This window comes from Chelonia mydas, chromosome 6, assembly GCF_015237465.2.
Source record: "Chelonia mydas isolate rCheMyd1 chromosome 6, rCheMyd1.pri.v2, whole genome shotgun sequence".
Classification (NCBI taxonomy): domain Eukaryota; kingdom Metazoa; phylum Chordata; order Testudines; family Cheloniidae; genus Chelonia; species Chelonia mydas.
The window spans coordinates 42,556,031-43,052,435 of record NC_051246.2 but is presented as its reverse complement, the minus strand read 5'-3'; the positions used below and the strand labels follow the sequence as shown (position 1 = coordinate 43,052,435).

The window sequence follows — 496,405 nt, the reverse complement described above, 5'->3', positions numbered from 1 at the left end:
GTGATGAATTTGACCTATTCATATTCATTCATTAGCAAAGGGTAAGAAAGATGGTCAGATTCACAAATCTATCAAAGCCACATAATTTGTGCCTCTAATGTGGTGCAAAGTGGCCTTTAAATAGGCAGTGGAGAACTTTTCCTGTGTAAGGGAACTCTCCATCACATCCTGTGCCTGCTGCCATCCTACCAAAGAGTGGGAAATTGTTGAGAACATTCTGGAGGTGATGCACAGGCAGGACCCAAAGGGGAGGAAGTGTGATGGATGGGAGCCCAATTCTCTGCCATGATAATGTTTCTGATGGAATATAACCAGTGGTGTACAGGAGAGCGGCTCCTGTGCAACCCTACCTTGCACCAGGGCAGGGTGGCTGTGTTCCAGGGAGCTACAACTAGCTCCCTGCAGCCCCTCAATCTACTGCATGAGTGGAATTAATCACAGGTATAGAATCTGCCCCAGAGAATTAGGGCCTAATGAGAACCAGGTCCTTTATGCCTTACCCTTCATAGGGGTGGGCAATGCATAGCTGCAACAGCCCAGGAAAGGAACTGTGGCTCAGAAATTCACAATTTCTTTTTTGGTTCCTCCTTTTGATCCAGGGGGATGAAATCTCCTTGGCTACCTGCTCTCGACCAACCTGCGAGGGGGTGGAAGTAGTAACGCTGCACAGCCCTCAGTGATGCATGGGAAGCAGTTCAGAGCATCAGGGGGAGATGTCTCTGCTAGTTCCTGTTTCCATCTCAGATCTTCCACTCTCCTTTTAAAAAGTCAGTTTTTGATTCTTTGTCTTTATCTGGTGTATACTTTTAAAAACGTTACCCTGTGAGTTAAGAGCTTTGCTACACTATATGATTCATATCTGATTATTTTTAATTAACTTATTTCACTTGCTTTAATTTTATTTTCTTTTTTAACTCTTCATCAGATCCTTCACTTCTCATACTCTGGGGATGGGTTCAAAAGCTTTGTGTTTATCATACATATTGTTCCATATAGCTGTGTTGGGCCATGTTGGCTTCTGTTGTAATTTTGACACTGATTTACTGGAATTAACTTATATTAAAAAAATATCTTACTGTTCTTTAAATGGCTCCCACTCCACATTAACATTTTTCAGCAATGGTCATTTCTCATCAGTTTTCTCCAATCTGTTTTGCAAACCAATCACAATGACTTCTGGTGTGGAAACAAAATAAAAATGCTAAGGAATATCAGACATTTTGGGACAGTAGCCAAGCCAGAAGCCCTACTAGCTAGCCTCTTTTAAATTAACAGTTGTACCCAGTTATACATTTTTCCACCCAATTTTAACTCCTTTTTTTTAAAAAAAGCTTTCTGCTAGTTAGGAAAAGGCAAACTGGATCAAGGAATATCATACTTTTAAAAAACTGGCTTGGGCATGGGATTTTCAAAAGCTTTCAATGGGCCCTGTGCTCCTCAGTCACTTAGGCATTTTTGAAAGCGGATCTCAAATTTTTTTATTGGCATTTTGATGGAATTCTCATTAGCTCCCAATATGGCTGCATCTCCCTTCTTTCCCCTTCCAATAGGCTCCCATTTCTATTAGAGAAAGAGGGAAACTAGCTCTTTTTTACAGGCCTCTGTAAATCCAAATGGCCCGCTCTAAACAGTCTTTCATTCTGCTCCACTCCAAACCAAACGGGGAGGATTTGTTTTCTCATCTCTGTCACTCTTTAAAATGCTATTGTACTGAGCCCAGCACCTCCCTCCTCTAGAGCAGCTGAAAACAGCTTGGAGCAATTTGGTCTTTCTTCTTAACTTACAGGAATTTTATTTTTTTTAAAAACCAACAAGCATTTTAAATAAGTAAAGGGCCTGATCTTCCACTGGTGTAGCTCCATTGATTTCGAGGAACTATGCCAGCTTATATTATCTGAGGATCTGCAATATGGCATTCCAATCTGTGAGTGAAAGATAGGGGAACTTCGCCTTGGGTGGGACTTGTAGGTGGTTATGATGTGGGAATTTTAAGCAACAACTAAAACTACTTCTAAAAATGGGTTCCAGAAACTTGGTTCAGATTGGTATCTTAAAAATGTGTAGGAGGAACATGGCGATCAATGCCAACCAGTGTACATAGTGTAAACCGTGGGTGTGGCACTAATATGGAATATGTCTCTTAGAAAGAGTAGATCTGCATAATATGTCTACAAGCAGAGCAGAACACAAAAGGTGAAATTCACTCTATCTGCATAAAGCCCAAATTTTCAGGATTGAATGCAGAGGGGTTGGATAGAGGAAATCCACCTCACGGCTTCCAGTCCTGCTGCTGCTGCTGCCTGGAAGACCACCTACTCTCTCTCTGTCTGCTATTCCAACCCATACACCCCTGTGCCAGTTTCACTGGATATTGGGGACCCTATGAGTCCCTCCTCTGCCTGTCCCTAGTGCAAGTTCCATGCCAGCCCGTGAGGGATTAGTGCAGGAACACTTTCCACAGCATATAAAGGGTGCACACCAGTTTTGTCCGTTCATTTCATCTGCAGCCCCTCAGTGCAGACCACACCCAGGGCTTACGTGGTACTGAGGGCCAGTCCTGGCCACTGTGCTGAGATTTGGTGGTGTGGCTGAATTATTTTATTACTTTGTCAACAAACTGAATTTTTATACTTTAACCTTAAAGGCACAGTAGGTAAAAAGTATCCTTTTTCTAATGGTATTGTGGTGATCACACATGTACATACACACAGAATACTCATTGTTGTGGAAATCCCACACACCTCACTATGGTCTCTCTAAGCTATGCCATTGATATAATAAGGGAATAGCTGCCTGGGCAATGCCTCATGCATAACAGGATTCCCCCCATGGGCACAAAGCTGATGGAGCAGCCCTCCTGTATAGCCCCAGCACAGGGGTATTTCCTGTGTATGTCAGGAGAGGGAGGAGTGTGGGGCTGCTCTGAGTTGCACCACAGGCCAGGTAGGTCCCCAGCATTAGGAGGGTGCAAAGGTAGAATAAAGCTGCCTGTGTCCTCCCCCTGCCTGTGTTGTCTGGCTGGATTGCAAGGTGCCAAATTAGCCCACAGTGTGCAGCACTTTTCCATCTACCTTTCAGAATTCCTTTTCATTAAAAACATAGAGACTGACCGTCAGAGGAGCTAAGTGCCCCCAGGACCTTGGGAGCCCAGCATCTCTGAAAATCAGGTGTGCCGTCAGGATAAAGTGTTTAGACATACTCCAGTATAGCTTTGTTAGATGACCTGCAGTCGTCTTTGTACAACATGTATATATAAGAGCATTCTTAAGTACCCAGAAATGCAAAAGTATATTTCTAGTTAATTCAGAGGAGCATGCAACAAAAATAGCCTATGTCAAATACTGTTTGTATATTATTTCCTAATGTGTCCAATGCATTTATTTTTTATGTGAGCACATTGATATGTCACATCTTGCAAAATGCAAAAACATATTAGGGACAACAGAGACTGTGGAAGTTCTCTCACCAACCTCCTTGCTGGCTTATGATGAAAAGGGCTCAGTAGACTGTAACGCTGGCCCTAGAAAGAGAGGGGCTATATGGAGGGTCGCAGTGAGCCTCTGAGGCTACCATAAACCGCCTGGAAGCGCGGGACCCACGGGGACAAGGTCGGAGCTCTGCCACACCTGTTACCAAATCCAGCCTCCCTGAAGAGGCAACTCCTGCTCTCCCTTCTTTCTCTTAGCCTCCAACAGAGAGTGCTAATCAAACTGCCATAAGAGATCAGTACAAGGGTCCATCTAGTCTGGTATTCTATATCCAACAATGGCCAATGCCATTTCAGGTAGGAGGTGGTCCTGGCTGAGCAAGGGCTGGTGCGGATTGATGACCAATGCCTCCCCCACACCCACAGTAACTGGACTTTTGGCACTGGTCAGTACATCTGACCAGACACTGTCAGGTCCCCTTTCTGACTGAACTTTCCAGTAGAAAACTGGACACCTGGCAACCCTAGATGGCAATAAGAGAGGAAGAGGAGACGAACATATTTTTCTCTAAAATTTTAGGAAATGTCTTAAGACTCTTGGTGTCCTGCAAATTTCCCAAAATGTATACAGACAAGTTGGGTAAGGTAATATCTCTTACTGGACCAACTTCTGCTGGTCAAAGAGACAAGCCTTTGAGCTACAGAGAGCTAGTTACCCTGCACTGTCTTACTGTCCTCATGGTTTAGTGCTTCATAGCCAGAAAAATAATGGCTTCCACAGCTTCTGAGGCCCGCTCGCTATTATAATCTGTATAATAAGTATTAGTTTAGCCTTTAGTATGGAAAGTTAATCTCCTAATAACCTTTCAAATCACTGAATACACTGTTTGGAAACAGCTATCATTCAGGAAACCTTTGCTGAAACCAGACATATAAGATATACAGCATTCTGTAATTAGTGTGCACCTTTTAGACTTGGCTAATTACCTCTTTTATCAATTAAAATGTTTTTCTCATTAGATAATATAGTCAAGAGAGAAAAGTGTAAGCTCGGTACTTCTAAAGCAGCTTAAAATTCAGCAAGATAATGTCACTGATTTGGTTAATTCCAGGTGAATATCAGGTTATTCAACCTAGGTGAATTTAATGATTCTGGACAGGTTGTGAAATGAATGTTCCTGTAAATCATTTATAATTACAAACATAAAAATTAAAAATCTTTCTGAAGAGAAAGATAACATAATATTAATGATGGAGAGCAGTAACCTACAGATAGATGTGCTACTGCTTTAATCAAGGCCATTCTGATGACAAGCCTCTAAACCTCCTGGGGACTGTACTGGAACTAAGAGGCCAGGGCCTCGAATCTGCATCGTTTTTAATGACTCTACTTGATTAAACCAACAGAGGTTTCCAGTAGACTTCCCATAGTAGCACGGAATTTTTTCTTAACATTTTTTTTCTTCTCTCAGATATATTTCAGCTTACAGTTTGGTTTTTGGATGGCCCATTCCCATTTTCATCCTTCCAACTTGTTTTCTGTTAGACCTAGTCTGAGAAGATTTGCTTGTGTATGTATTCAGGGCCAAAGCCAAGGTTTTGATGGTTGCAAATCAAGAATTTCAGATTGTAAAACCTTTGTGCAGAGCTTAGCACAATGGGGCATTAACCTATGAATGGGGCCTCTAGTCACAACTACAATAGCAAAAAGAAAAGGAGTACCTGTGGCACCTTAGAGACTCACCAATTTATTTGAGCATAAGCTTTCGTGAGCTACAGCTCACTTCATCGGATGCATACTGTGGAAAGTATAGAAGATCTTTTTATACACACAAAGCATGAAAAAAATGGGTGTTTACCACTACAAAAGGTTTTCTCTCCCCCACCCCACTCTCCTGCTGGTAATAGCTTATCTAAAGTGATCACTCTCCTTACAATGTGTATGATAATCAAGTTGGGCCATTTCCAGCACAAATCCAGGGTTTAACAAGAACATCTGGGGGTAGAGGGGGTAGGAAAAAACAAGGGGAAATAGGTTACCTTGCATAATGACTTAGCCACTCCCAGTCTCTATTCAAGGCTAAGTTAATTGTATCCAATTTGCAAATGAATTCCAATTCAACAGTCTCTCGCTGGAGTCTGGTTTTGAAGTTTTTTTGTTGTAATATCGCAACTTTCATGTCTGTAATCGCGTGACCAGAGAGATTGAAGTGTTCTCCGACTGGTTTATGAATGTTATAATTCTTGACATCTGATTTGTGTCCATTTATTCTTTTATGTAGAGACTGTCCAGTTTGATCAATGTACATGGCAGAGGGGCATTGCTGGCACATGATGGTATATATCACATTGGTGGATGTGCAGGTGAACGAGCCTCTAATAGTGTGGCTGATGTTATTAGGCCCTGTGATGGTGTCCCCTGAATAGATATGTGGGCTCAGTTGGCAACGGGCTTTGTTGCAAGGATAGGTTCCTGGGTTAGTGGTTCTGTTGTGTGGTAATGTGGTTGCTGGTGAGTATTTGCTTCAGGTTGGGGGGCTGTCTGTAGGCAAGGACTGGCCTGTCTCCCAAGATTTGTGAGAGTGTTGGGTCATCCTTCAGGTTGTAGATCCTTAATAATGCGTTGGAGGGGTTTTAGTTGGTGGCTGAAGGTGACGGCTAGTGGCGTTCTGTTATTTTCTTTGTTAGGCCTGTCCTGTAGTAGGTGACTTCTGGGAACTCTTCTGGCTCTATCAATCTGTTTCTTCACTTCTGCAGGTGGGTATTATAGTTGTAAGAATGCTTGATAGAGATCCTGTGGGTGTTTGTCTCTGTCTGAGGGGTTGGAGCAAATGCGGTTGTATCGCAGAGCTTGGCTGTAGACAATGGATCATGTGGTGTGGTCAGGGTGAAAGCTGGAGGCATGTAGGTAGGAATAGCGGTCAGTAGGTTTCCGGTATAGGGTGGTGGTTATGTGACCATCGTTTATTAGCACTGTAGTGTCCAGGAAGTGGATCTCTCGTGTGGACTGGACCAGGCTGAGGTTGATGGTGGGATGGAAATTGTTGAAATCATGGTGGTATTCCTCAAGGGCTTCTTTTCCATGGGTCCAGATGATGAAGATGTCATCAATATAGCGCAAGTAGAGTAGGGGTGTTAGGGGACGAGAGCTGAGGAAGCATTGTTCTAAGTCAGCCATAAAAATGTTGGCATACTGTGGGGCCATGCGGGTACCCATAGCAGTGCCACTGATTTGAAGGTATACATTGTCCCCAAATGTAAAATAGTTATGGGTAAGGACAAAGTCACAAAGTTCAGCCACCAGGTTAGCCGTGACATTATCGGGGATAGTGTTCTTGACGGCTTGTAGTCCATCTTTGTGTGGAATGTTGGTGTAGTGGGCTTCTACATCCAAAGTGGCCAGGATGGTGTTATCAGGAAGATCACCGAAGGATTGTAGTTTCCTCAGGAAGTGAGTGGTGTCTCGAAGGTAGCTGGGACTGCTGGTAGCGTAGGGCCTGAGGACGGAGTCTACATAGCCAGACAATCCTGCTGTCAGGGTGCCAATGCCTGAGATGATGGGGCGCCCAGGATTTCCAGGTTTATGGATCTTGGGTAGTAGACAGAATATCCCAGGTCGGGGTTCCAGGGGTGTGTCTGTGCAGATTTGATCTTGTGCTTTTTCAGGGAGTTTCTTGAGCAAATGCTGTAGTTTCTTTTGGTAACTCTCAGTGGGATCAGAGGGTAATGGCTTGTAGAAAGTGGTGCTGGAGAGCTGCCGAGCAGCCTCTTGTACATATTCCGATAAATAAATGATCAACAACAATGCACTTTTCAAAATGGTTAAAAACCCAAATTAATAAACAATATGGACAAAATCCTGCCCTTTCCTCATTGACTGGAGAACTAGAATGGTTCCACCACGCAAGTTGGGTGTCTATAATTTTGTGCTGGGGGTTTCCCCCTCAAAACAATTAGGCACACACTTCCTCAGGATCTCCCTGCAGCACTACACAGGCAGTGGGACCAGCATGGGACAGGGACAGAGCATATGCTGCCTGTGCTTCCTCCCATCCTTCCCCCTCATCATCTGCAATGGTCATATTAGGCCAACAGTAGCTACTGAATCCTCAGGTCTTCCTAAGCAGCAACAGTTTCACATATAACTATGTGAGGAAAGATTTCTCCTCACCTTCTTACGGCCCCCTATGGAGCTACTGTGCATTCAGCCCATCCATTCACTGAGGGCTAATGATTTGGACCTACATGCCCAGAATTTATTTATATATATATAATTTGCCAAGACCTGTGGTTCAAGATTGTTTTTCCTTTGCTTAGCTTTTCCCCCAAGGACTCCACAGATAGCAAAAGCAGGACTGGAAAATTACTCTGTGCTCTTGTTTTAGGTATCTGACATCAACTTTTGAAAGAAAAACCGAGTCCTACACACAGCATTTGTCAGGCGAGTACAGGGTGAACTGATTTTCAATTTTTTTTAATCTAATTGCATTTGTAATTTTAAAAAAGATATTGCATATTTGGGTATTTTAAAAAAGTTTCTATTTTTCCCTTTGTTTTTAAACAAAAGCTTTCAGGCATATCAGAGATGGGCCAAAACAGAACCATACAATCTAAAGCCCTTGGAATTTTGGAATCAGAGATGGTTCAGATTTGAATCTCAGGATCTAGTTTTGGTTGCTGTTTGAAACCAAGATCAGAAGAGGCTTAGTTTTCAAGCCTACTTTGGCTGAGGCTGAAATCTTGCAACAAAAGCTGCTTTCATCATATTTAGGCTCACGATGACAAAAATATTGTATATGGAATTATATAGTTAGACTTTTACATGCCATCTTTTGTGCCTGTAATTATTTGTGACCACAGAATTCGGTACGCAGTTGACTGCGGGCAGTGGTGCAAGTAGAATTCATTTCTTACCGGTACGCTGCACTCATGGGAGGGACAAAGCTGGGGGGCACCAGCTGAAGGGGGGACACGTGACCTCCCCATGTGACTCCTCCGTGCCCTGTCCCCAGTCCGGGGCCCCCATGCTCTCCCTGTCCCCTGCCCATGATCCATCCCACATTACCTGGGGGGAGGGTCTCTGTCCTCCTCCCGCTGAGCAGGAGACGTCTGAACCGCTGGGCTCTCCGGAACCACAGTGCCGAAAGGAGCAAAACGTGGGGCTGCTGGGCAGCCCATGCTGGCAGCTCCTCCAGCATGGCTGTAACACCCCCAGCCCTTCCATGCCCCCAGCCCTTCCAGGAGGCCCCACACTCTGCTCCTCCTGTGTCTTTCCGGTACAGAGTACCGGCTATAAATATCTTACTGGTACGGTGGACTGGACCAGACTGCCCTACTTGCACTACTGACTGTGGGCTCAACATTGGAAGATTAATTTTTAAAATTTGGCTGCTAGGCCAAAATTTTCAGAAGTGGACACTGGCTTTGGTTGCCTCAGATTCCAAAAAACCAACTTGGAGCACTTTTGGACTGATTTTTCAGAAGTGCTGAGCATCTGCAGCTCCCATTGACTTCAACCAGAAACGTGGGGAGTCAGCACTTCTAAAAACTAGGCCCAAGATGCCCAAGTTGGGTACCCAAAAATTAGTGTTGCTTTTTAAAAAATGTGGAAAAAGCTGACTTCTTGGTCTAGTAAAATTAAAAAAACAAACAAAACCCGACAACTTCTTCCCACCCATCATAAAACAGAGGTATTGGAATATTTATATTGCATCATATTAATAGCATATCAGTTGGTGCTTTCCCCCCATACAATACTAAAGTGTAGTCACGTTAGCACATTTCATTGTATGTTAGTAAAAATGAATGTTAATATGATCTGATACTAATTTGCCATGACAGAAAATTCCTAATACGATAAAACTTTCATATCCTATTAGGAGGAAAAAGTCTGTTCCTGCCTGTTCCAGGTCACTTTCAATGTTGCCTTTGAGCATAAAGTAATGGGAAGCATTTGTCTGGCTGTGTAAAGGGTCCCTAATATAGTTCAATGGCAAAATGAAAATGATATTCAAGTGCACCATATCTTTTTATGTGCAATTTAGTCCAATATAAGAACATGACAAATGCAATATATCAATTAGACTTCATTTAAAGGAGGCTTCATTTCATTTTAAAAACAAAGGACTCAGTCCAGCAGCAAATATCTGTGGCCATTTGGGTAGTGCAAATGGCAGAAGGCAGAGGAGGAGTACATGTGTGTCGAGAGGCCATCTCCTCCCCTTTGCTGCCCTTTTATTTAGGTCTTTGCTTTGTTTTTTCAAACAAAAGCAAGCTGGAGGATAAATTTTGAGGCCAAAATGGCTCCCTTCCTCCTCTCCAAAAGAGAATGGTCAGCCAGGGAGAGTATGTTCAAGCAGTGGTTCCTTTTTAAAAGTTTTCCTAGTTTACAAGCTGCCATCTTATTTACTCTCCAGTGTCTGAAATTGGCCTGGTCAGAATGGGGAAAACAATGGAATGTCTAGAAAGGGACAACATCCACCTCAGAATAGAAAGTAGCCATCTTCAAGTTGTGAAACCCAGGAAACTTTCATTGGCCAAGAACCATGGAGGCTTATGTTGGCTGGTTTGAGCGTTATGGGTCAGATTCTCAGCTGCTGTAAGTCAATATTGTTCCATTGACTACCGTTACAACAGCTGAGGATATGACCCTGTGTTTTAAACATCTGGTATATATGTACTTGTTTAGAATTGGGTTTGATAGGTGATTCTCCAGTTCTTTAAGGCTAAAGGGTAGGAATAAATGGTCCGTTCTCAGAATGGAGAGAGGTAAATAGTGGTGTCCCCCAGGGATCTGTACTGGGCCCAGTCCAATTTACCATATTCACAAACTATCTAGAAAAAGGGGTAAACAGTGAGGTGGCCACATTTGCAGATGATACAAAACTACTCAAGATAGTTAAGTCCCAGGCAGACTGTGAAGAGCTACAGAAGGATCTCACAAAACTGCGTGACTGGGCAACAAAATGGCAGATGAAATTTCATGTTGATAAAAGCAAAGTAATGGACTTTGGAAAACCTAATCCTAACTACACATGTACAATGATGGGGTCTAAATTAGCTGTTACCACTCACAAAAGAGATCTTGGCGTCATTATGGATAGTTCTCTGAAATCATCCACTCAATGTGCAGCGGCAGTCAAAAAAGCAAACAGAATGTTGGGAATCATCAAGAAAGGGATAGATAATAAGACAGAAAATATCGTATTTCCTCTATATAAATCCATGTTACGCCCACACCTTGAATACTGCGTGCAGATGTGGTCACCCCATCTCAAAAAAGATATATTGGAATTGGAAAAGCTTCAGAAAAGGGCAACAAAAATGATTAGGGGTATAGAATAGCTTCCATATGAGGAGAGATTAATAAGACTAGGACTTTTCAGCTTGGAAAAGAGGTGACTAAGGGGTGATATGATAGAGATCTATAAAATCATGAGTGGTATAGAGAAAGTAAATAAGTGTTATTTATGCCGTCTCATAATATAAGAACAAGGGGCCACCAAATTAAATTAATAGGTAGCAGGTTTAAAACAAACACAAGAAAGTATTTTTTCATGCAACACACTGTCAACCTCTGGAACTCCTTGCCAGAGGCTGTTGTGAAGGCCAATACTATAACAGGGTTCAAAAGGGAGCTAGATAGATTCATGGAAGATAGGTCCATCAATGGCTATTAGCCAGGATGGGCAGGAATGGTGTCCCTAGCCTCTGTTTGCCAGAAGATGGGATTGGGTGACAGGGCATGGATCACTGATGATAACCTGTCTGGTCATTCCCTTTGGGACACCTGCCATTGGCCACTGTCAGAGGACAGGATACTGGGCTTGATGAACCTTTGGTCTGACCCAGTCTGGCCGTTCTTATGTTCAAGTAGTAGGGTTCATATAAACTTCATACAAATAATAGTGTTTCCATAGCCTTGTTGGGTATTTCCTGCTTGGGCAAAATTTGTTTCTTTTGCAAACAGAACCCTTTGATAGAAACAAATTAAAAGGTGTTCATATGCATTACTATGCATTTTAAAAGGTGGCGATGCAAAGGCTTTCTTCAATCTGTAGAAAAGTAGCAGACAGACAGACTTACCTCCTTTGTTCCTTATAACCCAAATGAACACTTGTCAGCTAGTGTAAAATCAGCAGAGCTCAATTTAAATCAATGGAGCTACACCGATTTACACCAGCTGATGATCTCTTTTTCTCTGATGTATTTTATATCATCCCTGGAATGCATCAGCAGTTATGTCTTCAGATAATCTGAAGAGCTGCAGACAATGAGTTTCACTACGTAGTTTGCATAATTTACAGAAATTTTGTAGTTACCTTTATGCAAGAAAATTTTTTCACTGACATACTACCCACATTCTATAATTGTATAAAGTGAAACAGGTTAGAAAGTCAAATGTTTTTCTTTGTTTCTTACAGTGTGTGTGATAGGAACAGAGAACCAAATGTATTCCTTGTGTAACTCCACCAAAGACAACCAATTTGCACTAGTGGTGCATACAACTTGGAGAATGCACCAAGAGTAAAACATAATTAATTACAATGCATTTTTTAACTTTGGGTGAAGGGTTTGGTTAATAAATCCATTACACATTGAATACGTTTTTTAAAAAACCCATCAAGTCAGTCTGCCTCATTGGTGTTCCATAAAAGGGGGGGAAATGACTGGGTTTAAAAAAAAAGTACAATTTTAACAATTATTGCTTGTGAAATATTACAAGTGCAAATATAGGTACTGTAATGCTATTTTTGATATATCAGCAAATTACACTGAGTCCCTACTGTGACACTCTTATCAAGGTAAGAATTATCCTGTTGTGAGTGTCAATCCCATGGGAAAATGAGGCAGCACAAATGGCTGTGATGCTTCAGCAATTAGCTACCTCAAGAGTGCAAACGTTCTTATTTAAAAGATACTTATGGAATGTTCAACCTGTAAACATCTAGAACACTTACCTCCTGTTTGGTTTTTTTAAGCAATTAGGCTTCCAGAGGATCATCTTATGTAACAAGAATTTCTTCCTTATTTTGCCACCCATTTTCCTTTTTAATCATGAGAAAATCCCTTTTTGCTATTAAAAGACACTCAATAAAAAAATGCAGTTATTACAAATGGTCCAGTTTTCATGAGTACAAATACCTTAATGCCATAGGACAATCATGTGATGTGCTGAAGGATTATATAACTTCACATCAAGCAAACAAAAATTACAAGTTTCAATCACCTTTGGGAACAAGTGATTTTTCTCTTTGAAGTTCTTAATGATTAGGAATTATAGGGGAGGAACAGAAATAGGTAGCATTACAACTCATTGCAAATCTTCTGTGTTTGGTCTGGATTCGGACACAGTCTAGCCTGAAAGAGATCTAGGTCCAGACAGTTGAATGAGGTTTGAGGCCATCAAAAGCTACAATACTGTATGAAGACAGAGGTTGGTGCAGGCAACAAAGATAATGGTATTCTCCATTCAAGCACTGCTGAGTCCTTAACTTACCCATTGTCAACATTACAATTGCAAGGGTTCTCTGACCACAATACCAAGCTTATAAAACTGTAACAGATTTCTCTTTGACACCATTATGGTTCTGAAACAGAAGGGCATAGTATTCTTCCATTGGCATTATATTTGCTCTGTGGCTGTTTGGATAAATGGGGCAAATTCATCTCATAGTGCAACTCTGACTTCCTTGACCTCCAAAAATGTGGGACCAAATCCTTACCTAGTGCTAAATCAGCACTGCACCATTGACTCAATGGAGCTATTCCAGTCTACAACAGCTGAGAACCTGAACCAGAGATTAAAAATGGAACGGAGAATGAACTTTTAATAATAGTATTCTTTGAAACAGCATTATACCTGAGAGTCAAGTAATTTTAAGTAGAGCAAGAAACATGTAGGGGTGTGGTTAATGTCCACTGTAGTAGTAGGTCTTATAATAAAGTTACTGGAAAACTGTTTGAAAACCAAAACTATATTCATAAGAATAAAAATATTGAGAAAATATGCCTAGAACAGACTGTATTTCTTCCTGGTAGTTTTTAAATTATTTTAAAATAATTGTGCTAGTAACATATAAGACATAACAGAATGAAATCTCTATTATTATTAAAAAAAATAGATTTCTGATTCATCTTATATGTGCCTTTTATGATTCCCAGGCTGCTGACAATGACTAAGTCACATGGGACAAGTTATAATCAAGACATATATGTTGCAAATGTCTCCTGCCTAGCTTCTCAGATGATGGCCCTCTCTATATCTTCTGCATTAGTCAGAGGGCAGAATTCTGTTTTGGAGCAGTGACCAGCTCTGGAAGCCAATTAACTAAACCTGCTCTCCACAAGAAACAAAGATCACTGCTGAAATCTGTAAAACTAAAAAAGAAACAGGATTAGGATATCAGTATAAAAATCAGGGTCATCCTAGATTTTCGCTGGCAGAAATTTTTTTTATTGGCCATATTTTTATTGCTTAATAAATAAAGGTTTACTGCCACTTCTGAGAAAATGCTCCAGACCAGATTATCTCCAGTCCTCCTCATATTGCTTGACGCTTCTCTTTCCGCTGTGCTGCGTATCCTCAAATTGCACCTTCCTCTGTGCTATTCTGATGTAGGAATCTCTCTCTTTTTTAAATGAGAAAGGCATCAAAAGAAGGGAAAAAATCCACATGTATCATGGGGCTAATACTAGCCAACTTAATGATACTCCGATACTGGAAGCTGAAGTAATGCCAACAGTAAGAAATTGGCCAAATCCTTAACAGAAGCAATCTCATATGAGAAAATCATATGCAGTTACAAAACAGGAAGGACAAAAATGAGAGCATTTTGGGGGGGAGCACTACTTACTAATTCTGTTTTTCATATGTAGTGTTTCCCTTCCTTTAATCTCCCTCTTTCTTTTTTCCTCAATTTATCTCTTCTTGCCACCCTTCCATGAAACTCATATCGTTAGTGCATATGAAACAAATATATATAGGAAAAAAACCTAATAAGATTAAAATATTTTTGCGTCTGTCTCTCATTCTTTAAACTGGCTGCCTCTCCATGATATGTTCCCTTTCACTGAAAAATATTAGAATAAAATAGGATTATTTCTTCTGTGAGCCATGTCATATATGGAACTGTAAATACTATGCAGAGTTTCTGTAGTCAATTATAATGAACCTCCTTCAGGGTGAGGACACTGAAAGCTGATTTTAAGGATATCAGAAACTCAGGTTGTTTTAATAAGGCTCATACTTCTCTTCTGATGAAAATGACTATCTGAAAATGAGGGCATTAAGTACTGCTTCCAAAGCTAGCCATTATCACTTGCAGTATTAATGGAGACTTTATACTAATAGAAAGCTAAGAATTTAGTTCAGAGCTCTAATGCATACAAGGTAAATTATATACAGCAGTCTCCCGTAAAACTTTCCAATTGTCTTAGTTAACTAAATAATGCAATGTTTGAATTGCTCTATTCCTACTAAATATGGAGATGTAAAAGGAATATTGTGAAATAATCTAATTACGTAGGGACTAATTAGAAGGTTTTTAAGGTAAACACTCAATGATACAAAACTGTGAAAAAAATACTTACAAAAGGAATGACTTCTGTACCAATCTGAATAATCAGAGATGTAGATGTAGCTGGACTAAGGCTATTTAAGATAGAAAAATTACAATGACAGAAATGGAATAATGTTTTGGCATCATATGTTCCCTGCAAATTTATGCTGGGATAGTGCTTCCTGTTACAGTATATCTGCTCCTTATCTGGAAATACTAGAGCAGGAAAATATTCCCAAAGCAACTCTAGTGGATAAGGAAAAAGAAACTATAAAATATATAACCCTTTTAAATATTTATTACTGATAAAGGCTGGTGAGAAATGTAATGAATGACTCAGATAATTGCATCATTACCTCCAGAAACCAGATAAGGGAACTGTACAGAGAAAAATGACACACTTGTTATTGTTAAGATTCATGGTGCATAATATGGAACTAGCATAAAAATTCCTGCAGCATAACAATAGGATATTGCCTTGTCTTACTCTGTAACTGATCAGAACACATCTAGGTCTAAGATGCCCTTCATCTACAAAGAATGGGACCCATCATTCTCCATCCATGCATTAGCGATCTGTTAATCCTAAAAGGCTCGTTCTTGCTCCTCTACTCCAGGGAGGCACGCTGTACATGATAGCTCCGTCCTCTGATCTATACTTCAGGCTATTACTGTCAATCTAATGTTAAAACTATGCCAGTTTAATCCCCACCAAGGACAATGAGTATAATTAATGATGTTATGTGCTGTGTCTCTGAGTGTGAATATGAGTGTGGGGACAAATAGCTGTGCAACAAACTAGTGAGTGTGTTAGTATTAATAATACTTAGTTCCTATATAGTGTTTTTCAAACACACTCTCTACTACTTACAACATTCCTGTGCTGTAGGTAATTTAGTATTATCCAATTTTACACACAGAGAAACTAACAGAGTTGAAGTCATTTACCCAAGGCCACTCAGTGAGTTAGAGGCAGAGCTATCAGGAATGCCTGAGAAACTTTCAAGATTTCAGAAATTGTCCTGTTCCACATTGAAAGGTCTTGGCTTCCTCCCGAAGTTTTTCATTAGAAAACAAAGAGAGACCAGAATGCCTAAATTCTTGTGGGTTATGACACTCAGGTAGAATGTAGGAGACCCAGGTTCAAATCCCTGCTCTACCATTCTCCCACATCCCAGGTGAGTGCCCTAAGCACAATAGCTATTTTGGGGTGGTCTCTGTCAATCTCTCCTGTTGGAGCTGTTCCACTTTGTATAAATAATGAAATATTCATTAGAGTAGGGACTTGAACCAGGGTCTCCCACATCCTAGGCGAGTGTCCTAACCATTGGGCTATAGGGTGGGAAAGGGGGAGACTCTCAGCATTTTCTGACAAAAAAACTGTTTGGTTGAAAAGTTCCCGACGAATTTTATTAGTAACTTCCAAATGCCCCACTCAGGATCAAGCGCCCTGTTGTACTAGATGTACAACCACAGAAAGAGACAGTCCCTATCCAGAGGGCCTTGCCATATAAGAAGAAAAAACATACAAAAATGGAGAAAGGGAAATAACATTAGCAAACTGATCCATGATGATATGCACACATCTGGTTAGTCCCAGTCTGGTTTTGATCGAATACATGACTCACAGAATTCCCCTTTTTGTTATGAGACCCCATACTTAGCTGCCACTGCCTCTATTTTTATTATGTTATTAATTCAAATGCAATATAGCAAGTTTGCTATTTTAAACATTTTCTTTTTAAATTTCATTTATTAATCATTGTGCAATTTTACATGTTAACTTACCTTTGTGCATAGAAGTATGTACACACACACAAAAATCAGCCTACACCACTGTATTTCAAATTGCCTGTCACAGTGAATTCTTGCCTCTCTGCCTGACCCTCACATTCTCTCTCTGCTTTAAAAAATATTGAACTTTGACATTTTTATCACAAAGAATATGAACATATTAAAATCAATTTGATTAGTTCTCTGAAGTGCAATATTCGTGGTTTTTAACTTCTTGTGGTACTGATATTCTATGCATTCTTCCACATGTGTGAGACCATTATTTGTCATTCAGGATCATTGTGATACTTCCCTTTTGGACTTCCATGTGTTGTCAGTGTAAGTTAAGGAGATAGCTGGAATACAATCATAGTTTCAGACAGGTAAGTACCAGAATTTTCTCCTGTGGGCTTTCACAATAATTATAAAAAAACATATCTACTGGTAATTGAGCTATGATTGTAATATGGCTGTCCTGTGTGGTGGAGAATATTATATATTATTTATGATAGGAGCCCCAATCACAGACCAGGATCCCCACTGTGCTAGGTGTTGTACAACAACAGAACAAAGAGTAGTGATCCGTCATCCTCGAGGAAACAGTAAAATTGCATCGGTTCTTCTCCTCCTCCTCCAGGGTAAAACATATTCCTGAAATACTCGTCCCATATGTTAGAACACCAAATACCAAGTTTAACTGTAGTAAGATACACAATACAATTTAGTTGTATATAAGTCTTTCAAACACAATATCAAAAAATGCTCCAGAGTGAGGGTATGTCAGCACTTAACTTCAGTGCAGACACTCACTACAGCGATGGGAAGGGTTCTCCCATTGCCATAGTTAATCCACCTCCCCGAGAGGTGGTAGCTAGGTCAACAGAAGAATTCTTCCATCAACCTAGCACTGCCTACACCAGGGATTAGATCGGCATAGCGAAATCTCTCGGGTGTGTGAATTTTTCACACCCCTGAGAGATGTAGCTATGCCAATGTAAGTTTTCAGTGTAGGCCAGCCCTAAGAGCCAATCATAAACAAGAGAAAAAGAAGCTTTTAAGATGTCAATTAAAAAATGAGAGAACAGCAGTGGATCTTGTTGCAGGAGCAGGGGGCAATATGGAAAGGGAAGAATTCCAGAGACATGGGGCCACAGAAAGGAAAGAGTAGCCTCTGCCCACTCAGAGGAGTGAAGTAAGCAGATGAAGGAGCAGATGGGAATTAGGTTAGAGGTGCCACCGGCACAGAACTTTGAAAATCACAGTGGATGTTTTGAATGAGATTTGGAGATGTAGAGATTGATGTGAAGCCATTATATCAAGCGGGAGGAGAATGTGACCACAACATATTGCACTTGGGAAGTTCAGGAAGACAAGAGGAAGTGAAGCCATTACCAAAATGTAGCCATCTGTGGGGAGGAAATGTGACAGCTATTTAACAGCACCCAGCAACACAAAACAAAATAATGGAGAACAGTGTATTCATTTTGAACTGCTTGGGAATTTAAGAAGGCCAATTTAAGCTTGATGTTTTCAAATAAGCATCAAATTCTAAGTAACAGCGGAACAGGCTCACAAGTTTCTTTGAAGTGAGAATCCTCTTTCTTTGTTGCGGCAAAACAGAAATTTCTCCTACCTGTAAAATAAGGTTCTGTAAATTCCTCCCAACCAATCAGCAATGGAGGAGTTACCCTAGGCTACAATTCCTGCGAATTCTCGCATTTTCTGCTTTCACATTGATACATTCAGCCAAATTGGAGAGTCAAGAGTAAAAGCCTTTATAAAAGAAGTTTTGCTGTCAGTATTTCTGGTACGAATCTGGAAGAACAGATCTATTACCTAACATGCGACTATTGGAACCAGGCCTTCAAGTATGGCCCAGAGACTTAGCTTCTGGTTTCTTCCTATCATACACCTTGCTGCTGAAAGAGTTTTGGGGGGAGGGGACTGCATGAAGCTTCCATGTCTGCTTACACACACTGAACCAGCTTCTTCTGCAGCTATGAAGTTCAGTCCAGAACTGAGAGAGATTCTGACCTGCACTGGGGAGAGTTCACTAAGCACAATTCTGCCTGGCAATGTCCTTTGTCAGCCTTCATTTTGCTTCTCTCGCTTTCCAGAATGCCCAAGGGTCATGGGAAGTCCCTATGGCAACTGCTGCTGGAAACTCTTCCTCCCAGTGCCCCAAGGAAAAAGGACCAAGCTTGCTGTGTGTAAGATGAAAAAGGAAATAATCCTTGGAGCAGATGGCAGTCAGTAAAGAGGGTAAAAACAACCTTTCAAAGCAATTTCCCCCAAAGCATGATTCCACAGGGCTTCAAAGTCATGGTCAGCCACCTGAAAAACCTAACCTTAAGACCTTACCAGACAAAATTCAAACTTCAGGGCTTAGGTATCACTGAGATAAACACGATATAAAAACCAAAAAGAAAAAAAAACATTTTTTTCAAGTACTTTAGAAATATACAGTAAAAAGCAGCAGCCCAATCCAATCTCTGGAAATGAAGTCAACTTCACAACAAGAAGATTTTCAACTTCCTTAGTTCAGTCCATGGAAAGCAATTTTGCCACAGACCCAGAAGTATTCTGTTTCTCTGCTTCTCTTCCATAATTCACTCAAAGCCATAATTTCTTGGTGTCAAGCAGTATCTTTAAGCTCTAATGGGTATGATAACACTGTAATAGATTATAGCATCAAGCTAAATTGAACTGTTTATTTCATGAATAATTTTTTAGAGTAAGATCTAGTAGTATTAAAAGATAATTTATGACCAAGTATTTACTCAGTAATGTATTACACTGAGTTCCCAGCAGCTGCGAACTGCTAAGTACCATCATCAACAGCCTCCCTGCTCAACCCACCAATTAAGATCACCCCAAAAGTGCTACATCAAAAAGAAGCAGGAATGACGTCTCCTTTAAGTTGACCTTTAAATCTGAAGTTTACAAGGCTGTAGTAGAAATTTAACATCTTCGTTTATATAATCTTCTTCTGAATGACAAGACATGGTTTATCAGAAGAGCTGAACAAGCTGAAGGACAGGAGAAAGCTGTGAGCCTGTAGCAAAACATTCAAATCCTAGTCATCTAACAAGTTCCCATGGACAGGTTATAAGTCACAAAAAATGCAATTACTATTGAGTTCTGCAGGGCTTCCGTCTCTATGGCCAAGGACATATACTTTATCTAAGAATTGTCTGGTGCTTTTAACATACTGTAGTGGCTCAGTGTGGGGGTCCTCCCACTCTGGGTCCTCGGGAGGCCACCCCGCCTCACTATGTTACTGATACGTCGGCCACCATGGGGAAACGAAGCGGTCTCTGCTCACAGCTGGGGCCCAGGCCTGTGTTCAGACTGAGCGGCAAACAAAGAGTCAATTAGCCCAGGCCCTGGATCAAGGCAGGGCAGCAAAGAGTCTGAGGCTCAGGCTTCTGGTCTGAGGAAAGGGAGACTGCCACCCCCCGGGTTAGGGTGGCAGGGGGGATGCAGGCCCATCTGCTCCACTGCGTCCCGGCCCAGGGCCCTGAGAGTGACAAATTTGTCACTGTGTCAGCAGAGATCCACGCCGCAACACGCTGACTCACCCTTTGTCAACGTTGCGGCCAGACAGGGGTCTGCTACCCCTGGGCCACTTCCACACCCTCCTTCTTGGTATACCTGTTGCTGTGAGGAGGGGTTGAGGTTGACGGCAGCTTCCAGGACTGCGAGCAAGTCCTCGGGGATCTGGTCCATTGGTGGTCTGGGCCAGTCGTCCTCTCCCTTTGGGGTCAGGCCTGACAGCGGTCTGGGCTTCCTCCAGGTATCAATCAGCTAGCGGCCCCAGTGGCCCAGGCCAGTCCTCTGCTCCCTTGGCACCCTCCGCCGCTTCCTAGCTCGGAAGGCCACAGGAGGCGTCTGGTCTCTCTGGTGGTTGCCTCCCTACTAAGCTTTCTGGGCCCTTTTTATACTTCCTGCTCCTCCCACCCACTTCCTGGGGGAGGGTGCAACTAGTCCCTAGTTCCACCCACCAGGGCTCAGTGTGGGGGTCCTCCACTCCGGGTCCTTGGGAGGCCACCCCGCCTCACTACACACACCTTTTTAAAAATATCCATCTAGATGTGGGGAAAATACATTTATATATCTCAAACTGTTTGGACTGTTTATGCTATTTAGAAATAGAAAGTGACATAACATATTCCTGGTAGCAAGAAATGCTGCTCCCTTAGCTAGCTCAATGGAAGGGCATTTGATCGGAAGCTGCAGAGTCCAGTTCTAACCCCAACAGCATCACAGACAATTAACTTCAATCCATCAGGAACGTTGTGACGACCGTTGGACTCAGAATACTTTGGCTAAAGAAAATTTTCCCTCAACGCATTTTAACACACAGGACCTATCACATACAGTAACATCCCTTGACAACTGTGTGAAAAGACAGATTGAACCCCAGATATTCAAAATCCTGAAACTGCTCCATGGAATAGCTAATTAGAAATCAGAAAAAAAGTTTTTAAACATAGAGCAAGAGCTCAAATGTTTCACAGAGAGATATGCTAATATCTGAAGAAATGTATGCAAGCACCTAAACACGCATCAACATTCTATATTAAACTTCCACTAACTTTTAAATCTAAATCTCCGATGTGAAGCATTTTCTATTACTATTCTTCAATGGAAAACACAAAGGCATTTTTGTCTCAGCTACTGCACTGATCACTCCCTTTGTTATTCAGCTGCCCAGAGGCCTTTGTAGGAAAGCTGAACAGGAGAGAAAGACAAAGCACTTTGCACCTACACCTGTCCCAAAGAGGCAAAGAGGTTTTTTTCCCTCCACATGTTAGTTAACACATAGTAACTAACACGTTAAAATGGTAACTGCCTTATCCACACGAAGATTTTTCCATGAGTTAGCTAACACATGGTAAAAATCCACCTGTTTTCCTAATGAGGATGCACACTAAGGCCACGTCTACACTATCCCCCGGATTGGCGGATAGTGATCGATCCCTGATCCCTCTGCCGTCGACTCCGGAACTCCACCATGGCGAGAGGCGGAAGCAGAATCGACAGGGGAGCGGTGGCCATCGATCCCGCGCCGCGAGGATGTGAAGTAAGTGATTCTAAGTCTATCTAAGATATTCTCGTAGCTGAAGTTGAGTATCTTAGATCTCGCCCCCTCTCCCAGTGTAGACCAGGCCTAAGAGGAGAGAGGATGACAGGGGTTGCTGAGCAAAAAGCAAAACCAAACTGATGACAGAGCAGGGAGGAACATTCATTCTGTTCTGAGTTTTTCAGTGGCTGGACATTCCATACTTCATAAACCTGCAGACACGATGCTCCATACACTATTGGATTCTTCTGAGGCTGAATTATGGAGATTCAAATATGTTTTAAAAAAGACTTAAAGACATTAAAATATACATATTTAAGATTTGCTTTCCTTTCAATGATCATTATTTATAATAAGATTTCTAAGTATTATTTATAATTGCCTTTTTCAGTCCCCAATAGATAACACATTAATGAGGCAACTTGAGATCAGTGAGTAGGTTCCCCTTGAAACCTTCAAACCACATACAATATTGAGTTCCAATCCTTCAACTGACTGCATGACGATCAATGAAAAGGTGCACACCTGCACCAGTGAAAAACTGCATTAACTTTGGTCACCCGTTGGGCCACGTGCTGCCGATTGGGGGATCAGCATCTTATTAAGCTAGTGAGAGAACAGGATGATGCAAAACAGAATAAGCATTTGTTTGGACCCAGGCCCCACATCCTCAAACCCAAACTGAAGGCCTGATTCAGCAACACTTACTCACATTGAGTAGTACTTATTCACATGAATACTCCCACTGAAAGAAATTTGGTTTTCTAACTAGATCACTATCTTGTCCAGGGGAATTAAAGAGCTCACTTATGTGACAAACCTACTCTCTCAACAGATTAATAAAATCCCCAATTGATTTACATTTTATACGTGAGTCTAACCAAAAGTGTAAATTTGCTTACCTATCTTACTAAACAGTCTGGTTTACTAACCAGAAATTTGCATCTGGTTGAGTGTTTATTGTAATTCACAATTACAGCCTAAGTCCCTGCAAGTCTACTGAGTTTATTTTTTTTTTGTCACATAGGTTTCAGTGCTCCTAATGAACTGTTAATAAGCTGTCAATTAGATATGTAAATTAGAGGAGAAAACATTGCTACACTGGGGATTTCAGCCATCAGTGGCCAGCCACTGGTACAGCTACACTGTGCAAAACCCTAGTGCAGACAGGCAAAGCGGCTGGAAGCTGTGATTTGCCCCAGTGCATTGCACCCTGATTTCAAGCAAGAGTAAGCTGCATCAGAGCAAATTAAAGGTTATAGTGGTTTTGTCTCTCTTCAGTAGGGATTTGCTCTTGTAGTGCAGTTAAACCAATGGCCATCTTGCAATGGCGGAAATCTCTAGCTTAAACAAGTCTGTACTAAAAAAAACCCCCACAAACAAAAAACACCACATCGCAAGATGCTTTACAAAATAAAGATACTTAATGTTATTAATATGCTACATTCTTCCTAAGTACATGCCTGTCTTTCTAATCTTATCCAGATCTTTAAAGCACACACTCAACACCATGGCCTATGAGCATTTCTTTGTCATATTTACTAAATCTAAATGCCATTCTTTGTTCAAGGCTGGTAGTTACAAATGTGAATTAAAAGCTTTGACAATATTGGCATTGTAGGTTAAGGGCGAAATGTCCTTCTCTCCTACCAGCAGCCCAGCCTAAGTAGTTGGACTCATTGCAGGGAGGGTTGTGTGGCAAGAAGGAAACTTCCCCTCTCCCTTAACCATGGTGGATACATATAGCTGTGCCCTACTGCATTTTGAGCAATGGCTGGTTGATCTGCGTGGCAGTGGATCCAACAGCATGGCCACACAGAGAGGCACACAAAATATATTGGAAAAAAAGTTAAGTTCAGCACCAAGGAAATAAGGTGCAGGTTAAAAAAGCCAACATGGATGCTATTCCTGTCCACCAGTAATAGCCCTGTAAAGCCAGTGCAATTCTTTCTTAATCTAATGCATTTTGCTTGACTCGGTGTTCTTCCATATGATTCTGCAAGGAACAGGATTATGGCATTTGTTAGAGTAAGACTTACTGATTTACCTATAATTTGGATGTTGGTTAAATTGTCTTGGTTAGCCCACAAAATTAAATACACTCACAGTTCACTCACCATGAGATAACTTTGCCACATACAAAAAATACAAGCGAAATAAAACAGTTGGAATATTAACTCACTTAATTTGTCTCTAACTATTGTAGCATGGACAAGATGGATTGTATCATATGCAGGTTCAGAACAGACTCATGTACTAATATGAAAAAAGTTACCTGGCTAGACTACAGAATTTGCTGTAAATGTTGATTTTAGGGGTGGGAGGAAAGGAGTGAGAGAGCGAGAAACAAGGCTTGATTTGAGTTAAATATAACACTCAACATTTATTTAGAAGATATCTGGCTTTCTTCCTCCTTTAGCACACCTTCATTTTAACATCTTGCTTTCCTCTACAGTGACATACTTCTTTGGGGACTTAAGCACATACCTTTACTAAAATCTTCTCATTCTTTCACTGAAGGAATTCCCTCACAAGCATCCGACGGACCCATGTAGGGCAATGCACATGTGGCTAGGTGTTGTGTGGTTCATTTGCCTTTCTCTGAAGAATCCAGAAATATTGACCAGGACTAGGAGACCAGTATCAAGGCACAAACTTTGAGTGAGAGTTATTTTAATGAATGTTTTTTATTTATTTTTAATGCACCCATCACTCACTCTCTCTCTGGGCACATTAACACATCCAAATGATACGATATTCAATACTGTAAAAGGGAAACAAAAAAGGCTCCTTGTCTCACAGCCAGGTATTAAACATATCTCATCTCACCCCACTCTGTCCTCCAGGCAAATGCCTGAATAAACAGATCAACTTACACTGTGCCCTGAAGTTTAACAAATTTGGATTGTGTCAGATGACCAGGGCAAGGGAATTCCACAGTTGAGGACCCACTTCTGAGAACGCCCAGCTAGCTCCCTTTTGTTCAAATGTGAAGATCTCTAGGGAGAGCACATTAACTAATCTCAAATACCACAGCAGTGCACGCAGAGAGAGATGTGCCCTCTTTACTTAGGCTATGTCTACACTGCACACCTTATAGCAGCACAGCTGTGCCACTGTAAGGTACGCAGTGTAGCTGCTCTTTGTTAGCAGGAGAGAGCTCTCCCACGGACAAAATAAATCCATCCCCAATGAGAGGCGGTAGCTTTGTCAGCAGGAGAGCGTCTCCCACTGACTAAATGCTGTCCACACCAGCACTTTTCGTCGGTAAAACTTTTGTCGGTCGGGGTTTGTTTTTTTCACACCCTTGACCAAAAAAAGTTTTGCCGACGAAGTGCAGTGTAAACAAAGCCTTAGACTTGGCAAAACCTAAAAAGGGGATGTATTTGTAGCAGCAATAAAAGGTTTCTTTTTAAATGCAATTTGGAGACCAATGAGCTCCTCTTGAACTAATGATCAAGGAAAATGCTACTGAAAGTAATACTAATGATTTGGACTGTGAAGATTGGTGATCAATTAAAAAAAGGAACATTCTGTAATGTAAAAATTAAGAATTTTTTAAAAATTAAGGAAAAATAAGAAACTCAGCAAGAACTGCAATCCCTTTAGTCAAGTTTTTATCATTTCTTAACTAGGCCATTGAAGTCAATAGCACAAATGAGTTTGAAAAACAGCAGGTCATAGAAAGATATTCACTATGGGTTTGTTAGGACAAGTGTCCACTTCTCAATGGATATTTTCTTTTGTCCGTAAGCAAACTCACATCAAGTCCTCTTATGGACAATTGGTTACAAAATAATGACCATACCTGTGAGGTTAAATGCAAAGAAAAACAACCAGAGAACCGTAACTATTTAAATGCCGCAGTGCTGAATAATAACGTCCATCAAACACACTTCTCCAATCTGGATACACCTTTGGGAATATAGGAATGAGAGATGAGAAAGAGCTATTTATCACTGAATCCACCTCACTTCTACCTCAAAGGGTAGAATATATCCCCACACAGGGAATGTATCAGAGAATTAGATATTCAGTTGATACTTGGTTTTAGCCAGAAATCCACAGAGGTTTTATAGACAGTTCTGCAGCTGTGATACATGCTTGTGATTGTTAACCCTTCAAGTAACCTGCCTTTCTGTATTTTTAGGGGCTTTTGCTGAGTATCCTGGCATTTGGTTGGGTTCAGTGGGAAAATTACAGGTCAGAAATGCATGACTCTCCACTATATTCACCCTGAAAAGGGGAATTTCACTTTAAAAAGGGTGCCCCAAAGCCTTTACAAAAATCCCAAAATATCGATGTGTAAGGCAAGCCTAGATCAGGCTTTCAGTTCCGTCACTCCTTCCCATGCCCTCTCACTCTTCTGGGGGGATTTAATGATCTTAATAAGTGTGTTATTAGGGGTAAGTTCCTCCTGTGAGGTGCTGAGTGCCCTTATCTCCCACCCATTTCAATGGAAGTTGTGGGAACTCTGCACTAGTCAGAAGGTACCTTGGAGGATCAGAACCAAGAGTATAAACTTCCTGTTGCAGCCGACATAGATAGACATAGATATGCATAAGTCAGGGAAGGCATAACTGAGTAAAGCTTATGCAAATTCCACCTCTAACAATACTTACTGCACTTGTCAGGGGGAAAAGTATTATCCACAGACAGTACATCATTAAATCCTGATTTTTTCCAAGATACATCTCTCACTGACTTCAGTCAAAATTTGGGGATGCCTTGAACTATTGAAAAATCAGGCTCTTATGTAGATGCAAGTGTATATTTCCACATATCTAGCTTATGTATCGTTAGCAAAACAATGAATCACTCCATTTATTCACAGCTCCCACATCACAGGAACTTGCATGATTTTTTCAAAGTGGACCGGGAATTAAATCTTAATTATATCAGTCTTGCTAGGGCACCAAATATTCCTCTCTTTCAAGGGTGAAATACACAGCATAGGAAGAAGAAAGAGCTTCAAGGGTCGTGTCATACAAGTGTTAGTATAATGTTCACATCAGCATCACTGTGGCTTTTTAATTTAAAGCATGTATTCCTTTGAGAATTACCATTATCTCCTTTTTTTTTTAAACACTCTACCTATTTCATTATACAATTCTTTTCAGAGATCTTAAAGTAACTGTCATGGCATCGGAAAAGAAGCATTCCCTACCTTCTCCCCATCCCCCATCCCTTTAAAAGGGCCCAGAGGGGAAAGTCAGCACATGAATTATTATAGCTTTCAATGCGTCTTTTTGAAAGGAAGAGTTAAGTGTTATTTTATATATTTTCCATGCACAATGTCAGTTATTTCTAAGTAAACATATACTGCAGGCTTCAGGCATTTCATCATAAAAGTTTAATTGAAAAGTTGGATTAAATGTAAAAAAAGGAAAAAAAATAGAGTGGGGGAGAAGACATTTTATAACCATAAACCTTATTTCTAACAGACAGCAAACATGGTCCGAATATAAACAAATAGGGTAGTTACAGATATATTAGTGGGAGGAAAATTCTAACAATGGGCTACCTGACCATCAAAAGCAATATATTTTCTCTGAAAAAAAAATACTAATTGCTTTAAAAAAAAAAAGCCTAGAATCAGTCACAATAGCTGCCTAGAGTACAACCTTTTAAACAAAACTGAAAGAGCTGCACTTTGTTTACAGTAGTTTACAGTGAATCTACTGTATTTGTGGCTACCTCATGCCCTCTAGTGGAGTATTGAAGTGTGTGTGTTTTATTTGACTGACAGCAGGGTTCACGTATGCTCTTGTCAGTCCCAACAAATCCTTCTTATTACATCATGAATTTTGATAAGCCCATTAGCCAGCCAAGCAGCCAGGAGTAGAATGCCTTTCCCACTTGATGACTATACAATGAGGAGTAATATATTTTAATTTAAACACCATAAACCTATTGAGTGCTTAATTAACTTTAACCGTCTTTAGGGGAATGAAGCCAATTTGAGGGGGTCAAAAGGAGTTGTTTCAATATCAAACAGTTTTACATAGTCAATCCATTCATTCAGCCTACAGCTACTGATTAACACACAAAATTAACATGTTAGTAAAAATTCATATTCAGGTCTCTGGGGAAATTAAGATGCACATGCACAGAGCATGATTAGCACAACTATTGTTTTCTCCCAACAATATAATTTAATGGGTTTTTAGAATTACAGAAAGAGAGACTCAGTACTGGTTTGAATTGATTATTTACCACAAAGCTTTGAAATATAGAAAAGATAGAAAACATCATGAGCCAAAAGGCCAGCAACAGAGCGAGACAATGTTTCAAAGGGTTTGGTTTGAGTGAGAGAGAGAGGGACTAAGTGTCAGAATCTCCTGCATAATATATTACAGTTACATGGCATGTAGTAAGCCTCTCCAAAAAGCAGTTTCTCTTTCCTCTTGTTTTCTGCTGTCTTCCTTTCCTTCCTCCCTCCCTCCACTCATATGGTATCTCTACATTACTTTTCATTACATCACCAGTCTTACTGAGAGAAGAAGCACCTTGAAGCTTCTCAGTTTGCCTGTAAAATGCTGTGTACATCAGTAATGTTTTAAAAATAGTACTATTACTAAGAGGACAAGGAAATGAGCAGAGTGGACAAACTGGGTGAATGAATGAGAGGTGAAAGTTAAAAATTATTTAGTCAATAATAATTCAAGAATACATAACATTTAGGGCCTGATCCAAAGCACACTGAAGTTAAGACTCCCATTGACTTCAATAGCCTTTGGATCAAGTTCTTATATATGCACATTTTATCCACAGATCATGCACACTTTACAAAATAGATAACTATCATTAGTTCTCAAAGGCAGAGGAAAACTAACAGCCACTGAGCTACAAAATGGATGCAGTTGGGCGAGACCAATGGAAGTAGAAGGCAAGCAAGTCAGAGTGCAGAATGTCTTTTCTTCTGTGGGGGTATGTATGTATGGGTATGTATCCTTACAGTTTCAGAGAAAGAAACCATCTAGGCCTAAAACACCCCAAAGCCATTAACAGAAATAAAACCCATTACCGCTTTTCTTACTGCATTCAGGATCAACAAGTGATATGCAAGAGGATTAATTAGCAGGTTAACCAAGGTGGCCACACGCCAAACAAATGGTGCATGGGCTTTTTAGGTTTAACAGACCTAGTTGTGCTCTGAAGATAGAATGATAATGATAATGATAGGGAATTCTGCCATCATAAATAAAAGCCACTGTGCATGTGACTGGCAAGAAACTTGCCTATCAAGTGTGAGGCTGTTGGATCTCAGACACTATGTATAGGTTTCTACAGAAGTTTATGGCTGTGGCTCTTGTTGAATCCAAAGATGTAAGAAATTTTATGAGGTATCTCAGAAGGTCAACATAGATTATTAGGAAGAAGGCTTAAATTTAGGGCCTTTATGATATCTTTTTACAGCTTTATCTGGAATTTTCCACAGTCCATGTGCAAAGCCAGACAAATTGAGGAAACCTAAGAGTTTCCAGAGCATGGACAAGAAGATGAAATAGAGAAGAGGGGTTTATGTTTATCTGGTACTGAGGAAGCCTTTGGAAAGGGGAGATAAAAATTAAAACTGGTCAAAAAGAAGTCCATAAAAGTGGGCACCCTCTTACAGACAAATTGGGTCAAATTTTCAATCTGGTCTTAATGAGACCTCTGTTTTTACACCCACAGTTTGCTAACTATACAATTTAAAGCACTTAGACATCTTAATATTTTATGGCACCTACAAATCAGATACTTTGGTATCTAACTGAAATAAATTACTGTAGCAAATAACTGCAAATAGCATATGCAGAAATGGAGACCAGGCCAGAAACCTACAAATATCTTTATACATAAAAGTGAGAAGCTTAAAAGCAAAAGTGTCTGAGCCAGAATGATGAGCACTAAAAGAAGATCTAGACAAATGATCAAGAAGGCATGTGAATAAGCAATACCATATTGTAATTCTAATTTGTATGTAGTTAAGTTAGGTCATAGATATAGGAGTTGCTCTCTATATAAAGAATTCTGCAGGTCCTGTGCTTTCTACCCAGAATTTCTGGAGGAAAGGTACAAAATATATCAGCCTGCAGATCAGACAACCAAGGTTAATGCAGAATGTTGAAAGAAATTAGAGTGGCAAACAAGTTGAACATTGCATCGGGACATATTTTAGAGAAATAACATTTGGTACCATAAACAAAAAAAATAAGTGAGTCTGATGGATGCTCTTTTCTAAGCCTAGACAAACACACATAAGATAGTCAGAGTGTAAGTGCAGTTCAGGCACTTCATAGCAGTGACCATAGTTAAGTTTGACATCCTTGCAGGGGGATCATATCAAGAAGTAGTAATGTCACACTACATTTCAAAGAAGGAGATTTACTTATTTATTTAAGATGAGGAAGTTAGATAGACACAGCCTAAAGAGAAAAGTTAAGGAATCAAAAAGTAACTTTTAAAAGTAGAACTCTAATTCAAGTGAAGACATCAGAAGGGAATCTAAGCTTTGGAAGGTAGGATGTAAAGTGAAGATGATGATGTAAAAAAGGGCTAATAGGAATTTGCAGAATAGTCAAAGCTAGAGAAACCAGTAAAGTGGCTAAGTAGTAGAAAGCCTGCAGAAGAGCCAGTCTGACTGTTAGACCAGCCATGTGTAAAAGGGACAATTAGTGAGGATAAGGAGATCCTAGAGAAGCAAAATGATTTATTTCCATCCATACTGACTACAGAAAGAGAAATATCCATCTTGATGTTAAATTTTAACAGATATGGGAGGCAGGGTGCTGCTAGATAGCCTATTCCGAAAAGGGGTTAAGCACCTATAGCTTACCTCGATGTCAGGATCAGGCCCATAGAGATATTTAAAATAAGAGATGGTGGAGCAACTCAAGAAATTCATTTGCAGTACCTCTCCAGGACTAGAATTCATCTGAGAATTCTAGCAGAGGAGGGAAGAAAGGCCTAGTTCTTGTAATCAAAGTATATATTTAAAATCTGCTGCCGTATCAGAGAATAGCCAAACTTGCACCCATTTTTTTTTTTAAAGTGCCAATGGTGATCCTAAAAGTTATACATCATGGGCCAGATCCTTGTATCTGTCTGAGCTGTCTGTGGTGTAGCCCTAAGGGTACAAGATTGGCTCTAAATTATCTCTAACTCTTCTGAATTCTGTGGCTGGCTGGAGGCTGATAAAGCCCCTAACATAAGTTAGAGCAAGTCAGGGTTTCTCTAAGTCAGAGGTCCCCAAACATTTTATATTGCAACCCCCCCTACCCGTAATAGAATCTGTCTGCGCCCCCCTCTCCACAGGAGCTGGAGCTGGGAGCCAGGATCAGAGCTGCGTTCGGGACAGGGCCACAGTTAGAGTCAAGCCAAGGCCGGAGCTGCAGCTGGGGCCATGGCCAGGAGCAGAGTTGCAGCTGGAGTGAAGCTGGGGGCAGAGAGGGGCTCCCTACCTGCCCTCCATGGGGGCTGGGCCAGGCCCCCCAAATGTTTCTCTGCACCCCCCCTAAGGGGGCATGCCCCACAATTTGGGGGCCACTGCTGTAAGATATGCCATAAGTAACTGCCCCATAGAAAAAATTCTGTGAGTCAAGATAACTGGGGGGCTGCAGCGTTAAGCCATGCCACTTCCCACCTCTGACCTGTTCCCAAAAGCCTTCCCTCACCAGAAATGCCAGGAGTAGATGGTGTAGTGCTGGCCATACCAGCTTTGAATCACCCATGAATTCCCCCTACACAAGGGAAATACCCAGATACCCCATTAGGGCAGCTCTCCAGGTGCGTTCTGCTGCCTGAGCAGAGCAAAGAAACCAGATTGGGGAGGGCATTGAGAACCTGGCCCTGAGCAAGTCTTTGAGAAAATATTTGAGAAAATAACTAGAGACGTATGAATCCAATAAACTAATGTAACATGATAGAGACAAAGCAGCACAGCATGTGAAAGGGTGAGTCTGATAGATCCTGTCTAAAATGTCAGAATGGTTTGAAAATGTAAACGAAACTGTGGGTAAAGGAGAACTGGTGGTATAATTTAGGTGGACTTTACAAAGGTCTTTTGATAAAGCCCCTCTTCCACTCCCCAGAGCCTATTAATGAAATTAATTTGATTATAAATTCTTCCTGGCAGGGATTGAGACTTCTGATTCAGGGATGTGGGCACTAACACACTATAAATATTAAATAATAAACAACCACTGCCACCCTCACAGGGTGAGAATTAAAATACTATCACGTACTAAATCCTGGTGAAGACACAGGAAGCAAAGTGTAGGGATAATGGACCAGTTCTCAGCACTGAGATTAAAAATGGGATTGTTCATGTATTTCTTTATAAGTGGAAGGGGTGTAAGTGTTAATTTTTAGGTGGTAAAATTTGCTGCCATCACAAAATTACATGTATTAGTAAAGACTAGAAAGAATATTCTGAGGATCTCCAGAAGCACCTAACAAAGCCATATAAGAGGGCAACACGATGGCAGGTAAATATCAACATTAACTAGACCAACAACACACTCTGAAAGGAACAATTTAACTATCTGTACAATATACGCTCATTGGTTCTGAAATTAGTTGCAACCTTTCATGGAAGAGATCTAGGCATCGTTATGGATTATTTTAATGTAGGCATTTGCCCATTGTGCAGCAATCGTAAATTAAAATTAACAATACAATTAGGATGTATTAGGGAAGGAAGAAAATGCCATTATATTAATTGCTGGTTTATTTTCACCTTGGCCCCTCATCTCAAAAGACACAGAAGTTCTACAGAACTTTATGAATGGACATAGGGTTTTCATGGAAAGAGAGATTAACAAGATTAGGACTACTGATTATGGAAATGTGAAGAGTAATAGGAGATGATACATATGGCCAATTGGATACTTCTGCTATCCCTTCTCATAACCCATGAACAAAAGGGCACAAGAAGAAATTAAAATGCAATAAGATTAATACAGATTAAAAAAATTAAAAATATATTGGATGTAGCAGTAGAACCATTAGAGGAAATATACCATTAGAGATTAGAGATATTAGAGATATTTTTGATACCAGTATCTTAGTAATATTTAAAACAAGTTTAGTCATTGACTTGAAGGAGAGAACTTCTGCATTTGCAATATATTAATCTGGATAAAAATTCAAATGATATTTTTGCTCATACTTTAGGCCACAAAGAGAATGAATTGAGTTCAGGAAAAAATTCCATCTCAATACAATATTGCATAATCGGATGCATTCTGGGAAATATGCACCTTCCACACAAGTTTCTAAGGGTCACCCCCACATCACACCACAAGATACTGCACTAGATGACCTAGTCCCTTAGGTCATCACAGAATTCTACTGAACCTAGTTCAAACAGGAATTATCTCAAGGAAGTTCTGATTTGTGTTATGCAGGAGATCAAACTAGACAATCACAGTTGTCCCTTCTGGCCTTATACTTGTATGACTTGTAAGAATAAGGACAAAGAATTTAGCAATTTCATTCATTACTAGTATGGCTCATTCTGTAGCAGATACCTATTATCAACACAATTATAGTTTACTTCATCAACTTAACTAGACACAGCAAACAAAATGTAGGTAGCCAGGTTCTTTACAGGCAAGTATCATATGAAAACAAAAAGATAAGGTCCTGGAGTCTGGAAGACATGGGATTTTTTTTTAATAGAAAAAATACTTGAGAAAGTATGTTCCTTAAAAGCATAAACAAATCAGTTTCTGATACAGAATGGGCCACAGTGGAATTTGTAAGTTTGGTGTGTGCGGCCCATTAGAGTTCATGTAATGATCTTTATGCAAAATACAATAATGTAAGGGATATTGATAAGCTTAGGTGGCTAAAGTATGCTACAAGTAACTAAAAATCTATATAGGGAAAAAAAATGTCCAATCCTACACCTGTTCGGGAAAATAAAATCCATTTTAGGTTACATGCTTTCTGGCAATTATTTAATTGAGTTGAAGATGGAATTAGTAGTTGATTTGAGAATATCCTTCTATGAACTCTTTTGTAAACTGCGAAGTGCAAATGATGGTTTGAACCCCATTTAGAAACAAAACAGAACAGCAAATCTTCAATTATGATCTTTTCAAGCAGAACAAGTGAAGAGTTATGGGAAGTTCATGGCACTTCTAAGATGTTTAACACAAGTACCATAATTGTCACTTAATGGGTCAGGAAACAAAGACAGACTTGTCTCCATGGTGTTGTCTGTTCTCTATAGATCACACTTATTTCACTTCCATATTTAGGAAATGTAATTATGTCTAATTCAAATTACAAGAGAAAATAACAACACAAAGCTATTCCTTCTTTACTGTTAATCCTCTGAATACTTTATTTGCCCAGCTATACCATTTTCTAAAAAGAAAACATTAATTTATGTGGTCCATATGGAATTTAATTGTACTGTATTCTATCATGATTCATTGTAATTTATTACATTAATTAGACAGATTATGTGACAATTAACTCTCTCCCCAAAGGTAAAAGGTTTTTTCGAAAAGAAAATGTACAATGAGCCACTTTCCCCCAGTTGTACGAGACAGCAGGGTTGAATCCAGACTTGCACCTATTTATATCAATGGCTCAGAGGTTTTCAAGAGCCCCAGTGTGTGCATCTTCATGAGATCACAGTCTACACTGAAAATGAATACTGGAAACATTTGGGAGTAAATTCTACACTCTTGATTTAAAAACAATGTACAGTACTCCAACTAGCAGGCAAAATGATATTTAAAGAGAATCCTTAACCACTCCACAGCTCAGTGTGTGTAAATCCCTTTTTGGAAGTTGGTCAAGGAACCAGACCAATAAGGAATTTCACAGAAAAACAAATTACTAAAAGTCTGATTAGAGAGAGAGATCACTATACTCAAAATGCTTCTTTTTGAGTGTTCTTCTTCTACAAAATACCAAGTAAGCCCCACTGCCCCTGCGTTATCATTTCAATCTTCAGATTAAAGAAAGACGTTTTTCTATTCTTTATAAAAGAAGCAAAGCACTCCACTTCTTCTCCCTGTTTGTCGCCAGTGGAGGTCACCACGCATAGTTACACATAGGGAATGCTCTGTCATTGTAGTCTCAGAAGCCAAGGCAGGAAAGATAACGCCAGCAGCAGCACCTGGACTCTTGGCAACTTCTGGATTCAGCGCTGGAGTTGTCCCTGGGTCTTTTGTTTTGTGTTTCACATTGGAGACTTTTTGTTTGTATGAGAATAATGTACTCACATAATATTTATCTGCATGACCCTTTACTATCAGGATGAGATATCTTCAGAGGCAAGCATCTGCTTCCATGTTCAGCACTTTGAACTAAACACATTCCAGCAAGTGGCCTCCCTTAGCTCTCCAAATTCTCTCTGTGAGCTGACAGTGAAGTCCACTTTTGATGGCTTCAAAAAAATCACCCATTTTTTAGCCCAACGCCACGCTAGGTCACACAGAACAATATTTTGTGATGAGCAGGATACAAGGGAGCACACAGTCATACAGATTAAAATGCTGATCTACTGATGTGAATATGTATGCATACCCTGTATTGTACAGTATAACCTTGAAATAGTGTTTTGCCACCACAAGAGTCACTACAAATAGAGTTTCACTATAACAGAAGGACCTATTGATTGCCAGGCAATCTCATGGACAGTGTCAGGCCCTTATTTTCCCCTTCCACAGTTACTAGGGGGCAACCATTTGTATGGGGAGGAGAGGAAAGAGAGAGAGAGGATTCCAGAGGGATAATTTTACTCATACAGAGCAGCAGAAGTAAGACAGGCTCTTTAGCTAACAAGTAAATTTCTATCCTGAGTATATTTCCTCACGCATCACATCTCACCGAAGATGATACAGTTTATGGATACAGCTCATCTGTAAATATCTTGGCACCACTGAAGTTGGCCCAAACGTCAAAGGTCCTTGTTTAAATTAGTCCCTAAATATTATTTTAATATTTGTATTCTTTTTCCCCCCTGGTGGTAGTGTTATACTGAGATCAGAGCATTATGGGAAATCCTGCTGTGCTCACATCTATTTTTTGAGACTCAGCTAGCATCCAAATAGAAGTTTCAGATAATCCTGATTTTTTCACCTAACCATAATGATTATAAAAACATGTCTTAATTTTCAAAATAAACAAAAGAGGCTGACTTGCTACGACTTGTCACCATGTTCCCAAGTCAAATCTATTTCCCTTTGTAGGCTTTGTACTTACAGGCTTACATGACGTTAATTACACTTAAAACATTTTGAAGTAACACCACATGGCTTGGCTGAAATTGTGCCAACATGTCAAGGTGGGTCAAGGTTTTATTTTTGTTTGCATTTCTAAGGACAATGGGAAGACTGTTAAGACATAAATGTTTACCTACTATAGGTCACAGGCAGGCAAACCTCACACTGGCTCCACTGGGAGTTTGGCCAGCATTAGATCTACCAAATCTAGCACTAAATTATTAAAGATTATGAACATATAATTTAACCAAATCCCAAACATATATTATATACCACATCTGCATCTCATAATTTAGAAACAAAATCCCAGCCCAAATTTAGCTTCCAACATACAGTTATATTTCCAAGTGTTGCACACACATATTTGGGGTGGGATGGGGTGAAATTTTACAGTAAACTGGTCATTTATGTTCTTTCCTTTATTATAAAATGCAGCTATGATCAATTTAAAATAACTGCACTTTTGAAATCTTTATAGTAAGAGTTAAATATAATCTTAACATATTACTGGAGTACTTTTCATTTCAACAAGTAGTTAAAATATGTGAATCAATATTTTAGAGCTCTGCAAATATAATGAACAAGAGTCTCATATCCAACTGAAACGGCAAGACTGACAAGAGATTCAGTTAGTCAAAATGTAGTTGCTCAATTTGGAATTTGACCAGGACATCAGAACAACTATCCTACTCTTCTGAAAAGTACCATATCATAAGCGACAAGTCGTAAGGGACTCTGACTTACATCTCATTGTCCCTAGTATCTTGTGGCATCTAGCATTTCCTTGGAAGTCTCCCATGCAAATGCTGGCCATCCCAACCCTGCTTAGCTTGTGAGATAAGAAGGTCACAGCTGAAAGTGGTTTGCAGGCTAATATGGTTTAGCTCTTGATGTAGTCAATTTTAAGTCTATCAATTTTGACAGTGTGCCTTTAAGTAGCTGCTCTTGTTTTAATACCCCTTAGACAAAGTCTGTAGAAGTAAACAGAAATGATGTGACAATCATATGAATAGGCAGATAATGTTTTCATCACTCTTTAAATGAAACATTCTTTTGTAAGGTCTCTCAGTTCAAAGGTACAGACTATTATAAAACATAATCTGTTTTGGCCACTGACTAAATTGCCATATGGCTGACACATCAATGTGCCACAGTCCTGACCTGGGGGAAACTCTTCTAGGGATCAAAGGGCAGTCTCCATGACCTATTCAGTCTGACCTCTGTGCTGAGACTGTAGTCAATGTGGCCAATTAGTCCTAGTTGCAGTCTGGACACTTGTGCCATGGGGAATGGGCTAAAATCAAACAGCCATCGTGTGACAGCAATTTTAATTCACTACTCTGTATCACGTAATTAATACCCTGAGCTTTCCAATTCAACAAAAACACTAGCCTGGCTGGTGCAACATGGGGGAAAACAAAGATCTTGACAGATTAGGATTTCTCATGAGTAACCCTAGAACATCAACCTGGACAACTGCTTTTCTGAGTACAATCACACTGCACCCCATACATGCTACTGACTAGTGCTTGCTGCTCACTACTGCATACTTGCTACCTGGGGGTGAGGTAAGACACACACCCACAAACCTTCAGATCACATCCCCTTGGGAACAAGAATCACAAGACTTCATGTGAGCTTGCTCTCTCTTTGCATTCCTTAAGTACTAAGGTAAGAGAGGTCTGGCATGCTGTTTACATGCAAGAGGTTCCATGCATTCTTCTGTAGCATACCAGTGGGTATGATTTATATCATACTTTGAGTTACAGGAGTTTAAAAAGTCAAGAGAAATTCAGTTTCTCTGGATTGGGGACCCTAGAATGTGACAACTATTACACATACATGAGTTGCTGGGGGAAAGGGTTGTTTGTTTTAATATAATTTTATGAAAAATTCTTCCAGAGAAAACTTGTATGCCAAGTTTCAGGAGTCCCAATAATGGATTTTTAACAGAGTGCTGCTATAATTTTAATTGCAGTGACAATGAAGAACACATATTCTTTCCCTCTGGTACCATACACTTCAACACACTACTGACAGTCCTCAAAAGTTGTGCACTGAAATGGTTGTCTAGCTATATATTTAAAACAATTAAGACATCATTAATTCTGTAAGTGCCATAATAGACTTTATAAGAACTACAAAAGAAGCCTGTCTAGAGCTGTACCATCAATATTGATATTTGTCTAACCAGGTGGTGTCCTTTTCATGCAATGGTTTCAACGTTTTCTGAAAATACATGGTAACAAAATGCACAAGTGAACAAAGTTATCCTACTTAATTCTTTGACACTACAAGTTGGGAATTTCCTGACATGGCAAACTAATTAAAAATGCATTAGCGCTGACATAGGACCTTCCAATTCACCTGGCACCAAGGGGTTAATCACACACACTTAATATCCTATCTCAAACAGCAATAATTGTAGCAAGGAGCAAGCTTTTATGGTAACCTTAGTAAGATAGTGCCGCTTCTTCAGAACACAACAGTAAAAAAGCCATGCAAATGGAGATGAATGGAGCACAAGCCACTGAGGTAATTAAAAATGTATTTTCCATCTCCTAGTAATTGAATTGTGTACAAGCTGCAAGTTAATGAGGTCATCCACCCTCGAGCACTGACAGGAAAGCAGGAATAATTATCTTTCAATTTTTTCTTATGTAGCAATTAATTTTAACCATTCGCCTGCACCCCACTCCCACTTCACTCATTCCAGTCAGTCAAAGTCATAGCTAAGCTGAATTGACAAGCAATTGATATGGTAGCAGCACAAAGCCGCTGAGGCGGGCAAGGTAATCAAGGGGCTGCAGCTGTTGAGGGCTAAGCGCTTCCAGGTGAATGTCACCTGAGATTTTGCATTCTGCCACTTGGAGGACTAGGGACATACAGTGGTGGCTGACAGCACATCTGGTGCCAGGTGGGCAGGGATGGGACATTGCTGATTCGGGAAGGGAACAGAAGGATGGACTAGGATTGATGAATGGACAAGACTCTGAATCAAAATGTCTTTTTTTTTTTTTTTTTTAAGGCTCATCTACTAGTGTCCACAGTATCCTCTTGGAAAATCTCATATCTTTGGCTTCGAATGAAAATTCAGGAACACCCACTAAACTCAAACTCTGCTTCTCCTGGAATTATGTGATGTGGCTCTGTAACGTAAGATCACTTTAAAAGACGCAGACTCAGAACAGGAGCCTGGGAAGTGAAGTTTGGTGGGTTCAACCTGTGAAATGCCTCAGCTCAAAAGCTCTATGTGTGCGCGTGCATGCCTGCTCAGACACACACACTTGGAACTGGCTTAGCAAGCTGTGCAGTTATTTTTTTCCCTCCCAGGCTGCTTCCATTGATTAGAAAGATCATTTTTGTTCACTACAAAGATGGAGAATCAGGCTTTCTTCCTGATGGTTATAACACTAACAGGTGTACAAAGTTATATAATTCAACTGTTTCGCTGAAGTTATTGGAACTATATATAGGAAACTACGTTTTAGACCAAGTAGCATACAACGTAAATGTATTCTTGTTAATGCAATTCCCTCCTTTGCTCCCAAAACACATTACTGGAAACATTTTTAGCACATTGCAAGAAGTGATGCACGACTCTTATTCATTACATGATTTCTGCCCATAATTCTCTGCAAACCAGAATGACAATTTACCAATACTTTACAGTTCCCGTATTTAGCGCTCATAGCTTCCATTAATTCATATTTCTTCTATAACTTTCACTTCTTTTGTTTTGATTTTTTACTACATGAATTAATCTTTAATGGCTTTTCACTTCATGAGTTATCCAAGTGCTCATGTGTTAATCACTTTGCTCCGTCATATTCTCAGAAATGATAACTAGAGGTGAAATTCCTTTTCACGTTAAGACAATGGGCTACATTTGGGCTACACTGTCCTAAATGCAGAGCAACTTTATCAAAGTTAGTGAAGCTATTTTGCATTTACAGTTGTGTAATAAGAAAAAAACGGTCCTTTGTGTTGGACTCCAAAGCTACAGCCCAGTCGTTGGTTTTCCTTTTGTTCCCACAAGGGCCAATCCAAGTTTTATTGAAATAGACTTCAATGGTAATTGCCTCACGCCATCAGTAATTTGCAGTAACCTTATTTACAGGTGCAAGGCTGTGCTTTTTAAAGTGAAGTTTGGTGAAGAATGTGACAGCAGACTCAAGAGCAGCAGTTTGACCCAAAAAAGCTCAATTTGATTAGGAATGCAACTTTGTGCTTTGTAGTTTGGATCAAATTCAAATTTAGTGTATAATTACTGGAAAAGGTCAAGGTGGCTTTGGTCTAGTACCTCACATTCAAACATTAGTTTTCCTTGGGTGCTGTTAGAAGCTAATGGCACTGGGAAATTCTTATCCCAGCTAAGGTAAAGTATAATAGGCGTGGAAATGGAGCCAGTTTTCCCTGGGAGACAGAATTCTTCTTTTTAGTGGGATACGCCACCTTTCCGCCACCACCTTTTGGTGATTTCTGCTGCTTATGGAGATATGCATAGCACATAATTGCAGCATATGATTAGCTTTATAGTGCAGATCTAAGAAAACAGTCTCACTTCAGCTCTTGCTTTTCCCTTAATGGTAGAGCTGCACTCTAATGACAAATGATGACATGAGGGTCTCACCTTAGTGATTCACAAATTAAAACAAAGAAAACTAAATTCTGTTTAATGTGTTTAGCCCATCAGAGGCAGACACTCTGGGCAGTCATGAAAGAAAATCAGCTTTTGTTTGGGACTGAAAGAGGAAGCTTGCACCCAAAAAAGCACAGGCTGTCTAACTATCTTGCAATGAGGTGCCAACCTGAGATAGTTACTAGCAGAATGTCAGGAGTGACAAGCATAAATAGAAAGATCTCTAACACAGTTTTACAAAGATAAGCACATCCTCAAAACTAGTCTTCATCACTCGTATTAACCACATTCTAAAATACTATACACGTGGACATGGTGGAAAGACATGTATTGTACTACAAAGACAGAATCATTCTTAGTAGTTAGTTAAGTGTTGTCAGTCAATTCTAACCATACCTTAGCCATCTCTCTCTCTGTAATGGCAGATTAAACTTGGCAGATTTGATGAGGCATGATATACTCTATGTAGTTTTCACTCTTCCTGCAACAGCTTCTTGCAATGCTGGGGCATGTTCTCCCCTCCAGATCTACTTCAAAAACCCAGTATAAAAAAAAAAAAAGGAGATCAGTTCCTATGTCCTCTAGAGTCTCTGCTAGTTTCCTTGGAGGCTAAAAGTGCAAGAATGTCTACACAAACTAAGAAAGTTACTTTAGCATCTCTTGTGTCTGCAGTAAAACTAATATAGGAGTGCAAAAATACAAGACTAGTGAACAACCATCTGAATCTGAAGAAAGATCCCATTGTTTTAGTTTCTCCTCTTCTTGCCCTACTTCAGATTTAAAAATTGCTTTCTTACATTGTGCCTACAAAGTGTCCATTTCTGCTCTTCTAAAAGTGATACCAGCAACAGTGAGGATGAGACAGTTATCATCGGAACTCTGGATTCAATTAAGAGAACTCAAGAGAAACAGCTTTTTCAGAACATCCGATCCCAGCTGCTAGATCCATCTCATCTCACTTTTCTACCTTCCGATACTCTCTTCTACTACATCACTTCTAATCTAGGGCCCATCAAAAAACCACAAGGACAAGACAAGAAAAGCTAGATCTTCTGATGGGAGTCATGTAGAGATTTTTCAGTTTGCATAGGATAGGCACAGTCTGAGAGACGAGAGAAGGACCAACTCAAGAAAACTCTTGCCACCTAAGCTGAGGGTGCCTTGTCATAATTTCAAATACTCTGGCTGAAGTATAGGTGACGTCCAGCATGGACTGCAATGAAGTCTTAGCCACCAATCAGCCTTCGGTGACAAATCCCCCAAAATCCTCTCTCAAAGCATTGGGCAGCTGGTTTAAACCTGGCGAGGATATCACCAAGGAAATACTTAAACCACAGCTAACTAAACTAACACTCTACTAAGAGTACTAATTAACTATATACAACTAGAAAAATCACTAAAAATAGAGGGATTTTAAGGTGAAAAAAATCACACAGAGCTGCGACTCCAGCCACACAAAGTAAGAAGGAACTGAAGGGAGATTGGGTGGCACTACCTCATATAGCCAGAGTAGGGGCTGTGTCCACAAGGTGCGAACTCTGCCCCTTTATGGGTACTGCTAGGCAAAAGTCTGACTCTGGCACACTGGGTGCCCAGGCACCTAAATGAAACACATGGCTCCATCTACTTGAAGAAGAAACTAAGCTAACTGCAAGTCTTAGATAATAATGCAACTGGCAAGATTTTAAAGTATTACCATTGCACATAAGAATTGCAGAGAGATAAGGCTTCCTCTACCTGCCTATTCACCAAATCTCTTGGAAAGTCCTAGCATCATCACCCACATAAACCAAGTCTGTAGGAAACTATATGAGAGGGCAAACAAACACAGCAAACTGAGCTACAGTTTGACTGTACATTGATTCTGTTATAGTTAATCCCTACAGAAAAGGCAGTTCTTCAGAAATAAAATAATTTGTGCAAAATACTTTTGATATAAATTCTTTAGCTGCCAAAATAGTGCTAAATTTATGAAGGTTACAGCACTTTACAAAAAAAATTAGCATGACATTAGACAATATGAACATTAAATAGGTTGAATATGGTCCACTTTTAAGTTATTCAGAATCTAACAAAGAGGCAGCTGAACCCTTTAGCCAACATCCTTGCCTAGCTTACCTGTTTTTGGAATTTTAATAGCTAACACCGTATTAACTAGGCACTGATCACTCTACAATTTATAATAAACTAACAAACAAACTAATTATTAACTTTAAAGTTGCTATTGTGTCAAAGACGGAATATTACAGTTTAAAAAACCTTAAACAACTAAAAGTATGGAAATAAAAATTAAAGAAAGAATTATACATATTCAGAAACACAATTTACAAAATCTATTAAATAAATATACATATGTAAGATATTACATTGCAAATTCCTAAAACAACCTTAATGATTCCAAACTTTAACCCACAAATCAGTAATCGGCTTACATCGACCCACCATACACACACACACATACAACCACACACACACTTTAAATATGGGCTACAAATTTTCAGAAACCACAAACCATCCTCCAGTTCACTCACCCATTCTTAAACAGACATACCAATATCTTGCCTCTTATTCTTCAGATGCAGATGAGAGACTCAACCCTGCCCCACTGAAACTCCCTACTGTAGCAAAGGGACCACAACATATCACATCTTATTTTCCACACACAGTCTAGTTATACTATGTTTACCTCAACCACTAGTGCACTGAGAAAATCTACTCCACCCCATCCCATTTTATTAGAATACTACTGAGAACTTTCCTAGACACCTTCCCATTTCCAGTCAGAGATCCAAACTTTCAGGTAGAGGTTACATGCCAGATCTTCATCAGATATAAATCAATGTAGCTCCACTGACTTTGACAGGGTCATGCTGATTTTCACCAGCTGAGGACACAGTCTTTCATATTTATCTTCAGAAACTCCACTTTACACACATACTGTAGGCTGAAGACCTCAGACTAACCTGTTTCACCATCACAGAGAATGTGCCTGTAGATGTATTACATTTCCATTTTTAGCTAATGACTTCAAATGACTAAGATTTATGGTGGTTGTTACAGAAACAAATCTCTGATGAATGGTAGGTGCCTTTACTGGTACAGAATTAAGTTTGTTTTTGAAGTATCTTACACTGGTACCTTTACATAAGAGACTGTATGAACAGTATTTGAGGATGTGTCCACTCTTCTTTTCTATCCTGTGAAATGTTTAGTTTTTTAACTGAAACATTACTTAGCATTTATACATTGTAGCAACACTTATGTTAACTTTTTTTTTCCAGTTAATCTCTGTTTAAAATATGGGCTCATTTTGAATCTTAGGCAGTCCACAGAGTCCACCGACCCTCATTCCTTCCTCCACCTCTCCTGCAATGCAGAACTTTGGAGATCCACATACCTCTACTCCCTACTGCTCTCCTTGATCTTTGGAATTTCAGAAACTCTGAAGCGTCCTTAGCTCCCCCAAACATCATTGCCCTGAAGAGCTCTCGAGCTCCACAAGGTCCATAGTTTCCCCTACCTCTTTCCCTGCAGAGCTCAGTAGCTCTAAGATTCCCTGGATCTCCAGCATTTCCTGCCTTGCATTGTCCTGCCTTCCACAGTTTAGAAGGAATCCACAGGAGTTCCCATTTCTCTTTTGTTTCTCATTGCCTTGCAGAGATATTACGAGTCTCCTATGGGGCCATACAGACTTTATAAAGTTTGCATTGCTGATTTTAAATTATTTTAATTACCATCTCCTCTAGATCTTAAAAAGATATTTAAGATTAAATTTAAAGATTAACTTCACACTATAAGAGGAGTTACACAAAGAGAGATTTTGAAATGAAAGCATTAGGATGGAAGTCAACATTTGTGATGTGACTGACAAAATCCAAGCCACACAACTTTGATGGTTTGGGTACAAGCAGAGGATGAATGAAGGGGACCTAGTAAAGATAGCATGGCGGGAGAGGATTGCAGGAAAGAGATCCTAAGGAAAGTCGAGGAAGAAATGCATGGTTTGCACTAAAGAAGATGGTAAGCAGGTGGACTTTAGTGCCAACTCGGACAGACAAAAATGGCAGATGCTTGCCTGACAATCTGACCCCAGTTAATGGTATAAGGGGAAGGAGAAAAAGGTTCAAGATTAAATTTAATGTTTCCATTCTGAAGGTTGCCAATGAATCATTTCTCTTTTTTGTTTTTTCAGCTTGAGGAACTCAAAAGGGAACTGGGAAAGACTAAGTAATTGGTCTATTTTAAAGTTATGAATGCTTAAAAATTATTTTGAAATTTTTGAATTTTGAAACACAAAGTATAGGAATTTTTAGGCATCCATAGCTTTAAAATGAATTGACCAATTGCCTACAGAATCGCCCCCCAAATTTTTTAGTTTACCTTTAAGAGCAATTGCTCCTGTGCCAAGTTATAAGAGGAATGAATATAGAGTGAATAATGGAACCCAAGTTGCAACATTAACTATGGAGCCTCACTAACAAATCCAGGTACTTCAGACCACAGATAACTGCGATATAAACCTAACATGTACATGAGGAACTAGCTGAGGCTAGAAACATTGTCCAGCTTCAGCATCAAAACACTTCACTTCCTGTGCTAAATAATTCTTTGAGCTAGAGGAAGCTGATGATCCCTATAGCCTATTTGGGTCAATCTCTAGAGGGCAAGATCTCTCTCTCTCTCTCACACACACACACGCACGCATACACAGTTACTCTGTTACCAAGTTGCTCCATATTCAGGAGAATTCATAAAGCAAATGTAACTCTCTTCATGCTGTGCAAATCACAAGCCACTACCACATGAGCTAAGGGGAAATCTCTCCTGTAGTGCTAAGGTTTAAAAGTCTCTAAACTGCAACCAGCCACCAAAGGCCAAATTGCTCATAATACATTAGAACAATTACTATTCGATATTAAAAGTGTTAATAATTCTGTTTAAATACAATCTACTTTCTTCAATTACAGTCTGTGCACAAGATGTGAAGTGATTGGACTATGTGGAAAGTTTGAAGGGGTACTAATAAGCCATTTTTGAGCTACAGGAACACAAAGAAACAGATACGTCAAAATGCAAATCAGGGTATGTGTTTTTTTAAATGATGCTGGGTGCAACCCCATAACTATATAGAGATTAATGTTTTGCTAATTCTATTTTTTCTTAACAAGAGATATTGCAATATCCCTATTTCTTTTGTTTGCCTCTTCTGTGTATGCTCACTGTATTTTCCTATTTAATTTTCTCTTCACTATTATATATAGTTACTGTGTTTCACACTTGTGACACCCATAACATAAGACACTAACAGAAGTGACTTAGCCAGCTGGCTATCCAACCCTTTATTATATTGGTACTGTGGTAGTATCTAAGGGCCCCAGCCATGAAACACAGTCCCATTGCGCTGTAAAATTGCATAATAAACAATGGTCCTTGCCCAAAAGAACAGAGTCTAAATTTTATTTTAAATTAAAACTTTACATTAAACTTTAACTTCAACCTACCTACTGCCAAACTACTCTCATCCAACTTATAGTCTTGCTATTGACTTTCTAGCTAAAGTAGATGAAGCTTTTAATTATTAAATAACTGAGATATTTTCCAAATTATGCTCCTGAGCAAATTATGACAGTTAGTTTCTAATGGAATTTTATCAAGGAAATAATGCCCTTCATGGTGGCATAAATTAATTTTAACATATGTTATGGGATAACATTTACCCATGAGAATAGTCCAAGATCAACAGGACTACTTGCAAGAGCAAAGTTACTTATGTAAGTATCTGCAGAATGGGATCCTTTTCATTTCAGAATAGCTTGTTACAGAAATGTGTGTGTTCAGGAAAGATTTTTAAGCTGTACAATTACTTTTGTTTATCTAAAAAGCTCATCTACGCAGCTGGCTTTAGTCAGTCATCCATTTAATTATTGTACAACCTCGCCTTGATATGGCTTTACTGCACAGCGAGAAACTTGCACAGGTACGCTGCACACATTGTTCCAGGTGCTTTTTTTCCTCCAGAAGGATCACATGGGGCATCAGCATTAATTGGATTAAAATCTTTTCAAAAATTTAACATTTAAAAATTGAAGAAAAACAAATGTATTTTATTGAAATGCACCAACTCTCAGGAAGATGTTGACCACTTTCACTATCATGGCCTGAACATGTAGAAGATGCCACATGGAAATTCCAGGCTCATAAAGAGCCTAGAGACTCACACACCCTTACTGGCTCCAAGCCAGTCTTTAGAGCATCCCTTGTAGGTCACTGTACACACAAAGTGGCATTGTGAGTGACTCTCTTTCCAAGCCAGGGGAAAGACAAAGTGATGCTAATGATATGAAAAACATGAAGATCAGATTGAGGCCCCAGAATCAAAGGACAGAGAATAAAAATCAGAGACCCAGACTTTGTGAGAACTGCGTGTAGTATCTCTTGTGATAGCAACAAGTCAGGACTCAGCTGTAATGAATACAATAGTAATTCTTTACTAAAGCTGCTGGACATGTACAGACCTTGTGGTTCTCCCTGGCTCTAGTTTCCAGACTGACTAATACAACCTTTGCTGCTTGGTGTCACGGGATCTTGCCAAATCTTGAACTAAGCAGCTATAGACTGGGCTGCTGACTACACTACTCTGGAGTAAGAACAGCCATTTCCATTCACTGTTGTCCATGGTTTTTTTTTCAGTCTATTATAATTCCAGGAGATTTCCATTCACCAGCTGGCTCATCGTTAATTTTACATCCATTCCTCTCTCTCCCCCCTCCCCCGATAACATGCAAAGCTTAGGGGACATGCAGTAGTAAATGCAACAACAACAGAATGATTTGCAATAGATGATCAAGCAGCAATCTATGAAAACAGTGTGAGTTTTTGTGTAAAGCAATTGGAGAGCTGTGTTTCCTCTGGCCTCCATGATTAAATCACTACATATTAGTTCCAGCTAAAGTAATTTTCCCTTAAATTGAAAAGCACAATGTAATGGAATTTCATCAAGAATTTCTAAATGACTTTGTACCTTACTATATTCAGACTTGACTAGAGACCACATGCTGTCAGTCACAACAGGCTTAATATTCTATTGAGGCTTCTGTACAGGTTTAGCTCTTTGCTAGTGTCTGATCATTTCTAGGCAAATTTCCCCCCTTTATATTGTTGCTTTGAGCCATGAATTTAGCATCAAGAAATACTTAGATTTTGGTAACGGAGTGATTTCTTTATAATTCCTGTACTCCTCACCCAAAATATTCTTACTTTCCTTCCCAAGACTTTGCTGTTTATCTCCGGTCTGATAAAAGAAAAATGATTTTAGTTGGTACTGTACCTTTCCATCTCAGTTCCTGATATCTAGCATAGAGCCTGTATTACCGATCAAATCACTTTTGCTCAACATGAATGCCCCTTGCAACTCTGATCAACTTAAGTGCTATGTTACACACTACTACTTTGTGTGTGTTTAGATACACTATGGAATTTAGCAGCCAGCCATCTTTAAAAATACTACATTGTTCTTTTCTCTTAAAGATATACAATATGATGTGGTTTTTACAGTATTTGAATGGCTTGCTGCTTTTCCCTGACATGATTTCTTTATATGTTTATTCACAGATAACACCTAAATAACACAGTAGCATCAATATATTATTTCATATGGAGTGAACTCCATCAAAAGTGGTTATAAGACTTGCTGGAGGATTGCACAGGATAATTTGCCATGTCTGTCTCATAACCCATGTTATGCTTTTATCATAAGATTCCTAATAGTGAAGATGAAAAACTGAACTTGCAGTTCAGCAGGGCACAAGGTAGGCATCACAGAAGTTAAAAGGTTTTCAGTGAGACCACCAAACTTCTTCAGCAGCAGTCATGTTCTGGACTACAAAGATTTCATGTATATAACTGACATCTGACCCAGAAATGTGCTAAGTGCCCTCAACATCTACTGAGCACCTATGCAGGATCAGACCATGGATGATTAGAACAGACCTGTAGCACATCATAAAACAAGTTCTCATAAAAACAGACTGAGAAAAGACCAGGCTGGTAAGACATCCCAAACACATTTATTTCCCCCCCCATGATACTTCCATATACCTACATTTCTTCTTTGTTGGATGGATAACTGGTACAGGAGAAGGGTTAGTTCAGTCTCTGTGGACCTTCATTTTTTATCTCTGTGGAAATTTCCACCGTGAGGTCTAATTGATACTAATTGTGGTAAAGTTTTTTGTGATAGGAACACCTGACCAGTAGCAGACTGACTGCTACACTGAACAACTGTCAGACAGGAACAGAGTCCTGGGCTAGATTTGAACTGGAACACAAGAGATAATCGCTCCTGTGCACTAATGAAACTTCTGAAATCCCCCAATCAAGGAAGCAATTAACTCCTTCAGGTTCAGAATCATTATTGGGTTACTGTCAGGGTATATCTAGGAACTGAAAACCTTTTTGTAATTCATGAAACCTACAATCCCCGACACCACAATCAACCCAACACCTATTTTGCTAAAAATACGCACAGTAAATTAAATCGTAAAAATGTAACAAGAGAAGTTAGAACAAATCTTCCTTGTTTTTCTTCCCTCCCTCTATTTTATGTGGCATAAACCAGCCTGCAATAATCAACTAGAGCCATTTAGTGTATAGCAGTCTAGTCTTGCTGTGACTAATAGGATGATTGGTTGTATAGCTTCTTTATGGTTGTTCATTATATCACCCTTACATAAAGTAATTTAATTTCAGTGGGATAATTAGGGTATTTCTAATCTAACTGATAGTCTGAATGAAATGAGATTCTCAGAGGGAGATTTGTGTACCAGGAGACTGGTGACCTTCGGCCCCAATTTTCACACAATGTATTAAACTGACAGTCCTACTTTCAAGCCCTGCTGTACTGCATCTTCACAACTTCTGCAGATCTATGTGCTGTAGATAGCAACCTTAAATGAGGTTCCTTTATCCTAAAGAAATCCCATTATTAAAGGAAACCATAATATCTTAACTGAATTATAAAAAAAATAACATAGAGCATCATTCATTAACTAGAAAGGCTGCACCCAAATCTCAAACACTGCACTACACAAAGCACCCAGCTAAACACTCACTCTCAGGCAGTCCCTCACAAGTCAATCTCTAATATTCAACACTAGCATGGCTTATCCTGTAATTATTTCTTGCATATGTCTGAAAATCTGCTCTTTTCCCAATTTCCCAGAAAACAACGAATGAAGTAGTATAAATGCGTTTTCTATACCACTGGCAAACTGGATCAGTGCTATACTGCTATGTATGAGCTAAAAAAGGAGCAGGTTTCAGTAATAATTACTGTACACTGTAGCTGTCAAGCAGTACAGAATATCTGCTTGATTTTAACAAATAAACTTCTCCACAGCTTCATTCCTACTTACATATTAGCTTTCAATTCCTCCTACTTCCTCTCTCATTCTCCTATGCTCCACAAATGCCAATGTTGTAATCTCCTACAGTATTTGTATCTTTCTAATTCAGGGCCCAATCTAGCTCTCACTGAAGTAAAGAAGAGTATTTACTTCATGGGCGTTGGATTGTACCCTTGAAGTCAAGCCCTCTTCACTTTACAAAAGTACTTCCACTGGCTTCTAAATTCCTACCCTACTCGTGTGAGACTGGATTTGGTCCTTGCAAGCTCCCTGATCAGGCACCTTGTCTTCTTTAATGTTTCTAAACCACCATGCACATTTGTGCAGTTCACCCCTAAAGCTCTGAAAAATATACTCCCTTTGATGAATAACTTGAAGTCCAATAGCAGAGTTTATAATCTAAATAGTCGTTTTAGAGGTCACAGTAAAGGATTTACAAACAGGAAAAAAAAAATCTTTATCCAGTTTTTTTTTAGTTTTTAAGTATTTGGATTACTTAACACAGCCAGGGATTCACTACAGGTTATGTTATCTTTCCGACTATTTTGTACCAAAGCACCACAAACAGCTGCAACGAGGAGCTGAGAACATTCAAGTTGACTTCAGTGAGACCAAGATTTCAGCCATACAGTATAATTAATTTATGTACAAATAAAAACCAATTCAAATATTCAATAGATGGCATCATTTGACTATATACTTATTAAACGTAGTTATTTACTACTTTCCTTCCCGGTTTCACCAAAATTAAGAATAGTTTAAACAGACAATATATGGAGTTCTTCTCTAGCAGAGAAATCTCAACATTTAAGGTTAGGGGATGGGGGAAGTACATATGTTGATATTTAAGTATTTAAAGGTTATGTTCAGATGTCAATATAAACAGTAGATTTCATGCAGCAGAGTGTTTTTTTCTCTACAATGAGCACCTTCTTAACACAGATGCTTTAAAAATATATGCTTAAAAAACCCTAGCAAACTGCTACATGTTACAGTTACCTGAAGGATCCATCTTCAATCTGCAACCACAAGAAAAGCAGTGAAGGATAAAATAAAGACAGAGATTCCCATTTGTAACTCGTTGCTAAAAAAAATAATTAAAAAGGCAAAAACTGCCAATTTAAAAAGAACCTACCTTAATATTTAACCTTCACTCAGAATTTCTTGGCTTAATGTTATTCAATAATAGTTATTTGTGTTTTTATTTTCTTCACTGCTGCTTGTATATTCTATCACATCAGACCTTTTCCCTGGGAATTCGTTGTTAGCAAGTCACTAACCTGAAAGACGGTAATGGCTCCTTTGCAGCAGTAGCAGTCTTGTCAAGGCCTATTTAGGAGACTCTTTAGTTCATGGTTCACTGACCTGATAAAACGAAGAAGCCATTATAGTTTAATGGGCCAACATAGATCTTTCATATGAGAAGTAGAGGGTGTATACTAAAGATGCAGGGCCATTTTCTGCTTTTGGACACAACACAAAGTTAAGTCTAAAATTAGTTTTTGGAAAGAAGAAAAGAAAGTGCTGATCAAAAAGCAGTTTAAAAAGTAAAGAAATGGTTTACAACGTATTTTTATTGATGGCCTTACTGGATGGTTTTCTGAAGGTCTGTCAAAATATTCCTGACGGTCAAAGTGAAAAATAGAAGAATGAGCTTCATGGATTCAAGGTTGAAATAATGTTTCACTATGGTACTATGACAGGATGTAGCAACCCCGCACCGGGCCAACGGGGCCTGACCTATCACTGTGGGCCCAGGAGACCATGCCTCTTTGCCCCTGCTGCGCATGCTCCAGGTGGAAGGGACAGATAAAAGGAGGCAGCCCAGCTCAGTCTGGGTTACCTGAGGAGGAGGAAGGACATGTGCTGCAGGCTCCCGCAGAGGAACCTGCAACTCTCCAGGCTGTTGGGACTGTGGACCCGGACTACGCTGCAGCCAACCAGCTGATTGCGGAGACTGACTGGGATGCCGAGCCACTGCCAGCCGAGACCGTCGAATCGTGGAAGTCAATGAATGGCTATGCAGGTGGTGTCAGAGAGAAGGCTTTGGATTCTTTGACCATAGGATGGTGTTCCAAGGAGGAGGAGTGCGAGGCAGAGATGGGCTAACAAAGAGAGGAAAGCGCATCTTCGCAAGCAGGCTGGCTAACCAAGCGAGGAGGGCTTTAAACTAGGTTCACCGGGGGAAGGAGACCAAGGCCCTGAGGTAAGTGGGGAAGTGGGATACCGGGAGGAAGCACAAGCAAGAGAGCGCAAGAGGAGAGGGCTCCTGACTCATACTGAGAAAGCGGGACAATCAGCAAGTTATCTCAAGTGCCTATACACAAATGCAAGAAGCCTGGGAAACAAGCAGGGAGAACTAGAAGTCCTGGCACAGTCAAGGAATTATGATGTGATTGGAATAACAGAGACTTGGTGGGATAACTCACATGACTGGAGTACTGTCATGGATGGATATAAACTGTTCAGGAAGGACAGGCAGGGCAGAAAGGGTAGGGGAGTTGCACTGTATGTAAGAGAGCAGTATGACTGCTCAGATCTCCGGTATGAAACTGCAGAAAAACCTGAGAGTCTCTGGATTAAGTTTAGAAGTGTGAGCAACAAAGGTGATGTCGTGTGGGAGTCTGCTATAGATCACCAGACCAGGGGGATGAGGTGGAAGAGGCTTTCTTCCGGCAATTAATGGAAGTTACTAGATCACAGGCCCTGGTTCTCATGGGAGACTTCAATCACCCTGATATCTGCTGGGAGAGCAATATAGCGGTGCACAGACAATCCAAGAAGTTTTTGGAAAGCGTAGGGGACAATTTCCTGGTGCAAGTGCTGGAGAAACCAACTAGGGGGAGAGCTCTTCTTGACCTGCTGCTCACAAACCAGGAAGAATTAGTAGGGGAAGCTAAAGTGGATGGGAACCTGGGAGGCAGTGACCATGAGATGGTTGAGTTCAGGATCCTGACACAAGGAAGAAAGGAGAGCAGCAGAATACAGGCCCTGGACTTCAGAAAAGCAGACTTTGACTCCCTCAGGGAACTGATGGGCAGGATCCCCTGGGAGAATAACATGAGGGGGAAAGGAGTCCAGGAGAGCTGGCTGTACTTTAAGGAATCCTGATTGAGGTTGCAGGAACAAACCATCCTGATGTGTAGAAAGAATAGTAAATATGGCAGGCGACCAGCTTGGCTTAACAGTGAAATCCTTGCTGATCTTAAACACAAAAAAGAAGCTTACAAGAAGTGGAAGATTGGACAAATGACCAGGGAGGAGTATAAAAATATTGCTCAGGCATGCAGGAGTGAAATCAGGAAGGCCAAATTACACTTGGAGTTGCAGCTAGCAAGAGATGTTAAGAGTAACAAGAAGGGTTTCTTCAGGTATGTTAGCAACAAGAAGAAAGTCAAGGAAATTGTAGGTCCCTTACTGAATGAGGAAGGCAACTGGCCTCCCTTACTGAATGAGGGAGGCCTAGTGACAGAGGATTTGGAAAAAGCTAATGTACTCAATGCTTTTTTTGCCTCTGTCTTCACGAACAAGGTCAGCTCCCAGACTACTGCACTGGGCAGCACAGCACTGGGAGGAGGTGACCAGCCTTCTGTGGAGAAAGAAGTGGTTCGTGACTATTTAGAAAAGCTGGATGAGCACAAATCCACTATTTAGAAAAGCTGGACGGATGCACTGCATCTGAGAGTCCTAAAGGAGCTGGCGGATGTGATTGCAGAGCCATTGACCATTATATCTGAAAACTCATGGAGATCGAGGGAGGTCCCGGACGACTGGAAAAAGGCTAATGTAGTGCCCATCTTTAAAAAAGGGAAGAAGGAGGATCCGGGAAACTACAGGCCAGTCAACCTCACCTCAGTCCCTGGAAAAATCATGGAACAGGTCCTCAAGGAATCAATTCTGAAGCACTTAGAGGAGAGGAAAGGGATCAGGAACAGTCAGCATGGATTCATCAAGGGCAAGTCATGCTTGACTAATCTAATTGCCTTCTATGATGAGATAACTGGCTCTGTGGATGAGGGGAAAGCAGTGGACATGTTATTCCTTGACTTTAGCAAAGCTTTTGATACAGTCTCCCACAGTATTCTTGTCAGCAAGTTAAAGAAGTATGGGCTGGATGAATGGACGATAAGGTGGATAGAAAGCTGGATAGATCGTCGGGCTCAACAGGTAATGATGAATGGCTCCATGTCTAGTTGGCAGCCGGTATCAAGTGGAGTGCCCCAAGGGTCGGTCCTGGGGCCGGTTTTGTTCAGTATCTTCATTAATGATTCGGAGGATGGTGTGGATTGCACCCTCAGCAAGTTTGCAGATGACACTATACTGGGAGGAGTGGTAGATATGCTGGAGGGTAGGGATATGATACAGAGGGACCTAGACAAATTAGAGGATTGAGCCAAAAGAAATCTGATGAGGTTCAACAAGGACAAGTGCAGAGTCCTGCACTTAGGACGGAAGAATCCCATGCACCGCTACAGACTGGGGACCGAATGGCTCACTAGCAGTTCTGCAGAAAAGGACCTAGGGGTTACAGTGGATGAGAAGCTGGATATGAGTCAACAGTGTGCCCTTGTTGCCAAGAAGGCAAATGGCATTTTGGGATGTATAAGTAGGAGCACTACCAGCAGATCGAGGGACGTGATCGTTCCCCTCTATTCGACATTGGTAAGGCCTCATCTGGAGTACTGTGTCCAGTTTTGGGCCCCACACTACAAGAAGGATGTGGAAAAATTGGAAAGCGTCCAGTGGAGGGCAACAAAAATGTTTAGGGGACTGGAACACATGACTTATGAGGAGAGGCTGAGGGACCTGGGATTATTTAGTCTGTGGAAGAGAAGAATGAGGGGGGATTTGATAGCTGCTTTCAACTACCTGAAAGGGGGTTCCAAAAAGGATGGATCTAGACTGTTCTCAGTGGTAGCAGAGGACAGAACAAGGAGTAATGATCTTAGGTTGCAGTGGGGGAGGTTTAGGTTGGATATTATGAAAAACTTTTTCACGAGGAGAGCGGTGAAGCACTGGAATCTAGGGAGGTGGTAGAATCTCCTTCCTTTGAGGTTTTTAAGGTCAGGCTTGACAAAGCCCTGGCTGGGATAATTTAGTGGGGATTGATCCTGCTTTGAGCAGGGGGTTGGACTAGATCAGGAGTCGGCAACCTTTCAGAAGTGGTGTGCCGAGTCTTCATTTATTCACTCTAATTTAAGGTTTCACATGCCAGTAATACATTTTAACATTTTTAGAAGGTCTCTTTCTATAAATCTATCATATATAACTAAACTGTTGTATGTAAAATAAATAAGGTTTTTAAAATATTTAAGAAGCATCCTTTAAAATTAAATTAAAATGCAGACCCCCCCGACCGGTGGGCAGGACCTGGGCAGTATGACTGCCACTGAAAATCAGCTCGCGTGCCGCCTTTGGTTGCCTACCCCTGGACTAGATGACCTCCTGAGGTCCCTTCCAACCCCGATATTCTATGATTCTATGGGGCTTATGGTAGGAAATGACCCAGGGAATGTATTAGAAGCCAACGCTTGAACCCTTAACTGGGAATTTTCCAGCTTCATAGGGCTCTGGCTGGAACCCGGTGGAGTAGGGTGGGCCCGGGTTCTTCTACCCGCTCTGCCCTGCCGCACTTGCCACTAGACGTAGCTACTGGGGGTCCTAACTAGAGACTGACCATTTGTTCTTCCCCACCCCAGGGGCTGCAGACTCTTTGTTTACTGTACCCTACCCAGTGGGTCAGAGTCCCCAACTCCTATTGTTTGCCCCAGCCAGGAGGCTAAGGAAGCACAGACTGAGTGTTTGCTCAGCCCCACCAGGGGCCCTGAGTCCCCCCCACCAAAATTGCTTGTGCAATCTCATGTACGGGCATTTTGCATGTACAATGGAAGTAACTGCTCTCCAGTCCTGTCAGCAAGAGTCTCTTTTCATGCCAAAGTAAGACAGCCTTTTACCACTGGTCTGCTGCCACATTCTGATGCTTTTCTGATTTTTCCCTTCCACAAGCAGTACCTTTCATAAGATGTTTCACTGAAACCAACTGACTGTGCAGCTCCATGATGGCCAAAGGATCGGCTACTTTAGTAGGAGAATAAAAGATAAGCAAGAGGCCCGATTCAGCAGTCCATGGTTATTCAATCAAGCACTTAAGCATGCACTTAAATACTTTGCTGAATTGGAGTTTAGGAGTCCTGCATGTAAAATGCAGGCTAAAACTATGATTGCTTGAAGAGGTTGAAATATAATTGTTAAAACATTTGGCTAACAAAGCTGCGGTTGAAATATATGGTTTCTCTTATGTAAGGACCCAATCTTGAGAAGAATTTGATGCATAGTTTGGAGCGCCCTCAGTTCATAGGCACATTAATCAGGGCTGAAGGTGCTCCGTGCCTCATAAAAAGATGTTCATCGCCTTGCACAACTGGTCCCTACAAAGGGACATAGAGCCATTTTAATTCAGTAGCAGAAAATTACATTTTTGTAACAAGTGATGAGTATGTCTATCAGAATAAAGGACCAATTACAGACATCTTCCCTCCATCGCCCCCCTCCTTTTTTTAAAAAAAATAAAGCTTTTCTTTATTGTTGGTACAGTAATAGAGTGACAAACTGTTATGGTGGACATGGATATCAAGGAAAGGGAAGGAACAGCAACTTACAAATATTTCAGCATCATTCAAACCATGCCAGCATTAATGAGGACATTCTTCAATCATTAAAAACCTTACCACAGAATCATTTTTAAAAGCTACAAAGACGATAACAATGTTATCTCAAAACTGTTTCATTACTTTCTTATCACTGAGTAAATAATTTTTAATAATAAATTCAGTCTTTCATATGAAAGGTCTTGACCAATTATGGTTCTTTAAATATTCTACGGCACTTTTCTTCTCACTTCTCCATACCCCCTTTTTTGGAGGTGTGGGTAAGAGTAGGGATGCAAACTCTGAAGTTATAGCCAAATTCCATTTAATTCCATTCTTATCTATCAATCTTCCAAGATTTCCTGTGCATTTTCATTTAGATATGATAGAGCTAAACTGTTGTATACTATTGAAGTGTTCTGTCAGACAATTATCACATTTCATCTCAGAAGATAACTGCATTTCAGTAGTGAATGCAATTTCTGACTGTAACTTGTTAAATTCTTAACACGCTTTGGGATTTTCCGGGATAAAATTGGATATAAATGTGAGATATTACTACAAAATTCAGTAAGTAAATTCTTGCATTTGGTTACAGTGTTTTAGCACATGACATATAACTACTTGAGAAAAACATCATGCCAGGAAGTTATTAAACCACAAAAATTTAATCATAAAAAGATAAGTTTTACATATTCTTATGAAAATCTATACAGCACTCATCTACATACATTTTGATGTGTTATTCTCCCACCATGTTTCGAGACAATGAGAGATTGTTTACCTCTTTTCTGCAATTCTGTTGTTTCCACTGATTACTAGATTCACAGTCTAAGGGTAAACAAGGTGGAAAAAGTCTCATGTCCATTGTTCCACTCTCTGTCAGGGAGATTTGAAGCGAACTAGGCCTCACAATAAGTTTTCTAACCTGGATAAGCAGGCCTAAGATATCTGACAGTTGTTTCACGCTCTTCATCATCATCTGAAACAATCAGTACGCATTAGAGAGTACTTTTCCCTTTACAAAGGTGATAATTAGATAACAAGCTGAGATTAAAGTAATTACAGTTAGACAGCTGGCAAGGCAGCACAGTCATGTTGAAATATTGTTGATACTTCAGCATCTGGTTCTAATAACAGCACAGGCTAAAAGATTTTACATTAATTACAACACATAATTTAATATAAACATATTTAATTACAATTGATGAGCGATAAACTGTTCAAGAATTACTTAACCCCTTCCACACGTCAACATGATTGGAACTTCATGTGGTTCTTTCCATTGTAGGAGAAAGCTGAAGTCAACATGAAAGGTTAAGAATTTCTTGCCCCTTTTAACAAGTGACTACTTGACAAACTGCATTATTGATAAGTATCTGAAGCCAATTGCTAAACACATTTAAAATGATGGCATTCTATAGAATTTAGAGTCTAGAATTAGTGACAGTCACACAATGTGCTGTAAAAAAAAATTGCTCTGGCTTGATTAATGCTCTTTTTATGCCCTTGTCTGACATCTCCTAGAATCAGTAAACTCCTGTTCCTAGTCATTCTTCTTTTCTCAGATACAAACACATTTTCACACTTGTATCTGGTGAAGCCCTTGTTTATTTTTGAAGTCAATAAGGTATCTTTTTAATCAATCCTCTGATTTCTGGGAATTTCTCAGGTGACAAAAAGAGACGAGTACATTAGGTCTAGCCCTCAGCTTCATGATAATCGGTAAAACAAGTTTGAGAAATGTGTACTGAGTGTAGCGAGGAAAATCCAGTTACTGTATAAATAAACACAATCAGTATTAATTCTGACTTGCATAACCAACTGCCCCCTACAGTATTTCCAGCAGCCAAACCCGAGAAGGTGAGACTGTAAGATTAGCCAAAAGGACTCAGAATATATTCTACTACATATAAGAAGACCACCTTTCCTAAAAATGTAATTTTGTCCTCTATAAAGAGACAAGAAAGAAATCAGTCTGCTCAATTTTCTGCTTCAGCAGGAGAGAAATAGAACAACTGGCGCTGAAGCAAAGGCATGAAGAGCACAATTTACTCTCAAGGCTGTCCTGACATCATAATGTCAGGTATACTTCAACTTTTAAACACAGTGTTCTTTATGTACATACTCATTCAATGTCTAAAATACACTGCCAACATGGCACCTAGATGAAATTAGATCAAAGTCTGTTTAGTTATTCACTTTACAGATGCAGAGTCAGCCTAAACTTTTTTGCAAGCCTGCAAAACATTTTGTTGTGTGTCCCCATTAAAACAAATAAATAAACAAACAGCTCACCCTGCAGAGGCGCTCAGGATAACAAAGTCCTTTGGAACTGCAAGCCTAACTGAGTAGGCTGCAGTATGATCAATTCAAAGTAAATCAGGAAGAGCATAATTTTTGCAGTCATTTCCTTACATTTTTCTAACCACTCATTTTGCATTTCTGGACTGAATAAAGTCAGTCATATTTCACAGACACAGCCAAATCAAATACAGTAAGTACTATCCACTTTGAATTCCTGTATTTAAAGGTGCTCTGTCAACTGGTTTTTTTCAATGTTTCATATTTTGTTTACTCTTTGGTGGACCTCATACCCCTTTACCAACTTGAAAACAAGATTCCTTTCCCTAGCAGATTTTGTCCTTGCAAACATTCTATTTTGTTGTGTTCTAGAGATGCAGGAGTCAAAACAGCTGTTTTTTGGTTTCTCTCCCTCTCTGGGCATGAGCATCATCAATAGCATCTGCAAAAATGTTTACAGCTAGCTAATTGTTAGGGCTGATACCTTTAAAACTCTTATCTGGAACAAAATAATCACATCACAGCACTGTGACGTTTGAATTATAATAGCTTGTCACTGCATCATCATATTGTTATGGAATGTTAATATCACCTCATTGTAAAGTCCAGCATTGGCTGTGAAGATAAGAGACTTGTAATAACTTGAAATGTCCCAGTTTATAGGAAGTGGAACCAGGCCAGTTCATCAAAAAAGAAAGTGTCCATGAAAATCAGGTTAAGTATCAACTCTTCTTCAGTTTAGAGAAGTTAAGGCACTCTCTCATATTTGTTTAAGTGATTGGTTTATTTTTCCTCTGTGGCTTCTTCAACTAGAATGGTGGATTAAGAAATCACCCACAAAAACACCCAAACACCACAGATATGTGGAAACCAGAAATGATCATCAACAGACTGCAACAATTTTAAAGAACATCAAATTTCTGGCCTAAATAAATTGACAATGCCCCTTCAATTCCACCTATTTTGAGCAGGAATGCTTTTATTTACACTCCTTTATTGCAGATTCCCAGTGATTTCATCTCATTATATAAATTGATGTGCCCTATTACACCTAAAAGTTTGAAATTATTTAAATTTCCCATTTGAACTACAGCTCGGCCAACCATTGACAGACATTTCTGTGTTATAATAAAACCAAGGCCAGATTATATCTGTGATGTACAAGTATGGCCTGAAAAGTCTTTCCCGCACTACCACCCAAAGCCTCAGCACACTCTTGCAGAAGTGAAACAGGTAAGGTCAATGTAGAGTGGGGTGGTTTACACCTTACCACATTACACAATGCCCCTTGTTGCCCTGAGCATAACCAGGATAACTCTGGTAAGGAGTGCAAGGTTGCACTACTCCACTTTTGCCAGTGAGACTACAGAAGATAAGTGCATCATACACTGCAGAATGTACAGCAACTACCCTTAAAACTTTTCAGTTCCTAAGGTCACTAATGCTACCTTACTCTTCCTTAGATGTTCTCTTTACTAAATAGAATGAAGTTTAGGCAATCCTGTGGTAATGTTGTCTAAATAAAAAGGCAAGATTAGAAAAATTATAAGTATATCAAAATAGATGCATTCGTCATCCACCAAACCTGTCCTCTTGAATTCTGGCCGCCTGGTCTACAAAAACATTTAGGTCCACTCTAGGCCCAGAAATAACCTCTGCTACTTCCTTGCAGCTTAATTTTCCCATCTGTTCCCTGAGGCTGCAAGGAAAGAGAAGAGGCTAAGAATAAAGTTCAGGCAAGTGTAAATTGAAAAACACAGTGGCCTCAATTTTCTTATTGGGGCCTGTGGTTATTCTCTAGCTTAGAAAAAGCACTTTAGCCACAATATAGCTATGTACTCATACCAATATTAGTTCATTAGAATTTAACTTTCTATATTTTAAAGCTTTCACAAATTATTAGTAAGATATAATTACTGTATAAAGTTTCATAAATACTCAAAGAATAGTTAAAAATCCATTTACTGCTCAAGAGAGCAAGATCATTCACATCTTTTCATATTGGTTCCTGGCCTTTGTACCAGCATCAGGGCTGCTGATTAGTCTCTGAGGATTGAGGCATCTGAACTGTCTGTTAGCTGTGCTATTCCAAGTCCCCACTGACCTTCAGTATACTTGGCTTTGTGAACACAGATACATACAAAGAAATTGGGCATGTTCTTCTGTATTTCATGGTAGGTGATCACATTCCAATATAAAGATGATGCATAAACAAACCGGTTATTGAATTTTAAGTCTGCTAAATGAGCAAATCTTTATTTCTTGTCGGTTTTTTTGCAAAGTTTACATTATCTTTGTTTTATGATTTTGTAATATTGCACTTCACAATTACAAATATAATTTTATTTAATAAAGTTAGAATAATCCTGAACCATTCAAGGAAACTTTTCACTTATTTTACAAAATATTTTTTTCAGTAGGTTGAACTTTTCCCTATGCCAGAGTCACTCCATGAAGCCCACAGTAATTGCTGTCCAGTCCTTTGTACAAAATATGTAATTGTATTACCACATATACGTTTAGTGATTTCTTGTTATATAGTAGTCAGAACAGTCGATTTAATGTATGAAAATCAGAATTGCTTAATTTACCCATCTGAATTTTTGTTGGCAGTTTCATTTTTTGAAAGCAGGAACTAACATCTAAATTATTCCTTTTGGTTAATTATGTCACTTTCCTAAGGTGTGCATCCCCCAGTGGCAGTACTATGAAGTTTTCAGACACATAAACCATGCACAGAAAGCAAGATTAGCATTTGCCTAATTTCCACGAGAGCTCCATGCAGTTCACCATAGATATGGCAGTTACATAGAACAAAATGAGTTACATACAGTCGGATTCCAATCCTGCAAAATCTTAAACACAGAACTAACTGACTTCAGAGGGATTACTTGTGTGCACATGCATAAATGTCGGCAGGATTGTTACCGAAATAAGGGTCATTATGAAAAGGCCCTTTGGCTTTTAACAAAAATCAAAGAAAGGGTTATAACAGCTGCTGCTCATCAACACCCTTGAGAAAGGACATGTAATACCTATATCATAAGAGGGTTTGACAGTGCTTCATGAGAAGACAAATGCTAGTGCTTGCCAACATCCACAAGAAAGGACATGTGCCAGTGCCTTAGCAATATCAAAAAAAGCCCTGTTCATCATCTCAGAGATGTTGCTACTAGCATATACAAACTACTGTGGGTTGCAGAGAACTAACCAATCAGTTTACATATAATTTTTAAAGTTTATTTTCCAATACCAATTCCAACACAATTTTAATGCAAAAAAGATATTTAAGTGAATTATGTGTGAAACTAAATTTACTTCAAATACTGCCCAAGCGTTTAAATACCTGTGTCTTTGCAGCAGCAGTGTTTCAGTTTGAATGTTTGCTTCATTCTGGATCACTGAGGCATATAGGAGTAGAGTGGAAGTGCATAAATACATTTACCTACTTAATCCCAAAACTACTTCAAAATCACCCAGATGAGTAAATATACAAAGGAAGTCTGGGGACAGTCCCTGAGGAGCAGCATACATACCTGATCAGAAAATGGTTGATTATAGTGTCGAAATAGCTGTAGTAGACAGCATTGTTCACATGCCCATACTGATCATTGTCCTGCCATCTTGTCTGTATCGGTAAAAAGAAAGCATACATAGCATGTTGTCTGTAATGGTCCTCAGTGCTTGATTTTGCTGAAGAGGTAGCCACATAACGGATATTACTACGCACTAGAAATCTTTGTGCAAGTTTCATTGTTAAAAATTCTATTTAAAAAACAAAAGAAAAGAAAAAAAGAGAGACAAATGTTACCTTGGGACGATATTTATAAAACCAAACAACACATTTCTGAATCAAAAGGGCCTCTGCTTGATGGACAAATATATTGGAGTTTCATTTCTTAGCTGCTTGTTAGTTTTCTGAGGCCACAAAAAGCTGTGCTTACAACAGCAAGGGGAAAGCCAAAGGGTTCACAACATTAGCTTGGTTAGATAAACCAATCAGAGACTCTTTCATTTAGAAATTGGGTGAAAATCCCTAGTTAAAAACAACAAATGGGCGGGCACGTCCCCTCAAAAAACACACTACCACATTATTAATGTATATACGTTAAAGGGGTGCCTATAGGTCTCAGTTATAATAAGGACACCACTGTGCCAATTAAGCTTCAGTGTAAAGTATATAAAAAGCTTTAGGAACAGAGCTACATATTAATTAAAAAACAACACTACTCTCCTGTCATGATTCAGCCTGTACTGCTGTCAGAACATTCAGCAAACGAGCACACTAATTGCCAGAAGCTCTCAAGTTTATGTCTCCTGCACCTATATTGCCCACAAGGCAAACAATTTCCTCTGACCTCATGTACTCATTTATACACTGTTTTCATTATTGTGTTATTCAGTCCTCTCTCATTCCAGCAGAGGTGGGTCAATGTTCATTTTATCACCTTTCGTTTCCCGCATCCCACATGGGACATGACCTTTCTATACAACTATAGAAGCATATAGACAGACCACAAAAAAGGTCAATGATTCATTCAGCCTTAAAGTACATTTAAAATAAAAAACTCAGTTTCTACACATGTACTGGATGTTCATAACCCTACTCTTTTATACAGTCTGCTCATTCCTCTCTCCTGCTTGCTCCCCAGTTTTCTTCACCTACTCCTTTTTGTGCCTTCTTCCATTCTGCCCTTTAATTTTGGAACATACATCCGAACAACATAAGCCAAATGTCCTCCCCCCACTTCTCCTCTTCTTCCTTAAAAATTCCCTTAAAAACCCATCTGTTCCACAAAGCATTCCACTAACCGTTCAGCGATTGCTCTGTACCATCACTCATGCTTTTTTAGATTTGGTAAGCTTCAAGGCCAACATTCCTTTCTTTGTTTCACAAGTTTACCTATTGTAAAATACCATGCATGCTTACAGACCAACACATGAAAATTGGTTGTGATGAAAGTTCCAAGACACAAATCAAACTTGAATTGGGTCATGGAGGGATGTCGGACTCAAACTCAGACTGATTTTGTGCGTATTTCAGGTTTGAGTTGAATATTTCACATCCATATAATTCAAGACAACCCAGAGGGAAGTTACAAGTTCCTCAGAGACGAGCCCAAACCAAAACTGTAGATCTAAATAACCGTGAATTTTGAAAAAGTTCAAATCCAGATGGTACTATGTGTTCCAGCTCCATCGCTGCAGTAAAGGTGATTCCCTCATAAGGATGTTTATAATACAGAATGTTCCAAAACACGTAACCTTGCCCTTATACGAAGACAGAATTTTATTTTATTTCTTTGCACTTAAAATAGACTTAATAAGAGTCTTAGGCACCAGGTGGGATTTAAAACAAGGCAATATTTAAAAGTTAGCATCTCCTCATAGCCATTTTAAAGCAATTTGCATCCATCATTTGTTCTTACTGGTTACATATATGCTAATGTCCACCCATATAAACATTCACAGTATTAAAAAAAGAAAACCTGCACGAGTCTGAAGAGTGTAGGCAGTTTTGACAGACATATGATCAAAAGGTAGGGAACAATTTAATAAAAAGTAGCTAAAAAGAATGGTCTTGGTAGGAGCTGTTGCACTATAGCGCTCTATGCTAACACAGTTCGATCTTTGATGGACATATTTTTCCTCCATTAGATCTCTGCTGTACAGTTTTCGCAAGAATAGAAATAGCACACAAAAACAGAAATCTCTGGCTTTGCTTTTTTACCTCTGCTGGGAAAGTGAGAGCTTATGGTCAATTTTTAAAATTGGAGACAGTGTTAGCAAGAAAACAGAAATTTCATGAAGCTATGAAAACATGCTTATTTTGGTAAATTTATACATAAGCTGAAATATAATAATACATTTTAAGTGTGTTTTTCTTTTACCTAATTTAATGAAAAAGTGTTAATCTTTCTGATAGCTGATAGTCATTTTTCTGTCACAAACAGACAAGGAAGTTGGAACTGTGCACTATTTAACTGAGCTGTGCAATCATAATGCAACGACTCAAAGCACAAAACCAGTGTACTGAAGTTTCCCACCTTTATTGTTCTTGATGTCAATTAAAATATAGCCTGCAATGTACCTAAACTTTTAATTCAGCATCATCTAAGTCAGTGATTCTCAACAAGGGGTACACATACCCCTTGGGTACACAGTCTTCCAGGGGGTACATCAACTCATCTAGATATTTGTCTAGTTTTGCAACAGTATACGTGAAAAGCACTAGCAAAGTCCGTACAAACTAAAATTTCATACAGACAATGACTTGTTTATACTGCTCTATATACTATACACTGAAATATAAGTACAATATTTATATTCGAATCAATTTATGTTATAATTATATGGTAAAAGTTAGAAAGTAAGCAATTTTTCAGCAATAGTGTTCTGTGATACTTTTGTATTTTTATATCTGATTTTGTAAGCAACTGGTTTTTAAGTGAGATTAAACTTGGGGTACGCGAGACAAATCAGACTCCTGAAAGGGGTACAGTAGTCTGGAAAGAACCACTGGTCTTAGTAAATATGTCTTAAACTCAGTAAGTTAACTTTAAACTTATGAGTACTTTCACTGAAGTCACACACTTTAAATTTCTACAAACATGTGCTTAAGAATGTTGCTGAACGGGACCTAAAAGTTTAATCTAGCAATGAATTTGGAGGTAGATCTGCCCTCTGTTGTGCTGGTGCCTGAGAGTTGTAGTCATGGAAGAGAGCATAGGGAAGAGAGCAGAAGTTCTCCAAGAGAGCAGCATGAGGCGGCCTGATTAACATGCTTTCCCACCAACCGCATTCCCATGGAGTGCTTCTTAAGGGGGAATATTGAGTCCAGTCCTTCTAACAGCTGCAACACACACTAATCAGAGTGCACACTGCTCCCTTTCAAAGTACAGTAGAACTTCAAAGATACGAACACCAGAGTTACAGACAGACCAGTCAACCAGACACCATGTGAAACCAGAAGTAACCAATCAGGCAGCAATAGAGATATTAAAAAAAATAATAATAAAGCAAGTACTGTGCTGTGCCTATATTGCATCTTAAAGGTAGGCACATCTGGGCTGCCTGTCCCCCTCACCCCCACTCGCGGGGCAGCCACTTACAGGAAGATGCTGGGGCTGCCAGCCCAAGATAGGTGGTTCTGAGCCAGCAGAACAGGAGCAGCACCGGAGTCTCCACAGCTGTCACCCCACCCCATCCCCACCTGGAAGGGGACATACTGTTTTTACCCCCCACCATCACCCCCCAGCAAGGATGGGGATAAACTTGCAAACTCATGCCAGAGCTGGATCAGGTTGCTCAGCTGCTGCTGAATCCTGGCCTGGAGTCTCAGTTGCTGGATCTGCAGGCAGAACTATGCTTTCTTCAGAGTTATGAACATTTCAGAGTTACGGACAACCACCATTCCCGAGGTGTTCATAACTCTGAGGTTCTACTGTAGCAACAAAGACAAGTTACCTCACCAAAGGCTCTTACGTAAATTAAATTGTCATGGGATAAGAGGGAAGATCCTTTCATAGATTGAGAACTGGTTAAAAGCCAGGGAACAAAGGGTAGGAATAAATGGTAAATTTTCAGAATGGAGAGGGATAACTAGTGGTGTTCCCAAGGGTCAGTCCTAGGACCAATCCTATTCAACTTATTCATAAATGATCTGGAGAAAGGGGTAAACAGTGAAGTGGCAAAGTTTGCAGATGACACTAAACTGCTCAAGATAGTTAAGACCAAAGCAGACTGTGAAGAACTTCAAAAAGATCTCATAAAACTAAGCAATTGGGCAACAAAATGGCAAATGAAATTTAATGTGGATAAATATAAAGTAATGCACATTGGAAAAAATAACCCCAACTATACACACAATATGTTGGGGGCTAATTTAGCTACAACTAATCACGAAAGAGATCTTGGAGTCATCATGGATAGTTTTCTGAAGATGTCCATGCAGTGTGCAGCGGCAGTCAAAAAAGCAAACAGGATGTTAGGAATCATTAAAAAAAGGATAGAGAATAAGATGGAGAATATCTTATTGCCCTTATATAAATCCATGGTATGCCCACATCTTGAATACTGCATACAGATATGGTCTCCTCATCTCAAAAAAGATATACTGGCATTAGAAAAGGTTCAGAGAAGAGCAACTAAAATGATTAAGGGTTTGGAACGGGTCCCATATCAGGAGAGATTAAAGAGGCTAGGACTTTTCAGCTTGGAAAAGAGGAGACTAAGGGGGGATATGATAGAGGTATATAAAATCATGAGTGGTGTGGAGAAAGTGAATAAGGAAAAGTTATTGTTCCCATAATATAAGAACGAGGGGCCACCAAATGAAATTAATGAGTAGCAGGTTTAAAACAAATAAACAGAAGTTCTTCTTCACTCAGCGCAAGTCAACCTGTGAAACTCCTTGCCTGAGGAGGTTGTGAAGGCTAGGACTATAACAGGGTTTAAAAGAGAACTGGATAAATTCATGGAGGTTAAATCCATTAATGGCTATTAGCCAGGATGAATAAGGAATGGTGTCCCTAGCCTCTGTTTGTCAGAGGGTGGAGATGGATGGCAGGAGACAGATCACTTGATCATTACCTGTTAGGTTCACTCCCTCTGGTGCACCTGGCATTGGCCACTGTCAGCAGACAGGATACTGGGCTGGATGGACCTTTGGGCTGACCCAGTGTGGCCATTCTTATGTTCTTATGCCCAAAGGCCTGATCAACTGGAGTCCTAGAGTCTAGCAGCATCCATATCTTGCCCATAGCATCAACCAAAATTACTAATTCAAAAGAAATATTTTATATAACATTTTTAATTATAAAACTTGAAGAACTGTATTATTCTCCTGGTTCATGGTTGTTAAAATAATTAAATATTGGTTCAATATACATCTCTATCCTGATATAACACGACCCGATACAACACAAATTTGGATAAAATGCGGTAAAGCAGCACTCCAGCGGATCAGTGCGTCAGCGTGTCTGGCTCCGACACGCTGCTCTGAGTGGCATGTTAAGGGTGCCGGGCCGGGGCCGAGGGGTTGGACAAGGGGCAGAGGGTCTCAGGGCAGTCGGGCAGGGCCTCCCCCACCAGGGTCTGGGAGGCAGGAGCTGTGGGGGGTCACTTTTGGGGGCCCGCAGGCCCAGAGTGGCCAGGGTGATTAGTGGGGGGCCAGGAGCAGCCCGCTCCGCTTCCCTCGCCCTGGCCCCAGACATGTAACTCAGCGGAGGGGGTTTGGGGGAAGGGACTCCCCCCGCACTCACCAGGAGCGGCGGAAGAGGAGCAGCCCGGCCCCAGCCCGCTCCACTCCGCCAGCTCCCAGCTGTAGCGCTCCACTTCCCGTTACCAGTGAGTGCGGGGGGGGTGGGGGGAAGCGTCCTTTCCCCAACCTCCCCGCACTCACCGGCAGCAGGAAATGGAGCTCCGCAGCTGGGAGCTGGAGGAGTGGAGTGGGCTGGGGCCACATTGCTTCGCTTCCCACCGCTGCCAGTGAGTGCCTCTCAGGGGGCGGGGGTGTGGATAGGGGTCGGGGCAGTTAGGGGACAGGGAGCAGGGGGTGGGGTCCTGGATGTGATTAGAGATGGGGGGGTCCTCTGGAGGGGGCGGTCAGGGGACAAGGAGCAGGGGGACCAAAGCAAGTTCGATATAACACGGTTTCACCTATAACACGGTAAGATTTTTTGGCTCCTGAGGACCATGTTATATCGGGATAGAAGTGTATATTATTTTAAATATAATGAACAGTTTAACTAACACGAACTGAGGGAATACCCTTTCCCTCAGCAGGTCTAGTTGGTTAATAAAATCTGTAAATTCAGAATAAGTAGGAATTTTAGACAGCATTTCTCCACATTGAGAAAAGTGTTTTGTAGGGTAAATGAATATGAATGCTACATAATCTTCATAATGGAAAAAAAGGCTCTGAAGAATGCTATCTGTATTAATTTGATGAATATCATGTGTAACTATTAATAAGTATTGTAGTCTGGCTGGCTTTATGGAACCCAAAGGGTTAATTCCAGGGTGTTGCTCTACCCAGGCTTCCAGGAACCTATCAATGATTCTAATTCAACAGCCTGGTTCTCAAGTGCTCAGTATAGTGAATCCACTTTTGGAAGATTATCTCCAATTCCTTCTGGAGAAATGCATAAACCAGTTTGGTTAAGCTCAGAAGTCCTGCTCAAAATCTCAGGAGATCTTTGGGTCGGAACTTTTGGACAAAGGAACTTTGAAATGGATAAAGGACAGCCTGCAACCTGAAGGACACGCACCCTGACTCGGGGTCAGACTGTCAGAGAAAGTGCTGAGGCAGCAAGTGCTGAGGTGCAGCCTGCCTCACCCAGCATGTTGTACATCACAGCACTGAGAGATATTTACAGTGCAAACAACAATAAGTTTATCATCAGAGGGTCAAGATTCAAGAGACAGTGAGAAAGGATAATGGAAACAACAGGGTTACATATAAAACAAAATCATAACACACCTTCTAGAGATTAAACTTAACTTCTTCTGTCTAACAAAATTTATCCCACTCCAAATGTCCTTTGCAACTTCTCAACCAGGGCAGGTTGTGAACCCATATTCATAAATGTAATCATACTGCCCAATTACTTTCTAAATGCAGGATAAAGGGGTGTCTTCCTTGCTTTCTCCTTATATCCTCCAAAGTTCATTGTTTGTACCCACAGTCAGGATAACCCTGTACCTTATTCTTCAGTGTGCTGCCTCCCTGTTGACTTCAAACCCCTATCCGTTGATGCTGTATGAAAATGAGGCTTCTATTGTATTGGCTTACAATGCTTAATTTACATGATGACAGAGAGATAGGTGAATAAGCATCTTTTGTTTGGCAGAAAACCTGTCAACTCTACATGGATACAGACTTTAGGAAATACATTTCACAACAATATTAATGGCCAGCGTAAACCTGGCTTTCATTTAAGACTTCACATGATATTCTCTGGTGAACCAGAATATACATATGAAGATCAGATACTCTTGTAACCCCGGACCCTTGCCAGTTGGCATTGAGGGATTCTTAGGGTCACATTCACACCAACTTATAAATATATAAATTGAACATTATATATGGACAAAAAAAAGTGGAGAAATGTAGTAGCCTTTCACCCATCACCCAATCCTTATATTCTGAGGTTCAAAATCAAAAAAAGAACATGTAAAGAGAATGGCTTTTCTAGACCCCAGTGGACATATATTGAGATTGTGTTTTTAGACATTTCTATTGCACATGTCACTGTGATGTCTAGATGCCACAAATTGACAGTTTTTGCTCAGAAGAGTGCTAGGAGAACCTGAATAATTAATAGTGTTCCAGATTTGCATTGAGGAACATTGAGAGCCTCTCTGGGAAAGACCTGCTCATTCAATGACCACATCTGGGCATTCACTTTCATGAATGCTAAATATGCATGAAAAATTTCAAAGAATAAAATAGACAAAAGAAAACTTGAGAGAATTTAGAAGCAGCCAGTGCTGGGTTAGGGCTTGTTAGTAGACAGCTAGGAAACAGGAAGCTAGGCAGAATTCTCTCGGATCCACACAGATTATCTCAGGTTCATTGCTACTCTCACTTATACCTGCGTAACCCCCATTTAAAATAATGGAGTTGCACAGGTACTATTAAAAGCAAAATTTAGGTATTTGATATTTTGCTCTCTATACACTCAGAAAGTCCTTAGCAATACTGATGGAAACTCTGAACATGTAAGAAGAACAGAACACTGGAGTTAAGATTCACCATTTAGAACTGATAGAATTTTGCCAAAGTTATTATCCTATTTCCACATATTAATCCAAAATGACACTCCTAGAAAAAATTAATTTAGTTATTTACTGCTTAACTACTATAGTCTCATTGCTCCTAAAATATAAAAGATTCATTCTGAGGACACAGAACAACATGCAGCAAGCAGGTCAAGTATCTCCACTAACTTTCTGCCTTTTTTCCCCTCTAGTTTTACTAGTTTGTACTAATTTATAGAGGTTTAATGTTATATTTTTTCCTATCATAAAATATACCCCGAGATCCATAACTAATTTTCAAATCCCCCCTTAATTTAAGAGGAAAAACAGCACATTTGTTTAAAGGCAAAAATAAAACATTTGCATTTCACTTCAAGAACATCCAATCTCCTCTTAAATTGAGATGCCAGAGCAACTAGATTGCAGTTTAAATCAGATAGCAAAATTAGTCCAGGTATAAGACAGTGGAGAGAGTGTGGTAAATAGCTTATGAATTCAACTGCAGACTAAGGATCTCTTGTGGTTTCTCAGTTCCAACCAATTAGATAGATAAATGGTAGTTCACCTACTACACATCGGTAAACAAACATTTTTCAGCAAAAGCCTCTCCTATGCATTAAGCTGGGCCAGTTTAACATACTATCAAGAGCTGTGGTGCAGTGATGTGTCTTAGTGTTAGAGTTCAGAATAATCCTTGGCAGGGCACTAATGAAAAAACAACTAATTCTGACAATTTACCATAGTAACTGAAGCATTCATATTATTAATGACAGCATGATCTAAAACTGAAAACACAGCCTTAGCAACACACAGTAACCTACAATGGAAGTAAAATTATTTTCTTTTCCGAAGCCTAACAGTATTCATGTTTTGAGTTAAACACTGAAATTTGTAAACCAAGGCTGATCTGAGCCAAAAGCCAATGCAGAGGAAACAACAAACGCTACAGAGATATCAGCTATCATCCCAAAAAGTGCCTCTTTTGTTTACTTTGTAAAGCATATACTTTTGGGGCTAAATCCTTCATGCCCTATTTTGGGCAAAATTCCAACAGACTTCAATAGCAGTTTTGCCTGGTTAAAGTTTCAGTAAGGAAGGCAGAATGTGGCCCTTTCCTGATAAACAATAGATCCCTCTTACATATAACCTGTTAACTCTATTGATTGCTATTTCTTGTAATAGAACAATTACGTTTATATGGTTGGGCTTTCCTGTTGCACCAACGATTGTTTAGAGACCTCCCAAAACTGCAAATATGAATAAACAAAGGGCCTAATTGCATAATTAATTACAAGAGTATTGAACCCACTATATTTCGCATAATCAGTATTAGACAATACAACAGGTCCTAGGTATGCTCATATACAGCAAACAATTCACTAAATCAGTATTCATCTGCTATATAAAGACTGTTATTGGAATTCAGAAAATGTATACTTTTTAAAAAATATGAAAGAAAATAGAAAGTGAAAATAAAGTGAAATCCAAGAATAAAACTAGATTCTGAATGTAAAGGCAGTAAGCAATGGTGCTGTCATACTGTGTGTACAAATCTCTGACAAAAAGATTTTTGAGAAACTAGATGCATACCAAGCTGTAATTTTCAATACTAAATACAATTCTGCTTCTAGACTTTTTCTTTCCCAAGGCACCAGGCTGAGATGTAGCAGTGTACACAAGTGGGGTGTAAAGTCAATGGGATTACATTTTCCTAATTATTTTCTGCTTGAGGTTTACATCACAAACACAAAATGAGATCAGCCGGGACTTGCCTCTCTAACAAATCACTCAGACTTAAACATTGCTCAGATAAACAAAAGGGGGAGGGGGCTCAGGCTGAGAAAAGACAGAGAAGTGCTTCTTCAATCACAGTTGCAAGGAACAAAAACCTGGAGGGGGAAAAAAGCTGTTGGACCGCCACCAAATCTCCCCCACTAGAGACAAGAGCCCATCTGCTGAGCTCTGCAACTTAGCTTTAACTACCATTCAACTCGCGTCTCTGCAGAGATCAATCTGCAGAGCTGGCAGATGGACCCCTGCTTCCCTGAGTCGCTGTATTATTTGTTTAATAAATTTAATTAATATCCATACTGCATTGGATTGCTCCCAGAAAAGGAGCTGAAGCTCTCTCTTTCCCCAACAGCTACATGATGAGTGATTTCCCAGAAAAGACCAGATAACAGTGCCCTTGGGCTACTGAAAAATTAAAAGTGCCATGTGCTTACACTGCTTAGCACGTATTAATTTTTGCAGTGCACTAATGTGTTCTTGAAGGCTATTTTAACTTTATGAAAGTATACGATTTTGAAAGTCAAAATTCATTTTGTTTTATATCAGTTACAAAATTAGCTGGAATAAAAAAAGTATAAAATCTAATTACACTTCCCACGATTTTATCTATTGGCAAAAAAAGAAATAAATTCATAATGAGGAAGTCCCTTCTGGCCAACATATACTCTTATAGTTTTTGCTAACAAGTTACATACATTTGTAGTCAAGTTGGACATGTTCTATTTTAATGCTTAAGGATGTGCTTATCTAAGATACATTCAGCCAATAAAAGTTAGATTAAAAGAACATTAAGGATGACACAAAACACCACATGTAAAGAATTTCACAATTAAAGCTATACTGAAACACTAACATACCACAACAGGACAATAGTAAGGGAAAGCATAGAATGCTCATGGTACGTTGAGAGTGAATTTTATTTACTTTTAGTATATCTAATATTTGCATTTTGATTTTCATCTTGAATATTATTTGTATTTCACATAAATTTTACTCCAAAAATTGCACTTTAATTCTAGAATTAAAAAAAAATATGAGCAAGATGAATGCCCACTCGGTAACTCAGGAACTAAACATTAACATATGAAAAGATTGATTTGTATTAATATTAGTCAAATCTAAGTAACTTGCTTAGAGTTGTGCTGAGTAGGTACATCAATGGTAATACATTAAAGACTGAACCAATGGTGCTTAGTTTTCTTTTCCTACATGTGCCTTCTCTCCTAGGATTTCTCATTGTTGCTACTACTAGTTCAGCTTGTTGTGGAAACTCCAGTAGACAGGATACCAGCAGCTGCCACTGTTTTTACCACTCTAAAATCCGAACCCAATTTGAGTAAAAATCAGAAAACATGGCAGTAAAAATTACCGGTGTCACAGAAGCCCTGTCTACCTTCAGTGGTAACAAATGGTGATAAATGTTAGGGAATAAAGACTAGCATAGACACAGCCTTAAATCCACTGACGAATTGATCGCAAACTTTGTTCTAGTCTAAAGAATGATTATGTTCTAGCCTCAGGATTAAATTCACCTGTTGACAGAAAACCTGTACAAAGCCTTTCAAGTAGCAGAACCCACAGTGGCCTTGCATGGAGAGATGAGCAAGTGAAACAGCTGATCAGAGTGCTTTAAGTACTCCCTGCACACTATGGAGATGGGCTTTGCATCAGCATATTCAGAAAGCACTGCCAGCAGAACCAACCAGTGGATGCAATCCTACATAGAGCCAGTGCCTTGGAAATTCACAGAAATGGAATTAGAGGCTGAAACAACAGCTCTAAGAGGATTAGAGCTGTCCTGCCCATGGCTTCATGATATGAAGAGCTCATTTATTTAAGCTTTATTGTGGGGGATTTGGTGATTAATTTAATGCAATGTGAATAAACTTTTAGAACACCAAAAAAGTTTGCATACATACTAACAGATTTTATGGAGGTTAGGCAGTTTGTTTTGTCTTTAGATAAATTATGTATTTTTCCCTTTAAAATATCAAAGCAATTATTCCACATTGTGAACTTATTGTATGAAATGTTTCATTTTAAACCAAGGATTTAAAAAAAAATCATAATAGCACAAGACAAACTTTTTTTTGTTTCTAGCCATCTATGCAGAAGAAATTTTTATTGCACACTTAAACTTCTGAAATACATAAAGTTAGAAAGAGAAGTCTGACAGACACAGAATCCTGGCTGATTACCAAGGCCCAGATTCTCAAAGGTATTTAAGTGTTGTTAGCCTCTCTAATTGTGATTGTGTTACCAGAAACAAGGAGGAGAGGCAGGTCCTTTGGCCCAGCTTGATCTATGCAAGCCACCAGCAATCACTTGCCAGCTCGTCCATGCTACCCAGATCACATCCAGGGTTGTGTTGGAGTGGAAGTGTATGAATAGGAATCCTGATGAGAAGTTGTGGTGGGCACAAAGATAATGGCAGGTTTTTTCAGGGTGGGTAAAATACTCTGATGTTCAGTTTCTCTTGGCAACCTTACAGGGGAAAAAGTTCTTTGTGAAAATCAATCAATCAGATTCATAACTTCTCCATATTTCTTTCCAAATGATTTGCAAAGTGAATTGATACTGCTGTCTCCAAAAGAGTCAGAAAAATCCTATTTCCTCAATCTACTGATGATTTTATGAGAGATAGAATTTATAATTTTCTTGTCAACATAAGGCTTTGATTTAACTTTAATTCAATTCAGTTCTGCTGTTTAAATGACACCTCAGTTTGATGATAAATCTCAATCAAGTAATGAAATACCATCAGCTTTTAGCACTTATTATATAATTGTGTATAACAAATATAAAATCTGATACAATAAAGCTTAAACAAAAAATGTCATTTCCTTAATATAGTCTACATGCACTTTGAATCTGCAGCAGTCATATAATGGAAATTGTAAAGGTTGCATGTGTCATATAGCCTTCAACAAAATGGACAAAAGATCGGGGAGGGGCGGAGAAAGAGGTAAAGGGGAAATTTCAGTCTAGGAAGCACATAATTATGTGTCCCTCTCTTCGTCTTTTTTAGTGAGGGCAAATCACTTGAGCAAGACCAGTCCAAACGACTCCAATACTCTTTCCAACAGATACTGACAATTGCAGGGGAAAGACAGGAACCAGTAGTAAATGTTTCTGTTTTTTAAAATACACATTTTTTTTGGTTTTCATTTTGAACCACAATGTTAACCATAGAGCAAGTGGCGAGGGGGATATATTCCATATGTTTCAGGCAGTACCATTAAGCAAAGGTCAATCAAACACACAGAGTGACTAATGAAACATTTTACAGCAAACAGGGAGTTCTCTCTGCCCTCAGGGTGGGGAGGAATCAGCTACGATGAAACATTAGTAAAATATTTGAGTTCAAGAGAGCAAAACATGCTTCAGGGTGACCTCTCATCATAGCATTATTACAATTAGAGAATTAATGTCTCCACACAAGGAAAATAAATAAAGGGGATTCTTTCATGGATTAACACCACAACTATGTAATAGCAATAAAGCACAAAAACTATAGTATGCTCTAAGGAACAATAAAAAGCGATGACAATGGCTTGACAAACATCAGACAGCATTTCTAAAAAATATTTTCAATATTAAATTGAGTTCCTGCAGATCATCAGTCATTCAAAATAATCCAAATTTCCATGGTTAAAGTCCCATGGAAGATCCACCTCTTAATTCCATCATGCCTAAATGGACATTATCTTATAAGACTGAAAGGGTCTCTTGCCCCCTTGAAGTATGGTTGACCAGGCACCCACTCTTAAGCAGCAGCCTGACACTTGGACCATATTTTCAGAAGACAATACTGCATGTTGATAATACTGCCTTATCAGCCACAGAAGTCAAGATTAGAGTTCTAAATGTAATAGTCTATAATAGCACAGTGAAGGTCCTATCAGATGAGCCTACCTTCTCAAAGAGTGGCAGATTCATTCTACATTGGGGAGTACTAAAGCAGAGAAAATAATGGATTTCTTTTTTTCTTTTTTTTTGCAAAGGGGTCCCACATTCCCACATTCTGTGATCCTCACCCAGAGGACATAGGAGTTGACAATTCTGAACTTCTGGATCTAGTTAATGAAAGTTGATTATTTTTAAGGGAAGTTTTGATTGGTGTCTAGTCAGTGGGCACTGTACCACTGGGAGGCAAGTCATAATTTTACAGAACTCACTACAACTAATCAGGATGAATTCATTTAATAATGCAAACTGACAGGTTGATGTTTCACTGTTATTGATTTTTGTGGTAACTCAGTGACTTGTTTTCAAAAATTTTCTCCATACAGTAAATTACAATATTAACAAACATCTACAGTTCCACTATGTTGTCTGCGATAATCAACATAAATTAATGAGTGGCTGACTGTACATGTGACAATGAAGTGGTTAAGAATTAAAATACAATATTAGAAAATATTATGCACCAAGAGATAATTGCAACTGGAAGCACATTGATTTGTGATGTGGTAGTCCTCCCAACGTAATTCCATAGCTTTTGACTAATAATAATGAAGGATCTCCAAATGTCATTGTATATCACGTACCTCACATCTATAACTAAAACCAAATAGATGTAACACTAACTACTGGCAGGTCCCCATGTTCTAAACAAGTACCATTTTGATTAACTCACCTGTGGAATCCGGTCATTTGTCCACTGCTGCTGACTACCAGGAGGCCTGAAAATAAAACACACACTTTTTGAAATGAACAAGATAAAAAGTATTGTATTACTGAGATAAACAAAATAACACTCCATGTGCTGACTGTGAACATGACATTTTAATCCCATAAAACATTAAAAGACATTATTTTACAAAGATGGAAACAGGGAGCGGGGTATTTATATTACGAACCAAGTTTTCAAAAGCAGCTTTTTATGTTGTTGATGCACATTTAGAAGCCTATCTATCTGATCAAACATCAACCTGGCCTTCTGTATTGGAGGTACAATTTTGTACATGCAGTCAATTGCACCCAAAATTTTGTAACTGCAATAAAATGCAGATGCAAAATTGTGTCAGTGATATTGGAAGCAAACGTGAAGATTGGTCAACCATAAAGATCCATTTATATATATTTAATTAAGGACTGACTGTGCAATGGAATGGAGAAACAGGTCCTATATTTTTTAAAGAGCTCTAAAAACCGACTAATGTAAAACTATATTTTGGAGGTCTTTCATCAAGTGCCCACACCTTGATGGGATCCAATTAGCATCAAAATATTCTAAATTAAAGCTACACTACAGAAACTCCAGACCCATCCACTTCAAAGAGTTAAACAAAATCAATGGGAACCCAAAGTCTGTAAATGTTCAGGATGTTCTGTGCCTTTAGAACCTGTGTATGTGAGCAAAATGTTCATCTAAATATCAATATTTAATGTTAAAATATGGCAGCATCTTATGAAAACACCTTAAACATCAATTTACAGTAAAGGTTATTTACATACCAAGAACATCTAATACGTGATTGCCTTAGTCACGGCATATATTTTATTTGAAAATGTATCTGAGTATTATTCTTTTCTCATTTTATCAGTTAATTTAAAGCAATTATGGCAGATGTCACACTGAAAGCACTACAGATTTCAGATCATTGTTTATGCACAGATTAGGTACAGTATTGCATTGACAAAAGAAGCAGAAGCTTCTACTTATGAAATTCTAACTTGGCCATCAGTATAATATTTATCCTGTATAACTGACCTACTAATGTGATATGCCTCTACCTAAACACCCAATATAATAAGAGTAGTTCAGTCTACGCTTATTCAGTCCTTGTTCTGTCTGTTGAGACTGCCAATTACTTCCAATTAATGCCAAGCATGGTGGTAGTTTTCATGATGTGAACACCTGTACACTAGGACATGGATGGAGTACGACCACCAACCTATTTCACATAGCCCTCCAAACATCCAGTAAATTACAAATTGAAATAAATGTATGACCTAAAGGTGACAGACCCATCACTAGCCTCATTAGTCACTCACTCCCTTTCCAGTGTGGGTTTCCATTTATTTAAGGGACAGTCAGTTTTTCATTTTAAGATGCTGTAGAGGCTGGATCCCTGCAAGCTTTCCAGGGATGATTTTTAGCCAGTCAATGACTTGTAGCTGGATCTGTCAACTTGCATACTGTTTAAACAAACTAAAAAAACTTTTTCATCACAGATAATATAAACCCTGTGTTGCTTCCAGATAATGCAACACCACGATAAACTGAATACTCAATTCAAATATCTTTTAAACTGAATCACTTTTCTAAGCTTTTCATGCTGAGAACTACAATATTTGCATAAACCGCTGGCAAATCAATGGGATTTTAGTCAAATCTAGGATGGATCAAAATTATCATATACTGAAACCTGAGTATTCCAATATAAAATACTTATTTTAAAATAGCATTGGTGGGTGGATATTAGATCTTCCCAAAGGAAAATATTTTAAGTAAACAAAACATCTTTTGAATGATGGATGAAAACCACGGGACTGATCTTGGGGGTATAAATAATCTGTACAGACTACTGATCAGGGATCCCTGTGCAAAACTAGTTTAAGGCTCATCCTTGCACTTCCCTGATCCTCCTGCTGCTCTTTACAAGACCATTGCCCCTGAGCCAATATTTGAGCAGTCTGACGTTAAAGACCTACCAGTTCTCCCTACATACAGCTTTGTTGCCTGGAATCATCAAATAAGATCTCCCTATACTTGGTCTGGACTAAACAGTCATGGAAGAAACCACACATTGACCTCTAATTCCAACCTAGTTATGTGCCTTCTGACCTCTAATGTAGATCTGATTTGTTGAGTGAGAGGCCAGATCCAATCCTTTGTTAAGCAAGCTGGTGTCTGTGGTCACTATACCCCAGTTTTCTTCTGCCAGAGTGGTTTCTTCTTGCTACTTGAGAGTTTTCCTCAATCAGATGTGTAGTCTGAACCAAGAAAATAGGATGAAGAACCATGTGAAGAATCCCAATAGGTGACGATCAGTCCTGGAACTTCTGCTTCCATTGGAAAAAACACTTGAGGTAAAGTGGGCCTGAAGTTTTCTTTTGAGGACTTGGCTACTGTGATTTTAGCAGCAGGCTTTTGCTGCATTGTGTTGTGGTGCTATCCTCTCTGGAAGGAGGCTTTCCTACACCTCACCTATATTACATCCAAAAAGTTCGTTAAAAGAAAGTTATTTAGTTGTTTACTATTAAGAACAGGTCTACTTTCTTTCACTACATTCGTAATTTTTTGCAAAAGGAGAAAGAGGTTTAAGGTTTCACAGTAACAGCCGTGTTAGTCTGTATTCGCAAAAAGAAAAGGAGTACTTGTGGCACCTTAGAGACTAACCAATTTATTTGAGCATAAGCTATCCAATGAAGTGAGCTGTAGCTCACAAAAGCTTATGCTCAAATAAATTGGTTAGTCTCTAAGGTGCCACAAGTACTCCTTTTCTTTTTAGGTTTAAGGTTATCTTCCTTAACTTCTTCAGAAAACAACAAGAGAAAATGTAATTACTTTGCATCAAAGGTTTCCAGGCAGTCTCAGCTTCCTTCTGTCTAGGCATCCAGGTGTGAGAGGAGACGTCCCCCGCATTGGGAAGTAGCTCACAAGATGTTGTTTAACTTGTGCCTGAGTTTCTATTTGTCAGGGTTGCGAGCTCTGGGATCTGCACTGGCTGCCAACTGGTCTCCAGGTAGAATTTAAGTTGTTGATTATGGCCATCTATAAATCCTTAAATGGCCTGGTACATGTCTAACTGGGTTCGGGTCTCTCCCTGTGGCAAACATTTGCAGTTAGTGGAGGTAATGAAGCTGGATTACCCTCTCTATAAGAGTGTGAGGCTGCCAGCAGGCATTCTCAGTGAGAACCCTAGGACTGTGAAACTTGCTCTCCACCCTGCTTTGTATGAAACAGACCAAATTTACTAAACCTTCTAGACACACGGCAAAAGCCATTTGCTTGAATGATTTTCGGGGAAGAATGCTCCTGGGTATAATTTGGGAGGTGGGGGGTGCGAGAGGCTTTTTTGAAGAATTTTATTTTTATTTTCTGCTGGCTAAGGAAAATCACTATCTCCTTTTGAATAGTGAAGACTGCTGGCTCATGGAGTTAATTCATTTGTATTTATGTTCCTAGATGATTTCTGTATTTAATTGTCAGGATTCTCAGCACTTTGTACAGTCATTCTTTTATAATGTTAATCAATTTATAAAATTTATAAAATAAATTAAGTGCCATTCTGTTTAGTTACCCTGCAAATAAGTGAAGTCACCCAGGAATATATATGTGATATAGGCTTAAATGATATCGAACCCAGCTGTTGAGTGAAATGTGGTACCAAACCTACCATCTAGGCAGAAGAGAGAACTTTTAGTGGGCATACCACAGGAGATTTGTCTGCAGACTTCAGTGGCTGCATATGCCCATGCCTCAGTATTAACCCACGTCTCAGAGACTCTCCGATGAACTTCTGAATGATGGAGCATCCTCTTGCCTAGTCCCCCTCTGAGGGCTTGCCAGTTTATAATCCTTGAATCTTCACATTCTGTTTCTATAGTGTTTACACTGCAAACCTGGGAAACTTGTCTAAATAAGTATCAGAGGGGTAGCCGTGTTAGTCTGTATCCACAAAAACAACGAAGAGTCCGGTGGCATCTTAAAGACTAACAGATTTATTTGGACATAAGCTTTTGTGGGTAAAAAACCATACATGGATCATGAAGAAGTGCATCTGAAGAAGTGGGTTTTTTACCCACGAAAGCTTATCCCCAAATAAATCTGTTAGTCTTTAAGGTGCCACCGGACGCCTCTTTGTTTTTGTCTAAATAAGAAGCCCAGTTCCCCATGCCCCCGGGACTGAAGAACCTCCTCCACAGTGAAAATCAGGTTACTTCACCTGATGTAGAGGGGAAGCAAGTTTTGCTCGTAGCTTTCTTCTCCCAGTGGCAATCTTATAAAACTCAAGTCTGAGTAAAGAATCTGTCAATGGCATACACTTGCTCCGTGATGTTAGTTTTCACATGGTAAGCAGGTCAGAACTAGGTCAACAGTAAGAGGCCTATAAGGAACACGTAGGTGCTCAAGGATTATTGAGCTGGTGATTCAGGTAGGATCTGAGTCTTCACTGACGTAATAGTGTAGCTCGCTGTTTATGCTCCTAGAGATGTTAGGTTTTAAATGAGATGTACAACTGCAGTTCTGAACACTTACTTGGATTAAGATTCTGATGACTTTTCTAAAGACTAAGGATATTAACCCCAATGACCTAATCCAATTCCAGTGTGGGTACTGCAGTTCATTTCTGCATAAGTAAATAGCCACTCCATTTTCAACTGGATAGGTTGTTCTTCACTTCCTGTCCTAAACAGACATGTAGTTTTACTGTGCACTATTAAACTGCTTCTGCACTTCATCACAGAGGTGGCTACATGTCAAGGGTGGATAAAGTGATCTTTTTATATCAATTAGCAATTACTGTAAAGTGCTTTGGGGTGAAATGCCATAAAGGATGAGAACTTTAAGTAGAGAATAAGCAGCAGGAGCACAGAAACTCATAAATGGCATAGATCCTATTTTTATGTAAATTGCCCTCATAATAAAGAGCAGGCAAAAGATCAGATAAACACAGAAGATATGACATATATGCAGAGTTCTCGCTAAATAGAATTTTTCTTCCCATTTTCTATGAGACACCAGTGTGTCTTTAAGCCAATAGCACCCTCATCTGAGCACCAGCTAATTCAGCATCCATAATATTTAATCATGTAATACTCCTGGCTCTATGAACCTCTGAGCTAATAAATTCATCCTAGTGCTGTGTGGGATTGAAAAATCCTGCACAGCAAGACCAAAAAATTCCCACAATGTACAGTCAAGTCTCAAGAAACTTCTGGTCCTAATACGTTTACTGACATTGGAAGGATTTCAAATACAGATCCATCAACCTAGGTATGGAAGCACTGAAATCTAGCAAACTGCTCACAAAGGTTGAAACATACCTGAGAAGTCCATGTAACCACACATATTTACACTGCATATACTTTCCTGCAATTTGTGATATCAAGATACTGCTCAATAAGAATCTGATTTTCTCATTTGTGTCCTGCTATTGTAAGACAACTGAGCTTACAGATGCATGACAAGATATGGTACAGCAACTGCTCCACAAAACATATGCAGAAAAGCAATTGATCGCTAGTGAAATCTAATATACATTTATCATACTATTAACATTTTGGATTCTAATTTAATTAGATGGCAAGTAAGAGTTGATGTGAAAAAGCGCTTCTGATGTTTACATCTGAAGTTTAAAACCATTGAAATAAAGGCTGATCCCCTGAAACTTGGTTGTGGAAAAAAATTCTCCTTGAAAATTTTAGAAATAAATTCAACTCCAGATGCCATTAGTAGTGATATTTTAATACAATACAATCAAAATTATGGATTCCATGTAATTAGTAATAAAATTCTAATGTACCAATGCACCACCTACTTTATTTTATTTTTCCTTACACATAACTTCTCATCAAATACCAACTAATGACATATCAAAATTAAAAAATGTATGTTGCTTAGTAACGAATGTGAAATGTAACAAAATACTTCATTACTTTATACTAAATACTTCAAAGCTTTAAAAAGTCCTTAATTGTATTTAATACTTAGCTGACAGATACTTTCTGAGAAGTAAATGTTACAGCAATGAATACCAAACAGAGTAAGACAAGCTCCATTTGTTTGTAAAATAAACTCATTTCCTTTTAATCTCAGTGCAAAAATGACCCAATGCAATGTATTCCATTTAGCAGGATTTTTAGACAGCACATTATACAATTTCTAGATCATTAACTTGTCTTCCTATGTTTCCACATGTCTTGCACTTCTGCTGGGTAAGCATTAGTTCATTTGTGTTGGTAAAAATGCTACCTTTATGTGTTTGATATTTTACTTGCTCAATTATTTAATGCACAGCTACTGTGGCTAGAAAAAGCTCTGCATCCTTTATACAGCAAAAACTTACTATTTCTTCTGTGGATTCAATTAAAAGGATAAACTGCCCTTTGCTAGACTTCATTTTAAACAGAAACTTAATTAGGATCCAATCATTTTACAGAAGAATTTCTGGTGCAAAATATCCTTGTGAAGTTCTTTATACATGAGAGATGAACATGAGTGAAAATACAGAAGCAAAATGACAAACAGGAAGGTGAGGAGGTTGTGTGGTTAAAACATGGGATTGTGAGCCAGGAGATATAGATTCTATTCCCAACTCTGCTACAGACTCCCTATGAGACTCTGGACAAGTCACTCAGCCTCTCTATGCCTCAGTTTTTCTATCTGTACCCTATCTCACTGGGATACTATGATGCTTAATTTCTTAGTGTTTATAAAGTGCTTTATGATCCCATAAGCAGAGGATGCCATGTAAATGCAAATTACAGTATTATATAATCAGAAAAGTATCTGGAAATACCCAGAGTAGACCAAAAAGAATTATCATAGGACCACAGGTGAAATTTGTACATCCATAGCCTTTTTACATAGGTATATAAGTCTTTTCTTACATTTAAATAATACCTTTTATCCCAATGAGATTTAAAGTTACAACAAACACCCTTATATTATATATACGGTACAGCAACTGCTCCACAAAACATATGCAGTAAAATGATTGATCACTAGTGAAATCTAATATACATTTATCATACTATTAATATATATACTGTGACAAAGTTCCTCCTCTACCTTGGTGGGTCTTGCGCTTATTGGCGGATTGGCTTGCCTTGGAGCTTCACGGCAGCCCTCAGCTTGGCCGTTTTTCTGAACCCACAGTCCGGGTCAACTCCTCCTGTGTATGACCAGGAGTTGGGAGGTTTGGGGGGGAATCCGGGCCCGCCCTCTACTCCGGGTTCCAGCCCAGGGCCCTGTGGAATGCAGCTGTCTGGAGTGCCTCCTGGAACAGCTGTGCGACAGCTACAACTCCCTGGGCTACTTCCCCACGGCCTCCTCCCAACACCTTCTTTATCCTCACCATAGGACCTTCCTCCTGGTGTCTGATAATGCTTGTACACCTCAGTCCTCCAACAGTCTGCATTCTCACTCTCAGCTCCTAGTGCCTCTTGCTCCCAGCTCCTCACACGCGCACCACAAACTGAAGTGAGCTCCTTTTTAAACCCAGGTGCCCGATTAGCCTGCCTTAATTGATTCTAACAGCTTCTTGATTGGCTGCAGGTGTTCTAATCAGCCTGTCTGTCTTAATTGTCTCCAGAAGGTTCCTGATTGTTCTGGAACCTTCCCTGTTATCTTACCCAGGGAAAGGGGACCTGCTTAACCTGGGGCTAATATATCTGCCTTCTATTACTCTCCTCTAGCCATCTGGCCCAACCCTGTCACAATACATATATATATATATATATATATATACACACACATATATACACGCACACACAATAAATTTAGTAACCTCAGAGACTAAAGTTAAAGCAATGAAACCATTTAATGCCAAAGAAATATTACACAACCGTGAAGAGCAATACTACTTCTAATGACAGTGGAAAAGTTTGAGTAAAAGCATGTAGTTACTCTAACTGGCATTTGGTTGGGACACCAAGGTTACCATCCCTTATCACCCGCATACCTGCTAACTTCCACATAGTCAATAGACTTCTCCCTTTTGTGCAATTATCTAGAGCCAGAGACAACATACCTCACTGGGAGAGGACATTTCAGTCATGCCCCTTTGACTTAGACCCTGAGGGTCCAGTCACCCTGCACCCTTCGCTACCCTGTACCCTTCACCACTAACCGTAAAAGTTAAGGGGATCATTTTCTCTTGGGGTAAACTGCATGAAATGAGCCAAACAACAGTCTCAGACACTGGTAATCATCTTAAAAAACAAGATATGTTAAAAAGGGAGAAAATTACAGTAAGATAAAATAAATGGTTTGCGTAACATATCTTTTGTATCCAACCCCTGAGTCTGCGCCAATGAAATATCAGCCAGGGCAACCCTACATCTTTTTCCCAAATTGCCTCACTAAGGAAATATTGTACTATTTGAGTCACATGGTAAATATAGGCAGAGTGGCAGCTGCATAGGAAGACTTAGGCCATATCTACACTAGGGGCACTCAAGGGTATGGATTTGTCACACCCCTCAGCACTGTAGCTATGTTGACCTACATCTTACGTGTAGATTAGTCTTCCTGGTGGAATTAAAGCTGTTTAGTTTTATGAATTAAAAGAGAAGCAGCAAATTAAGGGAGAGAACAAACAATTATGCTGGAAAGCATATCAAAACTAAAATGGTATCTATTTATTTAAAACATTTCTCCATTATCACCATGATGAAGACATACTAAGTTATCTCATCACAGTTATATGTTGACATTCTGAATACAAATTCTTCATTTACAATGAAGCAAAATAATACATGAACAATTGCCTGTATGTTAAGCAAATGGCACACCTGCAACTCCACAAATATTTGATAATTGTTTTAATTGATAGGTAGGGCATATAGGAGCAGATGGTGCCATTTCTCCACTTCTCTAAGTATAATTGCTCTTACCTCTATCCTCTGCCCCTCCTTTATCCTCTTAAATCTCTCCTAAAAACCTACCTCTGCCAGGATAAGAGGGATTCTTCCTTCTGCCAACCTTTAGGCAAGTAATGAGCTGAGACTTTTGTTTTCATACTATAGTTTGTTTTTCTTTTTACATCACACCCCCACCTCTGTTTATCTAATGTATCCTAAATCCTAGATTGTGAAATTTCTTAGAAGAGAATCTCTGTTACTTGGTTGTACAATGGGGCCATGGTCCTTGACTGGAGTTCCTAAATATTACCACACTACAAACAACTAATAATAGGAAAGCCTGTTTCATTATTTTTGTACCTCATGAAGAAATAAATTACTTTTTAGCTTGAGGGTGCACATTGCAGGTGTGGAGAACATATGAACATAAGAATGGCCATACTGGGTTACACCAATGGCCCATCTAGCCCAGTATCCTGTCTCCCGAGAGTGGCCAATGCCACATGCTTCAGAGGGAATGAACAGAAAGGGCAATTTATTAAGTGAGCCATCCCCTGTTGTCCAGTTCCAGATTCTGGGGTAGCATCTCTGACTATCTTGGCTAATAGCCATTGATGGACCTATCCTCCATGGACTTGTCTAATTCTTTTTGGAACCCAGTTATACTTTTGGCCGTCACAACATCCCCAGGCAACAAGTTCCATAGGTTGACTGTACTTGTCTGAATTTAATTGGGTGACTATTAATTTAATTGGGTGACTCCTCATTCTTGTGTTATATGAATGGGTAAATAACACTTCCTTATTCACTTAGACCACACCATTCATGATTTTATAGACCTCTTTCATATTCCCACTTAGTCGTCATCTCTTTTCTAAACGGATATGTCCCAGTATTTTTAATCTCTCTTCATATGGAAGCTGTTCCATATTCGTAGTCATTATTATTGTCCTTCTCTATACTTTTTCCAATACTAATATATCTTTTTTGAGAAGGGGTGATGAAAACTGCATGCAGTATTCAAGGTGTGGGCGTACCAAAGATTTATATAGTGGAGTTATGATATTTTCTTTCTTTGTTATCTATCCCTTTCTTAATTGTTCCTCACTTCAAGGGTGTTGGAATAATTTTTATAATGGGGATGCTGATGATGGAAACCATGTATTTGGTGTTTGTTATTACTATTCAAGACATGGGATGCAGCAGCACCTCTAGTTCCAGCACCATTGCTAACATTATCATATTTTTTTGACTGCTTCTGCATCTTGAGCAGATGTTTTCAGAGAACTATCCACAATGACTCTAAGATCTTCTTGAGTGGTAACAGCTAATTTAGACCCCATCATTTTGTATGTACAACTGAGATTATGTTTTCCAATGTGCGTTACTTTGCATCAACACTGAATTTCATCTGCTATTTTGTTGCCCAATCACCCAATTTTGTGAGGAGTGTTATGTGTATAAACACAAGGTAAAGAGTGATGAAAAAGGATAAGGAGCAAAGGGTGAGCAGTCCTGAATTGAGAAATCTGCTGGATGGCTACCAAGTTACTCCTGCTTAGTAGCTGGAGAACTGTGCAAAAGTACTCTGTTTTTAGTGCAACTGGTTAGCAACACAAATCTCATACCTAAACCCATGTCTCCTCAGATATGCCCACTCCTCACCAGTGTTGCCCACACTCACCATAATATGAATGCTGTGATTTGGGGCAGATTCTTGTGGTGGCAACCACAGACCACTCAGGAGTTTTGCCAGAGTAGTTTCCCACTTCAGTCACTAGAGGATGCTGTATGAAAGGCAGCAGCCTGCCCTACCAAGTAGACTCTATGCACACTGAACAGGGCAGTCCCTTGGAGCAGGAACAGGATAGTGAAGGTGCCCCCACCCCACCCACCAAGCTTGTCAGTAGTAGCCTCCCCATCCTTCCATCCCACACATTGCAGTGGAGTGAGGGAGAGTTAATGCAGGCAGGAAAATGGGAAAACCCCCTCTGCTACAGGGAGGGGAGGGTGTTTCTCTCTCTCCAGCTGAAGCCTACCAGTGGGGAGTATGACAGGTTTCAGAGTAGCAGCCATGTTAGTCTATATCCACAAAAAGAAAAGGAGGACTTGTGGCACCTTAGAGACTAACAAATTTATCTGAGCATAAGCTTTTGTGAGCTACACTCACGCTGTAGCTCACAAAAGCTTATGCTCAGATAAATGTGTTAGTCTCTAAGGTGCCATAAGTCCTCCTTTTCTTTTTTCCTTGGGGAGCAGGTGCACTGAAGAGCTTGGAGGTGGTCAGAGTTGGCAAGCAGATAAATAGGGCAGCAAGAGAAGGCTGTGGATTAGAACGGCAGCGAGAGGAAGTTAGGGAGCGGGAACACAGGGCAGCCGGGGCCAGCCTCTGCATTTGTGTGTGGGTATATTGTATACGTTTAAGAATGTATTTTCAAATCAAATCAAATCTCAGACACAGGCAGGGGGAGTTCAAACAAAAGGAGACCAAAAGACATGGTTTATTATTTTTAAAAGAAATCTCATGACTTTTGGGTTCTAATGCATGATATTTTCATTCTTAGGATTGGCAACATTATTCCTCTCAAACGTGCCCTCTCCCTCATGTGTTTGAGAGTAAAGAAGCAGGCACTACTATCCCTTTGTGCATATAAGCCTAGCATTAACTTTAGGCCTGCGCAGCTTCCATTCACGCTTGCACAACACCTGCACCCTGCTTCACACTACACAAGGACTTGCATGATCAAGGATTTTAAGTATAATTTTTAAAGAAACTTAAGTAAATACTCATGCAATTTTGCTAAAATAAAGCACCAAAAGCCAGGTCAGAGCATAATGCTACAGTACTTTATACACACTGTACTGCAGAAAATTAAAGTCCATCAACTGTTCCTCAGTACAATGACCTTCCTAAACTACGGAGACCCAAGACACATTGATGTTAAATGTATGGTACTAGATAGGAGAAATACTGATCACTAGCACAAACAGTTAATATTTCCCTTGAAATAAACGTTTAGTGTGCTATTTCCCCATTACATGGAACATAACTGGGTAACATACATTACATGGCTCAGCAGACATAAGACATGACTCATGCTAGTTACACAAAAAAGTATTTTGCATTTCTAGGAAAAGCACACAGAAGGTTTGGCAGTCATGCAGAATTTAGAAAAAACAGAGGTGCCTTAAACTAGCAGTGTGGCTGTCCAAAATCAGCAACTTCTACATATGTGGCACTTCCAAATGTTAGTCAAAACACTACAAAATTATTGCATATGTTTAAATGGTCCTAGACCCAAGCATCCTAAACTAGACTGGTTGTAGCAAAGAAAATTTTTCCATTGTTTAATATCATCACATACTCTCACCAGTCTTCAAATGCAAGTTATATAATTTTACAATGCTGTAGTTGAAAAGCATCTTAGCTAACATATCCACTTATAAGAAAAAAATATAACATTTAATTATAGATGCATGTATGAAATTCCTAGCGATGTATATTTATAAATATTAGTGGCTTACTCAGATAGTTATTTTCCTTCTCTTGTTCTTTTCCCCCAGGATCCCTGTCCTCAGCTACACTCCAGCTTCCTCTTCCCCTGATTGCTAGAATGGGGTGGAAGAAGGGGAGAAATAGTCATGACATTAAAGATTCATTAGTAACGTTTTATACATTTTTAAAATCCATCCTATGAAAGAAATCTAGATGATCCAGGGAAAATGGTAGTCTAAGAGCTTTAGTCTGCTCCGATAAATTGGGCACTTGATGCCATAATGTGTGACCCTCACCAGAATGAGCTGCTGCTTAATTATTGTGGTTTGCCCCCTCCTCCTGTGAGCTCAGAGACAAGGCAAGGCAGGAGGCAGCTGGATACCCCTGGGCACGTTCTCTTCACTGTTTAAAAAAAATTACAAAGCATGAGATTTAAGTAAAGAGATACATTCTTCACTATGTAGAACCACCTCCTTTTCCCCCCAACATATTATTTCAGATTCTGAAGCCAGGAGGACAGAATATCCACTGATATGTTCTATGCTTGGTTATAAAACATAAAGGAAACCCCATGACTGTATTTGAAATGCCAAGTTTTCTATGGGTACGTCTACACTTCAATTAAACACTCGCAGCTGGCCCGTGCCAGCTGACTCAGGCTCACAGGGCTCAGGCTATGGGGCTATAAAACTGTAGTGTAGATATTCAGGCTTGGGCTGGAGCCTGGGCTCTTGGACCCTACCACATTGCAGGGTCCCAGAACTTGGGCTTCACTCCAAGCCCGAATTTTTCACCACAATTAAACAATCCTGTGAAACTGAGTCAGCTGCCACGGGCCAGCAACAGGTGTTTAATTGCAGTGTAGACACACCCTTTGTATACACATAAATTGTGCCCCACGTCAATCCACAAAGATCAAAATACAATATGCATTAAGTACCAACCAAGACATGTTAAAAAAAATCCATGGAGAAATAGGATTTTTGTGTGTAGGAGTCTAAAAAACAGGATAGAAAGTGCTTTGCTATACAGACAGTGGGCAAAATTCGGGCCCCACTGTAGTCAGTGGGAGTTTTGCCATTGACTTAAATGGACCAGGATTTAACCCTCTGTGCACAATCAAATCACTTATTCAAATTTGACAAAACTATATGCAATAACCTTAACGCTAATCCTATTCTTTCATGTGTTACCTCAATATCTATAGACAACATAACACGCTTTTGAAAAAAAGCTATAAAAATAGCTTACTCCATAGTTAAGGCTGCAGCAGAGTTTCTGTTTAAGAGCAATAGGAATTATTACCACAAGGAGTCTGGTGGCACCTTAAAGACTAACAGATTTATTTGGGCATATGCTTTCATGGGTAAAACCCCACTTCTTCAGATGCATGGAGTGAAAATTACAGATGCAGGCATTATATAAGGACACATGAAGGGAAGGCAGTTACCTCACAAGTGGAGAACCAGCAACCAATTCAATCAGAGTGGATGTAGTCCACTCCCAATAATAGATGAGGAGGTGTCAATTCCAGGAGAGGCAAAACTGCTTTTGTAATGAGCCAGCCACTCCCAGTCCCTATTCAAGCCCAAATTAATGGTGTTAAATTTGAAAATGAATTTTAGTTCTGCTGTTTCTCTTTGAAGTCTGTTTCTAAAGTTTTTTTGTTCAAGTATAGCTACTTTCAAATCTTTTATAGAATGTCTAGGAAGATTGAAGTGTTATCCTACTGGCTTTTGTATGTTACCATTCCTGATGTCCAATTTGTGTCCATTTATTCTTTTATGTAGGGACTGTCCGGTTTGGCCAATGCACATGGCAGAGGGGCATTGCTGGTACTTCATGGCATATATAACGTTAGTAGATGTGCAGGTGAATGAGCCTCTGATGGTGTGACTGATGTGGTTAGGTCCTCTGATGGTATCACTAGAGTAGATATGGGGACAGAGTAGGCAATGTGGTTTGCTTCAGGGATTGGTTCCTGGGTTAGCGTTTCTGTGGTGTGGTGTGTAGTTGCTGCTGAGTATTTGCTTCAGGTTGGGGGCTGTCTGTAAGTGAGGACTGGCCTATCTCCCCAGTCTGTGAGAGTGAGGGATCGTTTTCCAGGATAGGCTGTAGATCGTTGATAATGTGCTGGAGAGGTTTTAACTGGGGGCTGTAAATGATGTTCTGTTATTTTCCTTGTTGGGCCTGTCCTGTAGTAGGTGACTTCTGGGTACCCATCTCGCTCTGTCAATCTCTTTCCTCACTTCCCCACATGGGTATTGTAGTTTTAAGAATGTTTGATAAAGATCTTGTAGGTGTTTGTCTCTGTCTGAGGGATTGGAGCAAATTCGGTTGTATCTTAGGGGTTGGCTATAGACAGTGGATCATGTGATGTGTCCTGAATGGAAGCTGGAGGCATGTAGGTAAGTATAGCGGTCAGTAGGTTTCCGGTATAGGGTGGTGTTTATGTGACCATCACTTATTTGCACTGTAGTGTCCCGGAAGTGGATCTCTTGTTTGAACTGGTCCAGACTGAGATTAATTTAGAGATTTAACTGGGACTTGGTCCTGCTTTGAGCAGGGGGTTGGACTAGATGACCTTCTGGGGTCCCTTCCAACCCTGATATTCTATGATTCTATGATTCTATGATTAATGGTGGGGTGGAAATTGTTGAAATCCAGGTGGAATTCTTCAAGGTCCTCCTTCCCATGGGTCCATATGATGAAGATGTTATCAATGTAGAGAAGTAGAGAAGAGGCGCTAGGGGACGAGAGCTGAGGAAGCGTTGTTCTAAGTCAGCCATAAAAATGTTGGCATACTGTGGGGCCATGTGGGTACCCATAGCAGTGCCACTGACGAATATATAAGTCATCCCCAAATCTGAAATGGTTGTGGGTGAGGACAAAGTCACAAAGCTCAGCCACCAGGTGTGCCGAGGCCTCATCAGGGATACTGTTCCTGACAGCTTGTAGTCCATCCTCATGTGGAATATTGGTGTAAAGAGCTTCTACATCCATGGTAGCCAGGATGGTGTTTTCAGGAAGATCACCAATGCATTGTAGTTTCCTCAGGAAGTCGGTGGTGTCTCAAAGATAGCTAGGAGTGCTGGTAGCGTAGAGTCTGAGGAGAGAGTCCAAATAGCCAGATAATTCTGCTGTAAGAGTGCCAATGCCTGAGATGATGGGGCGTCCAGGGTTTCCAGGTTTATGGATCTTGGGTAGCAGATAGAATACCCCTGGTCGGGGATCTGGGGGTGTGTCCATGTAGATTTGTTCCCGTGCTGTAGCAGGGAGTTTCTTGAGCAGATGCTGTAGTTTCTTTTGGTACTCCTCAGTGGCGTCAGAGGATAGTGGCCTGTAGAATGTGGTGTTGGAGAGTTGCCTGGCAGCCTCCTGTTCATAATCCGACCTGTTCATTCTGACTACAGCACTTCCTTTGTCTGCCCCTTTGATTATAATATCAGAGTTGTTTCTGAGGCTGTGGATGGCGTTGCATTCTGTACGGCTGAGGTTATGGGCAGTGATGCTGTTTGTTCACAATTTAAGCCTGTGCACATCTGCGGAAGCACTCTATGTAGAAGTCCAGTCTGTCATTTCGACTATCAGGAGGAGTCTGCACAGAATTCTTCTTTCTGTAGTGTTGGTAGGAGGGTTCCTGTGGGTCAGTGCACTGTTCAGTGGTGTGTTGAAAATATTCCTTAAATCAGACACAACAAAAGTAGGCTTCCAGATCACTGCAGAACTGTACCATGTTCATGGGGGTGGTGAGGCAGAAAGAGAGTCCCCAACATAGGACAGACTCTTCCGCCGGGCCAAGCGTGTGGTTGGATAGATTAACAATATTGTTAGGTGAGTTGAGGGCACCACTGTTGTAGCCCCCTGTGGCATGTAGGAATTATTACCATATCTTAACCCTCCCTATCTAAATCTGCCATTTTCTCTGTGCCTAACTTCCAGTTCAGCAATCCTTTTAATTTGGTCCAACACACATCACTGATATTCGCAGCACCATTGATCTAAAGACAACCTGTTGGCTGGAAAAAGCTAAGGCAGGAAGTTAGACAGTGTAATCTCCCTGAAGGGCATTTTCAGGAAGGGATCAGAGGGGGGAGTTAGCTGTGTGGTGTAGGATGTGTCACCTTAATGCTGCATTTTTTTGTTTCTCTAACATTTATGTTTAGATTTTTTCTTGTAACATTAATTTTCTTGCCAGGGGCACTTAAAGGGACCCTAACACCACATTTCCTGTTTTTTCTCCTGAGGTTTGAGTTTGGGGAATTAAATTCCCATGTTCTGGAAGGGCCCAAGGAGCACAGGGAAGTGCTGAGCATCTACAGTCTTAACTCTGCATTAAGATTTTGCACATCAATATAACTTAATAACCCACCTGAGGCTGATCAATGCAAGATCTTAACAAGCCCCTGGTGATTCCCTCTTTCCTCTTCCTCAGAGAGGGCGGGAAAATCTCTGTGGTTCCTGGCAGTAAATCCCTCATCAAGCCCTTGCTCCAGTTGGTGAGAGGAGGCTCAGGAGGAATGAGTATATGCAGAGAAATGGCTAACTAGGAGTAAAAAGAAAAGGAGTACTTGTGGCACCTTAGAGACTAACAAATTTATTTGAGCATAAGCTTTCGTGAGCTACAGCTCACTTCATCGGATGCTCAGGAAAGCTTATGCTCAAATAAATTTGTTAGTCTCTCAGGTGCCACAAGTACTCTTTTTCTTTTTGCGGATACAGACTAACACGGCTGCTATTCTGTAACTAGGAGTAGTAGAGAGGATGCTGAAGAGAGGCAAGGGGAAGAGAACAAAAAGAAAATGGAGTACAAGTGATGGAAGGACACAAGGGAGAGCAGGATAAGGGGTGGATAGGTTTGGAGGGGAAAGGTTGGTGTGGATATAATATCTTTTTTGAGTTGCAAAAAACCCTACATATGCAAGCATTGGTGCCCCAAAGGGCAGTTCTCACACATGCTACAAAAATGTGTAGGATAGTCGTCTGTCATCTGTGCTGATGTATATTACTCAATAATTCCTACATTTTACCTCAGATATATTTCTGTGATGTATGAAGTACTCCTATAACTGATGGTATATCTGTTACATTCATAGAGCATTAACCTTATTTAAATGCCTCCTGAATTCTCAGTTTTTCCACAGCCTCTACAGAAGCGAGTCCAAAATATTCTATTGCTTTTTTCCCCATCTTTGTCTAAACACAAACTAATAGAACCACAAAGATATGCATGTGCCTAAACTGTGATGATATCAGTGTAAACCTCATTTCCTCTCATGCCATCCCCGCCACATAGTTAGCCCCATTCATCAACTCACATCTAAAACTTAGACTGCAATTTCTTTGGGGCATAGACCATGCCATCCTATGTCTCCAGGAAGACCCTCACACATTTTTAGCCACTATAAAGTGAATAAGTAATTCCTAAAGCTCTTTGGGATCCTTCAGAATTTAAGAAAATATATACAGTAAATGTAAGACAGCGTTAGATTTTGATATTCCCAGCTTTTCAAAGTATTAAAATGTTAAATGTGTAGCAAGTGATTTTTAAGGTTAAGAGAATATACATCTAAAAGGTAGCTATATATAATCATTACCCATTGTATGCTATGCTGTTTTTAAAAGATCAGAGTTAATCAGGCCAAAGTATTTTCAAATACTGTATTTATTTTTTTATAAGCAGGATCAAATGGTTTGATCCAAGAATAAAGTAAGTTAAATAACTCAAAACTACTCTTCATTAAATTTTCTTAAACGTATTTTATTTCAGTAACCTTTCCACTATAATATTAAAAGTCTGAGCTGCAAATATTTAAAATTTGATAATTTATTAAAAATTCAATCATAAAGCTCCACCAAGTGGAAATTCTTAAAACTACACTAAGAAGCCACTGTCTATCTTATATGCCAGCAATTCAAATGATATAAGTTAAAGGCAACAAATGCACTCTTAACTTTGACTGATTTCAATGGACAAACCACTGCCCATCATCTTTGCGGGATATAAATACAGCCACTGATTTGGAAAAAAATAGTGATAAAAATAACAACAGAATACAGTAAAATTCCTTCTGATTGTATTCAGGTGTTTTCAAAATGCTCCTTTTGCTATTCTCGATATGAACTAAAAGGATCTGTGGACAATGATTTACTGCTTCACAGAAATCACCCTTCTGGCTCACTGGAAATGCCATGGGCATCATTTAATCCTTTTTTTAAATAGGCAATCTTGGTTATTTATTAAGAATTAAGAGGCATGATCATTCTGTGTGGCATCAGATTCTAGAACAAATGTAGTTTGTTAAATGGTTTGCTCTTTCTCACTATTAAAATATTTATTATCTGTGTAGTTTTAACAACCTGATAAAAACCATTAAAAGCATAGCTGTGCGGCCCAGCAGGTAATGCCATTTTTAATGAAACCATAACTGTCATAAATAAAAAATAACTGACTTATACAGTATTAATAATGTACCTCAACTTCCATCAAAAGAGCGGTTTTGGTTTGGAGGAGTGAGGGCTGTAAAACATGCCATAGTTCTTTTGACCAAGTAAAAGGGATTTTTAAGAACTCACCCTCCAGATATTCAGAGCCAAATTCTTTTCTCAAAAACATATAAATCTGGAATAACTGCACTGAACACAACAGCTGTCTATGTTTAACTAAAAGTGAGGCCTAGGCCCTAAACTCCAGTTTGCCACGTTTTACAATTATGTGTTCCTCACCTACAGTAGGAGGCATAGGCTAGGTCTACACTACAAATTACTTCAGTATAATTTACAGAATAATCCACATCCCTAAGCAACGTAAATTACACCGACCGAAGCACCAGTGTGGACAGTGCTATGTTGGCAGGAGAGCTTCTCCTGCCGACATAGCAATTGCCTCTCACGCAAGCAGGAGTTATTAAGATGACAGGAGAGCTATCTCCTGTCATCTTAGAGCGCCTTCATCTGAAGCACTACAGCGGTGCAGCTGCATCAGTGCACCTGCGCCATTGTAAATAATGTAGTGTAGACATATCCATAGACAAATGGCCTTCTTCATAAAGTGACATATCTTTCCTTCTGTGAGGAACATACTGTCCCAGTAATTCGTGCAGTAGTTTGATGTAGACAAGAACATTATTTATCCAAATGCAATGGAGGGCATTAATTATGTTCAAATAATCAATATAGGACTCAGTTGGGTTAATAGAAACTTGTCCCTCTTTTGGATAACAGGGAGTTTCGGATAATTCATGCTGTACTGTACAGCCTGAATAATATAAAGTTAGTCTAGCTTGTTGGTCCCAACTCTTGTGATTTTATCACAAGTCTCACACTATTTGGCATTTTTCTTTAAACCCCAGCTCTTAAAGTCATGTGATTATAAGACATTCTCTGGTTTCACTTAAAATTGGCAGTCCTGACGGTTACTAAGAAAAACTTAAAAAACATGAACCTTGAAAGCTCAAAAACCACCCGGAACTTTAAGAATGTGAAAACTGTCTTTCAGAGTAAAAATGTGTCAAATTACCTGGTACAGTTGCTATTAAAGAGCAACTATTTAAATATCCTAGCACTGGCATAGGTCAGATACTCAATAAGGATAGTAAAATTATTAGTTGTAATGCAGAAAAGGTAGAAGAGTTCAATAACATTTCTGTTCCGTATTTGGAAAGAAGCAGAATGATATATTCACATCATAAAGTGGTAAGGAAATACTTTCTATGTCTTTTGTAGCTAGGAAGTATGTTAAATAGCAGCTATTAAAGTTTAATCTTTTTAAACCTGCAGGACCAGATAACTTGCACTCAAGAGTTTTAAAAGACTTTGCCAATGAAAAATCAACATTAATGGTTCTGAGATCTAACAGATCTTTGAATACTGGGGAAGTTTCAAAAGAACAAAAAAACGATCATGTGGAGTCAATATTTTTAAAAGGGTAAATAGAATGACATGGGTAGCTGTAAGCCAGTTAGACTGACATTGGTGCTGGGCAAAGTCATGGAAAGGCTCATATGGAATGCAATTAGTAAAGGATTAAAGGATGGCAGTCTACTTGGTTTTACTGAAAATAGGTCTTGGCAAACAAACTTAATTTCATTTGGTTGAAAAATGTAACTGTGTTGACACAATCATAGAATCACAAAAATGAAGGGCTAGAAAGGCCCTCAAGAAGTCATCTAGTCCATCTCCCTATACTGAGGCAGGATTAAGTATACTTAGACCATTCCTGACAGGTGTTCATGTAACCAGTTCTTAAAAACCTTCAATGACAGAGATAATCTATCTCGATTTCTGCAAGGCAGACTTAGTCCTGTATAACAGTCTGATTTAAAAAAAAAATCACTACACAAAAAATCAACATAGCATATATTAAATAGATTAAAAACTGGTTAACTGATAAGCCACAAGAAGTAATGTTAAATAGGGAATCGCCACTCACTAGTGATGTTTCTAGTCAGGTCTTACAGTGCCTTTTGTGCCTTTTGTGCCTGTCAGGGTTCCTTCCCCACTCTGAACTCTGGGGTACAGTTGCGGGGACCCACATGCAAGACCCCCTAAGCTTATTTTTACCAGCTTAGGTTAAAATCTTTCCCAAGGCACAAATTCCACCTTGTCCTTGAACAGTATGCTGCTGCCACCACCAAGTGATTTAGACAAAGAATCAGGGAAAGCATACTTGGGAGTCCTATTCCCCCAAAATATTCCCCCAAGCCGTACACCCCCTTTCCTGGGGAAGGCTTGAGAATAATATCCTCACCAATTGGTACAGGTGAATACAGACCCACCCTTGGATCTTAAGAACAATGAAAAATCAATCAGGTTCTTAAAAGAAGAATTTATTTTTAAAAAGGTAAAAGAATCACCTCTATAAAATCAGGATGGAAGATAACTTTACAGGGTAACAAAAAGATTCAAAACACAGAGGATTTCCCCTCCAGGCAAAACTTTAAAGTTACAAAAACAGGGATAAACCTCCCTCTGAGCACAGGGACAATTCACAAGTTAAAACAAAAGATACTCTAACACATTTCCTTGCTATTACTTACTGTTTCTGTAATATTAGATGTATCACTTCAGTGGGAGCTGGTTTACTTGCTTGGTCTCTCCCTTTGTCTCCGGGCAGAACACACACAGAGAGCCCCAAACAAAGCCTCCCCCCATATTTGGAAGTATCTTCTTTCCCCATTGGTCCTTCTGGTCAGGCACCAACCAGGTTATCTGAGCTTCTTAACCCTTTACAGGTAAGGAGGGATTTTATGCTACCCGTAGCTGTATATTTATGACAGTGCCAAAGCTATTCAATATCTTTATCAATGATCTAGAAGAAAATAGGAAAATACAGAATCATTAATGGCAAAATTTGCACATGAACAAAATTGGTGGAGCGATAAATAGTGATGGGAACAAGTCAGTTATATAGACCAACCTGGATTGCTTGCTGAGATGAGCTCAAAATATGTATTTGAATACAGTCAAATGCAAGGTCACATCTAGGAACAAAGGATGTGGGCCATACTTATAGGATGGGGGACTGTATCCTGGAAAGTAGTAACACCGAAAAGAACTTAGGGGCAATGCTAGATAAGCAAGAGAACACGAGCTCCCAGTGCAATGCTGTAACTAAGAAGATGAATGCTGTCCTCGGATGAATAAGCAGGGGAATATGAAGAAGGAACAGATTAGTGGTGTTACCTCACTATACAGCTTTCGTGGTGTTACCTCAGTATACAGCCTTATTGGAATACTGCGTCCAGTTCTGGTTTTGCCATTTTAAAAAGGATGTTGACAAATTGGAAAGGGTACAGAGAAGCACTACAAGAATGATTTGTGATCTGGAAAACATGCCTTATAGTAAGGGACTTAAGAATCTTAATCTATTTAGTTTATCCAAGAGAAAGTTTGAGGTGTCTTAATTGGGGTCTATAAGTACCTATATTGGGAAAGAAATTTCTGGTTGTGGACAGCTCTTTAATCTAGCAGAAAAATGCATAATGAGATCCAATGGCTGGAAGCTGAAGCTAGACAAATTCAGACTAGAAATATGGCATACATTTTTAACAGTAAGGGTTATTAAGCATTGGAATAACTTACCAAGAGATGTAGTGGATTCTCCATCATTTGAAGTCTTTAAATCAAGACTGGCTATTTTTTCTAAAAGATACGCTGCTCTAGCTCAAGCGGAAGTTATGGGTTTGATGAAAACATTACTGGGTAAAGTTGTTTGGCCTGTATTACATAGAGGATCAGACTATGTGATCATAATGGTCCCTTCTGCCCTTAAAGTCCATGAATCTATTATTCCATCTTAGTTAAAAACTGAATTCTTCACTCACAACTTAAACAGTTTCCCTTTTACATTAATTTTTTTTTTTAACGGAAGGAGCATTCAACAGTCATTTCGTATAATTATACATGTTTTTCCTGACTGGGAAAAATTAAAATAAAAACCTATTCTTCTCTGATTGAGAACCTATTTTCATCTACCTCAAACAAACTATTTCAACAACACAATGAGCAACTTTAGATCCTCTCACTGAAAGGGTTAACAATAAGGTATTACACAGTTGTATTTCACTAGATTGATCATTAGAATGCCGATGAAAGTGTAGCTTATTTATGTCCATTGATGCACTCAGAGTAATTTGTGAAGAGCAAAAATGTCAGGCTGAGTGATCAGAGTGATGATTCTGCTTCTGTATTGTGCATAAAAGTGTCTCCTAGTCCATTTGCTCATCTGTATCACTGCTGCTTATTTGCTAGGAATATTTTTCTAGTATCATACAGTTCATGGCTGTAAATTAACACTACAATCAAACAATGAAATTTAAAGAAATTACAGATTTTAGTTACATTTAGAACAGAAATCCTCAAGTGGGAATGAGATTTTTTTTTTTAAAGTGACCATGGCTGTTGGGATTTGGTTTTAGTCTAATAACAGTAACTACTGACCATTAATTTGCCGTGTGGAGTTTATTTATGCCAGTAAATGAAAATCTCCAACTCGATTCTTCTTAGTTAACCTGATTTAAGTAATATTCCCTGAGAAAATATGCTATCAACAGCAATGAAGTGAAATATTAATAATGGCCTTGGGTGCAATAACAAAACACACTGTTAATCACAGTGATTGCTGTGTGGAAGGCATTATTGCTCCCGTAAACCTACTGAACTGCATTCACCTTCATAACCTAATTATGAACAGTAAACCATTTGGTTTTTTTCTAAATCTAAACCCTTTCATTCCAGTATTCCCACTTACCCAAATCTGACTTGTGTTTACTGTCTTAAATCACTTATTCTAGTAGTAATCCAACTGTGGTCTGTGGACCTGCATATAATGCTGACTTCTCCTTGTTCCCTGCTGTTAAACTGCATCAAAAGAAGAAGAAAACATGTTAACTACTACTTTTCCACGTAAGCAATTGCCATAGCTACCACAGGGATGTTATGCAATTGTCTCATAGATCACCTCACCTTCACAATCTCTCTTAAATTGTAGCCAAAACCAGGGCCAAATACTCTGCTTGTGCAAATTATTGCAGCTCCATTGACCTTCAAGGAGCTGTGCCAATTTACACCAGCAGAGTTCGGTTTGTAGTGTTCATCTTTTCTGAAATACCAATCAATAGAGTTCAGATCCTATACTGACCTTTATCTTTACACTAATTGCTTTCCTTATCAGCAGCTAGATCGTTACATCTTCCACACAGTTGATCTGTCACTTCATTTTGAATAATCTTTTACTCTAACATTCGGTGCTGACTATTAATAAATTAAGAAATAACAGCAAAATAATTACCCTTTCACCTAGGAAAACACAGGTGGGCACCACAGAATGTTCTCTCAGTGACACACTGTTTTGTCTTGTATAATTGATGCAAGTGCGTAATAGGATACTGGTATGTTCTTTTCACAAGCTGTCACTTTCACACACACTGTTTGTCTCTATATTATTGCAAATGGTTTACTACTTTTTTTTAAGAAACAGTACTACTTTTAGTATTTAGCCTTTTATTTATTGTAACAAAACAAAAACTGTAGAAATATAAAGCATTTTACTCATGTATGAAAAGTTACTGGTGGACTATTTTTTGTGATCAGACAAACCAACTTTCCTACAAAAGCGAAAACACTTGTTTCACATTTTAAAATATTATTTGCACCATTTCAAACTTGCAACAAACCAATTATGTTTTAGCAGTACAGGGATAACTAAAACTTTCCGTATTGTTTTTGCTGAACATAGTGAAGTGCTACATTTTGTGCAGTTAAGATTGCTTTTCCTACATGTTCAACTAATCCATAAAACATCTGAAACGAAGGACTAGAGATCAACTTTCTCCAATATCTAGTATCAGAATTCATTGTTAGTAAATTAATTCAGCTTTGTCTGTTGCATGTTTTATGCATCTGCCAGCACAATGGTGAACTGAGGTGTTGCAGGCGCCATTGTGATGGACTAAGGAAATGCTAAGGTCTGTTGCTTTACATCATCAATCTGAAACCTCAATGAAACTTTCCCTGAAGGTTGACTCCAAGCACATTCCAGAAGAGCAGTGACTGGTGACCAGGCGGGGGGGGGGGGGGGGGGGGGGGCGGGGCTGAAAAGTCCAAGTAGTGCAATGCAGTGCAGCAGCAGTTTAACTAGCTCTGCACCAAAACATGCTGCCTTTTTAAGAAACTCTGCTTGTTATCACAAAAAGGCTATATACGTTCCATATACAGGAGTTTATTTTTAATATTTTGTATTCAAAGTTCACAAAGATTTTCCATTATTTGTCAGTATAATATTTTCACATAATTAACTAATGTGTTTTTCTTAGTTACGAGTTATTAGATTGATTTAATAAACTGGTTAGGCAACAACTTTGTAATGTCAGTTGCCAACTTTCCTAGCATTGGGAATGTTAGTAAAATATAGTGGCAAAGTGGTCCAGTATATAAAGCACTGGACTTGAGTCAAACGACCTGGGTTTTATTCACAGCTTTGCCAATGACCAGTTGTGTTCCCTTGGCAAATCACTTCCCATCTCTCAGTTCCATCCCTCAGTTTACGCATGTGCAAAACGGAAATAATAGTACTTCCTTTGTAAAGCACTTTGAGATCTGTGAATGAAAAGCCAAATATTGCCTTTAAATAAAGCAGTTAAGATGTTTTTATTACAATAAGATTTATCTGAGTTCTATTTTATATTGGTGATGAGTGTAAAATATTCCAGATATTAATAACAAAAAACATCTTCTATTGGGGAGGGGAGGGGAGACTAGACTAGCCCTATCCAGCAAAAAATTGACTGACTGATCTAATAACTTTAGACCTTCTGTCTTTAACTACTATGATCCAGTTTGAGTATGGATTCTCAATGGCTACTTAATTCTTTAAACTATTTATAATTTATAATATAATGAACTAATGTATTTATATCAGAATTAATCATCATAACATTTAATTACTGTTTGACAAGGATTAATCTCGCTGAACTCCCCTCCCCCTCCCCCTAAGAATAGGAAAATGGCCGGACACCAAGACACTATTTTTTCCATCTGCTTCTGGTAAGGTGCATTCTTAAAGTGCTAATTCAATCAAGATCTTTCAAATTTCATTTATCCAGATAATGAGAGTCAGATGCCGACCATCCTGAGATTATAAAACAAGCTTATGTGTACAGGCAGAAAGCAAACTGCTAACACCAGTGTGGGTGATTTGATTTCGGATGGACCTATAGGAAAAACAGACAGACATAAACCCAAAACACTTTGCCTGTGAAGGAGGTAAGATTATGTTTCCAGGTGACTTCCTTTAGGTACGTCTTGTATTCTACCTGTTACAAATCATTATATCAGTCTCACTAGTGAAACATATGCCATTCACAATTAAAACCAATCCAGAAGTCACAGATATATGTAATTATGACTCCTTCTGCTTGTTAAATTTACTTCTTAGACAGACCAAGAACTCTGCACAGATAAAGAATGCACTAAAATATTTGAGAAATGCTCAAAAGAAATATTGAAGCACATAATTTTCCTCTTACAAAATAAAAACAAACGTCCCTTTAATTTCAAAATATTGAACAATATATTCTAGAGCATAAAGTTTAAGTGCCAGATCCACCGGTGCTATAAAATGGTATAGCTCCACTGAAATCAATAAAACTATGCTAATTTATACCAGGTAAGGATCTGACCCTAAAGTTATTGATTGATAAAATTGTTTGAAGAATATATACATTCAATCCTTTGCTAATGAGACTGGACAAGATGACCTGAGTACTTTGCCATCTCTAACTTCTATGAAACTGTGATTACATTTTAGAAGGAAAATAATCTCTCTTTTGGTTCTACTTTATAAAAATATTAATATAAAATCAAATTAATTAGCCATTTACAACCCTTAAACAAGCCAAGGCACTTTTCAGTAATGGTGGTTTTCTTTTCTATATATTCCAGCCTTATGACAATAACCTTTAATACCATGCTGGGGTACTAGATTTAATACTGAGTAGGAAGGAAGAGTGCTACCTTCAGCCTTACAAACACCACATCCAGCAGCATCAAGGCACACTTTGGAGATTGCCTACCCAACTATTGACCTGACCCAACCCAATTTAGCTTGTTAGATCTCAGAGAATAACAATACAGATGAATGGGTAGACGTTAAGTGTATGCATGTAGGCAGAATGGGATGGTATGTGGAGTACGTGAAGATGAAAACTAAGACCTTCCAAAGCTAAGGCCATATCAAGTTCTCCCAGCGAAAAGAACGTCAGCGGCAGATGTGCAGGAAACTAGACAACTTTGTCTACCTGCAGAGCAGGCCATCCAGTCCCCTAAACGTATGACATGCTACTCCATACCCCACCTCCTTCTGGAGCATTGCTGTTAGCATTTCAATGCCTTTGCCTAGCTCCTACCTTCACTTCAAGGAAGTCTGATAGCATCAAACGGGAAACCACTGAAATTAATGATAACAGGATCACTGTTAATTCTTGCAGTACTACCCTACAGAAAGATTCTGCAAAATGGTGCCACAGATAACTCCTTACTTTGTTACTCCATTTAAGCCCACTGGTTATCTTCATAAGTGTAAAAGAAAAATGTACATTTGATGGAAGTCTGATAATCTAGAATCACTGGCAACAATAAGGTATCTTTGTACTGTCCTTGTGAAATATACTAAGGATATTCTGAGTCTAACAGGAAACAAGCATCTCGGAAATAAAGTTTTGCTTTCTGCTACAACAAAACAACATAAGTCATTTATTCACAGCCCCCAGGGTTAAACCACAAACAACACGGGTAACCAAACTGGGTTTTCCAGTTTATCTAGCAGAGCTTCGTTTAAAATTCACTTCTTCCTTCAGCCTCAGAGCAGTTTGCCAAACCATGTGTTATACATGAATGTCACCTGCAGGAATATTGCCTTGACAGTGTCCTATAAAACACAGCAGTTCCGTCAGCATGGGGTTCTCAAATTCACTAGGCACTTCAAAGCTGTCTCAAGATTCTTCTATAGGAAGGTCATTTTTAATAAAAACTGGCCCTATTGGTTTGGCGTGGGTAAGGAGGACACACTAGGGAAGATCAGGATTGAGTGACCACCATGTATTAAAATCTCTTTTACCTCCTTGCTGCAAGTGCTCTCCTTAACTCGGGCATCCTAGACTCTACAAATTATTGGATTATCCAGTGCTTCAGTTTCCAATCTGGTATTTAGGTGTGGCCTCTCACACCGACCCATCAGTTATACCCAGGTTTATTATATCAGAAAGCTATCCTTGAAAAAATAAAATAACTTGCTCTACCTCCTTTCCATTAGGAAGGCTCCAAAATCACTACTTATTGCCTGAATTCAATTTTCCAACATTTCTATTTTGCTTAATATAATCCTTGTTCTTACTATTTACAATACTATTTGAAAATATTAGTTACTTGTTCATATACACACACATTTCCCCCACCTTTGGCCAAATCCTAAATTCTATAATCTATGGGAATTTGCTGAACAGAGAATTCAAGATTTGGCTCTTTTTTCTTCATATACTTTACATACCAGTCTCCCTATTTGTTATTTATATTTGCTACCTGTTTTTTTAAACCGTGCTCATACAGGTCAAAAGATGATCATGTTTTATGTCCAAATTTTCTATCCGGTTCTTAATTCCTCTAAGGAACGTATAGAGCATAAATCTTTTTGTGATGGAAAACCTCTGAAATCACTCAGATTCACAAGAAACTCGCTGCAGATTTGCTGAAAAGTTCACAAACCTTTAGGCAAACCTGGGCTAAAGTGTCTGATTTGTAACGAAATACAAATACAAATTCACACCACTCTGCTCTCACAGATCTTAGTCCTGTCTTGCAAAACCCTAGTTTGATCCTGTTGGGGTTCTGCCTTGAGCAGAGACAACTAAACATATGGACTTGTGCCAAGCTATGAGGCAATATTCTGATTTGAATGGATGTCTAACTGAGGATTGTTAGACGTTAGTCATTTTACATGTGATCCCATCTAGGTTTTCACTAAGGTCTCAAGAGATGAAGAGCTCTTGCATTAAACCACTGCCTCTTTGCAAACTAAAGTAGATTTTTACTTTCCTTAAAATCCCAAATCAAAGGAACTCCAGGTTGACAAAAAAAGAAATCAGCATTGTAAAAATTGTGTTACACAGTGTGAATCAAAATATTATCCATGCTAAGGAACAGGTCAGCCTAAGGCATGATATATGTGTACTTCAGATCCCACACAGGAAATAAGCCTAAAAATTATAGAGGAGGTCACACAGTAGGCAAAAGTCAACTTAAGGTTAGAATTAAAACTTTAAAAGTGGGGGGAACAATCCATATTTAAGTACATTCCACCACAATTCAAACTAAACTAAACTGTGATTTCAGTAAATCCTGATACAGTATATGTATAAAAAACAATTGAAATCTGACTATACAAAATACTGAATATGCTAAATCATGTTCTTAATTTTAGCATATGGAATCCTAGAAATTAGATGACTATACCACCCAGTCCATTCCCTTGCCAGTACAGATTGAGCCCCAATACAATATTCAGTATATTTCGTTTTTATCTCCATCTTTCTTGACATTTCATAATATAATGCTAATTTTTCAAATACTGTAAAATATACAATCCATGCTCTCACTAATAAGCAAAAAGTTGCTTTCTACTACAACTATAATCTAACTTGTAAAGACACATATACAAAATACTACACAAAGGAGTAATACACTAAGGAGGGTTCATGCATTTTTATTAACAAAAATATTAGTATCTACTAGGGCTCTCAAGTGATTAAAAAAATTAATCGTGATTAATTGTGCTATTAAAAATTAATCACCATTAATCTCACTGTTAATAATAGAATACCATTTAAATATTTTTGGATGTTTTCTACATTTTCATATATATTGATTTCAATTACAACACAGAATACGAAGTATACAGTGCTCACTTTATATTTATCTTTATTACAAATATTTGCACTGTAAAAAACAAAAGAAATTGTATTTTTCAATTCACCTAATACAAGTACTGTAATGCAATCTCTTTATAATGAAAGTTGAACTTACAAATGTAGAATTATGTACAAAAAAACTGCATTCAAAAATAAAACAATGTGAAACTTTAGAACCTACAAGTCCACTCAGTCCTACTTCAGTCAATCGCTCAGACAAACAAATTTGTTTACAATTTGCAGGAGATAATGCTGCCCACGTCTTGTTTACAATGTCACCTGAAAGTGAGAACAGGAGTTCACATGGCACTGTTGTAGCCGGCATCGCAAGATATTTACATGCCAGATGCACTAAAGATTCATATATCTCCCTTCATGCTTCAGCCACCATTCCAGAATATATGCGCCCATGCTGATGACGAGTTCTGCTTGATAACGATCCAAAGCAGAGCGGACCGACGCATGTTCATTTTCATCATCTGAGTCAGATGCCACCAGCAGAAGGTTAATTTTCTTTTTTGTGGTTCGGGTTCTGTAGTTTCTGCCTTGGAGTGTTGCTCTTTTAAGACACCTGAAAGCATTCTCCACACCTCATCCCTCTCAGTTTTTGTAAGGCACTTCAGATTCTTAAACCTTGGGTTGAATGCTGTGTCTATCCTTAGCAATCTCACACTGGTACTGTGACATTCTATACCTTGGGGAAGCATACTGTAACCCCATATTCCTCATTTTCATATAATCGTGACCTTACATATAAAGCATGCCTTGTAAGGTGTCATAATATAAAGGGAAGGGTAACAACCTTTATGTATGCAGTAATATAAAATCCCTCTTGGTCAGAGGTACAGAATCACTTACCTGTAAGGGGTTAATCTGTTCAATTAACCTAGTTGGCACCTGACCAGAAGGACCAATGAGGAAATAAGATACTTTCAAATCTGGGGGTGGGGGAGAAAGGTTTTGTTTGTGCTCTCTGTGTGTGCCCTCTGAGACAAAGAGAGAGACCAAGCAGGTAATCCAGCTCCTACTGAAATGATACATCTAAAATTACAGAAATTGTAAGTAATAGCAAGGAAATGCGTTAGATTATCTTTTATTTTAGCTTGTGAATTTTCCCTATGGTAAGAGGGAGGTTTATTCCCGCTTTGTAACTTTAAAGTTGAGCCTAGAAGGGAAATCCTCTGTGTTTTAAATCTTTTTATTACCCTGTAAAATTACCTTCCATCCTGATTTTACAGAGGTGCTTCTTTTACTTTTTTTCTTTATAATAAAATTCAGCTTTTAAGAACCTGATTGGTTGTTAGTGTCCTAAAAACCCAAGGGTCTGGTCTGTGCTCACCTTGTTTACCTATTTGGTTGGTATATTATTCTCAAGCCTCCCCAGGAAAGGGGGTGAAGGAGCTTGGGGGGATATTTTGTGGGGGATAGGGCTCCAAGCGGCCCCTCCCTGAATGTTTGTTTAAATCACTTGGTGCAGCAATACCATCCAAGGACAAGGAAAGGAATTTGTGCCTTGGGGAATTTTTTAATCTAAACTGGTGGAATATAAGCTTAGGGGGTCTTTCATGGGGTCCCCACATCTGTACCCCAGAGTTCAGAGTGGGGAGGGAACCCTGACATAAGGTATCAGGGGAAAGGTTATGATGGGCTGAAAGTCATTTCTCTATCCATATATGTGTATCCTTAATGCATATAAAGGTATGAGAATTGTGTGGTATGGTGGTCAATAAAACATGCTGTAAATTGGGGAATCAGCCAGATATTAGCTCCCCAGAGGCAACAGCAAGGAAAGTAACCAACACCCAGGGTGTCAAACAACCCGCCAACAGCCATTGTCCAGCAAGGGAGCTACAATGCAATGACTCACAACCATGAGGCCTCACCAGGGGAACTGCTCAACCTTGCTTAGAGAGACTCAGCAATGCCCCCCGAAGACATGCCTGGATCTGTGCTCCCCAAGCACATGGGCTGAGGGTTTAAAACAGACAGAGTGGACACATATTGGGCCCTTCTCCTGCCCCCACTTCCGCTGCAAGCAACTAAGACACTGAGAAGAAGACAAGACTCCAACAGAGGAGATTGGCCCAGGTATAAGGAACAAATCTGTATATTAAGGACTGCAATATCCAGTGGGGTGAGAAAAACTGCTTAATATAGATCAGAGGGGGGCAAACTACGGCCCGCAGGCCACATCCGGCCCACAGGACCATCCTGCCAGGCCCTTGAGCCCCTGGCCTCTCCCCTTGTGTCCCCACTCCTCTGCAGCCTCAGCTCGACATGCCGCCAGCGCTCTGGGCAGCGTGGCTGCGAGCTCCTGCCGAGCAGTGCGGTGGTGTGGCTTGCTTGGGCCAGGAGGCACGGCTGCCAGTCCTGGTGCTCTGAGTGGCATGGTAAGGGAGCAGGGAGCCCGGGGGTTGGCTAAGGGGCAGAGAGTCCTAGGGGGCAGTCAGGGGACAGGAAGCAGGGGGCGGTTGGATAAGTATGGGAGTCCTGGGAGGCCTGTCAAGGGGCAGGGGTGTGGATAGGGCTCAGGGCAGTCAGGGGACAGGGAGCGGGGGGTTGGATGGGGGTGGGGTCCTGGGAGGGCGGTTAGGGGCACGGGGTCCTGAGAGGGGGTGATCAGGGGACAAGGAGCGGGGGGATTGGATGGGTCGAGGATTCCTAGCGGGGCAGTCAGGGGGCAGGAAGTGGGAGGGAGCAGATAAGGAGTGGGGGCCAGGCTGTTTAGGGAGGCACAGCCATCCCTACCCAGCCCTCAAACCAGTTTCGGAACCCCGATGTGGCCCTTAGGCCAAAAAGTTTGCCCACCCCTGATCTAGATGTTGCCCAGTCTAATAGGGTTGAGTGTTTAGATTTACGTGCTTATATTTTATTTTATTTTGGTAACCACTCTGACTTTTTGCCTATCACTTAATATCACTTAAAATCTACCTTTGTAGTTAATAAATTTGTTTGTTTATTCTACCTGAAGCAATGCATTTGGTTTGAAGAATGTCAGAGACTCCCTTTGGGATAACAAGCCGGCTACATATCAATATCTTTGTTAAACTGACGATCTCATATCAGCTTGCAGCGTCCAGCGGGCATAACTGGACGCTGCAAGACGGAGGTTCCTAGGGTTGTGTCTGGGACCGGAGATATTGGCTAGTGTCATTCGGTTGCACAATCCAAGGAGCAGCTTACATGCCAAAGGCCATGCATGAACAGCCCAGGAGTGGGGGTTCTCACAGCAGAGCAGGGTAAGGTTGGCTCCCAGAGTCAAGGACGGGAGTGACCTAGCAGATCACCGGTCTGGATAAAACCAGAGGGGAACATCCCAGGTACCTTCTTTGTGTTCTGTCAAATCTGCTGTGAAAGTGTTCTTAAAACAAACATGTGCTGGGACATCATCCGAGAGTGTTATAAAATTAATTATATGGCAGAATGCGGGTAAAACAGAACAGGATACATACAATTCTCCCCCAAGGAGTTCAGTCACAAATTTAATTAACACATTATTTTTTTAATGAGCATCATCGGCATGGAAACATATCCTCTGGAATGGTGGCCGAAGCATGAAGAGGCATATGAATGTTTAGCATATATGGCATGTAAATACCTTGCAACGCCGGCTACAAAAGTGCCATGTGAACGCCTGTTCTCACTTTCAGGTGACATTGTAAATAAGAAGCAGGCAGCAATATTTCCCGTAAATGTAAACAAACCTGTTTGTCTTAGCGATTGGCTGAACAAGACGTAGGACTTAGTGGACTTGTAGGCTCTAAAGTTTTACATTGTTTTGTTTTTGAGTCAGTTATGTAACAAAAAAAATTCTACATTTGTAAGTTACAATTTGACGATAAAGAGATTGCATTATGGTACTTGTATGAGGTGAACTGAAAAATACTATTTCTTTTGTTAATCATTTTTCCAGTGCAAATGTTTGTAATAAAAAATAATAATATAAAGTGAGCACTGTACACTTTGTATTCTGTGTTGTAATAGAAATCAGTATATTTGAAAATATAGAAAAAATCCAAAAATATTTAATAAATTTCAATTGATATCTATTATTTAACAGTGCGATTAATCACGCTTAATTTTTTAAATCGCAGTTAATTTTTTTGAGTTAATCGCGTGACTTAACTGTGATTAATCGACAGCCCTAGTATCTACAATAAATTAATTGTATTTGGCGAAATATGAGGCACATGAAATAATAGTCTAAAAACTGGAGATGCTCTATTAGGAAGCTTGTTTGTAATAACTAGGTTTTATACTGGTTTTCTTTGGGAAAAAATTCTGACATGATTATGATTTTGGTGATTGTTATCCTTTTCATTCATCAACTTATTAATAATATCTGGGTTCTACACTCTGTTCCCTTCCTTTTAATATAAGATTTTAAACCAAAATACATGTCCTCAGGGGAAAAAAATCCCGTACTATGTTTTATTTAAACAGTTCAGGAATCACTCCTGGCTCTGAAACAGATTAGTTGTGATTTATAAGTACCATCTGAGTTCAGTACAGTAGGTTTCGACCTAGAATCCAGGCTGTTTTCTATTTCTTTCGTTCTTATTTCTGTTTCTTTACAAATGAACACAAGAGGGCACAGCTCTCTGCAATCCTGAACTAAGCTGATGGCATTGCATTCAATGAACGTACATTTCTAAAATTTAAGATTACTACTCCACCTGCCAAAGGTCCAACCACATGACGCAACTATACCAAAGTAAGAGAGAGAGAGAGAGAGAGAGAAAAGTCGATCAGGAATCTTAAAATAAATTGCTTCTAATAGCATCAGGATCATGAGTCAGTAATTTTGATGCACTATATATAATTTACAATATCAAAATGTGAAATAACATAGGGTTTCTGTGTGACAGAAGTAAATTTGGGTCTAAGGGGTGGGAAAGATGAGCAGTGTATGAACCTACCATCAAAAAACACTTTGCTCCATGAAATCAGACAGCAATAGGGAATTATTAACTTATAAAGAAATCGGACATAATACTATATTGAAAAGAAAGGACAGAGTGTGATGGGGAAATGATCTTGCAGCTAAGGCAAAAATAAAGAGACCCAGATCCATTATATTTCCTTTTCCCATTTTTCAGACCACTTTCTGTTATTTCAGTTACTTTTAAAAAAAAATTGATTGGGACTGAATTTGTTCTTAGTACAAAGATTAAAAAAATCAAAAGTTTGACAATCTAGTCATTTCTGTGCTATCCAATAGTGATTAAAATGTGCTTTCTTATGCTCTCGGGTAACTCAACAGTGGATTTTAAAACTTTAGTCTTGCAATGTATGTAGTCTTCATTAGACAGTTAGATGAATGTGGATTTTACTGAGTAATGAGAAGCAATTAAAAACTGTATACTGAATCTGTGGAGTACATTCATTTTCCTTAAAAGAAGCAAGCAAGCACTGAGGACCAAATCAAGAACTTCTGTGCTGTGCCACACAGGATGTTAGTGTGAAGCCAAACGCCACAATGTACTGCACTGTGCTGTATGTGGCTAACTCAACCCCCTATATTGCACTGGTTCCCCTGTCTGATGGATCTCTATGGCTGTCAAGGAAAGAGCAGGATTTGGCTTTGAGTACAGTCAACTACATATACATATACACTGACTTGGTATGACTTACACTGACTTCTGGCTCCCTCTGTGCATAGGCTGCTACAACTCAGTGAGTTAGACTCACACCCATTAGCTACAATGGTATCACTTGAATCACTGACACATCATTTACACATCATCTGTTTCCGAGGAACTGAGCAGTAAGGGTGCATCCAGGCTACAGAAAGGCGTTTTCTTACCACATGATAGATAACCTGTGGTAACTACCATGCAGTAAAATCCTAGAGAAGACAAGGCAGTTTGTACTTTTCACACCTTCGCAGGTTGAGGTAAACAAAGAATTGCCTTTCCTTCGCTAGGATTTTACCACACGTTAGTTACCACATTATAAGAACACGCATTTTTTACCAGTGAAGACAAAGCCTAAGGGAGTCTACACAGCTGTAATTTAAATAGTGAAGGTCTGGATGAGAGGCTTGAGTCCAGGAAATGTGTAAGCTAATAATATAGCTAATATAGAAAATGTGTAAGCTAATATTGGCACTAAATCCAAACTGTAAATTCTCTGCTTTAGAAATGAACCTTTAGTGCATTAATCTAGGTATCTGAGGATACTAATATTTCAAATACTGTTTTTGTAGGAAGCAGAAATTGAATATTTTTGTAGGCTCATGGAGAACAAAAAGCTCTCCAGTTGGCTAAACCAGGAAACACCAGCAATAATTCTAATCTCAGTATTATTATTCATTCACACTGAAAGGTCATTAAGATCAAATCCTGCCTCCTTCCTCAGGACCAGAAATGGGTAATCAGTGTGGGTGTTTGTTGCATAGGAGTTGGGGAACCCAGATCCACAAGGGATCTCTACAAAGCAAGGCTTTGGGAGAGGACAGAGTAGGTACAGTGGCAGATGATCTGCTACTAAATGGATCCACAAGGCATTGCTAGCCATGGAGTAGAATAACAGGAGAAGCAGAGGCTACCTCCCATGAAAAGAAGTAATAGATCACCTAGTCCAGTGCTCTCAACCAGGGGTACGTATACCCCTGGGAGTAGGCAGAAGTCTTCCAGGGGTTACATCAGCTCATCTAGCTATTTGCCTAGTTTTACAACAACCTACATAAAGAGCACCAGCGAAGTGAGTACAAACAAAAATTTCATACAGACGATGGCTTGTTTATGCTGGTCTATATACTATACATTGAAATGTAAGGTTTTAGAGTAGCCGCCATGTTAGTCTATATTCACAAAAAGAAAAGGAGTACTTGTGGCACCTTAGAGACTAACACATTTATTTGAAGGTGCCACAAGTACTCCTTTTTTATTGAAATGTAAGTACAGTATTTATATTTCAATTGATTTATTTTACAATTATACGGTAAAAATGAGGACGTAAGCAATTTTTCAGTAAGACTGTGCTGGGACACTTTTGTATTTTTATGTCTGATTTGTAAGCAAGTAGTTTTTAAGTGAAACTTGGGGGTATGCAAGACAAATCAGACTCCTGAAAAGGGTACAGTAGTCTGGAAAGGTTGAAAGCCACTGATCTAGATCATCCCTTGTTCCTACCAATCTTGTTCCTACCAATAGTGCTTTATCTTGTCTAGCTTTAAAAGGACTTCAGTGAAGGAGTTTCCCATGGAAGACAATTTCATCCCTGTGCCACTGCTGAGCAGAGCACAGCACAGGGACTAACAGGGAGAAGCAACATTCCACCCTGATCATGGGACTGCCACAGGCCAATTCAGCACAGGACTGAGCTACCTCTGAGTCACCATGGCAGCCAGAAATAGCCAGTACGTAGGAATGCCTAGCCACCCTTGGCATAACATCTGTGAATTTTCCCCATAAATCACATAGTGGCATGAGGCAAGTCACAAACTTTGCATTAATTTCCATTTCTGAGAATGGGAATAATATTTATTTACCTACCTCATTATTGAATATTTTCAAAGCACAAAGAGCTATAACTGTATCATCATCACTCCAACTCCATCATCTCTCTCTCTCTCTCTCTCTCTATATATATATATATATTCCTGCCTACTCACAGACAAACAGATGCTAATATCTTCTGAAAATCTTTGGAAAGCCTTCAATTTAGAAGGCATGTTGCTCATAGAATAAAATCTCAACTGAGGGAAGTCTGGTGAGAATATAAGGGATTTGTCTGTTTTGTTATAAGAACTTCAGTAGTTTAATATGTACAATATGAGGAAAGAGCAGATGATATGGTTAGCTCCTTTTGTTTAAGGCCTAGGGCTCAATCTCCAAACTACATAGTGCGACTGAGAGGGGAGGCAACACATGCCCTATGCCTCCGCAAATTCTGCACTGGCCGGGCAGCTGAACTGCTCCCCTGCCCAAATCTGAGCAGCCAATGGGCTGCATTAACTTACACCAGCTGGAAAAGGCCCCTAGAAATCATTCTGAGGGCTGGGAGTAGGCAGAGTACATAATGCTCTCACTACAGCCCCAACCTTTCTGACCTCCTTCACATCCTTCCCCCATCCTAGAATGCATACTCTTCAAACCTATATGGCCTCTACTACCCTCCTTCAGAGTAATTTTAGGGTCAATTCACACTACTCCCTTGCATATACAAGTTTTCCATGAACTTTAGTGGAATTTTCCATATGTGAAATCACCTTTAATATTCCCCTCACATTCTCTGCTTATATATCATTTTCTGTATTAACCTAATGCTTTTTCTTACTAAGTGAAAGAAAGCAAGATTTCTAGTTTTACCTGCTTCTGCTGCTTTTTCACCACTTCCACCGCTAATCTTCTATTTGTTTATTCCCAGCTGACTAACATTGAATTTTTAAGGTGCCACAAGCAAACAAATTATGGATACAGCAGCTCTTTGAAACATGTAGGAGCAAGTGAACTTTCAGAGATCCTGGTTTTGCATGAGCCTCTTTGAGAACAGAAAAAAACAGAAGAAACACAGAAAATTTTATTCTACACAGAATAACATCTGAAGAAAAAACATTAATCACATTTCTTTCAAGTATCATTAAGGATCAAAGAAAAGGAAATCCACTGTTAAATACACCCCATGAGAGCATCCTGAGTGCTACAAGTAGCAAAGGTAAGAGGAAAGAATAATTCAACAGCACTCAAGTTATTTTAAATGTATGTCTCCCATGAGTTCCTCCCCAATTTTAGGTCCCCAGCTAGGAGGACTACTTGTTCCCACCGTAGGAGATATCCCAGCATGCTATGTCCCAGTGAGCTAGGGGCTAAACTGAACCACCAAACTCAACAATGAGATTCATATCTATAGTATGAGCCTTCATGATCACTGGTGAGAGTAATTATACAAGTAATCCCCAAGTACTGCCCCAGAACAATGGACTATTTTCTGAGGGTTTTCTTTTTTCTTTTTAATGGGATGAAAATATTGTTTTAAAGTACTGAGTTAAGTATTGTTAGGAAAAATATTTAGGAGATGTATTTGGGTTATGCTTTATCACTGAAATCAGTTATACTACATTTTATGAGTAATGATGAGATAAACTAAGGCAGCCAAAGTACACACACTGTTATTCTGTCTCAAACAAGCATTAGTGACAAAAAATTAACCATATGCCCTGTACTGTTTACTTTAGCCAAGGGCATTGTGTCCATTTTGCCTCACGGTTAGTAATGCCTGAAAGGTAATAAGGCTCTGCAGCTATTTTAGTAACAATGACCGGATCAGTACCAGGCCTCCAGAGTAGAATACAAAATTAAAGGAAGTTAAAGAGGTTGGGGGTGGCAAATAGGTGGAGCAAGTTATTACAACCAAAGAACTTACTATTTCTTCCAATTAAGTTAAAACAGTAGTATACAAAATTGATAAGTAAATCAATCTTCTTAAAGATGTATCTGTTCTCCAAAAGTTACAGTCATAGGTATTAGACTTGTCAGAACCGTCATACTTAGCTACTCCAGTAATAACATGTTCAAACTTTGCCATAAAAACAGAATTAAATTTTTCTGCTTTTAAAAGTTACCACAACAGAAGAAGTAATAGTCTTTAAAGAAAAGCAAAGTTCACATCAGTCTACATTAGTTACTGGCCCTGTTCTCTGAAATGCTATATGTTATCTTGCACATGTTTGTTTTTATCTGTCAATGTGGTTTATTGTTAGGGAAGTGTAGTATCAGCTGTCTTTTCCCTGCCATCAAAGCTACTTCGTTAAAGTTAATAGTGTTTGACTTCTAGGAGATCTTTTTCCAAGGTAACACAAAAAACTTCTGCTCTCAGTTATTTTTCCAGCAGTAAAGGCACCAAATGGATGTAATAACCCCCTTAATCTTAAAAAATCCATTGCATTAATCCACTGAAAGCATTTAAAAATTATACTTGTCATTTATTATATGACCTTATCTAGGAGTGACCCTTTGCCAAATGTTCTAAGAGCACACCATCAGCTGGCAAACACGTTTACATGAATGGGAATCTACTTTAGTCTGAGTAAGACTACTGTATATTAGTTCCAATACACCTGTACTGTGTTTACACTATCTTCCATTTAATTTTGCCACTTTTCTAAAATGCTTCATTTCAATAAATGTGAGGAGTTAAAATTGCTAAACCTTGTCTCTAGCCTATATCCACAGATCTTATTAACTCACTGGTTCGAATTAAACTGCATTCTAAGAATAAAATAACACTGGCTTTATTAAAAGCATGCATACTTGGTTTTGGCTCATCTAATTATTAGCTAAGAAATCTTTTGACAATACATATTATTTAAAAACTCTTTGTAGGTTTCTGAAACCTTATTCCTTTTTATGATGTAGTGTCCCTGATTTTAGTCCTCTCCCTCTACATCTTTCCTTATCTCTATTTTCTGTCAGGTACTTGACAGGCACTCTATGAACACATCCATTTCAGAAATGTGGGGTTTTTTTAGTTAATTGGCATTGCTTCAGAGAAACTGGCATTAAATTTTATTGGATTCAATTAAAAAGCACTGATTCCATTAATATCTATTAAATTAGTAAAATAAATCTGAGTTTGGAAGAGAAATGGGAAAACATAACCATACACACATATCCAAATATATTTGTATTGAAAAATGGTTTGTGTTAAAAGTGGATGAAAATAAGCTGTTTCAAATAAAAATCTGTTCATTTTCATAAAACCACTTAGGATTGGAGCATATTGGTTTTAATATAGTACATATGTATCCAATTAACTGTAAAAATTTAAATAGACATGACACATGCAACCCTGAGCTTATTCATGTAAAATGTGAGTCCTCTTAAAAATGATAAAATACATTAATTAAAACCAGCTCAAATGCAATCTAAAATGCACTAAATTGGTTTAATATATTAATAAACAGAAATCAGTAATCCCGAAAAAATCTTGTCAGACAGAAACTAACGAGTAGAGGACTACTAAGCATGATATCACTTTTTATTCCAGACACTACAGTGATATGGACAGTTATAAAAAGCTCATGCACAGCACTGACCTGTAGCAAAAAAAGAAACCACATATTTTACACAAAGAAGTGGCCAAACCTCTAAAATAGTTATTGCTGTACTGGAAAACATGGAATAGAAGTGGCATCTTTAGGGGGGGAAATATATCTAACATTCAGAGAAAGGGAGTACGAATCAGGATTCATGGCCTCTACCAAATGACCTTGGGAAAGTTACATCTGTACCTGTTTCCCCATCTATAAGATGGATTTAATACTTATCTACATCACAGAGATTTGATTATTTGCTAATTAAAGCTTGTAAAACATTCTTATATTTAGGTGACAATTGCTATAGAAGTATCATGTTTTATTACTAGAAAATGTAATGCTAGCTTTAATCTAAAGGATACCAATAAGATGAGTATGTTTTGCTTTCCACTAAGACAGTCATTTACCTCACGTTTGTGTTACAACTAGCACATACAAACATTAAATACTACTACTACCTCTCAGAGAATGTAAGGCTCCAGTTTTCAGAGGATTCAACGCAGCTTCCAACTGAGCATGCACAATTTTGTGAGCAGAATAACTTGCACATAAATTCTGTGCATGCTATCATTTGCACAAACAAATTAGAAAGTACACACACCAAATTAAAGGCCACGTATTGCATATTTGAAACAAAAAGTCTCCATGCTGAGGTTTATTTTTTTTCTATTTGTCAGACAATTTTCCTCCCATATCATAAAGGGAGTTAAAATTAACTTGGCTGTTTTTGTTAAAACAACTTCAGTAGCACCTTATGAAGACATTTTCTGCACCAGAATAATTAATAATACCTAAAAAGAAAAGGAGTACTTGTGGCACCTTAGAGACTAACCAGTTTATTTGAGCATGAGCTTTCGTGAGCTACAGCTCACTTCATCGGATGCAGCATCCGATGAAGTGAGCTGTAGCTCACGAAAGCTCATGCTCAAATAAACTGGTTAGTCTCTAAGGTGCCACAAGTACTCCTTTTCTTTTTACGAATACAGACTAACACGGCTGTTACTCTGAAACCTAATAATACCTAGGAATACAGCTTGTTATTTAACTGCTTATGCTGAAGAGCCAGATGTCAAAGGATGGTACCTATGTTTTTCAGGGGTGGGGATTTATTCTTCCAAAAACTGTATTTTTTTAAAAGCTTCCCTATAATAGATATGTAGATTATTTTTCTGTTAAAAATCACATCATTTAAAATTTGGAGGACATGCATCACTATATTTAATTTTTAACTCTATTTAACCTTATTTTTAATTAGATAAAATTTTAGGTATAAACTACTTGACAATCCCCTTAAAGTTAACATTTTTGGAGGTGATTAACACTAATAATAAACCAACTACATGTATCAATACTGAATAAAATATAATTGTAACAAATGTAAATAAATATGGTTCCAGACTAAACACACACAATCAGTTAACGTGCATTTAAAACCTTTGCTATCTAGCACAAGGGGGAGCAGTTGGACAATGTTAACAATGGCGCTGCATTGCAACTAGCTAGTAAAGGCTTAACATGTAGGTTTGCCACACCTAATTTGGTTAAATTAAGACTCCGTTTATTGCATAGATTATTTGCCTCCAGAAATCCTCTACCATCCTCTCAAAAAAGCACCAAATAAAATATAAGAGCCTGACCTTTAAAAAAAATCCCATACTTTTCTCACTCTTATGCATCTTTTCATTTCAAACTGGCATACCTGCAGAATCATGCCCTAAATAACAAAGAAAATCTTAACTGTTAACTATAACCAAAGTTTGGTTGCTATTTGTCCAAATTTTGAAACCCAAATCTTGGTAGCAGAGTATTTACTTAACTGTCTAAATATTTAGCGAACTATTATTCAACTCAGGTTAAGGTACATCACAAATCCCAGCTTTCTTTATTTTCTTATTAATTTGTCATGTAAGACTGTAGCTGCTGCTGTGTTTAAATACATTTCCTATAATCCATTGTGGAGCTATTACAATTTACAACCATAGAGGATCTGCCCCACACTAGGTAAAACACTAAACACTGAAACAGGAAGTAAGATGCAATATTATTTAATTCCAAAGCAGTGCATGGAAAACAGTGAAAAAGCTACAGCAAGCAGACATAAGTCTGAAGCAGTTTAATAGGCAGGCAAGAGAAATGAGCAGCCTTGATCCAGTTGCGACCCAGAACTTTCATCAATAATCACTGTTTAGTCAATGAACTAAACTCATCAAAGGAATTACACAACTGATGTATTCGGTCCTTGTGCCTAACAATTGTAAGAAAGAAATAAGTGAAAATACGCAGTGAATAAAGTCATTTATTCAGTGGCTCATCTCATTACTGTGTGCTATGTATTAGGATCAGTTTATAGGGAAAATTCATACTACTTAAAGGCCAATCCAAATCCCACTCAAATCAAGATGAGTCCTTCCATTCAATTTAGTGGGACTTATACTGGGTTTACAGTGCTGCTGGCTACAGAGCAGACAGCAATGCAGCTGTTTTCATTTTCAAAGCCATCCTCACCGCCGAAAGGACTACAAACTTCATAATTTAAACATATATTCTGAAAAATAAAAAAGCCTATATGAAAGTCTTAATTCCAGTTTTTCATCAACATTTTCATAAATAAATAATATCAAACCTTCAACCTGATATTACTTTTTATATCACTGACAGACAAGCAACTTTTAATTTCAATTTCACCACCTATCAATACTATGTATATATAACATCATCATCAGAGGAAGTACAGAGACATCATTCCAGTGCAATAGAGTCCAAATTACACCGAGGGACCAGTAACTCAACCTCATTTCATCAAGAAAGCCACATGAACTGCTATTTTTATTGGAGACATTTCAAAAACAGTACAGGTAGGCCAAGTAATTCTGGCCTTTGTTCTAAGTATAAGAGCGTAGATCTTATTTTTACCACAACAGGTGGTACCAAGACTTTCATCTGGAAAGATTTTTCTTATTTAAATTCACAAAATGTTTTTCCCTTTTCTTTTTAATTTGCTGCATGCTCTTGTAAAGAAAATGAAAGATTTAAGAGCTTTTAAACCAAAATATCTGTTAGAAGTTCCGAGCAAAGCCTTGATAGGGTCCAGCTTGCCAAGAAATGCACTTTTCACCAGTAAGCAGCCAAGCCTACTTTATCCAGCTCTACAACCTTACATTTCTGTTGAAATTTACTCTGTTTTTCCTTCTAATTATTCCTTGTGTTTGATGTCCAACATAAACAAAACATCTTTCATAAAGAACTCCCACCAGAAACCTTGGAAATCTAACAAATGCAAGGGATCACTCTGAAGTGCTAAGGTTAGAACGTTTGCACTGCCAGACAGACTTAACCCCAGTTAGAACTGTTCATTATGAGGCCTCCATTTGAGCCAAAAGTGCCCAAACTTTGTATAACTGAAATCCACACTGGCAAGCTGCCAGAAGTCTTAGAGCTGAATCTAATTTAATTTTTAATATCTGTACTTCTGCACAGATATAACATATAAACAAACAGTACACATGCATCAAAGCAGACTGCAGATGTACTCACTTTTAATATGGTGGTGTGACAAATGGAGATTACCGGATTAGAGCTGGCTGAAATTTTTCTCCCTCCTGCCCCTTTGTCTTTTTTTGCCAACAAAGGCAGATCTGGGTTGACCAAATTTGTGTCAATTTCAGCAAATTGCTTTGGTTGGGAAAAAACAAAATATTTTGACATTTTCAAAATTAAATATTTTGCCCTTCAGAATCAAAACACCTTTTGTTTCCAGATTTACTGCAATTTAATTATAAACGTATTTAAAAAGCACTTTAAAAAACGGGAAAAAGAAAAATGGTTTATTTTTTGGGTGGAACAAAGTATTTTGTTTCAACCCAAATGATGTTTGGTTTTTTTTTGGCGTTTCAGTTTAGTGAGATGATCTCAATATTTTAGTTTTGGGGTCACCCCGAAAATGCCCCCCCCCCCATTACTGCAGGTGACCCGCCCCAGTCAGCAGAACCCTGTTGTGACGGAGACACCGGCCGCTCAGAGCACTCGGGGATTTCGCGGGCGGTGCCGCAGCTCCCCTTTGCAGCTCCGGCGGGCCACGCTGTCGCCACGGCTGAATGGTTAAACAGGAGATTTTTAACAATAAATACAAAGCTGGTCCAGGGACATGTTAAAATAGCCCCGTGGAAACCCCTCAGCGGTGCGTGCCTGCAACTTCCTGACAACCCCCAGCGGCCGGCTCTGGCCAGCTCTGCCCTCGCCTGTCACTCGCTCGTCAACACCCTGCTCCCCCGCCCCAGCGACCGCCTGCTCCCCCGCCCCAGCTCCGCCCCGCGGCAGCCGAGCCCCCCCCCCCGCCGGCCGGGCGTCCCTTCTGCCGGGCTCTGGCGCCAGGGCGTGGGCTGGCCGCGGTGCCCCCTGCGGCGGGCCGCCCGCCTCTGCTCCCCCGGCCCCCTCGCTCCGCGTCCCTTCCGCTCCCCCAGCCGGGCTTCTGCCGCGCCCGCGCTGCCCCTCGCGGCGGCTCCGGCCCGGCCGAAGGGGCCGCTCCGCTCGGTCCCGCCCGGCCAGAGGCTCCGCGGGGCCTGCGCCCGCCGCGGGGCGGAGCCGCCGCCCAGGGCCACTGGAGAGTGAACGGGCCGAACCCGCCGCCGCCGCCGGTCACGCACCCGGCCTAGGGACTCCGCGGCCCAGCGACCCCCAGTCATCCCACCCCGCTGTCTCCTTGGACCTCCCTCCCTGTCACCTCCGCCTGGCCGCCTCCCCCGCAGCAGCTCCCGCTCACTCCCTCGCTGCCCCCCACTTTACTCCTCTCCCCTCTACCTTTGGGAGTTAGAAGAGAGGGGGAGGAAAAAATCCCTTCTCCCCGCTCCCCCCGTCTCTTCTGGGGAGGCAGGTGGCCTGAGATGGGGGAAGAGGGAGATACTTACCTCTACACTAGGCAAGGTTTGAAAGGACAGCCATACAGGTATAGCTTTTATCAGCAAACTCCCCTAGTGCAGATGCAGCCTCTACCAGCAAGAAAGAGCTTTTGCCATGAGGGTTGAACTGGTTTGGTGAGCAAAAAAAGGTACAACTGCAAAACCACTTTTATGCTAGAATAATTGCGCCCACACTAAAAGTGTTGCCCCCTCAAAAAATCACACTTCTACCTAGCATTACTATACTGGCAAAAGTTTCTAAAGTAAACCTGGCCTTAGACTGTAAGTTCTTTGAGACAAGGAGAATCTTTTTGTTCTATGTTTGTATAACACCGAGTACAATGGGGTCCAGGTCCCTGACTAAGGCTGCTAGGCACTACTATGATACAAATAACTGTCACTTCCAACACCCAAGAAGTGAAAATCTTCAGTGAAAGGGCCACTATGTCCGATAGCCTTGCCTTCCATAGGGAATGTTATAGAAGCTCCACTCTGGTATGGTGTAGGGTTCTCTGCTGGGGCATCCCTTCCCCTCCCCCCCCCCTTTCCATACAAGGGCAGCTGCCAAATATCTCTGCCATATACCCAGCCTTTGTTTTTGCCTGCTTCCCACTTTCCCTCCCTGCCCTCTGTCTACCCTCCCTGACAGCCTTCCACGCACGTCACATCCTCCAACATGAGAGTATCCCTAGTTTTATTTTATGAAAATCTAGCCACCTGAAACATACCTTTGTATCTAGTCCAGATTTTATTAAAATGTTTCTAGTTTCATACCATTGTGTTAAAAACACTTCATTTTTACTTATGTACAAACAGAAACAAAATAAATAAGTGATACTTTCAGTTCAATCCAAGACAAGGTTTCAGGAGTGGGTGTTCTGCTAACATATTAGAAGTGAAGATCACTGCTTAGTAGATTCTTTACTGATCCCCTTCAGAAACATCACCAAATATCATTCTCGGGAGGATGCACCAACATGTCAGTTTTCAACAGGTGATACCAGATTTCAGCACAATACCAACATCTCATAGCTTTCAACAGCTCTTGCTTCTGTTCTGTCACTTTCCTCTTTCCACTACAACTTTCCCACAAAATTCTTTCAACGTTGGCAACAAGACCAAAAAAAGTACTGAAATTTTGTTCATATGGTCACTTCCTCTAGTAGTGGTGAATTTCTTTCAAAAATTGGATATCATAGGATGAAAGTGTAGCATGCCTAATTACTGAGATAAAAACATTGAAGAACAGACATTATGCAAAAATAGAAATCTCCCAAAGACAGTTAATGATAGAAATTGGTCATTGTTGTTTTTTATAAATATGTGAATGTAGAAATCTTAAAATATATGGATTTGAAGAAACACTGGCAACCTGTGTAGGCCCCAGATTTGACCTAGCAGTATTTGAAAAATGTTATAGACCTAGGGAAGTATCCTTTCATTTCTACATATCATTTATTCTAAAATATATTCACTCTGTTGATACCAAGAATTATATATCTTTTTTCATGTAGTACCTAGCTTCACACAGTGTTTTGAGTTATGTTGTGGCATAGTTAGCAGGAATATGTTAGGGCATGTCTAAATGGCAAGTTAGTGCATGGCAAGCTCAGGTGTAAATCTACATGCACCAGTGCTACACTCTAACTGTCCATGTGGACCTTGCCACTGTGCACTGAGTGCCATAGTGCACAGCTGGAAACTTTTAGTGTTCAGCAGTGTCCGTGCAGCTAGTGCACAGCATACATGAGCTCTGTAGATTTACACCGCAGCGTGCCGTGCACTAAATGTACACTATAGACAAGCCCTTAGTAAATTATATACACAGAATTGTGCTGACATCACTGATGATGCTATGAACTGGGACAACGTTGCGATAATTTGTAATATCTGGGAAGAAACAAACAATATCAGCTGACTGCAGACCAATTTAGCTAAAAGAGTGAACACAGCTTTTAATTCTGTGATTTTGTCTTACCACAAGGCCAACCATAAGAACTGGCATACATTCTCAGATTTTTTCTTTACTGTAGTCTGTAAACTAAGTTGTATCAGAGTGAAAGATTTATACGATATGAAGAGAAACCAGAGTATGTATCAGAGCATACATGGCTTGCGTGACAGGATTAAATCTGGGCAGGTTATTAAAGGGGTCTCTGGAGTGTAGTCATGAAAAGAGAGAGAATTCCAAAGGTAACCAAGTGCAGCCAATAGCTGAGTTGGAACAACTTAGTCTAATTGCCAAGAGGAATATGGCTAACGCTCAAAAATGTTTAAAAAGCAGAAACATTATGATAAGAATAGAAAGGATGTTCATTTTCAAGCAGAAGATAAGATATGGATTAAAGTTCATTCTCAGAATAGTTTTTATGGCTAAACTAACCCCAAAATGGAAGATTCCACATTGAGTTCTTTGAATTATAGAGTAAACTAATTGGATCATGGTGCTTACTGTGTACAAAGCATAACGTTACTGGGATGTAAATCCTGGATGTACTCATGTTTCTCTGGCCACTGCCAATCTTTGCAGGCCACAAAAATTAGAGATCTGGAAAAATTAGGTTTCCCATTCTTTAAATGCTTTCATGTCATTTATTTTCTCCTAAAAAACACTGAATTCAGTCATTCCCTGGCATCGTTGTTCCTTACATGGATCCTACAGACTTTGGCTAACAAAAAGAAAATAGACTATTATAACTGACTTCAATTCAAATTTGACTTTTTTAAAAAATAATGGATTGCAGTTTATTATTTGTATTCCAGTAGCACTTAGAAAGTGCAAGACATTGTCCACACAGACACAGTACCTGCCCCATCGAGTTTACAGTCTCAGAAGATGAGCAATATGAGAAGGGTGACGGGAAGGGATACAAACAGATATGTACAATTTTTTATATAGTTTTAAAACAAGTGATATGCATTTTCTTTTTTTTTTTAATTAAATACATATCAACTGTATCCAAGTGCCCTTCAATCTATTATTAATTGACCAATTTCTTGTAGCCATCCTGAAAGAAGAGGATCTTGAGAAGGGATCTGGAGAAGGAGAGAGTTGACCTTCTGGGACAGTTCAGGAAGGGCATTCCAGGAGTTCTGAGCCACATGGAGCAAGGTGCAAAGACAGGTGTGAAAGAAGCAAACAAGTGGGCAATCAAGACCATTATCATTGGTGAAGCATAAGGGCAAGACAAAATGCTTGGAAACAACAGCAGATAAGGGCAAATCTGGGTATAGCCTTAAAGGTAAGGACAAAAAGCCTGAACCTGATGTGTTGGAAAAAGAAATCTTGGGGAGAAATTTGTGAAAATACATTAAATTTCTCAATGCCCAGGCAATGGAGCATGACACATGTAGGTATATATTTATCTTCAAAAGGTGACCTTGGACCGTTAAACCCTCAAGGTGAACATAGTGCACATTTACTGACTGGCATTATGCAAAATGGGGATTTGGTATTAACTTTTTTCATTAGAAAGATGATCTTATGATTAAAGCTGTTAACTAAAATGCTGTATATTCCTGATTCCCAGCTCTGCCAGTAACTTCCTGCATGACCTTGAGCAAGTCATATAATCGCTCTGAGCCTCTTTTTTGCTATATGTAAAATGGGGATGATAACAATACTCCCTTTCTCCAATCCTTTGTCTATTTAGATTGCAAGCTCTTCAGGGCAAGGAATCTCACTTACTGTGTGTTTGCCTCAAGGCACTACTGCCATAGAAATAATTATTTCTCTTATAAGTTTTAATAATTTTGAACATTTGGTTCATTAAGGAAAAATAACATTGTTGGAAAGACTTCAAGGACTTTCCCTCTGTGTTAGGTTGATCTAACACTTTGCGGGGTCACTTTAATTAGTTTTCTACTCCTGCACCAGGTAATACCGGTGTATCAGTCAGAATTCATCAGGAAGTTGGTTAGTCAGTATATAGGAACTGAAGGGGTTCACTCACTGCAAGAGACACCTCCTTGTGTCTACATCTGGGGATCAGCTCTCACCTGGTAGGGCGCCCCCTTCCATCGGTTACTCGTGCTGTGACCCCTCTCTCTCTTCATGACTCAGCCCTCCAGCCAGGTCGTTATATAGACCTCCCCTTTTAGGGTAACAAAGTCCCTTTGGACGAGCTGTCCAGTTGGTATCTCAAACAGTCCAGTGCTACTTCCCAGTGGCTGGTAGGGGAACCTGGGCCCACTCTCTACACTGGTTTTCAGCCCAGAGACCCTGTAACAAGTGGTTAGGGTCTGCACAATTCTGCTCTTTGTTACTGTTTCCCTGGTCTTCCTACCCAGCCATCTCAGGCTTTCTTTCCCATCCTCCACTGGTTCCTCTGGGGTTGATCCTTCTTCCACAGCTAGAATCCCAGAGCTTATTCTCCTGGTGGGGTTTTTTCCTCCCTTCCTCTCTACTCCCAGAGAGTGACTACAGCCTCCTTGTGGTCTCTTCTTCCTGGTTGTATACTAAGCAGCCCGGTCCTGCCCAACTGGGCTTCATGTTCAGTTAAGCCTGGCTGTCCCTTCAAGTGCAGCCAGAGACCATAATTGGCTTCTCGGGCCCACATTAACCTCTTTAGGGCCTGTGTGAGGTGCACTCCCATAAGAGGGATGTGAACATATGCTTGGTCAGTTATCCCTGAAAAGGACTAGATACCCTTCTTCTCCTTCTCCCACCTCCAGCTTCATGCCTTCTTCCATATTTCCTCTTACACAAGGAATAACTTCCCATCTACAATGTGCCAAGTCTACTTCAGATCCTTCCTTAAAACCCACTTTCTTCATGTAGCCTACTTGCACCAATATCTTTACCAATGATGTCTCCATTCCTTCCCCATCTGAACTATGGTCCCATAAATCATATTTGTCTTAGATTGTCAGCTCTAAACATAAAGCATGTCCAGTACATTATAGCAATAATTCCTACTCTGTTACCACATGAATGATAAAGAGGGCTTGTATCAATTTCTGTTACATTTCGCAACAGGATGGAGAAGAACAAAATAATTCAAAGAGCACCACAGCAGCAGTCAGGGCTTGTCTATCCTACGCAACTGGAAACAAACATTTGTTCCTTCTCTGCACTACAGCTTACAATTGTGTTAGTTAACCCTAGGTTAAATACAACTAAGAACAAATGTTTGGTCATTATCTATATTACAATTTACAATCATGTTAGTTAAAACATGATTTGAAACATTGGTAGAGAAAAACTGTGACTTTCTTCTTGGTTCATACATGTGTGTTTAAAAAATAGGGACTAATTCTTGCTACATACAAAATTATAAGCCTCTAATAGTGAGTACTAAGAGATATGAATTGCTGAAAACTTGATGAGAAAGATCTCTGAACAGTTTTGAAAATTAATTTTATAAGGTCATTTTCAGTCAACCACTCTCTATTTCAGTTGTGAAGTTAAATGTTTTTTCCATGAAACTAATGCCAGAAGTTTGACTCACTGGAAATAAAACATTACTTTAAAGAGCCACTCATTATCATTTGTTTTACAGTAAAAAATAAATTTCATGAATTAAGATATAAACCATTTTGTCACATAACAACATGCTGGGAAAGACACTGAAGGTGACCTGTATACAAATAGTTCTTCCATCATTGCCAAGTTCCCAACTACTGTTACACTTGCACAATTCGCATGAAAAGCCCTTAGCTTTTCACACGCTCAGACTTTGGATTTCTATAAAATTTCCCCATCTCCATAGTGGCAATAGTGACACTGTACTTAGTTACCTTACAGGAGTGTGGTGAGGATTCATTATAATTTGTCATTATATATATTATGTGCCTATGCATGTTGCAGAACAGAATTGCATCCCTGCCAAAAGACTCAGAGCATTCTTGCCTGGAATTAGCAAATTCAAATTATTATTTGTTATTATTTTATTAAGACAGACAATTTTCATAGCATTCTGAATTGAAATACTCTGTTAGCTATTCTAAACATCAAATGGTGAATTTTAAAAAAATCTTTAAAACCTAGATGAGACCCAAAAAAAGTAAAGAAAATTAATCTGATTGTAAACCACTATAGAATATAATCTAGGCAAAATATTGCAGATATGGTGCAGTACTCAAAATAAGCAACAACAAGGGAAGCACTAGGCATTCTTATAGGTCATTGACCGGTGGGAGGAGATGTTGGCCTGAGCTGCAGTCAAGGATCATTAACCCCAAATGGATGCTCATTTCCCACAAAATGCCCACTATCAAGGGTGTCATTGCAGCATACATTCAGTAGGATATATTTAATAATATATTTTTGTTGCACATTTTATTTTTATTTTCCATTTTGGGGTATAGCACAAGGTTTAGCTTGATTCTGCTCCCAGTCCCAGCTTTACCTCTCTCAGAACTTGTTAAAACCCACAGGAGATGCTGTGGACCATAGAAAAGTCCCCTTTGGGCCCGTGGTTCCTGCTAACCTACTAAGATCTGTAACCGGTCCTTCGGATTTTAGAAGACCTACTGAAAAGCAAAGGTGGGAGGCAGAGCATGAATCGAGGTCTGAAGCCTTTGTGAGTAGAGGGAGCTGTTCTGTGAAAGCTGGAAAGTCAAAGACTATATTGAGTTCCTAAATTCCTGAGGGTTCACAGCTCCTAGCCTCCCTGTAGTTATCAATGCCCTGAAAAGCGTTATGTTCCCTGGCTTCTCCAGTCCCAGTACCCTGTGAAATTTAGGAGCTCCACAAAGTATTCAGCTTCCTAATACATGTCAAACATCTTGGGGCGGGGAGTTTAAGTCTCTGAAGAAATCCCTAATAAAAAGCTTTGTTATGCTAAAGTTAAGACTAAGAGTACATATATGAACCTAAAATGTGTTTCTGCTGTGAAAACTGACTTCAGCCCAAAGTTTCAAAAGCAGCTAATGATTTTGGGAGCCTGTGTCTGAACCACTTTGAAAGGGATCTGATTTTAAGAGGGCAGGCACAGCACTGTCTGAAAATCAGCCCCCTTTGTAGTGTCTCAAGTTGGGTACCCAAAAACAGAAGCAATCATCACTTTGGAAAATTTGGGTCAAGAAAAATGCCATTGTGGGTTTTCATGTTTATTGCCTCTCAATGATTTCCATAGTAAAAGTGCTCAATTTAAAGTAGCAACCTGTTTTCTCTAACTCCCAGTACATGAGAGTCATATGTGGGCTCTTGCTCATCATCACAAGCAATTATGGTAGTATTAGTCCCTCACAGTTAGACCTCTGAAACTGCACTGTCTTCATTCTATGTTCTCAAGCTCCAATTCAGGACAGCACTTAAGCACATCCTTAACTATAAGCAGTGCACAAATTAAACATATGTTTAAGTGCTTTCCTGATTAGGTATGCTTTCCTGAATTAAGGCATCTGGCTGAAACATTTCTGCTGATAATGCACAAGGAGGATTTGAATCCAGTTCATGCAATCCTAGCTGTGTTGGCTTTGCCAGGAATAAAAATGCAGAAAAAAATATTGTTCTAAATGGAGTTAGCCAATATGACTCTGAACACACAGAAACAGGCCTGTTGAGCAAGATGGTATCATTTTTACATCATCACTTTTCATAGTAGAACCGCACTTTAAAGGTAAAAAATAATTGAGGAACCTTACAAGAATATTGTAATGATCAAACTCCAAACATTACTGAATCAGGAAATTTAATTCTAAGGATAAATTTAGAAGAAGCCCACCTGGGGCTGATAGGGATTATAATGTTTTGTTATGTTACTTCTGATGTCATAATACCATGCACAACAATCAGCTAAGCAGATGATTGGCACAGAGGTACCAAGTATGGAGGACAGTTTAATTGGTGAGGATGTAAGCAAGCGAGAGAGAGAGAGAGAGAGATATCACTGCCTAGTGATCAGTCTACAGAGAGGACAGGAAATCTACTATTCTTGTCAGTAGGAAAGATCTCATTTAAGTTTTACAAGCTTTTGTTTTTTAATTGAAGAATGAGCTATCTAATCCAGATCCACAGTTTGGTGGATTATCTAATAATTGTGTCTGCAATCTACAGCACTTGGATTCATTACAGATTGGTTGGATTTGAACTCTGGGAAACTAGAGATATGTGAGAGTGTGATCATTTGCATTTTATTATAGTGGCTTGCCCACAGAGCAAATAAGGGATCTGACTAGTAGCGTGAGCTGTGTTATGTCCTCGAATGGTAGAGACTTTGGCTGGTTTGAGGGCCATCACCGTCACATTGCACCTGTATAGAGCCCAAATGCTCTGGCTTTGCCAGGGTCGAGTGTATTTTGCCCACAAGGAATATTGTACTGACTGCATTATTCACTTCCATATTTAATTCAGTAAAAACTTCTGTTGTTAAATTTACATGAAGATGCTGCAGGATTGAGTCTGCTGCAGAATCCAGGGGGTCTTTGTTCAGGGTTGCCACAGAGTATAGAGGGCCTTCTTGGAACCTAGTTTGCAATAGACTGATTTTATAAATATGTGTTTCAGAGAAGCAGCTGTGTTAGTCTGTACCCACAAAAAGAAAAGGGCCTTTTCTTTTTATAAATGTGTGTTTATGTTTGTGTAGTTATATGTGTGAATTAAATATATAGTACACCAGAGAACCTAATTTAATTGCTGCAGACCCAGTTATCCTTTGTATTCATCAAAGCTTGAAAGCTTGTTATTATTTTTACATTCTATAATAAACGCCAAGTGATTCTAACAAACAACAGTATAATGATTAATAACTAAAAGAATCTGGCTTTTATTTTAGCAATAGCTTTTATTTGGGAAGTTTAACAAACCCACTCATCAGACAACTGAAATCTTAACTTCTCACTTTGTCAGGTCACCTACAAAGCACCGAAGATTTATGTGAGCAAGAAATGTTGTTGCTATTTTAGGTAGTGGCTTTTTTCTATCTCTATTAGAAATTTAGTCTCATGATGCATACAAAGGGCTTTTGCTTTGAGAGTATTTGGTATGAACTGGGTCACAAGAGCAAGTAAAAGTTGTAAACCAGATGTATCATGTCTGTCCAATCCCTTTTATTTGTCAGAGGGTGAATCGTCACCTGGTGTGCACTGGTGCATTTCTGTGCATTCTAAACTGGAAGTGATGTAAACCAAAAAAAGCAGCTCCCTCTGATTTTGTAATACTGGAATGGAAAAGATATTTATTAATATAAATTCATCTTCTTGAGTTGGATTTTCATATGTATCCATCAATATAATCAGTATCAATTCATTTATTTAAAGATATTATTTTACTTTAATTTGAGCAGGACTGGGCTGTAAATAGTTATTTTCTGCTTCCATGGATGATCAGTTTTAACAAGTAGGAATAAATGAACCATTTATGTGGATTACACAGTAATAAACAACTCAACTCAATTATAATTCGGTTGCTTTTGGCAAATACCTAGTGCTGCAATATTTACTCTACTGTAATACTCTACTCTACTGTAATAATTTGGTGGGAGCTCTAACCCTCTTTTGAATCACACTTTCTATGCATAGTTCAAAAACTATAAACATATTGGAGTGAGGTTTTTGGATTCCATAGAAGGTTTGTTAGCTACTTTACCAACCTAGCCCACCTGCAACAGAGGAGAGTGAAGGTTCCCAAAATCCCACATGTTTGCCCCAAATTGTTGCATAGCTAGCTACGCCTGTTGAGGAAGGGTCAGGATGTGGAACTATAAGCAGAGTTTTCTACAAGTAACCAGAGAGGGCTTCTTAGTAAAATAGCCCGCCTCTTTACAACCCAGGATTGGTGGCAGGGACTCTTGTTGCTCCTTGAATCTGCAAGGGCACTGGCAGCTGCAAGTGGAGGAGTGACTCTGAAGGGTCATATCTTCACTTCCGTGTTCACTTGTGGGGCTTCTTCCACATGTGAGTGATACAGTCATGGTTGTTTTATGCTGAAAAATGGCATATGTAATCTCTATGCAGGTTGCTTTCTTTGTACATCAACACACGTGCAGTGATATGGCTATGCTTTTACTTCACCCTGCTAGCATTTTTATCAGAGGAAACTGTTAGGGCATTGAAAGTTATTTATTTTCTCCTCTACTTTATTGGGTTATTTCCTGTTTTTCTTCCTATTCTCTCGCTCTGTCTGATTTGGCAGATTGATTGATTTTCTTCTTGCACTTTCCTCCCTTTCAGACTTATTCTCCCTGATCTACTCATATCTCTCTCTCACTCACTCACATACACTTTGAAATTTTCATGTTTTAGGTTAAAACTTAAAAAGTAGAGCTGGTCAAAATGTTCAAATATCATTTTGAGGTTTTTCAGCTCACTTCAATCTGTAAAAGTTTTGCAAAAATTAGGTGTAGTTTTTCAACCTGATCTATTAAAAAGTAATTTCCTCTATTTTTGCATATTTGTTATTTAATATTTTCTTTAGATTGTGTTTCTCCAGCACCTGCACTACCCACTTCCTTATCTTTTTCCTGCTCCCACTGAACTCAATAAGAATAAGACTGGGCCCAGTCCAATGTCCATTTTATCTACCTTAGGAACCTATATGGACTTCATTATCATAGTATCGGAGTGCTTCACAATACTTATCCTCACAACACTGTGAGGCAGGGAAGTGCTACTTTCCCCATTTTATAGATGGGGAACACAGAGCCTAAACAATTTGCCCAAGATCACAGTAAATCTGGGGTAGAGCAGGGAATTGAACCTTCATCTCCTGTATCCTTGGCTAGCAGCCTAACTGCTGGCTGGATCATCTTTTCTTTCTCCATCAATTTCAGTAAGCATGCCCTATGTGAATAACATTCATTTTCAGCTCAGCTGACACAAACTTCAACTTTGACCTGTAGCTCGCTCCTCCTTGCTAGATGTTGCAGATTTTATAATGATGGTCAGAAGTGAAAACTGCTCATTATATTGAGGAAATAAGCCAGTTTTCTCCAATCAAAAGATGAGTTTCCCAACCTGCTCTCAATAAACCTTATTTCACCAGTTTCTAATAAAATGCAACATGTTTCAGGGAAATAGTCACTCAGAACAGTAGTATCCCTTTGGATTGAGATACATTGAACAATGTCAGCTGTATCTACTCCATCACCTCAGGGGGAGAGACCATTAAGCTCAGCTCATAAAGGAAAAGCCCCAAAGTGCTTGATCCTAAAGTACTTATTCAGGCTAAGCACAGACTCTAAATCAGCACAGCAAAAAATCCTAAATTTGGCATACTCAGACTATTGTTTTGAATTCCCAAATGGCCCTCAGACGTACTGTTTTGGAACCCAGAAGCTATATATTCTGTGGTTAATCTCACTCATCAGCTATATTAATAAGTCTTCCAGGAAAGGGGGTGCATTACTTTACTGGGGTGTAGTGAAAATAATCCAAGCCTTTTTATTTAAAAAAAATCAGGTATTGATTGTTCTAACTCTCACAATCAAAACAAAACAAAGTGATTTAGTTCTAATAATACAGAAACCAACAAGTACGTGAAAGAGACTTACCAAAACATTATCGCTCCAAACCCCAAACTGAGGAAAATCAATTTATTTTAAAAAAATATTTAGTACTAATTGTACTCAGTTCACCAAAACTGGAGAGGAAAACTCCTAACATACTGCGTTTTTAATCCATTTACAAACATTATCTAAATTTCAACATTTATTCTAAGTAACTAAGCAAAAATTTAATACAGTTTGATAGGAAGAAATAGATTACAGAGACAAAAATATGCTGATACTAAAAGCAATGAAAAAAATATATTTTTCATGCCAAAAAAGAAAAAAAATCCTTGGAGTATGACCTGGAAGTTTGAACACTTGAAGAACAAGGGTTCAGCATATATTTATTTTTTTGGCACACTCTCTGCTCACTCCAATTTACTGCTCATGTGTTTGGACACAGACTTCAACTGTCTCTTGTATCCAAGGATAATGACCTAGCACTCCAGTGATTTAGTAAACCTCAACTCTGTGTAGCCACTCAATCAATGATGGGCTAATCCCTTAATGGCCATTCATGTCTCTCCAATGCCTCTCAAAGAATTCTGCAACACTCCAAATTGTGCTACGTGGAATTACGTGCATGTCTTCCACCCTCGTTATCTTATCTGGTAGCTAATTCCCACAAATTATCATGCAGTTTCAAGTAAAAAATTAAATTGATGTTGAATCATAAATTTGTCACTCTTCAGACAGCTGCTAAATCAGTAAAATCTTGATCAAGTGGGGATTAGTCACTGGATTGAACAATTAAGACCTGTAAGTGTATTTGGCCTTCTGTCAAAGAAATGTTTATTAATGAAAAAAATAGTTTATGTAGAGGTTTAAAGTGTTATTAATTCTTAAGTGGGGCATAATCTTTTATCTGGTATATTGTGACACATAGCATGCTATCCCACTAAAGTCTAGTACAGCTCAGTGCCTGTTTAATCAGAATCTTTTGAAATAGCAATGTTTGAGTCTTTATAAATTACCAGAGTAAATGCAGAGATGTCATTTATTGAAATTGTTTGGTTCAGCTTTTAGTCTGTAAAGGAAAACCTGATTCTACATCATCATTTAGCTATGTTTCTTAATGCAGTTCTTGTACATATTGGGTGAAAGACTTCCTGCACAAAGAAAATGAGTTTTATACAGTAAACTCTCTCTCTCTCTTCCCCCCACCACCTCCCTCAGACCTATTTTAAAAATATGTTAGGGTACAAGGTGCTATTGAAACATCACTTTATAGTGATTTTTATATAATAGAAACAGCTAAAGGAGGTAACCCATTTCTTCAAATTAGCAATCTCTGCTCAAAGCTTTGCCTACCTAGAGATTTTTTGCCATTTTTATCATGTATCCATATTTAAACACAAAGTCCATTTTTCTTAATATATGTGTAGAAACTAGAGATTAGACCTTTAGATCCCAAAGCATGGGGTATTACTGTATCCACTGCTGTAAGATGACTCTGGAAACCTTTCATAGCTGGATCATTAAGACTATAGTGCCTTAACTGAAGGTATATCTGAATGAGGGTTTGGATACAGACTAACACGGCTGCTACTCTGAAACCTGTTATATATTAGTGTACTTATTGAGGTTTTTGTGATGTGGACATTTGTCTACTGAGAACAAACCTTAGACCACCAAGCGCATTTCACACCCACACACACCTCATGGCAACAACTTTTGATTACTATTGTCCTCGGCTGAATTTGAGCCAACAACCTAAAACTAAAATGATCTAGAGTACAGCCCATCACCAAACCACAGCACCATTCAAAGCTGTGTTTAAATAGCGCCTCAGTAGATTCATGCATGCCCATGTTCTTGAGAATGCTTTTTTCCCCCTGTTGTGGTTGGCATCAGCTGAATAATCAAACTCTTCCAGTACAACTGATACCTTTTTCTAGTTTGCATGGTGTAAGGAAAATAGCATGGTGTGATTATCTCTTTTGGGTTAATGTCTGGTTTAATCAATTTCTTGAAATGTCCGTGTAGTATTCAGTGGTTTTGAAAATGATTCTCTAGAACTACCTTAGAAATGTTATTTATATTATAGCCAACTATGTGGTCTTAATAAAAATAGTGTTGAAACAGCTCAAAAGCCACATTATTTTAACACCTAGCCCCCCACATCAGATAAATGGCTTCTTATGTGCTAGATAGGGAATTCGCATCTGTTATATTAAGACATTAACAATGTTTTTCCTCTTGGTTCTGTACAGCACCAAACACTCTGTCACATGCAATAAATACTAATAATGTTTAGCCAATAAATCATCCACAGCACTTAGATGGAATTAAAGGCATGTATAATTTAGGCTGTTCATAATTATGTAATGTATCTTTAAAATACTATCTGCCTCAGCATTTAGTATAGACCTTGTTTATGGCCGATGCAAGCTTGAAATTAAGGAAGAAGAGAAAAAGAAGAATGAAAATTTTTTAAAGGATTTATAATTCTGGAGAAATATTTTTAGTCTGACAAACACCTAAATATAATACAAATAAATAGTCCAGCAGCACTGTGAATGTGATAGAAAAATGCAGGCCCCAGCTCAAACATAATAACCCTCTTATATAAAGTACCTCTCAGTCCAAAAGATCCCAAGGCATGTGACAAACATAAGCCCCTCTTCTGAAACCTCTGCCTATGCAAGTAATCTTTGCACTTTAATTTCAGTGCGCCCACTCACATGAGTAAGGGTTGCAGAATTATGCCCTTAACAAATTAAGCTGTAGAATTTACAAAGGGCTCCGAAACTGAGATGGCAGCAGCGAGCCATTATTTTACATCCAGCAATGAGATATGGTCACCGCTAGGGTGAAATTCAGCAATTGTTTGGGATAGGTGGAAAGAAAGAATGCCATGCCCAACCAACTGAACCTACAAAGGTAGGCAGGTTCATCAGAATGAATTATTATTACTCTAGCAAAAAGATAGATTCTTCCGTTATCATTTCTGCACCAAGCAGGAGTCAGCAGACCTTGTATATTTTTAATGCGTCAGATTGCAACTTAATCTCCTGCAAAACCTCCTCCTGTATTCTTGTTCTTGTAACCCTAAATTTTGGGCTCGATCCTCAGCTGGTGTAAGTCGGCATAATTCCTCATATGGACCTATGCCAGTTTACACCAGCTAAATGGAGCTATACCAATTGACAGGAGCTGAGGATACAACCCTTTGTTTTGAGGAGCTCTGCTGGTAGCTCCATTTAGTCTAGAAACCTCTCCCTTCACCCACTGCTGGCTGTGACAAGTCCAAGAAATTGGATGATGTCTCTTTGCATGAGGCCATATTTAGGATATTTCTTAGAGCATGTCTGCACGCGGAGTTCTCATAGTGTACGGCCACAGGCTCTATTCTTTTTTTTTAGAATAGTGCATGCTAAATGGCGTTCACTGAGGACAGTCTCCCCATATTATATTTCTTGATCTGAGTTTTTTATGATCACTGTTAAGAGCTGTATATAAAGAGTGATGCACAAGCAGCCTTCTGCAGTGTACAATAAATTTTATTGGTCCAACAATATCAAGGAACAATGCTGTATGTTTTTGAGTGCCATCTACAGAAATGGTATCTATTAGCTAACTATTTACATCTCTTACAGAGCTCTGCTGTAACAGTTGTCAGCAGCTTTCTATTAAACTCAGGTCAGTCCCAGTCTTTTTTTACCTTTCTCCCTTTAATTTATATATCTTATATGGCCCCGATCACTGTAGTAGCCAACTAGTTGCCAACATGGGTGATTTTATTGCAAATCTCATGCTAGCTGGTGTTTTTCTTCAAGCCACCAGCTCTTGGAATCTTCCGTTTTCAAGAGAATCATAGATTTGTTTTAAAAGTGAATTTCTAGTCCTTGTGCTTGTGGTGAAAAGCTTAAAAATGGGATCCACATGAACCAAAAAGCCTCAAAATCAACAGACAATAAAAAGAACCTAATATTTATTATTTCAAATTATCCTGATTCTTAAGCCAATATCATGATTTTTGGGGGCCTGATTGATGATTACTGACTTCTTGGGGCTGGTGATACTGAGGGTGTATGAGCGGATTTTAACATAATTTCTTTGGGCTAAAAATATTTCCTTGCAGGTCTCCAGTAGGACAAACACAAGTAGGTTTTACTGGGTTTTATCCATATCATATATACCCACTACAAATAGCAGTGGTTTTGTTGGTTTGTCTTAATAATAATAATTATATTTTAACTTTCTTTTGTAATTGTTTTGGTCTTTTGGACCCTCCGCATCAGATAACTACTGTTTCTTCTTCTGGCTACCTATGTTTCTTTTATACAAAAGGGGAAGACAATATAGCACAGCACAGTTGTTGCCACCCTCTGTCCAAATGGAAAAATTGTGTGGGTGTGGATGTGGGAGATAACTAGTCACACACACAGGTAGTTCACTATGGATTTCTTCACAAATCAGAATGAAAATGCCCTAGTCCAGCCATTGCTTCTCAGTGCTATTCAGATAACATCCAGAAGCATAATTTAGTAACTACTTAAAATGCTACATTAATGGGTCATGATAAAATTCCTGCTTGCCTTGTCTACAACTGATTAATGTGAATTAAATTTCATGCTAATCAGCCCAAGCAGTTTGCATGCTGTACAGATAACCACTATTTTCACTAGAGTGAAAAAATATTTTCACTGTTGTTATTAATGGTGTCAAAAAGGTCAGAATATTAAGGGCACTGGTTTCAAAAAAAGAGGATGTGAAAAAAATGAAATCATGCTAACCCTATATCTGAAAATATGATTTAAAAAAATCTGCTGGGTTACTAATTAATTTTCCTGAATTTAGTGTGTGTCTGAGCAACGATATTTAACAAGCATAAAAATAATTGAGCCTCATGAAGATGGGTTTTCTAGAAAAAAAAGCCAGGAATGCAGTTAGCTATTTCCAGCAAATGGCCAAGTTAAACATGCCATGACAAAAGTTCCAGTCAATTAAAAAAAAAAAAAAAGTGGTACATTTCATACTCATTTGAAGTGGAAAAAAAAGAGTCTTAGTTTTTTCTGTTGCCTGAATTTTTAGTAGCAACCAAAGTACTTAATGAAATATACTGAAGCATATATCAAAGGGAGTAGTATCCTTCTAAACAGAATGACTCATAGTCTATAGACACAATGTGAAACCACTTCCCTATTCCCAGTAACTCATCCACAAACTATTTTATGGTTCATCCTCTAAAGCTGGTACTAATCCACACCCTATGGGTCAAATCCTGCAAGTTCTTAGGCAAAATTCACATTGATTTTGGCTGCAGGGAAATGGGGCGCTTTGCCCACTTCTCAGCAAAGGACTAATAGCACACAGATGTAGCCAGCAAGGCCTCTTACTAAAATTGTACTGTGTTTAAACTGTAGTACAGTACATTTATTAACACATGATACCTCATCATAAATGGCTAAAATGACAGTTCTCAAAATAAATTTACGTGGTTCATTCTGTAATGCGTAGTCTTTGCTTTTAGTGTTTGTAACTCACAAAATTCACTAATTTGCAGTGATTCTCCCAATTACCATTAATACAAAGTTCCAGCAAATAATGTGCCCAAAGGTGTGTAGTTTTCTAACTCCCATTGATTTCAATGGGAGATAGGCACCTAAATACCTTTGAGGATCTGGGCTTATGTAGTCATTATGAAGGTCTATTGTATAGGTTGTAGGCCCTTATTAAATATAAATGATGCATCTCATGTTAATCATGTTTAAATTTTCAACCCAGTCAACTTTGAATCTGAGTATGGCACATTTCAGTTAAAATAATCATCACCGAGATACTAAATGTTTCAAGCTTTACATTATGACTATGAAGTATTTCACTATTAGGATCACGGAGTTTGAGTGAGCCTAGGCTAATAGTAAAAGAACTTTGGTACCAGGTGATGGATCATCAGTGGTTTATGTGCAATAAGTATTGTGGTTTCAATCCAACTCCTAGTGGACACATGCTCAACACACACCGCCACTACATCTGCAGATTGCACCTTGTTGGCAGCCTAAGCACAGAGGCCAAAGACTGGCCTACTATCTCACCCCCTAAAAATGAACTTTCCAGAACAGAGTTGAGGCATGTAGGTTAAGCACTGCAGTGAAACTTACACTGCTACTACCTGTTTCCTACTTGTGCTATGGATAAATAAAGGGTGCCACTCCTGAAGGCCGGCATCTTTCAAGAGTACTAATTTAACTCAAAACTTTTTCCATGTGTTTAGATTGCATAGAAAAAAACCCTCCTGTAGTTTATTCAGCTTTAGAAAACTGGAAATTTCAGAAAACATAACTATTAGAGAGCTCTGGCTCAAGTGAGAACCAAGAGGTTAACAAAACTCTAATCACGTGTTACCATCAAGCAGCAGAGAGTAGCAAATGTACTGGACATAAATAGGTGATAAAAGCTGATAAGAAAGATGACAACATTAAGAAAATAAAGAACACTGTTCTAAAGATTTATAGGTCAGCTAAAGCAGAGCAAAATAAATGATAAACACTGATAAAAAGAAACGGGGCATCAGCCATATAAACACACAGGAAACTTCAATGCTTCTGTATAGTACTATGACACTGGTTTGTTTACATCAGCATTGACCTTTTGCTCCCAGAGAAGTTTATTAACCATCTTGGCCTTCTTTTGTGTTGCTTTACTCATCAAGAGAAAGTTGTACAGGGTTGATTCTGATGAATGGCTTTTTCAGAAAGTCAAGTTATCCTTGACTAGATGCAGATGGCCCAGTAAAAAATGAATACTGCCAGCAGACATTGTCTTTATCAGTTGTAAAAGTTCAGCAGGGACTAGACTTCCTCATCTCTGGCCAGAGAAACATAGCCTTCTGTTTCAGCACCATATCACATATTGTCCTAATGAATTCTTGTAACACACTGCAGCCCAGATAAATATGCTTTTATTAATGTTTTTGGCAGTCTGGGGCATGGTACAGAATTGACACAAGTGTTTGGATTCTGCCTAAAGCAGACATCAGGAATTTATACAGCTTAGGAATATTAGACTGTTAGGTTGTTTGTCCTGTGTGATGACCCTCAGTATCATAAAATGTGGTTCATGCTCCCTGAACTGTCTTCATATAGGGGAACTCTGCATCACGCTTGTGCTGAACTCCCACAGCTCAATCACAAGAGGGTGAGAAATCAAATCCGTCACTAGGAGGTTCCATTCATTCCAAAGACAGCACAAAAGAATAGAGATGTTTTCAAAGAGGTACACAGGGATTTAATGGGTTGAATTCCATTTCAGTCAGTGCAAATCACGATGCTAAGCCACTCTGAGTGCTTTGAAATGGTCACATGACCCAATACCCCATATTGTTCCTTCTAACAGAAGCAACACTAATCTTCATCTCTTTCCATCTCAGAATAACTGAAGGATTGCAAGACATACTTAGAATGCAAACTCCTTGGGGAAGGGATCATTTTTTTGTTATATATGCATGCGGCATCTAGCACAATGGGGCCAACCAGATCCTTGCTTTGGGCCTCTCGACAACACCAGATATCAATAAACAACCAACATATTTAAAATTTGGTCAGTATAACTACAAGTAAATTCCAATTTTTATAATATTTCATTATTAATGAATAATAATAAGATTGAAGCTCAGGCTGCTGAATCACAGTTCAAAATGTGTTATACAATATCATGCATCTCTGATTCTTCCATGGTAAGCGCTGGAATTTTCTGTTTCAAGTTAGTAAATTCCTCCATGTGTTAAGAGTTGGTTGTTTCTCCTGTATATACATTGTATTCCCAGTAATGTGTAATGGTTCATAAAGAGAATAAGTCATCTGGGGTGAGCCCTCTAGTAGCTAAAAGTTTTTATACATAAGTAAGAACATTTTAACCTTTTGCTAGTCTAAAATTAGTTCTTTGCTGGGTCACTTACCTTTTGATGGAGTAAAATCCTCCATTTGTGCCTAATCTGATATACCTTTAGCATGCAGCCAGGCCTATCATTTAATTTACAGACTTCAGTGATTTAAAAGAGACTTTCACAGGCAGAAATCCAGTGAAACTTATACAATTATTATAGCACTAGTAGTTGCTCAAGGGTATATGCAGTTTTTCCAGGGAGACTTGAGGCAGAGATTTTTGAGGAAGAGAAGTGTCATGCTTTTTAAAATGTTATATCTCAACATTGCATTCATATTGTGCACACTGAAAATAAAAGTCAATGAGAAATAGCCTGAAATTTTTTTTAAAAGTTCTATCTATCCCATTTTAATCTTGGGTACTTCTTTGGCTCCATTATAACTGTATCTGATCACCTCACCATATTTAATGTATTTACCCTCACAATGGCTCCTGGAAGGTAGGGAAGTTCTTCTTTTCAATCCTCTAGTACCACATCAAGCGCTATTATGACCCAGGGGAATGACAGGCAGATTTGTATTAGATTTATCTGGAAACGGTTACTCTCTTAACACATTCTGTTTAGCCAGTGACGTTAGTGAGTATTGTCTGTCTAGCACTGCTTCAGCGTGTAGTGTAGTGGGTACTGCTGTGCAAAACTTCAGTTAGTCAAATGTCAACAACACGTTTCAGATGAAAAACAATGATGTTACAGTATTAAAATATTTGGCATTCTGTTACCAGGAATGAGAAACTTCTCTCTTGGAAGCTATATTTTTATTCAAGTATTTCATTTCCTTAAAAAAAAACAAACTTTGCATACCACAGTTAAAAAGAAATATTAGCTTACCTTTCCTTGAAAGTCAGTGAAGTCCAGCAGACTGAGTACAGAACTAGGGAGAGGGAGGGTCAGCTCTGCCACTGATTTGCTGTGTGACCTTTGTCTAGTCATTAATCTCTCTGTGCTTCACTTTCATCATTGGTAGAACAGGGAGAATACCTACCTTTATAAAGTCCTTTGAAAAATACAGAGAAGTAGTATATTTTTGTATATTCACCTTTGTTATTAAATTGTAACATTATTGCACTTTTAGAAGATTTTCTCAATCTGTTTAAACAAATTGGCTGTGATAAACTCAGAATAGCTATGCTGCTGATATTTTGTAGCAACAGATTGATAGCTATGATGTGAAAATTGGAACTGCAAATGATGAGAGGAAAGATGGCTTTGAGGTGATGGCATGGGACTGGAAATCAAGAGATATGGGTCCAATTCTGGATGTAGTAGCATTTCAGCAAGTCATTAAAGGCCAGATTTTCCAGTGGGATATTGAGCATTTTTAAAAGTTTGGCCATTAAACACTGTGAAAAATAAAAATAATCTTTTCATTCTCCAATGCTTTGTCTGTCTTGTCTATTTAGATTGTAAGCCCTTAGGGGCAAGGACTGTCTCTTACTAGGTTTTTTTGTACAGTGCTTACCTTGTGAAGCTTGTGAATGGGACCCTGATAGTAATTCTAGGTGAAACTGTAATACAAATAATAAATAAGTTCAAAATGAAATAGATGTCATGTTAAAACAGGTCCTGAGTACTCATGGTCATTTGAGATCGCCAGGCCTATTTTTTCCCCCCCTCTCTTTTTCTTTTTTGAATAAGTTACCATTTCTGTTTTGATCAAATTCTAATTCCAAATTCCAATACTGCATTCTACCTAACCGAATGTACTTACCCATATCAGCTGGATGTGCTATTCCCAATTTCCTGACCTAAACCATTTTAGAGTGCTGCTGTGTCTGTGAGACTGCTGCTGCCCTTAATGATCAGTCCATTAACACCAGGCTTAACCATGCCCCCACTTAAATCAATGGGAATTTTGCCACTGTTTCTAGTGGGAGCAGGTTCAGGCTCTGTTTACAATGTGGTTTGGGACCCTTTTGGTTGAATGATGTTATGAAGATGATAATCTAATATAAAGATGTATTTCCTTGTACTTTGAAACATGTAATGGGCATCTTCTAGTTTATAGTGCTTTTTCCTGTCTTACAGACATTCTTAGTCTTTTAAGAAAAGTTGATAGAAATACCCTTTTTTATTTTAGCATATCAGCTCCCCACATCATGGACTAAGAAGCTAACAGAGACCCAGTTGCATGGGTACAAATTCTTCACCACGTTTGTGCTTTCATGTTAATTTCTTGTAGTCATAAGCATCGTCATAAGCATCGCATTAATGAGGCTGCAGGCAGCAATAACAAGCAGGGCTGCTGATAGCTTACAAATTCCTGTCTGTCAGACTCATCTTCCCTTCAAACCATTCTGGCATTTTACCGTCAGTCTTCACATTTGTTGACATGTATGTGAGGCTCCTCCAGAGGTCTGATAGCCTTCTCAGCTACTTTACAGAACTCCTGCAACTCACAGGCGCACTCTGAATTATAGAGCCACTTGGCCCACCAAGCCTGTCCTCCGAGTTTATCTCAACTCTTCCCCCTGTTTTGTCACCGTATCCTTCAATCCCCTCTCTCTCCATAAAAGTGTCTTGCTGTCTCTTAAACTCACTTTCCCGTTTGCTTCTTTGACCTCACTTGGCAACTTATCCTTGTATTTATTATTTGGGGTGGAACAGTTCTGGCTGCATTCCTGGTTTTCCTATTAATTGTCTTGGTTGGGATTTTTCTTAATTTTATTATTTACTCATCACTATTGTGACCAGTTCCATATTATCAAACTTCTTCCCAGTTCTAACTTCTTTCACGTCTTCTATCTTGAAAAGTTCTTTTTTATAAAACTATATATATATTCATAGGGCCCGATTCTCTGACCCACTAATGCCATTTTGCACTGCATAAGTAGTGCAAAGTTGCCTTAACCCAGCAAGAGATGACCAGTGGAGAATTCCCACTGTGCAGGAGGTCTCCCAACAAGTAGAAAGCTGGTGGAGTCAGCTCCACCATGTCCTGAGCCAGCTGCTTCCCCCCACTGCCTGATGACCTGTGACATAATGGGAAGAAGGCAGCATGCTGGGGCAGGCATGGGCAGGATAGGGAGGAGTACTCCCAGTCCTCCACTGGCAATTTCCCTGAGGGTTGTCCTAGTGCAGCCCTAATTTGTACCAGGCTCAGGCAGCCCTGAATCTGGGAGCTGCAACCAGCTCCTGAGTGCCCCCTCTCTACCCTGGCCATGTGCAGCTTGACTAGCCTGTTGAACAAGGGTCTAATACGTTTGACCCAGCCTAGCAGCTCTCTTTGACACACTCATATGGTTCCTGTTTGAAAGGCAATATGCTGAATATAGTTGACAAATGAGGTTTAACCAGTGCCTATTCAGGAGGAAAAAACCTTTGTTCAAAGTACAGACCTATATCTCCAGGCCCCAGTTGTCTTTTTAAGGCTGGTTGGTAGAGGAATGAAGTCAGTTCTATTGACATCCTGAAATAGCTAGAGATGATTGTAGGGCCATCTGAAAACACACACACTTTGCCTGGCCTAAAGGGAGACATGCAAATAGCTATAAACTCATTCCTCACTACTGTCTCTTCTCAGATGGATGTAACTATGACTATAGGCTAGATTATTCAGAATAGTACTATAGTCCCAGCAAAATGAAAACTTCTTTGTACCTCATCTTGATTTACCATCGTCCATAGCCTGAAAGAATAAGATGCTACCCAAAAATATGATAGTGTGATTAAATACAGGACATTTTAAGTTACTTCTTGTCGAAAAAGAAAGGCACATTTAGCTGTATTCAGCTGTCTTCAAAAAAGATTTTAGTGATCCCCTGGATCTCAGCAAGTGAGATAAGAAATAGGAGCGATTAGGCTGCTTACCACTACTACCTGTATAGATTTTTGCATCGTAATGCAACCAAATAAATGGAATGGCAGTGAATTGCGAATCCATTTTATGTAAGGGAGATATTACCTCACCCACCTTGTCTCTCTCCAATATCCTGGGACCAACATGGCTACAACACTGCATACCTTATGTAAGTAACACGCTACTATATGGTGGATGGCTACTTTTTCTTCCAGGAGTTACTGAAGCTACAGAGCAGGAATGTTAAACTAAGCACAGTAAAATATATAGAAAATGGTCAAAATAATACAACTCACTGTTTTCAGTTTAAGAACACAAGGCAGAGGGTTACAAGATTTGCTCAATTAATTGTTGCACTGACAACTTTCCCAGAGACCTCAGGCCACATATAACATGCCTAAAATATAGAATATAGCCTCCCTGCTGCCCATCTTCCCTATAGAGGGCTGAGCAACAGAAACTGAGCCCACTGAACAGTTTGTGTGTGGCTCAAGAGGAAGCGCTGCTTGCTTTAAGTAGTAGTGTTTGTGGACTACATTTGTACAATTCAATTAGTAAAGCACCTCAATAAAAGATTCCATGTCCGATATAATCTTTAGAACAAGAATGAGATAACAAGAGGAAAGGACATAAAAGTCCTCTTTTGACAAAGACTGTAAGAAGACTAGAAATAAAAAAAAAAACAGTAAAAAAATGTAAACACTGTTCTCATAGCAGTCTGAATGTTGCGGGTATGGTGAACGTCATAGGTTACTGTACCAAGGGGCACTGTCGTAGAAAAAGTGGTTGGAGTCAAAACACAAAGGAACAGATGTTCAGCCCCCCCAACAACCCAGCCTTCATTTTTGGCTTGTGCAGTTGTGTATCCTTCTATTATTATTTGCCCTGCAATTCACTACAGGAGGAAAGCTGTGGACACCCCTATTTGCTGGATACTGAAAGTCTGGGCCATGTTGTCTTGTAGTTTTGGTTACATTTCAGGGATATAGTTTTATTTATGTTTGACTAATGCAGGCATAACTTGAGGTTGGATTTTTTTGTTTATAGTATAAACACATCTGGCAGATCTCTCTTTTGGGTGCAGATTTTTGTAGTCAGAGAACGCTACTGGTAAATCAGAGAACATTCTTTCTAAAACTAAATGTTGCCAGAGGACGAGGTGGGGCTGTTTTATTTGTTTAATACTGCATAGTTTCACACCCACCATTCGCTCCAAATATTTGATGTTTGCCACACGTGTTATGGGTTTCTCCAGAGAGATGCTGTCTTTTTGCAGCAAAAGATAAAAACTGACTGATATAAATGAGTCACAGTATCCCAACAGTAATTAACAATGATGCAATATCCATGTGAAAAAGAGAACTTAAAGAATTAACTGTTAAGTTTTCTTGAGGATGCAGCTGCCAAAAGCTTAACCTATCATAGCTGGAGTGCCATTGTGTTGCATTACAGAGAGAGAAAAAATCTTGGAACGATTTAAAAATAGTTAATGAAAAGGGAATTAGGATACAATAATTTTGCAAGGTCAAAATCTGAGCCTGAGGGCACCAAATCAGGTTGTATTTATTTACAAAATAAAAATCACGCAGGATGACAAAGGAACCATTATTTTTATCCTCATTTTCACACTTCACCTTCTAGAAAAGAATGAGTGTTTTTTAAACCTGCTCAACTGATTTAATGCACCACAGTTGTAATTTAAGTCTTACTTGGTATCCAGCCTATGACCTCCGAAGCTAAAAAGGTATTCATGCGAACTACAACATGTGATTCTATAGATCAATATTTTCTGTTTCAAATATTTTTTACTAAGCTGTAGTGTTTTCACTCAAATTGTCTTTTAGTGGGTTAGACCAACACAAACTATTGTAAGAAAAAAAAGATTGAAGCAACTGTTTTATAACATAATATGAAACCTGATACTGTTTTCTGTTGCCAGTACAATTCCCCAGTGAGATGGATAAATTGTGGTCAAGACCTGGACAGGTTAACCAGTGGTCATCAATGCTGGTGGTACCTTTATATACAAAAAATGGGAACTATTGGACGTGGCATGTGAAATCTAATACCAGCCATGAAACAAGACAGCTGTTGGACTCTCGTTTTTTTCTCTTTGAAGGGGCTTTAATTGAAAGCTTGGTGAAAAATGCAGGTTACATTCTTAGTGTTATCAATAATTTGTAACAGCAACAACATCAGAACAGTGATGCATCTAATATTTATACACTTTCTAATTTTAGTTGTCTAAGAGCAATACATTATCAGATATATTTATATACACACACACACAATTTCAAGCAATTAATAGGAAATAATAAACCCCTCCTCCCAAAACCCTGAAACAATATATTTCCTCACACTAATGTCTCTTTTCACATATACTTGACGAAGAGTCTTTTTAAGTTACTTATCTTAAGAGTAATCTGTCAATGGAGATCCTGGACCAGCCCCATTTAAGTTCAGTTTTAAGTTTATACAGCTTGCTAACCACATAACCAGTGTGGTTTACATTGTAAACAAATCCCAAATGTCTACAATGACTGGAAACCGTTTGGAGTAAGAAGGAGATCTGTGCATCTCATGATGGAATAAATTTAAACCAATACAAAAAAAATGATTTAAACAGAGAAAATACAATTTTGTGGGATCAATGCTATAATGTTAAAAGCAAGTTAACTTAATTGTAAGATTCTCATTTTCTGCACAAAGTGGTACTGCTTCATCAAGCTTTAGCTGCTCTAGAAACTGGGGGTTTTTTTAAGTTGATTTTTGAAATTCAAATCAGACCTTACATTTTAAAAAATTGCCCTCAGGCAGTAGAAGTACAAAGCTTACCAAAAATGTCTCAGGTGTTTTTTTGGAGTGTGTGGTTGTATTAGAATTTGGAAACCTAACCATATGCACATTTGCAGTAAGCACAAAGCTTACCTTAGCAGACATGCACACATGCCCTACACACAGTTTAAATGAATAAGGTGCAATGAATTTGCACCTGGAAAAGTTCAAGTAGAAATAAAAATTGAAAGCTTTTTAGAAAAAAAATCAAAAGTAACTATAGTTCATAGTGATATTTTAACTGTAACAGTATTTGTAATTCCATAACAATGTAACAAAATAAAACCACTTAACATTGAATGGGAAATTTTTTTTTAAAGGCCAAATGGATGACAGAACTGACCAGAATCCTACGGTTTAGTTAACTTGTCTCAGCTGGGTAGTGAAGACAGCCGTAGCTTTCCTAAAGAGGTGGTCAAGGATGATGGAAAAGTTTGCAGTAGTTCATAATGTCCCATCTGGTTTATTCATTTGTTTGAATTGTCTAAAGGGCCAACTGAAGTTTAGTCATGTTCCTCTGGTGCATGTTGTGATGACGGACTAATTCATCGGATCTGGCAAATTTTTTTTGACAGCTGGGCCATCTACAGCTGAATGGTTTTTCACCTGTTAACAAAAACACCCCGTTGTTTAACTGGCATAGAGATGGACTGAAACATTTACCATTTATTTTGTTTCTTTATAACTCCTTTCAATAGGAAACTAATTATGGGCCCAGCTCTTTAAGGCACTGAATGCCCTCAACTCCTATTCACTTCAATGCTCAGTGCTTTGGAAGACCAGGCCCTAAATGAGAGCATTTCTCACTCAACCCATGTTTTAAAGATGCCCTTTTAAGATTAAGCTGAACATTTGCAAGAGCACATTCCTGAAGGAAGCACATGGGCCTGGCACACCAGTGGTTATTCTTTAAAGCCTGATCCAATGCCCAAGGAAGTCAGTCATTTCCAATGACTTCAATAGGCTCTATCAAGCCATCAATGCACAGTGAAGACTTATGGAGCTGGGTAAGAAGAGGTCTATGGAGCTTAGCCTCAGGCTTGGCGAGCTGGTTCAGAAAGTTCCTCACTGCTCTCCAAGTCAAGCAGACCTCACATGTTCCACTGAGAAGAAAGAATGGGAAATTATTGGAGGCCCAGAATGCTCCATATTTTCCTAGCACTCCCCTAAGTAGATCAATAATCAAAAAATCAAACAGACCCCAAATAGAAAAATATCCTTTCTGCACTTTTAGCAATTCTTCAATTTACCACAGCATGCAAATGCAGTAGCAAGTCACATTTCTGACAGCGCAGGAGTGCTGGAGGAATGTCCTCAACAGCTCAGAGCAGGGCATAGGTCAGAACAGAATCAGAAATTTTATTGATTTGTATCATTAGTGATATGAACTTGGATTTTCTATTTGTTTGTTTGTCTTTCTAAGTACGGACAGGTCTGTTTCTGGAGCCTGAAGTCATCTGTGCTGGCTAGAGGTCCAGCATTCCCCAATGCAATACACTCTGGGATTGAAATGAGCTTTCCTAACTACCACTACCCCACCTGCCTCCTTGGCTCACTTTCTGTGCAGATCATTTCAAAAATTCCAGATTCACACTCGGGAAGTTTGAATTGTGGTGAAGTTTTTTTTGCAAAAAGCAGTGAAACAGATGCATAAAGTTTTGAAGTCTGATTCATTAGCTTAACAAATACTTTGACAAGCTCTGATTATTACAGAAAGGTATCAAATGGTTTAGAACAGAGATGAACTTGTCAGAATTACTAATAAAATCATAAAATTTATATAAATGAACATCACCCCATCAGTTCTCAGCAGCACTGACCAAATCATCCTCATTGATGTGAATTAATCATTACGGGCTAGATTGTAGCTTTGCCACAACCCCTGAGTAAAAGTAGCATGTAATTATGCTGCCTCAGAGAAAAATCTGCTTCTCCCCTTGCTACAATCCTATACTGGGTGCAGATTACTTTTCCTTCCATGCTGGATCAGCTACACTATCCTGCACACTGGGGAGACAGTCAAAGCTCCGCCCACTCCTGCCTGCCTGCTCAGGAGGAGGACTAGCAGCCATGTGGGGAAATACAGGAAGAAAGGGGACACTTCCTTACTCCCCTATGGAAGTATTACAGGCTGTCTTCCCTGCCAAAACAGTTGTGCCTTTTAGAGTCAGATGACTAATTCACTCTAAAATCCCTGAGGAGACAAGGCACTGTAATTTCTGCCTTGATGTAGCTAGTCAAGGTCAACTCCATGTGGGGTGCTATAGTACTGACCTCAGCTAGCTACATGAAGGAATAAACTACCTGTGCACCTTAGCTCCGTTGATCCCCGAGGAGACATCTTGAGTTATCTATCTTGTTGTAAAAACACACCTTTTTTTGGCAGTGAAGACACAGGTCCAGCTCACATTGTGGCTATAAGATGGTAAAGCCCCAGGCTCTAGTCTTTGCTCGAGTCGTGTTAGTCCTCTCACTCAGGCACAGAACAGAGCTTGTGGCCTTGTCTTTACTAGGGGGAAAATGTGTTTTCATAACTAGAGTTAGCTAACATGAGGTAAAATCCTAGTGAAAATAGGCAGTTTGTAGTTTTCACATGTTAACGGGTTGAGGTAAAACCTACACTCCCCCATGGCCTTTAACTCAATTTACTAATTTATGTGAAAACTACACACTGGCTTGCCTTCACTAGGAATTTACCTCATTTTAAGTCATGTTAACTATGAACACACCTTTTTTCCTAGAGAAGATGCACCCTATTTCAGGCCAAGTTCACACTGTAACTGTGGGCATACACCAGGGGTTAAAACTGTACCCTTTACCATTTGCAGACCGTAAAAGTGTAGACAATGAAATACACAGCACATTGTCTTATGCTTTCTTTTGGATGCAGCCTGGAAAGTGCCAGTATTCCACAGGCAAATAGTTTGATTTATGTAAATTATGTTTTAAATCTTAAATATGAAAATTTTGTGGGAGGGAAGGGAAGAGAAAAATTCCTTATCATCTTAGCTGGGAGAGTAGGACTTTTTACAAGTCCTTTTCTCGCAGTGTGGAGGCACATCTCAAAGCTTGAGACCATTATGAATAGCACTGAGGTATCTAATAATATTGAACTCTAGAAAGGCAGCTGTTTATTGGCAAGATATTCTGATTTTATAAGTAAATTAGTAGATCAAATTGTTCAGCTAAGAATGGTGCAAAAATAATTCTAAATTACTCCCAGAACATGAGGTTTCAGTTAAAATGCTATGGAAAGGATCTATTGTAATTTCATCATTATGTTTCCTCAAATGTTCCTTGGACATTTTGGTGTGTTTTTACTTTAGATTTTGTGCGTGTGGCTGTTTACTGTTGGCAAAAGGTGCTGTCTTTATCCTCAGGAGAGATTACAGTGATGCCAGCTTCCCCAAGATACCTTACATTAGGCCTCAACCCTGACCTAGAGGGGCCATGAGTAGAGATGAGAAGATCCTTTACACAGCCCCTCTGCTGAGGCTGGCACTAAATGGCCTCTTTGTGAGCTGTTGTGGGGATGATAGTTTATGCACAGTGGATCTTTGTGGGCTGAGATCACTAAAGCCATTTCACAAAAGCTGACAAAATACATTATGCCAAACTGACATGTCGTAAAAGCATGAAGTAACCAGGAGTAACATTTTCAGAAGCATCTAAGTAACACAGGAGCCTAAGTCCTATTTTGATAAGTGATTTGAGCATCTAGGGGCCAAGTCTCACTGAAAGCCAATGGGACTCAGGCTCCTAAGTCACTTGGGCACTTTTGAAAATGTTAACCCAGGTTTGAAGACTCTCACTAAACATTTAAATCACAATAAAATGTATTTAGTTTAAATAAATAATGAAATATAAATGTGAAGAAAAGTTTACGCACTTGTTTTACCTGTATGAGTCCTGGTATGAGTCTTCAGATGATCAGATCTGGAGAACTTTCTCTGACAGGTTTTACACTGGAAGGGTTTCACACCTAAATAGATAAAACAAATCTATTCCCGTACTCCAACAACTTTTGGGAAGGGTCAGGGAGATCAATTATTTCTGAATTATCAAAATACTGGAATTTTTTTTTTAATAATTCCTGTAACTACTCCTCCCCAGCTGCCCGCCTACGTGTCTCAAAGATCATTAATCAGGCTGCTGCACAACTTAACCTTTCATAACCCTATCTTTCTTCTACAGACCAGTTAACACTTTCAGGTATAAAACATCCCAGCTGCAGCCAGTGTAAGCAAGCACTAATCATAGGATTCAAAAAGTCGTGATCAAGCTCTGCAAAGCTATTTTTTTGGTTCCTGTGGTTTGGTACCCCTGGCATTCCACCTCAAGCTTGGTGTATTTGGATTCAATTTGGTAAAACCAAATTGAAAAAAAATCCACCTGACAAGTTTTATTAAACAATATATATTGTACATGGGTTCTTAAGGATTTGTTCAACCCAGAAGACCTACCATGGGATTGTCAAAAATGTATATATTAGGGGGGAAAATTAAGTGGCGCCACGTAACAGTCTCAAAAATGTCCCTCCTCACCCCAAAACCACCACCACTGAGGATTCTGATTTAAGGCTTGCAAAACCCAAAGAAAGTTTACATGAACTGCTAGTTTTCATGTTTAAACCGAAAGATTCCCATCGTTTCAGGTTTCATTATGGAAAGTTTCACCCAGCTGAAGTCCATCATAATTCTCCTATTACCTCTTAAGGGCCAAACTATCTTCCTTAGGATAAAAACTGAGCAAACAGACTTTGCATAAGGAACCTTGTAATATTCCACAATCCAGAATCAGGCCACAGAGCCATTCATAATTGCTACAACATTCTCCACCCTGTAGCCAAGGAGTCCTACATGCTTCCAGGGCAGAGTTTGTGGCCAGTGTAGCCACATGCTTAAAGTCAATAGGATTTAAGCCCATGCACATGCCTAAGTGCAGGATTGGGGTCCGGATGCAGAGCAGTGCTCTGTAGAATGCAGTGGGTGTGGTGTACACTTCATCATCTGCTCCTCCTTTCTGCACAGCAAGCTCATGGTAGTTCCATTGTCTTTTGAGCCTCACTCATGGGTGAGTGCAGGTTTTCCCTTACATATTTAAATCATAAGCATCACTGCAGTATTAACTGCATTAATTGTTTTTAAATTATTACTTTTATCAGATTACTAGTAGATGGTTTTATTTTGTTTAATCATTCCTTGTTCAAAAGAGAGAATATTTCCCACCCCATGCACATCACCCCAGAGAGCAGAATGTTTCATTTCGAGAGTTTTGATACAAGTTTGCAGAATCCAAAAGCTCAATTATTGAGGCATAAATTTGTGATTCTGAAATGCTAGTAAAAAATCATCATCCCTGGAGTCCAAAAAGGATGAATCTTCCTGCTAAGAAGAACGTTAGAAAGGAGAGATCTATAGCCAACAAACCTGTGTGTCGTCTTTGGTGTCGTTTGAGTTGGTCTGAACGAGAGAACCTTCGCTCACAGTCCTTAAAGTCGCATTGGTACGGTTTCTCACCTTAAGAGGGCAAAGGTTTCATTAGCAAGGTATTGCTGAATTCGGAAGCATGTCAGCTTCATGTTTAATGAGTCTCTTCGTTTATAAAATGTGCTATACTAAAAGGCTAGGGCTTCTTCTCACATTTTTTAAGAGTTAATGGGCCAGATTCTCAGCTGATTCAAATTGATATAGCTTGAAGTCAATGGAGCTATGCAGATTTACACCAGCTGGGGATTTAGCACAATTCATGTACCTTAGTTAAATTTGATCTTGAATCAGTTTGTTCTAAAAAGCAGTAAAAAATAAGATTACACAATCTGAACCCAAGTTGCATGAACATTTATTCCAACATTTGACATTATTCTAATATTTGACAATAAAAACAGCAATGTGTCTTTTCCCCGAAGACCGTTTTCCAACCCTTTCTATAATTTTCACAAGGAAGTAATTTACACAGGTGAAAGATTTACAAACTGCTGTAAACTGGATTTGAAGGAAAAAAAATCAAACCCAAAACGTTCAGACTGGTAAATTTTTATCTGGGGTAAGTGTGTTCAAGAATTGGCAACATTTGATCCTGGAATAAAGCACATTTCTCCCCCAAAATGCCTATTCCTTCACTTCCCTTAAGCACCATGAAAAGCAGTATTTCACATGCAAACACCTCCCTCACCCACGTCTATGAAATCTTTTAGAGCCTCATATACAAAAATTATATAAACATTTCCTATGTGTTTTGTACATCTCTACTCAAAACCCTAGAACTCAGCCTGCCTGGGATCAAAGTGATATGCTGGCCTTAAAAATAAAATAATAATAATAATGTCTCACTTTCATACAGCACCTTTCATCATAAAGAGCTTGACAAAGCATCTAAGCATGCAAACATAATAGAAATGCAGCCATTTCAGGAGAGGAGAGTGGAAACAAATTGGAATACAGCACACTGTGTAATAGTGGGGCGAGTTAAAATTTTGACCAGCACAGAAGGGCTAACTTAATCTTACTGACACTGGATTTTAAGGCCTGATTCTCATTTACACTAAGGCCTTTTTACACCACTCTGGCATGCCAGAAGGCATAAAATACATACATTATATTTACACCCACTATAAGGCCCTTTTACAATGCCAGAATGGAGCCCTTTAACGTGTATACAGAGCAGAAGGACACTGTTTTTTAAATACTTCATATGAAAGTTTTATACACAGTAAACTGCATGGAACTTTTTTTTTTTCTGCTTTGGAAGGGTGAGGTGTACAACAAAGACCCAAAATGAAGGCATTAAAGAAAAAAGGAGCTTGAAATGAAGTGGGGTGGATTTTTAAAAAATGTATGAAGTTCCCAAACACCTGAATTTCAAGATTCAGTGTCTGTGATTTTATAATAATAGCAGAGAAATAGGTTTCTATTAGCCATATTTGAATCTAGAATGAGGGCTGTAGATTATGAGGCACAGAGGAGGCATATGCTCAAATATTGTGTTTATGTTGCATGTGATCTACGAAAGTGAACTGACCCCTTTACAGAGTATATTTCATTGCAATTACAGTATTAGGAAAGTTAGAAATGGTCCATGATTTAAGGGGACACAGGAATTTCTACTTGAAAATATTTATCTTTGTAGCTTATCCTTACTCATTTTAAAAATTACAAAGTTAATACATCTCTATCATTTTTGTATTATGAAAATTATGATTTGGGCTTCTGGGATGAGTCACATTCTGATCTCAGCAAAACTTTTGCAAATGTTGAGTAACTTTGCTTATATTAACAACGAGGAGTCCAGTGGCACCTTAAAGACTAACAGATTTATTTGGACGTAAGCTTTCGTGGGTAAAAACCCACTTCTTCAGATGCACGAAAGCTTTTGCCCAAATAAATCTGTTAGTCTTTAAGGTGCCACTGGACTCCTCATTGTTTTTGTGGATATAGACTAACACAGCTACCCCTCTGATATTTGTTTATATTAATGAAGATTTACACTGCTGTAGCAAAGATCAGAGTTTTCACTGTACTTAACATCTGTATAAAAATCTTTATAACTTCCTGTGGCAGGTACCCAAAGGAGTTTATTGACTCTTAAACCTAGGCATAAACTATTCCATATCTGTTCAGTTTAATATATTTATGTAAATTATTACATTTGCCACAAGTGTTTAAAATGGTTCCTTATACTTTGACCACAAGAACTTCCGCAGAAATGCCTATTTCTAGGAAACCACTTATTTTCAAGAGATTCAGCCATTTGACAGATTTAAGAGACTGAATGTCAATGGAACAGAATGCAGTGACAGGATGATTGTCTCCTAATTGCAATATAAACGCAGAAGATATTTAATTAGACATTTGAATAGAACATTGTAACAGGCTTGAAGGCCTCCACTTTGAAAACAAAAGGACCTTTATTTTTGTTTTACAAAATGATCTACTCGCCTGAGAACTCTGATGCCTTTTTCAGACTACCTTATCAGCAACCTTCTTCTGCTGGAGCCAGAGTTGCTCACTTGCATTCAGATTTGTTTGGACAGAATTATTATGCAATTTAACCATTAGAAGCCAGTTTGTAGATTAAAGCCATTTTTTAAAAACCATTAATTAAAACATATTTTTGATTAGAATAAGGAAAAACGTCAACCAATGCACATATGGGGGTCAGCCAATCCAGCAAACTGACACAAAACAGTGTGTTGAAATTGAGTGTAGAAGGAAGGGGAGTGAGATATGGAGAGGATCCAGAATGTCTCTCTCTTCCATTTTTCTTGGGCTTCAGCAGGGCCTAATTAAACACCCACTGAAGTCAATGGAGATACATATTGACTTCAATAAGCATCAGAACAAGTATCCGATTAGGAAAAGTGTACTGGGTGTTCAAACTAAACACTCAGTGAATTCTCTAAACAAGCGGTTCTCAAGCTTTAGCAACCCAAGGACCCCCATTTTGATTTTAAAATTTTCACAGACCCTCTAAGCCCCCCACTCAGCCTCAGGCCCCACCCCCATTTCCACCTCTGCCCCACCTCTTCCCGCCTCCTCTCTCCCCCTCCCTCCCAGCACCTCCTGCACATCGCTGAACAGCTGTTCTCTGGTGTGCAGGAGATGCTGGGAGGGAGGAGGAGGAGTTAAGGGAGGGAGGGGAAGGAATTGATCAACATGGCCCGCAGACCCCGTGGAGTGCCCTCATGGACCCCCAGGGGTCCGCAGACCCCAGCTTGAGAAACACTGCTCTAAACTGCTTCGCAAAAAGTTTGTTTGTGATTTATTCTTTCCCAAGGCTCATTAGGGCATCCTCAGTTAGAGCTAAAGCCTCCAGGTTTGAGGGACACTCAAACAATATTTCCAATATGACAAAAACAAAACAAAGGAGTTGAAGATCAAACTGCACCTGCCCTTTGCCCTTTCCTTGCCCAGTTTTTCGCCATTACTTACATTTTGGTACTAACAAGAAGAACTGAAAGGCTGACCATAATGCAAGATAAAGCTTTGGACATGGGGAAACGGAAAGACAGCTCAGTATGAAACCATTTTTTCTTTAAAATTAAAAACTCAAATTGCACTTTAACTTTAGATTTAAAGCACAGCAAACATAAAACAAGTCTGAGCTGGCTTGGTTCTGGTTTGCTTTGTTTTTTTTCATTGGAGTCTTAAATATATGTCAGTGTACTTATTCAAAATGGGCCAAATTACACCAGTGTAAATGGAAGGCAACTTCTTTGAAACCAGTGCAGTTACTCCAGATTTACCCAAATATAAGCGAGAGCAGAATTTGGACCTACTTTCCTATAAGTGCACAATATTGGCTATAATACTTTCATTCAAGTATACTTTTGGTGGAGGAGTTCTGGAATGGGGAGGTGGGCAAGTGCTAAGACTAAAACATTAAGTGAGTAGTTGAAATTTTGTCTTTCACTCAGAGACAGCAAGTTTTACAGAGAAAGAATCTGAGGCAGATCTAATTAAATGGGTTTTTATACTGATTCCATTCAATTGGTGCAACCCCCTTCTGTGGATGCAGTTCAATATCAATGCAAAAGTGTTTATACCATTATAACGTGTTTTAGTAAATTTTTTGTACATATTTTTCTTTTGTCGGTAAGCTTTAAAGATAAAGTTTATGCATTTTCTTTGCACAAGAAACCAGATTGGGGTGGGGGGATAGATTTGTAACTGTTGGTGATAAAAGAAAAACCTTCTACACTGCACATTATCCTGTGAGAATGAATCTTACAAGGTCTGCCTTCAAGGAATATTAATAGAGGAAAGACAGTCTAGGGCACTGGCCTGGGACTCAGACATGGGTTTGATTCTCCGCTCAACCACAGACCTCACTTGTGACTTTAAACAAGTCACTTAATCTACCCTTAGTTCCCCATCTGTAGAATAGGGATAATATTTCTCTACCTCTCAATGATCTTGGAGGATAAAATCCATTAATGATTGCAAGGTGCCTAGATACTGTGGTGAGGAAGGTCATATAAGTAACTAGATAAAAGAAGGAGACACAGAAGGGATGTCAAGAAGACACACTCCATTCTGAATGGGTTTTGGTGGCATTGTATAAATAATCAATAAGATAGAGTCATCTAGTACTATAAGATTTAAGGTGTAGCAAACCCATGTGTGATACCCTGGCACCCCAGTATTCACCTCTGTCATGTAATTAGGATATGTTTTGTACAAAGCATGCCTTGTGAGGTATCATTCTAAAAGTCTTGATCTGGTAGACAGCAATATCTCGTTGGATTGTATGTGCTATTACAGAGATGGGCAAACTACGGCCCGCGGGACCGTCCTGCCCGGTCCCTGAGCTCCTGGCCAGGGAGGCTAGTCCCCAGCCCCTCCCCTGCTGTCCCCCCTCGCCAGGCTTTCCAATAAGCCTGTCCTGCCACCGGCACGGTGAGGGGGCCGGGGGAGGGAGGGGTTGGGTAAGGGGCAGGAGGTCCCGGGAGGCAGTCAGGGGACAGGGGGCGGTTGGATGGGGCAGAGGTTCGGGGGGGGGGGGGGGGGGGCAGTCAGGAGACAGGGTGCAGGGGAGGTTAGATAGGGAGTGGGGTGTCCTGGGGGGCAGTTAGGGGACAAGAAGTGTGGGGGGATGGATGGGTCGGGGGTCCTGTCACGGGGTGGGGGTGTGGATAGGGGTCGGGGCAGTCAGGGGACAGGGAGCGGGGGGGGGGGGTTGGATAGGGGATGGGGTCCCGGGGCTGTGGTTAGGGGCAGGGGGTCCCGGGAGGGGGTGGTCAGGGGACAAGGAGCAGGGCGGGTTGGATGGGTCAGCGGTTCTGAGGGGGGCAGTCAGGAGGCGGGAAGTGGGAGGGGAAGGATAGGGGGTAGAGGCCAGGCTGTTTGTGGAGGCACAGCCTTCCCTACCTGGCCCTCCATACTGTTTCGCAACCCCGATGTGGCCCTGGGGCCAAAAAGTTTGCCCACCCCTGTGCTATCGTCATATGTGAAGTGATGAAGTTTGGCTATGTATGTGTTACTGAAACACGTTGTGAGGTTGAAAACACACACAAGCAGCCTTTCAGGTTAACAGTAAAAAGGCTAAACAACGTTAATGGCTTATTGAGGAAATTCACACAAGCACAAGGTTTACCCCAGGAACTGTGTATAATAGAAACCTCTCAGAGATAGCACTACACAATGGGAACTGTTTGACCCAGGTCACAGCAAAAGAGCTTTCCAGAAAGTGGGAAGAAACTATAAAAGGGGGACAGTGACATCATGATGGGTCCTTGCTCTCCCTACAACAACACACCTGGAAATGCCTGAGGGGCAAGGACTGAACCGTGGGATGTGATGGTCCCAGGATAAAGGGATTTTTAGCCTATGTATGAAAACCTGGGAAAGCCAAGGCAACTTGTGCCTTAAGAATCTGCCAGCTTGTTTATCACTCATGGTGAGAATTTTTTAATTTATATCCTACCTATCTAGTGTGTGACGCTCAGTTTGAGGTTTTGTTTATTTATTAAGGTAATCTCCTTTGATCTGTTTGCTATCACTTACAATCACTTAAAATCTATCTTTTGTAGTTAATAAACTTGTTTTTGTTTTGTCTAAAACCAGGGAGTGGAAATTATAACTTGGGACAAAAGGCTGTTGCATATCTCTCCGCATCGAGGGAGGGGGCGAATTTTATGAACTTACACTGTACAGTTCCCTGTGCAGCACAAGATAGTGTAATTTTGGGTTTACACTCCAGAGAGGATGCATGCTTTAGCAACTGGGAGGTGCCTTAGCTGAGCCTTCCCAGGCAGAGCTGATCTCAGCATCTGTGTGAAGCTACAGCTGGGTGTGTCCCTATACTGTGTGTATGCTGGCGAAAAAGCAAGCTTAGAGAGCTTGGTAACTTATCACAGCACCACAGTGTGAAAGGGAGTCCAGGCTGGTGGGTCAGGCGGGCTCAGTGGTACCCCAGTTACAAGTGGCACCCGGTGGGAACCCGTCACACCATGGCTATATACTTTCAAACATAACCTTGGACTTTCAACCCCACAAGCTGAAACCCCTAACATTTAAACTAAAAGGATCAACTGCATTAATTGCAGGCTCTCAGCCTTCACTGAGGCCAGCTACTAGACAGAATCACCACCACACACACTTACCCTGTATATTACAAAATCCTTAAAAAACAAATTTCTTGACAATTACTGCTCTCTCCCTGTCTTTTCTTTTTTAAAAAAAAAATGACAGGTAGTTTTTAGGAGACAGAAGGTCCAAAAAGTTATTTTCTGTATAAATTGACGAGTTTCTACTCAAAGTGAATTCATAGCTTTACCAGGAATTGGAATAGCACCAGACAAAATCTGGAAAGAATTATGATGTTTCTGCCATAGATCCCGTTCATGAAGGGGTGTGTGTGTGTGTGTAAGTAAAATATTATTTTATAGATACACACACGTATTTATGTATAGCCAGTTTTCAGAAAGCAATCTCTGAAGTCTACTCACCACATTATTTGCATTATTGTTTACAGTTTATATTTATTTTTGCATTTCTTTAGGAGCCCAATCTACTACAGTGGAATATTCCGTGATAACAAGTACGCTTTTATGGTTATATGTGTTTCAATAATGGCATTGTTAACAGTGGATAAGCAATCTTCGAGGGTACAAAATGTAAATGTATTTTCTACAAGAACTTTGTTGAAACATTAGTAAAAACTGATTAGAGATTCCAATTTTGTGTTTCAGAGCTCTGCTTGATTTTGCAATATAGCAGTTGGTAACATTATCTGAAAGAAAAGGACATAAGTAGAGGAACTAATGAGTCAGTCATATATAAATATCTAGTAGGTGATGGGAAGCAAAACATCAAGGGCCAAAATTATTTTGTAACAGCACTAACAGCTAGTTTAAGTTTACATATTAATATTTCATCCTGTTTCAAGTCAAGTGTCCATTATTGCAAAACCTGATCTATTACTATATTAAGAAAGGTGGAAGGGCTTCTAACTGCATGGGTGTATTCTGATACCACATTACACCAGGAATAGTACAATTGTGTATTGGTTACAGAAAGAAAGACATGATACAGCCAAAAGTAACCTCTATAGTAGCTGGCCCCTGGAAGCTCTCCAGCACTTGTAACACCGACAGACCCTGGTCATCGGCAGGCAGGATCGAACCTGGGGCCTCTGGAGCTTAGTGCATCAGCCTCTACTGCAGTGGTTCTCAAACTTTTGTACTGGTGACCCCTTTCACATAGCAAGCCTGAGTGCAACCCCCCTTTTAAATTAAAAACACTTCTTTACATATTTAACACCGTTATAAATGCTAGAGGCAAAGTGGGGTTTGGGGTGGAGGCTGACAGCTTGCAACCCCCCATGTAATAACCTTGTGACCCCCTGAGGGGTCCCGACCCCCAATTTGAGAACCCCTGCTCTACTGCATGAGCTAAAAGCCACATGGCTTTAAAGACTGTAGAGCAGACTCAATCTTTCTCTAAGTGGTCTCGGTGCCACTAGATGGGACAGAGCACCACACCCAGTAGGTGTGCAGGTTACACAGTCAAAAGTAACTTCTATAGTAGCTGGCCCCTGGAAGCTCTCCAGCTTTCCTGCAGCTATCCAGACTACGGTCTACACAGAGGTGTATGTGTTAGTGGAAGAAGAGGAGGAATACCCCTCTTTTTGTGAGTGCAGAACACCATGCTAGACATTCTACTGCCATTCCCTTTCTAGTTGTCTGATTCCACTCAGTCTAACTGGCATATTTAGCACTGAACCCTATGTTTACAATGCTCAGGTGTTGCTCAGCTGCCAGTTTAGTCTCAGATTAAGAAACAGTTTTAAAGGGCTGTGGCTTTACTTTACCAGGTGGTCCCTAGCTGGCAGCTCCATTATATTCAGACTGGCCTGATGATGGTCTCTTATAGATTTCTCTAAGACAATGCCTTGCACCTAGAAAAAGCAAGTGGGGTATGGAAGGAAAGGAGTAGTAAAGAAGCTATCACTCAGTAAGCACTGCTACCAGGAGGAGAGACACTCCACAGCAGTGATTCTGAAAGGACAACTCCTTCATAAAAGAGAGATTGGTTTCCAAAGCTTTCCACAAAATGGCTGCACAATCCCCATGCTAGGAAACAGGGGAAAGACAAAGATACAAAGAGACTAGAAATGGGACCCTCCACAAAGTTCACATCTGAATATTAGATACCACTAAAGTATGGATGTGTTCACATCTCGGGGGATGGACCTGCCCTTTTATAAAGCTAAGAGAAATTTGCAAAATTAAAAACTATTTCTAGATGTGAATTTAAAATATCTCGAAGTTCAGAGATGTACATATCTAGGGCCACATCTGAAAGAGAGATCATTCTGGGGGAAAAGCCCGTCCGGGTTTGTGAAGCATGGAAGGCAATGAACTCACTCGTGAGCATTTTTTATCTCCTCTCCCTGGCACCTCTACAACTCACTCTAGAGGAATAATGGCATTTATGCCCTTCAAAGGCAGTCAGATAACTCCCTCTGGAGAGGATAGCAAGCTACAGTCCCAGCATCTTCAGCTTCCTGGAACTTCTGTGCCTCCAAATGTTATAGAGCAGGCGCTAAATAGTGTGTGGTATAATGCAGTACATAGAATCATAGAATATCAGGGTTGGAAGGGACTTCAGAGGTCATCTAGTCCAACCCCCTGCTCAAAGCAGGACCGATCCCCAATTAAATCATCCCAGCCAGGGCTTTGTCAAGCCTGACCTTAAAAACTTCTAAGGAGGGAGATTCCACCACCTCCCCAGGTAACGCATTCCAGTGTTTCACCCCCCTCCTAGTGAAAAAGTTTTTCCTAATATCCAACCTAAATCTCCCCCACTGCAACTTGAGACCATTACTCCTCGTTCTGTCATCTGCTACCACTGAGAACAGTCTAGAGCCATCCTCTTTGGAACCCCCTTTCAGGTAGTTGAAAGCAGCTATCAAATCCCCCCTCCTTCTTCTCTTCTGAAGACTAAACATCCCCAGTTCCCTCAGCCTCTCCTCATAACTCATGCGTTTCAGTCCCCTAATCATTTTTGTTGCCCTCCGCTGGATGCTTTCCAATTTTTCCACATCCTTCTTGTAGTGTGGGGCCCAAAACTGGACACAGTACTCCAGATGAGGCCTCACCAGTGTCGAATAGAGGGGAATGATCACGTCCCTCAATCTGCTGGCAATGCCCCTACTTATAAATCCCAAAATGCCATTGGCAACAAGGGCACACTGTTGACTCAGTGTTGACATCTTTATCTTGCAGTTAAAGAAAAAAAAAAAGATTCAAGAGTAACCTTGTGAGGCATCCAGAAATAATATGGTGTAAACCAAGCATCTACATGTAATAAAATAAGAGCTGAATAATTAATAATTTTCAGATTATGGAAAATCAAGATTTGGAGCAAATAAGTTTAGCGATTAAGGAAATCGGAGTAATTGTGAGGACAACTCAAAACTGTTTAGACATTTTCAAGCAAAATACCGGCTAAGCAGCTATTAGAGGCTCCCAGGTGCTACAAAATTGTATTTTAAAACTGTTTATGGAGACCAGAGTAATGATTGTGTACAGTTTGAGCTATGAAGCCTACATTTTCAGTTGCAATCTAAAGTATCTTGAATTTGTAATCTGAGCAACACTGAAGATGTCCAGCTAAATATTCCATGTGTTGTGCAGGTCCTGTGCATTATTAAATTAAAAATGCATTGCACTGGTTATCCTTAACATCTTTACAATTGCTGTGTGCAATTAACATTACCATAGTATTCAAAGTATTCCACAGGCCTGGGGTTTGCAAACTCTCTTTTATAGTGTGGGCCAATTTTAACAGAGATAGTGTATGATAGACCATGTGTCTATTTACAATGTACCACCTCTCAACAGTCTATTTCATCCCTATGATAATGACAGCAATTGCTGATGTGGTAGAGCAATAGCAGGAAAATGTGTATCTTTAGCACAGTTGTGATCCTAAGAGCATCCCAACGCAAGAGGACAAGGGGCTCAGTGATAGCTCTTAATACATTTCAGATGGCTTGACCATTCCAGTGTACTCCAACTCACTAAGGTCATAACCTGTAACTAAAAGGTGTCATGTAAGATGTCAGTAGGAAGTTAATAACATACTGATCATTAATATGACTGTGTAATGTACATACAGAGCACAAATTCAAAGTTAAAATCTTAGAGGAAATTATGTTATCAAAGCGTGTCTGCCAGGCAGTGCTGAAGTTACCATACCCTAGACAAAGGAATATGGTTCTGCCACGTTGAAGGTATTTCCAAAGTACATTAAAAGACAATGGGAATGCAATCTACATAGAAAGTAAAAAGACCGATCAAGCCAACAAGGGGAAGTATTAACTGAGCATCACAGCAGGGGGAGGAGATTGCAGGAAACAGATTAATTTGCATTTTAGCAAATACCAGTGGGGGAAGAAACCAGCATGGAATTTCCTTCACCACTAGACTCCATGTCTCCTTCCTCATAACTTGAATGAGCTTCACTTTGTGGGGAAACCTTCAGAAGAATCCATTTCAAAGGTTCACTGGAGTATATAAGAGAGGGGCAAAGAACCCCAAGTTATCTTTCACCTAGGAAGTGAGCACTTTGGACTCTGTGGGAAATTCTGACAAGAGGAGTGGTCAGCCATCTTGCTGGAAAGTAGATGGGTAAGGAAACTTCCTTGGACAAGGGCTGTAGCTTGTTGTGTTAAGTCTTAGCCTCTAGAAAACATATTTCACTTTTATTTGCTTTTAGCCATTTCTAACTCTGTCCTTTATACTGGAACTCACTTAATATCCTATCTCCTTTTGTGAATAGACTTCTTTTACTTCTAATCTAAATCAGTCCAGTGCTGTGTTGGATTTAAAGTGAATGTTAACCCCAGTTAATGTGGCAAGTTACTGAGTATGGTATCTTTAAAGGAACAAACAAACCTTAATATCTCTTTGAATGGTCCAGGAGAGGACACAGACACACAATCATCATCATATAGGTCTCCTCTGTACATGGAGCTATGGGTTGCCTCTTCTGCCCGATCTTGATTTTAAAACCACCCCCTTTATATGGCATCTTGTTTAGACAATGCAGGTACTTACCGGTGTGCTTTCTGCTGTGCATCTGTAAATGGGACAACTTAAAGTATCGTTTGTTACAGCCAGGGTATGCACACATGAAGGGACGTTTTTCATTCGTCTCACTAGCTGATCGGACAATAGTTGGAGCTACTCCTGGCACTCGCCGAACATCCTACAATGGCAGAAACAGCAGTGTGCATAGCTAATGTGAGCATGGAGAAACACAAGACTGCTCCCATGTAATCAGTAGAAACACTCAAATAAACTTCAGCATGAGTATGATCCTCTGATGTACCTACCATACTACAAATGACCATTTTTTATTCTATTAATAATGTATAATAGTGTTCCTTTACCTTTTCTATGTACAGTATTACAAATATGTGAAGGTAAATGCTACATTCTAAATTCCCTCTAATATTTATATCTTACAATAAATGGGCCAAGTTCCATACTAATTACCAACAGCATAAATGTGGAATAACCCCCTTTAGCATCAATGGATTAGCTTCATAATTACAACAGTGTAACAGATCAGAACCTGACCCAGAGTAATGTTTTTATACTTAATTTTACAAGCTAGAAATTAAGCTAGAGTCCAAGGAAGTCAGTGTAAGAAAAAATGTTACTGTTAGATACTGCTGTAGATTGTAACCTTGACTATACAATGGTACTGCCACAGTGTTCCAACCAAGATGGATTTCTTCTGGGATAATTGAGTGTTAACTGCTCAGTTCTGTTCACTGCATGTAAAGTTTAATCGTTTAACTTTTTTCTAAGAGCTGGTTCACTAAGTGATGAATTGTTAAACTATAAAAAAAGGACCAGGTACTATTAATATAATCTAAAGATCGTTCTATTGAGATACATTAACAACACTGAAGCAGTGCAGAAAAGACAGAATACATTTCAAATTTCTTAAAAAGCTTTGTGGCCAGTCTATTCAGTTTATAGAATGTATACATTTATTGTGCTTTATGTCAAGGAACCTCAAGCATAATATACAGCATGGGATCCATTAGTATTAATTCTATAACCAGTTAGAAATGGATGGGAATCAACCCTCCTGGATTTTATAGCCCTTTCAAGTGTTTAACTGGTGTGTTAGCCATTAGGATGTGATCACTTAGTGTACTTTTGTCTTCAGGGAACGATGTTCAAATTGTTACAATTTCACAAATCCACACATTCAAAACTTCATCTGACACCTTATTTTTGCTCAACCTTATCTACAATCCCAGGTTTAATCTACTATAACTACATAAAAACTTATGTGGCCAAAGTTACTGAATACCTAACTTTCAAGTTCGATGAGAGGCCTCCAATTTTTGGCAATCCTAAAGTTAGTGAATAATGCAGCTCCAAAGATATGTTTTAGAAGGAAAAAATACTTTATTTTTTTTATACTACACTGTGTCTAAAAGGTGATCTTATTTTGTTCTTCAGTGAAATAGGAGGTCAACTTATCTCAGCGATTTCTTAATGACACAGGGAGACCTAAAGTTAGCAAGAGAATTATGAATACCAATCAAATAATCAATAAGTAACTGGAACCCTATAAAAACAGTAATTCTTCTTTGCTATGTAGAATGTCCTAATATACTTACTTGTATTCCTCTAAAGACTCCATGGGTGTGTATTCTATATTGGGCCCCACAGCTGTATAACATAGGACCAGTGTGGTTGTCACTCTCATATCCTGTTGCATGGCTGCAGATAAAGAGGGGAACAATGCATAGAGTTAAATATTTTTTTAGTGCACAGCTCCAAGCAAGAGGATTTGTTTCTTAATATGGCGATAAATTGTTTAGGCTTTGATTTGGTAGTCAGGAGATCCATCCTCAAGTGAAAAATTACTGGAGAAAGATTCTTCTTTCACTGCATGGGTCAGATCATGATTATCACTCCAGCACAATGCATTGACTCAATAATATAGTTGCATTTATTATTGCCCAATAAATACTGTCCAGAAAAAAAGGAGTATTGTCAAGGTTTAAAGTGTGGTATATTACCACAAAGATGTTAAGAAAAAAAGACACATAGGAACATAAACTTATGTGCATATGTGCAAGTTATTTATCAGCTAAATGCCGAGCTGGCTATTGCTAATATCTTTGGAATGAGCAAAATGCCTCAAGTTTCACATTAAGTACAGTGGATTTTGTCAGCACCTCATGACTCAGATATTACCAGATAGTACTGAGAAAGTGATGACATTTATAAGAATAGCAGTCGTGTACTCATAAGTACAGATTACAAATCAGTGTCCTAACCATTTAACCCACATATCAGCTTGCAAGATGCACTGTAGTTTAATTCTTGTAAAAATCAACTTAAGCTAAACACAAAGGGGATGATCCTCAGTTGGTGTAAATTATCAAGATTCCCCCAGGCCAGCAGCATGGCAACATTTAAAATAAATGGTTTGTTCACAATTTTGTTTACCTAGTTAAGATGTATCCTGCAAAATGTTATGTTTTGATGTGTAGAAGGTAGGAACACTGATGGATTTTTTCCACTTTAGTAACTGTGAGATGTTCAAGTGATACATGTACACTGCAATTTTTAGTTCTGAATTAATAGTCATTTGTGTTAATAAATTAAGAGCCATAGGTGTTTATATTCCAGTATCATGAACATTCAAAAACTCCAGGAGTGGAGTCCAGGGAGACACAATGGGGGAACAATGTAGATGGATGAAAAGTAGGATTCTGAAGCAAAGCCTCGAATAACCAGGTTTATTGCCATCACAATTAGAGGCCACTGAAGCTCCAGACCTCTGACTGAAAAGGAAAGCAGGGCCCACTGAAAGAAAGCAGTCTATGTAAAGGTCCAGTCTTTCAAATGATTTACAAGAACAAACAATGGAATTGTGGGCTGGAAAGAGTCTGAAAGTTTCATGAATTTGACCGAAAGGGAAAGAGCTTTTATGACTATGGAATATTTGTAAAATATCTGTGTTTCTTCTTTAGCGAGTCCACATAGAGACTAGCAGTCTGCTTCTGACGTTCCTTTGGTTCATGTGGCACAGTTCTGTGGGGTCAAACACTGCTAATGGCACCCTCTTCTACTAATTACACTAAACCCAAAGGAAGGCTTCCGGCACGCATGCAAAACCTCTGCTGGGGAGACTGCCATCATCTACATGTTTACCTTCATATTCTGGAGGCTTCTCTCCCCAAAATTCATCATGGGGTATCCCAATAACAGCTTTTTTTTAATCCAACTCTTCAGGATGGTGCTGCACGACAGTGACCTGCCTAGAAGCCACAACTGGCTTTCTTGAAAGAAAGCCAGATTTTTAGTTCAATTTGTTTTTTTCAGAGCCAAATCTGAAAAGCTATGGCGTCACACCCTTGGCTGGGCAAGCCAGTGGATCAAAAGTGACACAGCAAGCATGTGTTCCACTTCTTCACAAATTCTACGACAGCTGTGATTTTCCTGGTTTGGAAGGGTTCATTTTTTTCAAGAACACCTAACCCTGGCAGAAGCAAAGAGTCAAAGACTAGACCTCACAGGAAAGTAGAGGCTTTTTTAAAGCTCAGAATGAAACAGGCTAAAAGAGGATTGCAAGGTGAATAAAATATTTTAATAGTGGCATTACCATTAGTAATAGGGAGAGAACAATGCTGGCACCTGTTCAGGGCAGGAATCCTCTTTTATCTATGTATCAATGCCTACCAAAATGGGACTCCAATCCTGATTAAGGCCTCAGGTCCTACCAGAACACAAACAATAGAAAATCATTTTCTCAGCTACAGCATGCACCAATATCAGAGAGCCACAAATGACCCCATCAATGTTCAATTTTCCTCTTGATTCAAAGGACAGCAGCAATGAAATCTGGTACTTGTGTAAAAGCCTATCAAAGGGAAGAAGCATCTACCACATGGCAACATCTGTTTTAATCACAGAGGGGAAGGGTGTTAGCATGTTATAATAAGAGAGGCATCTGTGCAGTTCACAGCAGAAGAAGTTACTGATCTGAAGTGCCATAGGAAAGCAAGGGTAAATGTAAACTATCATTATTAGTCACTGGTTTGAGTAGCCTAGTTTAGCTTTATAATCCTTCACCTATCAGATCCACACCCCCGATGGCAGCCTAGGCAGTTCAAGAGACAAGATAGTTTGTAGGAAGATACCCTAAAAATATGGTAAACTTTACCCTGGAAGAAACCTCTGAAGGTACAACAAGTTACAGTAGAAATCATGCTACAAAACACAGACTAACTTGCACTCTACACTGTCTGAAATACAGGAGACTTGCAAGGTTTTCATTTGTAGGTGCCAAGGATTTTCTGAAGGACTATTCAGTTCTGTAATGGAAAGTAGCCAGCAGAACCCACTTCTCCTAGGAATTAGAAATGGAAGAAAGCTGTATGAGATCCCCTGGAATGCTCCTCATGGTATTTTCTCCAGTCTACTTTTAAAATATCTCCATGGATGGGGCTTCTACCAAATCACTCTGTATTCCCCAAGCTTAAATTTCACTGACAGAAAGTTTTCCCTAACATTCCTCATACATTTTTTTTATTTCATCCCATTACTCCTGGTCATATGCCCTCTTTGCTTTGGTGAGCAGAACTGTAGTAAAAGGCTTGATCACATTAGAAATTGTTTTCAAAGCCACCTGACCACTCATATATTAACTAGCGAGCAAACTACCCATTTAACAGTTCCCCTGAAAAGGCACCTTAGTAAGAAGAAACCATAGTTCCAATTTCTTAAAACCCACCAGCATTGTCAGGGACTTATCATATTCGGCCCTGTTATACTAACTTTGTTCATGCCGAGTAAGACTTCTTGGGTAAGAAGGCACAACTCAATAATGAGTAAGGGTAGAGTAATCTGACCCTAAACGATTGTAATATTCTAACATTGGGAACAGTTACTGGAAGTCAATGGGACTATTGGTACAGCAATGTAAGACTTTCACAAATTGGGCCTGTAGCTGCTGCTTTGAATTGAAATCTCACTCTACATTGATAGTGACTGCCACACAGCTTGTGAAATAGACTGGATTTCTCATGTCTCTCCCTCTCACTATCTCCCTTTTGTTAAGGGCAAACGTGATGCATGCCAAGCTATGTGAATTTTTTGATACACCCATAATTTATTTAGCATACGCACTAGACTGTGGAAGACTCAGTGGAAGAACTAGTGTAAGTCTGGCAGCTCCTCTACAGCTTTTCAGACTTTCCAAAAATGACAGAATCACAACCACTGGTTTCATTTTACACAACCAATGGAAAGTCCAACCTCTATGAGCAATACAAGTCATCAGTGAGTTCACGCATGCAGTACACTAAAATAATTACAAATACACATCTTTCAGCTGGAGATCTTAAACAAAGAAACAAAAAAAAAAAAGAGTGGGAAATTCTTTGACTTTAAGCTCTTTGGAGTAGGGACTATATTTACCTGGGTGAGCAGGCAATGCCTAGTACATTGGGACCACTAATGGAAAGTAAAAATATTAATACATAATAAATAAATAAATGTGTCCTGCTTGTTTACCAAGGGATCAACTGTCCTACATCTCTACAAATACATTGTAATCTATATAATTTTGCATCTGAGCTAAATAAGAAAAAACAAAGATTATGGTTTAAAATAAAGAAGTTGCAATTGAAGCCAGGGTTTTAATTGTAGAGTGGGAATTTGGAATCATCAAGAGGTTCCAAGAGAAAAAAATGGGGAGAAAAAACTGTTTCCTCTGTTTAATGTTTAAAGTCATATTTATGACTGATGGGGGGAAAAATGCTGAAAAGATTCAAGGCCTAAGCAAAGCCAGATGCAGTTAAACCTGTTGTCAGGACAGTACTATTTTAGTGATGCAGGCAAAACCCTACAGGAGTTCTTGATTGAATAAAAACTGCAGGATTGGCCCTTAAGGGTCCCAATTCTGCCTTCATTGGTGAATACAGAATTCCCTGGGATTTCAATGGAAGTTGCACAGATCTATCCAAAGGCAGAACTGGACTTTAAATATTTAGAGTTCATCCAGTTGATTGCTGAGATGGCCCCATATATATATTGTCCTTTGGTTCTAGGCAGCCAGCTGCAGACCTGGAAAAAATGCATAAAATGTAGCTCCACATTTCTGCAAAACAAAGATTGATACTTATGCAACATAAAATGCTAAGCAAGCGTTATATACTGTAGAGCATTTAGAAACATTTGCCTTTAGCATTAGGCCAGAAAATCCTTAGCACTTGGAGAGTAGCTCTTTTAAAACGATTAATCTCGACGCTGTACAGATTGTACAGAGATTAATAAAAATGAAGGTTTTACAGATGAGAATGTGTGATGAAAAACAGAGCAGCTTTAGAGAGTTGTACCAATCTAAGACTTTATAAAAAAAATCTCAAAAGATTACTTTCTAATCTGAATATATAAAAAAAACCTCACAACCTGCAATTTCTCTCTCACACCAACTTTACTTTGTTACACTAGAACTGTCTGATTAGTTTACAACTAGCCTCAACTTAAATCTGGAGGGCGAAGCTTGATTTTTTTTATTATTATTTCATATGAATAAAAAAAAGGGAAGCTATAGGGCATATTGAGAAGAGTGAGCAAATATCAGCATGAAACATGAATGCCCATTGACTCAAAATGGAAGAATTAAAAAATTCAGAAGGAAAGACTACACAAAACAGGCACCACGTTAAGATGCAATTTACTAGTGTTTCAGTGCAGGAACTGGAATATTTGGTGTAGAAACAGAGCCAAAAATGAGACAGAACAAGGGATCGGGCAAGCTGTGTGATAACAGTACAGAAGAGAAATAAAGCTAATTTTCTTTGCTAAAATGTTTACCACCCAATATTACGGGAAATATATGCCACCACGGAGGCAATAAAGAGAAGTCTGATTAATGATATAGATGATGTTTCCTCCTGTTATTGGTGGTAATGCTGTTAAGCAGGAGGGAAGCATAAAGTTGCTGCTTTATCTGTATTCTCCAAGGCAACTGCACATCAGAGAAATGATTTCACTGATTCGGGCTCAGTGTGCAATCATTATGGAGAAAGAAAAGGTGAGTGTTGAGATTAAGGCACTGGACTAGTATTCAGAGACCTGGGCTCAGTTCACAGCTCTGCTTGTGTACTTCTTTGGGCAGCTCACAATCTCTCTGAGTGAAATCCTTGTCCCATTGAAGTCAATGGGAATTTTGCCATTGACTTCAATGGAACTAGGATATCACCCTCCGTGCCTCAATTCCCTATCTGTAAAACGGGTAGAGTACTTCCCTTCCTCACAGAGGACAGGATAAATTCATGATTAGGCATTCTGATGTGAGAGAAAAGGGGGAAATATTTAACACCATGAAAAACATATAATTGCATGCTCCCATTCACACTGGCTGCAGGTCTGAGCCAGCTAGGGACGATTTACATTCTCAGAACTTACTAATGGTGTTTTATAAGGCTATGATGAAGGTTCTCTTGTTAATCTATTACAGAAAGCCTAAACCTTAAGGGTCTTGTATTAGAATGCAATTGTAATAGTGCTTTGCAAAGGATCTCTCTATTGTTCTGTCCAGTGAGACCAAGCAAATGGCAATACACACTGGTGTGCCTGGGAGCCCAGCCCATTGATTACATAGCTCAAGAATAAAGAAAAAAGGCACTGAGCCAAACTCTGCCAGTTTACATATGTGACCTCAGTGGAGGTCTACACGTTAACTTCAATTTCCAGATAGCATGGCCCTTATTTCTGCAATTTTCTATCTGCTTTGTGACAGAACTCCTTGTTTGGTAGCCTATTTAGCTAGTTACAGATTCAGTTACCACAACAGGGTTTAGGCTCCTGTCCAATATTGACAGGTCTGTGCAATACCAGTGGGATGCTGCAGTATCGTCTTTTTTCAGATCATGGCCCCAATTCTTGGGCCCACCTGAGACTGCCAGGGACTAGATCAGACAGCTGAATAGGTAGCTAGTCAATATTTCTCTTTATTCTCATTATTCAGTATGTGGCCATATTACTTATTTATCATACGCTATCCAAAACCTGTACTGAATAAAGAAATATTAATTTCCTCATGGGCCTTCCAAGGTTCTCATCGCCATAGTATGGAGGATTTAATAGTCCCTAATGAAAGTATCTTCACATCACCTCCTAAGAGGCCATATTATTTTCCCTATTTTACAGCTGTGAAACAAAGGCTCGGAGATTAAGGCCAAATTTATCAAAAGTGTCCACTAATTTTGAGTGTCCACCTTCAGATGTATAAAAGGCCTGATTTTTCAGAGTAATTAGCATCTTTATAGCACTTTATATTTTCAAAGCACAGTGCCCATTGTCTTCAGTTGCAGTTGTGAGCTCTCAGCACTAATTCAAATCAGGCCCCAGCTGTCTCAACATGCACACCAGAAAATGAGGAACACAGTTAGTGAACACTTGTGAAAAGTTTGAAACGATAGAATCCTGTTCTTCTGAGTGACATTTGACTGCCTTAGCCATGGGACCACCTTTTCTCCTCCTGCAATTCTTTGGTTCATTCACTCCACACCTTCCACCGTTTGCAACAAATCGGGGAGGGGTGGGCGGAACGGTTCTACAGACAACAGTCTCATTCACTATGCAATCCAGATCCATTTCCTGACTCCTGTCTATCCTGTGCACTAAACAAGACAGGGGTCCTGTAGATAAAATAGCATGTATCACATAATCAAAGACTATATCATAATGCCTATGCGGGGGCGGGGGCAGGAGTGAAGAGGGCTGAGTAAGTTTACATAACGGAAAGTGCCAGGCAACCTTAACTTTAGGTGTCACTGCCAACCCTGCCTAGAATATGTGGTAGTGGTTTCATTTTAGTACATTAAACTTAAATTGAATATAAACCCAGGAAAAGGGCTACTGAATGAAGCTCATGTAAATGATAGGGTTTAGAGAGTGATATGTTGTTATCCCTAACATATAATTTAAATTTCCCAATTTTCTTGCAAACTTGCAATACTATTTCTTTATTCTTTATAATACAATACATAAAAGAAAGTTCAGCTGAGTCATGTGGAAGTGGTGGTGGGGGAAGAGGGGAATTTCTATATAAGGATTGTCATCTTTGGAGAGAAATTAAGCTCTCCGTTTCAACATAAAGATACCAATATTCATAAAATACAACTTCAAGATTGAGAAAAGTATCTGAAACAGTAAACGCCTGGGAATCACTTATGAACAGTTCATATATTTTAAAGATGTAAATCTTAGGAAGAGTACCTTATGTTCATGGCAACTGAGTTTGGAGGTACTGTGTTTTGTAACTTCCAGCCAGAGAAGACAGATAACTATTTTGGCTCATATTACCAGTGATGAGGCCATGTCTAGCACGGATTTTCCACAGATTCTACAATCTTGGCCTATACCAAAACTTTCAGCTTTGTTTTACCATCAAGATCATTCATCTTGATTTCTTCTTTTTTCCTTTCAAGAATTCTAGGTCACAAACTTTATACTGCTCACAGTCTGCACTTTGGGACAAGTAAAACCATTTATTTTGTTCAGTACTCCTTTAATATTTCTATTGTGTCCCTTTTTTTTTTCCCACTCAGTTCCCCAAAGAATAACCTCTTCCTTGTTTTAATAACTTGGACCTCGGTCAAGGTTGATGTGTTTCTCCTTTTTGCAGGATATTTTCTTCAGAAGAGACAAAACAGTGTCTAATATTGCAAAGAAGAGGTTTGGTTGTTTTGTTTTGTTTTTTTTATTAAAGGGTGCAGTTTAAAGAGGAAATTACAAAAACAGTTATGAAAAAAGTAGGAAATAGCCTCAGCAGCAGAGCTGGTCAGCTTGATTTGTATACAATAGTTGGGTTTCAGGGGGAAGAGAAGGGGCTCCCCTTTCTTTCCAGTAAGGGAGCTGCCTGACAGATTCTAGGTGTACCACAGAAGACCACCACTTCAGACTCACGCTCATTTCACTAGTTTGCTCTGACACACGTGGTTTACTACACTACAATCTAGTGCCTCTAGACTTCAAGTACCATTCACTAATGAAGGTTAGAAGCAGATCAGCAGTACTTCATGCTATTGTGCAATACTGAAGCCAGCCTGCACAAATACCGTACCTGATAGATCTGGATCGAGTCAGTTTTCTACATATTAGTTTAGGAATCTCCCTTTTTAAAAATATATACGTATATATTTACTCAGAAAAGGGTAAAGAGCACCCATAGTTTATCTTACAAAGTCAGGCAAACGTTGGCTTTGTCTGGACAAGGATCAGAAGGAGGTTCTTGAGAACATGTTAACTAGCATGTTATTAAACTCTACTCTGTACCAGGCAAGTTATATGTTAGCAGAAGCTAGCTTCTTGAGTTGAAGTCTAGGCTCCCCCCAAGCCTTACACTGGACCAGGTAGCACTTGCTAAAGTACAACTTGTGTTGTCCACACTAGAGTTTTAGAATGGGTTAGTTACACTGTGCTATCAAAACATATTTTTAAAAATAAACCACCCTAGTCCAGACAAACCCTCTGATGTGCTCTATTCATTTCCTCCTAGCACATCCTCTTCCACAGTCCCAGAGTGCTATCCCATTTTGGAAGGGCAAGAGTGGTTAAATTTTACTGACAGCCCCACAAGGGGATTGGGGAGACATCTTTGGAATCTCTCAATACAGTTACTATCCTGCCTACAGGAAGGGAGGAACAGAAGCCCTGGCCCTGTAAGCACCACACCCTGTGTCTTTGCTACCCTACCAACGTCTCTGATCGGCAGCACCTCTGAGGCGGGCTTCCTGCTTGCCGAGTAACAGGAAACCCATATTGGACTAGCGGCAAACAGGCTAGAATCCATTCCCTGCAGGTGGGAGGGTGACAATGGTATGGAGGAAGGAAGCCAGAGAAGATGGAAAGGGCCAGGAAAGGCAGGGACAGAGGATGTGAAGCCTGGAGAAGGGAAAGATAATAAAAAGGAGGGAGAGAAGAGCTGGCATGAGGAGCAGAGTGAGGTTAGAACTAGAGAAAAAGGAGAAAGGAGTGGAGGGAAGGAGACACAGGAGGTAGCAGCAGTATTCTAAACCTGGAGCTCTTTCATTTGTTCTTGCTCTCACTGTGTGGTAGGAGTGTGGAGAACACTTTACACCCTGCAGTCTGGGGTGGGCCAGTTTGAGGCTGATTATGGCAAGGGTGGGGAGAGCAGACCAGGGCCTGATCATCCCAGCATTGATACCCAGGTGGATGATCAGCCCCCACACACTCCGCACACCCAGAATGCTGTTCTCCCAGCTTTCTGTGGCTCTTTCCCCTTCTGCTTTCTTGCTCAGGCCACCCCTGCACTGTGTCTCACTCCCCAGGCCCTCTCTAACAGCCACCATTGTTATTTCAGTCACTGCACTGGTTACGCACTGCCTTTGCCTATGAGCTAGGCCCAGCAGCCCACTGGCAGGCCTTCCAGATGCCAAGCACGCACAAGTCCAGGGCTGAATTCAGCGCAAGATCTATTGGGCAGCCACTGTTTACAGGTTACAGAAAACACATTTCTGAATTGCACTCTGACCCAACAGTAGTTACGATGGGTCAAGAAGACAATACCTTGCTGCAAGGAGGTCTGAACTAATCAGAAGACAGAATCTCCCCCTGCCCCCCCCAAAAAAATTATATATATACACACACACTTTTTAAAAAAAAAACAACCAAACTTATATTAATGGAAGTTAACAGAACTGACAAGCTTCAAACTCAGCTTCACCATTCAATTGCAGAGGTTTTTCCACTGTTTCCCATCCTTCCTTCACGAGCTTATTTTGTTAGTGCTTTGGGGTAGAGATCTACCTTGTCTTCATACCCATTCACGCAGTCCCTCCTATCACATATTGGAGCTGTATATATGGAATAATGTATATATGGAATAATATGGCTGCTTAGAACCATCTATAATATAATTATACAGGTTTTCACATTCATATGATACCAACTTAAATTCAAATATTACTAGTCTATTACTGGAAAACACGTTGCTCACACAAATGGAAAGCTATTGCATTTACTTGGCACCTGAATTGTGTAACCTACAATGGAGACAGTTTGTTTAGACAATAAAATGGTTAAAAATCTACAACCAGCATACTGTTCTCCAAGACATATTGGTTTAAAGTCAAAAGACCAAAAAACAAAAACAGTTAAAGAAAATATTGCTAGTTTTTTCCCTGTTGACTAACCTTAGACTGAAAAGTCTAAGAGAAAACTTGACCATAAAATTCTTATTAACTGTGAACTGACTAGTAGAATAAAACTTTTAATAGTTCAATAGGGTTATTTTTTTAAACTCAACATATTAAATTACAGACAAATAAAGACCCATTTTTGGACAGGTTAGCATTTTTCGTGCCAGTAACCTTATTCCATTCATAAAATAGAAAATAAAATGAAGTTAACTACACTAATGCAGAAGATTACAAAATAATAAAACACCTTACCCCTTTAATGTAGATCCCAAGTTCATTTGATTCCATGTCATGCATTCAAGCTGTGAGGTCATTTGGTATAAATTGTCACTGTTATGAAAATATCTAGAATTAGAACTAAAATTACTTGACCAAATTCAAGTAATACTTAAAAAAAGAAGCAATAATTTTCATTTTTCTTTTCTAAAAAGTGTTTTCAAAATACATATAGCAGTACCAAATAAATTTATTTTATTTCAACCCTTTTATCTGTTTGTGACATTAATTTTAAAAGAAAAAAGAAAGAATGATTATGTGGTACAAGACAAGATGTTCATTGTGATCTAACTTGTAAATTTTAAATGGCTGAAAATTATACACAATAAAGCCCTTAAAGAAAAAAAATATACTGCAATTAAATTAATGGAACCAGTATATATACAGACTTGTGGGTTAGCAATAAAGCAGATCTCTTATTTTATAAAAAAAAAAAAGAGCAAGTGAATTAACTTTTAATAAAGAGTGTAGAGGATCACGTGATTAATGGACTGAAACAGCTATCAGAACTGGTGACCAATGTTACTACATATAGTGACTTGCCAAGGAAAAATGGAGTGGCTGAACCATAAATTAAACTCACAACTGGAATACTAGTCTTTTTTGGTTTTATGTTTTGTTTTGTCTTTTTGTAAAAGCTTATAATCTTAGAACAATGAACTCAGCAGCCAGCAATATTCTCAGAAACTGGTTGTTAGTTGCTTACTTTCTATTTTTAAAGAAAACACTTCAGTGGTTTTTTTTTATTTGAGATCAACTGTAACCAAAAGAAATGGAGCTCATAGGTCCACTGATATAATAATGCTCAACACTTATCACAAATAATTTAAACATACAAGTGAACAGGTATGTGCTTCGAGGAGAGGAAAAACTGCTGCGGAATTGCAACACCAAAGGCAGTCCGTTTCCCTAGGGCTCTCTCAGTAAGTTAGTCGTAGGGGGAGAGTCACTATACAGACAGGGCTGAGCAAGCTGCTTTCCATCTACGCAGCATGGAAAACCGCCGTGTGTCCTTTCTGAACCTTGGTTCTCCTGGAAATCCAGGTTCCCATTGCTACACAACATTGCTCCGATCTGCTGCAGAGAATCTTACTGAAACCACGCTTTGAGTCTCTAGACCTTTCGAATCGATTTTCTGATTGATGTGGGTGCCAGAGAAATAGCAATTCACAATCAACATAAGACCCCTGGCTGATTAATAATAGCTAAACTCACTAGACTTATGTAGTGATTGTATATAATTGTGTGGCGAGAGTTTTTTCATGGCAGGCAGAAGTGAGCTAGAAAAGTCCGATTCCAGTGGGAAGCTTTTGCATATAAAAACAAGTTAAATGACTTCAATCTTAAAGTATGTGTAATATCATTTGTCAGTATCGCGGGACACTATTATTCATTCGAATGTCTGAACTGCTATTATGCTACTACAATGTCCTGCATATCAGCTCAGAAATTGTTAGACTCTCCTGCAGTTTCCCCATTTGCAACAGCAGTTCGTGCTGGTCTGTGCCACTACGTTTTGCAATTCCACGAATTCTTCCTGTAATGCGGCTGTAATTAATTCCTCCAGGACCCGGATTTTTATTAGAAGTGCCCGCCCGATGCATTTACAGCAGGAGATTTCCCTTTAACTTTCTTTCCCTTGACAGTTCATTTATAAGAGCCTCCTCCACAATATTTCCCCCCTCCCTCCTTTGCTTTTTCATCAAGCAGTACACATTCATCTTGTCACTAACCAGCAGCCACTGTATTCCAGACTGGGTTTGGTGACAGGGCACAAAACAAATGGCCTAGGAACCAGGACAATGTTCAGAGACAGGCTGGAGGCAGTCCTGGGCTCCATTTCAGTACAGCTGGAAGCGTGGCTGGCTCATGCACTCCATTCAATAGGAGGTTTACAACTGTGTGTCCCGGCTACAAAAGAGGGCCTTGCTCGTGTGATCAGAGGGGAATTCTCCGCTTTAGGGATCGTGAGTTTACACTTGTCATCAAATAAACTCAAAGATGGTTTGTCCCTTGCAACACGTACAGAGGCAATTTCTGCTCGCCTAAAAACTCCCACAGCCGTCGGCTCAAGCCCCTGCCCCTGGTCATTCCAATGAAGTTCCCGCGGACCCTCATTTACGCCGGTGTAATTTGGCCCAGAGAAGTGGCTTGAGGGAAGACAGACCCGCTAACCACTTGTTAGATATTTGCTGAGAAAGAGGAGGAGACAATAGTAACACGGTGCCATCTGAGAGGCCACCCACTGGCAACCAAGGTACCCCGGGAGACCGTGGCTGGAGCTGCGGGGAGGGGAGCGATTTGTGCAGGTTAAAGCCTGAAGCTCCAAACAGAAGTTGCAGCCCGACCCTGCTCCCACCGAAAGGGGCAAAGTAACTGCTGCTTACTGCCGAGGGGGGGAGCGCTCACCTGGTCTGCGGAGCACATAGGGACAGGCCCATAGGGACAGGCCACCCACCCAGGAAACCCAAGCGTGACTAACCCAGAGACGGGCAGCCCAGCAGCCTGAGAGCATAGCCCATCCGAGCGCCCCCCGCGCACTGGGACCTCCGCTCCAGGGCCCCTCTCCCTGCCTTTCACGGGACCCGGGATAACACGGTCCCGGCCGGGCCTTCTCTAGTTGATGATACTCGCGTCCTTCGCAGGGCGGCAGGTGGGCTCGTTGAAGCTCAGCACCCAGGGGAAGGAAGAAAGGCCTTGGCGCTTCCCCTGGAGAGCCCCGCTGGGCGAGTGGCCCCCCCCTGCGCTCTGGCTCTTGGCCGAAGGCGCCTCGGCAGTTATTTCGGAGTCTCACTGTGAACGCCTCCAGAGCTGGAACTGGGTTTCCATTTCTACCGCAGCAGGGACTTCGGCCCGGTTCTCCCGACGGCACAGCTGCGCGGAAAGGCCCCTGCCCACCCTCAAGACGGATCAGCGCCCATGTTAAGTCGGCTGAAAACCCATCCCCAGGGTCCAGCCCTGCAGTGGGGGCTTAATGCGCATGCAAAAGAGAAGCCAGATATACAGATGGCTCCCGATCTAAAAACAGAACTATGTTTAAGTCACCAGTATTTAATCACACCGGAAAAATAAGTGTTTAGATCCAGCGGTTCCTAAAAACTTTGCGGACCACCATTGCCACTCAGGGCTGCTTACTGACCTCAGGTTTCAGAGTAGCAGCCGTGTTAGTCTGTATTCGCAAAAAGAAAAGGAGGACTTGTGGCACCTTAGAGACTAACAAATTTATTTGAGCATAAGCTTTCGTGAGCTACAGCTCATCGGATGCATCCGATGAAGTGAGCTGTAGCTCACGAAAGCTTATGCTCAGATAAATTGATTAGTCTCTAAGGTGCCACAAGTCCTCCCTTTCTTTTTACTGACCTCAGCCATTCATAGAGATACAACTCTCTGCGGGTTAAGAGTTGGGTTTGTGTATCTGTTTGAATTCAGGCTTGTGCGCGTTCTGGCTGGGGAAATCCCCCGTAGGCCTTAGCAGCTACATACTGTACCTTTGAAATAGCTCCTGTTAAATAAAACGATAAACATAAAACGCCTGTGGCACGAGGCAATACTGTGCTTGAATACACAGTTTTGGGCCGGGAGGTTTTAAAGAGGGACTAGGTATCTAGGCGAGTGTGTGTGGCGGATTGTATTGAATTTTCTCCTTGTGTTATTCCGAGCCTCCTCCGTTGCTCTCAAGTAAGCGTGGCTCATTTGCCTTGACAAGCAAACACCATTTTGCTCCAGGTGTGTGTGTGGGGGCGGGGGGGGAAGAGTATTCATCATCCCCATCTAAGATCAGTTAGGACTGTAGACTCAGCGAATGATTCATAGGTGGTGGACATCGGGAGCCCAATCCCGCTCCCATTGCAGTCAGCGGAGTTCTCTCAGTTACTTCAGTGGGATAATAGTAATAATGATGCAGCCGTCCCTATAGCTACCGATCACATCACAGCCTGGCTGGAAGGTTTTGTGAGTCTCGGCTCCAGTGGAAACACCCTCCCCTTCCCTGCTGCAAATAGGACCCAGAGGTGAAAGTTGCTGCTGCTGGGGAGAGACGCCAAACGCCAAAACACAGCGAGCTGGAATTCAAGTACTGCCAACTCTGGGCTCCACGGCGGATCACCCCAGGCTGGAAGCAAGAGGGACGCAGAAAACGGCAAGCTTGACCAAGTTTGCCAAGTGCACCATCGGACTTCCACAAAAAGAAGTAAGTATGGTGTCTCTAACAGAGGAAGTATAACAAGGTATCCATGCATCCATTTAAATCTAAAATGGGTTATTGCTGCCAGTGCTACAGGATGGTCTCGGAGTCAATAGTTATGTTCAAATCCTAGCTTTAAATACGATCTGAACGATGAGAAGGAAAACTGGAGTCTCTGGGGATTTGCCTGCATTGATTCCCATTTGAATCACTAGTTCCCCCAAATAAGACACTAAAAATAACTTATTTTCATTACAGAGATGTTTTTAAAATGAAAGGGGGGAGGGACTTTTCTACAACGAGGATTAATGTAAGTTGGAGTGAAATAAAAGGAAGTCAACCCTGAGCGAAAGAGGAACTTTAAAGGAAACCAGTAGTAGATCATATAGAGTTTGTTTTGGCCTGCACAGCAGTATTACTGAGTTCTTGACCTCTGCACAGAAAGAGCTATAATCTGAACTGAAACTCCTCCACTCTTAAAGTCTTTGCAAGTGTGACTCACAGTAAATTTTCAACATTAAACATGTTTACTACATTAAACAGCATGAGGTAGAAAAGTTCACATCACCATTTTAATGGAATCACAAATACTGGCCTTTCAATGCACGCTTGCAGACTGCATAGCTTTGCCATCAATAACTAGCCATCAACAACGGACACAGTATCTCTTGGCAGATGCGGTGCTTGTGTTATAAGAGAGAACAAGTAGTTGCCAGAACTGGAGATTTCAGAGATACTGTTGCTTCCATTATAAGAATTATGGGCTCTTGAATATTTATTTCCAGTTATCGCCTTTCTTACTGTCTCTTTTACCAGGGCAAAACAATGGAAAGGTCTTCAGTCTTAGACTTGCTTGCATATTTTCTCCTTACTTCCTTTCTTTCTTATGGACAAATTGCTACTAGCTAGCTAGACTTGGAAATCTTCTTAAGAGCAGTATTTGGTGAATTACTGCAGTGTATGCAGAATTCTGGAGTTCTGTAAATGTATTGTTAACCTGTTAAAGGCATCGTTATGAGTTTTACACCAAATTTGTTATAGGATTCAGACACAGATCAGAGCGATAAGAAGCCTGAGTGACTGCTGGTGGATGTGAAATTTTTGATGGTTGATGCCTCTCTGCTTTCAGAGATCAAAACAGTTTAAAGCCCTGCTTTCTTTTTACAAACACAACATTTACACTTGTCCTGTGGAACTCATTGCCACAAGGATTCCTTTGTAGGGTTCTGAAAGGATTTGACATTTGTATGATAGTGAGACCAATAAAGAGTTACATTAGACAAGATACAAAAACAGCTAGAAGGAATATAAGCCCCTTTTCTGAAAGCATAGAGCCACCTTTAAACTTATGGAGACCAGGAGGAAGCTTTTCCTTACGGGCAATTTATTGCATAAACGTCCTCTACAAGGTTTCTTACACCTTCCTGTGAAGCATTTAGGACGGGCTACTGTCTGAGACAGGATTCTGAGCTAGATGCACCCAGTATAACAGACCGCTCCTATGCCTAGTGCCACCCATTGGCTGTTGCGCTCGATTCCCCCTCCTTCCTCCACTTTTAAACAAACAAAAGGAAACACTAATATGTATGGTTTCAGAGTAACAGCCGTGTTAGTCTGTATTCCTAAAAAGAAAAGGAGTACTTGTGGCACCTTAGAGACTAACCAGTTTATTTGAGCATGAGCTTTCGTGAGCTACAGCTCACTTCATCGGATGATGAAGTGAGCTGTAGCTCACGAAAGCTCATGCTCAAATAAACTGGTTAGTCTCTAAGGTGCCACAAGTACTCCTTTTCTTTTTACTAATATGTATGCACACAATGAAACGTATGTTAAGCAACCTCTCAACGGACTGAGGAAAAGAAGAGAATTAATAGAGTTGGCCTGCTAATAAAGGTGGAGCATTACTGTATTGCTCACCTTCAGGAATACTCTGTGGGTCATCTCCTAAGGCAAAACAATGCCTTGTCTACACTGCAAAATTACGCGTGTTAAAGAATGTCAACACCTCTATGAAACAGCAACACAAATACTGCCTGGCACCAACCGGCTGGGATTAATCCTAGTCCAGCATAGGGCTACGCAAAACCAGATGTTAAACACAGCAATCCTGGTCTAAATCAAGCACCACGTGGTGCTTAACACCGTGTTAATACTTGTTTTAACACAATGTAATTTTCCAGTTTAGACAGCCTTTATGGAGATTTCATAAACACTCAGAGAGAGACTTTGTAGGAAATTCTCTCCTTTATCTCAGGATTTTGGTACCTTTTTGCCACTCTAGCTTGCCTGTTGTACATAACAAGGCTTTTCCTCCACGAACTACAGCTGTGTACGAAGATGCACATGAACATCTGAAAACATCCAGAGACAGATCAATGTAGGCATTTTCACCAAAATGAGTGTACCTAAAGTTAGGCACCTAAATACACACTGTCAAACCTAAATCCCTGGCCTGATTTTCTGAGGGGATGAAGTTGAAGTCTATGGAAGCTGGTGGAGCTTTAGGTTCCTCCAGTGGGACTCAGTGGTCAAATTCAGAGGTGATGTGTGTAAGGAAGGGACCATATTACTGACTGCAGGCTAAGTCAGTCTAAGCAGTCCAAGTTGGTGTAACATACAAATGGAGAAGGCCAGAAGAAGGTGTAAATTACACCAATTTGGACGCCCTTAGATTTTGTCTGTCTTGTTTTAGTTGTGCATGGGGTGGAGTGAGAAGAAAGAAGAAAAGGGATCGGCTCTCCGAACAGGAATGAAGACAATGGCTATCAAACTGTGGTCCATGGGCCACCAAGCATCCGATAAGCCCTTCCTGGAGACTTGAAGGATTGAATATTTTGCAGAGCAGGTCCTAGTGGCCCACGAGAGGCTCTCTCAAAGAGCGATCCACAGAATGCCAAGTTGGAGAACCCCTGGGCCAAGACTTAAATATGTTCCTTGCATCTGTACTAATCTCTGTCATCTGTGTTTTCCCTAGCCGCTCCTCTACCATCTTCCCTGGAGGAATTAAGGAACTAACATGAAAAATACTCTTGTTTCTGAGGTATGTTCTTCATAAATTCCAGTCCATGTTTCCTACCCTCTGTACTGCCTAGAGGCCAACTGGCCTTCAAACAGGGCACCAGTTTTCCTGTTTCTAGCACTCAGAGAAAAAGAGATTAGATGATCTGAGACACTCATTGGGATGAACCTGGTGATCCAAGCGGATATTACTACCACATCAGCAAGTGAACTTTGGGTTTATTCTGATCACCACTGTATTGTAATTTTTCAGACAAGGGGCGTTCTGGAATGCGCATTAAAGCCAAAATTGAAGCTCAACTTTCCATCTAGGCTTCAAACAAACAACTTGTTTCCAAGTGTCGTTTATACTTGGTGCCTAAGTGGTGAGAGAATAGTCTCTACATATGCCTATTTACAGCAGATAGCTGCTAAGGACAAGAACTGTATCCAGGTGGATTAAGTCAAACTGTGGTCTCATTAGGAGGTTTTATCGTTCCAAGTGCTGAAGGTACCGAAAGACGACTAGTATAGCATCCCATCCTCTATTTTAGGAGAGACTCCCTATTATAATTAAATGCTGGAGAGCCGACGCTTTAAAGATCTGTCAGTATACCCACTACAAAGTGTTGAGAAACCGGAGTATTAACGTTTTTGTTCTGACGTGTGTAAATGTTCTGGTAGAGTTTTACATACATATGATGCTAGCTCCAAAAGAGTGTAAGGGATTAATCCTTAGCCCACTGCAGTCAGTCAGTGTTACAACTTTCATTGGCTTCAATGGGAGCCGGATCAAGCCGCAAGTCAGGGAGAAATTGACTGCATGCTAGAATGCCGAGCGGTAATAGGGGGAGTTAAAGATGGAGTTTCAGCTACCCATGAATGTAAGGGTCTAATTCCAAAACTCACAGCAAGAGATTTTAAGTTACTGGCGATGCAGTGTTTGTGCCCTATTCTATTCATTAAGGAAAATATCACCGAAGCTTATGAAAAATGCCTATTATACAGCCATCGTTGGGAAGGTGGAAGGTAGAGTTTTAGAACAAGCAACAGTTCTTTACTTTCCTACGGCAATGCATATATCAAAGTGCTGGGCTTGCTTCATTAAGCATAATTAGTGCACTTGTAAAACTGAGTGCATCCGCCGTGGAATAAGTTAGTATCATTTAGATTGTGCTTGCTCACATCCCATCGCTAGAAGTAATGCTGAAGCTATACTCTGCAGCCAAGGGCGAGCGGGGCTTCAAACAGAAGCTTTGTATCTGCTGTTGCAAGGGTGAAGAAGGTTTCTTATTCAATGAAGTAGCTTTATGGGTTAGTGTTTGTGTCAACATCTAGAATAATTTAGAGTGAGTCTCCAAAGAACAGACCTGCCAGGTTCACCATGGATTGGCTGGGGAGACCGACACACCATCTGTAAAGGTACCGATCGTTTCTAAAGAACTAGTCTAGCTATTGGGGTTCTGGCGAGATAAAGTTGTATGGAGTTCTCCCGATTCATCAACAAAATTAAGTTTCTGTTAAAGTCTGGCCATTTGTGCATTTACCGTTATAGATACGAGTTCAAAATGGAACAGAGAGCGAGAGGATTTCACCGAGCTGTCTGAAATCGAAGTGCAAAATGCAAGGGGATCTTATAAGGCACCGAAACATGAATAAACTGCTCAGAAAGAAAACACTTTATCTGTGCCTTGAGCTGCACGCGAATTATGCAGAGCCACACATTTTCCCCTTGAGGCCTCTCTACAAATCATATTTATAGATTTTCCTGAGAGATGACCCATCTTTGTCAGTTTCAGTGAAGGCATTCTCCCCGCCAATTATTCTACAACTAATCTATGTGGATAGGCTTCTTTCCTTCCTTCATTACCTCATTCCCTCTTTCCCTTGACGTCAACTCACGTTAATTGGAGAAGTGGCTTCTGGAAGTGACAGAATTTTGTTGTCCCACGTCCAGTGTTGATTAATCAAAGGCGATTAACCAGCCTATGAGAAGAGTCAGTTGCAACTTCCTTTGCAAAGGCACATTGTTGTGTGTGCTCGGGTTACTTAGCAACTCAGAGATATGGGACTGGCTCCAAGTTCACAAAAAGTTGAAGAATAAATTTTAGGTAACTTATTTTCTCAATCCTAAACACACTGTAAAATTGAAGGAGACACACTGACCCCCCCCCCCCATGCCAAACGAAGAAAATGGGAAATAGCTATTGAAAAGGGTCCATTGTAGATGTACGCCATTTAACACGATCAGAAAACGAGATCCATATTTTGGCGGCAAGCAACGCGGGTATTAATTTTCTGATTCTGCTTTTTAAGTGTATATTTAACCCAGTCTTACATCACATTGGGAGTCAAAAGAAGGGGGTTTTAATTTGCGATACAAAGCCACATCGTGGGAAAATTTTTAAATGAACTGGTTTCAGAGTTATGGATATTTACTTTCGTATGCATTGTACATTGCTGTCATTCCTAAATGACCTGCTAGTCTCCCCTCACACCCATACACATACCCCTTTTAAGAACAGGCCGAAACACAGCACCAGAGCCCACTGAAATGAAGTCGCTGAAAGCCTCCCGTTAATTTGCATGGGGGTTTTGGATCATAGTTTGGAGCGTCCCACCTGCAGCAGATAGTGGGCAGGCGGACTACTCCATGGGTCAAAGAGACTATCGATTGCGGGATCAGGACCTGTAATGGTAAACTCATGTGAAAGGGGAAATGGAATTGATAGTGGTGTATTAAAAATAATCAAACCCCAGGAAATGCAGCTTTAGGGAAAGAAGCATCAACATTAATCTGGCATGTTTTTACCAGCTTCGCACAGCTGGTAAGAAAAACTACCACAGAAGCACATTTATATAAATCCGTTTTGCAGCCTTCTTACAATGTTTGTGTCAGAAAATTCCAGGACAACATATGTTATACACCACACTCTCCCCTCCCCCCAGTTTTCAAGCATTCATATTGTGTCCTGTCACTCTGGTCCCTCATAATCACTTCAATCTGATCAATCCTTTCTCTGGGCCTAACCCTACTCCCACTTAATTCAATGGCAAAAACTCTATCTCACTGACTTTCACTGGGCCTCAGTTAAAACTGCCATCGAGTCACTGGTGGGTAGAGAGGGGCCCTTCATGTAAAAGAAGAAAGCCCTTAGCATGGCTCCTATGGTACGTACACCGGACAAGTAAATTCATTGTCAGGATCCACCTTGAGATTGCTAAACCGTTGCTTTCAAAGTGTCTCTTTGTAAGGCGATATAGTCCACAATATATAGTAGTATAGATCAGGAAGGAGAGCCAGGCTCAAAACACTATGAGGGCTTCATTGTTGTTCCCGCTCTAGTGAGAAGCGATCCAAGTAAAGCAGGTAGCTGGGACAGGCATGTTATCTACATCACAGAACCTTCAGAACCGAGGGAAACGTGGGCGCCAGACAACAGGAAATATCTCGTTAAAAAAAAATTTAAAAAAATCAGTGATCAGGACAAAACCAGAAAAATGCATAGAAGCATGAGGGAAGACCAAAAAGAAAAGAAAATCCATTTCCCCTATACAAGGAGTGGTCTGCCAGGGAGTAAAAACACCACACACACCAGCCAAAAATCTTGTCAGTGCAACAAGCAAGGTTAAATGCAATGGAAGAGGAAGCGAACAGTAAAGGCTTCCGCGTGGAGGTACCTGTTATAGGGGGTCCTCAGGAGCAGGGCCTGGCTGCCCGTGCAGCTGTCTGTGGGGGTGTGACAGCCGTACACTGGTGGAGGTACCGAGTACTGTTGATCGCCTGTAGACAAACCACAGAGAGTTAATCACGGCCAGGCTCAGCCCTTTTACTGGAAATCTGGATGGGGAAGGGGAGCGCTACTTTGAAAGTTAGGAAAAGTTCCAATACAAGATACATTGGCTGGTTGAATTCAGGATTAAGCAGCTATAGTCAGAATTCAAACACATGGGTGTTGGGCCTGCATAAAGCAAGTTTACTTGTGTGCATCGGCCAGATTCTGCTCTCCTTTGCCACCAGCGTAAATCCGGAGTAACTCCGCTACGAGTCACTGTGGATTTACAGCGAGATCCCCGCCAGCCGTGTAACACCTTTAGCACCACTAACCAAGTGGCACTGGAGTTCATTACATCTCAAGTATCTCCCATTGATGTGGAGCCCGCAGGTTCAGATAACCCGTGTAATTAGATCGGTAGGCAGCCAAGAGTAAAATAATGTATTAATAATGGGACCCCTAGCCTCGGGGACGGAGAACCCGGGTAACGTGTAACTGCTGGAGCCATCCCCTAGAGAGGCTATTTTTTGCGCGGGAGGTGTTGGATGTTTCTCCCTCCTTTTCGGCTACATAAAAGGTCTCTACCGTTACCTAGCGAGGTCTGTTGACTGATGGGGTCCTCATGTTTGAAGGAGTGGTTTGTAAACTGCGCTGCGTGGTGAGAGGGAGTGTGGCCGTAACTTGGAGTCCCATCAAACGCCACTGCGCTGTAACCTTCCAAAAGAACAACAGAAGAATCAGGAGTTAGTTGCCTAGCCTTGAACTTTCTCGTGAGGCAGCTTCCTGCCAACTGTCTCCAAGCAGGCGTCGAAAACTGAAGCCTACGCTCTCCCAAGGGCTTGAGCTCCCAATGGCTCCCTTCTGCCAAGATAGCCATCAAAGTGAACTCCGATAACCCGAAGAGCGGGTTACCAAAATAGTTCGCTCTCTATTTATGGCCCTGGGTCTGGTTAAAGCCTCCCCCTTGGTGCTGTTTGCGTCTATTCTCCGATTGCTGCTCTACTCTGGTACAGCCCCCGCTGCACTGAGCATCGGAAATGGGGGGGTTTTGCCCCATAACTCGCTCTCCCCATCGCAGCCTCACTAGTGCCATTTCAAAGCAGCCTAGAAGAGAGAGGCATTGAGGCCAGGACAATACATTATATCATTTTTTAACTGAACTCTCCCGGTCAGATATATATATATCAAAGCCTTTGCTGAGAAGGTCAGCTCTGGAGAGGTCCCGAAAGGGGGGAATGGGCCAAAGAGGGTGCTGTGCCCGGGCGGGAGGAATGCCCATTGGCACAGTGCAGCTCCGGGTCAGGAGCCAAGCCAGTCAGAGCACTATGAAGAATGGAAAATCGGAAGTCTCGTTCCTGTTTAAAGAGGACAGATCGGTTTCAGTCATAAAAAGGATGTTTTCATTAATTGTTGCTCATCTTAAAGAGGAAGATTCCCATCTGCTGTGTGTTCTCATCTGCCATTTCCAGTTTTAAAGTTACCCTTTAATCTTTTTATTTATTTATTTTTTTTTTTTTAAGAACAGCTTTCCGAAGAGTCTGCAATAAAAAGGTGGAATGTTAAATGAAAAATAAACTCCTACTTTAAAGCGAAAATTGCTGGCCAAAATAATAAACCTTATATTTTTCACCGAGGAGATTCAGATGGAAAGGGATCACCTCTGCTGACCCGAGGCCGACACCCAATCGTAAATCAGGCGTTGGGACACCAACTTTCATTAATTACTTGGAGCCAGCTAAACAACTTCAGCTAAAAAAGTAATTACAAAGTAATATTATCTTTGAGACTTCTCAGCTCATCAGCATTTAGCCCCAGACCCAAAGATGTCAGCGCAGCTCTTTTGAGAGCAAATACAAACCTTAAATCTTCCTTGGACCGCGAGCTCAGCTTCTTTATAAAGATCACATTTTCTTCTAATCCTTATTAGTCTAGCTCGGGCCTCCTTTGGGGAACCGTTTTGACGAAACACACAGTTGGACATTGGCCTCTACGAATCTCTTTATCCCCATTCTTACATGTATATTCCATAACTCTCCCCCCCAGCCCAAAGCCTCACTCCGGCTTGGAACCCCCTTGTGCTAGGCGCTGTACAGGTACATCAGAAAACAATCCCTGCCCCGACAGTGCTGTGGTCACTTGTTAGGACAGAGATTTTCCAATGAGGTTACACTGGCTTTATTTAAAGGAGCTCGGGAAGACATATCAGTGGGAGGCAGAAGATGGAGATTATAGAAAACACTGGGGCGCTGGAGTAGCACTAGTCCCATGCCTCCATTTTATAATAAATTATCGGACTATGGAGTTCCGTCACGGAGACGAAAGGAGGAAGCTACAAAATAGCAAAGATCTGGATTGTTCTGCCCTCGAAGTCGTTCTGAACCAGCCCTTTGGCCCGGGCTTCCATTAAACACCGAGCCGCATTTCTCCAGACCAACCCAGTCTTTGTATCCCACCCCCATGGCTCCTCATGGGTCCTTTCTCTTCCAGAGCATGATGGGCCTCTTTGGCAGCGATGACAGCACGGGTACCCCATGGACTTCCATGGTACAGCTGTTTCTCGCCCTCTTATCTCCTTCACAGACTCAAGGATTTTTTTCTTCCCCCCTCCTTGTTTCTTTTCAGCGTTCTAAAACACTAACACTTTCTTAGTTACTTTTGGCCTGATGCAGACATTTGGTGGCCTTCGAAACTCTGCTCCGAGCAGAATGATGTTTTGGCCGCATTTTCCGGTGTTGCCTGACCCAAAGCTTCAGGAATGTGATAAGAGAGTTGAGTTCTGAACAAGCCTCCTGATAGCAAGGTCTCTTTAATTAGGACCTTATCAGAGGCAGGGCTGATTAAAATGTGCTGAAAATAATTGAAAGTTGCGCATCTGTTGGAGCATGCGATCTTCTGAAGGAATCCAATTGTTGGAGGAATCCAGCTGGATGAAAGGACAGGGGAAGCCAGAAGAGAAAATGGGCAGAAGTTTCAAAGCCTTATTTCCCCCCCAACACTTGGCAAAAAAGTGATTGCTGAGCCAAGGTAGCGTCTTTCCCACGGTCTGAAAAGGCAAAGTGCAACCTTGACTGATTCAAAGCAAGAACATTTTATCCAGCCCTAAAATACTGTTTGCGATCTTACCAAATTCCTTGAGGCCCAAAGGAAGCGCTGTGTGCTGTAAATATTTTTGCTTAGCGGAGAAGATGCTCGTACCCGTTACTATTTTGGGACTGTCACTGTACTGGGCGCTATATCGGGAGGTGTATCAAAATATGGCACAAGCATGTGTGTCTTGAAACCAAATATTTACGGCCTGGGCGCCCCACCGGGGAAATCTCTCCAACGGTTTAGAGATCAGAGTCGATCTTCAGAAAGCCTAAATTTAGCGAAAGTTGGTAGGTAGGCATTTTAATACGGAGAAAGAACAGGTAGGAGACATATAGAGGATTAGTTGACCATGGTAGTAGATACCACCCCTTTCCCCCCACCCCCTAAGACCTAGGTTAATAGGGCCATTCTGGAAGCTCTTTCAATTCAGTTTTTGATCAATCCGAGTCTTGTCTTCTCCATTCTGAACAAAAGCAAGTGAGGGGGAGTGCGATGCGTTTGTAAATGTCAAAATATGCAGACAACCGATTGTGTGAAGCTCGATCGAAATGCTGGAGGTATCGCATACCTGCATGTGTCATAAAGTGATGGTTTTAGCTGATCCACTTACAGTGTGATTGGATCTGGTTCACCTCTAGTTTTGGACAATTTTGCTGTCTCTTTATTAAAAGACAATTTGCTCCCAGAGCGAACTATATTTTCCCCTAGAGATAAGCTACCAGGTTTGCCTGCAGTAATACCCAGGTCCAGCCAAAGGAACAGGGAAGACTGTTCTTTGGGAAAGTTAAGCCAATCTCTCTCATTTAAAGAATTCCTTATGCTAGTTTAAATCAAAATGGTGAGGAAAATAAGTTTATTTTGGTTAATATTCTCTAAGAATCGATTAGGGGGAATCGATCTGACCAATTGCATTCCTTTCACCACCGCCACACACACACTAACATTTTAATATTTAAAATTATCTTAATGTCGGTGGAACCAAAATTTCCTTCCCATCTGACACTGTATATCATCGTGGGGAGAACAGATACTTTTAAGTATACAGATAGAAAATCTAACCGAGAATGACTGAATGTATAGTCTCAGAAAAATATAAAGGTAGTAGTATCTGGTGTTGAATTATTAAAAACGGAATTACTCTTATTTTGAGCAAAATGTAGACTGCAGCTCAGTTCTGATGGTCACTGCAAACTGATATTTAAAACATTTACTATATATGCTGCCCTTGTCTGTGTCTTAGAAGCTGTCTGCTTCTCCTAATCCTCGCTGTTGTTTCTGATTGTTTAGTTCTTGCCGGAAGGCCCCAGGAATACTGCACATACACATTTTAAACGTTTAAGCAAACATAGAAGAACTTCTCCTGAGACATTAGGTTATTCGAAAAACGGCTAACCATTAGAAATCCAACATCAGCCTAGGTGCACACAAACTGCAAAAAAAAAAAAAAAAAAAAAAACCCACACAGAGCAGGTATTTGGAAAGGCGAATGCTCTTTAGTTTGCAATCGTGGAAGGCGTACGTTTTACTTAACATGTCGGAGAGTGCAAGATATCCTGATACCCCCCAGCTACTCCACTGCCCAGAAATCTGTGCATTAAAATAATAAAAATAAATTTTAAAATATCAGTAAGACATCCTCCCGCGCCCACACACGCCCAAGTGTCAAATAAATCTGAAACATCTCCCCCTCCATACACAATTCTAATAGTTCTCCAAAAGTGATCGCTTTTCAATAATAAGGCGTTTGAACGACTTTTGGAACCAAGTAAATGAACGCTGCTCAGAGACACTTTACATCTACTACTGCCCTCGAATCAACGAGCATTTTGGTTTCAAGGACTGCATTGCTGAAGTAAATGCTACAGTAATTGAGTATTAAATCATGAAGCTCAAATACTTTATTTTTCCTACATATTCTTAGCTTTTTCTCCTCAATGCCTAGTCTACAACCCACGACGCAATTCAAATACTAATAAAAGACCAGTTTCTTTATCGGGATGGCGAGTTATCGATATGCATTGCAATGAGGCACTTTAGAAGGTAACAGGAATAGCAGCCGTGTTAGTCTATATTCGCAAAAAGAAAAGGAGTACTCGTGGCACCTTAGAGACTAACAAATTTATTTGAGCATAAGCTTTCATCCAATGAAGTGAGCTGTAGCTCACGAAAGCTTATGCTCAAATAAATTTGTTAGTCTCTAAGGTGCCACAAGTCCTCCTTTTCTTTTTTGGAAGGTAAGCAATTCAACTATGTGAATATTGCACTTATTCCACAGAAGAAACCATCCTCTTGAGGTTGACAAGTGTGTGTGTGTATATATATATATGCCCGAATTGCAACCGATCTGGTATAAGGCACCCAGAACACCTTTGCGTAGAAAGGATTTGTTGCCCTCCTCTTAAAAAGAATAGAGCATACCTTTGATAAAAGATAATGCAACCTGCCTGAAGGTCTCTTCCCGTCTGATTAAAAAAAAAACCCGATCAGCCTTATTTAATTTATCTTAAAATCTCATATTCAAGCAAGGGTTGGTCTCAATAGATCTATAATTATATTTTTCCAGTTTTAGGTTTAAGATAATTAAACCTTATATCTTAATGCATTTAAGATAATTAATTAGTAGTTGATTACATGAGGCATTTCTAAACAGCAAACCCTTAATCAAGGAGCCATTGCAAGCTTTCAGATGCCCGAGGAAAGTGTTGCACATAGAATAAAAACGACGCACTTATTTCTTTCAAACGGGGTAAAAACTGAGCCTTAAACGCAGTGCTTCATTATATACTGCTTGGTATTTTCCCCCTTCCCCGGTTACATCTGCAGATGTTTAAATTACAGCAAATGGAAGGAAAATGGTTAGATTATAACTACGTGTCCACATTTAGGGATTGCTTGGATTTATGCTAATGGATTTTCCTGGTAATTTAATGGGTGTAAATTTAATGGCTACTGAAATAGTAGTTTCTCTGTTATTCCCTTCCTGGGAAAATACATTCTAACACCAGATTCGGAGATTATCTAAATGTCATCCCATTGTTTGGTTAGCTCGGGTTTTGTTTTTTAAAATATCTTCCAATGGGAGATGCCACAATTACCTGTTTAGTGGAGAGGGAAAAGTGGGTGTGTTATTTCACAGCTTCAAAACGTTAGTTTAACAAACAGAGGGTTTCAGATTAAAAATATATTCTAACGGGAGTGATTTATTTACGATGATCCATTAACTGTTAAAGATAATTCCCCACCTTATACCAGATATGTTGGAAGTAAAGGCTCTAGATCACCTTGAGAGTAACCCCACCGACATTTGACTGTCTTGAAGCCAGTCCCACTTTGAAACAAAACTCTGCAAGGAGAAAGTTTCCTGGTCTCGCCAGACAACAGGAGTGAACCACCCACCTTCACTACAGAAGCTGAGTGAGAACTCAGTTTAAGAGCGAATAGAATAGCAATGCCAATTCGTATACTATTTTAAGGAAAGCCTGAGTGAGTGGCCATCCCAGTTTAATGGAAATCCCTGCAGAGATGTGGCTGCCAGAGCTGGGTCTAGAGATGTTGGTCCCAAAAGTCACTGGTCCGGTTTAAGAAAGGGGGGGGGGGGGCTGATCTTGGTTGTCTAGTGAGTTGCACGGGGAAGAGGACACGCTTGGGAAAGGGCTCGGGTATTAGATTACCCAGCTGCTGCCTGGCGGGGAACAGCCAAGATACAGTTCTGTTTACAAGCCTGTCGGGATCGTAGCAAGAAGAGGGAGAGCCCCATAAACCATTCCCTGGGGGCAAGCTGGCCTTACCCTGGTTGCGGATGGCTTGCTGGCTCTCCAAGCAGTTGGGCAGATAGGCGCCGTTGGGGAACATCCGAGCCTGGCCGGAGGGCGCCTGGCTGGGCGGGGGGGCTCCGAAGGGTCCGTAGCGGCAGGCGCCGGCGGTGCCGGTGAACTGGCCGGAGAAGTGGACGGTGAAGGCGCTCAGGCACTGCTCCTCGTGGGGGTCCGAGGCGTTCCAGCTGGGCTCCTGCTTGATGAAGGAGTGCGGGGCCAGCGAGCCGTAGGACGCCCCCGGGGGGAAGTCCAGGACCGGCGCCCACTGTGCGGCGCTGCTCACCGGCATGGCGCAGTTGCTGTTGCCCGGCAGGGAGGACACGGAGGGGAGCAGGGCGTTAAGATCTCGCACGTCGGAGCCCATCTGGTCGCAAACTTTCCTCCTGCCGGGGAGCCAGTCCCCCCCCGGGCCGCACTTATTCCAGGCGACCTGCCCCCTGCCTGCCAAGCCAGAGCCCGGCTCCGGCTGCAGGCACCAGGCTGCCGAGCTCAGCCCCTTGGGGGAAGCTTGCTCCGGAACACAAGTCCCCGGGTCCAGCCCTGCGGGAGCCGGCAGCAACGCCAGGGCAAGGTTATTCTCCAGGTTCACCCCTTACTCCGACAGCACCGGGAGAGCGGCCCGCGGCGGGCTGGGGAGAGCAGCGGGGCGCGCGAGCCGCCTCGAACTCCGCACCTCGGATGCTGCCTGGCCGCCCTCAAGTTCCCAAAGCTCAAATAGCTGGGCTTGCACGGGAGGAGGAGTCAGGGGCTCTGATGCTCCATTCATCCAAGCTCAGCCTGCTCTGCTGCGCCAAGCCAGACCCAAAGCACTGGAGGGAGGGGGCTGGCGGGGCGCGAGGAGAATCTTTCTCTCCCTCCACGTTATTCCCACCCCTTGGTGCAAACGCCACTGACCCTAACAGCCCCCGGGCTTGCCTTTGCCTTGAGCGAGAGTCCGCAGCAGGCAGGTTATTAGATGGCTCCAGGTGGTCAGTAAGTACAAGCTAAACGATTTCAGATACGAGCGGCTTGCATGTGGAACAGTTATTGGCACAATTGGGATGGGGAGGGGGATCTATTACAGGCAATCCGGGGAAGGGGAGGAAAGGGCTTTTCCTGGCCAGAAGCATGAATGAAAGGCACCGTTTTAAAGAGGCAGAAAATGCGTCTTTTCATTGCAAATCTCTCGTTGCTAAGAGTCCCAAGAGGAATTAAATACTCCTTTTGCGGGCACCTGTGGGCAAGTGGAAACTCTAAGGACGAGCAGGGGGAATTCACTCTAGTAAGTGAGATGAAGACATAAGAGTAATACGATCATTCATTACCTGGCAGGGTAATGCCTAATTGGCCTGATCTTTTGTGGCCGTTTTGCGGGGCTGGGGGCGGAATTAATTGCCCGGACATTGGGGAGACATCAAGAACTTCCCCCCTGCGGCAGCCAGTGTGACAGGGCTCCTTAGGGTACCAGAGTACTGAGATCTCTGTACGAATCTCTTCAAAGGCTCAAACTGGAGAGGACCAGAGGTATGGAAGAGAATCACAAGGAAGGCAAAGGGCAGAGTCACACAGGGAAGGGACTTTAGTTGGCTGGCCAGTGATACGTTAGTGTGCTGAGATATAGGGGATTCAGTCTCTTAAAAAAGATGTCCCCAGTTCTACGCAGCGAACTGGTGTTTAAATGAACCACACAATCCCACCGAAAGGACTCAGCCAGGCAGGCTGCTGTAGAACCGTGCACAATAAACAACGGGGGCTGATGGAATCCTTGCTTCCAAAGGAATCGCCGGGCACTTCCCCCCGCCTCACCAGCCCTTCTTCCACGCGCGGCTAGACCGTGTTTGCCCGGGACACCAGCATCCTCTGCAAAGCAGGGCCTGCGGGCAGCTTCTATTCGCGACGCCAAAGTGGCACCCGGGAAATCCCCATTAAAACTCAGCGCACCCGCCCTTCCCCTTGACATTGTCCCAGGGCTCGCAGAGAGGCGAGCCACGTTAGCGCACACTCTGGGCTAGCGCAAAGGCCCCGGCTGGGCGTCCGGCGCGCGGCTGAGGTTAGCACCTGCACTAGCCAGGTGTCCCCAGCCGCCTGCTTTGCTACCCTACTCTTTAGCTCCTGGTTAGATACTCATCATGGCAATGAATCGCGCTGAATGGAATCCAAACAAACTGCAGGGCGATGAGCAATTAGGGCCTGATCCACAGCCCACCCCAATCAATGGGGAGCATCACCATTGTCTTCAAGGGGCTTTGGATCAGGTCCTTACAGTGGAGGGGGCTCATTAGAAAGCCTTGGCTGGAAACACCCACTGACTCTGGTCCGTGTGAAATTTCCTTCCAACCCTCTCCCTCTAGAGATCGAGCTCCCGGGACAAGCGACAGTTTCTCCCACGGGATTGGATTTTGCCTGCAGACAACAGACACTTACAGCAGGGAAAGAGACCGCTACAAACCCATCTTCAGCTCTCACGGCAGTTTGTCTCGTTGGCGTTCTCTGTCCTGCACAGCCAGTAAAGTGGTGGTAGTTGGTTCGGTTTTTTAAAGCAATGACACTCTTTCCAAACACGAAATAGGGGCTCCTGTTCGGCTACCTCCTTTTTTCAAAGTTACTAATCAATCATCTGCTTCTGAAAGACGCTTCCAACGCCTCATATAAACAGGGTTCTGATAGTTCCTCGATGGTATATTTTGATATTACACGCCCTTTACATGTCTTTACATTTTGATATTGCATGCATATTCCACGAGAAGCGAAACATTCCAAATCACTCGGTCGGTGTACTTTGTATTTTTTCCCCAGGCATGATTCAACCTGCATAACATAAAATTATCTACGGGACATGTAGAATATTAAACAAAATGCAGCAGTCACACTCGAACCTCACCCTGAAACCTTCCGCTTTGGGTACGTAAAAATAAAAGATCTTTAAATCTCAACGAACTGTAACTAGCATTTTTCTGTAAAACAGAGTTTGTCATAGTCTACATAGCAATTTTCACTGTAATCCTTTCCCCACAGAGCATCAGAAGTTGTCACAAAGCATTATCAACTCCGATTTTATGTTTTAAAATAAGAGAAGAATCAATGCTAATCACCGTATTTAAGTATCAGAGTCTGAATTTGTTTTCTCCCTTAAATAACTAACACAGCTAAAAGTTTTGTAGTTAAGTGATTAAACTACATGAATTTGAGAAATAACGTTGAAGCAAATCACTGGTTGAATATGTAAATTGGTCTTACTACTCTAAAAGGAAACAGATTTTAACCCAAAGGCAATCAGCGAAATGTTGCTGTTGCAATAATCAAAGATCGCCCAGGTTTGCGGATTTATTGTTAAGTGAGGATGAAACTAAGGAGAACTCTGTTTGGTATTGCTTCCAGAAAATTGCTTATGAAATTAGAACCCATTCTTTCAAGGGAATCGAGGTGATTCAACCTTCGATTACATTGATTGGTTTGTATTTTTATTTCTGTTCCCTCTCCCACTTCCTAATGTGGTACAAATTAACCTAGTACTGACAAAGCTATAGTCACCTGTTTTTATTCCTATAGCTCCAGTCGCGTTTTTGAGCTATTGAAAGGTAAATATTCTGCGTGCTACAGTTGTTATTGAATTTGTTTGTTTCAGCAGTTGATAAGTGCTTTATAATCTAATTAACCTCTAGTACTGAACACTACAAAATATACGTGGAAATGAACATCTTTGAACTGTTTATACCAAGTATTTTAGGGATCTCTTAACACAAAGGCAAAGTCTTCTAAAAGTGGACTATCTTATTCTTTAGTAAATTGTTTGCTTTGTTTAAGTAACCAGAAGTATTACTGAACAGAAAAGGTAATTTCCTCATTACGGAGGACTGTATTATTCAGACTGTCAGGAAGACTTAGGAAAGCACTTCCAAAACTTCCCCTCTCTCAGCTGAACACAAAGTGGATAGAATCAAACAACAGCAAACTTTAAGCCAAAACAAGGAGCAAATAAATTCCAGCAGGTTCTGTCTTTATACCCAATACACCAGCTCCAGCTGAGAATAAGGACTGACGGGGTGAGAGAAGGGAAACAAGTCAATTTGTACCCCCAAAACCGAGTTTAATTTGTTAAAACTGTGTCTTATTACAGATAAATGTGGAGGTGGGTGAGATAGGTGTTGAAATGTTCCTTGCCCGTGTGTGATACGTGCTGTAACTGGCACAGGTTACATACCGTCTTTACGAGAGTTTCACCTGACCCTAGCAGAAATGCTAAGCATACATAGACTGGCTATAGGCTAGGAGGACACATACATTCCTGAATCGATCAATCCATCGCTTTTAACAGGTTTCTTTAAAGAGCCAGATTCAGGGGCATGCACTTCCCATCAGCGATGCCCAGCGACTGCCACCCGAGAAGATCCTGCAGGGCAAAGCCACAAATAAATATAAAATTGGAGACTTCTATATTTGTCTATACTACTGGATCGAGCAAAGAAATCAGTAAAAGATTGGGTGGAACTCTATTTGCCGGTCAACTAGTCCGCCCTTGTCAATTATGAAGGGAAAAAGTCAGCAGGAAGATCATAGAGAGCCCCTGGTAATTGGCCATCCCCACTTTTTGCAGCCATTTCCTCACATTCAACAGGGCACCAGGTTAAAAATACCCCTGCAATAGACGCACTTTATTGTTGGAGTTGTTTTCAAATAAGAGCTAAATGTCAAGGTCAGAAGCGTGGCCGATAACTCAGGAAGGGGTTAGTACATGCATCCAAATCCACTGAGCTCAGAGCCCTCTTCTTCCAGAGTTAAAGCGATTCCAGTGCGTATGTATGTGTGTTGAAGGAAACGAGCCCTTCCCAAGTTCATTTTCAGATCTAAGGAGCAAAGCCAGGGACCTTCCCTATTTCAAAAAGAACCTTTAAATATAGCTGTATCTACATCTGTCTCATTTTTAAAATATTGGACGGAGGCCCGATTCTAATCTCACACCAGTGTAAATCAGGAGGAACCCCACTTAAGTCACAGAGTTACCCAACATTTAACAGTTCAGAATTCTGGTCCCTGGGCCTCAAAACAAAAGACAGGATCGTAGGAATTGCCAGACCAGATCAGATCTGCGGTCATCCAGTGTCTGGTCTCTCTGACGGTGGCCATGAGCAGATGCCTCAGAGGAAGGTGTGAGAGCCCCAACAGACAGATGTGGGATAATCTAAGTGCCCCAGTCCCACTTTAGGTCTCATCCAGCCCTCCCGTACTGCGAAATGGGTTTAACGCCCGAAGCAGGTTTAATATCTCTTCCAACTTTTTAATAATTAATTGCAAAAGTTCTTTAATAATATTCAGAAGCGTTTATTATCCCAGCACTCTGATGCAGAGATTCCCTCTAGATCCCTGGCAAAATGGGCTTTGGGAACCACCTTTACACACTGCTGCAGTGTCGACCCTTTCTGCGTTTTTCCCTCTTATTTTTCTGCCTTCCATCCCACCAATTAATGGGCTGAGAATTCTTATTACGCTTTACTAAGCACCATAAATGATCCGCTCATGGCTTGGGGGTGGGGGAGAATGACTTAAACAGAGATAAATTCCCAACAATCCCGATCTTTGTTCACGCGGTTCAGTGCAAACAGAGGGATCTGTCTCCTTTCACTCAGGGAGCTGATCAGGGTTTGATTATTTAAGTGCCAAGAGCAGCAGAAACAAAGCTGTGAACCATCTCCAGGAGTCCAGGGTGCAGGGAGCAAAGAGGCTGAGAGAGGCAGAGAATTAATCACAGCGGGCCCGATCCTGCATTCCTCGTGAGCCTCAGTGTCGCGCTGAAGCCACGTTTATTTATTTGGAGTTTAAAATGCGCCTGCAGCGGAAGTTACAACAAAACAGTAACGCTTGCTATTTACAAATACACCGGCTACAAGGCTGGGATGCACTAGGAATGCAGGATCGGGCCCTCAGCCTCGAGGGAGAGGATCCGACAGTTATTGGGCGAAGAAGAGGATTCTCAGACAAATGTGGAGCGGGAAGACACATTTCAAATGTGAGCTTCTGCGTTTGGAGAGGAGCCTTCTCTGTAACATGTTCCTTCCTTGCAAACAAATAATCGGATTCGCTCTCGGCTGCGCAGTAGGAAACTCAGAGCTCCCAGCCCCCGCGAGCAGATTACTATTTTCCTCGTAGTTCATGGATCAATTTCACTGAAACCGGCGGGGAAACTGACTCGGTTCCCTACCCTTACCCCTTCCCTGTCAGCCTCTAGTCTCAGCTGCATAGAACTATTAGGTCTAAAGGGAGCAGCAGGACGCATAGCGCTCCTGCCAGCCGGTCCCTCCTGGCAGGGCTCCTTATTCCATCCCCACCCGAGCACACGTTCCGCAAGCGCCGGACCCCTGGCCCAAGCGTACCATTCCTCTCAATGGAGAGCGCTGCTTACAACGAATGGCGCGCTCTGGCCCAAGAGCGGCTGGACCCAGCTCTTGTTCTGTCCACACGGGCAGTGCCTTCCCCGTGTGCTCCCCTTTGGATCCACGGGCAGCCGATTGATTTCAGAACGCGGACACCAGCCCTGCCCTGGCATGAGGGTTAGAGACCGGTGCTGGGAACAGTTCTAATCGCCACAAAAGGTGCAGACCTAGGACACAGCCTGAAGCCTAACTGGAGGGTGTGTTAGTGTCGTTGGGATCAGGAGAGCAGGGTTTTCAGTGCGGTGCAGAGGAGAGAACAGCTTCCTCAGCTGGAGATTCCGGAGAGGCAAATCAGGGGCCGTTGCCACCCTGGGGTGGTGGACAAGAGCTCCCTGACCATCCAACTGAAAGGAAGCCTTAGGTTCACGCTGCGACCAGCGGTTACGCAGGGAAGCTGGAGAGCTGGGGGGGGGGGGGGGGGGGGGGGGGGGAGGAAGAGTGACTTTGCGAGGGCAGGAAACAACCGTGTAAAGGAATGTTTGATAAAACGAATCTCCAGTACATATGATATGTATATATTATTGTGAGATCAAACGGAGTGTGCTCTGCGGGAAAGGGATTCCCTCTCCCCACAAACTCCTTCTTTAAACTCTGGCATGCTGTCATCAACATCGAAGGAAAGTATGGCTGGATTCTGTTAGCTCATCGGCACCAGGGAATTAGAAGCACTTTCAGCCGGTCTCTACCCTGCTTCCTCTGTAACCTTACAAGCAATGTACAACTGTAAAAACAGACAAGGAACCAGCTATCTGTCAAGATTCGTGTACTCCTTAGTGAAGGAACTTAACCAAGTAATAAATAGTGCCAGTGACCTCCCTGTGGCCTCAAAGCAGGACCAAAGCACGCGTTATTAGATCCCAGAGCAGGCAGGCAATTGGACTGCGGAGCCTTTGGAATCCCAAGACGCTGGCCAATGAAAAATGAAACGGAACCAATAACGCTTAATTCATACATGTGCCGCGCCCCAGGGGCAGAGCCGGTGCAGCGCTCTGGTCTGTAAGAGCTGGATGTCTCGGGGTACAACGATAATCACCCTGCAGTCCGGCGGGAGGAGAGGGAGCAACGCTACTCAAACATACACTCTGGACCCTTCGGAGGCGAGATCTTCAGCAGCGTGCACAGGATTTCCTTAAATCTTCTCTGCGCATTGCTTTGAAAATCTCAAACCGGTGCGCTTCCTGCGCTCGCCTCCTGCAAAGGCGGGTGCGGGAATTTAAGGATTAACTAGTGTTTAAAATGTGTAACGCACGCACACAACTCTTTTTACACACACACGAATCCTGAACAGTGTAAGGGAACCACACATCACCCCTGGTTTGTCAGACCTAGTGGCCCCGCGCTCGGGGGTGCCCGAGAGAGTCAGTTCTCTGGCTATTTATGAAGAGAGCAGTCCATTAGAAGGAATGCCTTTCCTCATCACAGACCCGTCTGCATCGGCCAGATGCCAGTGCTACAGCCTGTTCCGCACCTTCCTTTCGACCGCAGAAATCCATTGCCTACTATTGCACTAGAATTTCCCTCCTGTTCGGTGGCGGGATTCTTCTGCGTTCTTGTTTTCTGTGCTGCTTGGTCTTGCTCGGGAGCCGATTCACAGCAAGGCGCTGACCGAGCCCTCGTGAACTGCTAGGAGACCGGGCTGGACTTTATGGAAGGTTGCGTTCATCAGCATCAGCAACCGACAAGAAGTTTGCGGCAGCTCTGTTTCTTCCCTCACTTGCTCCAGTGTCAGCGCTGTACAGCACTACAGTAAATATGCCACAGGAAAGTGTTCCCATGTTCTGTGGACGGCAAAATAAGACAGATTTGGGGAGTTTACTCTATTATTTTACCGTAAATCTTTGAAATTCTGGAACTAATTATATAGAGGATATGTCTCAATTTGTTCTGCATTAATGCCACATTGGGAATGGAGTCAGGGCCACAGCCAGAGCACATACTCGAGCACATGAAATTGATGAACTGAGACTTGCTGCTAGTCCCGAACACACCATCTGGAATTCCAGTCTGAGGTTACAATTAGAACTTCTGACCCCAAATTCAACTTTGTGGAGAAGGGAAAAAAAGTTACTTACTCTGCACCTGTAGGAAACACAGTGTTCAAGTCTCCCTCTTTTGAAAAAAAGTATTTCTCAGTGTTTGATAAGACTTCTAGTTCATATAAATGCTTTTCACCCAGCCTGGGTTTATTTCATTGTCTTACATTTTCCCCTCCTAAATTTCTTGATTACTGGCTTTAATTGTATCATCACTGAAAGAGTTCTTTCACTTTGTTGAGGCATCTGATAAAGGCTACAATAATGATCTAGCTCTATGCTTGAATTCTTGGTAGGAAAAAAAACAACTAGTGTCTGTGCCTTTTAATAGTGTCATAAATAACTGGGCAGCTATCATTCCACTTTCTATAGTAACTCTTCTCCTATTATTTAGTCTCACCTTGCACCCCTCCTGGATGGAAATGGACTAAAATGAAGTACTAGGTAGTACAGGGGTTCTGTTAAAATTTATTACCAGGCTGCTAAGACAAAACTGAATGTAAATCATCAAGCTGTATAAGGTCATAAAATATCCCTGTGCAGCTAGCCTTAGCCAAGATTCTGGTGAATAAAAGTTCATATAGAACTGGATATCAGTAACATCTTTCAGATCTGGTATATATGACATTTTAAAAGTCTCAGATGTACAGGGAGATATACTTAGAGTAGCTAAAAGAATTATATAGAAATTTTATTGGTATTTGGCACTTTAGTATATGCTTTTTGTTTTTACTTTAGGTAACATGTTGCAGTTTGATTTCATCCTTTTCTCTCTGACATTTTAAATTAGTAAATTTATTTCATAGAGAAAGGATCTAAAAGTCACTGAATGAATCAGAAATGACTACTTTTAAATATGCTAACTGGGAGCCAAGGAATTAGTCTGATATATAGGTTTGTAGAATACATCTTAAAGCAGATCCATCTTTAAATATAAAATTGTAGATGAAAAAGTAGCAAGTCACCCCTGTCCCCTATAAAATTTATGAGAACTCTGAGCCATCTGGCATTTTGTCTGTGAATCCAGATACACATCTGGAATGCAGTGGAAGGATTTACACATTCAAAAGAGGTGGGAAAGGTCCAGCTAAAATAAGCACATTATGCCAAGTCACTAAAACAGAGCTCAGAATACTTATGACAACTTTGATGAGTAAGTGAAGCCTGTTTGTGACTGGCACTGACACAGAAGATAACCCAAGGTCTCACTAACCTTAGCAAAATAACAGGGCAGTATTGCCTTAAGGATGAATTGTTCTATAACAATTTCTCCAATGGATTAGGCACAAGCATGTTTTCCTACCATGTATGGCTTCATTTTTCATTTTTATTTCTCAAAAAACATTTAACAATGCAAGGGAAGTCCTAATTCCAGTTTATTCTTGAGCACCCCTTTCTAGTAACATAGGGCAAAGATACACGATAGGCCAGATTCTGAACTGGTATAAATCAGTATAACTCCACTGGAGTTCTGCCAATTTATTCCAGTTGAGAATCTGGTCCACTTCTCTAAAATCTTATTCTGAACCCTTGGGTACAGAGGAAGTACTGTCAAGTGAGTGGCTGCATCCTTAGGCCTCAACAGTGTACTTCGGCACCTACCTAACTTAAGCACATGCTTAAAACCTTAACTGGGACCTGGGTTCCATTTTGGGGGGAAATTCAGTGTCTCCTCTTTGTCCCACTGCATAACAATGACACCAGAACCCAAGAATATGAAGGCTGTAGCAGTGTGTTCAGCGATTAAAGCAGGGACTATTAATAGGACCCAGGAGTTTTAGTTCCATGTGCCTCTATTTACTTACATGTACAATGGAAATAATGATATACTTACCTATTTCACTTGGGATAAAGTGTGCTATATACATGCATATTGTTGTATTTTGTGCAGCATCAGTGCGTCAGTTCTCTCCCAAAACTCTTTTCTGTGGTATTTCTTGTCAGGCATTTCTGTATCTGACAAGCAGGAATACAAATACATTTTGAAATATGTAAAATATACCAACATTAAGGCTTGCACCATTCCATAATTCAAGTTGAAAATGAAGGATGGAAGGAGCTTGTCCATACCTTAAATACAGAGTTACCAACCTTTGTGGGGACAGCAGTGGTTGGTGGCGTGTTTTGATATTCTTGCTGACAGCAGATCCACAGCAAAAATGATGGCCCAGTGCTGTGGAAGACTTGGCAGAACCACTGGAATCCCACTGCACGATGGGATCTCATGCTGCTAACCCATGCAGGTTGTCAAAGGTTTGTTTGTTCCTTTTTGTGCAGGAGGAGTGAGTGGATTTGCATTTAGTGACCAACACATGCAATCTGCCAAGGGGAGAGTGCAGAAAATGCCAGGGCTACTGCAACCCTCACACTACTGTACCAGCCACAGAGTGTCTCCACTACTTCTTCACAGCGTCGGTAGAGGATTCCATGCCCTCAGGTCCTAAGGGCACAATCGGTTTACTTGATAGAAGTCAAGGAAATAGACCCTTTCATTCAATCAAGGCTGATCATACTTAGAATTCAGATGCTCTCTGTGCTTATCAGACTACTTCATGCAGTGTTCCTATAGAGGCAAATGTCTATAATGCTCACAGACACATACTCTCTCTGCCCTATATAAATGGATCCACCTAGAACACGCATTCAAGTGTGTGGAAATGAAGTACCTATACTGAGGGCCAATACCTTAATAATTTATGTATGGTTCTTGAAAAATAAATTGCTGGAAGCAATTAGCAATAAAAAGCAACTTCAAAAACTGACTTCTCCCAGCCCTTTATTCTGCATCATTCCCCCCACCCCAAAAAAACCTACATAAGATTTGCTTCCTTCCTTCCCCTCCCCCATTAAATCCAACTCTTTCTTCATGTATGCACTGTTGCATAGAACATCCAACCAATTTGCTGAGATGGTAGACAGTCAACCGTAACTTCCCTCAACTTCAACTCCTTCCTCAAACCCCTTCAAAGGTTTTTACTGTCAGTGTTCTGAGCAGGTTTTAACAATGGGTTCTCAAATAGTGCTGAATGCAGTCTGTCCTTCTACCTGTCTATTCTGGTATTTATATGCCCCCACCACAGTAGTACTACAGCACCCATGTTTTCCTTGTTTACACTTGCAGATAAACTGAGCTCAGCAGCACACACTGTTTTTTGTTTTTTGTTGTTTTTTTTTTTTGGTAGTTTAGATAAACTTGGAGGCTGGGAAGAATTGGAACTGAAGTTAAAGGGGAGAGGAGGAAAAATCACTCGTTAAAGCAGAGTCTTAGGGCCATATTTATCTTTGGTGTAAGCATACTGGAGTTACATGAAGGATGAATTTGGCCCTAAAACAAACTTAAACATAACCAATGCTTACATTCTGCTATTCAGTTGCAAAACGTTAGAACAGGAATTAAAGAGACACTGGAAGTCTGCTGTATCTAAACCAATCAGAACTGTTATTTGTCTTTTCTTCTCGTTGGTTCATTGTAGAGTTAAAATGACGCGCAGATCAGAACTAAGACTACCTTGGTGATGCCTTACCTAATCTCTGTTCAAAATATTAAACGTATTGGTGGAAAAGAAACAGAAAAAGCAAGGGACAAAGAGACCCTGTCAGTTGTAATTTATGCTTTCTAAGAGAAACAATGAAAGGAACAACCAAATAAGTGCAACTCCTTTCTTTAGATTACAACACAAATGATTAATAGCTCTATGAATAGATTTGCAAGTAGCACCACCATGCTAATCAAGATATAAAAAAAGTTTATGAGCAGTTGCTTAGAAAAAACAAGATAAAGCCAATGGAAATTTAATACTGGTCAATAGTGCATTTATTCAAAATGTATTACTGACTTCAAGTCTCCATAAATTCTTTGTAAAAGAAACTTCCATTGTGATCACTGTTCCAGATCTAAGTGATTTATTTTTTCCCCTTTAGTAGTAATTAGATATATCTCACAAAGTCCAAGTTATATATCTATTGATATAGATTTAATCATGCCCTCATAAGATAATAAATATTAAATTCAAATAAGAAGATAATGCAAGGAAAGTATCTATAATAAATGGATATTTTGATTTATTCATAGATTAACTCACATGAAGAAACTCAAATTTCCATGTAACTTGTTTCCAAATTCAGAAGATTCACATTTCCAAACTGTTAGCTCTTGGGAACAGAGCAGATGTTGGATTCTGTACAGTTTCAAAAAGGTTTCTTAGCAGTTATTTATCTCATTGCCTCACTCTAAGCAGCACATTTCTTTGCCCTCTCTATCCACGCTTGGGGCCATTAATTCTACTTGTTTTGATGATCTTCTTGCACAGATGTATATTTGTTGTATGTGCGTGCATTACACACAAGCAGTATACTTTGAATAGTTTATAAAAAAGTACACTCAGAAAAGACATATTGAAATACCTGGCTGTCAGTCCATTTTCTATCTCCAGGAATTTTGTTCCCCAGACCAAACATAGTATTTTGCAAAAAACATCTCTTTTTGACCTTTATACAGTTATTGCCTTCAGTGATTCGTAATGTCTTGTTTGGGATCATTCAAATCAAAATCGTTTCTCAGTCTTACCAATTATTTACAGAAAATCCTGGACAGCAGTCCAAGTAAATGCAGCAAATGGTAAGTAGGTTTACTGTCAGCAAAAACTTGTGCAGAATTTTTAATCCAGTACTATTCTTTCAGATTAGCTGTTGGAACCAGTTTCAACCAAACACGGAATTAGCCGTGAAACAATGCAATTTATGAGTAGCAAAATGTTCAAATGTTGTTTTGATGAACAATGGGGAAACCAACAAGATCACCAATTCTCTGGTACCTAACATTTGCTTTGTTAGGGAATGAAAGTTCTTGAATCATTGTGGTAATTTACCATGTTTTATCAGTTTCTGTTTAAGACATCTACACACACTTCAATATTCTTGACACTTACTGCAACATTCCCTATAAGCAGTTTCCATACAGATGTGGTAAAGACTAGAGCCCAAAGTTTCAAAGCTGCACATACAAATGCATGTGGAATTGTGCACCTACTTTACACATTCAAATGTGCATGCAAATCAAATAATTGTCTATGCATCTGCATTTGAGTCTAACTGACCAGGTGCACATGCAAGTACCTGATTTATATGCACGGTCTGATCCTGAGCCCATTAAAGTCAATGGTAAAGCTCCCATTGATTTCAATAGCACAGGATCAGGCCCATATAGTCTGCATGTGCACATTTGAAAATGTAAGCCTAACAGAGCAAGTTTATATCTGTCAGTGGCAACACAACATTAATGGAGAAGTATCATCCATTCAGAGGTTCTAAGAGTGAAGAATTACATTTCCCAAATCACTGGGCTTCTCTTGGAAGACTATTTCATAATCTAACAGATCTCATTGTCAGGAAGCTTTTCCTCATTCAGCCTCTTTTTCTTTGTTGGTCATTTAATCTATTACTCATTATACCCACTTGTAAGATCCTAGATAGTTCTTCTCCATTTTTCATGTTTACATGCATCACATATCTATAGGCTGATTTGATCCTCCACCACAATCATTCCTTTCCCAAGCTATATGTATTTAGTTCTTTTAATCTTTTCTCATAAGCCCTCTCTTTCTCCTATGAGCTCCACCCACCAACGTTTTCTGGTATGGAAGAGCTCAGAACCAAAGTAAAGTAAATATTCTGGGTACAGTGACATTCGGATATCCCAAAATGCAAGATTTTTGCAATCTGGATCTCAGAATCATCCTGAGCAACTGAGCGGCAGTCCAAATGAACACAAGATTGTCATATCAGCATAGGAAGCTTTGGGTGGCATTGCTAGATCATTTTTTTAGTGGACCCTTAGACAATATTTTCTCCAGACAATGCCCTAACTATATTCGTTCCATTGTACCTGTCACAAATTAATGTAATTAAATACATAATATTTATAGTGATTGTTATGTTCATAGTATTTTACAAACATTATCTAACCCCAGCATTATGATATATTATTCCAATTTTTATATAGGGAAACTGAGGCAAATACAAGTTACTTGCCCAATGCCCACAAAAGGAGAAACGTTTGAGCTGGGACTAGAGTCCATGAATTCCTGTCAACCAGTCTCATGCTTAAACACTATAATACATTTGTCCCTTTGTGACATATGATGATAGGAGCAAAACAAAGTGTCACTATCTCTAGTGAAAGCCAGTGGAAACTGTTTTTAATGTTGGAATTGTGCGGTGCATTTCCATGAGTGAAATAAGATCATTCCACAAACTAGACCTTATTACACACTTAAATCTCACCTACAAAACTTACACTTTTATAAGCTCAGAGACCGACAGACTTCAAATATACATAACTAGGTTAGTTAAACTGCAGATACTGAAAACCCTATTTTGGTCCTTCAGAACTTAGCAGTACCATGCATTTGAAGTTGGGTCCAAATCCAACTGGGAAATATGCTTGCTTAGAAAACACACCATATTTTTTAGGAAGCTCAACCATTTTTCTTCAAGGCATGCATCCCTCTTGTGAAATATGTCACTGCAGACAGACTCTGAAGATGGCATTTTTGGAAGATGACAGAACTGAAAGAGATCTAGGTCATCATAAATATACCATGTCACTGAGGAAGACAACTCAAGAGTCTGAATCTTTCATTTGTAAGAGAAGGGCAAGGAAACGTCACTGGAATCCCAAAATAACACAACCATCTGAGGAAAAGAAAACACAACAAATGTTCATGAAAGTTATTTCAATGTAGAATACATGGTGTTCAAAGGTGCAGTAGGCACACACAAAAGCAGCAGTAACTTCATGTTTAAAACAAACCAACCAATCTCACACAAACCTCCATGATCTCTAGATTTAGGGCTAGCCCTGGCAGTTGTGCCCCCTGTATTATAGGTCTGAGCCTGACAGCTACAAAAACATAGTACATTTGGGGTTGGTCAAACACTTACCACCCTTTGGAAAGATGTTTTGTCAGAAGAATTTGGACATCTGGTAGGGGACTTGGCGTACTTTTCACTGTGTGAGCCAGAGTGGGCAGGGTCCCCAAGTTCACCTTTCAAAGTGGAATGGGAATCATAGTTGGTTTTCAGGTTTAGGAGAGGGCATACCCTCTACCTCCTCCACTTCAAACTCCATAATATGGGTCTCCATACAGCAGCAGCAGCAGCACACACATGGTATATGTTCTGAATCAGCCCTGACCATCCACTTAGGAATTATATTAAACTTGAATCTTACAGAATTGTTTGTCTTTTTTAAAAAAGATACTCTCTCTCTCAGCTCTATGTGCCATTTTTTCCTGTTTACTTTCTTTATAGAAGAGAAAAATATGCTTTGTCACTTTAAATTACTTTGATTCTTTTTGGCCCATCCTCCCCTTTTGGAGGAAACTGGAAGGATCTCCAAAACACATTTTCAAACCAGGTACATGAGCTTGCTTCATTTTAATACTCTTATTTTCAAGTAGTCCTAAAGCATGCAAGTGTCTTAGAGCCTTATGACCAGTAACAAAACTACATGTACCATGTGGGCTATACTGGAAGCATGTTCCTAAAGACGCTCCTTGTGTTTATAAGGTCTTTTGAGGTGAGGGTTGCACAGTGGAAAAACATAACAGAAATTTAACAAAGGCCACACTAAAAAATGTGAAAACAAAACAAAAAAAGTAATTCTCCCACAGGAACCAAAAGGCATTTCATACATGTCCAGTGAGACATTAAAAATAATTATGTGGAAAAGTAATAGCTCCCTTGGTTGTTTTAATGTATTTTTGTCTACAACCAAGAAAACTGCTGTCTTGGCTTTGCTTGAAAGGTCTCTCAAACAAAAGCCCTTCAAGTGACCCTTGGATTATTAAACAGCAGTAACAATGAACATGGATCTCAGTTTAAAAAGTGTGTCAAACCAAAAAGACTGACAGTTTGGATCTCGGCAATAGATAGCCTTCAGTGAAACCGAGGAAAAATAATCCTGTACGTTTTCAATCTTCAGAGTCCCTTCTCTGAAAACAAAAATGCATAAGCAAAATCTATATCGTTCTCTTGTCTGAAGGGAATTCAGGTAGAGTTACATTTTTATTTTTTCTCTCTCACTATATCTTTGTTTCTGGTTGCAACATATTTATTAGACATGGGTTCAATTCCAAAGGTTGGATTTGGTTCCTAATTTAAATTTCTCCAATGTTCACACAGAGGACAGTTCGGATCAGGAAGACTGTTTTCGGCTTTATCTCCCATATGATTTCCTCAGAAACGAGCTAGAGGTCATTAAATAGTATGGAAGAGATTTCAGGTGGACCAAAAAAAAAAAAAAAAGACAAATAAAACCAAAACCAACCAAACACAAACTGCCAATAGTACCAAAACATGAAGCCAAAATCCCAGATACACAGGTGTTGAGATGTTCAGTAACATACACTCGTGTAAATGCCACAGCAGGAGAAGCAAAACACTGGAGCAGGGGGGTAGAGGGAGAGGGAATAGTTATGCTCAGTAGAATACTTTTGTTTAAAGCAATTTATCATTGAAATTGTCCTTATAATCAGATACTAACTCCAAAAACTGATTTCAAAATAGATCTGATGTGTTTTCATTTTATGAGATGTCACAGACAGAATGTGCACTTCCATTGGCTGCTGGAGTCATTGGTGCTAAAAGGCACAAATGTGTTTGAGATCTGTGGGCAAAGTTTCCTAATAGCTGCCTGTGGACACATCCTCTGCTGCCAGTCAAGCATGCTTCTCTGACTACCAAAGGCTGTGTGGTACCAGCCAACGTGGCCTTGTCTACAGTAGGAATAACCGAAACTATAGTTCCACATCAGTGGTAGCAATGGTGGAGGCTGCAGTGTAGACAGAACACAGGTGTTTTTAAACTACCTCTGAACAGGGTTAGATGATACATTAGTAAAATTATGTTCTCGTTACTAGGACTCCCACCACTGGCAGTCCAGGTTGAGCTGAGTCAGTGAAGAAAAATGCTTAAAATTTTTCCCAGTGAAGAGGTATCCTGTATGTGCCCACAAAGCTCTCAGACATATGAGCTGCTTGGAAATTATTTCTCCTAGACATGTTTTCCATGGTCACTTAGCACAGTCTCTCCTTTGTAACATTTCTGAGAATTAAACTAAAATGATGTCAGGTATTTGTAACAGTGAAAATATAGTGACAAATTTGTATCTTTACTAACAGGCCTCTTCAGTTTTGAAGCCAAAAATATCACTTTGCCACATATAAACAAAGGTAGGCCTTTTGAAAGACACTGAGTTAGCATCTTTGCAGGCCAAACTTTTCCATTTGCCCTCTGAACTAACTGTTGCAGTGTTGGTTGCAGCAATATAAGCTGCCTTGCCATTATGCCCAACCCCTGGCTTGGAGGCATTGGCTCTAGGGGCAAAAGAGGGGTTCATTCTCTATAACCATGCCAACAAGGCTGACCATTACTGTCAAGTTTAGGGATTTATGTGACCTGGGATTATACTACCAACTCAGTTTACAATGACCACATAATAGCCATCAGACGATACTACCACCTGGGTTGGATTTGAATCAGCAATATAGTAATAGAGAAAGACACTATATCCCCATCCCACCAATGTACTCCCCTCCCTCACTCTGCCATATTTCAAGACATTCAAAATTCCCTCAGAATTAATGAACATCCATTTCTGGCCTTTTTAAAAACTAGAAAATACAACTGTAAGTTCTGATCTTGCAAAGCATATAGTTTACTGTATAAACTGATTTTTTCTACATGAAAGGGATATAAAAAGCAGGCAATAATATAGATAACATTCTGTAAACATTATTATTGATTATTATTCTTAGTAATGTTGATTTGTTCTCAGGTTTTTTTTTTTTAAAAGAAAAAAATGTGAATTTTTGCTTGTAGAAAATCTTAGTCTTGGTGTTTCTAAAAACATTTAAAATCTGGCACCAGAGACCATGGAACTATGGAGTTCTATACAAAACCTTTTTTAGGAGTTATTGTTCACTTCATGCTAGCTGCACTGATTTCACAAACTGCATCACTCTTCTTGCTATAAACCTCGGCAGGTGAGGCTGGTGTTCATCAACTGCAGTACTTATATTTTTACTCCTGTGTTTTCAGTAGGAGAATAGTAATGAGCCCACTGGTCACAAAAGCCCTTTTGTTGTGTCTGCAAATATCGACATCATAAAATCATACTTAGAAGCTGCAGTACATTTCAATTGTTTCGCTGTAACGGTACAATGGGTCAGAAAAGGAATAAGACCTTCACTGTGAAGCAAAAACTGGACATTATCAATTAAACATGTACAGATTTAAGGATCTAGCTTTTTCTTGTTATGTATGCAACGCCTATTAATTGCAATGGGTGTTATGTATGCACACAGAGAGGGCAATTAGAGACTTATTATTAAATATTTGTATTGTAAAATCACCCAGAAGCCACAGTCAGGATCAGACTCCCATTGTATTAGATACTTTACAAACAAGTTCATTGACCAAATGGGAACAATACATTTTATATATTAAATGTTGTTTCTTTGTGGTTTCACTGGTTCTGTTTTAGACATTCCTATATTTTGCAGCAAGAAAGAAGAGACTCAGTCATTCTGGAGACCTTATCTCCCATTAACAAACAACAACAAAAAAGACTGATATTTCTTGATATCAGCAACATAAGGGCATATTTTGGCAATTTCTTTATAAGTTTTGATTTTGTAATTACTTAAAGCTGCTTAAAATTTGAATATCTAGCACTACGCTAAGATAAGAAGACATATGTCTTGACTACCACCAAGACCTTCTAAAAATACCTTTTATCAAGGCAACAAGAGACTGCATTGAATTTGCCTGGGACAACTGTCATAAAATTGCCATGGTGAAATGACATGTCAACAATGTTTTGACACAAGATGACAAATTTTGGGAAGCCCTACCTTGGAAATATGTAAAGCAGCTCCATGCGAGGCTGCTGTTAACATTATTGGCTTACCAAGTGAAAGACGTTCATTTATGGTAAGATAGATGGCCACACCTAACTAGGTTATAGTAAATGTCTATACATCAGGAGATAAGCATGAAGAGTGGAGTGTTTCTGACCTCAGATATGAAATAGCTAGAGATTTTCTTACAAAAGAAGACACAAATCAGGAAGATCTCGTTCTACTACTTTCCTTAAAAAAAACCACTTCTTTTCACGTCTTTAGCAGTTTATTGATGAAAAGCTTCCTCAGAGAAAGGAGTATGCAGGATTAACACACTAGAATCCTGCACTGCTTTGATATTTTGATCTTCTTCTGGTTATTTTGACTCCACCTCCATGAGACTGCCTTAGCAGGACCAGTGCAGTTCTCCTGCAGAAAAAACTAAATATGGGATGTCTGGAATATGGAAGGCAACGCAGCTCAAGCGGCAGGAAGCCCAATAGGGGCACAAAAGGGGGTTGATAGGATTGCTGCAATATGCTTTGGTTGTTAAATCTGCACAAGAAATAAAACCCATTATTTTTTTTGAAGTATGCAAAGGCGCTTCAAACTGTTGCAAAAGTACCAAGATCTTTGGGTGTATAAGCAGGGGAATGCTGAGTAGACACAGGGAGGTGATATTACTTTTCTATACAGAGTTAGTGAGGGCATTACTGGGTCCAGTTCTGGACTCCATACATCAGAAAGAATATTAAAAAGAATGCTACAAGAATGATTCAAAGTCTGGAAAACCTGCATTACAGCAAAAGATTAAAGAAGCTCAATCTATTTAGTTTATCCAAGAAAAGGTTAAGAGATGACTAGATCACAATCTATACGTGAAGATTTCTGATTGTAGAGGGTTTTTTAATTTAGTAGACAAGGCATTCATTACACGATTCAATGACTAGAAGCTGAATGTGGACAAATTCAGTCAGGAATAAAATATCCATTTTTAACAGTGAGGGTAGTTAGAGAATTCTTCTAAGTAAGTTGTTCCAATTGCTATCACTTGCAGTCTTTATCATCAAGACTGGATGTCTTTCTAATGTAAGCAGGGTCTGAATGAGGTCTCCCACTCCCCAGCTAGCTGTTAGGGAGAGCTTACATCCTCCCCCTAGCCGAAATGTTGTTGTCCCGGCAAATCACACTCCATATTATACCAACTACATGAGTTCTCCTCAAAGGGTCTGAGGAAACCCACCATATGGGTTACACTAAAATTACAGAAGTTATGAGCTTGACGCAAGAGTCACTTGATGAAATTTATGACCTGTGTTATGTAGGAGAGCATGTTAGATGATCAGCATGGTACCTTTTGGCCTTAAAAATCATCAGTCATGTACAAAATTCCCATATTAGCATGAGTTTCCCCCATTTTGACCTACTATAGTATGTGTAAATTCTTACGTGAGGTAATGGGGTGGTGAGGCACATGGAAGATCAAGCTGTTTCCACTGCCATCAGCATGTGTGTCTAAGAAGGTAGGCAGTGTCATCAGGTATGCTCAGACTTTGGATACACTTAAACTTTTCAGTCCTTAGAGATGATCTAAGAAGTGTGGATTTAGAGTGGGTTTTGCAAATCCTTGTTTGTGTCTCAGATCTGGCTTTCAAACTCCTGAAGCTTGTACAAGGAAGAGATTTGGATAAAATTTAAGCTTTGACCTATCCTCAGAAACTATCTGAGCTGAATCTCTGAATTGCAAGAAAAAAGTATGTGTGTTCTCCACACTAATCCAGGAAGCGAGTGCAATAAATATCACTCTGCAGTAAATTCTTACATCTCCAGAGTTGCACTTGCATCCTTCCAAAGGGTTTTATTTTCTGTTTCTTTTCATCTGCACCATTGTCCCCTATAAACCAATTCTTTATTCTGCCTGGGAATAGTAGAATGTGTGAGTAAGGACAGAGTTTACTAAATGCTGAATTAGCTGGGATTGATTTAACCATGTAGGCATTTACTTGTTCTCAGAAAATCTTTTGTGAACTTTGAAGAAGTTGTTTGATGCCATTTTTTCTGGGCAGGATGTAAAATGATTCTCTCTCATTTCCTATAAAGAGCCCTAATAAAAAGCTGTCCTGTGACACACACATGAAAAGGGCAGAATAAAGGCCCAGATGACAGAAACCACTCCAGACTGACATATTTGTGAGCTATGTATTGTTTCCCTGCCCTGCCTAAAATTAATTAGATAATAAGGAAACAACTACTGGGTCTTGTACACAGTGTACTCTAGATTACCAATGGCCTGCCATACTTCATAGTACTAGGAGATTAAAAAATTCAGTACCATCACTCACGTGGAATTCTTTCCATGTGGCAATACTTGTGAAATTCACTCCATTTCACTGCAGCTGCGTACCATTGCAAGCTTCATTTCTGAGAGCTATACATGTTGAGTGTCATTAAAAAGGTATTGGTATCAATAAACAACCTCAGTTATGGTCCCAGAAGAGTAGGGAGCCAATATAGCAACACTTTCCATGGAGGACAAAAGCAATAGATAAGGACAACATTATTTGGTTTCAGTGTTAAAATATCAATGTTTGCGGTTTTACTTAGAATTGTTAGTACCTAATCCTAATAACTTCTTTAGAAAATGGTAAAGACCTTCCTAAAGCCTTTTTCTATTCCATATATTTTTGTTTAAATTAAGCAGTTCAACTCCTCCCAACAACATCCTTCACTTGCTAGATTGGCAGAGGTTGAGATTACTGAGGAGACAGCAAGCTCATCATTTGAGGGAAGGAGCACTTACAATTTCACTTCAGAGACTGGCCAACTAAAGGAATGGAATTGATGGACTCTGGGTCCAGTCTTCCTTGTCTGAAAGAACTTTGTATCGCTATGGTGCCTTTATGGGAGAGGAGAAGCAGCAGGGTTTGAGCATGCAGCCATATTAGTTGAGAGGCCGATTAAGTGCATGGTGCAGTGACGTTGGTTGCCGTATCTGGGAGAGGCAGCAAAATACAAGGGTGGGAGAGCAGCAGCTAGAGGAGCTGGGTGGGCAGCTGTGAGGAGTAGCTAGCTCACTGGTATGCTTTTAGCAGAGACGTCTACATGTGGTGGCCTTGGGAGAAGTTGTAGCTGCGTGCCAGCAAAGGAGTGATACAATGGCTAGCAGTAACAGTGACAAGTGACGAAACGGGGGAGGAAAGAGATAAAAGGTGGGGACCTAAAGAGAACTGGCTCTGTGACAAGAAAGGGCTGCAGTATCTCTGAGATACTCCCATTAGTGCTGCAGCAAGCAAAAAGGGTTAAAAATACAGGACTAGGGGTGTGTAGAAATAAACTAAATTTGAGGATCTATGGGTGCTTACTGGGTTGAGGTTCCCTGAATGAGAGAGTTTTGCTCTTCCTCAGCATGCTGATTCTTCCCCCGGATAGATTAGCCCTTAAGAGCCAGCACTAGGGTTTGCACAGCTGAGAAGGCCACCATTATTTTCTCCTGGCTCAGGCCTATACAGCATCTTTTTCCTTCCTTTGACTTTCTACTCTATAGCCAAGAGCTCTAAAATTGTTAATCAAATTCCATGGCCAGTGAATAATTAGTGCTCATATCATGGTCTTAGAAAAATGCCTTTGACTTCCCCCACTTTCAGAACAGAACAGTCACAGAATACAAGAACATCTGTGTAATCCAAACCATCTTCTGTCTTGGAAGCAAAGATTATAACTATACAGATGTCCACTTCACTAACAATTATTTTCTAATTCATCAAGATCTAGTATTGCATTCAATTAAAAAGAAAGGAAGGAATGCAGTTAAAAAGAGTTAGTCCAGGTGAATTTGGAAGCTTACCTTATCAGCTATACCAAGGTTTCTCCATGAAAAAGGCCTGTGTTTACTTTAACTGTGTGATCATGTAGGACATACAGAATTTGTGCTGTGTTTTAATTCTGAAAATTCTACAGCCAGAAAGTTTCCTTTCTTCCCTAGAGAGATGTAATCTAAGCACAGCATTTGGAGCCAGAAACTCCAAAATCTAATTCTGGCTCTTTCAGTTGGGCCCAGATCCTCAGAGGTATTTAGGTACCTAATTCCCCTTGATTTCAGTTTAAGGAGCTGGGCTCAAGTCCCTGTGTAGGCTCAGACAAGTCACTTACCTGCTCTGCCTCAGTTTCCCCATCTGTAAAATGGAGAATTGTGAGACTTAAGTGCTTTGAAGATGAAAACTGCTGTATAAGCACTCAGTGTTACGAGGACCCAATGTAGTCCACAGCAAGCCGGACCTAATTTCTACACCCAGGCTCACTTGAAATTCTGTGGTAAATTTTTTTTTTTAGGATTTATGCTTTTTATTGAATTTGAAGATGAAGAGAAGCTCTCATAGGTTTTTTAGTATTAAACACTTACTTTTATTCTGCCCTCCCCCCAATTTTCATTGTGCTACAGAATGCACTGAACACAAATAAGTGCACTGGAGAGGTTGCCAATGGAGGGAGGCATTGGGTTTTATCAGCTGGACAGAGGACAGCTGAGGCTTTGGACTCCTGAGAAGGTGCAGGAGACAACTGGGGTTTGGAGCACTCATGGGTCAGCCAAAACTTTTGGCAATGAGACAGGAATGCATTTAATCTTTCACCCCTCTTTGTGGGCAGGGCAGAAATGACTGGATGGGATTTAGGAACCCTGGGTTCTGGTCTTAGCTATACCACTCACTAGTTATGTGACCCTGGGCAAGTCACTTCGCCTCTCTGGGCCTCAGTTCCTTCCCCCACCCCCATCTTTAAAATGGGGATGAGATGACCTGCGTAAGGTGATCAGATTTTAAAAGTCAAAATCTGGGATACTTTTAGGACAATATTTTTACAGCTATGAAACAGTCAGACTAAAGAAAAAACATGTTTAAAAGTGTTGCTACTGCCAGCTTCTGACTCCACAGTGACGCATACATGTTTCTCAGAACGGGGTGTTTTTTCCCCCAGTAACTTTGTGTCTAAATGTATTTATCACAAAACATTGAACAAGTGTCTTTAACTTTCACTTTGAGCAAAAGAACAGCTTTTACATACCAGTTTTTCTCTACACTCCAAACACTGAATGCTCCTTCCACCAGATTGTTCCTAAGCTCTTGGGGGCAGGAACATCTTTTTGTTCAGTGTTTGTATAGTGCCTAGCACAATTGGGTCTTGGGCTGTGACTTGGGATCCCAAGAGCTATTGCATTACAAATAATAATTAGAGCATATCTTGCTCACTATAGCAATAGATCTTGAATATTTTTTGTAGTCAGTAAAAAATGTTTTGATAGAAGGAATTAAAATACAGGACATATCCTGTGTCTTGAAAGAAGTTCCTGGGACAATAGAAAACCATATGAAAAAACAAGACTGTCCCAATAAAACTAGGACATTTGGCCACTTTACACCTTCCTTTGTAAAGTTCTTGAAAAATCTATTAATGTAAAACACGGTATAAGAGCTAACTATTATTGTTGTTTCAGGTGACTTATACTAGTTTACACTTGCTTCAGGTTTCAGAAATTTTCTTCACAATTATCTGCCATAGAGACATACTTTTTAAACAATGAACGCTTAGATTCTGAAGCATAATTCTGCAGCAAAGAGCAGGCGGGAGGGATGGAATTTTGCAGCAAACTCCATGCTGTGGCATCATCATGGAGTACGTGAGACCCCGAGTATTATCACTGACTCTATACATTAGTTTCACTCCATATAATTATTGTATTCCCTCTTTATGAACTGTGACTTGCTCCTTACCATAAGTCATGTTATTTATAGAGTTCCACAAATCCACCCACCAGCATCACCACTGAGGAGTCCAGGTTGCTGTACAGTTAACATTATAATAAACAATAGTGTAAACATCATAAAACATTGTATAAACCAAATGAAATCTTAAAACAAAATAAAGAGGAGGGGATGGGACACCTTTAATGGACACATTTAAAACAGAAAACACCCCCAGAGAAGTATTTTCTGTAAGTTTAGCAACTGGACAGAGATGATCTGAGCTGAATGTCCAGGGGAGGGAGTTCCTTACTTAACAAAGCAGCACAGCAAACACTTTTGTCACTCACTGACCAAGGGGCTGCTGGGAATACCTTACCTTTCAAAAAAGCAGGTTCAGATTAGTAAATAAATTTTATTTAAGGATTTCCCTCCCTTCCAGGTTCAACAACATTTGAAAGCTTATTAAACCCATTTCCAAAAACCCTACTTACCTGTAAAGCGCAGGTGTAGATGAACTGATGATATCAGTCTAGGTGCAAATTGATCACAACAGCTCTAAGCAAAATAAAAGCAAAGCAATGTTTGTGCTGCCACTGACACTAGGAAATACCTTCTTCCCCTGCTCCAAAGACCTGGCCTCCCAGCTCTCCTTGATGTGGTTATGTAATAGCAGAGTGAAAGTAAATGTGCAGCTTTTCAGCAGAACATCAACCAACAAGTGGAACCAAAATAGGCTTATCAAAGAAAATGAGACTGATTATCCCTAGAGCAAAACCAAAGAGTCTCTGATGGCAGCACCAGGTCTCCAAGAGGAAAACAAACCTAAAATACTTTTAAATAGCTAGGAAAAGGAATAATGGATTTTGCTGGTGGTCATTAGCAAGTTAATAATTAGTTACAAATGTTAAGAGCCCTTGACTTGGCCTGAGTCCTTCATTCCTCAAAATGGTCATCATTATCTGCCAAGTAATGGCTTCGGTCAAAAGCCATAAATTATTGCTCATTTAAAGATCCAGCCCTGCAAGTTCCCTAAAGTGCTGTTTCTTTCAACGATCATGAATGAGAAAGTAAAATGAGGAAGCAGACTATTGTAGACTCAGGCCCATCCAATCTGCAGGGAAGATAAAAAGACTCTCATGGCAGAGTACCAATCTATGTGTTAACAGACACTTAAAAGGAGTACAAAGCTGATTAATAACATTCCTGATAACATGTGTGTGCTCTGTACATTCAGATGGATCAGAATTGGAGGATCTGCTTCCAAGCAGAATGCTTCCAGTCAAATCTTTAGACCAAGATTTTCAGACGGGACTAGTGATTATGGGGGCCCAGCCTGACGCACTTTAAAAGAGCCTGATTTTCAGAGGGTGCTGATCATCCACTCTGTGAAAATCAGGTGCTTTTCAGTTATTGAAAACTGGGCAGCCCCAAAGAGGCACACAAAGCCACTAACTTTCATTTGTATGGAATCTGTTTAATTTGGAGGACAAACAACCTCCGCCCCCAAAATGCCAGTAAAACCCAACTCTAACATGACAATATGTGGCTGACACAGAGATTTATACTGAAGTGCGAACTGAAAGCCTGACTCCTAGGTTTAGAAATTAATGGAGGAAAATAAAACAATTTTGAAAATATCTTGTTAAAAGGAAGAGCTATCAGCTAACCCCGCTTGTAGTGATCAGAGCAATTCCACACCCCCACAGTAGTGGTGTGGTTATATTTGGATGCCAGCTCTCCTCCTGCAGTGGCACTCCAACCACTAGGAAACCACTATGGCTGATTGAAAATTCTCTGTCAGAACTGTTTTTCTACAGAAAATTGGGGTTTTGACTAAATTAAATCTTTTACAAAAAGTATCTCTTTCCCATGAAAAATGTTAGATTTTTCATCAAAAAACTGAATGGGGTTAAGCTTCCCAGCCAGGCTTCATCTCCCATGATGCATCACCTCCTGTCACCAAAAAGGGAGGCTGTGGTGCATCTTTGGGGATGTAGTCCATCCTCAGCGTCCAATTTATAGAGGGGATTGGGACCAAGAGGAGCTGTAGTGTCATTTCAGAATTGAAATATTTCAGGCTTTGGCCAAAATATTTTTATTTTCAATTATCTGTGCCAAACACTTGAAATTTTCCGTGTGGGAAAAAAGATTCTGACATTCTCTAGAAACCACTGCTTTCTCTCCCAGCACAGTCACATCCTTCAACAGGTGACTGGGCAAATGTATAGCTAAAATTTAGGTTAGATATATGAACTGGGAGTTGGTATAAGCCTCCCAATTCAGTTTTTTTAAACCATCAAGTTTAAAAGAAGAAAGAGGAGGAGAAAAATGAGAAAGGAAACAGGTAAAGTGGGCAGAATGAGAAAAAAGCTGCATTTTTAAACAGCCCTCTCTTCTTATTGTGCAAAAAGTTGGTTTCCCTTTCAGCAGCAGTTTGTGATCCAGCAAACACATTTAACTCACTTTCTTCTGAAAAAGCTAAACTGGACTCCTATTATTCCCAGATAAAAATATATTAAGAGGAAGATAAGGTTGAAGATACATATCAGTAAATTAGCATAAAACACATTACTTGAATGTCGCAGTTCTCCTAAAAACTCCTGCAAACCTACGAAATTCAGAATTAAGGTTAAACTTAAAAACAATCCAAATGTTAAGGTGTGGAAATGCACAATTAATGCATCCTTAACAACCTTAATTCTGCCTTGGAGTGATGCCATGAAATAACCATTCAATTATGGTTAGTGCATAACAGCCCTTATAGTTCCAGATAAGATTAAATTTATTTTTAAAGACAAAGAAATATTTTTTCATTTTTCACTCATGATATAATTACAAGGAAGATAGTAGCCCTCAACAGCACAAGGAGCCACTATTTTCCCTGAGGGCAATTTGCCTTTAATACCATTGGAAACAACAGGAGGCAGTGGCCATTTTGAAAGAGGGACCCACCATCTTTCCTGGGGGCAGCCTCTGGCCTCTGTCTCATTGAGAACAATTGGAAATTGTCAGTGCAGAAGCATTCCCTCCAGCATATTTTCTAGAGCTTTGTGGGGTCTTACCGTACTCTTGCTAAAGACCTGAATTCCAGATGTTCTCAGTACCAAGGAGTTACAACTGACATTAAGCCCCTTTGCTTCTGGTTCTCCCTGCAGTCAGTGTACTTGTGGCACAATGGGGCAAAACATTCCTGTGCATGTTAGCACTTCAAAGAGACATCTCTGGTACAAAAGGCAGATTTTTATCCAACATCTCTGATGCTAGTGGTCGATCTGTCTTTTGGCCAGTTGTCCTGGTACATGGAGTGTCAGCAAAGTAGTTACATTTTGGTGCAAGTCTTTCTTTTTTCCAACAATCGTGAATTAAAGGTAGAGTTTGCACCTTTGAATTTCCTGGCTTTTCTTTTAATGCTGCTTTTCTTCTAAGGTCTCAGCGTTAAGTGTAAGAACATGCAATGGCTTAAGTCAATTAAAGCAATGATGCCAGTTTTTATTTCTTTTTGTTTGGCTTATAAGGCCTGCTGGGCGACAAATCCTAGCCAAACCCCTAAGGTGAAGTAGCCTGGAACAGGCATGGGTGAGAGAAGTCTTCCCTCCGGATCACAGAATAGCAGAACTACTCCTATAATTTGTTATCTAAATAAAATAGATTCATTCTAAATAGATTAACAATTGTTCACAAACTTTTCCTAGGCTGTTAGGAGTTGAAGGTCAAGCCTGAGGGTGAAATCTTACTTCCATTGAAGTCAAAAGGAATTTACCATTGGCCTCAATGGGGTCAAGATTTCATTCTGAGGCAGCTGAAGGCTCTGCAACTGAGGGTAATAACCTGTGGCCATGGCTTCACAAGCTCCACCTTTTCAGCCCTGTTTCAACCTCTTCTGCGTGCTAGTGCGTGAGAAACCCTGAATTCTGCTGCAATGTTGGAGGGGAACCATTTGTATGACATCTCCAAATCCTGTCCTCCACGCCTGTGCAGTGGACCCATAATGGTTCAGCTGTACCTTGGACTCCCTGTGGCTAGTATAGAAAAAACAGGATTCGGCCGGAAGTGCATAATATGAAATATGATTAGAAATATACAACTGCCAATACAATATGGTGTGTCTTTTTTGAAGAAATGATAAAAATAGCAAAGAAACAACACTTCTGTTCTTTCTATGACAGACTGGCATTCTTCCAGCAGATTTAAGTACTTTTTGTACTGGGGGGTGGAGGGGAATGATGGGATGTGATCCAAGATTAGTCATACAAACCTGAGAAATATGGAATAAGAGGCTGGGTTGAAGCAGCCAAAGTGGTACCACCAGCTGCAGGCCCATTAATTAATGTTCTGCGGTATGTAGCAGAAAGAATGACCCTGATACTTGCTGAATACAAGGAGATAACTTTTACAGAGCAGCTATGCTTTTCTTGCAGAGGTATATTTATCCAAGAAGAACCTTGCACATTTTCCCCCCATCTCACAAGGCAGTAAATTAGTTCTAATTGCAGAGATATGTAATAAAAGCTGCACCCAACCTTCTGCAGCATTTAAAGGTTTATTTTATAGTTTTCTTTGAGTGTCTAACTAAAAGAATGGAAGAAAAAAAGAAGATGAGAGAAAATGTAGATTTTATGGATCTATAAAATCACCCTGCTTTAGATAAATGTATGTTCCAGTGCAACTTACACAGTATAACTTAACACTGAAGTTCCGTGGCTGGCAGTACGATGCACTGTATACACTATATTACATATCTTTCTCCATTTGCAGTTCTCCTCTTAACTTAGACATAATTAACATTGTTATCTCCTCAAAAGGGAAAATGTGTATTTACCCAGAGCTGAAGAGAATGTACTCTACTCCTAGCTTTATGAATCAATGTGAAAAAATAACAATAACCAATAGCAGACACAGGGCCAAATTCTGTATACAAATTCCATTGAGTTCAATGTGTATTTTTCTTGATTAAAGACAATAAAAGTTAGATCAGAATGTGCTCTTCATCTACTCACACAACTCTATCTTACATTCTGGGTGCTTACAGAAGATCCATCCCTATCAATAGCCCAGATACATTTTTGCCCAACCTTTCCTCTGCAAAGGTTTTCATGCTCAACAGCTGTGAATTGGGTTTCTTGAATATATGTGATCTAAAAAGTTCTTTTAATAGGATTAATAATATTTGCAACCACTAAATTATCCAGCTACTACTGTACTTACATACTGTAGTGATGAGTGCTACAGAAGAAAACAAAAGATAGACTAAATTCTAAGGCAATGCAGTTTGTCTGTTGTCGTGTCCTTTTGAGCCATGTAAACAAAAACAAAACAAAGAGGGCCAAAAATAGGAAAAGGACATCCCATCCAATCCAGCAAAGCACTTAAGCATGTGTTTAACTTTAAGAATGTGAGTAGTTCTATTGAATTCAATGAGACTTGTCATATGCTTAAGTTAAGCACATGATCAAGTGCTTTGCTGGATCGGGCCCCAGTGTGATTGAGGTAGACATATCTACACAAATACCCTGTGGTGTAGAATGAGCATTAGGCAAAATGAGTAAAACCAAAAGGGGAGAGCATGTCCAGACTGCTTCCCCCATATAACCACTCTCTCATAGTAGGAAAGTGGGAAAAATCCAGAATGCAAATATGGATTTAGCCTAGTTCAGTAACTTAACTATGGTTAAAGAAAGAACAATAAATACGTGGGCACCTTTCCAGCCTAGCAGTCCAAAAGAAGACAATACAAAAGTTAGGTCAGTTCTTCAAATATAATGAAAAAAAATCCAGTCAACAAATTCAAGGCCAGACAAAAGAAAAAAAAATATTGTAGAAGATTTTGGACAGGCAAGTTTTGCTACAAATGCAGCTGTGCATTCTAACAAGCTGCAAGAAAGTAGATTTTTCCATTTAGGGCTAACATAAACTTTGTTGGATACTGCTACGAGTATTGCACCCTGTGGTCAGCTAGGTGCTGTCTCACCAGCTTAAACGCTGGCTAATTGAAGATCTGTGAAAAAATATTGAAATTAAAAACATGTTGTTTTCAAAGTTTACCTTCTGAGTTCCCTGGCCACACTCAGCACCATTGGGCTAGAAAATGACAGACAGAGCAGTACTGGGATGAGCATTCTCAGTCTTTTGCGGGAAAACCTCAGTACAGTAAAAGTTTTGTTATCTGGCATGTTGAGGGAATGAGGGGTGCCAGTAAGTAAAATATTCTGGTTAACTAAGAGGGAGGGAATTTGAGTGTGGGATGGGGCTTGGGGCAGGGGTTGGGGCGTAGGAAGGGGTGCGGGATGCTAGATGCTAGATCCAGTCTCAATCTTGGGCAGCTCCCCACAAGCAGCGACATATCCCTCCCGCTTCTAGGAGGAGGCACGGCTAGGTGGCTCTGCATGCTGCCCTGCCCCACCCCGAGCACTGGCTCTGCAGCTCCCATTGGCTGGGAACAGCAAACCACATCCACTGGGAGCTGAGGGGCTTCATGCCTGCGGACTCTCCAGGTAAACAAAACATCCTGGCCCACTAGCGGCTTACCCTGACAGGCTGGGAGCCAAAGTTTGCCAACTCCTACTATACTTTAAAAGTTGGCATCACAAGAAACACTCAAAGGTTTTGCTAGAAATATTATAATGTAATCAAATGAAAAACCTGTTGTTGTTATAATAACTGAACAAATATGTATTCACCTTCAGAATTATAGTTAATATTTTAAATATCCGTTTACTTATTTTAAAGTCTCATATTATTCTAAGGTTTCAGAGTAGCAGCCGTGTTAGTCTGTATTCGCAAAAAGAAAAAGAGTACTTACGGCACCTTAGAGACTAACAAATTTATTTGAGCATAAGCTTTCGTGAGCTACAGCTCACTTCATCGGATGCATTCAGTTACTTATTTAAAAAATCTTAAAATCCTTCAAAGTCCGAATCAGTCTCCGATTCACCAAACAGTTCATTAAACTCGGCTTCAGTCACAGCTGCACCTGCATTGTCATCGTAGATGTCAGTAGTGTTGTCTTCAGACTCAGATTCTTTCTCATCATCCGCCTCTGTTGTGTCATCATCAAATATGGCATCGTCTTCTGACCCATTGAGCGCATTGTTGATACAACATTTCCAAAATGATTTTTCTATAATTTCCAAGGGAATGGACTTCCACACATCCTTGACCTACTCGGTGACCAGACTGATTTCAGACTTCATAAGATTCCCACCTTTTGTCAACTTCGCCATGCCTGAGCACATCTGTTCAGACCACATTTTGCATAGCCCGTCTTTAAAGGGTTTGTTGAGGCAGATATCAAGCAGTTGCAGAACAGAAGTTATGCCTCTAGGTATTACAGCCAAAGGAGTTTTAATTTTTTTGGCCACATTTTTCACCTCATCCATCTTGTGTGCCCTGAACATATCCCAAACGATCATAGCAGGTTTCTTGAAAAGTGCTCTAGGTCTCTTCTTCCACACTTTTTCCAGCCATTCAATAGTCCCACTTTCATCTATCCTTCCCTTTTCGTGTGCACGTACGATGACACCAGCAGGAAATTTCATGTATTTAGGCAAGGTTTTTCTTTTAAAAATAACAACAGGAGGGAGCTTTGATCCATTGGCCAAACACAATAAAACCACCATAAAATGGATTTTTTCATGGCCAGTGGTTTTAATTAAAACTCTTTTTTCACCAACACCGGTTACCGTTCTGTTGCTCTGGAGATCGAATGTCATTGGTGTTTCGTCCATATTTCCTATTTGTGACAGCTCAAATGCATATTCCTTTCGATGTTTTATAATTAACCTTTGGAAAGGTTTGATTTTTTCTTCCAGATCTCTTGGCAGCTTTTGCGCTATCTTTGTTCGCTGACAGAGAACATGACGGTTCATGAAGCGAGTACACCAACCTGCTGATGCGACAAATATTGATGGCTTTACTGACTTGTATTTGTCGTCTTTTGACATTTGCAGAGCACGCAGACGAATTCCAGTTCTAGTGATGACATACCCATTTTGTCAACATTCAGCAACCCAATCACTGAGATCTTTCTCCAGCTCAGGAAATGAAGCGCACCTCGTTGGACATTTTTTCTTGCTTCTTGGCATGTCTTTTAGTGTTATTTTATGTTTTCACCATTCTCTTACTTGCTTCTCATTGATACAGAATTCACAAGCAGCGGTGCAATTGTTTGCTTCTGCATATTCAACAACTTTAAGTTTGAACGCTGCGTGATAAGCAGACGGTTTTCTTTTGATTTCACCGTTGTTCATTTTAAATACTAGTATGAAAATCTTAGAAAATAATAATTTAGTTATAGATTTTGTAGGTCTTTATATAAGAATGTCACCTGCTTTACCACTATCAAATTGTTATCGTTCTTTGTTTATTTCAAACCAGTCCTGTAGATTGGCATATCTGTGGCGATAACAGGCTATTTACATTTTATTACAGATTCCATCAATTCTGCACATTATATTTTCAGATTGGCTCAAGACTTACGAGGGCCATTGGTAGAAATGCATGAAGAGATCAAATTACAAAGTAGCGGACTGACACTAGTACCATAGTACTATTGTTCATTATATTTTTCTGATTGGCTGGTAAGGTGTAGTATTTTGTGAAATGCATGGGTCAAATGTCATGCAGATCTGCAGCCCTGCTCTTTTAGCATTCATCTCAAGCCAATTTAGTTCACTAAACAAAGCCTTTGCAACTTTAAACGGCTGCAATATTGACATCGATAAATTATTTTATGATCAATATAAGTACATGCTATAAAAATAATTATAATATAGTCCTGTAGTAGAACAATACTAGGAAAAGCAAACAGCTACTACTAGGAAAATTGAACTTTAGGGAAGCACATGTTTTTAAGTGCTTTGTTTACATGGACATGAACTGAGAAAAATTATATAATCGATAACCATACATTTTGTTTATATTAATACTTCTTTTATCTCAATTATAACATAACAAATGTACAATTTTAAGTAAAAATAAAATTTTAGCAAATTTTTAAAGAAGCGAATGCAGAATTTCCATTATCAGCGATCTACAACAGGGGTCGGCAAACTTTGGCTCCCGGCCCATCAGGGTAAGCTTCTGTCCGGCTGGGACATTTTGTTAGGTAAACATCCCAGCCCGCCAGTGGCTTACCCTGATGGGCTGCGGAGCCAAAGTTTGCCAACCCCTGAAATATAGGGTCGGCTTATGAAAGGGTCGTACAATTTTTGCCATTTTTACCTATCCATCTTGGGAGGTAGGCTTATAAACGAATGGGCTAATGAACGAGTATATATGGTATTCGAGTCTTGCTTTTCTTTATACTGATTCACTAGACCAGCTAACTTTTCTTCCACTGCTTCTATATGGCCATTGGTCATTATTATGCAGATCACAGCTTCTTGAATCCTTATATTATTTTATGTCTTTTCTAGAATTCAAAGAGCTGTTATGGTTGAGATTTTCAAAAATATTTATGGCTGAACTCTGTTTCCACCGAAGTCAATGGCAGCAGAGTTAAACCAGTACAGTGCTTTGAAAAATCCACCCTAAGTTTCTTCCCAATTTTGACTAATGTGGATCTAATTACCATTAGCAGGTCTCCTGGTGCAGAAGATTCCTTGCTTTCCTGCTTATAGCCAGAGAGCATGTTGCTAAACCATATCTTGACGTTTCCCAAACCTATTGCATCCAAGATAGATCCTTCCAATAATTTTTGGACTGGCAGTGAAAAAAAAAAAAGAAAAGAAAAAGAGCCCTACTAATAAACAGCTTATAACAACAGATATGTGATAAAGTTCACTGGGACGAGGGAGCCGCATGCCAGTAATTTCTGTCCATCAGATGCATTATGTGTAAGGCTACGTTTATGTCACGGAGGTCATGGAAAGTCACAGAATCCGTGATGTCCAGAGACCTCCCTGACATTCTCTGCTTCAGTCCCAGGGGCTGCAGGCCTCTGGAGCTGACAGCCAGTGGGACTCTGGCAGGGTTCCAGTGACAGGTGACAGCAGCGACAAGCGACAGGGGGCCCCCTGCAAAATTCCAACGACAGGTGCCAGATTCCTGAGGGTGCCCTCTTCAGGGTTCCAGCGACAGGCGACAGCGTCACCCAAGGGGAGGGGGTGCCTCGGGCAAACGGCTGGTGGTGTCCCATTTTCTCTTTGGGAAATATGGTCACCCTGTAGCTCCCAGCTGCCATGGGTGGAGGGGGAACCCCACAGCTCCCAGCCATCACGGTGGTGGGGGAAACCATGGAACTGCAGCAGCAAAAGTCACAGACAGGTCACAGCTTCCATGAATTTTTGTTTATTGCCCGTGACCTGTCCGTGACTTTTACTAAAAATAACCATGACAAAAATCTTAGCCTTAATTATGTGATCTCCCATTCAATTTTTACATATTTCTTTTAAGAAAATGGTTATTATGAAAATCCCAAACCCATTAGGTTGTCCACTGGTACTCCCATCCTTCCTGCATGTATGATCAGCTTCAGGAAGTAGCCAAATTTTCCAACACCATTTAGATGTATCAGCAGATGGGTCCAATGACTTATGTTGCAGCACTTGCTGTAAGTTCCATTTACAAGCATTTGGACCAATTGCCTCTTTGCGGCAAAAATGGATGGTGGCTTCTCGCGCCCTATAAACAGGAGTGTTTAGTTTAAAACAGAGCCCTACAACTGACTGAACTTTTTGGAGAAAAGACTGTCTTTCATCTTTCTTAAAGCCTGCAAAGTTCTAGTGGTTGGATCCAACTCCCAATGAAGTCAATGGAAGGGCTCCTGTTCACTTCAAGGGGAGTTGGATCAGGCCTTTGGAGAGTTTCAAAAATAACAAGCAACGTGAAAGAGAATAGGATATAAAAATAAAATTTATTGCCTATTCTGCCCTATTCTTTTTTTTTACCTCTCAGTAGTAGTTATTTGTGTCTTCTGCATGTTTTAGCACCAGAAAAACATATAAACCATTTTTATTGCATAGAACAGGAATTTATCTGTGCATTTCAGCTTAGATCTGCAAGAATCCACTTATATTTTAGAAGTGAAGTGAGAAAACAACATTAAATTCAGTTTTATCCTGTGTGCAGCAATTACTCCAGCTGTCAGCACAAGTCATTTTTACTGCCAGAGTTAAAGTGTGAAGAGTCAGATGGAGTTCCACAAGAAATAGTGTAAGTTCATATAAATTAGACCACACCTTCTACAAGGTCTGTTGTCTCTCATTTGACAACGCAAATACTTTAGGCCTAATAAGTACCATTCGTCACAAGCAACAGCAAACTACTAAGCAGAACTAAGAGGGGCACAAATACTATTTATTCAGGCAATAAAAACTAATTATCTCCTTTGCAAATGATTATCCAAATTCAATAATACTGATAGGTTTTCCTAAATTCTCCCAGTCTTCGAAGATACAGAGTAAAATCCTGTACGTATTAAAGTCAAAGGGAGTTTAGTCATGGATGCCAGTGGGCAGGATTTTATCTTTAGTATCTAACTTTAACTGCCATTTGCAGGGAAGTGAATGGGACCAGGATTTGGCTCTCGGTGATTTGTTTTCAATAATAAACAGAATTCAGATGTGTATTTTATATGGTTAGTTTCACATACAGCACTGGAACCTGGCCCTGTGAGGGGCTTAGTACCTGCTACAAGACACCAAAGTTTCCTTTGCTGCCGCGGTCAATGCTAAATACTAGTGAATACTTGTCAAGTTCTAATCTTTTTTGGTTATAAATATAAGCATATTTCAGAGAATGCTGAACTTTAGATAACAAATTGTGACACATTTGTTTAATCCTGACAGATCTATGTGTCTGATTTTCTTTAAAACAAAATGCAAAGATAAGATCTGAAACCAAACTCTAAGGTACAACTGTCAAAGGTTTTACTAAATACTGTGTGCCAGATGCTGCTCTAAGTTACATTGGTGTAAATCCTGAGTAACTCTATTGAGTTCAGTGGGGTTACTCTGATTTCACACTAAGAAGAAAATTAGGCCTATATTTGCTATATGAAACTAGTATCGTTTGATTAGCACTGCTAGTTGCAAAAAAATGGTGTGTACACATACATATGAGAAATAGTTAATTTAATAAAAATATTATACTATACGACGAAAAATCAAATGTCTAACATGTGTGAGCCACAAAACCAGGATTTATAGTTAAAGCTCTTCAATTATAGAATCCATTTTATATGGAAAAGGATAATATATAAACAAACTGCTTTATCTGGGGTATGACCCTCTAGAAGCTCTGAGATTGTAGTGTGCTTTAAGAGAACATTCCAAACCTATCCTTTTAAGTTTTCAGCCAAGAATTTGTTTTTATAATTTCTTTGCTGTTGGCAAAAATGAAACTTTTGTCCAGCCTGTGAAGCTCTCACTCACTGTTGCTACCACTCCCACATTTTTTTTTTTTTTTTTTTTGCCAAAAATGATACAAACATTTTGAAAGCGAAAACCTGGAAGGAATTGGCTTTAACTATTCTTTGTCACCATTGCTTTCTTTGTGTCCCCTTTATTATACTGAGCATGAGATGTTAGAAGATGGCCTATTAAAAATAACAACATTGTTTAATCTAAAAATATGCCTGGATCCTGCAAATTCTCTCACACACATCCCAGAGAATGCTGGCCTTTAGATGACAAACTGATCTAAAGAGCAGTGACACTCATTTAAATAGTCCCATGTACTTCAATGGGGCTACTCACATAGCTAATGCCTCCTCCTGTCAGGGTTTGCAGGCTCAGGCATCACAACACTAAGAGTATATTTACACTTGGAAGCTAATTTGGATACAGGTAGGGGGTGAATTTAAACAATAGCTATTCTTGAATAACACTGTATGTGGACTCTCTTGCTCCAGAATAACTCCATGTGCAGACAAACCCTAAAGGTGAGATTTTTCCAAAGTGCTCAGTGTTGGCCTAACTCTGCTCCTGTTGAAGTCAGTAGTAAAACACCTAGGGTGACATTCTGCGCTTTGACTGGTGGAAGGGAAACTAGGGTAGTTTCAACCCACCTTTATACTACTGGAGTCTGGTCTGCTTTGGGGTACAGTGCAGTCTCTGGAGTAATCTAGACAGCTCTAAGGCTGTCCTTCCACACCCAGAATGCCCCCTATGCTGCAGCTTGCACATGGTCATTAGAATTGTCCAGGGTAGCTTTACACAGTTCCTGCTGTCCCACTACCAGGTACAGGGATTTCTTGTCACTTAACACAGCTAGAACAGCACACTGGGCCTCAGCTGGGGCTTGGGGGACAGAGCCGCCTACTCCAGTGACTTCAATGGGATCAAAGTTAAGCCAATGTTGAGCACTTATAAAAATCTCATCCTAAAATAACTACAAATTATATCATGCCTATTTATGAATTGTAAAGGGGAAAAAAGCTGCCCTTGATTCATTCTCCCTTATCTTCACTGATAGCTGCACTGGGCCAAATCCAATAGCCCTTACTTTGGCAACTCTCCCATTGACTTCAATAAATAACTGTAGAAAAAACTGCACAATGTGGCCCAATCCTAGGGCTAGGCAACATTTCTGTAGAGAAGTCTTTTGTTGTTGATATTTGCCTGATTTTGAGCATGTATAAGATTTACAAAATTGAAACTATTTTACAAAAGCTCTAAACTCTGCATGGAAATTTCATGTAAAAATGTGACATAAATGATAAGAGGATGACTTGAAAAATTTGCAGCAAATTTTCAATTTTTTTTTCTTTAGTTTTGAACTTTTTGAGAAGGTGATTGAGATTGGTTGTGTAATGCACATGGTATTTGTTCTGCTCTAGTGCCCTGATTGATCATACTTCATGTGCTGTTGACAATTAGCAGACACTGTTTTAATTCATTTTCTCAGAAGGAATCAGTGTATTTTGTGTGCCGTCTCTGGGCCAGTCAGAAAAATAAAACAAACAGCGCAGCTGGTACAGTTCTTTGTTAATCATCACCCAAGAAGACCATCCAAGATTTGAGGTGGGGAAGAGTAGCCTTGAATAACTATCCCCTGAAGACAGTGAAAGGGAGAACAGTCCATAGTCCAAAATTGCCTTAGAAGGCTCCCCACAACTTCTTCCCCACAAGAAGACAACACCAGGGATAGGGGCTGTAGGGCAGAGGGGAGTAAATTTGTTTGGGGACAGAAAGTTGCATGGCTTGATGGAGTCCTCTGTAGGTCCAGTTATTTCAGAGAAGCATTCAAAAATCTGAACCTTTGGAGATTTTGCCATTGCAAGTTTTATATCTATGAAGAAGTTGGTGCTGAGCGTGTGTTTATATATAGTTTGGCTATCTGAGTGCTGGGACATGCATGTTTTATATTTTATTTCCTTTCTGTCATACTGTTTAAAGCAGTGCAACTAAGATCAGAATCTGGACAACAGTGTACAGATAACAGGAACTGTGTTATTAGATTATTATTTTTATTATGTATACATTTCTGTGGTGTGCATGGTGCTTGACTGGTAAATATAATGACAGGTCCCTAAAGGATCTTACAATCTCATTTAGAATTTGCACAGCAAAGGAAGTGACAATAACAAAGGGGTTTGGTAAGGTAGTATAGGAGGAAGAGCGTTACAATAGTGACCACTCATGAGATGTGGTTAATATTATGTACACATCTTGTTAGGTCCTCTTAGATTAAAAAAAAATATCCAAAAGTTTAACATATTAGGGTTTATGGAAGGTGTTCAGCATGAAAGCTGAGGTGTGTGTGTGTGTGTGGGGGGGGGGGTGAACAATGTAAAATGCTGCTGACAAAAAGGAGTCTGGAGGAAGGATCTGAAGGACAACAGTGTGGTGTTGTGGTGCACATGATCACAGGAGATATTTCAAGCACAGGGGGAGTCATGGGAGGGAGCACACAGCTGCTTACAGGAGAAGGAAATGAGCATAGTGTCAAGGAAAGATGCGCTGATAACATAGGTTGGGAGAAGGGAAAAGTATTAGAAGAGACGTAAGATAAAGCCAGGAGTGGATCTGAATAGAGCCTTGAAAATGTGGATGAAGTGTTTGAATATGATATGGAAGTAAATCAGGAGCTAGGCCCCAATCCAGCAAAGCACTAAGCAGATGCTTAAAGTTAAGTGTGTGGGCAGTCTCACTGGCTTCAATGGGATGACTTTCATGCTTAAAGATATGCACATGATTAAGTGCATTCCGGCACAGGATCCTAATGCAGGGACTCAAGCAAGGGGTTGCCATAGTGAAAGTGATAGGTACACAGCAGTGCTCTGAGCATACTGTAGGATCCTGATGGAAAGCAGAGATGACTTATAGGTTAATGCAAAATTTTCACACACACACAGTTGCATGACCATTACAAAACCCTGAACATGTATACCACATTCTCTGCCTCAGAGCATGTTTTGATTTCCCCACACATTTCCAGTTTAGAAAATTAATTTACTTTTTCTTTTCTCTTTTGTTCGTATGTGTGTGTGTATGTGTGTATGATTTGCATGATGACCTCACTGAGAGGATAAATGAATTTCTTTGCTTCCGACAGATGGTTTGTTTAAGGTCTTTATGCATTTAAGTTTAACTCTTTTAACTCGGGCTGTCATGCAACAGATTTTGCCACATAAAGTAATTAAAAAATCCAAATAATTTACAGTTCAGGTAGCATTTCCAAAGCAACCTAGTTGGGGAAAGTGTACTGATTAAACATTCCTTTAGCAGTTAGTGAAGATGTGATACATAGCACCTGTACTGGACCCTTAAATCAATATCAAGGTCTCAAAGTCTTGCTTTATAGATTGAGCTGCACAAAGATGTAGCCCATAGATGACAGACCAATTGTTCAGCTAGACAAGGAGCTATCATCCTGATCCCAAAATGTATGATGGGAACCTTGGGCCAAGGGAACAACTCAAAAATTAGACTTCAAAAGAGTTAACAAATTGAGTATTATGTAAATCTGGGTGCCACATTCCAGTGAAGATGTGGACAAATTGGAGAAAGTCCAGAGAAGAGTGACAAAAATGATTAAAGGTCTAGAAAAAATGACCTGTGAGGGAAGACTGAAAAAACTGGGTTTGTTTAGTCTGAAGAAGAGAAGTCTGAGAGGGGACATGATAACAGTTATCAAGTACATAAATGGTGTTACAAGGAGGAGGGAGAAAAATTTTTCTCCTTAACCTCTGACGATAGGACAAGAAGCAATGGGCTTAAATTGCAGCAAGGATGGTTTAGGTTGGACATTAGGAAAAAATTCCTAACTGTCAGGGTGGTTAAGCACTGGACTAAATTGCCTAGGGAGGTTGTGAAATCTCCATCACTGGAGATTTTTAAGAGCAGGTCAGACAAACACCTTTCAGGGATGGTCTAGATAATACTTAGTCCTGCCATGAGTGCAGGGGACTGGACTAGATGATTTCTCGAGGTCTCTTCCAGTCCTACAATTCTATGCTTATATGAAAAGAGAACTCATTAGCCCTAATGACTATAATCTCCAAGGTGACGGACGAGAGTCTGAGAATGAAATATTTTGCTTCTGGAACTAATAGCTGGCAAAATCAAGGTCAGACAAACAACTTGCTGGGAAAATATATAGCTTTTCACAGTGAATTTTTTTTCTGTTTTTTGACCAGCACCTGCTGAAAGCTTATTGTGCTGGTGCTCAGAACAGAAGTGTTTGGTCTACAGATCAGAACTTGAGAGGCAAAGACACAGCATTGTGTAAGACCAATACAAATACTTTTAGGGTATGAATTCTTCATATTTTTACAATTATTTAGAAAAGGATTTTAAAAGCAAATTAGCACACCTCTCTATTCAGAAAGCTGATCTAATGGCATTGTTTTGGAATCTCTATTACTCATTTATCATCCATAAAAGGCATCTTTTAATAGTATTGTCTTATTGGCAGGTACAAATATTGTCAAATTAATCAAAGGAAATTTCTACAGCACTTCAGTTTTTAGACACATGAAAACTTAATTTAACCCCATCAACATCTCCATCTTCCCAACTTTCTACATTGTTACTGCTGCTGCTGCTGGTTAAAGGCCAGTGTTACTGCCCTATGAGATCGATTCCTGTGATGTGTATTATTATCTTGACCATGCTTGATGAACCTGGTCCAGGGATGGAGCAGCAGAATGAGGATGCTGATTTTTTGGTACCTGCTAGTGGCCTGATTTTCAAAGACCTGAGAAGACAGCCATACCATCATACTTTTCATTTAAAAATCTGCTGTTTCAAGCCTGTTTGCTGTGAAGATAACCTTGACAATGTATAAATGGATAATACACTGTTGTCTTGTTGAGTCTACAATCTGAAAGAATGAAACAACATCATCAAACCAGGTATGATCCGTGCTTACTCAGGTGGGAACTATGAAGACAAATTAACAGTGGTTACCATAATAAATAGTAATAAAAACAATGTCCTATCACTGTGCCTTTCCCTGTAAGATTTCAAAGGTCCCTGTAATAACTAATTAATTAAGCTACACATGTGAAGTAGTGGAGTATTGGTATCTCCACACTCCTGCCTACTACAGTGGACTCTTGGGCCTCTCTGCCCTTGTGTGTGTTGAAGGGCCAGATGCAGCTCAGCTGGATCCAGAGGAATGCATAGGGTCACAGAGAAGAAAAGAGCGGGCAGACTTGCCTGCCCCACTGATGATGCTGAGAGAAAGAATTTGGAGGGAGAGTGGGCTGCAGGCCACCCACAAATAGAGGGACGGAGAGAATGGGGTGGAAGAGAATAACACCATTCCCTTCCACTCTCCACCATATGACAATTTGAGCCCAAGACTGTTGGGGTGTCTTATAGGGATGGGTGAGAGTCATTGGGTCTGTATAAGGAAGGAAGGGTCGTGTGGTTTGAGAGATGTGAGGCTCTAAAAGGGGCACTTAAACATTCAAACTTTTCCATATATGAACTTTTAGGTGCCTAGGCTAACCAAGCCCATGTCTAAAACCTCCAAGCTGGACAGTCCCTGGGCTAGCAGCAGCCATGTCGGAGGGGGCTCAGGGCTAGGAGAATGGGGTTGGAGGGTGCGGGGGGGGTGTGCTTACCTCAAGGTGGGGAGCTTCCCGGCTCCTACTGGCATGGCCCTGCAGCTCCTAGACAGCGGAGGGGCTGGGGCTCCATGAATTTTTGTTTACTGCCGGTGACCTGTCCATGACTTTTACTAAAAATGCCCGTGACTAAAATGTAGCCTTAATTATTAGTAGTAAACGTAATAGTATTAGAACAGCACCTTTTGGTTAAACCAGTGGCATAGTGCTGCAGCAAATCATATTTTTACAAACTAAAATAGATTGGGCTGGGTCAGCACTTGGACAGGAAGCCTGTAAGGAAAATATAAAGTGCTTCAAGAAACTGTATTAGTGATTGGAGGATAGCTAATGTGATACCAATTTTTAAAAAGGGCTCCAGAGGTGACCCCAGCAATTACATGCTGGTAAGCCTGACTTCAGTACCAGACAAACATGTTGAAACTATAGTAAAGAACAAAATTGTCAGACACATAGATGAACATAATTTGTTGGGGAGTAGTCAACATGGTTTTTGTAAAGGGAAATCATGCCTCACTAATCTACTGGAATTCTTTGAGGGGGGTCAACAAGCATGTGGACAAGGGGGATCCAGTGAATATAGTGTACTTAGATATTCAGAAAGCGTTTGAGAAGGTCCCTCAGCAAAGGGTCTTAAGCAAAGTAAGCAGTCATGGGATAAAAGGGAAGTTTCTCTCATGGATTGGTAACTGGTTAAAAGATAGGAAACAAAGGGTAGGACTAAATGGTCAGTGTTCAGAATGGAGAGAGGTAAATAGTGGTGTCCCCCAGGGGCCTGTACTAACCAGTCCTATTTAACATATTAATAAATGATCTGGAAAAAGGGATAAACAGTGAGGTGGCCAAATTTTCAGATGATACAAAACTACTCAAGATAGTTAAGTCCCAGGCAGACTGCGAAGAGCTACAAAAGGATCTCTCAAAACTGGGTGACTGGGCAACAAATTGGCAGATGAAATTCAATGTCGATAAATGCAAAGTAATGCACATTGCCAAACATAATCCCAACTATACATATAAAATGATGGGGTCTAAATTAGTTGTTACTACTCAAGAAAGAGATCTTGGCGTCATTGTTGATAGTTCTCTGAAAACATCCACTCAATGTGCAGCGGCAGTGTAGCAGGGTGAGCATCTGCTCCAGCCCTGAAGGGGTTAGAAAAGCCCTGCAGAGGGCTAGGGCTGGGGCTGGGGAAGGGAGCAAAACCCCAGCTGATTGAGGGAAATGGCGGCAGCTGAGGGCCATGCCCAATCAGGGCCCAGCTGGCTCTATAAAGGCTTTGAGCCAGAAGTTCCCCTAGAAACTCTCTCTAGCTTGGAGAGAGAGGCATCTGGCTGCAAGGGCTGAGAAAGTACCTAAATTGGGAGCAGGGCTGGGGAAGGCCAAGGGAGCTGGAAAGCTCAGGCCTAGGAAAGCTGCAGGCCTGGGAAGGCCCATTAGATACAGGGGTTGCAGGGGCAGCCATGGGTAGGCAGAGGCAGCAGGTCCAAACCCCCTCACCTGTGATGAGTGGCTTATACTGCAGTCTGCCCCAGGGAGTGGGGGCTAGTTGGTGACTAGCAGTAGGTGAGGTGAGATAGGGATAGTGGGTGGGTGTTCCCCTGGGAGGGGGAGACCCAGAACTGTGGGGGTACTGCCAGGGGGCAGCACCCAAGACAAAGGTACTAGGGTCTGGGAGGGACATGGGGGGGTTAGGGGTGGTGAGACACTGGCCTGAAGGAGGTGCTCTGGAGGCTGGATGCTAATTCCCCAAGATGACCAGCAGGAGTTGCTACCGGGTGAGTCTGTGTCCTGTGACAAGCAGTCATAAAAGTGAACAGAAAGAAAGGGATAGATAATAAGACAGAAAATATCATATTGCATCTATATAAATCCATGGTACACCCACATCTTGAATACTGTGTGCAGGTGTGGTCACACCATCTCAAAAGAGATATATTGGAAAAGTTCAGAAAAGGACAACAAAAATGATTAGGGGTATGGAATGGCTGCTGTATGAGGAGAGATTAATAAGACTGGTACTTTTCAGCTTAGAAAAGAGAAGATTAAGGGGGGATATGAGATAGAGGTCTATAAAATCATGACAGGTGTGGAGAAAGTAAATAAGGAAGTGTTATTTACCCCTTCTCATAACACAAGAACTAGGAAACACCAAATGAAATTAACAGGCAGCAGGCTTAAAACAAACAAAAGGAAGTATTTTTTTCATGCAACGCACAGTTAAACTGTGGAACTCCCTGCCAGAGGATGTTGTGAAGGCCAAGACTACAGTAGGGTTCAAAAAAGAACTAGATAAATTCATGGAGAATAGGTCTATCAATGGCTATCAGCCAGGATGGACAGGGATGGTGTCCTAGGTGCTGACTTCTGCTTGCGCCAGTGGGTGCTGGACCCCCTCTACCCCTAGCTGTGCCTTGACTCCACCCCTGACCTGCCACCTCCCCAAAGTTCTGCCCCTGCTCTGCCCCTCCCTGCCCCTATTCCAACTCCTTCCCCAAATCCCTGCTGTGGCCCCCGCCTCCTCACCTGAGTGTGCCATGTTCCGGCTCCTCCCCCTCCCTCCAACAGCTGTTTGGCAGCGGCAAGCGCTGAGAGGTAGGCGGAGTGGGGACACGGTGCACTCAGGGGAGTTGGTGCCTATGGGTGGTGTCTCTAGCCTCTGTTTGCCAGAAGCTGGGAATGGGTGACAGAGAAGGGATCACTTGATGATTACCTGTTCTGTTCATTCCCTCTGGGGCACCTGGCATTGACCACTGTCAGAAGTCAGGATACTGGGCCAGATGGATCTTGGTCTGACCCAGTATGGCCGTTCTTATTTAGTAAGTTACACTCTTCGGATTGAATTAGTGCTGAACCAGTGTTCTAGCCTGACACCAGAGCACACTGTGGTGCTAACTGTGCCATCTTTCGGATGAGAGATAAAACAGTCGACCTGTGATCAGTAAAGATCTCATGATGTCTAAAATATAGTGACTTCAATGGAAGTATGCTGATTTACACCAGCTGAGGCTCTGGCCCATAATGACTTAATACATGAACATACACCGATCAGAGAACACTCCAAAGGGGGTCAATAGGCATCATAGGAAAACCAATATTTCAACATCTGGGACTACTTCATTCTGTAATCTGTTTCTCTAAACCAGTTCGAACATGATAAATATGTTTAAAATATGGCTAGTTGATGTTAAGGGGGATAGCATGTACTTATTTTTCAGAAGCCAAGTATAATCATTGGCTAAAAACTTGAAATAGCTTTTTAAAAATTAAATTTAAACTTGTTACAAGACACTTCCTGGGTGCTATAACTGTTTCTTATTGACTTTAGCTATACCTTCTACAATCTATCATTCAACAAACATTTGTTAGGGCAGCTCTGCTTCCAGCTCCTCAACTTCTATAGGAGAAAACTAAACGTTTTAAGCCAAGGGTGTAAGAAGAGGTTACAGGGTCAACTTAATCTTGCAAATAATCTTTGCAATGTATAAGGAGATTGTCGAGCACCCTTATCTCTTGAGCTTAGAACAGTTATTTTAGTTAAAAGGCAGGATTACAGTTATCAGACCAGTATTTTTAGTTTTAGGAGATGGACTATTGATCATTACAGGCAGAAAGCTGATCTGGGTAAGCAGCACATAAAAGAAGATTTCCAGCCCAACCCATAATAAATTAAAGTGTCTTATTTTAGTTAAGAGGTTTTCTTGAATTCAAATGCACATTATCTGTTAGAAAGGAATAATATAAAAGTTATATGTAACCTACCAAAATGTCTGTGGTTTAAATGGGATATATATCATTTACTCTACAGGTCCTATGAGTGACTATGTTCATTGTGGTTTGCATGTTACAATATTAGAAAACATGTTGTTTGAAATAAATTATTTTAATCTGGGAGAGGGAAGTTTAAAAAAAGAACACAGAAAATCAATATTACAGTAATAAAGAGCTAATAGTGTTTGCACATTAGGGCAATCTGAAATAATTTTATAGGGATAAGTCCCACAGATTCATTAAATATGCATAATTCTGTTTGTATAGAAATCACTGTTCATTTTGAATGTACATAGGGTTTTGTTGTTTGGTTTGTTTTATAGTTATCTATCTGGGAATTTTAGAGAGGTTTTTGTCAATTCAAGTTACTAAACTATTTTACCTTTAGCTTTTTCCTAACATGTTAACTTATGTAATAAAACATTCAAATCGTCATTTGGTTCCCAATCCAGTGGCAGTTTTCCCTAAGTGGTCAAACTTTTTAATAGATTTTTTTTTATTTTCAAAATCAAGAAAAGGGGCCTGATTCTCCACTGCATCACTAGAGTTACACTGGCATAAAACTGCAGTAATACAGAGGTGAATCAGGCCCAAGAATTATTTGGAAGCAAACTGCGTTCTTCACCAAAATGACACGTGTTTAACTAACGACCTCTCACCTATCCAGTTTTTGTAATAAAGATCACCTTTCATATTTCCATTCTCTTATCACTGTACCTGGCGTACAGAAACAAAGGTGCTGGAAGATTTCACAAAGGAGAATCACAGATTCATAAAAGCAATAGAAAACAGAGTAACAATCTCACCAACTATTATTGATTTTTGACTCAATTAGTAGTTCTGCTCTTTTGCAATTCAGAATTGAGGGCCAAAATGGACTAAGGTTAGCAGGTCTGGCCTGAAAGACTAAAAGGTATCATTGACCAGATCTACTACTGAATCCTCCAAGTGAGGATACCTTTACGTAACTCCTATAGCATCTTCTTGCAGCTGTTCTGTACTGGGTAACACTACCATTAGTACTGAATTGAGCAAATCTGGTACCTTCATACAATGAATCATTTGTATTGACTATTGTATTTGGCTGTTGTTCCTTTGTTTCCTGTACTGCACCTTAAAATTGCTAAGAACTCTGCTGTTTCCAGGTAGCCCTTATGCATTCAGTTCAGTGTAGACTGCCACAGAAGCAAGATACACACACTGTGCTCTTTCATGGAAACCTTACTTGCTTTGTTGTTCCAAACTAAAATAAAGGTAATTCTGACTGAAAATATCTGTTTGCTCATAATCAGAATAACAATAGTGGAAACAATTGGAGAAGGTGCAAATTAAGAAAAAATGTAATAGGATAAAAAGTTAAATACTGAATTTTTCAACCCAACCTGTTTAACTCAGTTCACAGCTCATACGAATACAATAGTTCTTTGTCGGTTGGTTTTATCACCAGAGCATTGCATAGATGGGATTTCAAGTGAAAAACAGAATGATTTGACTGCATTTGCGTATTTACACCGATTTCAAAATCTCTGCATTGACTAGACAATGTAGCTTTTTTTAAGTGTTCAGTGGTACTGGTCAAATTTCTTAGATACTTTTTGAAGTTTTTGTCCTTTTTCTTTCACCTGGAATTTTCTTTTAAGGAACTTTTCATTCCTGGTCATACTGTAATATCTGTAGAAGGCAATATGCTTATAATATACCAGGATTTGTTGGGGTGGCTGAAAGGAGCTGTTATCTGCTATGCTCTGTGTTCCTCTGCTGGAAATACTGTACATAGCTCACATATCTTTGTCTTAGCTTGTAGTATTTAATGAATGTTTAGATGAGTAACTCTGTTTCACTGATAACTTATTGTTCCCTTTTTATTTTATTCACCGTTATTTGCAAATAGCCTCTCATGCAATGTATCAAAAAGCTATCTAAGCCATTTACAATTTGGAAATGCATGACAGCTAAGGAATAAGCGCTCACATGGTGTCTATAGAGAAATTAAGTTCTTATTCCTAAATGGGTATGCTGGGGACATGTGAAATGAGTTTTGCTAAACTGCATTCTCAAATACCTGTACCTAACTTAGGGCCCAATCATGCAATCCTTATTCATGTGAATGACCCTTATGTGAGCAGTGCCTCTGAAGTCGACACAAGTAGTCCATGGAGCTTTTTGCAAGGATAAAGATTACTCGCATGAGTATAGGTTGCAGTATGAGACCCACTGAGTTCTTCTGTATCAATGAAGTGCTAGTTTTTAATGAGGTGTTACCTACTCAGAATGCATGATGACTTTTATCCAGCATATGATATTCTAATGAAGGGCCTGAACCTGAAAACCTTGCCCACAATGTCACAACTGTTACCCTAACTCAGCTGACAAAATCACAATCACTTAATTAAGAACAGAGTTGTGGCTCCCCAGGGGAAAAAAATTTATGCAAAGAAATCTTATTCTGTATTGAGTGACTTCATGATCCAGGGAATTCAAACATTTTTCCTATAAATATATATGGACTTATGTGAAATGTCATTGTCTTGAGCATAATTTACAAAGTTAAGGCCCAAACCTCCATCTCCTCCTCATTTAACTTATCCTTACTCTTGTGTGTAATTCCGTTGTCTTCAAGACAACTACTCACCTGAGAGGGTTGTAGGAGAAGGTCCTTAGCTGATAAACTACTACTATCAGTTGGCTATTCCCTTACCCACATTACCCTAACTCGTTGGCCCATTATAAAGTATTTTCACTAACAGACAGCAGTAGCGACTTGTAAACCAGCCAGTACAGCAAATCAAAGGCCAACTACTACAAATTAAAATAAACTTTTGGCAATAATTTATCAAAACTCTGGCTTATTTCAGCTCACCATCTTTCCTTTATATCAGAGCATGCTCCTGTTTGCTTTAATCAATTTTGTAGAGAGGGCTTTAAAATTCACTCATTCTACTATTTTTCCTGTCTAGTGAAAAGTAAACACAGATGCCTTCTAAAAGATGAGTGTGCTGATAAATTGCAGTTTTGATTTTTGGAGAATCTTAATATAAGCAGAGGCATCCTCTTCTGAAAATGCTCACAGATTTACAGCTTTAAAATAATGTATTTCAACTTGGGTTTCCCCCCTTTACCCCACACCCTGACAAATTATCCCTCTGTTCCTTGATTGATAATCTCAGTTGCCTGCAATGACACCTACTGGATGTCAGAACTGATGAAGTGCAGACCCTGTTGCTGCTGAATTTAGCCAGCATCACTGCCAATTTAAGGCTCAATACTACAGTCAGTCAAAACTCCAGTTGACTATAACCTTTTTCTGGTTATTTAGATTTCAGTTACCCCATGAAGCAATTTTCTGTCTCTTTCAAACTCATTTCTCAACTCCCAGGTAACAAATTTTAAACATGATTACAGGCATGCTAGGATTAGTCCAGGCTCTCAGAAGCACTCTCATAATCTGAACTGCTCAGCTGTTTTACAGCTGTTATTTATAAACTCTAGTCAAAATTCTTAGATATTTACCAAGCTACTATGCAAAATAGCGAGATACAGTGTAACATGATATTTTCACTGGGACATTTCTGTTTGCTCATTCCTAACTGTGAGAAATTTGCACCTGTAGTTTGGATTTGATTTAGAAAGAATCTGAAACTTTGAAGTTCAAATCACAAAGTCATATTCAATCACAAAGTGAAGTCCACATATTTTATATTCTCCTGAAATGGAGACTGACCGAGGGAATTAATGCTCGTAGTGCTGCCTTTTGCAGTCTAAGGGACATCCTCTGCCCTAAATCTACATGCATGACTCCCATTTATGTCCCTAGCAGACTCAGAGCAGAATATCAACTCAAAATCTAAGCCCGAACAACCAAGCAGCCTGAGCTTTTCCTGCCATTGGTTAAAACAAGTCTGAATAACTTTGGACATTTCGCGAAGTTGATGGGGTCTGATTCTCTGCTCCTTTGCACCGCATGTAGCCACTTACAGAAGAACATAGTAGGCACAAAATGCTACCAAATCAGCCCGTTGTCTTTTCCACTCACTTTGCAGTTGTATAAATAACTATAGTATGCAAAGATTGGTTTTTGGGGTTGGGGAGGTTCAATGAGATGGTGAGCCACTTTTGCACACCCATTTTGGATCCAGTGCTGAGAACAAGTAGGAAATGAGCGGTTTCCAGAGTATCACAAGCAGAAGAACAGCCCCAGTGGGTGGAGATGTGCAGCAAACTAATCGAAGCCCCTCCTCCTATGTTGGTTCAATTTGTTTTCAAGGGGTGAAGCCAGACACTAAGAACCAGACCCCTTTCCATCTCCTTCTGTGTAGCTGCAAGGGGGAATGTAACTCCTGACAGAGCCATGTTGCAGGGGAGAGGGGAATCCAGCTTGATACTACAGAGGGCCAGCCCCTTGCTGAAGAGACTCCAGGGTCCAGAGCAGAATTTACTTTGTGGCTTCCTATGCTCCCTAGGTTTGGAAGGCCTCTTGCCGAATCTATGGCTTTCCTCTTACTGAAACTGCAGAAAAACCTGAGACTCTGGATTAAGTTTAGAAGTGTGAGCAACAAGGGTGATGTCATGGTGGGAGTCTACTATAGACCACCAGACCAGGGGGATGAGGTGGACGAGGCTTTCTTCCGGCAACTCGCAGAAGTTACTAGATCGCAGGGCCTGGTTCTCATGGGAGACTTCAATCACCCTGATATCTGCTGGGAGAGCAATACAGCGGTGCACAGGCAATCCAGGAAGTTTTTGGAAAATGTAGGGGACAATTTCCTGGTGCAAGTGCTGGAGGAACCAACTAGGGGCAGAGCTCTTCTTGACCTGCTGCTCACAAACTGGGAAGAATTAGTAGGGGAAACAAAAGTGGATGGGAACCTGGGAGGCAGTGACCATGAAATGGTCGACTTCAGGATCCTAACACAAGGAAGAAAGGAGAGCAGCAGAATACAGACCCTGGACTTCAGAAAAGCTGACTTTGACTCCCTCAGGGAACTGATGGGCAAGATCCCCTGGGAGAATAACATGAGGGGGAAAGGAGTCCAGGAGAGCTGGCTGTATTTTAAAGAATCCTTATTGAGGTTACAGGGACAAACCATCCCGATGTGTAGAAAGAACAGTAAATATGGTAGGCGACCAGCTTGGCTTAACAGTGAAATCCTTGCTGCTCTTAAATACAAAAAAAGAAGTTTTCAAGAAGTGCAAGATTGGACAAATGACCAGGGATGAGTATAAAAATATTGCTCGGGCTTGCAGGAGTGAAATCAGGAAGGCCAAATCACACCTGGAGTTGCAGTTAGCAAGAGATGTTAAGAGTAACAAGAAGGGTTTCTTCAGGTATGTTAGCAACAAGAAGAAAGTCAAGGAAAGCGTGGGCCCCTTACTGAATGAGGGAGGCAACCTCCTGACAGAGGATGTGGAAAAAGCTAATGTACTCAATGATTTTTTTGCCTCTGTCTTCACGAACAAAGTCAGCTCCCAGACTACAGCACTGGGCAGCACAGCATGGGGAGGAGGTGACCAGCCCTCTTGGAGAAAGAAGTGGTTCGGGACTATTTAGAAAAGCTGGACGAGCACAAGTCCATGGGGCCGGATGCGCTGCATCCGAGAGTGCCAAAGGAGCTGGTGGATGTGATTGCAGAGCCATTGGCCATTATCTTTGAAAACTCATGGTGAACGGGGGAGGTCCCAGATGACTGGAAAAAAGGCTAATGTAGTGCCCATCTTTAAAAAAGGGAAGAAGGAGGATCCTGGGAACTACAGACCAGTCAGCCTCACCTCAGTCCCTGAAAAAATCATGGAGCAGGTCCTCAAGGAATCAATTCTGAAGCACTTAGAGGAGAGGAAAGTGATCAGGAACAGTCAGCATGGATTCACCAAGGGCAAGTCATGCTTGACTAATCTAATTGCCTTCTATGATGAGATAACTGGCTCTGTGGATGAAGGGAAAGCAGTGGACGTGTTGTTCCTTGACTTTAGCAAAGCTTTTGACCCTGTCTCCCACAGTATTCTTGCCAGCAAGTTAAAGAAGTATGGGCTGGATGAATGGACTATAAGGTGGATAGAAAGCTGGCTAGATTGTCGGGCTCAACGGGTGGTGATCAATGGCTCCATGTCTAGTTGGCAGCCAGTATCAAGTGGAGTGCCCCAGGGGTCAGTCCTGGGGCCGGTTTTGTTCAATATCTTCATAAATGATCTGGAGGATGGTGTGGATTGCACCCTCAACAAGTTTGCAGATGACACTAAACTGGGAGGAGTGGTAGATACGCTGGAGGGTAGGGATAGGATACAGAGGGACCTAGACAAATTGGAGGATTGGGCCAAAAAATCTGAGGTTCAACAAGGACAAGTGCAGAGTCCTGCACTTAGGACGGAAGAATCCAATGCACCGCTACAGACTAGGGACCGAATGGCTAGGCAGCAGTTCTGCAGAAAAGGACCTAGGGGTTACAGTGGACGAGAAGCTGGATATGAGTCAGTGTGCCCTTGTTGCCAAGAAGGCCAATGGCATTTTGGGATGTATAAGTAGGGGCATTGCCAGCAGATCGAGGGATGTGATCATTTCCCTCTATTCGACATTGGTGAGGCCTCATCTGGAGTACTGTGTCCAGTTTTGGGCCCCACACTACAAGAAGGATGTGGAAAAATTGGAAAGAGTCCAGCGGAGGGCAACAAAAATGATTAGGGGACTGGAACACATGAGTTATGAGGAGAGGCTGAGGGAACTGGGGATGTTTAGTATATGGAAGAGAGGAATAAGGGGGGATTTGATAGCTGCTTTCAACTACCTGAAAGGGGGTTCCAAAGAGGATGGCTCTAGACTGTTCTCAGTGGTAGCAGATGACAGAACAAGGAGGAATGGTCACAAGTTGCTATGGGGGAGGTTTAGATTGGATATTAGAAAAAGCTTTTTCACAAGGAGGGTGGTGAAACACTGGAATGCGTTACCTAGGGAGGTGGTGGAATCTCCTTCCCTAGAAGTTTTTAAGGTCAGGCTTGACAAAGCCCTGGCTCGGATGATTTAGTCGGGGATCGGCCCTGCTTTGAGCAGGGGGTTGGACTAGATGACCTCCTGAGGTCCCTTCCAACCCTGATATTCTATGAAAGCACTAGAAGGAAACTGTAAGATATAGCCTGTGCAGTTTCCTAGGCTCTCTGTGCCCCTCCGATTATTTTTTCTATCAGAAGGTAAAATATGTCTGAGTCAAGATGCAAAATTGAAGAAAATCCCCTGAATTTACTGGAAACTTAACTGACCTGCCTGATATGGAGTAAATGACATATCTATGAAATACTAAGTCAGAAACACATCATCTCAACATACAATAAAATGATGATATAGTTCCCAATCAGATTTTCCCTATTAACTATTTCATGGGTGTCACACATTACCCCCACAGGCTAATCTTAAAAAGCCCAATCTCCATACCTTGGCAATTATGCAGGCTTGTCATCCAGATTGCAGAACCTGAGCCATACTACCAAACCAGTCAAAGGACCAGCATTTGTTTTTACAAATAGAACCAGCTTCCAGTAACTGAAGGGTGTGTGTGTGTGTATAATGCACACATTCAGGATAGAATCTGAATCTTTGTCATAAATTCATAGATTCCAAAGTCGGAAGGGACCACTGTGATCATCTACTCTGACCTCCTGCAATACACAGGGCATAGAACTTCCCCAAAATAATTCCTCGAGCATATCTTTGAGAAAAACATCCAATCTTGATATAAAATTGTCAGTAATGGAGAATCCACCAATCCGATGATTAATTACCCTCACTGTCAAAAATGTATACCTTATTTCCAATGCACTCTTTTCTGCCATTTAGTAGAAAATTTATGGAAGCATGTGAACATTTGAATATTTCTTACAGATGCTTAGATCAACCCCTCTCCCTACCTTTTGGCTACGCTCTTGACACTGGTTGGTGGAAAGGCTGAAGATTTGGAACAAATCTTATTTCACCACTTACTTTTTAAATGGAAATTGGTTTTGTACATGATTAATCACCCATCTCAGACACAGTCATAAGAACATAAGAATGGCCATACTGGGTCAGACCAAAGGTCCATCCAGCCCAGTATCCTGTCTACTGACAGTGGCCAATGCCAGGTACCCCAGAGGGAGTGAACCTAATAGGTAATGATCTAGTGATCTCTCTCCTGCCATCCATTTCCACCCTCTGACAAACAGAGGCTAGGGACACCATTTCTTACCCATCCTGGCTAATAGCCATTAATGGACTTAACCTCCATGAATTTATCCAGTTCTCTTTTAAACCCTGTTATAGTCCTAGCCTTCACAACCTCCTCAGGCAAGGAGTTTCACAGGTTGACTTGCGCTGAGTGAAGAAGAACTTCTGTTTATTTGTTTTAAACCTGCTACTCATTAATTTCATTTGGTGGCCCCTCGTTCTTATATTATGGGAACAATAACTTTTCCTTATTCACTTTCTCCACACCACTCATGATTTTATATACCTCTATCTCTCTCTCTTGCTGGTAATAGCCCATCCAAAGTGACCACTGTCTTCACAATGCATATGATAATCAAGGTGGGCCATTTCCTGCAGAAATCCAGGTTCTCTCACCCCCTCACCCCCCTCCAAAAACCACACACACAAACTCACTCTCCTGCTGGTAATAGCCTATCCAAAGTGACCACTCTCCTTACAACCTGCATGAAAATCAAAGTGGGCCATTTCCAGCACAAATCCAGGTTTTCTCACTCCCCCACCCCCATACTCACACAAACTCACTCTCCTGCTGGTAATAGCTCATCCGAAGTGACCACTCCCCCTACAATGTGCATGATAATCACTCCCCCTACAATGTGCATGATAATCAAGGTGGGCCATTTCCAGCACAAATCCAGGTTTTCTCACCTCCCCCCCCCCCAACACACACACACAAACTCACTCTCCTGCTGGCAATAGGTCATCCAAACTGACCACTCTCCCCACACTGTGCATGACAATCAAGGTGGGCCACTTCCAGCATAAATCCAAGTTTAACCAGAACGTCTTGTTTTTTCCTCCCCCGCCCCAGACGTTCTGGGTGAGGGGGTGAGAGAACCTGGATTTCTGCAGGAAATGGCCCACCTTGATTATCATATGCATTGTGAAGACAGTGGTCACTTTGGATGGGCTATTACCAGCAAGAGAGTGAGTTTGTTTGTGGGAGGGCGAAGGGTGAGAAAACCTGGATTTGTGCTGGAAATGGCCCAACTTGATGATCACTTTAGATAAGCTATTACCAGCAGGAGAGTGGGGTGGGAGGAGGTATTGTTTCATGGTGTCTGTGTATATAATGTCTTCTGCGATTTCCACAGTATGCATCCGATGAAGTGAGCTGTAGCTCACGAAAGCTCATGCTCAAATAAATTGGTTAGTCTCTAAGGTGCCACAAGTCCTCCTTTTCTTTTTGCGAATACAGACTAACACGGTGGTTACTCTGCAAACTATTGATGTAATATAATAATCAAACCCTAGTGAAACAAAGGCATAAATAAAGGGATGTATTTGTCAGGATAATGCCAGAGGAAAGTAATGTATCTGAGATGGGAAAAGGATGCTCTGACAAGGAACATAAACTTGTGAATCCTGCCTAGCACCAACAAGGACAACAAAAATATTCACATCTGGAAGACTGAGAATTCAATAGTCGAAAACAGTTTATTTATTAGAGCTCAGCTCTGCAAAGTACTCATGGGAAGCCAAAGAAAATAGCAAGGTTTTGTACAAGTTATGTTTAAAAAAAAGAGAGCACATACATTTGTAATCTCTGAAGGAAACCCCTGCACCCTCCACTTCCTTCTGTCCTTCACATGCCTCTGCATACACCTGCTGAAGTTTTCCATTCCATCCTGCACCCCACATTCCCCATACATACACATCATTTCCCCTTCTCTCTTGTCCATTCCCATCCCTATTCTCAGTTTCCTCTTCTTATCCTCTCTGTTGAGAAGATCTGAAGCAATGAACTGCTTTCGAAAATAAATGTTTAGGAGTAATGGTAATATTTTGACATTTTTCATAACTGGAAGTTTATTTGACAGCAGAGGCTAGTGTATAAAAATCTTCTTTTGAGAAACTCCTGAAGAATTGCCTCTTTCAAAATAGCTGCCTTTTTCCATTATTCTCACTGGATCTGAAGTCACCGAGGTGCTCAACTAAGGTGCTCTCTTTCAAAATGGTCACATCATCCATTGTTTGCCGTGAGAGTGAAATCAACATCCATAAGAGCAGCTTATGGCTTCAATTTAATTGAGAACAATGGGAGATAGATGTCCTTCTCAAAGTGGCTACCTAGCCATGGGCAAATTCTGACCTCAGTCCCATTAAGAACAATGAGAGATGACAGCCATTTTGGAAGGGAACAGTTCTGTGTGGAATTCTTTGAAGTAGCATATTGTTTGTCGGCTCACAGATAAACCTTCTGTTATGAAGAATGGTGGCAAAAAATGACCATTAATCCTAAAACTTGTCTTCAGATGTAGCACATGCACACAATTTTAGTAAATTTTAACTATCAGAGAACTTTACTCCAAGAGTAAGTGTGATTATTTTGGGAAAGAAACGGTATTCTTGGACATGTAATAGTGACTGAATCTCTGCTTTAACTGCAGAATGCAGTGCAACCTTGCCTATGGAACAATGAGCAGCACTTCTATAATACAGTAAATATAAAATAATAAATTTAAACACATCCCAGTGACCGGAACATGAGAGAGCAAACTAGGCATAGTGCAGTCATTTGCAATTACAACATGATTAATTTCCTAAAGAGATTCAATGCACAAAAGTACAAGATAATGGGCCTAAACATAACAAATTTTAGTGAAAACTTGTGTTGTGTAAGGTCTTGTGTGTTTACAGCTGCTTTCACAAAGCATGTGTACCACGTAAGTTTCAGTTAAGCCCTGAAACTAGAGGACTTCAGTGGTGCACAGATCTTGCACTGGTTCTCTGCACAGAAGTGAATTTCTCCCTCTCTGGACATTTTACCACTTCTAACTTCCAGAGGTTAAGTGTAGTGTTGTTGTAGTTGTGTCAGACCATCTGTTGGTAGGAAGTAGCCCAGGGAAGGGAACTTGAACTTACTATAGGGAATCAGTGTTGCTTCCTGCTGGGACTAGGGTTGCCACCTTTAGGATATTAGAGAAACATGGTAGGTGAGGTAATATCTTTTATTGGATCAACTTCAGCTGGTGAGAGAAAGGAGCTTTTGAGCTACACCAAACTCTTCTTCAGGTTAAATAGGCATCTGCCTGCAGCATGAAGTATACACTTTGCTTGGAGAGAACACATCTAAAACTCAAAACCATTTTCTTTAATAGACCCTTTCCAGAGCTCTTAACAATGCCAGAAAACTTGAAAATATTTGGAAAGTTATTCTCTCATAATTTATCAAGATCTTTTCAACATCTAAACTCCAGAATGGTAGTCCTAACCTGTGGCTTGACCTGAAAACTCACAAGAACCGTGAAAAGTAGACAAAACCATGACCAGGCAGATGGAAGTTATATATCCAAGCAAGCATTGCACCAGCTTAGTTACCAAAATAAATTCCTTTGCATTTTAATCCAATACTCTGTACTTTTTGCATGCTTTCTCTACAGTAAATCAGCAGTGATTAGCTGACATCTTTGTAAAACAACTCTCCAAAAATTATTAAAAATACATAATGAGGTAAAGAGAGAACAAAATGGCAGTTAATTCCTATATCCAAAGTCAGCATAAAACATCTAAGAAACTTCGATCTGTGAAACCATAGAACTAGAACACTCCAGCCTAGATCACATGTAGCACCCAGGTCCCTGTCTGAAAGCTGAAATGGAGACCTTTTCTGCAAAACTGTCATTTGGAATGGTCAGTCTGGCACAGCTGTCCAAGTGGATTGTTGTTATTTAGTAGCAGTATATGGCAGCACCCAGCCAAAATCAAGGTCTCAAAGGGCCAGTCTTTTACCCCAGGTCCGTTGCACCTTACATCCCACACTAAAAGCAACACTTGTAGCCAATTCTATAATAAACTATATAAAGATTTATTAAGTAGAAGAAAGAAACCAGAGTTATTGACAGGGTAAAGCGGATTTGCACATAAATAAGTTACAATCTTAAGATTCAAAAAATAATAGAAGCTTCTGTAATAAACAAGCCATATACATCCTTTAGGGCTAACCCACCATAAGCACTGAGGATCTCTTGGTTATGTCCAGTAAACCTTGACCCCAGAATCCAAGCAGCATAGAGAAACAGTTCCTTCTTGTTAGGGGGCTTTATCTCCCACAGATCTGCAAACCCAGCTGCAGAGAGGAATCCACTTGCATGACTTTTCTTCATGGGGGAAGGGCAAACAACAAACACCTTTTGTCCTCTTTATCATCCTATAATAGTCCATCTGCTGATGATAGACCTTTCCTGTTAGGCAGCACGTAATACCTTCAGTTGCAGATCAGCACTTCACACTAGTTAATGACTCACTCCTGTCTGATGATTTACAGTCAGACTTACAGTACAATCGCTCAAATATTACCTTACAGTATGGGATACAGGTACTATAAGTGAGATTAATGCATGCAACAACTCACAAGCATTAAATGTCTAAACATGAAACACATTCTTATCATTCTAATACCTATTTTAACAATATTTACACACACATGAGCTAGACGGATTCCAACTATGCATTTGTCAGGGTTCCCTGAGGCAGGGGGACCTTGGCAAGAGCCGACACAAAGTCCTCCAGTGTCACAAATGCAATAAGAAAAACAGAAAATTATGTACCACCCAAGTAGGGTGTTTATTTTCCTGTACACCACTCCATCCTCAGAATAAACTAGGAGAGCCTGCTCAGGAAAACACTGAGACCATGATGGTGTGTCCAGCCAAACTGAGGGTTATGTACAATAAATCAGTGACCCTGATTCAGCCATAGTGGAGAATAGTGGCTACAGGGAGACAGTTGCCGTTCCTTGATTCTGAGTTGACCATCCCTAGCGCAAGTTGGGGCTGGGTTTTTACTTTACTAGGGGTATGTCTTCACTAGCAATGTTAAAGTGTGGCTGAGTAGTCGCAGCACAAGTAAAAAAACACTCCCATGAGGGGAGTAGCTCCCAGCACTGGTGCACTGTCTACACTGCCACTTTAAAGTGCTGAAACTTGCAGCGTTCCCAGAGGTGTTTTTCATACCTGAGTGAGAAAGTTGCAGCACTGTAAAGTGCCAGCGTAGACAAGGCCTAAATCATAGATCCATTGGTTTCAAGTTCAGAAGAGGCCATTGTGGCCATCTAGTTTGACTGTCTGCATAACATAACCCAAAGAATTTCATCAAGTGATTCCTGCAGCAAGCCAAGAACTTCCGGAAACCAAGCCCATAAAAAGTGACATTGATCTTTACAATCTCTTTAACATTAGCACCACTGTTAATATTAAATCATTATCCATAATGGCTTCTCATTTTTGGTGAACTATAAAGACTCTTAGTGACACTTTGTGTCGTGCCTTTCAATCAGGGAGAATCAAGCTAATTTACAAACATCTAATTAATTAAACCTCACAATATCCCTGTCATTTTCAAGATGTGGAATCTGAGAAACACAGGGAGAAGGTCATGTCTAGTGAAACTCACCTCTACGCTGAAGTCCAGCAAAAGGCCTAGGTATTACTTAAGTCCTCAACGTAGGGTTTAAGTGGGATTCAAGTGATGCATATGCCCACTGCACAGGGATGAATTTCACCCAAATCACAGCAGAGCCAGGAACAGAACCTAGAATTTCTGAGTCCCAGGAAAACTTACACAGGAAAACTATTGCTTATTTTTATTATTATGAATGGCTACATTAATTTGATTTTTACTCCTATAAAATAATACTATCATGAGAGGAGAGAGCCCAACATTTTCCTTCACTGAAAAGTTAACATAAAGTTAGAGTCTGAAAAATGTATGCTTCCAGAGAAAGCATTATATGTCTGTCTAATTCAGCCATATTTTTGAGGTTAAATGATGCAAAGATAAAAAGCTGACCTTGTAAAACAAAGGTAAATAGCAACTAAAGAGCTCTCATTCATATTCACAAGTTAAAACCATCAGCTTTGAGACCAACACATTTCACAGCTTATGAACTTGTAACAGTAATAAATTAACAGGTTAAGAGAGGACTAAGCATATCCCAGGGCACCCATAACCTTTGAAAATGTTTGCTTTATTTATGTCACAGCTAGGAAAAACCTTAACTGTTTTCTAAAGTTTTTAAAGGATATGAATCCATCCTCAAATCAATACTTTTATATTGCCTATGACATGAATTATTCTTTTTTGTAATGCATTTTATGACATGAAGAATTATTATTTGTATTGCCTCCAATCAAGATCCCAGCCACCTGGTGCTAGGTGCTGTGCAAACTCTAAAGCAAACATAGTCCCTGCTCCAGGGAACTGAACATTGAGCAATCTGTCTTTTCTGTGAGTTTACTTAACCCTTTGTTGGCAGCCTCAGCAGAAAGAATAAGAATTTAATAGGTAAAGGGACTCTCTGCTAAGGGGGGTAGTCCCTTTAGGTTAGGTTTTAGGAATACTGGTGGGGAAGTTTGTACTGCTGCTGTACCTATTCTGTGGCTATGTAAAACTCTTCAGTTTCCAGGGCTGTCAGTCCAGCATCTTTCACCAGCCCTAGCTTCACTTCAAAAAAGTTTTTTAAAAAGAAAAGAAAAACAAGTTGTATTTAAGAATGTTAAATTGCATTAGAAATATTTGTGACATCTGTTGGATTCATTCTAGTAAACTCATTAGAGTCAGTACAACTACAATAAATACAAAATTAATACCAAGGTTTTTTTAAGGTTAAGTTAAAATAATATTTGAGATCTGTCTTAATCTGGCAAAAGGCAGGAAACTAAGAGTTAAGATCACAAATTGTCCTTAATTCATTAGAGGCTGGAGTTTATAGGCAATGATAGGACAGGTGCTGGACTGTCCATAACTTTGTACATAGTACCATGTATATTAGAGGAGAGGAAGCATGGTTTCAGAGTTAAGCATGGAATTAGAAGTCAGGAGGTTGAGTTTTATTCCTGGCTTGGACCCAGATGTTCTGCGTGACTTCTGGCAAGTTACTAACCGTCTCTGTCATCTGTTTCCCCATTTTACAAATGGGGACAATGTTACCTACCTCACAGAGATGTCTGGAGGCTTAATTCATGGATGTCTGTAAAATGCTTTGAGATTTTGGATGGACGTTCAATAGAAGGGCAAAAAATTATTGTGTAAACTAAACTACCTGTGGCTAATCAAAGAAATACAGCAGAGACTACTTTTGCCTGCTCATACTGGGGGGACACAATGTAAAGGGGCGGGGACACGTGACCACCCCACATGTCGCCTCTGGGAGGAACTTCTGGCCCACCCCACTCCAGCTTGCTACCCACTAAATCTCCAAATAGACAAGCCTGTAGATTTAACTCTGAATTTCCTGGCTTCCCTCCATTCTCCCTTCTTTACAATTTTAAGCAAGGCTCTTAATATTATTATAATTCATTTCCTAGGAAGTTCTCCCCAACGGATCCTGTATACCTGTCTTTCCCATGTTTCCATTCATGATACCCCACTCAGAAGTCCCAAATGACAGATCCCAATCTTTTGGTTCAGTGGAATGGACAAGATATCATTTGGAGCCAGTCAGAGCTGATCTATAACCAGCCAGAAGAATTGCTGTTGGATGACACTTTTCAAAAGCTTTTGCTCTTGACTGGTTTGCATTTTGTTTTTTCAAAATACCATAATATCATTACATCAAAATCATCACAAAGTCATTACATCAAAAGTCATTACACCAATGTCTTAGCCAAATTATATTGCTTTAATTTGTTTTGAATTTTACAAGATCAACTAATTTACAAATTCCCAAGATGAATTATTTTTAATTTGGAATGTACATCCAAGTACTGCATATAGCTTGATATACTGAAGCCAAAATACCATTGATTCAATGGAACAGAACTGACCCACCACTGACTTCGGTGGAACCGAACTGAGTCCTACATCTTTTAGCCAGATTTAAAGCAGCTAGACAGGTGAAATGCTTTCTTCTAAATTCAGATCTGAATCTTTTACTGATGAACACAAAATATGCTGTTATCTCAGTGCTAAATCCTGATGACAAGAAAGATGAATCAAGTTTGAGAATTTATTCAGCATTGCTAATTGAACTCATTCCTGGAGGCCTGGGAAGCACTAAACCACTGGAGTGTAACAGTGAAAATTAGTGATTTGAATAGAAGAATCATGAACTTTGGAAAAGAAAACATTACCCATCGGCGGCACTCACAGAATGACTCCTTACAGAAACTAAATAAGATTAATGAAGGTGAAGTCAAGACAAACAACAGCTTTTAAAGGCCTCTGTCTTATTTTCTAGAGTGTAGAAAGAAAAAAATGGAAAAGAAAAGAGTACCCATGGAAAAATAAATCCATCATTATCTTTGCATTAAATAAATAATACAAACTATCCAAAACACTCAGACTCCTCAAGTGCTTAAAAAGCACGGAAAATTTTGCACTTGAATCCACTCTAGGGACAACTGGCAGAAGGCATAAATATATACATAAATACATAATTAATAAATACATGACTGCACTCATAAATTAGGTAATTAGATAGGCAAGTGCAGTCATTTTGGACTCACAATTTTGTGTCTGCAATCAATTGTGTGTGCAAAATTGCAGATGCAAAATCAGAGGCCAGGCTGTGGCCATTTTAAAAATATGGGCCACACACAATGTAATTGTAAAATGGAGTTTGGTATATACTTTCATGTAAGGGATTTATAGAAGGAAACAAAGGTGGATCACAGCAGAGTTCCACCCATAATAACCCTGGTCACTGATGAGAAACATTATAAGGAATATCCTTTCCTTAACAGGTAATTATGCAACAGCTTCACTTTATAGAGCGCAATGTTCTAATAAGCAAACACAACAACCAGAGAGGCACAACACTCTGCCCAAAAAACTGATGCAATGACTCAATTGGAAATAAAAAAAAATAGTTGCATCAACAAGGTTTCTTCCTCAGCGGCAAATGTTTATAGTAACAAGAAAGTATAGAGAGAAAGTCCTATATTCCAGTTCGTGACAACACAGATCAGTTACACTGTACCATCATCTAAATTATTCCTTCTAAGCTCTCCAGGGCAGCCATTGTATTTATTTTTGCATTTTGTCAGCACTAAGTATGTTGCTAGTGCAGAATATTACTATTATCTTTGGTACTTCTATGACTTCCCATTACCACAGTATCTGAGTGCCTCACAATCTTTAATTATTTATCCTCACAAGCTATAAGGAACAGCTATTATGCCATTTTACAAATGGGGAACTGAGGCCCAGAGGGTATGTCTACACTGCAGCTGGGAGCATAGGCAGCAAGTTATATAGCCCCGTGGTGCCTGTGCTCCACCAATATTTAGGAACATGGGCCTGGCATTTAGGAATGTTTGGGCTTACTGCACTTTGGGGGTCCCGTGCTTCAGGGGGACGTCGGGTCCAGGGGGGCCTGGAGGGTTAGCGGGGGGGCCTGGTGCTGGCAGCAGCAAGCGACCTGGCCCGAGCTCACCCCACCCCAAGCTCACCCCACCCCGCTGGCCCCCGGCGTTGCTTGGAGGAGGGGGTGGAAGCTGGAAAGATGTGGGGTGGGGTGTGGGGGAAGGGGTGGAATGGGGGCGGGGAGGGCGCGGAGCAGGGGCGGGCTGGGGCTGGGTTGCTCGCTGAAGTGCGGGGCCCCTGAAGGCCTGGGGCCTGGGGCGGTTACCCCGGTATGTCCTCTGGACAGGACGACTCTGGGTCCAGGGCAGCCTGGGGGGTTAGCAGGGGGCCTGGGGCCAGCAGCAGCAAGCAACCTGACCCCAGCTTGCCCCTGCTTTTCCCCCTCCCCCCCCCCATTCCACCCCTTTCCCCAAGCCCCTGCCCCCACCTCTTTCTGGCTTCTGCCCCCTCCCCTGAGTGATGCTGGGAGCCAGCGGGGTGGAGCGGAACGGGGCAGGCTGGGGCTAGGTCGCTCGCTGCTGCTGGCACCAGGCCCCCGCTAACACCCCAGGCCCCCACGTCCCCCTGAAGCGCAGGGCCTGGGGTGGTTGCCTCGGCCCATCCTATGGACAGGACAGCTTTGCTTGGACTTATTCTGGGCTTATTCTACCAAAAATTATTCAAACCTGGCGCCTGTGGCTGGGAGTGAGCGTTCCAGCCTGAGCAGACAGGTGTGTGCTTGCAGGGTTTGAGCTAGTATGCTAAAAATATCAGAGTGGCTGTTGCAGCTCAGGCAGGAGCTTGTGTTCTCAAGCCTATGGGGTCAGGTGTGCTTGAGAACCCGAGCTCCAGCTGAAGCTGCAATGTCCACACTGCTATTTTTAGCATGCTAGCTCGAGCCCCACTGGCATGAGTCTGTCCATCTGGGCTAGGAGACTTGCACCAAACTACAGTGAAGACATACCCAGAGAGACTAAATAACTTGCCCAAAGTCCTATCAGTCATGTGGCAGAGCAGGGAACTGAATCCAGGCCTCCCAAGTCCCAGGTTAGCACCCCAACTACTAGACCATCCTTTCACTCATTTGCTACTTATCAAATACTCCTAAGCTTGATGAAAAATGGCATGAAACTATCAACCATATTTCAGAATTACCCTCCAGCCTGAATACACAACTCAACAGCAGCCAATTTCAGGCTATGTCCTGAATAAAGGCCTTTCCACCACTGTGCTAAATCACAGGACCAATCAGAATGAATCCCAATATGGCTAATAGAGATTGGTGAACACGTCATTCTCTCAGCCAAATCCCTCATCTCTGTTACCTTATTACATGGCTGAACCAAGGCTTGATGTAGCTGATGACATCTTTCAAAGGACGGTTCTCAGACTTGAGAGTCTTTAGTGGCTGAGAAATAATAAGAAGGCACCTCCAACTTCTGGAGCCAGACTCAAGTAGCACCACATGCACATGTCTTAAACAATTAGTCTGCACTTTGGTGGAACAAATTAATATACAAACCTAGAAATTCAGTATTTGGATACACCTCATCTCTAAGGTCAAAACTACTATTCTAAACTTTCAGGCTTATAAACCAGTGGGGCTCTCATTAACTGCAATGGATATATCCCGCAACAAAGTTTCTTTTTTAGAAGGGTAACCACTTTATTTATCAATAGGACTTGGCTTTTAGGCTTAAGAAATGCACAATTTATCAACCCACAATGTAAAACCCATCATCTTCATGACACGAATATTGTGGTAATAGAAGTATGTCAGCTTTTGAAATCCTGTACTACTCCATTATCTGCTCCAGTGAGGTACTGCAGAGATCCATTACCTCTGGAGGCCAAGGTCTGAATTCAGCAGCAGAACTCAGAAATGTGATCTCTGTCAGCCTTCACCTGACACTTACAAAACTAACACACACTGCCGCATAATTGACTGCTTTTGTTCAAAACCCATCAGATGACTGAACAAGCACAGCCATTTAATTACTCTTTAATCAGATGGCTTTCTCTGTGATTTGGAAATGTGGGAGAACTGAAAATAAAAACACCAACTATACCATTGGGGCTGCCAGTGCAAAATCCAGCTAAAAGCCCAGAGGACTGAAGACAATAAAAAATGGCTACTTCCATTAAAACTCTCTTTAAAGTCTAAGATATTTTAACTAGTGATTCTCCCTCTCTAGCTCTGTAAATTTAGTCCTTTTGTTTTTCTATTCAAAGCTGCTTTTTAACTTATATTACTTCCTCCCACCACTTGATTTCCAATCAGAAATGTTTACTTTCCAGAATACTAGCTGAATACTGTGAGCACTGGATTCAAAAAGAGACCATGAAGTTGGAAGGAAGGATTTGAACTGACACAGAAGGATGCTCTGATATTCATCCAAAACCATGGTGAGGATTCTTCCTGCCAGAGGTAAGGCACATTGGCACACTAATGCAGAGATTGTTATTTGTATTACAGAAGCACCTAGAGGCTCCTGCTGAGACTGGGCCCTATTGAACAAACACAAAGTGAGAGAGTGCCCTGCCTGAAGAGCATACTGTCTAAATTGACAAAATATACAAAGTTTGTGGGGAATCAAATTAACAAAGAGTTGAAGTAACTTTCTTAAAAACAGTGACAGAAAAGAGAAGAGAACCCAAGTCTCCTAACCTCAATCTAGTGCTCTAACCACTGGACAGAGATGTTTTCACAGAACAGTTCTTATTACTACTGTGCCTAGCCTATGACTACTGGATTTGAGTAAGATAGTCTTTTTTTCCACTGCTTCATTGGAAAGATGACCAAAATCTGAAAATATCCAGAGATATTCCCAAGTACCCAGTCTTACTACAATTAACTGCAAATGAATTAAAAGAGAAGGGTACATATATCTTTGCTAAAGAGATTCGTAGCTAAAACTGAATACAGTTATTTCAGTCACTCAGTAAGGTGGGGAGTTGTGTTTGTTTTGTTAGTGTGTTAGTACACACATATCCAGGCACATTCTTATAAATCAAAAATATAAAGGATGTTCATACTCCACATCTGAACATTTAGATACCCATTTCAGCACCTAACTACTCATTACAGATGCCAAAATGTTAATATAAGGGCCAATTTCTGCGCTCAGATTTCAATATGAGATTTGACATCATACTAAGATGTCCACATTTAAAAATTGGGGCCCTATAAGCAAAAGATTCAATGGATCTTTCCCAGTATTATTGTACTGGTTCCAGTTCTATTAGCATTGACTGTGTTTCAGCTGTATAGTGCCTTTATCACATGTAGTCTTAAAAACTGGATGCAGCGATGTCTTTCTGGACTCAAAAGAAAATAAAACTCATCAATAATAATATGAAAAGTGATTTTAGGGAAGTTTGCTGTGGCTGTATTAGAATCATACTATCCAGCAACAATAACTGTAATTATGAGGACTCTACTTCTCTCACTAAAGCACTTGGAATGCCATATACCACAGACTGCCAGCTATCTATCATCCCAGAAAAGTTACCCTCCTCCCACATGCTGCCTACTCCTGTTAATTTGATTAAGCTGGTGATGCCTGCATTAAGTGTTTTGGCACAGAGCATTTTGCTTTGTAGCAGTCTAGTTTATACTTCTTTTCACTGAGATTCTGTTGTAAAATTTGACCATGGTGGTTTTAGAAAGGTTTATTAAATTGGTGGTTACTGTAAATAGGGTCTCTAAGGTTATATTTAGTTTTTGTGCATATGCTCTTTAGGAGGATTTTAGAAAGCAGGATTTTTTTAATTTACTTTGAGAAGCATGGGGACCTCTCACTAGCTATCTTGGAATTCTTAATTTAGGATTTAAAGACTTAAAATATTATGTAATATTACTATGAAGTAATATAAGGCAATAAAGTACTATATTACTCTAAAGCTTATAGTATAAATACTGTCCAGATTCAACTTATTACACTGCTGTAAACATGCAGTATCTACACTGATATTAATGAAATTACTCCTGATTACACTTCTGTACAGTAACTGAAAGCAAGATTTGGTCCATTACATGTAATGATTTACTGGATTCAAGGTAGACAGGCATAGGACAGGTAACAAAGGTGATTGCCACTATGTGTGGAGAGGGCATATTTAAAAGAATTTATGTAATGTTATTTACTAAAGGATGATAGAGGGGAGTAAGAAGCTATTTGTTTTATTAAAATGTAATGATGCATTGGCTGGTTTACTGAATCACAATGTGAGATTTTTTTGGGGTGAAGAATTATGTGTAATCTTTGCTCTTCCAGTAGAGTTTAGATATTGCTAGAGATACCATGACAGTAGATAGGAACCTGGATTCAGTAGTAAACTTTGTGACAAAGTTCCTCCTCTGCCTTGGTGGGTCCTGCGCTTATTGGTGGATTTGCTCACCTCAGGGATTTATGGCAGCCCTCAGTTTGGCCACGTTTGCTAGTGGCTCAAACCTGCCGTTCACTCAGCTAACCTCATCGCTGGTCAGCATGGGGAAAAGGAAGGAGAACAATCCCTGCAGTCTCTGCTGATCCACCTAGTGGGTCAGGGGATAGGCCAGGGACCTTCCCCTTTAGAAGGACCCACAGTTCAGGTCAACTCCTCTTATATCCAATAGGGCGGAACCCGGGCCCGCCCTCTACTCTAGATTCCAGCCCAGGGCCCTGTGGATCACAGCCGTCTACTGTGTTTCTTGTAACAGCTGTGGGACAGCTACAACTCCCTGGGCTACTTCCCCATGGCAGCTTCCCAACACCTCCTTTATCCTAACCACAGGACCTTCCTCCTGATGACAGGAGGCAGTACTCCTGCCTGCCTTACTCCTCAGTCCTCCAGCAGTACGCCCTCCCACTCTCAGCTCCTTGTGTGCCCCTCACTGACTGAAGTGAGGTCCTTTTTAAACCAGGTGCCTTGATTAGCCTGCCTGTCTTAATTGATTCTAGCAGCTTCTGAATTGGCTCCAGGTGTCCTAATTAGCCTGCCTGCCTTAATTGGTTCCAGCAAGTTCCTGATTGTTCTGGAACCTCCCCTTTTACCTTACCCAGGAAAAAGGGACCTGCTTAATCTGGGGCTAATATATCTGCCTTCTGTCACTCTCCTGCAGCCATCTGGCCCGACCCTGTCACAACTTTAACATACAAAGATTCCTGCTTGTTTCTATTCTGATGAAAAATAGCAGATAACTCTACATTGGGTCAGTGTTTTGATTATTTTATGGTAACAAATTTCTTTTCTAACCTTCCCTAGTTTTTCACTGACCTTTCACTGCTTTTGAAAAACAGAAAATACATAAGTATGTTTCTTTTTGATCTTTTTGTTTTTGTTACAAAGCTAAGAGTATTTTAGCATGGGCATGAATTTAGCAGATGTACACTGAAGGATTCCTTCCAGCATCTTAGCTCTTCAAATGAAATGGATGTTGCAGCTTTTCTGAACTGTTGCACGCATGTGGCTTCATGAAGACATTTGTTAAGCAATATCACCAGGATCCATGATATTCAATAATAAGATGAGAAGAAATAACAGCAGTGGCAAACACCTGAGCTTTTGGATTATGGAAGCAATACACTGCTTAAAAAGAACTGGGATTTGCCACAAGAGGTTACTCCAAAGTAACAGAAGAAAAAAAGAGCTTAATCGTTAAAATATACAAAATAATAATACAGTTGGACCGTTAAGCAGTTTCTTAACCATTCTCTGAACAGCTCTACTATACTCCAGCTCAGAGAAGCTCTCAGGTTGAAGACATACTGGAATTTTTTTTTCAATGTTTGAGTACTTTTAAATAAATTATTTCTTACCTAGCAGTACATTTTTATGTCCTTGAGAACAGCAGCAAGACAAATGTATCAATTTTAGAGGTGCCACAAGTACTCCTGTTCTTTTTGCGGATACAGACTAACACGGCTGCTACTCTGAAAACTGTCTTGGCAGGCTTCAAAAGAGGATTAGTCAGCTACACAGACAATCAGAACACTAATGGTTTCATTAGATAGGATGCTATTTTTAAAAAGAAAGATAAACTCTTATGCTTCATGGCATAAGCCAAACAGTGATTGGTATATGATTCGGAGGAAACTTCCCCCATGGGCCAATTATTCCATTACCGTTTGCTATGAAGTTCCTTGAATCTTCCTCCTAATCATCTGGTAAAGGCCACTGCTGGAGACAGCACACCAGACTAGATGAGTTTCTGGTTTGATCTGGTATGGCATCTCCTATATTTCTATTGTATCACACTGAGAGCTCTTCCAAATCAGTACCCACCTGTAGAACACTATTAATAGTTTTCTCTAATAGTTTCATTTTCAAATTTAGTAATTGTTTACTAAACTGTTTTTAATTGGGAAGGCAATGACTGTGGAACACGAAGGTCTAACCTGTGTGAAAAAACATTACTGTAGATCAAGCATTTAACAAAGTTTCGGTAGGCTTTACGATGACCTGCAGGGGGGAAATGCTTCTAAAATATGTGCAGCCGTTTAGAATGCAAACTGCCCTTTGTCACCTGAAACTTTGGGACTCTCTTTATATGGAAAATACATTAAATGATGAACAATTTATCAATTAAACAATGCTGTGGGATCAATATACTTTACCAACAAGAGGCCTCACATTCTTTTGGCTAATTTGGATTTATTTGATTTGAAGATCAGCCATTTATTTGACCCATCAACAAGAACTGCCATACAGTACAGTGCTGACAGCTAAAGACAAAAAATGCTGAAATCCCATTAAAGGTTTTTGTGGGATTATTTGGAAGATCTGGTGGTGTACCTAAAGAATTACCTAAACGTTTTGCAGAGTGCTTTGAGGGGAACATGAAGCAAACTCCTTCAAATTGCAGATGTTTGCAATACTTCTCAAATGCATTGGAAAAACTAAAAAGCACAACTTCTTAGTTCCCTGTTCCATACCATCAGCAATATTTTCTTTAAGGTCATCCCCAACAGAATAGTAAGTTTATTCTCCTTTCAGTCTACTCAGACAAGACAGATTTTGTTTTAGGGAGATGTTTAGTTTGTAATGTATAGTGGCCATTGAAAGTTGTTTATATCTCCTCTCCTATGTAAGGTTTTCCAGAGGCTTTGGTGGTGTCATGAGATATATTTCATAGCATGTAAGAATGAGCTGCTTAAATTACTATGCAAGTCCTTGTAACTGCAAGTTACAATGCAGCAAGGCTTGCATTCTTATAGTGGTTTCAGAGTAGCAGCCATGTTAGTCTGTATCCGCAAAAAGAAAAGGAGTACTTGTGGCACCTTAGAGACTAATACATTTATTTGGGCATAAGCTTTCGTGAGCTACAGCTCACTTCATCCGATGAAGTGAGCTGTAGCTCACAAAAACTTATGCCCAAATAAATGTGTTAGTCTCTAAGATTCTTATAGTGCTCCCTATCAAATACTGCTGTTCCATGCGTGACTTGGCTCTCCTTCCCCAAAAGTCACAACTTCTTTCTTTTCAAACCTTTTTCCCTTGGGAGAGAAAACTGAGAGGTATAAAGAAACATTTAGATAGTATATGCTTTGATTGTAAGTCAACCTAACTTTTCAGTTCCTAAGGAAGTATGATGTGTATTTTTATGTGCAGTATCATAAAACAAATTGAAGACTTTACGAAAAAGTGGTTTCTAAGGGCATTCAAAAAACATATCAATTTCCTGAAAAACATTTACCAACTTTCAAACAATTCAAGAATTATAAGTATTTTATGTTTTATTCTGATGGGTGATTATATCAAATGTAACATAAGTCTTGTTAGATGCAAAGGTTGCTTTAGTAATTATTATTTTTATTAAACTCTGTAATAAATACTAAAGTAAAATCCTCCTCAGGGACCAGATAAGAAATTCAAGAGAGGACCACATAAACTGGTGGAATAATGCAGCAGGAATAAAGCACAGGTGGAGTCAGATTACTCAAAAATCAAATAAGTCAAACAAATTAAAAAAAAATCACAGAAAACTCTTCCAACCGAGGGTTCATCCCACGCCAATGACCCAGATGGTTGGGACTGTACTGAGTTTGCCAGAGTAGTGGCTTAAGATCCAAGCATCAGGTCTCTCTTTGAAAACAAAAGTTCAATTCTCAACACACTCTCACCTTTTCCTTCTTTGGAGGTAGATACAACTAAAAATTATGTGAATTGTGTCCACCTTCAGACAAGACCTGAAAAAACAAACAAATTGTTTTTGCTCTGCAGTGACATTAGAGAACCTATGACACTTTTCAAAACAGTAGTAGATTACTCCCATGTCTTTGGCTAAAATTTCCATCCCTCGTTATTGTACAGTGTTTTGTGTGCCAGTTGTTCAGATGGCTGCCACTTTCCACCCTAGAAATGGATATATACTACTAGTGCTCTGAAAACGCTAGACTCCGGCATTACAATTCTTGCAATGTGGGTATACTTATGGCAGTAAAATTGTTTTACATAGAAATTGTCCTGCTGGTGTAAGAGGTGCAAGGCTACTAAAGAGATAGAGAGAGAATGTAAGACAAAGCCAAAAGCAGGCTAAAACAAAAGGATTAAGAAGAAATTTTGCAGAATAGCTGCAAATTACACAAAATTAATTCTAAAAAACTATTAACAAATGCAGATGTAATTATTTTCCTAGATTAGATACATATTTTAATTTACATATAAACATCTATATTTGTTATAGAGAATATATAAAATTAAAATTCTTGATAAATTACAAAAGTAAACAGATTACCACTTACTAAACACTAGCATGGTTATTAGCACAGCAGTTTAAAAAAAAAAAAAAAAAAGGTTGAATTAATCCTGATCTGCCCAAGAAAAGGGTACACAATTCTGACAGATCCCTTAGTACAGGCTGTGGGAGTAAAACATATCCATACTATAATCACATCCTTACAGAAATTGAAAACGTATGTGAAAGTCATGGTGGTCCTGCAAAAATATAAACTCATAAACGATTTTTTGATTCAGTGTCATCATTCATTTCTTTCATTTGAGAAATCAGAGTTTTAGCAGGACATACAAAGATTGATGGCTTTTTCATAAAAGGATATTTTATGAAACAGTGAAATGTAGCATATTTCTACCTGATAAATGTGGAGACCTGTAAACTTTGAACCCATATTGGCCTTTGTTGCTTGTGACCCTGCTTAAGTGATTTATTTTCTTTTAACAACTGCAGTCTGCAGGAGGTTGAATATACTTTGTAGATGTTCAATTCTGTTGCAAATGAAACAGTTTAAACTCAGAATGGCTAACATCAGAAGCTCTAGTACTTAGAAGTCATATTATTCTCATTTCAGTATCCTCTTTAGGAGCAGTATTTACGGTTTGAGAAAATATGTAATTTATAAAAAAAACAGCCTGGCAGGCTGCTCCAAAGCTGTAGACCCTGGCAGTCCTGGCTCCTGAGGAGCTGGGCAGGCAAGCTGGCAGGAAACCAGGAAATCTGATGGAAACCTATCTGGTTTCCAGAGGAACTTTGTTGAAATTGAACCATCTCTGCAAAATGTTTCCATTTCAATCAATTGGCAAATTCTGATGAAAAAATATTTTGTTGGAATTTTTCCAAACAGCTCTATCCACAAGGCCATCTTTACACTAAACCTCCTTACGGCCTCCCTTTTACTTATACTCTACCAGCGTGCAATGGAAACTAAAGTGATAATTTACACACCGAGAAGAAGGAACAACATGTAAACTGGTGTAAATTAGAGCAGTTCAACACCCTTTGACTTATATATTGTTCTGCCTCACAGATGCAGAGCTCGGAGCAAATCCAAGTATTTTCTCCACATAAAAACTAGAGATTTTCTCACAATGGAAGGGATTTGATTCAGCCACTGAGAAGAGACAACCAGACGAAGTAACTGTTTACCATCAGAAACAGTCTTCTTTGAGATTTTGCAGAGGCAATGATGGAGACCAAGAACCTTTGCCTTTTACAGTCACAAGTGATTTTTTTTTTTTAAATCCTATTAATGCAGTTAGTTTCAACATGAGACTTCCCACACTAGTGCTCTAGCCATCCTCCCTCTCACTTCATCTGTCCCAGGTCATCTGTAAGCCATGGTGACATGTAAGGACAAGAGAAGAGGCATTTTAGGGGATTACCATTTCTTTCAGATCTGATTCTCACTAGTGTGACTCTTGTCTTTGATGCCTCAAATTTAGACTACTGAAAGGTGCTCTTTAATAGGGCTATCCCTTAAAGCTATCTAGAAGCTTAAACTAGTGCAAAATGCATCTACCTGCTTATTAAGGGGAATTTTCCCAAATAACATATTATACCACTGCTCTACTGTATCTGCACTGGCTGCCTGTTAGTTTTCACATGGAGTTTAACCTATAAAGCCCTAACTGGAATGAAACTTGCTTACCCAAGAGTTTCTCTCTCTCCTCTTGCGATACTGCTGCAGTTGCAATCAGTGAAGGTATTCAAGCTGGAGACCCTTCAGTTTAAAAGGGAAGGGGTCTGGTGGCAGGTGTTTAATGTGAAGGGCCCCTGACTTTGGAATTCTCTTTCCCACCATTGGTCCTAAAGACCTTGAGTTTGCTGACCTTCAGGGTGCACTGGAAGGTCCATCTGTTCTCCTGGACATATGAGAAGGGTTGAGGTGTCTGGTGGGTGTGTTTTTGGGGACTGTTCTTTTTGCATCTAATTGCTTGGTAAATATTTTGTTATGTGAGTAGGGAGTTGGATTAGGATGGATGCTATCTTAATTATATTGTATGTTTAATTTTTAGACTATGCTAAAGTGCCTAGAGCTCTAGGATATAAAGTAAAATGGATACACACAATAAAATAAAGAGTACATCCATTTTGCAATCATTTAAATTGTTCATATTTCTCAAAGACTGTAAGCTTCTTAGAGCAGGGATATTGTCTATGTGTGTGTTTTGTAAAGCATCATCTGAGTGTATGGTATTTATATATATAAAATAAATGTTTAAAATTCCCGGCATTTTTATTCATGTATCTTTATGGATTGTCATTAGAAAATAAATCTTATGAAGCAGAGGAGTCCTACTATTGTAGAGTTAGTTTGTTCTTATTAAACCCTCCTGATTTTGAAGCAAGAGAGACAGCACTCACCACTGTTCTCAGTTTATAAGAAACTGTCTTTGATCAGCGTGGCCAACAACTGGCAAAATGATTTAGTAATTTTGATTTATTGAATATTATGAAATAGACATTTTAAATAAGAGAACTCCTTTTAAGTATTTATTAACGTTGAGTTCATGAAAGTAGGGCTAGATTGTGATACCCTTTCTTTTGTTGAGTAGCATCTCACTCCACAAAAGGTCCCATTGACATCAATGGGATTACTTATGGAGTAATATACTACTCAGTGTGAGTAAGGATATTAGAATCTGGCCCTCAGAAATTTGGCAAAGCCCGCAAACGGTGACAATGGGGCTACTCCTCTGAGTAAAGTTACTTGTATATGTGATTCTTTGCTCCAAATTAATGGAACTTTTGGCTTCAGTAACTACTGCAGGATCAGGATCATGTTACTAAAGACATATAGTGTTCTTCCCTGACCTCCAGAAAAAATCATTTCCAAAAATGAATATCCCATATTTAGACCCTAAGCTAAAGATATTTAGTATGTTAATAATGATACTTAGTTCTTATGTTTGTGCAATAGTTTGAAACATTCAGTGCCCAACATATGTTGCTGTACAAGAGAGCTACAGATCTTCATTCTGATTGATAAGAAAATCACTGTTGAGGAAAAAGTTACAGGGCTCCATAAGGGCCTGTACAAATGGATCTGATTACAGGACCAAGGCTTTGTATTGTATTTGTCCAAATTACATTGAAAACTCCTCAGGGAATGGGAGGAGTTTTTTGCGCTGCACATCACTGGTGCTATCTATCTATCTATCGAGAGATAAGACTCCAGTCAACTCTTTTATTAGCCACACAGTAAAGAAATCGGCCTACTTAACAATAGTGTTGACACTTAAAAATAAATAATAATAAAAGCAAACTAATTTCTGTGCTAATAACCCAAAATATCTCTTGCACTCTTTTTTCTAGGATCTATAATATTTCTTCTCAATATACTTATAAATTATTCATCAATATCTGTTTACAACAAATAATTTATACAGTTAATTTGACCTTTTCTCTACAAATTGTCCAGGAGCAAATTGTGATTTTCTTTATCTTTCATAAAACATTACTTGCCATATAATTTATGTAAATATTTTTAGGCTGTAGGTTGTGCACAAAATACAAGTGTGTTATTAAGTTTTGACTAGCTATGTAGGTCACATGGTATATTTCTGTTCCCTGATTGGGTGAGTATAATGCTTAGAATTATGTCCTCAGTATAAAAGCTTGGGTTTACTAAATCAATATTTGCTTTATGCAAACATATTCCATTATATCTTATAGATTTGCTGCTTCTGCAAAAATTCCCAACAGAAAACTCATATTTTGTAGATAAATGGAAAAACAAACATAGTCAAAGCAAATCTGTAAAAAGCCTCTGAAAAATTTTGCAGTATTTGCCCAGCTCTATTTGTAAATATATTAGTAAACAGACTGCTTCTTATCATTTAAAAATTTGGTTGGTTTTAAAAATTTGGTTTGGTTGGTTTAAAACTTGCCAGTGCTAAAGGTTTCTGTTATATCGTTTCCGAAGGTCAGAGTTGAAAATTTCAACTTGAGGTTCTATTGAGATATAGTCATTGTGCTTTAGTAAGTCATTCCATTATCCATGGTTATAATCTTCACTGACTTCAGAAGTAATTGCTTTACTAAACTAAAAGGAAGTCTGATTCTAATTTGCTATCTAGATCTACATTCTTATATTCTTTTTATAGATTTTTAAACAAGTTATCACTAGAATCTTCCTTCACTCAAACGTAAGTGAAAGTTTTATCTTTCTTCGGATATCACAAAAATAATTTATTACTAAGGAAACAAAACCTTTTGTCTCACAGTATATTTCTTCGCGACAGCTGTGGTATTTCAACGAAAGCACAAAAGCTGTGATGGTCTGGACTGCAATCAACCATTTTTAATAGGAAATTTTTACAGACTTTTAATAAGATCTTCTAACATAATTTATGAGGAGAGGTTTTGAAGTGAAGAGGCATTGTTTGGCAAAGTGTTCTTCCTCTAATCTCAGGAAATTTAAATAATAGACTGCTCATTTCCTCTAAACTTGGGATTTCTCCTAAAAATGGTTAAGAAAAACACCTGCTACACAAGCTCCAAAATAAGTGTGTCCATAGTCCAAATAAAATATATTTGTAAGGGCTTTTTGGAGACAAAAAGTTCTATGTCAGAGCCAACTATTATTAATAATGTAATACTGAATTTTACTTATTAAATTCAGAGCATATTTTATTTTTTACCTTTTTAATGTGGGTGACAGGTTAGTCTGAGCAATGGCTGGTAGAAAAAAAAATCTACGTTATTAGGATGGATTTGAAAGAAGCAGGGAGATGTTGATTATTTATGAACAATTTAAGATAAAAAACAATTACAGATAAGCATGCAAAAATTCCCATATTTGCTGAAATGATTCGGACTTCCTAAGATTAGAAAACCTGGAAGTATCACAAAATGGGCTTCCTAGTGAGATATTTAATATATCTTGCAAGAACAGGGTCTCAAAAGGTATTTTAGCACTTACCCTTCCTGTCCCAGCCAGAACCAGGAAATGCAGATGCACAGGAAAGGTAAAATTAATTTTTTATAATAAAGTCAAACTTTATAATAAAGTCCATACTTTTCTGGACAACAAATATATTTTGATTTGGGATTCGTTTGAGTTTTGGGCGAAGGTTTGGGTCAGTTCTTACTTTATCTGGACAAGTTACCATCCATAGTTCACATTTAAAGTAAAGGCTTTCCTACCTATGCTGTCTTAACTATAGCCAGATCTTCTCCTGCTGAGGAAAAAGAAGTGAGAGGAGTCTTAAAATGAAGAAATCTTTGCCAGGATTCCCCCCTGCTCCAGAGCAGCATGGCTCCAAGCCACACTACCACAGTCTCCTTCTGGTCACCAGTGTGTCGAGGATCTCAGCACTTAGCAGAAAAGACACAATAGTTGCAGAGCTGGGGTGCCAGTTTCTCTCACCAGTTTCCACAAGGTTGGGTCTATTTGCAATAATCCCTCCCACCCAAACCATCCCCAGCCAACTCAATTTTCATCTCTTCAGCCAGATATCAGATTGCCTAGAAAGTCCTCCCAAGCTGGAAAAGGAAGAAGTGTCACCACAGCAGCTGTGCTTGTGCTCCTCTTTTGTATGGAAAGGTGGGTTCTGTGTGTGTGAAGGATCCCCTTCAAGGGAGGAGGATCTGGGCCTCAATAGCCCAACCCTAAAACCCATTGACTTAAAAGGCTACTTGGTTCCATAAAGCATTCTCATGTGAGTACGAGTTTGCAGGATATGGCCCTTAAAAGCTTAAGGAATTGTTTTCTTCATCACAGTGCCCAGAAAATGCAGGATAGGTCACCCATTCTGCTCTATACTCCATCTCTTTTTTTCTGGCCCTGTCTACTGCAGCAAAATAATCTCTGGTTTACAACGGGTGTCAATCACTCAACCCCTCTTCTCTCTGTTCTTCATACCATCCCTAAAGAGGCTGAAAATAAATTGGCCACTGATATAGATATAGCTATATGCTAGATCCTTCTGAAATCATGCTGGACTTTTCTGTGCTCTCTCTCTCTCTTCTGGTTCATACACTTTCTTGCAATGGGTGGGGCCTGCACACATTCCACCATGAAGATCTTCCTAATCCACTCACTCTTGTTAGTATTAGTAGACTGCTAACAGCCAGTTTGTCAGGTGGCTGCATTCCACTGCAATCCTCACTGTTTTTGCAGGGATGTCTGGCTGCTTGAAACCAGGTTTTAACCCCATCCATGCCAGAGCCAGCATGGGGTTCATGCACTAAATATTTAAATATTATAAATTGCAGACAGTGATCAACATCCCCCACAGTACGTGTTTCGAGATCCACTGGTCCTACACATGCCTATCACAATATGTGGTGTACCTCATCCAGTGCACTAAATGCCCAATATCAATTATGTGGCTCAAACCAGACAATCCTTATGCTTTTGAATGAACTCACACAGGAAAAGGATAAAAGAGAAAAGCACCCGTGGTAAATGCTTTTCACAATGTGATCACTCTATATCTGAGCTATCAGTCTGCATCCTCAAAGGAAACCTGCACAACACTTCCAAAAGACGAGCCTGGAAGCTTAAATTCATAACTTTGCTAGACCCTAAAAATCACAGTCTTAAGACAGACATTGGATTTATGGCTTATTACAACAATCTGTAACCCACTAACCCCCCCATTTTCTCCTACGACGACAGAAGTGTTAATTGGCCACTTCACCTTGACTGGTCCCTTAGTGAGCTGTAGCTCACGAAAGCTTATGCTCTAATAAATTTGTCTCTAAGGTGCCACAAGTACTCTTTTTCTTTTTAGGATATGTGCTAACTACTTATGCTAAACTCTCTCTTTGATCTTGTATTTAGCTGTGACACTTAGGCCCTCTCTACACTGGCAAGTTTCTGCACAGTAAAGCAGCTTTTTGCATTGTAACTCCCGAGGTGTACACACTGCCAACCCACTTAGTGCGCAGAAACTGCACAGTTTGAAGCCCTGTAAAAAAACCACACCAACAAGAGGTGTACAGCTTTCTGAACCAGGGGTACAGCACCCCGGTGCCAGTGTAGACAACCTGGTTCCAGCACTGCAAATGGCCTCCGGGAGGTGTCCCACAATGCCTGTTCTTGCCTCTCGGGTCATCGGTTTAAACTCTACTGCCCTGCCCTCAGGTGACCAACAGTTATCCCCACCCCGTAAATTCCTTTGGAATTTTGAAAGTCCCCTTTCTGTTTGCTCAGTGATGCGTGCAGTGGTCTCAGTGCATCTTTCCAGGTGGGCGTGCCTGCTCCACCCACCAGGCGATGCCCTGCTTGGAGCAACGCCAAGCTGCTGGACCTCATCACTTTTGGGGAGAGGAGGATGTTCAGTCCCAGCTGCGCTCCAGCCATAGGAATTATGACACCTACGGACAGATTTCACGATGCATGACAGAAACGGGCCATGACCGGGACACACTGCAGTGCAGGGTCAAAGTGAAGGAGCTGCGGAATACTTACCATAAGGCGTGGGAGGCAAACTGCTGCTCCAGTGCTGCGCCCACGGTTCTACAAAGAGCTAGACATGATACTAGGTGGCGATTCCACCTCCACTGCGAAGTCCACTGTGGATATTTTGGTGCCTCGCGTGCCAGTTGAGAGTGGACTGAGCCAGGCGGAGGCAATCTTGGATGAGGATAGGGAGGGGGCAGGGGACCCAGAGGCAGAGGATAACTCAGAGGTCAGAGATGAATGCAGCCAGGAGCTCTTTTCTACCCCAGAGGAGGCTAACCAGTCACAGCTGTCAGATCTTGGCAAAAATGCAAACACTAGAGGAGGCCCCTGGTAAGTGAATTTGATTTGGGGAATCGCTGAAGTGAGTTGTTGGAGGCAGGAGGGTTGCAGAAAGCAGGTTTATGTCTGTAAGATGCATGTACCACCACATGTCTAGTCTGAGCAGCGGAACAGGCTATTGATTGACTCTCTCACTTCACGGGAATCTGCCTCAGAGATCTCCAGGAAACTCTCATGGAGATACTGGGCAATCTGCTGCAGCAGGTTCTTTGACAGAGCTGCTTTGTTTCTTGCCCCATTAATGGTTACTTTCCCGCATCACTCTGCAGTCATGGGGGGGGGCGGGGGGAGGGACATTGCTGCACACAGGTGAGCTGCATAAGGGCCAGGGCGGAAGCCACAGTCTGGAGAAGACCCTCCCTTGATTCCCTGCTCACCCTCATCAGCGAGATATCTTCCATAATGAACACAGCCTGTGGAAAATGTGGGGACAGGAATGATTATCAGACTCCCCCTACAGTGCTGGCTCTCCCCAAGAGCCATGTTCCTAGTGTACAGTAGAGTCCGGGAACACTGATTTCCCCTGCCCCTGCAGCTATTCACCATTTTGGGCATCTTGTGGCTCATGGGTGCGTGCCTGGGATCAGCCAGTTAGTGACAGGTATGTGAATACTGGCTGTGTTTTAAATCACTGAATCAGTGTTCTGTGTGTTGTGTTTTGGCTTCACAGAGATGACCTTGGGAGCCCAGCCTCCCTCTTTGTTATCGCCAGCTGTACGGCTGCACAGAATTAGAAAGTGGCCACGAAGAACTAAGGAGGACTTTCTGAGTGACGTTATGTTGCACTCCGCAGCCAAAAAGCAGGAATTGAAGGAGTGGCGGGACAGCAAGAAGCGGGACAGAAAGGTGAACGTGGCACGCCAGAATGAAGCCACAGAGCATCTCTTAAACATTGTGGAGTGCCAAGTGGACAAGCTCCAGACAAAACTAGCATTGCAAACCGAGCAGCTCCGCGCCCACCCTCCGCTACAGCCGCTGTCGTAAAACTTTTTTCTATGGGCCCCACACACACCACCAACACACTTTTATCAACCTCCTGGATCCAGTCTGTACTCGCTGCATTCCACTCCTGCCCCATCACAGTCCAACCCTGCAGACTCCCAGTACCCATTGCACTCAACACCCGTCCCTCTGCAGTTTGGCCCTGCTGAAGTACAGTACCCACTGCACTGTACTCCAAAGGAGAAGGTTGGATATGATCCCTGGACATACATAAATCTTTAACTGTCCCGGGATCCCACCTCCTCCTGGAACTTTCCCTTCCCCCATTCCCCTCAGTGCCGATATGTTTTTTTGTTTGACTCTCTCCTCTGGTTGTTGTTTTTTAATAAAAGAATTGTGTTGGTTTGAAAGCAATCTTTATTCTATTAATTGAAAGCAAACAGAGCCCTGCAAAGCAACAGGCAATTACCTTAAACCTTCATAGTGCATCGTCTACACCAATCACAATCACCTCCTAGCATTAATAACTGCACTCCCAAGCATAACAACAAATATTAGTGGCTTTCAGCATCAAATTGCTTCCTCAAGGCATCCCTGATTCTTATGGCCCTGCGCTGCGCCCCTCTAATAGCCCTGGTCTCTGGCTGTTCAAATTCAGCCTCCAAGTGCTCAGCCTCAGTGGTCCAGCCCTGAGTAAAGCTTTCACCCTTCCCTTCCCAAAAATTATGGAGTGTACAGCACGTGGCTATAAGCATAGGAATATTGTCATCGTCCAGGTCCAGCTTCCCATATAGGCAGCACAAGCATGACTTTAAATGGCCAAAAACACACTCAACAGTCATTCTACACTTGCTCAGACTGTTGTTGAACCGCTCCTTGCTACTGTCAAGGTATCCCATACATGGCTTCATAAGCCACGGCATTAAAGGGTAGGCGGGGTCTCCTAGGATTGCAATGGGCATTTCGACTTCCCCTACGCTGATCTTCTGGTCTGGGAAGAAAGTCCCTGCTTGCAGCTTCTTGAACAGGCCAGTGTTCCGAAAGATGTGTGCGTCATGCACCTTTCTGGACCAGCCTGTGTCAATGTCTGTGAAATGCCCATGGTGATCCACAAGTGCCTGGAGAACCATTGAGAAATACCCCTTTTGATTAATGTACTCGGTGGCTAGGTGGGCTGGTGCCAGAATTGGAATATGCATGCCATCTATTGCTGCTCAGCAGTTAGGGAAGTAGATTTGTGCAAAGCCATCCACAATGGCACGCACGTTGCCCAGAGTCACGGTCTTTCGGAGCAGGATGCAATTAATGGCCTTCCACACTTCCATTAACACGAATCCAACAGTCGACTTTCCCACTCCGAACTGGTTAGCGACCAATTGGTAGCAGTCTGGAGTAGCCAGCTTCCACAATGCGATTGCCACGTGCTTCTCCAATGGTAGGGCAGCTCGTGTCCTTGCACCACAGGGCTGGGGCGAGCTCATCACACAGTCCCATGAATGTGGCTTTCCTCATCCGAAAGTTCTGCAGTCACTGCTCGTCATCCCAGACGTGCATGACAATGTGATCCCACCACTCAGTGCTTGTTTCCCGAGCCCAAAAGTGGCGTTCCACTGTGGTCAGCACCTCCATTAATGCCACAAGCAATCTCGTGTCGTAGCTAGTATGTGTGGCAAGATCAATGGCACTCCTCTTGCCTTTGTAGTTTAAGGAATAACTCCACTACCACTTGTGACATGTTAATCAGAGTGAGAAGCATATTAGTCAACAGTGCGGGATCCATTCCTGCAGCCTGAAGAGGCAGAGTACGCAGTACATAAACCGTTGAAAGATGGCACCAAGTGCGGACAGAAGCACAGGGATTGCTGGGATGCGAAGCAATGCATCACGGGGCACTGGGACAGGACCCAGGATGCCCCGCGACCCCCTCCACCTTCCCACAAGTCTTGGCGGCAGAAGAGGAAGAGCTGCTCTGTGGCATGGCTGCCCAGAGTGCACCGCTCTGAATACCGCTGCAAGTGCCACAAGCATGAACACGCTATTGCGCAGGCAGCTGACAGTGTGAACACACAACAGCGGTTTCCCTTCAGCGCTCTCTGAGCGGCGCTGTAACTGCCGGCGCTGTAACTCTGCCAGTGTAGACATACCCTTAGTACTTTTCCCAAACCTGAAGAAGAGCTCTGTGTAAGATCGAAAGCTTGTCTCTCTCACGAACAGAAGCTGGTCCAATAATCACCTCACCCACCTTGTCTCTCTAATAAGTTGCAGATTCAGTTATATAAAACACAGTCTCATATATAGAGATGTTACATTTTCAGTGGTAACTAAAGCACATTCTTTTAATTAACTTCCCTAAGATCAGTAGCTTAAAAAACCACATAAATTTTATATTAAAAAAACTATTTCCTGGGATCTCAAATTCAAATGCCAACAGAGTCCTCTAACATCTTAATCCTTCTGGGAAAAATAAAGTAAGCACCGCGCAATATACTGTGTCAGAGTATTTCAGAGAAGACCTTAAAACTGCATGGTCAATAGTTATTTTAGTGTTTTATTTATTTAATAACATACAGTGAGCCTGCATCCGGGTTTACCACCACAGCAAAGAGCAGAAATTAAAGATTCCATGACAAATGAGGTTTGCATTAGTATTTTTAGCCAATATGTCCCTTCTCCCACTCTTACCTGGGCAGCATGCTGTACACTGGTTGTCCAGTGCCTGTCTCTCCAGAGGTGGCTGGTTTTTTCAGTGGTGCTGGATAAAAGACATTTTTGAAGTGCTTTGGGATGAAAACAGTAGCGCCAAGATTTTCAAAGTACTAACCATCCATCCTCTAAAAAACTTTAAAATCCTTTTTAAAAATAAATAGTTTTAGTTTCTCAAGTCGGGCACCCAAAAGATGGAGGCATCCAAAATCATTAAAACATTTCTAAAATAGTTTATCTGTAAAGTATGTGGAATATACAACAATAAATGATAGTATGGCAAGACACAGTATAAAGGTTTTAATGGTATGAGCTTGAAAATGATATATTTTCTTGTATGTGCACACATTTTAAAAAGTACTTTAGAAATATTTCAGTTTGTAAAAATTGTTATAGGTTGGGACATAGTGATCTGTTGAGAACATGTTCAGGGCAAGACCACGGTATCTGTCGTTACTGTGATCCAATCATCCAAAACTCCTGATAGGGGCATGATGGAGTTGCAGCCAGTATTCCAGCACACAGACTAGAGCAATGATTGCAGACCTCTGCTCTGCAGGCCCACAGTATTCCCACAGACTGGAGTTGTAGACTGCATTCCCCTCAACTCGCACATACTTCCCCATGCAAAGATAAATTAATCAGGTTTCCTGCAGGGGAGGTGGAACTTCAGCCTCGATTTATAAAGTGAAGTTGAAGCCAAGAAGTTGTATTTTAATGGGAATTGCGACATTTTCATAAAAGGAAATTTCCAGAACTACAAGAATAACATCTGCCCTTGTTAAAGCACAGTAATTACAGTGGCTTCCTTTAGTCAATATATCTCTACCATTCATTGTAAACGACTACTTTTTCCTAACTACTGCATAGCATATCAACACAGGGATTAAGATTTTTTTTTCTCCTAAAGTCAAACACATTCTATTAATATTCAAGGAGCCATTGTTTCTAAAAGCTCTTTAAAATTAATTGTTAAAATTAATCCATCATGCACAGGAATCCATTAACCTTTAATGATATTTTAATTAGTGCTCTTCTCGACTTTAAGGCTGAAGTTTTGTTTGTAACATAGAGGCTAGATATTCATAAACACCATATGCTCTTTTTGCTCAACAAACAGCATTATCACTTCAGGAAGGCCCTCCTGGTGCTATGATGAGTAAAACAATATATATTTTTTTCATACTGCAGATTGTTTAAACTTTTGAAGCATGAAGCAAATCCAGTCATTATGGACTATACTGCACTTAAAAACCATAAGTTATTGACATCAGAATTAAGAGTTTACCAAGCATTAAATCAGCAAGATGATTCACACTTTCAAGTGTAAACAATACAAAACATAGGGTTGCAGTACCAACCTCAAAATGCCCATTAAAAAGTAATCACTTCAGCTCCCTTTTCCTGGTACTGCAAATTTTATTACTGTTTTTTTTTTCCCTCACAGAAATGTCTGTTCTGACATTTGAATTAGTCTATGACTTAGAGTATGAAAAAGTTCTTTACTATTTGCTAACAGCTACTATTCCCAAGCAATAATAAGCCAGGACATCCTTCCTACAAAAGGTATTTGCTATTAAACATAAGACACTGAAAAGATTTTAACCTAGTTATCAATCTTGGGGCCTTATAGTTGCCTATGCAGGCTACTCATCCTAGCACCAGAAGTACTTTCATACTGGGTACTTTGTTCCCTTCTGTCCCCTTGGCAGGATAGCTCCTGCCCAGGTCTCCCCTGTGGATGCTTCCCCCTGATCCTTTTCTCTTATGTTTTGGAGGGTTCCACAGCATGTAGATGTGATGGGGAAAATGAGGAGGAGAGCAGTTGTCCCACAGCCATACCCTCTCACACCTTTCAGAGCTTCTGGGGGACGGGGGGAGGGGTATCAATGGAGGAGAAAATATGCCCCAGAAGCAGCATCCCTTCCTTTCATGGCCAATCCTGCCTAACTCTGCTGGATTTTTGCCCACTATGTAGGCAGAGAACATACTGAAATTTTAGGCATACTGTAACTTTTCTAATGTTGGTTATAATTCCCAGTGCAGTGAAGGCAAGGAAGTGGCTTACAGTACAGTGCTACTAATCTAGTGGAGGATTTTCAAAAGAGACTAAGTAATTTAGGAGTGCAAGACTTTCAGAGGGACTTTGGTCTTAAATCGTGTAGGCATTTTTGATACTCCGACCCCTAGTGAATATGAATTATAAAAATGATTAGTAATAGGAGAAGGAAAGGAAAACTAGGTTTGGTTGTTTCGTCCCTCCACCCATTTTGGGGCTTTTTTTTTTTTTAACCTTGCAAATATGAGGACTATCAAGCCTTGTCTCCCTGGTATACTGGAGGTCTCCCTTGAACAATGGAGAGATACGGACTGGGAATTTTCTCAGCCCTTCGCTAAAGGGACACATGTTGAATACTTAACAAGAGAGCTTTACCTGCACTTAATAGGAATTTGAGTGATAAAGATACAAACTAAAAACAAACTAAAACTAAAAACTTTAATATTCCAAATAAAAATCCCCTCCCCTCTCAGTTAATCAAGTTCTTTCCAAAGTACCTGTGATGTCATAAAACTACGAGTTCTCTAGCTGTTCATAGAGTTTTCCAAGAAAAACAGAGGAGGTACACCTTTAATTTGTAATGTAAAACATAGAAGGAAAAAAAACTTTTCTGGAAAAAAATGTAAAAAGAAAAATCTTTCAGACTGTTTTTATACATCATAAAAATGGGCACAATATTAATAGTTATAAAATGCAAATATATATATGCATATCTATATGTATAATATATATAATCTTAAAATCTCAAAGTACTTTACAGAGTTAGTTAAATAATATCTTCATTTTACAGATGGGAAACTGAGGCACAAACAGATCAAGTGACTTGCAAAAGGTCACACAGGAAAGTCAGTAGCAAGGCTAGAATTAGAATTCAAGACACCTGACTTTCAGTTCTGAGTTCTAATCACCTTGCCTCACTATTTATTTTTCTGGGGTACTGAGTTTAATCATGCCTGTCATTTTCTTACCATATAATGAGAATCATCTCACAGGAAAAAAACATAGCAACTAACTTCTGGCAAGAAAAAGTTAATTTTTGAACTAGCTTTTAATATAATGAATAAAGAGAATCAAAACCTTTATAGTGATCACCCCAATATTTAAAAAGTGTTCAAAGTCTGAGGTCAGATCCGGATCAGAATCTGAATTTTGCTAATCTTCCCCATCTTTATAACGGGGTGAACCAAAATCCCTGTAAGCCTCAGAACTCTGAGTGTTTTCAATCCATTTCTGGATCTGACTTTTGCATCTTCAGCTCAACTTTAGATTAAACTAATGATTAAAATATACACATTTTTCTGAGTGTTAGCAAGTATTTTATATAAGATATTCTAAATAGGTTCTTATTTGACACTCATCAGTGTGGTATCAGGGCACCTTCCAGAAGTGCAGCTAGCAATGTGACTAACATCGGTCACATACCATTTGTTTTCTCATCCTTTCCCAAGTAGGAGAATTGTGTGTTCAGTGAAGTGTTTTGTTTTGGTAGAGTTTTTTGTTGTTGTTTTTGTTTTTAATGTAATGTTGCCTAGTTGTATAGCTATTCAGTAGTGCCTACCAACAACAAATGAAATAAAAAAAACTAAATTGATAACAAGAACAAAGAAGAGAAGCATAAGAGGCTTATCAAGAGCTAGGATGAAATCCTGGCCCCACTGAAGACAATGGGAGTTTTGTCATTGACTTACTAGCCAGGATTTTAGCCCCAGGAAGGATTAAATTTCAGCAACTTACTGTACAGTTGGATTTCTTGTTTGTCATACAAGTATCATGAGATCATCCTTCAGCTCTGTAGATAGTATCCCTCCTGGACTAGTTTTGCATCTATAAGCAGAAGAGTATTGTTTTATTAGTTATAAAAGATTATTAAACATTAAAACGAATTCTAAAACTAAAGGAGTCAAAAGATACATATACTTGAATATGATCAGTACAAAAGTGGTAACTATAATGGTGGCAAAAAGACAAGCAAGAAAAGAACAAAGGTTCAAAAGAGCAGAGGGCCAAGAACAGAACTGAAGATTGTGGCCTCTACAGAACAGTAGTCTTGTGAAAGACAAAGAGCACTTAGATAGGATTAGAATGATGGCAGAAGGAAATCAGAGACACTGGAATAGGTATGCACTTTGGCACAGATCCTCAAAGGTATTTACGTGCCTAACTCCTACTGATTTCCTACATAACTTTGGGGATCTGGGTCTCTTGTCTTTCCAGTAAAGCAGGGATTTCAAACTCCTGGCCCGCAGGCCATCTGCGGCCTGAGAACCTCCCCAACGTGGCCCACGGGGCTCCAGCAATTTTGGGGCCGGGTCTCTCCCTTGGCCCCGACTGTTGCCCCCGGGCACTCCCCCGGGCGATTTAAAATGGCCCGGGGCCCCGCCCACCACCTGTAGCGCAGTGGAGCTGAGGGGCTTCCTGCGCGCTCGCTTCACGTGGCTGCCGCCCCAGGGAGGAGAGGGGCTGTGCCTCCACATGCTGCCCCTGACCCGAGCGCCCCTGTGGCCAGTGGGAAGCTGCGGGAGTGGTGCCTGGGGGCAGCAGCATGCGGAGGCCCCCGGCCCACCCCGCCTTGGAACCCCAGGTAAACGCCGCACCCCCTCCCCACACACCCTCTCCCACCCCCAAACTCCCTCCTACAGCCTGCACCCCACCCCTTTCCCACACACCCCTTCCTGCCCCCAAACTCTCTCCCAGAGCCTGCACCCCTTCCTCCTCCTCCTACACCCCCACCACCTGCTCCAGCACAGAGCCTGTACCCAGCACCCAAACTCCATCCCAGAGTCTGCACCCCAGAGCCCCTCCCCCACCCAAACTCCATCCCAGAGTCCAACCTCTCACCCCTTCTGCACCCAAACTCCCTCCCAGAGCCTGCACCCCACACCTCAATCCCCTACCCAAGACCTCCTCCCCCACCCAAACTCCCTACCAGAGCAGGGTGACCAGATAGCAACTGTGAAAAAATGGGACGGAGGTGAGGGATAATAGGCACCTATATAAGAAAAAGTCCCAAAAAACGGGACTGTCCCTATAAAAATGGGAAAGCTGGTCACCCTATCCCAGAGCCTTAGGCAGGTGGGGTTGGAGTTTGGAGGGGCGGGTTCTGGGCAGTATGAGTAAAATTATTGGCCCGCTGGGAGGATTTGAGGATTGGCACTGGCCCTAAGGTAAATTGAGTTTGACACCCCTGCAGTACAAGAATACTGTTTAACCAAGATTGGTTAATAGGAATAGTTTACACAGGCAGCAGTGAACTCTTTAACCTCCCCACCTAGAAATGGTCAGAGGGAAGAAGTTGGAAAAAAGAAGAAAAATTGAAAACGTCTGTATTACTACAATTGAATGCATATAGAGCATGGATATTAGTGAAATGTTCATACAGCAAATACACCAAGCTCATTTACTGAGAGAGCTGTGATAGTTGTCAGTGCAACAGGAACTGCAAAAGTGGATTTTGTAAAGCAGTAACGCTCCATCTCAGCAGTCTGTAATTTTATAGTGACTGGTTATGACCATCTGTACCACATTATCAGGCATCTTGAACCCTTAAATGATGTTGCAGGTGATCCTAAACTTTGTCATGCTATTGATTGTGAATTCTTTAAATACATTTTCATTTAAATAAACTAATTTGAAAACTGAATACCTCCTAAATTTGGGGTCTGTAATTTGGGAAGACTGAAGGAATGCTCTCTCTCCCACTTCGTACTTTACCAAAAGACCACCTCTTTGGGCCTATTTGAAGTCTCAGAAGGGTGGGCATAAGTCCACCAAAATGAAAGGCCCACCACCTCATAAGGGAGAGGAGCCACTGAACCCAGAAATCAACTAATTACGTGGGATTACAAATCTGAGAACAGAGACAGGGTGTCATGACTCATAAAAACAAAATGAGGGAACTGGATGCCCACTGTGGACAATGCCTATTGTTCTGCAAAGGAGTCAGTGGATGCCCTGCAGAGGAACCAGTCCCAGATACATGAATGATCCAAGGAAGGGAAGAAGTCACCACAATCACTGAGAATCTCCTCATTGGTCTGCTCCACGGATTATTGCCAGCTTGGCTAATGGCAGGAGGAGGCAGTCTGGTGACTTTGTGGGGCAACAGACGGGAAGTGCGGAGAGTAGAGGAACAAAGGGTACTTAGAAGTAGAGGGAGAACCGCCACAGGTGCCTTTGACGAGGGTTATACTGTCTTGCGGGGGGTAAGAGGATGCTTTGGCTTCTGGGAAGGTTAGTTTGGTGGTGGGCTCTGAGTGAGATGCACACGTGCGGTGCTGCCACCTGCCCGTGCCCAAAGAGCATCAGGCCCCAAAGGCTGTGCGATGCACACAAAGCTCCTTGGGCTGTCTACATTCTCCTTCTGCCTTTGGAGCCGCTAAGGGTCAAGTCTTCCCGCTTATCTCCGCTGCCCCGCGCGCAAGAACGGTTAAGGGAAGCGGGGGCTATCACGGGACTCCCGCAGCTGGGGCTTTACACAACAACCGCAGAGCCGCGGCGCTACCGCACCACGTACAGCCGGGGCGAGTCTCCGCGGGTACCTAGCCCTACACAGGGGGGTCGGCGGCTGTCTGGCGGGCTGGCGTCCGCCAGTCCCCACAGGGGCAGAGGCAGATCGGCCAGTACCCCGGAAGCAGACTGTGCGCAGTCCCGGAAATGACGCACTACCATCTTTCCGGTGAGGGTGGCGTGCTCTCTCCGGGCCAGGCAGGGGAGCCGTCGCGGCCATGAGCGTCCCGGCCTTTATCGATATTACCGAGGAGGATCAGGTTAGGGGACTGGGGAAGCCGCGCTGGGTGTCCGCGGTTTGGGCGGTGCAGCCGCCTCTCCTCCGCCTGGACCCGGCTCCCTCCTGGGGCCTCCCCGTGCCGGCTCCGGCCCGCACCGCACCGCGTGTCCGGCTGCTTCCCAGCGTCCCGGGGCGCCGCAGCCGGCAGCGCCAGTGGGCGCCGGCTTCCCTGATTCAAACCCACCGAGTGTCAAGCCGAGGGGCCTGGGGAAGGGGAGCTGGTAGCCGCCCGGCTGTCGGGTGGGGGCAGCGAGCCCGCGGCGCGCCCGGGCTGAGTGACCCGGCACCCTGACGGTTAACGGCCGGGGGAGGGACGCTCGGGAAGCCGCCAGAACCGCCCGCCCCTGTCGCTCGTGCTGCGCGCCCCCGCCCCCCCGATCCCGTGCATGCCTTGGGGGCTGGGCTGCCTCAGGCCTGTCCCGGGACGGGGGTGGGGTTGGAAAGCGCCAACTAATCTTCCTGCCGGTGTCCCCGTAATCGGCTAGTCAGTTCCGGAGAGAGAGAAGGTGGGTGAGGTGATATCTCTTATCCAACCAGCTCTTGTGGGTGAGAAAGACAAGCCCCGAAGAAGAGCTCTGTGTCGCTCTGAGAAAGCTTGTCCCTCTCGCCAACTGTAGTTGGTCCAATGAAAGATATTTCCGCACCCACCTTGTCCTTAATATCCTGGGACCAACGGGGCTACAGTAACACTGCCCATGTGGTCAGTTTCAGTCCATCCTAGAATGGCCCTGATAGCTAGAAGCTGTAACTGATCCTCAGTGTACTGAGCGTGGGGTCTGGTGGATTTTTCATACAAAGCCTTTCTAAAGTCAGAATTAATAATGTACCAGAGCTATATAACTCTTTATCCCAGGTGATCCTACAGCACTTTATTGTCCATATCATTTCACCTGTTACTGAAATCTCTCTTAAGATGAAACAAGGCGGTGTTTTAACAGTGCTCAGCAATATGAAACTCTTGAGGACACAAAGCATATATATAGTATTGAATGGAAAGTTCAGTTTTATATCATTTTGCTGATATTTAATCTACAAATAATATAGGGTGTTACATTCTTTGTTAAGGACTAAACAATATTTGCAAGACAAACATAAAACATTTCCTGAGACTAGAAAACAAATAAGTGAAGCACTGATGAACATGTTACATACCATTTTCTTTAAATGAATACTGGAATATATTACCCTTGTGCCTGCTGGAGCTCTGTAGACTGTGGGAATAGGAAATTGCAAAAGTTCCATCAAAATGCTTGGGAGCTCCATGAGGCCCTTTAAAATAAACTTTGCTCAAAGTTAGAACACTAAATTTAATGCATTTTTTATGTCTTTGATTAGTTTAAATATTTCATCCAATATTGTCTCTTAATCCTCTGCTCCCAAATTCCATGCCTCTAACATCTTTTATTTCTCCCTCCCTCCTTCATTCCTCCCCTCGAGTCCTACTTTGAGGAGAGAAAAAAAAAAGTTAACTCAGATATCCGACATTACTTATTCTTTCAACCTTCTTGGTATTAAAATTGCCATTATGGTGTGCGCTAGCTCATATCTTTGAGCTTTTGCTTCAATCTGTCTTGCTCACTTTCTGAAGGCTTTTAAAAAAATATTTAAGTTCTGCAAAATAAACAAACATTGAAAATACTCTCAAACCACAGAGACTAGAAATTTGTGGCATGAATGTCTAGTAACAGGTCTTCAAACATTGAATCCAAAATCTCTTAATATATTGTAGGGTTCTGAAATGTACTTTTCAGTTATTTCTTAAGTAATACCATGTTTATTTAATTTTGATCCTTGACATAAATTCTTTTGAAAACATTTTTATCTTTGTATTGCACTAGCACCTAAAGGTCGCAATCAGATCAGGACCCTATGGTGCTAGTCGCTGTACAAACGTATGTCTTCAAAGAGCTTATACTCTTGTCATTTAGTAAAGTGTTGGATTAGAAAGTTAAGGTATAGGCCTTGTCACCAGGGAGGAGGTATGTTCTCAGATTGTTAGCTACTTTGAGGTAAAATCCTAGAGAAGGCAAGGCATTTGTAGTTTTCACAGAAGACTGAGGGAACCAGCTAACTGTCTTGCTTATTACTAGGATTTTACCTCAAGTTAGCTAATTTGAGTTAAAAGCACACCTTTTCATTCAAGTGAAGACCGCCAATAAGATGTTGCTAGTAGTATGTACATTTGTATTAGTTTCTTTATTTCTTTAAAAGGCTGCAGAACTTCGAGCTTATCTGAAATCTAAAGGAGCTGAGATCTCCGAAGAGAACTCTGAAGGTGGACTTCACAGTGACTTGGCTCAGATTATTGAAGTCTGTGATGTATGTCTAAAGGAGGATGATAAAGGTTTGTGTCTTTGAAAGTCTTGGTATGGATAGTCTTGATTAGCATATTCAGGAACTTTATGATGACTGAGCTTGTGAGTCACCTTAAGTTACACAGAGCACTTGCACGGCAGAGAGACCAAGAGAGAGAGTACTCATAGGAAGGTCATTATGCATTAAGGAGGATTTTCAGAAGTGTTCAGTGTTGCGCCCATTTGAAATCAGTGGTAAAACGCCTGTTGAATTAAATGGGAGCAGAGCTAGGCCAGTGCTGGGAGTTTTTGAAAATCCCACCCTAAATTTTTAAAGGGACCAGCCTATACAAGAACATTAATTTTTGTCAGTAATAGAAGAATCCCAGCTGGGAACTTTGAAACTGCTATGTACTGAGGTTATTCACCTACAGTGAAAGTGATATGATACCATACTCACCCTGTCCTTGGCTGGTGTAAATTCACAAATAGACTTAGAGGCTATGTAAGGCAGTGTTTAGTCTCTGCGGCACATGGTGTAGTGGTCTGTGGGAGTTAAGCCATTCTTTCCCTCCTCTCTTTGAATCTGCATAATGCAGACACAAAAGAAGACAAAATAAATCATTTGCACAGACACCCTCTCAGATAACTGTTGGCAAGGTTTGGAAACCTGTTCCATGGCCTTCACTACATAAAGACTCATACATGAACAGACTGTATTCAGTAGAAGTGTCAACATTATTACAGTACAACAGGCTCTTGTTAACCCACAAAAGGGCAGAATTTCCCACAGTGGTGAAGAAATGTGTTTCCTTCAGTGTGGTAGTTCAAACAAGGCAAAATGTGTCTGTATTCAGTCCTGTCTCTTGATGACATGCAGTTCCTTTTGAAGAAATGGGAAATATAGTTTGGACCCTTATATAAATCCATGGTACGCCCACATCTTGAATACTGCGTACAGATGTGGTCCCCTCATCTCAAAAAGGATATACTGGCATTAGAAAAGGTTCAGAAAAGGGCAGCTAAAATGATTAGTTTCAGAGTAGCAGCCGGGTTAGTTTGTATCCGCAAAAAGAAAAAGAGTACTTGTGGCACTTTAGAGACTAACAGATTTATTTGATGCATCCGATGAAGTGAGCTGTAGCTCACGAAAGCTTATGCTCAAATAAATTTGTTAGTCTCTAAGGTGCCACAAGTATTCCTTTTCTTAAAATGATTAGGGGTTTGGAATGGGTCCCATATCAGGAGAGATTAAAGAGGCTAGGACTTTTCAGCTTGGAAAAGAGGAGACTAAAGGGGGATATGATGGAGGTATATAAAATCATGAGTGGTGTGGAGAAAGTGAATAAGGAAAACTTATTGTTCCCATAATATAAGAACGAGGGGCCACCAAATGAAATTAATGGGTAGCAGGTTTAAAACAAATGAACGGAAGTTCCTCTTCACTCAGCACAAGTCAGCCTGTAGAACTCCTTGCCTGAGGAGGTTGTGAAGGCTAGGACTATAACAGAGTTTAAAAGAGAACTGGATAAATTCATGGAGGTTAAGTCCATTAATGGCTATTAGCCAGGATGGGTAAGGAATGGTGTCCCTAGCTTCTGTTTGTCCGAGGGTGGAGATGGATGGCAGGAAAGAGATCACTGGATCATTACCTGTTAGGTTCACTCCCTCTGGGGCACCTGGCATTGGCCACTGTCGGTAGACAGGATACTGGGCTGGATGGACCTTTGGTCTGACCCAGTATGGCCATTCTTATGTTCTTATGACTGTGTCTGAGATGGGTGATTAATCATGTACAAAACCAATTTCCATTTAAAAAGTAAGTGGTGAAATAAGATTTGTTGCTGGTTAAGAGCAGGGGGAGCCATTCAAGTAGGTAGCAGCATAACTTTAAGAAGAATGAGGAAATTTGATGCAAGTAACTGTTAACATTGAGGGTAAACTAAATCAGTTAACCTTGCCCTAGAAATGTAACGTTGTCTTCTGAGACCTTTCGACAGGATGCAGTACTAATTGCAATAAATGTTAAGTGTACTATGGCTCTTACCTGAGTTTCTGTGCATCCTATATTCTAAATTATTCTTTGTATATGGCTATATCTTTTAGGGGTGACAAAATCGATAGCTGATGTGCCTGTCTTATTTGAAAGGGTGAGGATTCATTTAGGGATGAATATTTATGAATATTGATCATTTAGCATCTTGCAGCAGACAAATGCATGTAAAATATATGGACAGACCCCATAATTCTATAGCCAGAATGACCATACTTTTTTAAACTGAAGTAGCCTTATTTGGAGAAGATTGTATTCATAATAGTCTGCCATGATTGTCATGGGGAAGCTAATATTTTTTTTTACATTGCTTTTTGGGGTGTACAGTTAATCCCAGAAGATAAATATTGGGAACGCTCATTTCCATTTTGGCATTCTAGTGAGTCTGGTGAATTGGAATATTACAGTGATCTTTTTATTGGACATCAGGGTATTTGAGATTGAAAATAGTTTGCAAGGACTGGGCGAACCAGGGGATTTGCTACTCCAGTGTAGATAATGATGGAAAGTTGTTGCAAACTCTTGGCTGCTCAGTAACCAAGGTGCTCTTGGGTCTGTGTTGTCATGTGTAGGTGTCCATAGCACAAACTGCAGCTATGGCTGCCATTAATTGGCACCCTTGTTGGCAGTCTCAATGAGAATCATATTCTTTGTAGGTTCTTGTACAGCTCTTATCACTATTATTTGAGTGCCTTCCAGTTGTGCATTAAGCAATGTAATAAACATTTGTCACATGTAGTTAATTTTCCTCTTATCTTCTCCCCCGGGGGGGGGGGGGGAAGTGAAGGGGGGATTGTGTTTGCAGTGTAGTGTTTTGGTACGTTTTTAAAATATATATGGACATGTCACTGTATGTTTGTTAGAGCAGACAAGTCAAAGTGCACCTTGCACTTGCAGAGGAAATGAGCTTTATTGATGGTCCTTAGTTTCTGTGGGAGTTCGTTCTACGGTCTGGGACTGACTCCTGAAAAAGCTTTGTCTTTGGCAGATCAGCTTTACTCTTGTGATAAAGTACCATTGTGCCTGAGGTACAGAGTTGTTGATCATAGTCCTCATTCTGAAATTTTAGGCAATCTTTTAGATGTGCTGAACCCAAGCCATTGAGTGTTTTGAAGATAGGGATGGAGATCTTTTAATTTACATTGGCTTCCCATAAAATATCGAGATTGATGTCATGGAGACCAAATTCTCTTTCCACCCTAGAAGTGGAAAATAAATAGGGTTGAGATACGCTGGCAGGGGATTGCAGGTTAAACTGAGCTGCTGTCACACACATTATATTTGTCCAGTTTAATAACTGATTTTGTAAAAAGCCTGAGGCTGGAATTGCCCTTTTCCAGTATGTCATGGGGAGACAAAATAAGCATTAGTGGCAGGAGCATTTCTAGCACTGATGAAATAATTGTTGCCTGTAGTGTTAAGCTGATGCATGTTTTGTTTATATATAGATGTTGAAAGTGTAATGAACAGTGTAGTATCTCTGCTTCTTATCCTGGAACCTGACAAACAAGAAGCTTTGATTGAAAGCCTGTGTGAGAAGTTGGTAAAATTTCGGGAAGGCGAGCGTCCATCTCTGAGGCTGCAGCTGTAAGTATCCCTTAGGGATCAGGGGAACTAAAATATTTTATAAAATATCCTTCCTTTCAGGAGGAGGGATAGTCGTGTGTGTGTTTTGGTTTGTTTTTTGTTTTTAAGTACAGGCCTAGGAATTTGAAAACTGGCTTCTATTGAATCTTTGTACATGTGTGACCTTTGCATTTTGTCACCTTTTTGCCTCTTTTCCCCCATCTGTGGGGATACCTACCTACCTCACTGGGATGTTCTGAGGCTAAGTTTATTAATGTTTTTAGAGTGCTTTGAGATCTTCTGATGGAAGGTGCTATAAAACAGTAAGCCATTGTCATCTCTGTCCTAGCACTGAGATGAGGGTGGTTAAAGCCCTGTGCGGATACAAAATTTATATCCGTGGCTATCCGCGGAGCTGCAGGGCTATAGCAACAACGAGCAAGAACAGCAGGCTCACCGGCAGCTGTCCCTGGTTACACCAGTATGCGCAAGCAACTCGCATATTCCTGGACTGCTGTGTGGAAGGGACTCTTGTCTGGTAGCGTGCAAGCCGCTTGCACACACTAGTGCGACCAGGGACAGCTGCCAGTGAGCCTGGTGTCTGGCTCAATGGATGGGGCTGGGGACAGCCCAGCCGCACCGGAGCAGCTGCCCGGGCTGGGTGCTGGCTCCTACAAGTGGTGGCCCAACCTGCTGTTGCTTTTGCTGCTGCAGTTCTTGACCCAGTTGCTGGCCATGGCCGCGCTGGTCTCGCTCGTTGTTGCTAGAGCCCATCAGCTCCGCGGATATCTGCTTTATATCCGTGGATATAAATTTTGTATACACACAGGGCTCTAATGGTGGTTAGACAGATTTACATTTTATATACTAGTACACATGTCAGTGGACACATTGGTGTCTGTACATATTCACCTCATTAATTGCCAGACCTGCTAGGGTTAATTGATTTGTTCTTTGTGGTTTAGGCTGAGCAATCTCTTCCACGGTATGGATAAGAATACTCCTGTGAGATATACAGTCTACTGCAGCCTTATTAAAGTGGCCTCAGCATGTGGTGCCATTCAGTACATTCCAACTGAACTAGATCAGGTAATTGATGTGGTGTCACTAGTTATTTTCTATATTAACTGTACGCGGGTAGTCAGAGGTAATACATAGTGGTTATCACTATTAAAAATTATCAAGCTCAATTGGAATAAAAAGCAAATTTTTAATTGTGGTTTTTGACCTTTTAAAAGTTTTTGTCCCTACAATCGAAGTCAAACTGCTCTTCATAGCAAACTAGAAAGTAAACATCTCTCCCTGATGTTAAACACATCAGATCTGTCTGAGCTTTGTTTGAATATGCAGGGTGTGGGAGAAGTGCTGTAACCAGCTTTGGGACACTAGTTTGATGTCCCTCACTATGGAGGCAGAGATCTGTAAGCCCACTCTCCTCCTTTAGGAAGAGGGTGCGAGGTACTGATTTCTGGCCCTCCAGTGGTGCACTTTCCTGATTTTTGGACTGTGGAGTGAATACCCAGAAGAGCCAGACAGGGATCTCTGGGAAAGATCCTTTCCGTCATTCTTTTTCCTCTTCAGGAGAGCCTGGGTCATGTTTAAGTGGGCAGTGTTTGTAGTTCTAATGTTAACAGTCAGATTACTCTTCAGAAAACGTTTGCAACACTTTTTTAAATTGTTTTCTATGAAGGTTCGAAAGTGGATTTCTGACTGGAATCTCAGCACAGAGAAAAAACATACTCTTCTGAGACTGCTGTATGATGCATTGGTGGACTGCAAGAAGAGGTATGTTGAGTTAAATAAGAGACTAGAGAATTAGAACTAGTTTTAAATTAGTATATAGTGTGAGATTTGGGGGGGAAATCGTTTTTCTTTACACTATTCTTTACTGTAAATCTTTTAAATCTCATCGAATACATCTGGACGTACTTTTATTACATCTTAAACTAGTATTTGAGCTCTTTTAATTTTAAGTTAAACCGTTTTTTCTTAGAAGATACTAAAGTTAGTGGGTTGATTGAAAGCTATAAACTTACAAAATTAAAACTTTTGCTTTCCTTCTTGAAATGATAGCATTATGCCAAGTTTATTGTTTAATTGAGCTTTGATGTTTTAAAATGTGTGTGGTGCCATCTCTATTGTTCAGTTGGTTGGGGGAGTGTCTATTAATCAAAGTTATCACAATCAGTCTGCTGTTATAAACATTACCTTTGAGACAAAGCTTTGCACTAGACATGGGAATTAATTTTAATATAATACCTGCTGAATTGTTTTAAAAAATCATTGGGGATCATAATAGGAGTCTGATCTAATGAAGTAGGCTGACCAAAATAATTTGACATTTTATGTAATTCTGTACAGTCTACCTGCAAATTAATTTGTGTTAATAAATTGACAGCAGCTCTTGTTTGTACACATCAGCATAACTCTTTACATTTATTGATAAGAAAGGATAAACAAGAGACACAAACCTTGCCTTCACAAAAGTAAACTTTTTTTCATTCAGATTTAAATAAAGAATTGTTACACAACAGTTTCAGGATTTTTGGTATGTTTTTAACACTCATTTTCTTTATGTAGATGGACAGCCCTCTTTATCTTTGTGGACAAGCAGGCATCTTATTTTACTATACTTATTATCACAGCCCCTCAGAATATTATGCACACACTTTCGGTATCCCTCTCCTTCGCTTACTTAAAAAGGACTTGAGGTTATTAAAATATTTCTAATTAATGGTTTGAGGTTTTGGTCAGTTTTTTGGGAGGACAGCGTGATTGTGATGGTTTTTGCTACATGCCCTGCTGCAAGAAGAGGGCAAAAAATAATGTATTTAAATGAATCTTTGAGAGGAATGATTTTCAGTTTGTATAAACTGCTAGATTTCACATATGACAACCAGGGATCAACTACTCATGGGTTCCACTGGTCATGGATGTTGGGAAACTGCTATGTTGGCTCTCACTCGGGGGATCCTGCCCTAAATTGGGGTAAGGCTCCCAAGAGTGGCTAAGCTGGTATCAGGGATGATTTACAGTGATATTGTGGTGTAAAATTGCCTTCAGTGTAGCCAAGGATCTGAGCCATAATCTTCATTCAACTTCTTATTCATTCAGCCATTTTCACTAGAATACTTTTTCAAGGGTGAGACTGTATAGCAGTTCTCAGGTGGCCAAAATAATACTTATACATTCTTTGAGAGGTTAACCAAAGACCTTGTATGTAATGAAGAGTCTATGCTTTATGTTTGGAAAGTACTGAGTTAATATACATTTCTACTCTGTAAAAACTGCTTATTCCAATGGAATTATAGAGCCCTATGTTTTTCTAAAGCAAAACGATAATTAGCTGACTGCAAACATTACAAATGTTATTAAAAATAAGCCAAGATATAAAGGATCATCCATTTAATTCATCTAATTAAAAGAAAAGCTATTTGCAATCGAACTAGCTTGCTTTTCCATTATCGTTTTCAAATTCCACCTGTAGATCTTTGAATTGAAGAGGAAGTTAACAAATTGGCTCCAATTGTTTTTTAAACAGTTAACTGTTTTCTAACTTGGCTAGTTATCAAATCTGTATATGAATTAATTTTCTTTAAATTGTCTTGTTTTTGGTAATGTATTCCACTTTACCACCAAAATTGTAAAAAAATATCTGCACTATAGAGTTAAGCATTAAAATATCTTTCACAAACTCCTGCATGCATGGCACTACCATCTGGGTCAGTGCAGAGTTTGCAATCAATAGGGCAATTTTTCAGAGCACCTTATTCTTCTTAGGGGAAAGAAAATAAAGAGTGACCTTTGACCTAGATCATTCTCCTGGATCAATGGGCAGGCACTATCTGCAATACTCTGAGAAACTCAAAGCAGCATTCCAGCCTTAGCATTCAGGAATGTTGCTAGACCCAGCAGTATGAGAAGATAAATGGGAATGGAAAAATTAAGTGATAAAGTCATACTTCAGTTACTTTGTCTGTTTTTAAACAAAGGAAATGGAGAAATAATTATTTAGGAGACTTGAAGTTTTTAACTTTCTGATTTCTCACCGGCTGTTGTAAGATGGATTGATATGTATAGCTAATGGATCTTCCATAGTGTATGACCATAGAGTGTACAGTTCCAGTAACTTCTGAAGGCTACTTTAAATATAGATGTTAAACATGCACACTTCCATCCCACAGTAATAAGTGAGACTCCTGCTACTTTCTGGTGGAAGTTTCCTATTTCTAGTGTTCAAGAATCATTGGCCGTCCTTGGAGTAAGAAAATAATATTAATTTTTCCACGGTGAACTGAGGAAAATTGGGAGATGGCAGGGGTTGCCTTATTGCTGAGATCTTTATTGGTAGCTGAATTTTGTTGGGGAGATGGTTTTTTCCCCCCTGCTCTTTGTGCCTCTTCCTGCAGAGATTCTCTAGTGGAGCTCTGTGCCTTAGCTGCTGCTGCACCTAGCGCTTACTCAGCTGTAGCAGAGTGAAACTGCTTGGCATAGCAGACTCTCCTCTCCTCCAGTCTGCTGGTGCTCCCAAGGAAGCACTCAGCACAATCTTGCAAGATCATTAGTTGTAGCCTCCCACTGAATTTTTAAAATGTAGAGTGACTTGTGATTTCCAAATCTTGTTTAAACCCCCCTATATACTCTGTTCCCCTTCTCACCTCTCTGTTATTCCTGGTTTCAGCCACCTCCTTCCCATTGACTTTTTGTCTAATTATGCATCTAGATTGGCCAGTGCAGCTGAAAGTATTTGCCTGGGTCATCTTTCCAGAAGAATATCAAAAATACAAGTGTGCACAACACAGGAGATATACGGCATTGTAGAGAGCTTTTGTAAAATGTTGACATTTATGTTGCCACGTTCAGCACCCAAATTTATATCCACGGTCCAAAATTGAACTGAATTAAATAGGGCAGAAATGTCTGCTGTACTTGTTCTATGGGAATGTAAAAGATTAGAGGGGAGGGAGTTTAATTTCTTGAAATTCTTAATTTTGCATTTTCTGGAAGTACAAGTGAAAAATCTTTTGTTTTCTAAAAAGTGAGCGGCAAATATTTTCTCTAAAATGAGCTAAATGCCCTATAGCAAGGATAGGAGCAAGGCTCTATTGTTCCACAGCAAGCTTGTCCTAAATTCTGCAGCAGATCAGATCAATTCAAAATAAAGGTTTATGTTAAATATGAAAATATTACAACCAGAACAGTATTCTTCATGAGTTTTAATTTTAGTTTAGTTTCTAATTTTTTCACTTTCAAAGTGCTGCAGAATTGAAAATAATTTATTGGTGGAGAAGCTGGAAATCTTGGCAGGTGGGTGGAAAACGGCGCTTTTGGCAGCTGGGAAGTTGTAGGAGGCAGTTTGAGATAAGCACACTAGCTGGATGTATCTACTAAAATGATCAGCAATTAAATAGTTAACATTGTTGCCATTTGAGGCCTTGTCTTTGTTGCTAAAATAGATGCATGTATAGGGCTGACCTCAGCAAGTTTGCCTGGTGTTAAAACTAAAGTATCTAGTCTTCAGTGTGTAACTCGGGATCTCTCAGGTGCTTTAGTAAAAACGTATGTTTTTTAGCAGTGAAGGCAAGGCCTAAATTTTCATAACTAGGTTTTATAGGTAGCAGCTTTCTGAGATGTGTGGGGCAGTTCATGCCTCTCAGCCATTATTTCAGGTTGTCTACGCACAGTAAAGCTCATCTTAAATTGATTCATTGTGTCTTCACTAGGTGTTTGTTTATGCTGGTTCACTGCGTTGATGTACCTTTGCCAGTGCAAAAATCTCTAATGTAGGCACTGCCTTAGGGCTAGTCTACATGCAAACAGGTACTACGTTGGCCATAACAACTTAAACCACTTGTCTTTCAAAATAAGTGTTCGCACACATGCATGAAAATGCCTAGATAAGCTTTTAATTTATACCTTTTGTTAATTTGGTGCAAGTTTGTGTGTAGACTAGCCCTTATGCAGACAGCACTTCATCAGTTGATTTTCCAAAGGTGAGCCACCTGTATTCACAACCATAAAGGACTAGAATCTTAATTTAAAAAAAAAAAAAAGTAAGCTTTGATCATGGAATAAAATTCTGCAGCAATAGCAGTTCTGTGGCAAATTCCGCTGCGTACACAACACCTTGGGCAAAAGAGGTGTTTTCCCATTTCATCCATCGCCAGATTGAATCAGCTATCTCTTGCTTCCCATCATGCCAGAATTCTGTGGGAGCTTGAAGCCTCTTCTTATAGAGGATCTAATAAGTGGCAGCTTTGTAAGGTGTCTTCTTGAATATTATTTTCCTTAATAATAACATAATGCAAAAAAGAAGAGTGCTATAAAAATACAAAAACACTTCTCACCTGAGCCCCCTATGGGCTAGCCATATGTGGCTGGTATCACAACACTGCCCGGGGTGATTACGATTCATCACTCAGTTTCTGCCCTTTCTGACTTGTTCAGAGTTCATGGTTAAAGGTAACTAGTTATATGCTGACTATACTGCTAAACCTTGCAATCTGAGGCTTTCCATTAATAAAAATCTACTTGTTTCATTTAAGAACACATTAGAATATCTGCAGATTTATCACAGAAGGAAATCCACAGTGCCTGGAATTGCTCTAAAGGAAACGTTCAGATTTTCATGTTACAAAAATACTCTGAGACTCTGAAGGTTAGAATAATCAGTTTGAGCTTCTTACTAACAGGCAAAATAGAGCAGATTGATAAGGGATCCCCAGTGTTATGTGTAGAGGGAAGGAGGGGAGAGGGAATCTTTTTCATGAATGTATTAGACACTTTTCAGAAAAGTGCATGAATTAGTATCCTCCTTACTGAGATTTGGTTCCAAATGTAGATTAGCCCCTTCAAAGCAAGTAGTAAGATAGTTTCAGGAGAGAGTTGTTAGTGATTTCATGGGTAGAAATCACAAAATTGGTTAAATTCTGTTATTGGTAATGTCGTCCAGGTCTCAGTGACTCATTCAGAAGGTTTGCGTCATTAAAGAAAAGGTCAAACCTTCTGTCCATGTGGAAAACCGCTTCTCTTATTTTGATAGTGTAGTTATACCTTCTGAAAGGTGACTCTAGAAATGGTATTATATCGGTCTATGCTGAAGCTTTTGTGAAACCTCCAGCAGTTGGTGGCTTCGCTACAGCTAGCAGTGGTGAAATCACTAGCATATACATCAATCACTGGTGTGTTTACTACTCCATCATCTAATTAGGAACTGGTCTGCACTAGCCATTTTTGATAGTGCTGGTAGGATGTTGTTTAAAAAAAAAACAACAAAAAAAAACCCCACCAAAACCTTCAATGTAGACAAGACCACAGCTTTCCATCTCAAGTTTTACTCAGTTTACTTGTAAAGATTTTTTCTAAAGGTAAGCCTGGCAAACCAAAGCTGAGTTCTATCTGACTTCCGCATCATGACCAATAATAAAAATTCTGCAATTGGAACTTAATTGTGTGAATGTGAGTGAGAGAACAATCTGGCTCACCCTCAGCTTTATTTGCTTTGCTAGATTTACAGGAGCAAAAAGTAGTAAAAACTTAATTTTGACACTGAAGTCAGTAGATGTCATTCTGAATGCTCACAGAACAGATCTGTTAAGTAAGAAGGTGCTGCTTTTACATAGTCACTTTTCTGACCATAAATGCTCTTTAAATATGCCATCTTGCATTTTGAAGTAAACTGTGCAGTACTACTTATTCTGCAGTGATTAGATCCAGATGTGTGTAAAAAGAGTGTTCTAGTGAATCACGTGAAGCGGTTCCCAGCTAGGAAAGCTTTCCATAACTAGCAGGTAATTTATCAGTTTAAGAGAATGAAATGAAGGGTGAAGATAAACATTTTGTAAAACCACAATTGAATGAATACATTTAGCTAATTTGTCCTCTTCACTGCAATTAATATTGATCACATCCTTTCAAATACAATTTCAGGTGAACTATAACTTCATAATGGCGTTATTTAAATATTTGAGTAGCTTGTAATTATTTTTCAGCATTCCTGAGGTAACACTTTTTTCTCTCCCCTCCCCCCATAGTGACTCTGCAGCCAAAATAATGGTGGAACTGTTGGGAAGTTACACAGAGGATAATGCTTCCCAAGCTAGAGTTGATGCTCACAGGTAATATGAAACTCTTGGATTTCCTTGAAGGTCACTTGTAATGCAGTAATTGTATGGTTATGTGCTTAGTGCCCCAAATAATGAGAGCATTGAACAGTCAGTTGCACAACTGACTTTTAAACGCCAAAGCTTTGTTAAACCCCACAAAGCATGTTCAGCTGATTCCTTTGCGAGTCTTCCTACCTTTCAATATTCTGTTGGTCTCAAACCACACGGGATTGCGCTGGCTTGTTGCTGGAGGGTTAGAGGTCAGGAAGTACTTGTCGGCAGCAGAGGGAACGGCATGTTTTTATGAAGGATGAAATACTCTTTTAAAATTATCTACTTCTTATAAAAGGCCATTTTTCTGAGCTTTCACCACTCCCCAGAGGGTATGCTGGGAGGTCTCATGGAGTGCAAGACACCATTCCATGGCTTTGGATAACACAGAAGGTTATAAAGGTTATATTCAAAATATTGTGAAAAGTGTCATCCTTGCTATTGAGTTCATTCAGTGTAGTGTCTTATTGTTATGGGATACTCTTAAGTAGTACCTGCTGGTCACCTTCATTGCTCTCGCTGAGTAAATTACCATACATTGATTCTTATGCAATAAATTGAGGAAGTTAATTTTTTGTAGCGGATGCTGTAGTTCAGTTTTGTTCATAAATCGATTTAATCCTAACATCTTCTGGAGATTGTGAGCAAATAGGGTCATACCATGCCCATTTTTCTGTGAGTACCCATAGATTTAAATATTTTGGTCACACATACATCAAAGCTAACAAACTTTTGATGTATGTGATAACCTTATTACATTTGGGAAAGTAGCATTCCCTCAGATCTACTCAGTAAAGTTATTTAAATTCAGAATATTAACAGGAACAGCTACATGGATCACCACACTATGGATCACTAGAAAATCCTTCACCTAGAATGTGATTAAAGGAGATGTGTAGCTAATCACAGCTCACAATCCTGAAACCAATTTGAGACGCAGAGGACATAGCTCTCCAGGATCTCAGTCCAGTGCCTTAAACATAAGCATGCCTCTTTTCTCTTGCAGCTATCTGTTTCATCCTGTGCACAGGATGCTGTAGAACAAACAGCATGTGATCGTGTAATTAAAGACTTACTGTAGCACATGTGAAAGGGCTGAATTCTTGCAACAATTCTCACTCTTGAGTGCTTGACTTTTCAACTTTAATGTTTTTCAAAAGTAGCATTTTTATGTAATTTCCCCCTCTCTTAAAAAGCAAACTTTTTAAAAAGAAGTACATCATCTGTTATCTTATTTGTAAAATGGGTGAATGTTGCCTGACTGCCTCCTAAGTTAGAGATGTGAGGCCTTGCTCAGCAATAATGGTTGCAAAGTGCATAGAATTAATAACTACCAGTGGGAGAACCAGAACTAACTCATGGTCTCCTCCTGGTTTCCAGCCCAACCCATCTTGGTCTCTTCCTTCCAAAATGCTCAATGCGGGGGTTAGGAGCATGCTCAGTTTAGTTAGCATGTTTGGAGATTTTAGCACTAACAAGCTCTACTGAGCATGTGCAAATTGTGATTTTTTTTGAGAGTCTTTTAAGTCTGCCAGATGTGTGTTAGTTTTCACAGGAAGAGTAGAAATGCACCTCTCTGACCATAAGATTCTCCCCTGCCATGTTTCAAGTTCTTGTTCCGAAGCATGGAAATACTAGAGTTTTTCAGCAAAACAGCTGGGTTGGGGGGGATAACGTTGTCAAAACTATCTATTTTTCTTAATCTTGTTCTCTAAAATGGCTGAACTGTTTTCACTGAAATAGGGGGGCAGGGGAGGGATTCAGTCTGAGGAAGAGACCTGGCATGGGAATTTTCAGCCAATATGATTAAAGTTTGGCAAAATTAGAGCATCTGAAAATAAGTTTTCATAATAGAGAGTGTTAGGCAATCTTAACTATAGTCATTGATACCGGATCTGCTTATATTACTGAATTAACATTTGTATACTTACTAGCACCAAATACCCATATCTATGTACAAAAAACATACCCTAAAGACCAAACTATCATACCAAATACTTGTTTCTGCTTGTGTATTACAGTCTCGTGGCCAAGTACTTTTGTTCTTACCTGTTAGAAGTGTTGAGAAGAGAGGGGTGGCCTTGAGGTTAAGGCATTCAGATCTAGGATCAGTCCTGCCCTATCACAGACTTCCTGGGTGACCTTGGGCAAGTCACTTAATTTTTTCATGCCTCACTTCTCTATCTGTAAAGTGAGATAATCCTAATACTTCTTTGCTTCCACTTGTTTTATTTGTCTTGTTTTTTCAGACTGTGAGCTTTTCCAGGCATGGACTGTCTTTTACAGTAAATGAAAAGTGCCTGATGCAATGGGATTATAATCTCGGTTGGGACTTCTAAGCCCTAGTGTAATGCTAATATTATCCTAAAACTTGGTTGGTTACTTGTAAATATAATTACTAAACATGCAGTTCAACAAAAAGTGTTTTTTCAGGAGTTATAGAAACTTCATAGGACTGTTTAAAGTTTTTAGCTGCAACTAATAAATTATGGACCTTAATATGTTTAAGCTTCTTGGTGTTCGTTCTGCTTTGTGTCACATGTCTGAGTCTAATCCATCTTCCCAAAGTGACTTGGTTCTATGAAGCTTATAGGTGATATTAAAGATAATTTACCCATATATAATAATTTAAGTTACGTAAGGGAATAAAAACCAAGTCCATAGCTAAAGCACAGGATAGGAAGATTTGATCTGGTTCCTTTTTTATGCTCTGACATAGATTTTCTTTATGATGTTGGATAAATCACTGTGACTTTGTTTTCCCCTTCTTTAAAATGGGGGTTAAAAATACTTCCATATTCACAATGGTGATGCGAGCCTATTGTTTTTGAATAATTTGGTAAGCATTTTGAGATTCACTAGAAAGCACTGTGGAAGTGCACAATAAATATTCTAATTTAATTGGCAGTGCATTTATTTATTGTAGCCCATGTGTACTTTCCTTTCCTAATTAGATGTATTGTCCGAGCACTGAAGGACCCAAATACCTTTCTCTTTGACCATCTTCTTGCCTTAAAACCAGTGAAATTTTTGGAAGGAGAACTTATCCATGATGTAAGTAACTTTGTTTTTCAGAAAAGTTGTTTTGACATCTCCTGAGTGGGTTTTTTTTTCTTTGTTGATTTAATCTATTTTGAAGTTGACTTACTTCAGCTGCATCCTATGCAAGAACAACAACCATTGGACTGCAAGAGATGCTTGAGCAAGGGGTTAATTAAAAAATGTATTTGCGATTTGTTTTCTTAGACTAATTGTAAGAAAAGGGTACAAATCTAATTTAAGATGATGAATATGATCTTCACAGATAATCACTAAAGCAAGTGCATTTTGGGTAAGGAAATCTTGTCACTAAGATCCAAATTTTGCCATCAGATACATAGGTAGGCTTTGGGAAAACAAGCTCAAGACAAATTGTCCATTTTGAAGTTAGTGGGAGTGGTCATTATCTAGAGGCAGATGTTGGCCCTAAATGGTTAACTTCATTCTTTTTTTTTCTGATGCCATTTGCATTTTGTAAGTACATTCAGAGAGATTCATTAAACTGCACCTGACCTTTTCATGTGCCTTCAGTGCAAATGCTCGTGAGGTACCTGTTCCGTTTGAGTGTAATGACATTTAGTTAAACTGTTTTTATATTTGAGGTTTTCCTTCTTTTCTTTAGCTTTTGACCATTTTTGTAAGTGCTAAATTAGCATCCTATGTCAAGTTTTATCAGAACAACAAAGACTTCATTGACTCACTTGGTAAGTTTTAAATTATTACATTTCTGACTTTCTAGTACTCTTTCCATGGCTTTGGATGTGGAACTTTCAATGGCCTTCCCTGCTCAGTTGGTTCAAAGCTTAATCTTTTTTTAATTTTATTTTAAAAGTTGCCTGGCATCCCCTATTATGCTCAGTGCCTGTGCATTGACAACTGATGTGGAATTATAAATTGTGGCACACTTCCATGTCCTGCCTATGTCCTACATTACAGCTTACTGGTTTATGTGTATAGAGAGTATAGTGATGTCCGCAAAGAGGCAGATGACTACTGAACCTAACAGGTACTAGGTTTTAATTATAGATATTTAGAAACTTTTTCTCAGTCACTTGGAGGTACATTTAATTGTGGCTTTTTCTTAGCTAGAATGAGTTAATATTACCTGTCTCCTTTCCTTATCCCGGTTTAAAGTTTGGGGCCTTTGCTACAAGTTCTTTATTCATTGAGGTTAAGACCTCTTAGTTAGCCATCCATCTTTGGACAAGACTACAGTTTGTCTTGAGCTCATACATTCCTTTCTCTAACAGCAAATACTGTGTTTGTCAACTTCATGTATGAGCAATCCCATGTCAGACATCTTAATGTGTTTTCTGGTACTTGCTTTAATACATTTTTGTATATAGAAAGACAAGTGCCTGTAGATTTCTTTTATCTCCCATTCAGGTACTGTGTTTCATAGGTAGTGGTAATTGTAAGGGAGTTGTTAAAAAACCTGTTGGTAACACTTCAATGTTGTACAAGAATTTGAAATTTGTGACATTCTAAACCAGGAGTAATCAATAGGCAGGCTGTGCCCCAAATCCAGACCACCAGATGCTTTTGAATGGACCCCGAAATCTTTTTTATTTACTTATTATTATCATTATTGTTTTTTTATTTTCTTTGGAGTCTGGACCTTGACTATACCTTGACCAAGAAATTTGGACCTTGACAAAAAATAATTGACTACCTCTGCTCTAAACATTTGTTTACATACGATAGTGCTAAGCTGAATCAAAGCAAACTAAAATTTATGAAGTATCACTGTAGTAATTAAATACCTGAATAGGGGGTCAGAAATTTGACTTGTTCCTGAGCATAAATAACTAATTGCCTGGTGGCTTTCAGAGGAGGAAAACTTATATTAGTTTTTTGATGGTCAAGTAGAGTCTTAGTATGATTTAAATGGATAGTTATCTCAATAATGACTATGAAGCTTCAAAGCAGTGTCATTTTTTTATATTCAGCTCAGGAACAGATGTTTTCAAGCAAACCAGTTGGTCTTGAGAATATAAATGGTTATGGAGAGAGCCAGATACATAAAAGGTTGTTTAAATTTGACATTTAACTCCACTTAATTTTTTTATAGGTTTCAGAGTAGCAGCCGTGTTAGTCTGTATTCGCAAAAAGAACAGGAGGACTAGTGGCACCTTAGAGACTAACCAATTTATTTGAGCATAAGCTTTCGTGAGCTAGAGCTCACTTCATCGGATCCATGCATCAAAGCATACACTGGGTTCCACTCCCTTATAGTAGAAGATACATTGGGCTGAAATATTAGGATTCCAGTTTCTTACATGAGAATAAGCATATTATATAAATGAGTACAAATGTAGGCAGGCACCCAAACAAATTAAAATGAAACAAATTTTAAAATCATAAATCAAATAGATTTTTTCACCACACAACTAATCTGTGGTACTCACTGCCACAAGAATGTGTCAAGTATTAGACATTTATCCATAAGAACATCTACGGTTTTAATAATAAATTCAAAGGGAAATGTAATCCCCATGTTGCGGGACATAAAACAGCTACCTGGGGTTAGGAATAAGCTACTCCATGGGCATGTTGTTTCATAATTGTTGATTTTTGGAGGGTTTACACCTTCTTCTGAAGCAGTTCATGCTGGTCATTGATGGAGATATGGTGCCAGATGAGATGCATCAATACCCTAATTCAGTATAGTAATTCCTGTGTTCCATTTTTTAATGCATTGTGGCTTGTGGGTGGGTAATAAAGGGCTGACAGCTTCTGTTAAGAACGCATTTTAAAAATGGGTTAAAGAGCACAAAGAATTATTGCAAAAAGAAAAGGAGGACTTGTGGCACCTTAGAGACTAACCAATTTATTTGAGCATGAGCTTTCGTGAGCTACAGTAGCTCACGAAAGCTTATGCTCAAATAAATTGGTTAGTCTCTAAGGTGCCACAAGTCCTCCTTTTCTTTTTGCGAACACAGACTAACACGGCTGTTACTCTGAAAAGAATTATTGAGTAGAGCTAACTCTTCTCTCGCTGCACTCTTCTGAATAGTTATACATTTACAAAATAATCCCACAGTTTTTACTTCATTACATTAGTGCACATGTAACTTCTCCCAATAACCTGGCAATGTCAGTTACACAATAATTACAATGAATAACAGCGGGGGGGCAGGGGAGAAGGTTACTGTGACACGTTACACATTTTATATTGTGGTAGTTGGACAATTAACTTGTCATAAGTTGTATGTCATAAGACTGAATGAGAGAGAGTTCTCTTACGGGCATCAGAAATTGAGCTTTAAAAGGATACATTTGTCCAGAAATCCAAAACAGTTAGGATAACAAAATATAAATTCACATTTGAGGTGCTGGAGTGAAGCCCTCATCTTGGCAAGACACCCCTGGAATGTGGTGCTTTTTGGGAACATGGGATACCGTAAGAAAATTCACCAACTTATGCTGAACAGTGCTTTAGATGCATAATTTCAAAAAATGCATTAACTTTTAAATAATTTGATACAAAAGCATTTTTTCATATGCAGAACCAAAATTGTTTAGATTTAAATTTTAAATCACTGAGCACATCTTTTGTGTATTCTCCAGTAAAACAATGCAAAACTTTTTATAAGACTTGGTCTACTGTGACATTTAGGGGATCATCCAGACCAGTAAGGGATCCTCTGACCTCCTGTCTTATAACTATGGTTGCCTTAGTACCATGCTGTTATGGCTCAGAGCCTTGGTACCAGTACTCAGTCTATAAGCATAAAGGTTTCATCCTGGCTTCTGAAGAGTGCTCTGTATACAGAATTTTAAAAAATGCATTAATTTTTAAATAATTTGATACCAAAGCATTTTTTCATATACACATCTGAAATTGTTTAGATTTTTTAATCACTGAGCAGATCTTGTGTGTTCTGTATTTATGAACCCTGCAACACTTTTGATTCAGATAATAGTACAGCTTTGGTCTGTCCTAAAGTTTGGCCTGTATAACTGTTTTGATTAGGGAAGGTGATTTTTTTTTTTTTTTTAACCAAAATAGTTATATCAGTAAAAGTCCTAATGCGGACACAATGTTACCTGAAAGGTGCCTTATATACCGCTTAAGTTATAGCTATATCAGCTGGTATAAAGTACCTTTATAGTGGTAGAGCTGCAGCCACACTAGGGAAGTTGTACTGCTTTAACTATACCGGTATAGCAACTTTCTAGAGTAAACAAGCCTTAAGAGCGCATGTAGGGTTCGAAGTGACAGTGAGTTAGGGGTCAATGTTTCAGTCAGAGTTGGCCTCTCATCTTGTTTAAATCCAAGATGGCAAGTAATTTAGTAGGCGTATTCCAGAATAAGTGTGCCTTTTCTGATTCAGTTTAACAGGAACAAGGCACTCTTATTCCAAAATAAGTGTCCCACAAGGAGTTATATTCAGAAATAGCCATAAGAGTTTGAATTCACACAACACCTTACTCCAAATTAACTTTCAAGAGTAGACAGTCTCTTAGTCCCCATTTTCTAGATTCAGAGCTCACCAAGCTTTGGTGTGATTGACCCTTGTTCAGCTGACAAGATTCTGGTTTGTTGTGCGGGTCAGAATTAGGGAGTATTAACAAAACTGTGCGAGGAAGCTTATATCCTATCTATCCACACCATACCTGGAAGAATCTATTGGTCCTGTACTTCCATGAGCACTTCATTATTCATAGCTCAAAAAAGAGGATTCCTCTGCCTTTACTTCTAAACTTCTATTGCTTAAATGATTTAACTCTACCACCTAGCAGTATAACAAGGGTGAAGTACAATAATATAAAGAGATGCAAATGTTTGTGCATTGCTGATGCATTCAGCTTTGGCAAACCACATTCTGTCCCAGTTAATTTGTTTCATCACATGAAGCCATGCAATGGAATGTTAATGTCAGCACCCTCTTTATTTACACACTGTGGAAAAAAAGGAGTAGTAATTAACACTTTGACACTCCCCCATTGATGTGTAATTGACTGTTTCAAAGGAGCACTGGTTCATAAGCTATTGCATGCAGTAAAATTACGTTTTCTATATTGCAGCTTTTTAGGACAGGGGTCAGTGACAATGCAGAAATTGCTCAATGATGCAGATTTTTTTATTACTACATTAAGGTTTTGACATATTGGTAATGAATAAATGTTTCCATAAAAAATATTTTTTTTATAACTTTGATTTTGAAATGACACTTAAATGAAGACAGTCCTGGTATTCAAGAAAAATGTTATAGTTTTGTAAAACAAAACATAGTTTAGTGCAACGTAACATGGGCATCGTTTGGTTTAATGGATTGTAGTATGTCTGAGAATAATTTTACTGAAAACTTTAAGACACTGGTACTTTGTATTAAAATATAAAAGTATGACTAGAACCATCAATATGCACTTTCATTTTATGGACAAGAGAGAGCCTGCTGTTTGATAGCCACACTTTGTGTATTGTAGATAGGGTAGAGCACAGCTACTAGTTTGCATGAGTGTATTTGAAACATCAGAAAAGCATACAAATGACTATAGAGCTGTCTTAGTGCAAAAGAGACCGTTTGTAATACATTAAACTATTTTCATATATTTGAACCTCCATAAATAAGTTGCTTGTCTGTTCCTAGAAATAATTGCTGAAAATGCAGTTTTGCTGATTTTTGAAATATACAATAAATGCTTTGCATCTGTTGTGTGTTATGGTCACCCACCAATATGGTCAGTACAATTCTTGCTTCCTTTCCTATATACAGGTTTAATCAGTAAATACCTTAAATCTGCAAATGTAGATATTTTCAGTATATTTAACATATGCTAATTCTTGTAAAACTTGCACTTTTCTAACTAAACATTATTTTTAAATGGTAAAAAGGTAATCTGTGTCCAATTTTAAGAGCTTTCTCACTTCCTGGTGTTTGTTTGAACTGTCAGAAAATTATGTAAGGAATCTCTTCATGTCTTGGCCAGGATTCTACACACACATAAAAGTAGTTTTGAATTACAATGCTAGCAACATTTTCTGGTCACATTTAATCTAAACCTTTTAAAAACCGTTCCGGGGATAGAAAAGATACAGAAATCTCTCAGGAAGATTTGGCTATAGTTTTATAAATAGCTTCATTTTAAACTTATTTTCCTGAATTTTTTTTAATTAGCTGTTTCCTCTTGATAGGCATGATGCTTTGAAATTATAAATATTAGTGTGAATAACAGAGTAAAATGAATTATAAGTAGTAAGTTTTGGCATCTAATAGAGTACTTGCTTCCGTTTTACTCTTGTTTTGGATTCAGTACAAATTAAAAATGAAATTAGTCTGTAAAAGCTGTTCAATAAAGGCTCCTACAGGTGGCATCAGTTTGTTACAATTTGTTGTTTTATTAATGCTGACAACTTAGGCCAATAGTAGCATTATCTTGTGTCAACTGAATCGCCCTAACATGTCCACGTCTAATGTGGTGTTATCAACAACCTTTCTTGCACCAAAAAGTTAATCAGCATCTCATTTGCATTTGTTAATTAGGGTTAATGTGCACTAATTGATTTTTTTTGATTGTTGTAGATTTCCATTACACCCAGTTAGCTATAGTTGCTGGTAGCTCTCATTCATTCATTTGAGTTATGATGATCACATTTTTGTTGAATCTGTGCCAGATAGGGAGCCTGCATCATAATTATTGCTAATTAACACAACATGATGTCCTGTAATAATGTGCTTCCCTGATCTTTTATTGGCATACAGATGTTATAAATTTCAAACTTAAATATTTACTGAGCAGTGTGAATATCTATATTACACTGGATTAAAGTGACTAAAGTTAATTTTAATTAAACTTTATGCAGATTCTAGAATTTAGCTCCAAAAACTTGATTGGCTGAATAAGAATATCCAGATAAGGTGTGACAGTTGGGGAAGGCCATATATAAGCCTTGCTTGAGGAAGGAAGGATGGTTTAGTTCTTAAGGCTTGGTCTGGGATTCATGAGATCCTGGTTCAGTTCCCTGCTCTGCCAGACTTTTTGTGTGAAGGACCTTAGAAAGTCATGTAATCTCTGTGCCTGTGTCCCCATCCATAAGATGAGCACAGTAGCATTTTGCTACATCACAGGAGTGTTGTAAAGATAATACACTGACGACTGACGCTTCCTGTGCTATGGTGGTGAGAGCTATATAAGTACCAATATAGGTATGTTTCCATTTCCTTTACTGTTTTTTCATTTCTGCATGTCTGGGAATATATTGCCACTAGGTGTCCTGTGTTGTTGTTGTTTGAAGTTTGAGAGGAGTCCCCTGTTAAGGCTAATATACTTTCTCAACAGGATATATTTCTCTTTAAAAATAAATTAAAAATCTGAAGTTGCCTTCAAGGAGCCACCTTCCGTTTTAGTCTTAGCCACAGGGTATGTGTATACTGGAAGAGGACCAAGGGGGATGAGAGTTCAGGATATTGTAGCAGTGGGAGGGGGCTTGGGCACCATTAGGGTCATTTGGGCATCCCTGTTCCACTGCATTTCTCTTCTGTCTGGTGATGCACTTTCAACTAATTTTGTCTACCCCCCATCCTCTGACATTCTGCCTCCGTATTGGGAAACACTGCTGTAACTGATTTGGAATATCTAAATTCTGTTACATTTCAAGGAGATGTGAGCTGACTGTATACTAGTTGATCAAGACCCAAGATTTTGCTGTTTTTCTGCATTTTTCTGCACTTTCAGTGCCAATAACTGGGTCCAGAAGAACCTAAGAGCAAATTGGGTGTCTTTGTAAAGCACAAGGTAGATGCAGGAATGTTGATAAAGCCAGATAGGGAACATTTACTCAAATGATGTAAAGTGAATTTGAAATTATTCTGAGGCATATGTAGTAGAAAGAACGTTGAAAATAGTTAAACTTGTTTATCAAATTATAATTCATACCCATAAACTATTAACGCTCTGTTGTGCAGGCTTGTTGCATGAGCAGAATATGGCAAAAATGAGACTACTTACTTTTATGGGAATGGCAGTGGAAAACAAAGAAATCTCATTTGACACAATGCAGCAGGAACTTCAGATTGGAGCAGATGATGTAGAAGCATTTGTCATTGATGGTAAGAAGAGTTAGCGTGCTTATATTTTACACACTTTTTTCATGGGGACTATTTGTTTTTATTCTTAAACTAATTCCTTGTTTTGAGGATTTTTAGAACAGATGTGATTTGGGTCTTACATGAGTGGCAGTTGTTTAACACACAGAAGCTGGATAAATACACCATTGTTATAATACAGATACTTAGTTATCTTTAAGAGAACATTACATGCAGTTTGCCAAATTCCGTACACCGCTCTATGGAATATTATAACTTAAGCAATGAAAAGGTACTGCTTGTTTTAATGTAGACTTGTCTCTCAAGCCACGTGTGGTTTAAGCGCTCCTCCTCCCCCCCCCCATTTGTATTTCTAAATTTATGTAAAAATTCATGTGTGAAACATCATATTTAAAGACTTAGCCAACTGTTGACTTTTGAGAAGTGTTTTCTTTTCAGTGACAGCAATTGTATTTCAAATAATCCTTTATAGAACTAATAAATTGTTTGCAGGTTTAATTTGTCATCTGTTTTTGCTTGCTGTCATTAAAACAGGATGTGTTTGTAGGGGAGAACAGTTCATAAAAACTGTACAGGATATTGCTTTAATAGATTGGCACCAAACCATAGGAATTCATGGATGACCTTGTTACGTCACTTTGCTTTTCTGCCTACCAGATTGTTGTTTCGCTGTTGGCTGTAACATCCAGCAAGTTATTACTTGTATATATTTACATGAATTTGAGTTTAAAGATGCTTATACTATTTTATGTCCTTGCTATCTCTTGAAAGTATCACTCAAATTGTTTTACTTTTTTCAGCTGTAAAGACAAAGATGGTGAACTGCAAAATTGATCAGACACAGAGAAAAGTAGTTGTCAGGTAAGACTTAATTCTTTGCCGCATTTTGCAGAACAATTTAGTGTGTTCTAATTATTTCATTTAATATAGCTGTTTAATATTTTAACTAGAAGCAAGGTATTGTTCCTATCAGTTGCCTGTAGTTAAATAGTTGCTATTTATCATAATTTTATTAAAGCTCAGATTGAATGTGATTAGCTTATTTAATAAGAGAGTCCTATTTTCCAGCACATTTCATTTAATGACCTAACAGTGGCAAGAATACTAATGACTTTTGCAGCTTTAAATACTTGGGGAAGGCTATGGCGTGGGTATGGTGAAGCCTTTTATACAGAGACTAAAAATAGATGTTTCCATATTCAATTTGGAATTGGAGGATTAGATTTACCTTATTTCTAGCTAGAAATGTACAGAAGTAAAACAGATGTATTCTAGAAGAGCATTGCATAGCAAAAATGCTGTGTCTTAATCCCTTTTTCAATTTTGTTTTACTTCTATAGTAACAGCACACATCGGACTTTTGGAAAGCAGCAGTGGCAACAATTGTATGACACACTTAACTCCTGGAAACAAAATTTGAATCAAGTGAAAAACAGTCTCCTCAGTCTTTCTGATACCTGAATGTTGCGTTGTTTTTGTTTGCCTCAGAGCAGATTCCAAAACCATAGTAAAAACATTCAAAACTTCATTTTGACAACTTTGAAGTTTTTTTGTCTCCAAAATATGTGTAATTGGTTTTAAGAAATTAGAGACTCAACTATGAGCTACAAAAGCAATAAAAGTAAAATGGGAAAACACCTTGAGTTCATTAATGCATTTTTAACAATAATGAACAATGACCATATTGGCTATGCATTAATTCTTTTTGGATCTCTCAATTTTAATCCTTTCTTTCTTTGAGGGGGAGGGAGGGAGGAGAGAAGCAGTAGGATGATGATTCAAGTAATTCTAAAGTGAGTGGAAATGGAAAAGAAGAGAAATGATTATCAGCTGGATAAAGAAAAATTAAATCTTTATGAAATTGCCACCTTATTATCTCTGTAAATGATACATTTGATGACTTACCTTTTAAGAGGCAATATTTATTTTAAAATACAGATTGTATCTATTTGTACTTAGTACGATATTAAAAAAAAATTAACTCCTCTTTGAGATCTGATACATGTAAACAGCAGACGTTCTTATTCCTGTGCCAGTTAGTGAGTCATAACGGTTTGAAGGAACCATTCCATTCTGAGACATCATTTGTCACTTTTGTTAGATAGTTGTGCTAGTGCTCATTCTGGCAGAGAAATGAGAAAGTCCTGCAGCTAAGATTTTTCAACATCTGAAGGAGGTACAGTTTTTAAATACATCACAAATTACACTTAACAGACATATACTTATAACACTTGTTTTAAATTTTTAACTTCTAGCAAAAATTTTGTAACAACTTGCAAGGACTTTAATTGCAGAAATGTAGGGAATCTATTTTCTTTTAATACAGTTACATCAAAATACTGGGGTGGGGGGAATCATTGTCGAGTTTGCAGTCTAGAGTTACCCACAGAATAAAATATGCACCTCTTTACTTCCAGTGGAAGAGTTCTACAAAGCTTTCTATGATATGCATATTCAGAGATTGAATTATTTTTCTGTTTTGTCCCCTGTCACAGCTTTTTCTAGACTTCCTTCATATTTCCTTTTTCTAGACTGGTGGAGCCTTTCTAAATTCAAAAACTTTTCAGTGTCATTGATTTGACTTTTTATAAAGAAGTTATGAGAATCACAATTCTGATCTTCCTTGCTGAGTAAACTTTCACTTGAGACTGGTGTGTCTGCATTGGAAGCCAGATGGGAAAGCTTCTGCTGGTGGCAAGATACAGAAACTCCTGCTTTGACCTAAGAGAATAAAACGTAGTACTATAAATGCATTAGACTCAGAATAACTTGATGTATCTAGAGATCCAGTGCAAATTACTGAATTTTGAAGATTAGCAAGTAAGGAGGAAACAGACATGATTAACAGTGAGGATAATGCATTGCAAAACTAATTTCATTTAATCTGACAAGCACAGTTTGGTTTTAATTTATTCTGCTTCATAATGTCTTAGTAAATGTACTGTATTCTATAAAAATAATGAAGTCTTAATTTGAGACTTAAATACAGAATATTCTCTGAGAATTGGGGAGAGACTGCCAATTTTGGATTAAATATGCAGTTTAGCAAAGTATTTGCTAATGTACATTATGCCAGTTGGAGATATTTTTATGTAGTGGTCCCTGTCACAATTTAAAAATACTCTTCATTCTTCAGCTGACAGTCAGTGAGAAAAAATGGGCCTCATGTTGTTAAGAGCTCTTTTTGCTCTTCCTTTAGTTTTTGGATGGTTGTGTTTACCATTTGGTAGAGACACAATCACATCTGATCGAATCAAGGATGTACAGTGTTTTCTGCATTCAGCACTGACAGATGATAAAATAAGTGATCAAAGTTATATCTTCAGACAATGTAGGTATCTTTAGTAAACCTTTTCACTTTCCCCTAAGAAAAAAACCTGCAAGAATTTTTAAAATAAGTTATTTGCTCCCTTGAATTATGCACTCCATTCTACCTTCTACCAAAACAAAACAATGGTAAACCCTAAGGTTAAATTTAATAGAAGTAAAGCTGCACTATACATTTTTCTTTTAGATTTTAGCTTTTGTTTTCTCCCTTCCAAGGACTGCCACTACTAATGGAGTAGGAAAGTGGAATCAGCCATTAGAAACTTGGCATTTTTCCCAATATACTACTTGTGTTCAAACTGCTTACTTTGTTTTAAAATAACATAGAATGGAAATAGTGTCCTAGTTACTGTGGTTGTGGATAATTACTAGAGCAAACCAACTCTTTGCACAGCACACATTAAGTGTTACAAACCTGTAGCTGGTTTGGTGTGGGGACATTTTATTGGTCCACGGCTCACCTTTCAGACATAATATAATGAATTAACAAATCATTTAACTGCTTGTCAGATTATTACTATGCCACACTGAGTGGTAGTTTGAAACTCCATTTCCAAGAACTGCAGTTCTGCTACGTGAGTCCTTGACATATGGGGTCTCAAGGAGTTGGCTTCATGCACATGTTGTCCATCTGACTGAAGGTGTATCTAGCACTTTTTGACTATATATTAGGGTGATTTTTCAGTTACAGGCAGAGGGAGTATCTCTTGAAGCTGTAAGGGCACTGACTCCACACCACTTCGTTAAAATAATTATGAAAAATAAAAATACACATCTAAGGCCTAACCTCCTACAAGACCCATTATCTGTCATTCTTGTGTTTTTATAACCATTTTTGCATTTAAAAAGGAATATTGTGAGTATGTTTCAACTGTACACTAAAATAAGAGTAATTTATTTCAGAGTATGGAAAAATATAATAGTTATTTCTTTTATGGCCAAATGCTGCTCCACACTTCTACCTCTAGTAAGGTCCAAAATGTAACAAAACTGTTGCAGTTTCACTATGTGGGCTGCCATGCAGAGAGACTGCACTATATGTAAGACAATGAACGGTGGATCTGGCTCTTCTCCACAGGCCTGAAGGACTGTAGGCAAACTGACCATTGTCAATGCTTCCACCAGCCAGAATTCCCATTTAGGTCGTGCATGGAACTATACCTGCACCTTCATGTTAGACTGGCAGGAGGTGAATTGTTTTTGCACTTGGCATTGCTAGTAAGGTTCCCATGTGCAAGGCCATTTACTAGGGTTTTAGTCCAAGAGGGACCAGCATTTGAGCCCTGGAGAATAAACTGCAGTAGGTAGTATGTGTAGAGGCTCATACATTTAATACAGTGTGTTTGTACAGATATGTTACAGTGTGTTTGAAATATTGGATGGCTGTGTGAATCCCGTCCACTGGATTTAAAATTGGTATCATTTAGGTTTTTAAATGTTAAAGGATCAGAAATGCTTTAAAACTGCAGATTTCTGTACCCGGGTTGATTGATTCTAATGAGTGTCATGCATTGCTGTGTCAGTCTTAGTGACAAATAGAACAAATGCTATTAAGCTCAACAGGAACTTGTTATTGATAGAAGCTGTCATTAAGAGAATGTTAATGTTACGCATTTAAGCACTCAGGTCAGGAAATGAGTTAAGGATGCACATATGCATTCTGATTACAAGCACAGTGTATGGATGCTTAATACATTGTTCTATACAATTCCTCGATTTCCCCCCTCCCCCCATAATCTTAGGTGCACTTGTGTAGTATCTTGTACTATTTTTGTCATGCGTATATATTTATCCTATTTTCCATGTTATGGTGGTCCAGGTCATCCTTGACTTAGACTTTTATATGGTACATTCTTGCTTGTCTTATCCAAACACATGGCTTATTTAGTCAGCAGCCATATCTTATACAGTTTTTTTTTCAACCACTACACATACATCCTTGCATATAATTCGTGAGGGTCAGGTAGTTATGAAATATATGTTAGCTATGAAATATCTCAAGTATCCCAGCAAATTTTCTCTATTGCTGTTGCACCTAATTTGCACTATGCTTTGTGAAAATGGTACTATGATGTACTCTACTTCTGATAGAAATGACTACTGGACTATGTCTGGGACACACAGTACTACAAGATACCACACGTATATCTAAGGCCTAGTCTACACCAGAAGCGCTATAGCGTATCTGAAGAATACGCTCTATGCCAATGGGAGAGATCTCTCCCATCAGCATAATAAAACCACCTCCGTGAGAGGCGGTAACTGTGTCGGTAGGAAAAGCTCTCCGCTGACATAGCGCTGTCAACACTGGTGCTTTGGTTGGTGTAATTTATGTCATTTGGGGGGTGGCTTATTTACATGAGTGACATAAGTTATACCGACGTAAGTGGTAGCGTGTGCAAGCCCTAAAGTTGTAGAAAAGCTGTATGTATTGTATCTGAGAGTCTAATTAAATGATCATATATTATTATGATGCATAGGTACAAGGGCCAGAATTAAGGTTTTTACCTTTGTAATTTCCTGGTTTATGACTGTTTATTCAACTTTAACAGCCTCTATTTTTTCTAGGTTTGCTTTATTTAAAAAAAAAAAAAAATCTATATTGCAGAATGACTTCACATCACCGGAGTGTCTGATCCCATGCACCTTAGGAGGTCTTCAGGAGAGAGCCCCTCTCCCTGTAGACCTTAGTTGTGCAGTTTTTTACCTTTCAAGATGCAGCGAATGAGACATGTCTCATAATTTATGAATTGGAGCAGGAAATGTTTCAGAATTAAAGGGCTCAACTAACAAAAAAAAAAAAAAAAATCCTAGCTTTCCTTTTTTTTTTCCAGACTAATGTATTTAGTTTGTACTAGAATACAATTTATTCAGCGTGCTGTAGCACATAACTAGTACAGTATGATATGATAACAGTATAAGTTGTTAGTGATCAAGACAACTCTTAACTATTTTTAATCCTCCAGCTCCCCTTCTTTATGCCCATAAAAGTTAGTCTTGAGGACATAACTTATTACAACTGTAATACCAAAACAAATGGGAAGAGGCAGAAGCAAAATCCCAGACTGGGGCTTTATAGATTCAACACTTTGAAATCCACCTGAAGTCGTAAGTCAGCAAGATGCACTAGTTATGTCTCACATGTGTCTAATCCACAAAGGCAAGCGGCTACGTTCTCCCCCAGGTGAAGTCTTTGCTTGGCTTTCATGAATAGCCCTAGGTAGAGCACAGTTCAGTAGTGTAGACTGGAAGTGACAAAAGTGGGTATACATGCAGTCAGAGGTGTGTATATTAAAATAAAAGCTGCAACCTCTTGTCTTGCTGTAGCTAAGACATGTTGGTCTACTATTTTAACTAAGGGCAGATATAGCATGTCCACTGTTTAAAAGGAGTGGATATAATCCCTGCCAATTTATCCAGGTACTTCTCCCTACCACTCAGCATTAACTTCAGCTCATCTTTATCCTTATTCCTATCTCTGTCACATGTGGAAAGAGCAAACACAGTGGAATCTGAGTTAGGCAAAAGAGTATCATGAGCATACTAATGGGCATGCAGCCCAAAACAACTCAACTTTTGCAGGTGGCCTCATGTTTGTTGAAAAAGAATACTGATAACATGGAAGTAGTGTTTTGGGCGGCTGAGTTGTTCAATACAACCCTTTGAGATTTATCCAAAAGGAAGGAATAGTGCTACTAGAGAACAATTGAGCCAATGGTATTGAAATGGTGCTGAAATAGTATTGAAAGTGATCCAATAAAATCAGTAGACCTCTAACCTTGGTCGTCTATCACATGAAGATGTCGGTATAATTATCTCTACATACCCAGGCCTGAAACTAGACCAATAGGATCCAGCTGACTGCCCACCATCTTCTCAGTAATCATTTCCAAAATGGAAGGTCCAAGATGGTTAATTCACAAGTTGTCACCAAAAAAAATCACTCTTTGAAGGTATATTTAATATTGTGCCTTAGAACTTGTCTCTTTGAGACAGAAACCAGACTTAGCCCTTTTCTTCAGGGTTTTGCATAAAGTGTTACATACCACAGAGATCTCCAAAATGCAACGTGAAGCATGGCTAGTTTCCTCTTATATGACAAATTGACCCTAGAGAATGACAGGTTTCCTCTTTTAATTCTCTGCTTTTGCATACATTGATGTATACCAATGTGAATATTCTGCCTTATCAAACAAAGATGATAATGAACAAATTCAAAAGCAATGAGCAATATATATTTTATTGCAGCATAGAACAAACTAGCTAACAGCTATTGCAATTCATATATATTCTGAATTATTTTATTAGATAAGTAAACAAATAAAAGGAACATAATATGCTTGTCTTCCTATATTGTAGGTGATCATTTTTATTGAGGTACATAATGAACTACCTCACCCTCTCCTCCCAAAACAGACTGGCTAGCATCTGCTTGATTTATATGCTGTGACTTTTTCCTGCTGTTTTCTTTCAACATTAATTGTGAAAAATGGTGCCATGTTGCCCTCTTGATATTATTTTGGAGATCGACTAGGTCTTAAAACATCCAGATGCATACAGTTCTACACATATCTGTGGAATTAGCTCACCAAGGTCTGCTCTGCAATATTTTTAATTGACTTACATGTTCTGTGGGAAAAGAAGAATCATAAAAAGTCTTTGCTATTGCATTCCATTCTTCACTGGGATCTCTCTTGGGACCTCGATGGATACTTGAGGTATTCAAAGTGTCAGCAACTCTGTTAATACTGGTAGAATCTGATTGACAAAAAGGAAATGGTAACAACTGCAATTCATTTTCTAGGTACTAATTTTAGAGTGACCAAACTTCTGGTTTATCTCTGATCTTAAGAACCACAAGTGTTTGTTTTAAATCACAGAATTTTTGTTTTGATTTTACCTCATTTATACTTTGTTGTTTCTCTACACTTTGATCTTACTGCCAGAAATTCTGTTTCAATAGCAGAGCAGCAAGAATTATTTTTTAAATAAAGTTTCCATTTTAATAAAAAATACTGTTTACCATTGTTTCTTTTATATAATGCATTACAAAGAGTCCCAGTGTTAAAATAAAAAGGTATTTTTTGGTAAATAATTCCAAAGAAGAGGAAGTTACTCATCTTGTGCTGTAATGATAGTTCTTTGAGATGTGACCCCCTATAGGTGCTCCATGGCAGGTGCACTTGCATCCCTGCACTGCTGATAGGAGAACATTGGTGGCAGTGTTCATTCAGCCCGCATATGCGCTGTCACCTCCTCATACTCTACCAGGAGGCTAACCAGCATGCCCAGGTGAATCCCCCTCGGTTCCTTCTCTACTGCAGAGTCCTTGACAAGAACTGCGAAGAGGGGAGGAAGGTGGGTCATGGAGCATCCCTAGGGACACAGATCTCAAAGAATCATCATTACTCACAAGGTGAGTAACTTCCTCTTCTTTGAGTTGTGTCCCTATGGGTGCTTCACTGTAGATGACTCCTGAGAAGGATCCCTAATGGGAAGCTGGGACTTTGGCGCTGTTATGGATGACAATACTGCGGAGCCTAATATAGCATTGGAAGCAGACTCCCCAGTAATCACATAGTGTTCTGAGAAGGTATGCACAGACTCTCAGGTTGCTGCCCTGCAGATTTCCGATATGGGGACATTCTTGAGGAAGGTGACAGAGGAGGAAACAAACCTCGTGGAGTGTGCACAGATTCCGGATACTATGTTGTGAACCTGATAGCAGTGTTTGATACAGTTCGAGACCCATTTAGAGAGGCTCTGGGTCGATACCGTTGTACCATTAGATCTTTCCGTAATGGAAAGGAAAAGATTAGATTTCCTAAAGGCCTTTGTCCTGGCCAGGTAAAAGGCCAGGGCTCTCCTAACATCTAGGGTGTGCAGTATAGCCTCCCTGTTATCGCAGTGAGGATTAGGGTAAAAGTTTGGGAGGTGAATCAGTTGGTTTATGTGAAAAGATGAGGTCATCTTGGGGATGAACTTCAGGTGCGGTCTGAGAGTAACCTTGTGCCGAAATAATATAAGTGGGTGGGGGTGCCACTAGTGCTGCTATTTCCCCTATTCTCCTTGCTGAGGTGATCTCCACCAGGAACACTGTCTTAATAGGCAGGTATGTGAGCTAACAAGTGGCCATGGATTCAAAGGGTGGCCTAGTCAGGCTCTTTAGTACTAAGTTTAGGTCCCATATTGAGGTGGGGCATCTGGATTGGGGAAAAAGATTTACTATATCCTTAAGGAATTGTTTTGTAGTTGGGTGAGAACACTGAGAATCCCTCTATTTGTTCATAGAAGGCTGCTATGACTGCTAGGTGAACTTTGAATGAACTAAGAGATAGTCCTGATTTCTTGAGAGTCAGTATATACTCCTGTACCATTGGGAGAGTAGCAGATGGGGAAATTTGCTTGGAATTACACCAAACCAGAAATCTAGTCTGCTTTTACAGGTAAGTAAACAGGGTAGCCCATTTCATACTACGTAGTAACACTCTCTGTACCTCTTGAGAGCTGGATCTTTATATGTGCTGGAACCATGAAGGAGCCACCCTTTGAGTTGGAGTATCCGCAAGTTGGGGTGGAGAGTGTTTCCTTCGTTCTGCGAGAGAAGATATGGAGAGAGACTAGCAGACATGTTGCCAGCTGTGACAGGTAAGGGTATCACGTCTGTCTCAGCTAGATGGGAGCAATCAGTAAAACATTTGCTTTCTCTTTTTATTAGGACTTTCAGCGATAGAAGAAATGGGGGAAAGGCGTATAGAAGGCCCTTGTCCCATGAGAGAAAGAGAGCATCCCCTAAAGAGTGCTGACTGAGGCCTGCCCTGGAGAAGTAGCGTGGGCATTACTTGTTCAGGTAAGGTAAACAAGTCTATTGTCGGTGTCCTTCACTGTCTGAATATGCCATAGAGTACTACTGAGTTATGTCCCATTCGTGGTTGTGTAGGAACTTGCGTCTGAGACGCTCTACTGTCGTGTTCTGCACTCCTGATAGGTAGGCTGTTGATATAATGCACCAGTGCCATAGCATTAGTGCTTCCTCACAAAGGGAAAGCAATCTGATGCCCACTGATGATTTATGTAGTACATACATGCTATGTTGTTTATCATGACCCTTGTGTGCGTACCTCTAATCAGCAGAAGGAAATAAGCACATGCATTCCTGACCGCTCTGAGTTCAAGGAGATTGATATGAAGAAATGCCTCCCTGGGTGACCACTTTCCCTGTGTTATGAGGTTGTTGAGATGTGCTCCCAATCCTGTGAGGGATGTGTCAATGGTGAGGAGTAGTGCTGGAGGGGGACTGGGCTGTGTGAACGAGATCCCTGTGCAGACGTTTGCTGGGTCCTTCCACCACTTCAAGGACTGCTTGACCTCGGTGGGTAATGATAGGGTCTTGTCTAGGCTGTCTCTGATTGGCCTGTAAACTGAGGTGAACCACGACTGGAGACACCTCATGCAAAGCCTGGCATAAGCTATCACAAATGTGCCTGCAGCCATGGGCCCCAACAGTTGAAGGCAGTGTCTGGCTGATATTTGAGGGCTGGTTTGCACTGTCTCCTCAATCCATTCCACTCTTATAAAATCTGTATTGTGGGAGGAGAGTGCTCACTCAGAGACAGTCGAGACTGGCTCCTATAAATTCTAATCTCTGTACTGAGGTTAACATCGATTTTTGGACATTGCTTTGTAGGCCCAGGCTTCTGAATAAGTCCACAGTCATATGGGTAACCTGCAGAACTTGGTCGAAGGAACGAGACCTGAGGAGGCAGTTGTCTAAATGGGGATAGATCATGATTCCCTAGAAATGAAGATGAGCTGCCACTACAATGAGGACCATGGAGAATACTCTGGGAGCCGACGATAGCCCAAAGGGGAATACCCTGTACTGGTAGTGGTCCTGTCCTGGGGTAAACATGAGGAACCATCTGTGGGATGGTAAAATTGAAATAAGCATTCTGAAAGTTGAGGGCCAAAAAAGTCTCACTGTTCCAAAGCTGGAATACTTGCTGTTAGAATGACCATCTTCAATTTTTGAGCCTTGATGAACTTGAGTGCTCTGAGGTCCAGTATGGCTCTCCAACCCCACTTTTTCTTGATTATTAGGAAGTAACAAGAGTAAAAACCTTTGCCTCCTACTTGTTGAGGTACTGGTTCTCTGGCTCCTACACAGAGGAGTTGATCTATCTCTTGTCACAGTAGACTCTCATGAGGAGGGTCCCTGAAGAGGGATGGGGAAAGGTGTTGTGGGGGCAGGGGAAGGGAGGTGAAATGAATGGAATACCCATTGAGGATGATTTCTAGCACCAATTTGTGAGATGTTATCCGATCCCAGGTGCTATGGAACAGCAAGGTGACATCCAAAGGGATGTGAAGAGTTGTTTAGCATCAGATGGTGTTGGAGGGAGTGGTCTGTCAGTGCCCCAACTAATCTGTCAAAATTGATGTTCTGAAGTGGATGGTTGGGAAAAGGAAGGCTGTGTGCCCAATGGTTTGTGCTTTGAGAATCTGGCCTTTTTCCTTTGTGGCTCATAAAAGCATTGAGTTTGATAGAGTGCTGTGCATGATTTATGTGAGGGCTGAGGACTCTATTTTCTCTTCTGTGAGGTGTATAAATCCCCAACGACCGAAGAGTAGCCCTGGAGTCTTTGAGTGTGTGGAGGGATGTGTCCGTCTTTTCTGCGAACAGTTTGGTGCCTTTGAAGGGAAGGTCCTCCATGGTTGCCTGTACTTTCTTCGGGAAGCCAGATAAATGTAGCCAAGAGGCTCGTTGCATCACAATTGCTGTGAAGATGGATCGTGCTGCAGTATTGCCTACGTCAAGTGCTGATTGAAGTGCCATCTTGGCTACCAGTTATCCTTTGATAATGGCCCTAAACTTATCTCTGTGTGATTGATCAATAAACAAATTGAGTTTGGAGTAATTGAAGTAGTTATATTTTGCTATTAGCACTTGCTAATTTGCGATGCGGAATTGTAGTGTGGCAGAAGAATAAGCCTTTCTTCCAAAATGGTTGAGGCGTTTCTAATACCTATCATTAGAGGTGGACTTCACCTGGTGCTGACGAGCTCTGGAGTTCACCACATCCACAACGATCAAATTAGGGGGTGGATGGGAGAAAAGAAACTGTACCCTTGGTTGGGATGTAGTATTTCTTATCAGATCACTTACAGATTGGTGTGACCGATGTATGGGTCTGCCATATCAATTTGGCTGGATCCAAGAAAGCCTCATTGATGGGGAAGGCTTCTCTGGATGAAGAAGAGGAGTGTAAAATGTCTATCAGCTTATGATTCTTTTACCTCTAGAGGCAATTGTGGTGTGATTCTTTTACCTCTAGAGGCGATTGCAAAGTGTCTGCCACCCTCTTAGGTCTTGAAAGAGTTTAAAGTCGTTTGTAAGAGATGGCGGAGGGGGCATCTCTGCCTCATCTGGCGATGAAGACGAGATGTTGGTTAGTGGTGTGACCTATTTGTCAAGGTCGGCAGAGGCTGATGGAGGGCCCCTTGTTGATTCACGGTGACCCACACTAAATGTTCAGGAGGTGTCATATCTATATTCCTCCCACGGGTCCCAATAAGGCCATTGGGATGGCAGAAAGGGTCATGGTGACATTGTCATCCATACCAGGGTGGTTGAGGGTCCAGAAGGCAGTACGGCTCCGGAGGCCCAGATTGGTAATGGGCACTATAAGGTGCATGGAAAGAGCAAAGACAACCTCTTCCTGCTCACTCTCGACTGGAGAATGGAGGGGCATGGCATGGTGCCGGTGGAGACTCTCGAGCTTGAGGTAAAGTCAGTACCAGAGCCCTGGTACCAAGTAGGGAAGACCCAGGTACATCAGATACTGTGAAGTCTTTCGAGTATCTGAACTCCTGTGGTGCCATGGAGGTTGGTACCGGTGGTGGCTGCTGGTGCTGAGACAACAGTACTGACGGGATTGGTGATGTAGACCAGGCTAAATGCTCTGATGTTGTTTGGCATACCATTGCTGGAACCAAAGCCATTGCCCAAACTGAGGGAGCCTTCCCCAAAGCATGGTCTCTGTCCTTATCTCTCACAGTTGGTACCTTTGCTTCGGTGCCTGTGCCCATCGAGTCTTTAGGCATATCAACGTGTTCCATTGGGATGGTACTGTGCAAGTTCTGGGTACTGCATTTGGATGGTTTCAGTACCATTCAGTACAATGATATATAACATGCTGGGGATCTTTTCTGGCTTGTTTGGGGTTCACTCTGGGGACTCGCAGCTCTCTTTTTTGAAGCTATATGTGAGTGTCTCATGGCTTTAGGTTAATTGTCTGTGGATGTAGAGGGCTGTGGTGAAGATTTCCATCCCATCCCATTCATAAATTTTGACACGGGTCTGAAGGAGGCTGGAGAGCTGCCTCCATTAGAAGGAGCTTTAGTCTGAGCTGTCTGTCCTTTCGAGATCATGGCTTCAGCTGCTGACAAAAAAAATACTTCTGGGGCATGTGGTTTTCCCCAAGGCAACGGACACAATAGGAATGTCCCTCCCTTACAAAGATGCTTCTTAACACGAGAGGCACCTCTTTAAACCCAGGTGAACTGGAGAAAGGGGAAGAAGTAGATAAAGTGTGGGGGGTTTGTTTGTTTTTTAAGAAAAAAAACAAAGGAAACTAAAATAACAAAGAAAGATTAGTGGATAGATAAGTTCGAACAGTAGAGTTAACAATCTGATGAATGGACAGCTAATATCTCTGTCTCTAGCCAGGTGCTGTTGAGAAGGAACTGACTGGAATTTTCCTTGGTGCACTGCAGAGTCTTGTGGCAGAGCACGTGGAGGGGGACAGTGCATGTGTGGGCCAAACAGACACTGCTACCAAAGTTCTGCAATCAGCAGCACAGGGCTGCAAGCACACCTACAGTGAAGCACGCATAGGGACACTACTCAAAGAAGTATTTTTCCAATATTCATATAGTAGACAACTTTTTATATTGTAAATCATAGCTTCTAGTTAAAACACTGATTCCTGAAATGAGTGTCTATGAATATCAGCTTCTGAGTAAGATGATAAAATATAATCAGTGCCATCCTGTCACATTGTTGAATGGCTTATCATTAGGGACTGAATGCCATTTTAAATAACTAGCTAATCAGGAACTAGCTTTCTTATTACAGTTAGATATGTTTAAAACAATATTAGCCTGATTTTCAGAGGTGTTGAGCACCCACAGCAACCACTGATGTAACTGGAGTTGTGGTGCCCAGCATTTCTGAAAATTGGACCATAAGCATTAAATCAGGTGCTATATTTAAGCTGTACTATAGATTAGCTGCAGCACACAGTAAGGCCCAATGCTGCAAAGACTTTCCATGCCATGAATAGTGCCATTAAGCACATACCTAAATCTTTGCAGGATCAGGGCTGAAGTCTATTTTCTAAACCAGTCAGCATAGTCAGTTACTGTTATGAGTCAATGTTGATGCAGCAAAGTAACATAATCATTTGGTACAGTAGCAAAAGTTATCTTACTATGAATATACATATGTGCTTTGCCTTGGCATTAATTTTTGTAAATGCCTTCACATGTATGTAGCAGCAGGAGACCTTAGTCTAATTATAATGTTCTATTTCATTAGTTTTTTGTTGTTTGGTTTTGTTATAATTCTTCAGGAAGGTCTACTATTTCCCAGTTCATCCCAGTTCACCCTGGAGATCATGTGTTGTGGCTGCTCTCTGGAACCTATCAATGTCACTCCCTAATTCACTGGCAGAATTGTGATTGAGTGGGATAAGGAATTCCCTCACATAGGCCGTTAACTATTTCTGCAATGCACCAGTCTGAGAGCAATGCATTTGTATTGAGAATTGAAGTCAGGTATCCCATATGGCTACATCATCTTCTAATCTAACCAGATGTATAAATGTGTAAAAGTTTTGTAGTTACTTACCCTACAGTGCCTGTATTTCTTTGAGATCCGTTGTCCACATGGATTCCACCCTTGGTGTGACTGTCTAGCATTTGGTGAATACCCGGTGCTGCAGAAGGACCAAATGGCTGAAAAGAAGTTACTCATCTTGTGCAGTAACTATGGGTTTTCGAGATGTGTCCCCCTATGGGTACTCCACTGTGGGTGTGTTTGCGTCCCTGTGCTGCTGATTGGAGACTTCAGTAGCAGTGTCCATTAGGCCTCCACATGTGCTCTCTCTGCTCTGGCTGTACCATGAGACTAGCCAGCACATAAAAGCTACCCCCACTCAGTTCCTTCTCTACAGCAGACTCATTGACAAGAACTCTGAAGTACAGGGGAGGAGCGTGGGTTGCGAAGCACCCATAGGGATACATATCTCAAAGAACCATCATTACTGCACAAGGTAACTTCTTTGAGTAGTGTCCCTATGGGTGCTCCACGATAGGTGACTCCTGAGCAGTACCCCTTCTGGACGGCTGGGACTTCAGAGTCAGGTCAGTTACAGATGACAGCACTGTGGAGCTGAAGATGGCATTGGAGGCGGAGTCCCCAGTGATCACATAGTGTTCTGCGAAAGTGTGGACTGATGCCCATGTCGCTGCTCTACAGCTCTCTGAGATAAGGCTATTCTGGAAGAAGGTGAAAATGAGGAGATTGACCTTGTGGCATGTGTATGAATAGAGTCTGGAGCGGTCATGTTGCAAGCTTGGTAACACTGTCTGATGCAATTTGAGACCTACTTGGAGAGCCTTTGGGCTGATATTGCTGAGCCCTGGGATCTTTCCACAATGGAGCGGAAAACCCTAGGGGACTTCCTGAAGGCCTTTTACCTGTCCAGGTAGAAGACCAGGGCTCTCCTGACATCTAGTGTATGCAATACAGCCTCCCTGTTGGTGAGGCTTGGGGTAAAAAATTGGAAGGTGACTCAATTGATTCATGTGAAACAGGGAGGTTGGATGTGTTCTGAGCAGAACCTGGCAAAAGAGGAATTCAGATTAATTGGCGGGGACATATTTTTTTTTGTCTGCCCACTGGCAGGTAGGCACTACCAACACTGGGGTTTGCTGTATGGTTCTTGCTGAGTTTAAGGTGGTTTAATAGGGAGGGGCGATCTTTGAGGAGGAGCTAGAATGGAATATGTCAAGTCAAGGAGTCAATGGTGAGTGTACTTCCAGTGGTATTTGGAGAGCGTCTGCAACTCTTTGCTAACTCCTGGAAGAGACTAGTTATCTTCCAGAGATGGTGGGGAAGGCATTACTGCTTCACCTGTGGAGAAGGAGAATATGGTCCTCAGTGTCAGTTCTTCCTCGGCACCACCCTCCTGTTTCTCTATAATGTCTTGTGGAGGCTCTGAAGCTCTGGATGCTGCGGCCGAGGGGGGGTGTCTTGAGGGTTCTCAGGTGAGGCTTGAAGCCTGAGAGGCATGCCAGTGATATGCTGCCCACGGGTCCCAATAGGGCCAGTCGGGAGACATGGATCCTGGCGGTGGTGCCCATGAGTGGCTGAACCAGGATGGTGGTGGTGGGGCCCCCTGAGGGCATATTTTAGGGCTTTGTTGATTCTGAGCACCATATGGGGCCTGAGTGGGGTATTGTGATGCCACCTCCTCTGGTTCGCGGTCTGAACCCTCACTAGAGAGCGGAGGAGCATGGCATGGCATATTCCCATGCTAAGCACAGGCTCAGTACATAGGTCCCGGTACTGAGAAGCAGGGACTCCGGTACGTCCGATATGCGGAGGTCCCTGGAGAGGCAGGATTCCACTAGTATTGATTATCCTGGTGTCAGTGCTGGAGGGACAGGGATCTTGTCCGTATTGGTTGCGCTGGTGCCAGATGAGGCATCTTGTAGCTCTTTCTGAACTCTTTCCAGTTTTTCAGCATCTTTATTGAAGTGTGAGCCCCAGAACTGGACACAGTATTCCAGTATTGTCTCATGCCATATACAGAGGTAATACTATCTCACTGCCTCAATATTTCCCCAATTATACCTAACTGGAGGTTCGTATTCTGTTGCTTATTCAACATTACCCCTAAGTTCTTTTCAGTTTCATTGCATTCCAGGATACGAACTACCATCTTTAATTTGTGACCTACATTCCTTGTTCCTAGATACTTGACCTTGCATTTGGCTGTATTAAAACATTTTATTCAAATGAGCCCACTTTTCCAGGTGTTCTAACTTGGTCTTTATAACATTTATAGGCCTGTCATCATTATTTACTGCTCCATCAATGTATGTGTCATCTGTAATTTTTACAGTAGTTATGTTCTTCCACATAATTGATAAAGATATTGAATTGCATTGGGCCAAGAATAATGCTTGTGGGATCCCACTAGAAACACAATCATAGGATTTCAACAATTTCCACCCCACCATCAACCTCAGCCTGGACCAGTCCACACAAGGGGTCCACCTCCTAGACACTACAGTGCTAATAAGTGATGGTCACATAAACACCACACTTTACCGGAAACCTACTGACCGCTATACTTACCTACATGCCTCCAGCTTTCATCCAGACCACATCACACGATCCATTGACTACAGTCAAGCTCTAAGATACAACCGCATTTGCTCCGATCCCTCAGACAGAGACAAACACCTACAGGATCTCTATCAAGCGTTCTTAAAACTACAGTACCCACCTGGTGAATTGAAGAAACATATTGACAGAGCCAGAAGGCTACCCAGAAGTTACCTACCACAAGACAGGCCCAACAAAGAAAGTAACAGAATGCCACTAGCCGTCACCTACAGCCCCCAACTAAAACCTCTCCAGCGCATCATCTAGGATCTACAACCTACCCTGAAGGACGATCCCTCACTCTTGCAGACCTTGGGAGACAGGCCAGTCCTTGCTTATAGACAGCCCCCCAACCTAAAGCAAATACTCACTAGCAACTATACACCACACAACAAAAACACCAACCCAGGAATCAAACCCTGCAACAAACCCCGGTGCCACCTCTGTCCACATATCTATTGAAGGGACAACATCATAGGCCCTAACCACATCAGCCACACCATCAGGGGCTCGTTCACCTGCACATCTACCAATGTGATATATGCCATCATGTGCCAGCAATGCCCTTCTGCCATGTACATTGGCCAAACTGGACAGTCTCTACGTAAAGGAATAAATGGACACAAATCTGACATCAGGAATTATAATATTCAAAAACCAGTAGGAGAACACTTCAATCTCCCTGTTCACTCAATAACAGACCTAAAAGTGGCAATTCTTCAACAAAAAAACTTCAAAAACGGACTTCAACGTGAAACTGCAGAACTGGAATTAATTTGCAAACTGGACACCACCACATTAGGCCTGAATAAAGACTGGGACTGGTTGGGTCATTACAAAACCTAAACCTAATTTCCCCCATACTAATTTCCCTCTACTGTTACTCTCACCTTCTTGTCAACTGTTTGAAATAGGCCACTCTCATTATCACTAAAAAAGTTATTTTTCCTCCCTTGGTATCCTACTGTTAATTGAATTGTCTCATTAGACTGACCTCACATTTGGTAAGGCAACTCCCATCTTTTCATGTATTTATACCTGCTCATGTATTTTCCACTCCATGCATCTGCTGAAGTGGGTTCTAGCCCACAAAAGCTTATGCCCAAATAAATTTTAGTCTCTAAGGTGCCACAAGGACTCCTCGTTGTTTTAACCATAGGATAATACCCCATTTCTAATTAGTTTTTTGAAGCCTACCAGTTAACCAGTTTTTAATCCTTTGAATATAGTACAATGATTTTGTATAGTTTTTGTTTAGTGTTAATTTTATCATCATGTGGGACTAAGTCAGATACCTGACAGACATGTAAGTATATTATGCCAACACAATGACTTTATCAAACAAACATGATCACATTAAAACCAATATCACATTTGTCTGACAAGACCTATTTTCCATGCTGATTAGCATTAATCACGCTGCCATACTTAATCCTCTACTGATTTTGTCCCATTTCTGCCTTTCCATGGTTTTGTCTGGGATCAGTGTCAGGATAACCAGCCTAAAGTTATCTAGTCATCCCATTTACCCTTTAAAATAATTACTCAACATCAACTTTTTTCCAGTCCTTGAACTTTAACAAATCTTGAAATAATGGGAATCATCATTAATTGTTGAGAGCAATCCTTAGACAATTCTTTTAATATTCATGGATGCAAGTTATCCAATCCTGTCCATTTAAAACAATTTAATAGCTGCTGTTTTACATACGTCCTTGTTACTGACGGCACAGAAAATATTTCCTTATCGTTTTAAGATACGAATACATCACCCTGCTTCTGTCCAAATACAGAACAGAAATATCAATTGAATAGTTACCCCTTTTCTGCTTCATGATTGACAATTTTATCATCCTTATCTACTCTGAGACCTGTATCAGTGTTTGGATTTCCTTTGTTCCTGCTATATTTCATGAATTTCTTCTGATTTTCCTTAACCCTACTGGCCATAAAATTTTCATTGATATTATTACCCTTTTTTGACTTTAGCAGTTGGCCAATATTCAGGGCGTCCTTCCTTAAGGAGGAAAAATTGATGATGAGTCAGGTGCTTTTTTGTTGCAATCCTATTTACAAAGAACATAAAAAAGAAAAGGAGTACTTGTGGCACCTTAGAGACTAACCAATTTATAATGCTCAAATAAATTGGTTAGTTTCTAAGGTGTCACAAGTACTCCTTTTCTTTTTGCAAATACAGACTAACACGGCTGTTACTCTAAAAAGAACATACATAAAACCTTGTTTCCCTAAACATAGTAGGCAGTTTCCTTGCTCAGAAATTGAAGTCTGCCTTTTCAGTGAGTATTGTGCCCAAAATAACCTCTGTCTTTGTGTTCCTCCCAGGGCCATGCTCACCAGCACTTCTCTCACATCTGTGGCTTTCTACCCCCACACACAGGGACAAGCTGGAACCAGTCAATCCTCTATCTTCTGATTTTTTTTTTTTTTTTTCCTTCAAACAGTCCCAAGAAAACCCCTCACTCAGCCTATGTGCCTTGGCTGCTGATTGGCCTTGCCATGCACCCATTGCCTTGGGCAGTGGCTTCCTACTGTTGAAAGGTACTTAGCACACACATCAACTTTAATGAGATCTGTGATGCTCTCTCACATATGGTATTTGCAGAGCAACATTCTATAGATGCAGTTGTAGGTCCATAAGCTATTTCTAGGTTTCCTCTGTGACACTGTGGATATCATCCAATTCACCTCTCAATCTATATCTGGGGCACTGCGTTATGATATGTTTGATGGTTTAGATGTTCTCACCACAGTAGTGCAAAGGAAAGTCTTTCATTTTACACTTGTACATCAAGTAGCCGCATCTCCCATGGTTTGTTGGATGCAGTTCAATGTGGTCCAAAGTCTGCGTGGCTGGTGAAAACTGGGAGGGTGGCTTGTCGGATCAGTAATAACCTGCTTGTTTGGAACGGTAGATGAGGTCCAGACATTTGCCGTTCCCTGACCAGATCTAGAAACATGAAGTGGTCATATGTTGTCCATAGTGGTTTTCGTGATTTCAGGCATTGTTGGGATATGTTATCCATTATCTGCTGGATGAGAAGTTCAGGGTAGCCTTCGGTGAATTTAAATTCTCATGCTATGGCTATATCTTGATGGAAAGCAGGAGGTTTAATGTTGGCTAATACAGAAAGCCAGGGCAGAGGTGTTTGATTTCTGTGACTATCTATAGATCAAAGACCCCCTTGATGGCAGCTATTAACACCTTCCACCACAATACATTTAGATTTCCATGTGAACTGTCTGCATTTAGAAAAAACACATCCCTGACTGACACAAATTACACCGACAGAAGTACCAGTATGGACAGCGCTATGTGGGGGTGGATTAATTATGCTGGTGGGGGAGTTCTCTCCCATTGGCATAGAGTGGCTACATGGGAGATCTTACAGCAGCACAACTGCATCAATGCTACTGTAAGGTCTCTAGTGTAGACATAGCCTTAGACGTCTGCAGCTGGCCTGTGACAGCTCACTCAGGCTTGCAAGGCTCAGGTAAGGGTCTGTTTAATTGTGGTGTAGACGTTCGGACTCGGGCTGCAACCTGGGCTCTAGGACCCTCCCAGCTCGCAGCATCCAAAAGGCTAGGCTCCAGTCCAAGCCTGAATGTCTTCACTGCAATTAAACAGCCCCTTAGTCTGAGCCCTGTGAGCCCGAGTCAGCTGTCACAGGCGAGCCATGGGTTTTTAATTGCAGTGTAGATATATTCTAAGGCAGTGGCTCTCAACCTTTTCAGACTACTGTATCCCTTTCAGGAGTCTGATTTGTCTTGCATACCCCCAAGTTTCACCTCACTTAAACTACTTGCTTACAAAATCAGACATAAAAATACAAGTGTCACAGCACACTAGTACTGAAAAATTGCTTACTTTCTCATTTTTACCATGTAATTATAAATCAATTGGAATATAAATATTGTACTGACATTGCAGTGTATAGTATATAAAGCAGTATAAACAAGTCACTGTGTGTATGAAATTTTAGTTTGGACTGACTTTGCTCATGGTTTTTAGGTAGCCTGTTATAAAACTAGGCAAATATCTAGATGAGTTGATGTATTCCCTTGAAGACCTCTGCGTACCCCCAGGCAGAGGTGCCGACTTTGAGTTCCCGAACGGTGCTCAAGCCACTCCCCCACTCCACTTCTTCCCCCTTCTGTCCCAGCCCTGGTGCACCCACAGAGTTGGCGCCTATGTCCTGAAGGGTATGTGTACCCCTGGTTGAGAACAACTGTTCTAAGGCACATTTGTGTACCAATAAGTTCTGTACCAATATAAAGACAACCAATGAAATCTTGATCTTGCTCAGGGCCTCTGGAGGCTACCATAATATAAATATTACTTAGAATTTAGTTTTTAAGAGATCAGGCTGTGGCTTTGCAATGAGACAGAGGTCGAACCTTATGCCCATGAAGAGCTACTCACTTAAAGAACCTCCATTGCCCAGAGTCTCAGTAAAGTCAGTGGGACTCTGCAATGGTCCACCCCTGTGGATTCATGGCTGGGGCCTACATTACGATGATCAATTTTAATTTATGAGCTATCTTTTATTTAAAATTAAAACTTCCTATTCTGTTTATTAATACAGTAATTTCTGTAATTGGGTTATTTGGTTGAAAATTTGTATTAACTCAGGCCCAGATAATTTCAGGGAGATTTGTTCAAAGAAAAACATTGTACTCCTTTCTTGGGACCTTACTGAGGGCTGTTAGCAGAGCTGGAATCTATGCACAGGGAGCAGACAGGCTGAGGGATGGAGAGACTGGGTTTTATCATTCCCCACCCACCCACACTTCTGTAGATTATATCTGACGAAGTTGATACAGCATGAGGCTATATTAACTCTTCTACAGTCCCATCCGTGTAGGGGGAAATTCCCTTTAACAGGGACTTTAGGATAGTTTTGGCTTGAAGGAGCCCTATTAGCATATCTTATTGGCGCTCTGCTGCCAGGGTGCAGAGGAAGGGAGTTTTCCTGGGTCTCTAGAGCCCCAATGCAGATACATAATAGCCCCTAAGCAGAGGGCAATGGGATTTAAAGGTGGAATTGTGGCTCATTCCATAAAGAGGTGGTGGGTGTGTGTGTCAGAGAAAGATGGAAACCTGCCAGAGAATGACCATCTAGTTCTCCTCCTACTATAGCTCATGGATTCTTCTGTCGAAGGGCCATTCAGGCCTAATGATGTATTTACTGGAACCACTAATCTGTCACTCAATAATTAGAGGTATAGCTTATCAATACAAAAATATTACATGCACAAATCCAGGCATACAGAGATATCAGAAATCGCCAAGACGTGCATAACAATCATATGTACCCACGTGACCTTATTTTTACAAATTTAGTTTTTCTTTTCCCCTATTTCCTTCATTGTTTGTTTGTTTTTTCTTGTTGTGTCTTGTTTGCTTTTTTAAAATCATAAATACTTCGGGGCAGTGACTAAGGATAACATTTTCAAAAGTGCTGAGGTAACTTTGGGAGGAAGTCACTGGGACTTAAGCACCTAAATCATTTAAGTGCATTTGAAAATTTTACCCAATAGGTCTTATTTTCTTTTCTAAAACACCTAGCACAATTTTGGATGCTGTAAAAATAATACTTTTTTTTTTTTTTTAACATAGAGAAACAAAAATTACCTCTAACTGCTATCTTGATAAAAGGTTATTTGGAGTTTAAAAACAGCACTTCTCATTAAAATAATCAAATCTAATTGGTAGATTTATTGCAAAATAAATTACATCTACAATATATGCTTTATTTCTTCACATTTTACTAGAGTAAGTTTACAGATGTTTATAACAAAGTTCATATTGTTATTCACCCAGCTTTTGTGTATGCATAATATTGTTCAGCAAATAATCACCAAATTGTCACAATAGAAGTTAAAGAAAAAAGCCGTGAAAACCTTCTAATGGGCACATCTGTTTTTCTCTGCCAAAAGCATCAAAGGATAGAATCTTCTCCTTTCTCATTTTTTGCCATGTTCTGTTTATTTTGTGCGCGTGAGTTTTATCTGGATTAATGACATACACTAATATAATCAAACAAGCTATTTATGGGCCCAATTCTAAGAGGCACAGAGCACCCTACAACTACAATTCATTTTTGTGAGAGCTGAGGGCAGTGAAAAATTTCCAAGAGGTACTCAGCACCTCCCATGGTCACACTCTTATCCCCAAACTAGTACTGTGTTTAGCCTTTATAATTGGGTCCCTCTTGCATCAGAGTCCATTAGCATGGATGCAGCTATCCACATTAGGGGATCATGATGCAGGATTGAGGTCTAGGTCTCTGAGCAGTAATGATAATGATTGCTATAGAAATTCCTATGAGAATTACATTTAGTTATCCTGGCACTGATTTTGTTTTACAAAGGGAGGGAAGGGATAAAGTTTATTTATTCAGATAATAGAATAAACACAGAATAGGTCACTTAGTTGCATCTATAATGTGGGTTAGTTGAGAAATCTCAACATCTTAGTAGGGCAAATCTAAGTTTCAAAGATAATAGCTAAAATTATCAAAAGGTTTACATTTTTCCTCTCTGATACTACTTTACATTGAACAGAGAACTTCCATATTTAATTTTTTCCTACATACATATTCACTATTATGACAGGTTTCAGAGTAGCAGCCGTGTTAGTCTGTATCCGCAAAAAGAAAAGGAGGACTTGCGGCACCTTAGAGACTAACCAATTTATTTGAGCATAAGCTTTTGTGAGCTACAGCTCACTTCGAATGCATCTGATGAAGTGAGCTGTAGCTCACGAAAGCTTATGCTCAAATAAATTTGTTAGTCTCTAAGGTGCCACAAGTCCTCCTTTTCTAGTCACTATTATGTTCCTCTTATACTTTAAAATGTAAATAATTATTTCTCTTACCTAGTCCTGTTTCTTTCATGACAGCATTTATGCTCAGATTTTGACTCTGTGCTTTTGAAAGAATCTTTTTGTTTTCTGATATACGTAGTAGTTTCTCTTTCAAATGGAAAGGCTCTTCGGAAGTTGAAGCCCACGCTGTTTGACTTTCAACTTGATTTACTCTCAGCCAAGGACTGAGATCTGAAAAACTTAAGTATACTGGCGTTTTCTCAGTTTTTTTATCTGAAGTTGAAAGATCAAAGGATGACCTTCCACTTCGGTTTACTAAATCTCCAGATGTCCTTATGAGTAAAGAACATGATTCTTCCAGGCGACCTTCAGCAATTTTCTCTCCTGGAACTGTATTATTTAATGACTCTCTTTTCGCCCTTAACAATGTATTCTCTAGTGCATTATCATTAATCACAAGGGATTGTCCATCCTTCATTTTGGGTATCTGAAAATCATTTGTATGAACTTTTTCACAGGATATTTGTTTATCGGTGGTAATTTTGTTTCTAACCATTTTTTTATGAATAATAGTCTGAGAAGCACATATATTTTCCGTGTTCAGAGGCAAAACATCATCTGTGCATGCATATGTATTTGTATCAGTTTCTGTCTGTCTAGAAATGTCCAGGTTATTTTGGTTGCTATGCAGATCATTCAGATTTGTCCATTTATCTGCTTTTTCACTTCTTAATTTGAAATTCTCTAACAGAGACATATTAGTGTTATTTTCTTTTGTATTGTCCGTGTTCACACTTGCATTATCACAGAAAGTAGTAGGCAGAACTGGAGCATCACAAGTACCGTTCAGTGCACAGTTTCCATTAGTTGTGCTTGCAGTGTCACTGTTGTGTTTTTCTTGAATATCTGTAAGAATCTGTTTAAATTGAAATATATCTGAGGATATGCCACTGGTGCTTCCATTTAACAGATGAAGTGGTTGTGTTTTGTCTTGTTTATTATCTAAGTAAACGTCATTAGACTCCTGTAAGTGGCATTTCTGAAACTTTGTATGACTACTTTCTGTAACCTGAGACGGGATGGCAAAATTAAATTCAGCCATGGTTTGGTGGTTGGCTGCTGTTCTCTCAGTTACAGGACTGTCTTCTATGCCAATAACCTGTCTGGATTCTTTGCTTGGTGCTTCATTTATAAAGACACCTTTGTCATCCTGTGTGGGATCTGCCTTATCATTTGTATTATAAACTAATTCATTTGAAGCATTGCCAAATGTATGCTTGCTGGAGTCTGTCTGTTGACCTGCATCCATACTGCAGACACCAAATTCCTCAGTATTGTCAAAGAGCATCTTTCTTGTGTTCTCTGGGAGTTTTGCCAATGAACAAGATCTGTCCTGTGGCTTTAGTTCTGAACTTGCATTGTTTTTCTCCAAGAACGTTTTGTCTGTTTTTCCTATATTTGCTCTCTCTTTGCACTCAGCAATACATTCTGCCGCGGTCTGTCCTTGAATAATTAAATCAATATCTGTGCAGAGGGTTTTGCCTGGAGAAGCCTCCCTTTGCTTTTCTTCACAGTGGCTAGCAACGTTAAAATCATCCTTATAGTTTTCAAGAAGTCGTAAATCTATTAAGATAAAAATATTAGTGACAAAAACATCTGAATGTTAAATGTTTTGGTTTTTGCATAATGCAATTCACAAAGATGTATTGATATTTTCATTAATGTTCATTTTCCTCATACGTGAAATAGTTACAATTTTTTCTAAATATCAGAAAGTTCTAAATATCAGAAAGAGACAAATATTGTATTCATGTACTTTAGAAAATATAATATTCAAACAGAACAATATACTTACATTTTTGCCTGTTTTAAAAAAAATGAAACTTAAGTATTCTATGACTTGGTTGTAATACTATCCTATTTGGTATTTGCCAGAATAGCTGATAATAGTCTCTGCAATTAAATTGCTTATAGCCACATATTTAGATATTTAACTTAAACAATTTCTTCAGATTTTTTTTAATCCTACATTTAGCTTAAATAAAGTCACTAGTTTACTAGTGTAATTTTTCTCTTAATCCTGCTGATCTATAACTCATCAACCCTATTTAAAGGACAGTGTTCATACCATAGGAATATGCCATCATTTTTGGGTGGCTAAACAATGAAGAAAAGCTAAGGCATCTGATACTTACAGAAGCTGTTCACTGTAAGTAAACTCCAATGCTATGAACGTTTCTATTAGATAGCAAGAAAAAAGAAGATTCAATAAACCACCATATAGTTATGAAGCTCTTAAAGTTTTGACTTTCCATTGTTGTCATTTTGGAGGTTGAGCTTAGGTAAGTACCATTTCATGGGCAGGTTTAAAAAACTAAAAAAAAAAAAAAAAAAAAGTTTTAGAGAGCTCTATGAAGCATAAGTGTTTGTGGCCTGCATGGAATAGTAGTTATACCATTACATATTGAGCTATTGCAACCCTATCTCCTGCAAGCGTGTACAGATAGAAGGGAAGAGTGTCTCCCTCCTTATGCTCCTCTACTATAGCTGGGGATAAGCAAGTTTCTCCAAACCTATCCTCACATCGGCACAGAAAAAACACTGCACCACAAGGGATGCTGGAGCATGCAAATCATACTTGAGTGAGGAAAGCAGCTCTAGGAAGGATTGTGCCTATACTCAGAGCTTTGTGTTCTTTACACAAAGTGGCACCTACTGACACCAAGAATTTCATTAATTTATATGATAATATTTGATTTTGGGCGCTGAATCTCTCTCATCATATTGTGTATTTGAGTATTTATACCTTTGGCAACAATGTTATATGTCGCTTCAGTGCATCCACTTCCATTACTTTGTTCGGTCTGTACTTTATCAATGTCTGAAGAGCAGCCTACAATATTTTTTACTTCAATGTCATTGTCTTGTCCAGGACCAGAAATACTATCATTTTGGATTGTAGATTGTGTACACTCATTTTCTTTCGGACTAGTCTGTCATAAAATGGAAGATATAGTTAATTTATTAATTAGAGATAAAATATATTCAGGTAACTTATTAAAGTTTCAGATTAGATTTAACAGGAAGGACCTGATTCACTTTTTTACTACACCACTGTAAATCAGGAGTCATTCTTTTGAAATTAAATTAAGTTTCTTTTCTTACATATAGCAGTGTATTGGGCCCACAAGCTATATTCAGCAGGCAAGTTATTGGACTACTAGGCTTTTCAGATAGACAACTCTGCATGATGTAAATATTAGAAGAATTTTCAAAGGAAGAAGTGTGAATAAAATTTGCGGACTTGGTCACTAAAGAGGACAGAGCTTCATCAGACGATCCCAAATGACCTGTCCAATAATAAGCAAGGGCAGAAAAAGTCGACTGAAGAGAGCAGGCAATTGCTAATTACACAAACACTTTTTCTTCGGAAACCATTTGCTTTCTTTGTAAGTCTCCTTTTGTCCCTGAAAAAGACATTTCTATTTACTTTTTTCTATAGGCTAGAGCCACAACTCCATTGACTTTTTCCATCTTGGGGTCTGATATCTTGTTTTTCCTCCATTCCTATGGATTTGTTTGACTTCTCCTCTCCTTCTTCGCACATTGCCTGCCTCTCCCTCTATTACTCTAGTCTGTTGCATCTTTTCCTCCCATTCCCAGTATAGCCAAACTCAAACATTCAGAAATCATGAGTCAGGCCCCAAAAGTCATGAAAAAGGCTTTAAAATCACAACTTGGGTTGGGGGTGGGGAGAACAGCATTGCATTCTTTTTATTTGCCTCTTGGTTTTGGAGACATTAGGGTGCACTTCTGTCACATTTTTAAGCTATTCTCATCAACCATGAGAGTGAGAAATACTTTCTTTTTAATGAAAGGGAAGGTTACTTCCACTGTGCAGTAACTGGAGTTCTTGGAGATGTGTGTCCGGGTGGGTGTTCCACTTCAGGTGTGCTCAGACCCCACGTGCCTTTAATCAGAGATTTTTGGTAGTAATGCCGTTCAGCATGCACCTGTGCCCCACTCCAAGGCTATATAAGACTGCATGGGTGAACAGCCCTTAATTCCTTTTCTACTTCATAGTCGCCAGAGACAACTCCAAAGCAGAGGAAAAGGAAGGCAGGCAGTGGGGCACCCTAAGAGGGACACATCTCAAAGAACTCCAGTTACTGCACAAGGTGAGTAACTGCCTCCTCTTCAAGTAGTATACCTATGGGAGCTCCACTTCAGGTGACCTACTGAGCAGAACCCTCAGCTGGAGGGGAGGCTGCAGAGCCCAGTCCAAGACTGTGTTTCCAACAGCTGCCTCTGATCTAGAAGACTTGATCACTGCCTAATGTTTGGAAAAGATGTGTGTGGAGCATGGACGATGGGTATCATAGGCTGCAGAGGCTGTGCGTCCCCAAACAGCCAGGCGTGGCTCCGCCCACACACTGCCCCTAGACCCCCACCCCTCCTGCTCCGTGCAGCTGGAGTCCAGTTTCCCTGTGGGGTGGTCCCATCTTGGACCGCGCCACCCAGCTTCCCGTCGCTCTGGGGCTGCGGCTGCACCACCCGCCCTCCCCGTGCTCCAGGGAGGTAGCCTGGGGCAGGGGCCTGGCGGCTATGGTGGTGGGGACTCTGGTGTGGGGCATGGAAAGGAAGGGGCCTTGGGTGGAAGGTGCAGGGCTGGGAGCTAGCCTCCCCCACCCAGTGGTTCACATGCTACCTGTGGTGTGGAGATCCAAGTGGTGCCTTAGAAATGTCCAGAATATGAACACTCTTAAGTAAAGCCATAGATATAGACAGAGATATCATGGAATGAGCCAACACCCCAGGAAGAGTCTGTATGTCTGCAGATTTATAGCACAATATAATGCAATCAGAAATCTACCTGTAGAGTCTCTGGGTGGAAATCGATGAACGTTTAGATCTATCTGCAATGGACACAAACAGTCTGGATAATTTTCTACATCATTTAGTTCTGTCCAAATAAAAATTTAAAGCTCTCCTAACATCTCTTCTGTAGACTGGTGTGGCTCTAGGAAAATAAATGGATAACTTGGTTGATGTAAAACTTGGACAACACCTTGGATGAAAATTTAGGGTGTGGACATAATGAAACTTTGTTCGTGAAAAATATTGTAAATGGATGCTCCACAATCAGAGCCTTTCTTTTCCCAACCCTTCAAGCAGAGGTGCTACCCACCAGAAAGGCCATCTTCTAAGATCAATTAATGAGGAAAGAAGTAGCCATTGGCTCAAAAAGAGGGACCCATAAAACATCTAAGTACTAAATTCAAATCTCAAATCAGAATTCGCCCCTTAACTTGGGGGAAAAGGTTCCTCCAGTCCTCTGAGAAACCTCACAGTTGTGGGATGAGCAAAAACTGAGACTCTCAACCGGAAATGAAAAGCTGTTTTAGCTGCCAGGTGGACCCTGATAGAGCTCCATAGATAATCCTGTCTTTTTCAGCTCTAGGAGGTAATCTAGAACAACTGAGAGTGTAGAGTGAGCAGATGAAATACATGTCTGGATATGCCAAAGGCTGAACCTTTTCCACCTGCGGAGGTAAGTATATTTCATGGAATCTTTTCTACTGTTCAGTAACACCTGTTGTATCTTGTCAGAACAAGTACACTCTATTCCCATGAGCCATCAAGGGGTCAAGTTTTAAGACACAGAATCTTCAGGTTGGGGTGAAGAATCCAATTGGATCTTGGGAAAGAAGATAAGGAATGGATGGAAGGCTAATTGCCTGACAAATGGCTAAGTGAATCATGTAAGGATACCATATATGTCTGGGCCACACTGGAACTATTAATAGGATCCTGGGTTTGTCCTGCTTGATTTTATTTATCATTTTCAGAAACGGGGGTTGGAGGAAGTACATATAGCAGGCCTCTTGTCCATGGAACAAGGAATGTCTCGTAAAGAGAGAGGGCCTAAGACCCTCCTTAAGCAAAAGTGTTCGCATTTCAAGTTGTTGGTAACAGTATCAGAGGTCTATTTCTGGTACTCCTTAACTCAGAAAGATTTCACTGAGAATCTAAGAATCCAAATCCGAAACGTAGTCCTGGGAGAAGTGCCTGCTGAGATTGTTGGCTATTCTGTTTTGTATCCTTGGGAGGTAAGCTGCTGAGATAAGGTTGAAATTGGCTGTGCACCAGTTCCAGAGCTTTTTTGCTTTGGCGCACATGGAAGAAGAGCTGACTCTTCCTTGTCAGCTGATACAGAACATGCATGTTCTGTTGTCCATCAGGACCTTTATGGACCTATTTCTGATTAAAGGCAAAAGGATACAGACATTCCTGACTGCCCACAACCCAAGTAGGTTGATGTGTAGTCATGTCTCTTGGGCAGACCGCTTGCCCTGAGTTGTGTGGGTCCCCAAATGCACCCCCCACTCATCAGAGATGCATGTGTCTTGGTGACAGAAGGGAGGAGGTAGAACAAATGGAATCCCCTCACAGACATTGTCATGGTTTTTCCACCGGTTGAGAGAATCTTGTACTTGAGGAGAGACTGACATGACACCAACTTGGTCAGGGTGTGGTGTTTTTTTTTGTTTTTTTGGAGTATAAACAGTCCCTGAGCTAGCTCTGGAAACATCGAAGGCAGAGCCTGTCATGTTGCATCATAAAGGTGCAAGCTGCCATGTGTCTGAGCAGTTGAAGACAATTTCTTATAGATGTCTGTGGACTGATTTGAATCTTTGAGGTGAGATTTGTTATCAAGAATTTGTTGGAGGGAAGATAAGCCCTGGCTGATATCACATCTAAGGAGGCTCCTATGAACTCTATTGTTTGTACCAGGCTTAAAGTTGATTTCTCGAGCAGCAAACCTAGCTTGTGGAACAGGAACCTTGACATCTTTGTGGTGGTGAAAACCTCATCAATCCTTGAGTAGCCAGTCATCAAGGTACAAGAAAATAATTGCGAAACATTAAAAGGTAAGGTACAACCACTGCCAATATTTTTGAGAACACTCTTGGGTCAGACAAAAGGCCAAAGGGAAGTGATCCTGATTTATGAAAAACCACAGGAATCATTTGTGAGACAGGTGAATTGCAGTATGAAAGTAGGCATCCTGAAGGCCAAGAGCCAAAATCTAACCCCCTAGTTCCAACGATGGAATATAGCTGCAAGAGTCAACATCCTGAATGTTTGTGATTTCACAAAATTGTTTAGGGGGTCTTAAATCTAAGATCAGCCTCCATCCCATGTTCATCTTTGGGGCCAGAAAGCAACTGGAGTAAAAGCCCCTCCCTCTGTGCTGAACTGGAACTGATTCTACGCACAGAAGGTTGTCAATTTCCTGCCTTAAGCGGTCAGTACTCATGAGAGAGGTCCCTGAAGAAAGGGGGATAGGTAGCAGGCAGTGAAGTAAAATGGATGTAGTACCCCAATCTGATAACCTACAGCACCCATTTGTCTGAAGTAATTCTCTCCCATGCGGATTCAAAGTGAGAGAGATGGTTGCCATAGCGTGGGAGGTGGGTGGAATGGTGTAGATGCAACTCCATTTTGTGGGGTTCTTTTGGGCCCTTGACCAGCTCATCAAACCCAATGCTTAAAGGATGATAGGAGCTCAGTAGTGGATACAGAAGATGTAGATGCTTTCTTCCTCTGAATTCTTTATTTCTTCCTGAGCAATTCATAAAGTCTCTGGAATCCTGAGAATGGAACGGGGCAAGATCTTTATGCCATTTGGAATCTGCTAAACTTTCATTTGCTTGTAGGCATGCAAATCCCAAGGAATGTCAATGTATCCTTAAAGGTGTGCAATCATTCATCAGTGGCTTCAGCGAACGGTTTGAGACCATCGAAGGGAAGGTGCTCAGATGTCCCTTGGGAATTCAGCCAGCTGGAGCTAGACTGAGCAGCAGCGTAGGCCATGTCAAATAAGGCCTGCAAAGATGTTCTAGCTAATAGTTGGTTCTCATAGATAATAGCCTGAAACAGCTCTCACTGTTTAGCCAACTCAATAAAAGTGATAAATTTGGCATAATTTGAGTGATTGTGCTTTGTCCTGACAGCTTGATAATTTGTGATCCTAAATTGAAGAGTCAAGTAGGCCTTGCTGCCAAATAGATCGACATTTCTGATCAGTATTATAGGGCATGGCTTTCATGTGGTATTGTCTGTCATATTCATTGTCTCCACAACCAGGAAGTTTGGTGTTGGATGGGTGAATAAAAATCTGTAGTCCTTAACTGGGATATAATATCACAGGGGTATGCCAGATGGATTTGGTGGGACCCAACAGGGCCTCACTGATAGGCAGGGCAACTCGGGTAGAGAGAGTCCAGCGAAGGATATCCAGGAGCTTATGCTGCAACTCTGACCTCTTCCAAGGGAATCTTTAGGGAATTTGCAATGCATTTCATTAAACTCCTGGAAGTGTTTGAAGTAATCAGCTGTAGAAGATGAAGAAATATTTATTTGCAGAGTAGCACCTTTATCTGCCCTGGCTCACTGGACTCTGGTGCCTGAGGTAGTGGAGGAGGGATAGGTGGAGTAGGAGAAAGTGGGGACTACAGAGGGAGACACGAGAGAGTAGGGGCATGGGAAATTTATCAATATGCAGCCCAAGGATCCCGGTATGGTTCCGAATATGGTTACTAGAGGCAATGTGAAAGGCACTGGTGCTCAAACCAGGCTGGGAGGGGTGGGGGGGAGGCACAGGCTTGTCTTTGATGGAACTTCCCCTTTTCTCTAAAGTGTCAGGAGGGAATTCCCCTATCTGATGAGTAGGGGAATCTTGGGCTGATATGGATCCCATATGGACTAACCTGCTAGTTACCCAAACACACACACACACTTAACTACTGGTCTGGACTGCCCCCAGCTTGCTTTGGCCATCAGGAATTAAAGCACCGTATGAAGCCTGGAGAGGTTGGCATACTCTGCAGAAAGCGTTATCTTGAAGGGGGAAGGTCCACCCCCTAAAAATGGGAAGGGATGAAACCCATCTGAAACTAGTACCATTTCTGGACTGATGGGAAAGGCTATGTAATGGGAAACGAAAGTGTGGAGTGATGACCAAGTCACTGCTTTACAAATGTCTAGAATCGGCACTTGTGTCAGGAAAGCTGCAGAAGATGCCTGCGCGCTAGTAGAATGTTCCAACGCTCTACCTGGTAGGATGGTATTAGCTAGCTAGTGAATGACCAAAGAGATCCAGGAAGAGATTCTCTGAGTGGAAACTGATTGGCCCTTAGCTCTCTAACCACTACAGACAATTGCGTAGAGGATCTGAAAGATTTAGTATGCTTCAGGTAGAACACTAAAGCCCTTCTGACAACTGACGAGTGAAGCTTTCCCTCATCCCTATGTGTATGGGGTTTCATAAAAAAATGAATAGATTGCTTGGTTAACATAAAAATTGGAGACTACTTTTGTAAGAAATTTCAGTGAAGAGTGACTATAAACTTTATCTTTCTGGAAAACTGTATAGAGAGGTTCTGACACCAGAGTTCTCAACTCACCTGACCTTCTGGCTGAGGTAACTGCGATTATAGAAATGCCACCTTCATAGAGAGGTGAAGAAGGGAGCAAGTTGGAAGGAGTCTGAAGGGATTTCCCATCAATTTTGCTAGGACTCAGTTCCAATCCCAAGGAGGGATTGGGTCTTATACTTGAGGCTACTATCTGGCCAAACCCTTTAGGAATTGGGCGATGACGGAGCTGGGGAAAAAAAGGATCTATTATCCACCCATATGTGGAAAGCCGAAATAGCTGCCAGATGCTCCCTTAGAGAGCTAATAGCCAAATGCTGTTTTAGATTTAGAAGAGTCTCGTATGAGGTCCAGGGTGCTCGTTCTGGAGATACACGTTTCCTCTGAGATCAAATAGAGAAGTGCTTCCACTTAACTAGGTATTTCTAGTTGAGGGTTTTCTGCTATTCAGAAGCATGTTTTGAATGTCTTTGGAGCAGGACTTTTCAGTGGGCATCAACCATGAAGCATCCATACTGTTGGATGGAGAGTTTGGAGGTTGGGATGAAGCAGGCACCCTTGGTCCCAGGACATTGTCTGGGTCCAACAGGAGGGACAGAAGTAGCTTGACCAGCAGGAAAAACCTACTATATGCTCAGTAAATTTCAGACTGTTCTTGGATCATTATGTTGGAGAAGGTGGCAGTCTTGGAGATGACCATAAGCTTCTTTAAGTGATACCAGCACATTTTTAATAGTATCCATTTCTCTTCTCAAGTCTTCCTCCTGAAATCATTGAAGGGTCACAGAACAAGTGAACATACCAATATTTTTGCATATGGAAACCCGAAAGATAATTTTTACAGATCTATCAACAGTTTCTCAAATTAAGATAAACTATAATAAAAAACTAAAACATCTGAAACCTCACAACAGAAGTAAATGACAAGACAGGTGCCTCTGAATGCTATAACCCAAACCAGCCAATTTTCTTATCCCCTTCACTCAGGGTATGTCTACACTGGAATAAAAGACTCACAGCATGGTCATGGCTGGCCTAGGGCAGCTGATAGACTCATGGAGCTAGAAATTGCTTTTAGACATTTGGGATCAGGCTGGAGCCTGAGCACTGGGACCCTCCCCTCCCATCACAGGGTCCCACAGCTCAGAGTCCAGCCCAAGCCCAGACATCCACACAGCCATTTTACTGCCTGAGTGCCCCACATGCCTGAGTCAGCTGACCGAGGTCAGCCCAGGTATTTAATTGCTGAGGAGACATACACTCAACACACAGATTTTAGACACATTTCCATCATCTCTTACCCTCTTCTTGCTCTAGCTTGGGTTTTGGTCACCATTTATTACATTTTGTAAGACTCAAATGCATGGACAGCGGTAACTGTGTTTGTTAGGTTTCAGAGTGGTAGCCATGTTAGTCTGTATCAGCAAAAACAATGAGGAGTCATTGTGGCACCTTAGAGACTAACAAATTTATTTGGGCATAAGCTTTCATGGGCTAAAACCCACTTCATCAGATGCATAGAGTGAAAAATACAGTAAGCAGAATATATATTCTAGCACATGAAAAGATGGGAGTTGCCTTACCAAGTGGGGGTTGCTAATGAGCCAATTCAATTAAGGTGGAAGTGGCCTAATCTGAACAGTTGGGGTGAATACCAAGGAAGGGAAAATTACTTTGTTAGAGTCTGTCTTTATTCCACCCTAAAGTGAAATGGAGGTTACCTACCTGTAAGAGTTCTTCAAGAAGGGCCATATGTATTGATCAAGGGAAAGCCAGGATAGAACTATAAAAAAGACTGTTGATGGTTTGCCATGTTTTCATAAATACCTTGAAAACATGAAAAGTTTATTATCTTACCCCAAATTATTTCCCTTCCTCATTTGTATGTATAATATCTCATATTATAATTGATTTGTTATTGCAAATTTACTGCAAAGTTGCTGTTACTGAGTTTTTTTAGAAACCATTGAATATTTGATTAAAAATACATATAAAGAAGTACCACTAAAAACAAATATGGAGGGTAGGTCAGTATTTAAATTGATTGATCTGAATAAAGTTTCATAATTTCAATTTATAGGGGGTTACACTAGACTTTTATAATTTAATGTATAATTTATAAATGATTTTTTTGATGTACAGGAATACAATCTAGAAAATGCAAATGGTATATTTTGTAATAGTTTAGGTACTAGGACAAGGTTTTGTAATAGAAATATAATTCAGCCAATGTAAATGCAAAATACATTAGTGCAGTGGTCCTCAACCAAGAGTCTGGTTGGGCCCAGGGCCCCATGTCCTGCTACCCAGTGCTGAGGCCTAAGCAACTTAGCTTCGCGGGGTCCCCTGTGGCATGGGGCTCGGGCAATTGCCCTGCTTGCTACCCCCTAATTCTGGCCCTGGCTTTTATATACAGAAAAATAATTGTTGTGGCATAGGTGGGCCATGGAATTTTTATCGCATGTTGGGGAAGCCTCAAAAAGAAAAAGGTTGAGAACCCCTGGTATTCGTGCATGCTAAGCAGGGGCGGTTCTACCAATTTTGCCACCCCAAGCAGTCGCTGCTGAATTGCTGCTGCCATGGCGGGAAGAGTGGCGGAGCTGCCACCAAATTGCCGCCGCATTCTGAATGCTGCCCCAAGCACCTGCTTGGAAAGCTGGTGCCTGGAGCTGGCCCTGATGCTAAGGAAACATCTGGATTCCTCAGATGTAAGCAGTGGTTGACAAAAGCATAAGTCTGGAACGACATCTAAGTGCTAAGGTTAAATTAAAAAAACAAACAAAACAAAAGCCTCCATTTGGCCAGTGTGGTTTAGGCCCAAAAGAGATGGATGCCCAGCCTTCTAAAATGAAGAAGTCAAATGGAGTTTCTACTAAATCTACCTTTTAAAATATTTTTTGACACAGATTTGCAGTGTCCAGGAAAGAAAATATTTTCTTTTTCATACATTATTTTTGCAAAATTTTCATGGGTTTTAGGAATTATTTGAAATGTCTATTTCAAAACCCTTTTAATATACTAACAATTAATTTATTAAACTTACATTTTTTTTCCAAGTTCTTAGTGCTTTCTCATGCTCATTCTGAAGATTAAGGAACTTTTCTTCATTTTCTTTTGCCTTCTCCCTTTGCAGCTCATTATCTCTTTCAAGGGTCTGCAATAAAATTAATTATCCAAAAAATAATCAATATCACATTAATGAATTTTGATGTGTTTTATGTTGCTTGGACCTTTGCTTCTAACATGCTGAAAGTGCCATACAGATCAGTGATAATGTGCTCACTCAACAATAATTTTCATAAATTAACAGAAAGGTGCTTATAGTTTAGCTAACAGGAAACAGGGGGAGGTTATGAAAAAGAAATGGCTATAAAAGGGTATAAAAACACTTGCCATTATTCAGTTTCACTGCATAAGTTTTAATGTGCTGAAAAAGTAATATGAAGTGTAGAGCTGAGAAATATGAAATGTAGCACAATCAAATCCCAGTGTACTTAAAGAAAAAGCTACAGTATAACCAAAGAGAATTTTTCTTTTATCATCACAGCATATACTCAAACTTGCTTAATAACCTTTTCTATAATTTGCATGGTTTAATTTAAAATTGTAACACATCTGTTGGTATGTCAAATATTTAGTGTATGTCCGATTGCCCTTTAATTTATTTTTATTGGTTTACTGAAATTGAATAAAAGTGCTTTAAAAATAATAGGAATATGCTATTAAGTTTTTTTTATGCTGTCATAATTGTGCTTCTAATGTTTCTGGGCTTACTCAGTGTCAACTTTACTGTCATATTGATAAATTAAAAGCAAGCTCATGTAAATCAACTGTAACAGTTCACACATCTCTCTAGTAGTGCTGGAATTTTATCCTATCATTTTTATAACAAAGTGCAGAAGATAAAAGACTTACAGTATCTATTACCTTCTATAAAGATGATACAAACACATTTTCAAATGTAAATACAGTTTTAATGCATGTAACTACATGATCAACTGTATTTATAAGATTTTGCTGTGATTCTTTGAAACCACTTCTGTAAAAGTCAGATATAAAACAGTCTTCAAAGGAATTCTTTTCTACTTCACTTTATAACTACAAAAACATTACTTTTTGATTTACTTAATAATCTTAACATGCCTATACTCACTGTCTAGTTAATGTAGCCACACTATAAAATATTTGGAGAATGAATATAATATACAACATTTAAAAACCTACAGTAGCTCATTCCTACATGTATGGAGAAGCTTACTTCATGATCTGTGGGGGGGAAATATACTAACTCCCACCTAATTAAATAAGAAAAAATAAGCAGTACATTGTGCTGAATAATAATGATATAATACAATCTTATATTTATAGAACACCTTTCATCCCATAGCACTATACAAAACTATAAGCCTGATCCAACATCCACTGAATTTGGTAGAAGGTTTTCCATTGACTTCAATAGGCGGTGGGTCAGACCCTATATACCTTGGGATCATATCATCAACAGCTGACATACAACCTCCTTTGGGGTGGATCACAAAATATCTTAGGACAAAGTGAAAAAAAAATATAAATTTGAAACTTAGAGAGGATTTTTTTGGTGGGCAGTGTAGCGAAGCCTCATTGGCATGGCACCTCCTGCTGGTCGTCCTGGGAATTAGCTCTTTTCCAGCCTTGGAGCGCCCTCTGATGGCTGGTGGCACACCTGCCTCAAGCCCCGTGTCCCTCCCGGTGCCTCTTTACTTCGGGGTTCTGCCCCCAGCAGTACCCCCTTACTCTGGGTTTCCCATCCCAGGGGAACTTCCAACCCTCTAGGCCCACCCTGCCTCAGTGGCTACTGCCAGTCATCATCTAGCCCCCTTTCCCTGGGGCAGACTGCCATCTCATCATTGGCAAGGGGTAGGACCAGCTGCCTCTGCCTATTCCCAGGCTGCGCCGCTGTAGCCCTACTACCTTTTGTAGGCCTTCTCCAAGGCCTGCAGCCTAGGGGTTTACCAGGCTGGAGCTCCCCTTGCCCTTCCCCAACACTGCTCTGCTTCAGGTACCTTCCTCTCAGGCAGCTAGCCCTTCCCACTCCAGGGCTAGAGTGTGACTCCCCAGCTCCTGGCCCCCAGCCTTCTTATCAGGGCCCGCTGGACCCTGATTGAGCTGGCCACACCTGTGGTCAGCTACTCCCTCAGGTGCTCTCACTCCTTTTCCCAGCCGCAGCCCTCTCCAGGACTGCTTTTAACCCCTGTTCTGTTGGAGTGGGGCAGCTGCCCCACGACAGGCAGGATGTATGGTAATTATTCATATTGGAATTTGGCTAGGACACCGGCATTTTGAAGCATTTAAGTTTTCCTTGGAAGCTTCCATTCCTCCTGCAAACAAGGCCTTACCCTGCTTAACATATGAGATCATTTCTGAGGTGGCTGCCAAATATTGGCATCCTTCAGTTCTGTAATGGACTTATCTTGCTAATACAGCAGTACTAATGTACTGCAAAACACACTACCTGAAGTAGCTTATTGCAATTAAATATAAAGTCTGCAGGACAGCAAAAAAATTACATCAACAGCTGAACAACAATGTAACACACATTGTTAAACCCTGAAGTCCCATGGTTCAATAGGAAGCCTAAATATCACAACTGTAAGTATATTTTTTCTTCCTTATCTGAGAAACACACAGCACCAACATCTTGATTTAATTATTATCTTGTTAAAAGAAGTGTTCTAGCATAGTAGCTCTCAATCTTTCCAAACTATTGTACCCCTTTCAGGAATCTGATTTGTCTTGCATACCCCCAAGTTTCACCTCACTTAAAAACTATTTGCTTACAAAATCAGACATAAGAATACGAAAGTGGCACAGCACACTTACTGAAAAATTGCTTACTTTCTTCTTTATCATATAATTATAAAATAAATCAATTGGAATATAAATATTGTACTGACATTTCAGTGTACAGTATATAGAGCAGTATAAACAAGTCATTGTCTGTATGAAATTTTAATTTGTACCAATTATGAATTTGACTTTGCTAGTACTTTTTTTGTAGACTGTTGTAAAATTAGCCAAATATCTAGATGAGTTGAAGAGTGTACCCCTGGAAGACCCCTGATTGAGAACCACTATTCTAGGATGCAGTCTTAGAAAAAGTCCTGTGGATGTAAAGAGTGTGGGGTACAAAAATAAAGTCACCTCAGTCAGTTATTGAAGACTTAAATAAATTGAAATTTAATATTTCTTACTTTGAATATATTAAATATCTTTCCTGTTGTGTCTACTGCTGCCCACTGAATGACATTTAAATTCTCTGTATTTGTATTAATCTGCTGTTTACAGAGAAATCATACCTTTACAGCAGGAAATACACTGACATGCTTTCAAAAGTTGCATGAAACAGTTATTTACCTTACAGTAATTGTGATTCTTTGAGATGTGTTGTTCACATATATTTTATTCTTGGTGAACATGCACTTTAGTTTAGATTCTTTAGGCCAGTGGTGTCTATTGGGGCTGCATCCGCACCCCGAATGTCCTTGTGCCTCCCATTCGAGGGCATAAAGGATGGGGCGACCCAACTTCAGTCCTTTTGCCAATACTGAATCTAGGCGTTATAAGACTCCATAGTAGCAGGGAAAAAGGGCAAATAATGGAATATATATGGACAACATTGCTCATAGACCACAGTTACTGTAAGGTAAGTAACCACTTCTTCTTCTTCAAATGCTTGTCCATATATTTTCCATTCCTGGTGACTTGCAAGCAGTGACCTAGATCACAGGAAGGGGCTGCTTAGAGTCTACCTAAACAGTAACTGTAAGACAGCTCTGCCAAAATGAGCACTGGATATTGACATATCTACTATACAGAAGTGCTGGGTAAATATATGTACTGAACCCATGTTGCTGCCATACAAATTTTCCAAAATTTGAACACTTCTCAAAGAAGCTGCAGAAGCTGCTTGAACCATTGTGGAAAGAGGCCTTTAATCCTCAATGGTGGCTCTAAACTAGCTATCTCATAGCATAACTTAATACAAGTAAAAATCAGTTAGGTAGTCTCTTCACTGATATAGCCTGCCCCTTTACCTTGTACTTGGTTAAGATAGAAGTCAGAAACTTGGCAAAAACTTTTGGTGAGGCTTCAAAGTCACCCTGTCCTTTAAATACAGTGTATGGAGATCCCACCATGAGTGCTTGTATCTCTCCCACCCCTCTAGCAGATGGTATCGCTATGAGGATGGCTGTTTTGATAGATAGGTGGAAAATGGAATGTGTTGTGAGGAGCTCAAAATGTGGACCCATTAACCCAATCAGCACTAGGTTGAGGTCTCAGGAAGGGGGAGGCTCCCGCATTGGAAGATGCACCCACATAACACCTTTCAGGATTCTAGCTACTGTAAGGTGTCAGAATATTGAATGATTTGGAATAGAAGGCTGGTGAATTGAAATGGCTGTCAGTGTACCCTTAAAGAGATCACAGACAGTCTTGAATTCTTCCAGGACAAGAGGTAGTCTAGTATAGCAGGTATCTGAGTATCAGTTGGAGATAATTGATGTTGCTGCGCCCAGATAATAAATCTCTTCCATTTGGCAGAGTGTGTTTGCCTTTCTACTGTACTTAAGTATAGTCTGGACCCATAAAGAGATGCTCCCTTCCACTGCTGTTGACCAGCCAGCATCCAAGCAGTGAGGTTCAGAAAGGTTGGATCAAGATGGAGGATTTGCCCCTCTGTCTGGGAGATTACATCTGGCTGGAGAGGTAGTTGGACTGGAGGTTAATTGGAGAGATTCATCAAGTCTGAGACTCGGACCTGCCTTAGCAAAACCAGTGCCATTATGATCATGGGGCTGATTCCTGTCTGAATTTCCTGATGATTCTTCCAACTAATGGGATTGGAGGGTATGCATACATTAGTCTAGAGCCCTGGGGATCAGCAACACATCTGACAGAGAACCCTGGCCCTGACTCCTCCAGAGCAGAATCTCAGACATTTCTTGTTCTCTTTCATTGCAAACAGATCCCCCTATCTGGTGAAGATATCCTGTATGATGGTATCTTTTACTGATCACATGCAGTTACTTCCAGACTGCTTCCTCAGGTGGTTTTCCAGAATATTCTGCAAGCCTTGTAAGTGAAGGGCTTTTAGGGTAATTTAATGTCAAATGCAGAAATTCTATAGACGCACAGCTTCTTGACAAAAGGGGGGGTGGATCTTGCTTCCCCTTGCCTGTTGATATAAAATATCTCCATGGTGGTGTCTGTCATAATCTGAATGGTTAACCTTTTCAGAAGTGGAAGGAATGCTGCTCAAGTCCAGCAAATGGCCCTGAGCACTAAGTGTTGTTCTTTGAGATGTGTTGCACGTATCCATTCCACTTTAGGTCTGTGCACACCAGTTCACTAGCATCAGATTTTTCCCTTGGGGTACTCATAGGGGTGGCACATGCCCCCTCTGCTGTCGCATAATAGTATAAAGGGCTGATCTACCCTCCACCCCCCTCACTTTCCTCTTACCAGACAGACTCCAATATATAGAGGAAGGAGGGTGACACATGGATTAGACGTGCAATGCAAATCAAAGAATAATAATTACAGGTTAGTAGCAGTTTTTCTTCTGCAAGTGATTGCCCATGTCCATTCCACTTCAGATGACTCTCAAGCATTTCAATCTGGAGGTAGGATCAGAGTCTACCTGAATAATGATTAAAGGACTACATTCCAAATCTGGCATCATCTCTAGACTGTTGAGAGATGGCATAATGAGAAACAACAGTATGCAAAATGAAGACCAAGTTGCAGGTCTATGAATGTCCAAAATAAGTACTTGAGCTAGAAAAGCTGCAGAAGTTGCATTTGCTCTGGTTAGAAGTGCTAACATCCTGTTCAATGGAGTTATATTGGCCATGTCATAGCACAATTGTATACAGGAGGAGATCCATGATGGAATTCTTTGAGAAGAGATTGGAAGGTCCCTCATCCTGTCTGCAACCTCCATGAACAATTGCAAGGATGAGCTAAATGATTTACTCCTGTCAAGTAAAATGCTAAAATGCTCTGCTAACATCCAACATATAGAGTCTCTCCTCATGCATATGAGCATGAAGCTTAGGAAGAAAATTCGTAAACATATTGCCTGACTGATGTGGAAGTGAGAAACCATTTTGGTGAAAAACTTTGGATGAGGGCATAGGCATACCTTGTCCTTGTAGAAGACTACATATGGTGTTTCAGATATCATAGCACTCAATCCACCTACTTTTCTTGTTGAGGTAATTGCCACCAAAAAGGCTATCTTCATTGAAAGGTGGAACAATGAACAGGTAGTCAGCAGTACAAAGGGAGAACCCATTAGTTTTGCTAGAACTAAGTTTAAATCACAAGAGGAATAGGATCCTCTACTTGGGGATATAACCGGTCCAGACCCTTCAAAATCCTGATAGATAATCGCTCTGTTTTCTCCAGTCCTATGTAAATCCAGGAGGTTGAAAGCCAAGTTAGCTGTTAGGTGAACCCTGGCAGAACTAATGTCAAGACTTTGCTGTTTCAGGTATAACAAATAGTCCAGCACTAGTCCATGTTGTACTGAAAACCCCTTATTGTGGACCAGACAGAGACTCTCTTCCATTTCAACAGATCAAACTACCTAGTCTAAGGCTTCCTACTATTCAAGATGATGTTTTGTAACTCCTTTGAACAGATTTCCTCCTGAGGTGTTAATCATGGAGCATCCAGGCTGTATAAAGGACCTCCTGGATGGAATGGAGATGACTGTGGTCCTGTGATATCAGCTCTGAGTTGTCTTGTAGTGTCAATGGAGCCCTAGTTGAGAGGCTCATCAGTGGAAAAGCAATACTATGTGTACCACTCAAGCATGGTTCTGCTTGATTTTAACAACACACTGTGAAGGAGCGGAACCAGAGGATATGTGTACATGATTTTGTATTTTCAGGGAAATAGGAAAGTGTCCATCAGAGACCGTGCTAGAGAACAAAATGGATTACGCGTCCTGTTGATGCAGGTTGCACACAGTTGGAAAAGGAATCTGACTATATCTGGGCAGAGACCACTTGCAGTGACTAGTGAAAAACCTGTTCAGTAGGTCTGCCAGATTGTTCTGGGCACTGAGAAGGTGGGAGGCTTTGAGATGGATTGAGCTGGTTTCACAGAAGTCCCAAAGCAGCATTGCCTCTTGGGAAAGAAGTGTTGATCTGGCCCCTCTCTGTTCAAACAGAACATATCTGCATGTTGACCATAAGTACTAGCAAATTCCTTCCCTTGATATAGGGAAGGAAAGTGTGGCAAGCTAGATGAATGACTTTCAACTCTTGCATTATATGGAGAGCTAAATCCTGGCTAGACCTGAGCCTTTGAATCTACTGAGATCTCAGGTGGGCCCCCCAAGCTAGGGCAGAAGCATCCATAACCAAACTCAAAGTCAGCTGATGGGGAGCAAACTGAACTCCCGTACACATACTGGATTGGTCTATCCACCAGTCCAAACAGTCTAAGAATGATGTTAGCCCTCAAACCACCATATCCAATGAATGACAAATCAAGGAGTACACCAAGCTCAGCCAGCCCTGCAGCTTTCTGAGTTGAAGTATAGGACTTGGGGAGAGTACAGGCAGGAAATGCTTGGCAGTGACCTGATAAGGTGTAAATGGATGAACTTGAGGATGGACTTAAGAACTTTACTTTGAATGTTTGTTAAATTTTAATATATTACAGTCCAAGAGAGAGTGTGTGTCATAAATATAAAGGGAAGGGTAACAACCTTTATGTATGCAGTAATATAAAATTCCTTGTGGCCAGAGGCACAGAACCCCCTTACCTGTAAGGGGTTAATCAGCTCAATTAACCTAGTTGGCACCTGACCAGAAGGACCAATGGGGAAAGAAGATACTTTCAAATGGCGGCGGGAAGGCTTTGCTTTTTGTGCTGTGTGTGTGTTCTCTCCGGAGACAAAGAGGGAGACCAAGCACGTAATCCAGCTCCTACTGAATGATACATCTAAATTTACAGAAATAGTAAGTAATAGCAAGGAAATGCATAAGATTATCTATTGTTTTAGCTTGTGAATTTTCCCTATGCTCAGAGGGAGGTTTATCCCTATTTTTTTTGTAACTTTAAAGCTTTGCCTAGAGGGGAATCTTCTGTGTTTTGAATCTGATTACCCTATAAAATTACCTTCCATCCTGATTTTAGAGAGGTGCTTCTTTTACTTTTTTTTCTTTATAATAAAGTTCTGGGTTTTTTTTAAGAATCTGATTGGTTTTAGTTTCCTAAAAAACCAGGGATTTGGTCTGTGCTCACCTGTACCAATTGGTAAGGATATTATTCTCAAGCCTCCCCAGGAAAGGGGGTGAAGGGGCTTGGGGGGAATATTTTGGGGAATAGGAACTCAAAGTGGTTCTTTTCCTTGAATCTTTGTCTAACTCACTTGGTGGTGGCAGCAAATACCGTCCAAGGACAAGAAGGGATTTGTGCCTTGGGGAAGTTTTAATCTAAGCTGGTAGAAATAAACTTAGGGGGTCTTTCATTCGGGTCCCCACATCTGTACCCCAGAGTTCAGAGTAGGGAGGAAACCCTGACAGTGTGAATGGAGAAAAGGGTTGGTGAGTTACTGAAGAAGCCTGTGGAAGGAGGAAACTGAGGCAGGAGTCATTTGCAAGGCCACACTAAGGCCATAAGGGAGCACTCAGTTAGAATCATAGAATATCAGGGTTGGAAGGGACCTCAGGAGGTCATCTAGTCCAACCCCCTGCTCAAAGCAGGACCGATCCCCGACTAAATCATCCCAGCCAGGGCTTTGTCAAGCCTGACCTTAAAAACTTTTAGGGAAGGAGATTCGACCACCTCCCTAGGTAACGCATTCCAGTGTTTCACCACCCTCATAGTGAAAAAGTTTTTCCTAATATCCAACCTAAATCTCCCCCACTGCAACTTGAGACCATTACTCCTTGTTCTGTCATCTGCTACCACTGAGAACAGTCTAGAGCCATCCTCTTTAGAACCCCCTTTCAGGCAGTTGAAAGCAGCTATCAAATCCCCCCTTATTCTTCTCTTCCGTATACTAAACATCCCCAGTTCCCTCAGCCTCTCCTCATAACTCATGTGTTCCAGTCCCCTAATCATTTTTAAAAAGAAAAGGAGTACTTGTGGCACCTTAGAGACTAACCAATTTGTTTGAGCATAAGCTTTCGTGAGCTACAGCTCACTTCATCGGATGCATACTGTGGAAACTGCAGAAGACATTATATACACAGAGACCATGAAACAATACCTCCTCCCACCCCACTCTCCTGCTGGTAATAGCTTATCTAAAGTGATCACTCTCCTTACAATGTGTACGATAATCAAGTTGGGCCATTTCCAGCACAAATCCAGGTTTTCTCACCCCCCCCCCTCCCCCTTTTTCAAAAAACCACACACACAGACTCACTCTCCTGCTGGTAATAGCTTATCCAAAGTGACCACTCTCCTTACAATGTTTATGAAAATCAAGGTGGGCCATTTCCAGCACAAATCCAGGTTTTCTCACCCCCCCCCAAAACACACACACAGGGAGAGTGAGTTTGTGTGTGTGTGTGTTAGCCTTTTTCCAGTCATCTGGGACCTCCCCCGATCACCATGAGTTTTCAAAGATAATGGTCAATGGCTCTGCAATCACATCTGCCAGCTCCTTTAGCACTCTCCGATGCAACGCATCCGGCCCCATGGACTTGTGCTTGTCCAGCTTTTCTAAGTAGTCCCGAACCACTTCTTTCTCCACAGAGGGCTGGTCACCTCCTCCCCATGCTGTGCTGCCCAGTGCCGTAGTCTGGGAGCTGACCTTGTTCGTGAAGACAGAGGCAAAAAAAGCATTGAGTACATTAGCTTTTTCCACATCCTCTGTCATGAGCTTGCCTCCCTCATTCAGTAAGGGGCCCACACTTTCCTTGACTTTCTTCTTGTTGCTAACATACCTGAAGAAACCCTTCTTGTTACTCTTAACATCTCTTGCTAGCTGCAACTCCAGGTGTGATTTGGCCTTCCTGATTTCACTCCTGCAAGCCCGAGCAATATTTTTATACTCATCCCTGGTCATTTGTCCAATCTTCCACTTCTTGTAAGCTTCTTTTTTGTATTTAAGAGCAGCAAGGATTTCACTGTTAAGCCAAGCTGGTCGCCTGCCATATTTACTATTCTTTCTACACATCGGGATGGTTTGTCCCTGTAACCTCAATAAGGATTCTTTAAAATACAGCCAGCTCTCCTGGACTCCTTTCCCCCTCATGTTATTCTCCCAGGGGATCTTGCCCATCAGTTCCCTGAGGGAGTCAAAGTCTGCTTTTCTGAAGTCCAGGGTCTGTATTCTGCTGCTCTCCTTTCTTCCTTGTGTTAGGATCCTGAAGTCGACCATTTCATGGTCACTGCCTCCCAGGTTCCCATCCACTTTTGCTTCCCCTACTAATTCTTCCCAGTTTGTGAGCAGCAGGTCAAGAAGAGCTTGTTGGTTCCTCCAGCACTTGCACCAGGAAATTGTCCCCTACATTTTCCAAAAACTTCCTGGATTGCCTGTGCACCGCTGTATTGCTCTCCCAGCAGATATCAGGGTGATTGAAGTCTCCCATAAGAACCAGGGCCTGCGATCTAATAACTTCTGCAAGTTGCCGGAAGAAAGCCTCGTCCACCTCATCCCCCTGGTCTGGTGGTCTATAGTAGACTCCCACCACGACATCACCCTTGTTGCTCACACTTCTAAACTTAATCCAGAGACTCTCAGGTTTTTCTGCAGTTTCATACCAGAGATCTGAGCCGTCATACTGCTCTCTTACATACAGTGCAACTCCCCCATCTTTTCTGCCCTTCCTGAACAGCTTATATCCATCCATGACAGTACTCCAGTCGTGAGTTATCCCACCAAGTCTCTGTTATTCCAGTCACATCATAATTCCTTGACTGTGCCAGGGCTTCCAGTTCTCCCTGCTTGTTTCCCAGGCTTCGTGCATTTGTATATAGGCGCTTGAGGTAACCTGCTGATCGCGCCTCTTTCTCAGTGTGAGGCAGGAGCCCTCCCCTCTCACGCGCTCCTGCTCGTGCCTCCTCCCGGTATCCCACTTCCCCACTTACATGAGGGCTTTGGTCTCCTTCCCCCGGTGAACCTAGTTTAAAGCCCTCCTCACTAGGTTAGCCAGCCTGCTTGCGAAGATGCTCTTCCCTCTCTTCGTTAGGTGGAGCCCGTCTCTGCCTAGCACTCCTTCTTGGAACACCATCCCATGGTCAAAGAATCCAAAGCCTTCTCTCCGACACCTCCTGCGTAGGAATTCGTTGACTTCCATGATTCGATGGTCTCTACCCAGGCCTTTTCCTTCCACGGGGAGGATGGACGAGAACACCACTTGCACCTCAAACTCCTTTATCCTTCTTCCCGGAGCCACGTAGTCCGCAGTGATCCGCTCAAGGTCATTGTTAGCAGTATCATTGGTGCCCACGTGAAGAAGCAGGAAGGGGGTAGCGATCTGAGGGCTTGATGAGTCTCCCCAGTCTCTCCGTCACATTGCGAATCTTAGCTCCTGGCAAGCAGCAGACTTCTCGGTTTTCCCGGTCGGGGCGGCAGATAGATGACTCAGTCCCTCTGAGGAGAGAGTCCCCGACCACCACCACCCGCCTCCTTCTCTTGGGAGCGGTGGTCGTGGAACCCCCAACCCTAGGACAGTGCATCTCATGTCTTCCAATCGGTGGAGTCTCCTTCTGCTCCCTTCACTCAGACGTATCATCTGGTCCACTCTCTGCATTAGTACCTGTGGAGAGAACATGAAAATGGTTACTTACCTGTATCTGCCCTGCTGGTACATGGACCTTCCCCTTTTTTCTTCTGGAGGTCACATCATGCCAATTTTCTTCACCATCCTTCTGTCCCCGATGTGCAGCCTGCTCTGAATCTTCAGAACCTTGTGCCCGTAGAAGCCTATCCTGACATCCGTCCAGGAAATCTTCAGTTTCTCTTATGCAACACAGGGTCGATACCTGTTGCTCCAGACCTTGAACCTTCTCTTCCAGTATGGAGACCACCTTGCACTTTGTACAGACAAAGTCGCATCTGTCCTGTTGGTAGCCACACAATGACATTCTGCAACAGCTGTAACTGGCATAAAATAACCAGTGTTGCATCAGTGCCAAATGGACCCTACCTATGCCCTGAGCTACCCTATTCTGTGGCAGAGCAAGAGGAATTCTGCCTCTTTGAGCTAGGACATGTTGATGGTGACCTGGATTTATGCCCCTTAGAAGAGTGGTGCTCCTTTCTGTCCCTGACCTCAGAAGTTTTACCAGTTGAAGAAGAGACTTTCTTAGAGATGTGACCCTCAGAGCTATAAGCTACAGAGCTGACAGCAGTACATTTTGAAGAGGACTGCTAAGAGTTTTCATTCCCAGCCACTCCAGGACATGAAGAGGGATGTATAAATCTCTCCAGCAAAAATAAATTCAAGCAAGTCTCTTATGTTCTGTGTTCTGCTTGAGAAGGACTTGCACATTCCTGAGAGATATACTATTTGCCTCTCACAATGAGCATCACTGCCTTACAAGATGGACAGTTATTAAAACCTGGAGACTTTTGTTCTACTCTAAGGGATTGACTTAGTAGCAGGAAATCTCACACAGAAAATAAGGATTTTGTGTGTGTTTTTTTTTAAAAAAGGAAACATTATGGAAAACTTATGACTAAGGCCATGTCTACACTAGCACTTATGTTGGCAAAACTTATGTTGCTGAGGGGTGTTAAAAAACACACCTCTGACCAACATAAATTCCGCTGGCGTCAGTGGTAGTGTGCACAGGGTGAGGGGATATTTTACGCTCCAGTCACTCCTTAGCCTCTTTGCTGAGGCTTTCAAGTAGGATATCAATTAGTTCCAGTTTTGAAAGTTGTGGGGTTTTGTTTTTTTAGTAGATACATATACTGATTGGGAGCTAGATTCACTTTCACAGTTCAAAAAGAAATGTATTATTATTTCTTCTTCTTCTTTCAGTGGTGTCCCTATGAGTGCTCCAATTCAGGTGTGTCTTTGATTTGAGATCTTCTTCTGCTACAAGTTGGAAATTAGGAAGTTAGGAATATCTGAGCTTTTTGTTCACTGTGCAATCCCCTTTATGTGTGTAAATGGTTCTAAATACCTTTAGATAGATAGATAGGCTATGTCAACACTAGAGACCTTACAACGGCACAGCTCCGCTGCTGTAAGGTCACTTGTGTAGCCGCTCTACGCTGATGGGAGAGAGCTCTCCTGTTGACACAGCTACCGCCACTCATTGAAGGTGGTTTAATTCTGTCAAATTCAGCATACTCTGACCTGCCCCTTCACCACTTTTAACATGCAGCCTATGCCAAGGACCGTGAGGGAAGGTGGCACTATGCTTCGGATGTCGTTATGCCAGCCCTTTTGCTCTGCTGAAATTGAGGACAGGATCTTGAATTGAGGACAGGATCTTGCCCCTTTGATTTTCAGAGTTTCAACTTTCTAAGAAAAACCAACACATCTTAAAAAAAAAAAAATCACTTAACTAAAACAAGTCTTGAGGGTAACTAAGATTTTGCTTTTTCCTCCAGAAACAAATTGGTGAAAATTGGCAGCCATCTTTTTTGTTGAGGAATTTAGGGAATAGGAACTATATGGTGTGTTTCAAGGTTCATACTGACAGTTAAGGAGCTGAGGGACCAGAGGATAGGAGGTCAAAAGTTCTGAAAAGCATTCTGATGTCTTTAACAGCCCTACACTCTTCAAAAGCATACAGCAGGTAGTAATAGATTGTATAATCAAGAAAAATCTGACCTGATATTCTTCTTTCAGTGCATTCAATTCACTTTCCATCCTGACATTTGCTTGGGTCAGTCGCTGAAGCAGCTGCTGCAAATGTTGTAGAGAACTGATAATCTCCTTATGAAAATAAACAAATCATGGTATATTAAATCTGTTTAGTTTGTGAAGTTTGAGCATAAAGATAATAACGGATCTTTTACAAATACTTTATTTTTGATTAACAAATGTGTTCTTTCCTCAGTTAATAAATTACATAATTTACATTAATATTACTATTTCTCTTTTTTAAATTATCAGTATGATCAGTTTTGGGAGGGGGTTGATGGAAGACGGAAGAGCAACTCCACTCCTCTGTGCCCTTTTTCTGTGGAGCAATATAATAGTAATGTTCTTCTCAAGGTATTTTCTTATATGATACCACTTGATGAACAGTTTAGTAACAGTTTTGGGCCCATCTGAACAAGACATGTTTAAATGAGCCAAATTCATTGTGCACTTCAGTTTTGAGTTCAGCACATTTGGCAGAGTAATGTTACGGCAATATATCACACTGCCAGTTTGGAAGACCCCAGGGGAAACAGGCAACCACTTTCACAAATGGATGACCCTGAAAACTGTTCTCCATCTTCTGAATGTAGACTCTACTGGGCTGGAATTTACATACAGTAATGGTGTATTATGACATGAACATCAGAATGTTGTGATACAGTTCAGGTTTATCAGACTTTGCAGCTAGAATCTGATCTTTCTAGGGTATATCCCCCCAGGATGCTACAATGATGGGCCCATTGGAACTAAAAATAACACACACATTTTTAAATTTTGAGATGAATTTAGGGCCAGATTTGAATCCCTTACTGACAGTGGTGAGCAGTTACTCACACAAGTATTCCATTGACTTCACAGGAATTCTCAAGAGCAACTACTCACTACGGTATAGGGTTCAAAGTGTGGCTCTTAGGGATTTAATATTCATGATGGTGAGGGACTAGCAGCTCTCACTTAAGTGCCATGTAATACTGTGTAAATTTCTTCCCCAGCTTACTAATGCAAACTACAGTTCTGACTTGCAATATCCCTGCTGCTCTTCCAGTTTTGGGATTCTCCTAAGAATCTTATGCCCAATTTGTGGTGTTTTTGTATCATGGTGAACAGAAGTTATAGCTACACTGCAATTAGACACCTGCGGCTGATCTCTGCCAGCTGCCTCAGGCTCACAGGGCTGTTTAATTAAGGTGTAGACATTTGGGCTCGTGAGCTCTGGGACCCTCCAACTTTCCAGGCTCCTAGAACCCAGGCTACAGCCTGAACATCTACACTATAGTTAAACAAGATGAAACCACCAAATTAATTTCTTTTTGTGACAAAATTTTGAGCCCAGATCTCCATAGGTGAAAATCCAGTACACTAACCCAGTACACTCCTGAAGGGCTCCTATTATACTACAATCCTAGAGTCTTAAAATTTCTCCTGTCCTGCAGAGAGAGATTGTCTTTTTAAGAAGAACTCAGTGTTATTGAATGGAATACACTCTAAACGGCAGGAAATGCTCTCCAGGACAGATGGAATTTAAAGACTGCAGGACTGTATCTTCTGAAGGATGTCTGCATCTCAAGAAAAATAAGATCTGAAAAAGAGAACCACTCAAATAACGGGTTGATTAAGGTGTAAATCTGGGATCTGGAAGGATGTGGAAAAATTGGAAAGAGTCCAGTGGAGGGCAACAAAAATGATTAGGGGACTGGAACACATGAGTTATGAGGAGAGGCTGAGGGAGCTGGGGATGTTTAGTATACGGAAGAGAAGAATAAGGGGGGGATTTGATAGCTGCTTTCAACTACCTGAAAGGGGGTTCCAAAGAGGATGGCTCTAGACTGTTCTCAGTGGTAGCAGATGACAGAACAAGGAGTAATGGTCTCAAGTTGCAGTGGGGGAGATTTAGGTTGGATATTAGGAAAAACTTTTTCACTAGGAGGGGGGTGAAACACTGGAATGCGTTACCTAGGGAGGTGGTGGAATCTCCTTCCTTAGAAGTTTTTAAGGTCAGGCTTGACAAAGCCCTGGCTGGGATGATTTAATTGGGGATTGGTCCTACTTTGAGCAGGGGGTTGGACTAGATGACCTCCTGAGGTCCCTTCCAACCCTGATATTCTATGATCACCCTGAAGAATGCAGACTGATTTTAAAAAGGCCACGGTATCTTCATAAAACACATAAAATGGTGACTCTGTTGACAAAGCCTGCTAGCTAACTGAGAAAGCTGATGTGATGGAGAAAATAAAAGCCACTTTACATAAAACAATACGTAAGACACATTTCTGAAGGTCCCAAGATAGAGAGAATGACCTAAACAAGCAATATATATATATACACACACAAATCCCTACAGAACATGCTCCTAAACACTAATCCAGTAGCTACTAGTAAATGATTTGCACAGATGCAATATGTGACATAACTGATTTTGGGATAGAAAATATTCTTAAATGTTGAATGGAATTGAAAAAGACCAAACTCATACATTAATTTATCTCCAAATGGAAAGTTTTCTGACTTTCATATGCTGTAGGTAGTCTCTTTTTCCAGGCAAAATCAGGTAACTAAATGTTTAAGTACTAGCATCTGTACACATAAAATTAGAGACCAGGTGGAGGTCTGAAAGAAAATCAGATCCTACACTACTTTAAAAAAAAAAAAGTTCTCTCTATTTGTAAATATAATACCTAGCTCTTACACAGAATTTTTCATCAATGGTTCTCAAAGTTCTTTACAAAGGAAGGTCAATATCATCTCCATTTTATAGATGGGGGAAAGTGAGGCACAGAGAGGTGACGTGAGTTACCCAAAGTCACCCAGCAGGCCAGTGGAAGAGTCAGGAGAAGAACCCAGGGCTCCTTAGTCCAGTGCAGTGCTCTGTCAATTAGGCAACACTACCTTTCCACTTATACATAGTATAGTTTGTCATACAATCTAGATAATGCTTAATGGCTCATCCAATGCTGACTGAAGTCAGCTCTGTATATATGAATACAATGAACAGGATTTCTAACACAAGTTCCTGGAGAAAGTGTGAAGTAAAACTATATATCTCATCCTGTGATCAAGAAAGATTTCTCCTACTCTTGAGATCTGTTCCAAAATAAGCAAAAACTAAACAAACAAAATAGCAATTCAAAACATAAGTAGCAAAAAGCAAAAACTGAAAATATTTTAACATTCCATAACAAGTGGGCACTGTCAAACATAAGAATGGCCATACGGGGTCAGACCAATGGTCCACCTTGCCAAGGATCCAGTCTTCCAACACTGGCCGGGTGCCACATGCTTCAGAGGGAGTGACTAGAACAGGGCAATTTATTGAGTGATTCACCCTCTGTCAGCTAGGCCCAGCTTCTAATGGTCAGAGGTTTAGAGACACCCAGAGCATCCCTGACCATCAAGGCTACCAGCCATCAATGGACCTAGTCATGAACTGATCTAACTCTTTTTTATAAAACCAGTTATACTTTCAGCCTTCACAACATCCCCTGGCAGAAGTAGTACTTCCTTATTTGTTTAAAACCTACTGCCTAGTGATTTACTTGTGTGATGCCTGGTTCATGTGTTATGTGAAAAAGTAAATAACACTTTATTTACTTGCTCTACAGCATTCATGATTTCTAGACATCTATCATATTCCCCTTGTTTTTCTCTTCTCCAAGCTGAATAGACCCAGTCTTTTTAATCTCTCCTCGTATGGAAGTTGTTCCATACCCATAATCATTTTTGTTGCCCTTCTTTGTCCCCTTTGCACATCTAATATATCTTTTTTGACATGGGGCAACCAGAACTGCATGCAGTATTCCAGGTGTGGACATACCATTATTTATATAGTGTCATTATGATATTTTCTGTCTTCTTATCCCTCCCTTTCCTAATGGTTCCTAACATTCTCTTAGCTTTTCTGTCTGCTGCTGCACATTGAACACATGTTTTCAGAGAACTATTCACAATGAATCCAAGATCTCATTCTTGAGTGGTAACAGCCAATTTAGATTACATCATTTTGTATGTATATTTGGGATTATGTTTTTCAAGGTGTATTACCAACATTGAATTTCATCTGTCATTTTGTTGCCTGGTCATCCAGTTTTGTGAGATCTCTTTGTAACTCTTCACAGTCTGCTTTGGATCTACTATGAGTAGGTTAGTAACATAAGCAAACTTTGCCACCTCACTGTTTACACCTGTTTCCAGATCATTTATGAATATGTTGAACAGCAATGGTCCCAGTACATATCCTTGAAGGTCTCTGCTATTTATCTCTCTCCACTGTGAAAACTGACCATTTATTCTTACTCTGTTTCCTGTCTTTAAACCAGTTACTGATCCATAAGAGGACCTTCCCTCTTATCCCATGACTGCTTACTTTGCTTAAGAGCCTTTGGTGAAGGACTTAGTCAAAGGCTTACTGAAAGTCCAAGTACACTATATGCACTAGATCATGTTTCTTGTCCACATGTTTGTTGACCCCCCTCACAGAGTTCTAATAGGTTGATGAGGCATGATTTCCTTTCACAACACGTTGACTCTTCCCCAGCTTATCATGTCCATCTAAGTGTCTGATAATTCTTTCTTTACTATAGTTTCAACCAATTTGCCTGGTACTGAAGTTGGGCTTACCAGTTTGTAATTGCCAGGTTCACCTCTAGAACCTTTAAAAAAAAATCAGTGTCAAATTAGCTATTTTCCAGTCTACTGGTACAGAGGCTGACTTAAGTAACTGGTTATATGCCACAGTTAGTAGTTCTGCAATTTCATATGAGAGTTCCTTCAGAACTCCTAGGTTAATACCATCTGGTCCTGGTTACTTATTACTGATTAATTCCTCAATTTGTTCCAAAACCTCCTCTAATGACACCTCACTCTGGGAGAGTTCCTCAGATCTGTTACCTAAAAAGAATGGCTCAGATGTGGGAATCTCCCTCACATCATCTGCATATAGACTGATGCACAGAATTCATTTAACTTCTCTGCAATGGCCTCGTCTTCTTTGAGTGCTCATTTAGCATGTTGATCATCCAGTGGTGCCACTGAGTTTGACAGGCTTCCTGCTTTTCATGTTCTTGCAAAAAAATTTGTTGTTAGTTTGTCTTTTGCTAGGTGCTCTTCAAATCTTTTTTGCCCTGCCTAATTACAGTTTTGCTCTTGGCTCACCAGAGTTGATTTTTATTTATCAGAGTAGGATTTGACTTCCGTTTTTTAAAAAGATGTCTTTTTGTCTCTACCTGCTTCTTTTATGAGTTTTTAGCCATAGTGGCTTTTTTGGATTGGAGGCAGGAGGCTCTTAGTGGATTTATTTTTTTAAATGGGAATACTTGACCATACTCCCAAATGATACAAACATACGCATACACCAGATTGAAAGCATCACTCTATGGTGTATTTTTAGCACAACTTAGGGCTCTGAGAGTCATTAAGTTAAACTCTAATAAGCATCCATTACCTACGTTTTCTAGTTCTACTGTCAAGCATTCTTCAAAAACAAAGTCAAAATACAGTCTTCTGAAACTGTGATGGTACTGCTAGATCACCCTTTAATGGGTAAAGTGGTCAGTATTCTGTTCTTTCCCCTCCCTGAGAACAAGTACATCACTTCTTTGACATGCCTGGTATTAATGACCTATGGGGAGGGAGTCTTTTATGACCTAAGAAAAGATCACTTTTACATGAGATATCCTGCAAAGCAGTGCAGTACACTGCTATTACAGTTAGTGTGTGTTTGAGTAGTTTATTTGGATGCTTGACACATGATCCCAGTTTTCACTGGATGGACTACTAGTGAAATGCAAGTAACTTGTTGGGTACCAGTGTGCAGAAAGAGGGAACAAGTATTCTACAACCCTCACTGCATATCTTTATTGAATACATATGTAGAAGATTATTTTCATTGGCATGCCAGGTTTCTCTTGACTGAAAGTTAAATAAATAAATGAAGACTTGGAAATATAATGTGGAAAACAAAATTAATAAAAGAATTTTTGTCCTATTAATTGATTTGATATAAAAACAGTAAGATCCTGTTTTTATTATTAAAATCAACATTAAATTACTTCTGAAAAGTAAAATGCTGAACACTTAATTTTAAGAGTTTAGCACATATTTCTTAAATAGCCAAATATTTTAGATCACAAGTATTATTAATCAACTTTAAACAGCAAATTTGCATTAACCACTCACCTGTTTCTCTTCTTTAATGTGTGCATTTTCTTCACTGAGCTTTTTATTAATCTCTGTTTCCTTAACAAAATATAAAATGAACACTAAGTAATGTATGAAAATATTATGCAACAATCTAATATTAATAATATTTTTAAATAAAATTACATTAAACTGATTTTTCATCCTTATCTAGAGCTATTTAATTAATTTAGTGCTTGAAAGAAATTTGATCTTATAAATAATAAAATATCTTACATTTATAATTTAGTTAGTTTCCTAGAAAATACAGTATTTAAAATCAAATAATTGTCACTAAATATATTCAGTTCACAAAACTGTATAGCAACATGTATGCATCACTTGGAAATCATTACAGTTGTGTTCTTTAAATGAGCAATAGGAAACATTAGCCAACAAATGTTAAGAGCTTCTTGAATACCATTCTGATTTTTTGTTGTAATTCTTGTAACTGCTGTTCCTTTGCTATAAGATTGATGTTTTCTTCTCCCACCCTGTACTGACATGTGACCTTGGACCTTATCAAGTCTGTAGTTACTTTCTTCAGTTCCTTAACACAGGAAACATGCATAAATAGTTCATCCAGTATCAGCATTGCAATTCAAAACAGACAAATCTTTAGACTACCCTGACTCGTGCCCTTTCTTTAAAAAAGTACAGAAACACCAAAATAAATGAAATTAAGTAATATACATTAAATAAATAGTAATGATTGTTTATGTTTTAACTATCAGTGAAAAAAAAAAAAGAAAGCATCAAGTCATCTACCACGAGGGGTTGTATAAATATTGCTACTGCCTCTCCCTATTACAAAAGTACTAGAGTTACATTATAGTTGATATTGGTAGGGAACGCCTATGCCGAGCCATACAACAGGAGTAAAGTACCCATTAGTACACCAATGACAACTTCTGGGTACTCCTGGGAAATAGCAGAAAAAAAAGGAAGAGCAGTGGATATCTGGCAAAAACAGGAACTGACCATAAATTTTTGGGATCTTTGCTTTCTCTGTAACATTAATTACTTAATCTCAAGAGAACACTAAATTAATTTAATATTAGAAACCTTTACAACATGATTTTCCATTTAAAATATGCCTTTGATTTTACAGCCTTTATAATCTTTTAAATATCCTGCACTTTTTAAAAAAAACATCATCTGTTTTCTAACTAGTTTATCCAAAGCGGCTAGTGCAGCAAATAAACAGCAAATGCTTTGATCTCATTAAATTACAACTTATAGTTCCTGGACTCATAAATATTATGCCCTTTTCTCCCCCACCCTCCCTTTCTGGTGCAAGGTAGTCTGTTTAATATCGCTCTCTCCTTGAGCGCTCTGACGTTTACTCAGACAAACTGCAGAGGTTATGAATGCTGTTCACAGATAGTATCAAGAATTCTTCATGATGCCATAGTTGTGAACCAAGCATTCAGAATGGTAATAGTTTTATCTAGCAACTATGTTTGGTCTGTTTAACTTTTCTCTACAAAACTGGAATTCCATCTTATCACAGAAACAATGGTTTAACTGTTCTGGACAAAATCATATACCAGTGCAAAAGAAAAAATGAAGATTATCTTGCATGTAAAATTCATGAAAATAGAGTTATATGAAAGAATATGTCTATAGCTACTACTTTCAATTAATTCATTTTTGATTATCTTTAATACTCTGTAGTCATAAGTGAACTTACAGTGCTCTTACATAGACAAAGTATAATTGTTTGTTTAATTTGAAGACAGGAAAGAGAATAGTATTACTTTAGAAATGTGATATTTTATAATCTGAAAATCCGATTAGGAAATTTTCAGTTTTTTCATAGAAAAATTAGATAATACTCATTATGTTCATTTTTACTGAAAGGGTCTATACAACAAGTAACAAAACATATTTTCAGAATTAAATGTAAGAGGGTGTGAGAGGTTTGACGTTGAGGAAGTGAGTATTATGCCAATTTTTTGAATGCACTATCTGTATAGGAGACAGTTATTAGATTTGTGTACTATAAAGCCCAATGGATAAGCAAGTTCAAATACTGTCTATGGCTCTGATACCGCATGCTTTCTAAAACTCAGGATTTACTGCCATGCACAAGAAAAATCCTACAAAGTAGTCAGTTTGGTCCTTACTTCATATCTTGCACTGTAAAAACAAAAAAGAAATCTATTATGCACATTTATATTGTGGCCATGGAGGTTAAGTAGAGGAGTGGGAGGTCTACCTGAGGAAGATATATATTTATTTTCTTTTGTACCAATACCGCAAATCTGGTATATCTGATCATGTAGATAGAGAAAATACTAATAGATCTAGAGACAAACCCACTCACCAATGGCAAGTAGAGAACTTTCTGTGGTGAGTGCAGGGGCCTAGGCCATCACTTTATGAAGAATTTTAAGTTTTGAAATAAAAATAATTACGTTTGTAGCCTTTATGGCTTCAAAGGTAATGTTCCAAATATGAACCAAATGTAAACAGATGCAGTGTTTTCATCCAAACAATCAGTTGTAAGCACCAGAGAATTATAGGTTGTAAGAAATAGCCAGCATGGGTTTATCAAGAATAAATCAGACCAAACCAACCCAATTTTCTTTTTGGACAGGCTTTCTGGCCTAGTAGATGAGGAGAAGCAGTAGATGTGATATATCTTGATTTTATTAAGGCTTTTCACACAGTACACAACTGATTGAAAGACCATACTTAAAGAGTAGTTATCAAAGGTTTATTGTCAAATTGGGATGGTGTATCTAGTGGGGTCCTGCAGGAGTCCGTCCTGGGTCCAGGTCTATTCAATATTTTCATTAATGACTTGGATAATGGAGTGCAGAGTATGCTTATAAAACGTGCAGATGACACCAAGCTGGGAGAGGTTACAAGCACTTTGGGGAACAGGATTAGCATTCAAAACAACCTTGACAAATTGGAGAATTGGTCTGAAATCAACAAGATGAAATTCAATAAAGACTAGTGCAAAGTACTACCACTTAGGAAGGAAAAATCAAACACCCAGCTACAAAATGGGAAATAACTGGCTAGGTGGTAGTAGATCTGGGTGTTATAATGGATCACAATTGAATGTGAATCAGCAGTGTGAAGCAGTTGTGAAAAAGGCTAATATTCTGGGGTGTATTACTAGGAATGTTGTATGTTAGACATGGGTGGCAAGTGTCCTTCTCTACTCATTACTGCTGAGCCATCAGCTGGAGAACTGTGTCCAAATCTGGGTGCTGCACTTTAAGGAAAAGATGTAAATAAATTGAAGACAGTCCAGAAAAGAGCAAACAAAAATGATAAGTTTAAATAAAACCCTCAGTATGAAGAAAGGTTAAATGAACTTGGCATGTTTAGTCTTGAGAAAAGAAGACTGAGGGAGAACCTGAGGACAGTCTTCGAATATATTAACGACTATTATAAAGAGGACAATGATCAATTGTTTTCCATGTCTACTAAAGTAGGACAAGAAGTAATTGGCTTAATCTGCAGCAAGGAAGATTTAGGTTAAATATTAGGAAAAATTTTCTAACTATAAGAGTAGTTAAGTAAGGCTTCCAAAGGAGGTTGTGGAATCCTCATGAATGGAGATTTTTAAGCACAGGCTAAACAAACACCTGTCAGGAATGGTCTCAGTTTATTTGGTCCTGCTTCAGTACAGGAGGCTGGACTGACATCTCAAAGTCTCTTCCAGCCCTACATTTCTATGATTCCTAAGTCTACTGTATCTGAGCTCTAGTGTTTCAGCTCTTTCTTCTAACTTTCGTAGAGGTTTCTACCATAACAAGAAACTGGTCGGTTTCAGGGCTGCTATTCAGAACCCTGTAACCAAAGTGAACCTGACAATGAATTATGTCAGTTTCATTCTATTGCTGCATGGGAAAGCTAAGAGATGCAGCTGAGGTACTGGACCCTTTGAACTGGCTGGTGGCCCTCTCCCCAATCTTTTGTGTTGTTCTCTCTCCACTATCTTCTGTGGTGAATTCCTCAAGCCTTGTTCAGTATAATTTTTAAGGGTTTGTTTCTTTCAACTGTTATCTTTGCCAAGTTTCAATTTAAGCATTTCATAAATAATCATTACCAAATACTTGAAATGAAACCTGCCAAATGTAATAGCTAAAACCAAATATCCTAAAATACAAAATATTGAGAATGAAACCTATGCCACAGTCCTGTTAAGACAAGCCTGCAATTGAAAGGAGTTCAGGTCAGGAGAAGGCTATATCCTCCCACAAGTAGTAGAATGAGTCATTTTAAGAGAATCACAATGTCCCAAGGCCAGTTCTAAAAATTTTGGTAATCAAACAAACATACATAGTCTGTCTAAAAACCAATTAGATACACTTTGCTTGGGGCACATACACTTGCGCCAATCTAACTTAGGAGCCACCACAGTTGCATATTGGACAGCTCCAATCTAATGTCCTGGATCTGTATGTGCCATTCTCTTAATCTTGGAGATGTAACTTACTTTTACGGCTACAAGTACAAGGTAAATTATATTCTCCAGCTTCAGACTCCTATCAGTAGCAACCCTGTGAGAGCAATTACTCCTGATCTGGGGCTAAACTTCCTAATGGCTGTGAAAATGGCTGACAGCCCACTGAGAGTAGAGCACACAGAGTAGTAAATTTATTCCTGCTCCAGCACTGAGGCTGGTTCAGGGACTAAGGGGGATGGACAACTTGTATCCCTCAGATCCTGGAGCCGTCACAGGCAAGATCAGCCCAATGCTAGTTAGGTCAGCTATGTGAGTTGTACCCTGGATGTAAGGACCCTTTTGGGCCTTGTAGCTATTGGTAATAGCCAGGGTGCAGGATACATCCCTTCTTGATCCCAGCTTGTTCCAAACATGCTTTACTGTGATGGGGGTTCCCGCCTGCTTTGTGTTTTCTGCAGATGCACCCTACACTACAGTGGAGCTATTCTACAAAGGGGTTCACTTTGTGGTCACTTTGCACTGGCTAGGCTGGCACAAACTGACCATGAGCAAAATGAATCAGGCCCAGAACATTTATGATTTAGTCCTGACACCTCTCCCTTTTCACATGACCCATATTTCCAGCCTGTAGTCAGAACTGAGAAGCCCCCTACACAGTTGTAAAGCAGCAATGCAGTGTAAACCACTGTATAACCTGTTTGCTCACCAGAAATGGTGCACAAGCAATCAAGCTGCTAAATGGCAGAGCCGATCAAAAATTGGATATAATTTTTGCAACATTTTTATTGAAAATTCTTTTTTTTTACTGAATTTCAACATTTTGATGAAATGTCAAAATTAGAAATTGTGATGAATTCTCCAAAATTGTCTAGAAACGTAACAAATTATCAAGAAAACGGCCTCTTAAAGGTTTGGATAAAAAGCAGCAAACACAGAATAACTTACTGAGTTTTTTGGGATCAGGGAGGTTTTTAAAAAAGTAACAAAATATCTCACGCATGAATTTCAGTATATTTTTCTCAGAACAGCAATTTCTTATATACACAGCTTTGACACACCACATTCTATGACTACTGTGAATTTTCCAAATCCTTTTTATTTAGGAACTCAGCTTACTCTCAATTATTTTATATGATGTTTTCTACTTGTAAAACTGTTTAAAAAATGGGTAAACATCCTGCCTGTATTGTGACATATGGCACTTCCATCACTATATGCAAGAAGGTGATGAGGCTCCTGCTTGAACAACAACAGGCAGGGGGTTAACTCGCAGTGTAGTTCTCTCACCAGTGTTAAATGTGGAGGAAGCATTTGAAGAGTGAAGGTCCAATTAGACGTTTACAAAAAAACCAAGATACTTTATAAAAACATGTCATGGTAGTCAAAGGAGGAAAGGAGACTTTTTCTTTTTTTTTTGCTTATATAAAAATATTTTCTTTTAATTTATACCCCTAAAGCTCAAGAATAAATCCTGGAGGAAAAAAATCTCAGTGAAAGATTGTGTTGCTGGATGCAGTGTACAATTTTCTTCCCCTCACATATTAAAAAGTCCTAATAATTATTTCATAAAATTGTTCTGGGTTTTTCCTTTAACCAAAATAACTAATCCAATTTACTATTACGTTCACACATTTCTGGAATTTTGAGGTTTATCATGAAGCCTCAATCTGGACGTAGTGCAGGATCAGACCCCAGTTCCAGTGTATGCCTCTCAGTTATGCAAAAGCCAGTTTTCATGGACTCCATAGAATTTTTGATCCTGCCTGAGGATGTGAACCATTCTACATAGACTAAAATTCATTTCTCAAAGATTAAGACTTCTGTGGTCAAAATGCACCACATAGTTATATTTGTTCTGAAGAGGAACACACTGTTGAGATTAACCATTTTAAAACAAATCCCCCATTTTAGTTTTGTTTTTCAAAACCATTTACTTTTGGGGAGTGGATTTTTGGTGTAATGCTATTATCATTTGAATAACGGATTTGGACTAAAGCCTTTTCTAAAAGCTATAAAACCTCTTCATAATTTGCACACCCTTTTGAGTAATTTCACAATGTTGTGCTTTATCATTAAGTTTCTAAGTATGATTTTAACAATAGACATAGCTCTGACCTTTTGGATCAAACAGTCATTTTGGAACTTGGTATTTTTGAATACTCAAGGTGTGCCTTATACTCTAGTATGCAACTAAAAATAAATTAGATTTAATTAGTGATTTATCTTTGCTGTTATTAAAACTGTGAGCACAAAATAAATGTCTGCAATAGGCAACAAGCTTGAGATTGAAAGAAACAGATGAAAAAGGGTCTTAATTAATTAAACTGTCTATCTCAGGGTATAATTGATTTCTGGACCATATTTTTAAAGGCATCATACCCCAATGAACCTCAACAATGAGAAGCTGTGTGTTCTATTAAAAACTGAAAAACAATACTAGGTGCAGGTAGAATTTTAAAGCATTGCTGTACTCATCAACCTCACTTTTCAGAAATGCAAGAGTCACAGTGAGTAAATGTCCAATTTTGATCAGCTTAAAACAAACTTAAATGGTAACTGAATCCCTCTCCAAACAACTAATTTTCCCTATTGCAAGTAGTAGTCTCAAGACTCCTGAACAGGTAGTTTCATGTAGCAACAGCGGGAGCAGGACCACAAAGTCATCTGTCTGAAGATATCAGTGCAACAGAAACCCAAAGGAGATTGGGAGTGGAGCAGTGAACTGGTTCTCTTCCAAGCTTTCTGGGAGCCTGATGATCAAGGGGAAAACATTGTTGGACCTCCCTTCAAATAAATGGAAGTGGGGAGGAGGAGGCAAGAATAAGGAGGCATTATGGACAGAGATGAAATTATCTGACCATTGCAGGGGTTGCCTTTGCTTTTCTCCTGTCTCCCTTTAATTGGCTGCTAGAAGCGAAGAGAGAACTGCCCCTCCTGACACACACATTGACCCTTTTAGCTTGCCTCACTCACCTGCTTAGGAGAAAGGGAAAATCCAAAGAGATGTCCGGCAACTACTATAGTTCTGCATGTGTGAGGGACAGGAGGGAGCTCAGTGGCGGGGTAGCCTCACTGTCCACACGTCTTGTGCCCCCCATTCACCATGGTTACACTTGTCCAAAAGCTCTCCATTTATTTTAGTGATGCTGCAATGTTTTTTTTTCTCCCAGGCTACCAGACTTCTTTTATAGGCATAGGTGCTCTTTTGCCCATTCCCCATATGCCAGGGGTTCTCAACCTTTTTCTTTCTGAGACCCCACCAACATGCTATAAAAACTCCATGGCCCACTTGTTCCCAAGAACTGGTTTTCTGCATATAAAAGCCAGGGCCAGCATAAGCAGGGCAATTGCCTGGGGCTCCAGTGACGCTACATTGCTCAGGCTTCAGCTGCAGCCCTAGGGGTTTCAGTCCCTTGCGGTGGGGCTTCAGCTCTCTACCCTAGGTCCAGCAAGTCTAATGCTGGCCCTGCTTGGTGGACCCCCTGAAATCTGCTCACGGCCCCCGCAGGGAGTCCCAGACTCCAGAGCAAGAACCACTGCCATATTCTATCTCAATGGTTTTCAACTGGGAAGGGAGGCCACAGAGTATGTCTAAGGGGTCTCCAAAAGACTGTTGTTACCACAGAACAGTGGCTTTCGAAGTGGGATTTGCAGACTATGTAAGATTTCCATTTGAAACTTTTAGGGGTCCAAGAATGAAAAAAGGTTAAAAATCACTGTTTTATCTCCTTCTGGCTACTCTGAAAAGTACCATCTATTGCTTCTCTCTATGGGGTGGGAGAAGCAATGGCAACAGACCAAAGGAGAAAGCCATCCTACCAGTTATTGGCAAGGAAGAAATTGGGATGAGTGAAGATCAATGACAGTTCCTATGTGCCAGGAACTCCTCAAAGCTGCCCAGCATTCGATGAGCTTTCCTCCCACATATTTTTTACACAGGAAGGGGAGCATATATTATTAACATAATACCTACCTTTTATATAGTGCTTTTCATCCACAGATTTCAAAGCACTTTATAAAGGAGGTCAGTAGCATTATCCCCATTTTACAGATGGGGAACTGAGACACAGAGAGGGATGTGACTGCACAAGGTGACCCAGCAAAGCAGTGACAGAGCCAGGAACTGAACCCAGGTATCCTGAGAGCCAATCCTAGCCACTTAGCCATTATGAAGAATAGCGCTACAATTTGTATGTTATTATTCTTACTACTTCTACTGAAGCTCCTCAAAGAAACCCAACTAAACATATGAAAAATACATACTGAACTTACCTCCCTTAGATTATCTATTTCAGACTCTTGTCTTTTATTCACTGATGCCAGTTTCTTATTAAGTTGTAGTGCTTCCAGCACTTCAATGAAAAAGAAACCAAAAACATCCTCAAAACATGCCTTTAATTAAAATTTCATGTGGTTATATACACTGTAATATATACATAACTTCATTAACAAACTCTGTGAAAAAAGAGATAAGGTTGCAAGTGTCTCAATTATTTAGTTTTACTGTAGTAATGCCTAAAATACTCAGTTAGGATTAGGCTGATTTATATTATCCTGGTACAGCTCAAACCTTTAGGTTTTTACAGAGGGGTAGAATTTTTGTAAGAAAAGTGTAATATAATTGTGGGTATTAGCTGGATTTTAATTAATTTTCAACCTTAACATTTTAACCAAATGATGATGTTTGTGCTTTTCTGTTACTTTTTATTATCATCAAAAGTTTAAATCAGATTATCTATAAGGTGAGGAAGCAGGCTCTACAGAATTTATGAGACCCATCAAAATGCGGCTTCCCTTCCACAGAGTTTAGCAAATCCATAGGATCTGTAGGGGCAATTATACCTAGATGGAATATGGAGGTAATGGACAGTAGAAAGGCAATAGAGGAGACATAAAATCTACTTTTATCTACATTGAAAACTTTGAGTGAAATCCTGGCCCTATTGAGGTCAATGAAAGTTTTGCCATTGACTTCAATGGAGCCAGAATTTCACTCTAAAAGAGTTTAAAATACTACATCTAGAAAACTGTACATGTTCCCCAGTCTCTGTATTTCTTAGTCTCCTCTATCCCTATCCATTCACCTTGATCTCCTGTACTTTCTCTTCATCCCTTATTCCATGCTCTTCCTTTCGTGCGCCCTCTTTTTACCTCTTCAAAACCTCCCATTCCAAAATTGGGTAGCACAGGTCTACGCCATCCAGTTCCTACTCCTTTTTAATCCCCCCCGCACCCCGCTCAGGCATTTACAGCTTGTCAATTTCAGGTGGAATATTTGAAAGTTGGGTTTATAATGTGATCAGGCTTATAATAGCCTCAGTAACAGTATTATGAGAAAGATTTTCAAATTAAATATGTGCATTACAAAATGTAACACACTTCTTAAAATGTCCCAAGACAACTTTCCAATACATAAAATATCATAGGTGAAATTCTGTCCAACTGAAGTCTATGACAAAACTCCCACTGACTTCAGTGGAGCCAGGATTTCACCTTCATGGTTTTAAAGCCTGGTAGATTGAAACAAATAATAACAATAAATAAAGCCAGAGTTAAAAGTGCTGGATCCCATTAGAAAGAGGGGCATCTCTACTATACAACTACATGAAGCACCAATTTTTAACTTCAACATTTTCAAAGTCTACAAATTGTTTTCATAAACACTATTTTTAATCCCAGGAAAACAGTAGGTTAGAAATTAGAGGTTTATTTAATGTATTGATTCCTGTGACTTTTCCATTCACTGTAGATTCATATTCAGAATTTACAAGTGATCTACATGCTTAATATGGCTGTTACATACCACAGTATAAAATTAATTTGTCTTCAGTAAGAGATACACTGTAGTTACTATGGTGAATAGCTCATGTTCTTGTTGAACAGAAGCACTTATATTGCTGTTATATTTAATCTTTTCCAGCGGTTTACTTTGCAAATACTTTGCATAATAAAATATATTTATACATATTCCAAATTATGTAAATACACAAAGCTAATCTTATTTTTCCATAAAAATCACAAAAAAACATTTTCTGCATAGGACAAAGAGTAAACAGGACTTTTCCATGATAAATAAAAAGAAAGAACAGCAATATTTTCTTTTGTTTTATATATTAAGCACAACTGTATTTCAAAAGACATGAGCATGAGGAATAACTCCAGCCACTAAAATACCAAGAATATTCACCGAACAGACCATTAATTTACTCTTATCTAAATATAAAAAGCTAGTTAGTTTAAGGTTTTGAAAAATTATTTAACCTCACTTAGACAAGCCTTTTTTGACATATAATGCTTGGATTTTTTCCTTTCTTTTTTACAACTAATATTTATTTATATTCCATATGTGTATATACATATACAGACGGAATGTTCAAAGATCTGTGCACATGTTTGCATGCAGCCAAAAAGGATGTACAAAACACTAAATATACACATGCAAGTCAGGGTTGTGTCCATGAAAAGGTGTGGTCACATATAAATTCATGACTTATATGCATATAACAGGGGGGTTTTTTTCTACACAAGATCTGTGGGTGCAAAATTGCACAAACTTTTAAATATTTGCGCTATAGGTTTTAATTTTGGTATTATTTTATGGAAGAAAAACATATTTGGTGCAAAACTTATGCATAAGTAAGCACACATAAATACTTGGTGCAATTTTGTCATATACCAACAGATTCACAAATAGTTTTGTAGAATTTAAGCACAGATATGGGAATGAGTGTTTGGTACAGACTTGTTATACTTGAGTATCTATTTATGCAGTATTTAAAAAGAGAGAGTGCTAGATGATGTTGTTCATCTAGTTCTATTTATTTTTCCTGTTTTATTATTTTCTATTTCTGTACAGTTGACAACATATTTAATTTAAAACATGAATCAGAGTTGGAGAATGTCAATTGAGATTGTTGATGGCTGGAAGGTGGCAGCAAACCCCTCATCCCCTCAAGGAGGGAAAAAAGTAGTCTGGCTTCCCAATTATTCTAAGGGCTAGATTCTGTGAGGTGCTGATGAGGTTTCCTGAAAGGTGCTGAATGGCTTCAACTCTCAGGGTGAAATCTTTACCCCATTGAAGTCAAAGGCAAAACCCTCACTGATTCCAGTGGAGCCCGGATTTCACCCTCAGTGATGTCAATCACAGGTAAGGGCACTCAGCACTCTGCAAGATACCTTTCAGCTCTTTGTAGAACTGAGGTCTATGATCTTTGCTCACTGGGATACAGGAAGCACCCATGAAACAGATAACTAGAGGCAGTGGACCTAGGTATAGGGTTAAGAAATTCTTCTCCCTCCTTTCCATCACAGAAACTCATCAGTTCCACCTAGGCATCGTCCTCTAATGCCATGGAGAAGACAGGATTAACCTCTAAAATGTTAAAACACTCATTGAAGAAGGAAAAAACACTACAAAAATAACTACTGTAGGACTACATTTAAGAAAGATTTACCATTCTGCTCTAATTTCTCATGAGCCCCTTTTATCATTCCAAATTGACATGTGATAGTAGCATAGCATTTCTCAACTTCATTCAGTTTCTTATGATGTTCCTCCTTTGCTATTATGTGCAATTGTAGCTTTTGATCCTGTTGGAAACAGGAATCAAGTATCAGTTTAATGAGCAATTCTAGCAATTATAAATGTGCTGGCCAAACTTTCAACTATTATCAGACAGATAAATCAAAGCATCATACTCAACCAACAATATTTTGAATTAAATGGAACTGCAAAGAGATTTAAAGAAGAACAGTATATTTTAATTATCTAAATAAAATAATTTCAATGTATTATTTGCTAAAAACAAAAGCTCACCATTTACTACTAAACAGTAGCTAGGGATTTTAAAAGTTTCTGTATTCTAAAGGAGCATCTAAAATGTAAGTCACCTCTCAAAAACAAAAGTTAGGCTCAAACAGGTTAAAAATATTGGAACACAAATGCAAATCAGTATCAGATTCATGGACAATTATGGAATAAGTCATTCATAGGGGAAGTTTCTTCCTAACCACTGCCAATCAATGGTTGTTTTATGCCCTGAAATATGAGGGCAAATATTATATCCCTTTTATTGAACCAACTTCTGTTTGTGAACAAGACAAGCTTTCGAGCTATACAGAGCTCTTCTTCAGGTCTGGGAAAAGTACTCAGCATTTCACAGATAAATACAAGGTGGAAAAGACTGTTTGCATGCTCAAATAAACTGGTTAGTCTCTAAGGTGCCACAAGTACTCCTTTTCTTTTTATAAATAGTTAACACACTGAATGTAAGCTTCACAACTTTGCTAGCTGCTAAAAATCATGGTGTAAAGAAACTGTATTTATGGCTTTTTACAACATTTGTAACCCACTGGCCCCCCTCTTTTTTAGACCTATGACTGCAGAGGTGTTAACAGCCCATTTCACCTTGAAAGGACTCTTATAACACGTGTTAACTACTTATGCTAAACAATCTGTTCCACCTTGTAATTAGCTGTGACACTGAGTACCTTTGCTAGAGCTGAAGAGCTCTAAGTAGCTCAAAAGCTTTACTCTTTTACCAACAGAAGTTGGTCCAATAAAAGATATTACCTCACCCACCTTGCCTTTCTAATATCCTGGAACCAACACACACCTACAACAATACTGAAAACATAATTTTTTCTGTGACATGGTGGCCAGAAATGAACAGTATTCTAGGTGACACATCACTCATTTATTGTAATGCAGATGTAAAACTACTTATTATCCCTTTCTTTACTTTAGATTTTAGTCTCTCTTCTGGTTTGGTTTGTTGTGGGTTTTATTTTTGTTTGTTTTGTTGTTGTTTTTTGTTAGTTTTTTTTTTAAACTATTAAATGTGCTCAATTTTCCTTTTAATTTCCTTTAAAAATACAGAGGCAAATTCATCCCTGTGTAACTCCATTAATTTACTTGGGCATACATTGCATTTGTTAAGCTACCAGGGAATAACACAGAAATCAAACAGATTGGGCCAAATTCATTCTTGTATGTAACTTCAGTGGAGCTACACAGGGATGAATTTTGCCCACCATGCTTGACTTCTGTGGTGTTCCCTTCCTGCAGGCTAACAAATTCAATATATGTCCAAGCACCAGAGGATGATAAAATTTGATGGTAATCAAAAGAAATGGCCAGCATAAGACTAGCAAAATAAGATATATATAATACAAATTTTTCATGTTGTATAAGACAATAAAATTAAACTCAATACAGCAAATTGAAAGTTGTAATGGAAGCACAGATAAAGAAACAGCAACCACTTATAAAATCACTTCCAGCTATTCAACCTATGAATTTTCATATAATTCTTCTCTCTTTTCCAATCCTTTACTTATGTCAGCACAGAAAAACCATTCAAATAACTGCATCTAGGTAATGCTAGGGATGTGAATGAAACCAACAAAAATAAGAAAAGTTAATGATGACACTTGATTATTACTTTTTCTTCTGACAGTGGTTCAGACATGTTTATTCTATTACTCTCACATGAAGTGCAAATTTTAATTCTGCTCTGGGCAGATGGTGGTAGAAGGAGCCTAGAAGTCTCTAAGGTAGGCATTCCTTGCTGATAATCCAACTATTTCCCTCTATCATGCTTTAGGTAATATGCCATCTCAGCTACACCAAGGTGGCTTGAAAGAAGTATACCACAGAGTAAGGCTTCAATGCCAGACACACTATATTGGGCCATAACTGGAACATGGCAAATCAGTCCCAGGGATGGAACCACTTGTGGCCAGTCCAGGAACACCCATAGTGTCTTTCCATGGCATCAGACAGCTCAGAAATTTCAGTAACGGTGGAGTTACCCACACCCATGAGGGACTTCCTGTCAAGGTTTAGGTTTGGTTCATTTGATTCAGTTACTTATTCAATAAACCCATGACCTGTATAACCACCAGATAATTTCCTGGTCTTTGTTTCTTTATTTGTGGCCTGGCATTAAGTAATCCATGCTTATCTTTTCGTCTTGCCTCTAGGTCTTGTGCTCTGAAGTATCCAGGCACAGCGTGATAAGCTAAGAGCCATGTCAATTTAAATTGAATTTCTTTTCTGTAATCTCTGTGTGTGTCAAAACCTTAAATAGACCTATATATAAATGTATACATTGGTATGTTCTCCTCCCGATGCAGGTAATTTCCATTACTCTTAAAGATTTGATTAATTTTCATATTAAATGAGATACAATGTAGGGCAAATTGACCCTATAGTGCAGGAACTATTTTTAAACCCCTGGCTTACTTCAGTAAAAATGCATTACAATACATGCATCATATTTAAAATGTTACAAAACCGTGTGTGTATTAAGAATCCCAATCTTTGACAATATCATACTTTGAAGAATTATGGCAAAATCTGAAGGAAATTTCTCCCAATCTTCTGTTTTTTTCCCCCCAAGATCTGCAAATTTTTTGAATTTTGTTTTTTAACTTGGCAATATTTTATCTTACTGTTTTGTCACCTTCTTTCCTCATGATAGGTCAACATGCCAGTCCCCCTATATCCTTCTCAGTGGGGAAATGGAATGTCATTGCCTTCACATATTCTGAACAGATGTTTGGTAGGAAGAACGTGCTATTTTGCTATTTCCCCATGTTCTTGCCAAGGGAGAAAGAGACTGGCCTGCTGTCCCTCAAAGTCTGGCCCAAACATGAGTTCTGGTGGAAAAGCCACACTCCTGGCTTCATTCCCAGTAAAGGTAAGCAGACTGGTTTGCCATTTCCTTAACATCCTTCCCGGCAGGGATGTAAAACAGTCTTCCACTCAGGCCCTAACATCCCTCCCCTAAAATAATTGTTGGGAACAAAATAGAGGAAATCTGGAAGGAGTCTGTAGGATAGAGAGGGTTTGATCCTAGAGCTTTCACAGAAGTCTGTTCCTATTAGAGTGGGAAGCCACGGAATCTTACTTCTTCATTCTAAAGTCTGACACTCCATGTGGAAGGATAACTACAGTGCCCTTCACCTGAAATAAAGACAAGCTGGGATGGGGAGTGGAATTGGTTGTGGGGGGTGGCCATGTTGTTTGCTGAAACAGAGTGATTTTCTTGGTGGAATTAGTCCAGAGAAATGGCTCAGGGCCAGGTAGCTTGCTGCAGGGAAGACACAAGATGAAGTGTTCACATCTGAGGGATATGCTGGGACCGGAGACACTAGTAGTCAGATATATGTATCTATATATGTATCTCAAATGTTGCTATATGCAGTGAGGCTGAAGGTGGTAATTGGGAATTGAGAGTACCAGGGAGACAGAGAAGTTATTACTGCAGGAGACTTGAGGCACGATGATGTGGAAATTATGCACAGAGAGCTATCAAAATCTGTAAATCAAAGCAGGAAAATTTGGCCCATCAAATATTTCCTACGCATTTTTTCCCCCTAAAGTCAATCTTTAAAAAAAAAAAATAATGCAGTCCAGAACAAGTTTTATTGTTTTTCAGCCACGAACAGTTGTGGATGAATTACTAAAAATGTTGAGACTGCCAAGATAAAAATCATATTCATATAAAAATTCCTTATGTGTCCCTAATATTTTAGATTATTAAGAATAAAACAGTTTATGAAATATAATTTATTTTTCGCAAATTAGAGTGTTTACTGTTTTCATAATGCTCAACTTAGAGAGAGTGAAACTAGACTGATTACTTTTCATATAATATCGCTCCTTGGTTCTCATGCATAGCATAACGTTTCAGATACTATTGGGAAAAGTTTGAGAGGGGGAAAAACCTAAAAACTTTAGCCCGATCCTCAGCTATATTTGAGGATAACACAGTGCAGGCTAGGGAGGAGGCAAAAAGATGATAAAAAGCTCACCCTGAGTCTATTCTGTGCCAATCCAGCATCAGAACACTCTAAGTTACATTAACTGCCAAGGGACTGATAATGGCTGCTAAGGATCAGCAGAGTTAAGGGGAAGACATGGCCATGACCTCTTTCCTCAATCATGCCCTCTTGGATCTATGTCAGCTACAGGGAGAAGGCATGGCACAGAAGCCACTTTCACCAAGCCTACACTATCATCCCTTATACTGTCTTGATCCTCCCACGGACTAGATATAAAGGTATAAAAACTAGGATACTACACTGGGAAATCGGGGCCTTTGTTTTCATTGAAACAGGAGGGAATGAAAAAGGATGACATTAAAATTTTCTATTAATATTTGTTTTTCTAAAATCTTTTTCAAATACAAAACCAAAAATTTTGCCCGGTTGGTTAAAAATTCTAACGTAATTTATATGACAGTCTCATAAATGGATAACAACCCACAGCAACCTTGATTCCCACAGAAAACTTGATTGCACAATGTGATTATGTATGGTGTGCACAGAATGTGTGAAGATTGCTGTTTTACAGGTTAAAAGGGTGCACAAGCCCAAGACAGCACATCCAGTCCCCAGCAGAAGCAAATGTTGCTATCCTGGCTTGCAGGTTTTCTAAGGTACAGAATGTGAATTAGGCATTGTTTCTGCTAATTTTCAATGCACTAGCCAGGGCAGAATTTGACCCTTCTTTAACAGAAATATAGAGAACGAAATAACCTGGCATATAAATTAGCATCAAATAACTAATGCCTTGGAATTTTTTTGTTTATCTATTTTCTACGTCACAATCTCAAAGTCCCTAGACTGGCCACTATCACTCACAATGGCTACAAATCTATCATCTTTATTCTCTCAGAATCTCTTTGATTTCAACAGGACTACTCAAGGAGTAAAGCTGTCAGAACTTGACCCAATCTAAAATGCATTATTGCATTGCTACACAGCTAGATAAGATAATGGAACTTCTATCTCCCTCCTTATCTGACCCCTATCAACATAGATTCTGTGCACCTATTATGAATAGAGCTAAGAGAATATGAATTACAGAAAGTAGGAACATGTCCAAAAAAGGGGTTTCTAACATGTTTTCCCACATATTTCTAGGAAATTATTAAGAGTACCTATTTATTCATCTAGGTTCTTACAGTGTATCAGCACTGTAGTGTTTGAGTGTTTCCAAGGCGTCTGAAGACAATTATTTAATGATTATGAGTTTTAAATATATATATATATACACACACACACACACACACACACACACCATAAAATACAGGGATATATAAATAAGCAACATTTCATTAAGAGGCGTATATACACCTCTAGTTTGCATACAAAAAGTGTTGTAATTTAAATATTATTCCCTTTCATGTGGAAGATGGAACATGGGAGCTCAGTAAAAGACAGTACTTGAAGGGATATAAATATAAATTCAGTAATTTTGTATATTTTAACATTTTTCAGATAACAAATACTTGTTTAACAACAAATGCAAGTTAAAAGTGAAATAAGACAAAACACACTTTATGTTGCCTTTGATCTTTAACTTGTAGCCTTATCTCCCAGGTCAAAGGACACATTATTCAATTTCATCACATTTTGTGTAAAACCACTGTAGCGTTGAAGATGACTTTCAGTACAAATGTCATGGTACTTAAAGCTAAACTGGACTCTAGTTTTTGAGCTTCTTAATTAAAATCACAGTTTATAATGGTCTGACAATATTATCTTTATTCTTTCCAGTTGAGCAGCAACAGAATTTTCACAGCTTCTATTCAATCAAGCTTAGCAATGTTTCTGCAGCTCGCTCTTTCACTTCCTAAAACACACAACAGGATTCAGAGTGACTAAACTGTCACTCTATATGAATTTATATTCAATGTCAAAGGGAGTAAGTTGCCTCTCCTTTAATTTTTGTCTCCTTGGATCAAATCTAATTAATATTAAAAAATAACTCTAAAACCCCCGCAAATGTCATATCCTTTTTGCTAACATATTAACTTTTAGACATATCATTGTCCCTGACTATCCCATCCTAATGCAGCCAACTCCAGGCCATGCCTTATAATTTTAAGGATAATGTAATATCGTTATTCTTTTTATGTTCTGTAAAAAGAATCTTCCCTGGCTCTAATAAGCAAAAGTTAACAAACCACATATCCTCTACAAACTAAGGAATATTTCAATTTTAGAAAAAATTATTCCAAATATTAAATTAAAGGTTTTTATAAACAATTCTGCAATTGTCAGAATATAGTAAGAAGAGGAGGAAAAAATTTGAAGTATTTTACATATAACAAGGTGATGTGACCTCTTTCTTTTAGTTAGGTCTAAACAAATAGTTACTTTTCATAGCTTATTTCTAAAATTCTGTCAGTATTTTCATTACAACCCTCCCAATCTGTCATCATTTTGTCACTGTAAAAATTCTTGGCCTCTTTCTTCTATAGTCACCTACAGCTTTTGCAGTTTCTTACCATTTCATTCAATTTCTTCTGTAAAGTGTATTTTGAAATCTGTGAAAATACAAAAAAGCTATACAGTTAATGTTACAGTATCATTTTTCTTTACCAATCTTTACTGAAGAATGCATACATATTAACTATTTTGTTTATATTTTCAATGTGTATAGAAGATTTTGTTCACCCCAATGAAGTAATACCTTTTTTTGATTCCATTTTTGGCTCTTTTATTGTAAGACTAAGATTATAACATACACTTATTTAAATATCTAAAGAATGCAAAAGAAATCAGTGAAATTCTAATGCAAACAAATTAATGTAAAAGAGCATAAATGTGTATTATGACATACATTTTATTTTAATAATGTTTAACATAATATAAATCAACACAATATTTTATTAGTAAATTTTTTTATATATTTACCAGAATTAAAGACCAGGTTTGGTGACCAAATGTGAAAATGTCAACTACTGGTGCCTGTGAAACTTTCTTATGGTTTGTAATTACTTTAATATAGTTGTTTTATACCACATTTTATTACAAATAAATTAGATCTCAGTCCAATTTTCAGCTAAGGCAATGGCAAAATTCCTATTGACTTCAAAAGAAGTAGGAGAAAATCTTTATGTATTACATTAAAATGAGGGGATCCAAGTTTAGGTGCTGCCCACCACACTTTATTCATAAGTCAACAGGTGGTAGGAGTGCTAAAAAGTGATATACATTTCTCCTCCACCATCCGCATAAACTTTGGAGGGAGCTATAACCAACTTTCACTAGAGGGAAGATCACCTTCATGTAGGGCCTTTGCAAGAAACAGGGGAGAAAGAAGAAGTAGAAATTGGAGTAATCTCAGAGTCCTAGAGGAATTTAGAACCTGTTCTCTACTGAGAATAAATAGATAAATAGCTATTATAAATGCCTGAAAAATAAAGACATTTTAGTACAACTCTTGCATTTCTTATTAATGAAAAATTCCCATTTGAAGTCATTAATGTAATACTTCCCACTCCAGTAATATCCACTGCAGAGTACCAGTGTCAATGAGACTCTTGAGTCAAGTAATCCCTGAGTAAGATTAGAAACATTTGATCTCTTATCTTTTATCTCATAGAACATACAAATGTTAGTGATATTTTAATACCTTTAACTATAGCATATTATACTGCCAGCACATATTATTATCATTTGCAGAAGTGATAAAATGTTTAGGTATATAGCCACTATCCTGGACCTTTGAATATATGAATGTACAATCCTAAAAATTAAATACTGTTTTTGGATATACAAAAACTTTGCAATAGTGTGCGATTTACCAACTAACTTTAGACCTTGAAGATCTTGGAGACTTTAGATCTCAAAGATTACCATCCATAAAATCAATAACTGGAACTTTAGTTGCAATTCTTGAATCTTGTACACTTGTACATGTAATCCTTCAACATTGGTAAGCATAAACAGAGGCATTCACTAGTGTTTCTGTTGTTAAGAGACTGACATTGTTTCAATTTTTAATTCATATTATGAGAGATTTATCACTTGAATATAAAAACTTGCTTTGCACTAAAATTTTGCATTCAAGTTTCAGTTCAGCTGGTAGTGTTCTATAGTGCCTTGTCTATCTAGCTAACGTATTAATAAGACACCTATCACTTTGGTATTGATGAACCCAGACCAGCATGTGAAAGATCAGTGTTAAATTTCCAATATCTCATCTGGTAATGTTGCAAAGGAAATGAGTTCAGCCCGTTGGGAAAGAAGTACCTAATTTCATTCAACAACAATCCTCATAGCCAATTAAGATTGCCATCATGGGCACAATTATTGTGGCTGGCCACAACATGCAGTCTCAAGTGATGGTTGCAAATAAGAGGTGACCCTCAAATACAATCAGGGATACAGAGAAGACTAAAGAAAAAATATAATAACCAAGAGTCTTGTTTATGTAGACCTTCTGGAAAAAACACATTTTTGCACAAGGAAGCCTAGAGAACAATGAATCAATTTAAGGTGGAATTCTGACAATTTAAGAAAGTGATTTAAAAACTAAGAGTGAAAAATTATAATCTTGAGCAGAAATTTTACTTTAAAGAAAAGAATGCAGACCTATAGTATTTAAGAATTCATACTGAGGATCCCACAGCTGACTTTGGAAACTCCTTCTCCATTCTTTCCCTTTTTCCTCTTGCTTTGTCTCTTTACTCTATCTTTCCCTAATTCTCTGGTTTATCCACTCTGTTCCTTCCTCCCCCCCCCGACCCCAGCTCTCTCCTTTGTTCTCCATCATCCTCCCACACTGCATTCTATCTTCCTGTCTTTCCCCTCTCTTTCTTTAATTCTTGAATCTGCCTGGGGGCAGCTGAGGCTGCTCTAACTCATGTCAGGGGCTGAAATGGGTCCCGGGTCAGGGCAACAAAAAGGTGGCTTACAGACACAGTTGTGACTTCCTGTTCCCTTAAGCCCTGCACACTGCAGAACATGCCAAATACAGAGATTGAGCCCTACATGCACTGTTATATATAGGTATAATAGGCTGGGTTAAGGAGGTTCAACCTCAACTCTGAATATACTTGCGTTGATAAATTTAAATCAAATTCTTAACATCCTATGAAATATTTTTTATTTCAGTTTATCTTACTTAAGGAAAGCCACGAGAACCATTATTACACTTGCTGTCCATGTATCATGGTCAGCAGACCATGAGCTACACTATACACCACCTGTTCTATGTCATGGTTTGAACAAGACAAACAAATCCTTAGAAGGCTAGCCATGTGGAGGAATTTCTTTTACTTTTAAAATATTTTCAACATTAACCAGATGATTAAATGTGTAGAGTATGACACCCAAAGATACCACTCTATGCAGTAAAGTTAAGAAGAACAGCATATCAATAACACAATAATACAATATCAATAACCTTAGATCCAATTACGCATTGCTAGAAAAGAAATTCTAACAAACAATTTAAAGTTCTTGAAAAACAGTAATAAATTATTAATGTTTCATATATGACCTTTATGATAAGTAACAGTACTAAGTTATTAAATGTTTCATATATGACCTTTATGATAATACAAGAAATGCTACTTAAACATGAGGATGAACCATGAAAACACCTACAGCAATTATAAATTACTGTTTTCCCAATTATGGCAACTAAAAAAAAAATCTGTCTACATCATTTAGATCAGTGGTTCTCAACCTTATTTGATCAGGCGCTCCTTCTTTGTGTCTATAGTAGTCGTTTATGCTCTCCCTCAAACTACATATACGACCACCCAGCTCTGAAGGCAGAGTAGAGAGCAGTGGCTGCTGGCTGGCTAGACATCCAGCTCTGAAGGCAGCACTGCGCCAGCAACAGCACAGAAGTAAGGGTGCCCCATTGCCACTCTTACCTCTGCGCTGCTGCTGATACCCCAGGGCTGACAGCCAGAGCCCCACCACCTCCAGGTGAAGGATCATGGGGAGAATGAAAGCCTGAGCCTAGGCTGCCTCATGGTCTAGGGAATGGAGCTACCTGGGGCTGACAGCCAGAGCTCTTTAACAGCAAAGCACAGAGCTGGCACCTCCTTTGACACATTCCCACACCTCCCTTGGGAGGGCTGGCCCCATAGTTTGAAAATTGGTGATTTACAGTAATTCTTCCTTCATCACATGCTTAAATGCGCTGCTGAATCAGGGCCAGATAGAGGGGGAACAAGAACAAATATCAACTCAAACTAGAATTTTAGACTTTTCCTCCCTTCTTTAAGAGTTTATTGATAAGAATTTAATTATTTTTTTTTCCTCCAAAAGGACAGTATGCAATGACACAGAATAAAGAGAAAGTATTTGGAATCTGATTTGGAGTTTCATTCAGATCCAGAGATTTGACCACATTTTAGCTAATTGATTTAAGTTAAATAGAAATAATATAAACAACTTTTGAGGGTAAATCACATCAACTGAAAGAATCCAGGCATCCATTCTCCAGTAACACTATAAATACTTGCAAATTTGAGACTCTTTTAGAAAAAGGAAAACTTAAAACTAAGGCTATGTCTACACTAGCACTTTCGTTGGTAAAACTTTTGCCAGTCAGTAGTGTGACAAACAACCCCTTGACCAACGTAAGTTTTACCAACAAAAGCACCGGTGTGGACAGCATTATGTCAGTGGGAGACACTCTCCCACCGACACAGGTACCGCCGGGGGTGGTTTAATTATGCTGACAGGAAAGCTCTCTCCCGTCGGCCTAGGACAGCTACATGGGACATATTACAGCGGCGCAGCTGCAGCACTACGGCTGTGCTGCTGTAAGGTCTGTAGTGTAGACATAGCCAAAGCCATAGTAGCTAGCCAAGAAATCTGTGTGCCCAACCTTCAGTGCCATAATTCCATATATAAAAATAGCATGAGATGTTGTACTTATGATAAAGTTGAGCCATAATACCAAGAATCTGGGTGTCTATCCATAAATAATACCATTTACCCATGCCAGCACTAGTCGGAATGTGTTTAACTACTTACATGATGGGATGTTCCTTGTGCATATATGGCAGCAGGGATCTACCCAAAATCACTGTCCAGAGGAATGTCAGCAGTGTTCAAAGCTATGATGATGGCATATGAGTGCCAGTGTCACCATCTCAAGATTCATTGGCCAATATTAGTTCATGCCAACACCAGTGAAATGATTGCCCTTCCTAAGACCTTCCGATTTAGAAGACGCGTGACCAAATGAAGTTTATGTCATCTCTTCAATTTTAAAAAAATATATCTGAAGTTAAATTTATTATGCTGACTTATTAGTAACGGAAAGAGATTTTCAAAAGTGATTTTGAAAGAGAAACGAGAAGCAGCACTACCATCAATCTTTCAAAAATGTTATAATAAATTCATAGCTTCATTCATAGGTTGCAAGGCCAGAAGGGACTATTGTGATAATCTAGTCTGAACTCCTGTACAACACAAGCCATAGAACTTTCCCAAAATAATTCCGAGAGCAGATCTTTTAGAAAAACATCCAATTGATTTAAAATTAGTCCGTGATGGAGAATCCACCATGGCTCTCGGTAAGTTGTTCCAATGGTTAATTATTCTTCATGTTAAAAATGTATGCCTTATTTCCAGCCTGAATTTGCCTAGCTTCAACTTCCAACCATTGCATCATGTTATACCTTTCTTTGCTAGATTGAAGAGTCCATTATTAAATATTTGTTCCTTATGTAGGTACTTATAAACTGTCATCAAGTCACCCCTTAACCTTCTCTTTGTTAAAATAAATAGATTGAGTTCTCTCAGTCTATCACTGTAAGGAATGTTTTCTAATCCTTTAGTTATTTTCATGACTCTTCTCTGAACCCTCTCCAATTAATAAAAATGTTAAATAGCATAGGGCCAAGGACTGATCCCTGCAAGACCCCACTAGAAAGACACCCTTTTGATGATGATTCACCGTTTACAATTACATTTTGAGAGCTATCAGTTAGCCAGCTTTTAATCCATTTAATGTATACCATGTTAATTTTATATCATTCTAACTTTTTAATCAAAATGCCATGCAGTACCAGGTGAAATGCCTTACAGAAGTCTAAGTATCAATACTATTACTTTTATCAGCCAAATTTGTAATCTCATAAAAAAAGATATCAAATTAATTTGACAGGCTTTATTTTCCATAAACCCATGTTGATTGACATTAATTATATTACCCTCCTTTAATTCTTTATTAATTGAGTCCCGGAAAAAGTGAGAGCAAGAGCCTGATGCTAGCAGTACTGGAGTTCAAGTCATATTGCAGCTGACTTGTAACAATCACTTTCAGAAATGTCAAAATCCCAGGCTTCGCAGAAGGTATTCTAGCACAATTAGCAAGACAAATGTCACCAGTCTTATTGAAAATTCTCCTTCCAGTTAATCTGAAATTGCAAAGTGAGCATCTGAAGTATAACTACCTTCTTGCCCAGAGCAGAATAAATGACTAGCCTACTCAGCCAAAAGTAGGAAAATAATTAGGAGCTGACAAAACTTGAAATTTGGCAACACATTCCACTGTCAGAAATTCTCTCCTTCCTTAAACTAAACATTCCCTACTCCTACTCTCTAAGTCAACCAATCTCAGAACGCATGTCATTTTCTTTGTCTTTAAGAACAAGGCTATCATGGGCTGCCTTCCAATATAAATATTTTTTTAAAAGCCTTGTCTACACTGGAGATTGCCCTCATGCCAGCCACCACCGTGCAATGCCCCATGAAGACAAAATAAAATGCTATAACTCACAGCTTGAAACGTGTAGCTTGATCTGATTTCAAACAGTGCAAATCAGTGACTTTGTCAGGCAGGGGTCAGAGTTTGAGTGAGACATGTTTGTTAGTTGTGGACTACGTGGAGAAGATGGTAAACTTGTGGCAAATCCAGGTGAAGGGCAAAAGTAGCAGTATGATCTTGAGGACCATTGTGGGCAGCTGTTTAGGAGTCCCTTGCCAAGGCTTCCAGAGAGTGGGGGAAAAAAACCCTTCACTTCTCTGTAGCCAGAGGAGAAGACTTCAAAGAAAGAAGACGGCTGTGTCCCAGAGAGAGCAAAGGACAGTATTTTATACTTCATTAGGACTTTTTATTTCCCCAGAAGTCCTCCTAGAAGGGAAGCACTAAATTAAAAAACCCTGAGAAATAAAGAAAGACTGTGGACAGGCGAGGGAAACTCAGGCAGCAGCTGACCTGGCTGCTCGGAGGTCAGGTGCACCTGTACAGTAAAAAAAGAAAGTAAGAGCTCCTAGAAGACCCCCTTTAAAAACAAAGAATAAAGAAAAGCTTTCCACTTAACAAAGAGCTATATGAGTACTGCATTTAACAATAAAGTTAATTTACCTGTGATGTTTTTAATGTTTTCTTCAGACCATCAATTTCTTTTTCTTTTGTTTCTATAGCAAGCTGATATTTGCCCTTTAAATCAGAAGTCATACTTTAGCATTTGGAAAAATCAAACACATTATGACAAAAACTTGTCAACCACAAGTGTAAAGAATATAAAGCACTACTCTACTGTGATAGATTCTTGACCATGTAGAACAATCTGCATGCAGAACAATCATATAGCATTTAGCTAAGTCAATATCTGGAGTATTTAGAAATCTGCTAAAAAGAGATTAAAACAGAGAGCACAATGGTGATTTTTCCCTGCTTACAAGTAGTCCGGGAACTTTGGACTCCAAGTGGATTATTTCCTTTATGGCAGAGAAATGTGAGGCATAAACGCAGGATCAACGAATTATCTCAGTTTTGAACCAAGATATTAAATACCAAAACAGCACAATGTAGAGCCATTTACCTATACATTGGACGAAGGTCTTCTCAGAAACAACTTTTTCTGTTTTCTCAATCAGCAAATATATTGTGTCAGATTCTGATCTCAATTACCCTGTGAAACGCTAAAACACTTCAGTGGAGTTGCTCCAGATTTGAGTGCAGAATCAAGCCAAAAGATGTTGGCCCAGATCAAAGGTATTTAGACTCCCAGCTTCCATTGAAATCAATCGTAATTAAGGGGCCAAATACCTTTGAGGATCTGGGCCTTTGTCCCTGGAACAACATGTTCAACTCTAGTCTGTTCTTTCTTTCAGTTTCCAGAATGCTATTGGTTAAATTATGTGCTGAATTATATCTCATGCAATCTCCCAAAATCACCTGTATGAGTAAAATTACTTCAATGGAATGCATACAATATTAGTGCAGAATTTGTCCTTTGTGTTAAGAGAGGATGGGTCAATTTATTCATGCAATTACATTAGTACAAATCAAAGTGATTACTGATTTTGTTGGTGTTGAAAATGGTATAAATCAGTGCAAAATTTGACTCTTCACCAACAGCTGTCAAAGAAAATTGGAAAACACCAACCAAGATGATGCCTAGAAGTGTGTGGAGATGCTGTACAACCTAAAAAGAGCTCTTCTCTCCCTCAAGTGAATACTGTTAACCATTAGGTTTGAAGGCACTCATTGCTTTACACTCAACATTTAGGTAAACTGGTGCAAGTTTATGTACAGACACTCTTGTTTCAGTTAAAGAATTTGTTATGATTTTGCTTAATCCTGTAAAAAAGGATGAAGCTAAACTGAAATAAAAATGTCTACACACAAATTTGTACTGGTTTAACTATCTTGTTTTTAAAACATACTATTAGTTAAACCAGTACAAATTTGTGTGTAGATAAGTTCTGAGGGCCTGTTTACATAAGAAAGTTACTCCAGTTTAACTTAAATTGGTGTAAAAACCAATTTAAACAGACACTTATTTCAGTTTAAGAGTGTCAACTATATACTGTAAACTATACACTGTATAGGGATCAACTATAAACAGTGTAAACTATATACTGTATAGGGATCATTATTGATCATTAAAATTCAGCCACCTCTGGGGTCAAATTCAGCAACCATTTAAAAGAGTGCACATTAACAGTTATTTAAGATCAGAGATGAAAAATACTTTATCCAGTTGAAACAAGAGGATTTTAGGCAATTACAATTACTTAAATCAAAATTTAACCAGGTCAACCTTATGAAAACCGTCAGCATTTTTCATTCTATGCTTAATTTAATACTTATTTTGTGCAGTTAAACTAGTATACTTATATGCACTATGCAATATTAATATTTTCTTACTGTATGTTAGTACAGCACCTAGCACATTGGGACCCTAATCTCAGATGGGCCCTCTAGGCACTACTGCTATAAAAATAATAATAGTTTATTATTATTACTACATGAACTTTTATAGTTTATACTCAAAACACATGTAATGTACATTTTAAATTTTTATAACACACCTGTCACATATTTTTCCATTGAACAATAAATTATAGTAATAATGCAATTACACACAGTACCTTTTCTTCTTCCATGGTAAATGTCCTTGCTTGTAACTTCATTGCCAATAGTGGATAAAATTAAAAATGGTATGTTAAAACAACATATACTATATTTTAGCCTCCGTAGGATTAATTTTATTCCTACACTTTGACAATAGAACATAGTAAGATTGATTTTATTATTAGAGCAGTAGGATTAATTTTATTCATATCCTCTGACAACAGAATATAGTTAATAGTACACAAAACAATGTAAATGCTTTACTTTTATCACAGTTCTACAACAGCAGCAAATGTATGAACTAAACCCAACTTTTCCACATCAAGCTGGAAAGGAAAATTTTCTTCACCTGCTAATTTATTTTCTCTGAGCTAGCATGTTGGTTAACCCAATACTAGTAGATCGAATCCTTCAGAACCATGTGGAGGGGCATTCTCAAGCCCCATGATACTTATTCCAGACATTTTTTCAGTCCTTGTAGATGATCCACAATAGATAATCAACAAAAAATAACACAACTTTGATGAAAAAGCAAATTGCAGGTACAAAAAGAAACTGTTATTTCCTGTAACTGTGGTTCTTTGAGATGTGATGCAGATATACACACACCTAGTGCACTGGAGCCAGAGAATTTTGTGTAGGAGTATCTGTAGGTGGAGCGGTGCTCATGCCTCGTAGCTGTAGCCCCTCCCTGGCTAGATGAGGTAGAGCCGCCATGACCCCCCTCAGTTCCTACACACCATATGTCAAAAGTATCGACTCTGATGCAGAGGGGATGGAGAGTGGGTTGCGGAATACATGTTTGTATCACAGCTCAAAAAGGAGGTTACTTACTGTAACTGGAGGCAGCATGTGTCCCTGTGGAGAGAACTGTAAGATCCCCAGCAGGGGGAAGTTTGATATCTTATAGCATTCAAGTATTTGAACAGTACGCAGCCCGAGATCCACTTAGAGATCCTTTGTGAGGATATGGCGTGGCCCTTTGATCTCTCCACCATGGCAACAAAAAGAGTCTCAGGCCTGGTCTACACTACGGGGTTAAGTCAAATTTAGCTGCGTTAGGTCGATTTAAAAATTACTGCATCCACACAACCAACCCCATTCCATCGACCTAAAGGACTCTTAAAATCGACTTCTGTACTCCTCCCTGACAAGGGGAGTAGCGCTAAAATTGACCTTGCTGGGTCGATTTGGGGTAGTGTGGACGCAAATTGATGGTATTGGCCTCCAGGAGCTATCCCAGAGTGCTCCACTGTGACCGCTCTGGACAGCACTTTGAACTCCAATGCACTAGCAGGTACACAGGAAAAACCCCAGAAAATTTTGAATTTCATTTCCTGTTTGGTCAGCGTGGCGAACTCAGCAGCACAGATGACCATGCAGTCCCCCCAGAATCGTAGAGCATAGAATGTTTCTATGCTCCCCCTATCATCTCTGTCCCTGAGGTTATCGTAGATTAGAAGATGAAAAAAACGCACTCGCAATGACATGTTTTCCAAGCTCATGCAGTCCTCCCGCACTGATAGGGCACAGCTTAATGCATGGAGGCATTCAGTGGCAGAGGCCAGGAAAGAATTAAGTGAGCATGAAGAGTGGAGGCAGGACGCAATGCTGAGGCTAATGGGGGAGTAAACGTACATGATGAAGCGTCTGTTGGAGCTACAGGAAAGCCAACAAGAGCACAGACCCCCGCTGCATCCACTGTATAACCGCCTACCCTCCTCCCCATGTTCCCTAGCCTCCTCACCCAGAAGCCCAAGAACGCGGAGAGGAGGCTCTGGGCACCCAGCCACTCCACTCCAGAGGATGGCCCAAGGAACAGAAGGCTGTCATTCAAACAGTGATTTTTAGTGTGGCTACAATAAGCAATATGGCCTTGTCCTTCCCTCCTCCCCCACCCCACCCGGGCTACCTTGTCCATTATCTCATTTTTTTTTAATTAATAAAGAAAGAATGCATGGTTTCAAAACAATAGTTACTTTATTTCAAAGGGGGGAGGGTGGTTGGCTTACAGGGAATTAAAATCAACAAAGTGGGTGGGTTTGCATCAAGGAGAAACACACACAACTGCCACACCGAAGCCTGGCCAGTCATGAAACTGGTTTTCAAAGCCTCTCTGATGTGCAGCGTGTGTTGCTGGGCTCTTCTTATCACCCTGGTGTCTGGCTGCTCAAAATCGGATGCCAGGCGATTTGCCTCAACCTCCCACCCCACCATAAACGTCTTTCCCTTACTCTCACAGATATTATAGAGCACACAGCAAGCAGCAATAACAATGGGAATGTTGGCTGCGCTGAGGTCTGACCTAGTCAGCAAACAGCGCCAGCGAGCTTTTAAAGGTCCAAAGGCACATTCTACCATCATTCTGCACTTGCTCAGCCTACAGTTAAACTGCTCCTTACTACTATCCAGGCTTCATGAGCCATGGGAGCAAGAGGTAGTCTGGGGTAGGTGCGACCGCGCAGTGGTGCCAGCTGGGAGAGCAGCCTGAAGCAGAAGCCTCCAGCTTGCCTGATATGCCAGGCAGGACTGAATCTTCATGAGACGAAACTTAAAGAAGAGAATGACCTGGCTCCCATTCGGTGCTCTAAGAGGAGGATAGCCATGTCTGTCCAGGCACCCTGATCGACCTCACCGAGGTCTGCCAGGAGCACCCAGGAGATGTACGACAGCTAAGAGTCCTACTGTACCATCTGCCGCAAAGACAAGGAGCTGCTGCTGTGTAGCAATGCAGTACTGTGTCTGCCAGCAGCACCCAGGAGACGTACGGTGATGGTGAGCTGAGCGGGCTCCGTGATATGGCGTCTGCATGGGTAACCCAGGAAAAAAGGCGTGAAACGATTGTCTGCCATTGCTTTCATGGAGGGAGGAAGGAGGGAGAGATGGGGGCCTGACGACATGTACCCAAAACCACCCGTGACAATGTTTTTGCCCCATCAGGCACAGGGAGCTTAACCCAGAATTCCAATGGACAGCAGAGACTGCAGGAACTGTGGGATAGCTACCCACAGTGCACCGCTCTGTAAGTCGATGCTAGCCACGGTCGTGAGGATGCACTCCACTGGCTTAATGAGCTTAGTGTGGACATATGTAATCGACTGTATAAAATCGGTTTCTAAAAATCGACTTCTATAAAATCAACTTAATTTTGTAGTGTTGACATACCCTCAGAAAGTTTCTAAAGGGCCTAGCTCTTTGTAGGTAGAATGCTAGGGCATGTCTGACATCCAGAAGAGGCATGTGGTTTTGGAAAGAATACAGGTAAGTGGATTGATTGACTGAGATGGAATTCAAACACAACCCTGGGGAGGAATTTGCAGTGCAACCACTGTGAAATCTTCTCCTTGTGGGAAACCATGTAGGGAGGGTCTGCTGTCATAGTCGTTAGCTGACTAGCCCACCTGGCCAAAGTGATGGCTAGTAGGAATGCAACTTTCATGAAAGGTGGGTCATGGTACTGGTTGCCATAGGTTCGAACGGTGGTTCTGTGAGAGCTGAGAGGACGAGGTTAAGATCCCACTGGGGCCTGGGTTTGACAACAGGTGGGAAGGTTCTGACCAAGGCTTTCATAAAATATACTGCCTTTGGGTGCATGAAGATAGAGCATCCCTCCACTATGGGAAGGAAGGTACTAAATGTCACTAGGTGCACAAAGAGGGAGCTGAGGGCTAAGCCCAATGTTTTCAGGGTGAAGAAATACTCAAGGACAACCAGGATGGTCACCATGTCAAGAGAATGGTGATGACAGTGCACCCACTTCAAGAAGAGGTGCCACTTTGTCTGGTAGCACATTCTGTTGAACTCTTTCCTACTCTGATTAAGGATCCATTGGACTGAGGCTGAACATGCACATTCTATGTTAGACACTGTCATGGGGTTCACTCCCCACTAGTGGCGTCTCCTGCTGTCTGTCCTGGAAATTTATCTCTGCACTCCCCCTTCGGTGGTGTCTTCACCCGTGCTGTCATGCCCTGCTGGCTCTCTCACTCCACGGACTGCAGTCTCCTCTTTGTGGCTTGGCCCTCCGGCCCGGTCATTAAGGTTCTCCCCTTCTGGGGAATTCAAAAGTCCTTCCAGACCCACTGTCTGGCTGGCAACTCCAACGCCCTTGCCACTTCTCAGTGGCTAGTAGGGGAACCCAGGCCTGCCCACTGCACTTGGTTCCAGCCAAGGACCCTATAACAAGCAGCCAAGGTCTCTGCATGGTCCCACCCCTTGCTGCTGTTTCCCTGGCTTTCTTCCTACTTATCTAGCTTCCCCTCTCTCTAGGTTTGCCAGCCTCCCAACTCCCTCCACTCAAGGAGTGGCTGCAGCCTACTAACCTGAAACCCGGCATCTGTAGCCAGCTTCCGGCTTTATAGGCTCCATCTGTTCCTGCAAAAGTGAGCCTGTGTGCAATCAGTTAGTTTCCTGCTGCCTGGCTCCTCCAGGTGCAGCCTGGGGAATTAATTGGCCAGCCAGTCCATCTTAACCCCTTCCAATTCTGTGTTGGGTGGACACCCCATCACAGATGCCCATCCAAACCCCAGGCCATAAGGTGAAGAGAGACTGAGTTGGGATGCCTGAGCCTCCCTTGGTCCTGTTTGAGAAGATCCAGGAATGACTGGAGCCTGACCAGTGGAGTGCTTCAGGTGGTCTGTGAACCAGAACTCCCAGGGCCAGTAGAGTACTATGAGACTGATGATGGTCTGTCCTGGAGAACTTTCCGGAGAACTTGAGGCAGAAGGGGAATTGGAAGAAAGGTATATTGAAGGTCACCCATTCAGGGGAGCAGGAGAACATCACCCTGGGAGTATCTGCCTACAGCCTTCCTCAAGCAGCAGATGGGAAGCTTTTGATCAATTTGTGATGCAAAGAGGTCTCATCAGGGAGTAGCACACCATGCAAAGAGATCAGTCAGGACTGTGTTGTGTAGTTTCCATTTGTGGTCTATGCAGAGAGTCCTGCTCAGTATGTCAGCCAGGGAATTCTAAGAACTTGGGAGGTACACACCCTGTATGGTCACCTGGTTTCTGACACACCAAGTCCTCTACCTCGGAGTAGAGAGGACAAGATCTCATCCTTTCCTGCTTGTTGACATAGACCACCATGGTAATGTTGTCAAATAGGATCTTCACATGGAGGAAGTATATGAGGGAAAGGAAGGCTTTGCAGGCAAGATGGATTACCCGGAGTCTCATGATGTTTATGTGTAGCCTGGCTTCCTGTGATGTCCATGAACCTTGCACTGTGTGGTGATCAAGGTGGACACCCCATTCTGCAAGGGAAGCATCTATCACAATAATGGCCCTTGGTATAGGAGGGCTGAAAGGGGTCCGGGTCATGACCTTGGATGGATCAGACCACCAAATAAGAGAGGCCAGAACGTCCAAAGGAACAGTGACCCTGGCATCAATGAGGTCCCTGATTGGCTTGTAGGTAGAGCGAAGCTAGGCCTGTAGGCACCGCAGGTGAAGTCTCACAAGGGGCATCATGTACGTGTAGGCAGCCATGTGTCCCAAAAGAGAGAGGCACTGGCGTGCTCTGGTGCAGGGCTTGTGGTGAATGCAGGCAACCAGGGTGCTCATTTTGGAGAACCAGTCCACCAGAAGGAAGGCTCACACAGAGAGCCCCTCTAAAGTTTATTGTCTGTGTAGGTGACAAAACAGACTTGTGTTCATTCACGCAGACCCTTAAGGAGGTGTCAAAGAGACTAAATCATGTAGACAACTTCTTGCCACGACTGTCCCACTAAGAAGCCAGTCATCCAGGTACAGGAATACCGTACAAGTCCCTGGCATCTCATTTGGGCCGCTATGACTACAAACACCTTAGTAAAGACCATTGGTGCTGTTGCTAGGCTGAAGGGAAGGATGTGAAACTGATAATGTTGCTGCTCCACCTTGAATCTCAGGAACTTCCTGTGAGATGACTGGATGTCCACATGGAAGTATGCATCTTTCTTTGCAAGAGCAATGAACCATGATTCCTCCTAGAGGGAGGGAATTATCGATATCAGTGTGACTATCCAGAATTTCAGCTTTCTGATTAATATATTTAGCTGACAAAAATCCAGGATGAGCCTCTACCCTCCGCCTTTTTGGGGATGAGGAAATATGGTGAGTAGAACCCTCTCCCCTGGTATTGAGGCAGGACGACCTCTATCGCACCCTTGAGAAGCGGGGAGTCTGAAGAATCAATTGGTGAGAGGGATCCCCAAAGGGAGTCAGGTGGGAGAGTGATGAGGCTGGAACGAAAGAAATTCTGTGGAGTATCTGTGATGGATAATGTCCAGTACCCAACTGTTCACGGGGATCTTGCCTCAACTGTGGGCAAGATGGCCACCCAAGATGACGGGGGGTGAGGTAGGTGGCATCAAAGGTGGTTCACAGGTCTCAACCCATATCAAAAATGATTCTTGGACTGCAGCTGGGAGAGAATTGAGGAGGTGCCAATGGCCAGGGCTGGGAAGTGGGCTCTCTGGGACCTCTGTTGTCTGGGGGAGGTGGCTGTTGATAGTAGGATGGGTAGGCATTAGGCGGCTGTGGTCTGAAGGGCTGCCTCTGGTGCTTTTTCCTGTGGGGCAGCGTGTAGATTCCCAGGAACCGCAGAGTGGAGCATGAGTGCTTCAAGGAATGCTGAGACTCATCCATCTTGTCATTAAAAAGATTGGCTTCGTCGAAAGGGAGGTCCTCAATGATGTTCTGAACCTCTCTCAGGAAACCCAAAGACTGGAGCCAAGAGTCTCTGCGCATAACCTGTCTGGGGTGCCCAGCAACAGGATGCAGTGTCAGCTGCACCACTGCAGCCTGGAGGGCCACCTTTGCTATCAGTTTCCTCCCATCTATCAAGGCCTGGAACTGGGCCTGGTCATCTTCAGGGAGCTTGTCCTTAAGCTCTTCCAGCCTGCTGTAGATACTGAAATCATACTTAGCAAACAGCACCTGGTAGTTGGCTACGCAAAACTGCAGACCGCTGAGGAAAAGATCTTCCTGCCTAGGAGGTCCAACCTTTTTGACCCCTTGTCTGGTGGGCTGGACTTCTGTGGGGGTTTTGAGCCTGCTCCACAGCTGTTGTTGAACCCACTCCACAGTGAATTAGAGGCCAGGTGCATAAAAAGGAAATTGGTCCCTTTGCGTGGCATGAAATAGCATCTCTTGGCTTTTTCGTGGGAGGAGGAGACATGATACAAGCATGTGCCAAACCATCCTGGCCGGTGCCAGTATGGTCTTCTTTATGGGTAGAGGCACCCTGGTTGGTCCCTGTGGTTGAAGAACATTCAGGAGACAATGTTGGGGATCCTGGACTTCCCCAGCAGAATTTGTAGATCATTAGCCCCACTCTGTAGCAGTTCTTGGTATGGACAGGAGTCATCCATTAGAGAGCGTGGCAAAAGGATGACTGCCTCATCCAGCGATGAGAAGGCTCCAATGAGAACTGGCAGTACCGATTCCATGTCTTCCTCCTCGTATACCAATGAAACCAGCTGGTAAGTGTGGGGGGGAACAATATGACCCCCTGAGATGTTGCCAGATGTCTGTAATACGGGTCCCAGAGGCTCCAGTAGGGCCAGAAGGAGGGGGTCCACGGGTCTCAGCAAACTCCACTTAAAGTGATACTAAGCTTCCTAGTGGCGGAGGGGCAGGCAGAGAAAGAGTCATAGCCAGGTGGATACGGTTGTCTTGACTGTCCATCCGGGTTCGTGCACTGTGGCGGAGACATTGGCAGGGCTATGTCCTGGGATTCCTCTAAGACAGACAACAATTCCATTGGAAACAGCAAGACCATTGGTACCGGGGGGTCCCGATCTGATGGATGGGGAAGGGGCGTCTCCTGCAACAGTTCATCCTCAGGCGCAGGAATGTCCCAGAGAATGGACAGGCCGGACAGGAGTGGAGACAGTCTGCGCATTGATGAGGTGGCACCGATGGAACATCCAGGGCGACATTCGGAGTTGGGTGCTTCATGTGTCCCACCACCATGGTCACCGATGGTACCAAAGGATCCTGCTTCTTCTTTACTTTACCCTTGGGAGCCAGTTCTGCAGGATCAGCCCACGATGTCTCACCCGACCTGGCACAGCTTGGAGAGGAAATGTGCCTCTTATGCGCAATCTGCTGCAGGGATCTGTTCTTATGACCAAAAGAGTGTTTCTTATTCTTGTGGGGGGGCCTGTCCTAGGGCTTTTGCTGCCGACGACTATGCATCATGGCTTGTGGTCAGAGGGGCACTACTGGTTGGTGGAGGCCACTGTATGGGGGTGTCTCCCTGGCCAGGATCAGAGTGAGTCTGGGGCCTCAAATCTTCTTTGATCAGGAACTTATGGAGTTGGAGCTCACAGGCCTCTCTAGTTCTTGGCGGAAAGGACTTACACATGTCGCACTTCACCCAGACACTAGAGGCACCACTGATGCTCATCACTAATGGAAAAGGAATGAGGGCAGGAGATGCAGTTCTTGAAGCCTGGGACCTGGGCGTAGCCCTTAGGTAGCAAAGCGTTCTTCTCCCCAGTTGGGGTTCTATACTACACTGTACTATGCTAAACTATCTCAAACTAAGCTATAAAACTATTAAAAAAATATTTACACAGGTATATACAACAACTCTCTTAATGAAATAAGAGTAAAGGTGGAATAGGGGTTCCAACTTATGCCATGCGGAGGTAAGAAGGAACTGTAGTGGTGTCAACCCCACCGTCCCTGATTCCTCATGTTTCCAACCGAGGGTAAGACACTGTGCTTGTGCAGGTCTATGGACTCTGATTGGAGAAAACTTCTGGACTCAGGAACATGGCATGCATGCACACCCATGTGTGAAATACATATAGGGACCATCACTCAAAGAAGTAGTAACTGTTTCTTCTTCTTTGAGTAGATGCAGCCGTGTAGGTGATTCACAAGCAGTACACACAAGAGGTGGGGGAGCCTACTTAAAGGACTGCAGGACTGCTCTACCAAAGTACACATCTGTTCTTCATGCAACAGTAATGGCATAATAGTTGGTAAACATATACACAGGTGATCAAATGGCAGCCCTGCAAATGTCCAATACTGAAACGTCACCTAAAAAGGCCATTGACATAGCCAGTGCCCTCAGAGTGAGCTTACAGCTTTTGAGGAAGCATAGTTCAACTATTTTGTATGCAGTCTAGATGCAGGAAGTTATCCACCTGGAGACTGTCTGCAAAAAGAGGGCTTGTCCCTTCTTCCAGTCTGCATATGACAGACAAGGCAAAGCACAAAACTGTTTAGTCCTGTCCAAGTAAAAGGTGAGGCAGTGCCTGACGTTCAGTGAATGAAGATGCTGCTTCTCCAGGGTTTGTCTGTTGGGACAGAAGACTGGTAGATATGCTGCTTGAATTCAGGTGAAATTGAGTCACTACTTTACATAAAACTGTGTGGCTGCAAGGTCACTTTGTCCTTGGACAGCTGAGTATAAGGAGGCTCTACCATCACAGCCTGCAACTCATGGAGGTCATAGCCACCAGGAATGCAGTCTTTTGACACAGTAGTGGAAAAAAAGATGCTGAAAACTCAAACAGAGGTCCCATCAGAGCTGCTAAAACTGTATTGAGGTCCCACAAACAAAATGGTTCTCTCACGGGTGGGTGCAGACGAAGGACTCCTTTCAAGAACCTTGCTACCATGGCATTCAAAAATAACAACCTCCTCTGGATGGAAGGGTGAAATGCCGAAATTGAAGCCACGTGGATCTTCAAACAGATTGAGTGCAAGACCTGAAGGCTGAAGATGTAACAAGTATACCAAGATGTCCTGAATTCCAGTCAACATCGGTTGAACCCTGAGGGCCGATGACCACACTGAAAAACGTTCCCATTTGGCCAAATAGGCCAATCTGGTGAAGGGCTTCCTACTATTAAGTAAAACCTGCCACACAGCCTCCAAACATATTCCTCATTTAGCCATGGAGGAGCAACACAGTGAAATAGAGAGACACCTGAGTGTAACATGCAAGCTCTGACCATATTGCTGGTCCTGGGCAGCAGGAACCAAGAGAAGAGGACACCCTGTCATACATTGTTCCATACTGTACACAACCATATATCCAATTGTCCTCAGCCACATTTGGAGAGGGCCAAGATGCAGCCTGACAAACTGGACTAACTGCGTGCATGCAGCCATGTGATCCAACAGTCTTAGGCACAGTCAAACTGTAGTTGAAGGCTGAGAGTGCAGTTCCAGACACAGATGACCAATCACCTGAAAACAGATCTGCGCCAAGGCAACAACAGTGACAAGGAATGTATCATTCCTCAGTTCCAGACCTGGCACCAGTCTCAGCTCTGCAGATTGTGGCAGGGGAGATTAGGCTATGTTACCAACAGCCACTGAGGTTCTGCGACATGTCCAGATGGTGCCAATGAGGTTGTGGATGTCATGAGTGGGGAATCTGGAACTGATAGGCAGAGTAGATCCACTGCCACTTGGTATGCCACTGGTGTGGAGACAGCTGGTGTCAGCATAGATGTCATTGGTACAGACTCAACGGACGTTCCAGGGTCGGAACCAGAGTACATGGTATGGGACCCTGCATGTCTACACAGTACCAGGGAGTGATTTGAAGGAACTGTTCCATCCCACTTGCTAGCAGTAGCACGGCACCCATCTGTACTCTTCTTAGACCAAGAGGAGTCATCACGAGACTTATAGTGATCTCGATTGGTCTTATGAGACTTTTTCCTTGGCACCTTCAAGGAGGGGAACAGCTTCTCCATCTCTAGGGGGAATCACCAGCCCCAGAACATGTAGCAGCATCCTACACCAAGTCTGAAGGTGCCCAATGATCCAACGCAGACCTCAGTACTGAAACAGGTCTCATGGCTTGCTCAAGGAGGTGCTGCTTTCAGGAAAAGGTCTCTAGCCACCTGAGTCTATTTAGTGAAGGATTTACAAATCAAACACTGCTCCTGGGCATGATCCTGGTCCAAATGGAGCAAGTACTTCATGTGAGGATCATTGCTGGGGATCACACACCCCCTCATGGCAGACAGTGTTTGAACCGTGGTGAAAGCATCACTCAGGGCAAATAACAATACTAACTTACTTTCTAACACTAAGTAGTGTACTAATTAAACAACTATGAAAACTATACAGAGAAAAACTCTCAGCACTGAGAAAGGATTGAGGGTTGAAACCACGCAGAGGTCAGATTCCAGCCACAGGTGGTGAGAAGAAACTGAGGGTGGTCAGGGTGGTGCCATGTCATAGAGCCAGGAGAGGGGCTATGGCCACAAGGCATGAGAACTGCCCCCCTATGAGTACTGCTAGGTGAAATTCTCCAGCTTCAATGCACCACGCACGTGCACACCCAAGTGCAATACACGGCTGCATCTACTTGAAGAAGAATCTCATTTTCTTCAAAGAATTGTGTACCTGCATTTGCTTTTTTTCTAAAAATGTATGTCTTCCATTGGCCCAGACCTTCACCTGTAGTGTTCTGTTAATTATTTTTCACTTATAGAAGTCCCCACAAACCAGGACCCACCAACCCAAACCAGCATCAGACCCTGTCAGAACAACAAATCCAAAATGTGCAGATGTATCTCCACTGTTATAATGATCAATACCCCCTACAACACACCTTTCAACATCAATGGATTCTACATTTGCCTATCACAGCATGTGGTGTACCTCATTCAGTGCATTAAATACCCTAACAATTATTATGTGGGGGAACCCAGACAATCACTACAGTCTCAAATGAACTCTCACAGAAAAATTATAAAAGACAAAAACATCCTATCACCCATGGATGAACACATTTCACAAAACAATGTCTCCATATCAGACCTCTCAGTCCTCATCCTCAAAAGAAACCTGCACAACACTGTCAAAAGATGAGCGTGGGTACTTAAATTCATAACTCTGCTGGACACTAAAAAACATGGTCTTAGAGATGCTGGTTTTATGGCTCATTACAATAATTTGTAATTGTAACATACCCTGCTGCCTACTACTCTCCTTTGTCCCACTATTGCAGAGGTGTTGATTGTCCACTTCATTTTAAGTGGTATCCTACAACATGTGTGAACCCCATATGCTTAACAATCTGTCCAACCTTGTACTTAGGTTGGCCACTCTGGTCTACCTTCCCCAGACCTCAGGAAGAACTCTGTGAAGTTTGAAAGCTTGTCCCTTCCACCAACAGAAGTTGGTCCAATAAAAGAAATTAGCTCAGCCTCCTTGTCTCACTTATTTTGAGATACTTTATTCATTGAAATGGTGGCAATGAGGAAATAAACTTTAAAAGAAAATATAAGGATTGTATTTCATGGTCCAAAGGGCAGAAGAAAAAAATACTGGTGCATTATATTAAAATGCCAATTGGGTCAGGTCAATTCAATAAAGTACCTAAGCACATACCAAATTTTAAGCATCAGTAATCCCACTGTTTGAGTAACATAACCGTGCTTAAAGCTACCTTAAGGCAGCACCTGAAAATTTTCCTACTTTAGGGGACTCCTTAACAGCTGCTGCTCCCCTTAGTTGGGAGGTTGTCAGGGGCAGGGCTAGAACACAATGCACTTCAGCAATCCTAGCCAAAGAAGCATCATTTATAGAGCAGTTATTCATTAGCACAAGTTAGAGAAGCTCTAACTTGTACCAGGGAGCAATTCAGCCACCAGCAGCCTCCAAAGGCAAATCAGGTGGGGACTCCCAGGTGTGTCAAGCAGTGCTCTGGAAAAGCTGAGGATCTGGCCCAAAGTATACTATACTTACACTTAATTAGATCCAAATAAATCCTATTTTTCCTTCTCTGGTTGCATTAATGTTTAAGGCTGGATGATATTTTGGAACTTATTTTTGAAGGGGATCTCTCTCTTCAGGTAGTAACTTGACCAGGTTGACTATTTCTTCCTGATCATCATAATTTACCTTTGCCAAGTTCTTAGCTTTGTGAGATTTCTGTGAAAAAAAAGATTTTCTCTCTCTCTCTGATACAGCTGTAGGAAGTATTAATTAAAACGTGTGTTTTGTGTGTCTGAAAGCAAAAAAGGACTTAATGTTTTCTTGTGGGGATGTATCATAATATTTTATACACAGCATTACAAAGTTTTTAATACTACTTGATAATATGGTTTTCTGACCATCATATTTAAAAGTATTATTATCAGAGTTAAAGAGTCTCAGTTTCCTACCTGTTTTCTAAAAGCTGCCATGGCTTCTTTGTGTTGTTTGTTTAAAGTTTCTGTCTCATGCTGCAGAGTTTCCTGTTCAATGAAAATACTTTAAATTAGGTCAAATTATAATGTGCTTTAAACGTGACTCTTACTATACCCTTTCAGTAACAGAGAACTAATATTTTAAGAAAAAATATTGCCATTTTGATTCTTTCTTAAGTAGGTTCTAGAAAAAAAAATGAATAAAATAAATTACTTATGTAAAATTGAAGATCTTGAATGAGAAGTGTCTTTCCTGGTAATTTTCTTTCTGCTAACAGCTTCTCTCCTAATTCATAACAAATGGATAATGCCTCTCACCTGTGGAATTTTGAGACAGTCCAGAGTTGCTGCTGGAGCCTTACTCCTTACCGCAGGCCACCAGAAAAGTTCTTCCACAGCTGTAAAAATACTCCAGCAACAAATTATTAGTATTAAGACAATTTGAAACTGTATTAGCTCATTTGAAGGGAATTTTATGTTTATGTCTCCCATTTAGAGAAAATTTTCAGTTTGTTACAAATTGTATTCTGATAATTTACCAAACTACCAGAGTGGATTAAACAAAGAGAGTAGTTATTAGCAGAGAATACTATCAGGTAAAAAATTTCTCATTGTGCTGCACAGCTTGGGAAGTAAAGGGGAAAACATAATATTAACTTAAAATGTTGCCTATTACAATAGAATAATAGGCAGAAATATAAGTTCTTCTACATAAAGTAAAAGCTTTGTAATTTAAGGAATTATCTGGGAGCCTACCCACTATTACCTTCCTACCAAAGGATTACATCAATGAATGACATTTCTATGTTGAGTTCTATCTGAACACAAAATGAATAAAAAATAAAGTTGTAAAACAAATTGGTTGGGAGGAACAGAAGTGCCAACTTGCTCTACCACCAGAGGAAGAATTTCTGGTAGCGCAGGGTGAAGAGTGAGGCTTAGTCCTGAAGTCCCCGGCATCAACGACTCTAGATCACCTCTGAATTCCACTGGTGAAAGGTATTACCCATTTGTTATGAATGTGGAGAAAAACTATGCAGGAGAAAGGTAATATATTTTATTAGTCCACATATTTATTTGTTCATAATATGATAGATGAAAATTTGTAAATTCTAGGGCTATCTAAACTCTGGTGCGCAATACATACCACATAAAAGGATATTGAAAAAAATATACAGCCATTCATAAAACAAAAATCAGGAAAAGGAATTTGTACTCAACAAAAAGAATGATTCCTTAGCCTGTGGTTATTTGAGATTTTGTAGTCAGAACCACACGCTTGTCAAAAGTTCATTTTGATATTGGAGTTTAAGGATTAAAATCAGTGAATGAGCAAGGAGCGTATGAAGATCTTGACAGAAAAACCCTTGAAGAATTATGGTTACAGAGGGGGCTGACTTTTAGGAAAAAAGCCCCAGAGCAGGAACTGAAAAAATCTGTTATTGGTCAGTGATCAGGAAGCAGACCCAGTGAAAATGCTTGCAGTGAAAAACCAGCAGCAACTTGAACATGAACAAAAGCTGATAGATCTTCGATTGCAGGAAAAGCAAAAGAAAGCTGATATGGAAAAGGCATTTAAGGCATATGGAACGGCTGGCTCCTGAGGAGAAGGCTCACTAGATGCAACAGGAATCTGCCAGACTTCAGCTCCAAGTCTTGGAAGAGCTACAACCTGGAAATCCACCCCCTTGTGACAACAAAAACTGGGAAAGAATTTGTCCCATTTACAAAAATACTGAAGACATAGAGGAATTTCTATCTACCTGTGAACATTTATGTGAAATTCACTATATCCCAAGGTATAGCATATGCCTGTCCTGCTGACCAGATTCACTGGGAAAGCTAGGGAGGTGTTCAATGAAATGAGTATGGATGAAGCTTTGAATTATGTAGTTATGAATTATGGAGTTCAAAGAAATTACAAACTCTGCTAACTAAAAAACTTCTAAGGAAGAAACAGTTTAAGCAAGCAGGGCTTGAATAACTCCAAACACACTGTTGTTATCTTCACACAGTTAAAACTAAAGATACAAAGAAGTGAAAAAGTTAAGGATTAGGTTTTCATAATTGTTTGTGCACAATTGTACAATGTACTGCATGTACAGTTACTACAACTGAACATTAAATCATTAAATTGTGTATGCAAACTACCACTTTAAATGTCTAACTATACATTTGTATGCATAATCAACAATTGCAGAAGTAAATTATGCATTTTTGCATACAGTTATGAAAAACTGGCTCTATGGTTCTAACAGAAACTTGACTGCATTGCTCTTTGTACTATCTTCTATTCCTGGTTTTTTATTGAATTCATACCCCACTGTTCTTATCACTAAATGCATACCATACACACAAAAATACTTTTTATTTCTGCCTCTACAATAAATTTATGATGGATTTTCAATATATCATATATTTCTTTTCTTGGTTGTTTCTAACAAATTATGTATTCTTTTTATGCAATGCAAGATTTAAACTACATTTTAATAGATTGTTACTGACTTAATTTAAATTATTTCATGTGCTAGAATAATATGATTTTCCACATCAGAGAAAAGTGTGTGCTTATGTAAACAGTAAAGGTGATGGTGTTTCTGTAACACAACAATAGCACAACTAACCAGGATGGATAGAAACTATCTCTGCAGTATTCCTAGCCCTTGACAGGTGACAGAGGGACTGAGCTCAGGACCCAAACTAATAATCTTCACATCACAGTGCACAAGACCACACTGACTACCACCTTCTTATGCAATTTCTGTGACAAAGTTTTGTTAAGATGGTCCTATTGGAAGCTAGGCTTCAGTGTGGGATTATTAACAGGAATTGTTAGATACTGTAAGAGCAATTGTGCCATAAATATCAAATAAAATTGTACATAAGTTGCTAACAACACATTTATCTTTCTTCCATTCCTATATCCAACTATGACCTTGATCATTCAATTGTGGAGGTAAAGAAATGTGGTAACTTAGAATATAAACAGTTGATTTTCTTTGTGAGGTGAAAAGAAGCTCATAGAACATAAGAACGGCCATAGTGGGTCAGACCAAAGGTCCATCTAGCCCAGTATACTGTCTTCCAACAATGGCCAATGCCAGGTGCCCGAGAGGGGATGAACAGAACAGGTAATCATCAAGTGATCCATCCCGTCGCATCATTCCCAACTTCTGGCAAACAGAGGCTAGGGACACCATCCCTGAACAACGTGATTTACCTGTAACCCTTGAAAAAGACTCACTCTTTTAAAATGATTCCAAAACGCGTTCTTTGAATTTTATACATGGTCCTTAAGACAAGATGATGGAAAGGATAGAAAACCGCACACAGCTCAGCCATTTTGTCTAAATTCTGTGAGAGGCTCTCAAACTCAGACTTTAAGGTCAGAAGGTACCATTGTGATCGTATAGTCTGACCTCCTGCATACTGCAGGCCACAGAACCTCACCCACTCACTCCTAAAATAGACCCCATAATCTCTGTCTGAGTTACAGAAGTCCTCAAATCATGGTTTAAAGACTTCAAGTTACAGAGAATTCACTATTTACACTAGTTTAAACCTGAAAGCGACCCATGCCCCATGCTACAGAGGAAGGTGAACCCTCTCCCCAGTCCCGCAATGTCTCTATCAATCTGACCCCAGGGAAAATTCCTTCCCGACCCCAAATTTGGCGATAAATTTGACATATCTGAAGATACGAGACAGAAGAGGCCTCATTAAGGTGTTCATGGATTAGATTAAAGACTGTAAGTAACCTGTCAATACCTCCTTAATATAAAAAGGAGAAATATCTCTAAGTAGTAAAAGGACTGACCTACTACATGGGTGACTGATTAGTGATAGAGTTCTCAGCCCCAATTCTGTGTGGTAGAACTTGTGGGACCCCGATCCTTGATATAACCTCATGAGTCCTAACTCTAAAAAGAATGTTAAACCCATTTTATTCAGGCTTCATTCTGGAAGTGTAAATGCTACCGAATCACTTCTGGACATGTATAAACATGTAACTTATTGCTGAAAATAAATTTCGTTTGGATTTTCCCCCCAAAAAATATTGAGTGAATTTGTTGTTCCTGAAACCATGGTAGTATTAGTACTTGCTAAAGCCAGGCATAGTGCAGACAGCTATTGTATTACCTCCCCTATATAGTTCTGTCAAGACACCTGATCTGTGAGATGCAAAACCATTATTTCAAGTTCTACATCTCTCTTAGCCAAAACTTCCAAGCACACCAAATTTTGTGATATTTTAAACAAAATTTCACATTTTTAGAATCCTGATGACAGCTACCATATTGCCAAAAATAGTGTGAGCAGTATGGAAGATTATTGTCAGATCCAGTTTCCCTCATGCTTTAATACTGATATGACTATAAGCTAAAAAAAATTAACATTCAATTGTATCTAGTTCCGAACGCCATTAACACCCCATTAAATGAAATTCTAACAGCTAACTACTAAAACTACCAGGCTTATAGAAAAATTACTAACCTTCTGCCATTCAAGTTCCTGTTTCTCCATAATAATTTTATTAATTTGATCTTCATAATTAATTTCAGCATCCTAGTTTTAAAAAATAAAAAGGTAATTATCCATAATTTTAAACACATAAGAACCATAAGTAAAGACAAGTTACATACCAATACAATTAGTGTTGTTTTGCTCTTCTATTTTTCAGCTACAGTTCAATATATAGAATTGTATGTTTCTATCCACCAAAAAGCAAGGAGGTCAAAATACCATTAAACCAAGACTATATACATACACATGGTACAAACAGTAAACATGTTCATTCTCTTCAATCAGAAAAATCATAGCATGAATGAAATAAGTAAGGGTTGACAGGAAGAGATGCAAGATTGGGAATTAGGAAAACAATTAATTTAATTATCAGTAAGTAATATTTCCCTTGTCATACCTATCCTCTTTATCATCCTACAACAAACCGAGAGAGAGAGTCAGAGTGAAATAGAGCAAGATAGGCTTGTCTTGAACTCATGCTTGAAAACCTTTATGACTAAATACTCTCATGAGACCAAGCCACAACACCGAGATAAGACTAAAACAACATCATGTAATGAATGTCTGACGAATCAACTTAGCAATGGTTAGCTACAGATAAACATGGTTAATGTCTCTGACCATAAAGTGTTAAACTTGAGCTCCTTCAAGATGTCTTCCAAAATAAAATTGAAAGCTTCCTTCCAACAGTTATTTCTGTTATTGTGGCCATACTTGAACAATACTTTCTGAAAGTATCTTAGCTACAGGAAGAGATAATCAAAACAGAATCTTTGTTAGGATGCTGAGCAAAACCTGTCACTTAGAAAGAAGGGTGGAATATTTATCAACATCTTGGACCAAGAAGCTTTTGTGCCAATCAAGTGAGAACAAAAAAGATAAAGAGAAGGCAATAAGTGTACAAAGTAAATTTAGACATGCAGTCAGGAAGATTATCCTAAAGCAAGGCCTGGTAGCCACAGATATCTAGCCCAAAATGGAATTAACACATGATCTTTGCCTTTTCCTGCTTCATAGTCTGGAAAAAATTCACAATAGATAGGCAGAGGTGGGAAGATATATGTCAATTCCCCAATTATTACAAAAGCATCTGCCTAAGGATCAAACAACTACTGTGGTAGCAAAAGATACCTTTGCTGACAGTTATTATGGTTGCCACCAAGTTATAGGAGCTCTCCTGAAATATTTAATATTAAAGTGTATTTTTCCTAACTGAAATCAGCTCCCTTTTGCTAAGTCAATATGCACATATATTGCGCTTCCCCGGCAAATATAAAGCTCAGAGAGAAGAAAAAAACCACAATTTTGTCTACTGGCAGAGGGTCATGATTTCCAGCAAGAACTGATCATTTACTGGTGACCTTGTATGTTGTGGGAGACTACTCATTACTGTCCTGGTATTGCACGTGACCAAGACATGAAGATGTTTAGAGATGCTTAAGGAGCTATGTTGAAATGTAGTTCTAAGCACCAAAAGGTTAATGGTAAGCCTTCTCTCTGCCATTGATCATTGTCTTAATGAGGAGAATACCATAAGATAAGATCCCCCTCTTAAAAGGATAGCTACACTTGTTATATTTGAGCCTCTGTGTGGGATACATTCTAGCAGTAGTCAAATTGAAAAAAGATAGAGGTGTTTTTCCAAGCTCTGCACACAAAATAAGTTCTCGCCACTGAGCCACTGCTCTTAGTAGATCGTGCAGATGTTCAATATATAATTACATGCACTCTCTGAGCTTCTTGAGCTTGGCTGCTCCTTGGTTGGTTTTAGATGGCCTGCTAGGTTTCTTAGGCTTGGCTCCTTCCTGATTGGGGACAAAAACATAAGCCATAATATTCTCCCAAGACCACCCATGAGGGGTACCAAAATGAACTGTCATTTAGACTAAATTGTATAGATCTTCTTTTCTTTCCAGGAAGTGAAATAATTAATAATGTTGGCAGTTAAACTATTATAATCAGGCATCTAAATTAACACCCACTGAGATGAATGGGGCAGTTCACACTTCAGAACTATTTCAGGATCTCTGCAAACTTAGACATCAATGCATGTTTGCTCTTGGGCTTGTTTTCAAGGTTTTCTTCACAACTCTAAAGGCTAGAGATTTACTTCTTTTTATTAAATGAAGAGAATAAGAAGGCAGTTTGAGAGAGGTGAAAATACACCCTATCACTGAATACCAGAAAAATTTGAGATCTGCATTCTAACAAAATAAAGGTAGTCCTGTGATGGCCACAATCTAAATCAGCCCTAACAGTTGGGACAATAATGGGCATATCCTCCAGGGACAGCAGACTATGATAACTTCCAAGAGAAACATCTGTGGAGGCCTCTGGTGAAATCCTAAATTAAAGCAGGGCTAAAAATACATTACTTTCCTGAGATCAGTCTAGGTGAGGGTTTCTACTGACTTGCAGTACCCTAGTAAAACCAGTAGTATTTTCCATGCAAATTTGCCTTTGAATTAAACAATATATTTACAATAGTATATTAACATATCGAGGGTAGTATATATTGAATCCCTGCTGTTTTGGAAACAATGATATTTGATTAATAGCTGTTGCTACCCAAAAAAAAAAAAAAAAAAAAAAAGAGTCTTTGAACTATTATTCTACTATTATTTCTCATAGATATACATACTCTTTGAGATCTTTTGATAGAAAATATATATGAGTTTAGCAGCAGTAGTATTTGTTGTTGTCTTGATAGATTCATAGACCTGAAATATCCTGTGAAGATTCATATGCTAGAGCAGTGGTTATCAACCAGGGGTATGTGTACTCCTGGAGATATGCAGAGGTCTTCCAGGGGTATATCAACTCATTAGATATTTGCCTAGTTTTACAACAGGCTACATAAAAAGCACTAGCAAAGTCTGTACAAACTAAAATTTCATACAGACAGAATGAAAATGTAAGCAATTTTTCAGTAATAGTGTACTGTGACACTTTTGTATTTTTATGCCTGATATTGTAAGCTAGTAGTTTTCAAGTGAGGTGAAACTTGGAGTACACAAGACAAATCAGGTTCCTGAAAGGGGTACCGTAGTCTGGAAAGGTTGAGAACCACTGTTCTAGAGAAAACCTCCCATGCATGGTGTCACCCAGGGAGCTTGGGGTAGCCCTCACTGGAAATGCCAAGGTCAGGGCAGGCTGCAAAAAGGAGAGAGATATTCCCAAGATTGGTAGGTAACACTGAAGTTAAACTCTCCAAACAATCACAAACTGTGCTTCTGATCCCCACACTGGTTATCAAGAAGCAAAAAAAGAAAGTTGCACAGACACCCTTATTGCATTCCAGTTCTAGCTTTTTGCATTCCTGGGCAGCTTTTCTTCTCTCTTCAGCTTCTTTCTCCAGCCAGGCCAAGAACTGCTTCTCTTGCATTTGAAGTTCTACCATTTCTCTCTTATATTGTAGGTGCTGGCTCTCTCTCAGGGCTTCAGTTTTGATTATGGATCGCTCACTGTGACTAACTTTAACCTTTAACACACTCAGTATCAAAATTTCAAAGTTTGGAATAGCATGGGGTTCTGATCCAAACCCAAATGATCTGGTTCTGTGGATCCTGCCAACTATGCAATGTGACCCTAGGTAGCCCTCACTGGAAATGCCAAGGTCAGGCAGGCTGCAAAAAGGAGAGAGATACTCCCAAGACTGGTAGGTAATACTGGAGTTAAATTCTCCAGCCAGTCACAAACTGTTCTTCTGATCCCCACACTGGTTATCTAGAAGCAAAAAAAAAAAAGTTCTCTGGCTTCCAATCAGCACCTAGGTCCAGTATAGTGAGAAGTTATTTTAAAACTCTGCTCACATATACAAAATGTTCTTCTGACCCCAAAGGGCCAGCCATGTTACCAGGTCAGTATAGACATGGATCTTACCCAAAATACCATGCTGCCAACCAATCCTTTAGTGCCTAAAACTAAAGGTTTATTATAAAGAAAAAAGAAAGAACAAGAAGAAAGTTGTTAAATGATAAAGCAGCTACATACATACAAAGATTTCAAAGTCCATATATCAGGTTCTTAGCAATATCTGGTGAGTTTGATGGCTTGAAAGTCCCTCTGGAACATATCCACAGATGGGTCATTCAGTCCTTTGTTCTGAGCTTCATTTGTAGAAAAGTTACTCCAGAGGTAAGAAGCAGCAATAAAAAAAAAAAGGGAGAAGATGCAACTGCCTTTTATAGTCTTTTGCCATGCAGCTTGTATTTCCTTTGTTCCAAATACAATCTGCCTAGCCAGTGGCAGATTTAGAGTTAGTGGGGCCCTGTGCTCAGTTTCATTTTTGGGGGCCCTCCTTGGGACTCAGCCAAGAAAAAGAACATTCTCTCTTATCTCCCCTGCCCCCGTTTTTCATTCTTTTTTTTTCTTCATCCTCCTCCTATAAGTAATAGCAAGTAAATGAAAATAAAGTGAGGTACCTTGATTGTTTTTGTAGTCTAACTCAGTGGTTCTGAAAGCCGGTCCGCCGCTTGTTCAGGGAAAGCCCCTGGCAGGCCGGACTGGTTTGTTTACCTGCCGTGTCCGCAGGTTCGGCTGATCGCGGCTCCCGGCCAATGGGGGCTGTGGGAAGTGGCACGAGCCAAGGAACGTGCTGGCCACCCTTCCCGCAGCCCCCATTGGCCTGGAGCGGCGAACCGCAGCCAGTGGGAGCCGCGATCAGCCGAACCTGCAGATGCGGCAAACAAACCAGTCCGGCCTGCCAGGGGCTTTCCCTGAACAAGCGGCGGACCAGCTTTCAGAACCACTGGTCTAACTTATTTTTCCACAGACCACTTGAAAATCGCTGTGGGTCTTGGTGGACCACTTAATGATCTTTCCAAATATTGTTTGTACTGTTAGCTAACTATTGTAAAGCACTTTGGATAAGAGTGCTTTATAAAAAAAAAAAATGTAAAAAAACATTGGGTCCGGGGTCTGGCCAGGACTTAGGGTGCGGGAGGGGGCTCAGGGCTGGGGGTGTAGGGTCTGGGAGGGAGTTAGGGTGCAGGCGCAGGCTGGGGGGTTGCGGTGCAGGATCTGGTCAGGAGTTTGGGTGAGGGAGGGGGGCTCAGGGCTGGGGCAGGGGGTTGGAATGTGGAGCGCTTACCTCTGGCAGCTCCCGTTTGGTGCGATGGGTGCAGGTGGGGATGTGGGGGTGGGGGGTGCAGGAGTCAGGGAGGGCAAGAGGTTGGGGGGCAGGGGTGTGGGGGGTTGCAGGAGTTAGGGAGGGCAGGGGGCTGGGAGTGTGTGAGGGGGTGCAGGAGTCATGGCTAGGAGTGTGTGAGGGGGGTCGAAGGAGTCAGGGCTGGGGCTGTGGGGGCGGGGATGCAGGAGTCATGGAAGGCAGAGGATGTGTGAGGGTGTGCAGGAGTCATGGCTGGGGGCACAGGGTCTGGGAGGAAGTTAGGGTGCAGGAGTGGGCTGGGGGTTGGGGTGCAAATTCTGGCCAGGAGTTAGAGTGCAGGAGGGGGCTCAGGGTTGGGGCAAGGGGTTGGGGTTTGGGAATGTGTGTGGGGGGGTTGCAGGAACTCCCATTTGGTGCTCAGGGTGGGGCTGGGGATGTGGGGGGGTTCAGGAGTCAGGGCGGTGGTCGTGGGAGTGTGAGAGGTGGGTGCAGGAGTCAGGGCAGGGGCATGGGGGACTGGCCTGGGGTCATAGGGATTCTCCCAGCCCCCTGACCCACATGAGCCCCCTGCCCTGAGTGGCTCACAGCAGGGGGCTGGGTGGGGTATGTGTAGGGGGAGTGTGGGGCTCGCCTTTCCTCTGCCCTGCCCTGATTCCACCCCCTTCCCCAAGGCCCCATTCCCACCACTTCTCTGCCTCCTTCCCCGAGCTTGCTGCAGCCCCACTCCTCCCCCTCCCTCCAGGAGCGCTGGCAAACAGCTGTTTGGCAGCAGGGGAAGCGCTGGGAGGGGGAGGGGCGGGAAGGCTGCACGCTCAGGGGAGGAGGCAGGGAAGAGGCAGGGGAGGGGGGAGCTTGACTGCCGTTGGGTGCGGGCAGAGCCTGCCCTGCAGCAGGAACCCCTGGAGCCGGCAGGACCAAGCTTCTGCCCCTGTAGCTGCCCGGCCCTGGGTCTCCCTGTTGTTGGGGGACCCCATGCCAGGGCACCCTGTGTTTCACTGTAAATCCGCCTCTGTGCCCAGCACACCTTGCTGAGTCATAAGGTGTATCCCCTGACCCTTTCAATGGGTTCACTGTACAGTTGATGTCCCTTGATGGGCCATCAAGCAGGGTAGGCAGTGCTGATGCCAATCTGTCTCGGGGTGTCACCCAGATGCACAGCACAAGTTTGGAAAAACTTGACATACCATATATATCTATAACTTGCAATACAAAGGAAATATAAACATATAAACAAGATTATACTTGGCCAATTATAGCATTTTTGCAGATACCTTACATGGCATATCTGGCATAACTCATTGCAATTTTACAATATTGGTATTCATAATATACTAAAGTGTCCCACAGATTCCATACAGCATCACACATGGATGTCCCCTTCCTATGCAGAGTGAGAGGATCAGAGATTGCCATAACACTCTCTTCCTCATGTTTCCAGGCTCCAAAGAAGTATGCGGTAGTATATGAACTATATGAACCCTGTAGGAAATCTGCGGTAAAGGTGATACATCCTAATAACCTTTTCTGGGAACCCCCTTCTAAAGAGGTTTTCAAGGGCAATAGCCACATAGTCAGGAAGCTATGCGATGGGATAGAAAACCCTGGAACTACTCCAGAAGCACAGATCCTCTGTGCACATGGCCGTGACTTCCAACAGATCCCAGTGGCAAACACAAAATTTAAAAAGATAATAAAATGGTTTCTCTGTACTCCCTGAGAGAGTGACACTTTCTAACTTCAACAAATTAGTTTTCTTATATTAATATATACACAGTGAATCAGAAAGCATCCCATATCCTCCCCCATTGGTGACAAAAGCCAATTATTTTGAATACCTGATAACTTTTTATAGAAGTCTCAAACAATTTATTTACAAATGCCCATTAGCATGTGCTACTACCAAACTATACATTAATGAAAAGAAAAAACTAGGATACATCATTAACAAAACTCTTGTAGAAAATACTAAGTAAAGATTTTGCAAGTAAAATGTCCTCTTGATCATTATGAATTTATTTATCATAATCCCTCAAATTTTAAGGATGCAATGGTAGCAACTGCTTCTTTAACATAGCATAATAATTGTTTTTAAATGAGTGTGAGATACAGAGAACAACAGTAGAGGACAGAAATCTGCAATTTATGAGCTCAGTCCTGCAAACACTCACATAAGTAAGGTTTCAGAGTAGCAGCCGCATTAGTCTGTATCCATAAAAAAGAACAGGAGTACTTGTGGCACCCTAGAGACTAACAAATTTATTTGAGCATAAGCTTTCGTCGGCTAAAATCCACTTCATCGGATGCATGCAGTGGAAAATACAGTAGGAAGATATATATATATATATACACACACACACACAGAGAACATGAAACAATGTGTGTTATCATACACACTATAATGAGAGTGATCAGTTAAGGTGAGCTATTACCAGCAGGAGAGAGAAAAAACTATTACAACAAAAAAACTTCCAAAAACAGACTCCAGCGAGAGACTGCTGAATTGGAATTAATTTGCAAACTGGGCATCATTAAATTAGGCTTGAATAAAGACTGGGAGTGGATGTGTGATTACACAAAGTAAAACTATTCCCCCTGTTTATTTTTCCCCCACACTGTTCCCCACACGTTCTTGTCAACTGCTGGAAATTGCCCATCTTGATTATCACTACAAAAAATTTTTTTTTCTTTCCTGCTGGTAATAGCTCACCTTAACTGATCACTCTTGTTATAATGTGTATGATAACACCCATTGTTTCATGTTCTCTGTGTATATATATCTTCCTACTGTATTTTCCACTGCATGCATCTGATGAAGTGGGTTTTAGCCTATGAAAGCTTATGCTCAAATAAATTTGTTAGTCTCTAAGGTGCCACAAGTACTCCTGTTCTTTTTCACATAAGTAAGTAACTTTACTCACATAAGTGGTCACTTAAGTAGCAGTTTCTTGCCCCCATTTGGATTCTGACTACAGTGGGACTAAAGTGATTACATTTTGCAAAGTCACTAAAGAGTTCACGTTTGCAGGATTGAGCCCTAAAAATGCTTTTGTCTAGCCTTCACTGCACTCCAGCTAATTTTTAAAGTATATATTTAAAACATCCATTTTGATTGTTATACACTTTTTGTGTTTCCTTGGATGTTACTAGGCTTGGAAAGGATTAGATTTTTGTTGATAAATGTAAGTAAACACTGATCTCACTGTACACAGACAAACCGCCAAAAAAATATTTCCATCAACAGTAATCAAAATTTACAGATAGGCAAAGTAAGAAAAATGCTGTATGATAAGTTATTAGTTTGATTTAAGGATATTTACTTAGTATATTTTGACATGTGACATTGACAATTTGTGTTTTAAGGGTTACAAAGCTTTACCTTTTTGTCTGACCTTTACCCCATACTTTCCCGCAACTGTGAAAATTTAAAATTGATAAAAATTGGAAAAAATGCTTCAAAATAAACATCAATATTATCCATCAAAATTATATATATATAAAAAAAAGTTAAATTTCTCAAGTCTAGCTATTACAAAAACACAGTTGTGTCTAAACAAAAGCTTTTTTCTTTACAATGTCTTCTTCTTTTGATGCATTCAGTAAAGCCAAAATTCATAGTTTGTGTCATTATAAAACCATAGACAGTTGACTAACAAATAATTAAGACATGAGAAGGAGATTGATTAAAAAGGGGGAAAACAGCTATTAATTCACACTGATTCTGGACCCACTGAAATCAGTGATAAAACTAGCACTGATTTAAATGGCAATAAGGTTGGGCACCTATACAGCATTTTCATAATTAGCTATGATGAAAAAGAAAATATAGGAAAAAGTACATAACATTTAAAAAGGGTTTGGGTAAACTACTATAAACCAGTCTCTCAAGTTCTCTGCCCATGAAACGTCCATTCCAGTTAACTGGATTTATGCTTCTAGAGCTCACTTGTTAACAATTGTCTGAATGTAGTCAAATGCGCTTTAGTTTAAATTACAAGATAATTATTTTATAAAAAATATATTTTGCAGACTATTCTTAATCCAACACACACTCCATTTCAATTTGTTTAATTTCAAAATGTATATGTAACTAAAGAACTTTAAATGTGAATGAGGGCATGAGCAAACAATGGGAGCTACATTTCAGTATATATTTTGGTTTAAAATGTTAGAACTCAGAAAAATTTACTGTTACTAATGCTAGTTAAAAACCTTAATATTTAGCTATTATGTTAATATTAAGCATTTTAAATTTAACTAAACAAACACAGACCATTCAATACAGGTCTGAAAATTAGATTTCAAAACAAAACAAAACAGGCTTTAATAAATTCATGGCCTCAAAAAAAAAACACTGAACCAATAGGGCTCTTTAATTTCTTCCCAAACCTACACAAACTTTGTCTGGATTTCTGTCCTAGATATTACAAAAAATAATTTGGAAACAATCAAATACACCAGTGTATTCAATGACTAATGGTGTAAAGCTACCACCATATTAAATTGCCTGGGAGAGTAACAATTATCTGATAAAGACGTTCATATGTGAAATTGCTAACAATTAAAAACCTTAGCCAACATTAACTCTTTGACTTCCTTTATAGGATCTCTATCTTTTACTCATTGTGGATTGAAAGTTTTTAAAAGTTGCTCTCCCATTTAAAGAAGTTCCCGAAGCTGTTTAAAAAAACAACTTTGTTATATTTAGGAAGAAAATCTTGTATATAACTTTAATAAGCTATCAAAGAACAAAAAACCTTTAAAGTGTTTATTTTTTATTAGATGCCTTAGGACTATAAGGATTTAAGTGTTTTTACAAAAACACTATCGTAACAATAAAAGAGGAGTAATTTGATGGTTTATTTACTCGTTATAACCTTTAGAAAGTGTCAAGCCTATTTTAAAGTGTTTGCTTCAGGCTCTAGTTTTACAAGATGGACTCTGGATTGGTCAGGCCCCCTCAATTCTTGACCCTGAACAGATTTAGGAACAGAGGACAGCTGGCTGATGTCCAAGCAGCCAAAACTGCTGTTAGATACTTTTACTATCTTTTTCAAACTTATAATCTACCTCCTACGAAATTGCACATCCAATTTCTCATGCTGCTCAGACAAATAGTTCTCACACTTTTCTTATTGTTTTCCGGTCTGAACAGGATTCCTTACATAAAAGTTTTACTTGGGTATTTAGTTCAACAGATTTCCTGTTTATTTTTTTCAATTTATCTTCTCTGCCTTTAACATTTATTCGGAGGACTACAAGAGTTATAATAGTTTTACATTAATTTTACTGACAATTTCCAATATTTCTGAATAGGACCTTGTTGGAAATTTGATGATATGGATTTCTTAAAGCCCAGTAATAATCAGACATTGGGCTTTATTCTCAAAGGTATTCCCTGTTCAGAAGCACACTGTGAATTAAATGTCTAAATAATACTTGGGATAAGTAACTCACTGACTGAAACAACAAGGAGTCCGGTGGCACCTTAAAGACTGTTATTTTTGTGGATACAGACTAACACAGCTACCCCCTGACACTTGACACATCACTGACTGAACTACCTTTCCAACCACTTTCCCCTTTGAAAGCTTTTTTTTTTTTTTCATTCTCCTCACCTTAATCCCAACATAGTCTTTGACTAGATTTGTTCTCTTAAAGCCTTTCTACCTGACCCTTCTCTGCCAATTACTTGTGCTGCTCTCTGCCTTTAACCAACCTATTCCCTGTCAAAACTCCCACTATTTTTCACACCAGCAGTTGTGGGCTCCCTAACACAGTGGCTAGTTTCTTAAAAGCATTATTGTATGTCTTATCTCAATATCCGTTAAGAGATCTGGAAACCTCATCAGATGCTCTACAGTTTCTTATATTCCACCTTCCTAACAGAGTCAGCAAGACTGGCTCATGGTTTGACTTCCACAAAGCAGTGGTCTCAACAACCCACATAAACCACTAAATACCAACCTCCATCTTTATTGTGCCGTTATTGGCTACAAAATCTAATTTCTACTCTTCTTTTATTTCCCTGGTAATCTCTGTTCATTCTTCTATACCAGGAACCTTCTTCTTCACCCACCCTTCAGATCTTTTTCTATCAGCCTTTCCCATACCAAATCTACGGAGCCTGCAGGCATCATTTTGTCAGTGTTTTCTATTTCCCACCATTTAGATAATAAGCATTTTATGGTAAGGACCATCTTTTTATTCTCTTTTTGTATAACACTTTGTACATGGTCCTGATACATGACTAGGGCTCCTAGGTGCTACGGTAATACTACTACTACTGCTACTATTAATATCTCCGACTCGAGACACTTCCCCATTGCTGCCTTCTCCTTTCTTGCTAATCCATCCCCTTATTCAACCCTGGATATTTCAAGCAAACTGCCTCCTGTAACTTCCTTTACACTCTTACACACATGGCTCCTACTCTTTCTCACTACATTAAAACATTGTGAACAATTCTCATTCCCCTAGCATCTGCTCCAATTCTATAAAATCTGCCTCGCTACACTTTCTTAAAAAATCCTTGACTCTCTCACTAATACGGCCCATTCTTTAACTTTGCCTGTCTCAAAGTTCTTGGAAATATAGGCTTCTCATTTTTCCAATTCCATCTCACATAATACCCATGACCTGTCTTAATATGTGTTTTACTCTGGATATAGCATGAAAACTGCTCTCCTCCTTATGGTTAACAACCTCCTTGTTTTTACTTCTCATTACACTTTCTCTGTCATATGGTTTGACATCACTGGTCACTGAATTGGCCACTGTGGACTATTCCTTCCTCCTGGATTATCTACATAGCTCAGCAGGAGGAAACCAGAGAAACCTGCAAAGATTCTGCTCTCAATAATCTAACTGTTCCCCATGTCAGAGGATGGCTCTTTTTCTGCGTCAAGACCCTCCTGTACAGAGTCCAAAAAAGTTCATTTCTTGGACCACTACTTTTTTCTACCATCTTAGTCTTGTCTTTAACTATAATCACCACTTTTATGATAACAGTCATCTTCGTAGATATTTCAACATTGTTAATAATTCATGTCAGTTCTCCCTGTCTCTCTTGACAGGGTAAATTTGTGGCCCAGAATATATTTCCCCCCTGCATCTCCATATGTGTGTATATCAACCTATAACCATTGTCACAATATTGCCCAATTATATCACTGCATCTTCTCTACCTCTGCTGAAATCCACATCCATGTTTATTTTCCTCCGGCCTTCACTGTTGAAGCTCTAAAACCTCCCCAAGTCTTAACTCTCTAGACTACACTATGTTCAGAATACTTCTACCCATATTTTCACTGTAATAATGTGTGCAGGCCTTTTAAGAGAGGCTATCAGCCAGGCACAGCCTTCATTAACTTCATTCCAGAACCAAGGAATCCTAGGAAGTGTAGTTCCCAAGAGGACCGTAGGAATTGTAATTTGGGCAGAAATACATTCTGATAAAGGGGGCTTGGAAATAAAAAAGAACCTTGATGGTCAGTGAAGAAGCTATTAGTGAGGTAGCAAAATATGTAGTGGTTCTCCTTTTGAGAGAACCAACCAGTTCAGTCCCGAAAAAAGAGGTTATTTTCCATGTGCAGTAACTGAAGTTCTTTGAGATGTGGGCCCCTATCAGTGCTCCACTTCAGGTGTGCATGCACTCCATACACCTTTGATCGGAGATTTTCAGTAGCAGTGCCCGTTCAACCCACATATACACCCTACAACTCCTCATGCCCCGTATTGAGGATATATAGGGCTGTATGGGCGGACTACCAGGAGTTCCTTCTCTACTGCAAAGTCTCTTTAAGGAAACTCTGAAGCACAGGGGAAGGAGGGCAGGTAGTGTAGCACCCATAAGGACACACAATTTGAAGAACTCCAATTACTGCACATGGTGAATAACTTCTCCTTCAGGTAGGGTCCCTGTGAGTGTTCCACTTCAGGTGATTTCTAAGCAGTATCCTCTGAAAGAAGAGGGGGCTTCGGAGCTGGATCCAACAACATCATCTGATCTAGAAGCATATATCAGAGCATAGTGTTTGGGGGAAATGTTAACCGATGCCCATGTTTCTGCTTTTAAAATTTCAGTAATGGGAACATGTGTTAACAGTGTCATGAAAGCAGCTTGTGATCTTGTTGAATGGGCTATTATTCTTGAAGGGAGCTGAATATTAGAAGTCTGGTAACAAACAGGAATACAACTGGAAACTCACTTTGAAAGTCTTTGGATAAAAACTGATCTTTTGGATCTGTCTGCAACTGAAATGAATAGTCTGGAAAACTTTCTGAATGCTTTAGTTCTGTCCAAATAGAAAATAATGACCTGGATATTTTAGATATGAACTAGGGATATGGCATAACAATGTCTTATCTTAAAGGCAGGATCAGGCATTTAGTGCACCTAGTTCCCCAATCCTACAGGCAGAGGTGATAACCTAAACAGGTTGTTTTCATAGATCAATACAATAGAGAACACTTAGCTAATGGCTCAAAAGGAAGTTTCATAAGGCCATTAAGGACCAAGTTAACTTCCCATACAAGAGTAGGCTAATTTGCAGAAAAAGTTTATCCAACCCCTTGATGAATCTTTCAGTTGTGGGATGAGCAAAGATTGACTATCCTTGCACAGGGGAATGAAACAGCTGCCTAATGAACTCTGATGGAACCCACAGAATGACTTGACTTCTTTAAAACCACCAGGTAATTAAGAACAGCAGAGGGGGAAGAATGAACTTGGACCTCCTCCAATGGGATCTGTAGTAAGTCAGCAATCCATTTATTTCATCAGGTCTTGATGCTGTTTAAAATCATCAGCATAAGAAGGTGGAGGAGACATCATAGCCTTATCTGGAGAAGATGAGGAGATGTTTGTTTTTGGTGTCACCTCCTTATCCACCCTAGCCTTTTTCTCTTCAAAAGACTACTCATGAATTTAGGCTGTTGAGGAGGGAGAGATGGGTCAGGAGAGTACCTTTTGCAATGATTCCCAGGAGAGTAGCTAGGAGCTCTTGAAAACTGTTGATGGTAGGCTGTCCATGGGTCCCAATACGGCAACTGAGGAAGGCTATAAGGTAGAGGGGGAGGCATGAGTGTTGCTCATCTCAGTGGGAATGAGAATGTCTTGCTCTTGAAGTTTCTTTCTCAGTAAAGGTATCTGGAAAGATGTCTCTATGGTGGTATGTAGGAGATACCTGTTCAGAGATCTGAGAGTCTGAAGAAGAGACTTCGGCATAATTAAGAGAGGAAGCAGACATTGGAGGTAAGAGTACCAGGGAACCATGAGACCTAGAGAGGGATAAGGGTCTAGGCAATCTTGCAGACCTTAGTACTGACAGTCATTTGGTACCCATTAGTACTGGAGATGCTGGCTCATCAGATACAGACAAGTCTTTAGAGTATCTAGACTACTGTGGTACCAGCTGAATCTATGACTATATCAGATGGGGCTGCCTGGTAAGCAACGTCAGTGCTGAGGAAGTTTAAGGAGGTACCAGTCTATACGATGATGCTGGTACTAAAGATGCTGGCTTGGGAGGTACCAATGCTGCAGTCTGGTTCACCAGTTTAGGTATTGAGGTTGGTAATGGAAAGTCTGGGGATGATTCAGCCTTTTTCAAGGCAGTGTGTTTTGGATCTTTGCTGGAACAGTCATAGAACTGGAAGAGACCTCAAGAGGTCATCTAGTCCAGTCCCCTGCACTCATGGCAGGACTAAGTATGATCTATACCATCCCTGACAGGTGTTTGTCTAAACTGCTCTTAAAAATATCCAACAATGGAGATTCTACAACCTCCCGAGGCAATTTATTTCAGTGCTTAACCACCCTGATAGTTAGAAAATTTTTCCTAATGTCCAACCTAACCCTCCCTTGCTGTAATTTAAGCCCATTGCTTCTTGTCCTATCCTCAGAGGTTAAGAACAACAATTTTTCCCCTCCTCCTTGTAACAACCTTTTATGAACTTGAAAACTGTTATGTCCCCTCTCAGTATTCTCTTTTCCAGACTAAACAAACCCATTTTTTTCAATCTTCCCTCATAGGTCATGTTTTCTAGACCTTTAATCGTTTTTGTTGCTCTTCTTTGGACTTTCTCCAATTTGTCCACATCTTTCCTGAAATGTGGCACCCAGAACTGGACACAATACTCCAGCTGAGACCTAATCAGCGCAGAGTAGATCGGAAGAATTACTTCTCGTGTCTTGCTTACAATACTCCTGCTAATACATCCCAGAATGATGTTCATTTTTTTTGTAACAGTGTTACTTTGTTGAGTCATATTTAGCTTGTGGTCCACTATGACCCCCAGATCCCTTTTCGCAGTATTCCTTCCTAGGCACTCATTTCCCATTTTGTGTGTGTGCAACTGATTGTTCCTTCCTAAATGGAGTACTTTGCATTTGTCCTTATTGAATTTCATCCTGTTTACTTCAGACCATTCCTCCAGTTTGTCCAGATCATTTTGAATTATAATCCTATCCTACAAATCACTTGCAACCCCTCCCAGCTCGGTATTGGCCTCAAACTTTGTGCTCTCTATGCCATTATGTAAATCACTGATGAAGATATAGAATAGAACCAGACCCAGAACTGATCCCTGAAGGACCCCACTCATTATGCCCTTCCAGCATGACTGTGAACAACTGATAACTACTCTCTGGGAATGGTTTTCCAACCAGTGATGCACCCACCTTACAGTAGCTTCCTCTAGGTTGCATTTCCCTAGTTTATGAGAAGGTCATGCAGGACAGTATCAAAAGCTTTACTAAAAGTCAAGATATACCATGTCTACTGCTTCTCCCCTATCCACAAGGCTTGTTACCCTGACAAAGAAAGCAATCAAGTTGGTCTGACACGATTTGTTCTTGAAAAATCCATGCTGACTGTTATTTATCACCTTATTATTCTAGGTGTTCGCAAATTGATTGCTTAATTATTTGCTCCATTATCTTTCCAGACGCAGAAGTTAAGCTGACTGGTCTGTAATTCTCTGGGTTGTCCTTATTTCCCTTTTTATAGATGGGCACTATTTTTTCCCTTTTTCAGCCCTCTGTAATCTCTCCCGTCTTCCATGACTTTTCAAAGATAATCGTTAATGGCTCCGATATCTCCTCAGTCAGCAACTTGAGTATTCTAGGATGCATTTCATTAGACCCTGGTGACGGAAGACATCTAATTTGTCTAAGTAATTTTTAGCTTGTCCTTTCCTTATTTTAGCCTCTGATCCTACCTCATTTTCACTGGCATTCACTATGTTAGGCGTCCAGTTGCCACCAACCTTCTTGGTGAAAACTGAAACAAAGAAGTCATTAAGCACTTCTGCCATTTCCACATTTTCTGTTATTGTTTCCCCCCCTCATTGAGTAACCAGCCTACCCTGTCCTTGGTCTCCCTCTTGCTTCTAATGTATTTGTAGAATGTTTTCTTGTTACCCTTTATGTCTCTGGCTAGTTTGATCTCATTTTGTGCCTTGGCCTTTCTAATTTTGTCCCTACATACTTGTGTTATTTGTTTATATTCATCATTTCTAATTTGACCTAGTTTCCACTTTTTGTGGGACTCTTTTTTGATTTTTAGATCACTGAAGATCTCCTGGTTAAGCCAGGTTGGTCTCTTGCCATACTTCCTAGCTTTCCTACACAGTGGGATAGTTTGCTCTTGTGCCCTTAATAATGTCTCTTTGAAAAACTGCCAACAGTCTTCAACTGTTTTTCCCCTTAGACTTACTTCCCATGGGATTGTACTTACCAACTCCCTGAGTTTCTGAAAATCTACCTTCTTGAAATCCATTGTGTTTATTTTGCTGTTCTCCCTCCTACCATTCCTTAGAATCATGAACTTTACCATTTCATGATCAATTTCACCCAAGCTGCCTTCCACTTGGAAATTCTCAACCAGTTCTTCCCTATTTGTCAAAATAAAATCTAGAACAGCCTCTCCCCTACTAGCTTTCTCCACCTTCTGAAATAAAAAATCATCTCCAATACATTCCAAGAACTTGCTGCTGTGTTATTTTCCCAACAGATGCCTGAGTAGTTGAAGTCCTGTGCATTGGATGATTTTGTTAGTTGTTTAAAAAAAGCCTCATCCACCTCTTCTTCCTGGTTAGGTGGTCTGTAGTAGGCCCCTACTATGACATCACTTGTTTTTTTTACCTCTTTTATCCTTACCTATGCTTGTATGATACTGCAGATGATTTCAGTACCAAAGTATTCATGGTGCCCGTGAGTCAGATAAGCTTGAGGATTTCAATGAACTCCCAGTGCTGGAGACGCCTAAAGCCTCAGCATGAACCTTCCTGGGACATGAGGTGTACAAAATGGTTGATCTTGATGGTGACCAAGGCTTTTTTTTTTTTTTGGTTTGGGGGGAGGTAGGCTCCTTGTGAGGAGATGTAGAACTCCTCTTCCTGGAAGCTCTAACGATACCTTCTGAGCTCTTATCCTGCAAAAGTCTAGATACCGAGGTCAACAGGCACTGTGTCCATTCAGAGGCCAACATATGGGGGGCAGGGAATCTGGGCCTAGAGCCAAGTCCAGTTGGAGCAAGTGTTCCATCACGAGGAGCCTAAGTTTAATCTCCTAGTTTTTAGGAGATCTGCTTTTAAAAGCTAAGCAGAACTATCACTTAGCTGGGATGCAGATGTCTCCCAGGAAGCAGGTACAGAGGGAATGTCCACCACAGACCAGGATAGCTTCCTGGCAGTTAAGATAGTGTTCAAATCCCAGGGATCCTGGCACACCAAGTTGATGACGACACCCAAACCAAACCCAGAATGGAGGGGAAAGAAGGGACAGATGGGGGCAATTAAACAAAATGCCCCCAAATATAAAACAAACTCAAATCAAGTAAGCTAAACTAACTACGATAGCCTTGAGTTTTAGTTAAGTTATCAAAGTTTAAGTGGGCATGCTAGATGTACCGTCACAGGAAACTGAGGGCAATTTGCCCATGCAGCCCTATATATCCTCAGTACAGGGCACAAGGTGGTATACGGTGCATGTGTGGGCCAAATGTGCATTCCTAACAAAAATCTCAGATCAAAAGTAGCATAGGGCACATGCACACCTGAAGCAGAACACCCATAGGGACACCATTAGAAACAGAACCAAGGAATCCTGGAAAGTGTAGTTATGAGGAGGACCCTGAGAATTGCAGTGTGGACAGCAATACATTCTGGGAAGAGGGAGTGGGAAATAAAAAAGAATTTTGATTGTCAATGAAGAAGCTATTAGGGAGGTAGCAAAACATTGTTTTCCTTCTGAGGGAATCTGGAAAAAGACCAGGCCGTGCTAGAAGGCCCATGAAGATTTTGGGTGTCTCTAATGAGTGAAGGAAAATGAGAAAGGGCAAAGAGGGAAGTCTGAGACAACTGCAGATACAGCTCAGTAAGCCAGCAAAGCCGGTCTTAAGTCAGGAAGGAGGCTAGCAGGGTGATGAAAGAGGCTGAGGGGAATTAGAGCACAAGAGCTTGGAGCAATTACTGAATGCTAGTTTCCTGTCTTGGAGCCAATAGCAAGGTTTCCAAAATTGGTGGCTGGAAGTTCCTTTTCACTTATCTGCATCAAGGAGAAAGCAAGATTGCTCAGACTCTTAAAGTAGGACTTTGGCTAAGTCAGAACAAAGAAAAGACGGCTACCTACCTTTTCGTAACTGTTGTTCTTCGAGATGTGTTGTTCACGTCTATTACAATTAGGTGTGGGTGCGCCGCATGCACAGACATCGGAAACTTTTTCCCTTAGCATCTCCCGTCGGGAAGGCAGGGGAGCCCCCAAGGGTGGCGCCCTCATGGCAGTGTATATATTACCCTGCCGGCCCGACCCCCCTTCGGTTCCTTCTTGCCATTGACTCCGACAGAGGGAAAGGGGCGTGGGTATTGTAATGGACGTGAACAACAGTTATGAAAAGATAGGTAACCGTCTTTTCTTCTTCGAGTGATTGTTCACGTCCATTCCAATTAGGTGACTTCCAAGCTTACCATCGGAGGAGGGTAGGAGTCATGGAACGATTGATTGAAGAACAGCTCTGCCAACTGCCACATCATCTCTGGCCTGTTGGTTAACAGCACAGTGGGCTGTAAACGTGTGCACTGAAGACCAGGTGGCTGCTTTACAAATCTCATGGATAGGGACCTGAGCCAGAAAGGCTGTCAAAGATGCCTGTGCTCTGGTTGAATGGGCCGTAATTGCTGGGGCTGGGACCTTGGCCAACTCGTAGTACGTATGAATGCAGTCTGCGATCCAGGACGATATGCATTGCAGAGACAGGAAGACCCTTCATTCTGTCAGCTATGGCGACGAACAATTGGGTCTGCTTGCGGAAAGGTTTTGTTCACTCTATGAAGAACGCCAGCGCTCTCCGGACATCTAGCTTGTGTAGGCTGCGGTGTCTCGGGCTCGTATGGGAACATGGCGATGGTGTTGTCTGTCAGGACCATCACGCTGTGACCTTGTAATGTGGCGTGAAATGTTTGGAAGGCCAGACGAACTGCCCTGAGCGCCTTCAGGTTGATATGGAGAGGTATCTTGTCCTCAACCACAAGCCTTGTGTCCTCAGGTCCCCTAAGTGTGCGCCCCGGCCCAGATCTGATGCAATGTCAGAGAAGGTTGGGGCTTGGCGAAGGGGACCCCTGCACAGACCACTGGTTGGTCCAGCCACCAGCCCAGGGATTGTAGCACCTACGCCGGGATTGTCACAGCAAGGTCCACGGGGTCTCTGTACGGACAGTAAGACAGTGCGAGCCACGTTTGTAAGGGTCAGAGTCTCAGTTGGGCATGCCTGACCATGTACGTGCATGCTGCCATATGTCCTATTAGCTGTAGGCAACACCTGACTGTGGTAGTGGGATACCGAAGCATTGAATTTACAATATGCTCTATGGCTTGGAATCTGGGCTCTGGAAGGCTCGTTTTTGCCTGTACTGAGTCCAGGACTGCCCCTATAAACTCTAACCTTTGGGTGGGTATGAGAGAAGATTTGGGCACATTGAGGAGGAGCCCCAGTCTGTGAAACGTGTCCATGACCATCATCACGTGGGACTGGACCTCTTCCTTGGAATGACCTGTGAGAAGCCAGTCGTCGAGGTACAGGTACACTCGAACCTGCCTTTTCCGCAGGAAGGCTGTCACCACCGACATGCATTTCATGAACACTGGGGGGCTGTGGACAGGCCGAACGGAAGAACTGTGAACTGGTAGTGATGCTGGTTTATGGCAAACCAGAGGAAGCACCAGTGCGCCAGATGAATAGTGATATGAAAGTATGCGTCCTTCCTGTCGAGGGCAGCATACCAATCCCCCGAATCCAAAAAGAAATAATAGTGCTCAGGGAGACCATGCAGAACCGAAGCTTGACCATAAATTTGTTGAGTCCACGAAGGTCTAAAATGGGTCCAAGACACCCCCCCCCTTTGCCTTGGGGATTGGAAAGTAACAGCAGTAAACCCCTTTTCCCCTTAGGTGCGGAGGAGGAGGTTCCGCAGGAGCTATCTTGAGGAGCGAACGAAACTCCTGCAGAAGGAGTTGCTCATGAGAGGGGTCCCTGAAGAGGGACGGGGAAGGTGGGTGGGACGGAGGGGAGGAGGAAAACTGGAGAGAGCATCCCACCTGTACCGTGCATAGGACCCGTCGGTCCAATGTTATATGGGACCACGCACGGTAGAAGTGGGATAATCGGTTTAAAAACCGTGGGGATGGATCCGGGAACTGGGTTGGTACACTGTCCTCGGGCACGCCTTCAAAATCCTTGCTTGTTTCCGGGTTGGGGCTTATTCTGGCCCTGGTTAGGCACGTTGTTCTGTCTGCGCCTGTTATTTCCGCCCCACCTGCGATATGGCTCCTTCCTGGGTCAGGGTTGACACTGCCTCTGCTGCGGAGGCTGAGGCCTGAAGGGCTTTCTCTGGGTTGCCGGCGTATGCATCCCTAGCGACTTCAGGGTGGTCCTAGAATCCCTAAGGCCGTGCAGCCTGGAGTGTGTTTGCACCGAGAAAAGGCCTGAACCCTCAAAAGGAAGGTCTTGGAGGGTATTCTGGACCTCTGGAGGGAGGCCCGATGCCTGGAGCCATGCTGAGCGTTGCATGACTACCCCCGAGGCAATGGTTCTGGCCGCAGAGTCCGCTAAATCGATGGAGGCTTGTAAGGAAGTCTTAGCCACCGCCTTCCCTTCATCGATTAAAGCCGCAAATTCAGAGTGAGAGTCCTGGGGCAGGTTTCAGAGTAGCAGCCGTGTTAGTCTGTATTCGCAAAAAGAAAAGGAGTACTTGTGGCACCTTAGAGACTAACCAATTTATTTGAGCATAAGTCCTGGGGCAGGTGATCCTTAAACTTGGACACTACTGTCCAAGAGTTGAAGTTGTATCTATTGAGGATCGCCTCCTGGTTGGCTATACGTAGCTGGAGGCCCCCAGAGGAGTAGACCTTTCTACTGAAGAGGTCCAAATGCTTAGCTTCCTTGGCCTTTGGGGCCGAGGCTTGTTGGCCGTGTCATTCCCTTTCATTGACTGCTGAAACAACTAGGGAACAGGGAGTCGGATGGCAGAACAGGAACTCGTAGCCCTTGGAAGGGGTGAAGTATTTCCTTTCTACTCCCCAGCCGTCGGTGTGATGGAGACCGGGGTCTGCCATATAGTGTTGTAATTCGACTGTATGGTCTTTATGAGAGGGAGCGCGGCTCTGGAGGGACCCTTGGGAGCCAGGATGTCCACCATCGGATCCTTCTGCTCGACTGTTTCTTCCGCCTGAAGGTCCACACTGAGGGCGATTCTGCAGAGCAGCTCCTGGTGAACCCTGTGGTCTATTGGTGGCAGTTCTGAGACTGACATACCCGCCACAGTCTCATCTGGGGAAGAGGAGGAAGTGAGGTGCTGCTGGTTGTCCTCATCTAGACCCTCCTGCGTGTCCCCACAGACCTGGGTCACTTCAGGACCCTGCGGGGCTGACACCTCTCGAGGTGTCGCAGAGCTTGGCACCGCCTCAGGTATTGGGCGGGGGGTGTCGGTTGCTCTTGTGGATCTGGGGGTGGCCTAGAGAGAGTGGCCTCCCTTGTCCTTGATGGGTGCCTGTGTGGTGACCTGGAATGGCATTGCATAGATTGTCCAGACCTAGAGGCTCTGGAGAAGATGCCCTGTTGCTGGTGGTAGGCCCATGGGGTTTAGAAGGGCCACTGACCCGGAGGGGGCCATTGTGGCTGCCAGGCTGTTTGAGATTCTCTGCTAGCTATTGTTCTATGTCTACTATAGCTAGAGTGACCGGAGTCGGCCTCAGATCCGGAGAATGCTGACTGAGAGGACCAGGGCGATGCTGAACGTTGAGCGGTCGCAGGGTGCCGGGGAGCGGTGCCTGGCTGACCGGGACCGCGAACGGTACCAGGAGTCTCGGGACCAGGATCGGTGTCTCACACTTGGTGCCAGTGACATCAGTGCCGTACTCTGGTGCCAGGCGACCGATGGAGTCGGGGACTGGCGTGGATTCGCCGTGGGCACCGCTGGCTGGTTCGCCTCTGGTGCCATAACCTCACGCTGGGTCGTGGGCTCCGGGGAATAAAAGGAAGCCAAACTTGACTCTGAGCGGTGCCAAGACTGCGACCTCGAGCACCGCACCATTGACAGCTTCCCTCTGGACGGCATCATTCTAGGTGGTGCCGGAGGCTTCTTCCTGCACTCCCTCCCTCCCTTCTCCCTTTTCCCTTCTCCCTCCCCGACAACTCAATAAGGTCTTTTGCTGCCTCAAAAGCGTCGGGTGTGGAGGGGTGTTCGAGGACCTCCTCCAGCCCTTCATTGGCACTGAATCCGCTGGGTACTGGAATCAACGGGACCTGTGGTGCCGTAGTCGACGGTGCCGATTCTTGGCTTGGGCCCGCAATGTGTCTTTGCGTGTCGGGAGTGTTTTTGAGTGGCTTAGTAGCTCTATGGGGAGAGCACCCTCTTTCCCCTTGCTTGTGCCGCTTAGTTGGTGCCGGAGAAGCGGACCAGTGCTGAAGTTGGTTGTCCCGTCTTGGTGCCGATGATTTACGGTGCCTGGGTGGTGCTGGGTCAAGCACAGACGCCGGAGCACTTCGCACTGAGGAAGCCAGGGCCGGTGCCAGTTGGTCAGAGGCCGGTGGTTGTAATGCGGCCTCCATGAGCAACTGCTTATAGCGAAAGTCTCTTTCTTTCTTGGTGCACAGCTTAAAGGCATTGCAGATCTTGCAGCGCTCTGCCTGATGAGACTCTCCCAGTCACCAGAGACAGGAGTCGTGGGGATTGCTGTTGGGCATAGACTTGTGGCACGTGCCGCAAGCTTTGAAACCCTGGGCTTCCGGCATGCTCTGCAGCCCAAGGCTGGTGCTGGAACTAGCTTCCAGACACCTGAAACAATGGATTTCTAAGGTTTCAGAGTAACAGCCGTGTTAGTCTGTATTCGTAAAAAGAAAAGGAGTACTTGTGGCACCTTAGAGACTAACCAGTTTATTTGAGCTGTAGCTCACGAAAGCTCATGCTCAAATAAACTGGTTAGTCTCTAAGGTGCCACAAGTACTCCTTTTTTTTTTTTTTTTTTTTAATGGATTTCTAACTAACTGATAACTATCTATGAAAAGCTAAGGGATCACTCGCAAGCAAGAGAAACGTTCCAGTGTCGCCACAAATGGTAAGAAGGAATTGAAGGGGGGTTGGGCTGGCAGGGTAATATATACATCGCCATGAGGGTGCCACTCTAGGGGCTCCCCTGCCATCCTGACGTGAGCTGCTAAGGGGAAAAGTTTCCGATGTCCATGCACAGGGTGCGCGCACACCTAATTGGAATGGACATGAACAATCACTCGAAGAAGAATAGCTGACAGATGGGCTTGTTTGGACTTTTCCATTTGACTTTTATTTACCTTGAAAGGAATAGCATTTCCTAATTTAGCCAGGAGCCTAAATTAAACTACTGCATCAGCTGAGAGGAAAATTGAGGCACAGGCAGGTGAGGAAACTGAGGCAGCATCTCTCTCTCCTCAGGATAAGAGTTATGTGACACTCTCATATTACAAAGTACAATACATTACTTAATTCTCTAGTAATGCCACTTTCTCCAAAATCATTTCAGAATCTAATTCAAAACTGGTCTTGTTTTAAAACCTTATCTAATTTTAAATTCGTTCCAAGGACTTGTTCCAGCCAGTCTCACATATCTTGTCTCCCTAACTCGGTCCCTCCATTCAGCTAGTATTGGCCTTTTCTCTGTTCTTCCCACCAATCTCATTACTATGATACAGAAAAAAGATTACACTTCAAGATGTTTGTCCCTAGGGGTGCTCCACTTCAGGTGCGCATGTGACCTTTGATCAGCGATTTTCTGTTACAGTCCATTTAGCCTGCACATGCGCTCTGTAGAACTTTGCGCCATGCTCAGGGGGTATATAGGGCTGCACAGGCGAACCACCCTCAGCTCCTTCTCTACAGGAACATTTAATAAGAACAGTCCAAAGCAAGAGGGTAAGGATGACAGGTAGTGGAGCACCCAAACACATATTGAAGAACCACAGTAACCAAACAAGGTAAGTTTAACCTTTTCCTCTTCTTTGAGTAGTGTCCCTATGGTTGCTCCAGTTTAGGTGACTCCCAGGCAGTATCGTCACAGGAAAGAGGGAGCTTGGGAATCAAGTCCAGGAGGTAAGACTGTGCAGCAGAACCAATTGCCACATCTTATCTGATGAAATGGACCATGGCATAGTGTTTAGAAAAGGTATGCACTGGTGCCCAGTGTAGCAGCTCTCAGACACTGGAATGTTTTTGAGAAATGCTGTGGAAGTTGCTTCGGATCTGGTAGAGTGTGCTATAATCCTGTGGGGAGGCAAAGCACCAGCTGCATCATAGCAAGCAGTAATACACCCAGAAATCCATCTCAATAGTCTCAGAGAAGAGGTTGTGAACTCCTTTGATCTTTCTGCAATAGAAACAAAGAGAGTTTAGGTGATTTCTGACATTGCTTAGTCCTATCCAGATAAAAGGCCAATGCCCGTCATACATCTAATTTATGAAGGAAAGTCTCCCACTGAGATTTGTGTGGTTCAGGAAAAAAACAACAGTAGGTGAATAGACTGGTTAAGATGGAAATCCAACAGCATTTCAGATAAGAATTTTGGGTGGAGTCAGATGGAGACCTTGTCCTTGAAAAATATTGTAAATGGGGGTGGGGGCAGTCTGCCATCAAGTCTCCAATTTCTCCAACCCTGCAGCCTGACATGGTAGCTAGTAGAAAGGCCATCTTCGTAGATGAGTGAAGCAAGGACCAGGTCACCATAGGTTCAAATGGAGGTCCCATAAAGGTATCTAAGTTACAGGCTGAGATCCCAAGTCAGAGTAGGATCCTTAACCTAGGGGCAAAGATTCCCCAGACACTTAATAAATCTCAGGGATGTAGGGTGCACAAAAACAGAAATCCCCTAGAGTGGGGAATGAAAGGCGGATATTGCAGTGAGATGAACTTTAATAGAGCTAATTGAACAACCTTATTTTTTTAAATCCAGCAGATAATTCAAGATGGCTGACGGTGAAGACAATTCGGGCACAAGGCAGTGATGGTAATACCAGTGGTTGATCCTCTTCCATTTCTGAAGGTAAGTGATTCAAATGGACTACCTTCTACTATTTAGCAATACTTGCTGTACGCCTGTCAAGCAGGTAAATTCCAATCCTGAGAACCATCCAGGAGCCATGCTTGTAGATAGAGGACTCCTAGGTTAGGATGAAGCACACAACCTATGTCCTGGGAGAGGAGATGAGGGACAGTCAGAAGCTTGAGCCAGTTGGACACACAGATGAAGCAGGTAAGAGCACCAAGCTTGCCTCAGCCAAGTTGGTACTATGCAGAGAGATTCTGGCAACTGACCCTCCTTAATCATGGCCTCAAAGTGTTCTCTATGCTTCTGTGGAGGATGTTCAATAAAGAATGCAAACTTGTTGTAATTCATGTAATCATACTTGGCCATGACCACCTGATAGTTTGTGATCTAAAACTGGCGAGTTGCAGATGAGTAGGTTTTCCATCCAAAAAGTTCTAACCGTTCCCGATTCTTGTCATAAGAGGTAGAACTTGAGCAATGCTGTCTACCCTGCTTGTTTATGGCATCCACAAACAGGAAATTAGGTGGGGGATGGGAAAACAAAAATTTTGAGTCCCTGGGCGGGGGTGGGAAATAGTATTTCTTATCTGCCCGTTTACAAGTTGGCAGTGGTTTCCACACACAGTCTTTGCTGGATCCAGGAGCACATTATTAATGGGTCTTGTATTTGGTAACACCAATCCGGGTTGCACTATGTCCAGGAGCTTGTGATGCAAGTCCTTAGAGAGTGGACTTGCCCCCCCCCCCCAATTACAAGCCTCGGGGGCAGGCAGCCTGAGTGTGCAATGCAATGAGTTCTGCAGAGAAGACAGGAGATGTGCTGCTCCCAATTTGCGCCCCTGAGGCGGGGAGTCAGAATTTTGTTTATAAAACAGAGTGATTACCAGGTGATTTTAAAAGGGCTATTAGAATGTTTCCTAAAATTAAATGATCTGTTCCAAGCTTGGTCAACTGCAAAAAGTATGTAGCCTAAATGACAGAAAGTAATTGCAGATTTTTCTACAATTGTTTCAATTGTTGTATTCAAGAGGGGGTAAAATTACTAATATCTTTCTTTGAGAACATAACTGATTTTTTAGACAAAGGAAATGTTGTAGATCTAATCTACCTGGATGTCAGTAAGGCATTTGATACAGTTCCACGTGAGAAATTATTAGTTAAATTGGAGAAGATGGGGATTAATGTGAGAACTGAAAGGTAGATAAGGAACTGGTTAAAGGGAAGACTACAACAGGTCATACTGAAAGGTGAACTCTCAGACTAGAGGAAGGTTACTAGTGGAATTCCTCAGGGATCGGTCTTGGGACCAGTCTTATTTAACATTTTTATTACTGACCATGGCACAAAAGGTGGGAGTGTGCTAATAAAATGTGCAAATGACACAAAGTTGGAAGGTATTGCCAATACGGAGGAGGACTGGAATACCATACAAGAAAATCTGGATGACCTTGTAAACTGGAGTAATAGAAATGGGATGATATTTAATAGTGCAAAGTGCAAGGTCATGCATTCAGGGACTAACAACAAGAATTTTTGCTGTAGGCTGGGGATTTATCAGTTGGAAGTGACAGTAGAGGAGAAAGAGCTGGGGATATTGGTTGATCACATGATGACTGAGCACCGTCAATGTGATGCGGCAGTTTGCCAGAGGCTGGGGATGGGCAATACCTTTTACAGGAGTGAGTGGGTGAGGTTCTGTGGCCTGCAATGTACAGGTCAGACTAGATGATCATGATGGTCCCTTCTGACTTTATTAAGAGTATCTGAGTAAGAATACACATTACTATTTTAAACCTAACCAGTGTCCCATAAGTGACTTGCCACAAGATGTCAGAACTTGATAGTATTAGAGCTGAGTGGGTCTAATATTGATTTAATTTTCTTTCTTGATATAGCAATTAGAAATATCTGACAAGAGTATTGTATCTAAGTGATTATTTGCAAAAACACTAGTTTTCAGTTGCCTAAGTAGCCCCTTGAATCACGGTTAAAGTCCTTCCCCGAATCTGAAATAGCATCCCTGTGGGCAGGCACAGAATTTGTCATCATCCCCTGCTCCCATGTGCGGCCCCGTTGGCCTGACTGGAGCCACCCCCCCAAACACAGAAGTCAAACTACACCAATGGGGTCCCTGACTCGTCTAACACTGACAAGTCCTTGGAGTCATGGAATTCTGCGGTACTGAGTGGGTCGGTACCAACACAGCAGTTGATTTGGGCGGTACCATTGCTTTGAAGAGTGTAGGCGCCAGGGTCAAAGACACATGTTTGATTTTGTCAGTACTGACAGAGCTGAGTGGGAAGGCACTATTGGTAAGTCTGAAATAGATGGTGCTGATCTGGAGGCAGACGGTACTGGGGCCTTACTGGCGTCAGGTTTCTCTGAAATGCTTCAGGATCTCCCTGTTCTGCTAGTACTGAAGGAAGAGTCTTCCGCTTCCAAGGTACTGAGTGGAGAGATCATGCCCTTCGACACCACAGACCTACCAGGAGATCAGAGCTTCTTGGGAGACCGAGCTCCTTTTCTTCTGAGCCTTCCAAGATCTTCCCCTTCTTAAGTGAGACCTTAGCCAAAGTCAAAGAGGTACTGGATCTGTCTAATGAAAGGTGTATGGGAGGCAATTTCTTGACCTGACTCAGAAGCTGGGCAAAGGGAGAGTTCCATTAGCAACAGCTTCAGTTTGGTTTTCCAATTCTTCTGAGCTCTAGATTTTAGAGCCAGGAAAAAGTTACACTTTTGGGAAATATGGGATCTCCCAAGCAATGGACACAGTTAGAGTGGCCATCGGTGATTGTGATAGCCTCCCAACAAGAGACCAGCACATGAAACCTGGTGAGCCAGGCATGACCAGCCAGGCCAAATAAGCTCCCCAGAAAAAAATGGGAAAGAAAAAAAGGGAAAGAGGAAAAACAAATTTCTCACATCTAACTAATTCTATAACAACTAACACTGAACTAACTAAAGAGTAACTACAAAACATGCTGAGGCATCCATGAGGTGGACATACTAGAGCTCTGTCTCAGGCTGAGGCAACAGAGAAGGAACTGAAGACGGTTCACCCACACAGCCCTATATATTCTCAAAGAACAGCATGAAGTTGTATAGAGTGCATGTGTGGGCAGAATTGACACTGCTAATGGAAAATCTCTGATCCAGGGCTCAAAAGGCACATGAGCACCTGAAGTGGAGCACCCATTGGGACACTACTTAAAGAACAGTATTTTCTGCAGCTATTACCATCTGGAATAGCGTTCTTGTATTTATCTGCCTCATTGAGGCTCCATCTCATTTTAAATCTCATTAATAACATTTTTCTTCTGTCTATACTTCTTAACTTCTTTCCTTCTGTTATTATAGTATGTTTAGCACTTTACAGTAGTTACAATGTAGAAGTTGTATACAATGTTAAAAGAAGCTGTACTGATATTTAGGGCTTGTCTACATTACCTGCTGGATCGATGGGCAGCGATCGAGCCAGTGGGGGTCAATTTATCGCGTCTAGTCTAGACGCGATAAATCGACCACTGAGCGCTCTCCCGTTGACTCCAGTACTCCACTGGAGCGAGAGGTGCAGGCGGAGTGGACTGGGGAGCGTCAGCAGTCGACTTACCACAGTGAAGACACCGCGGTGAGTAGACCAAAGTACATCTACTTCAGCTATATTATTCAAGTAGCTGAAGTTGCGTAACTTAGATCGATCCCCTCCCTAGTGTAGACCAGACCTTAGAGACTTAAGTGTATGAACATAGGACATTTTAGACATTTAGTTTGCCTGTCCCCTTCCCTTAAAATTTGAACTCACAACATATTATCCTTTTAAATATTTGTTCAACTGTTTTTCAAAACTATTTACCAGAGCTCTTCTTCAGCTTGGTACAGCTCAAAATCTAGTCTCATTCACCAATAGAAGTTGATCCAATGAAAAGATGATACTTCACCTACCTGGTCTCTTGGATATTATAATTATTATTTGGTTACCATGGCAGACTGAGGGTCACATTTTCAAAGTGCTCCCATAAAATTTTCAAGAGTATCTGCTTTTCCAGGCACAAAACCCTGTATTTTTAATGCAGAACATTAATTGCACATGCAAATGATAAACTGAATATGAAATTTATTATTCTGGCTGTGCCTAATGGAAGTGTTTCCTAATTTTTTGAGTACACTTAAGAAGGCACACAGAAGATTTCACCCTTGCTATCCATGAATTAACTAGCAACAGAGATCAGCTATAAACTTAAAGACTTACTAACAAGAAAGCTACATCCAGTTGCCTCTCCCTATCACTGATTCTAAAGAAATGATTAGGGTTCTTAAGATTCAGGAACCACATATTTATGCCAGTGTTCAATAAATCAAGTGGAAAGGTTAGGGATGATAGGAAGGGGAAACCAGCCTTTCTGACTTACTAATGAGGGTGAAAGTAAGTTAACAGAAGAAGTAAGGTATTTTTTTAAAATGGCAGCACAAAGGTGGAAGGAAGAAGTGGAGACTGAAACCATTATGCTATTCAGAAAATAATCACCAAAGCAATGTGAAAAGGGAATGATAGCAAAAACATATACAGTACAAATTATTATAGGCAAAGCTGGTAGCATCACCTGCAGTTAAGGTTGCCTAACACTCTCCATTGTAAGACCCTGATTTCATTTGTTTATAACTTTGCCAAAAACTTTAATTTTTCAAACTAAAACTTTACACACTTAATGTTGGCCTTGGTCTGATTTTTTTTTTTAAAGTTTCAGCTGATTTTCACCATTTCAGCTAAGTTTCACAATTTCTGAGACCAATTTAAGGAAAAATACAGTTTGCACCTCCATGCCTTGGAGCAAGGGCTTGAAATTTGACACAGGGGATGACATACTGGTGACAGGGATGTGCCTTTTGCTGTTCATGTAAAAATTAACTGAAATTTGGAAAAGTTATAAGCCTCTTAAAAAAAATCTCAATTTGCACACATTCAACACAGATATGTTAAAGCTTGGCAGCTAACTCTACTAAGATTTTGTCTGCTCCAAGCATGCCCCATATCAGAGCTCCAGGGGCTGAGCAAGATTTTCCCTACAATTACTCTTCCCAGCAGCTGGGGGCTGCCACAGTATGGGCACAGGAAATGAAAGCAGGGAGATGGTTTCTCAATGCTCCTGCTGCTGGCAGTGCGTGCACTATACCAAACCTGGAGTAATAGTAAGAGGAAGCAGCCTGAGGCAGGGGTGGCTTTAGTGTGGGTTCATTTGCACTTACAGAAATCATGAAACCAAAGTGCCAAACTTGAGTGGGACTTTGACCACATGTTCCAAATCATAATGCTCAGAGTGGGGAGCCAGCCCCAACCCCATGGGACAGGAGTTGCTGCTCGGTCTCCAGACCCTCACCTCCTGGGCCTTTCTTCCGCACTGGATCTGGGTTAGGGTTGCAGTGCCATGGTGAAAGGTGCTGCTGTGGGTGGTTGGTGATCCCTTGACTACAACTCAAAATCATGTCCAAGAAGAGTTTAGTGTAGTGCACCCATTGAACTGGGAAGCTATGTCCACCACTGAGTGGAGGAGAAGGTAGAATGCTGCAGAGCCAGAGGGTAGGAAGTAGCAAAAGAGAAGAGCCAAAGGATGGAGGGAAGCAGAAGGGGACAGAAGTAGGGGAGGAGAACAGGAGCTACTGAAGGAGTGGATAACAGAAAGAGGAGGAAGAGGGGTTAGGGGTCTATAGGTACAGGAGGAGGAGGAGGAGGAGGAGGAGGGGGGAAAGGAGCTAGATCATTTGGGGGGGATGAATAGGAACAGAAGTGGGCAGGAGCTGGAAGTTGATCGGAGCAGCGGGGGGCAGAGACAGACTGGAGCAGTGGAGTCTATAACCGTTAGAACACACTCCCCTCCAGAATTTATAATTGATCCCAGGAGCCCTGTCTCTCTACATTCCTCGGATATCAGCACACAAGCTGTGAAATCCACTGGCAAAGTGTATAGCTCATCCCCCTCTAGTGCCTGCTACCAGTTATTCCATTACTTCAAGTGGTAGAGTTCTATTTTGTGGATATAAAGGTCAAAACCTTGTTGACCAAATCTGCAGGTTGATATGGTTCCACATGACAGAATTTGGGGGTGGGGGGGGGGTTCTTTCAGTTTTGTTTTTATACTTGGTATCAGGGAGAGGACCAGACTGAAAGGTGGCTTATGTTTTCCCCAAGAAACTAACATTCCTTCCCCCCTCCCCAATAAGATTTTTCTTTATTTTACACCCTGTTATTTTACTCCAAAATGTAGTTGCTAGCTTCAAAGAAAGAAAACATCCCTGACACAGGTTCCAACTACCATCCTTTTGGTTAATAGACAAATGAGTTTGTCTTTTGCATCACAGAGACAAATTAGTATAGTGAAGAAAATCAGCACTAAAATTCATCTTTTTGGTACTCAGCAAGACGCCACTTCCATTGCTCCCACTGCTGACAAACAAAACTATCCCATATTCTCTACATCAAAGTACATCCCTATTCCAGTAAGCACTGAAGCACATGCTTAAGTGCTTTCCTGCATAAGGATGTTTTCCTAAATCAGGGCCATAGTTCTCACTGATTCAGTACACAATATACTAAAGTTCAAATGCTTCCTAGCCCTTCTAAACATTATCTTAAACTTAACTTCAATTGTCAAATGTTGGTGGTAGTTATGGTTGCATTAGACTTCCATTGTGACAAACTGTATATGCCTGTTTATCATTATACCTAAAGTTACACTTAAAACTATTACAGGTAAGACAATATTTTAGCCCCTGTGGAAGAAATTCCTCACGTTACCCAACATAATGTCTCCAGCTGATTGCAGAACAGGACTGACAGACTTCAGAGGACATGGTAGAATGGTAGGCAAAACTGGCAAAAAATAAGCGGACCCTCAATACTCTACCAAAATATAAAGAATCCCCTGGAAGAAAAACAAAACAGTAATTTCTACTGACTGCTTTTGCGGTTTCTGATTACATCATTAGGCATTATAGTCAATTCCCATTAAAAAGACAGATTCTCCTGACATCTTAAGAAATAAGGTAGCGGCATATGCATTTTGAAAATTTAGCCTGTCTATTCTAAGATAAGCATGCGCAGCTCCCATTGACCTCAATGGGAGTTTTGCATACATACCTGAGGGCTGATTTTGTCTCTTCTGTAGCTGGAAAGTTGCGGGGGGGGGGGGGAGGCATTGCTTGTAATTATAAACTACTTTTAATTTGATGATTTAATAACTCCTACCTTATCAAAGAAAAAACATTAAAAACAAACTCTTACAATGTAATTAGAATGTATTTACTTAAATATAAATTGACTTAGAATGTTTCAATTTTTCTTTTAAAATAATTTTTATGGTCAATAGCTTTGTTTATATTTTTCTTTTTTATTACCTTCAGCTTTTGCATTAACAATTTTTTTAAAAGCCTCTCAGACATTAATTGTTATTTCAGTATTTAATTATTTTGGGCTAGATTTTCATCACTGATCAGCTCTGCTCGGATTATGACTCCAGCTGCAAGAGGGCAAGATTCATTTCTACAATTTAATATTTGTATTACAATATAGCCTGGATCACTCAAACCAACCGGGGCCACACTATGCTAGGTACTGTACAAAAGCATAACATTCCCTACCCCATAGGGCTTCCACTCTAAACAGGCAAAGCATGGGAGGGGAAACAGAAGCACAGTGAGGTAAAATGACTCATCTGAGATATCACAGCAGGTTATATGTAGACGTGAGAGTAGAACTCAGGTCTCCTGAAACCCAGTTTAATGTCTTATCCACTTGACCACACTAACCCCCCTTGAGGTACCTGCCCAATCCTGTTCCTAGGGAACAGCTCAGCAAGGTGGGGGCAGAGATGGGTGGGAAATGGGACTCCCTCTTGGTCAATGGTCCTCAAACTTATTTGAATGAGTCACCCTTCTTTGTGTCTGTAGTGGTTTATGCTCCTCCCTTGGGCATCCAACCAGCAGCCGCTGCTCTCTGGCCGCCCAGCTCTGAAGGTAGCACCGCCACCAGGTATGGTATTGCTACCCTTACTTCTCCACTGTTGCTGGTGGCGGCGCTGCCATAAGAGCTAGGCACCTGGCCAGCAGCCGCCACTCTCTAGCCACCCAGCTCTAAATGTGCACAATATTTTTTTCCCCCCTAAAGCTTCTCTCCCCACCCTGAATATATTCTGCACACCTCCCAGTTTGAGGACCTCTGCTCTGGCTCAGCCCCATCTCTCCTACTCACTGATCAGGTGCACAGTGGGGAGTAAATTACTCCATGAAAAAGGTGAAGCAACTCACTCTTCTCTCAGAGCAAGGAAGGAACTGTGATTCTGAGCCATTATTCATTCGATAGCCTTTTTCTGAGGTGGTACAACTGCATACTATCTTGTTCAGGGCAGATTGTAAATTTACAGTCTAGTCTTATGTAAGTTATGACTTGTAATAAATGCATAACTAAAATCATGGGAGCATTTTGTGCCATTGATTTTGTAACAATTGATTTATATGCAGAGTTCTGCTTAAAAATCAACAGTAGTACATTGTGGCCCAAAATATTTTATAATCCTATTTCAAAATAGTTTCATTTTTCATCCTCGTTAAGCAGGTAATCTTGAATTCATTGACAGATCAAGTAATACATACCTGCTCTTGTTACTAGCCTTCAAAAGTTTTTAACTTTTTCCCGCAGCTGCGAATTTGATTAAGAACAAGGTAGAAACATCTTCAGCATGAAGATGAAAATCTGTGTTTTGGACATTTCAAGCCAAATCTTACTTACAGGATTTGGCTCTTGGCTGCAGGCATTTTGCAACTAAAAGTACATGTAGTGAAAAAAGATAAAAACTTACCTTCCAGACAAAATCAAATACAGTAGCTGTAGTCCTTGCTTTATTCTTTTTCTCTTGTACATGGGGGGCGGGGGGGGGGGGGAGGGGAAGAGAAGAGAATTTATAGCATTCTTTTGAAATTACAATATTTCCATTTTAGTGTTATATGACTCTAACCAAATGAAATAAAGAGGTTAAAACTCTGATAGTGTAAAGGGCAGCAAGCTACCACAAAATATATTATCCCTATGGGGAAAAATGGTGGTTTGCTATTCTGATCTATTATCTAAGTAAAAATTCTCCAGAGTCCCTGCATTACTGCAAACATGGCTGTACTGGGCTAAACTCCTTCTGTCCTAGAGTAAACCCACAGTTCGTAGTGATTAGGGTGTGGTGAATTTATAACTACTGCAATTGCACCAAGGGCCTAGAGGCTTTTAGTTAAGATACTGTGCAGCAGTCATTACAGATGTAGTGTTATTTTTAAAAAGTGTTGTGCCATTTAACTTTTAAAATAGATCAAAACAAAGGTAAACATTTATCAATGCAAACATTTTTTGTAGAATGTCTACAATACACTTTTGTCAAACAGGTCAAAGGTATCAAATAACTAAAGTATAGTTCTTCTGTGAAAGGCAGAAAGAAAATCGTTCAGAAAATCTAAAAAGAAAAACATTAGCAAATGTATACTACAATCTTTTGCAATATAACTGAAAAACAAAATAAGTGTTACTATTGGCCTTTAATTATAAAGACATAATTGCAATACTTAAAAATGAATCTCCCATCTATTTCTTTATTTTAAATCAAGAAATACTCATATCTTAGAATGGCAGTGCTCATAATGTCTCTAAAGTACTGTAATAGTTTGACTTTGACCTTTATTGACTATGTTTACAACCAAGGAGATGGTTGAAAAAAAAAAAATCTACTTGAGTATGTCAAAGATACTAACCATCTATTTGCTTTCTTTTTTAATTTAGTGAAAGCATCAGTATACTGACTGAAAAGCAGGTCAAAGCTACACCCCTCCTGGTAAATGGTAAATCAATCTGTTAAACAAAGACTGAGATAGATTCAGTTATGGATGTACATCTACATGTCTGCTTGCTTTCCACATCACGAGTCACTCTTGAAAAGGTTTTTGATACGGAAGGATATAATAAAATAAACACAATAGAAAATAAAAGTTGACTATAGAGAATTTCTGCCTTATTAATTTGGTAAACAATTGTATTTTTGATAGATAAATATGTGTCAGTTGTATTCATTGTCCCAATGTACCCATAAGAACTAAGTTGTCCAAGTCTAATATATGCCCCAAATACACACACTAAAAACTTCCATGATATTTATGATACAAAATCCTGGCGGATAAATGTTCTTTTATATGAAAGTGGGTTATTTGCTTTTATAGATGAGTAGGAATTCTTACAATTAATAATGAACAGTTGTAAATAACACAAAGAATTGGGAGCTTAAGACAATGATAGCACACATACCCTTCTTACACGCAGTTCTTCTACTGCCTCTAGTAAACTTGTTTTAAAATCTAACAGATGAATAGAAAGCAATGTGTCTGAAGAACTTTGAAAAGTATAAGCAGGTGTCGTTGTCTTAAAGTCTCTATCCATATTTAAATTCTGTATCTGCAATAAAAAAATTTATATCATCTTTTCAGATTTAGCCTTTAAAGTCTTTCACTTTCTGAAAACTTGCAAGTGTTGAAAACAATAGATATCATAGTTTAGTTATTTAAACAACCATTTCTAAACTGTGAAATTAGGCAGTAATATTTAATTTGACAAAAAATTAAATCCATTGCTTATTGCTTACTTTAGAGTTTAAATATATTTAAATTGTGATTTCTTATTTATTCTTGTAGCAGGTACATGATATAACTTGAGATCTTGCTAGCTTCTGGTTTCTTTTATATTTGTTTCTAAAGATTTACCAAAAAAAAGTTAGAGATATACTGAATACTTTTTTCCAGAAAATATAAAACCATTAAATGATTACACATTAGTTATTATTACCATCATCTTTATTTTTAAAAGGATGTACGATGACGGTAGAGGACAAAAGATGTTTTTATCACTATCTCGCCATATCCCATAATTTTTCTCTTATCTTTTGCTTTGAGTCTCAATAATAAAAATAAAATAAAATAAAATAAAACAGAATAAAGACACTGGGTGTGAAATAGGGAAGGGACGTAGGATCCAGGTTTATGCAGATCTGGTAGCTCAAATAGCCTACAGCACTGACATGGGGAGGCTGCAGCTGCTATTTCAACCTATGAAACGGCAATTAAATTGCCAACCCCAAGAGTTCAAAAAATCATGACTCAAGCCTAAAAAATAATAATAATAATCTTTACATTGGCTTAAAAATCATAATTTTTTTTTAAAAATGTACATTGGAGCTCTTTTCCCCCACAACCATGACTGCAATAAAAACTTACTTTTTAAAAATGAAAACCGAGATTTTCTAATGGGCACTTGACTACAGGAACTAGGGCTTTAAGTAAAACACTAAATATAATATAAAATTCTCACTATAAAATTGCAAGATTTGGCAACATAGTCGCTGCAGGGGCTGACATGTAGCACTGCTCCTTATGCTGATTTGGCAGTGGATTTCATCTACTTTACTATTCCCCTCCCTTACCCTTGTTTGTAGTGCTGGTCTCACACACCAATACAGATTCATATTACTGCCACTATTGGGGCAGCCTGTTTGGAGTGGGGATGATAATGGTGAGTTATAGTACTTTTCTCAGATTACCCAGCATTTTGCCTTATTTATGGAACAGGAGTAATTGTAGATACAGTGGATGCACTTTTAAAAATTTCCTTCTTTTTCAAAGGTATTTTTTATATCAGCAGCCCAAAATAGCCAGAATGCAGAGTGCTCTAGCAACACCTCCTCCATACTATACCAGTTAATCCCAGGACCACACTTAACACCTCCCTATGCTGGGGCTCCAAAGGTCATGGGGGGATGGAGAGGGAGACAGAGTACAGCAACATGGAATCCTCCTGGGGGAATTCCCAATTTGTGTCATGAGGCCAAAACATGAGCCAGAATCAGTGCCACTGTTCCCTCTAAGCTGTGCGCGTGTGCACACGCACATAGATGCTAAACCCCGCGCACAAGGCGAAACACTGTGCGCACAAAAAATGAAATAGTACATCGGAGCCAGGCCAAAATATCATTTACGGGTGACTTTTGACATTGTTCACCCGCCATATATCAACGCAGCCAGATTCTAATAGCTGGCAAGGGAGGGGGGAAGGGAAAGGAGAGCAATGAATCGTACCCCTCCCCGCCAGCATTTTGAACGTGGAAAGTTGATCACGTCAGGACAGTCGGGACCCACACATCTCCTTGTAGTCTGGTCATTTGCCTGTGTTCAAACTCAAGTACATGCGAATAAGTCAAAATGCCTGGCTGTAGTTGCTAAGGAACATCAAAGATTTCCCAGAAATGAACAAAGGTAAGTGTTGTTTTCATGTTTGAGATCTTTCAAAGGCATTGGACTTCATATATTTACTCGTGATGTTTTACCATTTTCCCACATTTTTTTGCCACAGATGCATGGACGTGATCGGAGCTATGCACAAACTTCCCGTATCCTGATCTGAATGATCTCCCGTTTGCCCTTTTGTCGAGTCACGCTGTTAAGCGCATTGAAATAGTAGCCATATAATAAAAGTATTAATTTTAAATAAACCAATCTGGTAAAAAAATCAATCCCAAAATGTCACTGTCTAGAGGTCTAAAGCGTAAAAGAACAGTGATTTCATTTAAATCTGGATGGCTGGATGAGACTATAGAGACTGTTACACCGAAGTCACATAGTGTAATGCTTGTTAAACTTTGTGAAATATTCACATATGATGAGGACAACGGAGTGGTTTGTGTATATTTTCAAGATGCCAGAGCTTCGGGAGAATTTTCAGCAGGAATAATGTGGAACGATGTATGGAAGTTGGATTTCTTTAAGCGTCATCTGTCAAGTAAGTCTCATATAAATGGTGTAACAAGACTTAGAAACAAAAACCCTTCCTTACAGAGTGGATTGCCTAGCAGGATTCTTGAAAGTCCAGCTGAAAAACAGAGGAGGCAAATTAATCTTGAACGCAAGCACTCAAACCCAGAAGAAATCAAGGTACTTATTGACAGTGTGTTGTTGGCTATTAAAATGAACAGCTCAATGTTTTCTGTTCAGGATATTAATGACCATATGGAAAAATATGTGCACATACCAGCAAGCTAGAGAAGTAAAAATTATGCTTTTGAATTTCTTGAAATTATCAACTGCATTGTCCAAAATGACCTCATGCATGAAATAGCATCGGCAATGTTTCATACTCTAGCTGTTGATGAAAACACTGATATATCCATTAACAGATACTTGATACTCTACTTTAAATATAGATCCATAAATTGTGCAGACTATAAAACTTCATTTGGTGGACTATTACGATTGCAAGAATGCGATGCTGTTTCAATAGTGTCTGCAATCAAAGAGTTTTATAAAAAACACCAACTTGATCTAATGAAAATGGTGATGTTCACATCTGATGTTGCCTCCATGATGTTGGGCAAACTCAACGTCGTGGCGGCTCAGCTGAAACGTGATATTCCACACTTAGTCCAGCAACATTGCGTTGCTCACCGGGAAGACTTGGGGATTTCCGATGCATGGAAAGAGGTCAAGCTGATAAGAGACATCGAAACTTTAATGAGAACTGTCTAAACGGTGTTCTGTCAGTCATCCAGGAGAAAATGCAAATTTCAGAAAATAGTGGATGCTTCTGAATGTGAGTCAGCGGCTTTCAGGCCACTCAATGAAGTGCGCTGGTTATCTAGGCACTTTGCACTTCGAGCAATTATTCGCAACTATAATCCTCTTCTGGAATATTTTGAGCAAGACAAAAGATACTGATCCAGTTTCTAAATACTGCCACAAAAAGCTGAATACCATGGAATACCGAATAACATTAGAAGTTTTGAATGATGTTTTGTCGGAACTGGCTTCACTATCCATGCTGCTCCAGAAACGGGGCCTTACACCTCTTAAAGCATTTCACCTTGCCAGAGGTAAACTGATCAAGAACAGAAGACAGTACCTTGGAGGTTCAGTCTTATGGAGTGACGAAGTTAAGGCTCTTTTAGATATGAGCTCTCAAGAAAATAATGAAATAGATAGTAGTTCCATAATAACTTTCATAAACATCTGGTGTGCACATTTGGCAGACAGGTTTCCAGAGGATGAAGTCCAGGAGTGGCCTGCTTTTGATTGTGCAGCAATAGTTAAGTATGACTTCAATTTTGGAATTCATCAGGTCAAATCCCTAGGTTCAAAATACAAAGACTTTTTTGCTGAAGAGATTGTTATAGTCAGTCAGTACAATGACTTCAAATTTGCAGTAGCCGAAAGAATCAAAAGCCAATTGGTTTTAAGTTTCCCAGATGTGGTGACATTTGCTCACCAGAATGAACAGTTTCAGGATCTTGCAAAGTTGATGAATATTGGAGGAACATTCCAAGCATCAAGTGCAGACTGTGAGTGTGGCTTTAGCTTAATGAACACTCTAAAAAAACAAACTACGGAATCATTTACAAGTAGATCATTTGGACATGCTGATGTGTATTAAGAGTTACCAGCTGGATGGAGGACTGATAGATCTGGACAGAGTTTATATTGAATGGGCAAATGAAAAAGATAGCAGGGAAAAACAGTAAGGTTAGTTTAGCAGTCTTTGATGTTTTGACCAATAAGGAAATTAAAATGCATTTTTAATTACATATCTTATTCTTGGCTGATAATCATTTATTGATATTTTTTAGGAAAATTTTAAATTTAAAACACAAACTCTTGTTTTTCTTTTTTTACTTATGATGTCTCTATCTGAAAACCCATATAAATTGACATAATAGCATACTTATTAAATTGCCTTTATTATATGTTTATCAAAATCTTTTCGGACAGGTGTATAGAATGAAAGGTGAAAGTGGACACCAACGGGCAGAAGCCTATGGACTGATAATGATCTTGGATTAATATGTGCTTGATATATGCTCATGATTGTCTATAAAAAAAAGATCATAAAGCGTAATGCTTAAAACTAACTTCTGCTTCATGAAGAATAGTTAAATTTCCTTTTTCTAAGTATTTAAAAATGACATTTATAAAATAACAAGGTGTAAAACTATTATCATCACAAATTGCAAATTAAAACTTTTTAAATGTATAAGCGTTTTACTCGCTTGGGTGCATTTGCCTCATGGTGCACAAATTTGAACTCTGCTTCAAAAATTTGCACAGAAGAAATTTTTTTGCACACACGGCCTGTCAAAAATTAGAGGGAACATTGATCAGTGCCTAAGGCCTTGTTAACTGATGGCTAAAACCATAATATAAACACACCCTGAGTTGCTTGGGGAAGGGATTGTAGGTGTGATTATTTTCTCAATTATACCACTGCAAATCAGGAGTAATTCTAATGAACTCACTGAAGTTACACAAGGGGGGGAGGGGAAAAGAGGAGAATCAGGCCCAGTATAGTCTTCTGTCTTATACAGCACCAATAATACTGTCAGCACTGGATAATAAATTATCAATAATAATAAAAAAAAAAGTACTTAAGTTTCCACACCATTAACAAAATATATGTAGAATTAAAGGACCAAATTTTCAAGAGTAGAAGCTGAAATCTGCTGGCAAAATCCGTGTATAAAAAAATGTATCCATATTAAGCACCATCAAGTGGCTGTTTGAATGTGCAAACAAATATTGTGCAAGTAACCAAACTCTGTACTTTAATTTACACAGTTACACATTCATTTTCGCACAGAGAATACAGGCTTAATTATTTTTAATTTACAAAACTGGCACTAGAATTCAGGACAGACCAATCCTTATTTAGCCAAAACTCCTACTGAATCCAGAACTGCACAATCAGCCGCCGCCCCCCAATAATAAATGCAAATAATTTTTCTTTTCTTCATTACTTGAAATGACCCCAGATTTCAGAGGTACACCACAAATATATAAAGCAGTACAAGGAATACAACTTTCTAGACTATTTTAGTGTTAGAGAGGTCATCAACAGTTACATAACTAAAAGACCCTACTCTCATGTCATAGTAGATAGAAAACTATTGAGTCCATCTTTAATCATGTTATGCCCTGATTTAAGACAAGATTTTGTGACTATAAAGTAAAATGAGACGACCTGATACATGCTCCAGTTCCAATACCACAGTCACATAAGGCTCACTCTTTGGGCTAGATCCACAAAAGTACTTAGGTGCCTAACTACCTCTGTAGGCACCTAATGTCTAATGACTTTCCCAAAACCACTGCTTAGCTGCCACCTAACCCAGTAGATGCCTAAATATTCCCTATGAACATGTGCAAAGCCACTTAAATCCTGGTGCTACCCCCAGCTTAACAAGTTGCTTGGAAGTTGGAGCCCAAGCTCACATTTAAGTCCCTGCAGCATTTTTAAACTAGGCATTCCACCCATTGCCTACTGAATCAAGCCCTACTCAGGCATTCTCAAAGCATGCCTACTAAACCAGATCTCCAAAGAGGGGAATTTTACATGTGTGTATCCCAGATTCAAACTCCTACTTTGCCTGATTTGACACAGGGACTTGATCCCAGGTTTCCCTATCTCCTAGAAGAGTGCCCTAACCTCTTGGGAGGTGAAGACCTGGGTTCAGGTCTACTGGATATTCTAGGGTGGGTCTCTCTCGATCTCTCCTGTTGAAGCTGTTCCACATTGTATAAATAATTAAATATGCATTGGGCCACATGGACAGACTGACTCTTACAGCCTGGTGGTTCAGACATTTCCTATTCCAATGAAGATTTAATCATTTATACAAAGTGGAACAACTCCACCAAAAGAGAAAGAGAGAGACTCACCCACAAAATACCCAACAGCCTGGTGGTTAGGGCATTCTCCTGGGAGGTGGGAGACCCAGATTCCAATCGCTGCTCTGCCTGATTTTGAGCAGGGACTGGAACCCAGTCTCCCACCTCACAACAAAGTGCCTTAACTATTGGGCATAATGGAGGGGAAGGGGTCTCTCTCTCTGGTTTTCCCCAAAAAAGAGGTGAGGGAGAGGGTTCATGGCTCAGAGTCCCTAGGAGAGACAGGAGCATAAAAGCCCATATCAATGGAAGTTAGCCACCTAAGTATCTTTATGAATCTAAGCCCTAAGTCCCACTGCTTTCCTCTGCATTTTGCTCCTCGCTAGCTTAGATTGCTCCCCAAACAACTTGCTCCCCTCTGAGGGCACCTATCTTAGGCCCCTAACTGTCCTACCAGGCATTATATGGGGAACCTGGGTCCCTATCTCAGGCCTGAGGATTCCACTAGGCAGCAGGATGCCTAGGCACTGAAACGCTGAGTGTTACAACATCTAAGTCCCTTTGTAGACCTAGCCCTCTGAGCTTTGGAATTCCACCAGCTTCAGACATGAGGATGCTAATCCAAATAGGAGAATCTTGTGTGGTATGTTTAGAGAAAAATTAATTCCTGTGAAAAATTCTGTACACAAAGAAAGTGATGGACTAATTTAGGGCCCAATCCTGCAAAGGCTGATGCATGCAAGTAACTTGAATCATGAAAGTAGCCTCACTTAAGTCAATGAGCAAAGTTATATGTGTTAGTCTATGCAGGATAGAGTCCAATTCCTTGTTCATCAAAAAAGCAATTTTGGGAATTATTTTGTCAGTGATTTTTTTTTAAATCAACTTTACCATTTTTAAGGGATGGAAGAAAATGGACCTGAGGCATCCACTGGCTTTCCCTCACCCAACTGATCCCAGCAAAGGCACTTGACAAGGAAAGCTTCACATCCCGAAGGCAGTAAGTCAAGATAAAAGCTTTTCCAAGTGGAAGCTCAGAAATTTCACTCATCCCTCCATTGTGAGGTACCAATTTCTTATGTATAATCTGCACTCATTCTGCAACAGGGAGGTCAGGCAAGCCTCCTTTGAATGCTCTGTAAGAAACCACTGGAAACTGCAAAGGTATGATGCATATTATACCCTACTCCCTCTCCTCATTCTCCAGGCTGAGTGTGATACTTGTGTGACCCTCCGCACCAGTCAGAGGAATATGAGAACTTGACCATTTGCTCTATAATTTGTTTGAATAGATGATGCACAGCAAAAAGAAAAGCAAGCAAATTACTGACAGAAAACATCTGATGAAGTTTAAGTTAATAAATTCATATTATATTAAATTATTAAAACATGTTTTTAAAGATTGAAAATCATCAGATGTATACTGGAATGACAAATTAAATGTCTACTATAAACATCTCAAATTAATACAACTGTTTAGAAGCCATAAAAACCACAAGATAAACAATACTGTGTGTCGTTTGGTATGATAATACAGAAATTGTTTCTTGTGCAATAAAAAATGTCCCTAAAGAAATGCATTCTCCTTCTATTCTTGGCCACAAACATGCTAGTCACAGAGTTGGAGTAAAAAATGTGCATCTTTAAGACAACATTATAAATATGAAAAATAAAATGATAAAGAATGATTAAATTAAGAATGATTAAAATCCCCACTTTGAAGCATTCACTGCACTTGCTTTTCTATTATGTTTTTATGTTTAACAAATATAACATGATAAAATGACGTTTTTTAAAACGCACATTATTAAATCTGTTTATTAAAACACACTTATAAAAACCTTTATGGCACTTAAATCTGAACATTTATTAAAAATTACATCTTAAATACCCTACACTAGAAAGTAAGTTAGCCTATGAGCCTGGTAGGGGTCAGGGTAATAACACAGAATGGACAAATTACACTGTCATTCCACTTAAATTATTTAAGTTATTTAATTTGACCTGTAGATAGTCTCTTGTCTTCTCATCATGCCTGACTTTTAAGTGGGAGGTCTTCATTCATGATGATCCTTTAATGGAAGCAAAGCTTTCTCCATTTAACCCATAGTGTTATCAATCATGTACAGGGATAAATGAGCCTGTAAGATTTTGCCAGTATCACAAATGACACTGTGACCGGAGGCCAACATCTTTATTTGCTTCTCCAGTGATTCACTTCAGCAGATATTAAGCAATTTTATAATCCATGAAAGGCAAAATTAAAGGACACCATCCATAAAACAGAATAATTCCTATCAGCAACAAAGTGATGTCTGTATTATCTTATAAATTATATGGCCATACAGTGTGGTAATGTAATGAAGTAAAGATGGTAATAATCAAATGCCTAGGGCAAACGCTAATATGCATTTAATCACACAGCATGAAGCCATTTGTCACTACACTTGAATGCATGTGTACATAAAATACGAGTCACGTCTTTATTGTTATAGTATAACAGCATTAATTTCACACTATCATTTTACCACAACTGGTAGGTTTTGATATTAGATAAAACTTCTGAACATTACAATTGATAAAAATATCTTTTAAAAGAAATAATGATTTAAAAGTATAAATTTTCTTTTTTTAAACTTAACAGATTTGTCTGAAAAACTTCTGCTTTTTTAAAATATTACAGTAACATTTTTATACAAGAAACTAGATACCTTTAGTTATGCCCTGTATGGCTTTTCATGACACTTCTGTGCAAGCTGAATCAATTATTAAATAAGTAGTACCCCTTCATACATAATTATGCTTATTTATTTGGTTGCTGATGAGTATAAGCTCACTGAGAAAAGCCATGTAAGGTATTTGCCCTAAGGAAACTGGATCTTTGTATGAAAAATGCTTGTAAATGTTATATCCCAGTGAAGTGTGCGCAGGTTTAGCAACCAATCCTGCTTTAACTGAAATAAAGAAATACAGCTGTTAAGGGGGAAAGTTTTCCCAGATTTACCTGTTCCAAACTAATAGCTTCCAACCCCAGGGTTGCCCACAGGAACATGGCTACCCCATTCCTGTGTTATAGCTACAACTGTGGAAAATATTGAGTCCATCACCAATGGGGGCACTTGGGGAATTAGCCCCCTGGGCAGGGTGAAACAGCAAGCAGGCTGCAGCCCCTGGACAAGGCAAGGTAAGCAAAGAGTCTATAGGTCTTACTTCCCTCTGGGCTGGGACGTACAGCAGGCAGCAGCCTCCTCAGTGGGTGGCGGCTTGGCTTCCCCCGTGGTCTCTGCAGTCAGTGAGTCGCCTGGAGCACAGTCAGGGACTTCGGGCTTTACCACCAGGAGCATCACGGGTACCTCCGCAGGAACCGACGGTGTACATCCTTCCTCCTCCGTTGCCCACCCCAATTGAGCTGACTGCCTCCTTTTATCTGGACCAGTGCAGGGTTGGTACACCCCATCATATGTTCTTATATTCTATTTTTAATTAAAATAGACACGGTGAGGTAGAGTGGCTATTTGCTTTCCAGTGGCCGGACCAGCGAGGGACAGGGTGCCCCAAGTAAAAGACTGTATGTACACAGGGATAGTCCGAGAAACCTCCAGAGAGATTGTAGAACTGATCAGTGTTTTTAATTGTTCACTTTATTAATATAACTTCTTAAGCAAAGTTTTATGAATGAAACAACATTCATTCATAAAACCGGTTACCCCAATAACTAGCTAATCGAGTTTCACTTTCAATCCAATTGCTGCTTTAATCGCTGAAACTTACACTGTTTCAACATTGTAACTTCTGCTCACTGTTTGTCATTCCTTACACTTTTCCATATTGTAACTCAAACTCCATTTTAACTTGTCCCAAACTCCATTTTAAAACGCTCACTTCATTTTGTAAAAGCTTGCTGCAACCTTCATTTTTGCAAAACCCTGCTGTAATCTTATTAGTTTAGTTTAGATGTGTGAATGAGGTATGTATGGATGATGGAATCTACCTCCAGCCCGTCCTGATGAAATAAAGTGTAAACACCCAACGGCTGAAGATGCAGACAACAGCCCTGACAAAGTAAGGGGAGTCCACCCTCAAAAGAAAAGAACAAAAGTACAATTGAAGAAACATCAAAGCCAGGTCCTAGGCTGAAAGTCATGTCTGCAATTGATGGGTGATCAATCACACCGGACCCAGAGGCAGCGTGACACAGCAAGACCTATAGACTCTGGATTCAAACTAAAGCCGATAAAAAGGATGGGTGAGATGGAAGACTTTGAAGGGTAACATTCTGCTGCCAACATGGAAAGGCATCGGTGCATGCCCAACAGAAACCCAGCTCTTCCTTGTGCCCGGCTTTCTTGGCCAGTTAGCCGCCACAAGCTACGAACCCAAGCCACGAACTCAAGCTAGATTCAGGACTGGTAACTATACAGCAGCTGCAAAACCTGTGTGTGTGTATGAACGAATGTATGAATGAATATGAAACTGGATGAAATGTTATAGCTATAACTGACTGCCTACTATGATTCTTTTTGTATTCACAATAAATGTGACATTTTGTCTTATCTCTTTTAGTAAGATCCTGCTGGTTTTTATTTTATTGGTATAACAAGATCTCTAGGAAACTTTCGTGGAGATACTCTGCAATCTGTTGCAGAAGGTTTCTCGAGAGGGCTGCTTTATTTCTTCCACCGTGATAGGACATTTTCCCATGCTATTCCAGCATTAATTCGGCTGGCATCATCGCAGTACACAACATAGCAGAATAAGGACCCAGTCTGCACCCAGATGCTTGTGGCATCTGTTCCTTGCCGCCTTGGTTACCCTCAGGAGAGTGATATCAGCTAGGGTCACCTAGGGGAGGCAGTGGTAGTTTTCATTTCAACTGCTTGGACTGCAAACAATACTGCCTGTGCTCTCTCCCTTTGCGATTTTACGCCCCTTCACCCAGGGTTTCCAAAACATGGCTGTAGTTTGGATGGCAGGGGTCGGCATTGACCATAGTAGTTTCAAGCCTCCGGCGAAGGCTAGCAAAAGCAGCAGCAGGGAAAATAGGGGAAAGGTGGGAAGAGAAATTTTATGGTGCCAACTCGCCACTGCAAGCACGCGTGCACACACACACCTGACGGTCCGGCACTCATGCAACAGGGCCATACTCACCATGGCTGGGACAGCAAACTGGTTCAATAAATACCTTGTGTAAATCTGCCTTAAATGTCCATGAAATAAGGGGAGTTATTTTTATACAGCAACTCTGCACTAGACCCTAGGTCTGCACGGAAAGTGCTTGCTTTGTGCTTTCCATGGCTTACAGCTGAAAGTGTAGCCTTTGGTTCTTCTTCCACACCAGTAGAGAGGCTCTCCCAGACAAGACAAAGGAGAAAGAGAATGCATGATGTTGTTTCATTCTGGCAACCAGGTCTTGCATTTCTTTGTTGCACTGTTTGCATTTTGCATGCATGCCTGTCTTACCCACAAGTAGAGGAACTTCATTAAAATATTCCCAAACTGGGTCTCTTTTACAGCCTGCTGCCATTATAGGTTTTCCCTTCTAGTGACAGAATGGTATGGTAGATCTCAAATCAATGAAGCCTATACTCAGAAAGACCTAAAGACTTCTGGAATATGCTTCTCAAACAGTTTCACTTTTGTTTCTACTGCCTGTCCCTCTCTTCTCACATTTATCTCCAGACATCTTCTGCTTGTCCAGATCTATTCCGCCCCCAACAATCTTCTATTCATTGAACTTTTTGAAACTTTGCCCTTTTAGAGAGAGGTAAGGGATTGACTCTGTGTACACAAATTTGCAGAGGGACAATTGGGTTGAGGTCTGTTATTTCTCAACTCTATATATTAATTTATTTAAAAACATTTTTGCTGTTAACAAGCATGTTATCTCTAGAGAGACAAATCCACAATTCGAGAACTGCAAAACTAAGCATCTCTGATGGTATCTTCTAGACTGAGCACTGAGTCCCTTGGGGTAGATAGAAAGATTAACCTAAATAATCTATACAGAAGCCCCTGGAACCCCATAAAATTGGGTCCCTAATCCATGAACTATTAGAACTCATTTCCAAAACTTGTCTTAAACATTACATGAATATATTGTCTCATACTATAGAAATAGAATTGATAATCCCTATTCCATGATGAGATATCTTTGAGCTATAATGTATCTTTAGATAAAATGCTTTTTGAGGAAAAAGCCTTTTATAAAAAAAAAATCCAATTTCAATTAAAAAAATCTGATTTTTTTTTAAATCATTGATTTTTATCAACCCTGGACTTGAGGAGAAATAAACTAGGCTACCTACAGGTGACACTGTGCTTTTCTCTCTTGGAGATCCTGGAGAATAATCTGGAGTAAGGAGAGGTTACATATATGTACAGGAACTGGAGTTCTTCAGACGTTTTTTCTCTATGGGTGCTCCACATAAGGATACATGCACTTCTATGTGTTTTTGATTAGAGATTTTTGTCAGCAGAGCCTGCAGGTATATACCTGCACCATACAAATCCTCATGCTCTGGTACAAGAATATATAATGGCTTTCAACTGCCTACCTGAGAGACCACCTCTCTTCCTCTTCAAGAAGTTCCCTTTAATAGTTTGAGTTCTTATGAAATCTTTTGAAAACTAGTTAACCTAGAAATCCAGATCTTAATTAAAATTTTCTCATAATGTTTTCTATCACATAAGCAAATTTCATAGATCTATTGAACACTAAAATGTATTTACAATACCCTCAAAATAACTCCAGAAACACTAATTTTCCTTTAATATAGTGTAGTGTATCTAAAGGTCAAGAATATGGTAGGAACACAATTACAACTTGGAAAGGGCTTTTCAAGCATACATAAACAAGATTGTGAAAAATTTAACGAAATTATTTTAACCGATTCCAAAACAAAAAATAGAAATATAAAACTCTCAGTTTTATCAAATTTTTTTAATTGTATATGGGACCTATAACATATTGATGTGAGATGATTTAATCCTTCCCCCCACCTATCAACCCCAATATTTTTTTAACTTATTTCAGTCTTTTGAGCTATTGAGAATAAGTGGAGCACTTCTACTCACATTTTATAGAACTAGAAATATCTACTAAGTTCTTTTTACAGAAACCTGATCAAAATACATCTACTTGTTTTTTATCCATAGAATGATACCAAAGCTTTCAGTGTTTGTTTTATACACTATACTGCCACCTAGTGGACACCATACTAAACAATGCTGCCTTCCTGTAGTTCTAATTAGGAACTCTGAGCCATATTATAAACCCTATCTGGAAATACTTTTTGGGAGACAACTATGGGGTCAGAAGCAATGCGAGGGTGACCTCACAGAACCTGTTTTCCCATCAGGGGAAGGAGATTTAGTGGCACAAAAGTAGCACCAGGTGCAGACTTAGGGACATGAAGGGAATGACTGGATCCTCTGTTATTAGGGCAGGCTTGGGGCCTGATTTGCATCTTGTGCTGTCACTTACACCTGTGCTAAATGAGTACATTTTGGATGTAAAATGATACTATTCTGATTTGATATTGTTTTACATCCACTTGGCACTCATTTGCAGGCAAAGCTATAGATCATTGGTTCCCAAACTGAGGGGGTGCACCCTCTGGGGGGCATGAAGAAATTCCAAGGGGAGTGTGAGGCTGCCTGGCCCTTAAGCTCCCGGCCAAGGAGGCTAGCCCCCGGCCCCTCCCCTCCTGTCCACTCTCCCCTGCAGCTACACCGCCGCGTGGGCAGCATAGCTTGCGCCCACTCACCTCCCAGGCTTTCCACTAAGCCAGTCCTGCCTCTCTGAGCGGCCTGGTAAGGGGGCGGGGAGCAGAGCGTTGGATAAGGGGCAGGAGGTCCCAGGGGGGCAGTCAGGGGACAGGGAGTGGGGGGGGTTGGATAGGTGTGGGAGTCCCAGGGGGCCTGTCAGGGGCTGGGGGTGTGGATGGGGTCAGGGCAGTCAGGAGACAGGGAGCAGGGGAGGTTGGATAGGGGGTGGGGTCCTTGGAGGGGGCGGTCAGGGGACAAGGATCGGGGAGGTTGGATGATGGTAAAGGAGAGGTGGGGGGTGTGAGGATTTATTGAAAATTAAAAAGGGGGCGTGATGCCAAAAAGTTTGGAAACCACTGCGATAGATGATGAGAGTAAAGCAGTGGCGAATCACAGCTCCAGTTTCTATTTTCACTCAGAATCCAAAATTGTTAAATCCCCAAAACCCAATTTATACAAAATTTCCCCTCATGGCCAGCAGCCTTCTTACCGCAACCTGTTTGCTGATGATTTTGCATCACTGGCCAATCCATATGCCTATGGCTCAGGCTTTCAGTGCTGTCTATCAAATATAATTTGGCCATTATGTTCCTATCAGTGGATGCTTTAGCCTCTACCACTACCTTCAGTTAGAAGCCAGCAAAGTTCTTCCACCCATGTTGTATGCAACCTTAAAAGATTGCTCCTTGGTGCAGAACAAAAAGCTAGAGGCTACTTCTGACTTAACCCTATGTAATACATGGGACTTTGAACAATGAATAACTATGATTCAGCCTGTAAACATCAGTGATCACAATCACCATATAATTAAGTTTAATATTCTCAACAAACAGCATTATACTGCAATCTAACACTGACATTAAAGATTTTAATTATCTAATTTTTTACTTTATGGTCTTCTTGAGTTGTTCCTTTTTTCAAAGTTTAGATTCATCATGGAAGCCACTTATGTATACCGTAATATACCGGTTATGAAAAAAACAGTATGGTTAAATGACAAAGTTCAAGAGGTTTTTCTAGCCAAACAGGTATTGTTCAAAAATGCAGATCCAGCCCAATTTAGGCAACAAGGAATATAAACTATGGCAAGAAATCAACAAATTGAAATTAGGAAGACTTTTTTGAATTTTGAAAAGCAATTAGCCCAAAACATAGAAACAAATAAAGGAGCCAAGATTTTCAGATATGGGTACCTAATGTCAGGCTCCTATATGCATATTTAGGCACACGAATAAGTGGCTAATTTTCAAAAGTGCTGGTAACTTATCAGCTTCCATTGACTTGATATCAATTGATACCTACTCATAGCACTGAGGGAATGAGAGAGGTGAACTGTAATGAACAGGTTACAGCTCCCAGATTCTAAGGTTGGATCTATGCCACTCTGAGTCCTGACTCAAGTTAACAGTGTAAAAGAGCTGCTCTAAGTGACACAAACTGGCAGGAATGCAATTAGATTCTCAAGCCCTAAAATAATAGAATCTGAACACTATGGAATCGTTCACACTGTTAGTAAATGTTCAAATCAGTGCACAGGTAGTTACACACACAGCTGAAGTTATTAAAAACTTAATTTGTGTATATAACCTTTTTGATACATCACTTAACATGTATCCTTTAGTCTTATTAATCAGAGGAAGCATCATTTGTTACCAAAGCACCATTCTTTCTTAGCCTCTAATACAAATTATGATGTGCTGCAGAAAGAACTTCTTATATGCAAATCTCACTAAGGAATCAATACAGCCTAAATTTGCTCCTGCTACTAGCTACTACGGACTCAGTGAAATATTTTCTAAGAAATATCACGCTAAAGGTACAATATAATGCAAAACCCATTAACTAAGGCTTAAGAGAAAACACAAAAGAGGTGTAAGAAATTCAATAAGCAAGCATCTTAAAACTAATTCTCAATATAAATATATGTAAAGACTTTTAAAATTAGAACTATATTTTTACATTTTTGTTCTCGACACAAATAAGAGACAATATAAGAGGGACAAATAAGAAAAAAAACAAGATATTTCACTTTACAATAAATTGTTATTCTCTTACTAAACACGTCAGACATGTGCAATGCAATAATACAATTATTTGTGTGTCAATAATAGTTTTATTTTGTTGGAATCCACTGTCGTGTTAAAAGGCAACAATGTACATCATCAATTGATTGATGCAGTAGAGGGTAGATTTCCTATCTCACATCACCATAAACTTTACTACTGGCTACATTCACCAGTTATTCTCCCAGCTGAAGTAATTATTAGTATGATCATTGTAATATATAATCAGTTTCAGGGATCACTATGGAAATGAAAAGCTAACGCAAAAAAAGTCACTCAATTTGTTTGCCACGGTCCTTGAATCATAAAATGCTATAATATAATATAATATAATGTTTCTAATATACAACAAACTAATATATGGCAAGGAAATTATTACAGTAGTACTCAGAGGATTAAGCGAAGGGATAGATAGAAGCATGAAATACAGGATCAAGAAAAGAAAGGGGGGGTAGAAAATGTCTCATTCTGCCAAGATCTATGTATGGGAGACTGATCTTGATCATAGAGCACAGACAGGAAGCAAAGGCATGAATGGACTTCTACATATTTATTGTTTGGGGCTCAATTATTGCTTTGTGCAGATGCTAAGAGGCTATTAGCACATTTTAGCAATGTAAATATTCTAAACTTTATGTGTATGAATCCATTCAAAGTTAAAGACTATACCTTACAGGATGGATGGAAAAAACAACAAAAGGACACAGGAAACTGGAAACGTTGGATTGAATTGGGCGAAGTTGCTCTCTGAAGCTCTTTGAGAACAGTAATCTTGTCAAGTTCAGTTCCCTATTGCTTTACCAGAGTGGGAAGACTGAGGAGGCAATAACATATGCCTGTGTCATAAACAGGTTCACAATCCCTGGCGGCGGTGGGTTGGTTTGTTAAAGGCTGGAGGAATTTTAACAAAGCTGCAGCCCCCATTTGGCTAGCTGGAGTCTTTTCGTTGCTGGGGCGGCGTGGTGGGGAAGTTAAGTTTTACAACCTTCACAGGGGGAGGTATATAAACCCCTCGCTCTTGTCAGTGCCTGTTTAAAGAGCAGCCAGACCAAGAAGCCCGATGCTTTATATCTCCGCTTTGCCCAGCCACGGCCTGCAATCAGGGCACTCAAAACACCCGCGCGCCGGGCAGAGGCCGCCCGCCGGCCGATGAAGAGACCAGGCCCCAGCAACGCCAGTCAGGGAGAGCGGGCGGATCGGGGCAGTCGGACACCGCCGGCGTTTCGGACGTCCCTGCTCATCCTACAGGCAACGAGCTCGGAAGAGGCTCGTCAACAACGAACCCCACGAGCGGAACCCCGCCTCCTGCAGACTCCCCGCTTAGTGCCCCACCCCCGCCGCTCGACTCCCCCCTCGTGTTTTAAAAAAATAAATAAATAAATCAACGCGCTCGCATTGAAACCCTGAAGAAAAATAACGGCGTAACACGGGGGAGGCGGGGGAAGTAGCGGAAAGAGGGGCGAGCCAAAGGAGAGGGGCCCCGGGTCATCGCCCCCCATTTACCCGCACGCTGAGCCACCACCGCCGCGGAGCCGCCTCCTTCCCGCCAGTTCCAACCGTCGGTTCCTCCTCGCGGGGAGCCGGGTGCGAGTCTAGGCGGAGGCTCTGCAGAGCCGTAACCCAGCCTCCTTCGAAGGCTGGTTCCTGGGGCTCTGGTTGCTGTTACACGCCCTCCATTCCCCGGGTGCCGCCTCGTGCAAGGCAGCAAGCTGCAGCAAGGCAGGTGCTGGCACCACCCGCAAATTGCATCAACTTTGCCCTTTGGTGGTGGCCTGAGTCCCAAACAGCTGCGCTGGTTGCACTAGTGCTGTCATTGGCTTCGCACTAAAACCAGGGCAGGTGAGTGAGAGAAATGTGAGGAGCTTGTTAGGCCAGATTCATAGCAACAATAGGGAAGGGAGATCAGACAAGAATTTGTTAGCTGAGGCCTGGTCGAGGCTTAATATTTGGAGCAGAATAGCTACCGGGGGACGAAAAATCCACACAGCCTGAGCGCTGCAGTTCAGCTGATCTAACCCCTGCTGTATTCAGCCTGTTGGGATCCTGGAAGAATGCTAGCTAGGCTGGTCTGGAAAGTTGCATGACTCATGCCTCTTTCGGAACACCGGCCTGTTCAGGAAGCTGCAAGCAGGGACTTTCTTCCCGGACCAGAAAATCACCGTAGGGGAAGACGAAATGCCCATTGTGATCCTGGGAGACCCCGACTTCCCCTTAATGCCGTGGCTTATGAAGCCATACATGGGGCAAGGAGCAGTTCAACAAACGCTGAGCAAGTGCAGAACGGCTGTTGAGTGTGCTTTTGGCTGTTTAAAGGCCCACTGGTGCTGCCTAGATGGGAGGCTGGACCTGGCTGATGACAATATTCGTATGCTTATAGCCGCGTGCTGTACGCTCCCTAATATTTGTGAAGGGAAGGGTGAAAGCCTCACTCAGGGCTGGACCGCTGAGGCTCAATATCTGGAGGCTGAATTTCAACAGCCAGAGACCAGGGCTACTAGAGGGCGCAGCATGGGGCCATAAGGATCAGGGATGCCTTGAGGCAGCAATTTGAAGCTGAAAACCATTAATATTTGTTGCTATGCTCAGAAGTGCAGTGTTTGTAATGCTAAGAGATGATTGTGATTGGTGCAGATGATGCACTATTAAGGTGTAAGAAAATTGCCTGTTGCTTTGCAGGGCTCTGTTTGCTTTCAATTAATGGAATAAAGATTGCTTTCAAACCAAAACAATTCTTTTATTAAAAAACAATAACTGGAGGAGAAAGTCAAACAAAAAAAACCACATCAGCACTATAGGTGATGGGGGAAGGGAGGGTCCCAGGAGGAGGTGCGGTCCAGGACCGTTAAAGTTTGTGTATGTCCAGGGATCATGTCCAAACTTCTCCTTTGGAGTACAGTGCAGCGGGTGCTGTACTTCAGCAGGGCTAAACTACAGAGGGACAGGTGTTGAGTGCAATGGGTACTGAGAGTCCGCAGGGCTGGATTGTGATGGGGCAGGAGTGGAATGCAGTGGGTACAGACTGGAGCCAGGAGGTTAAGTGTGTTGGCTGTGTCTGGGGGGTGCATGGGAAAGAGTTTTGTGACAGCAGCTGCAGGGGAGGGTGGGCGTGGAGCTGCTCAGTTTGCAGTGCTAGTGGTGCCTGGAGCATGTCCGCTTGGTGCTCCATAACATTTAAGAGCCGCTCCATTGCTTCATTCTGGCACACCACATTCTCCTTTTGGTCCTTCTTCTTGCTGTCCCGCCACTCCTTAAATTCTTGGTTTTTTGGCCACGGAGTGCATCGTGTCCTCACACAGAAAGTCCTCTTTAGTTCTTCATGGCCACTTTCTAATTCTGCGCAGCCATTCAGCCAGCAATAACAAAGAGGGAGGCTGGGCTCCCAAGGTCATATCTCTGAAGCCAAAATGCAACATTTTTCAGAAGCAGTATTGTTTGCAACACAGAGACCACTTATTTAAAACACAGCCACTATTTACATACTTGTCACTAACTGGCTGAACCCAGGGAAGCACACATGAGCCACAAGACCCCCAAAATGGTGAGAAACCACAGGGGAAATCAGTGTTCCAGGACCATCATGTACACTGAGCACGGGGCTCTTGGGGAGAGCCAGCACTGTAGGGGGAGCCTTACAATCATTCCTGTCCCCACATTTTCTACAGGCTGTGTTCATTATGGAAGATATCTTGCTGCTGAGGGAGGGTCTTCTCCAAGACTGCGGCTTCCACCCTGGCCCTTATGCGGCTCACTTGTGTGCAGCAATGGTGTCCCCCCAACCTCTCCGTGACAGCAGAGTGATGCGGGAAAGTTACCATTAATGGGGCAAGAAACAAAGCAGCTCTGACAAAGAACCTGCGGCAGCAGATTTCCCAGTATCTCCATGAGAGTTTCCTGGAGATCTCTGAGGTAAATTCCCATGAAGTGAGGGAGACAATCAACAGCCTATTCTGCCGCTCAGACTATGTACGTGGTGGTACGTGCATCATACAGATACAAGCCTGCTTTCTGCAACCTCCTGCCCCCAACAACTCGCTTCAGCGATTCTCAGAATCAAAGCCACTTGCTAGGGGCCTCCTCTCTTGCTTGTGTTTCACCAAGATCTGATAGCTGTGACTGGCTAGCCTCCTCCGGGGTAGAGAAGAGCTCTGGGCTGCATGCATCTCTGCCCTCCGAGTCATCCTCTGCCTCTGGGTCCCCTTCCCCCTCCACATCCTCATCCAAGATTTCCTCCTCCTGGCTCGTTCCACTCTCGACTGGCATGCGAGCCACCAAAGTATCCACAGTGGCCTTCACAGTGGAGGTGAAGTCATCGAGTATCGCGTCCAGCTCTTTGTAGAACTGGCAGCTTGTGGGTGCAGCACTGGAGCGGCGGTTTGCCTCCTGCGCCTTGTGGTAGGCGTTCCACAGCTCCTTCACTTTGACCCTGCACTGCAGTGTGTCCCGGTCATGGCCCCTTTTTGTCATGTATCGTGAAATCTGTCCATAGGTATCATAATTCCTAGGGCTGGAGCGCAGCTGGGACTGGTCAGCCTCTTCTCCCCAAATACTGATGAGGTCCAGCAGTTTGGCATTGCTCCAAGCGGGGGATCGCCTGGTGTGTGGAGCAGGCATGCTCACCTGGAAAGATGCGCTGAGACCACTCCACAGATCACCAAGCAAACAGGAAGGGAACTTTCAAAATTCCAAAGGAATTTATGGGATGGGGATGACGGTTGGTCACCTAAGGGCAGGGCAGTAGAGTTCAAACTGATGACTAGAGAGGCGAGAACAGGCATTGTGGGACACCTCTTAGAGGCCAATCGCAGTGTTGTAATCGACCATGGTGTCTACACTGGCACTGTGGCGCTGTAACTGCGCAGGTTCTATGCGCTAAGTGGCTTGGCAGTGTGTACACCTCAGGAGTTACAATGCAGAAAGCTGCTTTACTATGCAGAAACTTGCCAGTGTAGATAAGGCCTTAGTGTAGACATGGCCTGAGGTTAGCACTTTAAATCTACACATATTAACAACTAGCTTTCAACATTTTCTGTAAAACATAGAAAGCAATCACTGTCCAACATTTTTGGAAGTGGAAAATGAGAGTTTTCACACCATTCACTCTTGGGCATTGCAAACATGGAACAGAAAAAAAAAATCACAATAATATCATTTTAGCTTTCCTAAACAGTTTGCAAAATAGCCAAATCCTGGTCCAGAGTGTTTTTCTTTGTATTTGTGTTGTTCCTTTTCTTTATCTGCTGTAACAAAGCTTCATTTTGTTAAAGGAAAATTCAAGATAATCCAGAAAGAAAATGTAGGTATTTAGAAATAAATAATAGCAGCAATATTTTGGAGTGGATTTTAATTTCACTTGAAATAATTACTAAGTATCAGAACACATTATGCATGCATCATCAGACAGCGAATAGGTGCACGTAGGTAGTTGTTGAACTTCAGAAAAGGTAGGCTTTGCCTGCTATTATTTGGAAAAAATTATGGTGTGAAATCCTATCTCTCTGGAAGTCAGCCAAAATTCCCATTGAGTTCATTTGAGTTCATCCCAGGATTTCACACCTAGACTCTCAAACATTTTATTCTAATAACTTGCTTAAAAATCTATGTTTTCAATTATGTTGTTTTTGAACTTTACATGAAATCCCTAATATTCGAGAGTTAATTATGAAAAGACAATTTGTTAATTCTGTTTTTTTTAAAACCTAGGTTCTGTTTGGACTCAGACGTTCTCAAAATTACCCTGCCAACATTGACCTACACTCCAGCTCGCTTTCCTTTGTGAAAAATTTGGATTCTTCAAATCTTAAAAAAAATTCCCAATCTAAAGATGGAGATATCAGTAATTTATGGTAAAATATGGGATTGTCCTAATAATCCCCAAATGAAGTGTTATAAACCCAGGAAATTCAGAGTTATGTTTAAAATGAAACGGAATCCAAGCATATTAAGGTATGGAATTTCACTCTTTCAAAATGGCTGCTATCTTCTGTTCTCAGTAAGAACAGTGAGACTGAGAGCATACCCACATTTAGCAAAGATGGCTGCTGTCCCCGTTCTCCTTCTCCTCACAGTGCTCCTCTCAGTGGCAGATTAGCCACTGGGCCAATGAGGCTTGGCCCCAACGTGCTCTGCCTGCCCAGAGCTTCTGCTGGGGAGTGGGGTCGGGGTGCAGGGGCTTGCCCTGCTCTGCTCACCTGGCACTCCTGCTTGGACCCCAACTTGCTCTGACCCAGGGCTCCACAAACCCCTAATCCCCTCTCTCTCCTCTCCACCTCCTGATAATAGAGAGACTACGGTCATCTTCCTAAAGCTTGACATCACTCCTTTTGGGAACAATGGGACATGCTGACCATTTTGGAAGAGGGCATATTTTTGTTTCTCTTAAGTTCTTTGTGGAATTCTCTGTAGGAGAACATTATTCTTTAACCTGTGCTAAAACAGAAAATTTCCATTATGAAGAATAACTGGAAAAAATTACCAGTTAAACGTTAATCCCTTAAAAAAAATCGTGTACTTTATACACAAGATTTCATTGAGTTTTAATTATAAGGGAAGTTTGCATTATTCTGTTATTAATTTTCATTAGAGTCAAATAAAAATCTGACGAGTTCTAAATTTTTAAAGGACCCATTTTTAATTAATTTTAACATCTAAACTAATTAATGAATTTACTTTCAAATTCTCAAAATTCATTCTATATGCAAAGAATTAATGCTATTTTGGGGGGAGAATAAGCTGTATTTTTCATTTATAACAAAGAAATTGAACCCCTGCTTTGATTGCAGAATTAAAAACTTAACTATGGAGCCACAACTGATGCCTTAATTGGGGGATACTAAAAGCACAAATCATGGTTATACAAAAAATAAAATGTTTGCATGACAGAAATATATCATTTTTATATTAATTTTCATCCTTCTCAAACCCACCTTCCTTCTTCCATAATGTTCTGCATATAAAATTTAGAGTTTGAGCCTCCAACTGTTATAGAAGGTGTACTTGAGGAAGTATGGGCTGCAGGATCAGGGCCTTAAACTGGGAATCTCTTTGCTCATTTTTAATTTTTCTGTAACAGCTATGCACACAAATGGCACTATAGAAATAATTATACATAAAAATAATAAAAGTTTGGTGGCTGAATGCAGTCTTAATTTATAATTCCAGGTATTCCACAGTTAACAGATCTTGTTAACTCAAACTACAATATAAACAGAAGAAGACTTCCCGGTTGACAAAAGTTAAGAAGGTTGGGCTCCAGATTTCCAACTTTTCCTATATTTTTTAAAGTAAAGAATCTGTGACTAAAATTTTCCAGTCATTCAGATTTTAGTTTAACTCTAAGGGCTTGTCTCCACTTACCAGTGAATCGATGCTGCATAAGGTAAGTCGATGGGAGAGTTTCTCCCATCGACCCAGTGCAGTGTAGACACCACAATAAGTCGACCTAAGGTACATCGACTCCAGCTATGTTATTCACGTAGCTGGAGTTGCGTAATTTAGATCAACTTAACTCCGTAGTGTGGACCTGCCTCAATATTTGAACTGTTGGAAATTTATCTCAAATAACGTACTAAATTATTTGGATAGGTCCGACATATAGCTCCCTAACGCGATATTATAGCCTTTTTTCCAACTATTTCTATTACATAGTTTAAATAGGCACTATATTTTTTCATTTTTTTCAAACCTGCTCCACTATGTTATTTCAGCTAAAGGTCATATCTCCAAATAAATTTATCTCAGACTTCTAAGTTTCTTGCACAAAAATAACAGGAGTTGTGAACAATTTGACCTCTGGGAAATATACAACCCAATTTCAGCCAGGCATGCAGAACAAAGCAATAGCCAATAATGGATGAGTATAATGTCAAGTCACATACCTGAACCACTCAGATCCACAGTGTTGACTTCTTTATAAATATGATGCATGAAATACCATGTCTTTGACATGAAAAAAAGTGAGCAGAATTAGATCAGTTAAAACCAAAACCAAAATTTTAATATTTCATCAAATACTTTTGTATTTCTTCAGATGGATTATTTGTTAACATTATAGTACATTAAAAAGGAATATTTTTAAAAAATCTGAATGTAACAGTAATTGCAATATACAGTTACATGGAGACAATCCTTAATGTTTTCCAGTCCTTACTGTACTGCAGCCAGTACTGACTTCAGCATTGCCAATTACTATCAATATAAGTAACAGTGGCCATGTCACTCTGTGTCGGTTTTTAATGCATTATCAAGCTAGTCCTCATTGACCTTACCAGTTACTACAGCTGCATGCCCGGAGACATAGTGCTATCTATGCTAACTATCACAAATGGACCGTGGTAAAAATATTACTGAAAAATTCCTACTGTCAGTCCATATAAAGCTTTAAGCTATTTAGGAATCATGCATGATTGTTCAGAATTTTTTCTTCCCGCATAGATGCTCATTAGGTGTCTTTACTGTCCTGGGGATTACTGATTGAAAACATGCAACTGGGGCCATATATGTTCTGTTCATAAAGGTCTGTCATCACAGGTTTTCACTTTGCATTGTAATTGGCTTCTTACTTACATGAATATTAGTGTAGATGTTCAAATCCCCAATCTTATGCATTTAGAGCCTGATCGTGCTTTAACTCCCATTGACTTCAACATGAACAGGGCCAGATATTATAAGTGGATAAAGCTAAATATTGTTTGAACATTTAATGAACAGATAAAACAAAATGGCTTTTCAACATTAGTTTTGCAAGTTTCACTAAGGAGACAGTTTAGAGGAATTGAAATGGGACAGACCAAAGTTTCAGTAAAATGTGTAAATGCAAATAATACAATATTCAGAGAACAATTAAAACATATTTTAAAAAATAATTGTGGCTTCAAGGAGAATAACTCCAAGGTCAGTATATTATTCATGGCACACTGTTAGTGCTACAGGTACTTCACACAGATGTAGGAAGACAAATTCCATGCACTGAAGAGCTTACAAGTCTTGGCCCTGATTCAGGGCATACGATTAAATCCATCCCTATTCAGAAAAACAATTAAACACATGCTAAATTTTGTTATAAATATAGGTGTTCTCCTGTAATTCCTACATCAAACCCAGAACTTCTGGTGGAGCTAGGCCATGTCTTTTAGAAAGATATCCTGTGTTGACTGAAAGACTTCAAGTGATGGAGAATTCATCACATTTTTATGTAAGTTGTTCCAATGGCTAATTACCCTCCCTATAAAACATTTGTGCCTCATTTCTAGCCTGACTTTGTCTAGTTTCACCTTCCAGTCATATCTTGTTATGCCTTTGTCTGCTAAATTAAAGAGCTCTGTATTATCAGAAAGCTTTGTCCCCACGTAGGTACTTATAGACTGTGAGCAAGTTACCTCCTAAACTCCTCTTGGATAAACTAAATAGATTGAGTTTCTTTAGTCTCTCAGTGTAATCGGCAATAAGCAAAGGGAGGAAGGGGGTGGGTTGTGATGAATAGTGTGTCTGAACAATAGGGGGTACTACACATCATGTTAGTGATGTGCTGGTGAGGTTAAGATTCTGACCTCACCAAATTGAAAGGAAAGTTTGAGAAATCTCTGCTCTGATAGAATTGCCCCTCTCTGCATACTCTCAACATATGGCATTTCTTTCAGACCTCAGTCATGCTTGTACTCTTTCTGAACCTTTTCCAGTCTTTCCAATGTCTTTTTTAAAGTATGGACACTGGAACTGGACACAGTAGTGAGCTCACTAATGCAATATACATAGTTGAATACTACCTCCCTACTCCTACATGATATTCTGCTGTGTATATAACAAAGGATTGTGATTGCTCTCTTATCTACAGCATTGCACTCAAATCTCATGTTCAGTTGGTTATTTATCATGACCCTGACATTCCTTTCAGAGTCACTGCTTTCTAAAATACAATCCCCCAACCCTGTAAGTGTGACTTATATTATTTGTTCTTAGATGTATGACCTAGCACTTTGCTATATTCAAACAGATGTTGTTAAAGGGAAACCAACTTACCCAGCGATCCTGGTCATCAGTATACAGACCTTTTTTAATCATTATTTACCACTCCACTACTTTGTGCGTCATCTGCAAACTTTACTAGCAGTTATTTTGTATTTTCTTCTAGATCATTGATAAAAATATTAAATACCATTGGGCAAAGAGTAGATACCATAGACCCTACTAGAAACACCCTATTGGAGGATGATTTCACATTTACAATTATTGTTTAGATATGGCAATTAGCCAGTTTTTAATCCATTTAATATGAGTTACATTGATTTTATATAGTGCTAATTTTTAATCAGTGTTGTGCAGCACTAAGTCACATGTCTTACCAAAGTCTATGATGTCATTAGTTACCTTTGTCAACCAAACTAGAAATCTCATTAAAAATATCACTTTTTTTAACAAAACCAATTTTCTTTAAAAACCATGTTGATTAGTATTAACCATGCTACCACCCTTTAATTGTTTACAGATTGCATTCTATACCCAGCTCATCCCATTAACTCTTTTCAAATTGGCAAAGCATTAGGTTTTTTTCAGTCCTCTGGAACTTCCTCAGTATGCCATAGCTCTTGTTTGGATATTTTTATTCTATTATTTCTTTATTTGTTTTCTACCCACAGGGAGAACTCAGGTTCATAGCTGTCTTAGAAGTGCATTTTAGGGAAGGACTTGGAGGAAGAAAATACGGAAGCATGGTGGATCTGATCAGACCTCCATCAAGAAGGTTGCATAGAAGATGACATGGAAATAAGTGTGGGAAGAGGGGACAGTTAGTCATGCAACTTGGGCCAAGCACAGTGGGTGACTGTATGTGAAAATGAAGAATAGCATGAAGGTAGTCAGGAGCCCTTCTAGTTTAGCCGTTTGCAAACTCTCTTTCAAACTTCTGTTAAAGTTCATCCTGAACTCTAAAATAAGGCAGCAAAACTGGGTCAAGGTTTTTAGGGTGAGTGGGCCATCTCTTTGTCAGAAATTCCCGTAGCTTTTGTTGAATTGGACACGCTGAACAAGCAGCTTGAAATTGTTCTCTTGTAACTGCAGTGAGAGTACTTGTAATAAGCACAACCACTACATCCTCATCCTTGGGTGGACCATATGGTGAAGGCAAAGGTAGGCGAGAAAGGCAATCAGCACCCACATTTTGGTTTCCAGGCTTATATTCCAGTTCATAATTGAAAAAGAGTAGTCTTGCAGACCATCGAGCAATATGGTATCCTGCTCTTTCCAGTCCTTTCGTGGTGAGCAACGTCGTCAAAGGACTGTGGTTTATGTGCAACTTGAACGTGCGGCCCCACAGGTAAGTTCTCCATTTTTCAGTAGCCCAGACACAAGCAAGTGCTTCTTTTTCAACTGTAGAATATTTTCTCTCAGCATTACTTAGTGTCCTTGAAGCAAATGCAACAGTCCTCTCTGTGTTGTCCTCATGCAGTTGTGTGAGAACAGCCCCAAGTCCACAATCAGAAGCATCAGTAGTTACAATAGTGGGCAATGCAGGACTGAATAGTGCAAGTACTGGACTATGTACAATCAAGTCTTTCACGTTTCGAAACTAGCTTGTGCATCCGTTGTCCACACTAAGGTTGAACTTCTCCGTAGTAATTCCCGTAACGGTTCAATGACAGAAGCATAATTGGAAATGAATTTTGCATACCAGGAGGTAAGACCCAAGAAGGAATGTAAGGCTTGCAAATCTGTTGGAGGAGGAGCACTTAAAATTGCCAGGATATGATCTGGATCAGGTTTTAGTCCAGCCTGTGAAATTGTATGCTCCAGAAAAGAGAGTTCAGTTTGTCTAAATTTGCATTTGGACCTATTGAGCTGGAGGCCTGCTGTGCTGATGCAGTTTAGTACAGACTGCAGGTTATTGTCATGCTTCTCAGAAGTATTTCCAACACAATAATATCATCCAGATAGCACTGAACTCCGTGTTGATTCTTCAGAATCAATGACATCATTTTTTGCAAGGCACTTGGGGCAGATGTGAGACCGTATGGAACACGTTTAAAACGAAAGAGTCCCTCGTGTAATAAATGCTGTGAGGTCTCTGCTCTCTTCATGCCCTGGTGGTACGCACTCTGCAAATCAAGAGTAGAAAACATCTTTGCTCCATGGAGTTCTACAACTACTTCTTCTATGTGAGGAAGAGGATGGCTGTCAATCACAATAGCTTTATTTGGCTCCCTTTAGTCCACACAAAGGCGAATGCCTCCACCCTTCTTCTGCGTCACTACTATAGGTGAAACCCATTCCGAGGAGTCAATCTCTTCAATAATGTCCTTTTGAACAAGTTTTCTAAGTTCCTCTGAAACAGCTTCCCTGACTGAAAATGGTGAGCACCGTAACTTCTGTTGTACAGGCATCACATTGTTCCGCATTTTAAGTTTATGCAGAAACCCAAAAGCACAGCCAAGTTCCTCCTCAACTTGGTGTTGGGTCCCAGCTGAAACTGGTGTATGTACCGCAAGAGTGCTTTGCTGAGGAAGATCAATTCATCCATTAACTACCCTGAGATTTAAAGCAGCCAATAAATCTCTGCAAAGGATAGGAGTGCCTTTGTGGACAATGTAGAACTCTGCAGTTACACAGCAATCACTAAAAGTAACTATTACTGGTAGGCAGCCATGTACTGGAATATGGTTTTTCAAATAGCACACCAAGTGAAGTTTGGGTTCAGTAAGAGGCACATCTTTAAAGTAATGCAAATAGATGGAATCAGGTAGTATAGATACTGCTGAGCCAGTGTCCAACATTAGCTGAATAGAGTGTGGTTTGCCTGAGGGTATGGCAGAAACGTCTACAGTGCACTTTATCTGTTCTCGAATATGTGCAGTAGTGATTTTGTCCACGCTCAGCACAGTAACATCTGGTATTGTAACTGCATGCACCTGTTGATTGAACTGGCTACTGTGACATACTTTAGCAAAATGTCCAATCTTTTTGCAATGATTGCACTGCGCTACTTTTGCTGGACATCCTGTGTAGCTTGCAAGGTATTGTGGGGATCCACAGCAAAAACATGCTTTTACTGTATTTTGAATTTGCTGATTCAGTGGTTTTTCATTAGTTTTCCTTTTGCAATTGTAAAAAGAAAAGGAGTACTTGTGGCACCTTAGAGACTAACAAATTTATTTGAGCATAAGCTTTCATGAGCTACAGCTCACTTCATCGGATGCATTCAGTGGCTCATGAAAGCTTATGCTCAAATAAATTTGTTAGTCTCTAAGGTGCCACAAGTACTCCTTTTCTTTTTGTGAATACAGACTAATACGGCTGCTACTCTGAAACCTGTCATCTTGCAATTGTGTGTCTGCAGTGGTAGTGAACTTTTCTGCAAAGGAGTCACAGCCTGGACTGTGCCTCCTGTATCCATGCTCATTATTTTGGCTTCAGCTGTAGCTGACTCAATCTGAGTAGCAATGGTTATTGCTTTTTCTACTATAAGTTGTGGTTCTAGAAGTAAGCGTTCTCTTTCATGAAGCATGGTTGTTTTCTCAATGAGCTGGTCTCTAATCATCTCACCTGCCATATTCCCAAAGTCACAAAAATCAGGGAAGCAATATACTGCATTATTGTTTCCCCTGGTTTCTGCTCACACTGGCAAAATCTGTAGCGATTAGCTACTACATTCACTTTTGGCACAAAAAAATTCTTTAATGCAGTGAGTGCAGTCTCATATTTATCATCTGCAAGGGGAAAAGTGTAAAATATATGCTGCCCTTCTGCTCCAAGGCAGTGGATTAGCAGAGCATGTTTTTTTACTTAACAAATCTCTGTACCACTGATTGCAAGCAGATAAGTCTCAAACAAATGGATCCAGGTAGCAAAAGCAATTGAAGGCTCACCTGGGCTTTGTAGAAAAGGTGCAAGTGGGTTCAGAGGTAGAAGATCCATCCTCGTCGCCAAAATGTCGTATCAACCAGAAAAGGTACTAACAAGCTTCAACAGGACTTTATTTTCAAAGTGGAAACCTCTTTACCAAACTGCTGCTGCACCCTCTATAGCTTTCTCCCAGACTCTCAACTCCTCCCCCTTCCTTCCTCTCCTTTCAGACTCCCAACAGCCAGTGCTCCCAGTTCTAATAATTATAAGCAACATCTAAACACCACAACTGGACAGTAGGAATGGAAAGAAATGAGTGAATTGTGGAGATGTGTTTAGCAACATAAAAAAGAAAAATAGTAGCCTGAAAGGATTGTGGAGACTTACTTCATTTAATGTTCTGTTGCATCTGTCACAATTTGAGTGCCGATTCATTCTCTGTGAAGAAGCCTCACCACTAAAATTTTCCAAAATATTGTTATTCTAAATCGTTTTGCATCTCATTGTTTTGCATGTAGTTTATAATGTCAATACAGGAAGGATTTTCATTAAACCATTTTGTTTGTATAAATGGACAATTCATGCTTCTCAATGATATTCACAGCAATATCTACTGAGCTTAAATCACAATTTAATTGAAAAGTAGTCATAGAAAAAGCAATCCCAGGAATTACTCAGATGGTTAAAACTATGACATGTATTTGAAATTTACTGATTGTGAAACCTACATCTTTTGAGTGAGTTTCCTCATGCAGCAGATTTCAAATCTCTAATTTAGTACTAACGAGTTGGGACAGAATTTGGACTGATACTGTTAATATAGCAGATATTCTTGTCAAAGCCACAATGGAAGCTGAAAACTGAATGAAGCAGAGAACTGACCTTTTTACTGAAGTTTAAAGACAATGTTCAATATAAGCATGAGATTAATACATACTGGTGGCTATGACAGCTGTTGGAAACCATGATGTTATGATATAAACATTACAATCTTCAAAATAATATTTATGATGCTAGTCTAAACCAGATGACATATTAGAGAAGCTTGCAGCATTGCTCTAATGGTTTTCACTGTGAATTATTATAGTCTGTTCAAAGATGCAACTTCTGCAAATAAGGGTTTATTGAGAACAACGCTGCAATTCTTTTTAAAATGCAGTACATTTTTTTCTGCAATCTTCTATGTTGGATCAAGTTAAGCCTTTGTGCAACTAACTCTCAGCTATTATCTCATTTCTGCATCCATTTTATTATGGTAATGTATTCTATATCATGTATACAATTTTGTGAAATAAGTTAATATTTGTATTTTACAGTGAAACAGGATAACCTTAACCCTTTACATCTTCTAGAATCAGATCCAGTATCTGATTTTAGTGTTAGCCTTAACCCAAATACAATTACCAATTTATACACAGATCTGATATCAGTTCATTTTCACACTTGCTGTAATTATTCAGTCCAGAATATTTAGTCTGAACCACAAATATTGTATCAAATATGTATTTCTACTAATATGAAAGAACCACCTTTCATTTATATTCTAAATATAGACACCATAATTCCAGGCACTAAATATTTGCAATTACACCAACATGTTTTTTAAATTCCTTTCACACTCCACCGTTGAGAAAGTGTGTACACAGTACACTGGAATGGAAGTGTTCATGGCATATTTTCACTCCATGATATTTTTTTTAGATTACATGAATTTGATGATCTATACCACTGAGTAAAATTCCAGAACTAGTGCTTTGTATGTTAACTAGGGTGACCAGATGTCCCATTTTTAAAGGGACGGTCCCATTTTGGGGGACTTTTTCTTATATAGATGCCTTTTATCCCCCACCCGCTGTCCTGTTTTTTCACAGTTGCTATCTGGTAACCCTAATGTTAACTACTGTAATTACTACCTCAGAATATTTGTAGCAAAGGTATCAATAAAATATAGTAAAATCCTATATAAAACAATTTAAGCCTCTATGTTTTGTACTTTTTAAATACACAGATTTAAAAAGACCAGAGATAGCAAGACAGGCAACATGCCATGGAGAAAAGAAAAACACTATTTCTGGCCATTTATTCCTGTGGTACTATAAATATTGTAAGTATTAATGTTGTTTGTTTATAACTGTTTTCAGTTGTTGTCCTGATTGTGGGGTTCTGTTAATACTACAGTCTTGATCTGTTTATTCTAATTACTTCTCCTGTTCTCTTGCTTATCCTACAAATTAAAATGAATTTAAATAAAATGGAGTATTTCCCGGAAATGTTAAGAAAAATGTGGGGCAAAACGAAATAGATGTCACTCTTGACAATGTCAAATATTTTGATGATCATTTCAAATTCTTTAAGCCTTTTGTGTTGTGAATAGGGATTTCCAAAAACATCAATGTAGTAATACCCTGAGATTGTATTTATTGCTAGAATTCGAGACCGCTATTCCCCAAAACAAACAGCACAGGATAATCTAGAGTGTTGCATGCTTTTTTCTATATCATACAGGTGTTTTAGATATAATGTAAATACTTGACAGAAAACCGGGGAACTGTCGTCCCACAGATCCTTATGTTCAGAAAATTATATGTTGTTGGGTTCTTTTGAATTCATACATAATCTTTCTCTGCATAGTTTTGTGGTATCATTAGAACAATCCATCTACAAAGAATACCTTAGATGGAACATATCAAGTTAGGTCTCTTTAGCCTTTCATCAAGCATCATAAGATAACATCAGTCCATAAAGAGCTCTGACATGTTCCTCCAAGTTTTCAAAATTTTGCAGTTTAGACTTTCTTTTTTTTAAAGCCCCAGTCAAGATTTTTTTAAAGTAGTGAATCAGGCAAATTCACAAAATATTTAATTGTGAAAAAGTTAATATTTAATAGAGAACATACTAAGACGACAGAGGAATAATACAAATAGTATTTACAGGGATTAAAGACGTGGCAGAAAATAATACTGAGATTCACCTTTGAAAAATACAACATAATACACCTCAATAAAAATATTTCAAAGTACAGATATTTGATGAGGAAGAAACCTGGAATGCAGTCTTTCTGAAAGAAAGCTGGGGTCAAATCCTGCTTGTCTTTCTCTCACAAATTTCCCATTGGAATTAGTGGTTTTATAGATGATAGTGTATAGCAAATTAGACATTAGTTTGTATATGTTACAGAAGAAAAAAAAAGGCCAACAATATTGGGAGGCCTCTGGAAAAGTCACATATCACACCTATGCAATGCCATTTGGACCGTGTTGGCTCTCTGAGACCTCTGGATGTTAATAATGGGATAGTCATTGTAGGTGTCTCAGCTAACTTGAGGGCATAACCCTGGCAGATGACTTCAAGCACTTAGTTGTCTTTCAACTCATTAAAAAGAAAGCAGCAAGCATTCCCCAACTTAGCATTGATTGAATGGAAGAGGTTGCTTTCTCACAGAAGTTCTTCTAAGTAGCATGACTGCACCTCCCACCACAAACCTCAAAGGCCTGGGTTCTTTTTCTGGACAGTCTGAAGAAAGGGGTAGTGTCTCCTTTATGGACTCCCCTGTTCCTTTGGGTTGGGACAGGAAGGTGGCAGGGGGAGCATGACCAGACAGCCTCTGTGCACCCAGGGGAGGATACATAGGTCCTGCCCCTCCAGCTGGGCCCTTCTCTCAAACCAACAGCCATGTTAGTCTGTGTTCGCAAAAAGAAAAGGAGTATTGTGGCACCTTAGAGACTAACCAATTTATTTGAGCATAAGCTTTCGTGAGCTACAGCTCACTTCATCAGATGCATCCGATGAAGTGAGCTGTAGCTCACGAAAGCTTATGCTCAAATAAATTGGTTAGTCTCTAAGGTGCCACAAGTACTCCTTTTCTCTCACACCCACATCAGTTAGCTCCCAGATGGCTTAAGTTGTTAAAGTTGCAGCCTGATTCAAACACATCTCTTGCATCTCGTCTTTCTTCCTGCGTGTCCAGGACATTAGCGGTAGATCTGCCTATTCCTCCTCTACTAATTCTGTTCCACAGTCTGTGCCTTTTGTAATCAAAGTCTTGCATCTTCCTGGACTTTCTTTATTAAAACTGGTGAAAGAAAATCTTTTGGCATTGAAATTTTCTATTGTCCCTAGGTGCTGGAAGAACATGTTTTGTTTTGTTCCACAATATTGTCAAGAGCCTCTCCAAAGAGTTTTCCACATGAGAATTTTGCAGAGGTTAAGAACTGTTTTATGTAGTTATCTCCTTGCCCTAGACAGAGTCACAAATATCTTCTTGCTGCTGTCTTGGATGAGATCTAGCTTAGTATTTCACTGGAAATATGGCTCACTCCTACAAGTTGCTATGATCCAACAAATAATTTAAAAGTGCATGCTTAAATTTAAGCATACAAGTTGTCATTTTAAAACCAGTGGTACTACTCTCATGTTTAAAGTTAAGCATATGCTTATGTACTTTGCTGGATCAGGGCCAGTGTGTTCTGCACCCTGTAGGAGCCCATAAAAGAATCCTCCAGTAGGACACTGAAACTTGCTATTTGTGGCAAGTTTCAATGTCCTACCAAGTTATTCCAGGATTCTTGAGGCCACATAACATAATGGACCTGGCAGACATTTGGAAGAGAATGAAAATTGCATTGATACTGCTGAGACTTTGAAAGTCCAACACAATGATACCTCTGATTGCCTGTTCCCTGATTTTCACCTGAATTGTACCCTCTCAAAACCAAAAAACACTGAAATTTTCAAAATATTTTCTTTAAGGAAAATGAATATTGCAGATCCTATCCCCTATCTGGGCCAAAACTTGCTCAAGTCATAATGTGAGTAGTCCCATTTAAGTCAATTGGACTATTTGTGTAAGTAGTAAGATAAGAAGGATTGGCTCCCTTAAGAAAAAAATAATTTCAATATTACCAGTGTCAGCACCTTTCATTCAATTCAGATGTACATTTTGAAGAAAGGAAAAAATGTCGTGTACATATCAAGAGCAATATAAAATTTATTTTAAATACCTTAAGGAAATTTGTGAGTTTTGTTTTACAGTTACAAAACCCTTTTTTGTATACAAAAAAATATCAAAAAACAAAAACAAAAAAACCTGTCCCAGCAGAATTTCAAATTATTTTGTTGTAGCACAAACTCATGGTTCTACAAGGCAAAACTTGTTCCCTGGTAATTGTTTAATAACATTCTCAAGTTCTCAAACTTTTGTGATCAAATCTAGATTTTTCAGAACGCAGAGCATTAAAGACAATTCCATGTTTGGGAGCTTTCCCCCCCTCTCTTTAACATTTGAGTCAAGTAAAAAAGGGGATCATTTGACAAAATTAAAAAAGTCAAATACTAGTGAGGAAAATAAAGTAAGTCAAGGAGATATTTTAAAAAATATATTTTTTAAATAAATGCAAGGAAAAAATTCTTGTTAATGGTGACCCAGAATTAGCAAATACCCTCAAATCAAATCCATAGGAAGATTTCATTACAAACAGAATTGGGCCCCAAATCCATAAATATTAGGATCTAAAAACACTAAGAGGCTGAAGTTAAGATACCTTTTGTAGACTCTTTCAAATTTATTTTTCATAATTTTATGTGAAAGAAGGACCTGTTGTTAGGGATAGGGGGCAGGGGAAATCAGAGACTCTGTTCAGCTGACTGGATCTGTTACATTAATTTCTTAATATGCGAAGGAGTGGATAAACCCCTAACAGCAATGGGAAATTAGTTTCTTTATTCCTTCATTAAGATTGTGGGAGGGAAATTAATTTTCTACTCTCGTTTTCACAATTAATAGAATATATCTTTAATAAAGTGATGTGTTGTATATATATTATACACACACTCTTATGGATTGAAAGAATTCTCTAAATTAATCCTAAACAGGTATCTTAGAGTTATTTTTTGCTTTTCATTTAGTGTTAAACTGATTTTGTGTGTTTGTTCTTTTTTCTGGTCCAGCCAAATACAATTTTTTATAGCAGAAAATGCATCCAAAAGAAGGGTTTTCCAAACCTATATTGGCACAATTTGGTAAATGTTAATTTGGTAGTCTGTTTGATCTACGAATATTCAGATGCTGACACTGCATGATCATTATATCCATAGCTATATTCTTTCAGTTTCTATTAGTGTACAACACTAAACAAAAACAAAGAGCAAAGTCAAACACTCAGAAGATGTCAGTGAAGTTCCGCCGCCCCCTGCCAACCTTTGGCATATGAATTGTGATAGTTGTGTCTTCCATTATATAGGAAGCTGGTAAGAGAGCCAGGTATAGAACCTAGATCTCCTGCGTCCCAGTCTGGTGCATTAAACACCAGAGAAAATCCTCTCTCTTCTCTTTATTATTCAATGTCTGTCAGTGAGGCAGAGGTCCTGTAGTACAAAACATATGATCATGTATTTAAGAAGTATATCATAATGCATACTCAGGGGAGCCAAATTAAGGTTGTACATGCAACCTTAATTCCAGCATTTATTAACATTTGAGTGCTTGATTTTGCAGCCTTGACATTCTTTTAACTTAAGATTTTTAAATGTAATTTATGTTTTTAGGAAGCAAATTTAAAAAACAAATTCCATCATATGGAACTGTATTGATCCTGCATAGGTCATTAGCAGGATTGTGACCCAGGAACTTTAGATCCACATCACTGATCTCTACCACTTGAGGGAAAGAGCTACCTTTAGTAGACTATTACATTCCATGTGGACCAGCCACTAGAGAGGGATGGAACACACACACACTTACAGAACGATTTCCTGGACAACAGAGGAATATTGTAAATCAGTAATCCTGGGTTCTCTTCCTGACTCTGTAGGGGCATGAAACTAGCGGCTTACAAATAGGGATCTACTTAAATCACGCAGAAATCACACATTTTTCATGGGTTGGTCGCAACATAAACAGCAAATTTTGTGCATGTGTTCACACTATGCCACCCTTCTGCGCTGTTGCTGGTAGCGGCAGTGCCCTCAGCTCTGAAGGCAGAGTGGAAAGTGGCAGCTGCTAGCCAGTCACCCAGCTCTGAAGGCAGCGCCGCCACCAGCAGCAGCCCAGAAAGGAGGTATTGCATGATATTGACACCCTTACTTCTGTGTAGGTAAAAGTACACAAAAGACCAGATTTCACGGTCTGTGATGCATTTTTCATGGCTGCAAATTAGGGTTGCCAAGTGTCCAGTTTTCAACCGGAACACCGGGTCGAAAAGGCACTCTCCCCAGCCCAGTGCAAATGAGCCAGTGATTGAGAGTGGGGTAAAGCAAGCGAAGGAGGGAGGGGGGATCGAGTGAGTGGGGCGGGGCCTCAGAGAAGGGGCGGGACAAGGGTGTTCAATTTTGTTCGGTCAGAAAGTTGGCACAAATTTGGTACGGCCCTACTTATAAACAGCATTGCTAAGCCTATAGATACATTACATTCATTCTGAAAGGGAGTTAGGCTTATCATTGCAATTCTTAACTGACCTAGGAGCCCAAGTCTGATTATATTTCAAAGACTTATGTACATGACTACATCAATTTTGAAAAAATAGACCTAGGCTCCTAAATCAGTTAGGCATTGCAACATTGAGAAGAGTAAAGCCTAAATAGTTAAAAATCTGAACATCTGGCTACATAGATGAGACTTATAGACCTGGGTTCTAGTCTTACCTCTGCCAGATGTTACCTGTTAAAACCTCTCAGTCACCTTATTTATAAAATTGGAAGAAATTACTTGCCTGAGTCCTAAGGTACAAGTACGATGCTTTGCTCAATAAGAAGAGCTTTGAAGTGCACAGAACTAATATTAGTCAATGGAAGAGCTGAAATTAGATCTCAGGTCTCCATCTGGCTCCAAATGGGCCAAACCAGAGTTCATGGAGTGGATGGCAGCTGCAGCTGCTGCAGTTGTCCCCCATCTCGTGTCTTGCTTACAGTACTCCTGCTAATGTATCTGTAGCAAGGCGGTGTGGTGCCCCACCAACCTGCAGAGGGAAGAACCTCCCCGGACACCAAAGTGGGCGGAACCAGTGGATCCTGCACCCACCCCCCAGAGGTCAAGGCGCAGGACGGTAGTATAAAAGCCCAACCCCAGAGCTCACTTGGGCCGCAGCCACCGGAGAGGCCAGACGCCTGTGGCCTGGCTCTGGCTTGGGAGACCCCGGCAATCCGTGGCCGACCCGAGGACTGGCCTAATGTGCCAGTGCCTAATGCTGACCGGTGCACGGAGGAGCTGCCAAGCCTACCCGTCGCCACCTACCCAGAGGAACCCATGGTGCTGGAACCCTCCGAGGACACCACCCTGACCCAGGTATCCTACGAGGGGGAGTCCGGAAGTAGCCCGGGGGCAGCTGACCCTAGTCTGGCTGCAGCACTGCCAGAGCCAATGTCAGTGTGTTGCAGCCAGGATCCCCATTGACACAGCAGCAAGTCTTCTGCCGCTGCTTGGGCCCCGGGCTGGGAGGCAGTGGAGGGGGTGGGCCTGCGTCCCCCCTGCCACCCACCTTGTGGGTGGCAGTCTCCCCCTCTCCCTGGTCGCTCAAAGCCAGGAGCCTGGGGTTTGCTGTTAAACTATTTGCTCAGTCCCTGCCAGAGGGCCTGAGCTTCTGAGTGTTTGTTTGCGGGCCCTGCCCTGATCCAGGGCCTGGGCTTATATTGTACTGCTTGCAGGGCCCTGCCTGAAGGTCTGGGCCATCCACAAGGCTTGTTACCCTGTCAAAGAAAGCTATCAGGTTGGTTTAACACAATTTGTTCTTGACAAATCCATGCTGACTGTTATTTATCACCTTATTAGGTTCTAGGTGTTTGCAAATTGATTGCTTAATTATTTGCTCCATTATCTTTCTGGGTACAGAAGTTAAGGTGACTGGTCTGTAATTCCCCGGGTTGTCCTTATTTCCCTTTTTATAGATGGGCACTATATTTGCCCTTTTGCAGTCTTCCGTAATTTCTCCCATCTTCCATGACTTCTCAAAGATCATCACTAATCGCTCAGATATCTCCTCAGTCAGCTCCTGGAGTATTCTAGGATGCATTTCATCAGGCCCTGGTGATTGGAAGACATCTAACTTGTCTAAATAATTTTTAACTTGTTCTTTCCCTATTTTAGCCTCTTCTGATCCTACCTCATTTGCACTGGCATTCACTAATGTTAGTCGTCCAATCGCCACCAGCCTTCATGGTGAAAACCAAAACAAAGAAATCATTAAGCAACTCTGCCATTTCCACATTTTCTGTTATTGTCTTTCCCCCCTCATTGAGTAACAGGCCTACTCTGTCCTTGGTCTTCCTCTTGCTTCTAGTATATTTGTAGAACGTTTTCTTGTTTCCTTTTATGTCCCTAGCTAGCTTGATCACATTTTGTGCCTTGGTTTTTCTAATTTTGTCCCTACATACTTCTGTTATTTGCTTATATTCATCCTTTGTAATTTGACCAAGTTTTCACTTTTTGTAGGACTCTTTTTTTGAGTTTTAGATCATTGAAGATCTCCTGGTTAAGCCAGGGTGGTCTCTTGCCATACTTCCTATCTTTCCTACGTAGTGGGATAGTTTGCTCTTGTGCCTTTAATAATGTGTCTTTGAAAAACTACCAACTGTCTTCAGTTGTTTTTCCCCTTAGACTTCCTTCCCATGGGATATTACCTACCAATTCCCTGAGTTTGCTAAAGTCTCCCTTCTTGAAATCCATTGTCTTTATTGTGCTGTTCTCCCTCCTACCATTCCTTAGAATTCTGAACTCTGCCATTTCATGATCGCTTTCACCCAAGTTGCCTTCCACTTTCAAATTCTCAACCAGTTCTTCCCTATTTGTCAAAATCATAATGATAATATTATGACTCCCTCTTACAAGCTCCCTCTCTCAAACTCCCCTGTTTGCTCCCCTTGATTGCTTAGCCCCTGGCTTTTAAGGCCTTCCTTCCTAAGTCAGCCCTACCTCCTCATTAATCATGGGGGGGGGGCGGGGGGAGAAGAGTGATCACAAGGCTGATTGAGGATGATCAAGGGAACAATGACTCAAACTGTCCCCAAACACACAATCCCAATTGACCTCAAACTGTCCCCAAACACACAATCCCAATTGACCCTGTAACTGAAACAACCTGAAAGAAAAAAAAAAAAAACACAAACAAACTCACTCACCCCAAGGTTAGTACTCATACCTTGTTCATTCAGCAGGGGGATCTCCTTCGCCCTCTCTCAAACTCCCCTGTTTGCAGTCCCCTGTTTGCTAGCTCCCCTTGGTCGCTTAGCCTCTGGCTTTTAAAGCCTTTCCTCCTAGGTCAGCCCTATCCCCTTGTTAATCACACAGGGGAGGGTGATCACAAGGCTGATTGAGGCTGAACAAGGATGATCAAGGGAACAACAGCTCAAACTGTCCCCAAACACTGTTTATTATTAGTTCGTTTCTTTTTAGAAGCTGTGCACATCCATAAAAGCCACATCTCTGCCTCCCCTCCCTCCCATTTCCAGCTGCTTTACAGTGTTAAGGCAGCACACAGAGGACTCCCAAGGTGGTATAAAGCTGGCATAGCTCTATTCCATGGGGCCAAAGTGCCATGCCAACCCAGTCCTTGCACAGAGCAGTCTCTAAGGGGACTAGTCCATTAAACTTGCAGCAGCTTTGGCAATTGCTAGGAACCATGATTTTTAATCTGACAGTGTTAGTGATATATGAGAAATCACAAAATATTTAGACAAAATTGTATTTAATTGTTCGTTGCCAAAAAACCACCCACAAATCTTCTCCCTGGATTATACAACGGGGGAGACTAAAGGAAACATGGTTGATATATGGTTTTAGAAAGTGAGCCAGCCATCTCCTTCTTATAGTCTCCACCTCCAGAGCATGTCTGTTCTCATAATGAAATTGTTCAAATTTTTTGCAAAGCAATTGACTGCAGTTACATCACTTTAAGGAAGACTTGGTATGAAATTAGATGTGAACCCATCATTGATTTAATTACTTGAAATAAAAAGACAGGGCTCTGCATCATCCAGGGAAAACATTTCAGAGTCCATTGCATAGCTGAGAATGATTTTTATTTATTTATTTAACATTTATATCACTGCAATGTATGGATGGCAGAAAGGACTCTCACTGTTGAACTGACATTGGTTCATCTATTCATGAATTCAAAATTGATATTTTGGGATATATCTGGGATATACTTTTCTCCTGATACTCAAACTGAGTTCCTGTAACATATTAGCACAGTGTATCCAGAGATTTAATAAAGTTTTAAAATTAGTGTAATTAAAGACATGGCAGACATTTACTCTTGAAAGGACTATAAACTTTTAAGGTAAGTTTATAAAAGAAATTCCTTCAAATTTACATTATGAACTGTCACATCCTAAACTAAATTACCTGACTATGTCCAAAGTAACACCATTGACTTAATTTGCAGTTAGTTTGCATTGCATGAATTTAACAGAGTTCAGATTTTGACAGTCTCATCCTATCCTTCCTCCTAAAAATCACTTTAGATCAGGGGTGGCCAACTTGAGCCTGAGAAGGAGCCAGAATTTACGAATGTACCTTGCCAAAGAGCCACAGTAATACATCAGCAGCACCCCATCAGCTCCTCCACCCCCCTGCTCCCAGCACCTCCCACCCACCCGCAGCCCCGCTGATCAGCGCCTCCCCCTTCCTCCCCGCACCTCCCCATCAGCTGTTTCGTGGCCTGCAGGAGGCTCTGGGGAGAGGAGTGAGGGCACTTCAGGCTCAGGGGAGGGGGTGGGAAGGGGTGGAGTAGGGGCAGAGCCAGGGGTTGAGCAGTGAGCACCCTCCCGGCAATTGGAAAGTTGGCTCCTGTAGCTCCAGCCCCAGAGTCAGCACCTATGCAAGGAGCCACATATTAACTTCTGAAGAGCCGCATGTGGCTCCAGAGCCACAGGTCGGCCACCCCTGCTTTAGATGTTAAGTCATACCTCCAAAGGAAAAACTAAGATGCTGTTTGCAAACAGAACTGATAAGCTTTTCTCTGTATTTGCTATTGATGGCCTTCTAAAAAGTTAGTAGAAAATCTGATTTCTTGAGTCCACGTCATTAACCAAAGAGTACTATCCTTCAAGGCCTCTATACATGGATGACCTAGCTGTAATCTGAAATCGGTATCAAAACTGCACAGTTTAACACCAACCTGAGCCTTGATTCATGCTGACTCAAAGAAAAGTGTGCCACCTGCTGGACCTACCCACCACTTTCTGCTGCTGGGTTTCCCTGCTAAGTACTAACCAAGCTTGAGCTTCAGTTTGAGATCAGAAGATACCACTGCTACTTTGGTTAGGGAGCAGAACATTTTTTAAATTACATTATTTTTGCATCTAACATACTGTAGACCTGTAAAGTCAACAAATGTACAAAGCCTGTTGGCAAACTTGGCTGAGATTTCCTTCTAAATAATCTTGGATCAAAAGTTTGAAGAAGATAACCAATGAAAAAGGATCTATGAAGTTTGATTGGGTGGAGTGCTGATCTGGTCACACCTTGATATTACCAAACAGATACACAACAACAGCACGAAGAGTCTATTTGCCCATCTTTCTGGTGGATGTAAGGTACTACAGGAGACAGCAGATTAAAAAACGCACAGGGAAAAATGTCAAAAAAACAAGAAGCAAAATCACCTCTGATCATTTACAGAACCACACTCTATACTCAATATATTAAGTATGTCTCAGAAATACATACTTACATTATGGTTCAATATAGCTGGTAAACTCTACCATCAATTCATTGGAATGACTGTTCTCTTTGAAAACTGCTGCCAAGAAATCTGCAAAATGAAACAGTATAAAGGAGTATAAAAAGGTTATTTTACTCATGTTCAAGGTTTGTTGCTTGCTTAATAATTGTTTAATAATTTAAATGAGCCCACAAGGGCTATGAAGTTAATACCACATTAAATGTGATCTGCAAAGAGGAAAATAAGATGTCTCCTTTTTTGTTTGTTACTGGCATATAAAGAAAGCGTGAAAGTCTATTTGTTTATTTTTAATGTGGATTTTTCTACTTCAGCATTAGAAATATCAGGTTCTTTCTAGCCCATTTTTTCTGGCACACTATATGGAAATTGGAGAACTAGTGAGACTATGACACCACAAGAAATAATAGACTGGAGACTGAGAGGAAGTGTTTTTATTCAGACTTTAAGGCACTGTCAACCTAAAAGTTATTTTAAAATAAATTTAGTTAAACTGATACAAAACCTGTATGGACACACTTAAATCCATTTACAACTGACTTACATCAAAACATTTTGAATTAAGCTAAATCAGTACAAGTCCACTGTAAACTGATTTAACCGTGTCAACACAGAAGTTTCCATCAGTTTAACTAACTTGATTTAAAAACTGATTTTAGTTAAACTGATATAAGATTTGTGAGGACTATATCACAATATACACCACAGCAATTGGTACTTTTATTTGCCGTCTTAACAAAGAGAACAAGGATTGAATAGGTGTGGAGAATGAATTAACCTATAGCCTCTCAAAGTAGTCCCTTTAAAATCAGACTTGAGACACATCTGCAGTGCAGTGTGGGAAGCTTGTGTTGCTGCTGCTTTGGCTGTACCCATTCCGTGGATAAATAAAAGACTTCATGTATAAGGACTGACGATCCATGGGACACAAGCGTTACATTCACACACGCTCGAATAATTTGTGAATGGTAATTTGTTCAAAACACTAAATTTTCCAAGTACGGTGTACAAACTAGATAAAATGCATTCTATGATTATATGAATATGTAAAAAGAACAATAAGCAAATACATCTCTGTGAACATAGAAAATACAAGAGCAGCAAAAAGAAAGCACAGTAAAATGCTCCCTCTAGTGTAAAAAAGAAAAGTAAGCAGTTTAAACGGGGGAATAAATTGTTCAAAGATACTACGGGGCATTTACATGAAAAAGGAATGTAATCGAAGTACAAGGAGACGGAAGCACTAACTCCAAAGCATAGAGGGAGAAAAAGTTATAAGAGACAGAATCAGTCTCTTATTTTCAAAAAAGATAAACCTATTCAAAGGACACCCCAAGTACAGGAGAAGAAAACACAAGCCTCAATTTTCAGTTCCACTCAAACTGACATTAATAAAGAGAAAATGTAGGCTGAATATCAGGTTAAAATTTCCCACAGATCTACCAGATTGTGAAAATCTCCCAAAGAAGACTATTTAAACTGGAAAAAAAGTGATAGAAAATATGCTCTATGGCAGTGGTTCTCAAACTCTTTTTTTCGCGGACCACTTGAAAATTGCTGAGGGTCTTGGCGGACCACTTAATGATCTTTCCAAATGTTGTTTGTACCATTAGCTAACTACTGTAAAGCACTTTGGATAAAAGCGCTATATTAAAAAAAAACCTTAAAGTTTTTTTTTTCTACAAGTAAAAGCACACAACTCATATTTTAATATCAGTAGTCTTACATTTCTAATGCAATGGATGTGCCCTCTCTCCCCCGCCGCAGCAGCACCCGAGCTGGGGCTGAGAAGGAAAGGGGTCTCTCCCCTGCCACAGAGCTGAGACTGGGAAGGAGGGCCATCTCTCCCTGGCAGCCGCAGTCACCTCTTTCTCTGGCGGCCACAGCCCTGCACGTCCCAAATTCCCCCCGCCCTCTTCTCACCCCACTTCCCCCTCTCACCTACCCCCTATTCCCCTCAAGGCCACCACCTCACCTTACATGTGCATATTCTCCAGAGTCCAGGCACCTAATTAGTGGAGCCATGCCTGCGCAGCTCCACTAATTAGGTGGGTGGCCCTTCATTCTCTCGTGTGCGGCTGCCCAAGCATGCACCTTAGAGGGAACTATCTGCAGACCACCTGAATGGAACTTGTGCACCACTGGTGGTCCATGGACCACAGTTTGAGAACCTCTGCTCTGAGGAACATTGCTGTACGTGCATGGGGATGGACTAGAAACAAAATGACCTATATGGTCTTTTACATCTCCTGTTTCTATGATTCTGTGGCTCCACTGAGAATGCTGTGACAAATCCAAATGATTAGTGTATGGTCACCCTCCTACACACCTAGGATCTTTCCAGGGTTGCATGTCTGAGGTCCATGGATTTTTTTTTGCTGGCTAGGGCTCTTAGATTCTAGAAACCATAGGAACATTTTATTTTCAAATGACATTCAAGAGATGTCT

At 40.4% G+C, this 496,405-nt stretch overlaps 3 protein-coding genes and 1 long non-coding RNA gene across 16 annotated transcripts; 2 read left to right on the top strand and 2 right to left on the bottom strand.

The window, feature by feature from the left end:
• Window positions 1-148,558: 148,558 nt before the first annotated feature.
• WT1 (WT1 transcription factor) lies at window positions 148,559-287,574 on the bottom strand. 13 transcript variants are annotated; one of them, XM_043550198.1, is made up of 11 exons: window positions 287,445-287,574; window positions 284,666-284,755; window positions 280,852-280,921; window positions 190,060-190,182; window positions 189,374-189,476; window positions 178,489-178,566; window positions 167,668-167,770; window positions 166,082-166,232; window positions 154,446-154,535; window positions 152,906-152,998; window positions 148,559-149,622 (listed from the first exon to the last, which is right to left on the bottom strand). In XM_043550198.1, exons 6-11 carry the CDS (start codon window positions 178,548-178,550, stop codon window positions 149,501-149,503), a joined length of 621 nt encoding a protein of 206 aa, XP_043406133.1. In that variant the 5' UTR covers window positions 178,551-178,566; window positions 189,374-189,476; window positions 190,060-190,182; window positions 280,852-280,921; window positions 284,666-284,755; window positions 287,445-287,574; the 3' UTR covers window positions 148,559-149,500. The 13 variants fall into 13 exon arrangements, with proteins under 13 accessions (XP_043406133.1, XP_043406134.1, XP_043406127.1 ...); XM_043550199.1 differs by lacking the exons at window positions 280,852-280,921; window positions 284,666-284,755; window positions 287,445-287,574 and adding an exon at window positions 221,947-222,270; XM_043550192.1 differs by lacking the exons at window positions 280,852-280,921; window positions 284,666-284,755; window positions 287,445-287,574 and adding an exon at window positions 196,347-197,436 and having other exon boundaries at window positions 148,559-150,119; window positions 152,915-152,998.
• LOC119566409 lies at window positions 197,209-207,381 on the top strand. Its single transcript, XR_005225447.1, has 3 exons — window positions 197,209-197,345; window positions 199,149-199,253; window positions 207,091-207,381. It is a non-coding gene; the product is annotated as an uncharacterized LOC119566409 (long non-coding RNA).
• On the top strand, window positions 287,563-314,516 carry EIF3M (eukaryotic translation initiation factor 3 subunit M). The gene is made up of 11 exons (XM_037899888.2): window positions 287,563-287,697; window positions 289,929-290,061; window positions 293,513-293,651; window positions 294,596-294,719; window positions 295,321-295,415; window positions 301,664-301,747; window positions 304,741-304,840; window positions 305,448-305,529; window positions 312,739-312,882; window positions 313,680-313,740; window positions 314,220-314,516. Exons 1-11 carry the CDS (start codon window positions 287,656-287,658, stop codon window positions 314,338-314,340), a joined length of 1,125 nt encoding a protein of 374 aa, XP_037755816.1. The 5' UTR covers window positions 287,563-287,655; the 3' UTR covers window positions 314,341-314,516.
• Window positions 314,517-315,209: 693 nt separating this feature from the next.
• CCDC73 (coiled-coil domain containing 73) lies at window positions 315,210-469,657 on the bottom strand. Its single transcript, XM_043548532.1, has 18 exons — window positions 468,957-469,657; window positions 451,232-451,378; window positions 415,189-415,260; window positions 410,671-410,742; window positions 397,550-397,585; window positions 395,535-395,609; window positions 388,696-388,734; window positions 381,847-381,982; window positions 378,665-378,744; window positions 370,382-370,510; window positions 369,961-370,020; window positions 363,754-363,858; window positions 349,995-350,105; window positions 347,602-347,715; window positions 340,318-340,504; window positions 337,563-339,134; window positions 320,831-320,964; window positions 315,210-315,600 (listed from the first exon to the last, which is right to left on the bottom strand). Exons 2-18 carry the CDS (start codon window positions 451,361-451,363, stop codon window positions 315,346-315,348), a joined length of 3,309 nt encoding a protein of 1,102 aa, XP_043404467.1. The 5' UTR covers window positions 451,364-451,378; window positions 468,957-469,657; the 3' UTR covers window positions 315,210-315,345.
• Window positions 469,658-496,405: the final 26,748 nt, after the last annotated feature.

Bases quoted from the DNA above. Each gene is read 5' to 3' on its own strand.
- WT1 (XM_007067890.4), bottom strand. From the start codon at position 196,737: ATGGGCTCCGACGTGCGAGATCTTAACGCCCTGCTCCCCTCCGTGTCC. The intron at 178,567-189,373 runs GTACCTCCACGC...TTTTCATAACAG, and splicing joins CTGAGGACCCCCTATAACAG to TGACAATTTATACCAAATGA. The intron at 154,536-166,081 runs GTAAGTACCTGC...TGCCCTCTTAAG, and splicing joins GCACAGCAGAAAGCACACCG to GTGAGAAACCGTACCAATGC.
- EIF3M (XM_037899888.2), top strand. From the start codon at position 287,656: ATGAGCGTCCCGGCCTTTATCGATATTACCGAGGAGGATCAG. The intron at 287,698-289,928 runs GTTAGGGGACTG...TTTCTTTAAAAG, and splicing joins ATATTACCGAGGAGGATCAG to GCTGCAGAACTTCGAGCTTA. The intron at 313,741-314,219 runs GTAAGACTTAAT...TTACTTCTATAG, and splicing joins CAGAGAAAAGTAGTTGTCAG to TAACAGCACACATCGGACTT.
- CCDC73 (XM_043548532.1), bottom strand. From the start codon at position 451,363: ATGGATAGAGACTTTAAGACAACGACACCTGCTTATACTTTTCAAAGT. The intron at 410,743-415,188 runs GTTAGTAATTTT...TTCATTGAACAG, and splicing joins AGGAACTTGAATGGCAGAAG to GAAACTCTGCAGCATGAGAC. The intron at 397,586-410,670 runs GTAGGAAACTGA...TTGGCAATGAAG, and splicing joins TGGCAGCTTTTAGAAAACAG to TTACAAGCAAGGACATTTAC.